The sequence below is a fragment of the Bufo gargarizans genome, chromosome 7 (genome assembly GCF_014858855.1).
Source record: "Bufo gargarizans isolate SCDJY-AF-19 chromosome 7, ASM1485885v1, whole genome shotgun sequence".
NCBI classification, from domain to species: Eukaryota; Metazoa; Chordata; class Amphibia; order Anura; family Bufonidae; genus Bufo; species Bufo gargarizans.
This window is the reverse complement of record NC_058086.1, coordinates 193426502-194003217: the sequence shown is the minus strand read 5'-3', so window position 1 is coordinate 194003217 and position 576716 is coordinate 193426502. Positions and strand designations below refer to the sequence as shown.

Genomic DNA, 576716 nt, shown 5'->3' with positions numbered 1-576716 from the left:
TTTTTAAGGACCAGTTCAGGTCTGAAGTCACTTTGTGGGGCTTACGTAGTGGATACCCCCATAAATGACCCCATTGCAGAAACTACACCCCTCAAGTTACTTAAAACTGATTTTACAAACTTTGTTAACCCTCTAGGCGTTCCACAAGAATTAAAGGAAAATGGAGATCAAATTTTTAAATTTCACTTTTTTGGCAGATTTTCCATTTTAATCCAATTTTTTCTTTAACACATCGAGGGTTAACAGCCAAACAAAACTCAATATTTATTACCCAGATTCTGTGGTTTACAGAAACAGCCCACATGTGGTCAAAAAAGCTGCTGTATGGGCACACAGCAGGGCACAGAAGAAAAGGAGCACCACATGGTTTTTGAAAGGCAGATTTTGCTGAACTGGTTTTTAGATGCCATGTCCCATTTGATGCACCCTTACAGTAGAAACTCCCAAAAAGTGACCCCATTTTGGAAACTAGGGGATAAGGTGCCAGTTTTATTGGTACTATTTTTGGGTACATATGATTTTTTGATCATTCATTATAACACTTTATGATTGGTTGTTTTAGCACAGTTTTTATTTATTTTTACAGCATTCACCTGAGGGGTTCGGTCATGTGACATTTTTATAGAGCAGATGGTTACGGACGTGGCGATACCTAATATGTATACTTTTTCTTATTTATTTACGTTTTACACAATAATAGCATTTTTTAAACAAAAAAAAAATGTTTTAATGTGTCCATGTTCTGAAAGCTATAGTTTTTTTCATTTTTTTAATGATTTTCTTATGTAGGGGCTCATTTTTATGAGGTGACGGTTTTATTGGTACCATTTTGTGAGACATACGCCTTTTTGATCACTTGGTGTTGCACGGTTTGGTCAAATTCCCTCAGCTTGATTCATACACCAAGCTCTTCTCGACATGCATCACTGTGGATATTATCAAACGATTCTAGGAAGTGTTCCGTAAATCCAGCACAGCGTGTTCATACGGGAATAGCAGAGACATCTCACACATTATTAATTCCTCAGGCCACAAAAGCAGAACCATCACTCTGCACCAGATTGGTTTGTAGGCACCAAAACTGGAACTTTAAAATAAAACTTTCTGACCATGAAATAGAGATACAGAGAAGATGACGTGACCACCTACTTAGCTGGAACCGGCAGGCTGAATGATCATGGATCTTTACTAAGCCAATCCACACGATCCACTCATCTGATTGAGCCTGAATTGGTCTTACAATAAGAAATAAATTCTGAACTTTTTGTCTTTAAAAAATGTTTTGTTCAGCAAGAGCAAGAATCTTCAAATTCACTTTCAATTTCCTAACTGCAAAATCCTGATTTATTCTTCAAAGGGAATAACTAGACAGTGTTGGGCCCCATAGAAACCTGATGAATATCGCCTCCCCTTGAACTTTTACCAGGTCCGCGGGAAAGTTAAGGTGAGGGCCAAGTCGTAGTAAAAAGGACAACCAGCATTGTAATTTCCACTCTTGTGAAACTACAGCTCTCCATTATGACCTGACAAATCATCAGAGATTGCTGGGACACACCACTATTCACATAAGTGGGAAATGGATGGAAAGTGATGGAGGCATGGGTACATCAAACCACAGACCAGGCTCCAAAATTATTTCAGACACCAGACCAGAGCTCAAAATGAGATCATAACACAGATAATACTCCAAAATAAATTCAGGCACCAGACCCCAAAATTAGATCATGTCCCAGACCACAACCTAAACTTTATGCAGACCCAATATCAGACCCCTATATTAATTCAGATCCAAGACCAGACCCCAAAATTATATCAAAATCCAGCTTAGACATCTAATTGAATTCAGAACTGACCAAAACTTTATGTACTTACTGCTTTCAGGTCATCTTATAGCTTTACCCCACTCAAGCTCCTTCCATCTGCCAGTATCAGGACTTTGTATCAAGGACCTTGTTTGCTGACTGCTTTAATCTGTGGAAGGAGTGCCCGTATAGTCTTCCTACCTGTGTAGGTAGTGTAATGACATCCTCAAAATCTGCAGAGTTTCGATTTATCATCTAGCTGCTCTTTATTCTAGGTAATACACATGGAGGATAGTACAGGATAGTACAAGATAGGACTGGACGGGTTCAAAAGGGGTGTGAAAGAAGATATGTTAAATTAGAGAAACCAATCTTAAACAGAGGTGGAGGGGTGGAACATCTATAGTCTGCCATTTACAATGCTGTTCTAACACCTCTCCTGAGGCAGTTTGATAACACCTAATAGCTTCAGTCATGCAAATGCATTCAATATCTTACTTCCATGACTGAAGCACCAGTCACCGGTATTTAATGCCGGAAACTTCTAATTGAGAAGGACAGTCGAATGACTAGCGAGACGACTTCAAGAAAGAAAAAAAAAACAAGCCCAGTTGCTCTGACATATTACTACACATTTACTTTTACCCAGGCTTGGACTGGCCCACAGGGGAACAGGTGAATCCCCGGTGGGCCCTGAGCAAAGGTGGGCTCCCAGTCCTCCATCCCTTGTACAAGTTGCACATGGCACAGTAGATTGACTGCACTACATATGAAATGGCAGTTTACAGAATCTCATGCCTATAAAAACTGGGTAGATTAAAATTATATGTATTATTATATTGCATCAGATGGCTGAGATGACTTCTAGGTACAGAGGCGGGCCAGCCAGTATCCTCTTTCCCCAGGGACCTGCCTTCTCGAAGTCGCTGCAGGAACATCCACAATCAATCATCTTGAGTGTCTTGCAGCTGCCTACCGCTGTGTGAGCAGGTACTATTTGAATATAGCTTTTCATTGGGCCCAGAGAATGAATTTTACTGGTGGGCCCTAGGCACCCCAGTCCCACACTGCTCTTACCTACAGTTCAGCCAATGTGTTATTATCTTGCCAGAATATGATCCTTTCTTCCTCTTGCTAACACCGACCACCCTGTAGGCAAATAATAACAGGTCTATGGTTCAAGATCTACAATTCTTCACCCTAATAAATGGTTTGGAAAGGTAGAGATGGAGGTGACCTTTACAAATCTCCACTAAACACTACACAAACAACATCTCTGAATATTTTGTGAAAACTGTGTTCGTAGAAGACAAGGACGTTCCATGAAAGTTGCTTAAAATAATATGTTTCTCTTGTAAAAGGCGTGTGCCCAAAAGATCACTGGGAGGGAGGGAAATTGCTTTGTTTCATGGGCAAAGCTTTCCACATCACAGATCAGGCATAGAAGTGGCTGCTCCTTGTAATTAAAAGTATAAATTATACTCTACATGCAAGATAGGCTTTGGTCACATGTGCACCTGGCATTGCTTTATTCTGTTCCATCAAAGAAACGAAATGCAAGACAAAGTTAGCTCTGTCACATGACGGACACCAAAGAAGACCGAAAGACAAAATACAAAGGGGTTTTTCAGATTTCTGTCAAGATGTTCATCATTTTAGTGAGCAAAATAGCAGCGCACACTGTGCTAGTTTATCTGCCATTTTTGATGGAATTTACTATGGGGGCCCCTAAAGAAGCCTCCAACACAAAAGTGAACAAAGCATTAGAAATGTATCCTAGTGTCAAGTCTAGATTAAAATGTTGAAGGCTGGTATATAACAGGTATCTATGAAGCCCCATAGCAACAATTAGTCATCCCACTCTGCCATGGCAATATTTAAGTGCAAGTTTTGTTCTTTTTTGATGGTCTACTAGAGATCTCCAGTCAAATTTCCACTGCCCATGTCACCCTTCCTCGCATCATCCAAACTGATCAGTAACTTCACCTTTCTAGATATGGTCTCCCACACCTTTTGTGACCCACAGAACCTGTTTTGGTTGCTGCCTTGGTAGTTACAACCATTGTTTGGTAACATTGTTGGCCAAGTTATTTTATCACCCTACAAAAAGGGGCAAACTACACCAGATTCTCCAAAATGAGGCAAATAAATGTCAACTCCACCAGCAGTACACATCATGGAAATGTCTTTGCCCATGTTCCACGATAACTGTGCATCATCTACACTGATAGTAAAAGCCATCAGGTGTAATGTTGAGATTGTTGGCCCCATTATATTATCACCCAACAAAAAGGACAATGTACTCCAGAATCTCCCAAATAAGCCCAATAACTCTTACCTCCACCAGGTTGTAAGGTAATAAAAGATGCAAAATTAGAAATTACACCAGGTCCTGGTGATTATAGGGGGGCATAGGTAGACTAGTGTGTATGAGAAGGAGGAAAGCATGTCAATTTGTTCCTTCTCCTTAGGCCTCAGGCTCCAGAGATAAACCAATCTCTGTGAGAGTTACTGCTTCTGCTACAGCAAGAAAGAGAGCAAGAAAGAATAACTTAGAATCTGCATGGCCAAGCATAGGAGTCAGCAAGGTAATCTGCAACTACAGTGCAGCTAACCAGACTTTGCTGCTTGTGAGGGATTACAGTTAAGACACCTGTCACATTTAACCATGTCCTGGCTAGATGTGCCTCTAAAGACCTGTATCCCACAGTGGACACTTCAGTCATAATTAGCTACCAGCCAGACATTCTAGAGAGAAAGACTTTAGCAAAATGACGTGTCAAGACTGCCCTTATTTGACACTTTACCACCCTCCATACCTTGCTATCTGGGGAAAGAATTTGCATTTTCCAGATTGTTGTTGGATGTACTATGACCCTCATTTTGCACTCAGTAAAAAGAGATGTTTATTCTTCTACCTCTGATCTGCTTTCTGACTCCTACCACACTGTACACTGGCCATTGCACTATATGCCCTGCCTTGCACCCAACCAAACACCTACCATTATGGCAACCCCAGCTACCATCAGGCAGGAGCCCCAGAATCAGGGTGTATCCTGAGGGAAGAAAAGGTGACCGACCCCTCATTATGGTGCACGGCTTTAGGGAGCAATGGCCTGAGGGAGACCCCTGTGACATATAATATTGTTAGGGCCACTAACATCCTCCATTCCTGCTCATCAAAGACTCGCTGCAGAAGTATTATACTCTGTGGAATATTCTTGACATAAACTATTGTCTTATTTAGAAGGAAAACAGTCCTTCTGGGTATCTAAAAAGCAAAAAAGCAGCGTACTGAGTCAGCACAATGATGGAGGAAGCTAAACAGTCTTAACTTGTGGTCTTATAAGAAACCCTGAAGGCTAAATGTCCTTCTGAACTCTTCACTGATGAGTATACAAATTACAGTTTCTGGCTGGGAGAGGTCTTGATTTTATCAAGCTGCTGGTAGAAGTGACCGAGGAAGCATTTTCTTGGACAAAGCAGCTGAGATACGACCATAAGACTGTCCTACATCTTGGAAGGAAATTGTCCAGATCACAAAAACAATTAACTCTTGGTTTGGTTCTCACCATACAAGCTCCATGGTACATACATGACCTTCCCTCAGCAGCCATCCTCCAGTTGGGTTAAGAGGTTTCAGTGCTGCTTACTACAATCTGGATTCTGGAGTTATCTGGATCAACTCCTGTCCACTTGAAGAAAACCAATGTATTCCTGTAGTAAAGATAAGACGGTTTTGTGTTATAGACATGAAGCAGACCAGAACATGTTGTATATCTTACAAAAAGTACAGGTCATTGTTCTGCAGTGAGTTGAAGCGTTGGGACACTTGGACAATGCCTGAAAGCTCATGGGCAGAAAAAAATGCAAAGTCGTCCAAACCTGCCAATCTTTCCTTAAAGGAACAGCATATGTAGTAAGCAATTGGTGCACATAAGAAAGACATAGGGGGTGAAACAAACACCCAGTCTTTCGTTCCTGGATGAAAATGCTCCCCACAGTTAAAATTGGGAGTCCACTTTGTACTTTGCTATGTCCCCCACCCAAGAATATACCCTCTGAATAAGCACCACAATAAGAAGGGCGAAGTTTGTGCAATGTTTGAATGTTAACGTTAATGCAGGATCAGAGGGACCATCTCTCACCGAACTCTTTGCACATTCTAAGTAGGAGTTGAATGACGTTCTTTAGATGCAGAGATAAGAGAAGCCTCGTCCGCCAGTCACCTCTACAAAGACATTCCCTTGTCATTCATATGATTTGGAAGATGTTTTAAAGCAAACGTTATGACACCAAGATTTATTGTATGAAGAGATAAAATATAGATATAATATCACATGACAGACGCCGGGTCCATATAGAGTCTATGGTGCTGAGTGCTCTTTCCACCTATCTATACTAGCGGCAGCCTGCTTGTAAAAATTGCCTCATTCACTGCCCCCCCCCTTCCCCCTCAACATGTTTCGCCAGATCTCTGGCATCCTTGGGGGTATTTAGGGGCAATGTCAATATGAGACGCTGTGCCTGAGTTTATATAGCCTTGAATTAGCAGAACATTCAGCACTATCTAGGAGGCAAGCTGTTAGGGATCAGTGGGAGCAGTGCACACTACCGCGATCCTTGCCTCTCGACGTCCATGGCAGCTAATCGGCACACATAGCGACAAGATTGCTGTTTTTTTTAAGAGCACAGAGATTTTAATAAATAACGATAAAGTTGAGAGTTTTAAGACCTGTTTCACATCTTCGTTTAAGCCGTTACTGCTGGGCGCAACCATCAGCATATTTGCCGGTGAATGGGGCCGGTTGAGATTCAGTCAGTGCATGGTTGTATCCGACAGTGACTGATCCGGCAGGTTGTTCCTGGCCAGAACAGCCTGTAGGGTCTGCTTAACGCAGATGAGAAACAAGCCTAAGACGCATACTTTATTAGGGTAAATGAGATCCGTCAGAAGAACAGGAAAAAAACAAAAAAAATCTATTAGTTTGAGCATATCAGCTATGTTCAGGCTCTGCTCTCTCTGCAACTACAGCACCCTCTGCATTTTGACAGGGCCAGGTGGCGTAAACGTGATCACTGCTGGCCCTGTCAAAGTGCAGAGGGCGCGGAAGTTGCAGAGAGAGCAGAGCCTCTAGGTGTAATGACAATGCCCCCGTTGCTCCTAGAGCACGCATGGGATTCAGCCGGTTCCCTCCGTTTGTTAAGATTACAGCCGGATCGGAGAACCGCGTTGCCAACTGAATCCCGATCCGGAGCTCGGCAGCGGTGGCAGCAGGTCAGGGGGAGACGAGCGATACAGATTAATGTTGCAGCAAAGCAAGGGAGAGGCGTCTCCCTTTTCTGCTCCTCTAATAGGCTGCAGGCACTAGGCTTCCAGCTTATCAGAGGCTGGCGCAGGCAAAGCGATGACATCATCGCGTCCGACTGAGCCAAGATTTGTACTGAGCGGGACACAGGCCGGAAGAGGCCTGCATCACTGCCAGCATGGAGATAAGTATTAGTGTTTTTTTTTTCTTTTATGTGGTGCGCTATAGGGGCATCAACTGGGGGAATTACTGGCAGATGATGGGGGACACTATGGGGGCATTACCAGCACATAATTGGGGACACTATGGGAGGCATTACTGGCACATGAAGAGGGGGCATCAACTGGGGGAATTACTGGCACATGATGGGGGACACTAAGGGGGTATGATGGGGAACACTATGGGGGCATTACTGGCACATGATGGGGGACACTATGAGGCGCATTCCTGGCACATGATGAGGGGGGAATCAACTGGGGGCATTACTGGCACATGATGGGGGACACTATGGGGGGCATTACTGGAACATGATGAGGGGGGCATCAACTGGGGGCATTACTGGCACATGATGGGGACAATATGGGGACACTACTTGCACATGATGGGGGGACACTATGGGGGCATAACTGGCACATGATGAGGGGGTATTAACTGGGGGAATTACTGGCACATGATAGGGGACAATATGGGGGCATTACTGGCACATGATGGGGGACAATATGGGGGCATTACTAGCACATGATGAGGGATACTATAGGAGCATTACTGTCACATGATGGGGACACTATGGGGCATTACTGGCACATGATGGGGGCATTATTGGCACATGATGGGGGATACTATGGGGGCATTAGTGACACATTATGGATTATACTATGGGGGCATTACTGGCATATGATGGGGGATCTTATGGGGAATTACTGGTAGATGATGGAGGACACTAGGGGGGCATTACTGGCACATCATGGGGGACACTATGGGGGCATTAATGGCCCATCATGGGGGACACTATGGGGGCATCTACTGGCACATCCTGGTGGACACTATGGGGGCATCTACTGGCACATTATAGGGGACACTATGGGAGCATTACTGGCACATCATGGGGAACCTATGGGGGCATCTACTGGGGCATTACTAGCACATCATGGGGGACACTATGGGGGCATCTACTGGCACATCATGGGGGACACAATAGGGGCATTACTGGCACATTATGGGGGGACACTATGAGGGCATCCACTGGGGGAATTACTGGCACATCATGGGGGGCACTATGAAGGGGCATTTATACTGGCACATTATGGAAGACACATTGGAGAAGGGGAGAGTACCATTTGGAACCGAACCCGAGTTCGGGAAAAGTTTTTTTACAGAACAAATGAATTTATGGAGCCAATACACTCTAATACTGTACAGAGCTCCTCCTCCGTACAGTTTTAGAACAAAGTTTTATGCGAATCGACTTTGAATGTTTCATGTGGCGCTGTATTCTGGATAGCACTGAATATATTGTGTATGCAAATATGTCTTTAGGGCTAGGTACTGTCACGGACATACCAAGACATACGGCCATCCCAGCGACAGTGAGTGGCAGGAGATCTGTGAGACTGGCAACATGTGGTTTGATCTGACAGGTTTTCCTTGTAGATCAATATGTGTCTTTGTTGTTTCTGGTAATGGCCACACCCCTTGCCTCCAGGTGTAGCTAATGTGGTCATTTAGCCTTCCTTATTTATAATTACTTCTCCCACAATGCTGTGCGGTTTATAGCTTATGTGCCTGTGGCTAGTTTGTGGTTGAATCTCGGAGTTCCTGGTGCTTCCATAACTTCTTTGAAGTTAAGTCTTTCCTTTCTCTTTTGTATTTTGTTTGGGTTATGTGTGTTGCTTTTTGCTATTGTTTGTACTAGGCCTGTAGAAGACTCCTGTTCGTCCTTCCTTCTGGAGGCACAGTTAGTCTCGTCTCTGCCATTAGTACCAGGGTCCTATAGGGCTAGATAGGACTCTAGGTATTCCTGCGTATGAACTCACCTACCTTTGTGGCAGGGGCGTACATAGAAACCATGGGGCCCCATAGCCCCCCCCCCCCCCCTATTAAAAAGTACAATTATTAAAGCTGATGAGTGAGGGTGCGTGGTACATTAGGGGCTGAATAAAAGGTTAGGCTGTGTTCACATCACGTTTTTGCCATCCGTTTTTACGTATATGTTGGGGGGGGGGAGTGATAAAAAAAGTGCTGCACCCAATGCTTTTCTATCCTGCAGAGTCCAGTAGAAAAAACGTATACGTTAACATATACATTTTTCTTTCAAACTCTATGATGAAGGATGCCACTGTATGTATACATGAAACGGATGGACAAACGGGATATGAACTCGGCCTTACCCTTTAAGTTTTATTTTCTTTTATGATAGGTGTAAATCAGAGGAGAGCCTATAGGGTTAATTACTGCAGCAGAACTGGCCACATTGGTCAATGTGACCCCTGGGACAGATCTTGTGCAGGTCCACAGCATTAGATCTCTGTCTCACAGCTCAACTTCTCCCTTCGTTATTAACAGGGAGCAGAGCTGAGCAATTTTAGTCATGTCCCATCCTTCACTCAGAGGTAGTCTATCTGGAGCATCCAGCACATGCCACAGGTCCCGATGAAAGAATATATATGCACTACAGTGAGCAGAGCTGAGGCTCCTAACAGCTCTAAGTACAGTCACACTGCTGCAACAAACAGCCCGTCTTCCTGTCAGCTCCTCTCACCTCAGCTCCATCATGCAGAGCACTTCTGCTGCTGCTTCCTTCTGCCCTCTCACTCAGCCTAGGAATAGTGAAGGCAATGCTGGGGGTTAACAAGCAAAGAGAAGGGGAGGAAGACCCAGAGGAGGGTCAGCATGTGGGACATCACTGCTGATAAAAGTAAATGCAGGGCTGGTACTTTACCGTACTGCTAGCTGTGGGAGCAAACTTCCACCAAAGACATCACAGAGGGGCGGTGTCACGGGTGAAGTTGCAGATAGCTGGAACTTATAAATAAACGACTGACTGGCTTGATCCCAAACTAAGGAGCTTATAGATGAGCCCTTTAAAACCCTAAGAGCTCTCCCTGACTGCCACGCACATGCAAGGGTCTCAATGGTAGACGATGGCATGCCCACGTACCTAAGACTGTGACACCTGAAAACTCTATAATAGTGAGGGGACACGACCACCGGCTCCCTGCACTTAATACGGACAGAGTCAGGGTCACCTAGAATCAAGCCAGCAAGGAAACACAATAAAGGAAAAGACTTATCTGAGCAAACAGCAGCAACAGCCTCCAGCAGAGAACACTTCACCCAGGAACTAGTATAAACCGCAAAGCGAGGCAGTATGGGAGGGAATATAAAGGAAGACGATTAGTCTAAATAAGTGACACCTGGCAGAAGGAAAGGAGATGACAAAGTGAAACCAAAACAAAGAACGTCATACAAGAGGTAGAGAAGAACGTCTTTCAGACCTTCTCTCAGAACTGGCGGTGACAGGTGGGCACATCAGGCAGTGAGCTGCTACCTGATTGGAGGAAACGGCTGCTCACTCTCCTCTCCCTCCCTTCTTCCAGCCTAGCTGCTGTTACTAGCGCTGCGCATAATGCCAAATGAAAATGCAAATATTTAATGGCACTGGGGCGTTTGGGGTGACAATGGGCCCCTCATTGACACTGGGCCCGGGGCTGCCAACCCAAACGCCCCATTGCCGGTATTTATCTCTCTACGCACGTTTCACGTTAGCTTCCTCAGGGGAAGCTAACCCCTGAGGAAGCTAACGCGAAACGTGCATCGGGATTTTTGGGATCCTTCCTGGTCAGTATACCTTATTATTTATGATCTTTTCATCCTCTTGTTGCCAAACCTTGGTGTTGCTGTAGGCATTTGGTATATCCATGTTTTTTACGTTAGTCTTATAAGTGGTGGTTCATACATTTGTCCCAGCATTTACTAAGAGAGGATAGCAGTATATCTATTTTTGTGTTTTTAAGGTATGAGGTCTATTCTGTCCTGTGTATTTTATCCGCTATTGTTTATGTCTACTTTTCTTATATGTATCAATAAAGATTATATATTTTTATTCTATTTTTGTCGTGCACATTGAATTGGTGTGGTCTATAGAATAGCGCTGTGCATGGCACTTAAGTGTATGTGAGCTATTTCAATAGGTGCTAAACTGTATTTTAGGCTACGTCCACACTCATCTGGGGATGAGAAACAGCGAGTCGTGTGGTTATTTCCTTGCTTAAGGGGGATGGCAGCCATGGGCTTTTTCTCTGCCGACTGGATCGCAGTCTCTCCGGTCGGTAGATGTTTTTTTTCCGAAGCTTTGGGTCCTATCTATGATGATCCGGATCGTACCTCTCTAGCCGAAACCAAGCTGCGCGGCCTTCGTCAGGGTGATCGTCATGGCTCCTTAGGCTTTTTAAAAGTTGGGTGGTATGTGTGTGTAGTGTATATATGGTGTATTTATTTATGTGTACCATGTATATAGTGCATTTATGTGCACGTGTGTGGCATATATATGGTGTATGTAGATGTAAACATGTGTCATGACGACGCATGTCCGCAGTTAAGTAGGGAACCTGTTGTTAAAACTTTGAATTCCACCCCTGTCCTAGAGGCTCATTTACGTATAATAAAACATCCTTTTTCTCAGTAATACGGGCACATATGAACATGGGACCAACACAGATGCCTTCAGCTGCCAAGCGCACATGTAACAGGTCAGCCAGTGTCACAGGTACAAATCTGCTGACAGATGCCCTTTGTAATAAATATTGGGGGAGTGACAACAGAACAAAAATACAGGATGAATTTATAGATAGTCACTGTGGTTAACAGACAGATTTGCTTCATGCTATGCTGCGGCTGTAAGTCTTCACATGGATGGGTAACAGGTGGACATCTATTGTCTGCGTCATCCCAGAAAGCTGAGCCAGAGATGAGGAAAATAACGACATGCAGGCTACAAGAGCGTGTGCTGGCTTCTTTCCAGAGTCACAATGTAATTAACAATATTTGTCATGAGCACGCTGTATTATACATTAAACCCTTAAAGAGCTGCTGATTCTGGACTTCAGGGGATCCCAGCTGGTCTTCATAGTTTCAGGACCTTTTAAATTTTAGCCTATGGAGCTGTATGAAGCCTGGTTTTGTATTTGCTAAGTAGCATTTTTGATGTATCTACCATTTTGCATATTATATTAGTATTGTGGGGAAAACTGAAATAAATGTCACAAATAATGCAAAGATTTTTAGCAACTTTTATTTTCCTTTTAATGTAAGACATACAGTCAGGTCTATAAATATTGAGACATTGACACAATTCTAACATTTTTGGCTCTATACACCACCACAATGGATTTGAAATGAAACAAACAAGATGTGCTTTACCTGCAGACTGTAAGCTGTAATTTGAGGGTATTTACATCCAAATCAGGTGAACAGTGCAGGAATTACAACAGTTTGTATATGTGCCTCCCACTTGTTAGGGACCAAAAGTAATGGGACATAATAATAATCATAAATCAAACTTTCACTTTTTACTACTTGGTTGCAAATCCTTTGCAGTCAATTACAGCCTGAAGTCTGGAACGCATAGACATCACCAGACGCTAGGTTTCATCCCTGGTGATACTCTGCCAGGCCTCTACTGCAACTGTCTTCAGTTCCTGCTTGTTCTTGGGGCATTTTCCCTTCAGTTTTGTCTTCAGCAAGTGAAATGCAGCTCAATCAGATTCAGGTCAGGTGATTGACTTGGCCATTGCATAACATTCCACTTCTTTCCCTTAAAAAACTCTTTGGTTGCTTTTGCAGTATGCTTTGGGTCATTGTCCATCTGCACTGTGAAGCGCCGTCCAATGAGTTCTGAAGCATTTGGTGAGCAGATAATATTGCCCAAAACACTTCAGAATTCATCCTGCTGCTTTTGTCAGCAGTCACATCATCAATAAATGCAAGAGAACCAGTTCCATTGGCAGCCATACATGCCCACGCCATGACACTACCACCACCATGCTTCACTGATGAGGTGGTATGCTTAGGATCATGAGCAGTTCCTTTCCTTCCCCATACTCTTCTCTTCCCATTACTCTGGTACAAGTAGATCTTGGTCTCATCTGTCCATAGGATGTTGTTCCAGATCTGTGAAGGCTTTTTTAGCTGTCGTTTGGCAAACTCTAATCCGGCCTTCCTGTTTTTGAGGCTCACCAATGGTTTACATCTTGTGGTGAACCCTCTGTATTCACTCTGGTGAAGTCTTCTCTTGATTGTTGACTTTGACACACATACACCTACCTCCTGGAGAGCGTTCTTGATCTGGCCAACTGTTGTAAAGGGTGTTTTCTTCACCAGGGAAAGAATTCTTCGGTCATCCACCACAGTTGTTTTCCGTGGTCTTCCGGGTCTTTTGGTGTTGCTGAGCTCACCGATGCGTTCCTTCTTTTTAAGAATGTTCCAAACAGTTAAAACAAACCCACCAGAGAGATAGCAAAAACATTAGGCGTGGCCAAAACTGCTAAGCCTAATGTTTTTGCTATCTCTCTGATGGGTTTGTTGTGTTTTTCAGCCTAATGGTGGCTTGCTTCACTGACAGCTCTTTGGATCTCATCTTGAGAGTTGACAGCAACAGATTCCAAATGCAAATAGCAGACTTGAAATGAACTCTGGACCTTTTATCTGCTCATTGTAATTGGGATAATGAGGGAATAACACACACCTGGCCATGGAACAGCTGAGAAGCCACATATGCAAACTGTTGTAATTCCTGCACCGTTCACCTGATTTGGATGTAAATACCCTCAAATTAAAGCTGACAGTCTGCAGGTAAAACACATCTTGTTCGTTTCATTTCAAATCCATTGTGGTGTTGTATAGAGCCAAAAATGCTAGAATTGTGTTGATGTCCCAATATTTTTGGACCTGACTGTAAAGCCAAGAAGAACCATAAACAACTTAGGAGATTTATTGTACCGGCCTGCCGGGGTTCAAGGCATAGGAAATATAATTCAAAGTTAATAATTCTGATGATGACACAAGCCTAATAAACATTATATCCAATAAAGTATGTTTTGGCTTATTCTTTCCTTTCCTTTCGACTTTCCACATGTTATTTTTCATCCTCTTGTATGTTATGCAATATGGTTGTCTGAAGAAAGATACACATTGATGTTTAATCTTATTATAATCTAATGAAACCTTTCTACACTGCATTCAGTGAGGATCTATTACAGATAAGTATTTATTTTATGTAAGACGTTCATATTCCAGAGCACTGTGCAGAAATCATCACTTACATCAGTCCCTATCCCCACTGCGGCTCACACTCTAAATACGGAATTAACATACATTATCTTCCTGTTTTTCTACTGTGAAATAAAGCAAGATTGTCCAGAGACCGCACAACAATGGCACAGTACACATTTCTTCCAGACTTTGCTTTTGGATGGATTTGAACCCAGGAGCTACTGTTTATGTGTCTCCTTGGTAACAGACTACAAATAAACTCTGTGTAGTCTGACCCTACATTCAAACTCTCTTCCATGTGCCCCTTCCTTCATGGTAGAGTAACATACAGTACATTCGGTAGGTTTTCAAGAAGTAAAAGACAGAAGGCAGTATGAAAGAGGAGCAGACTCCCAAGGTTTGGAGACGCATAGGTCTGCATTAGAGAAGAAAACATAAAATGGTAGGATAGGATATGTTGTAAGTGTAACCCTTGCACATAGCAAGAACAAAGTGGTAGCAACACTAGAAAACTACGATACTCTATAATCTGATGGCTTCAATTAGCTTCTCTGTTACGGTCAACCATGAGGCCATGTATATGACTATATGAAAAATTGCTTCATTTTTAATTTTAATTTTTGGTGCATTGGGACAATAAAAAATGGTTGGCAAGGAGTCCTTTAATTCACTTATGAATCCAAATAATCGACACCTTACAGGAAGACAATATACTTCAGCACAGGTATGGCGATGTTCAAACTAACGTTGTGGCTGCTGTGGAGGCTTAACCACAACAAACTGCCAAATCAGTCATACAATGGATACCACCGGCACTGACCTAAATTGGGTTACATTGGCTCTTGCCAGGATTTTCTTTGCTTTAATGAAGACTAGAGCAAGGAAGCATCTGTGTGTACCTCGGACAGCAGTGTGAATAGAGCCTTAAAGTGCAATGTCCCCTGTCTTGCAACAATCGGTTTTTGGAAATTAGCACTTTTATCTTTTTGTCAATGAGGTGTTCGGAGCACAAAGGGGTTGGCCCAGCCCCTTGGAGAACTGCTTCACCGCTGCCTTCCCGCCCTAGCCGCTTCCTCTCTCCTACTGACTGACAGAGCCAGGCATCACGACTGTTCAGATTCCTGGCCCTGAAATATCACACATGCACCGGGGAGGAAAGTACAATTGGTGCATGCACCAATCAGAACTCATTTAGCTGTCCCCTGTTTATGGCATCTGAACTGCACATGCGCTGAATGAACTTTTTGTGGCGCATGCGTGAGATTTCCGAGCTAGGCAGGCATTGGACCAGTAATGATGCCTGGCTCTGTCAGTGAGAGAGAGGAAGTGGCTAAGGTGGAAAGGCCGAGGTGCATCAGTGCTATGAGGGTCTCGGCCGATCCCTAAGTGCACTGGACATCTCATAAGCATACAACTAAAAGTACTTAGTGTGATGACAAATGGCCACATGGTCACAAGGGGATCTGGACATCGCAGCTGATCACTGGCAGATGTCCAGCAGAGCATCGCAGGCCTGCAGGAGAAGGAGCGGGGAGTTGGTGCCGGGGATCGGGAAGTCATCTTCCCTTTGCAGGTCTGGCAGAATAGGGGAGGGGGGGTTTGCCAACCTCCCCCCCATTATTGCACAACCCCTTTAAACCGATGATAGAATTGTTAGTCTGGACTCAGGTCTGAAACATGCATACAGTAGGTATATACACATACACTGTAGTTTACTATTCTAACTATCTCTGGGGTTAGCTGAGGTCACCCTACAATGGGGCATTGTTAAGGATTATGAATTTCTATATTGTACATAGTCTGAGAAATGAATGAGCGCTGTGAAGTCTCTATTTGTGTCTGTGCGTTCACCTTCCATTAAATTCATGTAATTAATGTACTTTAGTCACATTATTCTTGTGGAGAGGATTATGAATCTTAATAAATAAATAAAATGAAAATTAATTAGTAGAATAAAGGCGCAACAATTTCATGAGTATCCGTGTGTATTAAAACTGCATTAAAGGACCAAAGACCTTTAAAAGCGTGAAAAAAAACACCACCCAAATAATACTGCCATATTGTACATGCAGTACCGTAGAATGCGATAGAGTACATGCACACTAATGCTCTTTAGTGTTATATAGTATGCACAATGCACAACTAGACCACAATGCAGTGGTTACAAAATACAAAATATTAGGGAAGGTGCCATGAGATATATTTGTAACAAGCTGTCAGGAAGGAAGTTTAGATTGGGACAAGCATGGGGTGGTAGAAGCAGGGCCTTCTACATATTGGTAGGCTCAAGATTTCATGAATTCACCCCATCCAAATATGTATCCTTTAAAGGGAACCTGTCACCAGGATTTTGTGTATAGAACTGAGGACATGGGTTGCTAGATGGCCGCTAACACATCCGCAATACCCAGTCCCCATAGCTCTGTGTGCTTTTATTGTGTAAAAAAAACTGATTTGATATATATTCAAATTAACCTGAGATGAGTCCTGTACGTGAGATGAGTCAGAGACAGGACTCATCTCAGGTTAATTTGCATATGTATCAAATCTTTTTTTTTTTTACACAAAAAAGGCACACAGAGCTATGCGGACTGGATATTGCGGATGTGCTAGCGGCCATCTAGCAACCCATGTCCTCAGCTCTATACACAAAATCCCGGTGACAGGTTCCCTTTAACATTTCAACAGGAGTAAATGAATGTAATGTTGCATGCTACATGCATTGTGCAAATTGTTCTTATTGCATTGTTTTTGCTCAATATTCTACCTAAGACTAGGCTGACCCTATAAGGGCCTGTGATGTCCACATAAGTCCTGGTTGCCCTCTATAGTGCTTAAGCTACCGATATTTCTTGTTACACATGTTTATTATGGTGTGCGCCACAGATTTCCCTGGATTGCTTGCCAGGTTAAGGCCTCTTTCACACTTGCGTTGTCCGGATCCGGCGTGTACTCCACTTGCCGGAATTACACGCTGGATCCGGAAAAACGCAAGTGTACTGAAAGCATTTGAAGACAGATTCGTCTTCAAAATGCGTTCAGTGTTACTATGGCACCCAGGACGCTATTAAAGTCCTGGTTGCCATAGTAGTAGTGGGGAGCGGGGGAGCGGCATACTTACCATCCGTGCGGCTCCCGGGGCGCTCCAGAGTGACGTCAGAGCGCCACATGCGCATGGATGACGTGCCATGCGATCACGTCATCCATGCGCCTGGGGCGCCCTGACGTCACTCTGGAGTGCCCCGGGAGCCGCACGGATGGTAAGTATGCTGCTCCCCCGCTCCCCACTACACTTTACCATGGCTGCCAGGACTTTAGCGTCCTGGCAGCCATGGTAACCATTCAGAAAAAGCTAAACGTCGGATCTGGCAATGCGCCGAAACGACGTTTAGCTTAAGGCCGGATCCAGATCAATGCCTTTCAATGGGCATTAATTCCGGATCCGGCCTTGCGGCAAATCTTCAGGATTTCTGGCCGGAGCAAAAAGCGCAGCATGCTGCGGTATTTTCTCCGGCCAAAAAAGTTCCGTTCCGGAACTGAAGACATCCTGATGCATCCTGAACGCATTTCACTCCATTCAGAATGCATTAGGATAAAACTGATTAGGATTCTTCCGGCATAGAGCCCCGACGACGGAACTCTATGCCGGAAGAAAAGAACGCAGGTGTGAAAGAGCCCTAATACAAAGAAGGTAAGTGAGCAGGTAAAGAATTCAGGCATAGAAACAAAAATAAGAGCCAGGACACAATACATAATCACAGGCACCATGCTGCTTCACTCTCTTGCTCCAACTCTTAACTCCAGTTCTCAACTTCTCCACTCTCGACTCAACTATACCTTCCTCCAACCCCTCCCTTGGTAGGAAGCAGGACTACCCCACTTCTGCCCAAAAGGGGCAGAAAGGAATGGTAAGTTCCATTCTGTCTAAAGGTACACTGCCACCAGCTGGACAACCAGGCACATTATATGTAATAACAGTTGCATAACAATATTATTAAGGCACAGTATCAGAGGACCTGGAATTAAATAAGACAGTAGCTAGGTATACAAATGGTAGTGCCCCCTCTGGGGTACTATACATGCTTACGGCAGCCATCACTCCCATCCTCTCCACCTCACACCTCCCTTGCAGGCCGCTACTAACCAGAAAAGTAAGCCAAAAGATTACTGCACCTGGTCCACTCAGGGGGCATAGCTTTGTGAGAATAAAGGAGTAACTTAGCGGAAAAGGGGCTCCACAATTTGGACACAAAAATCTGTTGCAACGTAAGCTAACCAATAGGTGGTATAAGACCACGTGCGTCATGCCCACAGCCCGCCCCATGGGAAGACCATTTTTTTTGGCAAGGGTGATGGGGAAGGGAGAAGAGACACATTTTGCTGCAAAACGCTAAAATGTTAATAAATGGCGTACAGCAATGATACATTCTCCCCTAAATTTACACAGTCCATGGGCTCATGTTTCCGTTCCGTTTTTTTACAGGTCCGTATGCAGAACCATTAATTTCAATGGGGCTTGAAAAAATGGAAATGTCTCCGTTTGCATTCCGTGTCCGTATGTCCGCTCCACTAAAAAAATAGAACATTTCCTATTCTTGCCCGTTTTGCGGACAAGAACAGGCATTGTTACAACGGATCCGTGTTTTGCGGACCACAAAATACATCAGTCATGTGCATTACCCCTTACACAGAGATGTGAAAATACCTTTTATGAGGCCTCTTTCACACGATCGTATAGCTTTTTCAGTGTTTTGCGATCCGTTTTTTCACAGATCCGTTGTTCCGTTTTTTGTTTCCGTTGTGTTTCTGTTTCTGTTCCGTTTTTCCGTATGGCATATACAGTTTACAGTAATTACATAGAAAAAATTGGACTGGGCATAACATTTTCAATAGATGGTTCCGCAAAAAACGGAACGGATACAGAAGACATACGGATGCATTTCCGTATGTGTTCCATTTTTTTTGCAAACCCATTGACTTGAATGGAGCCACAGAACGTGATTTGCGGGCAATGATAGGACATGTTCTATCTTTGAACGGAACAGAAATACGGAAACGGAATGCATACAGAATACATTCCGTTTTTTTTTTAAATGCATGGTTCCGTATACGGACCGTATACTGAACGCAAAAAACGGCCCGTAAACGGGGAAAAAAATAACGCTCGTGTGAAAGAGGCCTAAATTAAATAAAACCTTTGATGCAAAGGAGTGGGAGCAGAAAGGACAGTAAAAGGTTAATTTGGACCGCGTTATGGCGGTGTGCGCACTTCTCACTGTCATGTGTGTTTATAGAGAAGACTAGATTATTCTCTCTGCTCATCCTCATACTAAATCCTCCACACCACTGTGTACTTGGAGAGCAAGAAAGTGGATGTTTGGAATATTGCCATTCAGTGAAAGCCGACAGCTTTACTAACACAGGACTGACTTTAATTATAACGCTATCTGGAGCCTGTCAACAAGCTGCTGAGCCCCTAATATTCACCGGTGTGAAGGGTCTGTGGATCACATTGGTCCATTAACATCTTAATAAAATTATTTGAAAGCAGGGTATATTTAGGTATTCAGGTAATAATAAGATGCTAACCTGCTTGTTGATGGTTTCCAAGTAGGCAGCACTGCAAAAAGTAAAAAAAAAGGTTAAACATAATGAATTATACTTTTTTTTTTTTTTTTTTGCAGTTTTCTAGAAAATTGGACCCTGGGTGACAAGCAAAGCAGAACTCCTTCTTGCCATTCATGTTTTTTTCTTTAATTGTCTGCTCACATAATCACTATACCGCACTATAGTGCCAAGATCATATCTGCTGATAGCCCCATGTGTTCTATTCCTCTGCAGCGCCACCGCAGGATAAATAAAGCATCACATGATGGCTATTTACAACTGGGAGGCAACCAATATCTGTCATGGGGCTGGAAAATTTGCACAGCTCTGCACCGACAGAGGAGTATGAGATGTACCGCGGCATAACTAGGCGATTTTTATTAATTTTTTTACTCTTGGATAACTCTGTGAACTGCAATAGAGGCCATATTAGATATAAGCAAGAAGCAGGATTTAGGGGACATACAGGGGAATTTATCTAATAATATATTTTTTACGAGCAGTTGCAGTAGCACCTTTCGGCCTGTAGGTGTCACTGGTTGTAAGTGCTCATGTTCCTCCACCGCCTACTGTACGATAAAACTGCTCGATGTAGTAATATTGGCCCCATAATTCCAATTACAATATATTCTTCGCTGCAGTCTTTTTCCTACCGCTGCTGAGAACAGATTCAGTCGTGTTTACACCTTATATTTCCAGATCAGGCGGGGACGTTCTGCAGTTCCACTTCACTGCCTCAACACGCAGGAAGATTTTCAATTCATGTTCAGCTCCAATTAAACTTATTTCATTGTGTTGGCTTGTATGAATGAGGACGTCTACACAGCACAGAAAAATACAACTCCAAAACAGCTGACGTTAGCAAATATCCGTAAACCGAAACATACAACTTCTCGGAGAAAGTTTTAGTCTTTGCAAATTCTATCTACAATACCCTTAAAGGGAACCTGTCACATTGCACGTGCGGTCCTGTCTGTGGCTGCATGGTATAGACCAGGAGGAGCTGAGCAGATTGATAGAAAACTTTACTAGTTATATTCTATTCATTTTACTCGCTTCTCATTGGTTGCTTGGGCGTCCAGGGGGCGGTCCTACTCAGTGATTGACAGCATTTCCTCTATTAGACTGTATACATTCATATTAATGAAATATAACCATATAAATATATCTGGATTAGCTGATAATTTATGAAATATGCTATTGAAAGCTTGGAAATTCTGTGCAATGGCTATCTTTCCAACTGTACTTCAAGGGATGTTCCACTTTCAGCACAAACATTTTACTCTTTGTATAATGTAAAGTTATATAAATTTCTAAAACACTTTTTGTAGCAATTTCTCACAGTTTTCAAGATCTCTGCTTACTGCCTGTCAGGAGCCCAGTGGTTAAAGGGAACCTGTCAGCGGTATTTTCTGTATAGAGCTGAGGACATGGGTTGCTAGATGGCCGCTAGCACATCCGCAATACCCAGTCCCCATAGCTCTGTGTGCTTTTATTGTTTCAAAAAAACAATTTGATACATATGCAAATTAACCTGAGATGAGTCCTGTCCCTGACTCATCTCACGTACAGGACTCATCTCAGGTTAATTTGCATATGTATCAAATTACATTTGGTTATGGCTATGGGGACTGGATATTGTGGATGTGCTAGGGGCCATCTAGCAACCCACGTCCTCAGCTCTATACACAAAATCCTGGTGATCTGTCCCTATGACACTGGCTGACCTGTTACATGTGCGCTTGGCAGCTGAAGGCATCTGTGTTGGTCCCATGTCCCTATGTGCCCGCATTGCTGAGAAAAATAATGTTTTATTATATGCAAATGAGCCTCTAGGAGCAACGAGGGCGTTGCTGTTACACCTAAGGGCTATGCTGATTGGGTTGGATGCAGACACATTAACTTCAATGGGGCCACAAAAGATGCAGACAGTACTCCGTCTGCTGTCCGCATCCGTATGTCCGTTCCGTAGCCCCGCGAAAAAAATAAAACATGTCCTATTCTTGTCCATTTTAGGGACAAGGATAGGACTGTTCTATAGGTGGCAGGACGTTCTGTTCCGTAAAATGTGGAATGCACACGACCGGTATCCATGTTTCGTGGACCCTCAAAAACACCTTAGGGCATGAGCTCTAAGGGACAGAACAAAAATGGAAAGTGACCGCAGGATGTGACTACGCAAAGTTTGTTTGTAGTCTGTTACCATGGAGACGCACAGCCCTGCATGAGCACTGTACGCACAAAACAGAAGTAGAATTTTAACCCTTCTAACAAGACTATTTACAAAGTTCCTTCATATTGAAGACATTTACAGTAAATGAATATTTTTTCTAAATGACAGATATCTTTATCTGGTCGCTCTGCCTGATGGGCGGGCCCCCCCCCCCCCCCCCATCACGGTCATTTGTGTTACACAACTTTTTCCTATTTTGTCTCCGGTAATTGCTTGCAGAGAGAAAGGAAACAGCCAGTTTTGTTTAATATTTTTTTAAATCAAATACACAAGAGCGCGGCCATCTGTGAAAACAGGCTGTAGATCTCATCAGCCTGTGTCCTGCGCTGCGGAGGATTAATAACCGCGCCACGCGGGAGCGCTTCTGTTGTGACTCGAGCTCAGGGAAGAGGCTCTTCCATACCAGGCCCGGAAAAGGTTCATTTCTGTTTCACATTATGGACATTTATGGATATTTACAGTCAGAACACAATGATAAATCTCAGACACGGAAAATATTTGAGTATTTTTGTGCTTGATGTGACCATCCATTACAAAGGACTCCAAGGTATGGAAGGCAAATTGAATTATGTAAGTAAGTAAGGTGCTTGGAGCAAAGAAATACATTTCAGCGCAGCGAAAAAAAATAAGAAAAATACATTGAATATAAATCCTGCAAATTTATAAGGATTTTTCAGTTTCCCAGCCCTGGCAAAAAATGCTCAGAATGGTAAAAGATTGTAAAATAAGTCCCACTCGTCTGACCAATCCCTTGCAGATCCCATTACAAAGCTTAATGGGTCCCTGCTGGAATCTGCTTCCATGTCTGGGCATCCTCTTTAACCTCATTTCAATGTCTTCCTGTAATACTATGTTTTTCCTGCAATGGGCGCTGCAGAGGAAATGTATGACCAGTCTGATCCTCCTAAAAACTGAACATTTGGTGGAACCTGAAGCAGAACCTGCACTAATGGAAATGATCACTCTTGGAGTACCTCAGGGGCCAGTATGGGGCCCTATTCTCTTCAATATATTTATTGATGATCTTGTAGAAGGCTTGCACAGTAAAATATCAATTTTTGCAGATGACACTAAACTGTGTAAAGTAATTGACACGGAAGAGGACAGTATACTGCTACAGAGGGATCTGGATAGATTGGAGGCTTGGGCAGAGAAGTGGCAGATGAGGTTTAACACTGACAAATGTAAAGTTATGCACATGGGAAGGAATAATGCAAGTCACCCGTACATACTAAATGGTAAAACACTGGGTAACCCTGACATGAAAAAGGATCTAGGAATTTTTGTGAACAGCAAACTAAGGGTGGGTTCACACTAGCGTTAGGGATTCCGTTATGGCTTTCCATTATAACATGGTTATAATGGAAAATAACGGAATGCCCAGACAGAATTCAAAACGGAAGCCTTTGTACAGCGCTATGGAATGAATGGCGCTTTAATAATAATAAATAATAATAATAATAAAGGCATTCTGTTTGCTGTCCGTCCTAAAAGAAGTCTATGGGAATCAAAACGGATCCGTCTGGGTCCCGTTATGCAAGATGGACAACAAAGTCCTGTCCCCCAGACGGATCAGTTTTAAATCCCATAGACTTCTATTAGGACGGACAGCAAACGGAATGCCTTTCAAAGGCTTCTGTTTTGCATTCGGTCATAATGCAAGTCTATAGGCAGAAGAACGGATCCGTCCTTCCGTCTTATGGATTCCGTTATTTTCCGTTATAACCATGTTATAACGGAAAGCCATAACGCAATCCCTAACGCTAGTGTGAACCCACTCTAAGCTGTAGAAACCAGTGTCAGGCAGCTGCTGCCAAGGCCAATAAGATAATGGGTTGCATCAAAAGGGGCATAGATGCATGTGATAAGAACATAGTCCTTCCACTTTACAAATCACTAGTCAGCGACACATGGCGTACCGTGTACAGTTCTGGGCTCCAGTGAACAAGTCAGACATAGCAGAGCTGGAGAGGGTTCAGAGGAGGGCAACTAAAGTAATAACTGGAATGGGGCAACTACATTGAAAGATTACAACCTGAAAGATTATCAACATTAGGGTTATTCACTTTAGAAAAAAGGCGACTGAGGGGAGATCTACCGTATTTTTCGCCGTATAAGACGCACTTTTTCTTCCCCCAAAATGGGGGGAAAATGCCCCTGCGTCTTATACGGCGAATGCAGCCAGTTTTACATCGCTGGCAGCGATGTAAAGCGAGCGGGGACTCTGGGAGGGACTGGGAGGAGGAGCTGGGGCCGGCAATAGCGGCGGGGCGGTGCAGTCACTGTACTAAAGGCCCGCCCCGCCGCTCCGGTGTACTAATAAAATATGTCATATTCAATTAATGGTTATTAAATATGCCCCTTTATGCCTAATAGTACCTTAAATCCTAAGCGCATCCGTACAATGCAGGCCGGGCGGGCGGCAGAGTAACTCCCTGATGTCACGTGCCTGCGCCGCCTACTTTATGAATGAAGCAGGCGGCGCAGGCAAGTGACGTCAGTGAGTGACGCGCCGCGCCGGCATTGTACTGAAGCGCTTAGGATTTAAGGTACTATTAGGAATAAAGATGCATATTTAATAACCATTAATTAAATCAGACATATTATATTAGTATACTGGAGCGGCGGGGGATCTGTGGATGGCACAGTTATGGGCTGGGAGGGTCTGTGGATGACACATGTATAACAGTGCCATCCACAGATCCCCCCCCTGTAACAGTGCCAGCCACAGATCCCCCCATAACAGTGTGTGTCATCCACAGTTCCCCCATAACAGTGTCCGTCATCCACAGTTGCCCCCATAACAGTGTCCGTCATCCACAGATCCCCCCATAACAGTGTCCGTCATCCACAGATCCCCCCATAACAGTGTCCGTCATCCACAGATCCCCAGTAATAGTGCCATCCACAGAACACCTAGTTCCAAACCCACAGCACACCTTTTGGTTAAAAATATTTTTTTTTTCTTATTTTCCTCCCCAAAAACCTAGGTGCGTCTTATACGGCGAAAAATACGGTAATTACTATGTATAAATATATCAGGGGTCAGTACAGAGATCTCTCCCATCATCTGTTTATCCCCAGGACTGTGACGAGGGGACATCCTCTGCGTCTGCAGGAAAGAAGGTTTGTACACAAACATAGAAGAGGATTCTTTACGGTAAGAGCAGTGAGACTATGGAGCTCTCTGCCTGAGGAGGTGGTGATGGTGAGTACAATAAAGGAATTCAAGAGGGGCCTGGACGTATTTCTGGAGTGTAATAATATTACAGGCTATAGCTACTAGAGAGGGGTCGTGGATCCAGGGAGTTATTCTGATTGCCTGATTGGAGTCGGGAAGGAATTTTTTCCCCTAAAGTAAGGAAAATTGGCAGTTGTTAAAGGGTTGTGCAGGGTTGAAAAAAAACAGGGCTTATGAATATTGCCGATCTGCAATACCACACACAACCTGTGGACAGGTGTGGCACTGTATCAGTCAAAGTGGAGGGGATATAGCAGTTGCTGAGAGAGCAGAGCATCTAGGTGTAACGGTAACGCCCCCATTGCTCCCAGAGGCTCATTTGCATATATTAAAACATCACTTTTCTCAGTAATGCGGGCACATATGAACATAGGACCAACACAGATGCCTTCAGCTGCCAAGCGCACATGTAACAGGTCAGCCGGTGTCATAGGTACAAATCTGCTGACAGATGCCCTTTAAAGGGGTTATCTGGCCCTGTCAAGTAATAAGTCATACTCCTCTTATTGTTCCCCTTCTGCTACCAATTCATTGTTTCATTGTCCCCCGTAGATCTCCTTGACCTCTTAGCCAATCGGCTGTGACCCACCTCGCCCAGCTATTGGCTGAGTGGTCACTTCCTGTGTGGGACCAGGAGATTGGTAAAGGATTGGGAAGCTTCGGAACCGGAGCGGCAAGGGATTAGTAAGGTGAGTATGACTTCTATTAATATTTTACACCATACGGAGCCTTTAATCAGAGGTAATACATTTTGAGCGTAATACCGGTCATAAATCTATATCCTAGCTGACAATAATCTCTGTACAATCCTGAATACAAAACATACAAAAGTAGGTACAAAAAAGCCATTAGCCGACTCTTACGCTACACATCCATTAATATTGCCTGAAACTAATCAGGTGGAACTGCTGCAAACTTGAGCGTAATTTATTGAACTTTCACAACTCTGTAATAGTAAAGTATTGATTGATGAATCTGAGGGCTCCATAACTAAATGACACGGAGACGAGGCGAAAATGAATCTTCAAAACCGAAATCACGTTTGATCATATTTGCTCACTGATCAATTGTAACGCTGTGTAATTAAATGAGAAGAGATGGTTATAAAATGTTCTCTAATTTATGGGCTCACGTTCTAGAACACGTTAAGAACAAGAGACGCACTCAACTATAGCCTATACTTAAAGGGCATGCCCACCGCACCCCGTTCATTTAAGCTAAAAAAGGTACAAAATTGTGATCATTTATTTCTTGACGCATCTTTAGAGCAGGTGATCTGATGCAGAGCTTCAAATCCTCTGCATAGACCTACAGTTAAAGGATGACTACCTGCAGTCACCACCAGAGGGAGCTTTGGAGCACATATTGTTTAGGCATTGAGTTTCTAATCTAAGCGTCTCCCAGTGGTCACTGCCAGTCGCCATTTATATGTATGTCTACGTACATACTTTGAATCAGAAAAATGGGGCACCAGCCATTATTAAGACATATTAAAGGGGTTAGACAATGAAAAGTATCGCGAAGCAATGAATAGGACATTTAAAATGAAGTATTAATCCAATAGACGTGCAATAAAAGTAATATTAGGTTTTTATGTAATTTGATTTTCCTCCTGTTTCTCCTTTGGCCAAAATTCAGTGCATTCAATGTTGGACTGCCATGGGTCGTAGCTTCCCAGCTCCCTCCTTCCTTTCATTGTCTACAAAGTGATCTCATAGAGGAGCAGGTGAAGCGGCCCACACACTCTTCATTCATGCTAGAAATATATAGCTCTATCTCTCTAGAAGTGGAGAAGGTAATTAGACGGAGGGGATAGAAAACCACAGTGCTATTTGTTAATGGAATCGCTTGATGGGCACATCCGGTGAGCTGATGCCCACCCACAGAAACTGAAGAGAGCAGAGCTCTAGATGGGTGAGTATAGAAGCTAAATTACACTGGAGAGCAGGGTTTTGTGAAGGACACCTGTGTATGATCCCAGATAATTTTTTTTTTACTTGCAGGATAACCCCCTTAAGGGTCCATTTCACATGTCCGTATGAATGGGTCGGCATCCGTTCCGCAATTTTGCTGAATGGCAAAAAAGATAGAGTATGTCCTATTCTTGTCCGCAGCCACGGACAAGAATAGGTATTTCTATCAGAGGGCCGGCCATGTACGGTCAGCAAAATGCGGAACGCGCATGGCCGGTGTCCATGTTTTGCAGATCCGCAATTTGCAGACCGAAAAAAAACACTTGCGGACGTGTGAATGGACCCCAAGAAATGATTCAGCATAGAATTTTGGACCTAAAAAGTAAATGGTGGTAAGACGCAGAGATCCACTTAGAAAGTGTCCAACCATTGATGATGGACTCATAAGAAGGCTCCAGTGGGTTTAATTGATACTTTCAGTCTAGTAGGGCTTTCCAAGCATTAGTTAGATGCGGGCGTATGTACAACACAGCTAGACCATGCAGCTTCTAGGGGCCCCTGGAATGAGGCAAACCGCGCCTGGTTGGCCCCCTTCTTCTTGCGATTGGAGTGCATGAATCTGTGCTGGATGCCCCTCTCCTGGAGCGGGGAACTTACCCAATGGTCAAGGAGAAGGTGTGGATGGGTAAACAAATGTTGGGACCTTCTGTCCCAGGTGTAAAGCCTGTCACTACCATAAAGAGGCCCTTGTATAATCTGTACTTTGGGACCCCCTCTCCTCTGTGACCATATGTAATAGATATCAGCATATTTGGGGGGCAGAGGGAAAATTCAATGGTCAATTCAGCATATACAATAGAGTATCATCAGTTGGACCTACTTATTTCTGTAAGGCTGACCAACTGTCTAATGTGAATGGGCACCACTGACTCATTATTCAAATGATGTTAGAGGAAAGAAGTGGAATTTTAATACCTGACCCTTTACACTGACAGGAGATAAGCATCTGCTATACCTTCTAAATCTGGTGGTGGCTTTCCATTAAATATACATGCATGCATTGCTGAACTGAGCATACAAGTGTATGGTCCCTATGGGAAAAATAGATTTTTCCCCAAGCATTCAGTCAAATACAGTTGAAGGTGTATGGGCACTATAAGTGCCACTATAGACATCACCCTGATGGGCTCCCAATCCCCCCTTTTCTTCGTTGAGTAGATTGTCCCTATACATTGCCCAACAGACCATGAATGGTGGCAATGCCCAATGTGGCCGGCGCAGCACTATGAAGTGCCTTTTGCTCTGTGGCATTAGAAGAATTTTGATATCTTTGACTTTTAGTCTAACCAGACTGTCTATTACTCTGTAATTCCTCTAGCACCATTCTATGGAAACAGTAGGTTTAAAGAGCACACCAAATGCTTGAAATAACTTCTTTATTAACTTCAACTTTTCTTCATATATAACACTGCCGCCTCCGCAGCAGATAGTCCATGTACAAAACACATGTTGAAAAGATATCACAAAATGGTGGTATGCATAAGATGGTGGTTCAAAAACTCAGCTCTCAGTGGAGCGAATGTTTCTTTAGCTCCTGTCTCTGGTGAAAAATGATTCTAGCAGCAGGAGCTGTGGGAATTCCCAGACAGGCTGTGTGTGACGCTGGCTGTAATAGGTGAAAACTCTTGCTGTCTGAAAAGCTGGCTGTGATTGGTCTAGACTTCTGCCCAGCAACAACAGATTAACACTATGCTTTCTGTTGTTTCTGCTGTGTCACCTATTACCTTCCATTACAAAATGAATCTTAAAGGCATATTCTCTTTTTCTGCTTCTGTGAACATAAAATATAACAGTTATATGACATCCAAAACATGATGTTACAGTAAATAACTCTGCTTTTGTCTTTAATACATAAACATAGGAACTGTATTAAGGCTATTGGCAGGTTTAGCTGTATACACATATAAACTAGCAACCTAGGACAGGTTTTAGCTGGCCAGCTACACCCAATCAATGCTCCACTCATTCTCCTCCTCACCATGGTCATGGAATGAGGAACAGAGAGGTCTTGGGGCCCTTATTCTAGTCTTTGGTGGGGATCCCCTTAGTGAGGTCCCAGCGATCAGACATTATATCAGACACCTGTCGCACAAGCACTTTCTTTAATGGATTCAAGTCAATCTTCATCAGGTCCTCTTCTGTACTTTAGATGAGGCTGTCTTAGTAGGGATGCGATCACAGGTACCGTTCTCTTGTAAAAATTACAGCTATGACTCCCCCACTATACACAGGCTTAAAGGGGTTGTCTGGCCTAGAGGTCAACAACTCCTGTCGTGCCCTCTTAAAAAACCCACTGCTTATCTGCAGTCCCACTGTTCGCTCTGTTCCTGGCCGCTTTCTATCCCAGCTGAACCAGTGGCACAGTAGCATAACCTATGACCGTTGTGGCCAATCCCTGGCCCCAGCAGTTACATGTGCCTAAATGGCAAGTCACTAGCAGAGATATGCAGTTCAAGCACATGTGACCACTAGGCCAGTTACTGGCCACGATGGTCACAGGACCAAGCCACTTTCGGTATGGCCGAGGCCGAAACAGTGGCAGCGGCACAGGAATTGTGGAACTGTGGACAGGTGAGTATCTTTTTCTTAACCACTTTCCGACCACTGGGGTTGTCGGCTCCTAGGCCAACCTCTTCACCATAGTGAAGAACAGTTCAAACCCTCGAAGAAAATGGTTGCTGTCATGAACTAGCTGACCATAAATCAGCTATCCAAGATACGTCAAGAGGCCTTCGTCTCAAGATAAAAAAATTAGCCCTAATTCAGTGCAATCTCATAATGAATGGGCCGAGTGACACCATTTGGAGGATCTCATGTAACACCCTGTAACTCATGGCTGCAGCCAACAATATGACACACTACATGGGAGTGCTGGACACTAAGTGAGATATTCCCCATTTTTCAGTTCCCCTCCTCCATCTTGCCCTGTCCTTACATGCTCTCTGATCTCTACTCGATTCTTCACCCGGCTGATAAGAGGATCATATTTTTGCTTTATAGAATTCCTTAATTAAGGTAACTGATCGTATTTCTGGAGAGCGAATTCCAGGGTTGTGACTCATGACACAACCAGCGCCATGATAACAAAACGTTATAAAGAGGCATTTGTTTCCAGCCAATCATCGTGGCCCTGCGAGCGGGAGGTTAAATTGTTCACGGGGTCATTTTCATTAATTCTTAACTTTATTTCTACCACTGAAATAATTATCTTCAGGTAACATCAGATAATGGCTCTCGAAACCATAAACTAGTAAAACTAGTAGAGACACAGCAGCGCTGAATGAGTCGGCTGTAGTAGTGCTGAGTTAGTCATCTGGCTCACATTATACACTGCTCTTCTCCATGGTTACGACCACCCTGCAATCCATCGGCGGTGGTCGTGCTTGCACACTATAGGAAAAAGCACCAGCCCATGTGAGCTCCTACGGTCCCGGCAGGGGCGTAGCGAAGGGCTCATGGGCCCAGGTGCAAGAGTTCAGCTTGGGACCCCCTTCCCTTCAGCCTTCATGCTGCCTAACGACACCCACCACCCCCATGCCAAATTCTTTACCTAAGCCCTTTCTTTCAGCCAGAGGTTCAACTTGACCTGCATACACTTTCTATAATACCAGTGTCTTTTTATGTGGCCCAATGGTCTTTGGGCCCCCTCAGGCTCCTGGGCCCGGTAGCGACTGCTACCTCTGCACCCCCTATAGCTACGCCCCTGGGTCCCGACCACCAGAGAGGCTGGCACTTTTTCCTATAGTGTGCAAGCACGACCACTACTGATGGACTGCAGGGTGGTCGTAACCATAGGAAACGAGCAGTGTATAATGTGATGGAAAAATGAATCCAACCAGCAGAGGAGGCAATATGGACAATCACAATACATTAAGAAGTGGCTTGTATTAACTTTCTCTACATGATAAATGCAGTTGCTGAAGCGAGAAAACCCCTTTAGGCATTACATTTTCTATTTAATAAAAAATCCCCAAATCTATTCAGAAATATAGATAAAAATATAGATAAATATAGATAAATCTTTAGCCAAATATTGGCAATCTTTCCAAAAATTACCACATCAATAACGGTATTCACAAATACATAGGGGCAGATTTATCATCTTCCTTGTGCCGGAAAAGAGGTGTTAAAAAGAATCCAGGTGCGGTTTTCTTAAATGTGGCTTTTATGGTTGCATCTATCAGTTTTACGCAAGGGTGAAGATGGGACGAGACCAGCCGCCCCTCCAAATTTATCTTCAAATACACCAGTTTTCTGGCGGAAATGAAACAAAAAATCTACGGCCGCTCTGAGCAGTTGTAGATTTCTTTTTAGGTGCACGAACTGCTGCAGGATGCGCCTAATTTATGTTGAGGCCTGCATGTCGTCATAATTTAGGTGCAGTGCAGGGAATATCAAGATCACGCAGAAAGCAATGGCCTTGATAAATCTCCCCCATAGCGCACTAAGTCGAAAGGGCCACAGTGAGACATACAGCCAGGGGTGCACCACCAATGAGGCCAGGTGAGGCGGTTGTCTCAGGCAGCACCAAGCAGAGGCAAGAGAGGGAGGCAGCAGAAGGGCCATCGGCAATGAGCGCTTTCATTGTGGAAACGCTCATCTCTACATATTCAACTGCATCACTGTACTCAGGACAGCAATACAGTTGAATGCTGTGACGACAGTGATGTCTCCCTGGCCCACCGTTTTCTCTAATAGGCTTTAGTCCTAGTTCCTGTAGCCAGTGTCATTACGCAGCTACATCACGCCTCAGGCAGCAGAAAGGCTAGGTGCACCCCTGCATACGGCTGGATATATCTTGAAGGATGGAACTCAACTGAGCATGTGCGACCTCCTCAGAGATGTCACTGAGGTGGACGGAAAAATAGGAAAACTACCAAACAGCAGGTGGTGCTCTTCAGGTATATGGTATTGAATAACTATGACTACACAACATTTTTTATTACATGTTACAAAAGTATTCAGATCCAGGTTCTGGTTTTAAAAATGTAGAATATTTTTAATGGGACAACCCCTTTTATGGGGGGCAAGTACTTTTGCCTAATACAGGACAATATTAAAGCACACTCTAATATTATGTAATCTCCTGTGTGTAGATGTCCGTTGATCTTACTAAATGGTGCAGAGATACTCACAGTAAGGGTCCATTCACACACGTGTGTGTTTTGCGCAAAACACGGACACCGGCAATGTGCGTTGCGGACCGCACATTGCCGGCACTAATAAAATATACCTATTCTTGTCCGCAATTGCGGACAAGAATAGGGCACGTTCTATTTTTTTTCGGGAACCGAAATTCAGACCCGGAAGTGAAATAGAATAGAATGGGTCCGCAATTCCGTTCTGCAAAATGCGGAACGGAATTGCGGATGTGTGAATGGAGCCTAAGTGAATGACTCTCATCTGGTTCCTGTAAGTAAAATCACTGTTATTCAGAATAATTCATTTAATTCTCCTTCTCAGAAGATCATAATTAAAAATGCTTCCCGAAAAAAAAAAGGGACTTTCAATCTACCTTAACAAGAGGGAGTCGTTCTTAAGTAACAAATTTCAGCAATTTATGCATTCGGCGCAGCACGCACAGCTGTTAAATGATCACATATAAAGGCTGTTAGGAACGAGCGCAGAAGACACGACGCACATATTCACGTGTAGCTGCTGCACTCTGCACATTCATACTGAGATAATGATGTCTGCTTATCCGCTGTTATCATGTGATTGCTGGGGGCGCTATTTCATTACTGTCTAGGACGAAAAATATATTGTACCAGCAGTGGTGAAAAGTGGAACTGCAGTAAAGGAGCTCCACCTTTAATTAAGGGAATGTGTACATCAGAAAATGACTCATTGTTTAAATCTTGTTTTTATATTTTCCATAGGTTTAAAGAATTTTTGATAATGTTATTTAAAATTTTCCATGTCAATATCTAAATTTAACAAAAACCATAAAATCCTGTAGTTTTTGCACTGGCCACTAAGCCTAATAATAGGTGCCCCTTCTTGGTCTGTACAGATCACTTTACTGCAGTTACCTGCTTATCTGCCATTCTAATCCTGCCTGAAATGATATCACCTTTTTGTATAGACAAGACAGGATCCAAGTTCTGCCCCTGCAAGTGCCCAGGAGGCGGAGCATGACTGTGACGTGCTCTTTGCATTAAGTTGCTTCTGCTCCGAGTGACAGCTGTAGTGGTTGAATGCAGAGAGCACTTTGCAGTGAAGCTCCGCCTCCTGGACGCTCACCAGAGCAAAGCTTCATATTCTCACTACTCCTGGTGATAAAAGTTCCATGAAAGACATGCTTACCCTTCTTTCTCCACAGCCTTGATCATGCCAAAGTGCTGTCAGCAGTTTAGCATGGTCAAAACTGCTGACGGACCGCCTTTAAAAGAGTTGAGAGACAATAGTCTGACCTCTGCATTGCAGAAATTAGCAGCTTCAAATATGAATGGTAATGTTAGAAAGAGCTGTGTTCATATTTAAATGTTTACATCATTCCTATTTGCGACCATGAGTCCATGCGCAGGCGCTAGCGGTGATGTCATTGTGATCTTCTGTGCCGTTCTAATGCCAGAAAGACTTCAGGCCTACTGGCCTGCGGCCTATAAGGCTCCCGTAAACTGCCTCCCTCAAAGGCAGCTCGGCCTCCGCCTGAGGCGAGATTCTTATCTTGCCTCATGGCAGATGCGGCCCTGCAACAAAGACAGCTTTACTTTTAGGCCTCTTTCACACGGGGAAAATGTGCGGGTGCGTTGCGGGAACATGCGCGATTTTTCCGCGCGAGTGCAAAACATTGTAATGCGTTTTGCACTCGCGTGAGAAAAATCGTGCATGTTTGGTACCCAAACCCGAACTTCTTCACAGAAGTTCGGGCTTGGGATCGGTGTTCTGTAGATTGCATTATTTTCCCTTATAACATGGTTATAAGGGAAAATAATAGCATTCTGAATACAGAATGCAGAGTACAATAGCGCTGGAGGGGTTAAAAAAAATAAAAAATAATTTAACTCCCCTTAATCCACTTGATCGCGAGGCCGGCATCTCCTTCTGTCTTCATCTTAGCTGTGTGGAGGAACAGGACCTGTGGTGACGTCACTCCGGTCATCACATGATCCGTCACATGATCTTTTACCATGGTGATGGATCATGTGATGACCGGAGTGACGTCACCACAGGTCCTGTTCCTCCACACAGCTAATGAAGACAGAAGGAGATGCCGGCTTCGCGATCAAGTGGACTAAGGCTACTTTCACACTTGCGTTTGATCGGATCTGTTCTGAACGGATCCGATCATATTAATGCAGACGGAGGCTCCGTTCAGTACGGATCCGTCTGCATTAATAACTTAGAAAAATTTCTAAGTGCGAAAGTAGCCTGAGCGGATCCGTTCAGACTTTCAATGTAAAGTCAATGGGGGACGGATCCGCTTGAAGATTGAGCCATATGGTGTCATCTTCAAGCGGATCCGTTCCCATTGACTTACATTCAGCTGTCCGCCTGGCCGTGCGGAGGCGAGCGGAGCGGAGGCTGAACGCCGCCAGACTGATGCAGTCTGAGCAGATCCGCATCCATTCAGACTGCATCAGGGCTGGACGGAAGCGTTCTGCTCCGCTCGTGAGCTCCTTCAAACGGAGCTCACGAGCGGACAGCAGAACGCTAGTGTGAAAGTAGCCTAAGGTGAGTTAAATTATTATATATTTTTTTTAACCCCTCCAGCCCTATTGTACTATGCATTCTGTATTCAGAATGCAATTATTTTCCCTTATAACCATGTTATAAGGGAAAATAATAATGATCGGGTCTCCATCCCTATCATCTCCTAGCAACCGTGCGTGAAAATCGCACCTCATCCGCACTTGCTTGCGAATGCTTGCGATTTTCACGCAACCCCATTCATTTCTATGGGGCCTGCGTTACGTGAAAAACGCACAATATAGCGCTTGCTGCGATTTTCACGCAACGCATAAGTGATGCGTGAAAATCACAGCTCATGTGAACAGCCCCATAGAAATGAATGGGTCGGGATTCAGTGCGGGTGCAATGCGTTAAACTCAAGCATCGCATCCGCGCGGAATACTCGCCCGTGTGAAAGGGGCCATAGGCTACATGCAAACGACCGTATGTATTTTGTGGTCCTTGCGGTCCGCAAAACGTGGATCCCCAAAATATGGATACTGTCCGTGTGCCATACGGATTATACCCATGGCACACAGACAGTATCCATATTTTGCAGACCGCAAAATACATACGGTCGTGTGCCTGTAGCCTTAGGCTACTTTCACACTAGTGTTTTTTTGCGGATCCGTCATAAATCTGCAAAAACGCTTCCGTTACAATAATACAACCGCATGCATCCGTCATGAACGGATCCGGTTGTATTATGTCTTCTATAGCCAGGATGGATCCGTCTTGAACACCATTGAAAGTCAATAGGTGACGGATCCGTTTTCTATTGTGCCATATTGTGTCAAAGAAAACAGATCCTTTCTCGTTGACTTACATGTGTGTCAGGACGGATCCTTACATGCAGGCAGCGTTTTGTTGTCCGCCTCCAGAGCGGAATGGTGACTGATGCATTCTGAGCGGATCCTTTTCCATTCAGAATGCGTTAGGGCAAAACTGATCCGTTTTGGACCGCGTGTGAGAGCCCTGAACGGATCTCACCAACGGAAAGCCAAAACGCTAGTGTGAAAGTAGCCTTAGACTCAGGGGCTTAGCTATAGGGGGTGCAGAGGTAGCAGTCGCTACCGGGCCCAGGAGCCTAAGGGACCCAAAGATCCTTGTGCCACATAAGACATTGTCATTATAGAAAGTGCATGTTACACCTCAGGCTGGAGGGAAGGGGTTAGGTTAAGAATTTGGCATGAGGGGGTGCCCTTTCAATATTTGCCTCAGGCAGCAGGAAGGCTATGTGCTCCCCTGCCCCTTGGGGCCCAAGCTGAACTCTTGCACCAGGGCCCATGAGCTTTTAGCTACGCCCCTGCTTAGACTGTTTTGTAAGTCTTCCTTTCTGTGACCCAGCAATGATTTAGCGCCTATGTTGTAGCACTGACTCCTCGAACCAGCAGGTTAGCCACTGCCATTATGACGGGAACAGCCGTGTAAGAAGATCTTCCTGAACTTCAAACACCTCATTTGATGTTTGTATTCACAGCAAATTGCACACCAGTAACACACCGTACAGGTTCCTTTTCATACGTTAAGGTGGAAATATGTTTTTGAAGTTTATTTTTTTCCTCGCATTCACACAACAATTACTAAGGAATTGGAAGGGGAAAAAAAAGAAAAACAACTTCAAACGCTAATTCTCCATTAGCAATTACAGGGACTAAACTCTCCATACATCCAGCCTGGTTTGTGTTTCATACTCCATTGGTAATATGCGCAATCCTAAGACTTGACAAATAATGTTTGTAGGAGGAAATGGGCCATGTAAACGGCTGGGAAGGAGCTATCATTCATCAAGCCGGTCATTGGCGGGCTTTCTATAGAGGGTATAGTGTGACGGGAGGTACGGCTGTGGGCTACATGATTGCATAGGTATGTAAGGTAAGTGTATGTACATCGTACACGCATGGCTCTGTTTACAGTGGATGACCCCCCCCCCCCTTCCCCTTTTTAGGCGCTATGAGTCAGTACAAACTTAAACCTGGAGTAGCAGCTACTTTTTCTGTCAATTTTTTAGCAAACCCCTTGATGACCAGGCCTGATTTAGCACTGGTGGTGGTTTACCAGTCCTATGGGGTCATTAATCATACTGGTGTAAAGTAGAACTGTCTCAGTTGCCCATAGCAACCAATCAGATTCCTCCTTTCATTTCCAAAGGAGCTGTCCAAAACTGAAAGGTGGAATCTGATTGGTTGCTATAGACAACTAAGCCAGTTCTACTTTACACCAGTTTGATAAATGACCCCCTATGTTGTGGCGTTACTCTCTTATTTCTTCTAGAAGTTAAAGGATAACTGTCACACTTAGACCCTAATTTCAATTTTCATATATGTAGTTAATAATAATAACATGATATTCCAGAATCAGTTACTATTAGACTGACTTACCCCATTTTTTATTAAGATTTAGCCCTTAGCAACCAGTCTGCATAAAACTGCAATCTCACTATTCAGTTAAGATGGCCGCCACTGCCCTCACCCTGAGGCTAATCCCGTCTGCCCTCACTAGCCAGTAAAAATAGCCCCCCAAAAGTGTCAGTAACCACAGCCCTCCCCCCTAAAGGGTTAATCTCCTGCAGCACAAAGGGGTCCTCTTACCACATGTTGCTTTCATTTATACACTGAGCAGACGGCAGATCTCCCTTCCCTGCTCTGCGCTGCTTCGACTCTGCATTCTCCAGCTCTGCTGAGTGAGGGAGCGTCTGCCAAGCGCAGGGACAGGGAGAAGTGCACACAGCCCAGGCACTGTTATCAACTGCTGGGGAGGACCTGGCTTTAATCATTTACTTACAGTCCCTGGCTGTCAGTAATGTGACCTTGCACGCTGCGTGCTTCTGCGTCCTCCGTCCTTCAACACAGAGACGGACCATGCCTAGCAACCTGATTTTAAGCACAGGTAAAAATAGGCAGTACAAGGAACAAAACTGTGGAATTAAGGGGTAATTAAATACACAGTGAAAAGTTGAAATAGGGCCACCAAGGAGATATTGATCACCACAATCCAATACTCCCCCAAAAAATATATGACAGTTATACTTTAAGAAATGAATTGTCAGGAGGGTGCAGTTAAAGTCCAGATGGGTGTTACCAGTGATACTGGTGCCACAAGCCCCTGAGGAGCTGGGGGAGGGGAGTAGTGTTGCCACCTTTCCCAACAAAAAATACCGGCCAAGTTAAGCCACACCCGAAACGGGGTGTGGTTGTGGGGGGGGTGGCTTAACATGAGGTCTTAAGCTGCTGTCAAACTGTGGCTCCCAATAATATTAAAGGGGCTGTTTCACTTCAGTAAGTGGCATTTATCATGTAGAGAAAGTTAATACAAGCCACTTACTAATGTATTGTTATTTTCGATATTGCCTCCTTTGCTGGCTGGATTCATTTTTCTATCACATTATACGCTGTTCGTTTCCATGGTTACAGACCACCCTGCAATCCATCAGTGGTGGTCGTGCTTGCACACTATAGGAAAAAGCACTAGCCACTTACTGAAGTGAGACAACCTCTTTAATGCCCCCAGTAATATTAATGTCCTCCATTAGTGCCCCCTGCATTAATACTGCCCCATTAGTGCCCCCATTAATAGTAATGCCTCCATTAGTGCACCTGTAACATCCCAGAGTCTGTTTCCCTGCAACAACATGTCAGGTGTATATTTATTGTCATCTTGTGTAATCTAACACTGCATTCTCCATTATGTGCATTTTCTATACCTGTTTCATATAATTGCTGTGATTTCCATGTACACCAGCAGGTGGCAGCAATGTGTTTAGTTCAGTTTAGCATATCTGGACTGGAATAGTACATTCCAATCTAGCTCCCCCCCCCCCCTCTTTGAGGAGGTGTGGAATGTTCCCACTTCCTGCCTCATGGGGAGGAAAGAAAGTTCTAGTTAGTGTACCAGCCACCCCTGCTTGGGGCAGGCTATGTTAGTAGGAGCTCCCAGTTACAGGGATCCCAACCTAGGATCCAGCCTCGGCTGAGGCCAAGGATCCCTTCCTCCCAGTCTGAGCCCTTCAGCCTCGACTGTGGACAACCAAGCAACCAGATCTCCAGGAAGAATCATTCCCTGCGAGCAGTCCTGTGAGTACTTATCCAGAGTCCAGGAGAAGCCAAATTCCTCCTCAGGTAGTCAGGCCCATACTAAGCAGTACCTGCGCAAGCTGCAATTGGCGTCACGAACAAACTATAAACTTATACATATCTATACTGACCCACTGCAGTGTACCAGTGTCCTGCTCATTGCACACCCATTAATAGTATGCCCCCATTAGTGTCCCCAATAACAGTAATGGCCCAATTAGTATCCCCCAGTAAAAATCATGCTCCCATTATTGCTCTCCTGTAAGAATAATGCCACCCATTAGTGCCCCCCGTAAGAACAGTGCCCCCATTAGTGCCCCCATAACAATAAAGCCCCCCATTAGTGCCCCCCATATAAAAAAAAAAGAAGCATTCACCTCCTCCATTTGCCGGCTCTGCAGTGAACGCCCCCTGCTGACTGGAAGCTCAGGACAGGACCTGCGCTCCAGCGTGATGATGTCTCACAGGTCCTGTCCTCCAGTCAGCAGCGAATGTTCCCCGCAGCACGAGCAAATGGAGAAGTGCTTTTTTTTTTCTTAACTCTAGTGGTGTGGGGTGGAGGGAGGCAAAGGCTGTACTAATGAGCGCTCCACAATGGAAGCGCTCATTAGTATCAATCCTCGTAGGAAAATACTGACAATTAATATTGCCGGTAGAAAAAAAATACAGGCAGCGGCAGGGCCACTAAAATATCAGCCTTGCCAGTGAGATACTGGCCGGGTGGCAACCCTAGAGGGGAAGGGGGAGGATGGATATGGTGGCGGCCGGGGGCATAACTAGAATTGACTGGGCCCCACAGTAAATTTTTGAACACCCTAGGAGGCAAACCCTCTCCTCCCATGCAACACTCACTCCTGTGGTTAGTCAAGATCGCTCTCTCAGACCAGGCCCGGCAGCCGCTCCATCTGTTTCCTACATGTAAATACTGTATGTCCTGTCACGGTATATAATGTCATGGTACTATTGAGGGGGCCCTGACAATAAACTCTTTCAGTTCACCTTCTGGGCGGGCCCCTTCTGAGTTCTGGCCCTGAAGCAGCCCCTTCCTCTGCTTCCACTATAGCCAGTGGCGTACATAGAGATGGGCCCCATAGCAAGGATCAAACCAGCCCCCTCACCAGACAGAAGGGCTTCTGCCTAAACCCCTTTCAATGACTCTGGGGACATTTTTTCCACTGCCTCATTTACTAAAAGTTGTTTCTTTAGAGGGTACGATCCTGACCAAGTTTTCACCCCAGCAGAAGAGGAGATTATCCCAAATGGGCCCCCTCTTGCCCTGGGCCCCATAGCAGTCACATGGTCTGCCTCTATGGTAGTTACGTCCCTGACTATAGCTACACCCCTGGTAGTAGCCCTGGCTGAGTGGCAATCCTCAAACAGATGTGGTGAAAGCAGGGTGCACCTTTTCTTCTGTCAGGGCACACCCTGCCTGATGGTAGTTGAGGTGCCCTTGCAACTTAGATCTTGTGAAGACCAAGTCACAGCTCTACCGTCCTCTGCAGACTCAAGACACTCACTAACTGAGCTGAGCTAGGGGCGGACTAAACAGTCCACAACTCATCCTTAAAGGGGTGGTCTCATTTCAGTAACTGGCATTTATCATGTAGAGAAAGTTAATACAAGGCACTTACTAATGTATTGTGATTGTCCATATTGCCTTCTTTGCTGGTTAGAATAATTTTTCCATCACATTCTACGCTGCTCATTTCCAGGGGTTATGACCACCCTTGCAACGCAGATACAAGGTGACCAGGATAAGAGCTGCTGCGCATGTGTTCCTATGCTCACTCCCATGGTCCCGTACACCAGAGAGACCAACGCTTTTTCCTATAGTGTTTAAGCACGTCCACCACTGCTGGATTGCAAGGTGGTCATAACCCCTGGTATAATATGATGGAAAAATGAATCAAGCCAGCAAAGGAAGCAATATGGACAATCACAATACATTAGTAAGTGTCTTGTATCAACTTTGTCTACATGATAAATGCCATTTGCTAAAGTGAGATGACCCTTTTATCAGGGTTGGTTAACCCCCGTAGGACCCATACAAGAACCATACTGGGAATAAATTACATTAAAACACAATAACTTGCATTAAATAACACTACAAACATTAGAGAACAAAAACTATTTGCAAGTACCCAGCTCTGGGGTACTTCTCTGGCAGCACTGATTGGATAGTTTCAGACTCTGCAGGGTCACATCCCCCACTGGTAACGCCCAGCTGGACTTTTATTGCAGACTGCAGGCAATTCATTCATAAACCTCTAGTGGGAATAGTAGAACAACAGTACAATATAGTCATAAGAATGGACTCTACTTGTATTATCACATGGGGAATGCAAGTAGTCACTAAAACAGACGTCAGGAGAAGAGACAGGTCCTCTTAAAGCATTATTAATGGTGTTTTTAAAAAAATATTTTTGACATTTTCTACACTACAGAAGCCTATGGGAAAAAAAACTGAATGCAGGGGAAAAAATGAAGGCAGGTAAACCTAAAAAACAAAATTATATTCAACGTTACACTTACACTTTAAAGGTAAAAAAAAAAATCCATTATTATTATGTTTTTAATTTCCAAGGCTTCCGTTCTCCAGGAGTGCATGAAATTCCGCTGACGCCGCCCGATTTTCTAAATAATTACTTTGCAAGGCCCGAAAACAAAAACTTTCTTTTGTATTATTTGCAAAAAGCAGTGACAAAGCTGTTTTTTCCTATTATGTTTCGATGTTATCCAACTGTTCCCATATAACCTGGTTTCTATTTCCATAATAAAATGAGATTGTTCTCTGCACGGACCCTTAGGGGATGATTATCTAAAGATGACTGCACCCCGTGCAGCTTCCTATCTGTTATAACAAGTCTTTAATGTGGGCAAAACGAGCTCTGTCTGTGCCAAGGCGTGCTGCAGCTTTGCCGATTGTGCCGTAAAAACCCAGTTATGGAGATTGACAAGAAGCTTCAGATAGGAAACCGTTTAACACAGTCGTAAGTCACATTGCTCCGGATCACGGCAGCGGAAAATGAGTAGTGAGACACAAACTGCAGACTTAGCATTTCAATTGCTGCTTATTCGCATCGGGTTCACAACTGGAGAGGATGGGGGGAAGGGGGGTTGGATTTGTCTTATTTTCGGCTTTTATTTCTATCTTATCTGGATTTTTATTCATTAGGAATTACTCACTGGGTGGATTAAGCAGGATCATGTAGTAACTTTAGGACAACTCGTTGGCAAATAGTGCAGTGTTTTTGTAACTCATAGCAACCGGCCAGATGTTTGCTTTGATCGTACAAATGCACGCCAAACTAGTGCGAGCAAACATTTAATTATTTGCTATGTGTCAAGTAATGCATTTCATTCAGCGCTGTAAATCCAAAAGGAGGTTTCTTAGGATGTTTTTCATTACCGGTGAAAATTAAAAGGAGTTTTCCAGCTTTAGGCATTTTAAAAAAATTTGAAGCCCAACCTGCTGTAACTGTTTAAAGGGGTTGTCCGGGTGTTTAATACTGATGACCTATCCTCAGGATAGGTAATCAATATCTGTTCGTTGGAGGTCCAACTCCTGGCACCCCCACCGATCAGCTGTTTGAAGAGACTGATAAATGCCGTGGCCTCTTTTTAGGCATGAGATATCGATCTTATATAGGTCATCAATATCAAACACTTGGATAACCCCTTAAATATATATATATATACTCACCTGCCCCCAATTCCTTTCAGCTCCCTGGCTCTCTTCTGCAGTGATTTAGTCCCATCCTGTAAACTTTCAGATAAACGGGGTCACGTGTGCCGCTGCTGCCAATGACTGACCTTAGCAGTGACGTGTCATCCAGCTGCATGTAATGGCTGATTCACATGCCACTTGGGGACACGTCACTTCTGAGGCCAGTCATTGGCTGCAGTGGCACACATGACCCCATCCATTCAGAAGTTTATACCACGGTGACCAGAAGACTGCAGAAGAGAGCCAGCGAGCCGGAACGGATTGGGGAGCAGGTGAGTATGGCTTTTTAAACAGGGTACAGCAGGCTGGGATTCAACTATAGGCTTGGGCTACACCGCTATTTTGCCAGTAACACCTGTCGCATGACCAAAGATTTCAGGGTAACAGCCATTGAACCGGATGGGTTCGCAACGTAACTCACAGGTTACCTCCACCCCGGCCCCAGGATCACAACCCCATTCAATTCAATAGCTGCCGATATAATAGTGAATGTACTCACATAGGTAATGTCTCCCCTTACAGTGTTGTACATAAAGATCAAAAGGGCCGCTTAATATATAAGCATACCTCCATGTAGGGTAGGTGCCCCGAAATATACACATGCCTTAACAGTGACCTCTACAGCATTTTTCTGCGACTGTCACGTTGCGGTCGCAGCATGTCACATGTCGCAGTACAACACTATAGCCTATCATTAAAAATTGTTGTGCAGCATCAATGTCGCACAACACATGTAGCAGTGTAAATGTGCCCTATGTGTTGTGCGACTTATTGTCGTCGTGTAGCCCTAGCATAAAGCTGACCTACAGCAGTGAAGAAAAATGGCTGAGTTGTTATGGAAACCTGGAGTAAAACTGTGTGTATGTGGAGACTAAGGGCCTTCGAGCGTCTATTGGCTGATAAGGGACATGTGACCGTGTGTATGGCAGTTAGGATATGAAGAGAAAGACTTGCAGGCTTGTATTGGCTAATGAGGGTAATTTTTTGGGAATATCTCAGGAACGGTATGTCCTAGAGAGCTGAGACCTGGTCTAAAACCTTCCCGGACACCAGATGTACCTGTGTGTCAAATTTGGTAAAGATCGGTCCAGTCATTTGGTCGCGCATAAAGAACAGACAGACAGACGTTGAGACAGACAGAAACTCATTGTTACCTCCACAGTATTCTACCCCAGATAGTAAGTGATATGTGCACCAGGTTTAGTAGAAACTGATCGATGAGTTTTTGAGTTACAGAGCAATATGTGTGTAGCAAAAACAGCTGGAGCAAACTCCATTCAGCTGCTGTGTAGGGGCGGATGACCCCCACAAGATTTCTTTCCAGGTAGCAAAGGATGTGTATACCAAGTTTCGTTGAAATCGATGGTTGCGTTTTTAAGTGATCGCGGAACATACATACACACACACATATATATACGTCCTTCTTTATATATTTAGATAAAAGTATTTTTTTCCCAAGAACACCACAACCGGTTTTCACAAGACGAAGATTAAGACTACCAGGCGGTATACCGCGGTTGATAGGGTTGATCCTGAAAACAGGTGCTCTTTAAGTACAAAAATAAGAACAACCTTTTATAGATCTGCACTGGTCTACACAATATATTAGTAGTTACATCTCATTATCTGGTTATTTGGTGCAAAACACACATTAGTGTCAGTAAAATTAGCCGACAGTTTTTCTTGATATCTTCCACATGATTGCTGCTCATTTGCATTCATTATTAAGTTACATGAGCCGCTAGACAAGAGAGCCCGATTTCCAATGAACCATAAACACGAATCATGTGGATATACATGTCAAAATATTTGACATTGTTGAACGTTGCAGTCATGAGCAGAAGACAAGGGTCTCGGCTCCGGGAATGAAAGCTGTTTATAGAGTTTTCAATGAAGTCATTGTGAAATGGTGACTCTTTCAGCTGTTCACTATAATGTCCCTCGCCCTCGGGTCACGGAGCAGATGTAAACACTTCATTAAGTGGGATTGGCTGAAGCAAAGACTCCATCTTCTTGGTAATATTGGACTTCTTCTTCACAGATCCCATGTTATCCCATTTATCCTGAGCGCTGAGAAAATAAATGCTCCCCGTGGCGTTAGTGTTCTTGATGATCGTTGAACCTCCGCCAGGTTTTATAACAATGAGCTGTGGTCAGCAAGGAAATATGATCCCACTGATATCAATGAGTTCATGACTTGGTAGCAACACCAAAGTCCTATATTCAAGGATTTCATGCAACGTAGGGCGTGAAAACCAGTGCTGGTATGCAGACCCCTTGCACTTCAATGGCTCATCATGGGACACTCCCTTATGTCTCTCAATCCACCAGTTGTCGTGACCCATGAAATTCATTAGATAAGTTTCTTGCATACAATGTTGGATGTTGCTAGCTGCCTTTAGGGTGGCATTACCTCCTGGGCCCCTCTAAAGCTTTTACATATGGTGTGTCTATCCCTGACATTCCTAAATCTTGGTGTAATGAGCCTTGTTCTGAGATTTCTGGACTGTGTTTTAACTATGGGGCCTTATTTTCCTTTATGGTCTTGGAAGTATATTGGTGAATGGACATTAGTGCACCTTGGTTATCCAGAAGATAAAGCGGCCGGTTACCTGAAATCTCTTTTTTTTTAAAAAAAGTAAAATTTATCTACTATTTACTCCATGGTGTTCCTCTGGTTTCTGTCTACCTTGTCATACCATTACAGGGCTGCTCCACCCAATCACTGCAGTACCACTTAGGACTTCTCTCAAGCAGCCTTTTGCAGGGAAAATATCTGGTTGGCCTCTGCTTTATCTGGAAAAAAAATCAACAGCTGGACCTGCTGATCAGAGACTTCCATATGGAAGGGGTTGTCTGTGATAAGACTACCCCTTTAAATAGAGCTCCATTGCCATTTAAGCACTTGCACGACTTATTATACTTGTAGTTCTGCTCTACAAAAATAAATATGAAAAACTGCCTTAATTTAGGGCAAAATTCTAAATGTTTTTTACTAGACTGTATGGGGAGCTTCCGACTCTCCCCAAATTGAAGATGTCAGGTAGAGAAGAATTGGGCAAACTGGAATTTTTGCGCCCCATCCTTTTGTTCTACCTTGAGATATCTGCCTGAGCGTGTATGGGGAAAATTGGGTAAGTTAGCTGTCCACCTATTGACCATCTGTTTGCCTTTGAAGGTGTATGGGCACCTTTAGGTGCAGTGGGTTAACGAAACATTGATTCATTATAGAATAATATTGGGAGCAAGGGTAAGGAGAATGTAAGAAGCAAAGGGTTGTGTGGTAAACTAGTTGGGTCAAGACTGGACAGACAGATATGGTGCCAGAGGATGGGACAAATATCTGGCTGTTGACTTTTAACATGATCATTGCATCCAGAGTTGTCTGGCAGTGATATTGTCCTCATTCAGAACACATACACACTGAGAATGGGGGAGTCAAAAGGGATAGTGGTCAGTCAAATGAGAATTCAACCAATGGCTAGAGTGCAGGGGCGTAACTACCATAGCAGCAGACCATGCAACTGCTATGGGGCCCAGGACAAGAGAGGGCCCATTCTTAGGTGGGATCATCCCCTCTTCTACTGGGGGTGGAAATGTGGTCAGGACCTTACCCGCTAAAGGAACAACTTTTAGCAAATGAGGCAGTGGGAAAATGGCCCAAGGGTCATTGAAAGGGGTTTACGCGGAAACCTTTCGGTCCTGTGTGGGGGGCCTGGTTTGATCCTTGCTATGGGGCCCTTACTTTTCTATGTACGCCACTGCTACAGTGTATGACCGGCAAAACTTCTATTATGTCAATGGAACCTGAGATGCGGTAGAAACAAATATTTTAAATTATTGAACTTTCTTAGAAAAGTGATTAAAACATGTAGTCACTCAACCTTCTGCTCAAGTCCAATCCATTAGTAATAATAGACACGGAAAGCAATGTCACATTGAACCTTGCGGTTCTTTATTTTTATTTTATTTCTAATATTTACTTTACAAGAGCACCAAGACTCGGAGAAGAAGCGATGATCCTGGGTGCAATGTACCAGATGATAACCTCTCAGCCTCCAGCGCAGCACGGCCATAGAATGTAAAGCTCTCCTCTAGCTTGCATTAATTTCATGTTTTACAGACAACTAGCACTAAAGTGTATGAACTTGTTAGAAAGAGCTGATAAAATTCCGACATCCATTAACTAGTGCCTTATCTGCAAGTGTGCAGACCCACCATCATGCAGATCTTTGTGCCTATGTGCGCTGTGTTATCTGAACTACAAATGGACCTTGAAATGATGAGAGTAGCTACAGAATTTTAATGTGTGCATTCATCATTTCAGTTACCCACTGAAGACATTAATCCTTTTTTTGGCATGTGGAGGTGGGGGGGGGGGGGGGGGGATAATCTAAGTTATTCCATTCTCTGCTTTTTGGAAAATAACTTGAAATATCTATTGTGGGGGTGAAATGACGTTACCCAAATTCCTGGCTATGTCTGTCCAAGGATTACATATGTAACTGTAGATTATGGATTCCTTTACTAAATCCTGCAATGGTTGAAGAATCGCACATTAGATGAACATCTCAATATGCTAATAAGTATATTTATATCCATGGTTGCATTGTCCCACATAGTATCGGGGGAAAAGTGCCATCTTTATGACCTTCTAGCTGTCTAAAGTTCCCTTGATGATCCTCAAAATAGGTCATCGATTTCTGATTTAAGGGGGTAGGAATCCCGGCACCCCCGCCGATCAGCTGTTTGAAGAGGAGGCAGTGCTTGTGCGAGCACTACTTCGTGTCATCTGCGTGTCATCTCGGAAGTTGCGGCGGTGCAGTGTGGTTACAAGTGCTTGTTCCATTCACTTGAATGGGAGGAGCACTTGTAATTATGTTGTGAGAGAGGAGGAGGAGGAGCAGGGGAAAAGATCTAATTGGCTCAGAGCACTTAGCACAGCTCTTGCATCCCACCAGGAAGCCCGCCCCCGCTTAGCAAGCAAGAGAAAAATTATATATTGGCCAAACAAGCAGAAAAGAGGAAAAAGACACAAATTCTTCCAGTTCTATATAATAATTCTATCTGCACTACATGTCATACAAATCTACGGCTATGATTGTGATGCCCTCAAAAAGACTTCCCAGGCAATCCCTGCGACGTATGTTCTTGAGTAGAGATGAGCAAAGATTTTATAAATTTGATTTGGCTGCTTCACCAAATTTCACAAATAAATTCGCTATGTGATGAATTACTTCACTCATTTCTTTGTGAGTAGCAGGCTCAATGACGAGGAATGGCGATTGCGCCACCCCCCATCATTGAACCGTCAGATGCCATGTTCATTGCTGATTGCGGCTTCTGAGGTGACCATTGAGGGCTTTTCGGGGCTAATCTGTTAAAAAAAATATTAAATACTCAACTTATCAATTTGATTGCAAAGAGTCTGCCGCGGCCATCTTGATTGAAGATCCAGCGCAAAATCTCAAGTGGTCCGTAATGTCACCACGCTGGCCGGCATGGTGATGTCATATGTCACAGCGCTCAAGATTTCAAGTGGGATCTTTACTCGCAAATGGATGAGGTGAGTATGATTTTTTTATTTTTTACTGCCATTTTAGGGAAAATTGATTCATTACCAAGAAGCATGAGGAAATTCGGCTTTGCGGCGAATTGAACTTTCCCTAAAATTCGGCTCAAAGTCCACTTTGTGAACTTCGATTTGCTCAACACTAGTCCTGAGTTTTGTGATTTATATTATTCCAAATCTAACTATCATGTGTTTCCGATCATCTGCAGCCAACACACTTCATAGCTGATTGATGGTTCTCTCTGTTGGAGATGACCATCAGTCTCCACAGGTCATGCATGTCTACAACTTCCATTGCAGGAATTATTATGGTTAGTGCAAGTGAGGTCAGGGTCTCTTCCATTAGCTTTGCCTACTGTAATAAATTCTTATTGCTGTAGACAAGGAAGATCTTCCGGGAACACAGACTCCTGGAAAGGGTGAAGCATTTATGGACAAGGGTTGACAGAGGTTAGCTTAAGGTCCAGTGGTATAACTATAAAGGTTGCTGCTAATGGCTTTTCTTGGGAAAACTTTTTTACATTTAACACTGGGAGTTCATTACCTGTAGTATTGTAATATATTTCAAGATTTTGGCTTCATTTGCTAACTACTTTCACAAAGGACTATTATATAAAGAAGAAGTAGACCTGACGCCAAAATCCAACACATGCTCTATATTACTGTCCAGACAAGTAGCCCCTCGGGGGACATGATTTAACTGGTCAGGCAGAAGCCACTTGTAACAGAAGTATGGCCAACACAGTCTAGAATATGTAAGTAGCTAATTGCTCCAATTTTTGTTCTAATTAAATAAAGTTATACATATTTCAGCCATGTGTCCTTGTCCTTGATTGTTTCTGATTATATGCTAGTTGGATAAATTTCCGTTTCTTGGGTGTCTTTATGTATTGGGAACTGTCCATCAAACCATTTACCAGGTCTACCCATTCCCCTAATTGTTAGGGGAGACCAGGAGATGTTACTTGAGCAATCCATAAAATGTGGAAAGAAGGGCAATTAGTGTGGCACTAAAATGCCCTTCCCACCAAGAGCCAATTTGATATTATAAGGCTATCCACTGTAGGTAACAAGCAATATTGGGCAATTTAAATGTCAACCATTATGTCCTGTCCTATCTTTGATCTTCACATTTACAGTATTTGGCTATCATATAAGGCAATGTACAAATTGAACTTTTGTATAGAGATGAACAAAAAAGAGCACCCAGGTTGCAGTACCCCAATAGACAAACCCTATATCTACATCCACAGAACCCAAAAAGTACAGACTTGGAATATTTATCTCTGTTCTGTCATAGAAGTCAGTAGACTCAACTGAATTTGGATCAATATTCATCCCAAAGACATCAATAAAATCTGAAATACAGATCTCCATTGGACCATTGACCTTGATGCGTCTTTTATAGTCTAGTGATACTTTTTATCGGTATTCTTTCAATGGAAGTCAATACAGATCTTTAACTTAAGATATCATTGCTTCCTATAGGGACAATAGGGATCTGGATTTCACAGGTTGTCCATCACAAAATGGATCTGATACTTGAGGGAACCAATGGCCTCTCTACCACAACCAAGGAAGCCAGTGCTACTACATGCAATCATAGGGGGTGGATTTGGTATAGGAAACCAGTGCTAATAAATGTTATCATAGAGGATGGTGGATTTGGAATAGATTTTAATTTCGGGGCCAGGAACTTTAACTTTGGCCCCTGAATAATGACTATTAATTATTTTCTCTATCAATTGATTAATATATTGCTCTCCTAAAATGTTACAAGTCAGACCTTCCTACGTGTTTTACATCTTCATTATAATCCAGGTATGAAGTCTTTACAAGAAGGTATTAAGTCACTTCTTTGAGGTAGTCCAAATATTCTGTAGTCTAGTGATCTGAAGAGATAACACTCTGAGGTATGTCTTAATAATCACCCCCAAGCTACATATAGTCATTAGTCTAGTCTTGGCAAATGACACAATTGTTTCCCATATCTGTCGGCATCCAGTAGGATCTATGCAGTGATGATGAGACCAGTAGACCTGTGATCTCTACAGATAAGACATGCCTAAGGCATATTACGCATGCATGTGTTATTGCTGATGAGGTGACTATAGAGGTCTATTAATGGACTCTTTAATGTAGTATTGAAGTATTGAGCTACTTCTAATCTTCTGTGCATACTGAGGAAAAGCAACCTCTTTGATTTAATTACCTTGCTCCCAACTGGTCCTTATTTGCACGATTTGCAACCCTGTTGTCCTTGACATAAAAAAATAAATAATTATAATTATAATAAAAGATTTTAAGATAGATATAGATATATCTATTTTATTTATTACATTTTTTTGCCATTTATTTATTATTTAGCAAGCACCACACAGCACCACATCACTACGTGGCTCATTCTAGGCATTGCTTCTCACTTTGCCCCTGGTTATTCTACTGTCTAGCTGTTGCCAACCTCTGCATGGTACATCGTCATCATTAGTGTGAAACTATTCAGGGTGATCTCATCCTGGGGATTCACCATGCCACAGGAAACATAGGGTGAATAGAGCATAATCCTTTAGACCCTATGTTCCGGTATAGGCTATGTAAGAGAGGACCTTTCATCAGTTTTTCAAAAGTCTAATTAGGGTGTTACCTTATAGGGCGGCCCCCACTGATGCCATGATGGCATTTTTTTTTTTTCAAAAGCCCCCCCCCCCCCCGTTTATCCGCTGCGGCCCCCCATTGATTTTGGCGAGTATCGGAACAATGAGGAGGAAACTGAGTCTTTCTCAGTGGTTGTAGCACTGTCCAATCGCATCGCAGAGCATCACAGCCAGGGAGGTTTTTTCTCCCTGGCTGTGATGCTCTGCACTGTGTTTGGACAGTGCTACAACCAGGGACAAGGAGATGTCCATTGAGAAACCCTGGAGTCTCCTCCTCCCTGTTCCGATGCTAGTAATTAGCATACTGAGCAGGGAAAATACCGGAGGGCACAGCAGGCAAATGGAGCTGTGCCCATGAATAATAGTAAGCACTATAGGATCCCTGCTTTATGCCCTACCTAACGTGATACTTATCTTATAAAGTCTGGACCCATGAAAGGTCCTCTTTAATTGGGTTACTGTTTAGAGTATCCACTGATACAGCAGCATCACAACACGCTGTTAATAGATTACTTTATGTATGTACTGTTATTCGATGAGTGCTGGATGGAGAACTATCAGCAATACTGATACCATGACACTCTACTGTATGTTATTTTTGCGGTATATGGTGGTAGTATAGCTTTGCCTTTACAGCGACAAATGTAGACAATTTCCAGCCGCCGGTGTTGGTAAAATCCATTCCGTTTTATTTCTTCTCCATTAAAAAGCAGTTACAAACCAGGTCTTACATCTCACTGATGCGTTTTGGGTGTGTTTTTTTAGCACCCTTAATCATAGAGTCCAGTAGTATAGCTTTGTCTTTACAGCCAACTCTATGGTAGCATTATTTGGTCAATGTATGGAAATATTAATTGGGCACTATAATGTATGGTGCTTAAAATTTACCACTGTATGGTATGATTATTAGTACACGCTATGAAAGTACATCACATGGGGAGAACCGACAGAAGGTGCCACAAATGACTCACAACCAACAGTGACCAAATGACGAAACAATGTACATTTTTGTTGCTTAGTTGCAGGCTTTAATCTCGCACCATTGTACTTACCCTGAAATCTACCAGATGACTTTGACAGCCGGGAACAAGCAGAAGTGGTTTCTATTTTACCCTATGATCACACCTCATCTGGGTCTGCTAAGATCCAGCAGCACTGTCACCTCCCCAGCTTGCAAATAGTGGCCAATAGGATAGAGAAAGGCGCTCATAGGGTAAGTAAGTTCAGAAAATCGAATTTCTACTAAAATAAATGGTTTGCTCACCTATTGTGGTAGCATCAATTGGGCGCAACCGCAATGAAGGCCAAGTAAAGACAAGTATCGGTTGGTGCAGCCTAGATTCATCCGATCGCCTTGGGCAGGGGCCACACTGCCACTTGGGTAACGGTAGGAAGGAAATGACGCTGAACATTACGTTGAGCGTATGGACCATAGAGTGCGCCCTCTATGGTCCATATGTTCAACGTAAAGTTCAGCGTCCTTTTCTTCCTACCTCTCCAGCTTGACAGACTTGTTGGGTCTTAGCAGACCCAGAGGAGCTGTACCAGAAACTGAGGTCACAACAGCGGGCTGTTCCCCCCGGATGTTACATAGTTGTTAAGGTTGGAAAACGACAAAAGTCCATCAAGTCCAACCTGTTTTCTGTTGAATTGATCCAGGGGAAGACAAAAAAAAAAACCCTGTGAGGGAAAAAAAATCCCTGCCAACTCCAGATGTGGAATCAGAGCCAATCACTGGATCAATGTCCATGTTCCTTTTAGGGAGGGGTTGAGCCAAAGGGAAGGGGTGTGTAGAACATGATTTCTATACATTTTCATAAGCCTCAATGTTATTTTGAAATAAAAAGTTATCCAAACCTTTTTTGCAGCCATCTAGTGTATTTGCTGTAACAAGATCCTGCGGCTATTCCAGAAATGTACAGCCCTTACTGTAAAGAATGCTTGCAGCCTCTTATGAACAAATCTTTTTTTCTCCAGGCGTAGGGAGTGGACCTTTGTTTATTGAGGGGATTTGACACAGACTAGTCCGTACCTCTTTTATAACCTTATGGGGAATATAGTTTGTTAAAAAATATATTGAAAAATAAGTTAAAAATGTATAAAACATTATAAAATAAAAAAAACACCACCAATGGCAGCACAAACCGTCACCTCAGCTTCCCCGTAATCAAAAACTGCACATATTATATCAGAACTACCAAAACAAAATAGAGAACCTATTCATATGCTTTATTGTCATTAGACAAATTGAAAGAATAAAAACCCTTTTTTTTTCAACTTTTTGTACCTCTAATAAAACATTTTTGTAAAAAGAAAGATTTTAAAAACATCCCTTTGTTTCGCGAAAAAAATATTTTGGTAACGCAAGAAATGCAAACATTATTTGGAACAACATTCTGGTCGTCAAGGGGTTAATAATAAAAAACTTTTCTCTTTCATATGACAGCAACCCCACCTGGCAAGATAGACATTATTAATAGAGATAATCGAATCCCACAAAGTGGAATTCGATCCGAATTTCAGGATAAATTTGATTCGCCTAGAAGCTGAATTTCCTCGTGCTTCGTGTCAGCGAATCAATTTAACCTGAAATAGTATAAAAAACTAAAAAATTCAAACTTACCTCCTCCATTTGCTCGCGACGGGCCGCCAGCCTCCATCTTGCTTGAAGATCTTGCATTGTGAGCAAATAGAGGTTTTAAATTTTATTGTTAATTTTACACTCAAATGCCGCGATCATGTATGAACGCGACATCTAAGGGGTACAATGACGGGGGCGCCCGCTACTTACATAAGTGAAGCAAATTTTTTTGTGAAATTTGGCGAATCAGCAGAATCGAATTTTCTATAAATTCGCTCATCTCTAGCTATTATAAAAACTTTAAGTGGATCACTAAACAACATATAATGCTTATCTTTGTCTGGAGAATGGCAAGTGGTGGACAGGGCTTTGGTTTGGAAATTCCCAAGTAAGAATATAGCATCCGAGTTAATTGAAGCATTTCATTACACTGTTCCCTTTGGTTTCATAAATGACTTTTATGCCAACAGGAAACTTCTCACGTATCATGTACAGCCAGCGAAAATCTCCTGTTTGTCTTTTCAAGTTGTAATTTTTTTCTCTTTTTTTATTTTACTATTTACCGTACATTGTATTATTATATATTCATTAAATTATATTAGTTTCATTTATTGATGAAAACTTAGCAAATCCATACCTTGATGCATTCTCTACAAATGAGTCACATCTATATACTTACGGTAAATCACATTGACACCCATTAGCATCACAATTGGATTCTTGAAAGGCTCTGTCCACCTTAGCAACCATTTGGATTGCTCAAAACTAAATCTATCAATCTAAAATCTACAACCACTAATGAAGAAATTTGTTAAGTAGTTTTCAGCAATATCCTATGCTTTCTTTCTATAGCTCCAATGGAGTCCTATGTGTCTCCATGGTAACAGACTACATACCAACCGTGTTTAGTCTGAACCTGCAGTCAAGTTTTTCTCTACACTATCTGACCAGTGCCTCTTGTTAGCCTACAGATAGTAAAAGAGGGAACTGATAGAAAGGGATCAACTAACACATGACTTGTGTTGAGCGAACTTGTGTTTTAAGTTCTGCATCCATAGTTCGGGTTCGGGTTATCGAAGAATCCCGTTATGGATTCCAAATTCCGTTATGGTCCGTGGTAGCGGAATCCATAACGGGATTCTTCGATAACCTGAACCCGAACTTTGGACGCAGAACTTAAAACACAAGTTCGCTCAACACTACATATGACACGATCATACTACACAGGGTTTGTCCATAATCTGTAAATATGAAGGCACAGAGATATGTGTTGGAGCTGTATACACAAAATGGTAGATTTTTTTATGTTTTATTCTAGATGCATTGGAGAAAAATGCTTGCAATGGTGGACAGAACGTTTAATCTGTATCCACATGATGGCATAAATGTAGGACACGAGCTGAGGCAATGTACAATACATTGATGCTGGAGCGATGACCATCCTGCGCAGGAGAATGGCTGCGATTCACAGCTAACCTCTGGCTGCAATTGCCAAGACTTAATAATTAGAACCCTTCCCCTATGCCTCATATTACAAATATCCCCCCCCCCCCCCGCAAAGAACGGAAAGACAATTGGAAGGAGTGGCTCCAATTCTGTTGGTGTCGGACTTGAGCCATTCTTGTAGGACATGTTCTTCGATTCTCCTAGCAAAATTAGTTGCTTTCCAGAGAAACTTGAGAAGGATCTATGGCAATCATTTGATCATGCAGTGGTTATATCTCATCAGTATAAGAACTGGTGGTTAAGCATAGCTCTATAGCTGATTAATTAACAAGCACGCTCAGCATCTGAAGTTGCATTAAAAAACCAAATATTTTAACTAAGTAAAAAATAAAATTTGATCCAATTGGAATTAACGAGAATGCACCAACGGTATATTATCCCCAGTAATTCATCAAATTCTATCGCTCTCATTAAGTTATCAACACAACATCACATAATTTCATATAAAGCTCCATTAAAAACTCATATAATTGAATCAAAATACAAAATTCGGTTCCCTGATTATATCTGATATCTCATGATACTGAAGCGGAAAGTTTATAAATTACATAGTTGGTCCGTTAGTCATAAATCCAGAATAAATACCAAAAATCTCCCAAAGTGTACCGAGAAATATATATAAAGTCCCAAAAATATATATAAAGTCCATTTGGGATTTATTTTGTGATTATTCTGGACCAACTATGTAATTTATGAACTTTCCGCTTCAGTATCACGAGATAACATTGATCCAATTATATGAGTTTTTTATGAAGTTTTATATGAAATTATGTGATGCTGTGTTGATAACTTAATGAGAGTGATATAATTTTATGAATTACTGAGGATAATATACCGTTGGTGCATTCTCGTTAATTCCAATTGGATCAATTTTTATTTTTTCCATAATTAAAATATTTGTTTTTTTAATGCAACTTCAGATGCTGAGAGTGCTTGTTAATTAATCAGCCATTACTTGTACCTTCATAGCTCTTGGGTGAAGCAAAGCACCTTAAATCCAGTTGTTTACAGTAAATTGGTGAGCCACCATATATACTCTTTCAACTATAGCTCTGTAGCTGCCATATATAATCACAGAGACCCCCAGGAATGTTATATGGTACATAAATGCCCATTTCACTGTATTTTAGGCATAATAAGTGCCTGATGGCCGGCGGGTTGGAGATAATTCATGTCATACAATAGCCATACACAATATAAAGTAATTCTATTCATAAAAAGATTATATTGTACCCTAGCATGGATTAATGGAAGGCAGCTTGTCAGGAACGGGGTATCAGCAATGCATATGCAATATTTTAAAACATAATTGCATTATTTTGTGGTTTTGCTTACAGCATAATTATATATATTTCTTACTTTTTAGCTAAGAGGTAAAATACATAACACATTAATAATAAATGGGGAATTTTCAGGAAGATGCCATTTTCTTCTTACACTTCTTACAGCTCTACAGTAAGAAAGAACTGTGTCCTTAAAAGATCTCGCTGGGCGGTATAAAGTTTAGTAATTTACAGTTGCAAAAGTCTTTGTTCTGAAAACTTCTGGAGTTGATGATTCGCTTTTGGAATCTGTCAGATCAAAGTCAAATTGCTGGAAAATGCTGAGCCATGGGTCTGACGTCTAGTGCATATATTTAGAGTGGATCTCAGGGTTTGGAGCCTGTTTAAAGGAATACCCTAGGCAAAACTGATATTCTGTGTTATGCAGCGTGCCAGTCCACAGGGGAGAACGCGTGAGGTTCACGGTGGGCCGATGAGTGCAACAGTTCATCGGTTACTCACGGTTTAGCAGATGCCTCCCTGGGCTAGCAGTGAAGTGAAGGGGAGAACAGCACCAAATTCTCCAGGGCAGACTCTATTACAGCAGACACCGGCCAGGTGGTGATTGAGGTGCCCTTGATGGTGACTGGCTGCCTAGTGCAAGCGCTAAGGTGGCAGAGCAAGACCCAGGGACAGGGCAGAGCATTAAATCCTTTTGTCATGCTCCACCCCGTCAGGATGACATAGAGCGTTGCTCCTTCATTGTTTACATAGGCACAGAGGCTCATGTATGGGTGGCTGATATTGGTATGCCATCATTGTTTAAGTCCCCAAAAAAACTTTAATTTTCCACTAATTCTAATAATAATATAGAATTTCTGTGTGTTTCCATGCCCTATTATAAGTGACACAATAGGTCCTGGGCACAATTGGGTCCACTTTTGGTTTTGGTAAGTCAGTGACATCCAACCTCTGGTTCTCTAGCATCATAGGGATGCCATAGATGCCTGGCTGCTGCTTTTTCGTGCACACTCCTTTGAAGTAATGTCTGTTGAGCTGAATGAGCGCCGGTGCCGTTGGAGAACATGACTGAACGTTTTTTGGCTGACATCTATCTTATATTTAGAGGAACTTACTCATGTTATTGTAAAACAGTGCATTTGGGGCATTTGTTCTTCTCAGCTTTAATGCCAGATTGATCATTCCTGCAACTACTACTACACCCACAGCCTGTAGCTGTCATAGCAAGCTGGGAGGTGTAGTTTCACAACAGCTCAAGAACCACAGGTTGAGAATCTCTGGTGGTCATAGATGAACTAACAGAAAACCTAACATATACATTTTCAGAACTGGAATTGCTTTTTAATGGGAGAAGGAACAATGTGGCATTACTACAGTGAATAGATGCCTCCAATGTGCTGTTTTAGAAGCTGTGTTAGCTCCTATAGACATGAGATAGCTGTCCACCAAAGCTTGTTCATCCATCTTCTCCAAATCCCCTGATTACATGCTTATTCATCCCAACAGATGTTATTTCTAAGGAGTGTCCAGGAAAAAGCAGCAGCCAGGCACCTAAGGCCCCACTATGATCCTGGAGAGCCACAGGCTGGAGATCCCTACCCTAGATGAACCAAAAGTGACCTACCTTATGCATTTTCATAACTAGAATTGCTTCTTATGTGAGAAGGATTCATCTGGTGTTAGAGCAGTGAACAAATGATGTGCCTGGCATCTACGAAGCCACTTATGTTAGGGCAGGGAACAAAGGACTAGACATATAAAGAGCCAGCCTGGATGGTACTTCTTTCTGCAATGGGTGACATGGAGGGCAGTTGGGTTGTAACCTTTGGAGAAACACAGGCTGGAGATCAATCAGCTACGGGGATGCCAAATGTGGACCTCATATTGATTTGTTTTACATAACCTACCACTTTCAAAGCCAGATCTTGCGTGACCAAGTCTGTAGATGCAATATGCACATGTAGCGTTAACAAGACACAAGTTTATCTTCATCCTTCAACAATGGAGTAGAAAAACATTTATATACAAAAGAAGAGTTAAAACAACCCCATAAACAAACAGTTCCAGGACTGAGAACCCAAGGAACTTCCAACTAGCTGACACTGAGAAAACAGAGGCAATGTATGCAAACTGAGAAAATAGTCAGAACAGATGATATCTGAATACCTCATACCGAGATACCCGCATTATCTTTTAAGTGGTCAGAGGATTATGTGAACATAAACTGAGGTCAGCGATGACTCACTACAAAAATGCTGATGTTTGCTGAAGTGCCTGGTCAATAAACCACTTGAGGAGCACATTTTTCAAGGAAGATAGCACTGGCTTATTGCTAATGAAGACAATTAGTCATATGTACTAAAGTGTCCTTAGCATCCATATATTTACCAGTGGGTTAAAATTATGATGGGATCCTCCTCTTGCAGACTCCTAACACATTGCCTGATATTTGAGCAGGATGAGCGGCGATTAACGATATGCACTTGTGTGCATCAGCCTATTACACAGATCAATGTCCCTCCGACAGTCAGACATCTTTCATTCTGTATGAAAGATGCAATCAGCCAACAAACAAGCGCTCAGTGACATTGGCCAGTTACCTAGATTGAGCTTTCTTATAAATGCTTGTTCCCAATAAATGGCTCGAAAATCGGGAAAGAGTGATAGGCTGCGAAGGCTATTATGATTGCCAGACACTTATATACAGAGGTGTAAACTGAAGATTCAGGGCCCCAGTGCAATATTTTTGGCAGGGCCGCCCTATCTTAACAGGCAGTTTCCACAACTGGTATCCCTAGATCCCAGGTACAGTGGTAACATTTGCACCTAAGGCTACTTTCACACTTGCGTTCAGAGCGGATCCGTCTGCATTATATTGTAAACTAAATTCTAAGTGTGAAAGTAGCCGCAGACGGATCCGTCCAGACTTTACATTGAAAGTTAATGGGGGACGGATCCGTTTGAAAATTGCACCATATTGTGTCACCTTCAAACGGATCCAGGTGTCCGCCTGCTGAGCGGAGCGGAGGCCAAACGCTGCCAGACTGATGCATTCTGAGCGGATCCGCATCCACTCAGAATGCATTAGGGCTGGACGGAAGCGTTCGGGGCCGCTTGTGAGCCCCTTCAAACGGAACTCACAAGCGGAGCCCCGAACGCTAGTGTGAAAGTAGCCTAATATAGTAAACATGATGTCACAGTACAGGGATAATAAACACAGTGATGTCACAGTACAGGGATAATAAACACAGTGATGTCACAGTACATGGAGAATAAACACAGTGATGTCACAGTACAGAGATAATAAACACAGTGATGTCACAGTACAGGGATAATATACACAGTGATGTCACAGTACAGGGATAATAAACACAGTGATTTCACAGTACAGGGATAATAAACACAGTGATGTCACAGTACAGGGATAATAAACACAGTGATGTCACAGTACAGGGATAATAAACACAGTGATGTCACAGTACAGGGATAATAAGCACAGTGATGTCACAGTACAGGGATAATATACACAGTGATGTCACAGTACAGGGATAATAAACACAGTGATGTCACAGTACAGGGATAATAAGCACAGTGATATCACAGTACAGAGATAATAAACACAGTGATGTCACAGTACAGAGATAATAAACACAGTGATGTCACAGTACAGGGATAATAAACACAGTGATGTCACAGTTCAGTAATAATAAACACAGTGATGTCACAGTACAGGGATAATAAACACTGTGATGTCACAGTACAGGGATAATAAACACTGTGATGTCACACTACAGGGATAATAAACACAGTGATGTCACAGTACAGGGATAATAAATACAGTGATGTCACAGTACAGGGATAATCAACACAGTGATGTCACAGTTCAGTAATAATAAACACAGTGATGTCACAGTACAGGGATAATAAACACTGTGCTGTCACAGTACAGAGATAATAAACACAGTGATGTCACAGTACAGAGATAATAAACACTGTGATGTCACAGTACAGGGATAATAAACACTGTGATGTCACAGTACAGAGATAATAAACACAGTGATGTCACAGTTCAGTAATAATAAACACAGTGATGTCACAGTACAGGGATAATAAACACAGTGATGTCACAGTACAGGGATAATAAACACTGTGATGTCACAGTACAGGGATAATAAACACTGTGATGTCACACTACAGGGATAATAAACACAGTGATGTCACAGTACAGGGATAATAAATACAGTGATGTCACAGTACAGGGATAATCAACACAGTGATGTCACAGTTCAGTAATAATAAACACAGTGATGTCACAGTACAGGGATAATAAACACTGTGCTGTCACAGTACAGAGATAATAAACACAGTGATGTCACAGTACAGAGATAATAAACACTGTGATGTCACAGTACAGAGATAATAAACACAGTGATGTCACAGTACAAGGATAATACACACAGTGATGTCACAGTACAGAGAATAACACAGTGATGTCACAGTACAGAGATAGTAAACACAGTGATGTCACAGTACAGAGAATAACACAGTGATGTCACAGTACAGAGATAATAAACACAGTGATGTCACAGTACAGAGATAATAAACACAGTGATGTCACAGTACAGGGATAATAAACACAGTGATGTCACAGTGCAGGGATAATAAACATAGTGATGTCACAGTACAGAGATAATAAACACAGTGATGTCACAGTACAGAGATAATAAACACAGTGATGTCACAGTACAGAGATAATAAACACAGTGATGTCACAGTACAAGGATAATACACACAGTGATGTCACAGTACAGAGAATAACACAGTGATGTCACAGTACAGAGATAGTAAACACAGTGATGTCACAGTACAGAGAATAACACAGTGATGTCACAGTACAGAGATAATAAACACAGTGATGTCACAGTACAGAGATAATAAACACAGTGATGTCACAGTACAGGGATAATAAACACAGTGATGTCACAGTGCAGGGATAATAAACATAGTGATGTCACAGTACAGAGATAATAAACACAGTGCTGTCACAGTACAGAGAATAACACAGTGATGTCACACAGTACAGGATAATAAACACAGTGATGTCACAGTACAGGGATAATAAACACAGTGATGTCACAGTACAAGGATAATAAACACAGTGATGTCACAGTACAGAGATAATAAACACAATGATGTCACAGTACAGAGATAATAAAGTTGGTGTATGGAATGTTCTACCTGGACATAACAGGCCAATTATAGTGCACTTAGGCCCAGCGACCCTTGCTATAGGTGATGATGTGTATAATGAAGAAGGAAGACCGTGATTCTGTATAGCAAATGATTGGTTACTACCCTGTGACCATAGTGGGGGTAAAACACAATGCAGAAAAATAGATGATAAAGACTAAAATTGTATAAAAAACCAACCGCTTTGTCAATTTCAGTAGAGAAAATGCATACTGCACAATAAAAATGATTTACTCCCTTCACCAGGGAGGATGGCGCAAGATAAACTCAAGACACTTGTCGCCAGACCTCCCTCGCCGAGATCGCCTAGTGGTTCTCAGGTAGTCCCTCCAACGGATGACCCGGTGGACTCCAATTTATAGACAAAGAACTTTATATAAGTATGAGCTTGACGCGTTTTGGGGTCACATCAATCCCCCTTCTTCAGGAGCAATAAAATAGGTGTATTACAGAGGTGGTATATGTGTGGTATATATAGGGATTTTAAAAAGGACCACCAAATCGTTAATCACAGCCTTTCTACAAATAAGAGTCCCAGATTTTATCCCACAAATAGAATCCACTATACCACCAGGGAATTGATCCATGTGTGCATCCCTTTGAATTAACTTTATGTACCCCAATACCCCTGCTAGAGGTTACGTTCCAGAGTGGAAAGCATCATTTCCTGGTTCATCTGAACCGGAAGTGACATCATGATTAACGATTTGGTGGTCCTTTTTCAAATCCCTATATATACCACACATATACCACCTCTGTAATACACCTATTTTATTGCTCCCGAAGAAGGGGGATTGATTTGACCCCAAAACGTGTGGAGCTCATACTTATATAAAGTTCTTTGTCTATAAATTGGAGTCCACCGGGTCATCCGTTGGAGGGACTACCTGAGCACCACTAGGCGATCTCGGCGAGGGAGGTCTGGCGACAAGTGTCTTGAGTTTATCTTGCGCCATCCTCCCTGGTGAAGGGAGTAAATCATTTTTATTGTGCAGTATGCATTTTCTCAAATTAAATTGACAAAGTGGTTTGTTTTTTATACAATTTTAGTCTTTATCATCTATTTTTCTGCATTGTGTTTTACCTCCACTATGGTCACAGGGAAGTAACCAATCATTTGCTATACAGAAGAATCATAGTCTTCCTTCGTCATTATATATATCATCACCTATAGCAAGGGCCGCTGGGCCTAAGTGCACTATAATTGGCCTATTATTTCCGGGTGGAACATTCCATACACCAACCTCCCTATCTGCAGGTGTTCACTTTTTCCTTTGCTTCTCTACAGTACTTTAGCGCTCCACAACCACCCAGTTTTTTCTTCCTTTGACGTTTACAGCAGCCTGCGAATCAGGGACATCTGGTCCCATTTGGTGTGAGCTGCCTCCTCTACTCCGAATGATATTCCTTTCCTTTCTTTCTAGTCGTATACTTCCCATGGTGCCCCACCCTTCTACTACCCCCTATCCTATATCTTTCCTTTTCTCCACCCCACTCCCTCCAAATATCCCATCCTTCCGTACTTGGTCCTTAACCCCAAGCTCATGCTCCTCTTTTTTGTTTAAATCTCTTTGCAGGGATAATAAACACAGTGATGTCACAGTACAGGGAAAATAAACACAGTGATGTCACAGTACAGGGATAATACACACAGTGATGTCACAGTACAGGATAATAAACACAGTGATGTCACAGTACAGTGATAATAAACACAGTGATGTCACAGTACAGGGATAATAAACACAATGATGTCACAGTACAGGGATAATAAACACAGTGATGTCACAGTACAGGATAATAAACATAGTGATGTCACAGTACAGGGATAATGAACACAGTGATGTCACAGTACAGAGATAATAAACATAGTGATGTCAAAGTACAGGGATAATAAACACAGTGATGTCACAGTACAGAGATAATAAACACAGTGATGTCACAGTACAGAGATAGTAAACACAGTGATGTCACAGTACAGAGATAATAAACACAGTGATGTAACAGTACAGGGATAATAAACACAGTGATGTCACAGTACAGGGATAATAAACACAATGATGTCACAGTACAGGGATAATACACACAGTGATGTCACAGTACCGGGATAATAAACACAGTGATGTCACAGTACCGGGATAATAAACACAGTGATGTCGCAGTACAGGGATAATAAACACATTGATGTCACAGAACAGAGATAACAGTCGTCCATTCACACGTCCGTTTTTTCTTTCCTGATCTGTTCCGTTTTTTGCGGAACAGATCAGGACCAGATCTGGACCCATTCATTTTCAATGGGTCCTGGAAAAAATCGGACAGCACAATGTGTGCTGTCCGTTTCCGTTGTTCCGTTCCGCATGTCCGTTTAAATATAAAACATGTCCTATTCTTGTCCGCAAAATTCGGATCCTGGTACAATACAAAGTCAATGGATCCGCAAAAAACGGAAGACATTCGGATGTCATTCCGTATGTCATCCGTTTTTTGCGGAATCCGTTCCTGGAAACACATAACAAATTTTTTTTTTTCAATTTTTTTTCAAAGAAATCCAAACAGCTTTATTTGATTATTGAACTTTATACATGTTTCCGTTTTTTGCGGATCCGCAAAAAACGGATGACATAGGCCTCATGCACACGACCATTTTTTTTAAGGTCCGCAAAAACGGGGTCCGTAGGTCCGTGATCCGTGACCGTTTTTTTGTCCGTGGGTCTTCCTTGTTTTTTGGAGGATCCACGGACATGAAAAATGAAAAAAAAAATCTAAGTCAAGTTTGCCATTGAAATGATACGAAAAAACGGACACGGATCACGGACACGGATGACAATCTTGTGTGCATCCGTGATTTTTCACGGACCCATTGACTTGAATGGGACTGTGAACCGTTGGCCGTGAAAAAAATAGGACAGGTCATATTTTTTTCACGGCCAGGAAACACGGATCACGGATGCGGCTGCCAAACGGTGCATTTTCTGATTTTTCCACGGACCCATTGAAAGTCAATGGGTACGTGAAAAAAAACGGAAAACGGCACAACGGCCACGGATGCACACAACGGTCGTGTGCATGAGGCCATACGGAAACATTTTCAGGAACAACGGATCCGCAAAAAACGGACCGAAAATCGGGATATAGGAAAATACTGACGTGTGAATGTAGCCTAACAGTGATTTCAGAATACAGTGATATAAAGTGATTCTGCAATGCAACAATCATAAAAAGAATTCACTGCAATGACAGATAGAGATGTCACAGTAGAGGGATAATTGTTATGCCATAGATAATAGCTATTGTACACAGGGCCTGCCCCTCATCATAAATTACATGCCTGTTTCTGCAGCACAGGCTTCATTGAGGGCAGCGTAACGCTCCAGCCTTGATAAATCAGGGCCTATGTGTAATGCTGTGAGTGCAGAGATTTGTCCTGGTTTTTTATTTATTCATTTTTTCAGGAAAAGCTTTTCTGAACTCCAAGGAATAAGTCCTTACTGTTACATAAGTCCTCCTTCCAGGAGGAGTAATATAGCCACATACAGTACATAGGCTGAGGCACACATGCTTACAGCAGAGCTAAATTCATAGGAAATATATGATTATTGCTACTATGTCATAGAAATGAACCAACTGTAAAGATTACTCCTGTGTTTATATGGACAAATTGGAAAATCCAAGGATTTGGAATAATTTGAGAAGACGTCATCATAGGGAATAACACAAGTTTTTAAGGCTACTTTCACACTCGCGTTTTGGTTTCCGTTTGTGAGATCCGTTCAGGGATCTCACAAGCGGTCCGAAACGGATCAGTTTTGCCCTAATGCATTCTGAATGGAAAAGGATCCGCTCAGAATGCATCAGTTTGCCTCTGATCAGTCTCCATTCCGCTCTTGAGGCTGCTTGCAGCGTTTTGCTGTCCGCTTGACGAAACTGAGCCAAACGGATCCGTCCTGACACACAATGTAAGTCAATGGGGACGGATCCGTTTTCTCTGACACAATCTGGCACAATAGAAAACGGATCCGTCTCCCATTGGATCCGTCTTGGCTATGTCACAGATAATACAAACGGATCTGTTCATGACGGATGCGTGCGGTTGTATTATTGTAACAGATCCTTTTTTCAGATCCATGACGGATCCACCCAAAAAGTGAGTGTGAAAGCAGCCTCAGGTGGGGGTTGCATGATTGGGCAATGAAAATTGTTCCCATATTAGCGGAACATACCTGTGTGTAAATAAGGAGCTCAGATGACGTTTCCGAGAATGAATTACCAAGCCAGCGGTCCGATGCATAATCTCATCCTCATGTACGTTGTAAGAAAAAAGTCGAAGCAAAGATAAGAAGACGATGCAAAAATGCAGATGGTGCAGAGCGAGATGGGGCCCTGGTGTTGGTCTGCTCTTCATTCATTTCCTGTTGTTTATAGACAGCCAACATATTCCATAGCACTTCACAACTTCTCATAGATTGTCCTCAGTCCCTGTCCTCTCTTATTTAAAGAGAGTGTCACTAAAGATAATTTCATAGGAAGCCAATTAAGCTATCAGTATGCCAAAGAAATCCCACACAAACATGGAGAGGATATACAAACGCTATGCAGATGTTGGCTTTGGTCATGTTCCAACCCGGGACCTTAGGCGCTGCAACAGTGCTAACCACTAAGCCACCATGCTCTGCATAATGAGACACGAAGAGGAGGAGAACTACCTTTTAGGTGGGTGTCCAAAGCTCCTGTGGGTGTTCTTGTCCAGATTAAGGAGTTACAGTTGCAAGAAAAACTATGTGAACCCTTTGGAATGATATGGATTTCTGCACAAATTGGTCATAAAATGTGAACTGATCTTCATCTAAGTCACAACAATAGACAATCACAGTCTGCTTAAACTAATAACACACAAAGAGTTAAATGTTACCATGTTTTTATTGAACACACCATGTAAACATTCACAGTGCAGGTGGAAAAAGTATGTGAACACTTGGATTTAATAACTGGTTGAACCTCCTTTGGCAGCAATAACTTCAACCAAACGTTTCCTGTAGTTGCAGATCAGACGTGCACAACGGTCAGGAATAACTCTTGACCATTCCTCTTTACAGAACTGTTTCAGTTCAGCAATATTCTTGGGATGTCTGGTGTGAATCGCTTTCTTGAGGTCATGCCACAGCATCTCAATCAGGTTGAGGTCAGGACTCTGACTGGGCCACTCCAGAAGGCGTATTTTCTTCTGTTTAAGCCATTCTGTTGTTGATGCTTTGGGTCGTTGTCCTGTTGCAACACCCATCTTCTGTTGAGATTCAGCTGGTGGACAGATGGCCTTAAGTTCTCCTGCAAAATGTCTTGATAAACTTGTGAATTCATTTTTTCCTTCGATGATAGCAATCCGTCCAGGCCCTGACGCAGCAAAGCAGCCCCAAACCATGATGCCCCCACCACCATACTTCACAGTGCCTCTTTTTCTCCACACATAGTGTTGTGTGTTTCTTCTAAACAACTCAACTTTGGTTTCATCTGTCCACAAAATATTTTGCCAGTACTGCTGTGGAACATCCAGGTGCTTTTGTGCAAACTGTAAACGTGCAGCAATGTTTTTTTTGGACAGCAGTGGCTTCCTCTGTGGTTTCCTCCCATGAAATCCATTCTTGTTTTGTGTTTTATGTATCGTAGGGATGTTCACATATGCCAGAGACTTTGGTAAGTCTTTAGCTGACACTCTAGGATTCTTCTAAACCTCATTGAGCAGTCTGCGCTGTGCTCTTGCAGTCATCTTTACAGGACGGCCACTCCTAGGGAGAGTAGCAGCAGAGCTGAACTTTCTCCATTTATAGACAATTTGTCTTACCGTGGACTGATGAACAGCAAGACTTTTGGATATACTTTTATAACCCTTTCCAGCTTCATGCAAGTCAACAATTCTTAATCGTAGGTCTTCTGAGAGCTCTTTTGTGCGAGGCATCATTCACATCAGGCAATGCTTCTTGTGAAAAGCAAACCCAGAACTGGTGTGTTTTTTATAGGGCAGCTGTAACCAACACCTCCAATCTCATCTCATTGATTGGACTCCAGTTGGCTGACACCTCACTCAAATTAGCTCTTGGAGATGTCATTAGTCTAGGGGTTCACATACTTTTTCCACCTGCACTGTGAATGTTTACATGGTGTGTTTAATAAAAACATGGTAACATTTAATTCTTTGTGTTATTAGTTTAAGCAGACTGTGATTGTCTATTGTTGGGACTTAGATGAAGATCAGATCACATTTTATGACCAATTTGCACAGAAATCCATATAATTCCAAAAGTTTTACATACTTTTTCTTGCAACTGTATGTAGCGTCAACAAGGTCAGAGCATGGGAGATCTTGTTGGCATGGTTGGCTGCTGAAGAACATCCAATACCAAGCTTGAGTATTAGAAACTATTTTTAAGATATCATATTTATAGTACAGAATATAAAAATGAAGCACATTTACATACTGTTGAAGAACAATCCTTTTTCTTACATAATATAGTGCCACCTGGTGTTTAAGGAATGTAACAATGTGCACGTCCATCTTCTGAGCTGAATACTGCTGGACAGGCATGCTCAGTTACTCTCCCCACAGCCAGGACTCTGCATTGTGATCCTCTGTTCACTGCAGTGAAGCCAATAGCCAAAGTGTTCTGCCGTGCTTGGCAGGAAGGATCATGGCCTCTGCAGCAACATGGCAGTATAGCCGAGAAGACTTCTTCTGCAGCAGAAGTGAGAAGGGACTATTTTGTCAGCTGCCAGAGGGGAGAAGGAGACTGATTTTGTTTAGAGCTCATCCTCAGCAGCAAAGAGTAGGAGCAGAAGCACCAAGGAGGAAACAGAGCAGCAAAATAAAGAAGAAACAGTTTTTTTGTTTTTTTTTATTAATACTACATGCAGTGCCCATGTGGTTCACTGCAAAAGGGTTAATTTAATGCTACTGAGTTAAATGTTGTGATTTGTTGTTGAAGTTTTGATTTCGTTATGTACTATGCATATCTAATAGCAATGTATGGGCTACAAACAGTTAGCACTGACAGTGTTAACTTTAGGTTCTCAGGAGATGTGCTGGTCCTCCCTCCTGGGGAGTGTCAAGTCGTCAGAGCTAGAGACAAGATGTGCATGTGTGAGCTCTTGCTAACAAGGCCCGAAGTGGAGCCTCGTCCAGGAAAACACCATTCTTGAGACTGAAAAGCGCCAGAGTACCCCTCAGAAGGATAACAGTCATCTTACAAGGTCAAGAACCATAAAGGTTGTGCAAGATAAAGTCAGTTGGGTACCACTTGTTTATGGCAAAAGACTTTACTGCTGTGGAGAAGATATATTGCTTTGGCACCCACCACATTTTGAGATGGACTGCACGTCTCAGCACAGGAATTCACAAATAGCTAACGAAGGACTGCAAAGTATACTTAGAGAGATACAGGGAGTATTATTAGTACTGCCATCAATGCTGTGTTTACACAGCTATTAAGAAAAGAACTACACCGTCATATACCTTGCTATATAGGCTCGGACTGGTCCACAGGGGTACAGGTGAATCCCCCGGTGGGCCCCTGAGTAAGGTGGGCCCCTAGTCTCCCACCCCCTGCAAAAGTGGCACATAACACATTAGACTTACTGCACTATATACATATATTCAATGTACAGCACCTCAACCAGCATATGTTTATATAAAAAAAACTTGATATTATTAAAGAAACTCCCCAGTTTATTATTATAGACACGATCAGAGCTGAGATGACTTCTAGGTATGGAGGAACGCCACCAGTGTCCTCTTCTCTCCAGAACTTACCTTCTCAAAGTTGCTGCAGGGACCCCCATATCACAATCATCTGGTAATATTTAAATGTATCCCTATGGTGGGCCCCCAAAATAAATTTTACTGGTGGGCCCTAAACACCCCAGTCCGACACTTTTGCTATATGTGCTATATGTACTACTATCCCCGTCATCAATTCAGTAAATATATACTTTATTCCCTGGTTTTTGCCTCCAACCATCTGTAAGCCCCCTGCATCTGCCCTCCTGCCTTGTACCTAACACCAAGGGCACCCCAATCACCATCAGGTAGGAGACCCCAAAAGGCCCAGGGTGGGCTTCAAGGGAAGAAAGGGTGCCACCAACATTCACTCCATGGCCCCAGGAAGCACCGGAGAAAGGAAAGCCACTGTGAACCACTATAACTGCCCATCCTCTCCACCTCCATCCGGGTCGCTGTATACAGACACTCTAAATTACTTTAAAACATCATTTCAGGACTTTTGGTATGAAAATAGTTCATGCGATAACCCCTTTAAGGTCAGACCATCACTTGTACAAGCAAAAGACTCAACAAGTCCGAATGTTCCTAGTCAATAGTCCTGCCCATAGTGAGGATGGAAGCTAGGGTGATAATTGTGTATGCGGAGACTCCATACATGGAAGCTCATTACTTTTCTGCTTGTACTAGAAGGTGAACGTTGTTTATTTGCTTATGAACGTATTTCCGTGACAGTTTTTTTCAATGCTCTGGTGAGCAGAGGGCAATTCAAGCAATATGGATCTCCTCAATCTTCTTGAAACTCCCAGTCTTTCCCTCGTTTGTTCACTCAAGCTTTATGTACGCCTCAGGCAAGGAATAATTTACATACAATACCGATGACAGGATTCAGCTTGAAATACGGACGTGTCTATAGTACTTACTTCAGGGGCTGCTGATTGTTGGCTCCGGATTCAGACTTCAGGCCCATCAATCACTGTCTTGGTTTCCAAAGCCGGCTCACAATGAGAGTATTCTAAATGAGGCATCGACTAAACATGAGGTTCTCCATCATGAATAAGGATCTCTACTTATCCAAGTTGTGAAAAATGTACATTTACCCTCAAATTGCTGCTCAGTGGTTCTATGCAATATTCTAGTAACCAAACCTGAATTATGATCGCAATCTTGATGGAAAAATGTGACCCCCCCATTACTCATCATGAACTTTTACAATGAATGCACTGTGCTGGGATTGACAGCCGCCACCCTATATCTGTCTTCTAACGCTTGTGGTGCTCAGATCAATAGCAATCAGAACCTGACCCTTGACCTTGGATCATCAGCCCCAGCCATTAGCGTTTGTCACATTTTAACACCATGTTATTTTTATACTTTTATAGCAGTTGAAGGTGTGTTTTTTTCTGATACTTAGCTCCGCATCACGTGCCTAGCATTAAATGATAAAATTCTGACTTCCTGCAGCTTCCACTAGGGGGAGCTTAGGAGCTCAATGCATACTGGGACAGACTTACAATGATGTATACTAACCCCTTCTATTTTTCTTTTTCTCTTTTCACTCCCTGCCTTCCCGGAGTCCTAACTTTTTTATTTTGCCATCTACATATGAGGGCTTGTATTTTATGGGACAAGTTGGACTTTCTGATGGCACCATTTGATGTTGTGGAAAGCTGTTAAAAATCGAAATTAGTGGAATTGGAAAAAAAAAATGCTAGTCCACCATAGTTTTATGGGTTTTGTTTTTACGATGCTCCTTATGTGGTAAAACTGACCTTTGCCCCTAATTCTCTTGGTCAGTATGATTACAGCAATACCATATGACTTTTTAATCAGTTTTTATTTAGTTGCTTTGAGGAGGCGAGAGGAAAAAACCGTGAATCAGCCATTTTGATTCTTTTGTCCATTACTGGTTCACCATACAGGATAATTCCAGTGATCTTTTTTTATTGTTTATTTATTTTTTATTATAAGGAAAGGGGGTGATTAGAATTTTTATACATTAATTTTTTTATATTTTTAAAAACTTTTTTTTAAACTTTTTTACCTTTTTTTAAGCCCCCTAGGGGCCCTGAACATGCGATATTTGGATTGCTTCTCCCATACACTTCTGTGATTTAATACAGTAGTGTATGGGAAATTCTATATATTCTTATGGAACTCTGCCGCCTCCAGGTGTTTATAAGAATATACTTGCGATTGGTCTATTACCACCCACCAGTGGCTTGCCCCAGTATCAGTGTGGGGACGATGTTCAGCCCTGGGAGTGCAGCGCTCCCGGGAAAATCCACCCCATACGCCATGGTCACAATTGACCATGGCACCTGAGGGGCTAAATGTCTGCAATTTCCATTATTACCGATGATAGACATTGGCCCTCAGCCTCAGCTATGTAAAACACTAGAAATCCAGTGGCTATGTCGTCTGATCCGCTCTGGACTGGGCACCATCATAAAAGCGCCGACATCTGTACGGCAGATGTTGTGAAGGGGTTAATTGGGTAGCTTATTATTCAACTAAGCATTTTAAAGATGCACCAAGTTTACCACAGTGGCTGATGCCGGAAGTCTAGTCTAAGTTTATGCCCCTTATAGTATTCTTACTTTGCACCAGAATAGTGCACCAAAATTCCATGGAGGTAGAAGGGTTGAATTTAGTGAGTGGACAAGAGAAACAAGGAAAAGAACAAATTACAAATACATTTTATTAAATAGTTCACTGGCTATGCTACATTTTTAATTGCATACAATTACAAAAAGTATATTAAGATCCAGATGCTAATTTGAACAACATATTATTTTTTATAACAGTAATAATAATATAAATTTTCTATTGGGCAACTATGTTCCTATAACTGCTTTAAGTCCCAGAAAAACCCTTTAACACTAGGTCTGTGCAGGAGATTTGCAGTTCTGTATTATAAAAACTGAAGTCATATTACTATAATGAGATATTAAGAAGTAGATTAGCTCTCTGTAAAAAAATAAAAAAAATAAAGTACAGAATTTTGAATCTATATACAATAAAAAACAACTAAACATTCACCTTAAGATAAAAGTCACTGCCAGATTGAAAAGAAAAAATGTAATTGGTTAAATGTAAACTAAAGAATTTTACCGGAGGCAAAAGAAAAGCCTTATTTATTTGTACGTGACGTCAACAAACAAGATTCTGTGATCAGGCTTTGTTCAGATAAACTGAAAATTTCAAAAGAAACTAGAAAAGGAAGCAATTAAATAGATAAGGACAGGATGTTAAGAAAACTCAGAAATCTGATATATTCATGCCTATGAAGTTAACTCTTTGTGCTTGAATATAGTACAACAGAACTAGAGCAAATATATAAATCAGGATTTGCTCACTATCTCAGGACACTCCGGACCTGCTCACTAGCTCAAGAAAGTCAGGACTTGCTCACTATCTCAGAAAAGTCAGGACTTACTCACTATCTCAGGACACTCTGGACCTGCTCAGTAGCTCAAGAAAGTCAGGAATTGCTCACTATCTCAGAAAAGTCAAGACTTGCTCACTATCTCAGAAAAGTCAGGACTTGCTCACTATCTCAGAAAAGTCAGGACTTGCTCACTATCGCTGGACACTCAGGCCGTGCTCACTATCTCAGGACACTCAGGACTTTCTCACTATCTCAGGACTTGCTCACTATCTCAGAAAAGTCAGGACTTGCTCACTATTGCTGGACACTCAGGACTTGCTCACTATCTCAGGACACTCAGGACTTGCTCACTATCTCAGGACACTAAGGACTTTCTCACTATCTCAGGACACTTAGGACTTCCTAACTATCTCTGGACACTCAGGACTTGCTCACTGTCTCAGGACACTTAGGACTTGCTATCTCAGGACTTGCTATCTCAGGATACTCAGGACTTGCTCACTATCTTAGGACACTCAGAATTTAGGACTTGCTCACTATCTCAGGATACTCAGTACTTGCTCACTATCGCTGGACACTCAGGACTTGCTCACTGTCTTAGGACACTCAGGATTTAGGACTTGCTCACTATCGATGGACACTCAGTACTTGCTCACTATTGCTGGACACTCAGGACTTGCTCGCTATCTCAGGACATTCAGGACTTGCTCACTATCGATGGACACTGAGGACTTGCTATCTCAGGACACTCAGGATTTGCTCACTGTCTTAGGACACTCAGGATTTAGGACTTGCTCACTATCTCAGAACACTCAGGACTTGCCTAAAATCTAGGACACTCAGGATTTGCTCACTATGTCAGGACACTCAGGACTTGCTCACTATCTCAGGACACTCAGGACTTGCTCACTATCGCTGGAACTCAGGACTTGCTCACTATCCCAGGACACTGAGGGCTTGCTCACAATCTCATGACACTCAGGGCTTGCTCAGTATACTAGGACACTCAGTACTTGCTTACTATCCAAGGACACTGAGGTCTTGCTCACTATCTCATGACACTCAGGGCTTGCTCAGTATCCTTGGCCACTTAGGACTTACACACTATTCAGCAGATGACCTTCTATTCAGCTTCATAAAGGCCCTTGTCACAATTCCAACCTCTGATCACCACAACTCTCCTGGTCCTGACTTATCTCATATACAAGACCACAACGCTCCAGTTTAGCACCTCACATTGTAAACATGCACTCTGTCCAAAGCCCCAGTCCTCCTCCTTTTATGGTCTGTCCTCTGCCCTCCTCCTCTTAGCATGGTGGTGCAGCCTATCAGCGTCACTATGCTATGTCCAAGCCAGCACCAGGCCCCCAACTGGTAACACCCATCTGGACCTTCTTTGTAGACTGCTGACAATTCCTTCATAAACTTCTAGTAGCAATAATGCAAGAACGGCACTACCTAGAGTCATAGGAATAGATGCTTCAGAATTGTTATTACATGGGAATGCAAGTATTTACTAAAAACAGACATGTCAGGAGAGGGGAGAGGTCCTCTTTACAGTTAGTACTAACTCCCTTGATCTATGGATATGCAGTGAGCTATGAAAATGCATTCTTATTCTATTATCATAGAAATTCAGTTGCATGCATCCTACGATCAAGTAGTTTTAGAGGATATTGAGCGTAGCAAGGCCCCCATTGTAAGCAGTGGATGTTTATGTTCTCCCCTGCCAAAACTTGCAGCGGGAGCTTGACTACAGTTAGTAGAGGGGGGGCCCATTTTGTCAATTTTCGAATATATTAATTAAAGTAGCTCTGTGGTGGAGCTTTGTGTCAATAAAGAAGCCCCATTAAAAAATGTATATTGTCCTAGCCGCCTTACACCCTACTGGTTCCTTGAGCAATTCCCTGCCCTAACTGTGTCTCTGCTCACTCCTCCAGATGCAACCATACATTTTTACCCGTCTAATATATGATTCATTGTAAAGACTCCGGCTGAGAAGCAGTGAAATAAATTCCATGTGCAGACATTGCTTTTCCTTATCTCCTTTAAACAATTTAAGTTCAGGAGAGTTTGATGAACAAGGGAAGTTTCTAATAGTCAGAAGAATGTTTGGGGTCAAAGGGCAGGAAGTTGCTAAGAGTCAATGTGGACACGAATGTTAATGCAAATATGAGGGGATGAGACGGCTAAGTACAAAGAATTGCTGAAGAGGGGTATCCCGTCCTCCACCCTGGACGCAGCGCATGTAATCCCTTAGGCATGGAGACTGATTACAGGTGCATTTCTCAAGGAAACATTTCAGAGGATCACCAGAAGAGAAGAAATGATTATTTCAACCCCCAAGGGTCTTCTTAGACGGCCCAATGAGGGGCCACAATTATAGTTGAGCGAATCGAAGTCCACGAAGTGGTCGCAGTAGCCTGAAATAGTGAAAAAAATCAAAATAAAATACCTGATCCATTTGCTTGCACAGTGATGTATGATGTCACCACGCCGGCCAGCGTGATGACGTCATCTCGGGCCGCGCAAGATTTCGTGCCAGACTTTCAAGCAAGATGGTGGCGGCTGGCCCGTAATGAGCAAATAGACCAGGTAAGTATTTATTTTATTTTATTTTTATATATTTTTTATTTTACACTGTATTATTCCTATCAGATGCCGCGATCAGCAATGAATGCAGCATCTGAGGGGTACAGTGACGGAGAGCAATGCCACTGCCGCTCCCTGTCATTGCACCTACTACATACAATGAAACGCGTGTCACAAAGCTGAATTTTTTTAAAAAAAATTGACAAAGCAGCTGAAACAACTTTTACAAAACTTAGCGCATCTCTAGCCATAATCTACTATGTAAAAATTTGACCAGCATTGATTCAAAATGCCTTCACACAGACCAATGGATACTATATGGGGGGGGCATGAATGATCATTACTACGATTGTTCATCCCTCTTACATGTTACATACATTTTACATTAGATGTACAGTCATTCTCTATAGGACTGATGGAAATAGCTAATCACTGTACTTGGCTATCTCCAGCAGTCCCATAGAGAATGAATGGCCAGGCATGCCCAACCTGCTGCTCCATTATATTAGGGGAACGGGACCCCCACCAAATAATTAGTTATCCTCTCTTTTGTGAATAGGGAATTCCTTCAAAAGATAGCACAAACCCTTTAATATTAATATGGAGGGGGGTAAAGGGGTTGATTGTGAGGTTCCTGTCCACAAGGTCCTCCTAGAACATAGATGCATGGAAATTGCTGGAGGACAGAGGCCATGGTTCCATGCACAGTTCGGCCTTCAATATACTTTAGTGATCTTTGCTTTTCCTTGATCTTATACTGACATAAGAAAACTTCAGATCTATTCCATTTGCAGAAGTCATGTTTAAATGATGCATCTGTAATGCCCCAGAGTGGCATTACCACTTCTGCACCTGACTACTATCTCCTATGGTTAACCTGGTGTCATCCTGTGTATTTATTCCCAGTCCTATATAACGTGCATTTCCTATTTTGCAACTGTTATGTTATCATGTAATATGCCTGGTTCAACAGCAGGTGGCAGCAAACACGGCAGAGCTACAGTCTCATAGAATGGAGCCGTCTATTCCGTTATAACCCCCCTCCAGTGGAGGAGTGGGTGAGTCCAATTTCCTGCAGGAAGGGTAGGGACCAGTTAGTTCGAGTTTAGGTCTTCTCTGACAGGGGAAGGGTATGCAGCGGGTGCACATCCTTGTTGGACGTGCCTTGCCCAGGCCAGCTAGAGCACCTTCAGCTCAGCTGGTTATGGAGGCAGAGGCTTAGAGCCTCAGGAGCCAGGAGAGGGAGACTCTCTGGTGTAACAGATTTCAGAGTCAGACTACAAGAGAGAAGTTGCAGCACCCAGAGCGAGCTAAGTTATACAGCTATCCTGTCAGCGCAGCAGAGCCAGAGAGCAACAGACGTAGCAGAGAGGAGTTTGCCTGCCACAGTTAATGCCAAAGCCTGCTGGGAACCAAGACCATGTCTGCAAACTGTTTGGAGAAACATTTTATGAAAGTAAAGCTGTTATCAACTTCATCACAAGGTCTGGGCTCAAGTTATTTCTTCATATCCCTCAATTATTCCCCCTATTTTTCTGCTTTCGGAGGGCAACGCATGGGGTCCAGGGTATCCAGGTAGGAGCACCGTGACATGTGCACCAACATTAAGGGACATTATAGGCTACCCTACACCACTCTGGCATTCTTACACCTGGGTACCATCTACTACATCACTAAAAGGGACCCTGTGCCCTTGTTGCTTCACTGCAACTGGCGTCACGAAAAACACGTACTTTAAGGGACCCCTTGCCATGCGCCCTACGACTGCACATCTCTTCATCAAGGCAGAGCGCATGTTTAATCTGCTCTAAGAACTTTGTACTGTACGTAACATCAATTTACATAACACCATGAAGGAAAGTAGTATTTATTTATATCTAGAGACTATAATCCTGTAACTGCCTGGAAGAACATATGGATAGAAGTCGCTCTGCACAGTAAACATACGGTGAAGATGTGCTGGGAGTCTGTATTTATTCTGATGGACAGCTTCGACTGCAGAATCTTCTCTGTCCTGCAGAGTGTGAAAAACACCATAGCCCGGACTAGCACCCAGGGATGAAAATAGGACAGAAACTTCATGCTCCTGCCCTGCCCTGGCCAAAGTGCATTCATGTACTTGTACTTTATTGCCCCAATTACTAGCTTGCTTCTGCTAAGTCGTGGCCTCATGAACATACACCATGAAAAGTGGGTTTGCTGCAGGGACGTTAATTATAATGTTGGGGACCCACTGCAAAGATTAAAATTGGGCATCCTTTCTAGTTAACATCACCCCACCATTACCCACCTTGAAAGGAGGACTTGAGGCTGTTTGCCACCCATCTCCTTACTGGGATCCTTGCATTTATACTCTATATCCTTGTCTAATAATGTACTGTAGTACCTCAGACCTGGAAGTACTGCAATTTAAATTGTTATGTACTTTATTTTTTGCTTCTGGCTGTAGCTACAAGCAAAGAATGGTTGACAAAAGGTTGGCAAAGAATGGGGTTAACCACCCTGTCCCTCCCCTCTTGGTAGGAGTGAGCTGGACCTGCTCCCTGCCAAGAGTGGGGAGTTGAGTGGGCCTGATCTGCAGCTTAACCTTCTCCAGGAGGGTAAGATTATGGACCCCATTCCATTGGCTGCAGATACCGATTCTGCAGTTCCAGTTTCCACCACAGGAGGTGACCAGAGGACCCTCCACGGAGTTCCTGCCAGAGGTACAATCATCCAGGATACAGCTATTGGTTCTGACCAGGCCTGAATTTCTTCTGCAAAGCTGGAAGAGCCAGCAGCCCAACGAGCTTCATGAGAGTGAGATACATAGGACTGGCCACTGTTTATCTTTTTTTTTGGGCCCCTTTAATCCAAGTTGCACCTGTTGTGCTTTCTTCCATCCTTTCTTGGATCCTTGGTCCATCTTGCCTCTGAGGGGGTGGAGTGTAACATTTGAAGAGAAGCACCCAAGGAAAAACTCTAATTTACACAAGCTTCTTGTGCCCATCACCTGTGTTTACAGGACTATTTCAGTAAGAGCCGCAAGTGGGGGATCCACTGTTTTTGCAATGTATTAAGTACACCCTCTTTTAGGACTCAAATATACTGAGCGAAAGTGTGTTTAGCCTGCTATGGATCCCAAGGACTCTGACTCACAAGAGCCGCAGAGCTTTGGGACCTTTATCAGTTAAAATAGGGTAGCTAGCACTCCTCCTCAGCACCATCATGGACTTGGCCCCCTCGGGCGATAGATTATATCCCCCTGGTAGCTAGAATTGTTAACCTAGGCAATGTATTTACATGTATGCATGCATGTATTGCTCTCCACGGTAATGAGAGGGAGGGGGTCAGTGTAAACAGTGGTTTTGGGTACCTGATGCAAGACTACCAGGAGGGATCACAAGCACAGCCCGATGATGACCGGGCTTTCACCAAGGGGGTGTGTAGTACCCCACACCTGGGGTTACTACAATTTGTTAATAGTTTGCATTGTTATGGTTTTTATTGTTTCTTTCTGGACATAGCTACCAGCAAGGAATGTATGGCAAAGGTTGACAAGAAACAGGGTTAAAAACCCTGATCCTTCGCTCTTGGTAGGAGTGGGCTGGTCCTGCATCCTGCCAGGAGAGGGAGTTCTTGTCCAGAGACAGAAGAGAAAGGAAGCACAATGCAGAGCTCCTGTCCAGTTACATATTCTCCAGGGAGAACTACTCAAACCTTCTCGTGTATGGTCTTAAGTCACTAGACAGCAGAGTGAACTGCTACCACCAGCTTCGAAGACACTTATTATCAGACTTCTATTAGGTCAGCATCACCTAAGTGCTGGACTGCCACCACCCAACCTGCCTCCATTTCCTTTCTGGTGCCAGAGAAGATTGCTGCTACTGAATGTATTTAAAGTTCTATGTTAAAAAAAAGACTTTGTTACATTTACTTCTGACTTCATTCTTCCACACTACATTTTCACTGCACCAATTCCCAGGGAGCACCGGCCTGAGGGAGTACACTGTCACACAACACTAAGGGGCATAAGGGACCACTACCACTCCCATCCTACACCAGGATCCTCAGGGACTTGCTGCAATAGGTCCTTTCAAGAGGGGATCCCAGAATAAGATTAACGCATGCCTTAAAATATAGGATTCAGCTAACTTGGGCTTGGTCCCCTTTCTCCAGGGGTCCCATATCTGCATGGTTTGCCCCCATGATACATTCGCCACCAGTAACAGTGGCCCCACCTTTCCCCACCTGGGATACATGACCCCTCTACTTATGTCCCTAATTGCGAGTCCAGCAAAACAGTGGGATATTTTTTCTTGGTGGACTTCATCTAGGCTAATATACAGTATAACCATATATAAATACAACATTACTGGTAATACAAAAAAGCAATGCTAAATTCTGCTTTCTTGATGCTAGGTCTGATCCTGGCTATATGCAGTGACCCAGATGGGAGGAGAGGATGGGAAGAGTGGCTAAAATAGTGGTAGGTGGTACTCACAGTTTGGGGTGGCTAGTCCCAGTCTGGCACTCCCTAGGGCCATGCAGTGACCTGGAGGGCACAGCCATTCTTTCCTTAGGGCACACCCTGGTGTTGGGGCCCCTGCCTAGTGGTAGTTGATGTGCTCTTGCTGGTGAACCATTTGGCAGGAGTGTAGAGACAGAATCCGATGGATAAATGGTGAAGTCAATAGCCAAGCCCATTGATTGTAATAAATAAAGTTTTTCTTTACGGGATTGATGATAGGAGCAGTAGTACATATAGCAGCAAAAGGCACATTTCTGAAGTATCTCACAAAGGTAACTTTCCCAATATCTGTGTGTAGACAGCAACAATGATGGTAGTTGTAGTCCCTGAGTGTCTCTCTCTTTCTCTCTCTTCTCTTTAGAGTGTCTCCAAGTAACCACATTTAAAAGAAATGATCGGGCATGTTGGATTTCTAGGCTTGGAGCTTTCCCTTATCAATTAACAAGGTATGTTCTGTCTTCATACACGTTCACACAGTGTGCAGTCTGAAACTCAGCATAAACCATTCCTGTCTTCCAAATAAGAGGACTGTTCTTTGTAGTCTAACTTGTTGTTTATTGGTAACACACGATTGTTTGATTGGCAAAACAGGATTGTTGATCGGTAAAACTACAAGAATACAAATAGCAAGTATAACTAAAAAGTATAGATTGCATGTACGGTAATATTTGCATACCAAATATCAAGCACATGGTAAAATGGCTGCCTAACATAGGACTACATGTCTAACTAACAGTAGTAACAAAACAACTCCAAGAGTAACAATTATAACTAGCTGAACAGCTCTGCATAACACAATATCCCTGAAACAAAGGTAGATCTCTCACCAGATATACTTTTACAAGGATGGTAAAGTTTAGGAAGGCAATATGCAAAAGAACAGCTTCGCTGATGTGTTCTGGAGACTTCTCTTTCGCAGGATGCTTTGCACCACCAACAATGCAGCCGTCTTTGTAACAGGAAAACCAAAGTGTAATACAACTTAACACCGCTAGATGGTGCTATAACCACACTAATCACTACAGAAATACTAAAACTGAGGCAGATGTGATCTGTAATGATTCTCAAACTCTGCTGGGCAGAACAAGGTACAACATTATAGTTAATATTTAATCTTGGGGTACATTGTATATTATTAGGATAAACAGCAATTTTGCAGAGCTCAATAGGGTATTGAATGAGGAACAGTTATCTCTAGTATCATTCTGTCTTCCCCTTACAGCAGCCATGCTATATACAACAGTAAATTTGTCACTTCCCTTAAAGTTCAGTTCTAACCTCAAAAATAGGGGTTGTATCAAAGGGGAAATTAATCTTGTCTCATCATGACAAACCCTATATAACGAAAACAACTAAAATACCTGGGAGAAGATGCGGTGAACAATACATTTCCCCCAGAGTACGCTACTGAAGGTCAGTGAAATACGACATGGATGGTTAACCCATGAAAGATGTGGTCAGGTCAAGAACACCAGACCATGAAGCGCTATGTCCTGGCTAACACAGTGGGGGTTCCAATTGGGGGACACCATTCTATGATTTATATGTACCCTAATAGGGCCCATGGAAGAGAATTATTATCTAAGACAACTGGTCTCAAATCTCAGAGACATCAGCCTCATTGACTCCCAGAAGAATGGGCCATATGCAAAAATCACTATTGGCAAAGTGATGCTAAGATGGATGTTTGGGATCATTTGTATGCAATTTTTGGGAAATGCCAATAATTTTGGTGGCACGAGAAATCTCCATCTGAACTTACAGTAGGTGGCTGCAGGTAATTTCTGCTCCTTAGCAAGGCGTATGCTACCACCCATAACGATGCTTATAGGATAAAGTCCTTGTGGCTTCCTATCTCTACAACTAGATTGCAGAGGAATCAATTTAGGAAATGGCTTAATTACGGTATATATACTGTAGGCACATCTAAAGAATAAGTATACTTTAGACACAAATTGGCCTCTGAATAGTGTTGGACGCGAATATTTAAATCGCGCATTTTAATCGTGAATACCGCCACTTCAAGAATTTGCGTAGATTTTGAATATAGTGCTATATATTGAACGCATGATCCCTCCCTGCTTCTTGCTTGTGGGCCAATGAGAAGGCTGCAATGTCTTTGTCAGAGCTTAGCAACATCCATAGCAATCAATAGGAAAGTTGCCTACCCCTTACTATATAAAAAACCTCCCCAGCAGCCATTTTCTACAGTTTTTTGCAGTTCTGAGAGAGAGAGAAGTGTCATTACTGTGCTCTGTGCTTTGCTGAGTCATTACATTAGTTAGTTAGTTAGTTTATATATATAATTCATATAGTTAGTGGGAGATAGTCAGAGCAGGTTAGATCGTGATAGAGTATAGGGTTCCAGTGCAGGGTGTTAGGCAGTGTAATAGGTTCCGCTGTCCATACACACATGCTACAGACATAGCGCTGTGATGTAACAAGTTCACAACAATACTTAGTGCACCAATCAGTAAAATGTAGTCAGACCTGCTAAAATGTGAAGTTGCACGTATTGCACCAAAATATGCGCATTATTAATTGCTGATTTGAGCAATCGCGAATATATTGGAGCACTTGACTCTATCTGCATATAAAGCTATTGTGATGTTCTGCCGTCAACCATTTTTCCAGTCTCAGGAAACTTCTAGCAGCATGAAAAATGTAGTAAAAGTGACCCACGCCTGTATTGCATGCGCAATATGCGCATATTACATTGCCGATTTTCACAATCAAGAAAATAATTGTGAATTTGCACATTTATGACAAATATTCGCCCAAATATTCACAAAATATTGCGAATTCGAATATTGCCCCTGCTGCTCAACACTACCTCTGAATAGCATTCAACAAGTTCTAAAGCTGTACTCCTAGGTAGGTCAGAATCAGAACAATGTTGGTAGTAACCCCACTCACAGCTGGATGGTGCTTTCTTCCCAGCAATGCAGGACCACACAGGTTTATCACAGCCTCACAGTCCATCAACCTGCCCACCAAAGTGTTTCATCTGGCTCCGTCACCTAGTCGAGTCTGGGATTAAATGAAAAAGTCTTCCAGGAGAATGCATCGTGCCACATCATTACCGTCTCTGATTGACGTTTCTATTCACATTACCTGACTCATTTTACAGCAGATGTTCCATGTGAAACGCAGGACCCTACACAGATTTAGAGATCACCGCACTGCAGGAAGATCATTATCTCACTCCGAGATTGCTGTTGGTCTCAGTGCCTAAAATCACGCACATGTGGATGAAGTTATAGAGGGTATTTCTGAACTGGTGCACAATTATTTCAGAGATTATACTAAAAAAAGATGCAATAAATAATGCAAAAAGTTGACACGATTAGTTGACACAATTTTACAGTTTCCTCTTGGTATGGAGACTCCAAGACAATATGGTGAAACACATTAAAGGGCTCATGCACACGAACATAGTTTCTTTCCGTGTCCGTTCCGGTTTTTTTTGCAGACTGTATGCGGAACCATTCATTTCAATGGGTCTGCAAAAAAAACTGAAGTTACTCCATGTGCATTCCGTTTCCGTAAAAAAAAAAAACATGTCCTATTATTGTCCGCATTACAGACAAGGATAGTACTGCTCTATTAGGGGCCAGCTGTTCCATTGCACAAAATACAGAATGTACAAGAACGTCATCCGTATTTTTTGCGGATCGCAAAACACATACGGTCGTGTGCAGGAGTCCTAAGAAAAGATGAGGTGAGTAGAGTCAAACTTTGCTGCCCAAGGACTCGCATACACCTGGAGCCTACACTAATTAGCATTGAGGCCTGTAGCAGTAGGGTCTGGAAACTGAATCCAACCAGAGCAACTCCTGCATGCAGTTTGTATGTCCTCCTGGCATGGGAAGAGCTGTAGGGGGTGCAGAAGTAGCAGCCATGCCCGGACCATGATGCTTTTGTATTTCTGCTGCAGTGTAGATGGGGGCCTAGATTTTGCACTGGGGCAAAGGGGCTTCCAGATATCCCTTTACCTTCTTGTGGTTGTGTGGATTTTGCCCACGTGCTATTGGTAGATTAACTGTACCTCCAATGAAATGAATTGTGTGAATCTGAGATAGGAAGATCAAATTATGAGGCCATTGGGGACAGATAATGTGGGTGCCGACGATCACATTATGTGGAAGCTTTGGTGGTGGTCGTTTCATTCTTGTCTCAGTTGATGCGTTCAAGAACAAGAAGTCCAAAAAAGCTCCTAAATATTTGCATTGAAAACAAAAACTTGGCCGCTTGATGATAGCTCTACAAAAATATTTCTTTAAAAATTATAATTTTGTTTGACCCCTTATTGTTTCTTTTTTCAAACTGTTAAATTGCCCACATATCTTTAATTATTTATCATGAACAGGGACTTTCACACTTGTGTTTTTCTTTTCCCGGTACCGAGTTCCGTCCAAAGGGGCTCAATGCCGGAAAAGAACTGATCAGTTTTATCCTAATGCATTCTGAATGGGGAGTGATCCGTTCAGGATGCATCAGGACGTCTTCAGTTCAGTCATTTTAACTGATCAGGCAAAAGAGAAAACCGTAGCATGCTACGGTTTTATCTCCGGCCCAAAAAACTGAAGACTTGCCTGAATGCTGGATCCGGCATTTTTTCCCATAGGAATGTATTAGTGCCGGTGTTCTGCCAGATCTCTGTACCTTGCGAAAAGTTTATACCGGAAGTGACGTGGCCGTACAGTAATCAGCTGGAGGAGGGTGTGTCCACCGGCTTAGCAAAGAATTATTGCAGCGCCGTGATAGAAGTACTTCATGCACCGCGCGTGCGCACTTAGGGGAATAGAGATTTTGCAGCACAAAATGTTGCATCAGATCTCCCTACCCCTGAGTGCGCAGGCGCCCACAAATCATCAGTTGCAATCTCTATACCCCTCAGTGCGCACAAGCGGTGCACAAAGTACTTCTATCGCGGCGCTGCAATGATTCTTTGCTAAGCCGTTGGATGTGCACTTGCGCAGCGCCGCACACACCCTCCTCCAGCTGATTCCTGTGCGACCGCGTCACTTTCGGTGCAGCCGCGTCACTTCCGGTATAGACTTTTCGCAAGGTATAGAGATCTGGCAGAACACCGGAATCCGGCATTCAAAATACGGGAATGCTGGATCCGTCCTTCCAGTATGCGCATGTGCAGACCAAAAAAAAGGTGAAAAGGATAAATGGCGGATCCGTTTTGCCGGATGACACCGGAAAGATGGATTCGGCATTTCAATGCATTTTTCTGACAGATCAGGCATTTTAAGACTGATCAGGATCCTGATCAGTCTTACAAATGCCATAAGTTGGCATACGTTTTGCTGGATCACTCTGCCGCAAGTGTGAAAGTAGCCTTACCTCATTAAAGGGGTTGTCCAGGATTTAAATTTTGATAGGCTATTTTCAGGATAAACCATCAATATCTGATGAGCAGGGATCTCACACCCAGCCCTACTGATCTGCTGTTCTCAAGTAGCTCTTTTGCTAAAGTACATAGCTTCATCCATTGCGTAGTGCATGGAGCTGGTAGCCATAGCACTGTTTCCATAAACTTCAGTGGGAGCAGCACTGTAGTGACCAGCTTCATCCACTACACAATGGATGGAACTATGTAAATCCAGACCCTTCATCCGAGGCTGGAGCTACCAGGGAATAGCTGATTGGAATGACCCACACAGATCATATCCTGAGGATAGGCCATTAATATTAAAATCCTGGACATCCCTTTTAAGACAACCTCTAAATATATGCCAAAGATCTCAAGGGATTAGCTATAGGTTGTACAGAGTGTGTGATTGCACCCAGTCCCTGGAGCCTGAGGGTCCCATATGAAGAGACTAGTGTTATAAATAAAGCACGGTAGATGGAGACTAATATTTGATGGTAATGTTTTTGCATTGGGGCCCAGAAGCTACAAGTTAACCTTCAGGAAGATGCTCTTCTATGAGCCACAACAGAGAGCTTTTCAAAGGGGGCTGCGCAGAATTAGAAAAACGTTACTACTGTCTTCCAGCAACAGTACCAGACCAGACCATGGCTCATGATATGCCTGGTATTGAAGCTCAGTTGCGGCGAAGTAAATGAAGCTGACTTGAAGTTCCTTTAAGGGGGTTGTCCAATTTTTTAATGCTCCCCCCCTTCCTGGACTATCTTCACACTCAACTTCCGGTCCCTGCATGTACAGGCCTCAACGGTGATATATCTCAAATGACTGACTTTAACGATCTTGTGTACCCCAAACAGCACGTGACTTGCCACTTGGAGACACATAATTGCTGAGGCCAGTCATTGGCTGGAGCAGTGCACGTGACCCTGTCCATGCAGGAAATTTACATGTGGGGACTGGGAGACAGTCCAGGAGCCACATTGTGGAAGGTCTCTTCACAGGTCCAACCACTTCAAAGTAAGAGTGCTCCCACATTGGCACGCCAAGCCATCCATGCGTTGCATTGAAATACAGTAAATAGCCTGTATGTACCATTATAGTACATTTTACCTGTGATGCCAGCATGACTTTTTTTTAAAGAAGGGGTTAAAGTCAAGGGTAGGTTGTAGCTCACATCAAAATGTCTTCCATCACAATCCACAGTCACATTTGCTTGTCAAGAGAACCTTAATTTAGTCTTCGTAGAATGTCAAATATGGGATAGATGTATGGTGCCGTTACAGCTGAAAGAAAGCATTGTCATGTCAAGGATAAAGACCTTTTCATGTTTCTCCAATCAATCTACAGTTTGTCCCAAAGTGTGAGGTTTCATAAGATATTCAGTGCACACCTGCAGCTTTTTGCCGGAGCTTAGACAGGGCTCCTTTTAGTGGCAGGGATTTTTACATTCTAAGATAATACTTTAATAGATCAATTGGCAGCGGGAGAGATAATCACAGCTGCAAACAAGTTGACAAGACTTTACATACTTGATGTCCAGCAATAGCATGAAAGGAGGTTTTTTGGCATGTGACCTCAACAAATAAAAGCCACAAAGAAACCTAAAACTAATATAATTACCATTTGGAAGAAAACTTACTTAGCACAGGATAAAGGATTCAAAACTAATTGCGGTCCTGGACAGGAAGGTCATCTATGGGCGTTAACATATTTATCCTCCTCTTTTGTTCTTAAAGGGTTTTTGTCATAAACTACTTTTCACTCTAAAATGTATTTTCATCAATAACTGTAGCTCACTTTTTGTTTTCAAATTTACCTCATTTGCAGTTTTCTCTTATCCCCCATGCTTGAAAGCTACTTCCTGTTTTGTCATGCATCTCCTGTCCCATCATGCCTTAGGGCAGTGAGATGTGTCCTGACATCAGCAGATCATGTGACCCCAAGTACGCCCCTTGTTTTTACCGATGACGCTTCCTATGCCCTACATTACAAGGCACCAATGCAGGACGTAACCCTATTGGGCCTCCCAGGGGCAACCAGCAAAGAAGTAGTTGTGTTGGTCCAACCATTCCAGAATAAGAACCATTTGCTCACCCTTGCTCATCCCCATCTCTTTTAGAAAGGGAAGATGGTGGGACCACCCAACCAATTCTCTCTTCCTAATTGCTAACCTTGTGCAGCTTATGGAGGGGAATATCAGTCATAAAGGATAATAAGGCATAGGGGTGCACTGTTGTTAGAACTGATGGGGTCATTTTCTGCAGGAGCTGAGTGCCAAAGGGATTCATCAACAAGCCGACAAGGTCAATGGACAGGCGCTTTTGGGTTTTCGATTAGATACAACGAGAGGTTCGGTATATATTAGACAAGATGATATCTATTTTTCAGCAATGCATTTCAGAGACAGAGGGGACCTGCACCCCATCCTATACAGATAGTAGCACCTAAAAAAAGATAGAAAAATATAATTAAAATGGGAAAGGGTAAAAATGATGTCGCTAAAATTACAGGTGGCCGGAAAGACCAAATAGAGCAGGGATGGCCAACCTGAGGCTCTCCAGCTGTTTCAAAACTACAACTCCCAGCATGCCCAGACTGCCTACAGCAGGGAATGGTGGGAGGAGTAGTTTTCAGCAGATGGAGAGCCACAGGTTGGCCGTCACTGAAATAGAGTAACATAGCAGATCATGTGAAATGCCCAAACCAGAAAACTCTGCTAAATAGTATTTTTTCTTACATTTAGCATTTTTTTGGTCTGTTTCTAGGTCCATCAGAGCCAGATGAAGGGCCAAATCTGCCCCCCATGAAGTGTAACACCTTGTTCAATATGGCATCTGAACCTCTCCTTGAAGCCAATCTTAAATCTTACAGCAGCCACCCATTGACCCTTTTTGGTTCCTTTTCAACAGTCTTCATGACCTGGATAAGCTCCACCGATTGGTACTGCCGCCATGGATGACAATGATTTGAAATGTTGTACAGCGTAGTACCTGGAGTGTGCACAATCACACCCCGGTACCGCTTTTTAAACTCTTTCCCTTCTTTATACAGGTTGGTACATTTTATATAGCTTTCATGACTTAATGGGACCAACCTGAACAAGGGCCTCCCTTTCTATGGACCCAATAGCAAGGGCTTCCTTAGAGGTACTTACATCGTTGCTCTGGTTGGTAATATCCACAAAAAGTTCCCAATCTTTTGGAATAAACCACGTATTATGTCAGAATAGACCATCTGCCAGAATAAAAACTACTACTTACAATGCATCTTTGGCTGAATTGTCATGAATTTGCAAGGCTGAACAGAATCCACGCTTGTCTGAGCTCACCGAGAGCTGCACGTTTCGTCTCCCCTGCTTCCTAATTAACAGCAGAACTCCAGATTTGCTCTCTGTGTCAGCGGCATGGATCCCCTGTCACCTGGAAATTACCTGACAGAAAGACTTACATTTGCTGTATTTTTTTTCAACAGATTGTGTCTGTCGAAGATTGCAAATTAGCTAAAAGAAACTGCATCCAATTTCCTGGACATTCTCAGTGAACTGAGAAATTCAAGCTTTGATGAAAATTCCCTGATGAATTTGCCAGTGGGTAAATCCCTTATCGTCTCATTTTCTGATTTGCTGTCAAACATTGTGAGCATATTTTCCTCTGTATTATATTTATCTATTTGTTATGGTCGCTGACTGAAACGATTTGTTTAAGATCCTACATTTTTATCTCCTGAATATAAAGGGATTGATGCATTAGCATTTTGAAGAACTTCTATTGATGTTGAATGGTAAATTACAGTGCATTTCCAGTTGAAAAATGAAAACTTGACTAAGCATTAGCGATCCAAACTGGGGTGGAGGTAGCCACCTGGCAGCTACCATTAGCTCACCAGACATATTAGCTCATGGGGGGCTAATTCTCTGAAACCTGGTCATCGAGAAATGGCTTCCCTCTCTGTCTCTCAGCTCACCTTAGTTGTCAATACGAGCCTAGGCCACCATAAATATTACATTATCGTTGGTCAAAACAGTTAATTCCAGTTAGACCAGCCAACTGTCTGATGAGTATGGGGTCTATTCCTCGACAGATTATGTTGGGTAAAAGAATTTACTGATGAGGAGCAAAAACTTTGCAACAGTCTCTCTGACCCCTAATCATGTTGTGCTTTACAGACACCATCATCACTTGCAGTCGCTCAGTGGAGCTGACAATCGAAATTCCCTTTCAATACATCTTTGAAGTGTGTGAGTAAACCCTTGCAAGCATGGTGAGAACAAACAAACTCCATCAAGATGTTGTCCTTGGTCGGATTTGAACCCAGGACCCCAGTGCAATTCAAGTCACCAATGATAACTAGAAATGAGCAAATTTCATATTTTAGAAATTCGTTCACACTTCGTTTGGTGGTAAAAGGTGAATTGCGCTATGGATTCCGTTACCACGGACCATCACGCAATTCTATGACGGAATGCCTTTAGAGGCATTCAGTTATTCATTCCGTCATAATAGAAGTCTATGGGTTGCAAAACGGATCTGTCCCGTTTCCGTTATGCAGGGGAGCCCTTCTATCATGACGGAATGAATAACTGAATGCCTCTAAAGGCATTTCCGTCATAGAATTGCGGTATGGTCCAGTGGTAATGGAATCCATAACGCAATTCACCTTTTACCAACAAACAAAGTGTGAACGAATTTCATAAGTGGAAATTCACTCTCTAATGATAACCACTGAGCCACTGCACTGCCCATGTTTTAGACATTGGTTGCCTATCATTAGGTTAGGCCACCAATGTCAGATAAGTGAGGGTAACCTCTGTAACCTGCTCCTATATTCAGAATGTGGCCCACAAAGCAAAGGAGAGCAGCCGCACATGCGCAAGTGCTCTTCATTCACTGCTATCAGTGGTCTAACAACAGCCGAGCGAGCTTTTGGAAGTCTCATAGCAGTGGAGATGGTCACGTTTGTGCAGTGCACTCTCCACTTTGTGTAGCAAATACTGAAAATACGAGTGAGTCCCAGAGGTGGGACCCCCACCTATTTGACATTGGTGACATTGGGTTGCACATTGACTTGTATATTAGCCCCTACAGGTGGCAACAGAGAAAAAGTTTTCTTCCTTCTGGAGGAGAGCCAGAACATTGCCTGTAAGACTACTTACACTAGCTGGATTTCTCCAAGGAGAACCTAGTTCTAGATATGGTGCAATTCAAAAATAATGATAGTAGGGTTGCAGTTAAATCAAGCCCTAATGGGTCAAAAAGCCCTTTCTACCACATAAGAGGACAGCAGCACTGTATACAGTAGATGACACATGACGGCAGGGGAGAGGTGCCTTGATGTAGCCATGAATCTTCAGCCTACTCCTCTGGACAACAGTAATATGGTGGACAGGGCTTTAGCCAAGGTTTGGACTAGTCCATTGGGGTAACGGAAGACCCTCCAGTGATCCCTATCCTTTATGCAATATAGGGTCTAAAGGGCTAGCAGAGGACAACCCCATTTGGAACTGACTTTGAAGCCAATCACTTGTCACTAAAGTCCTTTTATTATAGGATATGTAGAGCAGCCCTAATAGTTTCCCTGGTGGGCCGAAGGAACCCAAGTCCAACACCGGGTCCCACAAAAACAAACAATTTAGTGACATCAAAACTAAAGATTATATATTAAATTTTGCCTTCACCAATACTAGGCCTCTGATTATCAGCATCAGGGGTGTTGCTAGAGTCTCAAAAGATCCGGGGCCCAAGCCCCAATGAATATGGCCCAGTTCGCTAAGTTTCCCCCCCCCCTCACACCGCATTTTGCTGTACTTTCTATACAGCAGCACATATCTCTCACGTCCAGGGCCTCCCAGGTGATGTCTCCTCCGATCTAGATCTTCTCATCATCTTCTCCATTAGGTTTGTATAACTTCTCTCAGTGGCCTCGTCTCTGCAGAGTGTGACACACAGACATCTTAGCTTCCGCACATTTCTATCATCATCCCCCAACCTGGGGGTCCCCACAGTGTTATTCTGCTGCTTGCTGTGTTCCCCAATACCCCCAAATACTATCCTGAAGGAATATGAGTGCCCCCATATAATAGTGCTCCTCATAGTCACACCGATAGTAATTCCCTTCTAGAATGCCCCTTACAGTGCCCCAACAGTGATAATGCTCCCCAAGAGTGCCTCCATTAGTAGAAGAACCCTCCTGTATTAATAATACCCTCACAGAGCCCCCAGTAGAAATAAGGCCCCCTATTTTTCCCTCAGTGGTAATAAAGCTCTCTACAGAACCCTTAGTAGTTATAAGGCCCCCATAGTGCTCTTAGTAGAAATAAGGCAGATCTATATTTTCCTCCTATAGAGCCCCCAGTAGTAATAAGAACGTCTAATGTCCCCTGGATTTATAATACCCCTACAGTGCCCACAGTATTTATAATACTCCCTACTGTTATAATGGTCACCCTGAAGTGCCCCCAGTATTTATAATGCCCCCGGCAGTGCCCCCTGTAATTATATTCCTCTATCCACCATACAATCCTATGTAAATAACATCACTCCCCTCCCTTCAGCCCCTTCAACATACAGTCCCATGTAAATAACACTATTTTCCTTTCTCCGCCATAGAGTCCCATGGAAATAACATCACACCATCTCTCCAGCCCCCTCCAAAATACAGTCTCATGTAAATAACATCACACTTCTCCCCAGCCGCCTCCAACTTGCAATCTAATGTAAATATCACCCCCTCAACATTCAGTCCCATGTAAATAACATCATTCCCCCCCACAGCCGCCATCAACATACAGTCCCATGTAAATAACATGACCCCTCCCCAGCCACCTCCAACACACAGTCCCATGTAAATAACATCCCTCCCTTCAGCCCTAACATACAGTCCCAGTTAAATAACCACAACTCCCAGCATTGCTCTGCCTCTCCCTTCACTTACCTCTCCTCATGTAGCAGACATCGCCTCAGCTTCTTCCCCCAGGTCTTCTCTTCTTCACTGATGTCCTCTCTTGCACTGGTCACATGATGGTGACATCATGGCAGGTGCTTCTCAACCAACTGCCTGTTTTGCTGGTCACATGACCTGTGATGTCACCACAGGTCCTTCAGATCTTCCAGTGTATTAGATTCAATTGCATTGCTGTCCTGAGGATAGCAATACAGTTGTATCTATCTGGCAGGCAGGACATTCGGGGGCTGGGACAAAACATCAGGGGCCCATGCCCCGAATTTTTTAACCTAGCATCGCCCCTGATCCGCATACAAACAAAATGAAAGCCTCCTTTGTATATTAGGGAAATACAATGTTACCAGTGCTTTGTGATGCATTCAATATTTTATAGTCTACTATTTAAAACAAGCAACATAATGTTTCCATGACAACACTCCTTTCATAACTACAATACAATGATCTAATGAAAAACCCAAGCAAACATAAACTGAAAATTCTGGAAGCATGTTGCTGATTTTTATTGAGCCTGGGGATCCGGATTAACTAATGAGTGTGTACAGGCATGAGCGAGGGAATTGTGCCATGCAAAGTGAGCAACGGGATCTATTTTTACCATAAATAAAGTAAATAAATGTCTTCTTTCTAAATTGTAGCCTGTTCGGGAATGGCAGCAATATCTGCTACATCAGCGTTTTCCAAGTACCATGTCTTAAAGACAAAATAAATGAAGCTAAAATAGAAGGGCGTTCCACTTACTGTACCTTTGCATGGACTTGTACCATTGCCCTTTTTTTAACTGCCAACAACTATACACGTGAAATATGTTATTAATCTAATTAAATCCAAGTCATTTGAATTAAAGACTGGCTTAAAACATGTTTTGCAAGCGCAGAACTATTAAGTTACAGTCTGTAACGTGCAAATAAATAGAGGGTTCCCTATAAAGGTTATCATTTTCTTCTAATCCCCGCCAGGCTTGCATTTTGCTGTATTTTGCTACTCAATAGGGCTCATGCACACAACTGAATGTATTTTGCAGTCCACCAAAAATACGGATGACGTCCGTGTTCAATCCGTTTTTTTTTTTTTGCAGATCCGTTGTAACAATGCCGATGCTTGCGGCTCTCCAGCTGTTGCAAAATTACAACTCCTAGCATGCCCAGACAGCCTACAGCTATCAGCCTACAGCAGGACATGGTGGGAGTTGTAGTTTTACAACAGCTGGAGGGCCGCAGGTTGCCCATCCATGGTCTATAGGGAATGTAACATACCCTATTCCCTTGTTATCTGCACAGATCCTCGATGAACTATTTCCAAAACTATTGAGATATAGTGCATGGTCCCCCCCCCCCCCCAATAATTTAGTTTACAGTTCCACCTACCAGAGCAATTATAGACCAGATCACAGCTACCTTTGTGCAGCAGGAATCTTCTTCCTCCATTGATCTGTCTGTAATGTAAAACCAGGCAAGCTCCATCCCCTTCCCCCTTCCCCAACCCTAATGGCGGATTTACACAGAACAATTTTCGGGCCGATTATTGTAATTGAACATTACTACAAATGCGCATTCCCAATAAGAGGCCAGTGTAAACATGCCGCAGATCACCTGATGAACAAGCAAAACGCTTGTTCATTGGGTGAAATCATTGGTGACCCGGACACCTCTACTATCGCTTCCATGTAACGCTATCTTCACATGTGCGTTTCCATTTGTTCCAGTTATGTGATGAATCCGGCACTTCCGTTATGATAGTGCTGATGTGAATGTAGCCTAAGGCTAGAGGATCTCAATACCGGAAAAACACTTTTCCGGTTAGTCCTCATGCATTCTGAATGGAAAGAGATCCGTTAAGGAGGCATCAGGATGTCTTCTGTTCCGTCAGCATTCGGTTTTCTGACTGGACACAAAACCGCTGCAACCTGCGGTTTTGTGTCCGGTCATAAAAACGGTCAAAAAAACAAAAAAACAACGGATCTGGCACTGAAAACAATGTAAATCAATGGTGATGGATCGGTTTTTTTAGGAGCCTAACTGTCACCCATTGACTTTCAATGTATTTAGTGACAGTTCCGTTTTTTTCCGTTTTGATTTCACACAACTACATCCGAATGGAAGGGATGCATCCTGATGTGCGGAACCGTTTAATTCTGGTATTGAGATCTTCTGCCGGATCTCAATGTCAGAATTAACAAAGCAAGTGTGAATGTAGCCTAAGCAAGATCTTCTGACCAGCGTGGTGACCTAGGCGGCTGATACGCAGAAAGAGACTCAATCAGAGTGTAGAGAAATAATCAGGCAAACCAGAGAGCGCTGCCCAACGCAGGAATGGACGTATCTACACAGAGTGTATCTAACCACCATGATGGAGCAAACAGCGATAGTGGTAAACCGCTTGATTTAAAAAAAATGACTTTTTGAGCGAAGACCTGAAACAATTATGATTTATAGACGAGATGAAGCTCCTGGCTTTTTTTCCCCACATTTTAGTGCTGAATGAGTTGCTCACTATAGCATTATAGCAACTGAATCTCCAGCTTTCTGATACAGAGATCTGAATCATCTGGAAAAGACAGTTAAAGGATCAGCAATCACTATCATTAAACATTGAACTCAATAATAAACCAGTATGCAGAAAGCTCCAAAGCTCCCCCTAGTGGTGAATGAAGGAAGCCAGAATCATATCATTTAAAGGGAGTTTTTCACCTCCAAAATCGCATACTGTAATGTAGGGTAGATGGGTCAAAGCCTAATCATACCTTTCTTCTTAAAATCCACCCCTCTAATACTGAGAAATGCTGATTTTCATTTTTATGCAAATAACAGTGTCGGTGGACCATGGCCCCTTTGGTACACCATTGTTCTGCCAGTAATGCAGATCATTGCCTTCCCCACTTGTGACAGTCTGTGAGGTTCCAGAGCCCGTATTGATGATACAGAGGACGCCAGATACACATAATGGAGCAACTCCACCTATGGTGCACCTAGAACTTTATTTTCATACAAATAAAAATAAGCTTTTCTCAGGATTAGAGAATCAGATTTTCACAAGAAAGCTATGATTATATTTTGGAAAACACCTGCTCTGCATGGCGGTATACTTACTTTGAAACTGATTTTGTAGGTGCCATACTCCCTTTAAAAGGATTTTCTGAAACTTTTTATCTGATCACCTATCCTCTGAATAGGTGATCAGTTCTGATCAGTGGGGGTTATCAGTTAAAAAGTCTTGGAAAACCAGGCGCTGTATCAGGGAATAGTGATGAGCAGCATAGGCAATATTCGTTTTCACGATATTTCGCAAATTTTTGGCCTAATATTTGGCATAAATTCGCAAATTCTAGAATTCGTGATCTCCAGTCATTATTTTCTTGATTGCAAAAATCGGCAATGTAATATGCGCGTATTGCGCGCACAATACAGGCGTGGCATCACTTTTGCTAAATTTTTCAGCACAGTAATCCCTATCACAGCACAGAAAAACAGACAGCATATGACTTTTTTTTTTCAAAGACGAAAGAAAAAGACACTAATCCCTATCACAGCACAGTAATTCCTATCACACTACCTAACACCCTGCACTGGAACCTATCAGCTACACTATATCACTATCTAACCTACAGTATCTCCCACTAACTATCTGTATTTTTATATATATATATATATATATATATATGAGCTAACTATCTAATGTAATTGAATAAGGATCCAGATGAAAGCACAGAGCGCAGCAATGTCACTGCTCTCTCTCTCTCTCTCTTAGTACTGCAAAAAAACTGCAGAAAATGGCTGCTGGGGAGTTTCCTATATAGTAAGGGGTCGGCAACTTTCCTATTGGTTGCTAGGGATGTTGCTAAGCTCAGACAAAGATTTTGCAGTGGGAAGAAGCAGTGAGTACTGATGAAAAAAATCTAGAATATTCGCCATTATGAAGATACTGCTCTATATTCTAGATCTTCGTGAATTCTCGAAGTGACGATATTTGCGATAAAAATTTGCAATTAGAATATTCGCGATCAACACTATCAGGGAACAGAGCTCTGACCTATATAGAGATAAATTAAGATGAACGGTGAAGGTTCATTTTAATCCACTATATTGTAGGGTTTTGTTTCTTTCACGTTTAGTGTGATAAGTCACCAGTGAGGAAAATAAGAAAACCGAACAGATGACTAAAAATCGATTTTAATGCATTAAAACAAAATAAAAAAAAATGCCCAGCTAACTTGTACAGTATGTTTGAGCTTGTTCGGGTTACCTCTCTTGGCCATGTATCCGCTAATCCCTTTTCTCTCGGCCAATTCATCTTACTTAAATGAGGATTAAGTTGTTTCCATGGAGCCACATTTTCTCATTCCGGTAAATGGACAAACACAGCCCGCACTGTTCTCAGTACAACTTGTAATGCTTGTAGTTCCTCAGTGCATGGAGCTCACGGAGCGGAAGGTCAGCTGATCCGAAGATGAAGAGAGAGGAAGATGAGAGGAATTACAAGAAAATCATTGCACATAAATTCAGCGGCTATAATGATACACGGGTCTGCTGTGTGCAGCCAGTTTTCATTAATAGTCGACCTATTAATCGCTTGGCGTTATACTGGGCATTTAACATATTATATATTGATTTAAAGTTTGCTGCATTGGTAGCTTCAGGAATCCACCCAAACACAGCAGCATGTGTGGTCCTAATGGTGCATGCATAATTGAGATAGCCCTAGCAACTGTATTGGGCCTGAAGGCCATGGAGGCCCCTGATCAGGTTGGTCTCGTCCCCTGCTCCACAACTCTTCCAAATGTTGCCCAACAAGGGAGAGAGGGTTCTGCTCTCCTTCAAGGAATGGAATGAGGGTGTGAACATGTGCTGGTCCTTTCTTCAAGGTGGTGTAGAGGCATGAAGATTGAACTGTCATAATATGAAAACAACAGGCCTTATGTTGCATAGCACCCCCCATCCTCCCTACCAACACAGCTCTGACCAATCAAGGTATAGGGTCCTGAAGACCTCTGAAGGTGTGCTGGGATATCTGGAACCAAGAGCAGCAGCAGATCGTTGATCAAATTCATTTTCCAGTTCATCCCACAGACATTTGATCCAATTAAAATCTGTTTAGTTTGGAAGTCAAATCAACACATTAAATAGTTTTTGCATTGCGGCCAGGCCATTACCTGCTGAAAGAGGAGGAACACCATTTCCATGAATGAGTGTACTTCTTTTATGAAATGAACCTCAAAGGACCCTCCTCCCCAAACCTTCCTGGATTGAGAGCTTCTTGCAACTTCCATTGCAAAACGAATTCCTATAGCTCCATCTACTACACAGAGAAGAGAGCTGTGTAGCTGCGGTGCCAATTTCTGGTTGTGGAGGTACGGGATGTCTGACCCACGCCAATCAGATAATGATGGTCTATCCAGAAGATTGACCATCAATATTAAAATTCAGGAACATCCCTTTAAAGCCTGACTAACAATGTTGGAATCTTCCTCAATGCTTTCAATTTCGTGGCTATCCTGCTGTCCAGCCTGTGCCCTTAGAACCAGCCACAGCATCCTCACAATACACAGCTTTTTTTGGCTAAACTTAATAAAAGGTAAATTTAGAAGCAACATCTCCACGTTAATGGACACGGTATGTCATGCTGCTTGGGAAAAGATTGAAGGTTGAAAAGAGGAACGTCTATCAAATTCTATTATCCTTAAGGTAGCCGTACGTATTAAACTTGGTTGAATCCGCCAATTTCAGTGGGCCCGGCTGACCATCTAATTTGTATGGGGATTTCATCACTCCCCGCCCCGAATGCCATATGTTGGAGGAAAAAAGGGCCAAGGAAGTTGGCTTTCCAACATGAGAGACCTTCATGGTGCCAGAAGTGTCTGGTAGTGGCTTATAGAATCGATTCAGAAAACATGCCCCGTCACTGAGCTGAACATGCATGGGTTTACGGTGGAACAGCTGTCAGCCAAATGTTCAGCCAAAGTGTATGGCTGCCTTTAGATTGCACTGTATATCTAGAGGAAGATAATCCTGTCAATCAGAAATCCCTGGTTCAATGACTTTTCTCAGGCAGTCTAACATAGATACCCTTTGCATTGGCATAGTCATCAAGGTAGCAGTCATATTGGTTTCCTTAAGGTCCAGCACTAAGTAATCCTTACTCAACTTAGAGGTATTCTGGATAATGGAAGTGTAGAGCAAATAGAGGAAGTGGAAAATTTAATAATAAGTTCAGGAAGACCATGGAATGCAAAGTAAGACAAACGGAACACAGTGAAGACCAGGTCTTGAACTCATTTTCTGTTGATGGTGGTGGAGCATCATTGACTTTTGCTATGGGGCCTCATACTATTTGTTACGCTTGTGACTCTGGGAGGCATTGCCTAGAGATAATGTTTAAGGAAGAAAATGTTACAAAATGATCAAGTTTAAGATAGAATTCATTAAGAATTTAGAACAATAAAGACCTTGAGACGAAAATAATTAATTCAGGGTTCCGCTGTTTTTCTTTTCTAAAGGAAAGGACAAAACTCAGCCTCTGGGCTTGTCTACCAGCCAACACCTCACCCGAGTCCTGCACAACGCTCTGACTTACATAACACATGTGTTTCCCTTGATGTATAAACCAAGAACGTGATTTCCAGTCAAATGAAATTACATTTTATTTCCCATTTAATAATTGAAAACAAAAACTACCTCCCACCACCACACGAAGACTTTGAAGACCCACAAAGTTGAGAGGAAACTTTTTGGTAAGACAGAAGTTCAGTCTTTCCATGAACAAGCTTCTAGGGATGTTATTTCTGAAGGAAAGACTCTTGAGTGTCCTTCATTTTACTAGAAAATAACCTAAATGCAATTCTTTGAAGTCAACACACAGATGTTATAGCCAAGAAGACATCAGCATGTAAACACTAAACAAAATGTGAGTGAAAAGCAGGAAGTTGGGCAAACCACAAGTATCCAGCACGATGGGGTAGGCCTACTGCAGCTGGAGAAGGGAGAGTGGGGGAGTGCCGCAATCCAGACTGCTTGTCTTTATTAAAATAATGTATCGTCTTTTTTTTGTAAAGTGCTGAAACAAATGTTCTGTCTTTTATCTTGTCAATGGGTGGTTTGCAAAATAGAAAGGAATAACCAAAATTAGAGGATATTTAAAAACTTTTTGTTTACAAAATGACCAATGTTTACAAATATTTTTGTTACAAAATGATCCATGTTTACAAAAAAAATTGCTACAGAATGTTCCAATTTTTTCTTTAATCACTTTCCTATACTTTGTGACAACTAAATTGGTTGTCTGATTTCGAAACCCCATTTTCATAAACCCTCTTAAACTCTGAGCTACTATAGGGGGTTCTCTGTTCAGGATCTTGATATATTTTCTAGAGTGTACTGTGATTACAAAGAACATCTCTCACTCTCTCTAGGGGACCCATCCTGTCCTGCATTACATGCCATTGATTTGAATGGGCACTGTGCAGTTCCTCATTTCTCCTGTAGTAGCGCTGTAGGGGTATTGTACACTTATCCCAAAAGGTAACAAATAGGGTCCTAGCAGTTGGACACTTGTTCATCTGCTTGTTGTCAAAGGTCCCTTCTAATAAGTACATCGTCCAAAATGGAGAACCCCTTAAAGCTAGTCAGACTGTGCCTGCTAGACCCAAGCAGTAAAATGTGACCCTATACATTTGAGACAAAGTATATCATCTTTAACCAGAATAATGCTGAGGGTAAGAAGAGGAGGGTGAGAGAAAATAGCCTTACTATCCAGTCCAATGCCCTTCCACTCCAGCACTGCTTGCTCACTTGTCCTATCACATCGCTAGAATGGTGAGGGATTGGAAAGGTGAGCAAGGCTTCTTTTGTTTTTGTTTTATATAGCATTTCCTGCTTTTACATACATTTTTGGACGGTCTTTATATGACTCTTTTTCTGGCGCTAAATTCCCGGGCCAAATTTCAATAATAATTTGTCATCCCTGGTACCACTAGTATCTGGAGCTGCCAACAGATGGAGAGTCACCTACATGGGCTTGAGAGCCATCCCGAGGAAGACACCCATAAGGCATGAGCTAAATTACTCTAAAAGGGTAAAGTTTCTTCTCAGCCCCATGTAGAGATAAGACTGGATCCATACAAGTCACATTTATACATATGACGTAAGCAATTTTTCTTTGTGTCAAGGAATCCTCTAAGGTCCTCTTAAATCTGTCAATTTTTTGTCCTAACCACATAACTATAATCCTACATTGTTGATCCAGAGGAAGGCAAAAAAAACCTGGGAAGGCAAATGCCAATTACCCCACTTTAAGGGGCAAAATTTCCTTTACGACTCCAAATCTGGCAATCAGAATAAATTCCCTGATTAACGTCCCATCTCAAAAAATCTAGTACCTATTACTTTTAATATTTTTACATTCAAGAAAGGCATCCAGGCTCTTCTTCAATGAATCAACCATCACATACTTCTCAGGCAGAAAGTTCTATAGTCTCACTGCTCTTACAGTAAAGAATCCTTATCTATGATGATTGTGAAATCTTCTTTCTTCTGGACATGCATTGTCCATTCATATATTTGTGCATTGTAATTAGATCTCCCCCTAGGTCACTTTTTCCAGACTATACAAACCCAAATTAGTCCACCTGTCTTAGTGCTAAAAACCAGCCATTGCCTAATATCCTAGGCTGTATTCCTCTGCACCTGCTCTAGATATTCCATGGTTTCAACGCTCTAACCCTAAAAAGCTGTTAGTTGTTTTTGTTTTTTGTTTTTTCAGAGAATGGCACCACACCTCTCCACACGTTCTGCCTAGTATTGCACTTCAGCCTAATTTTCTTCAACAGAGCTAAGCTGCAAACCAGACAACCCATAGATCAGTATGGAGCTTTCTCTGGAGGAGAGCAGCCAGGTTTTTCTTATCCTATACAACTTTTTTGATGTTGGATTAAATAGTTAATGACAGGCTATCTTCATTGTTTATATATTCTAAAATTTTTTAACTTTTTAGTAGTAGATCTGTTTGAATTCATCCACTGTGCCTGTGCTCAGCTTTCCAGAAACAGGGTTGGAAGCAACATTTTGCATTCTTCTGCTCTTGTGAGGTCCACCGCATTCGGAAGTTCATTTAAGGCCTTGTATATTTTTAGGGGTCACACTAACCGGCACCTCCTGAACTCAAGAATCTTACCGTGCTGAAATCTTCCCACATCCTGCTCCACATTTCCAAAAACTGTACTGAACTAAGTGAAATCAGGGGTTCGTACAGCATTACAATGCAGTATTATCTGAAATGCACCACATGGCAATTTTTAGAAAAATAGTAGATACAACACATAGGCTATGCTGATGTATATCACAAAGCTGCATTCATTTTCCACCGTATAACATATTCCAGGGCTTCTTTTATGATGACACACAGCAGGTCTATGGCATAGCCAAAGAGATTTTTTTTTTTCACAGAAAAAATAAAAGAGACCAACAGGTCTACAAGTCTATGTTTAGTGGATTTTTATACATTTATTTACCTTGTGACTTTGCTCATTGCTCAGCTCACAAGCAGTTGGTTTTTTGCTGCCTTTTTTTGCACCAAGGTAGAACCACCACAGTCTGTCTATAAAATGTCATGTCCTGCATCTCTCTGACTTGAGGACCTGCACAGAAGGAACATGTGACCTCTGGTCCTGAAGTAAAACAAACAGCCCAAGTAAAGTTTTTTCCTGCAGCAAAATAAATGGTTGGCAACAGTCTAAAATGAGTTCACACTTATGTAGGGGACTCCTTTCCACACATGCATGGTTTTTCCTGTCTAGCTACACACTACATAGTAGGAGATCCTGCAAGGTAGACCGCCCTGCAAGGGGTTTTCCAAGTGTTTTTTTTTACTGATGACCTATCTTCTGGTCCTCAGTATGAGACCAGGAACCGCCACCGATCAGCTGTTTGAGAAGGCGCAGGTACTCGCAGCAGCGCCGCAGCCTCCTCTCAGCTCACCAAGCACAGTGCCGTACATTGTATAGCGGCTGTGCTTGGTAGCTCCATTCATTTCAGTTGGACTGAGCTGCCCCTAGGCCAGTGATAGTGAGCCTTTTAGAGACCGAGTGCCCAAACTGCAACCCAAAACCCACTTATTTATCATGAAGTGCCAACATGGCAATGTAACCTGAATACTACAGTCCAGTATAGTATATCTGCCATGTAATTTATCATTTAGCTATAATAACCGCCTACATTCAGTGAGCTGCCTGTTCTGTTCATAGTGTGCACTGTGCTGATGAATGGTAGCAAAAGTCTAAGGCATATTGCAACACCATAGACTTTTTCTGAGTGCCGCCTCTGGCACCCATTATATATCACTACTATATTCCGCAGTGCTTTACAGACATTAGCATCACACTTTCCCCCCAATGGGGTTTACGATCTAAGTTCCCTATCAGTATGTCTTTGAAATGTAGGAGGAAGCCCACACAGACACAGGGAGAACATACAAACTCCGGGTTGGCCTTGGTTTGATTCAAACCTAGGACCCCAGCACTGCAAGCCACCAGTGCTAACCACTGAGCCACCGTACTGCCCGACATATCCAATGAACGTGGTGTCACATGGCCGAAGGAAAGCTGGGAGAAGGCAGCGGCGCCCACAGTAGAGCCTCGGTCTTCTCAGGCAGCTGATCTGCTGAGGTCCCAGGTGTCGGACATCTACCGATCAGAATCTGATGAGCTATCCAGTAAAATACACTTGGAAAAGCCCTTTAAACTACATACAGCGCCTAAACCTTCATATTCAGTAAATATAACTTGGCGAGCATGCACTGAAGATGGCAATAATATAGGTTGCACACTTGTACAGCCTCAGTTCTCCTGCCGAACGTAGTCTGTACCTATACCATGCAGAGAAACGGTCAGAGCAGAGCTAGGCTTCTTTCACGCGAACGTGCGCTGCCAGTGCCCGTGCTGCGGACCGCAAATTGCAAGAGGCCTAAATGTAGAGACAAACCACTCAAGGTTCAGCTTGGCTGCATTCTCATATTGGTCTTTCCATACAACACTGACCTTCTTTTCTATGGACAAAACCAGAAACAGTGAAGGGCAACTGCGCCACCGAGCTGATCCTGAGGTGGTGTGTCCATACATTCACTCTGCTCTCACCATTACCTTGTATGTTATAGATACAAAGCAGTTTTTTTGTGTTCATCACAACTGTGGCTGATAATACTCGCGGGAGTAGGGACAAGCCATAGAGAGATGCAGGGCGGTCTACCTTATTATTCTCAGCAGGACCATTTGATGACCGGAGGAAGAGAAGATTGAAATGTGACTGCCAGTAAGATGATTTGGTCATGTTAGAGGAATAAGATTGGACTGGGTGCCAATACACTTTAATACAGAATGTTTCAGTAGGGCTAACATGTTTTTAAAAAAAATAAAGAAAATATTAAATTGCTTTTATTGTGCAGTTTAAAAAAATTGTATTGCCAGGACACATATATGATAAAGTGATCATGTAATGTTTACCGCATGGTGAATATTGTTAAAATTAAAATCTGAAAAATTGCTGAGTTGTTGTTTTTTAGGCAAAAATTAAGAAAATCTAGTCAATGAATTATATTTATCCCAACTTGACCTGCAAAAAAACAATCTTCCATAAAATAAGAAAGCAATTGTTAGGGTGCATGAATAAAAAAGAAAAAAAAATCCCAAGGCTTTATAGGTGTTTTATGGATTTTTTTTTTATCCCCCCCCCCCCCCCAAGTCTGTGCTAAAAACGTACTCACCTGCTCCTCACTGCTCTTTTCAAGCTCCCTGGCGATCTTTACTGGTCTTCTAGTCCCTGTCTTTAAACTTACGTATGGTTGAGGTCACGTGCGCTGCTGCAGCCTGGGACTGTCCTTAGCAGCAATGTATCCCCAAGCGGCTCATGACCCAGCAGTGGCATGCCGCTTGGGGACATGTCCCCGCTGAGGCCAGTCCTTGGCTGCAACAGCGCATAGGACCCCATCCAAGTTTAAAGACTGGGACCAGTGAAGAGAGCCAGCAGTCGATAGAAGGTTAGTATGGATTTTCCCAAAGGTATCACAGGCTGGGGTGGAAATTACGGTAAAATAAAAAAAGACTGCCGGCTGGATTCATTTTTCTATCACATTAAACTCTGGTCATTTCCATGGCTATGACCACCCTGCAATCTAGCAGCGGTGGTCGTGCTTGCACAGTATAGAAAAAAAAGCACCAGCCTATGGGGGCTCCCACAGTCCCGGCCAACAGAGAGGCCAGCACTTTTTCCTATAGTGTTGCAAGCACGACCACCAATGATGGATTGCAGGGTGGTCGTAACCCCTGGATACGAGCAGTGTATAATTTGATAGAAAAATGATCCAGCCAGCAAAGGAAGCAATATGGACAATCACAATACATTAGTAAGTGCCTTGTAGTAACTTTCTCTACATGATAAATGCCATTTGCTGAAGTGACACAACCCCTTTAAATATTTGCACCCTGTATATCAAGTGCTAACAGAGGAGTGGTAACCTACTTTCCAAATATTAGATTCTCCAAGATAAACATTGTAAAATATGGTAATTTTTTCCTACAATTGTTGCCATCGCTCACGTTCTGTTATTTTTTCTTTGTATCCCCCGCTAAGCTTTGATTGCCTTAATAACATTTAAAATATGGGGCCAGGAAATTGCCCTAAGATTTCTTTCTGCGCGCCTTCTCCCCGGTCTCTCTTGCTTAATAATATATGTCTTTGTTTGGGACTAACATAATCAACCGAAGCTTCAGCTGCACATAAAATAAACGACATAAAAAATTCACAAGAATGTCTATGAATATTTCTTAAAATGCCTGGCATAACCCGAGATTACATCGGAAAACACGTCTAGGATTCTCTGGTGGAAATGAGATCCTGTGGCGAATTTTTCTTCTTCCCTTCCACAAACAGCTGGCTGCGTTTGACATTCCTGGGAATTCTAACACAAGGGGGGCAAGAGGTGAATACGTTCTGCGACATGAATTCAGATGGATTTAGCAGTTCGTATTTACTGTTTATACACTACTTTGGATTTTTAATTGATTTCCTTAAAGTCAACATGCTCCCGGGTAAGATGGATGGTTGTTTGAGATTGGAAAGCTCGTCAGAATGTTATAAGAAGGACAAAGTAGTGATTGGGGGGGGGGGGAAGGACATGTGTGCCTTAACTTGTGAGGGCACATCATTTGAAAAGTGGTGTAATTAAATAAAAAGCTTAATGCGTTCCAAATTATGGAAAGAAGCGAACGTCATTTAGGAGAATGAGAAGTAAAATAATATACCTGAGGCGGCAAGGTCATTGCGGTTTCTAAGTAAAGGATGGTTGCAATCTCTGCAGAAATTCCATCATTTGGAAAGGAACATGGTAACATATTCTCCCATCCCAGGACATGGGTTGGTTCAGGGTTTGGCAGTGTAGGTGGTCACTAGGGGAGGGAGCTGTGCAACTAAACTAATGGAGTCCATTCTATACTGGGTTATAACAACTTCGTGACTTGCATTGCTCTTGGCAGTTGAGTTCCCTCTTCATGAGCCCTAGGGCTCCATTGATGGAGGAAGACAGGCAACTTAGGCTACTTTCACACTTGCGTTCAGAGCGGATCCGTCTGAGACTACATTAGGGCTGGACGGAAGCGTTCGGGGCCACTTGTGAGAGCCTTTGAATGGAACTCACAAGCGGAGCCCCGAACGCTAGTGTGAAAGTAGCCTTAAAAAGTCTATTCCATTGCAGGTTAGCAAAGCTCCAAGACTTGCATAGCTCTTGGCAACTGAGCTTCCCCTTCACAAGCACTAGGGGTTCATTGATGGAGGGAGCCAGGAAGTTTATGGAGTCCATTCCACTATGGGTAAGAACAGTTCCATAACTTGCATAGCTCTTGGCACCTGAGCTTCCCCTTCATAAGACCTAGGGCTTACAGAGTCCATTCATTGCAGGTTAGAAAAGGTCTATGACTTGCATTGCTCTTAGCACTTGATTTCCCCCTTTACAAGCACTAGGGCTCCATTGATGGAAGTGTAATGCCCCAGAGTGGCATTACCACTTCTGCACCCCGCTACTATCTCCTCTGGTCCTATATTTTAAGTGAGGGTGAAAAGCAGGTGCACGTCCCTGCTGGACGTGCCTTGCCTAGGCCAGCTAGAGCACCTTCAGCTCTGCTGAATGTGAAGGCCACAGCTTGGAGCCTCTAAAGCCAGGAGGAAAAGTTTCACACTACAAAGAGAGAAGTTGCAGCAAAGTTATTCAGTCAGCCTGTCAAAACAACAAAGCCAGAGAGCAACTTATGTAGCAGAGTTGAGTTTGTTCACCTGCCACAGTTAATGCTAAAGCCTGCTGGGAACCAAGACAAAGCCTGAAACTGTTGGAGAAACGTTTATTCAAGTAAAGCTGTTATTGAACTTCACCACAAGGTCTGGACTCAGCGTATCCACGTAGGAGCACCGTGACACGTGCACAAAACATTAAGGGACATTATAGGATACCCTACACCACTCTGGCATTCCACACCTGGGTACCATCTACCACAGTATCACTAAAAGGGGCCCTGTGCCCCTGTTGCTTTACTGCAGCTGGTATCACGAAAAAACATTTACTTTAAGGAACCCCTGGCCGTTGTTGTGCGTCGCAGCAGGAGCCATGCAATTTATAGAGTCTATGCCACTGCAGTTCAGAATAGCACCATGATTTGCATGACTCTTGGGACCCCCTTTACGAGCCTTAGGGCTCCATTGATGGAGGGAGACAAAAAATTGACTTGCATGGCTCTTGCCGCTTCAGTTCCCCCTTGAAGAGCACTAGGGCTGCATTGATGAAGGGAACCAGGAAATGTGTGGATTATATTCCACTATAGGTAAGATCAGCTCCATAACTTGCCTCTTGGCACCTGAACTTCTCCTTTACAAGCACTAGGGCTCCATTGATGGAGGGAGCCAGGCAATTTACAGAGTCCATTCCACTGTAAGTAAGAACAGCACCATGATTTCCATGGCTCTCAGCACTTAAGTTCCCTTTTCACAAGCACTTCTAATGATGGAGGGAGCCAGGCAATTTATGGACTCTATTCCACTGCAGCTTAGAAAAGCTTCATGAGTTGCATGACTCTTAGGACTTGAGTTGCAGATAGCTTTGGAAGAGAGCGGCATGTCGGCAGAGTCCAGGAGCAGGAAAAGTGTTTTTTATTTTATATTTAGACTGATGGACACTGGGGGCTGATGGAGAGGTTGCTGGGGGCTGATGAGAGGCACTGGGGGCTGATGGAGAGGCTGTTGGGGGGAGATGAGAGGCACTGGGGGCAGATGAGAGGCACTAGGGGCAGATGAGAGGCACTAGGGGCTGATGGAGAGGCTGCTGGGGGCAAATGAGAGGCACTGGGGTCTGATGAGAGGCACTTTAGGCTGATGGAGAGGCTGCTGTGGGCTAATGAGAGGCACTGGTGGCAGATGAGAGGCACTGGGGACAGATGAGAGGCACTGGGGGCTGATGAGAAGCTGCTGGGGGCTGATGAGAGGCACCGGGGCAGATGAGAGGCACTGGGGGCTGATGAGAGGCACTGGGGGCTGATGTAGAGGGTGCTGGGGGCTGATGGAGAGGCTGCTGGGGGCAGATAAGAGGCACTGGGGGCAGATGAGAAGTACTGGGGGCAGATGAGAGGCACTGGCGGCTGATGGAGAGGCTGCTGGGGGCTGATAAGAGGTACTGGGGGCTGATGAGAGGCACTGGAGGCTAATGGAGAGCTGCTGGGGGATGATGAGAGGCATGGGGCTCTTATCTGAGGTCTGATTGGGGGTCATTCATATTGGGGTCTGAGCTTAGGTCTGATTGGGTTCTTATTAACATTGGGGATCTTATTGGGGCTGTTAGCTGAGGTCTGATTAACATTGGGGGTCTCATTCGTGGTCTGACCCGAGGTATAATGACATTTTTTTTTTCTTATTGTCCCCCTCTAAAACCTAGGTGCTTCTTGTGGGCCGGTGCATCTTATAGGGTGAAAAATACGGTACTTGCTTGCTCCTCCTCCCGATCTCCCCTGCCCCATGTGTACGCCGTGACGTCACACAGAGGCACTGCAACGCTAGGGTGAGCCCCGGTCTACTTCCTGAACTGCAGAGCGGGGCCCACTTCCAGCCTGAGCCCAGCTGCCCAGAGCACTGATCCTGAGCCGCTGGAGTCTTCAGAACTGAAAGTATTTACAGTCATTCACTGTAAGCCATATTATATTATATATATTACTTGTTTTATGTGAGTAAGGGTGCTGGGTGGTTGGAGAAGGGGAGGGATGGAGAAGGGAGAGGGAGGGGTGGATGTAGAGGTTAGCATTACATTTGTATATTTGTCTTCCTTCACAACATCAATATCCGTTATAAAACAAGGAAAAGGTGGGCGGTGGATGGTGAGCTGATTCGGTGGTGCAATGGGCCACTTGACTGGATTTGTCCCCCAGGATTAAGGCTGCCAGCACTCCCCTGTTAGGACTCCATTGATGGAGAGAGACAGGACATTTTTGGAGTCCATTTCATTGCAGGTTAGAACAGGTCCATGACTTGCATAACCCTTCGAGGAGTTCCCTCTTCCTTTATGTACGGTTCTTGGATAGGTGGAAGTCTCAAAAAGGGATAAGTCCAACTGGATGTGTGCCCACCTGTATAAGCATAGGTGTAACTCAAAACTCCTGGATACTAATGCAACATTTGTAACAGGCTTCACACCTACAGTATCACAAGCCATTTGGACCCCCTCAGGCACCAGGGCTTGGGTGCCATTTCCAACGGCTTCCATGGTAGCTGCATCCTTTGTTACAAGTTTGGGTCTTGCTTTGTGGATGAAGCTTTTGTTCAAAACTTAGACTATAGGGGCTGCAAAAAGACTTAGCTCAAGGAGAGCTTTGAAAATCTGAATATCAACAGTTTTCCCAAAACATAGATGATAGTCATTGGCCTGATGCTACCAGATTCAATTTATAAAGCAGTAATGAAGGATGCCGCCTCCAGAGAAGCAGATGGTATTGGATCATTACATAGGAGGGTTCAGCTCAGATGGTCCCTTCTAAAATTGAGGGATAAAGTTGGGGTATCAGGTCAAACATGAAGAGGACAAAGAGTATGCAGCACATTTCTATCTGCTTAAAGGGTTTCTACCACTTAGGTGTCACATATTTGGCTGTCAGACACTAGCGATCCGCTAGTGTCTGCTCTGGCCAACCATCCTAATATAATTGCTTTTGGGGCGGTGGTTTGGCTAAAAAAACTACTTTTATTAATATGCTAATGAGCCTCTAGGTGCTATGGGGGCGTCATTAGCACCTAGAGGCTCCGTCTACCTTTAGAAACTGCCGCCCCCAGCGCGTCCCTCCAGCCCGCCCATCTCCTCCTGAATGCGATCCTCGTATGTATTCTGCGCATGCGCAGTAAATGTCTGACAGCTTCCCTGCTCAGACATCTCCACTGCGCCTGTTCCTCGGAGCACTATGGCGTCATCGCGCAGGCGCAGTGGAGATGTCTGAGCAAGGAAGCGGTCAGACATTCACTGCGCATGCGCAGAATACATACGAGGATCGCATTCAGGAGGAGATGGGCGGGCTGGAGGGACGCGCTCGGCGGCGGCAGTTTCTGAAGGTAGACGGAGCCTCTAGGTGCTAATGACGCCCCCATAGCACCTAGAGGCTCATTAGCATATTAATAAAAGTAGTTTTTTTAGCCAAACCACCGCCCCAAAAGCAATTATATTAGGATGGTTGGCCAGAGCAGACACTAGCGGATCGCTAGTGTCTGACAGCCAAATATGTGACACCTAAGTGGTAGAAACCCTTTAATGACTTCCCACTTCTCAGATGACTTACACTGGAAATGGACTTAGCTTATTGACAGATTTATCAGCCTGCAATGAGGCTTTTGCCAAGCATTACCATACTCTGGAGAGCGGCCATCATCTAGGTATCCATCTATCTATCTATCTATCTATCTATCTATATATCTATTATCTATCTATCTATTATCTATCTATCTAATCGTTATCTATCTTTGTCTATTATCTACTCACTACATACAGTATATAGGGTTAGGTGTCTTCACATATAATTAGACATTTTTTCTTGGTCCAGCATGAAGCTTTATAGAAGAAGTCTGACATAATGTTCTTCACTCAGTGACAGGATTCATCCAGCACAGTAGATCTTCCTGCGCGGCTGATCCAGCGTTCTTCTGGAGCCACCAAGGATTTATATAATAAATACGCGCAGGCCTAATTACAAGGCAGACGATTTAGGGGGCCACAAGGCAACATAAGTGAGACGTACTGGATGTACGTAGACTACAGCGGTCAATTCATCATAATCAAACCCAAATGCAGCCCCATTTACGAATGTTGTGGTAACAAGCTGCGCGTTATTCCTCCTCGCATGACATTGAGCACTTAACCCTTCCACTCCCAGAGGCTGTAGGAACCGAGAGTGTGGCAAGAACCCCCTACACCCCTGGGTGATTTAAGGGTTATATGTGCGGTATAGGAAAGGAATTCCTAATGGAAGTCTTTCCAGTCTTGGTCGTGGAGAATTCCCTTAGCATGCATTTTCCGCCACGGATGCCGCTGGATTGGGAACTAATTGCACGAACGTCTGTCTTTTGTTTATAGCAGGTTTTGTCTAATGTAGAAAATACTCAGAAGGTGGATGGTATTTCCAAACAAGGGTTCGTTTCAAAGCAAATGCTTTTCTGATGTTTTGTCTGATCCCCTCCGAAGCATCTGCTATAGAGCATCTTGAGACAGTGAGCAGGTATGGAACAAGAAGGAAGACTGGAGGTATACTGGACCGTTATCAGATGGAAAAATAGACCTTACTGACCAACATTTTTCCTTAGTGAATGTGCAGTACCCCAGTAACAGTTACTGCAAAAGGGTATTTGTTATAATGCTGAATAGCTAATGCAGCCAGCCAGTAGCGCTGGGGCAACACGTGAGGTGCACGGTGGGCCGATGAGGGGCCAAAATATAACACACAGTTCATCAGTTTACTCACGGTTAGCAGAGAGCCTCCCTGGGCCGGCAGCACAGTGTTGAGGTGGACAGCACGAAATCCTCCGGGGCACGCTCTGTGGTGGGAAGCATCAGCCAAGATGGTGGTTGAGGTGCCCTTCATGTTAGGGGTGCTTAGGGTGCTTGTTGCGGCTGAGTCCCTTGATGGTTTTTGTCATGATGCCAGTACCGTTAATGGTGGTACAACCATTAGTAGTAATAATGAGGTAGACAGTGGTAAGGTGCAACTCACAACTTTTACTGTTGATGACTCTGGTTGCAGCAGTACAAATATGCAGTCTATTGATGTTAACAGAGTTGATTCTGCAAATCCACTGTTTCTAGGCTTTTTAGGTTTGACCTGGAGCTGTGGGTTAGGTGTACCTTGTTCCTATTGATGTGCTCGGTCCTATTCCTTGTCCTTTCCCTGCAAGCTGAACATTGGGACAGTCCTCCACCAAGGTGTCTGTGGCCCTCAATAATGGCTCTTATCAGCGATGATTCCTTAGGAAGCTTGTTTCTATTCCAGGGAGGCAAACTCTCTCCTACTGGTCAGGGATGCAAGTGTATAGTCTGGCCACAGTAGGAAAACGCTCTTCTGCACCTCACATCTTAGTATCACCTCATAGCGAAGTTGGCTCCACTCACTAATCTGTGTCATGGAGTCTTCACTCTACATTTTCTCCCACTAATCTAATCTGATTTCCTCAGATCTGCTCTAGACTCTGACTACATTTTTTATCTGCCTCACTAGGCCTGACCTAGGTATATATATAGGACCTGATCTTTATCCCCATCTAGTGGTGGGATGCATAAATTACACCTAATCTGCCTGGTAACAGGGATTTTGCAGATACATTAATACAAAGTACCACAATACAACATAATGCAATTGTCAAGATAAAAAGTACTTTTAGGCAGTGCCCACACACACGTAGTGGGACGCTGCACTAAGTTGAATGTTGTGATTTGCTATGTTTCTATACTTAAGAGCTTAAGGGCAATTAATGGTTAATTTCTTGGCAGATTGAGTGAGGTTGCCAGGAGATGGACCTGAGTCCACGTCCTGATTAGTTACTGAGTAGACAGTCTAGTCATGCCTGAACAGTGAAGACCTACATACGCAAGCTCCTCAAGACTAGGCCCAAGCTCAGAGAACCCTCATCTCTGAGACTCCTACAACTAAGGAAGCTTCTACTACTTCACAGCGAAGGAAATTAGAAGGTCAGGCACCCAAAAGGCAAGGCATTGGAGTCAGATAGCAAGTCATTGTGCACATTTATGGCAGAGTGACCTTACTGCAGGGAGAGGGAACATTGCTAACGTGGCCTTCCACACTGTGAGCAACCATATCTTAAATCTGCACCCCTCAGTGCAGGAATTGCAGAACCTCACTAGGAACTTTATTGCATGCCAAAGGTTCTCCAGAGAGAAGGATTACTACATCCCTTATTATTGTTGCTATCCATATGCTATCATTTGGGAAATATTTGAAGTGTTATATGAACTACTACTCCCATTTTGCACTTTACTAAAGAGAGACTTTATTAATTGCAACCAAATAGCCTGGTTTCTGACTCCTCCATCCGCCAGCCACTATGCTTAAAGGGATTCTGTCACCACATTTTATCCCCTACAGTAAAACATAGCTACTTGTAGGTCTCCCTGAGCTGTATTAAATGATGCCCTTATTAACTAATAGTCTTGATTTATTTCATTAAAAAATAGATTTTAGTGATAGGCTAATGACTTACATAAGGTGCCCAAGGGGATGTCCTCTCCTAACTTGGTGCCCAGCCGCACCCCTCGGTCTGGTGCCCAGCGACGCCTTCCTGAGTCCAGCGCCGCCTCTAATATAATATAGTCAAGAGTCGGCGCGCTGACGTAATCCCTGAGCCTGTTTGAAATCCTGCTCGTGCGCACTACACACTGTATTCTCCGCCTGTGCGGACTACAGGTAAGGGCATTGTCGAGCGAAGTGCGCATGCAGAGAAGTTCGCTCGATGATGCCATTACCTGTAGTCCGCACTTGCGCAGACTACAGTGTGCAGTGCGCACGCGTGGGATTTCAAACAGGCTCAGGGATTACGTCAGCGCGCCGGCTCTTGAATATATTATATTAGAGGCGGCGCTGGACTCAGGAAGGACTTACTGTAGGGGGTAAAATGTGGTGACAGAATCCCTTTAAAGTCCTGCTTTGCATCCAGACAAACACACAACACCAAGGGCACCCCAACTATTATTAGGCAGAAGCCCGAATATCAGGGTGTTCCCCACGGGAAGAAAGGATGCACCCTCCAGTCCAGTCACAACCCTAAGGAGTGCCAGAGGGAAGATAGCCACCGTGAGTACTACTATCACCAGCATAGCCACTACTACTGTTACTCCTATTCCATCTCCTGCTCCCCTTCCTGGGCTTACTGCAATTTCAGTGTTTCAGAGAATACTCTGGTCTCAGATATACAAGCCTAATAATAACTGATGAGGATGCATGTGTGATTCTTTTCCTACTGCGAGCGCCGGTGGCTTCTCAAACAGCTGATCGCGAGTGTCCTGGTTGTCGGAGTCTTACCATACAGATTCTGATGACCTATCCAGAGAATAGATCATCAGTATAAAAGTCTTGGATGTTGGGCCAGATGTCAAGGAAAAAAGCATGTTTAATATCAAGATGTTGGATCATTTGCTCCCCAAGGAGACCACCATCAGAGTGTCCAACAGCAGTTTATTCTCCTTAGGCGGAACCGAGCATGCATGTGTATCGGGAGATCAAAAGGAATGGATTTCAAGGTGTATGGTCACCATACAAGTATACATGTGTACATGTTCTGTAATGATGGAGGATGGACCCTTAGCAGCATACTGTCTGGAGGGCCCAAGGAACCCCAGTCCCACACTGCGTTAGGCCGGATTCACACATCCAAGCACCAGATGTATTATACTGGGATGTGTCATTACTGGGACGTGTCACAGCCCAACCACGGGTTTATCTGACCCAAACTCACAGCACTGAAGGGATCTGCGATGCTATGAGTTCGGATCAGAGGCTAAAAAACAGCCATTATCACAACCCTCTGAAAACGAGCTGAGGGCGCCATTAGTAAATGCAATTCCCTAATACGTTCTTCAGCGTGAGTCCAAGGTGAACTTCTACTTTAAGATTGCAATCAGGAAATGGTATAAAATGAAAGAGTTGTAACGGCGCTGAAAACCAGCCATTCTGAAGTCATGGCGCACGTGGAAGCGACTGGGGAATGCAAATCTACAAACTGAATTGAATAAAAGACAATCTGCAACATCGCTGAAAAACCTGACTGTGCTCAACAGGGGAAATTCATTAGAATAATCACCCGCATTACCATAATCATACCTGTTTTGCTCTGGGGTAATTTCATATGCTAGAACTGTGAAATATTATTTTAATATTCGAGTGGCCCATGACAATATATTCATTATCAGGACAGCTCTGCTTAAATTCACAGCTTCATCCGAGCGCCATCATTGTTTGTACATGCGAAATACATCATCTAATAGGGATTTTTTTTTTTGCGAGAATTTTTTTTATTCATCTCAGTTTGCTTTTCCTAAACTTATTAAAAGCCAATTCCATTCTACAGTGTGTCTAGTCTCCTTTTTGGCATCATACTGTATATGTAGTGTCCTACATAAATGGTTAATGTTTTGTGCTCGTTGATATATTAAAGGCTATGTACACCTTTGGGGGCAATTTTTTTTTTATTATTGCATTGCACTTATTTTGAGCTAATTATATATTTTTTAAAATTGGTCTTTATTAAAAATATGAAGTCCTTTTTTCTGTACAGAGCTGACATGCTCTAGTAGCACCCTGTTATTTTTTCCGTCAGACCAGGAGCTGACGGACTCCTTATCTCTGATCTCTGGCCGCCTAAACACTCATTATAGCTCAGTGATAAGAATGTGGCTTAAATAAGTATTTATGACCGCTCAGTAGTTTAGAGACAAGATTTATTAGATGACGGCACAAAGTGGAAGTGAAAGTACCAGTCACACAGCTAGAAAAACAGAGCGGCTCAATAGTTTTAATAAAGGCCAATTGAAATAATTGCCTCCGAAAATGTACATATCCTTTAACATATTTCCACATTTACGTTTGCCTTCACTTGGTAGGAAAAGTTGCACAATGTCTTTAAATAAAACAAAGCAGCCAGGGAGGGATCTGGCCACAGAAAAGGGCAGAGCTTGGGTGCAACAAGAGCAATGGTGACTCCCTCATTGCACCAAAGACCTAATTTGCATATAAGTAAAATGTATTATAACTCGAGAAAGGAGACTCAGAACAGCTAAAGAGAAATAGAGCTTTAATCAAGTGAACAACAGCTATGTGTGTGCAAACAGTTGGACAGGGAGGTCGCTGGTGACAAATTCCCTTTAAAAGGCACATAAGCCCATGTACAATGGGGACCCATAAGAGTAGATGTAGTGCAAACGTATGGCCTTTGTCCGTTAATATCAGAAGGAAAATTCAATCTTAAGACACAGCTTGAGAATCACTTCACTTCCAGCTGAATCACGGACAGTTGGTGCAATTTTTTCTGCCATTTAAAACTAAATAGTGGCATATTTCAGTTTTGATAGTGGCATGACCTTCAGTTTTGTATCCCACGTGTAAAAAATGCATCAAAACGCATTGCACTCACGCGGAAAAAACTGAACAGCTGAACGCAATCGCAGACAAAACTGACTGAACTTGCTTGCAAAATGGTGCGAGTTTCACTGAACGCATCCGGAGCCAATCCATCACGAACGCGTGAAAGAGGCCTAAAGGTTCCCTCAGCCATAGACCTTGGCTTTACGGCCTACCCACACAGTACCACATGATCTCACACTGATGGACCAACCTTCCATGATTAAAGCAGTCAGCAGCTTGAAGGAATCTCTAAGATTAGAAAAATGTTTTTCCACACCAGGCGTGCTCAACCTACGGCCCTCCAGCTGTTGCAAAACTACAACTCCCACAACGCCCTGCTGTAGGCAGATAGCTGGAGTCTGTTCAGGCATGCTGGGAGTTGTGGTTTTGCAACAGCTGGAGGGCCGCAGGTTGAGCATGCCTGTTCTACACCATGGATTGTGTCTGGTATCGCAGGTAAGCAACTTTGGAGTAGGACTTAGCGCTGCAATACCAACCACAACCTGCGGCTGTTTTCGGAAGAGAGCTTCAGTTTTTCTAATCCTAGACAACCCTTTACTATCTCCCTCCATCCCCTAAGTGTGGTTAGGGAAGATCCAGCTTCAGAGATGTGGCAGGAGACGTGTGAGCCCCTTAGTATTGGACTTACCACCTCCATCATGCCATCCTCACGTCACATGCCATTTTCCGCACACAGTGTAGCACTTATAGGGGCCCTATCTGCAGTCACTTGGATGCGCTGACATTCTGTGACATTCTCTTCCTAACTGAAGACTGACCTTCCCGCTGGCTAATGCCGGACCAGAATATCTCTGCTGCTGGTTTTAACATGTTCATTTTGGTGGAAAATTCACATTATTTATTCTGATTTTGACAAATAGCCTAAAAGTCTTTATTTTTTTTATTTTTAAGGTTGGATTTGAACAGAACCGTAGGGGATGTACAGTCCTGATCAAAAGTTTAAGACCACTTGAAAAATGGCAAAAAATCTTATTTATCACTTCCAAAATTCGTTTCGGCATGCTTGATGCAAGCGTTTCCATGAGGCGAGTGGGAACATTTCTCCAAGTGGTGAAGACGGCCGCACGAAGTCCATCTACTGTCTGGAACTGTTGTCCATTTTTGTAAACTTCCCTTGCCATCCATCCCCAAAGGTTCTCAATTGGATTTAGATCAGGGGAACACGCAGGATGGGCCAAAAGAGTGAGGTTATTCTCCTGGAAGAAGTCCCTTGTCCTGCGGGCATTGTGTACTGTAGCGTTGTCCTGTTGAAAAACCCAGTCGTTACCACACAGACGAGGGCCCTCAGTCATGAGGAATGCTCTCTGCAACATCTGGCCATAGCCAGCGGCCGTTTCACGCCCCTGCACTTCCTGAAGCTCCATTGTTCCACTGAAGGAAAAAGCACCCCAGACCATTATGGCGCCCCCTCCACTGTGGCGCGTAGAAAACATCTCAGGTGGGATCTGCTTGTCATGCCAGTAACGTTGGAAACCATCAGGACCATCAAGGTAAAAAAAATTCTCATCAAAGAATAAAACTTTCTTCCACCTTCTGACCCCCGCCTACTTGTGCTGGTGCTGGCAGTACCTTCTTTCAGTTTGGATCCAACTACAACATGAAGACACTTTTTTTTAATCCTTGGCCACTTTAAGTTGCCAGTCTGTCCCTGGTGCCCCCAGCCGCCATGGCAAACAGCACTCAGGGCACATGTCATGCCAGATCCCCCCAGCCGGGCTTCAGTTTCCATCAGAGGCAAGTGGGGGTAGTTTTGAAGGGTCATTAGCTGCAGATCTGTCTTTTCCTAGTTTTGAGCCTCTACATCGAGAGTTTTGCTGGAAGTTATTCTCAATAACTAAGAAATGTGTACTCTCTTAATTGGCTTCGCCTTTCTCACTTAATGCAAATCTTAAGGAATCTTCAATCATGCAGATAAGTGAGATTTTTATTTCCGAGGCTAATGAGCACCTCTTTGTTCTACAGACAATAGATGTTCTTACAGTTATTAGTATTATTTTATGGCTTTATGCAGTGGCGGATCCAGAGCCTGGTCTCGGGAGGGGCACTTCCAGATTACTTTCTGTCCACTGCCACAAAACAATGGTGCTTATAGAACAGACTACACAGTGTAGAGGTATGCTGTATATTGTGTGGCACAGTGTAGAGGTATACTGTATATTGTGTGGCACAGTGTAGAGGTATACTGTATATTGTGTGGCACAGTGTAGAGGTATACTGTATATTGTGTGGCACAGTGTAGAGGTATACTGTATATTGTGGGGCACAGTGTAGAGGTGTACTGTATATTGTGTGGCACAGTGTAGAGGTGTACTGTATATTGTGTGGCACAGTGTAGAGGTATACTGTATATTGTGTGGCACAGTGTAGAGGTATACTGTATATTGTGTGGCACAGTGTAGAGGTATACTGTATATTGTGTGGCACAGTGTAGAGGTATACTGTATATTGTGTGGCACAGTGTAGAGGTATACTGTATATTGTGTGGCACAGTGTAGAGGTATACTGTATATTGTGGGGCACAGTGTAGAGGTGTACTGTATATTGTGTGGCACAGTGTAGAGGTGTACTGTATATTGTGTGGCACAGTGTAGCGGTATACTGTATATTGTGTGGCACAGTATAGAGGTATACTGTATATTGTGGGGCACAGTGTAGCGGTATACTGTATATTGTGTGGCACAGTGTAGCGGTATACTGTATATTGTGGGGCACAGTGTAGCGGTATACTGTATATTGTGGGGCACATTGTAGGCTATACAGGGAGTGCAGAATTATTAGGCAAGTTGTATTTTTGAGGATTAATTTTATTATTGAACAACAACCATGTTCTCAATGAACCCAAAAAACTAATTAATATCAAAGCTGAATATTTTTGGAAGTAGTTTTTAGTTTGTTTTTAGTTTTAGCTATTTTAGGGGGATATCTGTGTGTGCAGGTGACTATTACTGTGCATAATTATTAGGCAACTTAACAAAAAACAAATATATACCCATTTCAATTATTTATTTTTACCAGTGAAACCAATATAACATCTCAACTTTCACAAATATACATTTCTGACATTCAAAAACAAAACAAAAACAAATCAGTGACCAATATAGCCACCTTTCTTTCAAGGACACTCAAAAGCCTGCCATCCATGGATTCTGTCAGTGTTTTGATCTGTTCACCATCAACATTGCGTGCAGCAGCAACCACAGCCTCCCAGACACTGTTCAGAGAGGTGTACTGTTTTCCCTCCTTGTAAATCTCACATTTGATGATGGACCACAGGTTCTCAATGGGGTTCAGATCAGGTGAACAAGGAGGCCATGTCATTAGATTTTCTTCTTTTATACCCTTTCTTGCCAGCCACGCTGTGGAGTACTTGGACGCGTGTGATGGAGCATTGTCCTGCATGAAAATCATGTTTTTCTTGAAGGATGCAGACTTCTTCCTGTACCACTGCTTGAAGAAGGTGTCTTCCAGAAACTGGCAGTAGGACTGGGAGTTGAGCTTGACTCCATCCTCAACCCGAAAAGGCCCCACAAGCTCATCTTTGATAATACCAGCCCAAACCAGTACTCCACCTCCACCTTGCTGGCGTCTGAGTCGGACTGGAGCTCTCTGCCCTTTACCAATCCAGCCACGGGCCCATCCATCTGGCCCATCAAGACTCACTCTCATTTCATCAGTCCATAAAACCTTAGAAAAATCAGTCTTGAGATATTTCTTAGCCCAGTCTTGACGTTTCAGCTTGTGTGTCTTGTTCAGTGGTGGTCGTCTTTCAGCCTTTCTTACCTTGGCCATGTCTCTGAGTATTGCACACCTTGTGCTTTTGGGCACTCCAGTGATGTTGCAGCTCTGAAATATGGCCAAACTGGTGGCAAGTGGCATCTTGGCAGCTGCACGCTTGACTTTTCTCAGTTCATGGGCACTTATTTTGCACCTTGGTTTTTCCACACGCTTCTTGCGACCCTGTTGACTATTTTGAATGAAACGCTTGATTGTTCGATGATCACGCTTCAGAAGCTTTGCAATTTTAAGAGTGCTGCATCCCTCTGCAAGATATCTCACTATTTTTGACTTTTCTGAGCCTGTCAAGTCCTTCTTTTGACCCATTTTGCCAAAGGAAAGGAAGTTGCCTAATAATTATGCACACCTGATATAGGGTGTTGATGTCATTAGACCACACCCCTTCTCATTACAGAGATGCACATCACCTAATATGCTTAATTGGTAGTAGGCTTTCAAGCCTATACAGCTTGGAGTAAGACAACATGCATAAAGAGGATGATGTGGTCAAAATACTCATTTGCCTAATAATTCTGCACTCCCTGTATGTGTATAACAAACATATTTCACATGAAAACTTACAGTTACTTGGCTTGGCCCTTGGGGATCTCGGACACCACTTCAACACTTTGGCCGGGGGCTCGGTGGAGCTGATGTTGTGTTTTATCCTAATGAGAAAGATTTCATAATAAGGATTTGGAGAAGGGGCAGAGGGATAGCACAGCAGGGAGAGGCTGGTGCTGCTACTAGGGGGTCATACCATGGGGGAGTAATAAAGCCCACCATAGTGCCCCCCGGAGATGACCCCATAGTACTCCTCTTCGCCCTTCCCCATAGTACTCACCATAATGTGTCCCAGTATAAAATGCTACTGTACAGAGCAATCCATATAAAATAGCCCTTTTTTGTGGCCTTTTTTGTGCCCACCAATAATGTGCCAGTAAGAAGTGCCCCCAATAATGTGCCAGTAAAATGTGCCCCCATAGATGCCCCCCAATCATGTGCCAGTAACAAGAGCCCTCCCCAATCATGTGCCAGTAACAAGAGCCCCCCCAATAATGTGCCATTAATAAGTGCCCCCAAATAATGTGCCAGTAAAATGTGCCCCATAGATGCCCCCCAATCATGTGCCAGTAACAAAAGCTCCCCCCCAATCAAGTGGCAGGAACAGGAGAACTCCCCTCAATCATGTGCCAGGAACAAGAGCACCCCCCAATCATGTGCCAGGAACAAGAGCACCCCCCTAATCATGTGCCAGGAACAAGAGCACCCCCCCAATCATGTGCCAGGAACAACCCCCCCCCCAAATCATGTGCCAGTAACAAGAGCCCCCTCCAATCATGTGCCAGTAACAAGAGCACACCCCAATCATGTGCCAGTTTCAAGAGCACCCCCCAATCATGTGCCAGTAACAAGAGCACCCCCCAATCATGTGCCAGTGACAAGAGCACCCCTCCAATCATGTGCCAGTAACAAGAGCCCCCAATCATGTGCCAGTAACAAGTGCCCCCCCAATCATGTGCCAGTAACAAGAGCCCCCAATCATGCTCCAGTAACAAGAGCCCCCCTAATCATGTGCCAGTAACAAGAGCACCCCTAATCATGTGCCAGTAACAAGAGCCCCCCAATCATGTGCCAGTAACAGAAAGCCCCCCCAATCATGTGCTAGTTACAAGTGCCCCCCAATCATGTGCCAGTAACAAGAGCCCCCCCAATCATGTGCCAGTAACAAGAGCACCCCCCAATCATGTGCCAGGAACAAGAGCACCCCCTAATCATGTGCCAGGAACAAGAGCACCCCCCCCCCAATCATGTGCCAGGAACAACCCCCCAAAATCATGTGCCAGTAACAAGAGCCCCCTCCAATCATGTGCCAGTTACAAGAGCACACCCCAATCATGTGCCAGTTTCAAGAGCACCCCCCAATCATGTGCCAGTTTCAAGAGCACCCCCCAATCATGTGCCAGTAACAAGAGCACCCCCCAATCATGTGCCAGTGACAAGAGCACCCCTCCAATCATGTGCCAGTAACAAGAGCCCCCAATCATGTGCCAGTAACAAGTGCCCCCCCAATCATGTGCCAGTAACAACCCCCCCCCCCAAAATCATGTGCCAGTAACAAGAGCCCCCTCCAATCATGTGCCAGTTACAAGAGCACACCCCAATCATGTGCCAGTTTCAAGAGCACCCCCCAATCATGTGCCAGTAACAAGAGCACCCCCCAATCATGTGCCAGTGACAAGAGCACCCCTCCAATCATGTGCCAGTAACAAGAGCCCCCAATCATGTGCCAGTAACAAGTGCCCCCCCAATCATGTGCCAGTAACAAGAGCCCCCCAATCATGCTCCAGTAACAAGAGCCCCCCAATCATGTGCCAGTAACAAGAGCCTCCCAATCATGTGCCAGTAACAAGAGCCCCCCCAATCATGTGCCAGTAACAAGAACACCCCCCATCATGTGCCAGTAACAAGAGCCCCCCCAATCATGTGCTAATAACAAGAGCCCCCCAATCATGTGCCAGTAACAACTGCCCCCCCAATCATGTGCCAGTAACAAGAGCACCCCCCATCATGTGCCAGTAACAAGAGCCTCCCCAATCATGTGCCAGTAGCAAGAGCCTCCCCAATCATGTGCCAGTAGCAAGAGCCTCCCCAATCATGTGACATTCAAAAACAAAACAAAAACAAATCAGTGACCAATATAGCCACCTTTCTTTCAAGGACACTCAAAAGCCTGCCATCCATGGATTCTGTCAGTGTTTTGATCTGTTCACCATCAACATTGCGTGCAGCAGCAACCACAGCCTCCCAGACACTGTTCAGAGAGGTGTACTGTTTTCCCTCCTTGTAAATCTCACATTTGATGATGGACCACAGGTTCTCAATGGGGTTCAGATCAGGTGAACAAGGAGGCCATGTCATTAGATTTTCTTCTTTTATACCCTTTCTTGCCAGCCACGCTGTGGAGTACTTGGACGCGTGTGATGGAGCATTGTCCTGCATGAAAATCATGTTTTTCTTGAAGGATGCAGACTTCTTCCTGTACCACTGCTTGAAGAAGGTGTCTTCCAGAAACTGGCAGTAGGACTGGGAGTTGAGCTTGACTCCATCCTCAACCCGAAAAGGCCCCACAAGCTCATCTTTGATAATACCAGCCCAAACCAGTACTCCACCTCCACCTTGCTGGCGTCTGAGTCGGACTGGAGCTCTCTGCCCTTTACCAATCCAGCCACGGGCCCATCCATCTGGCCCATCAAGACTCACTCTCATTTCATCAGTCCATAAAACCTTAGAAAAATCAGTCTTGAGATATTTCTTAGCCCAGTCTTGACGTTTCAGCTTGTGTGTCTTGTTCAGTGGTGGTCGTCTTTCAGCCTTTCTTACCTTGGCCATGTCTCTGAGTATTGCACACCTTGTGCTTTTGGGCACTCCAGTGATGTTGCAGCTCTGAAATATGGCCAAACTGGTGGCAAGTGGCATCTTGGCAGCTGCACGCTTGACTTTTCTCAGTTCATGGGCACTTATTTTGCACCTTGGTTTTTCCACACGCTTCTTGCGACCCTGTTGACTATTTTGAATGAAACGCTTGATTGTTCGATGATCACGCTTCAGAAGCTTTGCAATTTTAAGAGTGCTGCATCCCTCTGCAAGATATCTCACTATTTTTGACTTTTCTGAGCCTGTCAAGTCCTTCTTTTGACCCATTTTGCCAAAGGAAAGGAAGTTGCCTAATAATTATGCACACCTGATATAGGGTGTTGATGTCATTAGACCACACCCCTTCTCATTACAGAGATGCACATCACCTAATATGCTTAATTGGTAGTAGGCTTTCAAGCCTATACAGCTTGGAGTAAGACAACATGCATAAAGAGGATGATGTGGTCAAAATACTCATTTGCCTAATAATTCTGCACTCCCTGTATGTGTATAACAAACATATTTCACATGAAAACTTACAGTTACTTGGCTTGGCCCTTGGGGATCTCGGACACCACTTCAACACTTTGGCCGGGGGCTCGGTGGAGCTGATGTTGTGTTTTATCCTAATGAGAAAGATTTCATAATAAGGATTTGGAGAAGGGGCAGAGGGATAGCACAGCAGGGAGAGGCTGGTGCTGCTACTAGGGGGTCATACCATGGGGGAGTAATAAAGCCCACCATAGTGCCCCCCGGAGATGACCCCATAGTACTCCTCTTCGCCCTTCCCCATAGTACTCACCATAATGTGTCCCAGTATAAAATGCTACTGTACAGAGCAATCCATATAAAATAGCCCTTTTTTGTGGCCTTTTTTGTGCCCACCAATAATGTGCCAGTAAGAAGTGCCCCCAATAATGTGCCAGTAAAATGTGCCCCCATAGATCCCCCCAATCATGTTCCATTAAGATGCGCCCCCATAGATGCCCCCCAATCATGTGCCAGTAACAAGAGCCCTCCCCAATCATGTGCCAGTAACAAGAGCCCCCCCAATAATGTGCCATTAATAAGTGCCCCCAAATAATGTGCCAGTAAAATGTGCCCCATAGATGCCCCCCAATCATGTGCCAGTAACAAAAGCTCCCCCCCAATCAAGTGGCAGGAACAGGAGAACTCCCCTCAATCATGTGCCAGGAACAAGAGCACCCCCCAATCATGTGCCAGGAACAAGAGCACCCCCCTAATCATGTGCCAGGAACAAGAGCACCCCCCCAATCATGTGCCAGGAACAACCCCCCCCCCCAAATCATGTGCCAGTAACAAGAGCCCCCTCCAATCATGTGCCAGTAACAAGAGCACACCCCAATCATGTGCCAGTTTCAAGAGCACCCCCCAATCATGTGCCAGTAACAAGAGCACCCCCCAATCATGTGCCAGTGACAAGAGCACCCCTCCAATCATGTGCCAGTAACAAGAGCCCCCAATCATGTGCCAGTAACAAGTGCCCCCCCAATCATGTGCCAGTAACAAGAGCCCCCAATCATGCTCCAGTAACAAGAGCCCCCCTAATCATGCGCCAGTAACAAGAGCACCCCTAATCATGTGCCAGTAACAAGAGCCCCCCAATCATGTGCCAGTAACAGAAAGCCCCCCCAATCATGTGCTAGTTACAAGTGCCCCCCAATCATGTGCCAGTAACAAGAGCCCCCCCAATCATGTGCCAGTAACAAGAGCACCCCCCAATCATGTGCCAGGAACAAGAGCACCCCCTAATCATGTGCCAGGAACAAGAGCACCCCCCCCCAATCATGTGCCAGGAACAACCCCCCAAAATCATGTGCCAGTAACAAGAGCCCCCTCCAATCATGTGCCAGTTACAAGAGCACACCCCAATCATGTGCCAGTTTCAAGAGCACCCCCCAATCATGTGCCAGTTTCAAGAGCACCCCCCAATCATGTGCCAGTAACAAGAGCACCCCCCAATCATGTGCCAGTGACAAGAGCACCCCTCCAATCATGTGCCAGTAACAAGAGCCCCCAATCATGTGCCAGTAACAAGTGCCCCCCCAATCATGTGCCAGTAACAACCCCCCCCCCCCCAAAATCATGTGCCAGTAACAAGAGCCCCCTCCAATCATGTGCCAGTTACAAGAGCACACCCCAATCATGTGCCAGTTTCAAGAGCACCCCCAATCATGTGCCAGTAACAAGAGCACCCCCCAATCATGTGCCAGTGACAAGAGCACCCCTCCAATCATGTGCCAGTAACAAGAGCCCCCAATCATGTGCCAGTAACAAGTGCCCCCCCAATCATGTGCCAGTAACAAGAGCCCCCCAATCATGCTCCAGTAACAAGAGCCCCCCAATCATGTGCCAGTAACAAGAGCCTCCCAATCATGTGCCAGTAACAAGAGCCCCCCCAATCATGTGCCAGTAACAAGAACACCCCCCATCATGTGCCAGTAACAAGAGCCCCCCCAATCATGTGCTAATAACAAGAGCCCCCCAATCATGTGCCAGTAACAACTGCCCCCCCAATCATGTGCCAGTAACAAGAGCACCCCCCATCATGTGCCAGTAACAAGAGCCTCCCCAATCATGTGCCAGTAGCAAGAGCCTCCCCAATCATGTGCCAGTAGCAAGAGCCTCCCCAATCATGTGCCTGTAACAAGAGCCCCCCAATCATGTGCCAGTAACAAGAGCCCCCCAATCATGTTCCAGTAACAAGAGCCCCCCCAATCATGTTCCAGTAACAAGAGCCCCCCCCCAATCATGTGCCAGTAACAAGAGCCCCCCCAATCATGTGCCAGTAAAAGTATTGTATATACAGCCAGGTCCATAAATATTGGGACATCAACACAATTCTAACATTTTTGGCTCTATACACCACCACAATGGATTTGAAATGAAACAAACAAAATGTGCTTTACCTGCAGACTGTCAGCTGTAATCTGAGGGCATTTACATCCAAATCAGGTGAACGGTGTAGGAATTACAACAGTTTGCATATGTGCCTCCCACTTGTTAAGGGACCAAAAGTAATGGGACATAATAATCATAAATCAAACTTTTACTTTTTAATACTTGGTTGCAAATCCTTTGCAGTCAATTACAGCCTGACTGTATAAAAAAATAAATAAACACTTATACTTACCTCCATGTCAGCGATGCGATGCAGGCCTCTTCCGGCCTGTGTCCCGCGCTGTACGGTGCAAGCGGCGCGATTACATCATCGCGTGCCTGCACCTGCCTCTGATAGGGTGCCAGCCTAGTGATGGCAGCCTATCAGAGGAACAGGGAAGGGACACGCCTCTCCTTCCCCTGCCCCGCTGCAGCACATCTATTTGTGTACTGTGCACCTGAGGACGGCGATACAGATGACTATGGAGATGAGCGCTTCCACAATGAAAGCGCTCATCTCCCTGATCCCCGTTGCCCCCCCCCCCCCCCCCCCCCCCCGAATCCGCCAGTGGCTTTATGTGCAGATTTGCTCATGGTTTTCTTTTTTTTTTTTAAAGAACACCTGTCAGCGTGATCATCCCTATTAACTAAACCAGGCATCTTTATGATTTTTTTTATTTATATACGGTACTTTAATTCAGTATGGAAAAGAAAAGAGAAAACAACAATCAACCCACCCAATCGCCCCTCCCCCGACCCCCGACTCTTGGAGAGATGCTTCATCTCACAAAGTTAATACAAAGCTCTTACTAATGTATTGTGATTCTCCATATTGCCTCCTCTGCTGGCTGGATTTATTTTTCCATCACATTATACACTTCTCGTTTCCAGAGGTTTGCGACCACCCTGCAATACAGCAGCGGTGGTCGTCCTGGACCAGTATAGGAAATAGAACCAGCCTCTCTGGTGGCCAGGAAAGCAGGAGTGCACATAGGTCAGTGCTTTTTACTATAGTGTGCAAGCATGACCACTGATGGATTGTAGGGTGGTCGTAACCCCTGGAAATGAGCAAAGTATAATGTGATGAAAAAATGAATCCAGCCAGCAAAGGAGGCAATATGGAGAATCACAATACATTAGTAAGAGCTTTGTGCAACACGCCAGACCTGCAGGGTATGACGAAGTGAGGTCACAGTTATGGGCAATCGAGGGTACTCACTATATTTGCGGAACCCTGGGCAGGCGCGTGGCAGTGAAGGAGAGGTAGACACAGTTCCTCTGGGGCACGCTCTGTAGATAGGGACCAGGCCTGATGGTAGTTGAGGTGCCCTGGATGTTATAGGTATTTTGTGTGCCTGGGGCAAGGTCCCTGTGGTATTCGTGACGCCAATGCCTTTGGACGGTGGCACGCCGATTGGTGGTTGGAATGACGAAGGTACACAAGTATGCAGTGAACCAAACGTAAACTTTACTGGACAATCCAACTTTGTACAGCAGGTGTAGCACAGTCTCTGTATTACAGTTCCACAAAAGGGGCTTATTCACAATACGGCAGGCAATAGTCATGCAAGTTACACTGAGGGTAAATTCCACAAGCACTCAGCAGCAGGTTGTACCTTTCCCAGAATCACTGTACAATGTCCTTTCTAGAACTCCTGCTCTGGCTTTATATCTCCCAAGGCCCGGATGCCTAAAAGGGTGGCTTATATCCTTGGTTACTTCCTTCCTCAGGTATTATACTGCTTGCAATGGTTCCTAAGTTCCTCTGCCTATCAGGGGCACTTGGCTTACCCTGGGACGCCTCCTCCTTTCAGGTGGGTAACTGTAAGCTTCTCCCAGGAGGTTGGATCCTTCAACTGGGGTGTCTCTACTGAGCTGATCCTAGCCTCAGGAGCTTCAGGTGGACGAGGTGACTCCTCTAGTCCCCTGGAATACACTAACACTTCCCTGTCTGGGCCTTCCTATATGTAACTAGGGCTCTCCAGCTCCCTCTAACGTCTGGGAGGCTAAACTACACCCTGACAGGCCTGACACCCAGATAATACAGGGAAAAACATGCATATGACATTTAATGCAATGCAACACATTAACCTGTGCAGTGCCCACCTTTACCTGGTGGGACACTACATACCCCCACGCTATAACGTTGCCCGTCCTCGGCGCAACATGGAGGGTCCGCCCATCTGGAAGCGGCAACCTGAAAGATAGCAGAGAACATACATATGCAATATTCACCACATTAACAATGTAACAGTTATTAAATGCACTGAAAGGAGTGATGACAAGGGGCGTCGTTCTCTTCTCTCAGGATAAAGGTGAAGGAACAGGGGCGCTGACCTGGCACAGCGTATCAATAAACCAGGATAGTCCATATAAAATATAGGTAAACATAAGTCCTTGGAGGCTCAAAGAATAACATGAGTCCGTACCCAGGCTTGCAACGGTTAAACAGGGGTTTCCCGTGAGGGGCTACCTGGTCCCATAACGTAGTCCACAAACCTCACAGGACGATGCCCCCTGGTAGAACGGGTAGACCTCCTTACTGGCAGGGATTCTTCCTGCCTGGCCTCAGGAATGTCAGAGGAGCCCATTGCCTCTGGAGCTTCTTCAGGAGGCTGAGGGCTAACAGGAACAGGAGCAGGAACCAATAGATTCAACCAAGGCGTGAGGGCCCAGTGGAGCGGCTCTTTATCATGGATTAAGTTCTCCACAGCCTGCATGGGGTCCATAGGTGGAGCCGGCAACTCTTCCTCAGTAGGCTCGGGTTCCATCTCCTCCGCCGCTGGTTCTCCTTCTATACAGGGCTTGAGGCGGTTCCTGTGAACAACTTGGGGACCTTTTCCTTCCCTGGAGATCTGGTAAATGTGGGCCGCAGCATTAGGTATGGCAGTGATAAGATAGGGAATCCTTTCCCATTTGCTGTCCAACTTGCTGGTCCGGTGGTTGTTTTTCAACCATACCTTGTCTCCCAGAGCCAGGGGTCCCGCATGGGCAGTCTGGTCAAAGTCTTTCTGCTGCCTTTCTCGGACAATCTCCATCCGTTCCTGGACAATCTCCTTAGCATTAAGAAGACGCCTTTGGTGCTCCACTACCCAGTCAGTCTTGGGCAGTGGGTTGATCTCATCCGGCACTTGTACCCCTAGGGAGTGGTCCGCAGGCAATCTCCCTTGTCGGCCGAACATCAAATAGAACGGGGTATAACCGGTGGAACAGTGGATGGTGTTGTTGTAAGTGTACATAAGCTGCGGCAACAAAGTAGGCCAATCTCCCCTCGTCTCAGGGGGTACTGCTCTCAGCATTTCAATGAGAGTCTTATTCATTTTCTCACAGAGTCCGTTACCTTGCGGATGATAGGCGGTGGTCCGGACCTTCTGGCAGTTGTGTAGCAGGCACATCTCATGGAACAGCTGTGACTCAAATGCGGACCCTTGATCGGTGAGGATCCTTTCTGGGCAACCGTAGGGCAGCAGGAAATGCTTCCAGAACGCCTCCGCTGTGGTCTTTGCTGTCAGGTCTTTCACAGGCACTGCTACGACAAACTTAGTGAAGTGATCAATTATAGTCATGGCATATGTATACCCTGAGCGACTCGGCTCTAACTTTACATGATCAATGGCAACAAGTTCTAAAGGAGCCTTACTTACGATGGGATGGAGAGGCGCCCTCTGGTCATGGCGTTCAGTTCGCCCCACAGCACAGGCAGTGCATTCTCGGCACCATTTCTCGATATCTTCTCTCATCCCGATCCAATAGAATCTTCTGCGAATGGTGGCCTCAGTCTTTTGCACACCGAAGTGTCCGGACTGGTTGTGATACATATCCAGCACCAGGCTGGCATCCCGGCGTGGCAGGAGAATTTGATACACTCTATCATAGGACACTGGATCCAGACTCCTCCTGAGCAACAGGCCCTTTTGAAGGAATAGTTGATGGCGATGTCTCCACAGTCTCACTAGCTCTGGGTCTGCACTCTTCCTGCGGATCCTCTCAGGGACTTTTCCACTGGTAAGGAAGTCGAGCAGTTCACCGAGGACTCTACTTTCGGACTGGAGCTTAATCCATCTTTCTTGATCGCCTCTGGACTCAGGACCATCTGATGAGGAAGGATCAGCAGCAGGGGAAACTTCAGTACGTATATTATCCTGCTGGGTAAATTTGTTATAAAACGCTGGCATCTCCACCTCTTCCCAGGCATCTTTCAGTTCATCTGGGGCTTCTGTAGTGGGGAGTCGTGACAGAGCATCAGCGTTCTCATTGGAGCGGCCTGCCCGGTACTTCACGGTAAAATCATAGTTGGCCAGGCGGGAGGCCCACCTTTGCTCCAGTGCCCCTAATTTGGCTGTATTCAGATGTGCCAGGGGATTATTATCTGTGAAGGCAACAAACGGTGTGGCAGCGAGATAGTCCTTAAACTTTTCGGTCACAGCCCACACTAAGGCAAGAAACTCCAGCTTGAAAGAACTGTAATTCTGGTCGTTCTTTTCAGCTCCCTTCAGGGATCTGCTGGCATAGGCAATCACCCTTTCTTTGTTATCTTGCACTTGAGCCAACACGGCCCCCAGGCCTCTTTTACTGGCATCTGTGTAGAGGTGGAATGGCTTCTGATAGTCTGGGTAACCCAGAACAGGGGGTTCAGTCAACTTCTGCTTTAGGAGTTGGAAGGCAATTTCCCGCTCTTCATTCCATTCAACAGGAATAGGAGTCTTTGGGCTCTTCTTTGGATGCCCCCTCAAGAGTTCCTGGATGGGATCCGCAATTTGTGCGAAATGCGGGATGAATCGCCTATAGTACCCTGCAAAACTGAGAAAGCTTCTCACCTCTTTCACGGTCGTAGGAGTAGGCCAGTTACGGACAGCCGCAAGTTTGTCAGGGTCAGGCTGTACTCCTTCGGCACTGACAATGTGCCCGAGATATCTGACGGCTGGTTTCAGCAGGTGGCACTTGGATGGCTTGATTTTGAGGCCATATTTAGAAAGAACTTGAAACACCTCACCCAGGTGCTTTAGATGGTCCTCATACGTCTTGGAGTATATAATGACGTCATCCAGGTATAATAACACCGTCTCAAAATTCCTATGGCCTAAACAACGTTCCATCAGCCTCTGGAACGTCCCTGGAGCATTACACAGTCCAAACGGCATATAATTAAATTCAAACAGGCCCATAGGTGTAGTAAAAGCAGTCTTTTCTCGATCTTCTGGGGCCATGGGTACCTGCCAGTACCCGCTGGTTAAGTCCAAGGTGGAGAAATAGGCTGATGACCCCAGGGCAGTCAAGGACTCCTCGATGCGTGGCAATGGATATGCATCCTTGTGGGTGATTTGATTAATTTTCCTGTAATCCACGCAGAACCTTATGCCGCCATCTTTTTTTCGAACAAGTACTAGGGGCGCAGCCCAGGGACTATGGCTGTCCCGGATTATGTTAGAGTCTTTCATCTCTTTTATCATCTCTTTCACAGACTGATAGGTAGTAGGTGGTATGGGTCTGTGCCTCTCCTTAATAGGAGGGTGAGAGCCAGTGGGTATGGTATGTTTGATCACACTGACCTCTCCATAGTCTGTGGAGTGTTTGCTGAAAGCCTGGTGGTGCTCCTTCACCAGCTTCAGGACCCCCTCTATTTGCTCCTTTGGGGTGGATTCGTTCCCCACATGTAGTTCTTCCCACCAGGATGCCGTAGGGGTACTGCTGCTCTGCGCGGTCTGGAACGCCTCCGCGGCAGGCAGACGGATCACATCCTGGAAAGACACCTGTAAAAGCTGAGCAACGGGGCAATGTTTAAAGAGGGTGACGGGATGATCACCAAAGTTGATTAAACGAACAGGCACTTTACCTTGGGACACGGTCACCATGCTCTTGGCTGTCCGTACGAAAGGATGATCCTTAATAGGAATAGGTTCCACTAGGGCTTGATAGTCCTGGCCCTGGATCCCTAATACAGCACGGCACCACAGGATGATCTGGGAATTTGGAGGCAAAACCACCGGCCGGTTATCCCGGATCCGGACAGTGCAAATTTCTCCTTTCTTGTTGGCGAACCTTTGTTGAGCGCACAGCACGCTAATAGTTTTCTGAATAACTCTTCTGGAAGCAGGTGAGGCTGATGATATAGTTTGGATTCAATGCTTCAAGCACTTCGGAGTAACAATTTTTAAGAACATTAGTCCCTAAGATCACGGGGTGTCCTCCTTTACCTCCGGCTTGTACCACAATCACGCCTTGCTGTGGCAGGGTGGCTTCTCCCACCTGAAGAGTAGGTTCCCAATACCCATGCACTTTCACTGGCTTACCGTTGCTAGCGATAATATCTAGCCAGGACTCTGGTGGCTGGGTGAGGAGACTTGGATCCCAGAACTTGTCAAAGGCAGGCCGTTGAATGGTGGTGACCTGTGACCCGGTGTCCAACAGGGCTTCAAAGGGTATCCCGTTGATACATATCTTAATTTTCGGACGGGACCCGACATACTTAGGCATCCAGTTTGGATCCTTTGGACCTTCTGTTCTACCTCCCGAGGGGCGGTCCTCTGCCTCAGGGGTTAGTCGTTTAACTGCCAGCACATGGATTCGGTATGTCCATATTTCTTGCAATGTTGGCAGACAGGCTGTTTTCTACTTCTGGGCCGGTACTTCAGTCGCCCATCAGGCTCTTTTGGATACACATCTCCATATGCAGGTGGGAGCCTGGGAGGAAGGGGATCCTTATCTTCTAGTAATAACGGTCTCTCCCACTCCTCTATCTTTTTGCACACCTTCTCCAGACTTAGAGTAAGATAGTTCACTTGCTCCATTAGTGCTGCCACTACATCCGTGACTGGAGCTTGGGTGGCTTGACTGACTCCTGCAGACCCCACATTAATAGTCTTTGGCTGACAAGCCTGGGGTTCAGGGAAGGTTGCTGGCCCTGGAGCAGGGTTCTGGCCCAGTATGCTGATGGCCAATTCTTTAAAATCCAGGAATGTACAGTGAGGGTGTTGAGCTGACAACATCCGCAGCTGGCCCTTTAAATGTTCAGTACTTATGCCTGCAATGAATTGCTCTCTAAGAGTCCGGTCCTGGTCCTCAGCTTCTTTAGGATCCACTTGGACTACAGCTCTCAGCGTCTCCTGTAAGGACAGGGCAAAATCACGGAGCGACTCTCCAGGCTGCTGTTTTCTGCTGAAGAAACGCATTTTAACTTCTGACACCGTTCTGGCTTCAAACGTGGTGCCCAAACGTTCAAAGATCTGTTCCAGGCTATTTTTCTCAGAACGGGGCCATGACATTACTTCCCTGCGGGCGGCCCCTTCTAATTGAGCTAAGAGGATCTCCATTTGCTGCTCAGCATTGATGGGATAAAGCCGGAACAGAGCCAGTATTTGTTCCTTAAAGTCTTTTAACTTGTGGGCTTCCCCTGAATAACGTGGGAACCAGGGGGCCCCGAAATAGTATGGCATGGTTAGCGGCATCAGGCTTGGCGGTGCCGCGGCGGCAGGGGCCCCAGAGTCGGCTGCGGGTACTTCGGCAGGCACGACTGGGGCTGCCTGTGCGATTTCCTCAACCGCAGACATGGCGTTGCTAGGTGGGTATGGCCCTTTAAATGTAGCGGAGCGGACCGGAGCGGCTATGGCAGTAACTTAAACTTCTTTTTTTTTTCAGACAAGTCTTTCACGACTAGCGGGGATCCCTCCGGTGCCTTGGCAGGGGTCGGGGAGCTTCCGGACAGGTAAACGGAGAAGCCGGTAAAAGTTTTTAAAGTCAGTACTCACTCCGGTGGTGCTCGCTCCAAGTCTCGCGAGATGCGCAGCTACGGGTGTCGGACGTCTTGCGTACCGCGTCAGCAGGTAGGCGCGGCCTCTCGTAGCTCCGGGACTCCGGTGGGCGGGGCTTCTTCTTCCTGGTTGGCTGGGCGATGGCTCCGCCTGATTCTTTTCGCGCCAAAGTCCTCTTTTTCGCGCCAAACAGCTCCACGAGGCGCACTTGTAATCCGATCAGGTTAAATGAGCAATATGGCTGTCTATTCACTGACAGCAAGCGGTGACTCAAATCGGCAGAAAATAGTCCATACAATGCAATCTTCACACCGCAATTATTACAGTTCACTTTGGCCCAGCAATTTGCAATAAAATAATTAGGGCTTGTCACTTTAAGATAATTTTCAGCACACAGTTTTTGTATCCGCAATGGCGCAGGAATATTCGGATCCTGTTCGTGACGCCAATTTATGCAACACGCCAGACCTGCAGGGTATAGACGAAGTGAGGTCACAGTTATGGGCAATCGAGGGTACTCACTATATTTGCGGAACCCTGGGCAGGCGCGTGGCAGTGAAGGAGAGGTAGACACAGTTCCTCTGGGGCACGCTCTGTAGATAGGGACCAGGCCTGATGGTAGTTGAGGTGCCCTGGATGTTATAGGTATTTTGTGTGCCTGGGGCAAGGTCCCTGTGGTATTCGTGACGCCAGTGCCTTTGGACGGTGGCACGCCGGTTGGTGGTTGGAATGACGAAGGTACACAAGTATGCAGTGAACCAAACGTAAACTTTACTGGACAATCCAACTTTGTACAGCAGGTGTAGCACAGTCTCTGTATTACAGTTCCACAAAAGGGGCTTATTCACAATACGGCAGGCAATAGTCATGCAAGTTACACTGAGGGTAAATTCCACAAGCACTCAGCAGCAGGTTGTACCTTTCCCAGAATCACTGTACAATGTCCTTTCTAGAACTCCTGCTCTGGCTTTATATCTCCCAAGGCCCGGATGCCTAAAAGGGTGGCTTATATCCTTGGTTACTTCCTTCCTCAGGTATTATACTGCTTGCAATGGTTCCTAAGTTCTTCTGCCTATCAGGGGCACTTGGCTTACCCTGGGACGCCTCCTCCTTTCAGGTGGGTAACTGTAAGCTTCTCCCAGGAGGTTGGATCCTTCAACTGGGGTGTCTCTACTGAGCTGATCCTAGCCTCAGGAGCTTCAGGTGGACGAGGTGACTCCTCTAGTCCCCTGGAATACCCTAACACTTCCCTGTCTGGGCCTTCCTATATGTAACTAGGGCTCTCCAGCTCCCTCTAACGTCTGGGAGGCTAAACTACACCCTAACAGGCCTGACACCCAGATAATACAGGGAAAAACATGCACATGACATTTAATGCAATGCAACACATTAACCTGTGCAGTGCCCACCTTTACCTATGGGACACTACATTTGTACTAACTTTTTCTACATAATAAATACCATTACCAGAGGCTTCCGCCTAGCGGTGAGCCCGGTGACACCACCGGCAGTAATGGGCAGGCTTTAGTGCTGCCCTGCCCATGGAGAGTCCTTACATCACAGGATCTAATGAAAAAGCCCTTGTCCTGTGCGATTCAGTGCAGGGCAAGGGAGAGCAACAGAGCATGAAATGCTCCAATTCTCATATCAGAAGGTCTGGCCGGGTGAAGAAGGGATATGTCAGCTCTGAACCCGAACAACCCCTTTAAAGCTTATTTTATATAAAAAGAAAAAAGATAAATAATTGATATAAAATTTATATAAAATGTAACCCTATCTGACAGGCTTAGGCTACATGCACACGAACGTTGTTTTTTTTCCGTCTACGTTCCATTTTTTTTTTTGCGGATAGGATGCGGCCGTGTGCCGTCCGTATCAGTATGTCCGTTCCGTTGCTCCGCAAAAAAAAATACTGCATGTACTATTTTTTTCTAGTTTGCGGACAAGGATAGGCATCATTACAATGGATCCACAAAAAAAAAACGGATCCGCAAAAAAACAAAACGATGCCATACGGAATGTCATCCGTTTTTTTGCAGATCTGCAATTTGCGGACCGCAAAACACATACGGTCGTGTGCATCTAGCCTTAATGAAATAATGGATTCCATAGCCACAATCTTATACAACTCATTACTAGTAATTTCTTCTCCAATGTCTGTTTCCCAAGTCACCTTCTGCCTTGTTGTAGCTCTGGGCCAACATCGGTTAAACCAGGCATACTACCTGTTAGGGTTGATCCTGCTGAGTGAAACGACCCTTCTCTTGTTAAAATCCGTTGCCCCAATTTTTTTTTTAAAATCTGCCGTTTACTTCATATGCTAATGAGGTGTTCAGTGCCGAGCTCCTCGGAGCACCTTAGGCTACTTTCACACTAGCGTTCGGGTGTCCGCTTGTGAGCTCCGTTTGAAGGGGCTCACAAGCGGCCCCGAACGCATCCGTCCAGCACTAATGCTTTCTGAGTGGACGCGGATCCGCTCAGAATGCATCAGTCTGGCGGCGTTCAGCCTCCGCTCCGCTCAGCAGGCGGACACCTGAACGCTGCTTGCAGCGTTCGGAAGTCCTCCTGGCCGTGCGGATCCGTCCAGACTTACAATGTAAGTCAATGGGGACGGATCAGTTTGAAGATGACACACTATGGCTCAATCTTCAAACGGATCCGTCCCCCATTGACTTTACATTGAAAGTCTGGACGGATCCGTCTGAGGCTACTTTCACACTTAGAATTTTTTAACAATATAATGCAGACGGATCCGCTCTGAACGCAAGTGTGAAAGTAGCCTTAGAGGTGCTCCGAGGAGCTAGGGCCAGGCAGTGAGGATGCCTGGCCCTAGCTCCGAGGAGCACTCTGTAATCTTGCACAAGCGCAGATGAAAGCTCTATTGGTGCATGCGCAGTACAACCCAGTCGGCTTTCCCCGGTACTGAGATCTTAATGTCACTTGCATATGCACAGTTCAGGTCTCAGCAGTGAGGAAAGCTGACTGACATGCACTGCGCATGCGCCGACTGAACATTCCCCGGTGCATGAGCGGGATTACAGGGATAAAGCATAAAGACAGCGAGGGTACCAGACCCTGTGGCTCAATAGAAGGGGGCAGTGCCTAAGGGGAAAGGAAGTGTTGAAGAGGTGCTCCGAGGAGCTAGGCCTGCCCCTTTCTCAAAAATGGGGCCATGAGAAAGGGGTCATTTCACTCAGCATGATCAACCCTAACAGGAAGTAGGGCTGCTTTGATAGGGTTGATAATGCTGACAGATGCTCTTTAACAAGGACTTGCCACCACTAAACCTATAAATATGAAGCAGTAGACATGTCCTCTGGAAGCTGTCTGCCACCTGTGGCTCTCCAGTCATTGTGAAACTACAACTCCCAGCATGCTCTGACAGCTGCGGATCCTGATGACAGTAAACATGCATGTTCGGCATATCCAAGCATTCAGTTTTTTCCGCACGAACCATACTTTATTCCTGGTCCTTTGTGGTGGTGCTCTGGCATTGACTTTAAACAAGCAGCATTTGTGGATTTTTGCAGACGTAATAGTTTGTGAATTTCTCCTCTGTAATCCGTGTCCTTGTCTGAACTCTGCCATGTACTGTGTGTAAATAACCAGAAGTATTGCCCTTTAGGACGTCTGCATTACATTCTGCCCTGCCTGCCTGCATCTCCATAAATCCTCCTCCATCACCCTGTGGCAATCTAGGTAATGTCCTAATACAGTTGTATTGGGAGCAGAAAAGCCTTGGGCTGAGCTGCAGAGGAAGCGCTCAGCGGCAGTAACCGTATCTGCAAACTGCTAAACGCCAGATGTTAAGGTTTCAGCAAACAATGGTCAGGATTTTCTGACTGCTCATCCTCTGCCCCAGGGCAGCGCTTTCCTTACATTCATCGGAGATAACAATTGTCTAATGATCTCTGTTGAGAAGGCGCAGAAAACATCTATACACTTCTATGGAGGCATCAAGACGAGCGGGATAAGATGATAGAAACGTACAAGCAATCGAGAGAGAGAAAGAAAGATGATATCGATGGATGGATGGATGGATAAAGTAGCAAAAAGGCAGGACTCCAAAATCTGTAAAAATGAAGAAAATGCTCTAATTCACCCACGTGGTACGCCACGTTTCGGCTGAACACCAGAGCCTTTCTCAAGCAGTTATACATGTGAACAGATCAGATTATATATATATATATATACAAAGTGCATGTGCAATGAATCATGGATTAATATACATAAGTAAACATAAAAAAACTAAAGTAAAGTGATAAAAGTGCCATAAAAAGTGCATGGTGCCACAGCACATCATAATGTAATCATACAACTGTGCACATGATTATCATATCCCTATGAGAGATGAGTGACTTTCAGGTTATTAAATTTGTTCACTGCTTCGTTTGGTGGTAAAAGCAAAATTGCGTTATGGATTCCGTTACCACGGGCCATAACGCAATTCTATGACGGAGTTGTAGTTATTTAACTGGGACTGTATGTTAGGGCTGAAGTTATTTACGTGGGACAGTGGGGTGGAATTATGTTATTTACATGGGACTGTACAGTATGTTAAAGGTGGCTGTGGAGGGGGCGATGTTATTTACGTGGGACTGTATTTTGGACAGGGCTGTAGATAGAGAGGGATATTTACATGGGACTGTATATTGAAGGCGGCTGGAGAGATGGTGTGATGGTATTTACATGGGACTCTATGGTGGAGGAGGGAAATAATGTTATTTACATGGGACTGTATGGTGGATGGGCTAAGGAATTATAATTTCTGAGGACAGTAAATGGAGAAATATAACTACAGGGGGCACTGCAGGGGGCATTATAAATACTGGGGGCGCTTCAAGGCGAGCATTATAACAGTAGGGGGCAATATAAATACTGGGGGCACTGTGTGGGTATTATAACAGTAGGGGGCGATATAAATACTGGGGCACTTCAGTGTGAGCATATTATAACAGTAGGGGGTATTATAAATACTGGGGGCACTGTGGGGACATTTTAAATTCAGGGGACATTAAGCTTTCTTATTACTACTGGGAGCTCTATAGGAGGGACTTTTAGATCCACATTATTTCTATTAAGAGCACTATGGGGGCCTTATTACTACCGAGGGGTCTGTAGAGAGCTTTATTAACACTGGGGGGACAATAGGGGGCCTTATTTCTACTAAGGGCTCTGTAAGGACATTATTAATACCGAAGGGCTCTTCTACTAATGGAGGCACTCTTGGGGAGCAGTATTACTACATTAATATCAGGGCATTCTAGAAGGGAATTACTATTGGTCGGACTATGAGGAGTACTATTACTATGGGGGGGGCACTTATTTTTCTTCAGGATAGTATTTGGGGGTAGAGAAAAGTGAGGAAGCTAAGATGTCTGTGCGTCACACTCTGCAGAGACGAGGCGGCTGAGAGAAGTGTCCAGACCCAATGGAGAAGATGATGACAGAGAAGATCTACATCAGAGGAGATGTCACCTGGGAGGCCCTGGATGTGAAAGGTATGTGCTGCTGTATAGCTGTATAGCAAGTATGCTAGTGTTTGCAGGGGGAGGGGTTGGGGGGGGCGATTGGTTGACTTAGAGAATTGGGCAATATTTATTGGGGCTTGGGCCCAGATCTTTTTAGACCCTAGCAACGCCCCTGCTGGATATACTGTGTTATGTGGACACTTTATGGAGTTTTTACTTAGGCATGGTATTGTGGTATTATTTATTCACTGTATGTTAGTTTTATTGTCACTGTATATACAGTAAGTATTTGGGTAAAACATGTTTATGTATCAATATTTAAAGGGTTTTTTTTCAGTTTGGAATCAATGTAGCAATCAGCTGAACTAGGGAAGCCGCGGCCAGCTACACGTTTCCCATGTTGCAGTGATTGTAAGGGAAATGCGATACATGAAAGGCTTGAACCTGCTAGCACAGCAGCCTCTCTTACTCAATAGCTCTCCATTCTTGCTCGTAGAGAACGTCAAGAGAGAAGAATCTCGCTCTATGACATTCATTTTCTCTAACAAGCCTCATGAGTAAGGGTTGTCTACAATCCCTTTAAAGCATTTTCCATCTTGTAAAGTGATGGTCCAGATGTAGCAGATGTAAACTTCAGCGTGATATCTCAATACTAGAGCCATTGAAATAGTCAATTAACATTTTCTTTCCATTGGTTACTGAACACACTATGAATGTGTCACCACCAGACATCTGAGAAGCTCTGTCAGACGTTCTTCAGAACCTCCTGCTTGAGGTTCCTTTTGTTTTGCTTTCGTTTTCTCATCTCGTTAGCCTCTCTCAGCTGTCATGTAGTTGCACTTATTGCATCCCTTTAAATCCCTTCCCATACTGCATCACTTTGCGGTTTATACAACTTCCTGGAGTGTGTGCATGCTGGATGCTACTACTGAGTCTTCTACAGATAAGTTTTGTTTCATTCGTGTTTTCCTGTTTGCTGGATCCCAGGTCGACCCTGACTCCCTCCGTATCAAGTGTAGGGAGCCGGTGGTCATGTCCCCTCACTATTATAGGGTGTTCAGGTGTTATACAGTCGAGGAACGAGGATATGCGATCATCTATCATTGAGATTTTTGCATAGGCTGAGCAGTTAGGGAGAGAGCCAGGTCTGTTGCAGGGCTTTCCCTTTGGTTCCTTAGTTTTGGATCCAGTCAGTCGGATCTTCATTTTATGTCTTCTAGTTTTCGGTACACCTTCCGTGACAGAATGAAGATGAGGATCGCGACATGTGTATATTGCTAGGAGGTGGACAGAACTATGGTATCTTCAAAGGTCCTGAGAATGAAAGGACTCGCTGAAGTTCCTTGCATAGCTGGGTGGTCAGGAGCTCATGGAGAACTTTGAAGGGGAAGCAGCACTAAACAAGCAGTGTCTTCATTCTCAGGATCAGTGGAGGTCACAGAGGTTGGATCCACACTAATCAACACGGGGAGGTCTACCCTAGCTATATGTCATCACTTTACAGGATAAAGATACCCATATTCGAAGAGGTGCCACATTTACATTTGTTGCACAAGTCCTTTATTTCCTGCTCAACTGTAAGACCAGAAAGGTCAATATCTCCACATGCATTTTGAATCGGGTCAAAAATTTAAACCTTGTATGCCCAGAAAATTTTTAAGAACCATGACACCTGTAGACGTTAGCAAGCACTGTAGCTTCTCAGACGTTCCTTCCCCTAATATTGTAGAAAAGTGACGCAGGAAGCCAAGAATTGCCTGCATGTATCTACTGTAACTGAACACCACCAGCAGGGCCGGGCATCCCCTTGGACTAATTAGTAACTATACCTGGATACGAAGGTACGAGTGCAACATAAAACCTCCTGCTGATTGCTCGCTTTGATTTCTCCAGAAATGTAAACATTATATTAGGCCAATAATTAAAGGAAAGGAACTCAGCGGCGAGCAATCAGGTAAAACCGGGGCAGATTTGTTAGAACTGATGCCTAAATTTGCAGCAGGATGTAGATGATTAAACATGATCTACAGGCAGGAGAACATCAGAGGCCTCTCCCTTTCACCTCTTAGAAACACAAAGCTTTATGATTCGGGAATTTTCATACAAACAAAAGTCAATGTTATTCTTCAGCCAGCTGAGTCCTTCTCCGAACTTTGTTCTGGGAAAGAATGTTTGGATTTGGGCTCAAGCGGATTAAAAACTTTTGAAGGTTCCGGCATTTAACCGGTGATAATGATGACATCTGGATTACTTTTGAAGAGTGCATAAATAAATGCAAAGTGAGAAGGTATGGATCGTAGTAGTTCAGACATTATGACAATTAATTTGGGAATGGGGTGGGGTGGGGGGCTAAAGACAAAATACCCCCCAGGTAGCATCGGAGAACGGATGTCTATATTCTGTTGGAGGTGGGTTGATATTTTCACTGCTTCACACCAATAACCACTATTGTTTCATAGCTGTTGTCTCACCCAGAAAACCCACGTCCTTATGCCTTAGAGGGGGTCTCAGGACCCCTCTTTTAACCATAGCATGGAGCCACTAATAAAGAGTTGGTCCTGGAATGGCAGACCTGACCCAACCTTATATTAGATAGTCATATCCCCAAATTTGATTCCCCATTTGCAGGTTATTTCGAGCCCCACTTCTGATCCACCCAAGAATGTCCACAAAATATCCCAGAATTGCCAACTTTTGTCACCTTTGCATAAGTGTCACCCTCTAGGATGTCCAGAAGTAGGCAGAAGAGTCAACTATTAAAGTTTTTTTTTATATTGGTGATCTATCCTTATCCTATCTTTATCATATAGACAAAGTCAATACCAGGCACTTACTAATGTGTTGTCCATATTGCCCCCTTTGCTGGCTGGATTCATTTTTCTATCACATTATACACAGCTCGTTTCCATGGTTACGACCACCTGCAATCCAGCAGCGGTGGTCGTGCTTGCACACTTTAAGAAAAAAGCACTAGCCTATGCACACTCCCACGGTCCCGGCCACCAGAGAGGCCAGTGATTTTTCCTATAGTGTGCAAGTGCGGCCACCGCTGCTGGATTGCAGGGTTGTCATAACCATGGAAACGAGAAATGATTGAAAAACAAATCCAGCCAGCACTTAAGTGTCATTCTTCACTGAAGTTCTGGCATCCTATTCATCAGAATCAGAAAGCTCAAAATGCCGGATAGGAGAGTGTGCATTCTTTACTGAAGTGCATGCAAGTCCTCATGTACATGACCGTAGTTTCGGTTCATGTACGACATTGCATTTTTGGCAGACTCATTGATTTCTATAGGTCTGCAAAAAACGCAGAAAGCACACTGATGACATCACGGCCGCTTCCGTGTGGCTGTTCCCCATATTATAGAACATGTCCTATTCTTGTCCATTTTGCTTAGGCAGTTCTAGTGAAGGTAGTGAGAAAATTTCGGCATGGACACAGCCAGTATTTTACGGATCCATGGTTTGCAGACTGCAAAATGCCTAAATGTGAGAGAAAAGATCAAATTGGAATCGGTCAGGTTTACAAAATTTTAGACCAAAAGAAGAGCGATGCTGCACGTCAGGCTGCGGCCCACAAGGGCCTCCTGGAATAGCTTTTCTACCACATCAAATGTTTCATCTGGTTCCAAAAATAACGTTCAACTCAATTTAGTTTTTTTTTGCAAAAAAAGCAAGTTCGCTGCCAAATAAAGTCAAACAAATTGTTCTCGTTTTAGCTGAGCTTAGGTGATGCAATATTTACCCAGCAAAAAAATCCCACCATTAGTGGTTCGGATCAAGCAAGTAAGGAAATCGTGAGCAGAAAAAGTAAGTTAGGTACATGTTTGATCATATGGGAATTACCAACATGGACAAAAGTAATGGGGCTGTCAGACACGGCTAAAACTGATTTAGGAAAACTTCACAATGGAAGTGGCTTAGGCGTAGAGAATTTAAAGGGATACTAGATTAAAGGAAAGGTTCACCTCCACGACCAATTATTTAGTTAGTTGGTTACTATTTAGAGGCGTAACTGGAAAGGTCTGGGCCCCATCATAGCAAACTTTTGAATTTATCTCCCTCCTCAGGTGACTTAAATAATGTGTTACTCTCTGGGTCGGTACAAATATTGCGATACCAAATATGCATAGTTGTTTTCTTTTATTTATTTTTTATGTTTTACTATTTTTGTACAATAATAGCAAAATATAATCGCTATTGATGTTTGTGTGAGTATAGGGGGGCAACAGTTCGGTATGACTCATGTGCCATGATCTGGATGATGGTAAATGTGGTGTTAATAAGCAGCCTAATCGGGCACAGAAGGGGTTATTAGATGGGCAAGCTCTCATCTTTTCATTGTTTTTCTGGATAAATAGACCCCCATGTGTGAGAATCAGAGAGCAAGTATATTCTGTGATTGATGACGGAGGAGTGATAAAAAATCCATGTTACGTCTCACCCTGGGGTCATGTACAGTAGTCACCCAGGGAAAGGAGGATCTATGTCTCTCTCCTCTCCCTGCAGCCTTTCAGCATGCCCCTGAGACCATAGCCAGCAGAAGGAATAGGGGTACTTTAACCTGCTCTATATTAGGCTGTGTAGCAACTAAAGCTATGAGTCTTGTTTTAAGAATGACAATCTAAGCTTTAAAACAAGATCAGGATCCTAATATTTGCCATCATACAGACAGAAATAGAGATAGGAAATGAGATATTGAATAAAGGTATTACTTGCAGATTTCATTCCAGACCCAATTTATCTTTGGCTACATGATGGCTAATGTCGTGATTCTGGTCTTGGTTTAAAGCTTAGTTTTTCAGCTCTCATATCTCTTGCTGCTATACAGCCTGAGATAGAGCAGGTTAAATCAGCCGTCCTCCTCTTCAACTATCATTTCAGCTACTGCTGGGGGCTTATTTCGGCTACTATGGCAGCAGCTGTGGTGGTTTTATGCATCTGAAATAAAAATAAAGCAATTTTAAAACAAGATTCTTTATTAAGCGTTTCATATCATTTTCTGGATACAGCTCATATGCAGCTATATGTGTTTCCATAGTTGCACTCTTTAAAAAAAAACTTGCAAAGTCTATCCCCTTCTTGATAATATTACTAGGCTAGCAAGGAGCAGGAGGCAGATGGAGGTCAGTATGACTGTAGCAACAGACTACAGAGAGTTTATTTGTAGTCTGTAACTATAAACACTTAAAAGGTGTATTAGACACGCCGATGCCACAGATGATTGTCGGGAGAGAAGCGTTTCCTCCTGCCAGTCGGCAGATAGCTAGCCCAGAAAACCACTGCTATTACATGCAGCGATGTCCTCTGTGGCATGGGAGGAGCGATCGTTATGCCATTCCTCGTCCCCATGTAGGGCAGCGGTGTACCGGCAGAAGATCACGATTACACAGCGCGATCTGACGCTGACACCATTGTGATTTTTAAGCATTATGATTAGTGTTGATCACGAATATTCGAATTTCGCATTTTTATCGCGAATATAGGTACTTCGAAAATGTGCGAATATTTCGAATATAGTTATATATATTCGTAATTTCGAATATTCGATTATTTTTTTTTTTTTTTTTATCAGTACACATGATCCCTCCCTGCTTCTAGCTTGTGGGCCAATAAGAAGGCTACAATATACTTGACTTTAGGAATAGTAGTGTTTGCGAATTTTGCTCTATATTCGTTTTTTTCGAATATTCGCTATATTGCTATATATTCTTGTTTTAGAATATTACGTATATACGAAAAAACTAAGTTATAGCAATATAGAGAATATTAGCAATTTAGCTAATATAGTGCTATAATCTTTTTTTTTTATAAAATACAACTATTAGACAAAGAAGATTATAGCACTATATTAGCTAAATTGCTCTATATTTGTTTTTTTCGAATATTCGCTATATTGCTATATATTCTTGTTTTAGAATAAGACGAATATTCGAAAAAACAAAGTTATAGCAATATAGTGAATATTCGAAAAATTTTTGTTGTAAGTTGAAAAATTTGCAATAAAAATTTCGAATCCGAAAATTTGTATATTACACAAGCATTACCTTGCCGATTTTTCGAATAAAAAAATCGTAGAATATAACGAATATTCGAATTTGCGAATATTCGACGAATATTCGACAAAATATTCGCGAAATATCGCGAATTCGAATATGACCCCTGCCGCTCATCACTAATTATGATCACGTTTTTACTACCTGGCCCTGTCAATTAATGTGCAGAGGGAGCAGCAGTTGCAGAGAGAGCAGAGCCTCTTGGTGTAATGACAACGCCCCTATTGCTCCTAAGGGCTCATCTACATATATTATAGCATCATCTTTCTCAGTAATGCGGGCACATATGAACATGGGACCAACACAGATGGCTTCAGCTGCCAAGCGCACATGTAACAGGTCAGCCGGTGTCATAGGGACAGATCTGCTGACAGAACCTGAAGAGTGAATCACCTCCTCACTTTAAAAAGGCAGAAACAATGCTCTGTAAGCCTTGATGATCAAATGTTCAATCTGCAGGAAATGCTGCCGTTGCTGTGCATGATGAGCATTTATATTCAATGTAACTGGAGACAAATGATTGTCCATCAGACAGCTATCACGCTGAAGGAGAACCTGGCACTGGGCACCAAGAGAGGTGATTCTGCCCCTGGGCTCCAGACATAATGTGGTGGCTGCAGTCTTGAACCATGCATCACAAATTTATAATGGGTTGTTCAAAGGTGATCATTTTTTTAAATTGAAAAGCGACCCATTTTTCAAAAAGTTTTCTCAGGCATCATGTCTCAAGTTATGTGTTATCAGGAATTCTTTTCATTACATGAGCTCCTTTCTTTAGGGGTCATTAATACATCATTCTTCGGCTCTTTGCCTAGGATCAAGCCTAGTATCCAGAGTCTTGCTGCAGGCCATCCTGTCAGGTTTCTGTTAATCCTCAATACGCTAATGTCCAAAATAAACAACATGAGAAGCCATGCTGGATGAATATTTTTGGCCGGCTACAGCATCATTTGATGTTGAAAATCTTGGATCAAGTCTCTCAGCACACCTGTGACAAACAATGACATCATATAAACCGCTTGTTTTTTATTTATTCCTTAGTCAGGTAATTATATGTGCATGTAAGATGGAGGGGAACTTTTCAAAAGTTTGAAAAAATGACAATGACAAACATTTGTAATGTGCTTTTCTCACGCAAGGAACTCAAATGCACAGATGGTTGTGGAGCAAGAGAGTCAGAGGTGATATTCATTCTCAACACCCACAAGGGTCAGTTTCATAGGAAGCCTATTTTAACTCTAAGTATATTCTTTGGACTGTGAAAGGAAACCTACACAAACCTGAGAAGAATATACAAACTCCATGCAAGTATTCCCTTTGAACCCAGGACCTCAGTGCTGCAAGAAACCAGTGCTAACAACTGAGCCACCGTGCTCAACATGTACAGGGTGAAACTCTGAATATTGTGCAAAAGTTCATTTATTTCAGTAATGCAACATAAAATTAGAATATTGTAAAAATGTTCAATATTCTAGGCTCAAAGTGTCACACTCTAGTCCGCTAATTAATCCATACCCCCTGAGCAAAGGGTATCTAAGATTGTGACTTTTCATAAACTATAAGCCGTAATTATCCAAATTATAACAAATAAAGGCCTGAAATATCTCGCTTTGCCTGTAATGAGTCTCATATGTTAGTTTCATCTTTTGGGTTGCATTACTGAAATAAATGAACTTTGCACGATATTCAAATTTTTTGAGTTTCACCTGTATAAAGGTCAAGAAGAACCCTTAAATGTTGTCTAAGGATGTAGTCAGCCATGAAATGAGCTGAAATGGATTCAGAAAAGGTGTTAAGACAGGTCATCAATGTCAGATCTGCAGGGATCCGACACCTGAGACACCCGCTAATTAGCTGTTTGAAGATACTGCACTGCTCTGGTGAGCGCTGTCGCATTCTGGCAGCTTACCAAGTGCAGTGCCATACATTATATAACCATTGTGCTTGGTATCACAGCCCGGGCCCATTCACTTGAATTGGACTGAGCATCGCCTAGGCCACGTGACTGATGAACTGTCATGCCCGCCGCGGTCTTGCTGTCCTGGGAAGGCGCGGACGTTGCTTTGCTCTCCCTGTGTGAATTGAGATTAGAGCTCTGTAAACTTTCCTTCAGCACTGAGAAAGTTAATGCTTTCCCTCTTCCCCTGTCCAGGTGCTGGTTAGGTTGCTGAACAGTCTGGGCTTTGGTTCCACCTTCTTGCCTGAGCTTTGAGATGATTTTGTCTGGATATCCATGTACCAAACCTTGTTTATCTTCCGATTCCGCTCCTTGCTGCCGACCTCAACCTTGGAACTGTGACCTGGATTATGCTTGTACTCAGCCTGTGATGACCCTGGAACTGCTATTTGAAATCCACAGCCTGCCCTGACTATTGGACTGTGTCCTTGGTGCTTTGCACTATGTGGGTCAGCAGCCAACTACATCAGGACTACTCCAGGAGATAGCGGCCTGGTTGGTTCCTTGCAGTAAAGTCTAGATCCCTGTATAGGGGTTAAAGGGTAAATACCAGGAAACCACCAGGACAATGCCCTTAGGTTTAGCCCAAAGCCAAACTGGTTAGTTGGCACAGGAGGTCCACACCCACTGTCAGTAACATGAACATGACATCACTGGCCTAGGAAGAGTCCATGGCGCTCACCGGAGCTCCTTCAAACTGCTGATCGGTGGGGATGCCGGAAGTCAGACTCCCACCAATCTATTAATGACCTATTCTGAGGATAGGCCATTAAAATTTGAATCTCATGAGAAGCCATAAAAGGAAAAATCCTAAATCAAGGGATCTGTTACAACAGTGTTCCTTAACTCCAGTCCTCAGGGCCCACCTACCGGTCATGATTTTAGAATATCCCACAGAATGAACGCCTGTGGTAAGTCCTGATGCACTGACACTAATGACCTGCTCAATACTAAGGAAATCCTGAAAACATGACCAGCAGGTGGGCCCGGAGGAGTTGAGTTGAGGAACCCTGTGTTATAAGATTCCTTTCTATTTTCTATGTATCCAATAATGATCCGGTTCCTGCAATCCCCAAGAGCAAACTGAATGGCACAATGCCACCATAGTAGCCTCCATTCCCATGAGTACCTTAAGAGTTGAGGTACTCAGCTGGACCAGGGACTTAGATGTCTAAAGATGGCCCAGTGAATGATTCCATGGATAATGCATAGCAGGAATGAAACTGGACCAAGTAGAAATAATTGGAGGTAAAATTGCTTTTGGAAAAATGAAATGTAAAAGTTCCATACAGGGAAGGGAAGGCTTAGGTGCACTGAGGTTGGGGGGTCTACCCCCTCAGTGCACGTCAGCTCTTTACTATTCCAGGGCTGGCCACGCCTCTGGACCCTAAGGAGGGTCAACCCTGCCGGGCATCAGTTTTAGGCATTCCAAACAAAGCTTTCATATAATTGACTTCCCATGTTTCTTCAAGAAATGGTTGCAGAAGTCAATGTAAGATATTTTTGAAATCGTTTTGCAAATTGCCGTCGATTGTATATAGCAACCAGATTGTTGTACTAAGTCATGAACTGAACAGAATTTGGTTATTGGACCACTTCGCATTTCCATCATGCTGCTATCATGAAAGCGTCCATTTTTTATATCATTTTTCCTGAATTCCGATGTTTCTTTGGTCTTATTTCAGTCATCTACCTACTTGGAATTGCTGTTCTGTGTCATTAGATTTGGTTTTACAGCCACTGTCCTCTAAATACTTCCACGTTAAAGGGAACCTGTCATCAACTTTATGCTGCCCATACTAACGGCAGAATAAAGTAGAGACAGGTGAGTTGATTTCGGCGGTCTGTCATTTATAAGTTAAAAGGAAGTGGTTGCCGAAAACCAACATCACAATCATTGCAGACTGGGCCTGGAAAAGAGTCATGGCCAGTTTGGCCACCTGAGAAGAGTCATGGTTATTCATTAATTCCTGCTCTCCTGCCCACCTGCTGATGACTGACCGTCTTCTACCTAGTTTTCTCCCTTTCTCTCTAGGAGAGAACTGCCAATCATCAGCAGATGGGCGGGAGAGCAGGAGATTAGGAATAACCAGGACTCTTCTCAGGTAGATTTGACTCTTTTCAAGGCCTGGGCTGCAATGATTATGATGCTGGTTCTCGACAACCACTTACTTTTATCTCATGAGTGACACACCGCTGAGATCAGCATGTCTGTCACTATTTTATGCTGCCCTCAGTGAGGTGGGACGGGGGGTTTGGCCAACCACATTATGCTCTACAAATGAACGGGGAAATATTTCTAGCCACAGCACAGTCCTGGAAAGCAAATGTCAGGGGATTTTGATCTCTACCATATTGCTGGAATGGGCCGTGGGCCAACCTTAATGTCTTTAAGACCGATCCCAGATGAGTTTGATTTACATAATAGTCCGACATACATAAGCCAGTCTGGGAGTTGCACTGAGACCTGAAGGAGAATGACATTAATGTGCACTTTACTCCTGGATTGAGTGATTTAACTGCAATAATTTCTCCTGAGCTAATACAAACAGCTCGAACCGATTGAGAGAATGTAGTTCTTCCATAATACAAATGAAATGCGCAGTGCTCATGTATATAATATATCATATGCATAATGTGTATGATGAGACCTTCAGTGCTGGTGGTGATGGGGTTGTAGTCTACTCCTGAAATCCTGACCTCTTTCTGAAACATTGAGCATAGTGCATTTGTGCTATCCATAGAACATTTTTGGAGAATCTAGGGGATCTGGGCAAACTTGAGATGAGCCATAATGGATTTTGGTAAGCAGAACACCAACAACAAAACCACAGGGTCATCATGGTTTGGGGCTACTTTGCTGTCTTAGGTCCTAGTTGCCTTGAGATCATTGAGAGAATAATATTTCTAAGGTGTATGAAAACATTTTACAGAAGAATGTCAAGGCAGCATCCATGACCTCAAGCTGATGAAATGTTGGGTGATGTAAGAAAACAGTGAACCAAAGCACACAACTAAATGAACTAAATAATGGTTTAAAAAGATTTGTGTTTTGGAATGACCAAGTCAGGGTCCTCCTGACCTAAACCCTATCAAGATGTTGTTGCATGACCTGTAGGGTGCAGAGCATGCAAAGCTTCCGACAAGTTTTGATGAACTGAAACACAGGGAAAAATGGACCAAAATTCCCCCTCAACATTGTACACATCTCATTTGCAGCTACAGCTGACATTTGGTGGATCTACATATTATCAAAGTCGAGGTTTACTTTTTATTCCCCCACTGTGGGTGTTCATGAAATGTTCTCAATAAAAATTAAGAAAAGGTACAACTGTTATTAGTGTTATTTTGGTGGTTTAGTTAGGTCTCATGCAGACGACATGTGACGGCCGTCTAAGTAATTTTTTTGACTGCGGGACACTATGGGGGCATTATATAAACTAGGGCTGCACGATATATCGAAAAAATAGTCGAATCGCGATAATCGCCAAATGCGATATGGCGATTTGGCCGACCCAAAAATGCTGCGATTATATATGAAGGGGCCCCGCGCACATAACTGGCTTTGTGTGTAAAGTATTTTACTACTGTGTGAAACAAGCTCTCTCCTATTGATAAAATGGCCAGCCTCTGTACTCACTTTCACGATGAATGCACTGCAGCGAGCGGCAGCGAGCGGACCGGCCGGCGTGTGACTGACGTCACTTAGTAACGTTCCTGCTTCCTCGCTGCAGTGCATTCATAGTATCGTGAAAGTGAGTACAGAGGCTGGCCATTTTATCAATAGGAGAGAGCTTGTTTCACACAGTAGTAAAATACTTTACACACAAAGCCAGTTATGTGCGCAGTTTAGGACACATAGGGTCATGAGGGGGACCAGCATAAGATGCTATATGTGTGTCTTATGCTGGTCCCCCTCATGGCCCTATGTGTCATAGCACACATCCCCTATAACAGCGTCCTCCACAGATCCCCCACATAACAGCGTCATCCACAGATCCCCCACATAACAGCGTCCTCCACAGATCCCCCACATAACAGCGTCCTCCACAGATCCCCCACATAACAGCGTCCTCCACAGATCCCCCACATAACAGCGTCCTCCACAGATCCCCCACATAACAGCGTCCTCCACAGATCCCCCACATAACAGCGTCCTCCACAGATCCCCCACATAACAGCGTCCTCCACAGATTCCCACACATAACAGCGTCCTCCACAGATCCCCCACATAACAGCGTCCTCCACAGATCCCCCATAACAGCGTCCTCCACAGATCCCCATAACAGCGTCCTCCACAGATCCCCATAACAGCGTCCTCCACAGATCCCCCACATAACAGCGTCCTTCACAGATCCCCATAACAGCGTCCTCCACAGATCCCCATAACAGCGTCCTCCACAGATCCCCTATAACAGCGTCCTCCACAGATCCCCATAACAGCGTCCTCCACAGATCCCCCACATAACAGCGTCCTCCACAGATCCCCCACATAACAGCGTCATCCACAGATCCCCCACATAACAGCGTCATCCACAGATCCCTCACATAAAAGCGTCATCCACAGATCCCCCACATAACAGCGTCCTCCACAGATCCCCCACATAACAGCGTCATCCACAGATCCCCCACATAACAGCGTCCTCCAGAGATTCCCCACATAACAGCGTCCTCCACAGATCCCCCACATAACAGCGTCCTCCACAGATCCCCCACATAACAGCGTCCTCCACAGATCCCCCACATAACAGCGTCACCCACAGATCCCCCATAACAGCGTCCTCCACAGATCCCCCCATAACAGCGTCATCCACAGATCCCGCACATAACAGCGTCCTCCACAGACCCCCGCATAAAAGCGTCCTCCACAGATCCCCCACATAACAGCGTCCTCCACAGATCCCCCAAATAACAGCGTCCTCCACAGATCCCCCACATAACAGCGTCATCCACAGATCCCCCACATAACAGCGTCATCCACAGATCCCCCACATAGCAGCGTCCTCCACAGATCCCCCACATAACAGCGTCCTCCAGAGATTCCCCACATAACAGCGTCCTCCAGAGATTCCCCACATAACAGCGTTCTCCACAGATCCCCCACATAACAGCGTCCTCCACAGATCCCCCACATAACAGCGTCACCCACAGATCCCCCATAACAGCGTCCTCCACAGATCCCCCACATAACAGCGTCATCCACAGATCCCCCACATAACAGCGTCCTCCACAGATCCCCCACATAACAGTGCCATCCACAGATCCCCCACATAACAGTGCCATCCACAGATCCCCCCACAACAGTGCTTGACCCACAGATCCGCCATAACAGCGTCCTCCACAGATCCCCCATAACAGTGCGTCATCCACAGATCCCCCATAACAGTGAGTCATCCACAGATCCCCCATAACAGTGCCATCTACAGATCCCCCATAACAGTGCCATCCACAGATCCCCCATAACAGTGCCATCCACAGATCCCCCATAACTATGTCATACCCAGCCGCGTCAGCGGCTCATATGGTAAAATCCAAGCAAATAGACCTCTAGCACAATTCCCTTAAAATATCGCATCGCATATCGTTATCGCAATTTTTAGGGCCCTAATCGCAATCGCACAAAATTCCCATATCGTGCAGCCCTAATATAAACCATGGGGGACATTATAAAGCTAGGGGCCCTAAAAAAAAAAATACACTCTATGGGGGACATTAAGATGGGGCCTTACATTGGGGGTATTATTAAAGCTAGGGGCGGTTAAAAAAAATTCTATAAACTGTGGGGGACATTTATTTAGTTGGGGGCCTACATGGGGACACGAGGACATAAAAAAAAAAAATCTACACTATGGGGGACATTATTTAAAAAGGGGGCCTACATTGGGGGCATTATTAAAGCTGGGAGCAGTAAAAAAAAAAAAATCCTACAGTATGGGGGAAATTATTTTAGCTGGGGGCCTAGCATCCTGTGGGTGATCTCAGAAGGGTGGATCTAGAAATAACTGCCAATCAAATTCATCCATTTTTCATGTCCGTTTTTTAACGGACATGAAAAACGGATGCAAAACGGACATTAAAAACGGACACTTGGCCATAAAATGGATGCACACACTGATACAAAATGGCCATGAAAAACTGACAGTGTGCATGTAGCCTTAGATTGTGTTTGTCTATAATTGTGACTTAGATAACAATCCGAGCACTTTTTATTAGTAATTAATTCAAGTCATTCCAAAGGGTTCACTTACTTTTCCTTGCAACTGTATAATAATGCCAGTTGCATATCGCAAAGGTTTACATCTGGCATATGCTCCAGGAGATTTTCCAGGCGTGAACAGGCAACGGTCTTCTGGATAAGTCGGTGGTCTTCTCCCCCCCCCCCCGATCAGCTGTTTGAAAAGCCAGTGGTGCTCCGGTGAGTTCTTGCGGCCTCCTCACACCTTTACAAGCACAGCGCTGTACATTGTATGGTGGCCATGCCTGGTATTGCAGGCCAGGCCAATTCACTTGAATGGGACTCAGCACTAAACAGCTGAAATAAACTTCCCTTCACCGTCACAGGAAGAGGCCACGGCACTCCCTGGAGCATCACGGCCACTTCAAACAGTTGATTGGGAGTGAATGGTGTAATTAGCAAATTTCTAAATCACTTAATTAAAAAAATCTGCCTGCATCCACAAAAAGAATAAAGCTGTAAAGTCATGGCCACTAGGGGTGTCACTTCCACTGTCTGCTGTCAGGCAAGATCCATCCCCGGTAAGAGAGACTCAGAAGATGGCCGAGAGGAAGTTGGGGCGTATCAGATCTAGCTGAGATCCTGAGCCTGATAAAAACAACTGCATCTACATAGCTTCTGAACATCATAGGAGCCTCCTGTGTGTCTGTAAGTGTGATTTATCCCTCCTTATCTGTTCTGTGAGCTCCAGAGCTGAAATCAAACATGGTGAGAAGTCAGGGAAAGGACGTCACAGCAAGAGGTGAGAGAATTTCAGGATAAATTTGATTCGCCTTGAAGCCGAATTTCCTCGTGCTTCGTGTCAGCGAATCGATTTAACCTGAAACAGTGTAAAAAAACTAAAAAATTCAAACTTACCTCCTCCATTTGCTCGCAACGGGCCGCCAGCCTCCATCTTGATTGAAGATCTCGGCCGAAATCCCGTGCGTTGTGCAAATGGGGGCGGTAAGTTTGATTAATATTTTTTTTTTTATTGTTAATTTTACACAGTTTTTAAACTTAGATGCTGCGATCATGTATGAACGTGGCATCTGAGGGGTATAATGATGGGGGCGGTGCTATCGCAGCTCCCTGTCATTGCACCCGCTACTTACAAAAAAATGCGCTTTGTGGCGAAGTAATTCGCCACAAAGCCAATTTTTTTGTAGCACTCGGCAAATCAGCCGAATTGAACTTTTCAATTATTTGCTCATCTCTAGTCACGCAGTACAGTGCTGGCAGATTTCACAAAAGGGAGACACTCCTTGCTTCTGAGTGAAATGCATCTAGCTGTGCAGCTGGAACATGGACTAATTTGGCTTAAAGAGACATTAGGGAAGCCCAAAAAAGACCTGTTACTTCAGAGAAGCACAGCCATTATGGAAACTTGCTTTGAAAACTGCTTGTACACCGCTATCGCTTCCGAATCTCCCATACACAGATGCTGAGTTCGGCTGAGTGGTAGTTGGGCTTAAAATATCCCATTTTTGGGTGATTCAAATATTGATAAGAATTAGAGACTGATAACCACACACATATTTGTAAATCACGTGTAGTGATCAGTCTCTAAACACTTCAAGAAACATGACATTCTTAATGTGATGGGTATAACATAGCACCACGGGAGGGTCATCAAAACTAGTACAAGGTGAAAGTGGAGTATGTGCCCATGGCCACCAATCAGATGGCTACTTTTATTTTGAAAAGGGCTTCTGAAAAATGAGAGCTGGAATCTGATTGGTTGCTAAGGGCAACTGCTCTACAGCTCGATAGCACCAGCGTTGATAACTCTCCTGATCGCGAGCTCTCGTTTACCCGAGAACCACAAATAGTTCCTAGAATGAAATCATGGTTCTGTGATGATCTATGCAGAGATGCTCTTAGTGTAGTTCAAGGACATTTTTGATGTCAATCCATCACATATTTGTTCTTCTTTGCCGCCTCGGAGACTGAATATTCCAATTGTTTCCTGTAGCGTTAGATGTCAAACGTTGCAATCCATCAACAATTGTTATTTTTGAACAGAAGAAATTATTAATGTGTAGAAATTATGAGGAAAATTGTCCTATTGTGTTGTCAACTGCATCTTTTCAGCTTTCAATTATAACAGCGTTATTACGGCAAAAAGTAGTGGGAGTCAGAATTCAGTAGGCATTACAGGAAATACAGCATTTATTACAGCTCACCTCTCGTGCACTGGTAGGGCTGATCCTGCTGATTAAAATTATACCTGTCTTGTGAAAATCGTATACCAATGAGGGTTTTGGTCTACCGAGGGGAGGGTCTAGCCCCTCTCTGCACCTCAGCTCCTCAGATTTCCAGTGCTGGCCCCACCCCTCAATTCTCTGAAGCCATCATTTACACAAAGAACAAAAGTATTGTTTCTTGGGAACGCCGCATCCGATCTTCACAAGACAGATATCATTTTAAACAGCAGGATCAACCCCATTAGAGAACATGTATGGTTTAATAGGGTTAAACCTATTGACAACGCTCTTTAAAGTGACATGAGACTCACTTAGGAATACTGACATGGTGTCGTTAGGACGCCCACTGTACAGTCCTTGTGAAATTCGGGGCTATAAAAATCATTCACCTTAGTACCCAAATGAAACTCTCTATGGCCTTGCACTTTAAAAGGTTTATATAAAATTTTGAAAAACATAGCTTTTTCCCCCAAAAAAGCATAACATAACATAACACATGTCCATAGGTGGTGTGTGATATCATTCGCTTTCATGGAGCTAGGCTGCCATGTCAGACATAACCTGTGGCACTGTTTTTGGAACATCCTAGACATCACCTTTGAATATACTTATATACTTTATATATAAAGATGAAAAACACTCAAAATGTTTTCAAAAAGTAAAAGGGTTGGCAAAGTCTGTGATCTCAGACCGGCACTGATCATCAGAAGTGTCTGAATGGTCATTCGCTATGAATATTGGGTCAGATACGCAGGAGATTAAATCTCTGAGCAGTGCCAAAGGTGTTCAATAATTTCCAAATGGCTTTTCATTCAGGAAATTGCTGACGGTGTGAGATCACATCCATGAAAAGTGTAACCTCGCATGTCTGTATGATAGATCAGATTATTTTGACTGCCTTTCCCTTTAAGAACAGCTGCATTGGGCATTTTCACCCACGTGTACAATAATCTCTATAGTTGGGATGAGAAGAAAATTCATCACAGGGCAAAGGGCTGATGGGCCGTTTATTCATTGATTGTGGACAGATGCTCAGACAGATCAAAAGTAAAAAGTATAGCATGCTGTTCTGTTCCTTCTAAAATGTGCTGAAAATCTGTTGACAAAATGGTCCCCGAATGCCCCTTGCCCCTTACATTATCTGTTCAAGGTGTGCTTTATCATAAAAGCCTTATGGATGGGAACAAATCTTATTCCTTTTCCCCGTGACTAGTAAGAACTAGAAATTTTTGCACAAATTTGATTCTCCAAAATGTGAATCAATCTGATTTAGTGCAAGACTCCATATGGGGAAGATGTTGCATTGCTATATTTTACAACACCATGCCAGGTTCTCCTGTCCTGGAATCCCAAAATGAGGGTATAGCCCCATTGTGATTTTTATATTCATTTTATTAATTTTTTTTGCCCCTAAAAACTGGTAAAGGGAACATGTCAGCACTTGAATATCAGTATGAAGGTCTTACGGGTAGCAACCAGTTCAAATCTATTTTCTTATGTACTAAAATTTGAAACCCAAATCAAAGGACGCTAACCCTTAGGGTAGGTTCACATTTGCTTGCGTTTATCAGAGACACTACCACTCCCATCCTCCTCTCCAGCTCCACCTCAGCTCGCTGCACATTGCTATTCTTAGTCAAAACTGATGCAAATGTGAACAAAGCCTTAATCCGGCTGATTTCTGTAGGATTACAGTTTGCACAAAATTGTGTCTTAAATAAACTAGTGATGGATGGAAGAACTGGATTTAGAAGAAGTAGACTACTTTCTCATCAGTTCCATGACCCAGACCGTATAATGGTTATTTGCTACATCAGGATGTTTTGGCTGTTCCCATAAGGAATGGGCGTGAGCAGACTGTTCAGGAAGAGGACAGATTGCTAGAGGTCAACTAATCCGGCCTAGCTGGATACTGCTGTTCCCTGCCGAACCCCTTTGACTACGAAGGTTGTATTAAAAATATTCCCCTCACTGCAGTGAAGTCTAAATAGCTTAGGTTGCAGGATACTTTACTGACTTCACTGCTCAGCCATGCAAACGTCTTGTCTCTTTCTCTCATTCCTCCTTCCTGTAGATCTTCCAGAGATCGGTGAATCTCTGTAGCTTTAGTCCAGTCTTGTGATGAATATAGAACAAGGAGATGTTTCCTCACTCTTCCTCTCCTAGCTAACTCCATCCTAGAACTCTCTAGCTCTCTAAACTCAGCTGGGGGTCCACATCCAAACCTCCTGGGGGCGTTGATCAATTTTATCACTTCCAAACATTACCATACTGGGTACAGAGCATAAAATGACAAGAACTGTATTAAACAGAAAACAATTTGTAAATACCCCCTGCTCTGGGGTACAGCTAATGCATTCAGTGCTATACTTTTTGACAAAACAGCAGACACCATGATGGACCCCAACGGGTCCCACTAAGCCAATGGGGTCTGTCGAGTGCCATCGATATGTTACATGATGTACCTGGTACCTGTAGTGGTTGCCGTCATATCCATAAAGCATGCAGATGTCAGGGGTCTGCCGATCAGCGTGAAGGCTGCGTCGTTCCAGTGAGAGCCGCAGCCTCCTCCTATCTTACCAAGCACAGCACCATCCATTGGATAGCGACTGTGCTTGGTATTGCAGCATAGCCCCGTTCACTTGAATGGGACTGAGCTGCACCTAAGTCATGTGACTGATGAATGTGACGCCACATGCCTATTAGGAGGCTGCAGTGCTCCGATGCGTAAGAGGTTGCGGTCCCTTTTCAAACAGTTGATCAGCGGTGGTGAGGGAAGTCAGACCCCCACCAATAAGATTCTGATAACCTATACTGAGAATAGGGCATCAATATTAAGCCCCCTACATTGGGCTCCTGGGCCGCTCACTGTGGTCCTCACCTCCAGTCCTTACGGTCCACCTACAGTACCAGTCATGTTTTTAGGATTTCCTTAGTATTGAGCAGGTGATATAATTAGTGTCAGTGCATCAGTACTTACCACAGGTATTCATTCTGTGGGATATTCTCAAATCATGACCGGTAGGTGGGCCCTGAGGACTGGAGTTGGGGAACACTGCTTCAGAGAGCCCAGTGATGAATGCAATATGTCGGCGAGGACATGGACACCTGGGTGCTAAGTTACAATGGGCTGTAAAAGTTAGAGGGGCTTTAGTAGTCCAGATAAAAGAAAAGGCTAGTCTCCCGCCATTGGACGTTGAAGGTTGCGCCAGTCCTACATGAGCACAGGTTCCTGTGATCTGAGCCAAAACTAGACTGCCGGACTGCCACTCAAAGAGTCCAGGCTGGAACAACGCCAGCCATACTAATGGTGCAGCCTGTGCTGTCACACAGGGGCCCTATAGGCAGGTGGGCCCTTAGCACTATGAAACAAAAGGGACCAAGGTTCCCTTGCCTCAAAATCATTCTGATTCATTCCATGGAGGATTGACTAGAAAAGCACAAGGAGCACTATGATGAGCCCCGCTCTACAGGTGAAACTCGAAAAATTTGAATATCATGCAAATGTTCATTTATTTCAGTAATGCAACTTAAAATTTGAATATTGTGAAAAGGTTAAGTATTCTAGGCTCAAAGTGTCACACTCTAGTCAGCTAATTAATCCATACCCCTCTGAGCAAAGGGGACCTGAGATTTTGACTTTGGGGTTTCATAAGCTGTAAGCCATAATCATCCAAATTATAACAAAAAAAGGCTTGCAATATCTCGCTTTGCATGTAGAGTCTATCTCATATATTACTTTCACCTTTTAAGTTGCATTACTGAAATAAATGAACTTTGCACCATATTCTAATTTTTCGAGTTTCACCTGTATGTCTATGTGCCTCTGGGCCGGAGGGTGGCCCTACAGGTGTGCAGCAACCTGTGGGCAGTGTTCCCTCTAAGCTGTTGCCTCTGGAAAGGAAAGGGTAATTAGTAATACCCCTCACCATCATACCCACGCTTGACCACCTCTTAATGACCATGACAGATAAGCAGAACACATTTTCAATACATTTTCAAAGGGACCATAACAAATCTTGATTGATCCCATTGACTTATAACAGGGTCCTTCAGGTTTCTGTCCAAGTTTCCATACTCTTGATGATGTTTTTACCACCAGGTTCAAGACTTGCAGCGAATCAGAATATTTCACATTCCGGAGAACTAGCTCATCTGTGTTTATTAGCTAACCATCCATTTATATTAGGACGAGGCAGGCACACAGCTTGTATAACCAATACTGAGACACAGTGACGATATCTGCAGCTGCTTCCAGGCGGTCTTGGATGTCTTTGGTATGAAGGAGTGATGACACACTTATTGAGACAATAGCATTATGTCCTATTGTATATTACAGAACAGAATGGAAATTTGGCAGCACTGACCAAGAAAAAAGATGCACCTCGTATATATTATATAAAACTGTAGGGTTATAGGCTCACTTCTAAAAATGTAAATCAACAAAAGCATAATTTCTGTTAATAAATGTTTTTGCAGGTCAAACATTTCTAAATTACATAATCTCATCATTATTGCGAACTAGATAGCTATGAGATAGATAGATAGATAGACCTACTATGACCAAGCGAGAAGGTCTCCAAGTTAACCTGGAAATCCTGGAGAAATTCAGCATCACGTTGGCTCTGCCCATCAATCCAAAGAAAACCAACGTCATGGCGTTTCAGAAGAGAAACCAGAAACCAGCCGCATGTCCTCCCTTTCTGATCCAACAGGTACCCCAACCTGGGACTAGATATTAACAAGTCAGGGAGCTTTAAGAAAGCCATGGAGACACTGAAAGGCAAGGCATGCAAAACCTTCTATATCATTGATGGCTAACCTCCGGCACTCCAGCTGTGGTGAAACTACGACTTCCAGCATGCTCCATCCATTTTTATAGAGTTCTGAGAACAGCCAAGCAAATGTGCATCTTGGAAGTTGTAGTTTTACCACAGCTGGAGTGCCGGAGGTTAGCCATCACAGTTCTATACCATCAAAAAGGGTCTGAATCATCTCGAAGCACCGGTGACCGTCTGGTTTAAAATCTTTGATAGCATCATCGCCCCAATCCTCCTATATGGCAGTGAAATCTGGGGTCCAGATAGATACCCAGACTGGTCAAAGTGAGACTCTGGGCCAACAGAAATATTCCATCTAGAATTCTGCAAACACCTTCTCCAGGTCCATCCTGGCACCTCAAACAGCGCCTGTCGAACAGAGCTGGGCAGATTCCCACTATACCTTGCTGTCCAGAAGAGGACACTCTCATTCAGAGCCCATCTACATAGCAGAAGTCCAAGCTCCTACTGTCACAAAACCTTGCTGCACCAAGAAGCCCCACAAAAACCAAGCACCCCAGAACAAGTCACCGAAACCCAGTCTGACCAAGCCACCAACCAGTACAGCCTGACAGAGAGGGAAATCCAGAAGACAATACACAGGAGCAGAGAGGAGTATATCAGCATCTGGAACATACTGTAAGAACAACACAGAAGCTGACAATCTACCAGAGCCAGCAGAGTAAGTACAAACTGGCTCCATATCTGGAGAAACTCCCCATCCCCAGAGATTGACAGACCCTGAGCCGCTACAGACTGAGCGCCCACAGCCTGCTCATTAAATCTGGGTAGCACCGACAGAGGTACAACCTAGGAAATGCAGACTGTGGCAGCAGTGTGACCAGGAGGCTGTGGAGGATGAGGTCCCAAATACTCAGCAGTGTGGGACACCCACTTCAGAAGACTGTCTGATCTCTGACTTCCATGGAGGAGGAAGAGAAACTCTCCATACTGTTGGGAAAGAGGAGAACACAACGGCCATAGCAGCACAATATGTCAGTTCCTGCCATAGACTGAGAGGAACCTGATATAGCTTGCTACTTTTCCAAGGTTTCTATTTCAAGTGCTGCTTGTTATAAGTGCATTGGAGATATTCAGGAGATAATCTGGAGGTGGATACAATCTAAACAAGTAAGATTTGTTCGTTTAAAATCTTTCCCCTCTTTACAATGGCAGACCTGGTTCTGTGCAGGAATTGTTGTGCTTTTATTTCAGGTTCAAATCTTTAGAGGTTTGGATACTGTCTGATCTGTAGACAGCTCTCCATAATGCAGAAGGAAATTACCTTTTTGAAATATGAGATTTGTAAATTAACCACTAAACAAACTCAGGCTGAGAACATTGCAATGCCACTGCCACAGAGGCCCCTTAGAAATGGAAGATGGGTTACTGTAGGTGCTGGTAGACTGAGAGTTGTGGATAGAAGACATGTCCCACAGTCTGTGGCTCTCCATAATTCATTTGCAGCACTTTCAGAGTGCAAGAGCAACATGGAGGATGGCTCAAGCACAGTGGGTGAGAAACAATCATCTTCCATGCCTAAAGTATGTAAGACTGCAGCCAAAGACAAAAAGGAGAAGGTGAGGACTGATAGTAAGCAGCTGTTGGTCGGCGATTCTATCATAAGAGGTGTGAAGTTTGAGGAGAATGGTGTTGTGAGATGTCTCTCTGGTGCTACCGCTAGCAGGGATAGACGATGGATCCTTAATATTGTTAGGCAAGCAAAGCAGGAAAGGGAAGTGGATTTTATTGTCCATCTTGGGACAAACGATCTGGTTTGCAATGAGGTTTCAAAGGTGAAAGAAGCTTTTTTTTACACACTTGGAAAGGATATACGGGAGGTTGCATCAACTGTTTCATTTTCTGCAGTTTTGCCTGTGCATAACCTTCAGCATGACAGGAAGATGTGCATTAAGGAATTCAATGTATGGCTTGGTGAATGGTGTCTGAACCAAGGGTTTGGCTTTGTGTCTCATGTTAGCTCTTGTTCGAATGGAAAAGAACTGTACAAGAAAGATGGTTTGCATCTTTCTCTCAAGGGAACGAATGTCCTCGGTGAACAGTTCCAAGTATTTGCTAAGGAGCATTTAAACTAGGAAAGGGGGGCAAAAAAGTGATAATCCAGCAGTCCGACTGCCCCCCGGAACAATGCCAGAAGATGCCAGTAGCACAAAGGTTAAGAAATGACAAGCTCAGAGTCTTGTCTACAAATGCTCGCAGTTTAGGGAATAAGATCAATGAACTTGAGGCTATAATGGCATCTGAGAATATAGATGTAGTGGCTGTTACTGAGACCTGGTTAAAGGGGAGTAATGACTGGGATATATCAATACCAGGGTTCTCTCTATACAGGAAAGACAGAGAAGGCAAGAAGGGGGGAGGGGCGACCCTGTATGTGAAAGATAGCATAAAATCTAATTTGATACAAGTTAGCGAGAACAATTTAGAGTCAGTTTGGGTTACCTTGCAGCTTGATAATCAAAAGGTAACTCGTGTGATATATAGACCACCTATCCAAGTCAAAGAATTAGATGATCTACAGTCGTGGACAAAAGTTTTGAGAATGACACAAATATTAGTTTTCACAAAGTTTGCTGCTAAACTGCTTTTAGATCTTTGTTTCATTTGTTTCTGTGATGTAGTGAAATATAATTACACGCACTTCATACATTTCAAAGGCTTTTATCGACAATTACATGACATTTATGCAAAGAGTCAGTATTTGCAGTGTTGGCCCTTCTTTTTCAGGACCTCTGCAATTCGACTGGGCATGCTCTCAATCAACTTCTGGGCCAATTCCTGACTGATAGCAAGCCATTCTTTCATAATCACTTCTTGGAGTTTGTCAGAATTAGTGGGTTTTTGTTTGTCCACCCGCCTCTTGAGGATTGACCACAAGTTCTCAATGAGATTAAGATCTGGGGAGTTTCCAGGCCATGGACCCAAAATGTCAACGTTTTGGTCCCCGAGCCACTTAGTTATCACTTTTGCCTTATGGCACGGTGCTGGAAAATGCATTGTTCATCACCAAACTGTTGTTGGATTGGTGGAAGAAGTTGCTGTTGGAGGGTGTTTTGGTACCATTCTTTATTCATGGCTGTGTTTTTGGGCAAAATTGTGAGCCCACTCCCTTGGATGAGAAGCAACCCCACACATGAATGGTCTCAGGATGCTTTACTGTTGACATGACACAGGACTGATGGTAGTGCTCACCTTTTCTTCTCCGGACAAGCCTTTTTCCTGATGCCCCAAACAATCGGAAAGAGGCTTCATCGGAGAATATGACTTTGCCCCAGTCCTCAGCAGTCCATTCACCATATTTTCTGCAAAAGATCAATCTGTCCCTGATGTTTTTTTTGGAGAGAAGTGGCTTCTTTGCTGCCCTTCTTGACACCAGGCCATCTTCCAAAAGTCTTCGCCTCACTGTGCGTGCAGATGCGCTCACACCTGCCTGCTGCCATTCCTGAGCAAGCTCTGCACTGGTGGCACTCCGATCCCGCAGCTGAATCCTCTTTAGGAGACAATCCTGGCGCTTTCTGGACTTTCTTGGACGCCCTAAAGCTTTCTTAACAAGAATTGAACCTCTTTCCTTGAAGTTCTTGATGATCCTATAAATTGTTGATTGAGGTGCAATCTTAGTAGCCACAATATCCTTGCCTGTGAAGCCATTTTTATGCAACGCAATGATGGCTGCACGCGTTTCTTTGCAGGTCACCATGGTTAACAATGGAAGAACAATGATTTCAAGCATCACCCTCCTTTTAACAGGTCAAGTCTGACATTTTAACCCAATCAGCCTGACATAATGATCTCCAGCCTTGTGCTCGTTAACATTCTCACCTGAGTTACCAAGACGATTACTGAAATGATCTCAGCAGGTCCTTTAATAACAGCAATGAAATGCAGTGGAAAGGTTTTTTTGGGATTAAGTTAATTTTCATGGCAAAGAAGGACTATGCAATTCATCTGATCACTCTTCATAACATTCTGGAGTATATGCAAATTGCTATTATAAAAACTTAAGCAGCAACTTTTCCAATTTCCAATGTTTATGTAATTCTCAAAACTTTTGGCCACGACTGTACTAGTTGAGGAAATAGCTAAAAAGACATTGAAGGGGGAAGTTATCATTATGGGAGACCTCAATCTTCCAGATGTAAACTGGAAAACCAAAATAGCTAGTTCTGTCAGGAGTACAGATATTCTAAATTCCCTACTGGGATTATCTCTACAGCAAGTAGTGGAGGAGCCAACCCGGAAGGAGGCCATTTTAGATTTAGTATTCACAAATGCAAATTTGGTATCTGATATTACTGTAGGGGAAAGCTTGGGATCTAGTGGCTGTTACTGAGACGTGGTTCAAGGCGAGTAATGACTGGGATATATCAATACCAGGGTTCTCTCTATACAGGAAAGACAGAGAAGGCAAGACGGGGGGAGGGGTGGCCCTGTATGTGAAAGATAGCATAAAATCTAATTTGATATAAGTTAGCGAGAACAATTTAGTGTCAGTTTGGGTTACCTTTCAGCTTGATAATCATAAGGTAACTCGTGTAGGTGTGATATATAGATCACCTAGCCAAGTCAAATAATTAGATGATCTACTAGTTGAGGAAATAGCTAAAATGACATTGAAGGGGGAAGTTATCATTATGGGAGACTTCAATCTTCCAGATGTAAACTGGAAAACCAAAATAGCTAGCACTGCCAGAAGTACAGATATTCTAAATTCCCTACTGGGATTATCTCTACAGCAAGTAGTGGAGGAGCCAACCCGGAAGGAGGCCATTTTAGATTTAGTATTCGCAAATGGGAATTTGGTATCTGATATTACTGTAGGGGAAAGCTTGGGATCTAGTGATCACCAGTCAGTGTGGTTTACTATAAGTACAGTGACTGATTCACACCACACAAAAACAAAAGTTTTAGATTTTAGAAAAACTGACTTTTCTAAAATTAGATTAGTGGTATACGAATCCCTATCAGACTGGAACAGTTTCATTGGAGTCCAGGAGAAATGGGACTACTTAAAAGTGGCACTATTGAAGGCAACAGAAAATTGCATTAGGCTTGTCAGTAGAGTTGAGCGAACACCTGGATGTTCGGGTTCGAGAAGTTCGGCCGAACATCCCGGAAATGTTCGGGTTCGGGATCCGAACCCGATCCGAACTTCGTCCCGAACCCGAACCCCATTGAAGTCAATGGGGACCCGAACTTTTCGGCACTAAAAAGGCTGTAAAACAGCCCAGGAAAGAGCTAGAGGGCTGCAAAAGGCAGCAACATGTAGGTAAATCCCCTGCAAACAAATGTGGATAGGGAAATGAATTAAAATAAAAATTAAATAAATAAAAATTAACCAAAATCAATTGGAGAGAGGTTCCATAGCAGAGAATCTGGCTTCCCGTCACCCACCACTGGAACAGTCCATTCTCAGATATTTAGGCCCCGGCACCCAGGCAGAGGAGAGAGGTCCCGTAACAGAGAATCTGTCTTCATGTCAGCAGAGAATTAGTCTGCATGTCATAGCAGAGAATGAGGCTTCACGTCAGCCACCACTGCAACAGTCCATTGGCATATATTTAGGCCCAGCACCCAGGCAGAGGAGGGAGGTCCCGTAACAGAGAATCTGTCTTCATGTCAGCAGAGAATTAGTCTGCATGTCATAGCAGAGAATGAGGCTTCACGTCAGCCACCACTGCAACAGTCCATTGGCATATATTTAGGCCCAGCACACACACAGGCAGAGGAGAGAGGTCCCGTAACAGAGAATCTGGCTTCATGTCAGCAGAGAATCAGTCTGCATGTCATAGCAGAGAATGAGGCTTCACGTCAGCCACCACTGCAACAGTCCATTGGCATATATTTAGGCCCAGCACACACACAGGCAGAGGAGAGAGGTCCCGTAACAGAGGATCTGGCTTCATGTCAGCAGAGAATCAGTCTGCATGTCATAGCAGAGAATCAGGCTTCACGTCAGCCACCACTGCAACAGTCCATTGTCATAAATTTAGGCCCAGCACCCAGGCAGAGGAGAGAGGTCCCGTAACAGACAATCTGGCTTCATGTCAGCAGAGAATTAGTCTGCATGTCATAGCAGAGAATGAGGCTTCACGTCAGCCACCACTGCAACAGTCCATTGGCATATATTTAGGCCTAGCACACAGGCAGAGGAGAGAGGTCCCGTAACAGACAATCTGGCTTCATGTCAGCAGAGAATCAGTCTGCATGTCATAGCAGAGAATGAGGCTTCACGTCACCCACCACTGCAACAGTCCATTGGCATATATTTAGGCCTAGCACACAGGCAGAGCAGAGAGGTCCCGTAACAGACAATCTGGCTTCATGACAGCAGAGAATCAGTCTGCATGTCATAGCAGAGAATGAGGCTTCACGTCACCCACCACTGCAACAGTCCATTGGCATATATTTAGGCCTAGCACACAGGCAGAGCAGAGAGGTCCCGTAACAGACGATCTGGCTTCATGTCAGCAGAGAATCAGTCTGCATGTCATAGCAGAGAATGAGGCTTCACGTCAGCCACCACTGCAACAGTCCATTGGCATATATTTAGGCCCAGCACCCAGGCAGAGGAGGGAGGTCCCGTAACAGAGAATCTGTCTTCATGTCAGCAGAGAATTAGTCTGCATGTCATAGCAGAGAATGAGGCTTCACGTCAGCCACCACTGCAACAGTCCATTGGCATATATTTAGGCCTAGCACACAGGCAGAGCAGAGAGGTCCCGTAACAGACAATCTGGCTTCATGACAGCAGAGAATCAGTCTGCATGTCATAGCAGAGAATGAGGCTTCACGTCACCCACCATGTCCGACCATGTCCACGACCATGTCCACGTCCGCGTCCCTTACTAGATGTTTTTCTCATTGTTATGGTTCACCACAACAACAAATATATTATTTGGCCCAATGTATTGTATTCAAATTCAGCGGGATATAAATTTGAGGCCTAGTATTTAGGCGCTGGGTGACCGGTATGGATTTAGTGACAGAATTAGACTTGGAAATGCACAGAAGCGTGTGTGTGTGAAGTTATTCTGAATGACCCAATGTGCACCTTGAATATTATATACCCTTTTAGGGATAGATTTCAAATAGCTCTGATATAGCAGAAACCACTAAATTATGAAATTGCTAAATTGGGAATTGTATTTCAACCCAGAACAAAAAATGTGCTTTGACGGACACTAAATAACTTTCCCAGCCACAACAGGACAGCGGTAACGAGAGATTTAGCAGGATATAAATTTGAGGCCTAGTATTTAGGCGCTGGGTGACAGGTATGGGTTTAGTGCCAGAATTAGACTTGGAAATACACAGTAGCGGGTGTGTGTGAAGTTATTCTGAATGACCCAATGTGCACCTTGAATATTATATACCCTTTTAGGGATAGATTTCAAATAGCTCTGATATAGCAGAAACCACTAAATTATGAAATTGCTAAATTGGGAATTGTATTTCAACCCAGAACAAGAAATGTGCTTGAACGGACACTAAATAACTCGCCCAGCTACAGCACTAAGGACAGATTTAGCGGGATATAAATTTGAGGCCTAGTATTTAGGCGCTGGGTGACAGGTATGGGTTTAGTGCCAGAATTAGACTTGGAAATACACAGTAGCGGGTGTGTGTGAAGTTATTCTGAATGACCCAATGTGCACCTTGAATATTATATACCCTTTTAGGGATAGATTTCAAATAGCTCTGATATAGCAGAAACCACTAAATTATGAAATTGCTAAATTGGGAATTGTATTTCAACCCAGAACAAGAAATGTGCTTGAACGGACACTAAATAACTCGCCCAGCTACAGCACTAGGGACAGATTTAGCGGGATATAAATTTGAGGCCTAGTATTTAGGCGCTGGGTGACAGGTATGGGTTTAGTGCCAGAATTAGACTTGGAAATACACAGTAGCGGGTGTGTGTGAAGTTATTCTGAATGACCCAATGTGCACCTTGAATATTATATACCCTTTTAGGGATAGATTTCAAATAGCTCTGATATAGCAGAAACCACTAAATTATGAAATTGCTAAATTGGGAATTGTATTTCAACCCAGAACAAGAAATGTGCTTGAACGGACACTAAATAACTCGCCCAGCTACAGCACTAAGGACAGATTTAGCGGGATATAAATTTGAGGCCTAGTATTTAGGCGCTGGGTGACAGGTATGGGTTTAGTGCCAGAATTAGACTTGGAAATACACAGTAGCGGGTGTGTGTGAAGTTATTCTGAATGACCCAATGTGCACCTTGAATATTATATACCCTTTTAGGGATAGATTTCAAATAGCTCTGATATAGCAGAAACCACTAAATTATGAAATTGCTAAATTGGGAATTGTATTTCAACCCAGAACAAGAAATGTGCTTGAACGGACACTAAATAACTCGCCCAGCTACAGCACTAGGGACAGATTTAGCGGGATATAAATTTGAGGCCTAGTATTTAGGCGCTGGGTGACAGGTATGGGTTTAGTGCCAGAATTAGACTTGGAAATACACAGTAGCGGGTGTGTGTGAAGTTATTCTGAATGACCCAATGTGCACCTTGAATATTATATACCCTTTTAGGGATAGATTTCAAATAGCTCTGATATAGCAGAAACCACTAAATTATGAAATTGCTAAATTGGGAATTGTATTTCAACCCAGAACAAGAAATGTGCTTGAACGGACACTAAATAACTCGCCCAGCTACAGCACTAGGGACAGATTTAGCGGGATATAAATTTGAGGCCTAGTATTTAGGCGCTGGGTGACAGGTATGGGTTTAGTGCCAGAATTAGACTTGGAAATACACAGTAGCGGGTGTGTGTGAAGTTATTCTGAATGACCCAATGTGCACCTTGAATATTATATACCCTTTTAGGGATAGATTTCAAATAGCTCTGATATAGCAGAAACCACTAAATTATGAAATTGCTAAATTGGGAATTGTATTTCAACCCAGAACAAGAAATGTGCTTGAACGGACACTAAATAACTCGCCCAGCTACAGCACTAGGGACAGATTTAGCGGGATATAAATTTGAGGCCTAGTATTTAGGCGCTGGGTGACAGGTATGGGTTTAGTGCCAGAATTAGACTTGGAAATACACAGTAGCGGGTGTGTGTGAAGTTATTCTGAATGACCCAATGTGCACCTTGAATATTATATACCCTTTTAGGGATAGATTTCAAATAGCTCTGATATAGCAGAAACCACTAAATTATGAAATTGCTAAATTGGGAATTGTATTTCAACCCAGAACAAGAAATGTGCTTGAACGGACACTAAATAACTCGCCCAGCTACAGCACTAAGGACAGATTTAGCGGGATATAAATTTGAGGCCTAGTATTTAGGCGCTGGGTGACCGGTATGGATTTAGTGACAGAATTAGACTGGGATATGGCCAAAAAATAAACAGACTATTGCTGGTTAAATGCACTTGGTGTGACAGCTTCACCCTGATGTAGGCTTTAGCCAAAAACAACCACACCATTGAGGGTTAAATGCACTTGGTGACAGGCGCAGCTTGCCCCTGATTTAGTATATGGCCAAAAAATGAACAGACTATTGCTGGTTAAATGCACTTGGTGTGACAGCTTCACCCTGATGTAGGCTTTAGCCAAAAAACAACCACACCATTGAGGGTTAAATGCACTTGGTGACAGGCGCAGCTTGCCCCTGATTTTGTATATGGCCAAAAAATGAACAGACTATTGCTGGTTAAATGCACTTGGTGTGACAGCTTCACCCTGATGTAGGCTTTAGCCAAAAAACAACCACACCATTGAGGGTTAAATGCACTTGGTCGCAGCTTGTGCTGGCGCACCACAAGACACAAAATGGCCGCCGATCACCCCAGAAAAATGTGACTGACAAACGGTCTGTGCAGCCTAAAAACAGTGAGCAATTGAGGATCAGCAGCTCAATGATCCACAGCTGCAGATCGATCAGTTAATCAAGTCCTTTGGAGGAGTTAATCTGCCTAATCTCGCCCTACTGTCGCAGCCGCAACCTCTCCCTACGCTAATCAGAGCAGAGTGACGGGCGGCGCTATGTGACTCCAGCTTAAATAGAGGCTGGGTCACATGGTGCTCTGGCCAATCACAGCCATGCCAATAGTAGGCATGGCTGTGATGGCCTCTTGGGGCAAGTAGTATGACGCTTGTTGATTGGCTGCTTTGCAGCCTTTCAAAAAGCGCCAAGAAAGCGTCACAAAAGCGCGAAGAAAGCGACGAACACCGAACCCGAACCCGGACTTTTACGAAAATGTCCGGGTTCGGGTCCGTGTCACGGACACCCCAAAATTCGGTACGAACCCGAACTATACAGTTCGAGTTCGCTCATCCCTACTTGTCAGTAAAAGCAAATAAAAGAAGGGACCACTGTGGTACTCAGCAGAAGTGTCCAAAATCATTAAAAACAAAAAGATAGCATTTAGGAATTATAAAAAAAAAAAAAAACGAGGATGACAAACAAATTTATAAGATTAGGCAGAGAGAGGCCAAACAAGTTATAAGAGCTTCTAAAGCACAGGCAGAAGAGAAATTAGCTCAGTCAGGGAAAAAAGACGATAAGGCATTCTTCAGATACATAAGTGAAAAAAGGAAACTAAAACAAGGAATTACCAAATTAAAAACAAAAGAAGGAAGGTATATGGAAGAAGATAAAGAACTAGCCGACTGCCTCAATTAATACCTCTGTTCAGTTTTCACAAAGAAAAATGAAGGAGAAGGACCTCGGTTAGGAAAGAAGACTAATGAATCTTTTGATGCATGTGTCTTTACAAAGGAAGAGGTTCTAAGTCAGCTGTCTAAAATTAATACAAATAAGTCACAGGGGCCTGATGGGATACACCCAAAGCTATTAAAAGAGCTCAGCGGTGAACTAGCAAAACCATTAACAGATTTATTTAACCAATCACTGTCAACAGGAGACGTCCCAGAAGATTGGAAATGAGCAAATGTTGTGCCCATTCACAAGAAAGGTAGTAGTGAGGAATCGGGCAACTATAGGCCAGTAAGCCTGACATCAATAGTGGGGAAATTAATGGAAACCATACTAAAGGAGAGGATTGAACGATCAAAAACAGCATGGGTTTACTTCAGGGAGATCATGTCAAACTAATCGTATTGATTTTTTTGATTGGGTGACTAAAATAATAGATGGAGGAGGTGCAGTAGACATCGCTTATCTAGACTTTAGTAAGGCTTTTGATACTGTCCCACATAGAAGGCTTATCAATAAATTGCAGTCTTTGGGCTTGGGCTCCCATATTGTTGAATGGATTAGGCAGTGGCTGAGGGACAGGCAACAGAGGGTTGTAGTCAATGGAGTATATATTTAGACCAGGGTCTTGTTATCAGTGGGGTACTTCAGGGATCTGTTCTGGGACCCATATTGTTTAATATCTTTATCAGCGAAATTGCAGAAGGCCTCAATGGTAAGGTGTGTCTTTTTGCTGATGAAACAAAGATTTGTAACAGGGTTGATGTTCCTGGAGGGATACACCAAATGGAAAAGGACTTAGGAAAACTAGAGGAATGGTCAAAAATCTGGCAACTAAAATTTAATGTTGATAAGTGCAAGATAATGCACCTGGGGCATAAAAACCCAAGAGCAGAATATAAAATCAGTGATACAGTCCTAACCTCAGTATCTGAGGAAAGGGATTTAGGGGTCATTATTTCAGAAGACTTAAAGGTAGGCAGACAATGTCATAGAGCAGCAGGAAATGCTAGCAGAATGCTTGGGTGTATAGGGAGAGGCATTACCAGTAGAAAGAGGGAGGTGCTCATGCCGCTCTACAGAGCACTAGTGAGACCTCATTTGGAGTATTATGCGCAGTACTGGAGACCACATCTCCAGAAGGATATTGATACTTCGGAGAGAGTTCAGAGAAGAGCTACTAAACTGGTACATGGATTGCAGGATAAAACGTACCAGGAAAGATTAAAGGACCTTAACATGTATAGCTTGGAAGAAAGACGAGACAGAGGGAATATGATAAAAAACTTTTAAATACATAAAGGGAATCAACAAGGTAAAAGAGGAGAGAATATTTAAAAGAAGAAAAACTGCTACAAGAGGACATAGTTTTAAATTAGAGGGGCAAAGGTTTAAAAGTAATATCAGGAAGTATTACTTTACTGAGAGAGTAGTGGATGCATGGAATAGCCTTCCTGCAGAAGTGGTAGCTGCAAATACAGTGAAGGAGTTTAAGCATGCATGGGATAGGCATAAGGCCATCCTTCATATAAGATAGGGCCAGGGGCTATCCATAGTATTCAGTATATTGGGCAGACTAGATGGGCCAAATGGTTCTTATCTCCCGACACATTCTATGTATGTTTCTATGTATGTTTCTATATACCATGGACTCCTATACCACCACCCTGGATGTGTCTCTATCCCAATCCCCCACCCCTATCCAATTCACACTAGCTTTGGCAATGCTAATATGTATTTAGTCCTGCCAATAAAGCTGTTTTGAATTTAAATTGAATTAGATAAATTATCTATCTATCTATCTATCTATCTATCTAGGGCAGTGGCGTTCTTAAGGTGTTTGGCACCCGGGGCGGATCCTTTCTCTGGCACCCATCTATTACTTTTAAAAAAAATTGTGCCACCTCACAGTAGCATTGCCCTCATTGTACAACCTTCACAGTACTTATGTCAAGATATGTGCCCCCTAATAATATCCACAATGTGCCCCCTCATGGTAGTTATGCCCTCACTGTACAAACTTCACAGTAGTTATGCCTACATTGTGCCCCCTTAAAGTACTTATCTCTTCATTGTGCCCCCTTCACAGTAGCTATGCCCTCATTTTGTCCCCCTCACAGTAGTTATGCCCTCTCTGTGCCACCTTCATAGTAGTAATGCCCATTGTGCCCCCTTCATAGTAGTAATTCCCATTGTGCCCCCTTCCTAGTAATAATGCTCATTTTGCCCCCTTCATAGTAGTAATGCCCATTCTGCCCCCTTCATAGTAGTAATGAACATTGTGCCCCTTTGTAGTAGTAAGGCCCTCTGTGCCCCCTTCATAGTACAAACCGGATTCCAAAAAAGTTACACTAAACAAATTGTGAATAAAAACTGAATGCAATGATGTGGAGATGGCAAATGTCAATATTTTATTTGTAATAGAACGCAGATGACAGATCAAACATTTAATCCAAGTAAATGTATAATTTTAAAGGAAAAATACTTTGATTCAAATTTTCACGGTGTCAACAAACCCCCAAAAAGTTGGGACAAGTAGCAATAAGAGGCTGGAAAAAGTAAATTTGAGCATAACGAAGAGCTGGAAGACCAATTAACACTAATTAGGTCAATTGGCAACATGATTGGGTATAAAAAGAGCTTCTCAGAGTGGCAGTGTCTCTCAGAAGCCAAGATGGGTAGAGGATCACCAATTCCCACAATGTTGCGCAGAAAGATAGTGGAGCAATATCAGAAAGGTGTTACCCAGCGAAAAATTGCAAAGACTTTGCATCTATCATCATCAACTGTGCATAACATCATCCGAAGATTCAGAGAATCTGGAACAATCTCTGTGCGTAAGGGTCAAGGCCGTAAAACCATACTGGATGCCCGTGATCTCCGGGCCCTTAAACGACACTGCACCACAAACAGGAATGCTACTGTAAAGGAAATCACAGAATGGGCTCAGGAATACTTCCAGAAACCATTGTCAGTGAACACAATCCACCGTGCCATCCGCCGCTGCCAGCTGAAACTCTACAGTGCAAAGAAGAAGCCATTTCTAAACAAGATCCACGAGCTCAGGCGTTTTCACTGGGCCAGGGATCATTTAAAATGGAGTGTGGCAAAATGGAAGACTGTTCTGTGGTCAGACGAGTCACGATTAGAAGTTCTTTTTGGAAATCTGGGACGCCATGTCATCCGGACCAAAGAGGACAAGGACAACCCAAGTTGTTATCAACGCTCAGTTCAGAAGCCTGCATCTCTGATGGTATGGGGTTGCATGAGTGCATGTGGCAAGGGCAGCTTGCATGTCTGGAAAGGCACCATCAATGCAGAAAAATATATTCAGGTTCTAGAACAACATATGCTCCAATCCAGACGTCATCTCTATCAGGGAAGACCCTGCATTTTTCAACAAGATAATGCCAGACCATATTCTGCATCAATCACAACATCATGGCTGCGTAGGAGAAGGATCCGGGTACTGAAATGGCCAGTCTGCAGTCCAGATCTTTCACCTATAGAGAACATTTGGGGCATCATAAAGAGGAAGGTGCAACAAAGAAGGCCCAAGACGATTGAACAGTTAGAGGCCTGTATTAGACAAGAATGGGAGAGCATTCCTATTTCTAAACTTGAGAAACTGGTCTCCTCGGTCCCCAGACGTCTGTTGAGTGTTGTAAGAAGAAGGGGAGATGCCACACAGTGGTGAAAATTGCCTTGTCCCAACTTTTTGGGGATTTGTTGACACCATGAAATTCCGATTCAACATATTTTTCCCTTAAAATTGTAAATTTTCTCAGTTTAAACTTTTGTTCCGTGATTTATGTTCTATTCTGAATAAAATATTAGAAGTTGGCACCTCCACATCATTGCATTCAGTTTTTATTCACGATTTGTATAGTGTCCCAACTTTTTTGGAATCCGGTTTGTATTAATGCCCTCTATGTCCTCTTCACACTAGTAATGCCCATTGTGCCCCCTTAATAGTAGTAAAGCTTTCTGTGCCCGCTCTGTGTTAAAAAAAAAAACTAAAATTCAGTAACTACTCACCTTGTCCGTTCCTAAAGCTCACAGTCCTCTCTCCCCTGCAGACACAGATTGCTCTGCAGCACTGTGTGGGAGGAGCTTAGGCAGATTCCCGGGCTGCAGGCTCCTCCCACATGCAATCTGTGCCTGCAGGCTAAATGATGGAGCAAGGAGCAGAAGTCTGCCTGCTTCACCATTCAGAGCGCCGGCCTGAAGAAGACCTGAGCGGTCAGCAAATGACAGGACAGCAGCTCCCGGCGCTCCAGCAATGAGAGCTTCCATCTGTATTGATGGAAGCTCTCATTGCTTCTGGCACCCCCTGAGAACGGGCACCCAGGGCGGACCCCCTCCCCCCCCCTCCCCGGCACGCTGCTTATTTGGGGTGCTACATGAACGATGCGATCATCTGAGTAATTAACGTTTTGGGACAGTTATAGTGTAGAGCGCTTGTAGGATGTGTGTGTTTTTGTTCCTATATCACACAGCGACATATAATGAGGGCCTCATTATATTTACAATGTAAACTGCAGGAGGAATCCTCTACATATAGATATCTAATCAGGCGTTTCACCACAACACAATATGCAATCACAGATACATTATAAAGACATCATTTTCCTCCTCAGATAAAGTGAAATATCATAAATGTCTTTGGGACCAGGACATTTTTATATAGCGAGTATCCTCAGCGGCAGCAAGAGAATCATTTCCCGCGACCCCTTATTATGCAACAGGAAAAATTCTCTTCTACATTCCTCTTGATACATAATTACGGAGGCTGTGTGCCACTTCCCTTCCACATTTAAAGTTTTTAAAGTTTGCTGATTTCCTGCCCTGAATTTCCTCAATCTGCTGCCATCACCATTTAGGGGCAGCTGGCCCTTTCATGAGTCGGGATCATCACTGTTGAATGAACGGATCTGCGAGGAAGCAGAATGGGAACATTCAATGTGATGCTGAATACTTTTCCAGTAACACTGGCGCTTTATGACAGTTCCTGATAACTGGCCCAAATTAGATAATATGTTGCAAGAGGAGATGGCAAAATCAGATGTTCTCTGATGACAGTGTTACAAAGTGACAAATAGGAAATCGGGTATCTTACGAGAATTAAAAAAAAATTGAACATTCATTCAGAACAAATTGGGGCCAATTTACTAATCCTGTCAAATATTTAGACAGTCTAAGGAATCATCAGATTTACTAGTGCAACGGGCTCCTCCCCCCACGGCCCCTATACAAGGCGTCCCAAGTGTAGGAAGCCGAGTGGTGTAGTGCGGCCTAAAATGTCTCTTATTGTGTGTCACGGTGCTCCTACCTGGATACCGCTGGAAACCAGGCTTTGGCTCCGAAGCAAAAATAGGGGGAATAATTGAGGGATAAAAGAATAACTGGAGTCCAGACCTTGAGATGAAGTTCAATGGCAGCTTTACTTTGCATAAAAATTCTCTAAAACGGTTTAGAGGCTTTGTCTTCGTTCCAGCAGGCTTTAGCATGAAACTGGCAGGCAAACTCAACTCTGCTATATCTGTTTCTCTGACTCTGCTATACTGACAGGGTGGCTGTATAACTTAGCTTCTTCTGTATGCTGCACTTCTTCTCTGTAGTCTGACTCTAGGTTACGCCAAGGAACTTTCCTCCTGGCTCCTGAGGCTTCAAGCTTTGGCCTCCGTGGCCAGCAGAGCTTAAGGTGCTCTGGCTGAGCAGCAGAGACGTGCCCCTGCACACACTTCCCCTAGCTGGGGGTGAACTAGACTGACTCTAACTGGTCTTCACCGTTCCTGAAGGAAGTAGGGCAAACCCACTTCTCTCCAGAGGGGGGTTAAAATAAAATGGAAGCTTCCATTCTATCTAAGATAGCTCTGCCGTTTTTGCTGCCACCTGCTGGTGAATCAGGCACATTACATGAACAGTTACATAACATTAGAAATGCACAGTTTGGAGGACCTGTAATAGATGCATAAGGCTACTTTCACACTTGCGGCAGGACGGATCCGACAGGCTGTTCACCATGTCGGATCCGTCCTGCGGCTATTTCGCCGGACCGCCGGACCGCCGCTCCGTCCCCATTGACTATAATGGGGACGGGGGCGGAGCTCCGGCGCAGCACGGCGGTGCACAGCGAAAGCCACCGGACTAAAAAGCCTGACATGCACGGGAGAGGACGTCAATCCACAGCAATACAGGTCCTTCTAAAAAAATTAGCATATTGTGATAAAGTTCATTATTTTCTGTAATGTACTGATAAACATTAGACTTTCATATATTTTAGATTCATTACACACCAACTGAAGTAGTTCAAGCCTTTTATTGTTTTAATATTGATGATTTTGGCATACAGCTCATGAAAACCCAAAATTCCTATCTCAAAAAATTAGCATATCATGAAAAGGTTCTCTAAACGAGCTATTAACCTAATCATCTGAATCAACTAATTAACTCTAAACACCTGCAAAAGATTCCTGAGGCTTTTAAAAACTCCCAGCCTGGTTCATTACTCAAAACCGCAATCATGGGTAAGACTGCCGACCTGACTGCTGTCCAGAAGGCCATCATTGACACCCTCAAGCAAGAGGGTAAGACACAGAAAGAAATTTCTGAACGAATAGGCTGTTCCCAGAGTGCTGTATCAAGGCACCTCAGTGGGAAGTCTGTGGGAAGGAAAAAGTGTGGCAGAAAACGCTGCACAATGAGAAGGTGACCGGACCCTGAGCAAGATTGTGGAGAAGGACCGATTCCAGACCTTGGGGGACCTGCGGAAGCAGTGGACTGAGTCTGGAGTAGAAACATCCAGAGCCACCGTGTACAGGCGTGTGCAGGAAATGGGCTACAGGTGCCGCATTCCCCAGGTCAAGCCACTTTTGAACCTGGGCTACAGAGAAGCAGCACTGGACTGTTGCATGTCATTCGGAAATCAAGGTGCCAGAGTCTGGAGGAAGACTGGGGAGAGGGAAATGCCAAAATGCCTGAAGTCCAGTGTCAAGTACCCACAGTCAGTGATGGTCTGGGGTGCCATGTCAGCTGCTGGTGTTGGTCCACTGTGTTTTATCAAGGGCAGGGTCAATGCAGCCGCTATCAGGAGATTTTGGAGCACTTCATGCTTCCATCTGCTGAAAAGCTTTATGGAGATGAAGATTTCATTTTTCAGCACGACCTGGCACCTGCTCACAGCGCCAAAACCACTGGTAAATGGTTTACTGACCATGGTATTACTGTGCTCAATTGGCCTGTCAACTCTCCTGACCTGAACCCCATAGAGAATCTGTGGGATATTGGGAAGAGAAAGTTCAGAGACGCAAGACCCAACACTCTGGATGAGCTTAAGGCCGCTATCGAAGCATCCTGGGCCTCCATAACACCTCCGCAGTGCCACAGGCTGATTGCCTCCATGCCACGCCGCATTGAAGCAGTCATTTCTGCAAAAGGATTCCCGACCAAGTATTGAGTGCATAACTGAACATAATTATTTGAAGGTTGACTTTTTTTGTATTAAAAACACTTTTCTTTTATTGGTCGGATGAAATATGCTAATTTTTTTAGATAGGAAATTTGGGTTTTCATGAGCTGTATGCCAAAATCATCAATATTAAAACAATAAAAGGCTTGAACTACTTCAGTTGGTGTGTAATGAATCTAAAATATATGAAAGTCTAATGTTTATCAGTACATTACAGAAAATAATGAACTTTATCACAATATGCTAATTTTTTTAGAAGGACCTGTATATATAAAGAATTCCAGCAGTCGTGTCTTAGTGCAAATCAGATGTCTTTTATTCCATAAATGAAAAGACCAGGACCAGGTTTCGGCAATGGGCCTTCATCAACAGGTAATCCAAATACAATCTTAACAAACTATATATGCTCTACAGTCACCGCCCACAGGAGCTAAAGTCCATCCCAAAAGGGAATGGCTACAGAGTTACAGGTGTAATCAATTGAATAATGAACAAGCCAGAAAGAAAAAGAAAAAAAAAAGGAAAGAGAAAAAAAGGCATCTAGATAGATATTTCATCTTACATTTGTAGATAAAATTCTTGTATAACGTTCAAATTTTCAATACCTGAGAAATAAACAATAAATATATTGTAAATATATAACCAAATTATACTATTACAGATACATGACCTCATATTCCCTATTGAGGCCTCTAGGGTGTAATGTGTCCAATGTATGGATCCAGAAGGCTTCCCTCCGTAGCAACATCTTATTGATGTCACCCCCCCTCCGCGGTCTAATCACCTGCTCTATAACCTGAAATTTCAGTTGAGCAATAGAATGTCTGCACTTTTCAAAGAGGCTTGGTATAGGTAATAGTAAGTTTTTAGTTCTAATAGTCGATTTGTGTTTGTTAATTCTGTCCCTCGCTGCCTGCATTGTCTGACCAATGTATAACAGACCACAAGGGCATTTAATCAGATAAATAACATTTGAAGATTCACATGTAAAAAAACCTTTTACTTCAAACGGAATCCCAGTATGGGGATGATAGAATGTGGAGCCCTTTATGATGTGTGAACATTGGAGACAATGCAGGCAGGGGAACGTACCTTTACGTGGTGTTGATAATACACTTTGACGCAATCGATGTTTAGTGCCCCCTATGTCCGCTTTAACTAGCATATCCCTATAACTAGGGTTCTTCCTATTACAGGTCAAGGGTAAACTTTAAAATTCTGAGACCTCTGGATAGGCCTTACCCAATAAATGACAATGTTTTCTTAAAATGTTGTCAATGTATGCATTAAAGGGATGGAATTTATGAACAAATGCTATCCTAGCATCATCCTTTTTCTTATGTTCAACCCTCACTATTGATTGACAAGCACCACTGTTAGATAATACATCTAGGGGGTATCCTCTTTCTCTGAATCTAGTAGTCATTTCCCCCAGCCTCTGATTCTGTAAAAGCGGATCCGTAACAATCCGCCTAACCCGCTGGTATTGAGATTTAGGTATAGACCTTTTTAAAGAAGGGGGGTGTGCACTCGAATAATGTAAAATGCTGTTTCGATCCGTTTCCTTCCTATAGAGGTCAGTGGATAATTGACCTTCCTGGTTTTTTATAACCAATATATCTAAAAAACTCACTTTATCTCTATCACATGTCATTGTAAACTGTAGACCCTCGCATGCTGAATTCAGATGATCCATGAACGCCACCAGGGTCTCACGTGGCCCCGCCCATATGCAAAAAATATCATCAATAAACCTTTTCCAAACCAAAATATTCTCAGTATATAATTCATTGGTATACACCAAGCATGTCAAACTCAAAGGCTAACATGGGCCAAAAAAACTAAATTTAAGTTTATGTGGGCCGCATCAAAAAAATATTTTTTTTTTTTTACAATATAATGCAGACGGATCCGTTCTGAACGGATCCACCGTCTGAATTATATGAGCGGATCCGTCTCAGACGGATCCGCTCTGAACGCAAGTGTGAAAGTAGCCTTAGGGGCGAGAACCTGGGATCTTTCATCCCTTGTCCTATTCAGCTCTATCAGGGTGAATAGGACTTCACACTGTCCCTGCTGCTCTGTGCCTTGTGCACACAGCATCAGGGATGTTACCATGGCAACCAGGGCTTCTGTAGCGTCCTGGCTGCCATGGTAACTGATCGGAGCCCCAGGCTTACACAGCTGGGGCTCCGATCAGAAGCTGCCACTGCACCACCAATGAGGGGGAGGGGAGAGGTCCCTGTGGCCACTGCCACCAATGATTTTAATACTGGGGGGGTTGAGAGGGGCTGGCGCACTGTGCCACCAATGATTTTAATGGGATGGGGGGTTGAGGGGGGGGGGCACACTGCACCACCAATGATAAATCGCAGCGGCAGGGTGCCGGCAATGCGATTCTGCTGCAGGCACCCGCCTCCTGTATTGTGTTAAAGACTGACTTTCACTATCAGGCCACACAGAGCGGTGCCCAGCGATGTCTCAGCACTCACCATTAGTCCTGGGCGCCGCTCCGTTTGCCCGCAGTGCTCCATTACTGTCTCCTCTCCTGCTCCACATGTTGCTGATTACTATCAGAGCGATGGGGAGGAGACATCAGATTCACTAGTGGGCGTTCCTTCTTCCTGGCTGTAGCGCTGTCCAATCGCAGCGCAGGGAGAAGGAACGCCCACTAGTGAAGCTGATGTCTCCTCCCATCGCTCCGATAGTAATCAGCAGCATGTGGAGCAGGAGAGGAGACAGTAATGGAGTACTGCGGGCGAACGGAGCGGCGCCCAGGACTAATGGTGAGTGCTGAGACATCGCTGGGCGCCGCTCTGTGTGGGAAATGGGAATAGTCCTATCATTGGTGGCTCAGTGCGCCCGCCCCTCCCCCCCCCCTCTCTTCTCATTGGTGGCAGCGGCAGCAGCACAGGGGGAGGGAGGACAGCTTCCTTCTCCCTGTGCTGCTGAGAGAACATGAGCGCGTCGATAGCAGCGCGCTCATGTTCAGAGATACTAGACTGCCGGGCCGCAAAGATATTCATTGCGGGCCGCATGCGGCCCGCGGGCCGCATGTTTGACACCCATGGTATACACGTATGTTTCCTCAAATGCAGCCATGAATATATTTGCATAGGGCGGGGCCACGTTTGACCCCATCGCGGTCCCACGTTTCTGGAGATAATAATTATCCCCAAATAGAAAATAATTTTCTCTCAGAACAATGTTCAACAGATGTAGAAAAAAATCACGTAAAGATGCAGTATATTCGCTGATCTCCAAAATCGTAGAAACCGCCTGGATCCCCTCCCTGTGGCTGATCGACGTGTAAAGACTCACAACGTCGATAGTCACAAGGAGGCTGTCCTCAGGAGCATGACCCAAACCATTAATCAATCGTAGAAAATGAGGAGTATCTGATAGAAAAGATTTAGTATTTCTAACAAGTGGTGTCAGGGCTTTATCTAATACTATGGCCAATGGACTAAGAATGGAATCTACTGAGGACACAATAGGGCGTCCAGGGGGATCTATAAGGGTCTTATGCACTTTGGGTAAAATGTATAATACCGGGGTGATGGGGGATTGCTTAATCAAGAATCTACTCATGTCTGAATCGATCGTCCCAGCTGTTTCAAAATGCTTAACCATAGTAACAATTTTCTCTTTAATTCTCCAAACTGGATCTCTATCAAGTAATTGGTATGTTTGAGCATCAGACAGCTGTCTCATGACCTCATTAATATATTTCTCCCTATCCATCACCACAATCGAACCCCCCTTATCAGCAGGTTTTATCATAAGAGTATTGTCCTCCATAAGAGCCCTGATCGCTCTTTTTTTTTGAACCAGCTCTGCCTATTCAACGTACTGACACTTTACTAGCAGAAACATGCCTGCATTTGAAAGATCTAGGACTCAGTAATAAGTCCACATTCATGCCGCCGAAAACGTACCATCCAGTGGAGACATACGCACAGTTAATACTTAAAGAAATAAGAGAGCATTTTGACAAGGTAAAGCATGGTGGACTATTCATGACTCCAAACATTACTGTGGAAGAAAAAAGAGCGATCAGGGCTCTTATGGAGGACAATACTCTTATGATAAAACCTGCTGATAAGGGGGGTTCGATTGTGGTGATGGATAGGGAGAAATATATTAATGAGGTCATGAGACAGCTGTCTGATGCTCAAACATGCCAATTACTTGATAGAGATCCAGTTTGGAGAATTAAAGAGAAAATTGTTACTATGGTTAAGCATTTTGAAACAGCTGGGACGATCGATTCAGACATGAGTAGATTCTTGATTAAGCAATCCCCCATCACCCCGGTATTATACATTTTACCCAAAGTGCATAAGACCCTTATAGATCCCCCTGGACGCCCTATTGTGTCCTCAGTAGATTCCATTCTTAGTCCATTGGCCATAGTATTAGATAAAGCCCTGACACCACTTGTTAGAAATACTAAATCTTTTCTATCAGATACTCCTCATTTTCTACGATTGATTAATGGTTTGGGTCATGCTCCTGAGGACTGAGGATCACCCCCCTGTCATTAATCACCCCCCTGTAAGGCTCCATTCAGACGTCCGTATGATTTTTACGGATCCACGGATACATGGATCGGATCCGCAAAACACATGCAAACGTCTGAATGGAGCCTTACAGGGGGGTGATCAATGACAGAGCGGTGATCACCCATATACACTCCCTGATCACCCCCTGTCATTGATCACCCCCCTGTAAGGCTCCATTCAGACGTCCGCATGTGTTTTGCGGATCCGATCCATGTATCCGTAAAAATCATACGGACGTCTGAATGGAGCCTTACAGGGGGGTGATCAATGACAGGGGGTGATCAGGGAGTGTATATGGGTGATCACCCCTCTGTCATTGATCACCCCCCTGTCATTGATCACCCCCCTGTAAGGCTCCATTCAGACGTCCGCATGTGTTTTGCGGATCCGATCCGTGGATCCGTAAAAATCATACGGACGTCTGAATGGAGCCTTACCAGGGGGGTGATCAATGACAGGGGGGTGATCAGGGAGTCTATATGGGTGATCACCCCCCTGTCATTGATCACCCCCCTGTCATTGATCACCCCCCCTGTAAGGCTCCATTCAGACATTTTTTTGGCCCAAGTTAGCGGAAATATATATATATTTTTTTGTTTGTTTTTTCTTACTAAGTCTCATATTCTACTAACTTGTGTCAAAAAATAAAATCTCACATGAACTCGCCATACCCCTCACGGAATCCAAATACGTAAAATTTTTTAGACATTTATATTCCAGACTTCTTCTCACGCTTTAGGGCCCCTAAAAAGCCAGGGCAGTATAAATACCCCACATGTGACCCCATTTCGGAAAGAAGACACCCCAAGGTATTCCGTGAGGGGCATATTGAGTCCATGAAAGATTGAAATTTTTGTCCTAAGTTAGCGGAAATTGAGACTTTGTGAGAAAAAAACAAAAAAAAAATCAATTTCCGCTAACTTATGCAAAAAAAATAAAATTCTATGAACTCGCCATGCCCCTCATTGAATACCTTGGGGTGTCTTCTTTCCAAAATGTGGTCACATGTGGGGTATTTATACTGCCCTGGCTTTTTAGGGGCCCTAAAGTGTGAGAAGAAGTCTGGAATCCAAATGTCAAAAAATGCCCTCCTAAAAGGAATTTGGGCCCCTTTGCGCATCTAGGCTGCAAAAAAGTGTCACACATCTGGTATCGCCGTACTCAGGAGAAGTTGGGGAATGTGTTTTGGGGTGTCATTTTACATATACCCATGCTGGGTGAGAGAAATATCTTGGTCAAATGCCAACTTTGTATAAAAAAATTGGAAAAGTTGTCTTTTGCCAAGATATTTCTCTCACCCAGCATGGTTATATGTAAAATTACACCCCAAAACACATTCCCCAACTTCTTCTGAGTACGGCGATACCAGATGTGTGACACTTTTTTGCAGCCAAGGTGGGCAAAGGGGCACATATTCCAAAGTGCACCTTTCGGATTTCGCAGGCCATTTTTTTACACATTTTGATTGCAAAGTTCTTCTCACACATTTGGGCCCCTAAATTGCCAGGGCAGTATAACTACGCCACAAGTGACCCCATTTTGGAAAGAAGAAACCCCAAGGTATTCCGTGAGGGGCACGGCGAGTTCCTAGAATTTTTTATTTTTTGTCACAAGTTAGCGGAAAATGATGATTTTTTATTTTTTCCTTACAAAGTCTCATATTCCACTAACTTGTGACAAAAAATAAAAAATTCTAGGAACTCGCCGTGCCCCTCACGGAATACCTTGGGGTTTCTTCTTTCCAAAATGGGGTCACTTGTGGCGTAGTTATACTGCCCTGGCAATTTAGGGGCCCAAATGTGTGAGAAGAACTTTGCAATCAAAATGTGTAAAAAAATGGCCTGCGAAATCCGAAAGGTGCACTTTGGAATATGTGCCCCTTTGCCCACCTTGGCTGCAAAAAAGTGTCACACATCTGGTATCGCCGTACTCAGGAGAAGTTGGGGAATGTGTTTTGGGGTGTCATTTTACATATACCCATGCTGGGTGAGAGAAATATCTTGGTCAAATGCCAACTTTGTATAAAAAAATTGGAAAAGTTGTCTTTTGCCAAGATATTTCTCTCACCCAGCATGGTTATATGTAAAATTACACCCCAAAACACATTCCCCAACTTCTTCTGAGTACGGCGATACCAGATGTGTGACACTTTTTTGCAGCCAAGGTGGGCAAAGGGGCACATATTCCAAAGTGCATCTTTCGGATTTCGCCGGTCATTTTTTACACATTTTGATTGCAAACTACTTCACACGCATTTGGACCCCTAGAATGCCAGGACAGTATAACTACCCCACAAGTGACCCCATTTTGGAAAGAAGACACCCCAAGGTATTCCGTGAGGGGCATGGCGAGTTCCTAGAATTTTTTATTTTTTGTCGCAAGTTAGTGGAATATGAGACTTTGTTAGAAAAAAAATAAATAAAATCTACATTTTCCACTAACTTGTGACAAAAAATAAAAAGTTCTATGAACTCACTATGCCCATCAGCGAATACCTTAGGGTGTCTACTTTCCGAAATGGGGTCATTTGTGGTTTTTTTCTACTGTTTGGGCATTGTAGAACCTCAGGAAACATGACAGGTGCTCAGAAAGTCAGAGCTGCTTCAAAAAGCGGAAATTCACATTTTTGTACCATAGTTTGTAAACGCTATAACTTTTACCCAAACCATTTTTTTTTTGCCCAAACATTTTTTTTTATCAAAGACATGTAGAACAATAAATTTAGCTAAAAATTTATATATGGATGTCGTTTTTTTTTGCAAAATTTTACAGCTGAAAGTGAAAAGCAGCAATGAAATACCACCAAATGAAAGCTCTATTAGTGAGAAGAAAAGGAGGTAAAATTCATTTGGGTGGTAAGTTGCATGACCGAGCAATAAACGGTGAAAGTAGTGTAGTGCAGAAGTGTAAAAAGTGGCCTGGTCATTAAGGGGGTTTCAGCTAGCGGGGTTGAAGTGGTTAAAAAGGTCTATACCTAAATCTCAATACCAGCGGGTTAGGCGGATTGTTACGGATCCGCTTTTACAGAATCAGAGGCTGGGGGAAATGACTACTAGATTCAGAGAAAGAGGATACCCCCTAGATGTATTATCTAACAGTGGTGCTTGTCAATCAATAGTGAGGGTTGAACATAAGAAAAAGGATGATGCTAGGATAGCATTTGTTCATAAATTCCATCCCTTTAATGCATACATTGACAACATTATAAGAAAACATTAGCATTTATTGGGTAAGGCCTATCCAGAGGTCTCAGAATTTAAAAGTTTACCCTTGATCTGTAATAGGAAGAACCCTAGTTATAGGGATATGCTAGCTAAAGCGGACATAGGGGGCACTAAACATCGATTGCGTCAAAGTGTATTATCAACACCACGTAAAGGTACGTTCCCCTGCCTGCATTGTCTCCAATGTTCACACATCATAAAGGGCTCCACATTCTATCATCCCCATACTGGGATTCCGTTTGAAGTAAAAGTTTTTTTTACATGTGAATCTTCAAATGTTATTTATCTGATTAAATGCCCTTGTGGTCTGTTATACATTGGTCAGACAATGCAGGCAGCGAGGGACAGAATTAACAAACACAAATCGACTATTAGAACTAAAAACTTACTATTACCTATACCAAGCCTCTTTGAAAAGTGCAGACATTCTATTGCTCAACTGAAATTTCAGGTTATAGAGCAGGTGATTAGACCGCGGAGGGGGGGTGACATCAATAAGATGTTGCTACGGAGGGAAGCCTTCTGGATCCATACATTGGACACATTACACCCTAGAGGCCTCAATAGGGAATATGAGGTCATGTATCTGTAATAGTATAATTTGGTTATATATTTACAATATATTTATTGTTTATTTCTCAGGTATTGAAAATTTGAACGTTATACAAGAATTTTATCTACAAATGTAAGATGAAATATCTATCTAGATGCCTTTTTTTCTCTTTCCTTTTTTTTTTTTTCTCTTTCTGGCTTGTTCATTATTCAATTGATTACATGCAGTAATTTTAGTCCGGCGGCCTTTCGCCGTGCACCGCCATGCTGCGCCGGAGCTCCACCCCCGTCCCCATTATAGTCAATGGGGACGGAGCGGCGGTCCGGCAGCACGGCGAAATAGCCGCAGGACGGATCCGACATGGTGAACAGCATGTCGGATCCGTCCTGCCGCAAGTGTGAAAGTAGCCTAAGATGACATGAGGTCAGACCAATAAAGACAGTATCAAGGTGCAGAAGTGGTAACACCACTCTGGGGTGTTACATTAGCGCGTTTTTTAGATTGTCTAAAGGTCCTCATACACATTAGACTATTGTTACTTTTTTTTAAATCGATGAGAAGCTGCCAAATTCCTGACTCTTTTTGTTGTCCCAGGAGAAAAAACAATGCCAGAGGTGTCTAGTGGCATCTTTTTCCTCTCTCCCCATTGGAAACGCATCCAATCTCAGTCAAACTGAGTATGTATGGGTATGGAGGAGTCAAAGGAGAACTGTTCTTCCATATTTACTGAAGGTATTATTTTTACTATTAGTTAGTTTACTTATTTTGCACCGTAATTTTGCTTGAAAATGATGGCAAATTTTAGGCATACCTTGTTGCAGATTAAGCCATACCTATTTCTGGCAAGCAACATGCCTTCCCACTAAGCCCTCCCCCTTGTCAAGGAAGGCAAAAAAGTGTCTAAAATATGGAGTATTTTAATTTGTAAATCTCCCCAAGACTGATTGCATGCATCTAGTTTCTGGCATGAACTATAGCAAATCTGCTGGGCCACGGGAGGCCATGTACGTCCCATTAAACCCCACTCGCTTTTTTCAAAAGTGGGGAGAATGGAGAAAGTGTAAAGAGTCACAACTTTTAAATGTCACTTTCTTAAAGGGGTTATGCAATGATTGATGTAAAATGTAAAACTCAGACATGATATAGTACATGACAATACCTTTCTAACAAAGCTAGAACCAGCCCTGTACCTCACATGGATCCAGTTATTCTGCTAGATTTATTTCAGGCTGGAAGGTCAGGGGGGATGTCCTTTCTCAGGGCACATGTCCTTTCTGCTGCAGCTCTATCCCTATCACGTGTCAGGATGTGTCCTTTTAGCATTATTTTAGAGTTGGACCTTTCTATATTTTGTAGCTTTATACAACATCAAATGTCTCCTGACCTTGTTTGCATCGAGGCTCAATTTACACTAACCAATTCTTCTTAAGAAGAACTGATTAGTCAGTAACTAGGCTTAGTGTGCCTTATTTTAATGGAAAATGTACCCGTGAATCCCACTCTTCCAATCTCCTTAACTGAAAAATTAGTTTTGAAGAAGTCATTAACACAAGGGTTCTCTTCCTTTTTCTCCCGGCACTGTGGATGTTTACTCAGGGTGCTTGATGAAAGACATGAACGGTAGAACGGTTTGTATGTTATGAGTTTGGTTACATTGTATTTCTCTTTTGTTGTGACTTAGAAAACAACGAGATCACAATTTATCAGTATTCACTGCAGTAATCCAGATAATTCTGAAGGGCTCAATAACGTTTTCTTGTAACTGTACCTTCCATACAGCGATATACCGGGTGGCTCTCTGTGTGTGGACTTTCCTGGAACAAGAAATACTTCTACTTGTCAAAATGATAATACGTTAGAAGAATATTTTGACACCTTGATATGTTAGATACAAACAGAACTCTCTCCTTGGTAACAAAGAAAGAATGGCAAGCTGGATACGGTTCCACCGAGGTCAATGAGTGGTCTCCTTCTCTCACACCGTGCACATATTTTCCACATATCGCCATCTCTTGCTTGACTGCATCAATATTAAGGAAAAAACAATAAACATTTGATACAGTGTCGAAAGCTTTCAAACAGTCTTGTCATGTTCTGCTCCTATCAATGATAACGTTAGTCCTGATCTGAGTGGACCTGACTGAACGTCACTGACTGTAGAAAGACAGGCTGGAGCTTGAGCTTTCTTTATTTTCTCGGAATGACAATAAATCTTTGTCCGCTGAGCCGTGTGAGAACACAGAGGGGCTGAAAAAAGGACTTACATACTTTCTAAGAATTTTTTTATTTTTAGATCTTGCATTGACTCTTAAAAGAGTGGTCTCCATGAGGGAGTTCATATCAGTTACCATGATGTCAACCTTTCCTATGGTTTACCACCTGGGACAGAAGGGCTTGGTGTTTATTTCCCTCTTTACACCCTTTCTATAATGAGTGGGCCAATTGTCCACCATGGCATGCAGTGGGACCAACCAGGGCTGAGCTTTCTCTCTAAGGGTAGAACCACATGTTCAGGTTTTCCTGAATTCAAAAAAAGAGAAGTCATCTCTGTCCTTTATACTTTCTCTCCTTTTATGACCAATTCCTGATTTTGGCTTCCAAAACTTCATTAGGAAACCAAAATGGTTGTATGTTCCCTAAGGGCCCCACATCAGTTGTTGTGCTTCATTTATTGTACAGATGGCCCTTGCCATAAAGGAATTATCTAGTTTCATGACAATTTTTTTTTAAATCTGTCCAGAGTACACCTATATACTTGTTTTTCATGTTAGAACTTTCCTTCCCATTTTCTCAGCTTCACTGCATCCTAGCAGGATGTTTCCATACAGAACTTCCTGTTTTCCTCAACTTCCTGTTGTTGTTGTTTTTTTTAACCAGACCCATCATGCTTTGCTCTATAATGTGTAATGGGGCTTGCTTCAGCTATCACACTGTTTCCTCTGCAGTAGTCATGCCCCTTGCACATCCCCTCTCTATGTTAGCTAGGCAGAGCACAAAGCCCTCATACATCTACATCAACATGTAAATAAAAAAGTAATTCCTCCGGGAAGGCAGGGAGTGAAAAGCAAAAATGCAGAAACAGAAAACTGTAGTGTCCTCAAAGGGTTAAAATAATACAGTGCATTCGGAAAGTCTTCAGACGCTTTCTATTTTTTCATGTTAAGTTGTGGCCTTGTGCTAAAATAAAAAAAAAGTTCACATTTTCCCCATCATTCTGCACTCAGTGTGAGCTCCAGAGTACTCTGGATCAGGTTTTCATTAAGAATATCTTTGTACTTTGCTCCATTCAGCTTTCCCTTAACCCAGACCAGTCTCCCTGTCCCGGCTGCTGAAAAACACCCCCACAGCATAATGCCGCCACCGCCATGCTTCACGTAGGGATTTTATTGGGCAGTGTCTGGTATCCTCTAAACATGATGCTTAGAATTGAGGCCAAAAAATTCAACCTAGGTTTCATCAGACCAGAGGATCTTGTTTCTCACAGTCTGAAAATCCTTTAAGTGCTTTTTTTTGCAAACTTTCATTTGCCTTTTTCTGGGGAGAGGCTTCTTTCTGGTCACTCTGCCATTAAACCTTGATTGGTTGAGTAATGCAAGATGGTCAACCTTCTGGAAGTTTCTCTTATTTGCACACAGGATCTTTGGATCTCAGCCAGAGGGACCTTTGGGTTTTTGGTCACCTCTCTTTCACCAAGACCCATCTCCCCCAATTACTTAGTTTGGTGGTATGGCCAGCTCCAGGAAGAGTCCTCGGTTTTTCCATTCTTCATCCATTTAAGAATTAAGGAGGTAATTGTGCTCTTGGGAACTTTCAGTGCAGCAGACATTGTTTGTCCCCCTTCTCCAGATCTGTCCCTCTACACCAGTGTTTCCCAACCAGTGTGCCTCCAGCTGTTGCAAAACTACAACTCCCAGCATGCCTGGACAGCCTTTGGCTGTGCGGGCATAGTGGGAGTTGTAGTTTTGCAACAGCAGGAGGCACACTGGTTGGGAAACACTGCTCTACACAATCCTATCCCTGAGTTCTACAGGCAGTTCTTTCCCCCTGATGGCGTGTCTTTCCAAATCATGTCCAGCCCACTGTATTTGCCACAGGTGGACTCCAATCAAGGTGTAGAAACATCTCATAGATGGTAAAGAGAAATGGAAGGCCCACATAGCTAAATGTCGTGTCATAGCAACGGGTCTGAATACTTATGTCCATGCAAAATTTTAGTTTTTCCTTTTTAATATATTTGCGAACATTTCAAAAATTCTGTTTTCACTTTCTGATTATGCGGTACTGTTAAGTGAAAGGCTCTGAAGACTTTTTGAATGCACCGATGCACTGTAGCTAAACTTGCCTCTAAATGGATTTTGCATAGTGTTTTACACTTCTCACAGCAGGACACAAATTCTGATTCATAGGGTCCTGAGGCCAAGATAAGCCAACAAATCCCCTAAACACAAAATCCTACCGAAGTCTAAGATTTGCTAAGTAAACCTTGGGCAATTCTAGGTTTGATGTGCTATCTATAAGTTATTAGTCCGGGACCAAACTTTTTTTTTAATCTCATTTCATTAGAAGTCAAAAGAAGGACTTGACAGGCTCAGAAAAGTCAAAAATAGTGAGATATCTTGCAGAGGGATGCAGCACTCTTAAAATTGCAAAGCTTCTGAAGTGTGATCATCGAACAATCAAGTGTTTCATTCAAAATAGTCAACAGGGTCGCAAGAAGCGTGTAGAAAAACCAAGGCGCAAAATAACTGCCCATGAACTGAGAAAAGTCAAGCGTGCAGCTGCCAAGATGCCACTTGCCACCAGTTTGGATATATTTTAGAGCTGCAACATCACTGGAGTGCCCAAAAGCACAAGGTGTGCAATACTCAGAGACATGGCCAAGGTAAGAAAGGCTGAAAGACGACCACCACTGAACAAGACACACAAGCTGAAACGTCAAGACTGGGCCAAGAAATATCTCAAGACTGATTTTTCTATGGTTTTATGGACTGATGAAATGAGAGTGAGTCTTGATGGGCCAGATGGATGGGCCCGTGGCTGGATTGGTAAAGGGCAGAGAGCTCCAGTCCGACTCAGACGACAGCAAGGTGGAGGTGGAGTACTGGTTTGGGCTGGTATCATCAAAGATGAGCTTGTGGGGCCTTTTCGGGTTGAGGATGGAGTCAAGCTCAACTCCCAGTCCTACTGCCAGTTTCTGGAAGACACCTTCTTCAAGCAGTGGTACAGGAAGAAGTCTGCATCCTTCAAGAAAAACATGATTTTCATGCAGGACAATGCTCCATCACACGCGTCCAAGTACTCCACAGCGTGGCTGGCAAGAAAGGGTATAAAAGAAGAAAATCTAATGACATGGCCTCCTTGTTCACCTGATCTGAACCCCATTGAGAACCTGTGGTCCATCATCAAATGTGAGATTTACAAGGAGGGAAAACAGTACACCTCTCTGAACAGTGTCTGGGAGGCTGTGGTTGCTGCTGCACGCAATGTTGATGGTGAACAGATCAAAACACTGACAGAATCCATGGATGGCAGGCTTTTGAGTGTCCTTGCAAAGAAAGGTGGCTATATTGGTCACTGATTTGTTTTTGTTTTGTTTTTGAATGTCAGAAATGTATATTTGTGAATGTTGAGATGTTATATTGGTTTCACTGGTAAAAATAAATAATTGAAATGGGTATATATTTGTTTTTTGTTAAGTTGCCTAATAATTATGCACAGTAATAGTCACCTGCACACACATATATCCCCCTAAAATAGCTAAAACTAAAAACAAACTAAAAACTGCTTCCAAAAATATTCAGGTTTGATATTAATGAGTTTTTTGGGTTCATTGAGAACATGGTTGTTGTTCAATAATAAAATTAATCCTCAAAAATACAACTTGCCTAATAATTCTGCACTCCCTGTACTGAGACTTAGAAATGGAGAAGTTAGGGAGTGGATCGCATTAAAAGTGCAATTAAGGGAAAGAGTAAAAGTATCCATAGAGAGGGGCCTATATGGTAAGTATGGAGTTCCTATGTTGATCCTAGGGTGCCCAGGTCTTCCTGAATCTATCATGAGATCTGTTCTCCCAGCCGGTGTATCTGATTGACTTTGTCCATCCATTTAGACATCAATGGCTGTTCCACCAAGTGTCACAACAGCGGGATAAGCAATTTTGCAGCAGCAAGGAGGACGGGCGCCTTTTGCTGGGCAAAAATATGGCATGGAGGATTTTAATGTTTGACATTGACAATTGGAACTCAATGAAGTTTAGTTAGATTTCTCATTCATTGATGAACACTAACTTATACTGTATATGTGCTTCAGTCGGAGGATTGTGTACAGTAGGTTTGCCCTTGCAATTCGATCTATCTAGGAGAAACCCATACTTGACACTTATTATAAGGCAATGTCTCTATAGTTCTATATTGTGGTAAGCATGTTTCAGATTATCCATAGATGGATTACCTGTAGGTAGAGACTGAGTGAATCAATTTATCTCTTAAGCAAGAGTTCTTCACCTGCGAGGAGCTGTCCTCCCTGCTGAAGAAGCTCCTCCCTGGCTGCTTAAATGACAGGGCCAGCTCTGACAATCTTGCACCTGCACCATTGCTCCCAATTGCAAGAACATGTATAGTTGCCTCTGTGGAAGCAGAGCCAATATACTTCCGCCAGTAGCGGCGCAGAAGCAAGATTGTCAGGCCGGGTGAGATGTCCGGTTGTGTCAATCAAGCGGCATAGAGTGCTTCTATAGCAGTGGTGACAGACCCTCCAAGGTGAAGAACTCTTGCTGATAAGATGAATTGCTTCTCTCATATCTACCCATAGGCCAACACTTGAATTCAGAGATGGTATTAAGCTTTACCTTAAGAAACGTCCACTAAACCTCCCAATTTGGACATATTTTCATAAGCTTTGGCACCAATAAGGTCCAATTGCAGGACAATGCCACAATAATAATGGGCAGTTGGGAGGTATGAATATGGTACCTCTGTGATGGTACCACTTTTCTCCTACTATTCATGCTTCTTCACCATTTTATTTCTCATGGATTTTGCATTAACTCATAAGAAAAACCTCTATATGCCTCCATATAAAACCAGTATGGGCCCATAACTCTCATTATAGTATGGATCCCATCATAAAATGGTTATGGGCCCTCCTTGAGCTAGGTCATGGGCTCTTTGATTCTCTTATGTCCACCTTTTTGCAAAGTCTCCAGAAAGTCTTCTCCTAATTTTGGGTACACAGGCTCCTATGCAGACCTTCATGTCTCTAATGGTTACAGACTACAAACAAACCCAGTACAGTGCCTACCTGCAGTCATACTCCTGCTATCTGCCTCCGTTTACATAGGCTCAGTAGATGAGCAAGAGTTAGGAGACAGATGGAAGCCATTATGATCAGCAGGATCAGACTATACAAGGTTTGTTTGTAGCCATGGAGATACATTGGACTACATAGGAGCTGTATACCCAAAACGATATCCCATTTATAATGAAGACCATTGACAACATTGTTTTATTTATTTATTTATTTTTAAATGTTATTATAATTGATTGCAAAATAGAAATGTCCTTTAAATGTTGACATTTGATAGCAGAGGACTAAGCTAAGAGCAAATAACTGGCAGAGTAAATCGTTTCGATGGACTATTTTCCAAGAAATGCTGTAAAGTGATAATATAAATGTGGAACAGATTTTTCTGGACTTTTCACGTGATTTTGTAGCATGTCATGAGTACATTCAGTGAGTTTAAAGGAAAAGGCTGTGATAATGATCTAGCTAATTGGTAAGCTTGCTTAGCTAAATGTTGCTGTGAAGTCTGCTCCATCTGTACATTAAAGCAATGCAACAATCTACTTTACTTACTCAATTGTCTTCCAAAATGGAATGTCAACCACCAGCTTCTTACTGCATAACTCACCAATGATTAGCAGATTTCCATGAAGTAGATGAAAATCACCATTGGATATATTTACCCTTGAGTCGTCCTCCTCTGTCGGGCTCTTAAAAACCCTATTAGACTAATTGTGAACTGTATAAATGTTCCTGGAAATGCTAGGCAACTACCAACATGGCCCCAATTAGTGGCCGTGTCACTACCAGGTATAATGTGCAGATGACAGGTCTCACCTGGCCTTGAGTGGCAGGAAAAACATCCTTTATGCTTTTTTGAGCATAAGGTAGGATAGACCTAGAGCTCACTGACTTCACCGAAGACCCCACATACATCTATGGGCCAACACTGGCCTCCATTACAGACCTGGCAGCGGTTGACACCCAGCTTTGTTGAGTGGCACCTCTGGACTCTAGGAAAGCCAAGTTGAGGTCATTTGTGTTTTATTGCTTGTGTTGCACTTGAAATGAAATGTTGCGGCAGCATTAAAGGGGTCCAGTTATCTCCAGCGAATGTTATGGGCCTTAATTTGAGCAATTAGTGAGGGTCCAAGCTAACAGACCCACCTAGTTTGATGTCTACTATATCTATGCAAGCAAACCTATACAAAGACAACTGAGACTCAAATGGCTCCAAAAGTAACAATAATTTTCATTGATTACATATAGACAACATGATAAAAATTTAGATGAAATACAACAAAGTAGAAGTGCGGTATTCGCCTGAGGGATAGTATAACACTATATTCAAAACAAAGGGGAGTAAAAAATGTGCATTACTGAAGCTGCCCAGCGAATGGTAATCGGACGTAAATCAGTAAGTGTGAAGGTATAAAGACTTGTGTCTATTAATCTGGTGCTCTCGACTCCTCACAGTAAACAAATAGCGGATAAACATAATCCTTACATACCCATGAGTAGTCAGCTCAGGAGGACCCAACACCTTGATGTGCATTTTGGTACACCCAGATGAAGGTGTTGCCAAAATGCATGTCGGGGTGTGGGGTCCTCCTGAGGTGACTACTCATGGGTATGTAAGGATTATGTTTATCCGCTATTTGCTTACTAGCTATTTGTAAAGAGTCAAGAGCATTAGATTAATCCCTTAACAACCAGCGGCGTACATGTACGGCGCAACCGGATGGGACTTAACGCCCAGCGCCGTACTTGTGCGGCATGCTGATCGTACGGGTGCAGGAGCTGCGCCCGCCCGATCCGCGGCAGGGGTCTGGCAGTCACTGATAGCCGGACCCCTGCTGTATGCGCCAGTATCAGTGAAAACATTGATACCAGCGCTTTAACCCTTGATGTGCCGCGGTCATCGCTGACCGCGGCACGTGCGATGTCCTTGCGGGGATCGGAGCTGCCATCGGGTCCCTGCGCTGCTGTAACGGGGACCCGATGGCAGGGAAGGCAGCCCGATGCCTTCCTTAGGCATCATGGCTGCCGTCCGTGAGAGCCTATGAGATCCAGCCCCCTTGATCTAACAGGCAGGAAGCTGTAAATGTATTACATTCAGTAATACACTTACAGCCAATGCTTTACAATACAGAAGTATTGTAAAGGGAAACAGACTCCCAAAAGTTAAATTCCCAGAGTGGGACAAAAAAAAAAGTGAAAAAAATGTAAAAAATTATGTTTTCAAAAAAATTTAAGTTTCAAGTAAAAAAAAAAAAAGCGTCCTTTTCCCCCAAAAATTTACAAAATAGAAAAAAAAAGAAAAGTAGACATATAAGGTATCACCGCGTTCGTATCGACTGGCTATATCAAAATATCACATGACCTAAACCCTCAGATGAACACCATCAAAAAAATAAAATAACATTTTTTTGTCACCTTACATCACTAAAAGTTCAACACCAAGTGATCAAAAAGGCGTATGACCCTCAAAATCATACCAATCTAACCGTCACCTAATTCCACACAAAAATGAGCCCCTGCCTAAGACAATCGCACCAAAAATAAAAAAAATATATGGCTTTCAGACTATGGAGACACTAAAACATGATTTTTTTGGTTTCAAAAATGCTTTTATTGTGTTAAATGTACAAAATAAATAAAAAAAGTTGACATATTAGGTATTGCCACGTCCGTAACAACCTGCTCTATAAAATACTACATGACCTAACCTCCTCAGGTGAACAGCGTAAAAAAATAAAAATTAAAACGGTGTCAAAAAAGCCATTTTTTGTCACCTTACATCACAAAAAGTGTAATACCAAGCGATCAAAACGTCATACGCACCCTAAAATAGTACCAATAAAACCGTCATCTCATACTGCATAAAATGAGGCCCGACATAAGACAAAATCGCCCAAAACATAAAAAAACTATGGCTCTCAGAATATGCAGACACTAAAACATAATTTTTTTTCTAAAATGCTTTATTATGTAAAACTGAAACAAACAACCCCAAAAAATATACATATTTGGTATTGTCACGTCCGTAACAATCTGCTCTATGAAAATACCACATGATCTAACCTGTCAGATGAATATTGTAAATAACAAAAAATAAAAACGGTGCCAAAACAGCTATTTTTTTTGTTGCCTTGCCTCGCAAAAAGTGTAATATAGAGGAACCAAAATTATATGTACCCTAAAATAGTACCAACAAAACTGCCACCTTATCCTGTAGTTTCCAAAATGGGGTAATTTTTTGGGAGTTTCTACTCTAGAGGTGCATCAGGGGGTCTTCAGATGTGACATGGCAACTTAAAATGATCCCAGTGAAATCTGCCTTCCAAAAACCATATGGCGTTCCTTTCCTTCTGTGCCCTGCCATGTGCCCGTACAGCAGTTTACGACTACATATGGGGTGTTTCTGTAAACTACAGGATCAGGGCCATAAATATTGAGTTTTGTTTGGCTGTTAACCCTTGCTTTATTACTGAAAAAAATTTATTAAAATGGAAAATCTGCCAAAAAAGTGAAATTCGGAAATTTCATCTCCAATTTACATTAATTCTTGTGGAACCCTTAAAGGGTTAACAAAGTTTGTAAAATCAGTTTTGAATACCTTGAGGGGTGTAGTTTTTTTAAAATGGGGTCTTTTTTGGGTGGTTTCTATTATGTAAGCCTCACTTCAGACCTGAACTAGGTCCTTAAAAAGTGGGTTTTGGAAATTTTCTGAAAAATCTTCAAGATTTGCTTCTAAACTTCTAAGCCTTCTAACGTCCCCCAAAAATTAAATGCATTTCCAAAATAATCCAAACATGAAGTAGACATATGGGTAATGTAAAGTAATAATTAGTTTTGGAGTTATTACTATCTATTATAAAAGTAGAGAAATTGAAATTTGGAAATTTGTTGTTAGAGAAGCTCTGAACCCGCGCCTGACTACAAAGTAATATGTCACAAAGAGACTAACGCACTTCCACAATGATGAGCTATTTCCTGGTGGAAGTATGTAAATGTTATGTAAAAACACAATTGGTACTTGCCACAAGGTGCTGTGAGGACGGATAGATCCTGACCAGGATGTCTTCACTTCCCTGCTCTCTCAGTGAGTACTTTCAGGCTATCGCGATGAAACACTGGCGATGTATCTTCAGCTTCCTACTACTCACATGCGCGGCTCCGGCTGTCCGCTTGCACGTGTGGGAGGAAGACGCGTTGCTGAACTCCAAGGAGATGAATCTTCGGTGTGATGTCACACTCTGCGGGTTACAGATGCCTCCTAGGTCCACTCTTACTACCGATGCGTTTCGAAATCTACGGATTTCTTTCTCAGGGATAAGTGTGGATCTCGCTGCTTTAGTTTAAATACTGGTTCGTCTCCATGGTAACCAGCCTGTTTGTACATGGAGTCTAATACTAGTCAAGCGTTAGTTACCCTATAGTAATATGTTTCTATGGTTTGTATGATATCTATAATGGGATCATGTGATATATTGTTGTCTTTTTATTATAATAATAATAATAATAATAATAAAAATTCCTAGAGAATATCATCCATTTTCTTACCCTTTATATGTCTATATGTACCAGCAAGTAATTACAAAACTCAAAGTCCCCCATTTTTATTTTTTTTTTGATTTTCGTATATTTGGAAATTTGCAAATTTCCAAAAATTTCTGGTAAATTTGGTATTTTTTATAAATAAAAATGATTTTTTTTTTACTCAATTTTACCACTGTCATGAAGTACAATATGTCACGAGAAAACAGTCTCAGAATGGCCTGGATAAGTAAAAGCGTTTTAAAGTTAATGCCACATAAAAATAGCCTGGTCCTTAAGGTGAAAATGGCTTGGTCCTGAAAGGGCTAAGTAATGCACATTTTTGATCTCCCTCTGTTTTGAATGTAGTGTCATACTATCCCTCAAGTGAATACCGCACTTCAACTTTAGTGTATTTTATCTCAATTTTTATCATGTTGTGTATATGTAATCAATAAAAATTATTGTTACTTTTTGAGCCATTTGAGACTCAGTTGTCTTTGTATAGGTTTGTTTAGTATTGAGTTGGCTCCTTTTTTGAGGGGATTAGATGCTGCCCACTATATTATTTGGGCTTTTCTTAGTTTTTGTACTATGTAACCTGCACGTATTATATATCTATGCAAGGCTGCACTTTACAGATATATGGTCAGGATCTCCCCGGACTCTCTTCTATATCATTGTCTTTCAGCATATAAATTATGTTGTCTCCATTCCCAAACACAAGGAAGATGAAATGGAAAGAGGATATTATGATTTTGCGTGTCTTTTTGGGTGGTTCTTTTGGGAGCAGGGAAACTGAAAATTCGTTGGAGGTCTTTGTGGATTCACTTATTTGAAATAAATGGAATCCATTGGGCCTCATTCATTTCATATGGAGAAATTGTGCAGGTTTAGTGCAGTGGCTTCGGTACAGTAGATGAGGACAACCCTACCAGCCAGTTGTATTATCTTATTGGTGACCCCGGGTCTATGTGGCACGTCTATGGTTACTTATAACTGAATATTTCTCTTAAAACACAATGAAAAAAATACATAACCAAATTTATACAGATAGAGTATATAATATAATATAAAAAATGGGCACAATGTTTTTCTTGGCATTGCCCACATTTAGGATTCTTCTACCAACTTCTCTTACAAGATTTTGAAAATAATTTGCCAGATTTTCCTGGTCAGGTGGGTCATATGCAACCTTCCCCCAGTCTAAGTGTCACGACCTATCGCTGACCCTGTGGTGCCTGGGGTCAGAAGGTTGCAGTTGGTGGCTACTTGCCCAATTTCAAGGGATCGCTCCATGACCTAGTTGTGGGAATCGATTCCGGTACAGGTTTTCCTGTTTTGGATTATGATCCTTTTTGTCCTATCTAGGTATCAGTAGTTTTCCTTTCAGCTGGTCTTTATCTGCCACTCCCAGCTACTATATATTCTCTCTTCCTACTTCCCTTGTTGCCAGATATAGACCTTCCTTCCTGGGTATCTATTCTGATCTCAGGTGGCGTTGCTGTGGAGCTGCTGGAGCACTTGGAACCAGTGTTGCCTGTTCTCTGTTTCTCTCCAGTTTGTGTCCTATTGTCTGCTGTCTCCCTTCGGGGATTATATATGGTGTTTGTGTTGTTTGTCCACTCCCTGTTATTACCCCAGGTGTCAGTGGTGAGGACTAGTGCTGCCACCGCCCTACTCACTACCTAGGTGCTTCATTCAGGGTAAGCCAGGGACGAGGCACGTGATCAGGCATACCCATCTAGGGACGTCAGGGTAGCCAGGTGCCAGTGCTAGTTGAGTTAGGGGTCACCACTCCTCCCTCTCCCTTGTGTTAGGGCACCCTGGTTCACTTCCCTCTGCGCCACACGTCTGTTATTTGCCATACCAGACGTGATACTAAGATCGCACTTTTCCCCTTCTGGTGCCAAAAGTGATTGTCACTTTTTGCTTCTCTCTTTTTTCTTTGGTGGGATTTTTAGATATGTTTTTTTCCTGGGGACCCAACTGCGTGGAGGCCAACTGACCACTAGAATGAGAGTCCTGAGGCCTCCAGTCTAGAGGAGTTAGAATGGACAGGAAGCCACTTAAGACCCTTTCCTTGGCATGGAACTGGCTCAACTTTACCCTGATCTACCCAGTTTTTGCACCAAAGTTGAAAATAGTAACTGGTAATTTTTGGAACTATAAAGTCACACGACCACACTGCTGACTAGTGATTGGTCCAAGAGAAGCTTTACTACACTGGTACACCAGCTACATTGAGTGGACACCATATCTACAGTGGAAAGCAAATTACCCTGTACAAAAACAGAGTAGAGTAGGGTAGAGCTGGTACCATGCTGCAGAAAAGTGGCTATATATGCCCTGCTAGGGATTGATAGATATAGTGGTACTGTACATGCATGACCACCATGGCTTTCAAAATCCTCCGTAAACTGTAGGCTCAGGACCACTTTTCTTGTGATCATGGAAGTGTTGTGAGGACACCAGCGATAAGGCATTTTTCATCTTGTGAATAAGTCATAATTGTCCAACATCTTTAAGAAACTGAATCAAATGTAACATCGATTCCATATTGTTCATCTCCGCTGCTTTAATTTCAAGACGGAATTCCCCTTTAAATTAATATAAATTCATGAAAACAGAAGTGTTTTGACAAAAGAAAACATTTTAGTTCTCTGCGAACTTCAAGGCGTTTATCGCTCAACCAAACAACACGTGGGATCGAGGTGTTGATTTACTTCAAAAAGGCGCAGCTTTTAACATTTTTCTTCTACATTTTTTTCGAAATTTCTCAGAGCTCTATAAATTTAGCACAGAGATTATTTGTTATCTCCAGCTTGAGCTGAGATAAATACACGAAGATAAGACATGAGAGGAAAAATGTTCTCATTAATTGCATACGTTGTTGCAGGCTTATTTCATAGGAAAATCTGCTTAGCAACTTTTTGGAATCAAGCCCGATGATTGCTAGGATACAGTAAACATGGCAAGATACCAGGCCCTTGACATAGATATAGTTATGAGCTAAGATCACTCAACCTCACAACTTTTATTCGGTCCGTCTTCGAGTAGTTAGTATTAATAATATTGGTCTTCGACAGCTGTAGGCATCATAATTGTTGTACTGTATTCACCAAAAATGAGCCCAAAAATTATGACATTCCCCCATGAAGATGACGTGACAATCAACTGAATCATCCAAATTTGATTTCTTGAGTTGAGGCCAGCCAAATGAAGTAGAGGAAATGGCATCTTACTCACCTTTAAAGGGAGTCTGTCACCACATTTTAGCATGTTAGACCGTTAAAATAGGGTTATGTGATCCAGCCAGAACATAAAAACGTTACCTTTGTGGTAGAAAACGGACTTTTCAATTTGCAGAAAACGAACTTATAAGATGATCTTCTGAGCCCTCTCAAGTGCCCAGGGCGGTCTCTCAATCCTCGGAGCCCCAGGCAGGCACCTCCTAAACGGCTGATAACCCCGCCCTCCGTGCGCCTCTGCCCGCCCGTTTACTCCCCTCCCCTGTCCCTTTCCACTGTGGCTGTGCGGTCCAAATCGTAGCGGGCGCATGCGCAATGCGATGCCCGCTCCTGGCAGGGCATCGCAATACCTATTGCGCATGCGCCCGCTACGATTTGTACCGCACAGCCGCAGTGGAAAGGGACAGGGGAGGGGAGTAAACGGGCGGGCAGAGGCGCACGGAGGGCGGGGTTATCAGCCGTTTAGGAGGTGCCTGCCTGGGGCTCCGAGGATTGAGAGACCGCCCTGGGCACTTGAGAGGGCTCAGAAGATCATCTTATAAGTTCGTTTTCTGCAAATTGAAAAGTCCGTTTTCTACCACAAAGGTAACGTTTTTATGTTCTGGCTGGATCACATAACCCTATTTTAACGGTCTAACATGCTAAAATGTGGTGACAGACTCCCTTTAAGCAGCCTGAAGGCCCCTTCTCCTTAAAGGGATTTTCCACAGCCTGTCCTACTAAGCTAAGCATTCATACTTACCTGCTTCCCACTTCTCCGGTGCTCTGAGCTGCCTTCCTCGTCTCCAATCTTGCAGTACAGTGCAGGGACCAGAACACGGAGACACCAGACACCTGACCTGATAATAAATCTGCTACTGGATGTTACCAATTGAGGTCGGGTCCCTGCACAGCCTGACAGTACCCAATCAGTGTTGCCGATGTTAGACTGTGCAGGGACACTCCCCCCCCCCCCCCCACACACACACACACACCTGGGAGTGTAATACTCAGTGGCAGATTCATTAATAACATCTAGTTGGAATAAAAGAGGAACAGAAGAACTGCATGCAGTACTTTTAGTCCGGCCGCCTCTCGGCAGTGCGCTGCCGTGCTGCCCCCATTATAGTCAGCGGGGACGGAGCGGCAGTCCGGAGGCACACGTAAACTAGCGGCAGGATGGATCTGACAGGCTGTTCACCCTGCCGGAACAGCCTGCCGGAGTCGCCTGCCGCTAGTATGAAACTAGCCTAACCCGTGTCACAGTAAACTACACTGGGACAATATGTCTATCTTTATTTAATTTTTTTACATAATAAGGCCTCTTTCACACTACCGTTTTTTGTTTCCGTTTTGTGGGCCGTTTTTTGCGTTCCGTATACGGTACCATTCATTTCAATGGTTCGCAAACAAAACGGAATGTACTCCGTATGCATTCCGTTTACGTTTTTCCGTTCCATTGAAAGATAGAACATGTCCTATTATTGCCCGCAAATCACGTTCCGTGACTCCATTCAAGTCAATGGGTCCGCAAAAAAAAGGAACACATACGGAAATGCATCCATATGTCTTCCGTATCCGTTTTTTCTGAACCATCTATTGAAAATGTTATGCCCAGCCCAATTTTTTCTATGTAATTACTGTATACTGTATATGCCGAACGGAAAAACGGAACGGAACAATGGAACGGAAACGGAAACACAACGGAAACAAAAAAACGGAACAACGGATCCGTGAAAAACGGACTACAAAACACTGAAATAGCCATACGGTAGTGTGAAAGAGGCCTAAAGCAGTTTTTTAATCATGTTTCCATTTCTGAAAGCCATATATTTTTTATTTTTCTGCCAATGATCTTGTGGAGGGGCTCCTTTTTTGCAGGAAGGGTTGACATATTTATTGTTGCATTTTTTGGGTGCATATGATTTTTTGATCGTTCAATATTACACTTTTTGGGGGGGGGCAAGGGGACCCAAACATGTTTTTGTTTGTTTGTTTTTTAAGGCATTCACCTGAGGGAATAGGTCATGTCACTTTTATAGAGCCGGTCGTTACAGACGCAGCGATGCCTAATATGTCAATTTTTTTTCTATTAAAGGGGGTGTCTCATCTCAGACAATGGGGGCATATTGCTAGCATATGCCCCAATTGTCTTATAGGTGCGGGTCCCACCGCTGGTACCCACATCTATATTGAGAACGGAGCCCTGAAAGTGGTGGAGGGTGCAGCCGCCCTCCATTTATTTTCTATGGGGACGCCACAAATAGCCGTGCGCTGGCTCGGCTATTTCCGTCGGGCAGTGTGCTCCCATTCACTTCTATGGTGAGACCGCTTGGTGGTGGCCGGACCGGAGTCCTCCAGCCACCACCTTGTTGGGCTCCGTTACTGATATAGGTGGGACCCACATCTATAAGACAAGCCATATGCGCCCATTGTCTGAGATAAGACAATCCCTTTAAGTTCTACACAGTTAAAAATATCTTTTTGTGTTACCATTTTCAGAAGGCCATATTTTTTTTATTTTTTGGGTGATTGTCTTATGTAGGAGCTTGTTTTTTGCAGGATGAGGTGACAGTATTATTGGTACCATTTCGGAGTACATACGATTTTTAGATTGCTTGGCATTAGACTTTGTTTTGGCACTGTTTTTATTTACGTATTTTTTTTAGGGGGGATAGATTGTGTGATATTTTTATATCGTTACAGAAGTAGTGATACCTAATATATGTCTGTTTTTTTTCTGTTATTTATAATTTTATATGACTTTATTATAGGACTAGGTATCTTATAGGTTAATACTAAAGCACAAAATGAAATACATTTTCGTCTATGGAGCTGTGTGAGAGGCCGATCTGTACTACATTGATACCGCATGTTGGAGTGTGTAGGACTTTTTTTTAGCAATTTTTATTCAAATTTTTGCAGCATGCAATCATAATTGTGATATAAAATTACAGCATGTTGCAGGATAACGACAACTCCCAGCAGGTCCTGAAGGTTTGCAGTAAAATGGGAAATTATATTTTTATTAAATTATAGATTTACCTATATTATATAATACTGTCTTGGGGGACTAGCGGCAGCCTGTGATGTCCACCACTGAGTCACAGGCAGCTTCTGTTTCATGGGGGACACAGCAGCACCACCAGCACGTCTGCACACTCAGGAGCACAGTAAAAGGGCTCTGTGAGGACGAAGGAGCGCAGGGAGGGAGACGGAAGCGCAGGCACCGCACCACATGTATCAAGAGGCAGCTCCTGCTGCCCACTGAAAGATGGCAGCGCCAGCCGCCAGCATCACTGCAGGGCAAGTTAAGTGGCGAGATGAGCAAGATCATCTCGCCACCTTCTGTATGTCTGTGTAGCTCTGCTCTCCCTATTGAAGTGGCAGGCAGCGGCGCTTGCCAGAAGAAAGCTGGGGCTGCCACTGCTGATTAATATGTAGACCAGAGGTCGCACTACATTTTTTCCAGAAGAGTAAAAATACTCCTCTTAAAGGGTTTCTACCACCAGATTTGGTCCTATTTAGCTGACTGACAGTAGCAATGTGCTAGTGTCAGCAGTCCATAACAGTGTTCTTACTTATCATCTGTCTGCTGCCGTTCACCTTAAAAACATACTTTTATAGATATGCTAATGAGCCTCTAGGTAATATGTGGGCGTCATTAGCACCTAGAGGGCTCCGTCCACTAACCATTTCAGCCGCCCATCGCGTCCCTCCAGCCCGCCCCGCTCCTGTTGAATTGACGTGAAACTTCTCAGTATCGAGTACCAATTCCTGCGCCTGCGCCGTGCGCTTCTGTATTCTCCCGGCGCCGGCTTCCTCACTGCTCCTGCGCCAACTACGTTACAGTGAGGAAGCCGGCACCAGGAGCGCGGCATTCACTCACTGCGCCTGCGCCGAATACAGAAGCGCACGGCGCAGGCGCGGGAATTGGTACGAGATACTGAGAAGTTTCACGTCAATCAACAGGAGCGGGGCGGGCTGGAGGGACGCAATGGGCGGCTGAAATGGTTAGTGGACGGAGCCCTCTAGGTGCTAATAATGCCCACATAGCACCTAGAGGCTCATTAGCATATCTATAAAAGTACGTTTTTAAGGTGAATGGCAGCACATCGCTAATGTCAGTCAGCTAAATAGGACCAAATCTGGTGGTAGAAACCCTTTAACTATTTTAAGGAGTAGGAATTTTGCGGTAATTCATATATATAATGCACAGGCCCACATAACATTATGAGACTGATATTTCTGCAGGGAAACCATTGCTAGTCTCCCATGCAGAAATAAATGTAGACAATTTTACATTTATCCAACATCATTCACTAAACACAAGACCACTGCTGCCATACACAGCGCCCACCTGACGCTGCCGTACACAGGGCCCACCTGACGCTGCCTTACACAGGGCCCACCTGACTCTGCCATACACAGCGCCCACCTGACGCTGCCTTACACAGGGCCCACCTGACTCTGCCGTACACAGCGCCCACCTGACGCTGCCGTACACAGCGCCCACCTGACACTGCCTTACACAGGGCCCACCTGACTCTGCCGTACACAGCGCCCACCTGACGCTGCCGTACACAGCGCCCACCTGACGTTGCCTTACACAGGGCCCACCTGACTCTGCCATACACAGCGCCCACCTGACGCTGCCTTACACAGGGCCCACCTGACTCTGCCGTACACAGCGCCCACCTGACGCTGCCATACACAGCGCCCACCTGACGCTGCCTTACACAGGGCCCACCTGACTCTGCCGCACACAGCGCCCACCTGACGCTGCCGTACACAGCGCCCACCTGACGCTGCCTTACACAGGGCCCACCTGACTCTGCCATACACAGCGCCCACCTGACGCTGCCTTACACAGGGCCCACCTGACTCTGCCATACACAGCGCCCACTTGACACTGCCTTACACAGGGCCCACCTGACACTACTATATAGATAACATACACAGCTCTACCACATGCCTATTACACAGATAGTTTACTATATACACATTGCACACACAGTCCTGCTACATGTCCATTACACAGATAGAGCTACTTCGTGCACATTACACACAGAAAACTGTACAATAGACTGGTTACACTGACATAGCCCTGATTTATACACACCTTCCATACATAAAGTACCTCTGCATTCTCCACTATCACAGTCCTACACAGAGCCTGTGTTCCCTTAACTCCTCCCACACACATGGCTGATCACATGACAGTGACATCACCACAGGTCCTGTAACCACAAAGTAGTGTTTGTTCCAGTTTCTCGAGCTGCTCCTGGTGAGAGAGATGTCTGTGAGGGGCGTGGCTTTTTGGGAGAGGGGCGGGGCTTCAACTAGGGAGAAGCCCACCAAGGATTTCCCTGGCTCCCCGGTGGGTCAGTCCGAGCTTCATTTAGTGTATTGTCATCTGAACCTACCAAGAAAGGTGGGTTTGGCTGACACTCTAATTTGCTTTGGGAGCTCCTGACTCTCCCCCGACGGATGATGTCTGGAGACAGAAAGATTGGGTGATATGAATAATTTCACCCCATCCTTTTGTTCTCCCTGGAGGTAGTCGCCAAAAAGAGCAGTCGGCTAAACGATCATAGGGCTGACAGCTATTGAATGTGTATGCCCAGCCTAAGGGAGAGATGCTGTGAGAGGGGAGAGGAAGGAGAGGAAATCCTATTACAGTCTGCCTTAACTCAAGAAATATTTTAGAAATATGCTGTGAGAGTGCAGCGACCCTCTGAGGAGCCAGTATAGAGGGTAGGAGTGGTAGTGGTCCTGATAAAGTGTGAACATAACAAAGTCTTTTTTACTAAGTGCAACGTAGAACTTTGAATACATAAAGTAGCAGCAGGCTTCAAATGCAAATCCTCTATGGCACCAGTAAGGATATGGAGGCAGGTGGGTTGGTGGCAATTTTGCACTACTGGCTTAGTGGTAGTATGGTGATGGATGGCTTGGTTGTGATCCCATACCTCGCAGCAATGTCTTCAATGCTGATGGTAGCAGTTCATACTGTTGTCTGGAATCTCAAGGCTCTACTTACTTTTACTCTCTGGAGAATTCTGTATCAGGAGCAGGAGCTCTGTAGTGTGCTTCCTCTCCTCTCTGTGTCCACACAGGAACTCCCCCTCTTGGCAGGAATCAGGTCCAGCCCACTTCTACCAAGAGGGGAGGAACAGGGTGGTTAGACCTGTTCCTTGCCAACCTTTGCCAACCATTCCTTGCTGGGAACTACAGCCAGAAGCAAACAATATGATAAATAACAATATACAATTTGTAGTATCCCTAGGTCTGGGGTACTACAAAAGGGGAGAAAGAGCAAAGTTAAGAGCCATCTGAGTGCACAGCACAGCACGACTTAGGCTACTTTCACATTAGCGTTTTTCTTTTCCGGCATAGAGTTCCGTCACAGGGGCTCTATACCGGAAAAGAGCTGATCAGGCATGTCCCCATGCATTCTGAATCGAGAGTAATCCGTTCAGTTTGCATCAGTTTCCATAGGAATGTATTAGTGCCGGATCCGTCCTTCCGGTCTGCGAATGCGCAGACCTTTAAAAATGAGAAAAAAGTAAATACCGGATCCGTTTTGCCTGATGACACCGTAAAAACGGTTCCGGTTTTGCAATGCATTTTTCTGACTGATCAGGCATTTTTCAAACTGATCCTGATCAGTCTGAAAAATGCCTGATCAGTCAGAAAAAATGACATGCGTTTGCATACAGTTTGCCTGATCAGGCAGGCAGTTCAGGCAACGGAACTGCCTGCCGGAAGCAAACAACGCAAGTGTGAAAGTACCCTAACCTCCAGTTCACATTGTTAGTGAATCAATTAGTACATGAGACATCTGTCAATATTAAATCATACCATCTAATATACCCCAAAACCCATAAAAGGTAGATAAATCCCCTAAAATAAGAAGTAGCTTGCATTTTATAGAGATTGAAATAACTCAACCAATACAAGGGGCTGCTATCTGCTCTATAGCTTGTGATGATGGATCCGGTGTTTGTTTTTTTAAGTGCTGCATCTCACAAAATGTAGCTGGGTATGTGATCTATTCCCTTTCATACCATTTATGCAACACATCACATCTTTATGCAATGCCATCTGTTTTTATTTTGCTAATACATTCATTTTGCTGCCCACAAACATCTGTCTTGCTGTTTCTTTTCTCTTCTACATTGTTTTTTGTATTTTTTGTTTTTCACTTTTTGTCAGAAATGGGTAAATTCCAATTTTTTTCTAATCTAAATAACCACTTATGTAACTGCTGACTTCCACAAAGGAGGGTTCTATGAAATAAGTAAAGTGCAATTTTTGCAAAGCGTGCTGGATTGTTGCATCGTAGACATAAAGGCAATATCTTGTGTCTTCACACAGTAGGCTGTCCAGATCAGTGGGCAACGCTACACAGGCCCATACTGTACCTCTGTGTGCCAGGAAATCTGTGAGAGGACAATATGGCATGTTTCGTGCTGTATAATAGAGGTAAATGTTTGTAGGGGGGGAATATTATGTCTTACAGGTGCCCCTATGGCGGCACGTGTCCACAGACAGACTGTTAGAGTGAGCATAGTGATCTTACCAATGTGCATGTGCAATACCAACCTAAGGGTATTTGCAATGTTTTATTATGTTATGTTTTATTATGTTATTATTATTATGTATTATTAAAGCGCCATTCATTCATTACATGATAAGGGGGTGTACGTACTGTGGGGTTTCGCTCTGGTAGATAGGGCGGGCGCAGTACAGAGGCAAATACAAGTTCTTAACTCAAAACGTCAGTGTTTATTCACACTTGAGGCAATTGCACAAAACAGCACGTAACTTTGCAGTCTTGGTGTTAATTCATACACAATGGAAAGTTCATATAACACAAGTCACCTTGCTGGCAGTTCTGCCTCCAGTAGTCCACAGCAGGCTTTACGGGGCCTGTTTCCCCAGCGTGTGGCTCTCAGCCCTCCAGCACGGCACAAAGCCTCAGATCCCAAAAACAGAGACATCTCTGCTGAGCCCAGCTGGCTATTTAAGGACAGCCAGAGCCAGACGCTGCCAAAATCCACTTAAACTCCGGTCTGGTATTTGACCTCACCTGGCTGGAAATCAGCCCAATCACAAATGCTGGGAGGAAAATACCTGCCTTGTCAGACACAACCCCTCACTGTGTTACATACCGCTCCTGGACACATGCCAGACATTGCACCCGGGACAGGGCATCCGCGTTTCCCTGCAACCGGCTTGCTTTGTGTTCTACCGAGAACTTAAAGTTCTGCAGAGACAAAAACCATCTGGTGACACGGGCTTTCCTGTCTTTGCCCTGGCTCATCCACTTGAGAGGGGAGTGGTCGGTCACCAGGCGGAACTTTCTCCCCAACAAATAGTAGCGGAGAGACTCGAGTGCCCACTTGATAGCCAGGCACTCTCTCTCCACTGTACTGTACCTGGTTTCTGCCGGGGTGAGCTTCCGCCAGATCATCCCAGCGAACCATCACAGATTTTCGTCTCTTCAAGAGCCCTGTCAAGGGCGTGGCTAGAGTAGCAAAGTGGGGAACAAACCTCATGTAATAGCCCACCATTCCCAGGATTTACTTTATTTGCCTAGTGGTGACAGATCAGGGCCAATTCCGTATCGCCTCTAATTTGTTCACTTGGGGTTTGATGACTCCGTGCCCAATGACATACCCCAGGTACTTACTCTCTTCTAACCCTATCGCACATTTTTTGGGGTTAGCGGTTAGGCCAGCCTTCCGAAGGGAGTCCACTACAGCCTGCACTTTGGGTAGGTGACTTTCCCAGTCGGTATTGTGGATGACAATATTGTCCAGGTAAGCCGAAGCGTACCAAAGATGTAGCCGAAGCACAATGTCCATTAGTCGCTGAAGAGTGGCGGGGGCGCCATGCAGACCAAAGTGTAAGACCTTATATTGATACAACCCCTCAGGCGTGATGAAGGCAGTTTTCTCTTTGGCAGCCTCCGTTAAGGGCACCTGTCAGTACCCATTTGTGAGGTCCAAAACAGAAAAATACAGGGCTTGTCCTACCCTCTCGATGAGCTCATCCACCCGGGGCATGAGATACGCATTGAATTTGGAAACCTCGTTAAGTTTTCAAAAGTCATTAGTGGGTCTGAAGCCCCAGGCGACCCCCGAGAACGTGTTGGTGGGTTAGATCTAACACAAGCTTGCGATAAGCCCTGGGAACACCAACTTTTCAATAGGCTCACCCCGTAGTTGGTTTACCCAATACAACATATCCTGATAAATGACAAAATGGGGAAAAACTGACTCTGCCCCAGGTTGTTGTGGTTCACCATCTACTATTAACACATTTTCCCAGGCGTGGGATAGGGTTGGGTCCCAACGTTGGGTGGTACCAAAATTATCCCCTCAGACATTAAGGTCTGCCAATTTAGGACCCGGTGGCAAGTCCTCCACGTCTCCCACCATCACACTTAGCGGGGTTGTCTCCCCCTCTTCCACCGAAGTGGCGGTCACCCCTACCGCTGGACCTTCGGTCTCAGGTTCCCAGGGTTCTGGTCTCCCCCCTGAGCCGGGTTACTTTGCTAGGGTTACCCCTGTCTCATGGGTATCAGTCACTCTCATAGCAGGCCACAGTGCCGGGAAGCACGGGAAGTCTCTAGCTATTATAAGTTCGTAGCGTAAATTTGGGGTAACTGCAACTTCACGAGTCCATCTGTCAGCCCCTGTGGTTAGAGACACCAGGGCAGTGGGATAGTCTTTTAAGTCTCCATGGATGCACATGACCCCGACTTTCCGGCCAGTATACTCCGCTGACCATACCAGGGGAGCCCATACTAGGGACACCAGACTCTGTGAGTCCAGCAGAGCCTCCGCTGGAGTGTCTCCTACCTCCACCTGGCACAGGTGGTTTAGAGTTTTTGGGGTACCTGCTGCACACAGCTTCCTGGCATATAGCGACTGATGGTAGCCATAGTTAGTATCCATGGGTTCCACCTCATGGGGACAGTCAGCTCTTACATGACCCGGCTCCTAACACCGCCAGCAGACTATCGGAGCCAGGTCCGTAGAGGGTACCCCCGGGTGGGATTAGTTGGTACAAGTCGCCGGGTCTGGGATGGAGATTTACGGGGTTCGACTGCCCCCTCCCAAAAGAACCCCCTGTAACAGTCTTAGTAGTCTTATAGCGCTCCACCAGGTCCACCATTTCTAGGGCATTGCTAGGAGACACTTTACCGATCCAGTGCTGGAGAGGGGGTGGCAGAGCCCTCCAGAACATATCAGCTAATAGTCTATCCAGCATAGCATTGTGATTCAGCACATCAGGCTGTAGCCACTTTTGCAAGAGGTGGACTAAGTCATAATACTGGGTCCTCGCAGGCTCAGCCGGCTTAAACCCCGACTGATGTACCCACTGGGCCCGGACCAACACACTCACCCCCAGTCTTGCCAAAATCTCACCCTTTACTTTTTGGTAGTCGGCTGCTTGATCGTCCGGCAAGTCGAAATACACCCGCTGGGAATCTGATGCCAGGAATGGAGCGACGACCTCAGCCCACCTCAGCCGGGTAGCTTTTCCCTGATGGCCACTTTCTCATACATCACCAGGTAGGTTTCGATGTGGTCTGCATGGGGTCATCTTAGGAATCACGGCACAGACTGCTTTCCAAGCATCGTGGACACTCAGGGTTGCTCCTGGTGTCTGCAAAGCCATCACGTGTTATAGCATCAACTGATTAGTCTCCTGCTGCTTTTTAGCCTTGCATTTCTGCAGGTTTGTCTCTCGCTGCTGAGATTAGCCTCCATGAGGGCCTTCACAACAGCCTCCATTTTGCCTGCATCCTCCACCAATTGTGGGGTTTCGTTCTGGTAGATAGGGTAAGCGGGCGCAGTACAGATGCAAAATACTAGTTTTTAACTCAAAACATCAGTGTTTATTGAGGCAATTGCACAAAACAACACGTAACTTTGCAGTCTTGGTGTTAATTCACACACAATGGAAAGTTCATATAACACAAGTCACCTTGCTGGCAGTTCTGCCTCCAGTAGTCCACAGCAGGCTTTAGGAGGCCTGTTTCCCCATCATGCGGCTCTCAGCCCTCCAGCAGGGCATAAAGCCTCAGATCCCAAAAAACAGAGACATCTCTGCATAACCCAGCTGCCTATTTAAGGACAGCCAGGTGCTGCCAAAATCCGGACCGGCACTTAAACTGTAGTCCAGTATTTAACCTCACCTGGCTTGAAATCAGCCCAGCCGCACATGCTGGGAGGAAAATACCTGCCTTGCCAGACACAACCCCTCACTGTGTCACAGTACATAATACAAAACAACTGCAATAAACATGAACAAGAGTTACAAACTGGTACAGAAGGAGCGAGGACCCTGCCCGCGGGGCCTAACAATCTACAATTCATGTTCGAGTAGAGATAGATTTTTTTGTAATGGTTGGTAAAAGTGTGCTGGTCCTGCTTCCTGCCAGGAGGGGCAGTTCCTGAGTAGAAGGCAAGGAAATAGGAAGCATATGCCTGAGCTCCTACGCCAAAGGACCATATCTAGTGCATCTCCACTGACCTTCACTCCAGGAGATCATCACAGTAAAGAACACTACTTACAAAAATCTTCAGTGTGAAGAGGCAAAATCAGCGAAATCACAGCTGCTACAGGTGAGGGACTACAGCTCATACACCCATCACTGAAACCACCACTAGGTCAGACTAAGTACAAGCCTGTATCTCACAGTGGACACCCATACCCAGAAGTGCCTGCAAGTACCATAAATAGCCATCCAACCAGCCATCATACTTCCTCATCTGATGCCAGAAACTGTTCTTTATACTTAAAACTGCTGGATGTGCCATAAGTTATATTTTACAGTTAAGTAAAGAGAGACTTTTATACATTTACTTCTGGCCTGATTCAGCAAACCACCTTTCCATGGCACTGATCCCCAGGGAGCAACGGCCTGAGGGATTACATTGTGACACAACACTTCATCAGGGCCACTACCACTCCCATCCCCTGCACCAGCTCCTCAGGGCTCGGTGCATATGCAATGCTTCACTTGTCATATACTAATTTATAGTTCATGTAAAGTAATTCCCTAAAATATAGGATAGGATATGCCATAAATAGTCAATAGGTGCAGGTTCTACTTTTATGACTGATCCCTATCTCAGGAACGGAACCCTGCTGTGAATGGAGAGCAAGTTGCGCATGGCGGCTATCTCCATTCACCACTATGGGACATCTGAAAATAGCCAAGTGCTAGCTCAGCTATTTTTGGAAGTCCCAAAGATGAATAGAGAGGACACCATGCATGTCCGGTTAATGGAGAGAACTGTGCATGTACAGCTTCCTCTATGTTCACAGGAGGGAGCAGGTCCGCACCCGCTGGACGGTTATTGTATGGGACAACCCCTTTAGGCTTTTTTACAGGCTGATGATCATGTGTTCGTTCAGTCATTGCCAGATGTAAACACGTCAGACGCCGAACGAGCAGATGTTTATGCTGACAATAAAATAATCAGTTGTCAGAACCTTGCCCTGTCCCGGTGTGCCGCCGACCATAATTATTCTGTATGTGAACAAGCCATTGCATTAGTTATCGTTTGGTCACATACAGTCACAATGATTGCACCAGGTATTGGGTACTCAGCAAGTGCAGGTCAACTTTCTATATCGTCGATTGGCTCTCATTTTGGGCAGGAAATCTGCTGCCAGTGTAAGGGGACTGCCACACTGCACGGTCATGCTGCATTTGCGATCTGGCCGCTCTGCGTTCAGGTACTGCCCAGCTGAACAGGCCCTAATTATCAGGGACGAAAGCTGGTTCCTGATAATTGACCCTGCAAAGTTTTTTTTTTTTTTTTTTTTTTTTTTTTTTTTTTTTTTTTTGTAACCCAAGTAATTATATGTGCGTATATTCCACTCATCTTTTCAAAATATTTAGAAAAACCCTCCCCTCCCTCCCTCCCAGTTTGTGGTGCGTCAAAGTAGGACCCCTTATAAATAAAACAACTTGATCTCAGCTAACCAGACCTCCAACCACCCCATATCCTGGTCCATTGGTATTCATTTTCCCTCCGTCTATATAAAATTTTTTCGTAGTTCTTTACCTTATCGATTAAATTTATCCATGTGTTTTTATTTGGAGTGGATCGGGCAAACCAGGTGCGGCTGATCAAAACTCTAGCCAACATGAATACTCTACTCAAGAAAATCTTTTGATAATTATGAATTTTTAATTTGGAGAGATCATTGAGAATAAATACTTGTGGTTCAAAAGGGATTAGAATTTTTAATTTACACATAATATAGTTATTGATACCGTTCCAGTAGTTTATAAGTTCTGGACAGGTCCATATCATATGGAGAAAGTCTGCTCCTACAGTGTCACATTTGGGACAATTGGACGTGTCTCTTAACCCACATTTGTTCATCCACAGTGGAGTAATATATAATCTGTGGCAGATATAAAATTGTATCAGGACATGGTTAAAGTTCTGGGATAGTGAAGATAGATTCCCAAAAATATTATCCCACCCTTCTATTTGTACATTCGGACAGTCCGCCTCCCACGCTTTTTGTCCTGGAGAGTGTATATCACTAAACCGTGCTTTAATTAATAACTTATATATATTTGAGATTTTTATTCTAGAATGTGTACCTCCTACCCAATCATTCAGAAAGGAAACATTATCTATATCCAACAGCCGCTTATCATCCAAGCTGGATAACACAGAACGCAATTGGAAATACCTAAACCATGAAAGATTTTTTAAATTTTGTGTCATTTCCATATAGGATTTAATTTCTCTATCTTTAGCTACCTGTGAAATATATAAAATTTTATTCTTCTGCCAAAATGTGTCAGCTGCAATTTCATCCAGCCTTTTTAAATACAAATTGTGCCAAAGAGGCGTAAATGTAAGTGAACCCTTAACTTTCAACCATGTCCTAGTTGTAGCCCACACCTTAAGGAGTAGTTTTATAGTCTCTCTATAGCCTTGCTCATAACTCTTCAATAGGCCAGATTCCAACAAGGAAAAAATATTATTGTGGGCATGACTAGTTACCAACTTCCCCAGAAGTGCGCTATGCTCTGATTCATAGCACCTCAATAGCTGGGCTGCAATAAAGTATCCCTTAAAGTAGGGGAGATTTAAACCCCCACACTCCACTGATCTATACAAATACTCCAACTTAAGTCGAACTCGCTTTCTTCCCCATATTAAATCATTAATTAGACTCTCTATAAGTTTAAAATGTTTGTCTTGTATTCAAATAGGTGTATTCCTGAGCACATAGAGCAATTGTGGTAATATCACCATTTTAACTAGTGAAACTCGATCAGCTCTAGATAGGGGAAGTTTCAGCCAAATTCCTATTTTAGCTCTAATCTTTACCATGATGGGAATCAAATTAAGTTCTACAAAATTTTCGACCCGAGGCGATATCGTCAAACCCAAATATTGGAAGGTATCAACAATATCCAACTGTGTAACAGGAATCTCTTTCTGTGGTAGGGGGTCTATTGGAAGCAGACTAGTCTTGGTCCAGTTTATAAGAAGACCAGACACCTCACCAAATAATTTAACCATTTGAATAATCCTAGGGAGAGTGGTTTCCGTATGGTCTATAAAAAACAGAACATCGTCTGCATATAGTGAGATACGATCTTGTGTTCCCAGCGTACCAAATCCTTTGATCTGATCGTCCTGCCTAATGGCCATCGCAAGGGGTTCGATATATATATCAAATAGTAGGGGAGATAGTGGGCAACCCTGACGGGTGCCTCTATTTAACTCGATACTGCTACTCAAAATTCCATTAAGACTCAATTTAGCCCTTGGAGATCCATACAACAACCTAAGAGTGCGTATAAACCTCTCTCCAAAGCCCATCCTAGCAAGAACCTTCCAGAGGAAGCGCCACTCCACCCTGTCAAAGGCCTTAGAGGCATCTAATGACAGGATGGAGCGGGCGGTCCCCCCAGGGGCCTGGATATTAGAAAAGAGCCGGTGTAGATTATAATGTGTACCCTTATTTTTCATAAAACCGCTCTGATCCGGATGGACTATGGAGGAGATGACCCCAGAGAGCCTTGTAGCGAGGACCCTCGCCAAAAGTTTTACATCTGCATTAAGCAGTGAAATTGGTCTGTAAGATTCTAAATCTAGAGGGTCCTTGCCTTTTTTTGGAATTAATATCACTGTAGCCTCCATCATTGAATCCGGCAACCTCCCATCCTCCACTGATTCAGCAAAGACCTCCAGTAATCTAGGAAAAATACAGTCCCCATATTTGCTATAAAATTCATATGGAAGCCCGTCTGAACCAGGAGTAGAATTGGGTGAACATAATTTAATAGCTCCCTCAAGTTCCTTAATTGAGACCTCCAGTTCTAATGCTTTCTTTTGGTTCTCACTAATAGTTGAAAAGTTGATCCTATCTAGGTAAAGATCTATCTTATCGTCTGTAATATTAGAATCAGCCTTATACATATCAAGAAAATAATCAAAAAAGGCCTTCTCCACCGGACCCTGACCAATAGCTATTCTACCATCCCTCACTCGAACCCTCTCTATATGTTTTTTAGGTTGTTGATTGGAGATTACTCTGGAGAGTAGCCTACCGGGTCGCCCAGACTCTGTAAAATATTTTTGCCCTTTAAAGAAAAGATTCTGTTGAGCTTTATCCAGTAAAAAATTAGCATATATTTGTGTAGCTTTTTGCATATTTTCCCTATTTTTCTCCGTCTTATTTATATGAAAGGATTCTGTCGCTGTGATCACATGTTTCTCTAGATTCTTCTGTTTTTTCCCATATTCTCTTCTAAGATTCGTGATATTACTAACCATCAATCCCCTCATGTAGGCCTTAAAGGTATCCCATACCACTTGAATTTTTGCCGAGCCGTCGTTGATATCCCAGAATCGGCCTATTTCATTTCGAATTATTTCATGTGTCTTTATGACTGATAGCCAGTAGGGGTTTAATCTAAAGGGAGGTTTTGATATATATCTAACCTGAGAGAAACATAGTTCAAGTACTAACGGGGAGTGATCGGATATTGACCTTGTTTCATATTTCATTCGTTTTATCAATTTCATATATTTGCTATTTATCAGTACTAGGTCAATTCTAGACAATGATTTACCTGCTTTACTAGAACATGAAAAAACCCTTTTCCCCTGTCCCAGATATTCCCAAGCGTCCTCAAATCCAGCCTCCAGGCAGAATCGTGCGAGGGGGGACCCCTGAACCGTACTGTCCCCCTTAGCACTCATAGAGACCCTATCACGTAAAGGATCGATGACACAATTAAAATCCCCAATAATCAATGTTGGACATTCTGGCCATTTATCCATGAATACTAGAAGAGAATTAAGAACCAGCAGAGAAAATGGCGGAGGAATATAGACAAAGGCCAAAATACATAACTCTCCCCCTAACCTGCAGTATAGAAAAATAAATCTTCCCTGTTGGTCGACAGAGGATGCCTCGCAAACGAAGTCAATAAGTCTATGTATCAGCACCGTAACCCCTCTCGAGTAATTGGAGAGGGTAGAATGATACGTATGCACAGCCCATCCCCTGTCGACCACTCTAGTGGTCTCCTCAGTAAGATGGGTCTCGAGCAAACATATTATTGCTGGTAGATGGACCTGAGTCAAGTCAAAAACCGCTTGTCTCTTACCTCTTTCCCCCAAACCACGTACATTCCAGGAAAAAATTCTAATCATCGTCATCACCAGTGGTTAAATGGAAGATTAGGAGAGAGGGAAAAAGGAGAAGACAAGATGAAAAGGGAAAATAATAAACTGAAAAAAAGGGAACCACACCTACTTTGACGCACCACAACCCAACCCCCCCCCCACCCCTCTCCCACAGGCAACCCACCACATATTGTAGTAGATTTCTTTCCTAAGACCAACCCTCGACCCTCCCCCCAGTCAACCACCCCCCCGCCGCCATTTTGAAGCAAAGAAGACTCATTTAGGGGTGTGAGCCCCCTATATTACTAGTTATTCCCGTCATTTCATAACCCAATTGAGTCATTGATTGTTTCGGTCAATCCAGTCCGCGGCTTCTTCTGAGGTATCAAAAAAAAAAGTTTTATCCTCAAAAATAATCCGCAGTTTGGCCGGGAATATAAGAGAATATTTAATATCCCTCTCTCTTAACTTCTTTTTAACAATCATGAATGTGCGTCTCTTTTCTTGTATTTCTTTCGAAAAGTCAAGAAAAAAGGCCAGTCTAATCCCATTATAAACAACCGGTGAGGATTCCCTCGCCCTTCTCAAGAGGACATCTCTGTCCCCTGAAGTCAGTGACTTAGCAAGAATTGTCCGAGGTTGTCTCCCTGGAATTGGTTTTCCTCCTGGGACCCGATGAGCTCTTTCAATCATGAAAAGAGGAGAAAATGATTCTTTACCAAAGTTCTCAAGAATTAATTTCTGTACGAATTCAGTTGGATTTTTTCCTTCCTCACCCTCTGGAATGCCTATTATTCTCACGTTATATCTTCGTGACCTATCTTCAAGGTCCACTACCTTTTTCTTCAGGAGATTATTTTCCACTTTAAGTATAGAAACTTCCGTATTTATTTTTTTGGATTCCTTCTGTATAAAAGTAACAGAGCTTTCAAGGGTGTTGAGTCTGACTCGCATTTTGGTCAATTCCTCTTTTATTAGTCCCACATCAACTTGAATAGATCCAAGTTGGGTTGTAACCACCTGTATCAAATCTCCGTTCTGTTTAACCGCTAGGAGTATTTCTTCCAGCGGGGACGAATTGTCATCAGGGATAACTTCCCCCATTATTCCATCCTCCTCCTCAGGGTAACTAGCGCCTTTTTGTATTTCTCGCTCAGTTACCTCCAATTCATAATTCTTTTTTTCAGAGAATTCCTTTTGTCCGCCCCTCGTATTGATCCTTGGGGATTTCAGAAACTGGTCAAGTTTTGTTGGTTCAGCCGTTCTAGACCCCTGTTTCTGACCTGATAGATCGGTCGAACGCCTTGGGGCTTTTGGGCCCATATCTTATTCCTCCTTTTTTTTTTTTTTTGTAAATTTTTTTCTTTAAATATTTTTTTCTTGGATATTTATTTGATTTTTGATTTATTTATTTTTTTTCCCTTATTCCGCCTCCTTACTCTCCTGTACTCTCCTATACTCTCCTTACTCTCCTTCTTTCTCTTTTTCTTTTTTTTTTTTTTCTGTTCCTTTTCTTTTGCTTTTTTTTCCTTTTTTTCTTTTTTTCCTTATCCCCCCTTTTTTTTTTTTTCAGTGCCTTCTTCTTTGTTCTTGTTTTTTTTTTTTTTTAAACCCTTTTTTTTTTTCGCTCCTCCCTATTTTTTTTTTTTTTTTATTTTTCTTTTTATGTCCACTCTTCTTTATACTCTTTCTCCTCTTATTTCCTTTTTTTTTTTTTTCCCCTTCTCCAGCTTATATTTTAGACTTTAAAGTTAGCTTTCTTGTGATCTTATGATCAAGTGCAGCTTATAATCATATGTAACCATACATACACAACTTACTCAAAGTCCATTCAAGGTTAGTTGGAGTCAGCGGTCATGGGGAGGTTAATCACTAGAGGAGAGAAACTTATAGCTTCCTCAAAATATGAGGGAACAGCAGGTTACTCACTGACATCAGAACCAGGGGGGGTAACGGATCAGGCAGGAACCGGAGGCACACTCAATGGAGGTAGAGGAGAGAAAACCTCCAGACAGCAAACTGTTTGCAATGAAATGGAGAGCAGGAGAGGAGGCAGGAGCGGCAGCATCAGACACGGCACAGTCAAGAAGGAACCGGAGGCAGCCTGAACCCAACAGCCGATATCGGCACCGTAGCAGGCTTTGGGCAAAGAGCAGCAGCGCAGATCACGCGGTCCCGGTCACAGAGAAGGTAGATGTAGAATTCGGCACACAGACGCCGGCATACTCAAAGCGGCAGCGAGGTAGCAGAGCAGCGGGGAGAGCCGGGAGCGTGACGTCCACTACGTCATCACGTCTTCACCTCCTGCTATGGTGACCCTGCAAAGTTGCCACCGATCTCTTGACAAACGAGCAAATGTTTGTTCACCGGGTGATCTCTTTTTTCATGCGGCATGTAAAATCGTCATTTGTCGGCAGCACATCCCCTTGTGTAAACAGGAACGCGCTGTCTAAAAACTGTATGGGGATGATTGCTGGCAATAATGAACAGAAATGAATGGTTCATTGCCGATCACTGCCCTGAGTATCGGCCCCTGTAGGGGCCCGTCTTCCCATACGGGGAATATCTAACAGTGGCCAGCTTTAGACTCATCTCCTGGTAACTGTCATCACTTTATCCCTTTAATTAGTGAATCTACGGAACAGACAATGTGCACAGATAAGGGGCACAGAGAGCCGAGCGGTGGAACCAAATAACGAGAAGGAAGCGCGAACATTGCCAAGAACAAATATTTCTTCTTCTCTGTAGCAAATGTATAAATAAATGCTATAGAACCGCGGTCCCTGACCCAAAATGTCTTCCCAGACCTTATTAATATGACATGTGGCAGGAACTCCAGGTCAGAGGACCCTACCCCCAAACACTGACCTTTGACTATATTGTCAACCCAGCTACTTCTTATTAGTGCTTCCCCACAATATCTTTCTTTCCAAACACTTAGATGTCAGAGAGATGCTTAGGAGGGTTTGTGCAGGATTAGAAAAATGACTTCGGCGTCACCACCTGCCTGGCCTGGTCTGAGAGAGCTTTCTTTACCAGCTGCAGGAGTGAGGGTTGCACTGAAGGAGGGGGTTGGGGGCTTGTTCAAAAATTTGCTGTGGTGCTGTGGTTCTAGTTACGTCACTGGATATGCCTGCAAGCTTCAGCAGAAAGGACACTATCCCTGAGCTTCAGCAGAAAGGACACTATCCCTGAGCTTCAGCAGAAAGGACACTATCCCTGAGCATCAGCAGAAAGGACATGACCCCTGAGATGCAGCAGAACGGACAAGCCACCTGAGCTGCTGGCATGAAATATATCTAGCAGAGCAATTGTTATGTAGAGGCCGGCACCTCTTCATAACTTCGGAGGATCCACCGTCAGGTATAGGGGTTATTAAGACCGGCGTCTAAAACGGCGGTCTTAATAAACGACCGCCTTACTTTACTTGCTGCTACTACTACACTGCAAGTAGGTTTATGGTTAAACAATGATCTGAATATGAGTTATCCGTATTTTAGGAGAGCACTGACCTTTATTTCCATACCGTCTGCCTTTTGTAGCAGAACCTCCAGTCTACACATCATTTCTTGCAGGAATTCTGCCGCTTTTTCCCCTTTTATTCTCATCCACTATCAGTCGTTATTCATCGTCATAAAAGTTCTGACAAGCTCATATTTCAAGTGACTGCCTTCAGATTTCGACACGACCATGTCCTCCTCCCGGGCACTCCCAACAGTCCAGTTTTACTATGTCCTGCCATTTTTATGGCTTGCTCAGTAAGGCACGTCATGGCGTCTTATTGGAATTGCAAGCATTAGGATAAGAGGAGATGCAGGCTCTTAGAAGCTGCTTTTGTTGGCCTTTGCTTGCTATGCAAATCTTGAGATGCGGCTATGTGCCAGAAAACTGACAGCGAAAAATGGAGGAGGTTGAAAAGAGAACTGGAATTGTGAAGGCCAAGCAAAGAATTTAAATATATCAAAAGCCCAAACATATTGCAGTGTGTAGTCATGTTTTCTGAGATGCTTTACTACATACAATATGATACATTAATACCTTTCTATGTAAATATGTTCATTCTAGTTTGTATTAAGGTTTAGACTTTATTACAGAGGCTTTCGGTGAGCAGGTCATGTATCTACATTCTTGGTGGAGCTTCAGATCTTCTGCCTCTTGCACTCCATAATTCTACCACCAATGGTCACCAGTTGAGCCAGCCCCTGTCCCCAATGAGGCTCACAATCCAATCTCGAACCTACCCAAGGACCAATTTCATAATTTATTAGTATTTTGGAGTGTGGAAGGAAACAGGCGTACCTGGAGGAAACCTATGTCTTCTATCTCACCTGAAGAGGTGGATCTACTAAGACACTAAGTAATGATGGTACTGTTGCTGAGGTGTGGAAGTACAACAATGTAGCAGAGATGAAAACCACCTGGCGCAGAGGCTGAGCAGTGGACGCGCGGCGATGAAGCGGAGCTGAAGCACACTTGGCATAGTGAAGTTGGATGGAGCACAGTTGATATCATGGCAGAACCAATGTAATAGAGTTGGATGCAGCAGGGCTGATATAGAGGCAAGGCCAATGCAGCACAGTTGGATGGAGCAGAGCTGATGCAGCAGCAGGGTCAATATAACAGAGTGGAATGTAGCAGAGCATGATGAAGTTTTGGGGCCAATGCAGAAAAGTTGGCTGCAGCAAAGCTAATGACAGGAGTTAGTGACAATTTAGCAGAGTTTGATGCAACAGAGTTGCTGTAGTGTCAAAGCCAATGTATCAGAGTTGGTTGCAGCAGACAGGGGAGGACTGGGAATTTAAGGTGGCCCTGAAAAAAATACTAAAAGTGGCCCTGTTTTGTAGTTGGATCCAAATTGATGGAAGGCCGGGCCAACACAAGTAAGCAGGGCCAGCAATACCATATTGTGGCAGATTATACCACCCAACAGAGCCAAATACCACAGTCCATGACAAAATGCTGCCCCCAGCAGGACAAAATACATCCCCAAAAACTTCCATTGGCTGGCGGTGAGGAGGGCTCAGACGGCCCCCTTGGCAATGGCCCACCAGAAAATTTCCCTGTAAGGTCTGTGGCCAATCTGCCCCTGGCAGCAGGGTTCACATAGTAGCAGGGCAAATGTAGAATGTTTGGGTTCAGCAGAGTAGATGTTTTGCCTGAACCGAAAGATGAACAGATTGGCATCAAGGACACTAAATTTCCTGATACTTAGGCAGCATCCTGCCACTAGAGCCAGGTTATGGTGCCATCAGAGTGCACTAGGTTGCAGTGACCATCAGACATGCAGGAGAGGAGACAGAGCTTGGGTTGGTGCAGTGCTTGGTGTTGGATCTGGAACAGGTGAGTAACCGTGCTTAAACATAAGAGAACATATCGGATAGGCATCTCAGGACAGAGTATCACAAAATCTTTTTTTTTTTTTAAAGCTGTTCAACTAAAGCCAGACGGGATATGCTGTTCCAAGAGGAATGGTAAGGAAGGACACATCTGTACTTCTATGTTTGATGGCCTGGGTATTGTTTAACACACATGTTATAATAGGTTGTTTTTTGCATATTTTGTTAAAATTTGTTCCCTGTATCAGCAATGGTACTTGTCTCAACGGTCTGTTCTATATCAAAAATAATCCCAGGTTTGGACCCCCTAGTAGTCAGCAGCCAGGGCCAATTTAGGACAAACAATGGACCTGCACCAGCCCACCTGGTCAAAGATGGTGGTGCCATTTTTAAACTGTCTCTGAATACAGATACAGTTGAAAAATGCCCCAGCTACTCCCTCCCCTGGCTTCAACTGGACTTACTAGTAATACAGCCATCGTGGCTAAAGAGAGAGAAGGTGAACGGCGAGCCCAACATTACTTCTCTCTCTTCTCTGTAGGTCTTGTTACTGTTGAAGGACCTACCAGATCAAATCACATGACCAGATGTGTAGAGGTCCTCAAGCCAAAGAACTGAGATACAAAGTTTAATCTAGAAGGATAGGGTCAGCTAATAAGTGTCTGGGGTCTGTGTGTGTTCATGGTATCTGTATTTAGAGGGTCTCTATTTGTTTAGAAGGTCTGGATCTGTATTTAGGTGATCTGGATTTGTTTAAAGGAGATAATCTTGGGTTTGTATGTATTCTGAGGGATGCATTTATTCATGGGTCTGTATTCAGGGGTCTGGGGTCTGCAATTCCACAATTTTTTGGGGATTGGGGTTCTGTTTTTACGATGTTCACTGTGCAGTTTCAGAAGCCATGTGTCACATCTAGTGTTAAGCGAATTAAAGTATCCAAAGTGGACTTTGATCCGAATTTTAGGAAAAATTTGATTTGCCGGGAAGTCAAATTTCCTCTTGCTTCATGGTAGCGAATCAATTTGCCCTAAAATGGTGTCAAAAAATAAATAAATCATACTCGCCCCATCCATTTCAGTGCAAAGAGGCCGCCACGGCTATCTTGCTTGAAAATCCCTTGCAAAATCCTGTGCACGATGATGTATGATGTCACCACGCCGGCCAGCATGATGAAGTCACACACTGCGCAACATTTCGCGCTGAATCTTCAAACAAGATGGCTGCGACGGCCTCTTCGCGCTGAAATGGAGGAAGTAAGTCCAATTTAATTTCTTTTAAATGATTAACTCCTGAAAGGCCTTAAAATTTATCTCAGATGCCGCGATCAGCGACTCCCCGTGATTGTGCCACGTACTTACAAAGAAATGCGCTTCGTAACAAAGTAATTTGTCACAAAGCAATTTTTTTGTAAAATTTGACGAAGCAGCCAAATCGAAATTTTAAGAACTTCGCTCATCTCTAGTGACATCATCAGGATGATCATAACGTAATGGTACATCCCAGCGATACACTCCCACTTTATAAGATATCAATGCCCCTTTGAGCATGGGCATTCGCTTTAATACTCCTCTATACTGTACCATCAGGGAATGTTCAGCTGAGACCTAAATATGCGATAAATACTAATAATAAATCATGAATGTATTAAACGTGGCACATTGTTTGGACAGTATTATTGCATATGGGATAGTTACGGTCACACATGAGCACATAGATGTCCATGCTCTGCTGCCCTGCACTACAATTACATGAGCCTAACTACAAGAGATACGATCTTAGTAGATTTTTATTTTATTTTTTTCATTTTAAGGGAAAAACATTGTATGTCAGTCACCCATGAACTTTCATTAGTTAAGCAGGTCTTTGAAAATAAGATTTGTTCTACAGCCTTCCATATGACAAACCCGCAAGAAACCTTCTTAAAGGGAGTGTATCATCAGAAAATTATTTAAAGGGAACTGTTTTTGAGCAGCATAATATAATGACCCAACCACTGATTTCAATCATTTACATTTTAACTTAAAACAGGTTCTTCATCATGATAACAGCTTGTCTTCTCTCTGGCTGCGAAACGGTCTGCAACGATTGGACAGCTTCACAGCCAGGGACACCTACTGAGAAGATCAGAAGTCTCCTGTACCGATGCCTTAACGGAACGGGAGCGTAGCGGCTCGATGGAGGACAAAAATAGCAGGATGGCATTTCCTGAACCTGGACTACAGTATGAGATATTGCTTTTACATAAAAAAATTGTCCTTTTAAAAAAAAAAAAAAAAAAAAAAAATCTTGAAATATTTCTCACACATGAAAGGCTAACATTTGCTGTTTTCTGCACTACACCTTTCAGCTTTGCTGTGTAGACCAGGACAGAATGATCAAAGTCATCATCTTATTATCATCGGTGGCAGAGTGTCTTATAAAAGCTCTATTGTACTGCTGGAGACCTAGATAAGGTTCCCTCCAGCAATCTCCTGCTCGTTAGTGGAGGAGACTGCAGCTACATTTAAAGCAAAATAAAACATGTCTCTTCTGCATACATTTAATTAATGGAACTAAGATTAAAGGCGTGGGTCACTTCAGCAAAGAAAGTTACTACAAGGCACATACTAATGTATTGTGATTCTCCATATTGCCTCCTTTGCTGGCTGGATTAATTTTTCCATCACATTATACACTGCTCTTTTCCAGGAGTCATGACCACCCTGCAGTCTATCAGTGGTGGTCGTGCTTGCACGCTATAGAAAAAAAGCACCAACCTATGTGCGATCCTGCTGTCCCGGCCACCAGAGAGGTCAACGCTTTTTCCTATAATGTGCAAGCACGACCACCGCTGATGGATTTCTGGATGGTCATAACCATGGAAATGAGCAGTGTATATTGGGATGGAAAAATAAATCCAGCCAGCAGAGGAAGCAATATGGACAACCACAATACATTAGTAAGTGCCTTGTAATTAACTTTTTTCTACCTAATAAATGCCACTTGCTGAAGTGACACAACCCCTTTAAGGACATTTCCTTTAAGATATAACATTACATAACATTTTCTTTCCCATTAAGCAAGAGTAATTAAAACCATAACTAAATTATTACATTTTGCATCCAATTCTTGCATATTTGATGTTCAAATGGTAATAAACCTCAGCCAATTTTAACTGGCGCCACATGAGAATTCCAACAGTGCATGTTACATTGTAGCTTCTTACAGTTTGTATCTGTCCTGTTAATAAAACGTTTCTTTCTATTCTTGGAACAAAGGGATTTGTGTTAAGTAAACCAGTATTGCCCAGCATGCTTTCCTTCAAATAGTATGTGTATACAATGATGGGAAGCTCCACCCTTATAGTCACATTAAAGATTATATCATGGTAATTGTATACATTGTAATTACATAATATAATGTTACTCTTGGAATTGCTCCATTGGGTTTGAGGTCTGTACTGATGATGACTAGAGCTAGTGTATATGGTAGTGTACCCTTCTGCCATCGTCCAACAAGTATTGAGTCTGTTGAAAAGCAGCCGGTGCCTTCTCCATAGGCAATGGTTGTAGTCATTAAAGGGGTCTGTTCTCCGGTCTTTTAATATTGATAACTAGGGATGAGCGAACCCGTGGTAGTTCGGGTTCGCCGGGTTTGACCGAACTTCAGGTCAAAGTTCGGGTTCGGGACCCGAACTCGACCTGGAACCCGAACCCCATTGAAGTCAATAGGGACCCAAACTTCACTTTATTATTTTCCATTATAACATGGTTATATTGGGAAATAATAGCATTCTTAAGACAGAATGCAAAAGAATATGGGCATTTAGGGGTTAAAAAAAACCTCACCTCGTCCACTTGATCGCAATGCAGCAGTCTCTTCTATCTCCATTCCGCAGGACCTGCCAAAGGGACCTGCGATGTGCGCGATGACATCACCGCGCTCTCCCACGTGGTGACGCCCTTATTGCCCCTTAGGCCTAATTTGCATATTTTTAAAAAAGTATCATAACTTGGGAACCGAACCTATGATCAACAAACGAAAACTGCGTTTTAATCAGGTGAATCACCACTACGTGTCTATGCGAACAGCTGGATAAGGAGGTCGCTGGGGACAGATTCCCGTTAAGGTTGGTGGGGTTGTCTCAGTCACATGTAGGAGAGGAGATGGCTTCCCATGTGCATGGCCTTTTCACCAAAGTCAGCGATAATTATGGAGATAGCAATTCAATTTGAAAAAGAGATCCTCATGGATACTTGGCCACCTCTCCACCTCTTATTGATAGGATTGAATAGACATCAGGGGAACCCCATTTTCCTGAGAAATGAGGGTCCCAGACTCCTGTGATGTAACTAGAAAATACTAGCATGGCATGTGCCAGGAGTACGGGTTTTGGAGACCCCACGGTATGTGTCCGGTGCTGCTCCGGTCTCTGCTGCTATTCACTTCCTTTTCCCAGCTAGACACACAGGAAATGGTTTGGACTGCCCACTCAGCCAATCACCAGCCAGAGTGGCGACCTGCTTCACAGTGATTGGCTGTGTGGGCATTCCAAGACATTCCAGGAAGTGGATAGCAGCTGGCATGGGCGCAAAGAGGGATCTGTAAGAATTCAATATTTTTATTTTTAACCACGAATGGTCCAGTTTTTCAAAAAATGTATTCTCCGCTAGAATAACCTGTGCTTTTGAAAAGTTTCATACAGTCTCTAGATGTACTTGTATTTCTTCATCACTGCTGCGGTATAAAGCGGAAGATAATACAGAAAGATAAATGCGCCCAGGAGCCTCAAGCTCCAGGCAGATGGCAGCAGACGCTGATGTATCCAATCAGCAAGGGACAAGCAGAGCCGCAGGCGAGATGGTCGTGAAGTTTTTTATGTTTATCATTATGTCTTCTTCCTGTAAGTAATTGACTTCTCGTAAGAGTTCTCGAATATTCATGCACGAGACGTAGATAAATGATGGGGCACAGATTTCATCATCTCCTTAAATATGATGAAGTTTCGCTCTGATTGCTCTTGTTGAGTAATAAATAGAAATGACTCCTTGCAAGACGTCAACTTTACCAAGGGGATTATTTCTGTCTTCAGATGCGGCGGAGCTGGATTCATCTTTGCACTCATTGGCGGGCAAAGATTTGTACCGTTAATAAATCTGTTTGTGAATAGACCTTGCCATGCAATGTGCTTACAAACTTTTGAAAATCCTATTGCACTTAGTTCACCAAGAGGTGTAGTGTAAAGAGAAAGGGTGTGACCTAAGATGCAACTTTTTTTCCCATTAGAATTGCACCAGAATTTTGAGACTAAATTCAGTTGTAATATAAAGCCAATGTAAAACGTGATATAAAATGAGTCAAAAGTTTAGCCACGCAAAAAAAGTTATCATCCAGCATAAGCCACTGTGAGTTTCTATTTTCTGTGTTGGGTTCCTTTTGACTGGGATATATACCCTATTGGGAAATTATTAATATGTTATTGATGTGGTTGTACGAGATGAAAATAAAATGACTTGAATGTATAAACCCGGCCGTATACATTAGGTAAATGTTGACAAAACCCACTAATTTTGACAGAATTGACCAACCATCTAATGTATATGGGAGGTCATCAGACTGTCCCCCAATGAACATATCAACAGCTTAAGGGTCCATTAACACGTCCGTTGTTTCTTTCCTGATCTGTTCCGTTTTTTGCGGAACAGATCTGGACCAGATCTGGACCCATTCATTTTCAATGGGTCCTGAAAAAAATCGGACAACACAATGTGTGCTGTCCGTTTCCGTTGTTCCGTTCCGTATGTCCGATTAAATATAAAACTTATCCTTATTCTTTTCTGCAAAAATCGGATCCTGGTACAATACAAAGTCAATGGTTCCGCAAAAAACGGATGACATTCGTATGTCATTACGTATGTCATCCGTTGTATGCAGAATCCGTTCCTGGAAATTAAATCCTGCCCACAGAAATCACTTATTCACTTTTTTTTTTCAAAGAAATCCAAACAACTTTATTTGCTTTGTGAAATGTATACATGTTTGACATATGGATGACATACAGAAACATTTTCAGGAACAACGGATCCGCAAAAAACTGACCGAAATTCGGGATATAGAAAAATTCTGACGTGAATGTAGCCTAAAGTGGAGAAAGAGACATTTTTCTCTGATAAGATATATTACAAAGTTTCTTATAGTGATCTGTATTATTTATTTATGCAAAGTTGTATGAAAAGTTAGTGAACATAGATGGATAGATTGATATTATATAGATAGACAACAAATAGATGAGAGATAGATAAATATAAACAAATAAGGAAAATAGAGCAGCAAGAGGGAAAACAATGTGCCAGCGGCTGTGGACGTGACCAAACCTCCAGTAGTGTGCATGAGGCCTAAGAGGACTGAAACATTGCATTAGTGAAAAAAGGACACACTGGATTACTTTATTTAGAGGTGCCGTGGAATTCTCTTTTTTTTCTAGATAGATAGATAGATATGGGATACATAGATAAGAGATATAGATGATGGATAGATATGTAGATAGATAATAGATGCCTGTCGGTAAGATTAATTTACAGACCACAAAGTATGTGCACCCGCATGATTCTGTTCACACACAAGAAGAAGTACTTATCTGCCTTCTGCACTGCGAGTTGCAAATTTTTCTTTAAAGTCCAATGTCAAGTTGTCACTTATGAAGTAGTCATTGAAATGATGGACCATTCTGACCTTTCAGTGCATTCAGAAGGAGGTGGAGGAGTCATTAGATGCTGTATGTATTCAGTGTGTTCCTACCACTTTGGGGGTTCCATTTTAATGGTAACAGATGTAAAATTCGGAAGCATTGCATACTATATTTTAATCTTGGTCTCTAAATGACAGAATTCTGGATACATGTAGCAACAACTAGAGGGTGCCTATTGAATGCAGGATCCTTTTACACAGGGTGACTTTAAAATGAATAATTGATGATATAACTCTGTCTTCTTCTCATCTGATGTTTTAATAACCACTTGCATTCTTCATGATATAACAGTTCTGCAGCATCCATTCTTATGTTGTACCATTTTTATTATTCTTTTTAGAAGTTACTGTATGAATGAATTAATGGAAGTTTGCAGTGAAGGTCCAGCTGGATGTTACTAGTTGGAGGGGGCATGCCCATGCACAGTTTGACATTAACCAATGATTCCAGAGTCAGATTGTGCAAGGACACACCCACAAGTGGTAACACCCATCTGGATCTTCATTGCAAACTACCAGCAAATGACTCTATAACTTCTGCCACAAATATTAGAGGAATGGCCCAACATAGATCCATAAGACTAGATTGTTATTACATGGGGATGCAAGTAGTTAATAAAATAGTTCTGTCCCTATGACACTGGCTGACCTGTTACATGTGCTCTTGGCAGCTGACAGCATCTGTGTTGGTCCCATGCTCATATGTGTCCGCATTGCTGAGAAAAATGATGTTTTAATATATGCAAATGAGCCTCTAGGAGTAACGGGGGAGTTGCCATTACACCTAGAGGCTCTACTCTCTCTGCAACTGCCGCACCCTCTGTACTTTGATTGACAGGTTCAGGGAGTGATCACGTTTACACTGTCTGGTCCTGTCAATCAAAGTGCAGAGGGTGCGGCAGTTGCAGAGAGAGCAGAGCCTCTAGGTGTAAAGGTAACGCCCCCGTTGCTCCTAGCGGCTCATTTGCATATATTAGAACATTTTTCTCAGCAATTCTGACACATATGAACATGGGACCAACACAGATGCCTTCAGCAGCCAAGTGCACATGTAACAGGTCAGCCAGTGTCATAGGGACAAATCTGCTGACAGATGCCCTTTAATGGGAACCTATTACCATGGGAATGCAGTGTAATCTGCAGGCAGTATGTTATAGAGCAGGAGGAGCGGAGCAGATTGATATAGTCTTATGGGAAAAGTTTCAGTAAAACTTGTAGTTTATTCATTTAAAGGGAACCTGTCAGCTCGTGTAAAGCCTGTGCCTGTACTGTGGACCGGAAATTGCGGTCCACAATGCACGGGCTCCGTCCGTGGGGCAGCCGCATGGGTATCGTGGACCCATTCAATTGAATGTGTCCGCGATCCCTACGTACCGCAAAAAGATAGAGCATGTTCTATCTTTTTGCGGTGCGGAGGCACGGACAGAAACACCACGGAAGCACTCCGTAGTGTTCCGTTCCGTGCTTCCGTTCCGCATCTCTGGATTTACAGACCCATTGAAGTAAATGGGGCCGCATCCGTGATGCAGAATGCACACGAAACGGTGCCCGTGTATTGCGGATCCGCAAATGCTGTCCGCAATACGGCAATAGGCATCACACGTTCGTGTGAACGAGCCCTAAGTGAGAGGTATCATTAAATGCAGCCGAGCTAGCCCTGCAAGACGTTGTGCTGGGTTTGTCCGTGAATTTCCCGGTGCCACACTCCCTTTAATGATGCATTAACGGGTGAGGATTAGGACTAAAGATGAACAAAGTATTAAAAAATTCGATTCGGCTGCTTCACCGAATTTTACAAAAAAATTTGCATTTCATTGTAAGTAGCGGGTGCAGTCATACTTACCTCATCCATTTGCTCGCTATGGGCCAGCTACCGCCATTTTTATTGAAGATCTAGTGCGAAATCTCGTGCGGCCCGATGACGTCACCGCATCGGCCGACGTGGTGACGTTATACGTCACCATGAACAGTATTTTGTGTGAGATCTTCAATCAAGATGGCAGTGGCCGGCCCGTCGCTAGCAAATGGATGAGGTAAGTATGTTTTTATTTTTTTTTTACACTATCTCAGGTAAAATCGATTCGCTACCACGAAGCATGAGGAAATTCAGCTTCGCGGCCAATCAAATTTATCCTGAAATTCGTGGACTTCGATTCGCTCAACACTTTAGGCAAGAGCATCTTATTTTCCAATGATCATATGGGGGTCATTGATAGAAATTGGTTTGTACACACGTGGCAATGTTTACATATCTTATCAAAATGTACAATGATGGATGCCCAGGCTTTCCGAGAATAAATGTCAACCTGCAAAAATTCCCATCTGCAAATAGACCACTGATGTTTATACCTGATATACGCGGTGGGCCCTTTGTCACACTTATTTTAGCTCCTATTTATATTGAATTCCTGTGATTTAGTTGCCAATCCAAGACACAAGTGTTCACATTGTGAAGTTTCCTGTCCTTTCATGTGCTGGCAAGCTGCATAGTCTGAAACGTATTCTACTGAGAAATTCCGATCCGTGTGTCTGTGCCAGGAACGCGACAAACATGGAAAATGAAGCTGCCAGCACAGAAGGTAGAACGTGTTACAGCTACTACAATGAGAGACCTGCTAGAAGTGGGGGTTAGATGTGTCACCCACACACATACCTCCGAGGGGGAGGCATCAAGGTGAATGTCTAATTTCCTGACTTGCTGGTAACGTTTGGACTAGTTAAGCACTTAGTCTTCCCCTTTATGTGAGTATAGTCTGCCCAAAAACAGAAGATTTATGAAAATTAAGAAATAAGCTTTTGTGATCTAGTAGTGAGGTTCAGGCCAGTAACATCAGGGGTGGTCTTCTTCATGCCATTGCCTAAGGCGGCTTGTGAGGTTGCATAAGTCTCATCTCTTACATAGACTTAGGTAACACATGTATCACTGCACACATTATTGTGGAATATTCTTAGCAGAATATGTACCTATCTACTGTATTCAAAGCTTCTGGGCCCTAATGCAAAATACGTAATGGGGCCCCAGCTTCTCTCCTTAGTACTGGTATCCCCGTGTAAGGCAGAGGTACATTTTGTGACCTCTGAGGTGACAATAACCACTGCGCTCGTTATAGTTACATCTCTTATACTCTAGATATTAAAGGGGTTATCCAAGACCTACAATGTCTCCCCCTAATGCCCGGGTACCTCTTACAGGTTATACTTACCCCGCTCCCCGGCACCTGCGTTGCGTCTGATGCCCGCATGGCCGCCGCTGCATCTCCCTGTTACGTGGATTAAAACATCCGGCAACGGTGGGGTGGGCTACCAATAGCAGGCCGCAACAGGGATGAGCCTCCTATGTGTCACCCATGATGCTAGGAAGGCTTGGGTGCTGGAGAATAGGGTAAGTATAACCAGTATGGTTACCTGGGCATTTTTGGGGGGGGCAATATAGGTCTTAGATAACCCCTTTAATTCTTTATGTGCAAGTCATGGTCTACATTTTTGTCCGGCATTGCTGTAGACACTGCCTATGGGCAAGTCAGTCATCTAACCCTTATTTCTAATCTCGAAGAACATCTCTAAAATTATCCTCTACTTTTCCTAACATTTATGGCTCATGCACACGACTGTTGACATTTTTGTGGACCGCAAAACATAGATACCAGCCATGTGTGTTCCGCATTTTGCAGAATGGAACGCCCTGCCCTCTATAGAACTGTCCTATCATTGTACGTAAAACAAACAAGAATAGGAGATGTAATATTTTTTTGCAGGGCCACAGAACAGACATATGGATACGGAGTGCAGTCCGCATCTTTTTTGCCCCTTCGAAGTGAATGGGTCCACATCCAACCTGGAAAAAATGTGGATCGGATGCAGACAAAAAATATGTTTGTGTGCACGAACCCTTATTCCGTACGTTGAGAAGAAGAAGTAGAGTATGACTTTAATCTCAGACTACACAGAATTTGTTTGTAGTCTGTCACCAAGGAGACACATATTTGTATAAACAAAATGATTGGAGAATTCTAATCAAGACTATGGGGGTAATTTTTTATGACCAGCGTTTTAGATACCGGTCTTAATAAGCCCCTGTGCTGGCTGTGGATCCGCCGGAGTTATGAAGAGGCGCCGGCCTCTACATAACTTAGGCATATCCAGCGGCGGTCTAAATGTAAGACGGCTTCCTCGCTGTCTTACATTTAGACCTTTTCTACACATAAAACAGGCGTAGAAAATGAAAAATAAGAGGGCCCTGCCGGCCCATCCCCTTCCACGCCCCCCTTTTTTAGACTTTGCATGAGCAGGGAAAAGTCACAGATTGCATCACAAAAACCCGGATAGGATAACATGCGATTTCAGGTTCATAGAAATCCAATCTTTCCTGATATCCATTATTTACAGAATTATACACATTTATAACCGATGAACCAAGGTTTCTCATATTACATCTAGCGCCTGGTCACTTTGACCAGCCATGGAGTCTTGAGGCATATGGAGATTTGTATATTTAGTTTTCATTTTTATTTGGACGTACCTTAGGCTGTGAGCTAAGAGACGGATCAATGCTTTGTCCTATCTTAATGCAGCTGTGTTTAATGTTTATACCTTCAGGCAGTTACATCAAATGCTGGACCGTACGTTTCCAGACGAGCAGCTCTGAGCTACAGACATGTCAGAAGAGCTCAAAATGTTAAATATTATTTTTAATGTGCCAAGGACGGTTTCTGACTTTGAAGCGATTTTTGGGGTCTTGCGTTAACATAAACTTTCTGACAAATTAGAGCACAGCAACACTTAGGCATGGCTTGTCTTCTCACAATTCCAATGAGATTTAATAAAAAATCACAAATATACCAGCATGCCCACACCGAAGGAAATGCTGTGTAAATCCAAAAATGTCAACTATATAAATGTTATGCTTTGTGGCATAATATTATGTGTTTCTAATGGCAAGCTACATACAATATAATATTAGATAGATAGATAGATAGATAGATAGATATTTGATGGGTGGATAGATAGATAGATAGTGTAAGAAGATACAAGGAATCATCGTGGGCGATAGGTACGTGTCACCGAGGTTCCTGGCCTTTCATGTGTCAGCAGCAGTTGTTGTATGACACCTTGCTATCTAGTATGGCTGTAAATAGCTGATCCGGGACGGCTCTTACTGGGAGTAGTCAAAGTGCTGGGTGGGTGACTACTCCCCACAGCCAGCAGTGTCAGCTGGGTGGATTACTCCTTTCTGACACTGGAGCTGTGTGAAACTCTGCTGAGATCTGAGTCCTGTGTGTGGCCTGAAAGCTAAAGACACTGTGTCGGGTAAGCAGGCCGCCTAAAGCCTGCAGGTGGAGTTTTTGAGGCTGAGCATATAGCCTGGTGTAGATTAAACATCCAGGATCAAAGGTGAATGTTTTTCTGTATGAGCTGTTTTGGGTGTGAACTAACACCAATACTGAAAATGGGCTGTCATACTGTGACCCTGCAACTAGTGTGAATAAGCACTGCAGTTTTTGAGTTACAAATGTGTCTTTGCCTCTATACTGCACCTGCTTGTCCTGTCTACCAGAGCGAATCCCCACAATTGGTGGAGGATGTGGGCAAGAGCAGTGAGGCTGGCGTGAACGCCAATATTTTTGGTTTCTGCATTTTTTCAGGCACGGTTGTATGTCGTACATTAAACCTGCTGTATCACAACCCGTGCTCCACAACAACATGGAGGCTGTTGTGAAGGCCCTCATGGAGGCTAATCTGCAGCAGCGGGAGACAAATCTGCACCAATGCAAGGCTAATAAGCAGCAGAAAGAGATCAACCAGTTGCTGCTACAACATGTGATGGCTTTGCAGACAGCAGGAGCAACCCCGATGCCTGGAAGGCAGTACGTGCAGCGATTCCTAAGATGACACCCGCAGACGACATCGAAACCTACCTGGCGATGTATGAGAAAGTGGCCACAAGAGATAAGCTACCCCGAGACTAGTGGGCCGAGGTCGTCGCTCCATTCCTGGCCTCCGATTCTCAGCGGGTGTATTTCGACTTGCCGGACGATCAAGCGGCCAACTACCAAAAAGTAAAGGGTGAGATTTTGGCCAGACTGGGGGTGAATGTCTGGGTCCAGCGAGTACATCAGTGGGGGTTTAAGCCGGCTGAGCCTGCGAGACCCCAATATTATGACTTACTCCACCTCTTGCAAAAGTGGCTACAGCTTGATGTGCTGAGTCCCATGGCTATGCTGGATAGACTATTGGCCGATATCTTGTGGAGGGCTCTTCCATCCCCTCTCCAGCACTGGATCGGCCAGGTGTCTCCTGGCAATGCCCTGGAGATGGTGGACCTGGTGGAGCACTACAAGGCTACTAAGAATCTTAAGGTGGGTTATTTCAGGAGGCGGGCGGTCAAACCCCATAAATCTCCACCCCAGACCCGGGGACTTAAGCCAACCAATTGTATCCCCCTATGGACCCGGCTCCGATAGTCTGCTGGCGGTGTCGGGAGCCTGGCCATGTACGAGCTGGCTGTCCACATACGGTGGAACCCAAGGACACGAACTATGGCTTCCGTCAGTCGTTATATGCCAGGAAGCTGTGTGCAGCGGGTACCCTGGAAACTCTAAACTACTTGTGCCAGGTGGAAGTGGGAGACACTCCAGCGGAGGCCCTGCTGGACTCAGGGAGTCTGGTGTCCCTAGTAAGGGCCACGGGGTCATGTGCATCCACGGAGACTTAAAAGACTATCCCACTGCCCTGGTGTCTCTAACCATGGGGGCCGGCAGATGGATTCACGAAGTGGCAGTTGTCACAAACTTACACTATAAACCTTTAATAGAGAGAGACTTCCCCGGCTTTCCGGCACTGTGGCCTGCCTCGAGAGTGACTGATACCCATGGGTAACCCCAGCAGAGTGGCCTTGCTCCGGGGGGAGGCCAGAACCCTGGGAACCTGAGGCCGAAGGGCCAGCGATTGCGGTGATCACCACTTTGGTGGAAGAGGGGGAGACAACCCCACTGAGTGTAATGGTGGCAGATGTCGAGGACTTGCCGCCGGGACCTGAGCTGGCAGACCTCAATGTCTCCGGGGATAATTTTGGTACTGCAGAACACCGGGACCCAACCCTGTCCCGAGCCTGTTAAAATGTATTAATAGTAGATGGTGAACCACAACAAGCTGGGGCAGAGTCGTGTTCCCCCGTTTTGTGGTTCATCAGGATATGTTGTATCGGGTAAACCAGCTGCGGGGTGAACCCATTAAACAGTTGGTGGTGCCCCGGGCTTATCGCAAACTAGTGTTAGAGTTAGCCCATCAACATGTTCTCGGGGGTCATCTGGGAATGCAGAAAACACAGGACTGGATTCTATAACGGTTTTACTGGCCCAGTGTGTTTAGAGAGGTGGATGACTTCTGTAAGTCTTGCCCGACCTGCCAGGCAACTAGCCCCCAGCACCTTTTCCGCAGTCCCTTGGTACCTCTCCCGATCATCGAGCTACCGTTTGAGTGAATCGCGATGGACCTCAAAGGCCCAGTACCAAAGTCAGCTAGAGGACACCAAAACATCTTGGTCGTCCTAGACTACGCCACTCGGTACCCAGAGGCGGTGCCACTGTGACGTACATCGGCTAAACTGATAGCTAAGGAGCTAATGGAAATGTTCTCCTGAGTGGGGCTACCTAAGGAGGTTCTGAATGACCAGGGGACCCCTTTTATGTCCAAGGTCATGAGGGAACTCTGTAAGTTGCTGCATATCAAACAGTCCGTGTACCTTCCGCAAACCTCTCGAGGTTTAAAAAAAAACAATAAAAACCATGTTAAAAAGAGTGGTGTCTAAAGATGGGAAGGACTGGGATCTCATGTTCGCTGTGACAGAGGTGCCCCAGGCCTCTACTATGTTCTTTCCCTTCGTATTGCTATATGGCAGACATCCTCGCAGTTTGTTGGACGTAGCCAAAGAGGTCCGGATCTTTAACCCGGGTGATTGGTTTTGGTTCTTGTGCCGACCGTGGACAGTAAGTTCCTGGCCAGTGTCAGGGGCCCTATGAGGTACTTGAGAAAATTGGAGAGGTAAACTACAATCTACACCAGCCAAGGAGGCGAAAGCCGGAGCAGGTGTACCATGGGAATTTACTCAAACCGTGGAAAGATAGGGAAACCTGTACTGAAGACAGCCCGCGGCCAGGTTTTCTAGAGGAAGCAGTTTAGGCCCCTCTGTCTGAAGCAGGGGAAGCAGCTGCCACAGAAAGAATTGCTGATAGCCTCTCCTCTAAACAGGCTCAGGAGGCCAGGGAGTTTATTAGCCGGAACACGGATGTGTTCTCGGACCTCCCTGGATGCACTTCAATAGTCCGACATGACATTGTCACTGAGCCTCAGGCAAAAGTCCGGTTAAAACCATACCGGGTACCCGAGGTTCAGCGACAAGCCATCTCGGAGGAAGTGCAGCTAATACAGCAACTAGACGTTATTGAGGAGTCTAAAAGTGAGTGGGCCAGTCCTATAGTATTGATACCCAAACCTGACAGGACGTTACGAGATTTCTACGTTCGATACATATCCCATGCCCCGAGTCGACGAGCTAATTGAAAGGTTAGGCCAAGCCCAATATTTTTCAGTTTTGGACCTCACGGAAGGGTACTGGCAGGTGCCCTTAACAGAGGCTGCTAAAGAGAAAACTGCTTCATCACACCACAGGGGCTATATCAGTAAAAGGTGTTACCCTTTGGTTTGCATGGCGCCCCCGCCACCTTTCAAAGGCTAATGGATATTGTACTTCGTCCACATCGTCTGTACGCGTCGGTGTACCTAGACGATATTGTCATCCACAATACCAACTGGGAAAGTCACCTACCCAAAGTACAGGCTGTAGTGGACTCCCTTATAAAGGCTGGGCTAACCGCTAACCCCAAAAAATGCGTGATAGGGTTAGAGGAGACTAAGTACCTGGGGTATGTCATTGGGCGCGGAGTTACCAAACCTCAAGTGAACAAAATAGAGGCGATTCGGAATTGGTAAAGTCCCATGGAATGGTGGGCTATTACAAGAGGTTTGTTCCCCACTTTGCTACAGTGGCTGCGCCTTGACAGGGCTCTTGATGGGACGAAAATCAGTGATGGTTCGCTGGGATGATCGGGAGCCCTGTGTGGGTGCCCGGTTTTGGTGACGCCTGACTTCAAGCGGGAATTCATAATACAGACGGACGCTTCCGAAGTAGGCCTCGGTGCTGTACTGTCTCAGGAGGTTAACGGGGGGGAGCATCCCATTGTCTTCCTAAGCTGCAAGCTTACCCCAGACGAAACCAGGTACAGTATAGTGGAGAGAGAGTGCCTGGCTGTTAAGTGGGCACTTGAGTCTCTCCGCTACTATTTGTTGGGGAGAAAGTTCCGCCTCATGATTGACCACTCTCCTCTCAAGTGGATGAGCCAGGCCAAAGAAAGCAATGCCTGAGTGACCAGGTGGTTCCTGTCCTCAGGGTTGTATGTAAGAAGGTACAAGGAATCATCGTGGATGATAGGTATGTGTCACCGAGGCTCCTGGCCTCGGTGGAGTAAGAGACAGTTTTCATGTATCAGTTGCTGTGGGACACCTTGCTATCTAGGTGTCTTGGTAAAGTTTTGTAGGCTCAGGTAGGAAAGAGAGAAAGAAAGAAATTGTAGTATTATTTATTCACTTTTCACACTTTCACATATCTATAACAGTAGTAACACAGTACCGCATACACCTATAAATGTGACAGCTTTATAATACAAATTGACAGCTGTCGAGTAATAAAAAAGAAATAAGAAACTCCAAGATACAGTACGGTATGTGAAAAATATTGATTGGTCCTGAAAAAAACTCATATCTTGTAAGATGGTTCCAGCTGGGAGCTTTGCCTTGATTGAAGATTGCAAACTTAAATTCTAGACATAATGGAGATTGAAAAAAATATATACTGTATTTCAAGAAAGCATTCATCTCATGTCTATGGTCACCCTGAAGGGATTGCCTCAGACCTTGCAGATATTTTGTGTTGCTCAAACACATGTATAAAAAATATACACTGATGTGTATGGGGGGCTTTAAAGTGATTTTACGAGATATTTTAACTGATGAGCTATCCTCTGGATCTGATCTGTAGGGTCCCACACCCAGGACCTCCGACTAGAGATGAGCGAATACAATCCCACGAATTGGAATTCCATCCGAATTTCAGGATAAATTCGATTCGCCTGGAAGCCGAATTTCCTCGTGCTTCGTGTCAGCGAATCGATTTAACCTGAAATAGTACAAAAAACTAAAAAATTCAAACTTACCTCCTCCATTAGCTCACGACGGGCCGCCAGCCTCTATCTTGTTTGAAGATCTCGGCCGAAATCCAGTGCGACGCAAGGTTACGTCATCACACCGGCTGGCGTGGTGACGAATGACTTCATCTCGCCGGCCGGCATGATGATGTAATCTCGCGCCTGCACGGGATTTCGGCCGAGATCTTTAAGCAAGATGGCAGCAGCCAGCCCGTCGTGAGCAAATGTTAATTTTACACTCAGGTGCCGTGATCGTTGTATGAACGCGGCATCTGAGGGGTACAATGATGGAGGGAGGCGCTGTCGCAGCTCCCTGTCATTGCACCCGCTATTTACAAAATAATGCACTTCGTGATGAAGTAATTCATCAAGAAGTGATTTGTTTTGTGAAATTTGGCGAGTCAGCCAAATCGAACTTTTAAGAAATTCGCTCATCTCTACCCCTGACGATCAACTGTTTGAGAAGGCAGTTGGCGCTCATAGTAGCGCCACAGTCTAGGCCAGTGATGGCGAACCTATGGCACGGGTGCCAGAGGCGGCACTCAGAGCTCTCTATGTGCGCACCCGCACCCTGGAAAAAGTCTATGGTGTACCAATATACTTTGGACTTTACCAGCCCTTCATCAGTGCTGGGCGCACTATGAACAGCACAGGCAGCGCACTGAATGCAGACAGGCTATTATAGGTAAATGATAAAGTACACAAGATATACTATACTGGACTGTAGTATTCAGGTTAAATTGGCGTGTTGGCACTTTGCGATAAATAAGTGGGTTTTGGGCTGCAGTTTGGGCACCCGGTCTCTAAAAGGTTCGCCATCACTGGTCTAGGCCATGTGACATCATGTTCATCTGTGACATGACCTCCTAGGCGCAGCTCAGCCCCATTGAAGTGAATGGGGCTGAGCTGCGATACCAAACACAGCCACTATACAATGGATGGCGCTGTGCTTGGCGAGCTGAAAGAAGGCAGCGGAGCTACTGCGAGAAAACTGGTGTTTCTCAAACAGCTGATCAGCGGGGGTCCCGGGTGTCAGACCCCCACCGATCAGATTCAGATAACCTTTCAATAGGATAAAATATCTCGGAAGACCTGATCCCCTTTAAAGGTAAAGTCCTTCTCCCTATTGGTGCCCTAATTCTCACTGACATAGGTTAGTTAGTTTGTATTATGTAACCATGGAGACAAATACAAAGTATGGGAGCTGTATACACAAAAAAAAACATAGCAGATCTATAATCCAGACTAATTTTTATTTATTTATTTATTTTACTTTATTATCCAACTTTGCTATTCAACCCCTAAATTAGGTTATACTTACCTGCTCCCCTGCACCCGCATCACTTCTGACTCCCGCATGGCCATCTCTGTGTTGCGCGGATGAAAACATCCAGCATCGGGGGGGGGCAGCCTATAGCAGTCCGCGACAGGAAAAGGCCTCCCTAGCGTCACCCAGCGGCGGCCATGCGGGTGTCATGTGCCGGGGAGCCAGGTAAGTATAACCTCTGTCAGGGTCCCGGGTGTATGGAGAGGCATTTTAGGGGTTGGATAACCCCTTTAATGCATTCGGGCAATACAGAATATTTTACAAAAAGGTGGGGACAGCCCTTTAATTGTACTCATATTTGAGGGGTACTGTTAGTACACGCCATAGATGTAAAGCGGATACATGAATCATAAAACTGCTTCTAAAATAAAGTCTTCACTTACTGACAGACACGTGATCCCCACAACGCTGATTTCCTCAGCTTGGATTTTTTTCGGAATCATATTCTCTCGAGCATTGTTATTGTTTGCTTTTACTGCTCACTTTGACACATTTATGGCACTAAATTGCCTTTAAATTGAATTACCAATCCTGAAACATGACCGAAAATAAAATAGTCTGCAGTGCTGTAACAGGGGATTTTTCAAGCCATTAAACAGATAAATGATTCTCGCTAAACGTTTTTTTATCTGCTATTTCTGAGGAACCGCGCTGAATTTACAACGAGAACATTATTATACATTTCCTTTTTTTTAAGCCTTTGACATGCAGCATTATCTGTGAACCGACTTTCACATAAGCATGCACGCTCATCTCAGCGATCGTGTTGTTCCATTAGCAGGAGGTATATACAAGACACCGATGGACATTTGGCGCCGCTTATCTCTTAAGGGGTTTTCCAGGAGCAAAATATTAAGGTCAGATGGGTGGGATGTGGCACCCCCATAGGTGTTTGGGGAAGCCATGGCGCTCCAGTGAGCACTTCATTGGTGTCATGGCCCAGGTGCAGCTCAGTCCCATTCTGAATGGGCCTGAGCTGCAGTACCAGGCACAGCCACTATACAATGTACGGCACTGTGCTTGGTATACTGTAAAGGTATGTACAAATGGCTGATTTTGCTTTCTTTCCTTGGTGTGGTTTCCACAAAGAGTCTCCTTTGCTCTAGAGGGCCTGTCCTGCATTATACAGAAATTGCATTGTTATAAATGGACACAGTGTAATGCCTTGTTTCACCTGCGGGGGTGCTGCAGGGAAATTAATTACTACCAGGTATCCCTAAAAATTACATTAGATCCTTGGGGGTTCCAAAAGGTAGACACATTGTGATAACCTTTTTGTCAAGGAATGCTTTTGATAAGTAGGAATTGTCCAAATCAGAAACTCTTTAAAAAGGCACAGGGCAGCAGGACTGACCCTAGTAAACCAGTCATACTGCCTGGTATAATCCAGGTCGATTTTGCTGATTCAAATGGTACCTGTCTTGTGAAAATTGGTTGAAGATAACCAAAAGCTTGATGCAAATGAGAGCTTCTGGAAAACTGAAGAACTGAGGTGCACCAAGAAGTTAGGCCCCACCCTCGGTGCACAGGAGCCTTCATTTGTATTAAGAATTAATTTATTTTTATCTCAGGAACACTGCAACTGATTTTCAGGACACAGGTATCAATATAATCAGTCCAGTCAACCCTACCAGCCATATGCCTGGTTTAGTAGGGTTGGTCCTACTGACAGGTGCTCTTTAACTATTGTCTTCTCTATCCATACTGTTAGCAGTGACCATCACATGTATAGACACCTCTGCTATAACATACTGTATGTCCTTTCCCATACAAGACAAGGGCTTATGCACACAAACGTTTTTAGTTTCAATGTCCGTTCCCTTTTTATTTTTAGCCCGTTCACTTCAACGGGTCCACAAAAAAACGGAAATGACTCTGTGTGCAATCCTGTGTCCGTATGTCCGTTCCACAAAAAATTGTCCTCATTACAGACAAGGATAGGACTGTTCTATTAGGGGCTAGCTGTTCCGTTCCACAAAATACGGAACGCATACACACGTCCATATTTTTTGCGGATCTGTTTTTTGCAGACCGCAAAATATATATGGTCATGTGCATGATCCCCAAGAAACAAGAAGGGAGACTTCGAGGATCACAGGGACGCATTGAATGTGTAAGTCTTGTCTTCATCAAGGATTAAGTAGAATTTGCCACATGCTAAGACATGAGAGGGGAACCACGGCTTCTTTTTGTAGTAAGTGTCCAAGCCTGCGACGTCAGCCCCTCCACATGTGGTAAATAAGCCTCGGACAAATGAGCTTTCATGTCTTAACACACAATGTTTACTAGGCTTTGGGCTACGGGGTCGTAATCATCTATGTACACAGCTAATGACGGCAACTTCTGACAGAGCGGTGAAGTTCCCGAATAATTGCGTTAAGTCTCCTGTGAACGTCCAGTCATTGGGATGGAATATGCTTAGCTCAACGCAAATGAAATAGCATGTGACTAAGAAGTCTATTAAACTCTCTAGACGCTATTGTCTGCCTTTAGATTGAAGGATGCCAAGTGTCTGGAAGCTAGGAGGTCACCGCGGTGAGGATCTCATAGGTCTTTACAGACCACTTGGTTTTGTGAAAGAAATTCACTAGGCCAGCTTTACCCAATGGACATCTAAATTTGGTTCAGTAGACCCACAGGTAGTCCTGCTTCTACAGCCATGTGGAACGTGTCCCTGGGTAAAGAACCTTGTACTTGACTTGTAGGACCCGCCATTTTAACGTCTCTTCAGTTTAGGGCTTTGTACTCTTCTGGCCCCAGAATTTAAAGGGGTTTTCCGGTAATATTGATTTTTAAGGAAGTGCCTCCTGAAATAGAAGATTCATACTTACCTTCTCCACGCCACTCTGGTCCTCCATGCTGATCCCCGCAACGTTTACATCTGGCAGTGGGTGGGCATGGTAACATGTACTGCTCCAGCCAATAACGGCTTCAACAGTAATGCGCTTCTTATGGCCACATCATCACTGAAGCCATTGGCTGGAGCGGTGCATGTGACCATGCCCATGCACTGACGGATTTAATCAGTGGCAGGATCAGAAGATAGAGAAAGCAGAGGCAGCACAGAGGACTAGAGCGGCATGGAGCAGGTGAGTATGAATCTTCTAGTTCAGGGGGCAGACTGAGGGCACTTGCTTAAAAATTGATATTACTGGAAAACTCCTTTAAGGTGGACATCCTACAAACAGTATTTATCACCTATTTCCAGGATAGAGCGTCAGTGTATGATCACTGGGAGTCCAAATGCTGGGACCACCAGCAACCTTCAAAATGGGAATTTCCCTGTTTGAATAGACCGGTAGTGCATATGTTGGTCCACTCACATCTATGGGACTGCTAAGTACATCTCAGTCACTGAGCCAGTCCCATAGAAGTAAATAGAGTGATGGACCAACATTCAAATGGAGATCCTGTTCTTCGGATGGTGAGGGTCCCAGCGATCAGACCACCAACAATCATACATTTATCACATATCCTGTACATAAGTGCGGTAAGCAGGATAGCGCTTTTAAAGGGGTTGTATAGGATTGGAAAAACAGTCGCCTTCCAAAAGTTGCATTACGTCTGCCCATGGCCTGTGTCTGGAGCTCCGCAGGTGTGGACAGGCATAGTGCTGTTTTTGGAAGAAAGAAGCCATGGATTTTCTAGTCCTGGACAACCCCTTTCAAGTGTGTGTTGGATCCATGGTCTCTGAAGTGGACAAGAGAAGCGGAGCAAATGAACACATCTAGCCATGGACGCCTCATTACCATGTCCAGAGAGTGCAGCACTAAAAGGATGCAGGAAAAACCAGCAAGGCTTGGGGAGCAATAGAAAATACAGTAGGCTAGCTTTGCCCAAGGGGTGTGAACTATTTAAAAAAAAATGTATTCTTTCTGAGGTCAAGATTTGGAGAAGGTCAGCAACACAATTGAGATATAAGGTGGTCACAAGCATAGCAAAGTCAAACGATCCTGGTCAAGTTAATGATGAGCAGGTATAGCCAGGTAACTACAAGAACTGGTGCCAGACCGAGGCTAAAGGCAGTTTTTTATATGAGCTCCCTCCTGTGATTTGCTGGGCAGTCACCCGCACTATACAAGCAATTCTTACTGGCCCCTTTTAAGAGGTCACCATCTACCTTATATCACCAGAATACAAATATTGTCTATTTTAATGCTCCCCCCTGCCTAAAACACTGCCTAGGTTACCTTCCTTATTTATACATAGTGACAGTCATCCTCTTGAGACATAACTGACAGTGACATGATGCTTCTGGTATGTGACAACTCTGAGTGACCTTAGGTCCATGGTTGTAAACCAGAGTAAATACATCTCAGGGGCTGTGAGGACAAGAATTTATCTTACTCTTTTATGTTTACCTAGGATTCCAATGATTTTCATGGTCCATAAACCTATAGGCCAATATAGTACATTTATGGGATCACCCCAGACCTAAAACATGATTGAGTGAACCAGGTGAGGACCCTATAAGTCTCCATATGTCTACCAGGTGGACACTCTCCAAAAGGAGTAAAAGAAATCAGACCCCCCCCCCCCTTCCCCCCAGATCCCAAGAAAGAGCTCTCACCCGGCTTAACCAGCCCTGCACAGATAAGGGGCAATCACCCCAAAACTGCTTTCTGAACATGAGGTACAGGCTTGGCTATAATCCTAAATTAAGTTCTCAAAGCCGGTTTATATGGTAAAACATTGACTTACAGGATAGCTACTGTCTACCTTGAGACACAGCGTTCTTCGCTTCTGTGGAAGGAGAACTATTTGTCTGCACGTCTCAGTGAAGGTTTGAAGGAATCCAACCAGATTGGACCACCAACTTAAGGTTTGAGGTATCTAATGCTTATGCAACTTTCAAGTATATTTTCTAATATAATATCTCATTTCAGTTCCTTAACAATTTTAAGATCTCTGTCTACTCTTTTTTTTATTACAACGGAGGGCATCAGATTCTTGGTTAGGACAGTCAAAGAAGAAGATTCAACATGGACATGAAGTGGATGGGGTGTGCTGCTCCAGTGTGTGCATGTGTGTGCAGAATTTGAGTGTGTAGCTCAGTGAGAGCCAAGACCTAGTACCAGAGAACCAGAGAACTTAAGAGTTAGCCAGGAGGAAATTACAACCTTGTTATCCTGGTATAGAGCATCAAAACCCACAGAATAACTGCTGCAGGTTTAGGCAAGTGGAGTTTAAAGGACCCCTGGAATGTACAAGCCATAGAACTCCTGTAGAAAATAGCCAAGTTGCATCTCTGAGATGGATATCTCCAGAAGTAGGCACCTGGGATATACAGAGGCTAAGCACAATATTGTTCAGAAGTTGACCTCAGCTCAATAATTATGGAGTTGCAGAGATTGTTCCAGCTTTATATTATCCTGATTACTGCTTTGTTTTACACTGTATGTACATACAACATGCATGGAGCCTGGCACAGTCTAAATCTGTAAAGAATGAGTTAATCGCAACCCAATCCACAAGTTTGTGTGTTGCCCAGTCCACCTGAACCTTACATGCCTTAAAATCGTGACTCTCAGCCAATCAGCAGCTCGTAGCCTCATGAATATCTGCTTACTGGATGGAGGTGCAGGTTTCTGCAATTTCTACTAAAGTTCCTTCCTCTGCCCCGGCCGTGACCCAAGGAAGGGATTAGAGGCATCATCCTGAGGGCACAGCAATCTCCACAGACAGCTCACAAAATGCCAAATTATCCTCCAGCTTTACTTGTACTGATTTGACATCTGAGACTGGTGACTGGTTTAGCTTTCTGCAAAGCTCATGGAGACACTTGATAGCGGAGACCTTATTTTACTTTCTAACTTCCCACATAACTTATTACACCGTCCCTTAATCTAAAAGTCACATGTGACAAATAAAAAGTCATGTGCCAGCTACAAGAAGAAGACTATAGGGGGGCTGAAACACCTTCTCGGTGGATCCTGTCATGTCGCTTGTACTTCTGGCCCACATAGAGTTAGAGATCTAAATATAGGATCATGGCTGGCCATGCTTAGGTCAGTTTCCACATTATGTTCTACAGGAAGAGATGGGCTTGATGATATAAGCCGTGACTTCTACGGTTATTCTGCCATCTGGACCAGAGACAACTATCACAGTCTGCCTGATCATGTGGGACATGAATACCCTAAACCTTAAAATGTTCTAAGAGGAACTAAGAGAACCTCATGCAAGTTGTGTCCCCAAGCAACTGACGTTAATTTGAAGATATAGGGCCCCAATACAAAATCTGTATGAGAGCCCCCACCTACCATGTGCCATTTGTAATATTGATGTCTTCCAATGTAAAAACAGGGCCTTCGGGACACCTAAGGCACCAGGGGCCTGGTAGAACTGCTACTGCAACACCCTCTAGAGATGGGCACCCATATGAAACCTGGGCACTAGGTGCAATGCACAGGGTTGTATTATGAATCCATGTCCATAGACTACCAGTATGGGCCCAAATTATTCCTCCTTTTACTTTTTTGGGACAAAAAAAGTGTATTCATTCTAGGGTACAAAACAAAGCCCCATGGTGGCACCATAGAATGGCACACAGAAGGGTTATAGGTCCACCTTACAGGCCTGTAGACATGAAGTGTGCTGTATGAGCCGTAAGCTCTGCCATGGGTATGAACCTCTAAAGATTGTTGGGGTGTTTTTGAAGTAAATTATGAATATTATATAAAAACTCCATATACTGTATATCACATACAGGAGACACTTACAGATACTTTTCATTAAGCAGCCATTGATGAGGATCTGACGTGCTGATGACCTCTCCTGTATGTATAGCACATCACGTAATTCTCTGTAAATAAAATAGGTGGCATTTTTGAGTCATAGGTTTTAAAGTTGCAAAGTCGAAGGCAAAATACATCAACAACCCCCCCGTCCGTCTAGTGTGTCAGCGTCCCTCCTGAGTCCAGTAGTCCATCATCTCAGCAGGGGTCTTTGCTGTGCACTCAGCTTCAATCTGGAAACCTCACACCAAAGTCAGAAGATATTTCTGATATTGCTCTCACTTTATTTTAATGTTTATTTACTTGATGCTGTTTTGCATAGATAAAATAATAGATGAAGACGATAGATAGATAGATAGATAGATAGATAGATAGATAGTCAATAGATAAATAGATAGACAAGGGCAGCCCAGCCACCACCAGGCAGGAGACCACAAAGTCAACAATATGACATGGTCCAATCAATGCTGGCTGTATCAGACTATGTGGGGACACACTACATTGACAAGTGGAATGGTAACATACAGTTGTAATTTGTATCACATAAGAACATTATATCACAGAGTTTGAAGGAAAAATTATTCAAAATTTGTATTTTATGGGGAACACCAATTTTTACTAAGGTAGAAATGTCTGGAGAGTTGAGAGGTCCTCTTTAACTATATGTATACTGTAGGATAGATAGTAGATAAATAGATTCTGCTACTCATCGTTATAAATAGTAACTGTTATTTTACCAGCAGATTGGATCTGATGTCTGATAATTATCTGGAACGTTCTATTGTTCCCGCTCTGTAGTTTTGCTCATCGTATTACTATAAGAAGACTGATATGTGACGGTTTAATGACTAGCCCTCAGGTCTGTCTTTTTAACATTTTTGGTTGAGATTCTTGACAGCAAAGTAATCCCCTGTAAATTCAGGGAAGGTCCAGCGTACATCCTCTTCCTCTCCCTCGGGAGCGCCTCGCCTGTCACAGCACAGGACATGACGGGCACCTAGAGTAATATTTTATAGGGTGAAGTAATGCCTGGTACTGCTGCTACTGAAGGAAATGAGATGACGGTGTAAGAATAGACATATGTCCTGTCCTGATCTTCTAGGGACTTTTTTAAGTCTTGGAAAATCAATCATTGCATATTAAAGGAGAATTCTCATCAGGACAGCCCAATTGTACTGTGGCCACCTCTCTCTCTGGGCTACAGAGGGGTGCCCTGATCAGAGCCCCCTTTCTAGGTCATCCTTGTGCCAGTAGCAGATGCCGCTGTGACACAACCCCTTTCGTGATATGCTTTGGGCGCCTAGTTGAGGTTTACATTCTTTTTTTCTCCAAGAAATGTATGCAAGTGTATGTATGGATATAAGATTTGGTTTTAAGAAGTTAATATTTTTAATATCCCATAGGAATTTACAAATCTGTATTTAATGCTATGCTCTACTGGCTCTCTGTTATTCCTCCTAGAAATTTGTGAATAAATTTACCAGTTGAGAGTGTGCTCCTGTGCAGTAACTCGGTGGATCAAAGCTAAAAGGTTAATGCTGTGACTTCACTGCTAAAGGGTTAATGTTAAGGTTTACATTTCAAGTTTACTGTGATGATCTGTGCATGTATCCCATTAGGCTATGCATAGGCAGAAAAGAGGTAAAACTGGCAGTTTTTAGCGTAGTTCCCGGGAGACTGGTCCTGCCCCCTGGTTAGATAGTCTGCTAGAGAGCAAGCTAGAAAGAAGTCCTGTTTTATGAGTGCTTCTGGAAATAGGCCGAAAGAGGATATTTCTCCAGGAAAACACTATTCCTGAGAGGGCAGGAGACCCTACAGTCCATAGTATGACACGGTCCAATCAGTGCTCTCTGTGCCAGACTATGTGGGGGCACAGTGCAATGACAAGTGGAATGGTAACATACAGTTGTAAATTTACATACTTTTCCAAGAGGAATACCTGAGGAACATTATATCACAGAGTTTGAAGGAAAAATGAACCAGAATTCGTAATTTATTCGGAACGCCAGTATTTACTATGGTAGAAATATCAGGAGAGATGATAGGTCCTATTTAACTATTTGTATACTGTAGTACATGCTTGAGAAAGGCTCTGTGTTTGAGCCGAAATGTTGCCTCACTGTACCACATGGACCAATAAACCACTGTTTTTCTACTGAAAGTGCTGTCTGTTTTCTGGAATATTTTTTGGTGAGAAGTTACACCCTAGGACATAGCACCCGAAGTACCATTTGACAATTGGTGCTGCCATTTCTTCCATTTTTACTGTAGTATAGATAGATAGCTAGATAGATAGATAGCTAGATAGATAGATACACTCTTCAACACTGATATTGCAACTCCAAGAAGGAAAAGTCATGGAATTATGAAAATCAGAGGATCGACAGACAAGTTAATGATATGTAGATGCTAAAAATGGAAACAAAGGGGGGTCATTTATTATCCCCAAATGCGCCTATATAAGTCCTATTTCAGGTGCAGACTGTGGCGCAACGGTTAGTTTAGACTTTTCCAGGTCTAAAAAAGTGGGAGTGGTATGTGTTGGCATACTATCAGTGAGGTTACTAATGGGTGCCTGAGGAATGTTCTGCCACACTGAATGCACTTGGGCACACACATCATCAAGATCTGCTGCTTACATCCCCCTTTGCAACTGCGGACCAGTGACATCCCAGATGCACTCAACTGGGACAAGTCTAGGGACGCTACAGTCCACGACAGCGCATTTAGGCCAGGTAGGTTGCTCACAGTAGCATGAGTGCTGTCCTGTTGAAAAATGACTCCTGGGACACTTTAAGGAAATGGCCGTACCACTGGTTACGCAACCAAATCTATGTATCGTCGAGCTGTTAGTACACCTAAAATAAAGACTAGCGGGGTCCAGCTACCATAAATTATGCCACCCCACACCATAATCCCAGGAGTGGGACCAGTGGGACGTTCCCTGGCTGAATGTGGTCTCTTGACCATCTTAAGCTATCATTGGGCCCAAGACAAAAGCGGGACTCATTGCTGAAGAGGATAGACCTCCATTCGGGCCCCTATTGCCATCTTGCTGTTCACCATAATAGTCTTTGAGAGCGGTGGCGCAAGGTCAATGGAACACCTATAGTTAAACATTTGGCCAAATGTCGTGGAACTGCAATTCCGGGGGTGGACTGGCTATTTTTCCAGAGCCACTTTAAGTTGTCAGTCCGCCCTTGATGCCTTCTGATTTTTTTGTGTAGAATCTACTTGCCGCCCTAGGCTTGGGATATGACATCCATTTTCACTTGCAGTACAGATAGATAGATACATACATAGATGGTGGTTCTGTTGGTGCTTTGACCTTGTCCTGTCCAAAACCAGCATTTGTATTAAGCAAAATGAATCCTAAAAATTTGCCTTGTTGTGCTAATCCTCAGGACTGAATTACTAACTATCTGATCGTCATCCAATGTATACGAGGGAATTTCTCTTCTTCTTTTCTGCTGTGAAGTTCATACTCTTACATTACATTGTCCCATCACAACTTCAAAGGGAAATCTTCTCTCATTTGGGACTTCAGACCCTTTCTTTGCTAATTGCTGACTGCAGTCTGGAAACGGCTTCGGCCAAAACTATATAAAACAAATCTAAAGACGAGCTTCGCTAAATAAGCACATTCTTGTTTGTTTGCCATAATTAGCAATGTCAGCACACCAACCAGAACAGATGTTGTGGGGCACATGACGGGTGTAATTATGGGTGTCAAAGGGTAGTGCCATATTTTTAGACTTTAGATATATAATTAAGCACAATTTCCCACACATCATAAAGCAGCCAGCTCCTGGATACTGAATTCTCTCACTTACATGTTGCTAAACACGTCTCAAAACAACATAGATTTGGTGATGAAAATGCAAATACAAAGTAACTCTGGAGGAAATCATACTCGCCTACTTCCCACCACTTGGTTCCTTCATTCCACCGCTGCGTTTACTTATACTTATTACTTATAGTGTATCCACTTCTGGGACATGAATTTCAGGAACTGTGTCCCATCTCATGGCTGCATTGAATGGATTGGTGGTCGCGCATTCATGGTTCTCTCCAGTCACTTCTGTGGAGGTACTATGGGCCCTTGGATAGCACCATGGTTGGTCCCATCCCCTTTGGGACCTATGTGGGACTAACTCTCTGGGGGAACTGATTTGTCAGCAAACAAAGGGGGGAAGGAATTAGTATGAGAAGGGTTGAGGAGAAGAGAACTACCATGGTCATAATGTCCTCACGCTTCGTGGTAACGAAACTATTTTTCCTGAAAGGCAGGTAAGAAAAAATAAATACATACTCACTTTATCCATTTGCTTACGGAGAGGCTGTCGTGGCCATCTTGATTGAAGATACCGTGCGAGATCTCGCACGGGGGGTTGTTGTGTGACAGTCACCACACCAGCGCCCTGGCCAGGTGCGCTGATGTCATCGGTGAATTTTTTTCCATTATGTCACTGCTATAAACCTCAGCGTAGGTCTTATTAAGTTTGCTCCATGACACCTGTCCTTGGGTAAGATGTGCCACCAGACTTCCTTTACATACATCTCTGTTTTCAAGATCTCTGCTTGCTGTTATTCAATGGGAGCCCTCCTTGCTTTACTTTCATAGACTGATAATCTTTCCTGGCCATGAGGTGGTGAATGTCTCAGCAGAAAAGATAAATAGTTGTACTGTAACTAAAGAATCATAACTCTCTGTGTGATCAACCCATGTACAGGAGAGATTTTTAGCTCCTGTAAGTAAAATTAAGGTGCTCATTCAATGGCAACAAGCAGAGATATAGAAAACCATAAAGAAGCCAATGCTCAGAGGTCCTCCTGGCCAATCACAGGGGTCCGGCTCAGGGGTGCACCACCAATGAGGCCAGGTGAGGTGATCGCCTCAGGCAGCACCATGTAGGGGCAAGAGGGAGGGCAGCCAAAGGTCCATGGGCTGAAGGGAAGGGGTTAGGTTAAAAAATTGGCATTGGGGAGGGGGGGCACTGTTATAGTTTTCGCCACAGGCAGCAGAAAGGCTAGGTCCTGATCAGGCTAATCCAGAGGTGCGGCCGATCAAATAATCAGGAGGATCGACGAATCCCGCTTACTACTCAGCAGGCGCTACTAGGGAACGCCCAGCAGGAGTCCATATCCCTGTAAAGGTTGAGCACCTGGAGGTTCTAAAGAACCGTGGCCTGCACTGTGGCCTGCACAAAGTCTAAAAGTCTAAATTGCTAATCAGCTACCCTAGGTCTACCTATCTTACTCCTTAGAGTATAGGTCACTATAAACCTCTGCCATGCGGTATAGAAGGTGAGTTTATCTTGGCAGAGAAAAAGGTTTCCATGTCCTTGATTTGTTTCCGAATCCAGTTACAATTGCCTGATATCTCTATCACAGCTCTACGATATCATCTCGTTTCTGGTTCTCACAATCAGTGGCATTAAGAGCCCAGTAACTAGCAGAGAACTGGCGGACACAACAATGGCTGGAATCCTGACCTTTTACAATATCAGGGAAGTTGAATGAGTGTTTGAATGTGTTCTCACTTCCCGATTTCCAGTAATTGTCAAAGTGCTAATTAGAAAGGTGGGACGTGTTCAGCCGGACCAGGTTGTGCAGTCTCTCTCCAGTCCTGAGTCACATCACGTCATTTACAAAGAGGTCAGTTTTGCATCCAGTAGGTGGTATGTTCACAAATAGGGATGTGCAAACCCGTGGAATTTCGGGGTTCCCCGGGTTCCGACGAACTTCAGGTCAAAGTTCGGGTTCGGGACCTGAACTTGACCCAAACTCCTTTGAAGTCAATGGGAACTCGAACTTTACTTTATTATCTTCCGTTATAACATGGTTACATAGGAAAATAATAGCATTCTTAAGACAGAATGCAAAAGAATATTTCCATTTAGGGGTTTAAAAATAAAAAAAACTCACCTCATCCACTTGATCGCGCTGCAGCAGCTTCTTCTATCTTCACTCAACAGGACCTGCCAAAGGAACTGCAATATGCGCGATGACGTCACCACATGGGAGAGCGCAGTGATGTAATCGCGCACATCGCAGGTTCCTTTGGCAGGTCCTGTTCAGTGAAGATAGAAGAAGCTGCTGCGGCGCGATCAAGTGGATGAGGTGAGGGTTGATTTTTTTAACCCCTAAATGTCCATACTGTTTTTCATTCTGTCTTAGAAATGCTATTTTTTTCCAATATAACCATGTTATAACGGATATAATAAAATCATCCAAACACTGAACCCGAACCTGGACTTCAGTAAAAAAGTCCGGGTTCGGGTTCAGGTACTGGCAAAGTTCAGTACAAACCTGAGCTTTGCAGTTCAGGTTCGCTCATCCCTATTTACAAATGGTGATTATAGATACCAGGCAAGGCAGAAACCCATCCTCAGATGTCATGGTCACTGCCAAGATCACATAGATGTTGTCCGTAGTGCATATCTCAAAGATTGTACAGACTATCCATTGATCCTAAATGAATCCATCTATCATCTATCTACCTATATCCTATCTATTTATCTATCTATTTATCTAGGTATGTCTCAGAATCTAAGCCTAAAAAAGGATTTTCTGATCTATATCTGATCGGTCGGGGTTTGGCACCCGACACCCCCATTGATCAGCTGTTTGACAGTATACCATGCGTAATGCTGTACATTATACAACAATGTTTAGGTTCCAGACAACTCCCTCAAAATGGTCTTTTACATAACTTTGCATAAATCCATAGTACAGGTGAATATACGAAACTTTGTAAAATATCTTATTGGAGGAAATGCATCTTTCTCCACTTAACAGTTTTTTTTCCTCTCCCTCCTAATCTAAGCATCTTGAGACAGACCATCAACTTAATCCTTCTCTCACCTCTTCTGCAGCATGAATCCTGATCCTTTAGTGAGCTGACAATTCATCGTTACCCTCTCAAGAAGGGAAATACAACTTTTGAGGGGAGAGCCTGGAGTGGAGAAAGAGGCTTTTTGCACTAATACAATATATTACAAAGTTTCTTATGTTCACCTGTACTACAGATGTTTGCAATAGTTGCTGAAGGGTAAGTGACCATTTAAGCTGCCCACACACTTTAGAGATTAGTAATTACAGTTTACAAATTACATTTCCCTATCCCCCTAACTGTCAAATCTTCCATGTGATAGCAAGAAGGAATATTGTTCTACTAAACCTGAAAGGAGCACCCACTAAGTACAGCAAAAGTGAATGAACCTTCTAAAAATGTAGAACCTGAAAACGAGGCACCAAAAGGGATTTTAAACTCCCTCTTAAATCACCCAAATGCTACGTTTACAAATAGATGTTCATTCTGGACGGTGATCTCCTTTAAGTCGATAATTTTGTGTAATTCTGATGTCATCTAGTACATGTTCCGTGCCCCGTATTGTCTCACAGCCTTCAAAATGGAGCAGAATGTTCTTTCCTGTTCAATCCAGGCTAATCTTTCTTTAATCAGCTTTTTATAATTTTGGGGGCGTTTAGGATAATTTTAGTCTTTGAATTTCCAGATGTGTTCAGGATCTCAGCTTTGATCTGTTTCAAGTGTTTACGTGGAGAAGGCTGGGGTACAGCTAGAAATAGTGACGTCTTGAAGGTAGTCCGTGTTACACCATGCATTCCAGATAATGCCAGAAGGCATACACACTACATGTCATAATAAAGGTGGCGTACTACACAAATAAACACCACACCGGCAATGTGCGTATACGTCAGATGGTCATACCAGGTGTTACGGCTGCAAATGATATTTAGATAAGTTTTAAGTACAGTAAGTGAAAGCAGACTTCAAAATGAAAGTAATACCCATTCCTTACTAATGTTTAAAGGGGTTTTCTGTAGACGGCTGTTTCGGGGTTCTTGCCCCTCAACAGTACAGATATTGGTTGGCTGGGTGAAAGGCCTTTGTAGGAAGCCAAACAGTAGCCTGGTTGGGTAAAAACAGGTGTCTACAGATGGGTGTCTTTAGTTTGGCTTATATCCTAGGTCATTTTAGGAGGCTCTTGAATGGGTCAGACCTATATTAATGTGGCACTAGAGAGACAGTTTTCAGCCCTCCGGAGAAGAGCTAATACCCTTTCTCATTGGGCATTGTCTAAGACTCCCTACCGAGATGGCTTCATCAAGCTTGATTTAATGTGCTCAAGTGAATAACATGGTGGCTCTGCTCCACCCATCTATAGGATGTCTATTGTCTACTCTCATGTGCAGTGTCCCACTGCAAAGCAGAGCAAAACAGTGGTTAAAATATATTTTTGTATAGTAACTGCGTTTCTGTGTATTTATGTACTAGGTGTTCACAGGTCACATTACCACTGGATGGGGCTGGTGTCAACCTCTCTAAATAGAGAGGAGGAACATTCTAGAAACAGGTCAGTAAGCTTAAGACTGGCCAGCAGAGAGAGCAGATGCAAAATGGGATAGCTACCAGAAAATTACTTTCCGTGGAAAAGCAGGTCAAGCGAAAAGGGAAAATGTAGAGCTAAAATTTTTGGGAAATTGCTCTTGTAAAGGACCATTGAATCTCCATTGAATCTCAGAAGTTTTCTTCTGGTGCCTGGACACCCAAAGAGCAGACTAATCACCTGCCTAAAATATTCACATCCAGTAAACGCAGAGGTAAGTACGGCTACCTGTTCAAAAAAGGTGGAGAACATAGTCTGACAATTACGGTCTGCCCTGTGGTTGCATTGCTTAAAAAAGAAGTGTTACACACCACGCCTGGATGCATAAGGGGCAAATGTCCATCAAACTCCTTCTAGTAACCTATTCTGAACATGCAGGGTGCTCCCTTCATTGCTGTCAGAGCTGATTTCACAGGGTCAGAGTATGCAGCCATACACCCTATTGACAACAGGAATGATAAAATGAATTTAGTCATGCATTTCCAAGAAGAGCAACAGAGGAATGCCACAATGTAGAGTTCTAAAAAAAACATGGTCCATAATTGCTATTTCATGAGAAATACAAGAATTTACCAACAGAGACATACAGTTACTAGTGGGTGGTAAGTGGTTGTCCAGAGGTATGATTGGACCTCTTATTGACCTGGCAGCAGAGCCACCTGTACTGCCTTGGCACCATTTTACGGCTACTATATTTGTGTCCTATAAGACCCCCCTTTTTTTTCCCCTCAAAAGTGTGTGTGTGGGGGGGGGGGGGGGATTTTGCATTGTGTCTCATAGGGTGAATACTAATGAATACTTCCATTATTGGGGGTCTGATTTGATGTCTGATTAACTTTGGGGGTCTGATTAACATTGGGAGCGTGAGCTGAGGTCTGATTAACTTTGAAGTCTGATTGGGGGTCTGAGCTGAGATCTAGGTAACATTGGGGGTCTGATCTGAGGTCTGATTAACATTGGGAGCGTGAGCTGAGGTCTGAATAAATTTGGGGGTCTGAGCTGAGGTCTAAGTAACATTGGAGGTCTGATCTGAGAGGTCTGATTAACATTGGGATCGTGAGCTGAGGTCTTATTAACATTGGGGATCTGATCTGAGGTCTGATGAAAAATTATTTTTTCTTATTTCCTCCTCTAAAACCTTCTTCTTAGAGGGTGAAAAATATGGTGCATTTATGAAGATCATTTTCTAGAAGAAATCATATGACATAACGTTATATTGGACTATAGAAGAACAAAAGGAATCCCTATGACATTTACAATAAAAGAGAATTAATTTGACTGAAGATCGAGTGCCGGGATTCCTTTTGTACTTTGCTGGGACTGGTCCCGCCACGTGCACCGCTGACCTCCGAGTGCCAGCCTAAACCCTTTGTTGACTATAGAAGACCAATAGAACAATAGATTTATTACGATGCTTTCAGAGGAGATGACGTTTGAAAAGCTATGACATAACCCATCAATGTTTTTTTTTTCAATCTTGTTTTAAGATTGCATTGATTTCTGTCCGCTATTCACAATCCATTAAATAAAATGTTGCCAGGTTGTCACAAACTGTTCTTTTTACATGCAGCATGTAAAGCCGTATCAAATAATGCACTCAGTCCCATTGTATATGGAGAGGTGGGATGAGCGCAGTGTTCTTCATTCAATGCTTTTCAAAAAGATTTCATAAAATCATTCATTTTTTTCCTTCTATGTGTGAAGCTCGTATTCCCTTTGCCCACGTATGTTCCCGGCAGAAATTAATGACAATGTGCAGCACTTTTTCATAAAAGGGAATGCTGATGTTTCCATCTATACTTATAAATTGGAATACATCGCCATTGAAACTCCTCCACAGTGCAGTGATGCAGGTGCACACAAATGGGGAGGTACACACAGGGGTGCACCACCAATGAGACCAGGTGAGGCGATCGCCTCAGGCAGCACCAGGTAGGGGCAAAAGGGGGGCAGCAGAAGGGCCATAGGCAATGAGCGCTTTCATTGTGGCAAATGGGTTTGGTTAAGAAATTGGCATGGGGGGGTGCAGTTTCAGTTTTCGCCTCAGGCAGCCGAAAGGCTAGGTGCACCCCTGGGTATACACATACCCATTCCAGGGATTTTACATTACTCACCTACAGGATACACTATAAATACATTCACTGGGAATACCCCATTAACCTCAGCATAGTCATCTGTGTGTGAAACGGGTGCTTCCTCCTAGGGCCCTCTCTATAACGCGCGTCCCAGGTGTAGGAAATGCAGAGTGGTATGGTGCGGCCGAAAATGTCTCTTTATGTGTGTCACGGTGCTCCTACCTGGATACGATCGGACCCCAGGCTTTGGCTCCGAAGCAATACATAGGGGGTAATAATTGAGGGATTTGAAGAAATAACTTGAGTCCAGACCTTGAGATGAAGTTCAATGGCAGCTTTACTTTAAATAAACATTTCTTCAAACAGTTTCACGCTTTGTCTTAGTTTCAGCAGGCTTTAGCATTAAACTGGCAGGCAAACTCAACTCTGCTCTATCTTCTCTCACTCTGCTGTACTGACAAGCTGACTGGATAACTTGGCTTCTTCTTTATGCTGCACTTCACTTTTTAGTCAGACTTATCTTCAGCCAAGGAATAGGTTAGAATCCTAGCAGCTCCAACATGGAGTCTCAACCAGCACTAACCAGAACTGCCCCGCCTCCTTCTAGTAGCAAGCAGGACTGGCCCACTTCTGACCAAAGGGGGGGGGGGGGTAATGGAATAGTGAGTTTCATTCTATCTTACTATAGCTCTGCCGTGTTTGCTGCCACCTGCTGGTGAACTAGACACATTACATGTGAACATAACAGTTGCAAAAAATATTATAGATGCACATTGTGGAGGACCTGGAATAAATGCATAAGATGACATGAGGTTACACCAATAAAGACAGTAGCAGGGTGCAGAAGTGGTAACACCACTCTGGGGTGTTACATGTGTAATCCTTTGCTTGGGGCCCCACATTGTGTGAGTAGCTGCCTTTCTGGGGGTTTTAAACTATCCCTGGACAACCATTTATCAGGAATGGCCGCCATGTAATACTACATTTCCCCCTGAGTGAACATTTATCACCCCTTTCACTACTTAATGCAGTCTTGGTGGGATGTGGAGCAAGCCCTTGAGGAGCCAGTGCAGAGGATGGGAGTGGTAGTGTCCCTGATGAGAAGATATCACTGCCGTTGCTCCCTGGGGATCGGTGTAGGGAAAAGGTGGTATAAGGAATCAGGCCAGAAGTAGAAGAATAAACGTTTCTCTTTATTTAGTGCAAGATAGGAGTTGTAGTACATACAGCAGTAGTTGTATACAGTGCAATTTCTCTCCCTAGTCCAGATGATGAGGTATGGTGGCTGGGAAAGTAGCTGATAAAGGCAGCTCTAGTATGTTGTCTTGCTGATGTCTATCTCCTGAACTTCAGGCTGACAGCTTTAAGCTGGCGCTTGTGGCTGTAGGTGTTCACTGTGTAAAGCAGGCTTTAGTGTAATTTGATCCGAATTTCAGGAAAAATTCAATTTGCACCGAATACGAATTTCCTCACGCTTCGTGGTAACGAATCTCATTTTTTCCTAAAATGGCTGCTGCACGTGTTTGGACATGGAGCAAGGAACTCTGAGAACGAGGGATCACCCACAATGCCATGCATGCAGCCAGCCAGCCCTATAAATAGCCGAGTCAAGGCTCCACCACCTCAGCCGAAGGGAGCTGTCTGTCCTTTCCATCATCTGCTGGTCCTGATGCTCCTGCTCCTCTTTCTCCTCCTCGTCAGTCATTCCATTAGCAACTGATCACCAAAGCGATTGCCAAGAGGCAACAATATGCGTGCACTCATCCTACAGCGCAGAAGCTGAACGTGCTCCTGGCCAAGTTGCTGGTGCTGCAGCCCCTCCCTTTCCAAGTGGTGGACTCTGCACCTTTCAGAGAACTGATTGCTTGTGCCGAGCCGAGGTGGAGAGTCCCAAGCCGTAATTTCTTTGCCAAAAAGGCAGTACCAGCCCTGCACACATATGTAGAACAGAAAGTGGGCCAGTCCTTGAGCCTATCGGTGTCTGCCAAAGTGCACGGCAGCGCCAACGTGTGGAGCTGTAACTATGGTCAGGGACAATACATGTCCTTTACAGCCCACTGGGTGAATGTGGTTCCTGCACATCCACACCAGCAACTTGGCCAGGTGATGCCGCTTCCGCCTCTACGTTCTCACGCCGTTGGTCCTGCGACAATGTCCCCCTATGCCTCCTCATCACTGCAGAGACAATGCACAGTGCCCCTCCAGCATACCACATTTGCAGGGCACGGCAGTGTCACACTGTTCTGCACCTCGTTTGCCTGGACGAACGGAGTCACACAGGGGAGGAACGGCTCTGTGTCCTTAATCAAGAAATTTAATCCTGGTTTTCTCCGCGACAACTCAAATTCGGAATCATGGTGACCGACAACGGGAAGAACATGCTGTCGGCGCTGCGCCAAGGAAGGCTGAGCCATGCGGCCTGCATGGCACACATGTTCAATCCGTTCGTCAAGCGGTTCCTGAAGTCTTCCACCCATCATCAAAAAATGGCCAGGAAACTTTGCATGCACTTCAGCCACTCGTACACCGCAAAGCACACCCTCCTTGAGCTGCAGCGGCAGAACGGCATCCCCCAACATAGGCGGATATGCAACGTTTCCACCCATTGGAATTCCACCCTCCATATGTTGGACCGACTATACGAAGAGAGAAAGGCCATAAACGATTTCTTGATGATCCAAGCGGACAGGAGTACTCCCCTGTGTAACTTCGATGTCAGACAGTGGCACCTCATGCGAGACACCTGCTGTTTGCTCAGGCCCTTTGAGGAGGCCACGTTATTTGTCAGTCCCCAGGACTACAGGATGAACAATGTCATTCCACTGCTTCATTTCCTGGAACAGATGCTGGTAAATCTGGCTGGTCAGGGGACTGGAGACATGGCGCCTAGATCTCAAGGCCACATGAGCCCTGTGGGGGCTGAACTGGAGGAGGAGGAGGAGGACATTGGAGCACAAGCAATGTGTAGCGAAATGGGTGGTTTTTCTACACAGGTGACAGGAGAGGAGGAGCAGCCAGAGGAGCTACAGGGAGATGAGGAAGATGAGGCAGATGACCCAGGCACTTTGTGGCAGTATGCAGTGGAGATGGAGGCAGGGAGTCCCTCCGAAGCACTTGCACAAATGGCCTGATGCATGCTCACTTGCTTGCGTAGTGACAGCCGAATTGTCACCATTCAGCAGAGGGATGACTTCTGGCTCTCCACCTTGTTGAACCCTCGCTACCGGTCCAAAATGGGGACCTTTTTTACACCCGCTGAGAGGGAGGACAAACTGAACTACTACAGACGTGGACAAAATTGTTGGTACCCTTTGGTCAATGAAAGAAAAAGTCACAATGGTCACAGAAATAACTTTAATCTGACAAAAGTAATAATAAATTAAAATTCTATAAATGTTAACCAATGAAAGTCAGACATTGTTTTTCAACCATGCTTCAACAGAATTATGTAAAAAAATAAACTCATGAAACAGGCATGGACAAAAATGATGGTACCCCTAGAAAACACAGAACATAATGTGACCAAAGGGACATGTTAATTCAAGGTGTGTCCACTAATTAGCATCACAGGTGTCTACAACCTTGTAATCAGCCATTGGGCCTATATATATGGCTCCAGGTAATCACTGTGTTGTTTGGTGATATGGTGTGTACCACACTCGACATGGACCAGAGGAAGCAAAGGAAAGAGCTGTCTCAAGAGATCAGAAAGAAAATTATAGACAAGCATGTTAAAGGTAAAGGCTATAAGACCATCTCCAAGCAACTAGATGTTCCTGTGAGTACAGTTGCACATATTATTCATAAGTTTAAGATCCATGGGACTGTAGCCAACCTCCCTGGACGTGGCCGCAGGAGGAAAATTGATGACAAATCTAAGAGACGGATAATCCGAATGGTAACAAAAGAGCCTAGAAAGACTTCTAAAGAGATTCAAGGTGAACTTCATGCTCAAGGAACATCAGTGTCAGATCGCACCATCCGTCGTTGTTTGAGCCAAAGTGGACTACATGGGAGACGACCAAGGAGGACACCATTGTTGAAAACGAATCATAAAAAAGCAAGACTGGAATATGCCAAACTACATGTTGACAAGCCACAAAGCTTCTGGGAGAATGTCCTGTGGACAGATGAGACAAAAATCGAAGTTTTTGCCAAGGCACATCAGCTGTATGTTCACAGACGAAAAAATGAAGCATATCAAGAAAAGAACACTGTCCCTACTGTGAAACATGGAGGAGGCTCTGTTATGTTCTGGGGCTGCTTTGCTGCGTCTGGCACAGGGTGTCTTGAATCTGTGCAGGGTACAATGAAATCTCAAGACTATCAAGGAATTCTAGAGAGAAATGTACTAGCCAGTGTCAGAAAGCTTGGTCTCAGTCGCAGGTCATGGGTCTTGCAACAGGACAATGACCCAAAACACACCGCTAAAAACACCCAAGAATGGCTAAGAGGAAAAAATTGGACTATTCTAAAGTGGCCTTCTATGAGCCCTGACCTCAATCCTATTGAGCATCTTTGGAAGGAGCTGAAACATGCAGTCTGGAAAAGGCACCCTTCAAACCGGACACAACTGGAGCAGTTTGCTCATGAGGAGTGGGCCAAAATACCTGCTGAGAGGTGCAGATGTCTCATTGACAGTTACAGGAAGCGTTTGATTGCAGTGATTGCCTCAAAAGGTTGCGCAACAAAATATTAAGTTAGGGGTACCATCATTTTTGTCCATGCCTGTTTCATGAGTTTATTTTTTTACATAATTCTGTTGAAGCATGGTTGAAAAACAATGTCTGACTTTCATTGGTTAACATTTATAGAATTTTAATTTATTATTACTTTTGTCAGATTAAAGTTATTTCTGTGACCATTGTGACTTTTTCTTTCATTGACCAAAGGGTACCAACAATTTTGTCCACGTCTGTATACAGACATCCTATGTAGTCAGTTGGCCATTGCCTATCTTAGCCATCATCTATCCTCTCGCAGGTCTGACCGGAGGGGCCCTCTGCGCTCACATTCCTCTGCCATGGCTGCTGTAGCAGGGTGGGGGGGGGGGTAGGAGGAGTTCCAGCTCCATCAGCAGCAACTTGAATCTAGAGTCGCTGATGAGCAGCTTTCTTCACCCACCTAGTGAAGAAACTACTCACCAGCAGCAGCTAAACCTGGAGCAGGACCTAAAACAGCAGGTGGTGGCATACTTGGACAGCACCCTGCCACCCCACATTGAAGATCCGCTGGACTACTGGGCAGCCAAACTTGATTTGTGGCCACAACTGGCAGAGTTTGCCCTGGAAAAGCTGTCCTGCCCGGCCAGTAGTGTGGCCTCAGAGTGGGTGTTTAGTGCGGCGGGGGCCATAGTTACCCTAAGAAGAACTCACCTGTCCACCCAAAATGTGGAGAGACTGACCTTTGTCAAGATGAATTAGGCGTGGATCAGCCAGGATTTCCACCCACCAATGCCTGATGCATCAAACTAGATCATCCATGGTGCCACACCAACACAAAAGAGACCGGTTTCCTCTGGCTACCTGCCTCAGCTACTATTCTGATGCTGCCACCCGCCTGATGCCACACATCTGATACCAAGTGCTCCTTCTTTCACCCACCATCTTCAGCTGGTACTGGTATTGCCACCCACCTCCTCACTCTGTCACTGGGTCACGCTGATGCCACCTCCACACTATGTCACCTTGCCACTCTGTGGCCTCCTTATGCTGCTGCTGCCACCTCCACACTGTCATTGTGCCACCCTATAGCCTCCTCCTGATGCTGCTGCCGCCACCTCCACACTCTGTCATTGTGCCACTCTGTGGCCTCCTGATGATGCTGCTGCCACCTCCACATTCTTTCATTGTCCCACCCTGCTGCCTCCTCCAGATGCTGCTGCTGCCACCTTTACACTCTGTCATTGTGCTTCTCTGCGGTCTCCTCATGCTGCTGCTGATGCTGCCACCTCCACACTGTCATTGTGCCACGCTGTGGCCTCCTCCTGATGCTGCTGCTGCCACCTCCACACTCTGTAATTGTGCAACTCTATGGCCTCCTGATGCTGCTGCCACCTCCACACTGTCATTGTGCCACCCTGTGGCCTCCTCCTGATGCTGCTGCTGCCACCTCCACACTCTGTCATTGTGCCACTCTGTGGTCTCCTCATGCTGCTGCTGTTGTCACCGCCACACTGTCATTGAGCCACCTTGTGGCCTCCTCCTGATGCTGCTGTCGCCACTTCCACACTCTGTCATTGTGCCACTCTGTCGCCTCCTGATGATGCTGCTGCCTCCTCCACACTCTATCATTGTGCCACCCTGTGGCCTTCTCTTAATGCTGCTGCCACCTCCACAATCTGTCATTGTGCCACACTGTGGTCTCCTCATGCTGCTGCTGCTGTCACCTCCACAATGTCATTGTGCCACCCTGTAGCCTCCTCCTGATGCTGCTGCTGCCACCTCCACATTCTGTCATTGTGCCACTCTGTGGCCTCCTGATGCTGCTGCCACCTCCACACTGTCATCATGCCACTCTGTAGCCTCCTCCTGATGCTGCTGATGCCACCAGCTTCAGACTCTGTCATTGGGCCACTCTGTGGTCTCCTCATGCTGTTCCCACCCTCCCCACTTCATGACTCGGCCACTATTTTGCTTTTCGGCCTGGCTGACATCATCATTTATTTGACCTTTCTTCAGATCTGTCAGAAGGAAGGAAAAATGAGATGCACAAAGGATCCTGTCTATGTAAAAGCTGTAAGGCCTGCATGGCCTGCATGACATGGTCCCTATTTTGTATCAGAATTGGCTTATGATTTGGTAGCCAAAAGCAGGAGTGGGTACAAAACACAGAAGACATACAAATATTCCATTCAATTGTCATCTCTGTTTTGGATCCACTCCTGTTTATTTTTTTGGGCTTTAGCAATACTGATGGATTACTGACCAAATGCTGACCAAGTGAAGGCGCATGCTCTACAGACAGGATCCGTTTTTTGGGGGTTATTGTTCTGATGGATCAGAGGAAGGGAAAATCAGTGACGTCAACACAAACTTACTGCTGACACCCTCTCCACTTTGTCGGGGGGCTCAACTTGTATAAACGTTTAATAGAACAGGTTCTGTAGACATCTATGTGGATCAGTGACGGATCCAGGGGGGGGGCAACGGGGCAATTACCTGCTCAGAGGTGGGGGCGGCGGGGCACAGGGAGATGAGCGCTTCCATTGTGGAAGCGCTCATCTCCATAGTCATCTGTATCGCCGTCCTCAGGACAGCGGTACAGAAGGCTGTGCGGAGGAGCAGGGGAGAGGTGTGTCCCTTCCCTGTTCCTCTGATAGGCTGCCGGCACTAGGCCGGCAGCCTATAAGAGGTCGGTGCAGGCGGCGCGATGACGTCATCGCACCGCCTGAGCCGTACAGGGCGGGACACAGGCCGAAAGAGGCCTGCATCACATCGCTGCCAAGGAGGTAAGTATAAGTGTTTATTTTTTTTTATATATACAATACTTTTACTGACACATTGGGGGGGCTGTTATTACTTGCACATAATGGGGGGGCTGCTATTACTGGCACATAAAGGGGGGGCTGTTATTACTGGCACATAATGGGGGGGCTGTTATTACTGGCACATGATTGGGGGGGCTGTTATTACTGGCACATGATTGGGGGGAGTGCTTTTTTCTTACTGAGCCGTACAGGGTGGGACACAGGCCGAAAGAGGCCTGCATCACATCGCTGCCAAGGAGGTAAGTATAAGTGTTTTTTTTTTTTTATATATATATATACAATACTTTTACTGACACATTGGGGGGGGGCTGTTATTACTGACACATAATGGGGGGGCTGTTATTACTGGCACATAATGGGGGGCTGTTATTACTGGCACATAAAGGGGGGTGTCATGGTCTTACCTTCTTACTGTTCTCCTTCGTTTGACATGTGCTGGCGGCCATCTTGGTTTCTGGGTTTCTTGTAGCCTCCCACCCTGCGGCTTCTCCTTCCCACTGGGAGGAGCTGGATGCCTAGCTCATATATATAGGAGGTCTGTGGCTTCAGTTCCTTGCTTGGTCCTCCTGTGTTCACATGCTTCTAAGACTGCTGCTGCTTCTGGTTCCTGATCCTGGCCTCGTCTGACTACCCCGTTGGTTCCTGATCCTGGCTTCGTCTGACTACCCCGTTGGTTCCTGATCCTGGCTTCGTCTGACTACCCTGCTGGTTCCTGATCCAGGCTTCGTCTGACTACCCTTCTGGTTCCTGACCTCTGTCTACGCAAGACCCTGCTTCGGTTTAGCCATCCGTTTGGACTTTTGCTTACGGCTTGCTTTTCAATAAAACCTTCTTATTTTCCACTTATCTCTTGTTGTACGTCTGGTTCATGGTTCCATGACATTAGGACCAAGCCATGAATTCTGACGGTACAGGGCCATCCTCGCTACCTACGCTGGTTGCCAGACTTGATCAGCAGGATCACCTGTTGGGTCGGTTCGCTGTGGCGTTGCAAACCCTGCTTGAACGCACGGCTCATTTCGCTTCCGTTGCCGATGGGTCAGTTGTCGCTCCTGGGCCCGTTCCTACTGCCGCTCCGGTTGTTGCGCCAGAGTCTACCCCGACACCTGTTGCTGCGCCTGCGGTGTCTCGGGGTATGACCGGTTCTGCCCCCCTTCCACAGCGCTTTGGGGGAGAGCCAACTCAGTGCCGAGGTTTCCTTAACCAGGTGGGCATTTATTTCGAGTTGCTGCCACATGCCTTTCCTACTGAGAGATCAAAGGTGGGCTTCTTGATCTCGCTGCTCTCGGACAAGGCCTTGGCCTGGGCCAGCCCTTTATGGGAGAACAACAATCCGGTGGTTGCCGAGTTTTCCGGTTTTGTTGCTTCTCTTCGGAAGGTATTCGATGTGCCGGCCCGTGCTGCCTCTGCTGCGAGGCTCCTTATGTCCATCAGACAGGGTTCACGATCCGTAGCTGAATACGCCATTGAGTTTCGTACCCTGGCAGCAGAGGTGGGCTGGAATAATGAGGCTCTGGTCGCTGCTTTCTCTCATGGTCTTTCGGATGCCTTGAAGGATGAGGTTGCAGCTAAGGACCTACCAGTGGAGCTCGAGTCTCTTATTTCTTTCCTGATTTTGATTGACACCAGACTCAGGGAGAGACCTTCCTTTAAGGAGAGCCTGCGGAGGTCTTCTAACAGATTGGCGCCTACGTTTGCTGTCCCACCCGTGCCTCCCTCTCCTCCCACGCCTCCTGGGGATGACTTGTCTGGGGGTGAACCCATGCAGCTGGGGTTTGCTCGCCTGTCCGAGGGGGAGAGGGTACTCCGGAGACGCGAGGGCCGATGCATGTACTGTGGTCTCGGTGGGCATTTTCGGTTGGCATGTCCGAACCGTCCGGGAAACGCTCGCACCTGAGATCCTGTCGGGGGCAGATCTTGGGTGGAGTCTCCTCGTCCCCGGTTTCCCGTGTTGACAAACCACTGATCACTGTTGTCCTCTCCTGGGTCGGGGGCTCGGTGACGACCCAGGCGTTGGTGGACTCTGGTGCTGGTGGTTTGTTCATTGATAGTGTGTTCGCTGCCGCCAATTCCATTCCTCTGCAGCCTCGAGGTTCCCCACTGGCTCTTGAGGCGATAGACGGCAGACCCCTTCTGCCGCCACACGTGACTCATGAGACCCTTCCAGTGGGGATAGCCATTGGTGCCGTTCACAGAGAGTCGGTCTGTTTCCAGGTGATTTCGTCTCCACACTACTCGGTGGTCTTGGGGTACCCCTGGCTCCAGAAGCATAATCCGACTTTCGATTGGAGATCGGCCGAGATCCTCTCGTGGTCACCGCAGTGTGGGGCTAGTTGCATCCATGGGCCTGTCAAGTTGCTGTGTACTTCCTCGGACTCTCTGTTGCCTCCTGAATACGAAGAGTACCGGGATGTATTCGATAAGGTGCGTGCGGTTGCCCTACCTCCGCACCGCCCATACGATTGTGCCATAGAGTTACAATCTGGTGCCGTTCCTCCTCGTGGCAAAGTCTATCCACTGTCGGTAGCGGAGAATGAGGCCATGGAGGAGTACGTGAGGGAGGCGCTTTCACGCGGACACATTCGCAAATCCTCGTCCCCGGCAGGGGCTGGATTTTTCTTTGTGAAAAAGAAGGGCGGTGAGTTGAGGCCTTGCATCGATTACAGGGGTCTCAATCGCATCACGATCAAGAACGCTTACCCGATACCCTTGATTTCCGAGCTGTTCGATCGCCTCAAAGGGGCCACGGTCTTTACCAAACTCGACCTGAGGGCGGCATATAACCTGGTAAGGATCAAGGCGGGCGATGAGTGGAAGACCGCGTTTAACACCAGGACCGGTCATTATGAATCCTTGGTTATGCCCTTTGGGTTGTGCAATGCGCCCGCAGTCTTCCAGGAATTCATCAACAATGTTTTCCGTGACCTGTTGCAGCAGTGTGTGGTGGTCTATTTGGATGACATCTTGGTATATTCTGAATCCATGGAGGCCCACATTATGGATGTCAGACGAGTGTTGCAACGGTTACGAGAGAACAGGCTGTTCGGTAAGCTTGAGAAATGCGAATTTCACCGATCCCAGGTAACCTTCTTAGGTTACATCATTTCCGCTGAGGGGTTCTCCATGGATCCTGAGGGGGTTTCGGCTGTCTTACAGTGGCCCCAGCCCAGTGGTCTCCGTGCCCTGCAGCGCTTTTTGGGCTTCGCCAATTATTATCGGAAGTTCATCAGGGACTTTTCTATGCTAGCCAAGCCGCTCACGGATCTGACCAGGAAGGGCAGTAATTTCCAGGTCTGGCCGCTCGAGGCCATCCGAGCGTTTGAGGCTCTAAAGTCCGCCTTTGTGTCGGCTCCGATTCTGTCGCATCCCAACCCTGGGTTGCCCTTTGTCCTCGAGGTGGACGCGTCTGAGACGGGAGTAGGCGCCCTCCTGTCTCAGCGTAGAACACCAGAGGGTCCTCTGCTTCCTTGTGGGTTTTACTCCCAGAAACTGTCTTCCGCGGAGTGCAACTATCAGATTGGTGACAGGGAGTTATTGGCCATCGTGCAGGCCCTTAAAGAATGGAGGCACTTGCTCGAGGGTTCGGTGGTTCCGGTTCTCATCCTGACGGACCACAAGAATCTGACCTACCTTTCTGAGGCCAAGAGATTGACACCACGTCAGGCCAGATGGGCTCTGTTCTTGTCACGTTTTAATTACGTGGTCTCCTACCTACCCGGTTCCAAGAACATCAGAGCGGATGCCTTATCACGGCAGTACTCCGAGCTGTCCGGGGAGGAGTCGATTCCGACTTCGGTCATACCTCCGAATCAGATCCTGGCCGCCATTCGCACCAGCCTGACCTCTCCCCTGGGTGAGCAGATTTTGGCGGCTCAATCTGGTGCTCCCTCTGGGAGACCCAACGGCAGGTGTTTTGTGCCTGAGGAGTTGCGCATTCGGTTGTTGCGAACCTACCATAACTCCAAGGCCGCGGGGCATCCTGGAAAGAATCAGCTGTCCTGGGCTGTTTCACGTCTGTTCTGGTGGCCTTCTCTACGTTCCGACATCGCCGCATATGTAGCGGCATGCTCCGTTTGTGCCCAGAGTAAGTCCCCTCGGCACCTTCCGTTGGGCCTTTTGCAACCCATAGCCACCGGGGAGCGCCCATGGTCACACCTGGGGATGGATTTCATTGTGGACCTCCCTGCATCCCGAGGCCATACGGTCATTCTCATGATTGTAGATCGGTTTTCCAAAATGTGCCACTGTGTTCCTCTCAAGAAGTTACCCTCTGCACAAGAGTTGGCCACGATTTTCGCCAGGGAGGTCTTCCGGTTGCACGGTTTGCCCAAGGAGATTTTGTCGGATCGGGGGAGTCAGTTTGTGTCCAGGTTCTGGCGCGCCTTTTGCTCCCAGTTGGGGATTCATCTCTCTTTCTCCTCGGCCTACCACCCTCAGTCCAATGGGGCCGCAGAACGATCCAATCAGGCCTTGGAGCAATTCCTTCGTTGCTATGTCTCCGATCACCAAGACAATTGGGTTGACCTCCTGCCTTGGGCTGAGTTTGCCAGGAACACGGCAGTGAACTCTTCCTCTGGGACGTCTCCCTTCATGGCCAATTATGGGTTCCAACCTGCCGTGTTACCGGAGGTATTCTCTCCCCAGGATATTCCGGCTGTGGAGGATCACCTTTCCGTCCTACGTGCTTCTTGGGTACAGATCCAGAGGTCCCTTGAGGTCTCTGCGCAGCGCCAGAGACTCCAGGCTGATCGCAGACGAGCGCCCGCTCCTTCCTACCAGGTCGGAGACCGTGTATGGTTGTCCACCCGCAACCTCAACCTTCGAGTGCCCACTCCCAAGCTGGCGCCTCGCTTTGTTGGTCCCTTCCGAGTGCTTCGCAGGGTAAACCCGGTAGCCTATGCCCTTGCGCTTCCTCCTGGCATGCGGATCTCCAACGTGTTTCATGTCTCCCTGTTGAAGCCATTGGTGTGTAATCGTTTCACTTCCTCGGCCCCGTCCGGTCCAAGTGGGCAATCGTGAGGAATATGAGGTGAGCAATATCCTGGACTCACACCTGGTCCGCGGTCGGTTGCAGTTTTTGGTCCATTGGCGTGGTTATGGTCCAGAGGAGCGTTCCTGGGTTCCCTCCGCAGATGTCCATGCTCCTGCTTTGCTCCGAGCCTTCCACGCACGCTTCCCTCAGAAACCGTTCCTTACTCCGCGGAGGAGGGGCCCTTGAGGGGGAGGTACTGTCATGGTCTTACCTTCTTACTGTTCTCCTTCGTTTGACATGTGCTGGCGGCCATCTTGGTTTCTGGGTTTCTTGTAGCCTCCCACCCTGCGGTTTCTCCTTCCCACTGGGAGGAGCTGGATGCCTAGCTCATATATATAGGAGGTCTGTGGCTTCAGTTCCTTGCTTGGTCCTCCTGTGTTCACATGCTTCTAAGACTGCTGCTGCTTCTGGTTCCTGATCCTGGCCTCGTCTGACTACCCCGTTGGTTCCTGATCCTGGCTTCGTCTGACTACCCCGTTGGTTCCTGATCCTGGCTTCGTCTGACTACCCTGCTGGTTCCTGATCCAGGCTTCGTCTGACTACCCTTCTGGTTCCTGACCTCTGTCTACGCAAGACCCTGCTTCGGTTTAGCCATCCGTTTGGACTTTTGCTTACGGCTTGCTTTTCAATAAAACCTTCTTATTTTCCACTTATCTCTTGTTGTACGTCTGGTTCATGGTTCCATGACAGGGGGGCTGTTATTACTGGCACATAATGGGGGGGCTGTTATTACTGGCACATGATTGGGGGGGCTGTTATTACTGGCACATGATTGGGGGGAGTGCTTTTATTACTGGCACATGATTGGGGAGGCTGTTATTACTGGCACATGATTGGGGGGAGTGCTTTTATTACTGGCACATGATTGGGGGGGAGTGCTTTCATTACTGGCACATGATTGAGGGGGAGTGCTTTTATTACTGGCACATGATTGGGGGGATGCTTTTATTACTGGCACATGATTGGAGGGGAGTGCTTATATTACTGGCACATTATTAGGGGCACTATAGGGGCATCTACTGAGGCCACAAAGAAGGGGTATTTTATATGGGGGGCTCTGTACAGTAGAATATTTTACTGGGACACATTATGGTGGGTACTATGAGGAAGGGAGAGAGAGAACTATTGGGTCATCTACAGGGGGCACTAAAAAGGGGTATTTTATACTTGCAAATTATGGGGGACACTGAGGGCATCTACTGGGGCATTTTATACTGGTACATTATGGGGGGCACTAGGAGGAAGGGGGAGAGGAGCACTATGGAGGCATCGACTGGGGGCATTACAAGGGGGTATTTTTTGCACTGTCACATTATAAGGAGAAATATTTCTACTGGGGGGGGGGGTTATTACTTCCCCATGGTATGACCCCCTAGTAGCAGCACCAGCCTCTCCCTGCTCTGCTATTCCTCTGCCACTTCTCCAAATCCTTATTATGAAATCTTTCTCATTAGGATAAAACACAACATCAGCTCCGCCGAGCCCCCCAGCCAAAGTGTTGAAGTGGTGTCCGAGATCCCCAAGGGCCAAGTAATTGTAAGTTTTCATGTGAAATATGTTTATGTTATACACATATAGCCTACACTGTGCCACACAGTATACAGTATACCTCTACACTGTGCCATACAATATACAGTATACCGCTACACTGTGCCATACAATATACAGTATACCGCTACACTGTGTAGTCTGTTCTATAAGCACCATTGTTTTGTGGTGGCGGACAGAAAATAATCTGGAGGTGCCCCTCCCGAGACCAGGCTCTGGATCCGCCACTGATGTGGAATCATCTGCCGACGGTGTAAAAGGAGTGCACTTCTTCTTGACGCTAACATCGACCTGTAAGGCTGAGTTCATACTTGAGTTATTTGGTCAGTTTTGCCCGCGTAACTGCACAAATAAGTGAAGTGTGCAGTGATTCTAAGAGCGACACCTGTCATCTACATGTCATACGGACTCACTGTATTATTTCACTACCACAGACTCCCTATGCGTGTTACTGCAAGGCACAGTGTTCAACACCACAATAATGGCTCTCTGAAGCCAGGAAATAGCCGTTTTTTTTTAAAGAATTTGGCAAACTGGCCGAATCAAATTTTTTAGAAATGTGCTCATCTCTAATGGTGATGAGTGTCTGAGCTAAAGTGCCTCACCTGCAGCAGGGTCTGTATTGCTAAGGTTGCTGGTCACACTGCTGACTGTAAATGCTGTAACTTTTAGGATATCTGTAGTTCTGCATTCCTGCCGTCTTTCTGGAGTAGTGGTCTCACAGATGAGTTGGTTCTCTGGTCCCTTAGGCCTTAGGAGCAGGAGCAATAGCATTTGCTTCCTCACTATCCTGGCAGGAAATAGGACCAGTCCACTCCTACCAAGATGGAAGGAATGGGATGGTTAGTCCCATTTCAGATGCCAACCACACCTCACCTGCTGGTGTACTGTGCTAACATGACATAACATTACAATCATTACAGAACAAGCCAAACTGATCTGAGGTACTGCAGATGTGATGCTTTGCTTATGCCTAAGGATGAGTGAACTTCTGTTTTCAAGTTTGCCATACAAGGTTCGGGTTATCTAAGAATTCCGTTATGGATTCCGCTACCACGGACCACCATAAGTTATGGAATTCTTAGATAACCCGAACTCGAACTTCGTACACCGAACTTGAAACACAAGTTCACTCATCCCTACACAGTTCTCATTTTGGAGGACTCAAACCGCCCTTGGACGACCAATTTTCAGGATGTAATGTCACATTTCCCCTGCATTGGCTGCAGCAGGGGAAATACTGGACCGGCCTAGGCTTCCCAGGACTGAATCAACTTATTGTCTGCGGAGTTCCAGAAAGGGAATGTAAGGTGATCATCTGATGTTTTTTTTTTATGCAGTTTTCTCTGATTAAGCATCCCCTTTAAATCACATAAAGTATTGCTTGATTCTTGCCATAATGTTATGCCATCTTTTATCATGAATGGTAGACAATGTAACAAAAAACAAAAAATAAACAAATTTGTTTTAAAAAAAAAAAGGCTTTAAAAAGCAACCTAGCCTGTAAAATTAAAATAGCAATGGCAAACATAAGAAATGGGTGCGCAGCTAGAAAAAATAAAAATAAAAAAGGTTAAATAGGAGGCTAAGATTGCACGTTCATTTTGTCCTTTACATCTCTTTCTGTCCTCCAATATTTCCCAGTGTGTCCATGGCATCCATTCAACTGTGGAATAAAAATAAATAAATCCTAACAGCATAAAGACTGCAGAAACACTCTAGAAAAGTGAGAAGTAAGTTTGCAGATAAAGTTGTCAGAGGGAGGAGCACAACTAAATTTAAAGGTACACGCAACACAAAACGAATACAATGTGTTCTGCTTGTGTCAGAGCAGACATTACACATTGGTGTCCATTGAGTCCTTGTGTCATGCTCCTCCCCCTCAGTCCCTGCTTTAGAAAGTGTATCAATTTCTGTCTGAACTGTTCCTTTAAAGGGGTTGTCTGAGATTTTGATATCGATGACCTATCCTTAGGATACCGATCGGTGGGGAGTCCGATTCCCAGCACCCCTTCCAATTAGCTGAGGCCGCGGTACTCTGGTAAGTGCCATGGCCTCTCCCTAGGGCAGCGATGTCACGTTCAAGTGAAGCTGCAAGAAGGCCGCTGAGCTCAATGGAGTGCAGCAGCCTTCTCAAACAGCTGATCGGCAGGGGTGCTGGGTGTCGGACCTCCGTCGATCTGATAGTGATGACCTATCTTGAGGATCAGGATCTCAGAAAATCCCTTTAATAATATGATAATTTAATAATATAACACGCTCCTCCACAATTCTCTTCTATCCTCCCATCATCTGCAGCTCTGTCTATCGCAATCCTATCATTTCAATAATCCTTCTAGATTAAGTATCTTAAAACGTTAATAAATCTGTGGCGAGAGTCTTCTGGTTCTACCATCAAAGAGTTGGGTCTCGGGATACAAAAACGTAAATTGATGGCTGTACTCTAGACATGGAAGCACAAACGAATGCTTAAGTAGGCATGAACAATGTGTAAACCAAACAGGCTGGGACTTTGCTTTATGTCAGAAGAATAGATCAGACAGAATAACAACAATAAGGTCAGCTTCCACAGTCATTACGTCACCTGGTCCGTAAGAACACAGTGAAGTAATATCTCCTGATACTTGAAAGAAGATGCACTAAGTGCAGTCAAAGAGGCCAGTATTCTGCTACAAATGTTATCACTTAACTCCCCTGAGCGATATGCTGCAAATATCAAAAGCTTTACAAATAATGGTCTGAAATAGTAAAGCAACTTGACCCCGCAATCTGGAGGTTCTGCAGATCGGGAAGGTTTAACATTTTTGATTTGGGACTGTGAGATCTGGCCCATACATCCCCCAGTTGAACATATGGAAAACCTTTTCTGAATATTACCTATTCCTGAGTCATAGGGATAAAGGATTACAAAGAGAAGAAAAGCTTTTTGTCCTTTCGCTGGTCTTCTCTAGCCTGGGCTTGGGCGAGGAGTGGACAGGACAGGCGGCCTCTTAGCATGTTATTTTATTTTTGTTTCGTACATTTTATTGTCTCCCAATCTGGGTTTCAAAAATTCACGTCCAATGGGCAACTAAAGCAGATGTCCCACAAAAATATTATGCAGTTTTCAAACCAGCACCTGGCTCTAAATACTTTTGTAATTGCATGTAATAAAAAAGGTATTATAGCCACTGAGTTATTTAATATATATCTAGTATAGCGCCACCTGCTGTTTGTTATCTTCCCTATTCACTGAGGTGGCCGCGCATGTTCAGTTCCATCTTTCAACTGCCACCAGCCATATCTACTGTTCCTGAAGCTGTGACAGTTAGGCCCCTTGCAGACGAGCGTGTCCGTATTAGGTCTGGATGCGTTGCTTCTGCGATCAGGGAAAATTGTGCGAGTAGGTACGCGATTGCAGTCAGTTTTGACTGCGATTGCGTTCCGATGTTCAGTTTTTATCGCGCGGGTGCAATGCGTTTTGCACGCGCGTGATTAAAAAAACTGACCATGGTACCCAGACCCGAATCGGTGTTCTGTATATTTTATTATTTTCCATTATAACATGGTTATAAGGGAAAATAATAGCATTCTTTAATTCAGAATGCTAAGTAAAAGGTCCATTATGGGGTTAAATATAAAAAAAAATATATAACTCACCTCATCCACTTGATAGCACATCCGGGCTCGTCTTCTTTCTTTCTTCTTCTTCTCCTTGCAGGACCTTGCTGGAAAAGGACCTTCAGTGATGTCAGTCACACTCACCACGTGGTGAGCGCGGTGACATCAGCGTAGGTCCTGCTGAATAAAGATAGAAGAACCTTCTATCTTCATTCAGCAGGACCTACGCTGACGTCACCGCGCTCACCACAGTGGTGAGCGCAATTACGTCACCAAAGGTCCTTTTGCAGGTCCTGAAAGAAGAAGAGGATGCCGGCTGCGCGATCAATTGGAACAGGTAAGTACATTTATTTTTATTTTTTTTAACACCTCAATCTACATTTTACTAAGCATTCTGTATTAAGAATGCTATAATTTTCCCTTATAACCATGTTATAAGGGAAAATAATACAGGGAATACACTTTAATGGGGCCCGGGATTGCTTTAATCCCTATCATCTCCTAGCAACCATGCGTGAAAATCGCACCGCATCCGCACTTGCTAGCGGATGCTTGCGATTTTCACACATGCCTATTTATTTCTATGGGGCCTGCGTTGCATGAAAAACGCAGAATATAGAACCTGCTGCGAATTTCACACAACGCACAAATGATGCGTGGATATCACCGCTCATGTGCACAGCCCCATTGAAGTGACTGGGTTCGGATTCGGTGCGGGTGCAATCCGTTCACCTCACACATTGCACCCGCACGGAATTCTCGCCCGTGTGAAAGGGGCCTTAGACTACATTCACACGACCGTATGAATGGGTCCACATCTGTCGTACTGTCTGCATCCCTAGTTCCGTTCCGCGCCCTGCAAGAAAGATAGAGCGTGTCTTATTCTTGTCCGGCCCTGTGCGTTCCACAAAATGCAGAATGCCCACGGCCGGTATCCGTGTTTTGAGGATACGCAATTTGTGGACCGCAAAACACGGCACGGTCATTTGAATGTACATAGAGAGAAAACTGCAGAAGAGAGAACACGTCATCTAAACTGTGATAGGGAGAGAGCTGCAGCAGAAATAACACATCCCCTGAGAAAGGACATGCCCCCTGAGCTGTGAAAGGAAGAGGGCTGCAACTGAAAGAACACACCCTGAGCTGACAGCTTGAAATAAATCTAGCAGAACAACTGGAACAATTAATGGGGAAATCTCGGGATCCATGTGAGGTACAGGGCTGATTCCCAGATGATGAGACATGGTGGAAGGCAGGATGGCAGACAATAGCACTCTAGAGCAGTCCTTCTCTTACCTGATTTCCCTTCGCTGAGAGCAATAAGCTAGAACTTGTGGCTATAGGTGTCCATTTGTAAAAGCAAGTTTTTGAGTATGCCTGCCCTGAACTATGGGGATGGGTGTCTTAACTTGTTATCCCCTCACCTGCAGTAGAGTCTGTATAGCTGTAGTGCTGAGCACTCTGCTGTCTTTGTACATTGCAGCTTCCAGATCTTTGGTATCTTGGGATGCTGCAGTCTTACTAATATACAGTATTGTGATTGTTATATTGCTTTCTTTGCCGACTTGATTCATTTTACTATCATATTATACACTGCTCGTTTCCATGGCTATGAATCACAATGCATTAGTAAGGGCTCTACTTGAGCAAATGGATAGGGTGAGTATTTAATTATTTTTTTTTTACCCTGTTTAACCGATGAAAGGCCTCAATCGTATCCTCAGATGCCAGGATCAGCGATGAACACGGCATCTGAGGGGTTCAATGACGGGGGTTGGCGCAATCGCCGTTCCCAGTCATTGTGCCCACTACATGCAAAGAAATGCACTCCGTGATGAATTTTGAAGCAGCTGAATCAAATTTTCAAAACTTCTAGTTAAAAGGGTTACATAAAATGGATCCCCATGCCTCTAAATGCCTTAAAATAAAAAATTATGATAATTAAAAAATAAAATAAAAAAATATCCTGCAGTCACCTCTTTTTCTCCTGGCATTCAGTGGTGTGGGGCCCAGTTTTAGGTAACTCGGACAAACCCTTTAAGGGATTCTTCATTGCATATACATGAAACCTAAACAGTCCTTCAAACTCTTCAATGATCTGTCATACATTTTATGTTTTTCTAAGAGAGGGAAGTATCTGGGTAAATAAATTGGCTTAACGAGTATAATCTAAACACGTCCAAGGACTCCACAGCCCAGTACTCCGGGGATGGATGTCTGGGAGTTTCATAGCCATGACTTTACCCTTCTTTCTGCAGATCATACCCTGAGCAGCCATAAAGAAAAAATTGGAGTCTCCAACCATCTTCAAATGATGAATGCAAAAAGTGTGACCTCTTCCACACTTCCCCCGGACGACGTGCATTAAATAAGTAGCAGCTTAGGAGTCATTTGTTTAAAGAGTTTAGTTTATGAGAGGAGTAAATGAGGGAGCGTGCACTGCAGCTGAACAGGCACACCCAAGAGTAGACCATGACTATAAGAAATGGGGGGCTACGAAGCAGGACCACCAGAGGAAATGATTCTGAGGGCCTATCCTCCATCAAGAAGTTCTAATAGGTCACTTGTGGATCCACCTATGAGGGAGACACAGTCCATGAAAGCTCCAAATGGGGTTGCTTTCTGATGGACCTTTAAAATTCATTACCATGTCAGAGCCTGGGCCCTTGAAGGATCCTCTGGTACCCGAGTGGGCCAACCTGACCATATCTTAAAGACCATGTAACGAGATATACCAAAATAACATCTTAAGTCATGGCTAAGGTAAATTATTTAAAGGCGTTTTCTGACAATTAATGGGGTTGCCCCACAAAAAAATATTTCAAGCCAGAACCTGGTTCTGAATACTTTTGTAATTGCCTTTTGTATAGCCACTGGGTCATTGAATAAAATGTATCTGTATAGCGCCACCTGCTGTTTGTTCTTTTCTTATTTCTCTGTCCAGCTCGCTGAGGTGGTCACACATGCTCAGTTTCATCCTTCAGCTGCCTATGATTGGGAAAGAGCTTCACCAGAAGGGACACGCCCCCTGAGCCAGACACACTCCTTGAGCTGCCAGCTTGATATAAATCTAGCAGAGCAATGAATTGGGGAGATCTCTGGATCCATGTGAGGTACAGGTTTGTTAGAAAGAGGTTGTCATGTACTATACGACGTCTGATTTTCATGTTTTACATTAATCATGGGAGAACCCCTTTAAATAATGACAAACTATCCTCAGGAGAGGCCATCAATATTACATCGGCCTTTTCGTAATATACCCAGCACAGCGCCATGCATTGTATAGTGGCTGTGCCTGGTATTGCAGCTTAGCCCCATTTACTTACAGGGGTCTAAGCTGCCCAAATGTCATGTGACCAATGGACGTGACGTCACCGGAAGAGACTGCGGCGCTCACCTATGCACTGTGGCCCCTTCCAGTAGGTGATATGAACCCCTCACCAATCAGGTATTGGTGACCTATCCTTGAATACTATAATATTGTCACTTTTAACACATTTGAAACATTTTGTCAGCCAACATTTCCCTAAAATGGTCAAGTTCCGATGATCAGTCTCCAATTAATCTGCTTGCCTTCAATAATGCATAGTCATGGTTCATGGTTCACCGCATGTCCATGGTTCACGAGTGTCCTCTTGCATACAGAATTCAGTCACCTCTTCCAATTATATAGTTAAAAAAATGGCAAATTAAAGGGATTGTGCAGGGTGAGACAAACAAGGCTGCTTTGCTTCCTGCAACAACCACAGGCCTGAGCTGCAATACCACACACGACCTGTAGATAGGTGTGGCGCTGTTCATGGAAGAAAACAGACACGTTTCTCTAATCCTCGCCAACTCCTTGATTAACTATTACTCGCAAGTGCTGTTTTTACAGTCCTTAAATATTGGACTGTGAAGAACGATCTAGCAGCTACAGCAGATTCATTCACTTCTGTGTAGGGAAGGAAAGTGACTAGTGTCGCGCAAACTTCTGCTTTCAAGTTCGGCATACAAGGTTCGGGTTAGCAAAGAATCCTGTTATGGATTCCGTTACCATGGACCATAATGGAATTCTATGACGCCATGCAGCCCGGAAGCCTATAAGTGCCATTCCGTCATAATAGAAGTCTATGGCCAGATCTAAGGTTTAGGAATTTGCAGTTAAGAAGCTGCAGTATTATCCTTACTGTACAGTCTTCATAATTCCCTGGCGTACAGAGTCAATACCGCAACTGAATCTATTTGCGATTTTAATGCCATTTTCTTTTCTTTTGTATAAGTTAGTGCAGAAATCTGGGGAGATTACGTTCCTAAATATGTCTTTATTGTTCCCAGAGCTTTGTTTTATTGATACAGAGCTCCAGATCCCCTGCAGAAACACAGAACTGAATTATAAAATTCTGTCTACCTTCAGCCACCACCAGAGGGAGCTAAGTAGCTTATACAATTAAAGGGAGTCTGTCACCACATTTTAGCATGTTAGACCGTTAAAATAGGGTTATGTGATCCAGCCAGAACATAAAAACGGTACCTTTGTGGTAGAAAACTGACTTTTCAATTTGCAGAAAACGAACTTATAAGATTATCTTCTGAGCCCTCTCAAGTGCCCAGGGCGGTCTCTCAATCCTCGGAGCCCCAGGCAGGCACCTCCTAAACGGCTGATAACTCCGCCCTCCGTGCGCCTCTGCCCGCCCGTTTACTCCCCTCCCCTGTCCCTTTCCACTGCGGCTGTGCGGTACAAATCGTAGCGGGCGCATGCGCAATAGGTATTGCGATGCCCTGCCAGGAGCGGGCATCGCATTGCGCATGCGCCCGCTACGATTTGGACCGCACAGCCGCAGTGGAAAGGGACAGGGGAGTAAACGGGCGGGCAGAGGCGCACGGAGGGCGGAGTTATCAGCCGTTTAGGAGGTGCCTGCCTGGGCTCTGAGGATTGAGAGACCGCCCTGGGCACTTGAGAGGGCTCAGAAGATAATCTTATAAGTTCGTTTTCTGCAAATTGAAAAGTCCGTTTTCTACCACAAAGGTACCGTTTTTATGTTCTGGCTGGATCACATAACCCTATTTTAACGGTCTAACATGCTAAAATGTGGTGACAGACTCCCTTTAACTATGAGCAGCAGGGGCTCAGTGGTTATCACTGGTGCCTTGCAGCGCTGGGGTCCTAGGTTCGAAGCTGACCGAGGACAACATCTGCATGGAGTTTGTATGTTCTCCCTGTGTTTGTATGGGTTTCCTCCAACACTCCAAAGACATACTGATTGGGAACTTAGATTGTGAGCCCCATTGGGAACAGCTTGATGCTAATGTCTGTAAAGCGCTGTAGAATATAGTAGCGATATATAAGTGCAACAAAAAAAAAAATAACTGAAAAAAGCAGAGTAAAGCATTTAGCTCCTAAGCTCCCCCTAGTGGCAGAAACAGACCATCAGAATTTTATCATTTACTGAATGCAGAATAAATACATATTAAGAAATTGATCGACACAGAATGTTTGAGCCAAAAAGACCAGGAATATTCTCAGTATTGCTCCCTCCAGTAGTGCTAGGCCGTGCAGAGTTGCAAAAGGTGGGTTATACCTTGGTTGGCATGCCTTCTATCCATTTCATATGACAGCAGCCATAATATTATATAAGAAAACAATTCCTGTCTTCGCGGAGAGCCTAACCATCCAGACCTGAGGAAACAAGGGACATAAGAAATGAGAAGTATTATGCACCAGATGTCTCCAGCTGGATCTGTCACCTAGACATAAGGGGAGTCCTTCTGCCAGGAAGGGTTATAAATCACAAATTTCAAGCACTGCTTGTACCGAGGTTATTTCATCTAATAAATCGTGTTCGCCGCTCTCCCACACTGCCATGCTGTGCATTAATTCATCCTGACTGCAGACGAGCCTTCTTCAGGGGAAGACCATAGTACCAATGAGACAGAGGCGGGCAGGACGCGCCTTATAATAAATAAATGACTCTCCATCAGATCTCTCTGTAGGTCACCACTGACAATCCATGCAAATATTTTTTTAATTTACTGTCGTTGTGCCAAATGGCACACCCAGCTCTGCTATGTCTGTGTGTGTAGATATAGATAAATGCACTCGTTCTGCTTTGGAAGAATCCGAGTCTTTGAGATTCATTTACAAAAGAGACTGAGTTCCCGATCGCCATACATGTATTATATTGTATGTGCGCCACTGAGACGGCATAAAGATGGCCGCCAGTAACGGGAGTCTATGTGAGTCTTGCGCATGTGCCATTACTATAAGTAGCGGCGCATGCATGTGTTTCAGAACGTTCAGAACTCAGAAGAATTCGTTCATAATTGTAGCATACAAATAGAATCTGGGTTCGGATTCATTCTGAAATATATTTATGCATGCACCTCTACCTACAGTAACTGCGCATGCGCAAGCCTCACATAGTCTCCAGTTACTGGCGGCCATCTTCATGCAGCCTCAGTGGAGCCTATATGATATAATACATGTATGGCGATCGGGAGCTCATTCTCTTTTGAAAATGAATCTCAAAGATTCGTCCAAAGAAGGATAATTCAGAATCTGCCAGCACTAACATATCAATATACTGTGTATATATATATATATATATATATATATATATATATATAAATATATATATATAGACACACACATATGAGTAGTATTTCAAGCCAGTCAATGTGCCTCTGGGTTTCTGGGAAAAATATATGAAAATTAGCACATCTTGCGCCTGTCGGCATCAGATATCTTTCCCAGAAGCCAAGAGGAGAATATATATTGCCCAGAAATCCAGAGCAGCACTCCATACTCTCTCTCTCTTTCTGATTCGTTCTAAACGAATGACAAAAAATTCCGGTTAGTTAGAATTCGAGCTTTATGGAATACTTGGGCCAAATTACGATTTGGCAGAATTGATTTGCTCATCTTTGGTCCATAGCCTCAGGCCAGCCAAAGTAAAAGAGAGTGCACTGCGCAAGCGCGGTCACCCTCTGTTCACCACTATAGGAGTTCTGAAAATAGCCAAGTGCTCTCTCCTTCACTTTAGGGGGGGGGCCCTTTCTGGAGAAAGGAGCGGTTCCAGATGTAGGACCTGCACCTGTCTGACATTGGTGGGATAACAGTGAGACATGTATAACCCTTTAATGCACTTTAACCCATAATATCCTCCTCTGCTGAATCAGATGTTGATGAATATCTAAAAACAGGAACACAAACAAGCCAAAATCTGAAAAGTGCATAGAAATCCAATGATGTATAATACCAAACATCGATACAAAGCCCCGCACATCACATAGCTGTGACGGCAGGATGCAGATGGGCTCTTTTCTGCATATATCCATCTGATTATTCTGGATTAACATTTATATATTTTATAGGATTAACTGATTTATTCTAAGTGCATTAAACCAGGAAAGCAATAATCACAGAGTATGAGTGTTTAGATTTTGTTACGCTGTTATTTTAGCCACCTGGCCTACATTGATCATTACACAATACGGGGTCATACGGCTGGTGCCATGCATTGCGGACCACTATTTGGGGTCCGCAGCACAGGCACGTGCAACTTACATTCTTGTTAATGAGCCCTTAGGCTACTTTCACACTAGCAGCAGCCTTCTCGAGCAGGCTGTTCCGGCGGGTGAACAGCCTGCCAGATCCGTGCTGCCGCTAGTGCACGCGTGCCACCGGAGGTCCCTTTGACTATAATAAGGGCAGCCGGAGTTCCCACGGCAGCACTGCAAACATGCCAAGAGGTGGCCGGAACTCCGGCCCGCCCCCATTAGGCCCCATGCACACGGCCGTATTTCTCAGCCGTGTGCGGGCCGTGGAACCGCGGCCTGGATCCCTCCTGAGAGCAGGAGCGCACGGCGTCACTGGTTGCTATGACGCCGTGCGCTCCCTGCTGCCGGCACAGTACAGTAATACACTGGTACGATCTATACCAGTGTATTACTGTACTGTGCCGGCAGCAGGGGGCGCACGGCGTCATAGCAACCAGTGACGCCGTGCGCTCCTGCTCTCAGGAGGGATCCAGGCCGCGGTTCCACGGCCCGCACACGGCTGTGAACAACGGCCGTGGGCATTCGGCCTTATAGTCAATGGGGCCGGAGCGGACCTCCAGCGGCACACGTGCACTAGCAGGAGCACGGATCCAGCAGGCTGTTCACCAGCCGGAAGAGCCTGTCGGAGAAGGCTGCCGCTAGTGTGAAAGTAGCCTAAGGCCTCTTTCACACTACCGTGTTTTTTTTTCCGTTTTGCAGGCCGTTTTTTGCGTTCCGTATACGGAACCATTCATTTCAATTGGTCCGCAAAAAAAAACTGGAATGTACTCCATATGCATTCCGTTTCCGTGTTTCCGTATCTACGTTCCGTGCAAAGATAGAACATGTCTTATATCACGTTCCGTGGCTCCATTAAAGTCAATGGGTCCGCAAACAAAAACGGAATGCATACGAAAATGCATCCGTATGTCTTCCGTATACGTTCCATTTTTTGCGGAACACTCTATTGAAAATGTTATGCCCAGTCCAATTTTATCTATGTAATTACTGTATACTGTATATGCCATACGGAAAAACGGAACCGAAAAACGGAACCGAAATGGAAACACAACGGAAACAAAAAACGGAACAACAGATCCGTGAAAAACGGACCGCAAAACACTGAAATAGCCATACGGTAGTGTGAAAGAGGCTTAAGACTCATTGTGCTGAGGACCGAAACGTCCAATTGTATAGAGTATTTCTAGCAATCACAATTTTACATTTGTCCAGGATTATTGTGAGTATATGCATCAATAAAACGATCTGCCTAATATAAACTGACGAGTGCCGGGGTTACATACAGTATATGACAAGTGGAAGCAAAGTATCCTTAACTCTGCTGTTTACAACTCTTGTCCTTATGGCCATGTCTTAAAAAGGAAGCATCTTAATATTCATGGGTTTTATTCATGTTTAAAGGGATTTTCCTGTTTCATAGAAATAAATACTAAGCACTAAAAAAATGATGAGAGCCCAGTCCTTCTCTGAGCTAAATGTGAAGTGAGTGCAATTGTATCCAGTGCAGACAATGCTCTGTGAGCTACATACATCAGCAGCAGCTGCACAAAACTCTGTTTGCTACAATGTATCAGTGCAGAGTCCAGGCGGCTTACACCACAGAGCATTGTCTACACAGGACACAATTGTATCCCCTTCTTTTCTCAGAGCAGGAATAGCTTTGTATCTCGCTGTCCCTAGATATAAACAAGAATGGTTTCATTCACTGAAAATGATGAGGAACTGAACACAAAATATACTAGAAAGTTGTGTAACGTTTCATTCACATAAATCTTGAAAACCCCTTTTCCTTCAAAACATAGAATTTTGGGGTACTTCTTTTGTCTAAATAGTTTTTACCATCATTAATTACACCTTTTAAGGCGCTTGTCCTAGTGTTTAATAGTGTTAACTTATCCTTAGCATAGGTTTTCAGTATCTGATCAGTAGGGGGCGACACTCAGCACCCTGTCGACCAGCTGTTTGAGGAGTCTGCGGCGCTCCAGTGAGCACTGCGCCATCCATTGTATAGTGCTTGGCATTGCACCTCAGCCCCATTCACCAAGGAACCTGATGTCACTGGCCTAGGAAGAGGACACGGCGCTCACAAATGGTCACATGACCCAAGAGGATCCTGTTTCCGCCGTGGCTAATGATTGGCTGCAGCAGTGTCAAACTGGATGTTTACATTGAGGTAGCCCGGCAGAGAATCACAGGCCTGGAGGGGAAGACGCAGGGAGCCAGCGCTGGGAAGCAGGTAAGTAGTGTCTCCTTTACAAGGGGTTATCCGAGCCTGGAAATGTGCCCTCATATGCCCGGGCCCCTCACACTGATTGTACTTACCTGGCTCTCCGCTCCCTGCGCGGCTCCTGGTTCCCGCATGGCCGCCGCCGCTTCCCCCACGTGCCATTTCCATTTTCCATTTCCAGAGTGTTTTTCTAGTTCTATACAGAAGGCTGTAGAAAAAAAAAAAAGAACAGAAAAAATTATATGATATAAAAAAAATGCTGAAAATAAGAACCTGCCTATACTCGACCTCGGCCTTGGACACATGCTGGAGATGCTTGAAAGACAGAGGCACCTTCCTCCATATCTGGTGGCAGTGTCCCTCTGTTGCAGATATGTGGCACTAGGATCCCTGTCTATCCTCTTAGTGCGCTGCTGGGTTTATATAGAAATACAGATGGCGTAACTCTAACACCCCTTTTCAAGCAACTTGTGGTGGCAGCCCGCTTTCTCAGCCCAACATTCTGGCTTTCTACTGAATTGCCCTCTCTAGAACAATGGAAACAGAAGGTTGACCAAATCTTCAGATTTGAAGAACTATCCTCCTGGGAGATGCGGGCACATCACAAGTTTGTGAGGATTTGGGAAGCCTGGAGGGCATATAGAGGATTGGGGGGACACTACAAAAGGTGAGAGGAGGAAGAATCTACCCCCTTATGAACTTAGCTATCAGGGCTTCGTAACTGCTTCACCCCTCTTTGATGCACCTCTTCGTCTTAAAGTTCTCTTTGCCCCTTTTTGATGAAGGGGATCTACATGGCCTTCAATGTGACACTTATCATTATCACTGTTGTCTTTATTATCATTACAATCATTATTACAGTAACTTTTATTGCTATTTTTGATTTTGAATATGTTGTGATACTAAAACATCCTGGACTTAACCATGGAGATGATGATGCTGTTAGTGATGTTACTTGTTGGAGGCTGTCCTTAGGGGATCCCTAGTCATATGGTTCCTTTCTTGATATGTATACTGGTTAGCACTGGTGCATTGCAGCGCTGGGTTCCTAGGTTCGAATCCAACCAAGGAGAACATCTGCATGGAGTTTGTATGTTCTCACCGTGTTTGAGGGGGTTTCCTCCGGGTACTTTGGATTCCTCCCACACTCCAAAGACATACTGAAAGGGACCTTAGATTGTGAGCCCCATTGGGGACAGTTGGATGCTGATGTCTGTAAAGCGCTGCGAAATATATAAGTGCATAAAATAAATAAACAAACAAGAAACTAGGACTTGATAAATCAATGTAATGTTACACTTGCTGACTGTAAATATTTTAAAAAAGTTTAAAAAAAAGATAGAAAATGCTCAAATGTAAAGCAGAAAAGCCCCAGAAGGTTTTTTTGTACAGTAAAAATGCCACAGAAAAATGAAAAAAAAAAAGAAACAGTGTGAAAGTACCCTGTTACCGTTTATACTATGGATGACTGCAGTCAAACTTGCAAAGTAGAAAATGACGTGAAATCCTTGATCACCATTGCTTATCACTGATCAGCGGGAAGATTTGATTGATTGAGCGGGATCTGTGGAATGTTCTATCAGTTTCATCTCGGCAGGAACATTCTACAGATACATTTAGAGTATTACAGGTCCTCAGTTGACACTGAGTTAAGGAAAGAAAACAGTCAGGGAGTAGAAATGGTATTTACCATATAATCCATCTACACAGCGCTGACAAGACGTCTCAGTAAGAAACTGCAGCAGCAAAATAAATAAAATCGATGAGTGGACAAGAAAAGCAAAGATGATGGAAACGTATAGAAATAACTTTAACCCAGTGTGGGAACGGCAGATGGCAGAAATAATGGTACAGACTTCTTTATGTAGCACAGAATACATTCATACAGAAATGTAACTTGTAGTTCCTGAGCCCCAATAAAAAATCTGTAACAAGACATCCCACCTTTTAAATACACTTATATTATTATTATATTCTAATATGTCAGAGGGGCCCTTATAACTATGCCCTTCTATTAGATAGATAGATAGATAGATAGATAGATAGATAGATAGATAGATTAATTGATAATCAAGAGATAGATCGATAGACTGACGAGCAAAGGGTAACAATGTTTTGAACTTTTGACTTTTAGGCTCCATATCTCATCATCCACTACGGCTTCCAATGTGAGACTCCCATCATTTTACAGACAATCATCTTGGCTACCTCATACATAAATTGGACTTGCAACTATTTAGCATATGATTAGTTCTGCAGTTTCTTGTCATGTGCTACTGTTTTGCTCCTAAAATTGTAAAGTTTCATTTTTATTATTTTGTTATTATTTTGTAAATCCACCTCTAGCTTTGAACACTGCCTGAATCCTTCTGGGCATGCTCTCGATCAGATTCAAGCATATGTCTCAACCAAAATCTGTTCCCAGGTAGAGATGGCCTTGCAGTTCGCCCGGTGGTCGTTCCGCTGTGAACTTTGCGCGTTCTCCATTCGCCGAACATGCCCCTTCGCTGTGACTGACAGCCGGCTGTTGGGCAAAGGCAGCCTAATCTCATGCATAAGCGCTGTCAGTCACAGCAAAGGAGCAGGGAAGGTGGCGTGGTTACTGTGACTTGAAGCATGGAGGCCGCTGCCGCATTGACTTCAAGCCTGTGTGGAGAAGCGCGTTGACAGGAGATAAAACAAAGTTTTCAGTACTTTTGCTGCATCTGCCTTCAGGAAGAAAGGTATCATCAGAAACACACTGCTGGCTACACGCAGGTACTGCTGGCAGCTTGGGATGGTTTTGGGAGTTGACAGGTTCCCTTTAAGGGGTTTGATATACCTGCTTCTACCAAATATTGATTGAGGGCTGCAATATAACTGCTTCCACAAAATACTGATTAAGGGGATTGATATATCTCCTTCCACCAAATATTGATTGAGGCCTGCAAGATATCTGCTTCCATAAAATACTGATTAAGGGGTTTGATATCCCTGTTTCAACCAAATATTGATTGAGGCCTGTGATATACCTGCTTCCACAAAATACTGATTAAGGGTTTTGATATACCTGCTTCCACAAAATACTGATTAAGGGGATTGATGTACCTGCTTCCACCAAATATTGATTGAGGCCTGCGATATACCTGCTTCCACAAAATACTGATTAAGGGGTTTGATATGCCTACTTCCACAAAATTCTGATTGAGGGCTGCGATATACCTGCTTCAACAAAATACTTTTTAAGGGGTTTGATATATCTGCTTCCACCAAATATTAATTGAGGCCTGCAAAATATAACTGCTTCCACAAAATACTGATTAAGGGGATTGATATACCTCCTTCCACCAAATATTGATTGAGGCCTGTGAGATAACTGCTTCCACAAAATACTGATTGGGGCCTGCGATATACCTGCTTCCACAAAATACTGATTGGGGGTTCGATATACCTGTTTCCACCAACTATTGATTGAGGCCTGCGATTTACCTACTTCCACAAAATATTGATTAATGGTTTCGATATACCTGTTTCCACCGATTACTGATTGAGGCCTGCGATATACCTGCTTCTACAAATGCTGCTCTTCTCTAGGGACTTAGTCACAGGGTCATTTAAAAAATGACAGGCAGAGGAAGCGGCAGGCCGTTCCGCAGTGGTGGTAGGGGTCGGGCAGGTGCACCAGGCCGGAGCCTAAGTGGGAAGTTGGAGAAGGCGCGTGCGATTACTTCAAAGGACGCACCAGAGTTTGTTGAGTGGCTCATTCAGTCTTCCGCTTCTGCACCCTCCTCACTCTCTGCTGTGTGCACACCCAAAGACACCACCACCACCACCAACACCATAGCCCCTCCACTCGAGTCAGAGGAATTATTTTCCCATCCATATCCAGACCTTACCGATGCGCAGCCTTTCTTGACATTGGATGAGGAAGAGGAGGTAGCAACGGACGCCACCCAGTGGTCAGACGACAGTACCCAGATCAGCCCAAGGAGGGAGGTCCCCGCTGTTGCTGCCTACTCCGAGATCTCAAATGTCAGTAGTGGTGAAGGTGACGATGATGATGTGTCGATGGACGTCACATGGGTGGCCATAAGAGAGGAAAAGGAGGGGAGTTCAGAGGGAGAGACGGAGCAGCAGAGAGGGAGGAGAAGGAGGAGAAGCAGGCAGAGCTCGCAGGGCACAGGAGGCAAATAGCAGACTGCAAATGTATGTGGAGCGAGCCATCCACCATGCTCTGTCATTTCTGGCACTCCCAGGACACCGGCACATGGTGTAGCTGGTCAGCTAAGACCTGTCCTAGGTTGTTAGTATAGCTTATATGTGTATACAGCTAGACCTGCCAATAGCCTTAATACAGTTCCTATGTTTATGTGTTAAAGACAAAAGTAGAGTTATTTACTGTGACATCATGTTTTGGATGTCATATAACTGTTATATTTTATTTTCACAGAAACAGAAAAAGACAATATGCCTTTAAGATTCATTTTATATTGTAAGGTAAGCTCAGTGACACAGCAGAAACAACAGAAAGTATAGTGTTAATCTGTTATTGCTGGGCAGAAGTCTAGACCAATCACAGCCAGCTTCTCAGACAGCAAGAGTTTTCACCAATCACAGCCAGCCTCGCACACAGCCTGTCTGGGAATTCCCCTGGCAGGAGCTGCTGGAATCATTACTTACCAGAGAGAGGAGCTAAACAGACACACAGTTCCAGTCAGAGTCCAGTTTTATAGGAACAAGAGGCCAAAAGAGGTGTTTAGAACAGTTATATAATGTTCATATTGTTAGTATTGTGTTTAGAATTGTATACTGAACTAGAGATACTGTATATGTGTTTACTTACAGTTACACCAATTGCAACGAGACAATTGCAAATACAATACAATTGCAAATACAAATTGCAAGCATTCCGATTCCATATTGCAATCCAAATTGCATACAACCATACCACATCATACTCAACCAATCTGCAAATAGTCACTGCTAACTGCATAATGCAAGTAGAACTATTAGTTAGACCTCAGATATACCTCTCAGAGAGATCATAAAGTGCTTAAATAACAAAGTGACAGTACAGATACTGAAGAGAGAAATATATCCACCATTTTATGTTGAATGACAAGATTGAACAGCTGAACCACCATCTTATGCATACCGCCATTTTGTGATATCTTTTCAACACATGTTTTGTACACGGACTATCTGCTGCGGAGGTGGCAGTCTTATATATGAAGAAAAGTTGAAGTTAATAAAGAAGTTATTTGAAGCATTTTGTGTGCTCTTTAAACCTACTGTTTCTATAGACCGGCGCTAGAGGAATAACAGAGTAATAGACAGTCTGGTTAGACTAAAAGTCAGAGATATCAAAATTCTTCTAATGCCACAGAGCAAAAGGCACTTCCTAGTGCTGCGCCTGCCACACATGGCTCCGCAGTGTGGGCTTTTTTTACGTGTCAGCTGCTGACAATAGTGTTGCCATCTGCAGCCTGTGCTGTCAACGCATAAGTCACGGTAAGCCGAACACTCACCTAGGGACGACCGCTATAAGAAGGCACCTGGCCTCCCATCACTGAGCCCAGTGGGAGCAACGCCATCAGAACCCACAAAACCACACTCCCGGCGCTCCACGTCCTGCCTCTCCTCCTTCTCCTCTCTCCTATTTGTCCTGCACTCCACCTTCCACCATTCCATTGTCAAGTTCATCTGGAAGAAGGCAGGCTTCCGTGGAACAAATGTTCGAGTGTAAAAAGTTGATGACGCGGGATAACTCTCTTGCTCAACGACTGACCGCTGGCTTGTCAGAACTGCTAGCCCGCCAACTACTGCCATATAAACTGGTGGACTCGGAGGCCTTTAAAAAATTTGTGGCCATTGGCACACCACAATGGAAGGTCCCCGGAAGGAAATATTTCTCCCAGAAGGGCATCCCAGAGCTATATGGCCACGTTCAGCGGGAAGTGAATTTATCTCAGGCATACAGTGTCAATGCCAAGATACATCTGACCACAGACATGTGGTCTAGCAAACACGGGCAGGGAAGGTACATATCTTTTACTGCTTACTGGGTAAACCTTCTGACGACCGTCAAGCATGTAACCCGTGGCTCCCTTGTGGATTTGGTGTTACCGCCACGGATTGCATGCAGGCCTGCCTCTTCTCCTCCTTCTCCTTCTTCATCCTCCGTCTCCTCCTCAGCTGACTCTTCCTTTTCCACTGCTACCACCACTTCTGCTGCGCCCCCCAAGCTCCCCAGAACCTATTTGACGTGCCAGGTGAGACGTTGCCATGCTGTGCTGCGGCTGTTGTGCCTGGAAGCCAAGAGTCACAGCGGTCCTGCAGTGCTTTCAGCTCTGCCGACACAGACCGATCAGTGGCTAACCACGCTCAATTTGACAGTTGGTAAAGTGGTGTTCGACAACGGTGCCAATCTGCTGAGCGTGCTGAAACAGGGCAAAATGACACACGTGCCATGCATGGCACACGTCCTGAACTTGGTCGTGCAGCGATTTGTTGCCAAATACCCCGGAGTCCAGGACGTTTTGCGGCTGGCCAGGAAAATCTTTGGCCATTTTAAAAGATCTTACACGACCATGACTCAGCAGTGACACCACCTGCCCGTCAGACGTCTGATTTGTGACAGCACGACGCACTGGAACTCCACCTTGTATATGCTATTGCTTGATAGGTTGCTCCAGCAGCAACGTGCCGTTAACGACTACCTGTACGAACTCTGCAGCAGGACAGGTTCTGAGGAGCTTGGTTTCTTTTCACCACGCTGCGACGCATGCAGACGTCTGCGGCCATTTGATGAGATCGCCAAACTGGTCAGTCACAGCCAGGGCGCCATCAGTGACATCGTACCTTACACCTTCTTTCTGGAGCGTGCATTGCGTCGTGTCATTGATCAAGCCGTCGAGGAGCAGGAGCTGGAAGATGAGAAAGTTGCAATGCTGAATGAATTCCCAGGGGGGCTACTCCATCTGAGACAGGTCAGCAGGAGTCTGAAGAGGAGTCAGAGGAGGATGGTGGCTGGGGGAGGAGAAGGAGGAGCAAGAAAAGCAGGCTTTAAGGGGGAGACTTTAAACTTTTCGGGGATCCCTGGTGTTCTGCGTAGCTGGGAGGAGGAGACCGAGGATGACATTCTCCTGGGCGATGAGCAGGAGCTCCACCGCTTCCAATTTAGTGCAACTAGGGGCCTCCATGCTCCAGTGTTTGAAGAGGGACCCCCGTATAAAAAGCATAAAGGGCAAGGACCAGTACTGAGTGGCAACGTACTTAGACCCCCGGTATAAACCCAAAATAGCTGACATGTTACCAGCATCACAGAGGGCTGGCAGAATGCAGCATTTCCAGGCCTTGCTGCGAGAGATGCTGCATTCTGCTGTTGCAGGTGCTGGCAGAGGAATTTCCACCCACAGCTAAACAGTTGCGGGTACCAATCCTACCTCGCTTGCAAGAAGAGGGCGGTTTGAATATGTGTTGGTCACTTCAGATATGAGATAATTCTTGCAGCAAACCCCTTCAACAGTCGCCCTCCAGATCCAGCCTCAGGGAACGCCTAGATCGACAGGTGTCTGACTACATCGGGTTAATGGTCGATGTGGACGCTCTGAGAAGTGAGGAACCCCTGGACTGCTGGGTGTGCAGGCTTGACCTGGGGCCAGAACTTGCACAATTTTCCATGGAACTCTTGGCTTGCCCCTCGTCGAGTGTCCTGTCCGAAAGGACATTCAGGGCAGCAGGGGGGATCGTGACCGATAAGCACACTGGCCTTGCTCACGACAGTGTGGACTACCTCACATTTCTAAAAATGAATAAGGCATGGATATCTGAGGAATTCAACACCTGTGACGACCACATGTAATTGAATTTCCTTATACCAGCCCACTGTCACCACCAGATCTTTGAGAAGTTCTGTTAGACGTTCTTCAGTACCTTCTGCATGATCTTCTTTTGTTTTGCTTTTGTTTTGACATCTCTCCTCCCTCTCCCAGCTGTCATCTATTAGCAGTGATTGCCTCCCTATATATCTCCTCCCCATACTGCCTTACCTTGCGTTTTATACAACTTCCTGGACTATGCTGATGCTAGAAGCTGTTACCGCTGCATCCACAAGATAAGTCTGTTTCTTTATTTCTGTTTTCCTGTGGGCTTGATCCTAGGTGACCCTGACTCCCTCCGTATTAAGTGTAGGGAGCTGGTGGTCGTGTCCCCTCACTATTATAGGGTGTTCAGGTGTCATACAGTCGAGGAACGAGGGTATGCAATTTTCTACCATTGAGATTTTTGCATAGGATGAGCAGTAAGGGAGAGAGCTAGGGCTGTTACAGGGCTTACGCTTTTGTTCCTTCGTTTTGGATCAAGTCAGTAGGATCTTCATTTGTGTCTTCTAGTTTTCTGTAACACCATCCGTGACACCCACACATATCCGCCACCACCCAGAACAAAGAATGGTCATTGTCTTATGTATATAGAGCGGCATAAAAGGCCTTTTCTGTCAGGTGAATGTCTAATTTTTAGGGCCTCTACTCCAGTGGCCTACGGTAAAATTTTTATCCAGTGACCGCCTAATGTGGACTGTGGGGGCCAATCCAGCACCCCTCCTGCTGGAACACTATGTCATGCTTTTCATACTCATAGTAGTCGAGTGTACGAAGTAACCCGTCTTGTAGGATAATCATATATAGGCTAAGCTCAGCATTGAGACCACCATCGATCCTGGTCAAGTATCCAACACCTTTGGCTCTGAACAATTCCATATCATTAGGCTTCCTCAACTGACCTTTACAGTTCCTTCAATTTCTCGATCCTTTAGCCCCCTTTTCCCTTGTTTCTTCCAAACGCATTTACACCCATCAAAGTCCAGTCTATTGACTTTCATCTCATCGCTCCAAATCACCCGTCTCCAGTCTTCTACGGTCCACTGTTCTTACTTTTTTGCAAATGTGAGCCGACGCTTCTTAGATAATATATAGATATGATATAGAGAAACAGATAGGTAGATAGATGGAGATACAGACAGATAGAGAGTTTAAGCTCTCTGTCCTATACCAAGGTGGGCACTGTTATTTGGGTACTCTATGGCACTATTACGTAGACCTTATAAGACTATATAACGTTGGCACTGTATCTGTTGTACCTCTTTTGGCATAGATTTTTTCTTACTCAGGCAGCATAGGGCACACTATTTGGAAGGTTTTCCTCTTCCCGCAATATTGAAAGGTGCTTATATGTTTTTCCTAGGGTCCTTCAACAATCTTGATCTGGCCCTAAGGTAGCAGGGCTGAGCCTGAGACAGCGAGATGTAGTAGCGCTGTGTTTGTTCATTGGCACAGCCCCCCCAGCACTCTGGGAAGCAACTGTACAAAACACCTTATTGTTATCATCCTACTGCAAACAGCTGAAAACGCTGACTGGACCGTTCCTTAAGTACAGAGCCTCGGTCTGTAAACACAAAGACTAGAAAGACATTTTAATAGCGAGCAATTTAATGGCCCAGCGTGGATCCATGACACACTGCTCCGATTCTGCATCATAATTCCATAAGTAATTGAAAAAGCACCGCCATATACCAGTTTATTGTCATTAACAGGGCACTGTCAGGAATATGACAGCTCCCCGCTGAACCCTTTTCTTCACATGGGTCTTGCAATGCCCGGGCGTTCCATTCATTTATTCTCTACTGTGCATTTAACACATTCATTCCCAAAGGATGCGGCGTAGCATTATAGGGAATACAAGCTCCTGTAGAACTACAGGAATGATGGCGGTTTACCAGCAGGCAAGCGGCAGATGTTTTTGCTTATAAAGGGGCAGGAAGGAGGTAGAATCGCTGTTTAACTTTCTGAAATGGAAATTTATTGAGGCATCACTCGGAGCAAATGTTGTGTTTGTTGGGAGATTAGAACTTGGCTACGCAGAGTCCTCCCTATCTGATCCCTTAGGCTACTTTCACATCTGTGCTTTCCCTTTCCGTTATTGAGATCCGCCATAGGATGTCAATAGAAGGGGGGGGGGAAGCTTCAGTTTTGTCCCCCATTCATTGTAAATTGGGACAAAACTGAACGAAACGGAGTGCACCAGAATGCATCCCGTTCCGTTTGGTTGCATCCCCTTCGCGGACAGAATAACGCTGCAAGAAGTGTTTTTCTGTCCGCAATGTGGTGCGGAGCAAGACACACAATGTAAGTCAATGGTGATGGATCCGTTTTCTCAGACACAAAAGAAAACTGATCCGTCCCCCCTGACTTACAATTGTTTTAGAGACGGTCTCAGCTATTTCAGAAATAAATAAAACCGGATCCGTTCCGAAGGGATGCAGACGGTTGTATTATGACGGAAGCGTTTTTGGTGATCCATGACGGATCCAGGAAAAACGCTGGTGTGAAAGTAGCCTAATACTGTTTAGGCCCTTGCTCTAAAACCTGCTACTAAGATCTAACTTCACTGTAGTCATCTGCATTTTTTTCATCTGTGACATCGGCGCAACTCACTATAACAATTAACCATTAGTGACATTTTGTAGATTGTGAGCCCTCACGGGCAGGGCCCTCTCTCCTTCTGTACCAGTCTGTAACTCGTCTTGTTCATGCTTAGTGCAATTGTCTGCATTATGTATGTGCACCGCTTATCATATGTACAGCGCTATGGAATGAATGGCGCTTTAATAATAAATATTAAAAATAATTATTTAGTTCCTTTTTGTATATAGCATTTAAGATAATTTTTTTCATCTAAGACATGTAGTAAGCACTGCTCCCTCAAATAATTAAAGAGTAACTAAACCTTTGTATGACATTTTAATAAGATGTCCCTAACGCCCCAATAAAACTTTTTCTAATATAATTTATTTATTAATTCTGTATTTTTATTATACCTTTTCCTCCCTAAAGCGAACCATTCCCTGTGCGCTTAAAACTCAGTTCTCTGTCCACCGCTGACAGCTCAGCGGTGTATGGAGTGTGAAGTTTATGAATGGGGCCACAGCAGCTCAGGGAGTGCGGGCAGGAGCGCATATTGCTGCCCCTTCCCGTGCCCCCTGGAGGCTTATAACTCCTGGCATGTTAACTGTTAGGCCCCTTTCACACGGGCGAGTATTCCGCGCGGATGCGATGCGTGAGTTGAACGCATTGCACCCGCACTGAATCCCGACCCATTAATTTCTATGGGGCTGTTCACACGAGCGGTGATTTTCACTCATCACTTGTGCGTTGCGTGAAAATCGCAGCATGCTCTATATTCAGCGTTTTTCACGTAGCGCAGGCCCCATAGAAATGAATGCGTTTGCGTGAAAATCGCAAGCATGCGCAAGCAAGTGCGGACGCGGTGCGATTTTCATGCACAGTTGCTAGGAGACGATCGGGATGGAGACCCGATCATTATTATTTTCCCTTATAACATGGTTATAAGGGAAAATAATAGCATTCTGAATACAGAATGCATAGTACAATAGCGCTGGAGGGGTTAAAAAAATAAATAAATAAATTTAACTCACCTTAATCCACTTGATCGCGCAGCCGGCATCTCCTTCTGTCTTCATCTTAGCTGTGTGCAGTAACAGGACCTGTGGTGACATCACTCCGGTCATCACATGGTCCATCACATGATCCATCACCATGGTAAAAGATCATGTGATGGATCATGTAATGACCGGAGTGATGTCACCACAGGTCCTGTTACTGCACACAGCTAAGATGAAGACAGAAGGAGATGCCGGCTGCGCGATCAAGTGGATTAAGGTGAGTTAAATTTTATTTTATTTTTTTTAACCCCTCCAGCGCTATTTTACTATGCATTCTGTATTCAGAATGCTATTATTTTCCCTTATAACCATGTTATAAGGGAAAATAATACAATCTACAGAACACCGATCCCAAGCCTGAACTTCTGTGAAAATGCGAAAAGCACATTGCCGTTGTCTGTGTTTTGCGGATCTGCAAAACACATATGTACGTGTGAATGGACCGCCGATGTCACAGAGGATAAAAATGCAGATGACTACAGTGAAGTTAGGGTACTTTCACACTTGTGTTTTTCTTTTCCGGCACTGGGGCTCTATACTGGAAAATAACTGATCAGTTTTATCCCCATGCATTCTGAATGGAGAGCAATCTGTTCAGGATGCATCAGGATGTCTTCAGTTTAGTCTTTTTGACTGTTCAGGACGGAGATAATAGCGCAGCATGCTACGGTTTTATCTCCGGCCCAAAAAACTGAAGACTACATTTCCATACGAATGTATTAATGCCGGATCCGTCCTTCCGGTCTGCGCATGCAAAGCAGCATTTCTCTGCCTGGCATGGGATGTGGAGCAAAACGGATCTGGCATGAAACACGATGTAAGTCAATGTTGCCGGATCCGTTTTCTCGGACACATGGCTATTTTAGAGATAATACAACCGGATCCGTTCAGAAAAAATGCAGACGGTTGTATTATCATGATGGAAGCGTTTTTTGCTGATCCATGACGGATTCAGTAAAAACGCAGATGTGAAAGTAGCCTTAGTATCAGTATACTGTAGTTTCAGTGCACTGTATTCTAGTGAATGGGCCCGCATCCGTGATACGGTGCGCACACGGTCGGTGCTTGTATAATACAGACCTGCTGTTTGCGGGCCACAATACGGGCACGGCCGGCACACATCCGTGTGCATGAGCCCTAAGTATCAGTGTAGTTTCGGTGCACTGTGATCTCAGCAGTGCACTTTTTCCATCTATGACACACACGGAAGGGGCCGCCAAATAAGTATCAGTGTCAGTGCAGCGCCCCAATTTTCCTCACATGGAAGGAGAAATAGCTATTCTTTGCAGAGAGACGGCCACGTACACGTGTGAATGAATGAGCTCATCAATCTCTGGTCCCCAGGACGGTTTATGGTCAGACTGATAAATGCAGATATTTCAGATGCTCTATGTACCCCGTCTGTACTGTTTGAGTAGATTCCAGTGCCAGACTGTGCAGGGGAACCTGGTAAGACCCATATGGGCCTTTAATGCAGACTGCGGCCAATTCATTCCCAAACTTCTAGTAGGAATAATAGAAGAATGGCACAACATAGAGTTACAGGTAAAAAGATGCTCCAGAATTGTTATTACAGCACGTATTGTCCTATCAATTTACCTAGCGGGAACATTTTCGGATGGTGCCCCAATGGGCTGGCTTAGGTCTGTTACAAGCCTTAATTTAAAGGGGTCTATTCAGAATCCTATTAAAGGGGTTGGCCCATCTCAGACATTGATGGCATATCGTTAGGCCATGGCAGGGATGAGCATCCTCCGGCGCTCCAGCTGTTCAGAAACTACAACTCCCAGAATGCTTCATTCACTTCTATGGGAGAACAGCAGAGCGTGTTTGCAGGCTAGGAGTTGTAGTTTCACAGCAGCTGGAGCGCCGAAGGTTGCTGATCCCTGGGCCAGTACTCAGCTATTTTTCGGAAACTGCCATACCTGTGAACGGAGCGTGGACGCACATGCGCGACTGCTCTCCATTCGCTTCTGGAGGCAGGAGTGGGTCCCAGGGGTGCCAGCACCGGGTATGCCATCAGTGTCCCAGATGGAAATACCCCTTTAAGGCTGTAAATAAACCAATAGGCACCGATATGCGCACTCGCTAACCACTAGGTTTAGATGAACCTACGATTATTATTATTACCAGTCGTCTCTATACATTTGGTGAAAAAAAAAATTCAAACTAAAGTCGCCACAAAATGAATTTTATTTTGCATATTTTTTATATTTTCGTATTCTATATATTTGTCACAACTTCATTAAGAGTGAGAAACCTTCAATCGCTGCTGACTCTAGATTTTATTTCACCCACTGGAAATCTGATCTTTTTAATGAGCGATCCAGGTAAACCTGCCGTGACGAGGACCTTGTCTTCCTCTATTATCAGCCTGTAAGCTCTTTTCTAGTGCTTCGCTCTGCGGATTTCTTTTTGACCCCGGTCGCGACGCATTTCGGGAGTCCCCCAATTATTTCTCTCACTGTGTGTCCTGTGGGTCTATTTATTTCAAGGCCATTTCCCAGCAGAACCAGCCGCCACCTGGACGCTTCAGAGGGAGAGACTCCAGGGGGGCAGCAGAGCCGCTCTCAGCTCTCATATCAGTTGCAGCTAATGAAGGATCTGTGCTGAATACACATAGTTAATCTTCCAAGATAGACATTGCACCGGGCTCAGGTTCTGCAGTGTGTCATCTTTGGGGCCACGACAGACTCATTTGACTTCAAATTCCCTTGTTTCTTAAATGTTTTTTTCCAATATTCGGTCTTTTCCAGACCACATAGTATGGATTCCCCAGGCATATTATTTGCAGAATTAGATTTTGCTTACGACCTGCAGATGACGGCGCCAAAACAAATCATGTCCTAGGAGTCATTTTAGAACTGTCTTACACTTCAGAGCATTGATTTGCCTGCGGCACAGAAAAGTGGGGCCATTATGGTGGCCAACTGGACGCTAGAAATGGTTGCCTTGTGTATATAGAGGAATAGAGCGATCAAGGAGATCATTTCTATAACTTTTCAACCCGTGTGAGCTAGAACCCCGATTGGTTATTGTGGGCAATGCGCAGGGGCGGATTGGCCATAGACCTTACAGGGAAATTTCCCGGTGGGCCGAGGCCCAGAGGGCTGTCTGAGCTCCCATCTCTGCCACGGGATGGGTACAGAATAATCTATAAGTGGTAATTATCTCTGTTAGAATCAGGTACTCATGTACCCGGCCAGCGACATGCCCTCCTGAATTCAGCTATGTCTCGCATCTCACCTCCTAAGCCCCCTCCTCCATATCTTAATCAGAGACAACTGGAAGAAGAGGAGAGAAAATAGCCTCTATTGGTGGCCACAAAGGGGCCGCTTTTGGGGCAATATAATGTGCGGCACTGTGGTATGTGGCATTTTGCGCTATAGTATTGCTGACCCCCCTACTGTCAATTTAGACCATCCTACAATATGGGGCCACTTTTAGGTATTTTTTCCAGGGCCACTTTAGGTTCCCAATTTGCCCCTGGCAATACGTCCAATTTTTACCTTCACCAGACAATACAGATAACGCCCTGTCTGTGATATAAGGCCTCATGCATACCTCCCAAATTTCTCAGGACCAGCCGGCAAACAGGACAGGCCACAAAGTGCTTACACATTTTTGCTTAAAAATGAATCCAGTGATTTTACATCATGGGCTCATACTGTACCTCAATGGGCTCCAGCTTTGACCCAGAAGTGGGCAGATGTTATTTTGCAGAGGCTCATGCACAATGCTATACTACAGCTCCATTTTGTATGGAGCCACAGCATAGGGAATAAGTATCTCATTGACTGGAGTTTGACCACCAAGGACCCCACCAATCATGAATAGGGGACAATGCTCCCCATTTGAATGAAGCGGCAGACACACATGCATGGTACTGCTGGAGACAGCCTAGTCCTGGGAAGGCTAACCTCCGGCACTCCAGCTGTGGCTGTTCTCAGAACTCCATAAAAATGAATAGAACATGCTGGGAGTCGTAGTTTCACCACAGCTGGAGTGCCAGAGTTTTAGGCTAGTACAAGCTAGTACAAGAATTACCCGGCCATCGCAGGCACAAACCGGATACATATTTGTGTCCCGTTGGCCACGATGAACATGCCCATGGTCTTTGTTTGAGGGTGGTATGCCAGGGAAGGGACATATCTCCCCACAGAAACCCAATAGCGGCACCATGTTTGGACTCCAGTTGTAGCCCAAACACAGGTGGATCCGTTGGTCCCAGAACCATCTCCCTGTGACCTTCTGGACTGGAGCTATAAACCCTAAAGGGTTTTGTGGGTCATTTGCAGCCAGTCCAGCAGAGGGGGGGGTGGACCCCTCCCAAAGGCCGGGAGGGGCCGGCTACAGTTTAAAAAAGGCCTGTGCCAGCAAGCGGGCGGGTCTTTCTCTGAAAGGGGGTCACATCGTGCAATGTGTTTGGAGGGACCTGCAACCAGCTGACATCACTGCCTCCGACGTGAATACAGCTAAGAACTCACCCCTACCCAAAGGACTCATATATCTGGTAAACTGACTTATTGTTCTGCTTAACTCTGTTGTACCTATATCTCCAGTATCTGTAACCTCAGACCACTGTATATATTCTCTGTGTATTGTGTTATATCTAGTGTGCCCTTAAGGCGATGAAATATATATTTTTAATCTTGTGCTATCTTGTATCTCGATCACGAATCTCCGCGTCCATGTTTCGGCCTAGTTATAAGCTACCCCGGGTTGGTTTCTCACCCTATATAATCCCATTAGCGGGAGAAGTTGGTGGCAGATACCCGGGCTGAGACAGCGCTGTTTTCACTGCGGCAGTGAAAAGGCTCTCTCAGCTTGTTGCCTCTCTGTGCCCGCATGGACAGGAGGTGTCTGTGTGAACTGTACCAAGCTGACCTTACCTGCTCCTCTGGAGGGCATAATGTCACGCTTGGGTAATGCGTGACCATACTGCGTCTGGTGAGCTCGACATAGGTGATGTCAAGCGGGCACAAGGCGTGGTATTCGTCACATGCAGCTATCCCTCGTCCTCATACTCTGGAGGTGATCACTGCATGTAAATGTAGGGCTATACCTCCACTGATCGAGCAGCCGACTGTCAGGAAGGAACGCTTCTTTCCCGACAATCTGCTGCTCGTTGGCCCATGTATATCCACTTAAGACACCTCAGGGGAGAAAGAATGAAATATGCTAAATGTCAGTGTGCATGATCCTTCCCCCCGACATATGACAAACGAATGCTGGCCAAACCTTCCATAGACATCACATGGTCAGCTAGTCCTGCTGAAATAGATGGGTATCCCACTCGTAGGTCTAAAATGGATTGTCCTCTTTAGGGCTCATGCACACGGCCGTTGGTCGGCCATGGCCCGTATTCCACCCACAAACAGTGGATCTGCAATATGCGGAGTGCTTCCGTGGGGTTTCTCTCCGTGCCTCCGCACGCTAAAAAATAGAACATGTTCTATTTTTTTTGCGGTGCGGACAGCATCACGGACCCATTCAAGTTCAATGGGTCTGGATCTGTCGCGGAATCCACACAGATGTTTCCTGTGCATTGGGGACCACAAATTGACCAACGGCCATGTGCATGAAGCCTTAGGGACATGCCAGAACTTACCCGTGCATCAATATTCAAAAATTCATCACCACGTTATAAAAACGGAATATATCCATGACTCTGGAAATTTACTAAATGGAATCCTTTTTTTTTAGAAGATACTGTACATATTACGGCAATCAGATCATTTCATACAGAGCCATGATGTATAAGACACAAGGAGGGCTGCGTTCCTGCCCCGGCCGCGGTCGTCTTGTTTTTATGAAGATTTCTTATCCGAGGCAATCTCTTTAATCACTGAGCTATTTTTGAATAAAACATAGGGTTGTAAATAGGGATCTTTTTTTGCACTGAAGCTCAAGCCAATATATTTTTCTTTCTCGAAATCCAAATGTTCAAAGAGCGTCGTTCGCGGCCTGTGATGTCATCGCAGACATTACCCAAACTCAATAACACTCCTGGGCCGCACAATTAAGACGCTCAGGACCAATTCTGTAAAAAAAAAAAAAACGTTTCTTGCTGGGGTCCTGGCTTTTTGGCTAAATATTTTACTGCATGAATCCATCTGAAAACCATTAGCGGATACGAAAACATTCTGTGCTTTTGCTAACAGTATGAACAAACATGTCTATTTGACATCTTCATTATTACTGATACTACATTATGAGGAATAACATCATCCGCCCCGCGATTCTGCTCTCTATTGAGTAATCATGCAGCAGCAAATGCAATATTCCCCTAAGTAAAACCAAATGTGAATCTATAATAAATGTTCCCTGTCTTTACGAATTGGTAGAAACCCATCGACGCAAAAAATAAAATAAAAAATAGCATAATTAATTATTTTAAAATTTTACAGAAGATGAAGCTGTTGTCCATCTTCCACACCTGGAAAATATAACATATGTTGCAGCAAATATTAAAGGGCATCTGTCAGTGCAGGATACGCAAAGAACCCACCCGTATTTTGCTGACCGCATAATCGATACGGTCATGTGAATGTAGCCTTAGGGTCCATTCACACGTCTGCGTGTGTTTTGCGGATCCACGGATCCATGTATCCGCAAAACACGGTCATCAGCGATGCGGACCGCACATCGCCGGCACTAAATAGAAAATGCCTATTCTTGTCCGCAATTGTGGACAAGAATAGGACATGTTCTATATTTTTCGGGGATCGGAAATGCGGACCCGGAAGTGCGGGTCCGCAATTCTGGATCCGGGCAGCACATCATGCTGCCCCATAGAAATGAATGGGTCCGCAATTCCATTCCGCAAAATGCGGAACGAAATTGCGGAAGTGTGAATGGACCCTTAAAGTGAGTCCGTCACCAGGAAATTTACTAATTAAGGCTACATGCACACGACCGTATGTGATCTGCGGTCCACAAATTGCGGATCCGCAAAAAAAACGGATGACGTTCCGTATGGCATCCGGTTTTTTTGCGGATCCATTGTAAAAATGCCTATCCTTGTCCGCTAACTAGAAAAAATAGGACATGCACAATTTCTTTTGCGGGTCAACGGAACGGACATACTGATGTGGACAGCACACAGTGTGCTGTCTGCGTTTTTTGCAGATCCATTGAAATTATTGGGTCCGCATCCTATCCGAAAAAAAACGGAACGGACACGGGCTACATGCACACGAACATTGTTTGTTTCCGTGTCCGTTCCGTTTTTTTTGCCGAGAGGATGCGGACCTAAAAAAAGGATCCGCAAAAACAACGGATGCCATACGCAACGTCATCGGTTTTTTTTTTGCGGATCCGAAAACACATTTGGTCGGCAAAGCCCTCTTTCACACGACCGTATGGCTATTTCAGTGTTTTGCTGTCCGTTTTTCACGGATCCGTTGTTCCGTTATTGTTTCCGTTGTGTTTCCATTGTGTTTCCGTTTCGGTTCCGTTTTTCCATTCCGTTTTTCCGTATGGTATATACAGTATACAGTAATTACATTAAAAAAATTGAGCTGGGCATAACACTTTCAATAGATGGTTCTGCAAAAATGGAATGGATACGGAAGACATACGGATGCATTTCGGTATGTGTTCCTGTTTTTTCAGGACCCATTGACTTGAATGGAGCCACAGAACGTGATTTGCGGTCAATAATAGGACTAGACTCAAAATGTAGCGGAATGGAAATGCAGGACATACGGAAAGGGAATGCATATGGAGTACATTCCGTTTTTTTTTTGCGGACCCATTGAAATGAATGATTCCCTATACGGACCGTATATGGAACGCAATAAACGTTCATGTGAACGAGCCCAAACATTGGTAAGGCGCTTTTCTCACAGGGACAGTTATGTGGCTGGGGCGACTCCCTGGGAAGTCAGTGGCTGCCATATAGGCACTCGATTCCAACGCACAATGCACGCTAGGGTAAATTTCATAGGAGGCCAATTTGCCTATTTGTATATTTTTGGAGTGTGTCAGGAAACCGGAGAACCCGGAGGAAACCCCTGCAAACACATCGAGAACATACAAACTCCATGCAGATGTGAGGACCAGAGCACCGCAAGGCACTAGTGCTAAATCAGGTATAATGTCTCATAGGCCTCGCTCTTCACTTAGCAATCTGTGGCTTTATTCTGGAGAAAAAGTACTTATATTCCATATGCAAATGAACAATTAAGTGCAATGAAGGCGGGCCCAAAACACTCTCTGCCCCCTTGATCTTCCTGCTTCCTCTGCCGGGCCTGCCTTCTCCTTCTTGATTGACAGGTCCAAGTAGGATAACTATGGAAAAACCTTGTCCTGTCAAAGAAGAGGGAGATGCTGACACAAGAAGTAGGAGGAGCAACGGTGCACAGAGTTTTTGGGCCTGCCATGGGTGCACCTAACTGCTCATTTGCATATGGTTCAAAAGTACTTTTTCCCCAGAACGAGATCATTAAGTAAAAGGGAAGTTAGTCCTCCAAGACACTGTGCCTGGTTTATCCGTGATTTTCCTGCTGACAGGCTCCCTTTAAGTACCTACCTGATCATCTACTTACGGTATTGATTATATAGTAACATAGTAACATAGTACATAAGGCCGAAAAAAGACATCTGTCCATCCAGTTCGGCCTGTCATCCTGCAATCAAGGAAGAAGAAAAAAAAAAACTGTGAGGTAGAAGCCAATTTTCCCCACTTTAGGGGAATAAAAAATTCCTTCCCGACTCCAATCAGGCATCAGAATAACTCCCTGGATCCACGACCCCTCTCTAGTAGCTATAGCCTGTAATATTATTACGCTCCAGAAATACGTCCAGGCCCCTCTTGAATTCCTCTATTGTACTCACCATCACCACCTCCTCAGGCAGAGAGCTCCATAGTCTCACTGCTCTTACCGTAAAGAATCCTCTTCTATGTTTGTGTACAAACCTTCTTTCCTCCAGACGCAGAGGATGTCCCCTCGTCACAGTCACCGTCCTGGGAATGAATAGCTGATGGGAGAGATCTCTGTACTGACCCCTGATATATTTATACATAGTAATTAGATCTCCCCTCAGTCATCTTTTTTCTAAAGTGAATAACCCTAATTTTGATAATCTTTCAGGGTACTGTAGTTGCCCCATTCCAGTTATTACTTTAGTTGCCCTCCTCTGGACCCTCTCCAGCTCTGCTATGTCTGCCTTGTTCACTGGAGCCCAGAACTGTACACAGTACTCCATGTGTGGTCTGACTAGTGATTTGTAAAGTGGTAGGACTATGTTCTCATCACGGGAATCTATGCCCCTTCTGATGCAACCCATTATCTTATTGGCCTTGGCAGCAGCTGCCTGACACTGGTTTTTGCAGCTTAGTTTGCTGTTTATTAAAATTCCTAGATCCTTTTCCATGTCAGTGTTACCGAGTGTTTTACCATTTAGTATGTACAGGTGACTTGCATTTTTCCTTCCCATGTGCATAACTTTACATTTATCAGTGTTAAACCCCATCTGCCACTTATCTGCCCAAGCCTCCAGTCTATCCAGATCCCTCTGTAGTAGTATACTGTCCTCATCAGTGTAAATTACTTTACACAGTTTAGTGTCATCTGCGAAAATGTATACTTTACTATGCAAGCCTTCTACAAGATCATTAATAAATATATTAAGAGAATAGGGCCCAATACTGACCCCTGAGGTACTCCACTAGTGACAGTGACCCAATCTGAGTGTGTACCGTTAATAACCACCCTCTGTTTTCTATCACTGAGCCAGTTACTTACCCACATACAGACGTTTTCTCCCAGTCCGAGCATTCTCATTTTATATACTAACCTTTTATGTGGCACAGTGTCAAATGCTTTGGAGAAGTCCAGATACACGACATCCATCATTGATTCGCCGCTGTCAAGTCTAGAACTTACCTCCTCATAGAAACTGATTACATTAGTTTGGCATGACCGATCCCACACAAAGCCATGCTGATATGGCGTTATTTGCTTATTTCCGTTGAGATGCTCTAATATAGCATCCCTCAGAAAACCTTCAAACAGTTTACCCACAACAGATGTTAAACTTACCGGCCTATAGTTTCCAGGCTCTGTTTTTGGACCCTTTTTGAATATTGGCACCACATTTGCCATGCGCCAATCCTGTGGGACATTCCCTGTCAGTATAGAGTCTGCAAATATCAGAAATAAGGGTCTGGCTATGACATTACTTCATTCCTTTAGGATACGGGGGTGTATGCCATCTGGTCCAGCGATTTGTCTATTTTAATCTTTTTAAGTCGCTGATGTACTTCTTCCTGGGTCAGACAGGACACTTTTAATGGGGAATTTATTTTTGCATTCTGCATGTCATCTGACAGTTTATTTTCCTCAGTGAATACATATCAGATATTAAGTGCTATTAATTTGGCATAAATCACATAATGCCATTTGACTAGAAGGCACCGTGGATAATTCTATGTAATCTACAATAAGATCCACAGATCTATCTCCATTTGTTTCATACGGCTGATTACCGCCATACGGAGGCATAGAAAATAAATACATTCAGGAAATGTAGAATTAGTTCCATTTTACCAGCTCTCTACTTCTTATGAACGAGAAGGATATCGTAAGAAAAATATTCCAAGGCTTTTTGTGCAGAAAGATTTACAGCTTCCCATCTGGAATGTGGAAAGCAATTTATTTCTTGTGTTAATACAGACAGATTGTCTGAGGCAGGTTTTTTTTTTTTTTTTTTTTTGCCAGAACAGCATAGAATATACAGTATATCTAATCCAAGTTTATTGGCAGGCACATTGTTATCGGCAAATCTATGATAAAACATAACTAAAGCGTTCAGAATGATGGCACATCATAAAACATAAAATAAGCAGATTATGTCTTATATAGGAAGAGAGCAACCTGCTAGCTTTATGGGGTTCACTGGACATTAAGTGCGGTGTCCTGAAACACACCTGCCGAATGTTGTGATTGTGTTTCATGTAAACTGTTCTTGTAAATGTGTTCTCATAAAGTTGCATAGGGAGGGGGAGGTGCTAACAGGCCTCCCAGGTCTGACTCCGCCCCCCACTCAGTGCACAGTGCAGGAAGAAGAAGGTCAGTGTGTCATGTCTGAGGACAACCTGAACCTCAGCAGCCATATTGCAGAGATATAAATGTTCCATACCTAGTTCCATGCACCAGCCCATAAAACTGAAAAGATTACAGCATCTCCAGGCTACCCAGAGAGGGAATGAGGATATTGACAAAGGAAGGTAACTGTCATTTATCAGACTCCAGACTCCTTAGCATCAAGTGGAGAGATTCAAAGCTACAAGCTATCCACCATAATTAAAGGGGTTCTGCACTTTGTTTAAACTGATGATCTATCCTCTGGATAGATCATCAGCATCTGATCGGCGGGGGTCCGACACCCAGGACCCCTGCCGATCAGCTGTTTGAGAAGGCAGTGGCGCTCCAGCAGCGCTGCGGCCTTCTCGCTGTTTACCGCAGGCCCAGTGACATCACGACTAGTATCAATGGCCTGGGCGGGGCTAAGCTCCATTCAAGTGAACAGAGCTTAGCCCCGCCCAGGCCATTGATACTAGTCGTGACGCTACTGGGCCTGCGGTAAACAGCGAGAAGGCCGTGGCGCTACTGCGGACCCCCGCCGATCAGATGCTGATGATCTATCCAGAGGATAGATCATCAGTTTAAAAAAACTGCAGAAGCCCTTTAAAGACGAAAGGGCCATTTGTCTGAGTATAGTATTCCTAGAAGAGGATACAGAGGTACAGCATTATACAGTACAACAGAGACAGTTCATCCCTCCAGCCTGGAGAACTAAGAGAGAGAAAGACTGATTGTCATAGAGGACGATTCCTTATGCAACTTCTGAATCACTGTGAAAGCTGCCTTTATGTAAATGACTGTTGCATACCTTGATGATCTGTGGATCAGCTTCACTAAAGCAGTGGGAGTTTGTTAAAAGCTCTAGTCTCCCTTATTCTATATCATCATTTCAACTACTACCACCAACATTTGCACCTAATGGTGCTGGCGTCACGAACCAGGGGCCCAGCCGCAAAAGCAGCTTACACCAATTACCATCAAGGGCACCTCAACCAACATCTGGCTGGTGTTCCCTGCAACCGAGAGTGCCCCGGAGGATTTTGTGCTGTCTTCCCATCCACTGCACTGCTGGCACCAAGGGACAACTAAACCGTGAGTTCTAGTATCCTCGGCACCTTATCACTATTACGCTCACGCGCGCATCCTCCATAGGGAGCCCCATGCATGCTGCATAAGTAACCCACAAGGAGCTTATCATATGAGACGTTATAGGGGCTCTCCCCCCGTAAATTTATACTATCTGACTATATTACTACTGCTATACATGGTGTGGTTCCTATAAGGCTGGGCTCACATCTGCACATGTTATTTCCGGTTTTCTGTTCCGTCATAGCAGCAGAAAACTGATATTAATAGGGAACCAGATCCATCACGTGATGAGCACCAACAGTGCCCGATGGGATTTATAACATTTGTTCCGTACACCGCACAGTAAATTTTATGGAACTTCGCAGGTGACTTTGGGTGAGACGTACAAACCAGTGCTACATATGACTAGTTTATAGTATACATGCATTTACAGTGGATATAAAAAGTCTACACACTCCTGTTAAAATGTCAGGTTTCTGTGATGTAAAAAAATAATAAATCATTTTAGAACTTTTTCCACCTTTAATGTGACCTATAAACTGTACCACTCAATTGAAAAACAAACTGAAATATTTTAGGTGGAGGGAAGAAAAAAATAAACTAAAATAATGTGGTTGCATAAGTGTGCACACCCTCTTATAACTGGGGATGTAGCTGTGTTCAGAATTAAGCAATCACATTTCATCATGTTAAATAGGAGTCAGCATACACCTGCTATCATTTATAGTCCCTCTGATTAACCCCAAATAAAGTTCAGCTGCTCTAGTTGGTCTTTCCTGACATTTTCTTAGTCGCATCCCACAGCAAAAGCCATGGTCCACAGAGAGCTTCCAAAGCATCAGAGGGATCTAATTGTTAAAAGGTATCAGTCAGGAGAAGGGTACAAAAGAATTTCCAAGGCATTAGATATACCATCGAACACAGTGAAGACAGTCATCATCAAGTGGAGAAAATATGGCACAACAGTAACATCACCAAGATGTCCCTCCAAAATTGATGAAAAGACAAGAAGAAAACTGGTCTGGGAGGCGACCAAGAGGCCTACAGCAACATTAAAGGAGCTGCAGGAATATCTGGCAAGTACTGGCTTTGTGGTACATGTGACAACAATCTCCTGTATTCTTCATATGTCTGGGCTATGGGGTAGAGTGACAAGACAAAAGCCTTTTCTTACGAAGAAAAACATCCAAGCCAGGCTACATTTTGCAAAAACACATCTGAAGTCTCCCAAAAGCATGTGGGAAAGGTGTTATGGTCTGATGAAACCAAGGTTGAACTTTTTGGCCATAATTCCAAAAGATATGTTTGGCGCAAAAACAACACTGCACATCACCAAAAGAACACCATACCCACAGTGAAGCATGGTGGTGGCAGCATCATGCCAAGGGGCTGTTTTTCTTCAGCTGGAACTGGGGCCTTAGTTAAGCTAGAGGGAATTATGAACAGTTCCAAATACCAGTCAATATTGGCACAAAACCTTCCGGCTTCTGCTAGAAAGCTGAACATGAAGAGGAACTTCATCTTTCAGCATGACAACGACCCTAAAGCATACATCCAAATCAACAAAGGAATGGCTTCACCAGAAGAAGAGTAAAGTTTTGGAATGGCCCAGCCAGAGCCCAGACCTGAATCCGAAAATCTGTGGGGTGATCTGAAGAGGGCTGTGCCCAGGAGATGCCCTCGCAATCTGACAGATTTGGAGTGTTTTTGCAAAGAAGAGTGGGCAAATCTTGCCAAGTCAAAATGTGCCATGCTGATAGACTCATACCCAAAAAGACTGAGTGCTGTAATAAAATCAAAAGGTGCTTCAACAAAGTATAAGGCTATGCAACCATATTATTTTATTTTTATATTGTTTCTTCCCTCTACCTAAAAGATTTCAGTTTGTTTTTCCATTGAGTTGTACAGTTTATAGGTCACATTAAAGGTGGAAAAAGTTCTGAAATGATTTATCTTTGTCTAATTTTTTCACATCACAAAAACCTGAAATTTTAACAGGGGTGTGTAGACTTTTCATATCCAGCTGTACCTACACAGTATGAAATATTTATCCAAATCTTGGTTCAGGGGACACACTTTTGGGAACCCTAAATTAATTGGAGACCTTTTATTTTTTCCCAGACCAAAAAATGGCAAAGAGTGTCCCTAGCTCTGGAGGATCCAGCATGTCTTTTACATTTCCAGTGGACCTATGTAATACGTCACTTCTCCTGTGGTGGCACTGGAGGGAAATTGAACACTTGCCTATAGATTACAGCTGCGACCGCGACTGGCGGGGGGAGGGGACACGCTGCACTCACGTGTAATGGGATCGCTCTGACGGGGCCCGGCATGAAGTACACTGACAATGCCGGGCCCCGACAGAGCGCTCTTCAAACATGAGGGGGCGCAGAGGCAAGAAGGGGAGGAGGGGGGGCGCACTCTCTCGGCCCGGCAGTTCTTGTCGCTGCCAGGCGGTTTGTTTTCAGAGTGAAGCAGAGAGACCTCTCCGCTCCCTGCTTCACAGTTTTTCAGAGCTCAGGCAGCTTCCCCTGCAGGCCGCACATAGCGCTGCTGGCTGTTGGAGGAGCACTGAAGGCCCGGGAAACGGCCTCCAGCACAGCTAGCAGCACGATCTGTGGGAGCGGGTCATCATGGAAGAGGGTAAGTATGTGAATTGTTTTCCATAAAGCTGGAAAAAGGGGGCAACAACTAGAGTGAGGGGGCACAAAAGAGCATAGCCACTGTGAGGGGCACATATCTTGGTATAACTACTGTGAGGGGGCACATATCTGGCATAACTACTGTGAGGGGGCACATATCTGGCATAACTACAGTGAGGGGACACAAAGGTGGGCATAACTGCTGTGAGGGGCCACAAGGAGGACATAACTATTTTGAAGGGACCACAAGGTTGGCATGGCTCAGTCTTACAGGCCAGCACAGTGCCCGCTGCTGGTGATTTCACAGGGGCCGTCACCATCCCTTCCTTATGTGATTATTTTTTTTTTCTTTATCACCACAGGGACCTTGTTCTGGATCCAGAACATTACGCCGACGCCAGTGACACCCTGGATGAGGTAGGACCAGATTTCCGAGTTTCACCAATTACTGAAGTCCTCTATAAAAGGAGAGGCAGTAGTGAGGGGAGGTCAACCACTGAGGAAGGGGCCATTAAGAGCCCCGAAACGCGTCTGGTACTGGACCCCCCGACTCAACATAAGGACCCAATCTTTGCTGTTCCGATCCTTCCTGGAGACAATACATTGAAGGTTTATCGTGTGTATCTGCAGAGCTGTGGACCATAAAGAAATTGCTGGCGCCAGCAAGTGAGGAACTTTGATTGTTCATTCAAAGGACAGTTTGTCGAAATCCCTTCGAAAAATCCATTGGGAGACATTATATACCATCCCACGTTGAAGTCGATGCTCACATATGTAAGCCATAGCTGAGATCATACTCTGATTACTGCGCGGGACGCCGCGGACTGTTGATCGGAGCCGCCTAAGCATATCGAATACGTGAGTAGACTGAATAACATAATCGACAATTAATCCTTTGGAAGATAATGTTGCCACCTTGAACTGTGTAGAAATAATCGAACCTACGATTATAATTGGACAGGCGACTAGCTCTTGTTTAAGAGCCTAGGAAATTGGATCGATCATTTTAATTTAATATTCAAGATAATATTCAGATTCTCCTCTTTGCGATTTTTGCACATAATAGACTTCAGACATTGGACTGAATACTTGGATATTTTCGAATACGTTCGAACATTTCTTTGCCAATCCTTACGATCTATTAATTGGTAATATCCGTCATTATATTCATAGGTATTGGGTCTTTGATTACCATTGTGTTCCAGTGATTACATATTGTAGGTACCATTTTAATGAGTTTGTATACGTGATTGAATATTGATATATGTTTTTAATATAATAATTTATATTATCTAATAAAGTACCACAGCTACCAGATATAGCAAGTGCCCAGCCCTTTCTTTTGAATACTTTTGCTTTATAGATTGGGTGAATCTGTGGGCTGAGGGCACCCATCCTGGTTCTCTCACACGGTAGTGCGACCTATTACCTGTGAATCCAATCCAGATTTTATAAGGACTGAGTGTAGCCATGCATTGGGCTTAGGGCTCTTTAACACAAGCGGATCCTGTGCATGGAATCCGCTGCGTGAAAGAGAGCCAAGCCCCGTTTTGGACAGCAGAGACACGGAGCAGTAACATGATTGATAAAGCTCCATGCCTCTCTGTGATCTTTTTACTACAAAATCACGGTGACAACTTTATCTCACTGTGATTTTGTAGTAAAAAGATCACAGAGAAGCATGGAGCTTTATCAATCATGTTACTGCTCCGTGTCTCTGCTGTCCGGAACGGGGCTTGGCTGTCATTCACGCAGCGGATTCCACGCACAGGATCTGCTCGTGTGAAAGAGCCTTTAGTGTAAAGAAAATCTGCCGCCTCTTTGTAAAAATGGAGGGGAAGCCGATCCAAAGTTTGCACTGGGGCCCATAACACTCTAGTTACGCTACTGGATCTAAGCAACCAGACATTCTGTGACAAACAGGTTCAAAGGGACCTGTGTAATACTTCAGTTCAGGGGCGGATTGGCCATAGACCTTACAGGGAAAATTCCCAGTGGGCCGATGTCCAGGGGGCCACCTCAGCCCTCCTCATAGCCGGCCAGTGGACGTTTTTGTGGATGTATTTTGTGATGGACTATGGTATTTGGCTCTGTTGGAGTGGTATAATGTGTCACAATATAGTATTGCTGGCCCTGCCTTCCGTCAATTTGGACCCCACTACAAAACGGGGCCACTTTTTGTATTTTTTCCAGGGCCACTTTAAGTTCCCAGTCCACCCCCTGCTTCACATCTCCTGTAGTGGTACTGTAGAGAAATTGAGCACTTGCCGGCCGATTACAGCTGATCACTGGGAATCTTACCAACTAGACATTCTGTGACCAACCTAGAGCTACAATTACAAATACTACTCCTTGCTCTGGAGGACCCAGCATGTCCTTTGATTTTAAATGGACTTGTGTAATGCTTCAGTTCTCCTGTGGTGGCACTGCAGGGAAATTTAACCCTTGCCTGACTATTACAGCTGATCAGTTGGGACCTAAGCAACCAAACTGCGACCAACCTGGAGCTGCAGCTACAAAGCTTTACATTTCATATAGACCTGTGTAATACTTCAGTTCTCCTGTGGTGACCCAGCATGTCCTTTGATTTCATATGGACCTGTGTAATACTTCAGTTCTCCTGTGGTGGCACTGCAGGGAAATTGAACACCTACCTGCCGATTACAGCTGATCATTGGGGTTCTCAGCAACTGGACATTCTGTGACTAACATCTTCAGGAACACTCCTGACAAAAATGTATCTCCAAAAGTAACAACCCACAGTACAAGGAGGCTAATCCCACAGCCGATATGTGGCTGTATGTTCAAATAAACTGGCCATACAACAGCTCAGTCTTCTCAATCCACTCTATTCTCACTTTCCATTATTTGTCCTCAGATGTCCTGCACTTCCAGACATGTTTATATATGTATGCCAGACACATAAAAGTATGTGAACCCCCATCAGAGATAGCGATCAAATCAAGAGTCCCATTGGAAATGATTTATCTTTGAGACTGTAATAATCACGGGAGTGAAATCCTGAGACTGTGGTAACCTTATATTGGGAACCTTTGCATTCTTCTAGAGTTTACAACTTCTGAAGGACTAAACTGATCACTTGTGAAGAGTGCAGCCAAACTGGCTCCTTTCTGTGCTCCAGTGAAAAGGCGGCTGCTAGTATTACAGATCTCATCTTATCGCTGACATCTGACAAGAGCTGACGGCCAGGGGGGCCGTGACATTTAGCAGCAATGGGAATACTTAGGCTCCAAGGAATGCACAAAACCGATTTATTCATCTGGGGCCTACAGACGACATCACAGGATAAATACTCATCATTGCCACTTGCAATTAATCACACGTAAGCGGATACAGGTCATATGCTGCTAAATAGGAGCAAAAATGAGAGATACTGTATATCAGAGGAGCAACCAGCAATCAAGGGAGCTCACTGATACATTTGGCATGGGGCCTTCCAAGCTCCCTCAAAAATTATTGTGGCCACTGGTTGCTTCATAAAGAACAAAATGAAGGAAGGAAGGAGGAAAAGCTGGGTCCCTCTTACTATAAATCTTTAACATGGGAGGCAAGAGGGTGCAAAGCTATTCCAGGCCCCCTCATCAGTTGTGATCCTCATTGGTGGAAATATTTATCTAGAATACCTTATTTTTCACTTTATAAGAAGTGACTGATTATAGATGCACCTAGCTTTTAGAGGAGGAAAATCTGAAGAATAATATTTTTTATCAGACCTCAGATCAGACCCCAAAACTTTATCAGACTTCAGATTAAACCCAATCTTCATCACACCTCAGATCAGACCCCCAGTCTTCATCAGTTCTCAAATCAGACCCCCAGTCTTAATCAGATCTCAGATCAGACGTCCAATCTTCATCAGACCCCCATTCATCATCAGACCTTACAGATCAGACCCCCAGTCTTCATCAGATCTCAGATCAGACCTCCAATCTTCATCAGACCCCCATCCATCATCAGACCTCAGATCAGACCTCCAATCCTTATCAGACCCCTAATCTTTATCAGACCACAGATCATACCCCCTAATTTGTATCAGATCCCCCAATCAGACCCCTAATCTTTATCAGGCCTCAGATCTACCCTCAATCTTTATTAGACTTCAGATCAGACCCCCCCCCCCCCAATCTGTTTCAGACCTCAGATCAGACCACCAATCCTCATCAGACCTCACATCAGACTTAAAATAAATAAAACCTTCCTCTCCTGCTCCAGACAGCACACTCTTTCTGCGCTCATACACGCACAGCGCATAGTGCATGCCTTTGTGCACTACGTCCTATATGCAGTCAGGATACAGTGTAGCACGGGGCCCAGAGCGGTGAGTACAGCCAGCACTAGCTAATGAGCGCTTCCAGAATGGAAGTGCTCATACGTATTCTGGTTATAAGACGCACTGCCATTTTTACCCCACTTTTAGTGGAAAAAAGTGTGTTTTATAAAGCGAAAAACACGGGTTTCAATGCAGAATATTCCAGTTTCTTAAATAGGTTCTCCAGCTAATTTTATTTGAAGAAATATCTGATTAATAGAACCTCTTCAAGGTTTGACTGATGCCAAATTTCATTTCTGCTTCTGCATTATGAACCAGACTATGGGAGATTAGTTTCTAGGGACACACCTTCTGACAACCACAGGGTTGTCAGGAAGCACCTCCCTAGCAGCCATTCTGTCTCAGATTAGTCAGATGTTCTTAACTGAATGCATAGTACCTCCTTAAACTAGTTCAGCATCAACACATTATACCTGTTGTGCTTTTCCAACATATGCCATCAGTGGAAACCAGACTTAGTCTGGATCCCTAAAAGATCAGAGAATACTTTGGTGGGTCCAGGGCCCACAGGGTATCAGAAGATATTTTCATCATGTCTTTGGGGTCAATCACTTGCCACATGGGTTTATTTCTTGAGTTGATTCCCAAAACCCTACCAGATCTTACCACACATGTTTTGTATAGATGTTCCCTTACAATACAGGGGGTGAGCCCTTAGAATCGTTTTCTGTTGGGCCCAAGGAACCACAGTCTGACACTCGTGGAATCTCACATTTTGAACAAGATCTGTCAGACATCTGATGTGTATAGGGCATCCATTTTGGCAGGAAGGTTGCATTAGATTGGATATGTTTGATAACCATTACAATGCATGCGCTCAGATCCTGTTTTGGGTTATATGCATAGATTTTTATGCCAGGTGGACACATTTTTGGGGCAGGTGGACAGATTTTCAAGCTATGTGGACAGATTTTTGGATCATGTGGGCAGATTTTCAGGGCATGTGAACAGATTTTTAGACCATGAGGACAAATTATGGGGGATAGCTTTCATAAGATTGTGGACAGATTTTTGGACTATGAGGACGGACAGACTTTTAGACTATAAAGACAAATTACGGGGGGTAGATTTCATAGGATTGTGGACAGATTTTCAGGGCACGTGGACAGATTTTCAGCCAAAACAAATAGGTGGTATAATCTAAAACTAGACAGTTTAAAGATGCACCAGATTTATCCTCCAGCATTAGCCATGATGAAGAGTTTGGCACATTATAAGACCATCCGTCTGTTTACTCTGTGTACTGTACAAATTAGACAGGGTTAGTACATTTGAGCCAGCGTGTTTGGAAAAAAATCATCATGATAATGTCCCTGATAATGGATGAGAAGTTGCAGTAACCAGACAGAAATCCCCCTTCCATGTAGGAAAGTCAATATCAAAGACTCACTTTCCCCCCTGATACTTACACGTGTTGGGTCTGTCTGCATGTCATTTATTACCTTCCTTCAAAAGTGTCAAATGTTCTTAAATGTCATTTTTACTGCAAACCATTAAATATAAAGTGCCGCAGCCTGATCTCTGAAAGCTGATACCCTGCGAGCTGCTTCCTTCGCTTTGTGAAGAGGTTCCAGAGGTAAGATGAGGGCTGGGAAAGATTTATAGCTGCCTCAGGTCATGTGGAGTCAATGGCCCCAAATTAGTGAGTATCTATGTACCTTTCACACCTATACAACATCTACAGCTCTATCATCTGGTTAACCAGTAAAGCAATGGCTACTGAAGAAGGCGACAACAGTGTCTGCAGTGATTTGCTTTACTGCAGGCGCCGAGATAAGAAAACGAAGAGAAAAATTATGAAGATGGGAAGGAGTTCTGACCATTGATAGACTGTCATTGGCGGGGATGTGACTAGGATATTTTTCACCTGGCGCTTTTAGGGAGTATTGGTTCTCCTTGTGGAGATCCAGCTGAAGTTTTACAGGCAATGATTCCTGGGAAAAACGTATGCAAATGAACTCTCTTCCAAAAAGAAGAAGACTGTCTCTCCAGTGCCACCTATAGGTAAGTAACCAATGTCCAACTCTAACCCCCTTAAAGAGACATGAAACATGACTAGGGATATCAGCCAGAGACATCCATCTTTAAGGGTCAATTTGCAGATCTAACCCTGTGCTAAATATCTTGGTCAAGGAAGGGGGTTGCATTTTAGCACCCCCGCTTGTCACCCAAGACCCAGGTAGCTTCTCATTAGCTATACCCCTGGTCGAAGGGCTCAAGCAATGGTGGTATGTATGTGTCACTGTATGGTGTCTCCATAATGCACCATATTTCCCCTAAAAGCAATGCGTCTACAGTTAAATACCTCTAGAACATAATGTTATCTGCAAGAATAAAGCCCAAAACAAACCCAGGATAATGGAGGACATGAGGCACCACAGAAATGGTTCTCTGAAAAGTTCAAATGATGACTTTTCTACATGTGCCATGAAAAAAAAAACCTATGTACATATCATATACAACCACTAGGTGGCAACACATAGTTACCCCTGGAGAAAGATGAGAAGCAGAACTAATAAAAGGAATTAAGGAACCGACAATGTAGAGTCTTCTGTAATCCAGTCATATAATACATTATGGATGGGTTTTTATCAGTCTTGCATTGGTTTACTCTCATATGGCTTGCACATTACATAGTGACCGAGGTATTTGATGAAGGCACCTTGAGGCCAATGGAAGCAGATTCAGTATCTGGATGCAATTACTATACCAGTATATTACAGCTTCCAGTGAAGAGACACATGCCAGTGTGAACAGCCCATAAAATACGTTGCTGTGTTCTCTATATTGCAGGTTAGTGTTTAGAATTAGATACAGATCTACTTGTCATGTGTTCTGCTAGAAGGAGACCTTGCTATTGATGAAATCAATCTGGGCCTCAGGGGAAAGACAACTTAAAAAGCAACCAAAGATCATGAAAAAAATAAAATATATTTTTTAGCAAAGATGCACAATTTATGCAATTGATATTTGTGACAGATTAGAAGATGAGGCGGGAGTGTAAAGGGTCATCACCAGTAGAGTGGTCGAGATGTGGCAGATCAGAAGGTGAGGTGGGACTGTAGAGGGCCATCACCAGGAGTGGTCAGGATGTGGCAGATCAGAAGGTGAGGTGGGAGTGTAGAGGGCCATCACCAGGAGTGGTCAGGATGTGGCAGATCAGAAGCTGAGGTGGGAGTGTAGAGGGCCATCACCAGGAGTGGTCAGGATGTGGCAGATCAGAAGCTGAGGTGGGAGTGTAGAGGGCCATCACCAGGAGTGGTCAGGATGTGGCAGATCAGAAGGTGAGGTGGGAGTGTAGAGGGCCATCACCAGGAGTGGTCAGGATGTGGCAGATCAGAAGGTGAGGTGGGAGTGTAGAGGGCCATCACCAGGAATTGTTAGAATGTGAGAGATCAGAAGGTGAGGTGGTAGTAAAAATGGTCATCACCAGGGGTGGTCAGGATGTGACAGATCAGAAGACGGGAGTGTAGAGGTTCATCACCAGGAGAGTGGTCACGATGTAACAGATCAGAAAATGAGGTGGTGGATTGAGGTGGCCCCCAATGCTATGCTGGGTCCCTCAGACACCGTTGAGGTGTGACCACGTGTTGCTACTCTCTGGAAGGGATCTTAAGGCGTGTTGAATGCAAGTGGAAAATAAGTCCAGATTGTTAGGGTTTGCAGTAAACCTGTGTGCTTCTTTACTGGAGGAAGTACAAAACAATACAGGCAAGGCACTAAGCTGGCTTCTTCAGTCTTCCCTCTAGTAGCAAAAGGTTCCATGCTAAGAGCTAGCAGTCCTTCTCTTTCTTAGGAGGCTGGTAAAAGGGACTGGTGTCCCAGGGTCTGCGGCTTAGTTGTCCGTCTGGCTCCCTGGTCAAAAGGCTATCCCTGTCTCAGCATCTTCTTCTGGTCACCTGCAGTCTGGTAGAATCTCTTCCACTAAACATTGGTCCCTATCTGCAGAAAACTAGGGGCTCTCACTGCTATACTTTTATATAGTTTCAAACTGATCCAGAACCTTCTAGTGGGAGAGGTGAAGCTGGAGAAGCACAGCCTAACGGAAACAATGTTGCAGTTCAAGGCTGCCATCGACTTGTATTGGGCCATAATACAAGTCAATGCAAATGACCAAAATGTTTTCAGTTCTAAACAAAAGTCTGACAGAGTTAAAACAGACAGTCAAAAGTTCATTGTGTCTGGCTTTTCTGTGACAGATCAGAAGATAAGGTGAGAGTGCAGGGGGGAAGGGGGGGGGGAACAATTAGAAATTGAAGTATCCAAAGTGCAAGGAAGGAACAATGTCAAGGAGGAAGATCAAGTTCAGAGTCAAAACACACAGAAGCAGGAGGCATGCATGGTAATAGACTTCAATTAGCAGCAAGTTGTTGGAGGACTAGTGTCCATTAAATAGGTCTCCAATGTCATCATCATCTATTACCGGCGGCCTAGAGATGCAACACATCCAGCCAAAGTCAGAAGAGCTACAGCTGGATTCTGATACTTGCCGGCCAAAAGCCACTGCCAGACTGTTCAGGGACACACCACCAACTGGTAACACCCATCTGGACCTTCATTGTAAACTGCAGGCAATTCTTTCATAATTTCTAGAAGGATTAATAAAGGAATGGGACAACATTGAGTCGTAAGAGTAGATGCTCCAGAATTGTTATTACATGGAGAATTCAAGTAGTTACTAAAACAGACATGTCAGGAGAGGGGACAGGTCCTGGTTAAGTCAAGGGTGAGGTTGTCTTTGTCACCCAAGGGCTCACATACGATACATCTGGAACAGACCTTGTTCCAGACAAAATTTAGCTTTCAGTCTTTTTAAACATAGAATTGTGATATACATATTCCTACAATTACACTGTATAGTTAGAATAATTTCACAACGTCCACAATAGATTATGGACCCCAATAATAGTATGCTCACGTCTTTGGAGAGGACCTGTCACCTCTCCTGCTTAAGAAAATATATGCAGTCCCCTAAAAGAGCAAATACAAGGAGCATTATCCTTAGATTTCTACATTGTGCTGTTCCTCTATTGCTCCTCCTGGAAATATATGCATATAATGTATACAGCAGCTCAGAGCTACCATTACCATGTCAGTAAGTCATGTTGACGACGGCAGTGGTATGGCCTGATTGTCAATTTCATTCATACATGTATTGTTTCATGGGCATAGAAATTTTACAGGAGAGGCGACAGGTTAGGCTCCACATGTTGGATTTGACACAGCTTTTGATTCTTACATCACATTTGACAACCGTCTACATCCCATGTGTGTGAATATGTCATTGGATTTCTACAACAGAAATTTTCTGGATGGATTTTAGTGCCAGTGCGAAGGAAAGTCCACTGTGAAAATAAGTTATTTCTGGCACAAATTGAAGAACAATGGGTCTAATCCTGGCGCGGCATGTCCAAAGCGGATATTCGGGTGTAATCCTCAGATTTCTGCCTCAGATCTTGTAGCAAAATATGTCAGATTTGCAAAATGCTAATCCAACATGAGTGAGCCTAATTTAGGGCATTCAGGACTCCTATGCTGGACTCTGAACCCTTGCAGATTAAGCTGTATAATGCTTCATTTCTCCAGTGGTGGCGCTGCAGTGTAATTTATCACTTACTGGGCAGGTCAACCTCTGATCGGATTATCTTTAGCGGCCCCTTCTAACAGAAAGACATTGTCCAAAGATGATGACACTTTGTAGCCATTGCTATATTAACATCAGTAATGGCCCTAACACAGCTTCCAGGGTGCAAAGTCAGTGCTGAGGATGCAGGTAACAGCAGAGTGCAGAGCCAGTGCTGAGGATGCAGGTAACAGCAGGGTGCAGAGCCAGTGCTGAGGATGCAGGTAACAGCAGGGTGCAGAGTCAGAGCTGAGGATGCAGGTAACAGTAGGGTGCAGAGCCAATGCTGAGGATGCAGGTAACAGCAGGGTGCAGAGCCAATGCTGAGGATGCAGGTAACAGCAGGGTGCAGAACCAGTGCTGAGGATGCAGGTAACAGCAGGGTTCAGAGTCAGAGCTGAGAATGCAGGTAACAGCAGGGTTCAGAGCCAATGCTGAGGATGCAGGTAACAGTAGGGTGCAGAGCCAATGCTGAGGATGCAGGTCACAGCAGGGTGCAGAGTCAGTGCTGAGGATGCAGGTAACAGCAGGGTGCAGAGTCAGAGCTGAGGATGCAGGTAACAGTAGGGTGCAGAGCCAATGCTGAGGATGCAGGTAACAGTAGGGTGCAGAGCCAATGCTGAGGATGCAGGTCACAGCAGGGTGCAGAGTCAGTGCTGAGGATGCAGGTAACAGCAGGGTGCAGAGTCAGAGCTGAGGATGCAGGTAACAGTAGGGTGCAGAGCCAATGCTGAGGATGCAGGTAACAGCAGGGTGCAGAGCCAGTGCTGAGGATGCAGGTAACAGCAGGGTGCAGAGCCAGTGCTGAGGATGCAGGTAACAGCAGGGTGCAGAGCCAGTGCTCAGGATGCAGGTAACAGCGATATCATGCAGCATGACTTAGCTGACGTTTGTCTAAGAAACTGGATCATGTATTTAAAAGTGCCATGTATTGTGCAGCACTGTACACAAGGGAATCCAATACTCTATAAAGAGCAAGAAATCCCTTATTTAGACTAACATAAGAGCAACATGTGGAAACAGCAGCGCTGCCAAAATACACCAAGAATCATATGAAGTTTTAGCTGGATGACTTTCATGTAAACAGTGTTTTCCACCAGAACTTTTATCATCACTTCACAGAAGAGCAGAAGAGTCGTACATTTAAAGGGAAACATGTTACATGCATAGATCAACAGACAAAGGGATAAGATAGATAGATAGATAGATAGATAGATAGATAGACGGACGGACTGGTAGATCGATAGGTAGTTATATAACAAATCGAAAGATAAGTATATTATGTAGATAAATAGATATAAGATAGATAGACAGATTGGGGTCCATAGAAAAGATCTCCAGGGTTGAACAACCCCTTTAAATCTTTATGCAATATACACAGAATTTGATGGTTGTTGTGCTCCACTTCACTCAGGTTTCTACGGAAATTAGGTTCTTTGATTTCGTATTTTCACAAAAATATTCAACGCCGTTAAAAAGTCAGTGTGAAAAGATTCCAGCCCCAGTGCTTCATACAGATCCTTCTCCATCTTCCTTGAGTGATACGACTGTATGATCTCATCACTTTATTTTAGGGAACTGTAACTTATCTTGAAAGTGTTTACAAGAGAACCCAGAACTGTCAGTGAGGGCCCCGCACCTGGACCTCATCTCATAGGGTTCCCTGTACTGTAAAATACGGGCATTCATAGGTCACCACATACATCCGAGATCTGCACGAAAACACTGGATCTGGGCTTTAATACGGTCACAGAAGTCCTGTATTATTTATATATCATGCTATACATTCTGTATCTATCTATCCATCTATCTATCTCATAGCTATCTTTCTATCCAACAAAAAAGGGGAAATTAAACCAGCGGCTCTATAACATATAGACTGTAGATAAGAACGCAGGTGCAAACTACCTTGGCTGCAACATAATACGCAGAACTACAAGTAGCAGCACACTGCTTGATGCACAAAGACATAAGTGAACAGTGAATATATGAAAAAGTAAACTGCATAAATGCTCTACTTACTGTAAGAAAAAGTAGAAGCTTTGCACATATTAATCAAAAATGTGTCATGCCCATCTACCAGCGACAAGGTGGTTTCCAACAGACGGGACCTTCTCTAACTCATGCCTCTCCTGAGCTTTTGGCCTACAAATTTCTGGGCAAAGTAGAACCAGGTAGATAGATAGATAGATAGATAGATAGATAGATATCTAACACATTATCTATCTATCTATCTAACGTCTATCTACAGTCGTGGCCAAAAGTTTTGAGAATTACATAAAAATTGGAAATTGGAAAAGTTGCTGCTTAAGTTTTTATAATAGCAATTTGCATATACTGTTATGAAGAGTGATCAGATGAATTGCATAGTCCTTCTTTGCCATGAAAATTAACTTAATCCCAAAAAAACCTTTCCACTGCATTTCATTGCTGTCATTAAAGGACCTGCTGAGATCATTTCAGTAATCGTCTTGTTAAATCAGGTGAGAATGTTGACGAGCACAAGGCTGGAGATCATTATGTCAGGCTGATTGGGTTAAAATGGCAGACTTGACCTGTTAAAAGGAGGGTGATGCTTGAAATCATTGTTCTTCCATTGTTAACCATGGTGACCTGCAAAGAAACGCGTGCAGCCATCATTGCGTTGCATAAAAATGGCTTCACAGGCAAGGATATTGTGGCTACTAAGATTGCACCTCAATCAACAATTTATAGGATCATCAAGAACTTCAAGGAAAGAGGTTCATATCTTGTTAAGAAGTCTTCAGGGCGTCCAAGAAAGTCCAGCAAGCGCCGGGATCGTCTCCTAAAGAGGATTCAGCTGCGGAATCGGAGTGCCACCAGTGCAAAGCTTGCTCAGGAATGGAAGCAGGCAGGTGTGAGCGCATCTGCACGCACAGTGAGGCGAAGACTTTTGGAAGATGGCCTGGTGTCAAGAAGGGCAGCAAAGAAGCCACTTCTCTCCAAAAATAACATCAGGGACAGATTGATCTTCTGCAGAAAATATGGTGAATGGACTGCTGAGGACTGGGGCAAAGTCATATTCTCCGATGAAGCCTCTTTCCGATTGTTTGGGGCATCAGGAAAAAGGCTTGTCCGAAGAAGAAAAGGTGAGCGCTACCATCAGTCCTGTGTCATGCCAACAGTAAAGCATCCTGAGACCATTCATGTGTGGGGTTGCTTCTCATCCAAGGGAGTGGTCTCACTCACAATTTTGCCCAAAAACACAGCCATGAATAAAGAATGGAACCAAAACACCCTCCAACAGCAACTTCTTCCAACAATCCAACAACAGTTTGGTGAAGAACAATGCATTTTCCAGCACGATGGAGCACCGTGCCATAAGGCAAAAGTGATAATTAAGTGGCTCGGGGCCAAAACGTTTATATTTTGGGTCCATGGCCTGGAAACTCCCCAGATCTTAATCCCATTGAGAACTTGTGGTCAATCCTCAAGAGGCGGGTGGACAAACAAAAACCCACTAATTCTGACAAACTCCAAGAAGTGATTATGAAAGAATGGGTTGCTATCAGTCAGGAATTGGCCCAGAAGTTGATTGAGAGCATGCCCAGTCGAATTGCAGAGGTCCTGAAAAAGAAGGGCCAACTCTGCAAATACTGACTCTTTGCATAAATGTCATGTAATTGTCGATAAAAGCCTTTGAAACGTATGGAGTGCGTGTAATTATATTTCACTACATCACAGAAACAACTGAAACAAAGATCTAAAAGCAGTTTAGCAGCAAACTTTGTGAAAACTAATATTTGTGTCATTCTCAAAACTTTTGGCCACGACTGTATGTATCTATTATCTATCTATCTAACATCTATCTATCTATCTATTTATCTATCTATTAGGTATCGATTGATTTTCTATCTATCAATCATGTTTTATCTAATATCTATCTATTTATTATCTATCTATTTATTATCTATTTATATATCTGTCTATATCATCTATCAATATCACATTTATCTGTCTATCTTAAATGTAGCAATGGGGATAGAGCTGACAGAGAATGTGCCCCAGGGGTTGCAGCCCCTGTGAGGGCAAAAACAAGGCATTCTGCATTAGCAACTGTACTTACAGTATCTATCTCTATCATCTCTGTCTATCATGTCTCTATTGTTTATACTGTATATTTCTACTGGCTTCCCCTCCTAGGCCGATACAAAGTTAAGAAACGTCACTGTATCTCCTACATGCAATCAAAAATTGTATCATTTCACTGAACTATGGCAATAAAATGCATTGTATGACATGCAGTACCTCTAAAATCCTGCTCTGGTGGTGGCGCTGCGTGCTAATAGTTGCTTCCTAGATCCTGGTGAAGTTGAGATTTTGCAATTCATAAGAGGTTCCTGGAGCTGTTCACATTGCAGATGAACATTTATTTTCCACTTAAACAAAGCAGAGTCCTCTATAAACTCTGTGTTATAAATCTGAGCCTCCACTTTAAGGCAGGAGGCTGACGGCACCACCTCTAAGAATACAGCTTATTTCTTTACTATGCAGACATCGTGTCACAGAGAGATAGCTGCTATGAACAAAACCCCCAATTATGCCGATAAGTATATGCTACCTACCTGCCGCCTACTTATCCTCATATAGCTGACTGTTGCATCGGGCTGCAATAACAAAGAAGCTCAGGTCTAATTCTAGGTGGGCGCTTTATTGCAACATTCAATCGTCGTGATAAAAGTCGCAGGTTTATCAAGGGGGGGGGGGGAGTCCAAACTGTCGCAACACTTATGACATGGCTGTAATTTTTGCAGTCTCCTAGTCACATGCACTGGATTCCCCCATTGGATGAGGGCTCATGCACACAAACGTTTTTTTTGTCCGCATCCACAGTTTTTGCGGATCGGATGCAGACTTATTTAATTCAATGGGGCTGCAAAAGATGCAGACAGCACACCGTGTACTGTCCGGATCCGTATGTCTGTTCTATGGCATCCGCAAAAATATAGAACATGTTCTATTCCTTTTCTGCATTACGGAAAAGGATAGGACTGTTCTATTATGGGCCGGACGTTCCTTTCTACAAAATGTGGAACGCACACGGCCGCTATCTGTATTTTGTAGATCCATAATTGGCTACGGTTGTCTGCATGAGCCCTTACACTGAGGTAGCACAATGGATGAGAAAACCTGCGACCTTACCGCAAACCGCTGCCGTAGGCCCTATCATTAGGAGTCAGACTGAGAAACATTGGGGCGGTTGTGGGTCCCACCTTTGTGACGTTCACCTATCAGGAGAATTAGGGTCCTCTGCTCTACCAGCTAAAGTGACCATTGGTGACTCAATGCAGGAGGAGCAGGCATGGGATTCAGCCAGTTCTCCAGATCCATTTGTTAAAATTACAACTGGATCGGGGAACCGTGTTACCGGCTGAGTCCCGATCCGGTGCTCTGGCGGAGGCAGGGCAGCTGGAGATGTTCGCTTCCATTGCTTTGCGTGCCGCTGTTAGTTTAGCTCCTTAGTTGGGTGGTATGTGTCTGTAGTGTATATATGGTGTATTTATGTATGTGTACCATCTATATAGTGCATTTATGTGCACGTGTGTTGCAGATATATGGTGTATGTATATGTAAACATGTGTCGTGACGCCGCATGTCCGCCGTTGAGTAGGGAAAATGTTGTTAAAAATTTTAGTCCCACCCCTGAGGAGGAGATTATTTGCAGAGGTGGCCATAAATGTCTGATAGATGCAAGTCCCACCTCTGAGACCTGCACCTATCTCCAGAACTGAAGCCCCCGACCCCATCCCGCCTGTTTCTGGCCCTGCTCTATAGGCTTCAGTCTAGACTTTTCTCCCTTGTATTCTTCTACCTCTGGCATTCTCGGAATGAGGGTCCGGCTGCACTTGTCATGTTTGTCAATGGTGTCCCATTGACGTTAATGTAAGATGCGCGCAACACAAGACTTGTCTACGAAAATTATATTTTTGGGTTGTGCAACTTTTCTTGCCATGTAGTTGTAGCCTAACGATACGGCTGTCGTGGCCAGGATTGCAGGGGCCATTGCAGTGTAACGGTAATCCCATAGAAATGAATGGGGTCACAACAGTTTTTTTGCATATTTTTTTTTTAATTCAGGGGTGACAGTTGCGACCTCATTCATTTCTGTGTGATCGCCACTGCACTGCGATCCCCCTGCGATCACTGCTGAAGCCATAAAAAGCAGAATGAGTACCACAGTACATACATCAATTAAAATCTCCCTAGAGCTATATGGTAACCCTAAAGCAGGGATGCTCAACCTGCGGCCCTCCAGCTGTTGTAAAACTACAACTCCCATCATGCCCTGCTATAGACTGTCTGGGCATGCTGGGAGTTGTAGTTTAGCAACAGCTGGAGGGCCGCAGGTTGAGCATGCCTTCCCTAAAGGAATCTTGAGACTGGGGGTTAATTATAACATTAAGATTCATATTATTATTAAGATTCTCTTTTATATTGGGAATAATAGATTCCGTTGGACCTATTTCCAATAAAAATAAAAAATAAAATGTATCCAAGTAATGACAGAATGGCATATGACCATGGGAGATTGTATAACATGAAATTATTTTGCAAGATGTCAAACTGTAATGTAAAATGCAATAAATATTATAAACAGTGAACACGAGCACATTGCACAGGCGGGGCATGCTCTCCATTCATTTCTCTACACACTCCGCTATTTCTGGCTGTCCCATATAAATGAATGGACGGCGCATCGCACAAGTGAGGCCATCGCTCCAGTCACTTCTATGGGAAAGGAACGGAGGGTGGCAGTGCATCCTAGGGGAGTAGAAAAGTAGACATCACAGAAAGGACACCACTAAAACTTAGCTTTTAATATCAAGAAACTATAAAATAACTTCATACCATCTCCTACCAGTGGTTTATAAAAGGCGATAGGGAAAGGAATTCTTTATCTCTCTCCCTATCTCTATTTGATCTCTGCCAAAAAAAAAGGAATAGCCGCCCCGATAGAGGCGATCCCGTGTCAGGAACCTCCTACTCGCCCTAGTCAGTCCCTGACACAGAAAAGGGTCCCATCACCAAGATCACACGTTGTACTTGTCCGTACGTCACGTCAGGGTATTGGTTAATTCAGTTTAGACAAACACCTTACTGTTAACTATTATCAAAGAACAAAAAACTAAATGGATATATGTTAAAAATAATTAATCCATATGTATATTTAATGAGTCCCACTAAATCCCCAAATATTTTTAACATATATCCTTTTTGTTCTTTGATAATAGTTAAAGGGGTTGTCCGGGTTCAGAGCTGAACCTGGACATACCCTTATTTTCACCCAGGCAGCCCCCCTGAGGCTAGCATCGGAGCATCTTATGCTCAGATGCGCGCCCTTGCCCTGCACTAGATCGCGCAGGGCACAGGCTCTTTTGTTTTCAATAACACACTGCCGGGCGGTAACTTTTCATCTGGCAGTGTGTTCGGTGACGTCACTGGCTCTGATGGGCGGGCTTTAGCGCTGCCCTAGCCATTTTACTGGCTAGGGCAGCGCTAAATCCCGCCCATCAGTGCCGATGACGTCACCAGGGTTCCTGGCAGCCCCATGGAGAGCCCCGGTACGTCACTGGATCTCCAAAAAATGCCTTTGCCCTGCGCGATTTAGCGGCGGGCAAAGGAGAGCATCGGAGCATGAACTGCTCCGATGCTCATGTCAGGGGGGCTGCCGGGGTGAAAATGGAGGGATGTCCGGGTTCAGCTCTGAACAGAACCTGGACAACCCCTTTAACAGTAAGGTGTTTGTCTGAACTGAATTAACTGATACCCTGACGTGACGTACGGACAAGTACAACGTGCGATCTTGGTGATGGGACCCTTTCTGTGTCAGGGACAGAGTAGGGTGAGTAGGAGGTTCCTGACACGGGATCGCCTCTAACGGGCGGCTACGTCTATGCCACCAATGTCCGAGATAAGACAACCCCTTTAAAGGGGTATGCCCCCAATGTCCAAAATTGGAATACTCCTTTAAGAAAAATTCTTCTTCCGGAAAATCCCTTTAAATTCCATATGCTGAGATATAAGCTCGTGTTCAGCTATATCAATGAATCGCGGAAATAATCATTGCATGACACATGGATGTAAAACTGCAGATTTTGTACATTTACCATCAAATAAATATAGGCCCGTTCAGCAGAGAGTCGAAATTTAGGCTTGGCATAATTAAACGCAGTCACGAGTATCAGAATTAAACCTCCTCTTCATGGCGGGAGGAGAAGTCATCAGTACGTGAGGAGTTTATGAACTGGTAATATTTCCTAATGTTCTAGCGGCCGTAATGAGCTATTCTCCAAAATTATCCCTGAATAATGCAGGGCGCTCATCTGCTCGGGGCCATGTCTCTATCTTACGTTCTATTACATCCTCGTTATAATATACACTCGGAGTTACTACAAGGCCCACCAGCAAAGTACATGAGGGCCTCCTGACCGTAGAGGTAGGAGAAAGAAAGATCAGCCATATTGTCCAAAGCAACCAATCAGATTCCAGCTCTCATTGCTCGCCTGCCGTTTAGAAGTTTTATCGATGCCATTTTGTAATAAGTAGGAGTTTTTGATTACTTTTTATTAAAGTCTTTATCGGAGGCAAAGCAACCAAAAAATGGCAATTCGGCCATTTAGATTTTTTTTCTGTTACACAGTTCACTTTACAGGATGAATACTTTCATATTTTCGGACACAGTGATACCAATGATCTTTATTCATTTATTTGTATTTGTAAAATGAGGAAAGGTGGTGATTTGATTTTTTATATTTTTTTAATTCTTTTTAAAAACTTTTTAAAAACTGTATTTTTGGCGCCCCTAGGGGGTTTGAATGTTGAAATAATTGGATCTCTGATACCATAGACCAGGGATCAGCAACCTCCGCCACTCCAGCTGCTTGAAACTACCATTCCCAGCATACACACCGGTTCAGCTGCTCTTGTAAGGCCTCATGCACACGGACGTTTTTTTATGCGGTCCGCAAAAACGGCTTCCGTTGTTCCGTGATCCGTGTCCGTTTTTTCTTCCGTGGGTCTTCCTTGATTTTTGGAGGATCCACGGACATGAAAAATGAAAAAAAAAATCGAAGTCAAGTTTGCCTTTGAAATGATAGGAAAAAACGGACACGGATCACGGACGCGGATGACAATCTTGTGTGCATCCGTGATTTTTCACGGACCCATTGACTTGAATGGGTCCGTGAACCGTTGTCCGTGAAAAAAATAGGACAGGTCATATTTTTTTCACGGCCTGGAAACACGGATCACGGACACGGATGCCAAACGGGTTTTTTTTACAGATTTTTCCACGGACCCATTGAAAGTCAATGGGTCCGCGGAAAAAAACTGAAAACGGAACAGCGGCCGCGGATGCACACAACGGTCGTGTGCATGAGGCCTAACTCTCGTAGAAGTGTATGGAGCATCCTGGGGGTTGTAGTTTTAGAACAGCTGGAGTGCCAGAGGATGCTGATAGTTCACTATTGCAGTCTATGGCAAAATCGCAATGTTCCTGTTAGGCCCTGCCTGAGGTTTACTATGGCATCTTAAGGGTTAAATATCCATGATCAGAGTAAAACAGCAGGCACCCACCTACAGCCCACGCTCAGCTCCGGAGTGAGCGCCATATTGAAAGACCCGGCATTTGTTACACATGTACAGAAGATGACACAGAGGGGTTAATAATTTAAAAAAAAAAGTCATGCTCCATCTCACTCATTTACCCAAGTTCTACATTTTTATAAGTATGACACTCATTCTGAAAACCATAAGGAACATTTCGCAAACCTGGCGTTCCCATATGCGTGCGCTATAATATGTGCCTTTTAAACACCACAATAGAGGATACATTTTCCTCCATGTCTCTCAATGTACTGGAGTAAATGGAGTACTGGAGTATGTCTCCAGCTTCCCTTCACACAGTAGATGATAAAAACTGCCTGCCTGTAGCCACCACTAGAGGGAGCTCAGTTATCACTGAAGTCAGTGGAAGCTGTTATAATCTCTATGCACTGAGCTCCCTTTAGTGGCGCCTGCAGGAAACTGCTGCTGTTGCATTTCAGAAAGCAAAAGACGTTCGCAGTGACATGATCTGCCTCCAAGATGAGTAACCCACTGACTAGGCTGAAGAACTCCTTAAAACTAGGGACCATCTTTTAGCACAATGACATTTTAGGTTCCCACAAAAGGGAGAGGGGTTATCCCTCCATTGAGCAAATCAGCCGTGAAATTCTGATTCCACGCAGTTGATCAGCTGTAATCTATGGTGGGACCCAGCAGCAGTGATTCCCTGCAGCGCCACCACAGGAGAAGTGAAGCATTGCACCGTTCTCATTGAAATCAATAGGCTATCTGTGTAATGTAGGGACATGTTGGGTCCTCCAGAACGAGCTATGCTCTTCGTAGCCACTCTCAACTCTAATAGATGAGGGTCCTAACTGGAGGACCCTCTTTAAGAGGCATTCTGTTTTGTTCCGTCAAAATACATTTCTATGGGCACAAATAATGGTTCCGTTTTGTTCCGTTATGTATGAACTTTATTTTCCATCATACAAAACGGAACCATTATTTGTGCCAACAGAAATGTATTAGGACAAAGAAAAACGGAATGACTCTAAAGGGTTCCGTTGTGCGGAAAAACATCCTAAAATTCAGTTTTTATTCCGTAATAACCCTGTTATAATGGGACAGTATAACAGAATTACTAACGCTAATGCGAACCCGCCCTTACGGGGGTGCTGTCTGCTTCTTTTGCAGCCCCATTAAGACGAACGGGACTGAGCCGCAAAAAATGGGACCAAAACTACAGCCACGTGCATGAGCCCTAAAGTCTAACTTTCCCTACCACAACTCTAGATTATGTCAAAACGTATGCAAACTGATGACATTTGTCAGCCGGATCAGGATCCTGATCCGTATGACAAATGCATTGAAATGCCGGATCCGTCTCTCCGGTGTCATCCGGAAAAACGGATCCGGCATTTATTTTTTGTTCAAATTTTTTGCAGTCTGAGCATTCGCAGACCGCAATGCCGGATCCGTTTTTGACAGAACGCTCGGGGCCGGATCCGGCATTAATGCATTTCAATGGGAAAAAACTGCCGGCAAGTGTTCCGGAATTTTGGACGGAGATAAACCCGCAGCATGCTGCGTTATTATCTCCGTCCTGAAAAGTCAAAAAGACTGAACTGAAGACATCCTGATGCGTCCTGAACGGATTGCTCTCCATTCAGAATGCATCAGGATAAGGCCTCGTGCACACAACCGTTTTTCGGGTCCGCATCCGAGCCGCATTCACTTCAATGGGGGCCGCAAAAAAGATGCGGACAGCACTCCGTGTGCTGTCCGCATCCGTTGCGCCATTCCGTGGCCCCGCAAAAAAAATTATAGCATATCCTATTCTTAAACCGTTTTGCGGACAAGAATAGGCATTTCTACAATGCAAATTGCGTTTTTTTGCGGATCCGCGGTTTGCGGACTGCATAAAACGGAACGGTCGTGTGCATGAGTCCTAAAACTGATCAGTTATTTTCCGGTATTGTGCCCCTAGGACGGAACTCAATGCCGGAATAGAATAACGCTAGTGTGAAAGTACCCTAAGCCTCCCAGCAACTTTTTTTTTTTTGTGTTTTTTAAAGACTTTCCAAACCTGTCACTACAGTGGTGGTTCCGCTTACTACAATGACATTCCCCAAATCTCCAAACTTGCCCCTTGCCCCCCTCCTCCGCCCCTGTTAAGTCATGCATTAGAGGGAATCAGAGATATTCTTCAGAATCCCACTTCCACCAGGAGAGAAGAGCCGGCTGCCCTGGCAGGGAGGCAGGGGTGGTATTCCAGCATACAGCTGTATCCTGGAGTAGTGGTGATAGATTTGGGATTTGCATGTCCCAGCCCACCGGCGGCCAGGCCTTCCCCCCACCATCTCTGCTGGATTCTCAGCAATCTAGCATTCACTCAAAGTAGTAGGAGACACAAAATCCTCCAAGCCTGCTCTCCCCCTGTGCACTCACTATGCTGGATTGCCTGGTGGTCCTGCTACATGAAGGAGGATTTCTAAGGACTTACCTCTCTGTGGTGGAGAGTGGTGCCCCCTTCAGAGACACTTACCAAGTTTAGGGAGCTGCAAATATAGGAATTTGGGGGTGGGGGGGAAAGAATTAATTTTCTGCAGAGCAGGAGGGAGCCCTAGCACCACACACAAAAAAAAAAAAAGAATTAAAAAAATCTTCTACTGCTGCTTCCCATGACAAACATGCATCTTGCCTTTTGGCTACTGGGATTACTTCTATTTCTACAAGACGTCTTGAATGTAACACCAACAGCAGGACCTAAACTTCTCCCAAGGCAAGGTAACTACTGCTGTATGAATGGGGAAGCTTCATATTGGCCATGTTCTGCACTGGGATATGATTGATACTTTATTATGCTGTTGTACTGTTTTATTGCCTTTTTTATTATTATTATTATTTTTGTTAATTGAAGACAATGTTACTATAACTTTAGCTTTTTATGTGTCCACTTTTGTTGCAGCTCAGCTCCTCCAGAGTCTGGGTGACTATGAGATAGTGACACCCACAAGAGTGAATGAGTTTGGAGAAGTTTACCCCAAGAACATGCACTTCAAAAGGAGAAAAAAGACATGTCAACCCCTCTGCAGACCCTGCAGACCCCTCCTGGCTCAACTCTACCACCCATTATAGACTCTCAGCTTTTGGACAGAAGTTCTTACTGAACCTCAGTGCCAATTCTGGATTTATTGCACCGGTCTTAACTGTGAGCCTCTATGGGAAACCTGAGAGGAACCTGACTGATTACTACAATCATGACACTGACTTTGGGCATTGCTTCTACACTGGACATGTGAATACAAGGGCAGAGCATATTGCAGTCATCAGCCTGTGCTCAGGAATGGTGAGTCTTCTGTTGGGTGACAGTGGGGTGCACAGGGCATGACTTTGCATTCTAGATGTAGCAGAGCTGACTATGTCATGAGCAATAATAAGATCTGCAAATCAGCTTCCTTTCCAAAAAAAAAGAAAGCCTCTGTTGTCACCAGATGTAAGGTAGCTATCCTATAAGTCAGGCCTTAAAGCATATTCCTCCATAAGGAGAAATGTTAACCCCCTCATACTTATGTCATAACTGTGGTCAAAGTTGTCCTGTACAAAGCAAAGATAGATAATGTGCAAGTTAAACTTTTGCAAAAATTGTAATTTAATTTATTTATTCATTTTTTGCAATTACGGTATTTTTATTTTTTTGCAGTTATTACATCATATAAAAATTCTGATTTAATTTTTTATTGATTGTGCAAAGACAAGTGACATCCTAAAGGGGATTAGCTGGCAGTCAGGGTATCATTGAGCTTAGGTGATGGTAGAAGGGGAATTCTTCTACTGCTGGTGTCACTGGGGGGCATGCACATTCACACAGTGCTGGCCAAGGGGCTGGTGCCCTCACAGGGAGAACAGGGATTGGTGACATCATTCTGATAGGAGCGGAAACAGGGGGCTGGACAGTCATAGTAGAGGGGGGGGGGGTGGGAGGGACTGTTGGGGAAGGGGGGGTCCCAGTGTCTGCTGCACAGAATACATCAGAGTTTGCAGACTTCTGGGCACTTTTAAGGTGGAGCTGCTGTGACCTGCTGTGAAGGCTAGAGAATTTGCAAACCTGTGTGTAGATTTCTTTAAAAAGTTTCCAGAATGACTTATTTGCTGCAATGTATCTTCTCGGAGATGGTTATTTTGCAATGTCTTAAAATATTATTGCTAATCCTAAATATTTACACAATTACTGGAGAATATGTTACAATGTTACTGTGTTGTACAACATATCAGATGATTCTTACGTGATCTGCTGGGAAGTGACTCTAGTGCAAATCGGCGATAAGGAAATGGACGGATATGATCTTGTGAAGCCCTAGGAAGATATTTCTCACATGTTGTGAAATTGTCGATGACCATTTATCATAATCTGATAAAGATAGATGAGTCGTAAAGGATAAGTCAGTGTGAGATATATAGACGATTAATGGCCGGATGCAGTATCTGAATATCTCTGTGTGTGTCAGACGGGCCAACTTAACCCTCAAAACGTATTGGGTAATCAGGCATCCATCCTGAGTAGGAATACATACCAGCAGATGTTGAGTTAAATCCAGGAATCTCTTTAAAACACAAAACACATTGGGAATCTCCGTTGAGTTGTAAGGTAGTGGAGTACAGAAAAGATCAATAATTTCCTTGGGAATGAACCAGAAAATCCTGAAAGCAGGGTCCCGAAACCCAGACCAACGCTTACACTGTTCCCCAGTCTGGCTCTACCCTGGACTGTTGTTGTCATTTGTTTGGTAGGTGGAGTTTCTATGACTGGAGTTTCATTTAAGGGAGACGGAAAGATGTATTTTTCCAAAGTGGAATTGAAAAAAAAAAATCTTAAAATGGATTTTCGATTTATTAACTATTATAGTCCTATACGAGATATCTATGATAAGAAATGTCGTAAAATCCAGGATGAATTTGCATTTGAAGGAGAGGTTGTCATTTTAAGAATACCACCTTAAGTGGTTTGGGAATTTTATAAACTCTGAGGGATATATAGATATAGATATATATATTTAAAAATTACTCTAAAGGGCATGTATAGTTTGTAGATGGATTGTTACCTTAAGATAATAATTAGTATAAATATTCATATTTTCAGTAACATTCTAGTCCTTCATTGTCTGCTGTTCAATCTTCTAAGCTACATTGAGGTGCACTGAGTTCTTAACGTCGTACGAGTTATGCAAATAATTTCAATGTACAGGGGTCCAATTCGGGACCCATGCATTGCATAGAAGGGCTATTTGATATTTGTTTTTGAGCGTCAGTGTCAATAAAGGATTCACTGGGCCTGAAGCCCCACAACCTGCAAGAAATGTAAAAATAATAAACTATGCCTTTAAAGCTACACATCAGTGCCCCCCCCCCTCCTTCCTCCTTCCCCCTCTCGCTTCACTGAGACTACTACACCAAGTGTTGCAATGGTAATTGGTGTTGTTACGTCAGTGGCTCGTGCCCGCCTCTGTCCCGCTATTTTGGGAGGGCACAGGCGCCACTCCAAGCATCCTATGTATGTTGCAGGTCCAGCGTTCAGGCAGGGGGCCCTGGCGCCGGTGTCCTGTGTGTCTTTTAGGGATGTTCTTCATTGATCCTCACCTTATTCTTCAGTTCTGCAAAGGTTAAACCTTCCTTTGGCTCTGCATGCAGCTTCTAGGCTGTTTCTAATGTGTTAAACAGCTTCTGCTATACATACTATGCTGTTTGTCTCATTCTCTGCCTGAGCAATAGGTTCACTAGCTTGTTTGATCCTGCAAATGTGCTATAATCTGCTAGTCTGCCTATGTACTGACTTCTGCCTGTCCATCTGCCTCCTGACTTGACCGTTTCCCTGATCTCTGTACTGACCCTTTGCTGCCTGTCCTGACCTCTGGACTGTTGCTCGAATGCTCGCGAATTCTGCTTGCCCTGATCTCAGCCTGTTACTGACTACAAGTTTTACCTGACCCCTCGGTGCATCGCACTGGTGTCTCTAACTTCTGTGGGTCAGCTGTCAACCACACTGGGATTATTCCAAGAGGTTCCTTTGCAGCCAATTCAGATCCCTGTATGCGGATAAAAGGGTAAATACTAGGGGACTGCCAGGATAAAGCCCAAAGTCAAACCGGTTCATTGACACAGTGGTCCCACACCCACTGAACATAACAAGTGTGACAGCTCTCAATCAGCCATTGAGCAATTGATATGACTGTGGACAACAAGTCACCTCATCTTAGTTGACTGTACATCTGGAGCAAAAATTTTGAGGCAAGAAATATTGCAAATTTAGGGTCTATATGACAACATGTTGGCTAGAAATCCCCTTTAATGGAGCTTATCATATGTCGGGTGTTCAAATTTTTTTTTACATCCCGTCTTTTTATATTATAACATTGGTCGATAACACCAGAAATTATTTTCGTTCTGTTGGCAAGATTTTAGCGGCAATCAATTGAATTTGTTTAAAACTCAAAAATTCTAAAAGTCCTATGCAAGCTACAAACTAGGTTTTAAATAAATCTTATGACACCAGCACCGTCAGCTAGGAATTCTTGCTTGTGTGCCACTATATGAACCAAATAAACACGACAGCAGAGGAGAAGCCTCAAGATACTGCACGGCAGAAAACAGAAGTGGAGAATGCCTCAAGATATGATATGGAGCTAAGATCTCAGCCTACTGGCAGCCTCCCTCCCCCCACATGTACTTTAACCTTGACAAGGTAAGTAGATTTCTAATATCACTTGGCAAATATGTAAAGCTTTGCGGATTTAAACAATATTCAGTTAGTGGAAAAACTGGACCTGGAAAGCCAAAATAAACCAAATTGACCCCTGGAGTTGCTCCTTCGGTTTTCAAAAAATAGAGTTATGGACCTCAGAAGGCATCTCAGAGTTATTTTGGGTTCTCATGCTGTGATAGAAGGATAGATGTATTCACATACAATCCAATGGTTGAGGAAGACCTTTGGGTGGGTCGAAACGTTGCCAAATTTGCTGGAGGTATAAAGGCTATTTTATTTTACCCACTGGTTGCAGTCGCTGCTTCTACCATTAAATGCATACTCCAACTTGGCCGGAGAAGTAACTTAAAGCATCTTAACCCCATCCATATTCTATCATTTCCATCGGCTATTTATAATATAGATGTTCTTATGAGACAGAGTGGACCTTTGGATCCCTTGTGCACCGGAGCCTGAGTGTGAATGCTATGGTACCTCTGTACCCCCTAAAGTGACACCCCTGAACTTGACCAATGAGAGTCATTATGGTTTCAATATTTTTTTAATCCATAGGCGTTGTCGATATCACACCATATGGGCACATACTAATCCAGCTGACAGGACCACTTACTGCTTGCCAAGTCTGGTCGATAGTTATAAGATCTTGTATTTCCATTTGAGTAGCTCTCTGCTCCCATCATAAATGGGCAGATATCCCACAGATACCAGCAGTTGGCAAGACATCTACCTGTACCCAGACCCCCCACCCTACCCCAAGGCTCTCTGTAGTTACAATTAAGGAATGTATGACTCATGAAAACTTTAAAAATGATGGACTGAATCAATCCAACATGGTGTGGAAAAAGATGGTGCTTTAAGATGCCAACACACTTGTCCAAACTTGCCAATTTTTTTATTTTTTATTTTTTAGGTAAGTGCCCTTAAGGGAAGCAGAAGCCCCTTATTTTGGTCACAGATGGTCATAATGCTAGTATGGGCCAACCCACTTGATATTGGCCCAACTTGCCGATTTTGGTCAATCTGATGTGTAAACTCTCCACATTATTGGATATGCTCCTAATATCCTCGTATATAGAACCAATGCTGGGTCTGAAGCACTGGACTAGACTGGAAGAATAACTTCATGTATAGGGAACTTTGGGGTCAATGGGGTTTGGGCAGATCATTTTATTGTCCCACTTTGTACAGTTTACCTGAAGGCTCTGGACGAGGTGAAGAGCTAATTAGTTGCTAAGCTCATTGATTGAGTTTGTAAAATTAATTACAGAGTTACTTCAAATATGAACTGCATGAGCCATAAAAAAAATGTTCTGCTCCTGCCGTCTACAAATACTCAGGATGACTTCCATTTAGTGGGAGGGAGAAATTCTTAAACAGGATTTCAGAGCCTTGCAGCCTCCTGTGGAGATCTTGTGCTCATGTAAACGTTTGTACCAGGAAGTTCTCAATGTTCACGCCGTTGAATTTAACCCCAGGAAAGATGTTAAAAAGTCAACTGTAGTTACTCTGCTGCTAAAGAGTAAAGACCTCTTGATAATGCAATAATTCTGCCTGTGACGTGCATATGGGAGTGTAATCTGCAAATGCAGGGAGTTCTATGTGCATTTTTCGTTGCCCCAAAATTTGGCATATAACATTGTGAACCACAGCACTGACCAAGACAATTACTCTAGTTGAATTGAATGTTTTCTGACTTCTATGTCAGAAAAACTGTAACAGTTGCTTCATAAATATGGCAGATATAACTCTCTGCCTTTCCTCAAATATTACAAAAATGGCTCCCTGCAGCCACCACTAGGGGGACTCAGTGCACACAAATGTATACAGTTATCATTTAACTCAATGGACGCTGTAAAATTAGTTTCCACTGAGCTCCCTCTAGTGGTGGCTGCAGTAAAATGCCTCTGTTTTCTGGTGGGAAGCAGAAGGAGGAGTCTAGACCATGGCTCCCTCATTGCAAGTACGCTATTGCTTTTAAACATTACAAACACATCATCACATGTCAAATCCAACTATTAGTTACACCGGTATCTGCACACATGCCCCGATACGCTGAAACTAGGGATGAGCGAATCGACTTCGGATGAAACCTCTGAAGTCGATTCGCATAAAACTTCGTTCCAATACTGTACGGAGCAGAAGCTCCCTACAGTATTAGAATGTATTGGCTCCGATGAGCCGAAGTTATTGCTTGGTGAAGTCTCACGAGATTTTGGGCAATGACTTCATAAATTAATTTGTACTGTAAAAAAACATTTCCCGAACTCGGGTTCGGCTCGGATCCCTAATGAAACCCTTCCAAAACTTAAGCTGGCCATAAACATGCAATAAGTAAGAATTTGTTTGACCTTGGCCAACCATTATTTTTCCGAACCCCTCCATACACATGTACTCTAAGCTCAACCGAGCATGTATGGATACTTAAAGGGGTTATCCAGGAATTTGATATTGATGGCCTATCCTCAGGTTGGTGGGGGTTTAAACTCCCAATACCCCTGCCGATCAGCTGCTTGAAGAGGCCACGGCACCCCGTGAGGGCTTAGGACTCGTCCTAGGCCAGTGATGTGATATTCATTGGTCACTTGACCTAGGCACAGCTCAGTCCCATTCAGGTGGATGGGGTTGGCTGCAATACCAAGCGCAGCCACTATACAATATACGGCGCTGTGCTGGAGCACTTAGGTCTCTTCGAACAGCTGATCAGCAGAGGTGCCGAGAGTTTGACCTCTGCCAATCTGAACTAGGCCTTGGCTGTGGGTCTGGAGCAGCTGTTTATGGTGCTTTTTTGGTCTGTGCACCCTTCCAGGTGTGATATCCCCACACCCAAAAACAGCTTGTATACAGTAATATGATACCGACTTGGAGGAAGGGGGGGTCATGGTCACTTTGTAAATGGCCCATGTTAGAGCAGGTGACGCGTTGGCCTGCTATAGCTCCAGAGTTTATTCATTAACTACACAAGTGATTGAGACGTGAACTATTCCATTCATTCGTCTCTACTAGATGCTACTTCATCAGAATTTTTCCTTTCCTTTAATTGATGCAAAAGCCCCTTATTTTAGCCATAGGCACACAGATATTTTGGTTACTATGACTAGTGGAAATGCTCCAAAAATGTCCAAGGCCCAAATCTAGAGTCACGGTACATGTAATGATCTTATCCCTCATCAGACCGGTGCCACCATAATTCATTCCGATGGCGCAAATTAAAAGGTTTGTCCTACGAGTCCTTATTAAAGGAGTCATACAGGATTCCAAAAACATGGCTGCTTATTTCCAGAAACAGCGCCGCCCCTGTCCACAGGTCGTATGTGGCATTGCAGCTCAGCTCAAGTGAAGTGAATGGGGCAAAGCTGCAATACCACGCACAACCTGTCAACGGGGGTGGCGCTGTTTTTGAAGTAGACATCCCTTTAAAGGGGTTTTAAAGGGACTATACTATTGATAAGCCACCAATACCAGATTGTTGGGAACCCCTATGATCAGCTCACTGTTCACCATGTCCCCTTCATATTTAAAGGGAGACTGACAAGCCCTGTTCAGTACTGTAAGACATGAATAGATCACCCGCCGTCGTTTTTTTGTATGTCGATCCTCACCCCAGTCCCTCTTTGTGCACCCACAAACCAGCCATGGAATGCATTGAGAGGACTCCTACTTGCCCAAAGTTGGGAACCCCCTTTAAGGCCAGCATTAGCAATTCCCCTTGCCTGGCACCATCATGGGTAAGTCAGCATAGCCGTCAGCCCAGCGCAGCTTTGGATAGATAGGCTGTCTCCTGGCCAATATAAATACTACATTAATAAATGTGTCATAGAGTGCTGAGGAGATCGCTCGTTAGCTGATGATTTATTGGTAAAATCTTTACTGGCGCTATTTTTATCTGCTGATTGTCAGCTTTATAAACTGACCTCTTGGCTACATAGTCAAGAATAGAGTCCAAATGCCCATTAAACTGCAAGGAAAAAGTTCTGAAACTTTAAGGAGTTTTAGAAATTAGAAAACTTTCAGGATTAAAGGGGATTTTTTTTTCTGGGATTTTGCTATTGAAGGCCTATCCTCAGGATAGGTCATCATCATTATCTGATCAGTGTCGGTCTGACTCCTGGCACCCCCCGCCGATCAGTTTTTTGAAGAGACAGCGGCACTTGCCGGCGCGCTTCAGCCTCTTCCTAGGAGGATGATGTTATGTTCACAAGTCACGGGGCCTAGGGGCAGCTCAAGTAAATGGGGCTGAGCTGCAATATCAAACACGGCCACTATACAATGGACGGCGCTGTGCTTGCTAAGATGCGAGGAAGCCGCGACGCTCAAACAGCTGATTGCCGGGTGTCCCCGGTGTCGGACCCCCACTGATCAGATATTGATGACCTATCGTAAGGATAGGTTATCAGTTTACAACTCCCAGAAAACCCCTTTAAGCACTGCCATGTGATTTTCCCAGAAATGTTGAGATGGCTTCCTCCTAATTGTATGTCACTTCTCCTGACATGTCTGTTTTAGTAACAAACTGTGTTCCACGTGACTTGACAATTCTGGACAATCTATTCTTCAGACTCTGTGTTGTGCCATTACTCTATTATTCCTGCTGGAAGGTGAGCATTACCAGTTTGGGGCGTGTCCCTTCACAGTATGATACTATCCGATCAGTGCTGCTGGTGACCGACTGCAGAGGCAATCCCCCAACGAGTGATACCCATCTGGACATTTACTTCTAGTAGGAATAATATAGGAATGTCACAGCATAGATGCCCCAGAATTGTTATTACATGTCAGGAGAGGTGACCGGTCCTTTGTAATTTAATACCAGTGCTAAGAGAAACCAAGGATCTCCGAGTTATCACCAGTGGCCTTTAAAGAGGACCTTTCACCGATCCTGACATTGTGAACTAAGAATACAGACATGGAGAGCGGCGCCCGGGGATCTCACTGCACTTACTATTATCCCTGGGCGCCGCTCCGTTCTCCCGCTATGCCCTCCGGTATCTTCGGTCACAAAGCTATGGTAGGCGGAGTCTGCCCTTGTTCTGCTCTAGCGCTGGCCAATCACAGCGCAGAGCTCACAGCCTTGGAGGTTTTTTTCTCCCAGGCTGTGAGCTCTGCAATGCGATTGGCCAGCGCTACAGAAGAACAAGGGCAGACTCCGCCTACTATAACTTAGTGAGCGGAGATACCGGAGGGCATAGCGGGAAAACGGAGCGGCGCCCGGGGATAATAGTAAGTGCAGTGAGATCCCGGGCGCCGCTCTCCATGTCTGTATACTTAGTTCACAATGTCAGGATCAGTGAAAGGTCCTCTTTAAGATACTTGTTAGGCGGCGTTCACACCAGCATTCTTTCTTTCGGTTGTTCTGCGCAGATCAATGCAAATAACAGAAGCGTCATATTCATCACATAATGGACAGCAATGGTGCCTCATGGACCACACTGACTATAATAGAGTCCGTCGGATTCGTGTTGTGGGACCCGGCATTTTACCAGACTCACTAGTGCAGCATGCTGGGACATTGTGTCCTGTATTTTAATGAGGGACCTGTGAGGAAATAGAGGGGGCAAAAAAGGTGAAAAGTGCTCATTTTATACAGTGGCCCAGCCATCTTTTATAAAAAAGATATATATAAAAAAAATACCAATACCTGCGTATGCACATATATGCACATATATAAAGTGCATAGTGTGAGGAGAGATCAGCCTCTGAGGAATACTGTAGAAGGGGGGGCACGAAAAAGAGTTCTATTAGGAAAATAAGATGGCTGAGACCACTGCTAGCCAGTCCTGTCTGTACCTCCCTGTAGTAGGCCTGTGACATGCACGCTGCCGCACAGAGCGCAGCCTGTAGCCTCTCCTGTGCCTTATGTCTGCATCTGTGATGGATCCGGTTTGGAATGACCTATATAACTTGAGCGGTAATACGGTATGTCTGTAGCATTATGGGACATGTAGTCATCAGAAAAACTGATGGTGACATCTACGATCGTGATGGTGGGAAAAGATTCTGGAAAAAATTTTTTTTCACATTGAGACATTGAGACTTTGTCTTTTTTTGCAGCACAGACATAGCTGACAGATTTATCACGTCTTAGCATAATGTCACTGCATGAAGCAATTATGTGGGCTCTGATGCAAAAGGTCAGCGTCCTGTTCCACTGAATTAGGCCTCATGCACACGACCGTATGTATTTTGCGGTCCGCAAAAAAACGGATCTGCAAAAAAATAGCGGATTCTATGGCATATTTTAACCGTGGGGTTTCTCTCCATTCCTCCGCACCGCAAAAAAATAGAACATATTCTTTTTTTTTTGCTGTGCGGACCCAAGTTGAATGGCTCTGCATCCGTCTGCGGAAACCTCACGGATGTTGCCCGTGCATTGGGGACAGCAAATTGCGGTACCCAAATCTACCGTGCACACAAAGTCGAGTTTTTACATTGACGTCAGTGACTTTTGAATGTCAATTATTTGGCTTAAAATGCCCGTTTTCTGAATCAGCTCCAGAATTTTCCTGTGGTATTCAGTGAATATTAATAACTTCACAGTGCCCTTTGATCCTCATGTATAGTACCTATGTGAAACCTTTGTATTAAAGCTCTGCTGTTTGTGCAGGAAATCTCTCCCTGCTCATAATTCACTAACCAGAAGTCCTTATCATTGTCTGCCATGTTACAGTGGAGCATAAGTCTGCTAACTCACATCACTCTTATTAGCCATGTCCCCCATTAGCACCCCCCCCCCCCTTCCGTAGTCACATCTCTCTCATACAGCAGAGACTGCCCATTTCAATCAGTGTTGATGCTGCTGTAATCACAGGACGTTATTAGCATGTTCTCTCCACAGCTACAGAGACAGCTTGTTTAAGCAAATTATTTTAGCATTACCTCTCAATTACGGAAGGGACTTGGATTTGGAGCCCTGTATCAGACCAACTAAGCTCTGACCTCCATAAAGATACTGTATATTTTGAAATGAACCAGCAACTTTGGACCCCAAAAAGACCCCAAGTGCACTGTAGTAAGATATGCCTCATTTATTAAGAGGCAAATGCTTCTCAATAAATTAGTCGCATCTCTGCTGCTCCGTGCGCCAGAAACTCAAATCTATGCCAGCCAGGGGCCAGTTTTTGATGCAAGTTATTGTAAATCCAACTAGCCGTGATAGGCTTTCGCCCCCTCCCGCTAAGCCCCGCCTTCTGGTGTGGAAGCTTAAAAAGTCACAAATTATCATGCCAATATAATATGGCGTGCGCTATAATTAGTGACTTTTTTATGCTACAAAAGTGCCGTAAATGTCCCCCAAAGTTTTTTAAATGGCGGTCGTCATTCATGATAAAAACTAAGGGGGATATTTATTAAAACCGGCGTTTTCGACGCTGGTCTTCATAAAGCCTTGCACTAGCAGTGGATCCGCCGGAGTTATGAAGAGGCACCGGACTCTCTATAACGTCGGCGCATCCAGCGCCAGTTCTAAATGTAAGACGGCTTCCGAGACCATTTTCTACACCTAAAACAGGTGTAGAAAATTATGAATGAGATAGGCCTGCCGGCCCCTTTACCGCCCATGCCACACCCACAATTTTAGACCTGGCATTAGCGGGGAAAAATACCAGATGGCGGCGCAGATGAAATATATATATAATTTAGGTGTATTTCAGATTAGTAAATGACCCCCTAATTTTTATAGTTTTATCAACATGTTACCCCCAGACCAGCAGGATAATCGTCAGGACATTTTTACTCAAATTCTTAATTCTTGTCATGGAAAGCATTAACCTCACGTCCCTTGAAAGCTAAAAACCATACATTAGATTATCCATATCCTGTTATTTTTAGTGCCCTCTAATGCATCTATATAGTCCAGGGGTCAAAATAACAGGAAGATACCACTTGCCAGTTTACCTCCTGGACATCATTTCATACGAGTGCCATCTGTCTTCAATATACTTTACATTGTAATCTGTTTTACAGTAATGCACTCATAAGCTTTTCACTGGGAGCTTTGGCATGTTTTATGTCCTTTCTACATGCCATCTATAAGAAGGGAGCCGGGATACTTCCATGTAGTCAGAGATCTTTTTATGTAGTAGACTTGAAAGACCATTTCCCTTCAGAATCCAAAATTGCTGGAGATACCCACGAGGCCCCGACTTCTGTTAAGTCTTTTAATATTCTTCTTCTTCTTGTGTTAAGTCTTTTAATATTCTTCTTCTTGTTGTGTTAAGTCTTTTAATATTCTTCTTCTTGTTGTGTTAAGTCTTTTAATATTCTTCTTCTATTCTTTTGATCTATTTGTGACTTACCTTGGACTCATAGATGGTGGTAACAATCACCACTATCTGCTATTACAATTCTCAGGAGTTTTACTTTACCACCAACTCTATCTATTTCAGCATTCTTAGAAGGTTTGCCCGATTTAGACAATCTCTGTGACTCTCAGAAATCTGCTGTAATTTGTTGGGGAAGTAAAAGTAAGTGTTCAGTTTCCCTGCAGCGCCACCACAGAAAACATTAAGCATTACAAGATGTCCATTTAAACCAGGGGTTTGTCTGTGTAATGCAGGACAGGACAGATCTTCCAGAACACGAGACACCCTTTGTATCTACACTTCATTCTGACCAAGGCATAAGGATCTTGAACAGAAGATCCCCCACCCACCCTTCTATTAACTAAACTAGACAACTCCTTTAAACAGACTTATACTGTATGCCTCCCAACCATTCCCACACAATGTAAATTATTGGAGAAACTTAGATCATATCAAAGTCTTCCAGGCCTCAACCATGCTGCAGCCGATGGTCCATCCTCAGGATATGGTCATCAATATCAGATTGGTTGGGGTACAAGTCCCAGGAACCCCACTGATCAGCTGCTTGAAGGGGCCACGGTGTTCGGTTGAGCGCTGCGGCCTCTTCATAGTATACCAAGCACATCGCCATGCGATTTATAGTGGTTGCACTTGGTATTGCAGCTCTGTCCCAATCACTTGAATGGGACAGAACTGCAGAAAGTCCATGTGACTTTCTTCACGTAGCATCATTGAGGAGGACACAGCGCTGAGGCCCCTTTTAACTGTTGATCCCTAACCCCACCAATCAGATCTTGTCGATAGGTCATCAACATTTATGTCCCAGAAAATCCCTTTAAATATTATTTGGACCTTCTGATTCATGCGGCAGATCTCCATTGTGCCGAATTGAAGTATCTCTTAGGCTTTTGGGTCTTCTGCACTGGCTGCTACTATACGACATCCCCGCTGGAGACTATAAATGCACATTAAAAGCAGTCACTTTTGGCCCCTTGCCCAGGGCGACTAGCTGGGGGGACACTGATGCAGTCTGGAAGCGGTTTCCTGTAGATCTAGATTCAGGTAGATTTTCTTTTTATGGAAATTCAACACAATTTGCAGAAGTGTCATTTTTTTTCTACTCAAGCATCTCCGCTTCGCGATACACTTACTACTTTCTAGGCAACTTGAAAGCTCTTCAGAAACGCTGAAACATCTGCCAAAAAGCCCTTGTTGAGAATAAGAACTATGAGGGTTGGCTTACATCTGAGCCTTGTCACAGCAGATTAAAGGGACACTAACTTCAAACCAGTCTTTGCTTTCTTGTGCATGGCGTATGGGAATGTGTATGTTCGGTATAGTGGTAAGTTGTCTTCTGCACAGAATATTGTGACTACTGTCTCAATGGTACTTTTACATATCAGCCTATAGACCTGTCCACACCCTTCTCATTGATGTCAGCGGCTCTCCACTGTAGGAAGGAGAGGGAGGGGGATGCAGAGCTGGGGATCTCCCTCTATAATGTCTACATTGGGGCTTATCTTAAAGGAATTTTCAAGGATGAATTAGTTATTTTTAAAATCCTGTCTTAAAAGATTTTTGACTGACTATGTAATATACCCAAGTTTAAATTTTCTTACCGATCCTGCCACTCCAATCCGTGTCACATAACCTGCCACTTCTCTTCCTCTTGGTTTGAAGACCCTGTGCCATACATCTGCCCCAGCTGGCTAATGCACCTGTGGTCATTAGTGGCATCAAATACATTGGCAGGCTAGGCTCTACTGCGGTTTCTTTGAAGACTTGCACATGTTTCTCAACAGCGCATGCGCATGCATGATAAAGGCTACACAAGGTTTTCAAAAGTATATGCGTGATAAAGTTAACACCTATTACTCAACAGCGCATGCGTGATAAAGGTAGTCTCGAGCACATGAGCATGCATGGTAAAGGCTGCACATATTGTCAACAGTGCATGCGCATGCAGGATGAAAGCTACACCTGTATCTGAAGAGCGCATGCATGATAAAGATCACACATACAGTATGTTTCCACAATGCATGTGCATGCATGATAATGGCTGCAAACGTTCCTCAACAGCGCATGCATGATAAAGGCTACATACAGTACGTATCACAAGAAAGCATACTGGATAAAAATCACACGTTTCTCAACGGCGCATGCGTGATGGAGGCTATCTATTTTTCTCAACAGTGCATACGCACATATTTCTGAAGAGCGCATGTGTGATAAAGACTTCACAATTACACATGTATCCCAAGAGCTCATGCGTGATAAATAGCACGTGTTTCTCAACAGCGCATGCGTGATAGAGAGTACAATAAAGGGCTCAAAAGTGCATGTGTGATACCACATATTTTTATGAGCTCATGCACACGCATGATAAAGTCCACACATGTTCTCTACAGCGCATGTGTGACTAAAGACAACTCATGTTGCGCATGTGTGACAAAGACCGCATGTTTCTCAACAGGGCATACGCATGCGTGATAGAGAGTACACGCTTTTCAACAGCACATGCATGATGAAAGACTGCACGTTTCTCAAAAGTGCATGTGTGATACCACATATTTCTTAAGAGCACATACGCATGCATGATGAAGCCCACACATGTTCTCTACAGCGCATGTGTGATAAAGACAACGCATATTGTGCATGCCTGACAAAGACTACACGTTTCTGGCCAGCACATGCGTAATAAAGACCACACATGTTTCTTAATAGCGCATGCTTGATAACGATTACACATACATATGAGACACATTAGGCGGCTCATACCCATTGATGGATGTGCATGGGTTGCCAAGTTCATCTGCATTCCCGCTACCAAGAAGAAGATGACGTGGGGAGGTGCAGAGGACTTAATTGCAAGCATATTGCACCCTGGGAATAGTAGTTCGACGGATGACTGCAGGACTATTGACTTGCCATGAAGCAGGAACTATCTAAGCACAATAAGGGGTGTGCACTGGAAAAATGGGGTGTCCAAAAAAGACTACAAAATAGGCATAAAGATATTGAGCTATCTGTATGTAAACGTGAAAGAGGTTTTAGAGCGATTTTAGGTTTTTGCAACTCCCGGAAACCCACGACGATGATAAGCTTTTTTCTGAGGTTGGGTAGAAGGCCATACTACCATAAATATCAACTCTCTCTATGAACTGAAGGTCTCATACCACTCTCTGGGGTGCAGTCATCCTTATGCAAAGCATGGTCTACTTCAGAGGAGGAATTAGATGTCATAGACGTGAAGAGCTTGTGGGTCAATATATCCAGTTCTTGGAATGATCAAGGTCTGCTTGCACTATTGGTGCACATCTGCTTCCAGTTATTGGCTAGGCTACCTGTCGTAATGACTGATTTGTCCATTATTGGTTCCATCAGCACAAACATTCCTGACCAGTCAGCATGTAGAAAATTTGGGAAATTATGATCTAGGGCTGAACGGTGCATCGTCAAGATGTAGCGTGTTCTGGGGTCTGTAGTTGCATCTAGTTTATTATTGCAGGTTTGTATGCTGTAGATCAGGCATGGCTCAACCTGCGGCCCTCCAGCTGTTGCAAAACTACAACTCCCAGCATTCCTGGACAGCCTACAGCAGGGCATGGTGGGAGTTGTAGTTTTACAACAGCTGGAGGGCCGCAGGTGGAGCATCCCTGCTGTAGATGATAATTAAACCAGGGGTGTAACAGTAGGGGGGGGGGGGTGCAAAATTTGCAGCTGCACTCAAGTCCTAGAGCCAAACTGGGCCCAGAGGTCACATATGAGGAGACAAGTGCTAGAACTGATGAGTGATTAGTTGAGGGATCTCCTACAGAATTGACAAGGGAATCCAGATTACGGAAACGAAATGGATCTGTTTTGCAGCCCATAGACTTCTATTATGACGGAATGAAAATCGGAATGCCTCTAAAGGATTAGGCCTAGAATTGCGCTATGGTCCTTGGTAACGGAATCCATAACGCAATTCACCGTTTACCAGTAAACTAAGCGTGAACGAATTTCAAAATATGAAATTCGCTCATCTCTAGTCACTGGCTTCAGAAGAGGCCGCAGTTCTTGTTGAAGCACTATGGGCCATTCCAACAGCTGATTGACAAGGGTGTCGGGACCCCCACCAATCAGATATTGACGACCAATATCTAACTTCTGGAAACCCCCCTTAAATACCTGTATGCTTCCATTGTGTTGAGCCCCCTGATTTTTTAGATAGGTACAGGGTCTTTGGCTGTTGTTGCACCTGGTACTGCAGCTAAGGGTACTTTCACACTTGCGTTGTTGATTTCCTGACGGATCCGGCAATCTGTATGCAAACGGATACCATTTGTAGACGGATCCAGATGCGGGTCCGTCTCACAAATGCATTGCAATACCGGATCTGTCTCTCCGGTTGTCATCCGGAAAAAACGGATCCGGTATTTATCTTTTTCGTATTTTTAAAGGTCTGCGCATGCGGATCCATTTTTTCTGAACACTTGGGGCCGGATCTGGCATTAATGCATTTCAGTGGAAAATGATGCCATGGCAAGTGTTCCGGAATTTTGGACGGAGATTTTCTCCGTCCAAAAAACGTACAGTGACTGAACTGAAGACATCCTGATGCATCCTGAACGGATTTCTATCTATTCCGAATGCATGGGGATAAAACTGATCTTTTTTTTTCCGGTATTGAGCCCCTAGGACGGAACTAAATACTGGAAAAGTTTAACACTCTTAATAGGCCTGAGCTGCAGTACCAGTCAGAGCCACAACCAGGTGTATGGTGCTGTTTCCAGGTAAACAATGGAGGGGGAGCAACACTAACCCCCTGCCTGATGTAATCGAGAATGCTAAAAAATTTAAAGGGGTTATGTCCAGTGATGGCCAGTTCGCAGAGTTCGCCGACGAACACATGTGATCTGCCATTTTTTTCCTAAGTCCAGCGATGCAGAGGTAAGTCCTTACCTGTGCCTGCGCCGCGAGCCGCTCTGAAACACATGCGGTCACCGGGAGCAGGCAGTTTCAGAATTTCTTGTTCTCGGAACTGCCTGCTCCCGGTGACCGCATGTGTTTCAGAGCGTCTCGCGGCGCAGGCACAGGTAAGGACTTACCTCTGCATCACCGGACTTGGGAATAAAGATGGCAGATTGCATGTGTTCGTCGGCGAACTCTGCGAACTGGCCATCACTGGTTATGTCATGATTGATTTAAAAACACAGTACATAACAATCTCTTTCTAACAAAGCTAGAACCAGCCCTGTACCTGACATGGATCCAGAGATCTCCCCATTCATTGCTCCAATTATTCTGCTAGATTTATTTCAGGCCTTTTTTGTTGCAGATCTCTCCCTATCACAGCTCAGGGGTATGTCCTTTTTGCTGTAGCGCTCTCCCTATAACAGCCATAGCTTCTAACAGGAGATATGGCTGAGGAAAGTTTAGGATTTAAACTGAGCATGTGCGACCACCTAAGTGAGGGGGACAAGAAATCAGGAAAAGAACAAACAGCAGGTGGCGCTATACAGATACATTTTATTGTCCAGGTGCTGGTTTGATAGATTTAGAATATTTTCATGGCACAACTTCCTTAAAGGGAACCTGTCATGTGGATATTTGATTATAATCTAACTAATTATATACAATCATTAACTACTAAATAGTACCTTAGGCCTCTTTCACACTTGCGTTGTCCGGATCCGTCGTGTACTTCATTTGCCGGAATTACACGCCGGATCCGGAAAAACGCAAGTGAACTGAAAGCATTTGAAGACGGATCCGTCTTCAAAATGCGTTCAGTGTTACTATGGCAGCCAGGACGCTATTAAAGTCCTAGGTTGCCATAGTAGTAGTGGGGAGCGGGGGAGCGGGGGAGCGGTATACTTACAGTCCGTGCGTCTCCCCGGGCGCTCCAGAATCACGTCAAAGCGCCCCATGCGCATGGATGTGTCCATGCGATCACGTCATCCATGCGCGTGGGGCGCCCTGACGTCACTCTGGAGCGCCCGGGGAGCCGCACAGACGGTAAGTATACTGCTCCCCGCTCCCTGCTACACTTTACCATGGCTGCCAGGACTTTAGCGTCCTGGCAGCCATGGTAACCATTCAGAAAAAGCTAAACGTCGGATCCGGTAATGCGCCGAAACGACGTTTAGCTTAAGGCCGGATCCGGATTAATGCCTTTCAATGGGCATTCATTCCGGATCCGGCCTTGCAGCAAGTGTTCAGGATTTTTGGCCGGAGCAAAAAGCGTGGCATGCTGCGGTATTTTCTCCGGCCAAAAAACGTTCCGGTCCTGAACTGAAGACATCCTGATGCATCCTGAACGGATTTCTCTCCATTCAGAATGCATTAGGATAAAACTGATCAGGATTCTTCCGGCATAGAGCCCCGACGACGGAACTCTATGCCGGAAGACAAGAACGCAAGTGTGAAAGAGCCCTTAGATGTATTCACTAACTGGTGTGACAGATGGTTACCTCATAATACACACACAAAGATGCCGCATGCTAATGAGCTGATTTGAGTCCAGCGTGATATCAGTGAGTCCAGCGTTTTTTTTTATTAACAGCTATAGCCACTCCCCTGCCCACCTGCTGCTGATTCATATGGAAAATAACTGTCAATCAGCAGCAGGTGGGCGAGGAGAGTCAGGAGCTCATGAATATTCAGGACTCATCATTATCAGCTGGAGCTTTTCAATACAAGATGTTGGCAGATTGACTGGGTCAATTAAAGAAAGTGATCCAGCATTTTGCTAAAAGAATCAGTCACTTATTTATGTTGCCCTTAGTTAGGACACCATAAAACTGGTGACAGGTTCCCTTCAAGTAATATTTTTAACCCCTTCACACCATCTCCTTTGCTTCCTATTCACAGCTCGGCACCTTCAAGTCTCAGGACGGGGACTATTTTGTTGAACCTTTGCTCTCGGCGGACGGGGGAGAGTTTGATGAAGAGGAAAACAAGCCACATGTAGTGTACAGACACATCACACCTCAGCGAAATGCATCAAGGGAGAAAAAGACATGTGACACAACAGGTAACAGAATCCGTGCCCCCTCCCTGACAGGGTTAACCGCTCATGAATCATTGACACTCTTTATGTGTGACCAAATGAATAGTAAATCTGGGGGCCCCGCATTGGGGAGGCTTCACACCAAGCACTTCTGCACTGATGTTGATGCCAGACCCAATTTTGCGTGGATCCTTCAACGTGCTGGGCAGGGGTCCCCTATTATGTTTTGAGAATGTAATATTTTATTATTATTTTTTGTATATATATTTTATGTTTTTCTATGTTGTTTGGTGTTTAATTGTATCTCTATATGACATAATTTAGAAACAAATGCTTTTTAGTTTTTTTCTTTTTGCTGGTCATTTTATGGGAATTAAAGGGGCAGTCTGGCTTGGAAAATCCATGTCCTAATACCCTATGAGGGCAGTGTGGGTAAATACAACGATCAGCTTGATCAGAGAGTGGTTATAAAGAACATTATTCGTCCTGGAGGAGCGGACCTGCCCATGCATTACATAGAAAGCCCATAGGGTACAATGCAATACTTAAAGGGGTTGTCTAGGATTTAAAAAACATGGCTGCTTTCTTCCAAAACCAGCACCACCCCTGTCCATGGGTTGTGTCTGGTATTGCAGCTTGGCTCTAGTAGAAGGGGTAGTGCTGTTTTTGAAAGAAAGCGGCCATGTTTTTCTAATTCTGGACAACCCCTTTAATCGGTTATTCCTACCTTAGACTTTTATGGCATATCCACAGGATAGATGTGGTCCCACACCAATCTCCAGAATCGTGGACAAGGACACTTGTCCCACCGAGTAAGAAGGTACATACTAAGGAGATAATGAATGAATGGGACAGTTGCCTATCTCACAGAACAGAGATGAAGAGACTCCTGTTCTGGATATAGGTCCGAGAGCTGGGAATTGCAGTGAAGTACCTTCAATGGAGACAGACCATGCAACTGCTATGGGGCCCAGGGGGCAAAGGGGGACCAGCGCTGAACTCCTTCCTCTTAGGCCCCCTGCACACGAACGTGTGCACCACGTGGTCGTGCTGCGGCCTGCAAAAAGCGGGCCGCAATGCACGAACACAATCCGTGGGGCCGCCGCAGCGGATCGGAAAAAGATAGATCATGTTCTATCTTTTTGCGGAACGGAAGTACGGGACGAAAACCCCACCCGCAATACAGCAACGGGAAGCACACGTTCGTGTGCAGGGGGCCTTATCCCGACAAGAAAACAGTGCATTTTCATTCAGCAGCCTCTAGGTTGGAGCTCATGCAAACGCATTATTTCAGCTTCTATTTCACTAAATGGCAACTGTATACATTCCTATGCACTGAGAGCTCCCTCTAGTGGTGGCAGCAGGCAGTCAGCTTTGTAATAGAAGGGAAGCAGGAGATTTTTTGTTGTATTTTTGCCAGTTGTCTGCTGTAAATACATTGAGAGGTAATAGTGTTCAGAATGAGTGCCATACTTATGAAGCACTGAAGCACCTGTTGTATAATGTGTGTGAGGTGGAGGGTAGTTTTTATTATTTATTTTTTTTATTCAATTTTTTTTCCCATAGTAAGAGAAAAACTTAAATTCATAGGAAATCTGTGGCGTTGCACTTTGCATTGCTTCGCAGTCATTGTCGCACACGTACTGAAAACTGGGTGGGACAAGGGGCCCCATATTAGGTTTTGCTATGGGGCCCTATGAGATCTGTGTACGTCCATCCTTGTTAGTAGAGTGTTGACTGGAAAGCTGCACGTTGCCTACCCCGGGGTCAGTAGAATGTTTTTATTTTATAGCACATGTCATGTCTCTGCTGACACTGTAAACCTCACCGTCATATGGTAAAGCCATCGGATTCTGCCCACATATCCTGTAGAGCAGAAGGAAAACAACTTTATGGACAACCTGAGGAAATAAGTGAAGAAAAGCCGATGACAGCATCTCCCCTGAGCCCTAATATATCTAAAAAACATGTTTTTCCTTGAGCTACTTGGATGCTTTTTCCATACTAGAAAGGTCATTCAGTCGTTCCCCCTTTTCAAAAAGACCATTGAGTTTTTAAGTGTCGTTACTATTTGGATAGCCATTATGAAGGAATCGTTGAACCAGGGCCAGACACTTGTGAAGGAAAAAGGGTCCTTGTTCTGATGTACTGTGACTGAAACAACACAGAGCACAACAATGAGCCATTCCCTTTGATGTGTCTAAATTAGGGTGGTCGTGGTCACTGGACGTGGTGAATTATGGATCCGGACATCCAAAATAATCAGACGAAGCGAATCGTTCAAAAATATGTTGGAGACTTTTTGAAAACTTTCTCCGTCATTGAATGTGAATGTGCTATTGTCTTAAAATACAGTGCATGGGGTAATAAGATGAGGCTCATGGCTGATAACATTTCAGTCTGATTTCATTTTTGGATAGAGCAATGATCTTAGGTAGGATATCTTCTGCTTGACCTGATGTAGACCAATATCAGGTCGTGTGCTTAAAAGGGTTGCACGAGTGGTTGACCATTTAAAAAATTTTTGTCAAAATTGGTATTTTGCAGTTCCAAAATAAATAAAAGTGGTGACCATGTTAGACCAAGCTGGAAATTGACGTGGCTAGTTATACCGCATGCCGGCCTGCAGCTTCTAACGGTAGATTTGGCTGGCGACAGTTGAAGGATGGAACTGAGCATGTGCTTCCACCTCCGCGATGTCACCGTGATGGAGAGAGAAATAATTAAAAGAACAACAGCAGGTGGCGCAATACAGATATGGGCTCATTTATCAAACTAGTGTAAAATAGAACTGGCCTAGTTGCCCATAGCAACCAATCAGATTCCACCTTTCATTTTTTACAGCTTCTTTGGAAAATGAAAGGTGGAATCTGATTGGTTGCTATGGGCAACTAAGACAGTTCTACTCTACACCAGTTTGATGAATGACCCCAATAGAGTTTATTGAATAACTCAGTGGCTATACTACATTTTGAACCACATAGAATTACAAAAATATTCAGTTCCAAGTTCTGGTTTGAAAAATGTAAACAATTTTTCACGGGACAACGACTTTAGGTCAGGACTACTTAATGGCTGTTGCTATGCATTTTAGTATGTCTTCCTCATTGTAGGCTATAGTAATGGACAGAGTCAGGATATTGTTGGGATTCATTACATGACCCCAATGTCAGAGCTAGGAAGATGAGGATCGCTAGGATATGCCCCCATTGTCTGGGACCCGTACCTACGCCGAGAACGGAGCGTGTGAGAGTGGTTGCTGGAGGAGCCCAGGTTTCCTGGGGTCCAAGCCCCCTCCCCATACAAGTGAATGGGAGCACACAGCGCTTGCGCAACCACTGCTCCCATTAATTTCTTTGGAGCCAATCTCCCCGCTCCGTACTCGACTTAGAGGTGAGATCCGCACCTATCAGACAATGGGGGCATATCCTAGAGATATGCCCCCATTGTCTGTGATGGGAATATCTCTTTAAGCTACAGGCGACTGAATTTGTTGTGTAGACCTAGCATCAAAGGGGTTATCCTGGAACAGAGAATGATGACCTATCCTCAGGATAGGTCCTCATTATCACATCGGCGTCCGAGTCCCGGCACCCCTGCCGATCAGCTGTTTCTGCTGGAGCTCTAGTGCGTGCTGTGGGCTTCCCGGCAGCTTTCCAAGCACAGCGCCATATATTGTATATCAGTAGTGCTTGGTGTTGCAGCTCAGCCCCATTGACTCGAATGGGGCCGAGCTGCAACTAGGCCTCGTGACGGTGATGTCACTGTAGCGCTGATATTACTCTACCAATGTCACTGCCCTAGGAAGAGGCAGGGCGCTCTATGAGCAGCATTGGACCCCGCAGATCTGATATAGATGACCTATCCCGGATAACCCCTTTAAAGGGGTTAGAAAAAGAGTCAATGGCTTGTGTCTAGTATTGCAACATTCAAGCCAATGGGTGCTGAGCTGCAATACCAGGCATAACCAATATACAAGGGTGGCGCTGTTTTAAAAAAATAATGAAAAACAGCCCTTTTTTCGAATCCCCATCAGTCTCTTTCACTTACAGGGTTCGGTTATCTTCTCAAGAAGATAAGTTACTTGTATTCTTTCTCCACTGTTATCAATCCCGTGAGTCAGTTTCCCTCTTAAGGTTCCTGTCACACTCGTCCTTAAGTGTCTCCATTGTAAGAATGCAGTCATTATGGCAACCACAGGCAGATCTGCTCATCTAAATGGAAATTAGTTAACCCTTTAGTCACTGCCGGTTACCCTACCATTGCAGATCAGCTCTATTCAAGTGAATAAGGTTAAGCTGCAATACCACACACATCCTGTGGCCGGGCGTGGCACCATTTTTAAAGAATGCATCTGCACTTTTCCGATCCTTGGGAACTGCTTCAACCTATTTTCACGTGTGCCCCATGCTCCTTCGTTAACTAGGGTTCGGACCCAAACCACGGTCAGCTGTGGGGTACAAATAGGAAGCGCCAAAAGCTGACTATAGATTCTCATAATCCAGAGTCCCATTTGCTTTGGGATATATGGCCGTCAAGTGAAAATCTAATTGGTAGTCAAGTTGGATCATTTTATCCTTGGGAAATGGAAACTGGTTTGCACTGACTTCCTGATGAACTCATAGTAGTTTTCACATTCACAGCAATGAATCTGAGTACACAGGGCTGCAGTATAAAGCATGGGGGAGAGGCAAGCAGCCTGAGCTCATTATGAGGAAGGAGGTGGCTGTCGGTGGATGGAGAGCTAATAGCATACAGCAAACACTATAGAGAATAAAGTCAGCAATACCTACAAGTATACACGATTTCTGCATCATTCTGCATCAACCTATAGGAAACTGGCCGTCTTCTTTAGAGAGGACCTCTTCCCTCTCCTGACATGTCTGGTTTAGTAACTACTTGCATTCCCCATGTAATAACAATTCTGGAGAATCCATTCCTATGACTCTATGCTGTGCCATTCATTAATTATTCCTGCCAGAAGTTATGAATGAGTGGCTAGCAGTTTGAAAAGAAGGTCCAGATGGGTGTTACCAGTTTGGGTGTGTGTCCCTGTATCCAATAAGTGCTTCCAGTGTCAGACTGTGCACACCTACCAACTGGTAACACCCATCTAGACCTTCACTGCAGATTGCTGGAAATTCATTTAGGATTTCTAGTAGGAGCAATAGAGGACTAGAACAACATAGAGTCATAGGAATAGATGCTCTGAAATCGTTATTACATGGGGAATGCAAGTAGTTACTAAAACAGACATGTCAGGAGAGGGGAGAGGTCCTCTTTTGGAATGGAGTCCAGCACAGAGGGAAGGAATGCTCTGGAGGAGTTAATTAAACAAGAAACAAAGATCTTTGAAGATCTTTATTGTGGTTTTATACAACAGCATGAATGGAGTAGATTACCATCGCCTGAGCGCTTACCTGCATCACAGGTAATGAGGCGGAACAGGGAAGCACATGCAGTAGGACGAATTCCGGCTCACTGCTTTCTTAAATTTTACAAAATGTCCCTATGTAAAATATACGAGTATATAAATATATATATATACAATAATGATTCTTTATTCTTATTTTATGTTAAAAGCCGCTAAGACAAAATATCGGGAGACCTAATGCCTGGCTGATTTCTTAACGGGGACTTCCTCAAAGTTAAGAAAACCACCTGGAAATAGTAAAAACTCCTCGAGTTTTCTTCCTCAAGCTGTAAAGTGAGAGAGCGAGCCAGTACAAGTGCCGAGTGTCACTGCAACATTCTTCCTTTGCCATTAAGTGTCACTTAAAGTTCTTGGGTCCTAGTGCAAAATCTGTGAGATCTACCGTGTGCTATTTTAATACCGGTGTCTTGTTATGTGGCTGAGGAACCTTTGTACCTCCTCTGGACCCAAGGCCCAAGGATCTGGTACCAGTATCTGGTTGAGCACAGGCATGTCATACAGTACTAATTTGCACCGAGATGGGTAGGTACAGCTATAGGGCAGCGGATCCGCAAAAAATACGTATGAAGCCCATGTGACATATTGGTCTTTTTTTTGCGGATCCTTTGTAACAACGCCTTTCCTTGTCCGCAAAAACAGACAAGAATAGGACATGTTCTATTTTTTTTGTGATGCTACAGAAAGGACATACGGATGCGGACAGAACACGGGGGGGTTTCTGTGTTTTTTGGGGAACCCATTGAAATAAATGGATCGCATCCTATCTGGAAAAAAAATGAAACGCACACGGAAACAATTAAATACGTTCATGTAGATGAGCCCATAGGGGTGCAGAGGCTGCGATAACACCAGAGCCCTAGTGCTTGAAGGGTTACAAAGCCTCCTCTGCCATATATGAGAGAGCAACATATCGGAACCAATGACAAAGTTAGAGGTAGGTGGAGAGTCCTTAAAAATGATTTTAGGGATTTAGGTCACAAGCTTAGGGCAAGGACCTCAAAGGTAGTATTTTCCAGAATACTGCCGGTACCACGAGCCACACAAGAAAGGCAGCGGGAGATTAGGGAGATTAACAAGTGGCACAAGAACTGGTGTAGAAAGAAGGGGTTTGGGTTCCTGGAGAACTGGGCCGACCTCTCTATCGGCTAAAGGCTCTATCGTAGGAACGGGCTGCACCTGAATGGGGAAGGGGCAGCTGTGCTGGGGAGAAAGATGGCTAGAAGGTTGGAGGAGTGTTTAAACTAGGGACTGGGGGGGCAATTACATTATAGGATGGGAAGGTAGTGCAGATAGAGACCGGGGGGGCAAGGTAGTGAGACTGGGGGAGGAATGGAAGGAGGGACTGGAACAGTTCAGAAGGAAAGGTGTAGGGTAAAAAATATACATAAACCTCTTAATTGTATGTATACTAATGCCAGAAGGCTGACTAATAAAACTGGTGAACTGGAATTAGTGATGTGTGAGGAGGACTATGACAGTGGGAATAACTGAGACACGGCTGGATGATAGCTATGACAGTGGGAATAACTGAGACATGGCTGGATGATAGCTATGTACAGTGGGAATAACTGAGACACGGCTGGATGATAGCTATGACAGTGGGAATAACTGAGACATGGCTGGATGATAGCTATGACAGTGGGAATAACTGAGACATGGCTGGATGATAGCTATGACAGTGGGAATAACTGAGACATGGCTGGATGATAGCTATGACAGTGGGAATAACTGAGACATGGCTGGATGATAGCTATGACTGTGGGAATAACTGAGACATGGCTGGATGATAGCTATGACAGTGGGAATAACTGAGACATGGCTGGATGATAGCTATGACAGTGGGAATAACTGAGACATGGCTGGATGATAGCTATGTACAGTGGGAATAACTGAGACATGGCTGGATGATAGCTATGACATAGTGGGAATAACTGAGACATGGCTGGATGATAGCTATGACAGTGGGAATAACTGAGACATGGCTGGATGATAGCTATGACAGTGGAATAACTGAGACATGGCTGGATGATAGCTATGACAGTGGGAATAACTGAGACATGGCTGGATGATAGCTATGACAGTGGGAATAACTGAGACATGGCTGGATGATAGCTATGACAGTGGGAATAACTGAGACATGGCTGGATGATAGCTATGACAGTGGGAATAACTGAGACATGGCTGGATGATAGCTATGACAGTGGGAATAACTGAGACATGGCTGGATGATAGCTATGACAGTGGGAATAACTGAGACATGGCTGGATGATAGCTATGACAGTGGGAATAACTGAGACATGGCTGGATGATAGCTATGACAGTGGGAATAACTGAGACATGGCTGGATGATAGCTATGACAGTGGGAATAACTGAGACATGGCTGGATGATAGCTATGACAGTGGGAATAACTGAGACATGGCTGGATGATAGCTATGACAGTGGGAATAACTGAGACACTGGCTGGATGATAGCTATGACAGTGGGAATAACTGAGACATGGCTGGATGATAGCTATGACAGTGGGAATAACTGAGACACGGCTGGATGATAGCTATGACAGTGGGAATAACTGAGACATGGCTGGATGATAGCTATGACAGTGGGAATAACTGAGACACGGCTGGATGATAGCTATGACAGTGGGAATAACTGAGACACGGCTGGATGATAGCTATGACAGTGGGAATAACTGAGACACTGGCTGGATGATAGCTATGACAGTGGGAATAACTGAGACACGGCTGGATGATAGCTATGACAGTGGGAATAACTGAGACACGGCTGGATGATAGCTATGACAGTGGGAATAACTGAGACACGGCTGGATGATAGCTATGACAGTGGGAATAACTGAGACACGGCTGGATGATAGCTATGACAGTGGGAATAACTGAGACACGGCTGGATGATAGCTATGACAGTGGGAATAACTGAGACACGGCTGGATGATAGCTATGACAGTGGGAATAACTGAGACACGGCTGGATGATAGCTATGACAGTGGGAATAACTGAGACACGGCTGGATGATAGCTATGACAGTGGGAATAACTGAGACACGGCTGGATGATAGCTATGACAGTGGGAATAACTGCTATGACAGTGGGAATAACTGAGACACGGCTGGATGATAGCTATGACAGTGGGAATAACTGAGACACGGCTGGATGATAGCTATGACAGTGGGAATAACTGAGACATGGCTGGATGATAGCTATGACAGTGGGAATAACTGAGACACGGCTGGATGATAGCTATGACAGTGGGAATAACTGAGACACGGCTGGATGATAGCTATGACAGTGGGAATAACTGAGACACGGCTGGATGATAGCTATGACAGTGGGAATAACTGAGACACGGCTGGATGATAGCTATGACAGTGGGAATAACTGAGACACGGCTGGATGATAGCTATGACAGTGGGAATAACTGAGACACGGCTGGATGATAGCTATGACAGTGGGAATAACTGAGACACGGCTGGATGATAGCTATGACAGTGGGAATAACTGAGACACGGCTGGATGATAGCTATGACAGTGGGAATAACTGAGACACGGCTGGATGATAGCTATGACAGTGGGAATAACTGAGACACGGCTGGATGATAGCTATGACAGTGGGAATAACTGAGACACGGCTGGATGATAGCTATGACAGTGGGAATAACTGAGACACGGCTGGATGATAGCTATGACAGTGGGAATAACTGAGACACGGCTGGATGATAGCTATGACAGTGGGAATAACTGAGACACGGCTGGATGATAGCTATGACAGTGGGAATAACTGAGACACGGCTGGATGATAGCTATGACAGTGGGAATAACTGAGACACGGCTGGATGATAGCTATGACAGTGGGAATAACTGAGACACGGCTGGATGATAGCTATGACAGTGGGAATAACTGAGACACGGCTGGATGATAGCTATGACAGTGGGAATAACTGAGACACGGCTGGATGATAGCTATGACAGTGGGAATAACTGAGACACGGCTGGATGATAGCTATGACAGTGGGAATAACTGAGACACGGCTGGATGATAGCTATGACAGTGGGAATAACTGAGACACGGCTGGATGATAGCTATGACAGTGGGAATAACTGAGACACGGCTGGATGATAGCTATGACAGTGGGAATAACTGAGACACGGCTGGATGATAGCTATGACAGTGGGAATAACTGAGACACTGGCTGGATGATAGCTATGACAGTGGGAATAACTGAGACACGGCTGGATGATAGCTATGACAGTGGGAATAACTGAGACACGGCTGGATGATAGCTATGACAGTGGGAATAACTGAGACACGGCTGGATGATAGCTATGACAGTGGGAATAACTGAGACACTGGCTGGATGATAGCTATGACAGTGGGAATAACTGAGACATGGCTGGATGATAGCTATGACAGTGGGAATAACTGAGACATGGCTGGATGATAGCTATGACAGTGGGAATAACTGAGACATGGCTGGATGATAGCTATGACAGTGGGAATAACTGAGACACGGCTGGATGATAGCTATGACAGTGGGAATAACTGAGACACGGCTGGATGATAGCTATGACAGTGGGAATAACTGAGACACGGCTGGATGATAGCTATGACAGTGGGAATAACTGAGACACGGCTGGATGATAGCTATGACAGTGGGAATAACTGAGACATGGCTGGATGATAGCTATGACAGTGGGAATAACTGAGACATGGCTGGATGATAGCTATGACTGTGGGAATAACTGAGACATGGCTGGATGATAGCTATGACAGTGGAAATGACTGAGACATGGCTGGATGATAGCTATGACAGTGGGAATAACTGAGACATGGCTGGATGATAGCTATGACAGTGGAAATGACTGAGACATGGCTGGATGATAGCTATGACAGTGGGAATAACTGAGACATGGCTGGATGATAGCTATGACAGTAGGAATAACTGAGACATGGCTGGATGATAGCTATGACTGGGCAGTTATTGTACAGGCTTACAGTCTGTTTTGAAAGGATCGCAAAAACCGGAGAGGGGGAGGGGTGTGCCTTTACGTAAAGTCCTGTCTAAAGCCCATAGTCCAAGAAGATAGAAGTGAGGGACATGGACATGTGGAGTCACTGTGGGTAGAGATACATGGAGGCAAAAACAATAATAAATTATTAATAGGAGTTTATTATAAACCACCTAATATACAGAAAATCTGCTACTAAACGAGATAGACGAGGCGGCAAATCATAATGAGGTGGTTATTATGGGGGACTTCAACTACCCAGATATAGACTGGGAAAACTGAAACTTGTACATCTCATAAGGGAAACAGGTTCTTGGCAATAACCAAAGACAATTACCTTTCCCAACTGGTTCAGGATTAGAGGGACGGCCATACTGGACTTAGTATTAACCAATAGGCCTGACAGAACAACAGACGTGCAGGTTGGGGGACACCTGAGAAATAGTGACCACAAAGTAATAACCTTCCAATTATCATTCAAAAGAGCGTTTCTACAGGGAGGAACAAAAATACCAAACTTCAAAAAAAAGCTAACTTTAGCCAACTAAGAGAGGCCATAGGCCGAACTAACTGGGACAAAGTCCTCAAAAATAAAAATACAGCCACAAAATGGGATATTTTTAAAAGCGTCCTAAAATCTAATTTTGAGAGGTACATAAAAGGTTAAGGAACAAGATAAAAAACATGAGGGATCAGTCATGTCAAACTAGTTTCTATGAGGAGGTAAGGTCTAGACTTGACAGCGGCGAATCAATGGATGTCGTGTATCTGGACTTCTCCAAAGCATTTGACACTGTACCACATAAAAGGTTAGTATATAAAATGAGAATGCTCGGACTGGGAGAAAACGTCTGTAAGTGGGTAAGTAACTGGCTCAGTGATAGAAAACAGAGGGTGGTTGTTAGTGGAACACACTCAGATTAGGTCACTGTCACTAGTGGAGTACCTCAGGGGTCAGTATGGGGACCCATAGTAAAGTATCAATTTTTGCAGATGACACCAAACTGTGTAAAGTAATTAACACTGAAGAGGACAGTATACTACTACAGATGGATCTGGATAGATTGGAGGCTTGGGCAGAGACGTGGCAGATGAGGTTTCACACTGATAAATGTAAGGTTATGCACATAGGAAGGAATAATGCAAGTCACCTGTACATACTAAATGGTAAAACACTCGGTAACACTGACATGGAAAAGGACCTAGGAATTTTAGTGAACAGCAAACTAAGCAGTAGAAACCAGTGTCAGGCAGCTGCTGCCAAGGCCAATAAGATAATGGGTTGCACCAAAAGGGGCATAGATGCCCGTGAGGAGAACATAGTCCTACCACTTTACAAATCACTAGTCAGACCACACATGGAGGACTGTGTACAGTTCTGGGCTCCAGTGAACAAGGCAGACATAGCAGAGCTGGAGAGGGTCCAGAGGAGGGTAACTAAAGTAACAACTGGAATGGGGGCAACTACAGTACCCTGAAAGATTATCAAAATTAGGGTTATTCACTTTAGAAAAAAGACGACTGAGGGGAGATTTAATTACTATGCATAAATATATCAGGGATCAGTACAGAGATCACTCCCATCATCTATTTATCCCCAGGACTGTGACGAGGGGACATCCTCTGCGTCTGGAGGGAAGAAGGTTTGTACAGAAACATATGCAGCGAACCGGACCGCAGGGGCAACACATGAGGAACCGTGGGCTGATGGGGGTAGTAGTCGCACTAACAGTTTTGCAGTTCCCTGGGTCGGCGTGCAGTGATGAGGAAGACAGCACCAAATCCTCCGGGACACTCTCTATTGCAGGGAACACAAGGCCAGATGGAAGTTGAGGTGCCCTTGATGGTATAGGTGTTTAGGGTGCTTTGGTCGCTGGCCCCTGTGTTCGTGACATCAGCACCGTGAGGTGCAATTAGGAGATGAAGTGGAATGATGAGAGAGGCAGTAGTTGAACCAACAGGAACTTTACTTGTAAATTGTAATCTTGAAATAAGTATCCTCCAATAGCAGCACTTTGTCTTACATCAAGATGGTAGAAATGCAAATCCCAATAGCAGGCTCAGTGAGATGGTGTAGATAAATATAAATATTCAGCACTTAGCGATTCAGCAATATTCAGTGCTTCAGGGATTCAGCCACCCACGGGCGGTCTCCCTCATGGCAGGCAAACTCTCTGCTCCATTCTTTGAAAAGGTTGCACAAGATACAGCAATTATTCTCTTAATCCCCGGAAGGGATCCCTAGAAGGGGTATTACAGTAAAGGATCAATAAGTCCTAGTCTTGGACTACAAAGGTTGCAGTAGTATGGTCCCCTGGTCTTCTCTCCTCCTAACTCCTCACTCCTAATCTCTCATCTCTAACTAACTTCCTGTGGCTGAGCTATATAAATGATGCTACAGAGACCTCTAGTATTGGATGTATGTAATGCATTCACCAGCCTGAAATAGGAATTTAGCAATTTAGCAGCTGTGACAAAGGAAATGCATAAAATGGCAGGAAATTACATATAGCAGTTTGGAGTGTTCCCATCCACCTGGAGTGGGATGCTACACATAGAAGAGGATTATTTACTGTAAGAGCAGTGAAACTATGGAGCTCTCTGCCTGAGGAGGTGGTGATGGTGAGGTCACTAAAAGAGTTCAAGAGGGGCCGGGATGTATTTCTGGAGTGTAATAATATTACAGGCTATAGCTACTAGAGAGGGGTCGTGGATCCAGGGAGTTATTCTGATTGCCTGATTGGAGTCGGGAAGGAATTTTTTCCCCTTTAAAGTGGGGAAAATTAGCTTCTACCTTACAGTTTGTTTTTTTGGCCTTCCTCTGGATCAACTTGCAGGATAACAGGCCGAACTGGATGGACAAATGTATTTTTTCAGCCTTATAAACGGGCATGGCAGCCCTCTCTGGAATTTTGCATCGGACCCATGAACTTACGGCTACTCCTTCATGCTGCCTTAAAATACTGATACTCTTGGCCATATCCACTTGACCAATCAATGACCTCAGCTGTGGCAGCGATCAGTCCTTGTGGTGCCGCGGAGTCCAGGGGGTCTTCTCTTTTTCTAGGAGCCTCCTATGTTCTGTCAGAGTTGGCAAGTATGGACTAGCATCCCTGGTGGTCGAGTGTATTGTGAGGCCAAAGCATTGCTGGTGGTCTTAAGATAATGAAGAGGGTTACAGTAATTAATTTATGATGGTCAGGGGTCTTCTCATCTCCCAAGGCTCCAAAGTTGTCTCACCAGCTCATAGCAATGGATTCCAGCGCAGCTTTTGTCGCTTGAAAATTGAAATTTGTGCTGTGAATGGTTGCTATAAGCAACAAGGATTTTTTTTTTCTTTTAGGCAGTTTTCATCAATCTCCCCAGATGTGCTCATTGCATTCCACTTCCTCTCCCGAACATGCGCTGACCATAGAGATCATTACAGGGCAGGAGATAGAGAACACTGTGCGGCTGTACTGTAATAACTCTGCACCTTATCAGTGCTCTGACTGATCTTCTTCACCCCTGGGTCACCCAGTGTGACTCCAGTCATCGCTAGTTGGGTGACCCTGACTGTAGCCCCCACCCAGCCTTACCTTCATTGTGATAAAAAAATAAAAAATTCTTCCCGCCTCTACGACAACTAGGTAACCCTTGATATAGACTCCAATAACAATGTTGTATCGCTCAACATAATGCAGCCAAGACAATGGCAGGAAAATGAAAGGCAAATAAATTTATTACCATTTGTTCCAAGGCATTCCAGCGAAACGACAAGGCAGATACTAAAAAAGAGATAAATATGACGTCATTGAGGGGGGGCGTCACTGAGGGATGCATAAGGCGGGGGCGTCACTGTGTGACCATTATAACATTCATTAATCCCTCGCATGGTGACATCCCAAGATCTGCTCCACCTATAAAACTAGCTCTGAGTTTTACTGCCATAGTTTATGTAAGTGCGCGGATTAAGGAATCATCTCCGGGCGCGCCGTGAATCTCGCTGTTTATTCTTACGGAATTGTTTCACGACTTGACAATCAATAGATAAGTGTGCCGTAAAAAGCATTAGTCTAGTGCGCTGCCTGAAGGAAGTGAGCGGGGCTTCAATAAACCAGGCAGCAAGTCTCCCAATCTTATCCTTTTGCCATATTATCTTATAATAACCGAGGGGCCATTTCAAGGGCATCTGACACCTATGAAACCGACCGAACTCTTACATGTGCGCTTGGCAGCTGAAGGCATCTGTGTTGGTCCCATGTTCATATGTGCCCGCATTGCTGAGAAAAATGATGTTTTAATATATGCAAATGATCCTCTAGGAGCAACGAGGGCGTTGCCGTTACACCTGGAGGCTCTGCTCTCTCTGCAACTGCCGAGCCCTCTGCACTTTGATTGACGGGACCAGGCAGTAAAATCGTGATCACGTCTGGCCCTGTCAATCAAAGTGCAGAGGGCGCAGCAGCTGCAGAGAGAGCAAAGCCTCTAGGTGTAATGGTGTCCTCATGTTCTGCTGCTCCGTGGTTCGGCCTATAGTTGGTCTAATTAGATGTGATTTGGTCAATACAATATCATAGGGCTGAATCACCACAGGAGACAACTGGAAGTGTTGTCATGGGGGCACGAGAAGCGACAGGCCGAAGAACTTGAGGGTTTGGTTGTAGGTAACCAAATAATAACCAACCGGGGGAGATTTATCAAAACTGGTGTAAAGATAAACTGGCTTAGTTACCCATAGCGACCAATCAGATTCCACCTTTCATTTTTTAGAGCTGCTTTGCAAAATGAAAGGTGAAATATGATTGGTTGCTATGGGCAACTAAGCCAGTTTATCTTTACACCAGTTTTGATAAATCTCCTCTATTGTTTTTCAATTCTTCACTTGCATTCTGTCAATTCTGTTAATGGAAACTTGATGTTATTGGGAATATTGATGTTTAAAGGGATTTTCCAAGATATTTTAACTGATGACTTATCCTCTGGGGATAGGTCATCAGTATCTGATTGGTGGGGGTTCAGCACACGGGTTCCCTGCCGATCAGCTGTTCGAGAAAACAGTAGCACCGCTGCCTTCTCACAGCTTTTCCTAGGTCATGTGACATCACGTTCATCGGTCACGTGGCCTAGGCGCAGCTCAGCCCCATTGAAGTGTACCAAGCACAGCCACTATCAAATGGATGGCACTGTGCTTGGCAGTGACCTACTGCGAGCGCCGGTGCCTTTCGACGGGGGTGTCAGACCCACACCTAATAGATACTGATGACCTAGCCAGAGGATAGGTCATCAGCTAAAATATCTTGGAAAACCCCTTTAATATAGCAGACCCACAGCCCTTTGCAATACTCTATGAAGGGCATTTATTCAACTGGATTAAAGTAGAACTGGCTTGGTTGCCCATAGCAACCAATCAGATTCCTCCTTTCATTTTCCAAAGGGGCTGTGAAAAATGAAAGGAGGAATCTGATTGGTTGCTAGGGGCAACTCAGCCAGTTCTACTTTGCACCTGTTTGATAAATGTCCCCCTATACCAGAATACAACCAGCAGCAACAATAACAGATCCGTCAACAGCTGTTTGCTGACATTATCCACACATTTAGTACACAGTACATACATTTAAAGTAATAGGCCATTTTCATGTACGGGCCTCAATCCAATATATTTTAAACTACATCTCAAGAAAATTAGGCCACGGAATAAAGTTCTTCCTGTGTGTAATAACATATCGTGCCGTTACTTAGTCTGTATCGGCTCCATAGAATCCAGAACCCGGAACCTCCAATGTTGGATAAATTTAGCGCAGTAATTCCAGTATTTGGCTATTTCTGTCCCGGTGACTGTGTTGTCTATCATAGAGCTGTGGAACAATGCATGGAAGTAAACAGGGAAACTCCAGATCGAGAAGCTTTTAGGCAGCGGGCCCCCCATATTTATTTATATACCGCTATTTTTTATTCTAGTTTTTTCAATTTCGTTTTTTTTTAATCTTATCCTGGTCCTTTTTTTGTCTTTAGGATAATGTTGATGAGATAAATGTTCCACTGCGGTACAGGATGTGTGACTCCTTCTCGATATCGGGGATAAATATAGACAGTATCTCCTCTCAACACCATTTTATAGTTTATATATGAGATAATCTCCCCTTACTATACGTTATAAGAATGTCACCAAGGAGGAGTGGGACCACATACAGGCAGGAGGCTGCGCTCAGCACCTTTATACAGGACACCAAACTCTGACGGGACTCCAAATATTCCTTATAATTAATAGTAGGAGGTACATTATCCCTGAAAATATACACTTCAGCTGTTTTTAAAGAACAAGTGGTGGGGATTCTTGTAGAGCATCAATTCATTTATATAACGTTCCCAAGTATTTTAATGATCATCAGCAGCTAAGGTGTGTACTATAGTGTTCTGCAGCAGCTGAGGTGTGTATTATGGTGTTCTGCAGCAGCTGAGGTGTCTATTATGATGTTCTGCAGCAGCTGAGGTGGAAATTATGAGGTTCTATAGCAGATGAGGTGTGTAATATGATGTTCTGCAGCAGCTGAGGTGTGTGTTATGATGTTCTGCAGCAGCTGAGGTGTGTGTTATGATGTTCTTCAGCAGCTGAGGTGTGTATTATGATGTTCTGCAGCAGCTGAGGTGTGTGTTATGATGTTCTTCAGCAGCTGAGGTGGATATTATGAGGTTCTATAGCAGCTGAGGTGTGTATTATGATGTTCTGCAGCAGCTGAGGTGTGTATTGTGATGTTCTTCAGCAGCTGAGGTGTGTATTATCTTGTCCTGCAGCAGCTGAGGTGTGTGTTATCTTGTCCTGCAGCAGCTGAGGTGTGTGTTATCTTGTCCTGCAGCAGCTGAGGTGTGCATTATGATGTTCCACAGCAGCTGAGGTTTATATTATGATGTTCTGCAGCAGCTGAGGTGTGCATTATGATGTTCTGCAGCAGCTGAGGTGTGTATTATGATGTTCTGCAGCAGCTGAGGTTTGTGTTATCTTGTCCTGCAGCAGCTGAGGTGTTTATTATGATGTTCCACAGCAGCTGAGGTGTGTATTATGAGGTTCTGCAGCAGCTGAGATGTGCATTATGAGGTTCTGCAGCAACTGAGGTGTGTGTGTTATCTTGTCCTGCAGCATCTGAGGTGTGTAGTATGATGTTCTGCAGCAGCCTAGGTGTGTGTTATCTTGTCCTGCAGCAGCTGAGGTGTGTATTATGATGTTCTGCAGCAGCTGAGGTTTGTATTATGATGTTCTGCAGCAGCTGAGGTTTGTGTTATCTTGTCCTGCAGCAGCTGAGGTGTTTATTATGATGTTCCACAGCAGCTGAGGTGTGTATTATGAGGTTCTGCAGCAGCTGAGATGTGCATTATGAGGTTCTGCAGCAGCTGAGGTGTGTGTGTTATCTTGTCCTGCAGCATCTGAGGTGTGTAGTATGATGTCCTGCAGCAGCTGAAGTGTGTGTTATCTTGTCCTGCAGCAGCTGAGGTGTGTATTATGATGTTCTGCAGCAGCTGAGGTTTGTATTGTGATGTTCTGCAGCAGCTGAGGTGTGTGTTATCTTGTCCTGCAGCAGCTGAGGTGTGCATTATGATGTTCCACAGCAGCTGAGGTGTGTATTATGATGTTCAGCGGCAGCTGAGGTGTGTGTTATGATGTTCTGCAGCAGCTGAGATGTGTATTATGATGTTCTGCAGCAGCTGAGGTGTGTATTATGAGGTTCTGCAGCAGCTGAGATGTGCATTATGAGGTTCTGCAGCAGCTGAGGTGTGTGTGTTATCTTGTCCTGCAGCATCTGAGGTGTGTAGTATGATGTCCTGCAGCAGCTGAAGTGTGTGTTATCTTGTCCTGCAGCAGCTGAGGTGTGTATTATGATGTTCTGCAGCAGCTGAGGTTTGTATTGTGATGTTCTGCAGCAGCTGAGGTGTGTGTTATCTTGTCCTGCAGCAGCTGAGGTGTGCATTATGATGTTCCACAGCAGCTGAGGTGTGTATTATGATGTTCTGCGGCAGCTGAGGTGTGTGTTATGATGTTCTGCAGCAGCTGAGATGTGTATTATGATGTTCTGCAGCAGCTGAGGTGTGTATTATGATGTTCCACAGCAGCTGAGGTGTGTATTATGAGGTTCTGCAGCAGCTGAGATGTGCATTATGAGGTTCTGCAGCAGCTGAGATGTGCATTATGAGGTTCTGCAGCAGCTGAGGTGTGTGTGTGTGTGTGTTATCTTGCCCTGCAGCATCTGAGGTGTGTAGTATGAGCTTCTGCAGCAGCTGAGGTTTGTATTATGATGTTCTGAAGCAGCTGAGGTGTGTGTTATCTTGTCCTGCAGCAGCTGAGGTGTGTATTATGAGGTTCTGCAGCAGCTGAGATGTGCATTATGAGGTTCTGCAGCAGCTGAGGTGTGTGTGTGTGTTATCTTGCCCTGCAGTATCTGAGGTGTGTAGTATGAGCTTCTGCAGCAGCTGAGGTTTGTATTATGATGTTCTGAAGCAGCTGAGGTGTGTGTTATCTTGTCCTGCAGCAGCTGAGGTGTGTATTATGATGTTCCACAGCAGCTGAGGTGTGTATTATGAGGTTCTGCAGCAGCTGAGGTGTGTATTATGAGGTTCTGCAGCAGCTGTGGTGTGTGTTATTGTGTCTTGCAGAAGCTGACACACAGTATTATATAATGCTCTGCAACTGCTGAAGAACCTTTTCTTAAAGAAACAGGGCATACTGTATGTCAGTGGTTGGGCCAGGAGAAGGAGATTCCTACAAGACTGGAGGAAGAGATAAGCAGTGCCTGTGTGGCGCCGCTCATCTCTGTATAATTGTCTGGTTCTGAAATCAGAATGCAATGTTTATACTAAAATTATTTCGAGGAATAACGGAACATTTCCACGTATTCTGTACAGACGTGATGTCTCGGTTATCTTCATTCTTGGGACTGATGTGGACCCCCCAGTATTTCATCGATATGCCATAGCGTCTTTCATAGGAAATCTCCTGTAAGACCCTAATAGATAATAAAACCCCCTACCTCATCCCAGAACGCTGCGCGCACACTGCCCAGATGCTGCACATTAGAGCAGAGCCGGGGATGACAGATCATCTCGTTAATTACATATGGAAAGACAGAATCAGATCTCGGATGAAGACATCTTCTCTCCTTAGAGGGTTCCACGTAAGACTTCTCCTCTCACTTCATTCCTATAACAAATGACTCTTTTTGTGAGGTTTAACCTCCGGTGATTATTTTTTTTGTCTTTTTATGGTTTATTGTGTTTTTTAGCGGATTATTCTGGATTGAATGCACGCACATAATGGGCCCTATACAGGGTCGGACGGGCCCACTAGAGCCCCAGAGGATCTTCCGGTGGGCCCAAGCGCTGACAGTAATGGATTCCTAGTAAAACAAGGCTCTTAACAGTAGAATTCCAGTTGTTTAATTTTTTTCCCTATCCACAGGATAGGGGATAACTATTTGATCGGTGGGGGTCCTACCACTGGGACCACCTCCGATCACGTTATACTCAACTCTATCTCCGGAACTCCCATAGAATTAAATGGAGCTGCTGGTTGCACATGCGTGCGTGTTCACTTCAGGGGGGCTGCAAAGGGCTACGGGGCCCTCGTTCTCGTGATCGGTGAGGGTCCTAGCAGTAGGACCCCCACCGATCTAATAGTTATCCTCTATCCTGTGGATAGGAGATACCTTGAAACAACCTGCATACCCCTTTAAAATCCTATATAGGGTAGGTCCTCAGAATAATTTCCTATGGTGGGCCCAAGAGACTTCAGTCCGATACTGGCCCTACGTGCACAGTGGTCTCTGCTATACCAAGACAGCAGACCTTGCAGATTTTCATCCATTGTCCATCTAATGTCTAGGGGGATGGCGCATATGTCAAAATCTGGCGCATCTGGATTTTTACATGTATGATGCTTTTTTTTACAGGAGATAAGTGGTGTCACCAGTATCTGGCACCGCTTTTCTTCTTGGCCAAACAAGCATGGTAATGGAGAATGATAGGTGGTCTCCAAACAATTCTTCGAGGGATAACATGATAGGTGGTCACCAAACAATTATTTGAGGGATAACCAGCCTAAATGTAGTCATATGGCAAAAATACTGATTTTGGAGATATCAGAAGACAATTTAAAGGGAACCTGTCACATGTATATGCGGGCAACATGTTTTAGAGCAGGAGGAGCTGAGCAGATTGATATCTAGTATAACGTGCATTTCATCCATTTTCTTCCTTACCCTTTTCTATGCTTAGGAGTCCAGTGGGCGGTCCTATGCACTGATTGACAGCTAATTTGTATGCACAGTTATAGAGGGGAGACTGTCAATCACTGATAGGACCGCCCACTGGACTCCTAAGCAATAAAAGAGCAGACATGATCTGAAAATAACCCCCAAAGAGCTTCATTCATGAAACTTCTAAAAACGTAGCTTTCTTTTTTTTTTTTTTTTCCATAGCAGCCAGTAATACTATACAAAGTCATCCCATAAGAAATAAGTAGTAGAATGGAGAACCGCACTCAATTCAGTAGTCTCTGGTGCCAATCAAGGGCTGGGAACAGCCAATGTACATATAGCGAAAATTGAGGCACACAGATTTAAATTGTTGCAATCAAACTTTTTTATTTTTAAGTTTTGCAGTAGTTTCATCCAAAAGCCCAATATTAATCCTTTGTACAAACAGTGTATTTTGACCACACGGTTCGGTCATTTCCGACCTTCATCAGTGGTCAAATTTTTTTATCTGTTCTGGCAGGGAGATTCGGACATGATGGCCACATGGGTGCACCTAGCCTTTCTGCTGCCTGTGGCGAAAACTGAAACGGGGCCCCTCCCTCCCCAATGCCAATTTCTTAACCTAACCCCTTCCTTTCAGCCCATGGCCCTTTGGCTGCCCCTCTATTGCCCCTACCTAGTGCTGCCTGAGGCAATGGCCTCACCTGGCCTCATTAGTGGTGCACCCTTGCATGGCCTAGGCACTGCTCAGTCCCATGCACATGAATGTGGCTGGGCCGCAATACCAAGCACGGCCACTAAACAATGTACGGCGCTGTGCTTGGTAAACTGTGAGGAGGATGCAGCACTCACTGGTGCTGATCAGATATTGACAATCTACTGATCAGATATTGATGACCTATCCTGAGGATATCCTGGAAAATCCCTTTAATACAATTTGGAGGTATCATTTATTCAAGTTTTTTTTGTTTGTTTGTCTTTGAAAATTTGCAATTATGTTGCTAATCTCAAACTAGGGATAAAAGTAGGGGTTCCATTTCGTTTTAGTTGTCTTCTGTCTGTTTTATGCATGATGAAAAGAGGCTGCTGGAGTTAAGGATTAACCCTTTACCACCCTGCTGCTTACACGGCATATTGATTTAGCATGGGGCGCCTGAGACTTTTATCACGTGTAGGGTTACGTTTTATGTGACAAGGGCCTACATTCAATATCTTTGTGCAATAATTAACTTTTTAACTTTGCTGCTCGGCCCAGTCACATGCACGGATTAGGCGGGTTACATTATGTGGTCGCTTGTGTGGATGATGGGCGGAAACCGTGTCTGGATTCACATCTGAAATGCAGGGGATATTTAAAGTGAACCTTGAGCTAAAAAGGGAAAATGTAGTTTTTTTGCCAGGAACAGGGGGTCAATCTCCCGCCACCCATTGGGCTTGTGCTGATGGTGTCACAATCCTCCACATCAAGGCTTTGGTCTGATTTACTTATATGACCTCTCTACCTGGATATTACCAGACAGTAAAAACAATATATATATATATATATAGATCTTAAAAGGATTTTCTGGGACCCTCAAAAATTTTGGAAACGGCCTGGAATGTTATAAAATAGACAAATCAACACCTGCTCAATCCCCTGCCATTCCCGCACTGTCAGTCTGGTGGTCCCGGTGATGTTACACGTGGTTACAGGCACTGCAGCAATAACATCACCAAATGCTCCATGTGATCGCTGCAGCGGATACCTTGGGTTATCGGGTATATTGTCAGTGTAGCGAAATCAACACTGCGATAACTTCCCCAACTACCCTTATCTATCTATCTATCTAAAAGGAATGATCCACGGCACTTCCACAAGTAAAATAAAGATGAAATGTTGCTTTGGTGAATAAAGTCACATCTTTATTTTACTTGTGGAAGTGCCGGGGATCATTCCTTTTATGTTCTTTGGGGATTGGATCGCTCCTACAACTGCTGGCACCCAATCTACTCTATTTGCTGTGCTGCTCACAAGCTTGGACTCGTTTTTATCTATCTATCTATCTCTCTAATTATCATGAAGATGTATTTATATCTGCACTTGGCACCAATGTAACTTTGTCACTGCTTAAGAAAGGTCTCATTGAGAGGACTGAAACGTTTCTATCTGGTGATTAAAGAACACTCTTTTATTTTACTACAATTGGAAGTGCCGTGGAGTTGGTTTTTGCTATCTATCTATCTATCTATCTATCTATCACTATCTATCACTATCTATCTCTCTATCTACAGTATCTATCTATCTAAAGTATCTCTCTATCTACAGTATCTATCTATCTCTCTATCTAAAGTATTTATCTATCTACAGTATCTATCTACAGTATCTATCTATCTATAATATCTATCTATCTATCGTATCTATCTATCTAAAGTATCTATCTATCTCTCTATCTACAGTATCTATCTATCTATCTATCTACAGTATCTATCTATCTATCTATCTATAGTATCTATCTATCTCTCTATCTACAGTATCCATCTATCTATCTATCTATCTATCTATCTATCTCTCTATCTACAGTATCTATCTATCTATCTATAGTATCTATCTCTCTATCTACAGTATCCATCTATCTATCTATCTATCTATCTCTCTATCTACAGTATCTATCTATCTATCTATCTATCTATCTATCTATCTATCTCTCTATCTACAGTATCTATCTATCTATCTATCTCATATCTATCTATCTATCTCTCTATCTACAGTGTCTATCTATCTATCTATCTATCTATCTATCTATCTATAGTATCTCCTATCTATCTATCTATCTATCTATCTATCTATCTATCTATCTATCTATCTATCTATTCATCTACCTATCTCTCTCATATCCATCTCTATCTTCTTTTTATGTAATTATAATCTTTATATTAATTCTCTATCTGTCCTTGTCATCTGTGCGACACTTGGCTTTTGCTGATGTCAATGTCAATGACATTTTCTGCCATCATCATTTCCTTTAATGTAATACACAGGGTTTATTTGCTGCTTCTTGGTTCCGGGGTCTTTTTTCTAATTTGCTGTTAATAGAAGCTTTAATTCCATTCAAACTTAAGAGAGTTATGACTGAAGTGGAGTAAAAAAAAAAAAAAAAGAGCCCGGAAATTAGAATGGAGGAAATTGTAGCACATACTAATTAGTCCAAAATGAAAAGCCGCCTAAAAATAGCAGGGAGTATCTGAAAGGTCACTCCGACTTACGCAAGACGAATGGGACCTTCTACACGTAACATCAAACAAAGCAAATGTTTCAGAAATTAGGCGGCAGATTTTCAGACATTGTGACTGCTGTGTTCTCCGGGGTATCTACGTGCAGATAATTAACCATGTATATGGTATAACACTGTAGCAATCCTCAGAGGCTGACATACTTTGCATGCATTCCTGACATGTCATGTATTCCCCTAAAATAATTTTTAGAGCTTTGCATTGACCTGTCCCTCTGTTGTTCCTCCTGGAAATGTATTACTAAGCTAACCACACTTACATTTCCCCCAATAGGATGTGTCTCTAGTGAGATGGACACTCTCAGAGTGTGAAAGGACACATCTTGTTGACCATGGAAATTGTAACATCTTAATTCATACATTTCCAAAAGGAATAACAGAGGATCAGTACAACATAGAGTCAGGAAAAGGTGCTCCAGAATTGCTATTTCATAGGGACTGCCAGTATTTGCTTAAACCGACATGTTGGGCACGTTGTCAGGCCCTTTTGAATATAAATGGCTTTAGTTTATTCCTCAGGGGTCTGATAAAGCTGGTGGAAAGCCATATGGCAGTCGCCTGTAGTGCTCCCACATGTCGCAGTGGTACTACTAGTGCTCTATTCATAGGCAGGTTAACTGCTCAGTAGTCTAGGAAAGCTTGATGGGAGCCATGTGGCAATATTGGTTGATATTTAATACGTTTTTTAGCAAATGTTTTGGATTTTGAAAGGGTTGTCTGATTTTCAGAAGCTATTGTCAGATTCCTTAGTAAGGACTTCTGGATTATTAGGAGTTACTTGTTCAAGTAAATCATATACTAGCCAGATCAGAGGGAAGCTACAAAGAGTGTCTCTCCCTGTGTAGGTCCCATTCAGTCCATTTACTTCAATTGGAGCTGTGTAATACTTCAGTTCCCCTGCGGTGGCGCTGTGGGATAATGTAACACTTATTGTCAGGGGGTCTCCTGTACATTACAGTTCATTTCTGGGCTTTCAAAAAGGGTTGCTTGAAGCAAAACTCCTTTAATTTACTGGAGACATATTGATGTTTGACCAACTGGACCCCCGCTGATCATGAGAATGGGGATCCTGTGTCCTCTCTGTAAGGCTGGAGTGAGAGTAATGGACAAGCAAGATTTTTGCTGCTCCATCCATTCCTGTAAGGCTACTGTAAGACTTCCCCCCCCCCCCCGGTGTGAAACTCCAATATGGCTGTTCCAGCAGACAAGCGGAGGATTGGGCAGACACAAACCGCAGCATGTAGTGGGTTGTGTCCGGCCAGTTATCCACTTATCTGCTGGAATGCGTAAGGAACTCCGCCAAACCGCTGGCGGACATTCCATCCTCATCAGGCAGCACCGGATCCAGAGAATACCAGCAGGCTGTTCTCTGCCAGAATTCAAACCGGAGATGTGAAAGTAGCCTAAGACTATCTCCAGCAGTCCCGTAGAGAGTGAATGAAGCAGCAACATGCATGCTCGACCACTGCTTAATTCTTACAATGTTGTGATCTGTCAGACCGCCACCAATCTAGTACTTAGAGGATTAAAGGGGTTGTCCAGAGCTCCCAAAAACAGCACCACACCTGTCCACAGGTTGTGGGTGGTATTACAACTTAGCCCCATTCTTTTCAATAGAGCTGAGCTGCAATACCAGGAACAACCCATGAATAGGTATGGCGCTGTTTTTGGAATAAAGCTGCCATGTTTTTCTACTCCTTTAAATCTTCAGACAACCCCAATAACTTCAAAACTCCTAAAAAACTGAATTAAACGAGAGATAGAAACTTATGAAAAAAAAATTGTTTAGAGTCAGGGGCCAAATTAATTTTACTAGATTTTTGGGATAAAAGATTTAAAGTCTTCTGCCCGGTAAGAGGGCCACATATGTTATTGATAAGCTGGGTGTCATCCTCTCTGAATGCAGCTTCTGTGCGGATCACGTATGGTGAGGTGTAGGCCCCGCAACCACCAGTCATAATGTACATTTTGTTCAGAGAATAAAAGGCGCATTCACAAACTCTCTCTTGTAAAGCCAGGTTCATTGATAGCGTGCATTAACTTCTAGACGTTTCACAATAATGTGATTGTTTTAAAGGGAAAGTTTACGTTTGGTGTACCTATCTTATAAGGACAACTCTTGTCCTTACATCTAAGCAGCCAGAGCAGGAAACTTCTGCACTGGAGGACTCAGCATGACCATGTTTTACAGGTAATTCAAAGATTTGAATGATGGCCGTGTAATACCACCTTTGTCCTGCAGTGGCTGCTGAAGAGAAATGCCAGCGGTTTCGCCCAAGAATAACAGCTGATAAGCTGGCAATCCTCTGATCGACAGGAGGAAGTAGTATAAATATATATATATATATTAGGTTTATTGTACTAGTACAGGGATCAGCAACCTTCGGCAATCCAGCTGTTGTGAAACTACAACTCCCAGCATGCTCCTTTCACTTCTGTGGGAGTTCAGAGAACAGCCAAGCAAGTGTGCACGATGGGAGATGTAGTTTCACAACACTTGGAGTGCCGAAGGTTGCTGATTCCTGTACTAGTAGATTATGCATGGGAAGAATATTTTTGAGGTTTTGAGTCAGAGAAAATCCTTCCATTGATTACAGCAAGTCCTGGGTTCAAACTGGAAAGTTAAATATACAGTGGTGTCCTACATATAGCAGGTTCAAACCCAACAGAGACAATCTGGAAAGTTTAAGGGGTTATCCAAGACCTATAATGCCCCCCCCCCCCATATGCCCGGGCCCCTCATAGACGTTGTACTTACCTCGCTCCCTGGCACCCTCGTCTCTTCTCATACAGGCACGGCCGCCACTGCATCTCCCCATCGCGCGGATGAAAACACCTGGCGTTGAAGGGGGCAGCCAATAACAGGCCGCAACGGGACCGAGGCACCCTAGCATCGCGGATGCCACTAAGGAGGCTTGTCCTAATCGTGGCCTTCTATTGGTTGCCCCCCCCGACCCTAGATGTTTTTATCCACGCAATAGGTAGATGCAGCGGCGGCCGTGCAGGCATCAGGAGCGACGCGGCTGCCGGGGAGCAAGGTAAGTACAACCTCTGTGAGGGGCCCAGGCATATGGGTGAGGCATTATAGGTCTTGGATATACAGGGGTGTCCTCCATACAGCAGGTCCTGGGTTCAAACCCAGCAGAGGCAATCTGGAAAATTAAATATACAGGGGTGTCGTAAAGAATTACTCAGAGTGCCTACTTGGGGAATCCATAGAAAAGGGCTGGGATGCCTTAGAGCACAACTAAGAGAACCCTTTGAAAGACAGTAGGGCTGAACTTTGACTCCATAGAGAAAAGCAGGGAATCCTTATAGCTTTGGAAAGGTTCTGGGGCAGTTTGACCCAGCAGGGCCTCCAACCTGGTGGAACCAGCAACCACTGTGGTCTGCCTCTATTGTCAATGGGCCACTGCCAGGAGGTCCACATTTAGAAAAGTGGTTGTCTATGTTGTACCACCCCTTTAAGAAGTAATACTTTACTATATAGATATTATGAGGTTTTCAGCTGGGTTATGGCAGAGCATGCTCGAATACATGGAGACCAACCACATGCTAAAATCATTATTTCGCTTTTTATCGGCCCAGTGTTTACATTGCTGAGCAGCTCACTGTGGGCGGCACAGAAGTTTGAATCACAGTTTTGCTCTGATCTGCTGGTTCTAAGGCACCGTCCTGTGCTGAGAGATCACTGCATAAAGCCAGCGGTGTGCGCCCAGACATATCGTCACACACATGCATGCACATAGACATCTACTATATTACAATCAGGACATCTTTAAAGCTTATTCCAAAGGAACAAATCATGTTTTTTCCCCAGATTCTATTTTTATGTTACTAGAAAGTGTTTTGTCCTCTGTCTTCTATTCTTCAGCCCGCCATTGATAGGCGGAACATGGCCTCATACATGTGTTTCTTTTCTAGGCAATTAGGCCATAGGAAAAGGGAATCATTTCTTCCTTCTTTGCCCCAATGGAACTGCTGTTAACCAGATTGACATGCAGCATGGATTTAGATTTTGTGTTGTTTTTTTTTTCAGTGTGATTATTTGAAAAATTTGCAAACACTTTTTTTAAGCTATTCTTATGTCTAGAGATGGAAATGCTGGAAGCAATTCTAGTGTTTGGAACCTTTTTAAAGGGGTTGTCTTGCCAATTTATTTAAAGGGCATGTTGTAGAGCAGGAGGCGCTGAGCAGATTGATATATAGCTTAATAAGAAAAGATTCAGTAAAACGCGTATTTTAGGCCCCTTTCACACGAGCGAGTATTCCGCGCGGATGCGATGCGTGAGTTGAACGCATTGCACCCGCACTGAATCCCGACCCATTCATTTCTATGGGGCTGTTCACACGAGCGGTGATTTTCACGCTTCACTTGTGCGTTGCATGAAAATCGCAGCATGCTCTATATTCTGCATTTTTCACGTAACGCAGACCCCATAGAAATGAATGGGGTTGCGTGAAAATCGCAAGCATCCGCAAGCAAGTGCGGATGCGGTGCGATTTTCACGCACGGTTGCTAGGAGACGATCGGGATGGAGACCCGATCATTATTATTTTATTTACTAGAGCTTGGAGGAGTTCCCTCTGCCCTGTTTCTCCGCCCCTGTGATGAGGTCTTTACTTTCGGTTTCCTTCCTCCCAGCTGTCCCTCCTGTGTTTTATTTCGTTGCCTTTAAATCACCCCTCCTCCTTTGTAGAGGTGCGGATTATACTTTTCATTTGAGCTGTATCTCTCGCTTGAGTATCTTCACCTGTGTGATATCTTTTCACTGGATCTGTGTTCTGCTGATGCAAGTACTTCGGACATTGTCTGCTGACTTTGGATCTGCTTTCACTGCAGCGGCAGCTCCTTCAGTTAAGTGTACATTCATTTGTGATTTTCTGTTTGTTGGATCCCAGGTGACCCTGACTCCCTCCGTGTCTAGTGTAGGGAGCCGGTGGTCGTGTCCCCTCACTATTGTAGGGTGTTCAGGTGTTATATAGTCGAGCTACGAGGATATGCGATCATCCACCATTGGGGTGTTCGCATAGGCTGAGCAGCTTAGGGAGAGCTTTGAGGGTCTGACAGGGGTCACCCTTTATCCTCCCTAGTTTGGGTCCGGTCAGTTGCTTTTCACTGTGTAGGCTCTAGTTGCTCACTTACAGCCGTGACAATCGCGCAGCCGGCATCTCCTTCTGTCTTCATCTTAGCTGTGTGCAGTAACAGGACCTGTGGTGACGTCAATCCGGTCATCACATGGTCCATCACATGATCCATCACCATGGTAAAAGATCATAACTTGAGGCTCCATTCCTGAGTTACGATACTTTTTCCTAATATGCAGATTAGGCCTTTGGTGCAATGAGGACATCACCGTTGCTCATGTTTCTACCAAGCTCCACTTTTTTCTGTGGTCATCCCTTCCCTGGCTGCTTTGATTGATTGGGCCAGGCAGTGGCAAAGGAGAGAAGGGGTGGCCATAGAAAGGAGCAGAGGTTGGGAGCAACAAGAGCAATGATGAAGCCCTCAATGCACCACATTTGCATATTACTGAGCCTCAGATCAACTAAAGGAAAACAGCATTTTAATCAGTTGAAACACAGCTATTTGTCTCTGCACTGTTTGATAGGAAGGTCACTGGTGTGAGATTCTCTTTAGAGAAAACATTTGGAACTGTGTATAACAATAAAATAAGTCATATTCACTTCACTGATGCCCCACATCTCCCATTGTGTAATTTCCTGGACCCTCACTGCTCTCTACTTCCTGGTCCCGCTTGACCCACAGGAAATGACCATTGGGCCAATTATTGGCTGAGGTGGGTCACTGCTGTGGCCAGTGATTGGCTTAGCGGTCATTTCCTGTGTACGGAGCGAGAGCAGGATGTAGAGACTAGTGAGAAAACGGGAAGCATCAGAGCAGGAGCGGCGGGAAATTTCTCATCCGTCTTTCCAACAACTTTAAAACTATAACAACATGTCCTCCGTATGGCACCAACCCTGTAAATAACGATGATTACAGTGCTGATGCTTGTCTTTTATTTTACCCTTCACCAGGTTATACGAGTCAAGTATGCCACCAATTCAGTTGCTGCCCGAGGCAGTAGCTATTTCATTGTACTCAGGAGTGCTCCATATCAATTTTAGGTGTTGCAGCCAGGATTTTTTTTTAAAACCCCTAAGGCTTAGAACGTCTTCCAGGTTGGGTAATCTGCAATGTCTACAGAGGTGACAGTTACTAAGTTGTGCTTGATGCCATGGCTGATCTATACAGGTGGTATTATGTTTTTTTTTTTTTTATATCATCTCCTTTTTAACTTTTTTACTACAGGTCAACAATCTAATTCCCTCAGAAAAAGGAAGAGGGTAAGCCCCCGGGAACAGAACATCATGTTCTCAGACGTAACCGATCTAAGAAAGGGGCTGCTAACAAACCAGGATCCCTCATACAATAACGCTGATAAGATCAATGGGACGCACAGTCACAAAAGAACAAAGCGCTTTTTGTCCTACCCTCGGTATGTCGAAGTGATGGTGGTGGCTGACAACAAGATGGTTGAATATCATGGTGCTAATCTCCAACATTATGTTCTGACATTGATGTCCATAGTAAGTATCTTCTTCTTCTTTCCATTGATTCCTATTCTTCTGTCCAACAGAATTGTTCTTCCGACCCTTCTAATCTGTTTCAAGAGAAGTAATATGGCCGCCAATTTGACTGTTACCCAACTCGGCCAGGCTGTAAAATGGCAAAGTGACCTAAAAAGAGGATATATTACAGGATCACAAGGCATATCTGTCATTGAGGAAGCTAGGGAAGTTAGGAACTGGGATGACAGCCATATTGGTTTCCAGCCAGCTGGCCATACACATGACATCAATGTGGGCCAAACCAGCTGTTTTTTGTCAAGATTGGCCGATGATCTCATGTGTATGTCACTGGAGGGCAGAAATCGAGGGAAAGCGAGTTCAGACATGTTGGATTTCAATCCTTTGTTCCTGCCAGAGCCTTTATATAGTGGCATGTGTGGGGCCACAATACAGTGGGGGCCACAGAGTGCCTATTTAAAGCATATTAGGATTGCATAATATTAATGTGCATCCCCATGCGTATTCTGCTCCAAAATCCACATGAAATCCGCCTGTATTCCACCTACTGCTGTGGCTAATCCAGGTAGCCATGTGTGGATTAGCCCCAAATGTAGACTCATGCAATTACAAACTGTAAATCTTCAGCAGAAAACCCACCATGCATTCCAAACTAGTAGTTAAAATCTACTTTGTAGATGTGCCCCTTATGGCAGCGGCCTATTCTCTGTCACAGTGCCCCATTTTGGGCCTACTTTTCACCACAGCTCCCAATAATATTCCCAGCTCACCCATTAGCAGTCTTAGAGGCACAACACTCACCCATGGTGCACCCATTGCAGGCCAAAAAGGCATCATTATTAGTCATAGCACCGCTACCGCCATCCACAGCACCCTACTCGTCTTCGTTGAAGTAGAAGCTTTACCCCTAGAAAATCCTTTCATCCAATGACTAATGTAATTTAATGTAAGGTTATGCACATGGAAAGGAATAATGCAAGTCAACCGTACATACTAAATGGTGAAACACTGACATGGAAGAGGACTTAGGAATTATAGTGAACAGCAAACTAAGCTGTAGAAAACAGTATCAGGCAGCTGCTGCCAAGGCCAAAGGGATAATGGGTTGCATCAAAAGGGGCATAGATGCCCGTGATGAGAACATAGTCCTTCCCCTTTACAAATCACTAGTCAGACCACACATGGAGTACTGTGTACAGTTCTGGGCTCCTGTGAACAAGGTAGACATAGCAGAGCTGGAGAGGGTCCAGAGGAGGGCAACTAAAGTAATAACTGGAATGGGGGAACTGCAGTACCCTGAAAGATTATCAACATTAGGGTTATTCACTTTAGAAAAAAGACGACTGAGGGGAGATCTAATAACTATGAATAAATATATCAGGGGTCAGTACAGAGATCTATCCCATCATCTATTCATTCCCAGGACTGTGACTGTGACGAGGGGACATCCTCTGCGTCTGGAGGAAAGAAGGTTTGTACACAAACATAGAAAAGGATTCTTTACGGTAAGAGCAGTGAGACTATGGAGCTCTCTGCCTGAGGAGGTGGTGATGGCGAGTTCACTAAAAGAGTCCAAGAGGGGCCTGGATGTATTTCTGGAGTGTAATAATATTACAGGCTATAGCTACTAGAGAGGGGTCGTGGATCCAGGGAGTTATTCTGGTTGTCTGTTTACAGTTGGGATTTTTTTCCTCTAAAATGAGGACAAGTGGCTTCTACTCCATGTTTTTTCTTTGCCTTCCTCTGGATCAACTTGCAGGATAACAGGCCGAACTGAATGGACAGATGTCTTTTTTTAGCCTTATAAACTATGTTACTACATAAAACTGTAGAAACAATTCAGCATTTTGCGAGACTGGTTTGTCAGGAAAGAAGACCAATGGAGGATTTGATCTCCAGTGTCCTTGAGCATTATAACCCCTACTATGGAGCCTTTCATTGCTGTATATTTTTCAGTCACTTGATGTCATAAGCTATTCTTAAATGGGCAGAGACATGAAACTGTATGGAAGGCTTATGCTCCCCAGATGGTTTGCTGGGTGCTGTAGCAAAAATGCTTAATCCACCATGAAATGACAATGTCACAGATGTTCTTTACGCTATTTAACAGCATTACATTCTCTGCCTATAAGTGAGACCTATCAACATTTTACTTCTGCATAAATATTCACTTACAAACATATTAGACAACCTCATGTTCTCCAGATCTTCGAGCAGATTTGCCTTAGTGGGTGCCGAGAAAATGCATAGCTCTGGTGGGCTAGGTAGCCAATACAATTCTGTAGCCCAATCCCTTATTCCTAGAGAAGTAATAATAAGGGATGTATACAGTAGGTTGCTACTTTTACTTTGCCTTGAAAAACCTTTATAGCTTGTCAGTTCTTCCCGCGTTTCTCGCATCATAGAATTGTCATAAGACTATGGTGCTGAAAAGAACACACACACAAAAAAATAAAAAATAAAATATAAATCTCCTCCTTGCATTTGATTAAAACTGATAAATATAAATAAATATATTTACTGTATGTGTCCCTGAAGATCCGCCATGCCCCCCCTCCTCCTCCATGTCCTGTGTCTACAGCAGGAGCCTCCTCCCTGTGCCCTGTCTACAGTAGGACACAAATATGGTTAAGCCTCGCTCCCTGGACTAAATCCCAACCCTCAGCCATTTCCCCAGCCGAAAGCAGAAGAGCATTCCCAATCCCAAATTAACTTAAGAGTCCAAGACTGTTTATTTCAGGGTCATGCAGAAATTCTTGCAGACTGCCAAATAGTAGGGACAAGTTTATCTCATATCTGCTTTTATCATATATCGCTGTGTGTACTGCTCCTTTCAAGTATATGGACATCACAATTGCAAATAGACTTGATAAAAAATATATCATTTTGTGTATACAGCTTCTATGCAGAACTATGTGTTGCCATGGTTACAGAGTACAAACAATCTCTGTATGGAGTCTGATCCCCTGCAGTATTGAAATTTTAGATATAAAGCTCGTAGGACTAACTCGGCTGAATGCAATGATACCTTTCGCTTAGCGACCAGTTACTTCATTCTGGAGAAAAAGTACTTTTAATCCATATGCAAATGAGCAGTTAAGTGCACTGAGGGCGGGCCCAAGCCACTCTGTGCACCCTTGCTCCTCCTGCTTCCTCTGCCAGTTCCTCCTTCTCCTTCCCGATTGGCTGGGCCAAGTTTCTTCATCATAGTCATCTCCGCTGGCGCCATCAATCAGGAAGGAGAAGGAGGGTCTGGCAGAAGAGGCAGGAGGAGGAGGCCCGCCCTGGGTGCACTTATTTGCAAGTGCTTTTTCTCCAGAATGAAGCAACGGATCGCCAAGTGAAAGGTATTATTACATTCAACTGAGCTAGACCTACGAGACACTGTGCCTGGTTTATCAACGAGTCTCCTGGTGATATACACATTGCCCATACACATGAGATAAAAGTCGTCCAAAATGGCTGCTTTTGGCCGACCATTGTGAATTTTCTAATGACAGATTCCTTTAAGTTGAGTCACATACAGAAAAACTTTACATGCCGTAATATGAACACAGGCCAAATAATTTACTGTTTCCCGCAGGTGGCCTCCATTTATAAGGATCCAAGCATTGGGAATTTAATCCATATTGCCATCGTAAAATTAGCTGTAGTCCTCGATGAGCAGGTACGGTAGAATTCGGTAATATATATTTTTGATGTAATAGGGAATGTGCAGAATTATAAATAAGTTCATCGGGATATATGCTCTTTCTGTTTGGCCAGGAGGGTCCATCTATTTCTTATAATGCTCAGACGACCTTAAAAAACTTTTGCATATGGCAACAGTCTCAGAACAACCCAGATGACAACCACCACTCCCATCACGATACGGCGGTGCTAATAACAAGGTAAGGCAAATCCCCTCCCCCCTTTTCTGAATTGGAACGCCAGGAAATGCCCCTTTTATGCAAATCAGCATAGACTCCACCTCTTTTCAGTCTTGCCTATGGGACAATCCCACAAAACAGGACTGTTTAATGGAGGTATGGATAATTTGATGAGTTCTATGGAAATCAAGTGAGAAGGAAAGGTGTAATACGTGCCCATGACTCTAAGGGAGAGTCGGTGTAGTCACCTGCTAACTTCCGTGGTTGTTGCTAGGCAACAGCCCGACCATATTAGTGCCCCTAGAAAATAGCTATATGGAGTCTGAAGGACGTTGTATGGAATAATGAGAGTTTTTTTTTGCTCTTCATTTGGAATGTGGTCTGGAGGTGGACAGATGGTTTTTGGAAGAAATCAACAATGTTTTTCAAATTCTATCTAAACCCTTTAATATTTATTCTTCCATTACTTAATTATAACTCCTTATAGGAAAGATGAGTGAAAACCAGTATGGCCACCATTACAGCTTCCATGACACCATGTCATATAGAGTCCATCACCATGAGAGCAGATTTACCATTACCAATCAGGTTGATTGGCATACTCTATGGGGTCAGTAATGGCAGCCCTATGGGTCATCGCCCAACTTTCTTAGGAACTGCGGAATCTGTACAAAGGAGGACAAGATTTATTTCTTGATATTCCTTTTTTTTGTTTTTTTTTATATACCTTTAGGGACCATGAGCTACGAGTCCTCAATATGGTGCCAAAAACCGCTCCTCTCCATATAATGGACTTATTTTTCCCTAGAAACATTGCTTCTGGGGGAAAATACGGCGCCTCACGGAGGCATGAAAGTGCATTACACAGAATAACTGTAGCTCCATAATATAGACGATATAGACTGGTGTTGCTGGTTGCATGAGGCATTAAACTGAGGTGGGACTACAAGGCCCAGAAGGATTCATGCTTTTTTTGTAACTGCTGGGTTATGGGAATAGGGATATTCTAGTCTCTCGGCCGACGCGCTGTTTTTTCCTGATTTTCGCAGGTGTTAATGTAAAATGTGATAAATGGGGTGAGCGATTAGTTTAACACACTGTCACCGGCAGCAGATATTTCATTTAGCGAGACTTACGTCAACGCATTAATCCCGAAGCCGAGGTCCTGCTGTTCTAAGTGGCTCAAAACTGTTTTATGAATTAAAATTTAATTTATGGAAAAGTCTAGTGTGTGGAAATCATGTATGCGCCGTTCTCCCGCTTCTCAGTGCAAATGGAAATACCAGTCCATTGTACAAATGCAAAAAAATATATAAATACATATATATTTGTCTCAAATTGGTGGATCTGGTCATAAACATAAAACTGTATGGGGAAAATTTATTAAAACTGGAGCAACTTGGTTAATTGCGCCACTTTTTTTTCTTTGCACCAGTTTTGAAAAATTGTCCCTGGGCGTCTTATGATTTTTCCCTTGGTAAAATACACTTTTTTTTTTTTCATTTTCAGACAGGATATATGTAGAGCCCAAGAGAAATGTGATACATTAGGTAAGATATATCATTGTATTCATTTTTTGGTACAAATGTATTTTTTTTACATTTTACATCGGTTTCTTGATTAGTTCTAAAAACAAACAAACACTAAAGCTGGTGCTTGGGGACTTAAAGGGGTTGTGTGACTTCAGCAAGTGGTATTTATTATGCAGAGAAAGTTAATACAAGGCACTTACTAATGTATTGTGATTGTCCATATTGCCTCCTGGCTGGATTCGTTTTTCCATTACAGTATACACTGCTTGTGTCCATTGTTATGAGATAGATAGATAGATAGATAGATTGTATTTATTGTATTTATTTATTAATAATAAACACACTATTTATTTATTTTTATACTGCCATTTTACAATACTCCCCAAAAAATTGCATATGGATTCTATATAACTAGATAATGGGAATTTATTTTTATTTACTTGTATTTAATTTTTTTATTCATTGTCTCCATGGAATTTTATTGTTATATAAATTAGCATCAGTTATGTCCTAAAGTTATATTCCACTAATGATCTGTGATATAATTTTTCTGATTTATGTTTGTTAATCTTCAGGTCTGGCAGAGCTTGGCACAGTGTGTGATCCATACAGGAGCTGTTCCATCAGTGAAGACAACGGCCTGAGCACGGCATTTACGATAGCACATGAGCTTGGACATGTGTACGTTTCATGTAAATACATTTGTCTTTGAAATAAACCGTTCTCTATCAAACCTTACAGTGGGTTCACACGCTATGATTTTTCTCATCCAGCAATAATCTCTGCGGCTTTGTGACCACATATAGTCCGTAATGCAAAAATCTGCTATTATCTGTGTTACAAGACAGGCCAAAGAGTGGTGATAGCCATGTATAAAACTCTATATACTATAAAAGAATTGTCTATGTCATATTGGAAAATCCCTGCGTGTAAACACTCATTTTACTATCACTATCTATCTAGCTATCTAAGGGTACTTTCACACTAGCGTTATTCTTTTCCGGCATTGAGTTCCGTTCTGATCAGTTTTATTCAAATGCATTCTGTATGGAGAGCAATCCGTTCAGGATGTCTCCAGTTCAGTCTTTTTGACTGATCAGGGCGGAGATAATACCGCAGCATGCTGCAGTTTTATCTCCGTCCAAAATTCCGGAACACTTGCTGGAATGCCGGATCCGGCATTTTTTCCCATTAAAATGCTTTAATGCCGGATCCGGCCCCGAGTGTTCCGACAAAACGGATCCGGTATTGCGGTCTGCACATGCTCAGACCGCAAAAAATTTGAAAAAAATAAATGCCGGATCCGTTTTTCCGGATGACACCGGAGAGACAGATCCGGCATTTCAATGCATTTGTCAGACGGATCAGGATTCTGATCCGTCTGACACATGCCATCAGTTTGCATGCGTTTTCAGTTCCGGCAACGGAACTGCCGGCCGGAATCCTCTGCCGCAAGTGTGAAAGTACCCTTATCTACATTATCTATCTAAATATCTATTAATCTATCTACTTCTCTGTCTAAGTATCTTTCTAATCTACAGTATCTATCTAAAGTATTTGTTTGCCTGCCTGTCTATCTGATTTTTTATCTATCATTATTCATCGATCATTATTCTATCCGTCTGTCTATCTAATCTACAGTATCTATCTAAAGTATTTGCCTGTCTATTATCTATCTATCTATCTATCTATCTATCTATCTACCATTGATCATTATTGTATCTGTCTATCTATCTTATCTACAGTATCTATCTAACATATCTATCTAATCTACATTATCTCTCTAAAGTATTTATCTGTTTATTTATCTACGTATCTTGGTATCTATTATCTATCTAATTTACAGTATCTATTTAAAGTATTTATTTCTCTATCTATTGTCTATCTATCTATCTATTATCTATCTCTGTCATGTCTATCAATCTCTGTATCTATCTCATGATATAAAACAGCACCCAGGAATACATTGTAGAGTGTTAATTGGGGGGCAGGTGCAGTTTTTTTAATCCTTGGTGCCCTTGCTTTGTCTCCTCAATCTGTCCCTGATTATACTAGAACCTATCTTGCATATTGTTAACTGACTCATCTCCGTGTTTCCTCAGATTCAATATGCCGCACGATGACAGTAATAAGTGTAAAGAAGAGGGAGGCAAGCAACAACATGTCATGGCTCCAACTCTCAATTTTTACACCAACCCTTGGATGTGGTCCAAATGTAGCAGGAAGTACATCACACAGTTCCTAGAGTAAGTATCACAATTCTTCTGTCTTCCACTTTCAGTCTTGGGAAATCATTCCACATGGACCAGTTTTTTCAGAATGGGCCGACTTCCAGATGCCAGAGCAAAAAGGAATTTTAATATTAGACATCTAAACTAAAGTAAATGTTACCAATGAACAAAACAAGATTAAAGAGTAGCTCTGGTTATGATTGCACCAAGGTTTCCTGCATTGTACAGTTCCTTCTCAAACATTGTCTTCTAGGTATCACCAGTCAAAGCATGGTGAGACACGGGAACTCACCACTAGCCAACATCCATGCCTAAGGAGCAATATGTAGATGTGGAGTGATAAGTTTGATGAGTCAAATTCCTATAGTCCTACTGTGTCCTCATAACAGTCCCAAGTTGCCAACCACATTGTGGTTGGGTTTGAGGGAGGTTGGAGAGTAGGGAGTAGCTAGTGGGACATTGCTCTAGGTGCCGGGTTCTAGTTGGATACAGGGCAAGGGCGGGAAAATAATTATTTTCCCCAGGCTGAAGAAAAGTCTAGCTACACCTCTGTAGGAGCCGAACAAGGTGGAACGCAGCACAACCAAAAGATTTGATGGGCTTTGTTGTCAGGGTCTTGGTTTCAAGAGAGGCTTGGTGGTCATCATCTAAGGCGGAGGTCCCAAACCTTTTGTATGTTGTGAGCCATGTTCAACTTTTCAATGATGGCCAAGGGCAACAGTCAATTCAAAAATAGAGAGAAATTTTGAATGTGGATAAACGACATTTAAAACATTTGCTGCTAAATATTTCAGTGTGAAATTTAAAGGCTATGTGCACCTTCAGTCGGCAATGTCTTCATGATTGCATTTTACTCATTTTGTGCTAAAAATCATATTTTTGCTTGGTCTTTATTAAAACATTATTGAGACGTTCTGTCACAAAGGGTTAACAGTTTGTCTAGCTGTGTGAATGGTACTTTCACTTTGTGGCTGCACCTTATAAACCTTATCTCAACACTTATTTAAGCCACATTCTTATCAGTCAGATCAGAGTTAAGTTATAATGAGAGTTTATAATGTAAGCGATAAGGAGCCGTCAGCTGAGCTGCTTGAAGGAACAGAGTGAAAATTCAAAGCCTGCTACTAGAGAATCTGAAGGTTGCACAGAGACAGGGGTTCAACATTTTTAATAAAGACCAATTGAAAAAAATGATTTGCGTTGCAATAATTTAAAAAAATGCCTTAGGATACATCTCTAACAATGTAAACTGCCAGTACATATAGTCATAACTCACAACTTCCATGGTGAGCCACACAGCAGGGGTTTGAAAGCCACATGTGGCTCATGAGCTACTGGTTGGGGACCACTGAACAAGGGTTTGAGAGGCATACCTTACTTTGGAACCACACCACGACACCAGCTTTTGTCTTGCTATATGCAGGTTCAAAATTCTTCACCCAACTTCTCTTTTTGTACCCTACCCTCTCTCCATTCCCTAAACTGACAATATTTTTTTTGTCCATTTCATATGGTAATGAAATCTTTCGGAAAAAAAAACATCTTAGAAAAAGCTTTAAGCTTTGAAGACTCTTCTTTTTGAGATTCCACCAGGGAAGGATTGTTAAAATTGGTGTCACCTTGAGGACTTTAAAGGAAATTTGTTCCCTTGCAAAGCTTAAAGGCGCTTCAAATACCCGCCATCCCGTCAAAGGCATGGAAATACGTAAAACCTCTATTTGTGCATATTGCAAAGTGTTTTGTCACATCAGAGATTACTGGCGTTTTCGCTGTATTTTTCCTTCATGCATGGATAGCCCTCCAATCCCTGTCAGCTAGGTATACACAGTACATCAAAACAGATTTGAGAAACCTCGGCTAGATCTTGCGCGGGATGGCTCAGATGTCAGAACCTGCCATTTTCTTGCTCGTACATTGCTTTAATACTGCACATTTATTTGTCTCTGGTGACACTAGGAGGGACCGCGGTCCGCAGCCGAGACGTTCAGCAGCACGGATGTCTCTGCATTCTAAGGCGGACTCCCACAAAGTCTCTTAGCGTGATGCAAGAAGACGGTCTTCTCGAGCTAATAAATTATTACAGACCCTGAATGCCGTAATAAAAAAATAAAAAAAAGGCATAATCTCTGTCTGCTGGCATCCCTCGCTGAGCATTCCTTGCCCGTAGAAACAGGGTAACCACAGTAACCGGTGGTCTCATGCTGGCCTAGGATTTTCTAATTGGACATTTCGTCCTGGTATGACAGTGTGAGGGGATACCTGGCCGGCGAGAGGAAACAAGGCCTCCTCTGCAAAGCATCGGGAACATTTCAATGCCATGCCCAAGCCGCTTTTGTTATAGTCTAATGGCACAGTGTGTGGTTTGCTTATAATATGATTGGGATTTAAGGCTAGCAGGCCGCTTTGTTTCTATGCAACAGGCATCTTCTAGGAAGGACGCATGCTTAAAGGGATTGTTGCAAGAATTGGGGGGGGTTCTTGGCAACGCGCCGCCCCTTCCCACTTAGCCAGACTTGTAAAGGGAAGCTTACTTACCTGCTTCCCGGCACTAGCTCACCGCTCCTTCTCCTCTGGGCTCCTTCGCTGCAAACATCCAGTTTGACATCGCCACTTGCCAATAACTGGCCGCAATGGTGACCGTCTCCCCTTAAAGGGGTTGTATCACTTCAGCAAATTGCATTTATTATGTAGAGGAAGTTAATACAAGGCACTTACTAATGTATTGTGATTGTCCATATTGCTTCCTTGACTGGCTGGATTCATTTTTCCCATCACATTATGCACAGCTCATTTCCATGGTTATGACCACCCTGCAATCCATCAATGGTGGTCGTGCTTAAACACTATATAAAAAAGCACCAGCCATTATGCACTCCCATGGTCCTGGCTACCAGAGAGGCAGGTGATTTTTCCTATAGTGTGCAAGCATGACCACCACTGATGGATTGCAGGGTTTCAATGGAAATGGATTAAAATAAATTAGTAAGTGGCTTGTATTAACGTCCTCTACATAATAAAAGCTATTTGCTGAAGTGAGCCCTTTAAGTCATGACAAATGGTCACATGACGCAAGCGGATCCTGCCTCCGCCGAGGCTAGTGATTGGCCTGCAGTGATGTCAAACTGGATGTTTTCAACAAGGGAACCCAGCGGAGCAGAGAAGTAGTGGGGAGCCGGAAACCAGGTAAAAACGCTTCTCTTTACACGTCTGGCACCTTTTTGCACAACTCCTTTAAGACAATAATCCAGTTGTCACCTAAGTGTACATGAAAGAGAACCTGTCTGTTTTAGTAACTACTTGCATCCCCCTTGTAATAACGATTCTGAAACATCTATTCTTATGACTCTGTGTTGTGCCATTCCTCTATTACTCCTACTAGATGTTCATGAATGAATTACTAGCAGTTTGCGGTGAAGGTCCAGCTGAGTGTTACCAGTTGGGTTGTGTCTAGGGTGGCCATTTTCATAACCCCCAAAAAAGGGGGACATCACGTCCTCAAAAAGAGGACCTCATACGTATGATGTCCCAATATCAGGGGTATGATGTCCTGATATTGGGGTATGATACTACAATACACATCATCATATAGAACTCCCTTATATAATATCCATGGATATTAGAGATGGATAATATATAAGGGGGTTTTATACGATGATGGATATTATATCAGGGGATTCTATATGCAAAGGCCCGGGAAGGGACTAGAGCAGAGGACAGGAGTGGTTGTTGCAATAATGGAAGTAGTCCTACTGACTCTGACATTCCCCTAGGCCATGCAGTGATGGGAAGGGAAATCCCTTGCTTTGGGGTCCTGCCCGGTGTTAGAAGAGGTGCCCTTGGTGATTATGGGTTTTAAGGTGCAAGGCAGGGGTCGCGTGGACGGGCTGGCAATGCAGCGTTATGGTGGTGCAGAAGGCAGTACGATGCGGAAGGTTCTAGTGCAACAAATTCATTGTACTTTATTGCAGCAGTTGGTAGATGGGTCACACTGGCACTGAACTCATTACGTGGTTTATACCGTTGACATATGCAGTTTCCCAAGGCTGTGCACAGGGGAATTTGATGGTATAGATGTCCTCTCTGAGTTCCTCTGCAGATATACATTGCAGCCTCTCTCATCCGAGGAAAGGGCTGCTTCTCACTCCTCAGTTACTAAGCTAGCTCCAGGCACAGCAAGCGAAGGTGGGGCCAGCCTGCACCTAGGAACCACCTGGCAACTGGGACAGAGGCTGTCCCAAGTACACAGGGACACAAATGCATAAAATGGGATTCTATAGGATGATGAATATTATATAAGGGTGTTCTATATGATAATTCATCATATAGAACAGGTAATATCTATCATCATATAGAATCCTCTTATATAATATCCATCATCAGAGGCCCTCCGTCCTCTGCCAGCATGCCTCTCTGATTTGGATGCATCTGCCAGAATTCCACTAAATAATAGGACTGACAACTGTATCGAGCAATCAATATGGAGAAGGTCCCTGCAGTTTCTCTTGTCTTTGGCTTTCATGTCGGCTCTGCCTGAATAATTTTCAGTATGCGATCGCTCCTCTAAACCTGCCATAGAGACATCTCCAATAGTGCTGCAAACTGCCAGAATATGATGGGTTTTGATGATTAGGATTCACCAAGTCAGGTATTATTTGCTGCTGGGGAAAAAAAAAAAAACTAGAATGGTACATTGTGTTACTCTGTGTAAAATTATCAAAAAGGCAATGTAAGAGATGGACGTTTTTTATCCAGTGCTGATTCTGTATCGTTCCCTTCCAGCACAGGATATGGTGAATGCTTGCTGGATGAACCTGTATCAAGATCATACTCCATGCCTCAGCAACTGCCCGGTGTCATATACAATGTCAATAAGCAATGTGAGTTGATATTTGGGCCAGGATCGCAGGTGTGCCCGTATATGGTTAGTAGTACTTTTATATTTTGAGTGTATTCAATATTTTAGAGCTGTGTTGCGATGCTGTTGATGGTTTCTCCATGTTTGCAGCCACCACTAGAGGGAGCTTACCGCATACTATTATATTATTGAATTTAAAGGGATTTTCCGAGGGTTTAATGCTGATGATCTATCCTCAGGATAGGTTATCAGTATCTGATAAGTAGGGGTTGGACTCCTCAGCCGATCTAGGCCAGTGATGCCACGTTCGTTGTTCACATGGCCATGGTGCAACTTGGTTTCATTAAGTGAATGGGACTGAGCTGCAATACCAAGCACAGATGCTATCCAATTAATGGTGCTGTGTTTGATAAGCTGCGAGGAGGCCATGGCACTCACACGACTTCTGTCAGACCCCCACCAATGAGATACTGATGACCTATCCTGAGGACAGGTCAATAGCATTAAACATTTCGAAACCCCTTTAAGGGACTTTCCAGCAGGAAAAAAAAGAGTTTGGAAGAATCAAAAAAATTGATACTCACCTTGCTGATCCTCCGCTGCTCTCGTTCCAAAGCTTCCCAGGTCTCCACTAGTCTCTACTTCCTGATCCCAGCTTGACACACGGGTAATGCCAGGAAATGCCCACTCAGCCAATCATTGGCCAGATCAGAGACTCATCTCAGCCAGTGATTGGCCGAGCAAGTATTTCCTGTGTGCCGAGGAAGTTGAGATCAGCTAGGGCAGTGTCAGAATGGGAGCACCAGGGGACGGTGAAGTCAGCATCTGTTCTTTTATTTTTTAACCCCCTCTGAGCCTTCTGCCATAATTTTTTTCCACTGGAAAACCCCTAGTAGTTTAATTAAAGGTATTTTCCAACTTTTTTATACTGCTGAGACTCGGTCTCCTGGGATCGGTGGGGTTCCCAGGTGTCGCACCAGCTGTTCGAGGAGACTACGCCGTGGCCTTCTCTCAGCTTACCCTAGGTCAGTTATATTACATTTACCGGTCATGTGGCCTAGGCTCAACTCAGTCCCATTCAAATAAATGGGGCTGCGCGGAGATACCAAGCACAACCAATGGATGGTGCTGTGCTTAATAAGCTGTGAGACGTCCACGAAGCTCACTGGAGCGCTGTGGCCTCCTTAAAGAGTTGGTTGGCATGGGTCCCAGGTTTCAGACCCCCACTGATCAGACTCTGATTACCTATCTTTAGAATAGGTCATCATTCTAAAAAAAAGCCTGAAAACCCCTTTAAAATTGACAAAACCCATCCAAAAATTTCACTTTTTTCATTGTAAATTTTCAATTTATGTCTCAAGCATAGTTGGCGTACAAATCAGATTTCTTAAAGGGGTTGTGCTGGGTTCAGAGTTGAACCCGGACACAACCCGATCTGCACTCATTCCCCATGAATATGTGGAGCATCAGAGCTTTTTACGCTCCAATGCGTCTTGCAGGGCAAGGGCCGTTTGCTTACATTTGGACACTGCTAGGAGGAGGCTTCTGCCTAGCAGTGAGCCCAGTGACGTCACCGGCACTAATGGATGGTCTTTGGCTCTGCCCTAGCCTGTTTTTACAGGATAGGGCAGCTGCTAAGGACCAGCCCATCAGAGCCGCTTAGCAGTGTCCAAATGCCCTACACGATGCAGCGCAGTGCAAGGAGGAGCAATCGTAGCGTAAAAAGCTTACCCATGAAGAGCCCGGTCTGTCACCGGATCTCAAGAAAATTTTCTTATCCTGCGCAATTTAGCACAGGGCGAGGGGGAGCATCTGAGCGTGAAAAGCTCCAGGTCTTCACTCATTCGTGGTGAATGAGTGCAGATTGGGTTGTGTCCGGGTTCAGATCTGAACCCTGACAACCCCTTTAAGTGCATTTTAACCCTTTATTGATATAACTAATTTTAGCCTTAAGGTGCAGTAATGTTTCCTCTCACCCTGTGTGTTCCAGTGATCATATCTTTTTTCTTTATTTTTTTTTTCTTCAGTGTAGCTGTAGGAGACTTTGAATTTTGTAGGACAAGTTTTCGTTTTTATAGGAACTATTTTGGAGTACATATAAAGTATAAGATAATAATTATTGTCTGAACCTATACAGGCACAGGAGGGCGGTCTCTGAGCTTCCTCCTGTCTTTGCCCACTTCCCGCTCATCCCTCTATGCCTCCCTCCTCCACACAGGCTGCAAGTACAGTAGATGCAGCTCCCTACTTCAGCCCGCTCAAAATTGTGACTAGAGCCACGTTGCAACTAGAGTCAATCCTAGAACATCGCTCTCGCTCCAGTCTAGCCTGAAAAGGAAGCTGAACTTGTGCATAAGAATTTTATCCCTTTTAACTTGGATAAACTGAGCTTGAGCTGGTCAGTTGGGGATGGGTGCGGAGGTTTAATGTATGCAGTAAGCTCCCTCTTGTGGTGACTGCAGGTAGATAGAATTTGATAATTTAATTGTCTATGGAGTGAGTAAGAGCCCTGTATCACAGCAAACGAACAATGAACACTATAACGGTATATTAAGAAATTAATCAGCACAACATTTTTAAACTGGAAACATGTCAAAAAGTGGAGATCGACTTTGAACTCCAACTTCATATACAGTCTATAGGACTGATCTCATGTGGAACAAAGGACATTTTTGGGCTTCCCCGAGCACAGGCTTCATACACATATCAAGTCACCAATAAGAACCTCAGACCATCATAAATGTATATCCAGAGGGTTTTTCAAAAGAACATACAAAACCAACTAATAACCCGATATAAATAATACCATACACATGGTATATAAAAAGATATCAATGTTTATTATTATATTATAATATTTATAGTTATAATTTTATATACACTGTGTATGGTATTATTTATATTGGGTTATTAGTTGGTTTTGTAGATTTTCATACACATATCAGCCATAGCCACAGTTCCTTGGCACACCGGAAGGCGTCATGCACATGACCGTATCTATTTTGTAGTCTGCAAATCGTGGATCTGCAAAACATGGATTCCAGCCATGTGCGTTCCCATGTTAAAAATGCCTATTCTTGTCTGCAGAATGGAGAAGAACGGGATATGTTCTATCTCTTTTGTGGGACGGTGGAACAGACATACATTTTTTTTTGGCCTCATTGAAACTAAAAATGCAGATCGGACACGGACCAAAAATATGGTCTTGTGCATGGAGCCTAAAACTGCATCCTGTGCAGAGTACGAACCTGAACCTCCGTGTGGAATAGAAGTCACACGGAGGTGCAGTAAAGACCGCTTGTCTTCTGTGGGTGCAGTATTACAGCCCATACAACTCAGCGCTGGTACGAAGCCATAGAAAAGCCATGTACATAAGCCCTAAACCCATTTAGACGTCAGCAGGGTTTCATTTCCCAGTAGCTAACTGTCACGCTTCTCTTTCCACAGCTATTAATATTCCTACAATATAAATGATATATTTGCATAATTGCCAGATTAATAACATGGGATTATTTCCTTCCCCGTTTGCAGTGGGACTTGCAGTATGTCCTTTTGCCATTAATGTGCATTTCCCAGGTTTAACGCATTTCCCTTCGTGAATGTAAACTTTGTTCCATATTCAAATAGGTTGTTCGAGGCCAGAACGAGGGTCATTAACAAAGTGGGTTCCTTTCTTTGAACAATGAAGCCGAGCTCTGAGAAAGTGTTTTATTAAAGTGCAGTGTAGGCAATTTTTGGCTGAATAGATACATTTACGTGTTATACATTAAACTGCCTGGGAATTAACTACGTGTTCGTCTCTACCCATGTAGCAAATGCAGTGTCGGAGACTGTGGTGCATTAACACAGAGGGGCCTCACAAGGGCTGCCGGACTCAACACACCCCTTGGGCGGACGGGACCGAATGCGAGCCCGGAAAGGTGAAAACTTTTTTATTTTTTTTGTTGTTTCTTATTTGAATAAACGGGTCTTTGTCATGGCAGGGAATGGTCTTGTACATGTCGGACCATGAAAGAGCCATCATGGAGATGCTGATGTCATACAGCAAGCAGTAAAAATCCTACACAAAGAGTCTGTGCATTCCCATGTGATTTTCCCTTTTTCCCACAGTTACACTTCGCTGCTCCCCAATTGCAGACCCAGGGAACGAGGTGCATTGTGGTGAAACGTCCCTGCTGCTGTGTTTTAAAATGACTCCATCTACAATTAAAAAGATAACAGGAAAAACAGAGGCAATGATTGAGGGTTTATGTCAGCGACCTGACTTTGGTCGCTAATGGGCAAGAATAATGTAATCCCCTGGACACGTTCATCTCTCCTTCCTGCTTATTATATGACGGACATTGTCATACACAGTTTATTCTTATCTTAATTAACGGAGTAAATTAACACCAGACCAATAATCCAGAAAGTATGGCTTGTTCTTTGTTTGCTCGAGAAGAGAACTATTATTTTTGTGCCATTTTAGACTATATTTGTGTACTAGTTAGTGTCCCGATATATAAAGGGGTGTAACGATCAGTGGGTGTGGAACCACTGTGCCAGACAACTGGTTTAACTGGGCTAAACCTAAAGGCATTATCCTGGCAGTCCCCTGGTATTCACCCTTTACCCTTAGTGACCACGCAATTTTTTTTTAAATCGCATTCTAAGAGCTACGACTTTTTAGTTTTTTCATCAATATACCTGTATGAGGGCTTATTTTTTGCAGACCAAGTTAGTTTTTAATGCATCATTTTGGATACATATAATCATTGATTAAAGCCAGCTGTATAGCTTAAACCTCCTTTGTTTACATCAGTAAAAAGGCGTATTAGTGGTCACTAAGGGGTTAAATCGTATACAAGGCTCTGGACTTCGCTGCAGGTTAGCCAACAGGTCGCTACCTCCTGGAGTAGTCCCGGTATGGTTGACAGCTTACCCATGGGGGTCATAGACATTGGTGTGGGGCACCAAGGGATCAGGCAAACAGTGTAGATGTGAAGGGTACATGTGAATCCGTGAAACAAGTCTGAGGTCAGGTCATGCAGTAGTGGGTCAGAGTCAGGAATCAGGAAGAGGTCAGTACATGGTCAATCAAACAGAACAGAACACCTTTGCAGGGACTAGCATGCTATAAACACCTATTGCTCAGGCACCCTCCCATAGGGAAAGGTGCCTAAAGTACCCTAGGGTAACCAGCTGTTGTGCAGTATCCCTTTAAAACATGGGGAGCACGAGTCCTATGTGCAGAGTGGATTGGCTGTGCAAGGAAACGCAGGCCACGGCCTTCAGTAGAAGCTGGAAGACAGCTGGGCCCACTGCAAGAGGGCAGAGGAAGGGAAGCAGATCCGGTGAACCAGCAGCAAGGACAGGGTGATTGACTCAGTGCCCGTGCCTGCACTGGATAGCAGGTTGGCGACAAGCATGGAGTTCCACTATAACAAGGGGTTCTGTAGCCCAAGAAATAATGACCTGAGATTCTTACTCCCACCCCCCACCAGTCAGGTGCTTGATGGGTGCCTGGTGCTCATCCCCTTTGTTGTTTTCTGGATGGGCCCCTCAAGTCAAATGCTTGACCGAGAGTTAGAATCCAACACAACCATAATGCATGTTTGTTATATGACACCTGGACCCATACAGAACCTCTATACATGTCTGATTTCATAAAGAGGTAACCAGAGAGAAAAAACGGCAGTGAGTTGCATCCCTTGGTCATATATATATATATGTTCATTCCTTAAATGTAGCCTCTAGTGGAGAATACAGTTACATAGAGGCCAAAATGGTGACCCATTCCATAAAAGGGAACCATAGAGACACCATGTGCTCCACTATAGAGGCTCCATGTGCATGGCTTTGCTAAGTGCATAAACCTAGGCTAGTTGCACACGGCATAATGAAGATACACTTCAGGGTTAAAAGCGGTATTAACCGATTCTGGTTATAGTATTGTGGCAAATTTAGAACGTATAGCTTTTACTCAGGATATGTCATCAATATCTGATTGGTGGGAGTTCTATTTGAATAGGCTGCAGTGCTTCAGTGAGTGCTGCAGCCTCCTCTTAGCATACCAAGCACAGCACCAAACATTGTGTAGTGGCTGTGCTTGGTATTGCAGCTTAGCCTCATTCACTTGAATGGCACTGAGCTGCAAATAGGCCATGTGACCGATAAACGTGACGTCAGTGGCCCAGTAAGAGGCTTCAGTACTCACCTGAGCGCTGTGGCCTCCTCAAACAGCTAATCAGCTTGGGTGCCATGAGTCAGACCTCCACTGATCAGATATTGAGGATAGACAATCAAGGATAATCAAAATATGAATCCCGGAAAAACCCCTATAAAATTTTTTTAGCACAGATTATTGTGACCATTCGCAGAGGAAAAAGTATCAAGAGGAAGAAAATATGTAAAGACATGTGGGAGGCAAAATTATCTGTACAATGCGGCTCGGATTTAATCTGGATCAGTCTAGAAAGCTCCTTCTGATACAGACTTCTCAGCCACAATTGGGCAATCATGAGCGGAAAGCCATCCTCCGTGTAATTATTGGTATAAAATCTGAAATAGCACTTGTTGATAAGGAAGGAATTTTCATTCTCCAGGTGGAATAGAAATTCCATCTATGTTCTGTGTGAAAGAGGATAAAGTTACGGCCATTGTTAGAAGTTGACCCCCAGGTGCAAGAGGCTTGGCTTAAGAAAAATTCAAGTACGAGAAACCGAGTAAGGTCATAGGAGATAAAGTTTCATAGAAAGATTCTTGATTCATTCACAAGTCAACTTTATTATTTCCCGAGAACATATTCTTCTCTGCTGCACGATGATAATTTGATATTTTACATTTACATTTTAACTTCAGTATAATATTTCCTTGTTGAAGAACATATATGGATATTAGCGCTGGTAATGGTAATGCTGCATCAGTTGTACCACATGTATTGTGATCATTATATAGACGGACTTCTTGCTCTGGACACTATGTCAAATTCAGTTGATCGTGCAAGTCCTGCCAAGCATTGGTCATCTACAAATGTAGGCCACTGCTGCCTACATTTGTCCCTTGGCATGATAGTTTCCAACATACTGCTTGCAACCATGGGGCCTATAGTTCCCAGCACTGTAATGGCAATAGTCAACTTCTTTTGTAGGTCACGACTAAACGCATACTACATATATTTTTTCTGCCTTGGCTCCTGACCCAGGTTCACCTCCACAAGGTGCCGTTTTCTGCTGGACCTTGGAAGGCCCTGTTGTATTATGGGATAATTATTGTGCCAAAGCCTGGGCTCACTGGAGGAACATCTGGTGGACTGGTACTCTGGTGGGCTAGGTCAACCCTAGATGAACAAAGGTGTTAGAAGTAGAAAGCTCAGGCTCACACTGTATTATGCTCATTAATATTGTACTCATATTAGTTAAAGGGAACTACCTTGCCAGAACATGGGCACCATGAAATACCAACAGGCTCTGAAATACTACAGCGTTTCAGAGTAAAACTAAGAGTCACGGAGACAGTTCGCCATCAGCTTGGCTGTTACCCCATACCCGCCTTACTCTGCTGACCTTCTCCAGCATTCTGGCCCCTAGTGGTGCGGACCTGCCTCCCGTTCTTATCTTCTTCCCAGTGGGTTTGGCCCCCAGAGTAGCTCTGCATCTCTACACAGACAGCGGTCTGCTGTTCACCAGCTAAGCCCTACTGACCCTACCTATAACACTGACTTGCGTTCCCTTAAAGTGTCCGTGCACCCTAAGCTTCACCAGCCAGTGGATGGCCACCTTGGAGTTCTTAAGGCACCTTTCAATGCTGGTCTGCTAGTGTCCTGCAAAGGTGTGCTGTTGTATGTTTATCTGCCCATGTAATGACTTATACCTGTTTCTTCTTGGCTTTGACCCTTCACCTAAGCAGAAACTACTCCAGGAGGTCTGGTGGTTCCCCTGCAGCAAAGTCCAGATGCCTGTACAGGGGTTAAAGGGTTAATATTGGGGGGAGGGGGGCTTAGATAACACCCTTAGGAGTAGTGCCAAGCCATATCTGTTCAAGTGGCAAAGTGGATCCCCTGTGCAATCATGGATTTATTATTGATGAGCCTTTCTGTAGATGTCTTCTCTATGCCTTTTTTTATTCTTTACCTGATTATACCATAAGATGGCCTCAACCATTGGCCATGTGCATTTACTTAAAGCCTGTTGCGACCTTGGTTGAGCTGATTCAGACATTCTCTGCTAATAAGGAATAAGAAGGGCAGACGCAGAAGTTCCAGAAGCAGAAAACATTGGTTGATCGTCTTCAAAATTGCATAGAAGGTCACTGGAAACTTCCCTTTAGTAGCAAGGGAATACATACCACATAGGCAGCCCATGTATCTTCTATGGGGCCTCACAGTGAGGTCCCCAATTCCCAGTTGACCCAATTGCCTTTAGTGTTAGGTGACGAGAACCAGAGATGGGCTTCCCTCTCCAGGACTGCATCGATAACAAGCCTGATGCTTGACAATTGGCTCAAGGGTCACATAAATGGGGTGGAGGGGGAAGAAAGCACCAAGCTTTTCTATCTCAGGTGACAAAGCCCAGCACGACAATGGAAGACCCAGTTTGATTTTTGCTACAGCGCCCCCTTTCTCCTCGTTACTGTTCACAAACCCCCACCAGAGGCACAATGTCATGTACTCCTCAGCATCTTCACGATCTTCGCTTGCTGCCAGAAAATGAAAACCTTTTATGGTGAGAAGGTGAAATCTCACCTTGTTCAGTCAATGCAAGAAGATGTCTTGAAAATTAAGCAGATTTTAAACAATAATCTAATCCCTCGTCAGTACCAAGAAGAGATCATGTATTATCTTGATATTAACCCTATGTTTATCATTGCTGCAGCACTGCAAGTATGGCTGGTGTATTCCAAAAGAACGTGACGCTTCGATTGTCGATGGTTCCTGGGGACCTTGGAAGCCGTTTGGTGCTTGCTCTAGATCTTGCAGTGGTGGGATTAAAACCGCCATCCGAGAATGCAACAGACCTGAGTAAGAATATTTGCTTTTATATAAGATATCAACTCCTGTATGCCTTGTGTGTGTGACCTCTGGGGCCCCCCAATTATTAGAATGATGGGGTCAGGGCGCTGGTGTAGTGCTGTGTCCCCCTCTCTGTTTTCCCTGCAGAGTGGGTGGCCAGGAGCTAAGTCAGTGCTGTGACCCCTTTATTCTCACAATCAGTAGGGGTCCTAAAGGTCAGACCCCTACTTATAATAAAATGATACCATCTCCTAGTGATGTGCCAAGGAGTATTCCGATTGACAAAAGTAATCCCCTATCCTGTGGATTGTTGGGGGTCCTAAATGTGGGACCCACGCTGATCACGAGAACGGGGACCCGACCACATACCCCTCAGACCCCTCCAAAATTAAGAGACCGATCAAGTGTGCACACTGCGGCTCCTGCCACTCATCTCTTCGGGAGTTCCAGAGCACTCTTTCTGGAATTGCCATAGAGATGAATGGAGCGGCAGTTCACATGCCCGACCTGCCACTCCACTGAGGAGTATGAGGTCCCCATGCTCATGATCGGTGGTGCTCCCAGCAGTAGGACCCCCACCGATCTGATAGTTGTCCCTATCCTGTGGATAGGGGATAAGTTTTAACAACCTGCAATACCCCTTTAGTGCAATGGAAATATCCCTTTAATGAAACACTCCAACCCCATTGCACATGAAACTGATAGAGACGGGAATAAGGGGTTTCTACCTGCAATTTCGACCAAGCTATTTATATGGGAAACAGCGTTTTTTTTGTTACAACATGAGGCTTGATGTCATCTGCTGTATCAGAATTAAGTCATTACATTATGCAGAAAGCAGTGCCGTAGTGATGTCATCATAGCAATAGCTTAAAGGGGTATTCCCATATTAACAATTTATGGCATATCCACAGAATGTGCATAAATCGGACATTTAAGGCATATTCTGTGGGTAGGCTATAAATGCACATAAAGAGAATATTCCTTTTAAAAACTATTCATTTTATCCTTGCTTCTATATGTCATCTTCTATGTTTTATGTATTAAATGTATAATTTTAGGGTTTGTTCCTTTTGGACCACCTCTTCTTATAATTTAGCTGCACTGGTGATCAAGTGATCACTGCTTTGTGCCAACTTTATGCAGCTGCTCGTTTCCCCTACAGCGGCCACTGCAGGACAAATGTAGCATTACATGGCAACCATTCAGAAAAATACGCAAACCTGTAATGCTTGGTCACGCTGAGTCCTCCAGACAAAGAGCCGCTCTTTGCAGTGGCTCTGTTCTAGCTTTATGGCTCTTCCCACTGGATTTTCCGCCCTCTATGAGGTCCATATGTCCTAATAGGGCATACTCTATGGAAAAGAGTTGCTCACATGTAAAAGCTCCTTCAAGATGCCGTATTGTAAAATAGCCCCTATCCTTTTTTCTCTTTGTTTTTCCAGGCCAAAGAATGGTGGCAAATACTGCGTGGGACGCAGGATGAAATTTAAGTCTTGTAATACTGAGCCCTGCTTGAAGCAGAAGAAGGATTTCAGAGAGGAGCAGTGCTCCGATTTTGATGGCAAACATTTCAATATCAATGGCCTACCTCCTAACGTGCGCTGGGTACCTAAATACAGCGGAAGTAAGTGCTGGTGGGTCGTGTCCTCCTCTCGTTCTGCTGGATGTAAGCGTTACTGACAAAGAATTTCTATCTGTCCGCAGTTCTAATGAAGGACCGCTGTAAACTGTTCTGCCGGGTGGCAGGAAGCACAGCCTATTATCAGCTCAGGGACAGAGCTGTCGATGGAACGTCGTGCGGACCGGACACAAATGATATCTGTGTGCAAGGACTGTGTCGGGTAAATACTTATGCACTTGATTTATGCAGAGCTGATTTTTACTTCTTGTGCTGTGTACTTAGATGAACGAATAAGTGCATATCATATCTATAAGGAAAATGATTTGTATACATCAAAGAACTTGTTGGCTAATGTATACAATGATAGATAGATAGATAGATATTAGGAGATAGATAGATTGATAGATATTAGGAGATAGATAGATAATAGATAGATATGAATTAGATAGATAGATCATAGATAGATAAATTGGTAGATATTAGGAGATAGATAATAGATAGATATGAATTAGTTAAATTGATATGATATAGATACGAATTACCGTATTTCCTGCACCATAAGACGCACGCAGGTTTTAGAGGAGAAAAATAAGAAAAAAATATTCCTCATCAGACATCAGATTCAACCCAGATCAGACCCCTATTCCTCATCAGACCTCAGATCAGACCACGATCAGACCTCAGATGAGATATACAATAAATAAATAACCTCTCCTGCTCCGGATGGGACAGTGCTGCCACTGAGACCACCATCGAACCTGGTCAAGTATTCAATGCCTTTGGCTGTGAAATAACCCCATATCATCAGGCTTCCTCCTTTACAGCTCCTTCAATTTCTCAATTTCTCAATCCCTTAGCCCCCCCCCCCCCCATCAGAGTCCAGTCTATTGACTCTCATCGCTCCAAATCACCCATTTCCAGTCTTCTACGGTCCACTGTTCATACTTTTTTGCAAACTAGAGCTGATACTTCTTATGACGATATTAAAGTCACGGCTTCTTCACCCTTTTTGGGGCCACCATTGCAGACTTATTTAAAGCCCTTCGCACGGTGTTTACATGGACGTCTGTGATCTCACTATTAAGAAGCATACGAGCCGCCTCCACTGCCGTGTTTTTTGCGCCAGAAGCGATAGACCTTGTGATAAGCCGACTTGTTGAATCCATTGCCTGGACGTCCACCTCTTGGCTTTGAAATGGATGGACGGACTTTGTTTTGTATTCTTCCAACTGTCATGGCGCTCACAGGATGCAGTTCAGCTATTTTCTTGGTCGAGATACCGCTATTGATGAGCTGGATGATGCGGTTTCTCCTTTCTTGGAAAATCTTCTTCTAGATAGATAGTAGATAGATAGATAGATATGAGTTAGATTGATATGAATTTAAAAAATGGATATGATATAGATAGATACGAATTACCGTATTTCCTGCACCATAAGATACACCCAGGTTTTAGAGGAGAAAATAAGAAAAACATATTCCTCATCAGACCTCAGATCAGATATCAGATTTAACCCTCAGATCAAACCCCCATTCCTTATCAGACCTCAGACCACCATCAGACCTCAGATGAGATAAACAATAAATAAATGACGTCTCCTGCTCTGGATGGGACTGTGCTGCCAGTCCCTGCCACTCGCAGATCCAGCGTGCTTTTCCTGCAATCACCGCCCTTTGCATTTCTTCTGCTAGCGCCTTGCTGCACTGTGACCTGACGTTGCACAGTGTCAGATCATAGTGCACGCTTACGCTGTGCGACTTTATATCACAGCACAGCATGAGGCACTGGCAGAAGAAAACCAGGGAGCAGTGAGTACAGCCATCACAAGGAGCACTGCGTTCACCGCTCCTCAGTCCTACTGTGTATTAGTGAGCGCTTCCATAATGGAAGGATGAGGGTCCGACCACCCCCTGCAACGCCACCAGCTGGCTGTTCTCTGCAACTAGCACTTTTAAGGGAACAGGAAAAACAGCTCTGTTCAGAGTGTAGTGGTCATACTGGGTTACTGCAACTCAGCTCCCATTCACTTTAATAAAAGCTGAGCTGCAGTAGCCCAGAATGACCACTACACTCTGAACGGAGCTGTGCTTCCTGTTCCATTCAAAGTGATAGTTCCAGTGCTAGGGGCTGCAGGGAAGAGCTGCTCAGTGGGGGTGCAGGGGGGTCAGACCCTCTTTGATTGGATATTAATGACCTCTCCTGAGAATAGGTTATCAATATTAACAGCCTGGAAAACTCCTTTAAATGGAAGACCTTCAGTGACCCCATGTAATACTACATTTCTCCAGTAGTGGCCACTAATAGCAGACAGCAGATTCACCAGGGGAACCATTGCAGCAGCTTATCTTTGAAACGATAGATAGATAGATAGATAGATAGATAGATATGAATTAGATAAATAGATATGAGATAGATACAGATAGATAGATAGATAGATAGATAGATAGATACTATATATAGATATGAATTAGATAAATAGATATGAGATAGATACAGATAGATAGATAGATAGATAGATAGATAGATAGATAGATAGATACTATATATAGATATGAATTAGATAAATAGATATGATCTATCTATCTATCACTCTATTCGTCTGTCTATATTATCTATCCATCTCTCTATATTATCTATCCATCTCTCTATATTATCTATCTATCTCTCTATATTATCTATCTATCTACAGTATCTATCTATCTATCTCTCTATTAGTCTGTCTGTCTATCTATCTTTTCAAATATAAGCTGCTGCAATGGTTCCCCTGGTGAATCTTCTGTTTGCTATTAGATAGATAGATAGATAGATAGATAGATAGATAGATAGATAGATATTGTTACTATGCTGCAATAGAGGAGGGGATTTTAATGCCGCCCTTGAACCCCAGCATTTTGTGACTTTTTCTTTGTTTTTCCTGATTACCTTCTGCCTTCATTCGCACTTTTACGTAGATGCATTGCTATGAGCAGCAGGCAGTAAAGTTCCAGTAGTAAATGTTGAAATGTCATACAGTGTTTCCAGTCTTTTGTTTGAATGGTCTTTTAAGATTTGGCAGTGTTGTCATGTCGCCCTGAAAAGGGCCATTGTGCTTGTGTCCAGTCGTGAGGGCGAGGTACCCCTTTTGTCAATCACAGATGACATTATGTGAAGTTTCATTGTATCCTATAGGAAAATTATGAAAGGGCTTTTCCAGCTTTTTATAATTATTACATATTTTGTGCTCTAATCAGTATTTTTGCTGGGTGCCTGAGCATTTATTGCTAATAGCTATGCAGCTAAGTGATGTCAACCATTTTTATTCCTTAACTACATCTTGTAAAAATAAAGCAACTTTGCAAATAGTCTTGATTAAAGATCTCCTATCGTTTTGTGTCCGCAGCTCCTATGCAGACATTTTTGTTTCCATGGTTACAGACCCTGATTTGCTCTGATCCTGCAATCCTACTCCCTTACATTCAGGGGACACATAGGAGCATGACTGTAAAAAAAAAAACACCAGTTGTCATCTGCTGTAACCATGGAAACACATAGGTCTGCACTGGATCTGTAGGCACGATTGCTTCATTTTTGTAGTTTTTGATGCACTGGAGCACTAAATAAATGGTTGCAAAGGGTGAGTGTAAATCATGGGTGTAACGACCAGGGGAGCTGACACAGCAGCTGTTTCTATGGGGCCCCAATAAGTAAGGGGGCCCACCTCCACCCAGACATACTGTATATGCAGTTTGTAATGTTTATACTGCTTACTGATTACGGATTTATTTCTGTACATCACCATGCCATATTGTGATATCACTGTGAACATTCCTGCGCTGCAACATCACCATGTATGTTATCCCACCATAGTGTGTGCATTTTCGCTGTGCATTAGGATACCCAGCATTATCATAAGCTTCTCATATTGATGCTTCCGAAGGTGGTCATTCTGAGTTTTGCAATGGGGCCCCATAGGTCTTTGTTACACCTCTGGTACAAACTTTCTTGAAGACAACCCCTTTAAAGGGCCTCTGTCAGCAGATTTGTCCCTATGACACTGGCCGACCTGTTACATGTGCACTTGGCAGCTGAAGGCATCTGTGTTGGTCCCATGTTCATATGTGTCCGCATTGCTGAGAAAAATGATGTTTTAATATATGCAAATGAGCTTCTAGGAGCAATGGGGGCGTTACCTTTACACTTAGAGGCTCCACCCTCTATGCAACTGCAGCTCCCTCTGCACTTTGATTGACAGGGCCAGGCAGTGAAAGCATCATCACACCTGGTCCTGTTAATCAAAGTGGAGAGGGCGCAGCAGTTGCAGGGAGAGCAGAGCCTCGAGGAGTAATGTCAACGCCCCCATTGCTCCTAGAGGCTCATTTGCATATAATAAAACATCATTTTTCTCAGCAATGTGGACACATATGAACATGGGACCAACACAGATGCCTTCAACTGCCAAGGGCACATGTAACAGGTCAGCCAGTGTCATAGGTACAAATCTGCTGACAGATGCCCTTTAAATGGAATATTGCCGTCAACAGTGTCCATAGAAATTTGATATAAAAATTAATCTTCTTCAGTATATTGAAAGGAACCTGTCAGCAAGCTGTCACAGACCACAGGGCAGTCAGTTCCAAACCGGCCTAGTGTACGAGGATCTGGGATAGACCCACAGCTTTTAAAAATAAATCAAAGAAACTGGTTTTAAGTCTAGGGCAGGGTCATTTTTGTAGAATTTAAAGGAGAACTATTATAACAACAGAAACTTTAAGACGATGCTGGAAATAAAATATGATTGGGCTTTTGGGCCTATTTCATTGAATAGACTTGAGCCACTTGCTTCCATTTAATGTTTTGTCCTGATACTCTTTCCAAATACTGGAAGCATTTTTGCAGCTGACCAAACCGTGGTGTGGATCATAGTAGCAACAGTGCCATCTACAGGCTCAGGAAAATGTCTGCTAAACAAAGGCCTAACCCATAATCCAGTTATTTCTATGTAGGTGACTGGCAAATAGTCTGAGAAAAGCACACTTGGCCCAAGAGGGTCTCTTTCTGTGGAGGACCCAACATGTCAGCTCATTAAATGTATAGGTTATCGATTTCAATGGGCACCATTGGTGGCGCTTCAAGTCCACAGCCTATGGACAGGATGGGCTCTATTATTGGAAAATAGAGGATGTTTTTGGAATATTTTTGTATTTGGGCTAGAATTCTATGCCAGTTCCGTCACACGTCATGTAATTAGAGACGGGACGTCAACTGGAGAGGTAAGAATAGCCTATACTGTGATATAAATGATGTAGACCATATCCCAGGACTTTTTTCATAGATTTGTTTTTTCCTATCTTTTTTTAAAGCAAGCTGGTTGTGATCACATCCTAAACTCGAAAGCTAGAAGAGATAAATGTGGTGTTTGTGGCGGAGACAACTCATCCTGCAAAACGATAGCTGGAACGTATAACACAGTACATTACGGTAGGTGCCTTTAATGTGAGGGGTTGTTTTCAGTATATATAGAAACCCTTGAAGGTTTGTTCTTCACCTGGCAGAAGAATGCTCACTCAGCAACAGCTATTCCTCCCAACCCACTATATGTTCACAAAAGGCTCGGCAAGCATGCATCAGTTTTAGACAGGGAGAGGGTGATAAGCCAATGTCAGTCAATGTTATCTCACTTGAGAACAAAGGATTGGCATGTTTAAATTCAACATCTTTCTTTCCATCGACATCTGCTTATGTGGGAGAGTCAAGGTACCACCATGGTCGGCCAGTCTCACCAAAATCAGCAGGTTCGGCTAACACCAAACTTAGATACCATAGAACCTTTGAGTGATCAGTTCAGTAGAACCACAAGGGTCTTGGTATTACGTAAATATAGACAATAACATTCATCCAGATTATGGCAGCCTTAAATCGGTATTCCCATGCTTGGATCCTACTAGGATATGCCATCACTTCATGAACAGTAACGGTCCAAGAACAAAAGAGCAGAAACCAAACAAATGGGGGTTTCATTACCCTGTACAGCAGGTGGATGAGCGTGCCATTGAATGGGGAAAATTGAGAAGAAGCCTAAGAACGTATGTAGCAGCAGGGTGTGACTGGCCTGCTAGAGTAACAGAGGCTCTTCCAGTGGGCCCAGTCTCTGAAGTCACAGTGGGTCTCAAAGGTCCATAAGAAAAATCGAATTTGGAACTGCCTTTGGAGCTAATCACCTGCCACTAAGGATTATTTCTTTGATTCAAAAGCTATTAGACTATTGATGATATAGGGGTTGGGCTCAGAAAATAATTTTCTCTGGTGAGCCCAAGTAACCTCAGTCCGACACGTTTGTGTAGCAAGCACCCCCTTCTATTTCATTCAGAAGATTAGTGAGGATCCTGGTGGTTAGATCCCTACTGATCAGTACTTGACTGTATATCCATCACTTGTTCTGGTTGGGAAACTTTTACTTCTTCGTTAATTATTTTGGAGGGTTTGAAAAACTTCTGAAGCCTTTTCTCGTCTTCAGACTCCTCAGACTTCTTAGGACTTGTACTGGACCCTGATGAAGGCTCCTGGACTTGTTGGGAATGACAGTGCTTTTGTTACTCAAGGTCGTCTAAACAACTGTAGGAGACAATCCAAAAATTGCAAGAGGAGTATCATATAATGGGCTGTAAAAAGACGTCTCAGACGCAACTGCACAGATTGTCTTTGTCATATAAGCATAACACGACGGGCGGCCATGCTTTTCTTCCTTTGTTCTCTGTAAACATAGAAAGTTGTGTTTTGAAGTGATGCTACGCGCATTTGGCAGAAGTGTAACCCGCGCAGCCTTTGTTAAGAACATCCTGTCCATTAATCTGAACTAACCGTGCGCTTCATCCTTTGTATTTCCCAGGCTACAACACTGTGGTTCGTATTCCAGCAGGCGCTACTAACATTGATGTGCGGCAGCACAGCTACTCAGGGAAGCCGGAAGATGACAACTACCTTGGTGAGACCACACTGTTTGAATTCTGCAGAGAATGTTAAGTACAGACTGTGTCTTCATCTTGGCAAGCCCTCCTGGCTTCTCATTAGAGATCATAAATATTTCGCCTGTGCTGAAGTCAATTTCTGCTGACACTTTTCTGGCTCACATTTGCACAGTTACAAGTCTTATTTTAGGTGTTATTATCACAGGAACAATGGCGCAGTTCAAATAGCTTCCATTAAAGGGGTTGCGCACTTTTTATTTTACTGCCCCCTTTGTTGAAAGGCTCCTCCAGAAAAAAGGCTGATCACTGGGACCGTCAGCAATCCACTGTTATCTGCAAGAGAACCTAGCAGGAAGTGCTTAATTTCCCTACAGCGCCACCACAGGGAAAAATTAAGCATTGCACATGTAGGCAAAATGCATAGATGTGTTGAGTCCACCGGAGAGACGCACTTTGTAGGTGCTCTGGCTTGTCAATGATCGGTCCTGACCAAGGGACCCATATCTACTATATTACAGACAGAATGACCCAATGTGGTCTTTGAAAATGAGTTTGCTAAATTAGACATTAGGGGTAGACTGGCCATAGACCCCACAGGGAAATTACCTGGTAGGCCAATGCAAAGAGGGGCATCCAAGATCTCCTTATGGTCGCTAGCCAGGTACATGAAGATCTGGTGCTCTTAGTATTAATGTAGGAGCATCAGGTCTTTATGCATCTTGCCAGTGTCTGCACGTGTCCTCCTGAATTCAACTAAATTGCCATATTCAAAATGATGATACAGTTTCATACTGTGATGCAGGCGGCAGTATTTTGTGCGGCATTGTGATATTTGGTTCTACTGGGGCAGTATTTTGTGCGGCATTGTGATATTTGGTTCTACTGGGGCGGTATTTTGTGCTGCACTGTGATATTTGGTTCTACTGGGGCTGTATTTTGTGCTGCACTGTGATATTTGGTTCTACTGGGGCTGTATTTTGTGCTGCACTGTGATATTTGGTTCTACTGGGGCGGTATTTTGTGCTGCATTGTGATATTTGGTTCTACTGGGGCTGTATTTTGTGCTGCACTGTGATATTTGGTTTCGCTTGGGCGGTATTTTACTCTGCAACACAGTATAGTTGGCCCCACCTACTTATTTTGTCCCAACCTACATGTGTTGGCCCCACCTACTTCTTTTGTCCCTACCTACATGTGTTGGCCCTGCCTACTTCTGTTGCCCGCCTTCTCTCAGTTTGGACCCACGTACAACATGGGACCACTTTCAGGTTTTTTCCAGGGCCACTTTAAGTTCTCAGTCTGCCCCTGCTGGACAGCTTACTGTAAGCTTACTGTACTATACAGTGTTAGGGTTGACTAGCTAACTTTGTTTTTGGAGCTAGAATAAATGACCGCCTGTTGTACAGGTGCCTCAATTATGGAAGCATAGAAGCACATGCTGCATACATTAGTAAGCTTCATCCATCATCACATCCATCATACCCAGTAGTACCTTGGTCACATCTCAAATTCAACTCTTTATAACTTTATACAGCAACATGGTGACTGTTTTGGTATTATTTGCAGACTATTTGTTTAGGAATCTCAAGGAGAAGTATTGCATAGTAAATCTGGCAAATATGGAATTGTGGGACCTAAATTGGTGCTTCAGTGTACAGATCATCTACTTCTGGTATAAACAGCAGTTGGCGTTAATAGTCTATAGTCCTAAAAATTGTAAGAACATGTAGGGTATTGTGATAAGATGAAATGTCTACTGTAGGGTTAGAATATATTTCTGGAATATGATGCCCTGTATAAAGGTTTTGTTTATAGTGATCTTAGTGTTTGAGATTCTTAAAGGGGTTGGCTCATCTTAGATATTGATGGTGTATCTCTAGGATTTGCCATTAATGTTTTATAGATGCGGGTCCCACCTCTGGGACCTACTCCTATCTCCACAACGGGGCACCCAAAGTGAAGAAGAGCACACCGCTCATGCGCAGTGTGCTCTCCATTCATCACTGTGGAACTATGGGACAATTGTCTGTTTTCTAAAGTCCCATAGCAGTGAACAGAGAGCACACCTTGCAAGTACACCACTGCTCCATTCATCGCTATGGGACTGCCATAAGTAGCCAAGCCAGATCCCATACTGAACGGAGGGTGGTTGCGCATGCGTAGCTGCTCTCCATTCACTTTGGTAGCCTACTTTTGGAGATAGGAGGTCCCAGAGGTGGAAATGGCACGTATGTGACATTGAGGCCATATCCTAGCGATATGCCATCAATATCTGAGATGAGCCAACCCCTTTAAGGTAAATCATGAAATCATAACTAGAGTGCTATAGTCCTCCTGTCAGGACTGAGTCTACCGTGGGCTCCCAAGCTGGGTCAAGTAATATCAATATACATTGGGTGTAGTAATATCAACATGCCTGGGCAAGAATTCATGTAAATAATCTTATAAATGTAAAAAAAAAAAAATTAAGACTTTAAAGAAACACTCAGGACAAAACTGATACCCTTTGTTATGCCCAGTGCAGCACCTCAGGGGTGGTTCAAAGAGCACCAATCAGGGAATCCATTTCTTATGCTCCACCTCCGCAGGCTCTGCTCTAAGTGTAACACATTATAACAGTTTGTCCTGCAGTTCTCCTTTAAGGTGTCATATTCATATAATCCCATTTCTTCTCCGTCTCTAGCAAACTATGTCCTTGTATCAGCTTTCAGCTCTAAATTCAGAGTACGGCTCAGCAGTGAAATCTAAATTGTTATTGTAAATGATGTGGGTCTGTTCTGTATCCAGCAGCTTATGGGGATCTCCTAGCAAAGGCTCATCCTTACCCTGAATTCTACACCATGTGATGTTCTAAGAACCGATTACACCTTGAGAGGTGTCGCCACCGCTCCAAGATCTTCCATGATTTGTTTGTGTTAGGATGATCCTTACAGAATATAGGGGCTCCGCTGTTTGTCCGTAGGCTCAGACCCTTCAATCAGACTGACATTGCCTTCTTCCCTGCTGTCTCTTTTCATATCCTCCAGTCACTCGACGGCTGCAGACAGTTCACATTGTGCTTTTGTTGTAGTTACACAAATGTCATGTTGTGAGAGATGTACACAAACCTAGTGGGAAGATTTAATGTGCTGGCGTAAAAGATATAATATTAAGACAGCACTGGAATAACAGGAGTGACGTAATCGTAATATCGGTACATCCATAACAGCTTTGGTGACGATGATCCTAAAGCCAGATGTTGCCGTATAGACTTAAAGAGGACCTGTCACCTCTCCTGCCATGCCTGGTTTAGTAACTACTTGCATCCCCCATGTAATAATTAGTCTGGAGCATCTATTCTTATGACTATGTGTTGTGCCATTTCTTTATTCATTCCTGCCAGAAGTTATGAATGAATTTCTAGCAGTCTGCAGTGAAGGTCCAGATGGGTGTTACCAGTTGGGTGTGTGTCCCTGCACAGTCAGACAGTATCCAATTAGTGCTGCCAGTGTCCGACTGTGGAGAGACACACCCAGCTGGATCTTCATTGTAGACTGCTATCAATTTATTCATAACTTCTAGTAGGAATAATAAAGGAATACTGCAACCTAGATTCATTAGAATAGATGCTGCAGAATTATAAATACACCGGGAATGCAAGTAGTTACTAAACCAGACATGTCAGGAGAGGTGATACATTCTCCCATTCCCTTTAAAGCCCATCTTTCAGCAGATTTGTACCTATGACACTGGATGACCTGTTACATGTGCACTTGGCAGCTGAAGGCATCTGTGTTGGTCCCATGTTCATATGTGCCCGCATTGCTGAGAAAAATGATGTTTTGATATATGCAAATGAGCCTGTAGGAGCAACGGGGGCGTTGCCATTACACCTAGAGGCTCTGCTTTCTCTGCAACTGCCGCATCCTCTTCACTTTGATTGACAGGACCAGGAGGGATCACATTTCAACTGCCTGCTCCTGTCAATCAAAGAGCAGAGGGTGCAGCAGTTGCAAAGAGAGCAGAGCCTCTAGGTGTAACGGTAACGCCCCCGTTGCTCCAAGAGTCTCATTTGCATATATTAAAACATCATTTTTCTCAGCAATGCGGGCACATTATGAACATGGGACCAACACAGATGTCTTCAGCTGCCAAGTGCACATGTAACAGGTCAGCCAGGTACAAATCTGCTGACAGATGCCCTTTAAGCTAGTTTTAGTCTATAATGGAACTAGATGTAATAGACCTGATTACCTGTCACTGTCGTCTGTACAGAGCCCTCTCCATCTGTATTCTGTAACATCCCTTGAAGTTGGGTTTCTGAATAAGAAATCAATAGGAGCTATACAGACATTGCACCGGGGAGGCATCTAGCATGCAGACCTCAACGGCTCTCAGATTAATCAACAACCTCAGCCCCTTAACCCAAAAAATAGGGTCTTTCATTTTCGCCTTCCCACTGAACGGTGAATAAAATAAAGTGTTGTCGTTGGTGGCGAGCCCTTGTCGAGATCGTCTATTTATACGCTGACTATCTAGATGCAAATGGAAAAGCGCGCGCGCCTAGGCTCATTTCACAGCTCAGTGAGCGTGTGTGACCGCTCAGTGTGAACTTCACAGTCGTTTTGTGAGGTGGTAGCAGGAATTTAACACTGTCATCGAGTCTAAAGACTTTACGTTGACTCATTGGTGTGAGCGGCCGCCCAAGGCGTCTACTCCCTCGTGTTAAAATTTCACCGTGGCGAAGAATAAAAATGTCATTGTACAAAGGACTTCTTGGAATTTAGTTTCTTTTCTTTTTTTTTTGGAAGGGAAGTTTTGTTCTTGGAGAGGAGGAGTGTAAATCCAAGTTTGGGACGTGGCCTCAAAAGGTCATTGCATTCCGGTACTTGTATCAAAGACTTCAAATAACTCAAGATATATGATGCGAAAGTGCTCGGGCTGTGATCATCTAAAGCAGGACATGCACATTAGATAGCAGATGGCGAAAGCCCGTTCATCTGACAGCTATCCCCCGACCAACCTCTAATTTAGCATGCATGTTTCTTATAATGGAGAGGGGCGTCCTGCGGCAGTTTTTCCTTTGTGGGAACACAGGATCAGGCATTCATATGCCCTGTGGATTGTCTTGATGACAATAGTTAAATGGCTATCATTTAAATTGCCCCTCTCCTACGAGTGGCCACACTGTAGATAGCTCCTGGCCTCCCCCCCACTGGGCCAAGGGTCCATGTGTTCTCAATATGGAGAGGGGAGTACGCCACTTCCAGACACCCCTGGCGGCAGCTTTCCTTGATAACAATGAATCGGGCATGTTGAAATCCTTCATACTCAACCCTTCTTCCTCCAACATCTGCCATCAAGCTACCTCCGTACACATTAGATGGTTGGATGGTCCTGACCAGGGGCGTAGCTAAAGGCTCATGGACCTCAGTTAGGAAAGAAGACTAATGAATCTTTTGATGCATGTGTCTTTACAGAGGAAGAGGTTCTAAGTCAGCTGTCTAAAATCAATACAAATAAGTCACAGGGGCCTGATGGGATACACCCAAAGCTATTAAAAGAGCTCAGTGGTGAACCATTAACAGATTTATTTAACCAATCACTGGCAACAGGAGTCGTCCCAGAAGATTGGAAATTAGCAAATGTTGTGCCGGTTCACAAGAAAGGTAGTAGGGAGGAATCGGGCAACTATAGGCCGGTAAGCCTGACATCAATAGTGGGGAAATTAATAGAAACCATACTTAAGGAGAGGATTGTGGAACATCTAAAATCCCATGGATTGAAAGATGAAAAACAGCATGGGTTTACTTCAGGGAGATCATGTCAAACTAATCTTATAGATTTTTTTGATTGGGTGACTAAAATAATAGATGGCGGAGGTGCAGTAGACATCGCTTATCTAGACTTTAGTAAGGCTTTTGATACTGTCCCACACAGAAGGCTTATCAATAAATTGCAGTCTTTGGGCTTGGACTCCCATATTGTTGAATGGATTAGGCAGTGGCTGAGGGACAGACAACAGAGGGTTGTAGTCAATGGAGTATATTCAGACCAAGGTCTTGTTACCAGTGGGGTACCTCAGGGATCTGTTCTGGGACCCATATTGTTTAATATCTTTATCAGCGAAATTGCAGAAGGCCTCGATGGTAAGGTGTGTCTTTTTGCTGATGACACAAAGATTTGTAACAGGGTTGATGTTCCTGGAGGGATACACCAAATGGAAAAGGATTTAGGAAAACTAGAGGAATGGTCAAAAATCTGGCAACTAAAATTTAATGTGGATAAGTGCAAAATAATGCACCTGGGGCGTAAAAACCCAAGAGCAGAATATAAAATCAGTGATACAGTCCTAACCTCAGTATCTGAGGAAAGGGATTTAGGGGTAATTATTTCAGAAGACTTAAAGGTAGGCAGACCATGTCATAGAGCAGCAGGAAATGCTAGCAGAATGCTTGGGTGTATAGGGAGAGGCATTACCAGTAGACAGAGGGAGGTGCTCATGCCGCTCTACAGAGCACTAGTGAGACCTCATTTGGAGTATTGTGCTCAGTACTGGAGACCATATCTCCAGAAGGATATTGATACTTTGGAGAGAGTTCAGAGAAGAGCTACTAAACTAGTACATGGATTGCAGGATAAAACTTACCAGGAAAGATTAAAGGACCTTAACATGTATAGCTTGGAAGAAAGACGAGACAGAGGGGATATGATAGAAACTTTTAAATACATAAAGGGAATCAACAAGGTAAAAGAGGAGAGAATATTTAAAAGAAGAAAAACTGCTACAAGAGGACATAGTTTTAAATTAGCGGGGCAAAGGTTTAAAAGTAATATCAGGAAGTATTACTTTACTGAGAGAGTAGTGGATGCATGGAATAGCCTTCCTGCAGAAGTGGTAGCTGCAAATACAGTGAAGGAGTTTAAGCATGCATGGGATAGGCATAAGGCCATCCTTCATATAAGATAGGGCCAGGGGCTATCCATAGTACTTAGTATATTGGGCAGACTAGATGGGCCAAATGGTTCTTATCTGCCGACACATTCTATGTTTCTAAGAATGGTAGAGGGGGCTCTGTTACAGATTTTGCAATGGGGCACAGAAGCTTAAGTTCCAGACAAAAAATGTTTTCTCTAAGACTTTGTATGCAAAGGGTATGGTATTGGCCCACAGCAGGCTATGGGTGCTGTGTTATGGGTCCCTACACCATGGATCCATTACACCTCTGTGCCTTTGTGCCCTTAATGTGACCAAACATGGTGTGGGGTTTCGCTCTGGTAGATAGAGTAAGTAGATGCAGTACAGAGTCAAAATACAAGTTCTTAACTCAAACTTCAGTGTTTATTCACACTTGCGGAAGTTGCATAAAACAACACGTCACTTTGAAGTCTCTGGTGTTAATTCACACACAAATGGAAAGTTCAATTTGCACTAGAACAACATGTCACTTTGCAGTCTTTGGTGTTAATTCACACAAAAATGGAAAGTTCATATAGCACAAGTCACCTTGTTGGCGGTTCTGCCTCCAGTAGTCTACATCAGGCTTTAGGAGGCCTGTTCGCCCTGCACTCGGGTCTCAGTCCTCCAGTCCGGCACAAAACCTCAGATCCCAACACAGAGACCTCCTGAGCTCTACTGTCAGACAGAGTTAATCCTCTCCACCTGGCAGTGCTGGCTGGTTTTTATGCCTGACAAAACCCGGCCTGGAACATGGGGAGTAGTCACCCACCCAGCACTTTGACTACTCCCAGTGGGAGCCGTCCCGGATCAGCTATTACAGCCATACTAAGTATCGAGGTGTCAAAAGCAACTACTGCTGACACATAAAAACCGGCTCTCACTCCCTCCCCCGAGGCCAGGAACCTAGGTGACACTTACCTATCATCCACGATGATTCCTTGTACCTTATTACATGCCTCCCCTCTTTGTTCAACCCGGAGGGGGTGAACACATGCCATACAGTATACTCGGGACAGGGCATCCGCGACTCCCTGAAAACCGGCCTGCCGTGTGTTCTACGGAGAACTTAAAGTTTTGTAAGGACAGGAACCACCTGACTCTGGCATTTCTCTTTGGCCTGGCTCATCCACTTGACAGGAGAGTGGTCGGTCACCAGACGGAACCTCGTTAACACGTACCTATCATCCACAATGATTCCTTGCACCTTCTTACAATGGTTAAAAGTCATAGGCACGGGACATCACAGGACACCAATCTCTTATGATCTTCAGAAGAACATGTCATCTCCTCACACGTTGTTTTTGTCCTCCAGGGTATATCTAAACTCATAGAACTATTTTTTGACTTTTTGTGTTGATTAATAAGAAAGTTAAAGCCTGGCATTGCTCAAGATCAGTCTGCCCCGACTTTATTTGTTTTATTTTTCAAGAAGTAGACAAATAAGGCATTATTTTATCTGCTCGGTTGTAGGTTTGGGGAATGGGTAATTTAAAGGGGTTGTCCAGTTTAGAAAGCCCATTATCATGTACCCTATCAGAGGGAGAAGGGTCTTCTGTTCAGGATCTTCAGCAGTTACAGTTACAAAGAGTGTCTTCTGCTCTGGAGGACCTGTCCTGTCCTGCATTTACACTGACAACTCTTTGATTAGAATGAGCCCTGTGTAATATTTCATTTCCCCTGAGGTGGCGCTGAAGGCAAACTTAATGCTTATTGTCAGGTTTCACCACCGCTGGTTAGTGGTGGTTCAGCAACAAGGCACTGTGATTAGCTTATTATCAAGCTGACCCATCTAATAACAAGAGATTGTCCAAACTGAAGAACCCCTTTAAATATATTCCCTAACATTATGTACATTTATTTGCACCCACTTCAATTTAAACTGCATTGCCAAAATAGTCATAATAAGTATCCAGGAGACTGGAACAATCAGCACAAACTGGGACTATATATAACATCTAATTAACCTAATTCATCAGCGCATTATGCTTTAAAAATCACCAGGCAATAAGATAATTACTTTCTTCTGTTGCCTCTATATGCTACCAGTGAATTGGTCATTTTGTATTAATTTCCATAAGTACTACCTACAGTAATTACAGGATTATGCATGGTAGTGATTGCTATAAGCCAAACCCTAAGCTTTCCAGTGTCATGTATGCGCATACAGACCTGTATATTACAAGCAGTGGGTGCAACTGAAAGCACCATGATGGACTTTCTAAAACTGCAAAAGAAAATACAGAGCAGATGGAATCAGGAACAAAAATTTGGACTTAATAAAAGTTTTTTGTTCTCAATATATGTTTTCTTGTGTAAGAGAAAAAAAAATTCTTTGAAGGGCTTCTGAAGTTTTGAGACCTTTCCAAAGAAAGATCTTGTGTACACAGACTACTGACGTGGGTGGGGTATGTCCATTGCAATCTGTTAGAGAGTTCCCAATAGTGGACCCTCATCTGACTGGAGATCACTCTGGAGGACCCAGCTTACATGGACTGCCTATTGATTTCAGGGGGTGCCATGCAATGCCATATTTCCCCTGTGGAGGCACTGTAAGAGAATTGAACACTTGTTGCAAGGTTTCCAGATAGATCACAGAGGATCACTGGGTGGAGCCTTCCTTTTTGATCAGTGTAGTATTGGAGTGCCCTTCTAACAAGCAGGAATTGTCAAAAATCCATATCCATTGGGCCATGTGTCAGATCTTCCAAGGACATATCTAGCAGTGCTGGATTAAGTAGACCAAACATGACAGGAGAGGTGACAAACCTACATCGTAGATTTTAGACCTGCGGCATCTTTGGATTTTTATTATTGATTTCACAGTATACAGTGAATTCTGGGCAAACCTACAACAACCACAATGTCACATGCAGACATGACCTTGCAGTCCCCCGATCCAAACCCTAAAGAAATACAGACCCCTAAACCAGACCCTCTAAATACAGTCTCAGACACCCTAAATAAATAAAGATCACCCAAACCACACCCCCTAGACTCTCTAAACTAATACAGACTTAAGACCCACTGAATAAAAATGCAGACCAAATCCTTAAATAAATTGAGGCCTCCTAAATACACACCCAGGGCAGACCCCCTACATAAACTCAGACCCCAGACCCTCTAAATACAGACCCCAGACCAGACTTCATACATTTGCTCTGCAGCTCCACCTCTCCCTCCTTGCTGCTCTCCTCTTTGGCTTAAGGACCTTCAGAGGCATGATCATGTGACCATGTGAAGGTCCTTCTGCAGGTCTTGCGGATCATAGCACAAAGCAATTTTGTTGCAGTTTTTGCCACGTATTACAGCAAAAGATCGCAACAAAACCATAATGTAAATCCAGTCCTTGGGCCAAGGATCATTGCATAAAGCTGGTTTGTTGCATTTTTTCCACCATCTGTGGCAAAACCCACAGTAAAACAGCACTTTGCTTTAAGTCTTTGGGCTGTTTGGGACAATTTATAATCAGCCATTGACATTTAGAATGTGAGTGAATGGCCTATAGAGCAAGTCATTGATTTTTCCAGAGTGACTAGATCAATAATGAAGGAGCAGAGATATACCATACTCCCATGGGACCCCCTGATTATTTTTGGCGCTCTGTGTACTCGTCCTTATGATGAATTGCACTCAGCTGCAAATGTAATATTGCAGATATCGCCCTTTTAAGTCATCCTTTGTGCAGTTTTACTCCCACCACAGCTCTTAGATGCAACAAAACTTGAAATTTTGACTTCTAAAGATAGTTTGGTTGAACTTTAAAGGGCCCCCTCCGTTTGTTTTTAACAATGCTTTTTTAAATGTTAGCTCCCCCCCCCCCCCCCCCATTCCCTTCAAAGACTCTTCTTTTGTGCCCTCGCTTTCTTCTGTGGAGAGCCCTCACTGTAACGCGGGCGTGTGAAGGATGAAATGGCAGACAAGCAAACTCAGGAAATTAGCAAAGTAATTGCATTAGTGTGAAGTTGTGCAGTAGACTGCTGTTTTCAGGAAACAGCTTCTCTTGTAAAGAGTTTGCCCCGGTAAATAGAGCACGCTGCACATACTTCAAGATTTGGGTTAAAAGGAAGAAAAAAAAAATGCTTTGTCAATGTGTCTTAAGATCTCGGATGTATCCATTGAAGAGGGAAGTCGTCACCGGGGAACCTGCAGGAATTAGATTATTCGTCCCTTTGTCATTAATCCTTAATCCTGTTAAAAGTGCGTAGAATAAAAAATATTTCCAGGAAGGTTGAATGAGGTTCTCAGCCAAAAGTATCAACGTGCCCATTTAAATTCTGCACCAGTATAATTCATATTGGATAACTTTTACTCTAGTCTTACAGTTGTTTCCTTTCTTTCCACTTACAAATGGCTGGAGGAAGGGAAATGATGCCTTCTTCGATTAGGGTAGTTGTCACTTTTAGCCCCAGAGATATCACCTACGGGGCTATGAGTAGTTTATGTGGTGGGCATTATATGTACATTATATGTACGTCCATTCCGATAGCTGGTCCTTCCTGCACACATGGAAAACATTCAGTTTGCTGCCGTAGTCCTGAATGTCATTATCATTCCCAAGAGAAAGTGGTTTTTGGCACTCCAATGGGCACCGAGCACCCAGGGCAAAATCACAACCATCTAGGTCCCTGTTCAGGTCTTCTATTAGAGGGGAGAATAAGATAGAGGGAGAGATGCTGAGATTCAGGATATATTGTTTTATATGATTTGATTCAGTATTTTCATGTTAAAAGTTGTGTAACTGCTGCCAGGGAAATCCCATAAATCCTGCTTCCTCAAGCTTGTGAGTCCTGCTACTCCAACTCACATAGAGAAAGCCTGTGAGTCCTGCTTCCCCCGCACACATAGAGAAAGCCTGAGAGTCCTGGTACTCCAACTCACATAAAGAAAGCTTGTGAGTCCCGTGTTTTCTGCCTACATAGAGAAAGTCTGTGAGTTCTGCTTCCTCTGCACACATAGAGAGTCCTGTCTCCCCCACTCACATAGATACAGAGAAAGCCTGTAAGTCCTGCTACTCCAATTTACATAGAGAAAGCTTATGAGGCCTGCTTCCCCCACACACATAGAGAAAGCCTGTGAGTCCTGCCCCTCCAACTCACATAGAGAAAGCCTGTAAGTCCTGTCTCCCCTACTCACATAGATATAGAGAAGGCCTGTGAGTCCTGCTACTCCAATTCACATAGAGAAAGCATATAATTCCTGCTCCCCCCACACACATAGAGAAAGCCTGTGAGTCCTACCAATCCAACTCACATAGAGAAAGCTTGTGAGTCCTGCTTCCCCTGCACACATAGAGAGAGCTTGTGAGTCCCGTGTTTTCTGCCAACATAGAGAGAGTCTGTGAGTTCTGCTTCCTCCGCACACATAGAGAAAGCCTGTGAGTCCTGTCTTCCCCACTCACATAGAGAAGGCCTGTGAATCCTTTGTTTCCTGCCCACATAGAGTCTGTGAGTCCTGTTTTACCTGCACAAATAGAGAAAGCCTGTGAGTCCTGCTTTCCCGGGTGCACACAAAGAAAGCCTGTGAGTCCTGCTTCCTCTGCCCACATACAGAAAGCCTGTGAGTCCTGCTTCCTCTGCCCACATACAGAAAGCCTGTGAGTCCTGCTTCCTCTGCCCACATACAGAAAGCCTGTGAGTCCTGCTTCCTCTGCCCACATACAGAAAGCCTGTGAGTCCTGCTTCCTCTGCCCACATACAGAAAGCCTGTGAGTCCTGCTTCCTCTGCCCACATACAGAAAGCCTGTGAGTCCTGCTTCCTCTGCCCACATACAGAAAGCCTGTGAGTCCTGTTTCCCCCGCCAACTCATGTTTCTCCCACCCACATTGAGAAAGCCTAGGAGTTCTGCATCAAACACATGCAAGAAAGACTGTCAATTACTAAGTGTGGTCAGGAGAAGGCTCACAGGCTTTTTCTATGTGGAGAGGGGAAGCAGGACTCACAGGCTTTCTCTATCAGTGCCAGCAGCATTTATGTAGGTTTTAACATGGAAATACTACATTTTCTAAGTATAACACTGCTCCCTATGGGCAGAAACACGAGTGTGAACACATAGCAGAATTTTTGTACCTGACCGGATTTGCTCTTTTAGCTTATATTCACATATGACAGATTTGTTGGAGAAATCTGTGACTGTCCCTCTTATCTGAATGGGTCTTGCACAAAAACAGCTTGATTCAGATTAATGGAAGTGAGTTTTCAGTAGAAATAATCTCTGCAACAAATTGTCCAAGTGTAAACAAAGAAAATATAGAGCAAAGATATGAAAGGGCTGTACTCACCACCACCACTGATGATATACACTTAAAACAGGTCCTTTCATACAGTATAACCCTCACTTCATAAGGTTTTGACAAATCTTCCTGTCTCCACACTTTTTAGTTCTAGAACTGTTTTTGTGTCTCTGTTACAAACAGTTGTTTCAAAGAAACCATAAAAAAATGCAACAAAAAAAAGACTTTTCCTATTTTCGGCATCAATTTTCTGCCTACTGTGACTCATTGGTAAGGTTGTTCCACCAGACATATATCCCTCAAACTGCAATTTTATCTGCTTTAAGAATTATGACCGGCTACACAAAGCTTTATTGTTCAAGCACAGTTCTAGAAAAGCATAGGCGTAATAGATCTGAAAAAGCAATTTAGGAGTTGTAGGCCAGTCGCTTGTCTTCAGCAACAAAAGTACTCAAAATGAACTCTTGTCAGACGGTGAGCGCTGCAATATTTCCTGCTGTTGACACAAATTATAGTTTACAGAAGAGGCAATCCACCTTGATGATTCTGAACACATGACACAAGCTTTTACATTGACCATGCAGCCGTCCATTTCCCGGTGATCTGGTTGGACCCATGTTGGTCACAAATGAGAAATTATAAATTTAATTATGCCCAATAGATTTGTCCTATAATTTACTTACCTTTATTTTGAAAGCAATATGTTACAGGAAATCTGGTCAGGATAAGGGGCTGGTCTTCCTAAAGACCTGTTGTTGTTTTTTTTAAAGATCTTCCTTTCTTCCTCCTTTCCTCCTCCTTTCTTCCTTCTCTTCATTTCCATCCATTCTTTCCTGCTTTTCTTTCTTTCTTTCGTTTTCTAGCTATCCTTTCTTCTCCTCCCTTCCCCCATTCTTTCCTTTCTTTCCTTTCCCCATTTTTTTCCTTCTCCTTCCTTCTCTTCCCTTCCACCCATTCTTTCCCTTCCTTCATTGCTTCCTTTTTCCTTCTTTCCTTTGTTCCATCCTTCCCTCCCTTCATTTTTCCCTCCTGCCTTTGACTCCTCTCTCCTCCTTTAATTCCTTACTTCTCTTCTGCCTCTTCTTTCCATACATCTCATTCCTTCCTTTCTTTTCTCCTTGCCTTTTTTTCTTCTCCTTCCTTCCTTTCTTCTTTCCATCTCCTTCAGCATATTCTCCATAGTGGATTATGAAAGTTGTAGCTGCATTAAATTACAGTATATGTTCTTTTCATACCTAGAGCATTTAGAAAGTTTTCAGACCCTTTTGCTTTGTTCACATTTTGTTATGTTGTGGCCTTGTGCTAAATTTAAAAAAAGTTCAAGTTTTCCCCATCATTTTGCATGCAAAAAACTGAATGTTAGAAATCTTTGCTCATTTACTGAAAAGGAAAAACTAAAATCTTGCACTGGCATAAATATTTAGACCTTTTACTCAGGACTTAGTTGAAGCACCTTTAGCAGCGATTACAGCCTCCAGTCTTCTTGGGGATGATGACTGTAATGACCGGCAACACACACAGGGAGGAAAACAGGGAAAGCCCTGCACAAGGGAGAGGGAAAGGTGGTGACCCCTAACTCACCTTGCAGCTGGTACCTGCCTGCCCTGACGTCCCTAGACGGGTTCCTCACCCGTGCGGCGATCACGTGCCTAAACCCTGGCTTTCCCTGAAATGAGCCCTAGATAATGAACGGGCCGGTGGGATCGCTAGTCCTCACCACTGCACTAAGAGGGAAACACCAGGGAGAGGACAGACAAACACAGACAAACAAAAACACCCAGGTGGACGGCAACAATTGTCCACAAAGGTCCAACAGGGATCCGGAGGGTAGTGTTCTAAGGCAACACTCAGAGAACGCAGCAACACCGCTCCAGTGGGTCAGAATAGATGTCCAGGCAGGAAGCTCTATATCTGGCAACCAGAGAAGTGTGAGAGGGGAATATAAGGAGGATTGGGAGTGCTGGACAAGGAACAGCTGAGAGAAGGAGCTACGGATCCCTGAGTGAGCCAAAAGGGTTTGTAAAGCAAACCCAGAAAGCTACAATGAGGAAACTTCCCTATCTGACATAGAGCGTGCAGCCAACCGCTGCGACCTCCTGACCCCGGGTACAACGGAGTCAGGCGTGGCTCTTGACACCCTCGTGACAGTACCCCCCTCTCTACGAGGGGCCTCCGGACACTCAGGACCAGGTCTCTCAGGATGAGAGGCATGAAAAATCCGGACTAGCCTGTCGGCGTTTACCTCAGACGCAGGAACCCACATTCTTTCCTCGGGACCGTAACCTCTCCAGTGCACCAGATATTGGAGAGAGCGGCGGACCCGACGAGAATTAACAATTTTGGATATCTGAAATTCCAAACTACCATCCACGACAACAGGAGGGGGTGGCAGCGGTGACGGTTCTAGAGGTGGAACATATTTTTTGAGTAACGACTTATGAAAGACATTATGGATTTTAAAAGTCTGAGGTAACTCCAGGCGAAAAGCCACGGGGTTGATGATGGCTACAATCTTGTAAGGACCAATAAACCTAGGACCCAGTTTCCAAGAGGGAACCTTCAACTTGATATTCCTTGTAGACAACCACACATAGTCATTCACTCCTAGGTCCGGACCTGGCGACCGTCTCTTATCAGCCATGCATTTGTATTTACCTCCCATATTTTTCAAGTTAGCTTGCACCTTCTGCCATACTGATGAAAGAGATGACGAAAACCGTTCCTCTTCGGGAACCCCAGAAGACCCCCCCTCTTTGAAAGTACAGAATTGGGGATGAAAACCATATGCACCAAGAAAAGGTGACTTGCCAGTGGATTCCTGACGGCGATTATTTATGGCAAACTCAGCTAACGGTAAATATGACGACCACAACTCTTGGTTTTCAGATACAAAACATCTTAGATATGTCTCCAGGTTTTGGTTGGTACGCTCAGTCTGTCCATTCGACTGAGGATGGAAAGCTGAGGAAAAGGACAAGTGAACCCCTAAACGGGAACAAAAAGCTTTCCAAAATTTAGAAATAAACTGGGTTCCCCGGTCCGAAACAACATCGGAGGGGACCCCGTGAAGCTTCACGATCTCACTGACGAATACCTGAGCAAGAGTTTTAGCATTAGGTAGTGCGGGTAACGCAATAAAGTGTGCCATTTTGCTAAACCTGTCCACTACTACCAAAATCACTGTTTTACCCGCAGACAAAGGTAAGTCAGTGATAAAATCCATAGACAGATGTGTCCATGGTCTATTGGGAATGACGAGTGGTAATAGAGACCCTGCAGGACGTGTATGTGAAACTTTTGCGCGCGCACAGGTAGAACAAGAAGACACAAAATCCAATACATCCTGACGCAACCTTGGCCACCAAAAACGACGAGACAATAGCTCTAAGGTTGCTTTACTACCCGGGTGCCCAGCAAGTGCCGAATTATGATGTTCCTTTAATAATTCGAGACGTAGGTTCAACGGTACAAACAACTTCTCTGAAGGGCAAGAGACCGGGGCGTCCCCCTGGGCCTCTAACACCTTCCCCTCCAAGGCAGAGTGTACCGCAGAGACAACTACTCCTCTTTGTAGAATGGGTACCGGATCACTCACATTACCCCCTCCAGGGAAACAACGAGATAGTGCATCAGCCTTGGTATTCTTTACCCCAGGACGATAGGTAATCACAAAGTTAAACCTGGTAAAAAATAGCGACCACCTAGCCTGTCTAGGGGTGAGACGCTTAGCTGATTCGAGGTACAGCAGATTTTTGTGGTCCGTAAACACAGTGACGGGGTGGACTGCCCCCTCTAAAAAGTGACGCCACTCCTCAAACGCAAGTTTAATAGCTAACAGTTCCCTATTGCCAATATCGTAGTTCTGTTCCGCTGCAGATAGTTTTTTAGAAAAGAAAGCACAAGGACGCCATTTGCCAGGAGACGGACCCTGAGACAGTACAGCCCCCACTCCCACCTCTGATGCATCGACTTCAACAATAAAAGGCTGAGAGACATCAGGTTGGACTAGTACAGGTGCTGAGGTAAACCTCTCTTTTAGAGAGGAAAAAGCAACTTTAGCGGCGTCAGACCATTTAGAAAAATCAGTCCCCTTCCTAGTCATGTCAGTAAGCGGTTTTACGATCACCGAATAATTTTTAATGAATTTCCTATAGAAATTCGCAAAGCCCAAGAACCGTTGTAGTGCTTTGAGGTTCTCAGGAAGATCCCAATCCAAAATTGCCTGGACCTTCCTAGGATCCATACGGAAACCTGACGCAGATAAATAATAACCTAGGAATTGTATCTCCTGAACGGCAAAAACACATTTTTCAATTTTAGCATATAATTCATTCGTCCGTAGGACCTGCAGTACTTGTCTGACATGCTCCTCATGTGTTTTCAGATCAGACGAATAAATTAAGATATCATCTAGGTATATTACCACAAACCTGCCGATTAGATGACTAAAAATGTCATTAACGAAATGTTGAAAGACGGCAGGAGCATTGGTCAGGCCGAAAGGCATAACTAGATTTTCATAATGCCCCTCAGGGGTGTTAAAAGCTGTCTTCCACTCATCCCCCTCCTTGATACGAATCAGATTGTAGGCCCCCCTAAGATCGAGTTTGGAGAACCACCTAGCACCCGCAATCTGGTTAAACAGGTCAGGAATGAGAGGAAGAGGGTATGGGTCTCGGATGGTTATCCGATTTAATTCACGAAAATCTAGGCAAGGACGCAGGCCCCCATCTTTCTTTTTAACAAAGAAAAACCCTGCAGCCACGGGTGAAGAAGAGGGTCTGATGTGTCCCTTAGCCAAACTCTCGGAGATATAATCCTTCATGGCTTGTCTCTCTGGACCTGAAAGATTATATAACCTGGTCTTGGGTAATTTTGCGCCGGGAATGAGGTTAACCGGGCAATCATAAGGACGATGAGGTGGTAACTTCTGACAACCCTTTTCAGAAAAAACGTCCTCAAAGTCCGAAACAAATGTAGGTAGGGTAGTTATGGAGGCAACTAAGCAATTGCTATTTAAGCAATTTTCTCTGCACGGCTCACTCCACTCCAATATCTCCCTGGCCTGCCAATCCACCACTGGATTGTGCGCTACCAACCAGGGTAGGCCCAGCACCACCGGAGTGGGAAGCCCCTCCAGAACATAACATGAAAGCATCTCGTTATGGTGGTCCCCTACCCGAAGGTGTAAATTATGGACGATGTGGGTGAGGTTTCTCTGAGACAGAGGAGCAGAATCTATAGCAAATATGGGAATAGGTCTCTGTAACGTACAGAGAGACAAACCCATAGTGCGGGCAAAATGGGCATCTATCAAATTTACCCCTGCTCCACTGTCTAGAAAGAAAGAAATAGTCTCTGTCTTATCACCAAAAACAATAACCGCTGGCAACACAAATTGCGATGTACGTATGGAGGAGACGTATACCCCCCGGCTGACATCCTCCACACAGCCTGGGGTTAGTAGTTTTCCGACGGTTTTTTTGTTTCTGAGGAAAGAAGGACAGACGTTAATGAAATGACCCCTCTCCCCACAAAAAAAACAACCCCCACGCCTACGGCGAACCTCAGGAGGACGGACCTGACGAGTAGTTCCTCCTAGCTGCATAGGCTCGTCTATGTCCGTACAGACTAACTGCTGCTTGGGAGGGGTTATCAATGGCTCCGGTTTTTTCAACCTGTCCCTAAGGCGTCTATCTATACGGATAGAAAGGGATATAACTGCATCAAGGGAAAAGGGGGTCTCATACAATGCAAGCGCATCCTTAACCCTTTCGGATAACCCAGAGCAGAACTGACTCCTGAGAGCCGGGTCGTTCCATTGGGTATCCGTAGCCCACCTACGGAAGTCAGAGCAATACTCCTCTACCGGCCGCTCTCCTTGTAGGAGTCTCCGTAATTTTGATTCAGCCAGTGCGACTCGGTCAGGGTCGTCATATATGAGACCCAAGGCCCCGAAAAACTCATCCACTGACCGAAGAGCCTGGGAATCAGTAGGTAAAGAGAACGCCCAGGACTGCGGGTCCCCCTGCAGCAGGGAAATAACAACACCCACCCGCTGTTCTTCATTACCAGAGGAGTAAGGACGCAGTTTAAAGTATAGTTTACAGGCCTCACGGAACGTCAAAAACTTGTCCCTTCCCCCAGAAAATCTGTCAGGGAGAGGGACCTTGGGTTCCGCAACAACCTGGTTACCAGTAGCAACCGCTGGGCTTGCGGTCTGTTGTAATTGCTGCTGTTGCTGGAGGACCGACGCCTTCAATCCTGCCACCTCCAAAGACAGGCCATGAAATTGTTCGGACAGAGCAGCAATTGGATCCATACTGGATTCTAAGTAGGTAAAAAATTTTTTTTTTTTTTTTTTTTTTTTTACCTACACAAAAATAAGGGCCAGATATAATGTAATGACCGGCAACACACACAGGGAGGAAAACAGGGAAAGCCCTGCACAAGGGAGAGGGAAAGGTGGTGACCCCTAACTCACCTTGCAGCTGGTACCTGCCTGCCCTGACGTCCCTAGACGGGTTCCTCACCCGTGCGGCGATCACGTGCCTAAACCCTGGCTTTCCCTGAAATGAGCCCTAGATAATGAACGGGCCGGTGGGATCGCTAGTCCTCACCACTGCACTAAGAGGGAAACACCAGGGAGAGGACAGACAAACACAGACAAACAAAAACACCCAGGTGGACGGCAACAATTGTCCACAAAGGTCCAACAGGGATCCGGAGGGTAGTGTTCTAAGGCAACACTCAGAGAACGCAGCAACACCGCTCCAGTGGGTCAGAATAGATGTCCAGGCAGGAAGCTCTATATCTGGCAACCAGAGAAGTGTGAGAGGGGAATATAAGGAGGATTGGGAGTGCTGGACAAGGAACAGCTGAGAGAAGGAGCTACGGATCCCTGAGTGAGCCAAAAGGGTTTGTAAAGCAAACCCAGAAAGCTACAATGAGGAAACTTCCCTATCTGACATAGAGCGTGCAGCCAACCGCTGCGACCTCCTGACCCCGGGTACAACGGAGTCAGGCGTGGCTCTTGACACCCTCGTGACAATGACACAAGCTTAGCACACCTGGATTTGGGGACTTTCTGACATTCTTCTTTGTGGATCCTCTCAAGGTCTGTCAGGTTGGATGGGGACCATCAGCCATTTTTAGACCTCTCCAGAGATGTTCTCTTAGGTTCAAGTCAAGGCGTTGTCCTTAAGCCGCTCTTGTTGTTTGTTAGCTTAGGGTCATTATCTGGCCAGTGTGAGGTCCAGAGCACTCTGGATCAGGTTTTCATTAAGAATATCTCTTTGCTTTGTTTTATTCAGCTTTCCTTCAACCCTGAGCAGCCTCCCTGTGCCAGCCACTGAAAAAAAAAAAACATAGCATGGTGCTGTCCCCACCATATTTCACTATAGGGATGGTATTGGGCAGGCGATGAGAAGTGCCAAGTTTATCACTCTAATAATTGAGAACAAAATGTTCAGTCTTTGTTTCATCAGACCAGAGAATCTTCTTTCACAGAGTCTGAGAGTCCTTAAAGGGAACCTGTCACCAGTTTTATGGTGTCCTAACTAAGGGCAACATAAATAAGTGACTGATTCTCTTAGCAAAATGCTGGGTCACTTTCTTTAATTGACTCAGTCAATCTGCCAACATCTTGTATTGAAAAGCTCTAGCTGATAATGATGAATATTTATGAGCTCTTGACTCTCCCCACCTACCTGCTGCTGATTGACAGTTTTTTTTCCATATGAATCAGCAGCAGGTGAGCAGAGTGGCTTTAGCTCTGAATTAAATATACGCTGGACTCACTGACATCACGCTGGACTCAAATCAGCTCATTAGCATGCGGCATGTGGCATCTTTGTGTATATTATGAGGTAACCATCTGTCACACCAGTTAGTGAATACATCTAAGGCACTTTTTAGTAGTTAATGATTGTATATAATTAGTTAGATTATAATCAAATATCCACATGACATGTTCCCTTTAAGGTACTCTTTTGCAAACTTTCATGTGTCTTTTACTGAGGAGAGGCTTCTTTCTAGCCACTCTGTAATAAAGCCCAGATTGGTGGAATGTTGCAGTGATGGTTGACCATCTGGAAGTTTTTCCCATCTGCACACAGGATCTTTGGAGCTCTGACAGAGTGACCATTGGGTTTTTGATCACCTTTCTCTCACCAAGGAACTTCTCCCCCGAAATTTTAGTTTGGTGGGGCGGCCAGCTCTAGGAAGAGTCTTGGTTCTTCCAAACTTCTTCTATTTATGTTATGGAGGTCACTGTGGCCTTGACCACAACTTTTGTACCCTTCTCCAGATCTATGCCTCCACACAATCCTGTCTCTGAGCTCTACAGGCAGTTATTTCCTCCTCATGGCTTGGTTTTTGCTCTGATTTGCATTGTCAGCTGTGAGACCTTATATAGACAGGGCTGTGTATTTCTAAATCATGTCCAATCAATGAATTTACCTGAAGAGTCTATAATCAAGGTGTAGAAACATCTCAAGGTGGTTGGTTATTTTTTCTAAAATTGGCAAAAATGTCTACAATGCTGTTTTCACTCTCTCATTATGGGCTATTAAGTCCAGATTGATGGGGGAAAACTTGATATTTTTTTTATTTTAGCACAAGGCCTCAACATAACATACACTCTACGCAGCTAGGCCAGTTGGACACAACTTGAGATAATGGAGGGAGGTCCTGCGTTTAGGACCCTTATATTTTACCTAAAACGTACAACAGCTATATAGAGCTTATCTTACATGGACAATCCATTAAATTTCAATGAGAATTATGTAATGCTTCATTCACCACAAGTGGCACTGCAGGGAAATTAATCAATTACTGTCAGATTTCCCTACAGATTACAGATGATCACTGGAGGTCCCAGCAGTAGGATACCTGTGACCCTTTGAATAAAAAAATACATTGTCCTAAGCAGATTACCCCTTTAACTTTCTATATTTTTTAATAAATGCTGAATAATAATTGTAATGATAATAGTGTCTCTTTGAATATAGAGACACTTCTTTGTGGTATCCGCGACGCTGACACAATTGAACCCACCGATTAATATAACTGTGAGGGTTACAATAAATTCACAAAGTGTATTGCAGATCATAGATCTCTGTAACCGCTGTGTTTGACCCTGGGAGCTCCGCGACGTGTCACAAGGTTCTTATATGAGTTATTGTCTTTCTCCTTACAGCTTTATCAAACAGCCACGGGGAATTCCTTCTAAATGGCGACTTTGTGGTCAGTATGTTCAAAAGGGAAATCAAAGTGAGCAACGCGGTGATTGAATACAGTGGGTCAGACCATGCAGTGGAGAGACTTAATTGCACAGATCGAATTGACCAAGAAATTGTGCTGCAGGTAATACAGCTCTTCCTCGAAGAAATTGTGGTTTTCTACCCTGAAATAAGCTAAAAATTACTGTAGCGTTAGAAAAAGCAGCTGCCTTTTTTTTCCTAGAAACAGAACCTGTCTAGTATTGCAGCTTAGTAGTGTGGAGCGAACTTGTGTTTTTAAGTTCGGCGTAAAGTTTCAGGTTATCTAAGAATCCCGTTATGGATTCTGCTACTACGGACCATAACGGAATTCTATGACGGCATGCACCACGGAAGCTTATAAGAGGCCATAGACTTCTATTATGAAGGAATGTAATACGGAATGCCTCTTATAGGCTTCCATAGTGCATGCCGTCATAGAATTCCATTATGGTCCGTGGTAGCAGAATCCATAACGGGAGTCTTAGATAACCCGAACCTGTACAATGAACTTGAAAACACACAAACTACAGCTTAGCTCTATTGAAGTGACGCTAAGCTGCAATACCAGACCCAGCCTATGGACAAGAGTGGAGCTGTTTCTGAAAAACACTCAGAGCCTTTTATGTAATCCTGTGCAATTACTTTAAAGGCTATGTACACCTATGGGGGCAATTATTTTTTATAATTGCATTTTACTCATTTTAAGCTCAAAATATTTTTTTAAATTGGTCTTTATTAAAAAATATGGAATCCTTTTTTCTGTACAGAGCTGACATGCTCTAGTAGCACCCTTTGGATTTTCATTTTTTTCCGTCAGACCAGGAGCTGACGGGCTCCTTATCTCTGCTCTCTGACATTATAAACACTCATTATAGCTCAGCTCTTATCTTACTGATAAGAAAGTGGCTTAAATAAGTATTTATGACCTCTCAGTAGTTAAGTAGTTTAGAGATAAGGGTTATTAGATGACACAAAGTGGAAGTACCAGTCACACAGTTAGAAAAACAGTTAACCCTTTGTGACAGAACGGCTCAATATTTTTAATTAAGGCCAATTGAAAAAAAAGATTTTTAGCCAAAAATGAGTAACATGCAGTCATTAAAAAAAATTGCCTCTGAAGGGGTGTACATTGGCTTTAAAGGTGTTACTATTATTTTTTTTCCTTTCTCTTTAGATATTATCAGTCGGCAATTTATATAACCCAGATGTTCGATATACTTTTAATATTCCAATTGAAGATAAACCTCAGCTTTTTTATTGGAATTCTTACGGACCATGGCAGGCATGTAGTAAAATTTGCCAAGGTAAGACAAACTCTGTTGAGGTTGGTTGAGTCACATTTGTTCATTATTTTTAAGATTTGTCTCCGGCAAGTATATTTCAGCATTATTTAGTAAACACAAAATGACTCAAGGAGTTAATGACTCAATGAATTGAAACATAAACTAGCACTTGACAAATTTTTTTTACCTCATGTGTGCCTCACATGGACCCAGAGATCTCCCCATTCATTGCTCCAATTATTCTGCTAGATTTATTTCAAGCTGTCAGCTCAGGGGGCATGTCCTTTCTCAGGGGGCGTGTCCTTTCTAAAGGGGCATGTCCTTTCTCAGGGGAGGTGTCCTTTCACAGGGGGCCTGTCCTTTCTCAGAGGGAGTGTCCTTTCTCAGGGGACATGTCCTTTCTCAGGGGTTTGTCCTTTCTCAGGGGCGTGTCCTTTCTAAGAGGGTGTGTCCTTTCTCAGGGGGCATGTCCTTTCTCAGGGGTGTGTTCTTTCTGCTGCAGCTGGTGGCAGTTGAAGGATGGAACGAAGCGCGGAGTGTGTGCTTCAGTCTCAGTGAGCAGGACAGAGAACTTAGAATAAGAGCAAACAGCAGGTGGAGCTATACAGATAGATTCCATTGAATAACTCAGGAGCTATTACACAAAGCATTCAGATCCAGGTGCTGGTTTGAAAAACTGTAGAATATTTTTCATGGGACAACCCCTTGAAGCACCTTTGCTAATAGTCTTTATTAAAATATCTTGCTGTTCTGTGTCTACAGCTTCTATGCTGAGCTATGGGTTTCCATGGTAACAGACTACAAGCAAGCCTTGTGTAGTCTGATCATGGAGTTATATTGCCTTTTCTATTTTTATAAGCCATCGAAGTAAATGGTTGCAACAGTTTGAAGGGGTATTCTTATTACAAGAAGTAAATCCTTGTCTAGTGGACTGCTGGATCGGTGGGGTCCAATCCAAAGAATGGGCATCCTGTGTCCCTCTGTATGAATAAGGCAGCGGTTGGGCCTGCATGCTGACGCTCCATACATCTCTATAGGACTGCCAGAGATAGCCAAGTAAACCAGCAGTCCCATAGAGTTTGAATGGAGCAGCAATGCGTACGCTTGACCACTGCTCCATTCAAATGGGTGGAGGCGGGGGGGACCCCTGTTCTTCTGATCAGTGGGGTTCCCAACCATTCTACACTTTGCAATCAGCTTATGACCTGAGGACCTCCGAAGCAAAAAAGGATTGTCGAAAACAGAGATCCCCTTTAATATGTTTTATGTTGTGCAGCTCCCTCGTACATTGAACTTACCCTGATACTCACTTCCTTCTAGACGTGACATTCTTAGCAAAATGACAAGTTCATGCTTGTTAGAATTTAGTATTTTCTTCTCTTTTTGTCACAACTACCGGAGAGACGCTTGTAGAATTTACCGATGCCCATCTGTGTTGCTTTTTCAATAACTTACCGATCTCCTCATTAGAAATGCATTGAAGTCCCTGCTGTCCGGCGCTTCAGTGTTACAGCCGATTCAAAGGTTCTTGTTCCACTTGCTTGGATTGAGAAACTTTTCATTGTTATTCTATGGAGCTTGTCCGGCATCTCTAACACTTTGATGAATGGCGCGGATAGTCACATCGAAAACGTGTCATATTATTCTCACGGAAGATAAATAAGAGCCTTCTCTCAATGGACCCCTATGGCTTTTAAGTCCACAGGAAAATAGACTGCAGAACATAAGCATCACCTTTACATTATCCCTGAAGGGAATCACATCGGGTTTTGAAGACCAAATAATAGCAGATAACATTAGTAGTTTGAGACGGACACGGAAGCTGTGATCGGTGATCAAAATGTCAGGTTATGTAATGTCTTATGCATCAAAATAATCAAAATATGGACAGTAATGCTGCTCAAGGCACATTGCCAGATATCTATCTATCTATCTATCTATCTATCTATCTATCTAATATCTAACTATGTATCAAATCAATTAATCAATCTATGTATCTATCTATCTCATATCTACCTATGTATCGAATCTATCTATCTCATATCTACCTATGTATCTAATCTATCTATCTATCTATATATCCATTGTATTCTTATTATCTACTGTATCTATTAGTATTGTATCTATTTATTTTCTATTTTTTGCATCAAAATAATTAAAATATAGATTGTAACACTGCTCAAGACACATTGCCAGGCTCTATCTATCTATCTATCTATCTATCTATCTATCTATCGTATCTATCGTATCTACAGTATCTATGATCTATTTATATATGGTATATCTTTCTTTCTTTCTTTCTCTATATCTATCTCTCTATGTATCTCCATTGGGAGAATTCTGATGTTATTTTGTTATTAGATTTTTTATATTATCTATCTAGGTATCTAAATATCTGTCTGTTTCTTTCTTTCTTTCTTTCTTTCGTTCTTTCCTTTATTTCTTTGCTTTCTTTCTTCTTTTTCTCCTATTTATCTCCATGTGGAGAATTCTAATATTATTTTATTATTGCCGTTTTTATAGTATTGTAATATGTATAGACCGGCATCGCTATTACTTACCTGTCATGAAGCCTGACAATATCTCTTTCCACAGGAGAAAGGAAGCGAAAGCCTATATGTACAAGGGACTCTGATCATCTGGTGGTTTCAGACCAAAGATGTGATCGCATTTCCCAGCCTGAGCTCGTCACTGAACCCTGTAACGCTGACTGTGAATTAAGGTAATTTATACAAGGAATAATCCTTTATTAATACATTCTCCAACCTGGCCAAAGCTAACATCAGATATTCACAGGTGGCACATGGACAGAAAGAGTGAATGCACTGCCCAGTGTGGCCCGGGCTACCGAACGCTTGATTTTTACTGTGCCAAAGTCATCAAGTCAGAAGGAAAGATGGAGAAGGTAGATGATCGGTTCTGCAGTGGTCTACAGAAGCCCAGCAGCAAGGAGAAATGTTATGTGGACTGTAACACTGGAAGATGGAGCTACTCAGCCTGGTCAGAAGTTAGTATTGCCTGAGCAGAGAGGTTTCTACATAACTTAGACTAGATCCTGATCGTGATAGATATCTGATCTCGACATCACAGTAGTGGTCAATGAAATTAGCTAAATGGTTCCTCAAGATGTAGCCTGCACAGTAGCATGTTTCAGCAGTAAGTAGACATGTTGCACAGCCAAGGAACATCATAGGATCAGTCTAATGCAGTGGTTTTTATCCATGGCCTTCAAATTGAGGGTAATTTGATAGCATTTTTCACTGTGATTATGCCTTGCTTGGACTTATCATGGTTACTTTCTGACTCTCGTTTCCTGCACAGTGCTCCAAAAGTTGTGGAAGCGGCACAAGGAGACGGAGAGCAGTATGTGTCAATTCCTTCCGTGAGGTTCTCGATGATTCCAAGTGTAGCCAACAAGAGAAGCTAACAGAACAGAGATGCAGCGACGTCTTGTGTCCGCAGTGGAAGACAGGTGACTGGTCAGATGTAAGTGTGACAACCTCACGTTTGATCATGGAACTTTTGTAGAAAGTTTACACTGGTAAAGTTACTAAACTATAACATTTTTAGAGTTTGAAAATATCTCAACATCCTTCTGTGTCCTTCCAATGTATGCTTAATCCAGTATGGATGTTACCAAAAGATGGCTGAACAGAATCTATAAGGTCATCCATGTCTACTGTTTGTTAGAAGGGTCACGATCAGCTGATCACAGTATGCCCTGCTGCTACCACCCCCAGAGATACATAGTAAACTATGGTTAATACAGCAGCAAGTGATTAATTCTACTGCACCGCCACTACAAAGAAAATGAAGCATTACACAGTTTCCATTGACATCATATAGTTACATAATTAAGGTTGGAAAAAGACAGAAGTCCATCAAGTCCAACCTGTAATCCTGCTATATTCATCCAGAAAAAGGCAAAAAAAAAAAAAAGTGAGAGAGAAAAAAAACCTTCCCCACTCCAGATGTGGCAATCAGAACAAATCCCTGGATCAACGTCCATCTTCCTTTTAAGGGAAAGGGTGTGTAGGACATTATTTCTATACATTGCCATAAGCCTCAATGTTATTTTGAAATAAAAAGTAATCTAAACTTTACTGTAAAGAATGCTTGTTGCCTCTTAGGCGTAGGCAGTGGCCCCTTGTTTTTTGAGGGGGTTTAACACAGAATAGCTCTCCTCGATATATTTTGTACAGGTTAATCATGTCCCCCCTTAGATGTCTTTTTTCAAGACTAAACAAATTCAGTTATTTTAATCTTTGCTCATAGCTAAGATCTTCCAGGCCTTTTATGAGTTTAGTTGCTCTCCTTTGGCACTTTATCTATCTCCAGGGCATCCTTTTTATGAACTGGTGCCCAGAACTGAGCCGTGTATTTCAGATGAGGCCTTACTTTGTATAGTGGTAATATTTCATCCCTGTCCCGCAAGTCCATACCTCTTTTAATTGAAGTCAACGGGTGACTCTCCCAGTTTTACTCCCCCTAGGACATATGCCGCATGCAGATTATTAGCCCCCAAGTGCATAACTTTACATTTATCTATATTGAACCTCATTTGCCAAGTGGAGGCCCAAACAGTAAGTTTGTCCAAGTCAGCTTGTAACTTATTAACATCTTCCATAGACTATACCGTATTACATAGTTTGGTGTCATCTGCAAAAATAGAAACAGCACTATTAATCCTATCCTCCATGTCATTAATGAATAAGTTATATAATAGCGGACCCAACACAGAACCACTTATAACCGGGGACCATTCAGAGTAGGAATCATTGACCAAAACTCTTTGGATATGATCATGAAGCCAGTTTTCAATCCAATAACCAATTATATTTTCTAAACCAATAGACCTCAATTTACCCATTAGTCGTCCATGTGGGACAGTATCGAACGCCTTTGCAAAGTCCAAAAACACAATATCTACCTCTGTCCAGGCTTCTACCTCTGTCCTTAGTAAAACCATGTTGGCTATCACTTATTATATTATTTACAGTAACAATTACAATGACATCAATGACAGATGTGCCAAGTCCTGCAAAGCGAGAGATACTCTTTGTAGCTTTTCTGAACTCAGCCTAATAAATGAGGATACGGAACGTAAGATCCAAACAAACCAGACAACCTATTACAGCATAGCTCAGCCCGTTCGGCTATGTAGGAGGGTTAATTCAATTTTTGGAAGGTTTAGTTTAGAAAACCCATTTTAGCCATTAGTGAATTTTGAGTTATAGGGAGGTTCTCTGTTCAGGAGATTCATGTTTTGACGAGAGTAGAGAACAATCATAAAGAGTTTCTTTTTCTCTGGAGGACCTGTCCTGTCCAACATTACAAAGACAACACATTCACTCACCAGAATCGGCACTGTGTAATGCTTAATCTGCCCAGTGGAGGCGCTGCAGGGAAAATGAACCCTTATCGACAGGTTTTCTCAAAGATTACAGCTGATCGCTGGAGGTGACTCTATGATTAGTTTCTTTTCAAGGAACCCTTTTAACAAGTATGGATTGTCCAAACTGGAGAACCTTTTTATTTCCCTCCCTGTTTCTTTTAACCCTGACATATCAGGACTAGCTTTTTGGTTAAGCATAGAGATCATATGGTAAATCTTGGTATGGTCACTTTACTTGCAGTGCCTCGTGACTTGTGGAAAGGGTCACAAACATCGTCAGACCTGGTGCCAGTTTGGAGAAAGCCGAGTAAATTATAGAGTTTGTGATCAAGAGACCAAGCCCGCATCGGTTCAGACTTGTCAACAGCAGGAATGTGCCTCGTGGCAAGTTGGTCCATGGGGGCAGGTACAATTATTTTCTTTTATACATTAACTGTAACATTGTAGAGAAATAATATGAACCAAGCGTAATGTACTGAACTAAAGGATAATAATATGGAATGCTACTTTGAATCACCCTGTGGACCAAAAAAATTGGTCAGTGCTCATGTTTTAGTGGACATTTTCCCCTTGTATAGGTCACCAACCAGAATACCTTCAATCAATTGCTGGTGAATCATGAGCAGTGCACATAACCAATTCAGGCCCTAAAATTAATTCCGACCTCGAATTCCAGACCCAAAAAATATTCAAACCCCTAGACTTCAGACCTCAGAAAAAATGGAAACCCCAAACTCTAATAGACACCAGCATTCATCTGCACACGCTGGATAGGGGAGAACAGTAGACCAATGCTGCTGCACAGTGGGAAGAAAATAAGGTGTGACCAACCAGTGGGAAACCACATGCAGCAACATCAAAGGGGAGAGCTGGGAGGATGATGGGAATGCTCCCTTAGGACGTGAATTTCTTTCCTCAGGGCACACCCTGGGCTTTTTCAAAGGCTCCTGCCTGGTGATAGTTTGGGTGCCCTTAATGTTGGGAGATTGGCAGGGTGCAAGGCAGGATAGCAGGATGATGACAGGGCTGGTGGATAGATGGTGGAGTCAAGAGCAGGCCCTCTTTACTGAATAGATGATGGGAGTTGCAGAACATATAGCAGCAAGAAGCACAGTTCCAAAGTATGTTACAGAGTAGAATTTTCCCAATTGCTGTGTATAGGCAGCAATGATGGTAGCAATAGTCCTCCCCGAGTCTGTTTCTAGACACACTTTGCAGTCTTCCAAAATAACCAGAGACGTGCAATTCCATTCTCCACAACTCTTTTTGCAATGCCCAGGCTACAGAGTGCATATCTTAAATCCAGATGGTCAGTCCATCCCATAGAGTTGTGGACACCAACCAAAGCAATATACCCAGACCACAAACAAGTTTTATTGCCATGAACGTGCTGTACCTTACTGACTTTCCAGGCATGGCCTTGGATGTATTTCAGGCTTTCTTATCTTCAGGGATATTCTCTCAGTTCAGTTGCTTTCAGTCTCAGCAATAGTATTTTCCTGGATCAGGCTTTTCTTCAGCCCTACTTCTCAGGAGCTCACACATGCAAGTGTGGCCTCTAGCTCAGCTCAACTTAGACTTACTAACCAGGGGTTGGGACAAGCCCATCGCCTGGGAAAACTGGACCAAAGCTGCCAGTGTTAACCATACCTAACCATTTGGGATACATAGTGATGCTGGGTCACTGCACACATTCCTTGTTCCTCACCCCTGTTGTATTGAAGCCTTGGCCATGTTTCTGGTCCTGGAACAATTCATAAAAAAACATCCAGATTTCCAAATGGTGTTTTATTTTTTTCTGCTGGACACTATGGCACTGTAAACAATTTACAGATGGTTATCACCTAGGTAGGCGATAGCATCTGCCCCTGACTCCAGTAGCTCTTATTGTATGCTTCCAATGCCTTCGATGCTCAGATGTGTTTGATTGGATACCCCCATAGACTGAGAGGGGATGGAACAGGTTCTATCAATGATCATCTCACCTTCCAGACTGTATGATGTGATGGTGTAAAAACTTCCAAATTCCAAGAATCAAAAGTTTGCTAAATTCTGTTATTTGAGATTCTTTACTTCTGCATTGGAAGGCACCAAATCGAGCATGATAACTCCAAGCAGTAGGTGAGCGAGCTGACACCAGTTTCAATGAAATTTTTCAAGTAAGGAAAAAAGGCTATGGATTTTCATAAATTGCGCTGCATTGTCTGGTATAATCAATATGTCAGTATTTTCATGTGTAGTGTACGGCGTCGTGTGGAACCGGTTATCAGATGAGAGCTGTGAAATGTGTCGTGGGAGCCTATGGAGCGGTGGTGGATGACAGTGAGTGCAATGCCGCAACCCGACCTACGGACGCTCAGGTGAGATTCTCTGCAATGCCAGGAAAAATCAGGAAGGACGGGGAGGTTGTAGTCAAACCTGAGACCTATATGGGGTCTGATGGTCTCTCTGCTCAGTTATACCTGGCTTCATGTTACAGATTTTGCATTGGGTCGATGAACTTCAAATTATTCCCATGACTGGGGTATCTCAAATCAGCTACACTTTTGCATGCCATTGGCAAAGAATTAAATGGGTATATAGCCATATGGATATTATTTCCAAAGGATATTTCCAAAGGATATATAAATGTCTGAAAGGTGCAGGTCGCACCTTTGGGACCTACTCCTATCTCAAGAATGGAGCCCTATCTATCACCATGAATGCAGAGAAGGCCGTGCTTGCGCGATTATCTCCATTTAGTTCTTAGACAGTTCTGAAAAAAGCTGAACAAGCTTACTAGCTATTTTTGGGACTCCTATAGAAGTAAATGAAGAGAGTTGCACAGGAACAGCCACCGTTTCATTCTTGGTGACGTGAGACGGGGCCTCGGTCTTAAGTGTTAGAGATGAGACCAATAGCAGTTTATGGCATATCATGTGGCTATGCAATAAATGTCTGGATGGGAACACCCCTTTAAAGAAGACCTGTAGGAGATGTGTCGCTGAAGCACCTTTTCTTACAATTCTCCATTGTGCTGCTCCTCTGTTATTGCTCCTAGAAACGTATGAGTAAATTGACGACTGGATGTCACCCCCCCCCTTTGTCAATAGGGTGTTTCCCTACACAATCTAACACATGTTACTAGATTACATGTGTTTGTGCTAATGATTCCATGACTGTGGGGTCGGTATACTGGTGAGCAAGGGTGGGACAGGTTCAGTCTGTGCCCATGGTAGATGTTCCGGAATGAACCCCACCACCATCCGTCCCTGAAGTAAAGCATTATAGTTGTCAGATAAACAATCACTCATTTAAACGCCCCCCTGGCACCCACTCTCTTCCCCTCCTGCCGTTCTTATTTTTAGTACATACTACCCATTTTCCACCAGCCTCAACTAATTCCTCTAGGCTTCCGTCACTTGTACAAAGGAATGGAAAGACTGAGTATTGTTTTGGTTATATTTTGCAATCCATAATTTACTAATCCATTGCGTCCCCCCATAATGGTACCCTAAGAGGCTGCCTATTCAGCCTAACCCTTGTCCCACAGATTTTCTGAAGACCTGTGCAGGAGTTGTACTCTGACTTTCACCCTATTCTCATTTGGGAAGCAAGGGGCCCATATATTGTTTTTGAACAGGGGCCTCTCTATTTTCTGTATCCACCCCTAAGAGTTATTCCATAAAAAAAAATAGGAAACGCATATACCCTAGGCTTGGCCCCAATTGTGCATCCAGAGGTGTAGAGTGACTGACATCAGCCTCGAACAAGATCAAAAAGGCATTAATTATGGAAAGGAAGCTGCCTAACAAACCAAACTGATTTTGACAGGACTGTGAAACAGCCGCGTGCCCGGGCATTCCTGAGACCAAACAGATAGCCCACAGCAAGACACAGTGGAGATTTGGATCTTGGACGCCTGTAAGTATATTTTACTAATGCATTGCCTCCTGCACCTACATTGATGACTATCGAGTTCTGCTGCATCTTCTCTAAAACGCGTCAGCTCCTCTATAGATAGGGCTGCATTTTACGGACTCTTTTCTGATGTTCTCAGGCCATGTGTTGAGCTCCTTCAGCTTAGTCTGTGGTTTCGACCTCCTTACGGCCATTCCATCAGGCAGATCATTAATCATATTTAACGTCTGTATGCGCATTACATATTCCAGACCGCCAATAAACACAGATGACTTATGTTTACTATACATCATGTGCTGCATTAAAAGAACCAGTAAAAACGCTCCATTAAATTGTCCATCAGGTTTGGAGGTGGTTTGGATGAAACATTGGGAATTGTCCTTCTCCAACTAACACCCCCGTCCAGTTCTTAACCCATATTGAAAGACTGGCTTTTTAAGGGAACCATTTTGGGGTACTTGTAACTTATTCTGGGTTTGGGATAGAATAAAAAATAGCAATTCTGTCATTGTTCTCTGGGATTTTTACATCATTCACAGTGCAGTTTTTAAAGGGCATCCGTCAGCAGTTTTGTACCTATGACACCGGCTGACCTGTTACATGTGCACTTGGCAGCTGAAGACATCTGTGTTGGTCCCATGCTCATATGTGCCCACATTACTGAGAAAAATGATGTTTTAATGTATGCAAATGAGCCTTTAGGAGCAACGGGGGCGTTACCGTTACACCTAGAGGCTCTGCTATCTCTGCAACTGCCACACCCCCTGCCCCTTGATTGACAGGGATTACGTTTACACTGCCTGCCCTGTCAATTCAAAGTGCAGAGAAAGCAGCAGTTGCAAAGAAAGCAGAGCCTCTAGGTGTAATGGCAACGCCCCTGTTGCCCGTGTTGGTATATAGCCTTTTGAAGGACATAGTGCATAAAATATATAGTTTCAGCAAAGATCCTGGTATCAACTCTAACAATAAACCATTGCATTAATCCTATAATAGTGAACCATTGCATTAACCCTTTAGCAGTGAACCACTGGGTCACTGGATAAGCTGACAGGCACAGGCACTAATAAGATCTCTTCCATGAATTAACTGTGACCTTCATTCTCAGAATTTATAGGATTAGGTTTCATTCCTAAAATTGCTAAATTAGTAGTAAGACCAGAAATGTCACTCCCAGTCATCAGATGTTCAAGAGAGAAAAAAAAAATCAATATTCTGTAAATTGTGGAGTTTTGCTTGAGGCGCCCGGGGAAATTATTCCAGTTGCTTCCTAATCATAGATCTTTTCAATATCTCCCAGTGTTCGGCAACTTGTGGTAAAGGGACCAGAATGAGATACGTCAGCTGCCGCGATGATCAAGGTGCAGTGGCGGATGAAGCAGCTTGTTCCCACCTGCCTAAGCCGTCAGCGACGGAGGTGTGTACAGTGACACCGTGCGGACAATGGAAAGCCCTGGAATGGAGTTCGGTAAGCACGTCACATGAAAACTGTGTTTTATACCGTATAGAAAAACTAAGATCAGCATCCCAACTAAAAGGAATCAAAAATCATCATGCTCATCACAGGGTGTCCTGCTGCCTGGACGTCAATCTGCAGGGAACACCAAAAACTGTTCATTTTCCCTTCAATGCCACCACTGGGAGCACTGGGATTTTCATATTGATGGTCTATCCTCAGGATAGGTCCTCAATATCAGTTCGTGGGGGTTTGACTCCCTGAACCCCCGCCGATCTGCTATACGAAGAGGCCACGGCATTCAGTGAGCGTTTAGGCCTCTTCCTAGGCCATGTGATGTCACATTCATCGGTCACATAGCCCTATTCAAGTGAATGAGGCTGAGCTGCGATACCAACCACATCCGTTATCCAATGGACCACACTGTGCTTGGTAAACTGTGAGGGGTGTCGGGGTCGGACAACTGACAATCTCATAATAACGACCTATCCCGAGGATAGGCCATCAGTATAAAAATCCTGGAAAATCCCTTTAAGCATTGCATAGTGCCCATTGAAATCAGTAGAGATGTGCTAGGTCCTCCAGAGAGAGACACTCTTTGTAGCTGCTCTCTGATATGGCTAATTGATGGAGATCCAAATTGAATGCGATTATAAAGTATTTAAAATGGGTTTTCTAAACCAGATAAACCATTAAACCTTTTTTCTTAGTCCCGAGACAGTGTCTAGATCTAGACCATGGTGGAATTGGTCATGGAATTCCTAAACTGAGCATGCTTCGGTAAGGCTGCGATACGCTTTGTATAGGGTCTACGAAACTTTTTTGAAATATATAAAAAGCATACTAAAATGTATTTATTTTACTCACGTATATAGCGCTGAGCTTTATAGACATTATCATTGCTTGTGTCCCCGGTGGAGCTCACAATCTAAGTTCTCTATCAGTATGTTTTTGGAGTGTGGGAGGAAACCCCAAACACTAGAAGAACATACAAACCCAACGCAGATGTTGTCCTTGGTTAGATTGGAACCTAGAACCTCAGGGCTGCAATGCACTAGTGCATACCACTGATCCACCGTTTTACGTCCATGGCCACTGAGTCACAGCTATCATGCAGCTAATATTTAAAGGGAACCTGTCACCCAAAAATCGCCTATTAAGCTGTTTACAGTACCTTATAGTGCTGTATACTCGTTTCTTGATGCACTTTTTGTTCGTTTTCCCGCATGTCTGCTCATTCAGAAATCGATGTTATATTCAGCTGCTGCCCCGTGCTTCAAGTCAGGCTTGAAGTCACGGGGGCAGCGGCCTCGGCGTCTTACATGGCCCTCTCCCCGCCCCCTGCCTCTGTTACTGACAGCCGAACTCCGAATCCGGGACCGCGCTCAACGGCCGCATGCGCAGTAAAGGGCGGCAGGAGCGCGGTCCCGGCTGCCGCGCGTACTACGCGCCGTCTTACTTTCGCCGCACTGCGCATGCGCCCGACATCCTGTATCAAACGCGCCCGCGCCCAGATGCCGGGCGCGGGCGCGTTTGATACAGGATGTCGGGCGCATGCGCAGTGCGGCGAAAGTAAGACGGCGCGTAGTACGCGCGGCAGCCGGGACCGCGCTCCTGCCGCACTGCGCATGCGCCCGACATCCTGTATCAAACGCGCCCGCGCCCAGATGCCGGGCGCGGGCGCGTTTGATACAGGATGTCGGGCGCATGCGCAGTGCGGCGAAAGTAAGACGGCGCGTAGTACGCGCGGCAGCCGGGACCGCGCTCCTGCCGCCCTTTACTGCGCATGCGGCCGTTGAGCGCGGTCCCGGATTCGGAGTTCGGCTGTCAGTAACAGAGGCAGGGGGCGGGGAGAGGGCCATGTAAGACGCCGAGGCCGCTGCCCCCGTGACTTCAAGCCTGACTTGAAGCACGGGGCAGCAGCTGAATATAACATCGATTTCTGAATGAGCAGACATGCGGGAAAACGAACAAAAAGTGCATCAAGAAACGAGTATACAGCACTATAAGGTACTGTAAACAGCTTAATAGGCGATTTTTGGGTGACAGGTTCCCTTTAAACCTTGGAATACTGTGAAATGATGTCTTGTAATTCCACACCTGTAATCCCAAAATGACTCATTTAGAAAGAAGAATATTTTTCTAATTTTTACTCCAGTGCTCGGTGACCTGCGGCCAGGGGAAGGCAGTGAGGCAAGTGGTTTGTGTGGATTTCCTCGGCCAGTCATTAGACAATAACGAATGTGATCCGGACGACAGTCCACAGACCGAGCAAGAGTGTTCCATGCCCCCTTGTCACTATGTCAACCACGACTATGGGCGGCCAATTAATCCCTTCCCAAACACAGACCAAAAAGCCAGATCGAACCCAACCCTGGCCATCTTGAATAGGAATGGTGGACGCTCCATTGGTTCAAGTGGAAGTCAATGGAGAATAGGTCCATGGGGAGCGGTAAGTTCTACATACCTGTTATTTGCCATCATTTATTTTACATGGACCACAATTTTTTATTTAAAGGGATTTTGTCACCAGGTTTTGGGCTATGGAGCTGCGGAAACGCAAGGCTAGATCGCCGCTAGCATGTCCGCAATATATCTGTCCTATAGGGCTGTGTGGTTTTAATTTCTTTCAAAAAAGATTTTATAGATATGTAAATGAGCTTGCACATCGCGAGATTACGGCAATCTATAGTTGATGAAAGGAGGAGAATCGGAGGACAATTTTGGAATTGTTCATTTTTTGGCACTAAATCTCACCATCAGCAGGACATTGTAGGGGCCCCAAAATGCTCTTATTGGATTATAGAGTATAAAGGGCACTTTATAGCAGTATTATTTCTACAGCGTATGGCGGTATTAAGAGGCAGTAAATGGTAGCTTTGCGTGGGCATTACAGGGCAGTATTCATGTCTTAAACATTTAGATAAGAATGTATGTTTTCAGTTATGAGTAATTAGTTTCCCAGCCTCCTGCAGTATTTATCAAGGTGGGAAGAGAGTTGAGAGTAAAGAGGGACCCAGATAAACATATAACTGGTCAGTAATAAAGACGGATTAGTCAAGATTATCACATTTACATTTTAGTGTTCTAGCACATGTGCGGGTGGATTCCAGCGTCGTGTGGTGGTCTGCCAAGACGAAAACGGGTATCCAGCAGCCAACTGTGAAGAGAGAAGCAAACCTGCTGAGCAACGGCCATGTGAATCTGGACCTTGTCCTCAGTGGGCCTTTGGCAACTGGGGGGAGGTAATTTTACTTAATTAACTAGTTAGAGTAAACTGAATATGAATGAATTTTAACGATTCCTCTAATTTAATAATATTCTAGTAGAGGATGCAACACAAACACCTCAAGAGATTCCTCACCTGGTCAGGTATAAGCAGTCTATGTATGGCAGAAAGCCTTAGGCCTCTTTCACACGAGCGTGTCCAGATAAGGTCCGGATGCGTCCCGGTGCATTGCGGCAAACCCACGCGAGTAGGTACGCAATTGCAGTCAGTTTTGACTGTGATTGCGTTCCGATGTTCAGTATTTATCACGCGGGTGCAATGTGTTTTGCACGCACGTGATAAAAAACCGACTGTGGTACCCAGACCCGAACTTCTTCACAGAAGTTCAGGTTTGGGTTAGTTGTAGTGTAGATTGTATTATTTCCCCTTATAACATGGCTATAAGGGAAAATAATTACATTCTGAATACAGAATGCATAGTACAATAGGGCTGGAGGGGTTAAAAAAATAATAATAATAATTTAACTCACCTTAATCCACTTGTTCGCGCAGCCGGCATCTCTTCTGTCTTCTTCTTTGAGGAATAGGACCTTTGATGACGTCACTGCGCTCATCACATGGTCCATCACATGATCTTTTTTACCATGGTGATAGCTCATGTGACGGACCATGTGATGAACGTAGTGACGTCATCAAAGGTCCTATTCCTCACAAAAGAAGACAGAAGAGATGCCGGCTGCGCGAACAATTATAATTCCCATTGATTTTTCTTTATAAATTAAATCTCACTATACCAATACAAAATACAACATACATCCAAAATAACAAGCTCATAAACAATACTAAATCGAGCATACAGATAAAACCAGCCCCTACATCCAATCAAAATAACTAATAGTGACCCCAACTTAACGTCAAAACATATAAACATGCTGTAACTTTAATGTTGCTACGTCGGAACAGATCGACAGAATATACCTTTTCTTTCTTTTTTGCCAAGCAGCAACATAATAACGCTAGTATATCGACAACAGATGCAGGACACAGTTCCATTGCCAGGCGTCATTCAACCTGAACGCTAGTAATGACACCATCCCCTTTGGATCCCTCTGATACCATCTACTCCAGTACCCACTAAAAGATGCAGGCCGGCGCCCTGCTACGGGACAAATTGTGCAACCCTTGCCCAAAATAGCCATCGCAACCCCTGCCCAAAATAACCAGTATTCTGAAACAACCCACAGGATACATCTCTTCCTCAAAAATCCATATCCAATGCTGCGACCTGTAGTGCACGTCCCCCGCTGCCGGTCAGTACCAGATTTATGCACTAATGAGAAAAGGGTCCACTTTTGGATCCATCTGCAGACCTCAATCCGCTACCTGCAGCAGGTTACAGCGCTATCCAGGTCTGTCCCCCCTGCTTTACCGTGCTGTTAGTAGCACAAGAAATATACAGCATGAGATCGTGAATGAAAAGACGGGACGGCCCGAACAACATCTTGACATATAAAGATGGCCAATACATATAAACACATCTCTATAAATGCTTAAACCATATATATAGCAATCAGCCAACATACAACAAATCATCTCTTTACCTCCGGTGTCAGTCAGGCAGACGTGGGCGTTCCTATGCGTCATACATACCAGCTCCCCGCCCACAAAACCACTGGCCTGCGCGCCAAAATACTGTTTAAAATACGATGTTCTGACATTACTCAGTATATACTTTTATTGTCCTGATGAAGAGGGCTGTGCGCCCTTGAAACGCGTTGACAAAAGAATACAAATCTACCTTCTTTTATACAAAATTACGCGGAACATTGCCTCCTGTTTTCAGCGCCACCAAAAAGATTCCGAAAAATGACTATTCTTTATAGGTCCCACCTCTGAGACCCGCACCTGTCTTCAGCTTAACGGCTCCCTGGAAGTAAAGGAGAGTGGGCCGCGCATGCACAGCATGCTCTCCAATAATTTCTATGGGAGTTCTGAAAATAGCTAAGCAAGCGCGCTTATTTATTTTCAGGAGTTCCTTAGAAATGAATGTAGAGCTTACAGCGCAAGTGCGGCAATCGCCCCATTTGCTGGCTCGTCTATCTCCGGCAGTCCCATAGAAATTAATAGAGGACGGCCGTGCTTTCCCATCACTTTGGGGGTCATGTTCTGAAGATAGGTGTGGGGCCTCCACCTATCTGACATTGGTGGCATATCCTAGAGAAATGCCTCCAATGTGTAAGATGAGACAACCCCTATAAGATGACTAAAAATATCCTTTGCTTCAATTTACAGTGTTCAAAAAAATGTGGTTCCGGGACAAGGACAAGACTTGTGGTATGCCAGAGACCGAACGGGGAGCGATTCAACGATCTCAGCTGTGAGATACTGGATAAACCCCCGGACCGTGAACAATGTAACACCCATAGTTGTCCTCCAGATTCTGCGTGGAATACAGGTCCTTGGAGCTCGGTATGACCCTACTTATTTTTGTTTTGTTTGTTTGTTTTTTTAACTAATGACAAATGGAATTCTATCCATCATTTATTTTTATAAAACTAAGGTCTTCCATCTACATACAAAGTTGTTTCTTTGAACACTGCACTTAGTGATGCGTTAGGCACAACTGTCAGTTTTGATGTAAATCCTTTCTTACTGTATCCACCTCAAAATCAGTTCGGCATGTTTTTCCTTTGAAAAGAACGGGCTTTGATTCATGTGAGCTCATCGTGTTATGTAAAACGTGATGCACAGTCAAATATCTGTTACATTTGTGTTACAGTGTTAAGGGCTATTCAATCTAAAACATGAATTGCATATAAAACAGCTACCCAAAAAAATACATGTAAAAAAAAAAAAAAATTGGTAATAACCTATCATGGAGAATATCAAGGATTTTATTTAACGTAAATTATCTTTTAGATTTGTTGTTAAGTAGTTACATGTTACTATGCCATCAGTGCAGTCCTGCGGTCAGTCTCCTTAATATCAAGGATAATTTTATGACCTATATTAGGATATTTATTTGACATGGTTTAGAATATTTGCTTTATTCACTAGAGGAAAGAACGTTGGTTGTAGCTTGTGATATCTGATAAATATTCTCTATTTATGAGAAAAACAAATGAAAAGAAATGGAAAAAACACAAAAATAACATAATAAATATATAAATATATGTATGATTAAAGATACATCGTCTTTCCTGACGTGTCTGTTTTACTAAATATTTGCATTCCCCATGTAATAACAATTTTTAATCCTCTTTTAATGGAACACGGCATTGTGCTGTTTCTCTGTTACTCCTCTTGAAAATGTAGTAGTAAGTTAAAGGAGTTTTCTGAGACTTTGATATTGATGACCTATACTCAGGATAGATCAGGGATGGCCAACCTGCGGCTCTCCAGCTGTTGTAAAACTACAACTCCCACCATGCCCTGCCATAGACTGATAGCTGTAGGCAGTGTGGGCATGCTGGGAGTTGTAGTTTTGCAACAGCTGGAGAGCCTCAGGTTGGCCATCCCTAGGATAGATCATCAATATTAGATGAGCAGGGTTCGATTCCCAGCAACCCCGCCGATGGGCTGTTTGAAGAGGTCATGGCGCGCTCTGGTAAGGGTCACAGCCTCTTCCTAGGCCAGTGACGTCACATTCATCAGTCACGTGGCCTAGGCACAGCTCGGTCCCATTTAAGTTGAACTGCAATACGAAGCAAAGATTCTAGCCAATGGATGATGCTGTGCTTGGTAAGCTGCAAGGAGGCCGCAGCGCTCACTGGAAAGCCGTGACCTCCTCAAACATCTGATCGGCAGGGGGTTCGATGTGTCGGACCCCCGCTAATTTGATATTGATGACCTATCCTGAGGAGGGGTCATCAATATCAAAATCTCGGAAAACTCCTTTAACAACTGGGTGTCAATGGGAAGTGTTCTTATACACTCTGACATCAGATCTAACAGTGTCAGACTGTGTAGAGATGCCCCCTTCTTAAAAGAACATGATAAATCTCAGCCACACATTTCCAAGAGGAATAACAAAGGAACTGAACAACGCAGAGGTGTAACAAAAGCTGTGCCAGTATTGCTGCTTTATAGGAAATGCAAGTGTTTGCGAAAAACAGGAATCTCAGGAAGCTGCCAGGTCCTCTTTAAGCACCAAATTAGGTAAAATATCATTTTATAGTAGTAATATTTGTAAGTCATCATTTTGACAGTTTTTATTTTATTTTTTATGCCTTGCCATGAAATTATGCTTTAAAAATATTTATCTCGCAGTCTTAAATGAGAGTTATCGATTTTAATTGTCCATCAAGGAGTACTGTATGAGAGAGAGAATCTATCGGCGCAACAAAGGGACATATACCTGAAATGCGTTATTTTTATTACTTTTTTTAATTACTATTCTTATTGTATTTATTAATTTTTATGTAAATGAAACATACCATACAAAATGTGTATGAAACATTGCAATGAATATTCATATTTCAAATATTTATTGTATAGCAAGTATCACATTCTACAACAAACTGTCTTTTCATTTAAAGCATTTCTGTTTTTATTTCATTTTTTGCTTTTCAAACCAAAGGAAAATCTATTATTTGTATTGTTGTAATGTGCTTGTTTCTTTCTTTCGAAACAAGATATTACATATTCAACTTTATATGTCAAGATAAGATTGTATTAGGTGTTGCTTTTTATTGTTTCTGTCCAAATTATATATATATATATATATAATATATACATATATTAAACTATATATATATATATATATATATAATATACAATATATATAGATATGTATGTATATATATATATATACAGGCATGCTCAACCTGCGGCCCTCCAGCTGTTGTAAAACTACAACTCCCAAAATGCCCTGCTGTAGGCTGATAGCTGTAGGCTGTTCAGGCATGCTGGGAGTTGTAGTTTTGCAACAGCTGGAGGGCCGCAGGTTGAGCATGCCTGTATATATATATATATACAGGTGAAAATCGAAAAATTTGAATATCGTGCAAAGTTAATTTATTTCAGTAATGCAAATTAAAGGGTGAAACTAACATATGAGACTCATTACATGCAAAGCAAGATATTTCAAGCCTTTATGAAACCCCAAAGTCACTATTTTGAGGTACCCTTTACCCAAGGGGTATGGATTCATTAGCTGACTAGAGGGTGACACTTTGAGCCTAGAATATAGAACCTTTTCACAAAATTCTAATTTTAAGCTGCATTACTGAAATAAATGAACTTTTGCACGATATTCAAATTTTTCGAGTTTCACCTGTATATATAGTTGTTGTTTTTTTGGTGCTATTTCTTATTTTTTATGTATGTAGCATATCCAGATATACATATGCTTTGGCGGGTTGTACAAATATGTAAAATTATCATAGCAATTACATTTTGTAAATGATGTGACCACGGAGTTCAGTGCCACCTTCACTGTATATTTCATATTCACAAGGTTTATTATCTGTTTATATATACATAAATATATACTGTATATATATTTGGTTCTAAGGCACTTTATGAAAATAATATTTGTAATATATCGAACTCCTTTTAGACATGAGGCTCTGAAAGAAAAATAATGCAAATTTTCCTGATATTCCAAAGCAATTCAAATGCTCTGACCTCAGCAGTAAGTGTATATAGGCATTAAACGCGCAGTATTACCATAAAGGTTATTTTTTATGTATTTAAACCTTTTTTTTGAAGGAAGCAATTTAGTCTAAATAAACTTTAAATGACACGTCTCTTTTTCATATATTCTTTAATATTGTTACTGTTTTATTAACATCATCAAATCAAAATGCAAAAATGCAACAGTAAAAATGTCCCCATAGATAAGGAAAATGCATATAGGATTGATTCACAGTCCCATGCGACAGCAAGTTTTGCTTTATCATTTGCCAGTATTTGAGTGTGCACGGTCTCAGCGGCAGCCATTGCTATAGCTCTGTGTGAACACATTCAGAGGAAGCAGCTCTTTCTGCCTCTAGCACAGAAGGAAATCACAGCACAATCTAAAGCACTGATCAATCCAGTCAATTGCACGTGCAAATAAAATATACATACATATCGTTCATTCGTTGGCCAATTTAAACACAAGACATGTCTCTGGCCAATTTAAACACAATCCTGCTCCCCCCATGCAAATTATTTGTTCCTACTTTTGACATAACATGCATGCCTGGTTGAGACAAATATATATATGTTTATTGGGGTCAAGGAAGATAAGAGGTATTGGCCAAAAAGATTGTGTCAACCACAGATATCTTGTCCATGGGTGGCAGGAACTGCAGTGGTATTGACTAGGCAAACATTGCAGAGCTCAAAAGGGAGATTGTGCTTTTGATTGACAGGAGCAGGGTTTTATCTGGTCTTCCAAAATAGGTGTTTACAGAGCACAAATACTTGATGTCTTCATCTTGGTGGTCTTCTGGGCATCTGCTCAGCCCAAATTTAGCTTTTTTGAGACATGTAGTCTCTGAATAAAATATTTCCATTCACTGACAGAAAGCAGAGATTAAACAAAGTATTTTACATAGTTGTTAAACTTTTCATTATACATGAAATGGTTTTTGTAGTCTCAAGCATTAATGGCATATTCGCTAGAATGGAACACGCAAAGTGTAGGAGAGCAGACCACGCTCTATTCATTTCTAGGGGGCCTCCAAAAATACCTCCGCTCTAGAGATATCCCAGTGATATACCACCAATGTGTGAGATGGGACAACTCCTTTAATTGATATTAACATAAGACTGAAAAACCCCATAAGTTTCGGCTATGAACTGCAGTTTGGGCTTTACTGACCATACTCTGGTATACTGGTCTGTTTTACCTCCTGACCACTGCGTCTCACCAGTGTGGCATCTGATAATGTCATTTCCAGGGCACACCATGATATCATCTTTAGTTCAGGGCACAACCTCTGGTGTTGGTTAATGTGAAGCCGATAGACTTAATGCATACAGTAGGCGCTGACCAAATGGAGGAGCTTGGGATGGTGAGATGCTTTGGGGGCGAGGAAAAGATGTTAACACTGAACTGTACATAGTGATTGCATCACAGTTTGAGAATAGCCATTCTATAAGATATTTAACATAAAATTTTAAGGGTCTGGTCTGGTTTAGGAAACCCCATTTTAAAATATGATCATAAAGTGGCGACAAAGAGCATCTTTAAGTCTGGAGGACCCGGCAAAATGGACAGCATGCAATGCTTAATTTCCCCTGTGGTGGAGCTGCAGGAGAACTATAGACTTGCTGCCAGGTTCTCCCAACGATTACAATTCGATTACAAAAAAATTCTAACAGTAGGACACTCTGTGACCAGCAAATGTTCAGGGGACCATCCCTATAATACTTTAACAGGGAAAGAAGAAAAAAACTAAAAGTGGCCCCATGTTGTAGGCAGGTCTAAATTGACAGAAGGCAGGGTGCACATAATTGGGCAAGGCCAGCAATACTCTAGTACAACATAAAATACCTTCCCAACAGAACCAAATACCACAGTCCAGCATAAAATACTGCTGCCCCATCCTGAGGACAGCAATACAGTTAAATGCAGGAGGGCGCTTTCCGCCGCCGGCCAGGTGCATAAGTGATGCGCCTAGCACTTTGGGCATTGGCCTACTGGGAAATTTCCCTGTAGGGTCTATGGCCAGCCTGCCCCTGATTTTACAATTCACATAATATTAAAATTAGAATAGCTGCTCTCTTTGGTAGAGAAAATAATTATAGATTATGTTTTGTTCAACTGCTAAATATGTGAAAGACAGGCCCCCTTAAGAATGTCTGCATGTTTATACTGAATAAACTTGGCCTTACGGTTTACAGATTGAAAGTGGGGCATTGTGTATATAGGATAGTGTTAGCTTAAGCAGTGATATCTGCGTTTTCTCTTTTACAAGCATGCGGTGCAATGGACTTTTTGCAAAACCCAGACAAATGAACACTTCCGAGAGGTTGTTTGACTTACGGCAGACACAGTGCATGTTTGCGCAGCTAAATAAACATGTGCCCTGTTTGAGGAACAATGGCTTTTGGAAAATACAACCTTGTAAAGTTTTGGATGGAGCAGCTGTGGGTTAGATTACTTTCAGTATGTGACCCTAAGACGATACAAAGGGGATCTATTCTCTTCCACATATTGCATACAAATACATATCCTGCAGATATTAAGACCCCTTTACATGACCCAATGCAGCAAGAGATTGTCAGGAAGGAAGCGTTCCTTCCTGACAATCACTTGTGCAGCAAGGCCCCTTGGCAGCCGGCGTAGAGGATGGGAGTGGTAGTGGCTCTGATGCAGTGTAGTTTTGTCATGTTGTCCTTCCTCAGGCCGTCGACCCTTGGGGTCCACTGCAGTGAAAGTTGTAGCACTGAAAAATTAAGCCAGCGTTGAACAGAGTTCAAAACTTTTTACTAAGTGCAGCATAGAACTTGAAATACATCCAGTAGTAGCAGGCTTTAGTGCAATTCTACTCTGGCTGAGGGGGCATGGTGGCTGGTTGGATTTCTGCAGTTCTGCACTTAAATGTTGCTGGCCTAGTGGTTGTCTGGTGATGAGGGTGTCTGTAGAAGTGCTATTACAGTTCATTCTGTTGTCTGGGATCCCAAGGCTTTACTTGAGTCCTTTCTTCAGTTCTTGAGAGTGGATGCTCTATGAGCTGCTTCCTCACTTTATAGCAAGAGAGGGATAATTTGGGTCCTGCACTTCTCACAGGGGAAACAATATGGTTCTTAGGAGTGGGTGCTCTATGATCTGCTTCCTCACTCCCCAACTATCTGGACAGGCCCCCTCATGTCCCCTCTCCACCAAACTCTGGCTGTAAATTACTAAATACTTCTACTAGGAGGGTTGAAACAGGGGTTAGCCCTGCTATAGCCATTCATTGCCAATCATTAACTCCTCCTTCTGGATAATATGACATAGTACAGTTGACTTATATAACATTACATAGAATTGCAAATAAAATGTATGAAATCCAGCAATTACAGTACACACTATTAATAACCCCAGATCTGGGGTATTACTCTTGCTTCTCAGGGTAGGAGATAGCTGCATTTACATGCAGTGATCTCCTCCACAGTATGGGAAGGAGTGATCCCTAATGCCATCGCTCATGCCCATACAGAATCATTGTTTGCCGGCAGCAGAGTGTGCTTAGAAGACACAATCTACTGCCAGCTGTCCGCACCAACAATCCTATTACCTGATGAACGAGCGATTTGCGTAATTGGCAGCACCTTTACAAAGGCAAATTATTGCTAACAAGCGTTCATATGAACATCGGGCAGTGTAAAGGGCCCTTTGGACATCAATGAGCAGCTTTGTGAGAAGTAACGGACCTCCCAGATGACTTCTGATGGGTTGATACGCAGTAGGATGACAACAAGGAAACTTTAGGAGTTCAGTTACAGTGATGTTACATTTGTTTTATGATGTTACAGTGTTACATCTAGCTCCTTTATTATGCATTTAAGGTTCTTCACAGGTTGCGGTCAAGTAGTGGTTCTGGCAGGATTTGACTTCCATTTTGTGCAAATAATGGAAACAAAGCTACACAACTTTGACTCGTCAATATACCCTTACTCGGTGGTTATTCTTTAAGGCAAGTAGTTGTGAAGGCAACAATGACCTCAGTGTGTGAGGGAAAGGCTTGGGCCAAGCCAAGTTTAGGCTAAGGTTCCACAGTTTCATGTACTCGACTACTCTCGCACCATTTCTATGTGGGGTAAAACCATGGTTGACGTTGTCACATGTCCAATGATTTGCTTTCCCATAGGAAAATATAGAAAGCACCTGCGAGTCGTGGTAAAACCACAGCAACATCAGTGTTTTCCTAAGGGGGAAAAGTCACTCATCAATCATATTGTGAAAATCCTTATGATCTTTATAAGGCACCCACAACTTTTTATCACAAGTATCACAATTTTGCCGCAACTTATTGATGTCCAGGTGTCTCCATATGCAGTATTTTGTACATGTGACTGGCATAGGTATATCTGACAGGAATGGACACAGACTAGATTTATGCTAAGTAATACAGTATTGCTATATTTTGTAATGAATAGGACTGAGGATAGTCTTAGGCCAATAATGAGCGCCGATCGAGAATATACAAGTTAATCAGTGCTTGTTTAAAGTGCCTTTGACACAGCCTTACAGTCATTTGTACAAATTTTGGCAATACATAAAACATGCTATCATCTGACAGCGTGTGATCAGCGGTGCCTTTACATGGGCCAGTTACCAGGAACGAGCATTTGCACCGATGTTCATTCCCGAAAAAACTGGCATTGGGCCCTTATACACTTCTAGATCATAAATTCCACAATATCACATTGACATTGTGTGGTTCTACTCTATCTAGATCGAGACTCACATATAAGGGACCACAAAAGTTGTAATTGACCTTTTTATACTCAAGGCAAATTTTTTATAGGGCCCCCTAACCTACCATGGACTGTTTATAATCCTGATGTATTCTGATATGGGAAAGTGACCTTTGGGTCTCCTCGGGCATCAGGGCCTAAGTGCAATTACGGACCTCTGCATCCTCCATAGCTACGTCTCTGTAAGGAAGTGAAGTACGTGTGGTTTTAGTTGGTTGTAACATCTAATACTAAACAGCAAAAAAGGTCATATTTGTTATGAAGGTGGCCTCTGCCCACCACCACTCCGCTGTGCTCCCATGCTCCGGAGGCTCAGACCCACTATCCTTCCTCTTCTTCTTCCCAATGGATCCAGGCACCAGAGCAGCCTGGATTGTAGGCTGTGGCCTGCTTAATGGCGGCAGTGTCTTTCATCACCCATAGGACGCACATTCTCGGCCAGAGTGAGCGTATCATAATCTTCCCCAGCGCATGGCCAGCCATGAGGGGTTGCTTAAGGCACCCCTTCAATCTTTTTACTAAGGTACTAAGAGGCCATTGCACTCCAGTGAGTATTTCTGCCTCAGTAGGCGCTTCTACTTGAGCAATACGTTGACTGAGTTTGCAACGTGTTGAGACCACACACATATCTCACGCACCCTTAGGGCACGCTACCTGAGGGTACATGTTGCCTATACCCACCCTTTCCTGCTTATAGACCCATTGATTAGGGATCGGTTAGTGAGCTCCTCTGATTTTAACCATATAAAAGGAATAAAGTATATATTACTTTGAGTTTTAAGCGCTTCTCACTAGGCAGTGACGTATTCTTCTTAAAAAACGCAAAAGCTTTACATTTTGTAGACTGTGATTCTCTTCTCCTAACTATAAGCCATCAATGTAAGATCCCGGAAATGTCTTTGAGCAAACTATGATCTACTAAAGCTCAGCATTTTGTGTATTATTGTCCCCATCTTTACGGTGTAAATCTCCTCCATAGAACATATTGACTAACAACATAATAAACGCACTGGAATTTCATGTCTTTATGCGCAAGGATTTTTAATTCAAGGACATTTGCAATTCACAAGAAGCCGAGCGCGTCACTGACCAGAATGCAAAATGGTGGATGGCGCGATTGAGTCACTTCTGCATTCCGTGTTTGTGTTGATGGAATGAAATGCATTTTTTTTTTTTAGGTTTCTTATTTAATTTTTCGATGAATATTGCAGATGATGTTCCCTGGTAATAATAACGCTCGGCATTAAAGAAACATAGAGTGTAACCCAAGTGTTATTTCATTATTTCGTGTTCGCGATTCTGGTGTATCTGTTGTATAATCTCAGATGTTAGTAGCAGTGTTAGAAAATCAGTGGCTGAATATTAAATCTTAAAGGGCCTCTGTGTGACGCTACATGGCGCCTCTATAGGGCTCTGTATTAGAGCTATTTTCTACAAGCAAGAAATGGTTGCCCTATTACAGCTCTGAACAATTTGAGGCCTTATTTACCGTAATTTATCTGATTCCGATAGTCCACTGGCGCCTAGCCGATTTTTCCTTGTCTTTGCGCCCAGGGGTGGGATTTAAATTTTTAAAAACAGGTTCCCTACACTGCGGCGTCATGACACATGTTTTCATATACATACACCATATATATGCAACACACATACACATAAATACACCATATACACACTACACACACATACCGCCCAACTAAGGAGCTAAACTATCAGCAGCGCGCAAAGCAATGGAAGCGAACATCTCCAGCTGCCCTGCCGCCGCCAGAGCACTGGATCGGAACTCAGCTGGTAAGGGTACTTTCACACTTGCGTTGTGAACATCCGGCAGGCAGTTTCGTCGCCGGAACTGCCTGCCGAATCCGGAAATCCGTGTGCAAACGGATAGCATTTGTAGACAGGATCCGTCTAGCAAATGCATTGAAACACCGGATCCGTCTCTCCGGTGTCATCCGGAACAACGGATCCGGTATTTTTATTTTTTTGCATCCGTTTTGCTGGAACACTTGGCATTAATGCATTTCAATGGAAAATCCGGCATTCCAGCATGTGTTACGGAATTTTGGACGGAAAAAATACTGCAGCATGCTGCAGTATTTTCTCCGGCCAAATACCGTAAGAGTGTCTGAACTGAAGACATCCTGATTGCTCTTCATTCAGAATGCATTAGGATAAAACTGATCTGTTTTTTCTGGTATTGAGCCCCTAGGTCCGAACTCAATACCGGAAAACTTTAACGCTAGTGTGAAAGTACCTTAACACGGTTCTCCGATCCAGTTGTAATTTTAACAACCAGATCTGGAGAACTGGAGGGAACTGGCTAAATCCCATGCCTGTTTGTGGCCCTAGGGCTATGTTCAGCAATTGGTAGGATACGATCTGCCAAACATCTGCCATACAACCGGGAGAAAGGCATTAGCCCAGTGCCGAAACACGTAGTCCTAAATAAAGACTCAGAATTCAGATACTTTATCCTCACAAGTGTCCTCATTCCAGCAAGCACCCCCAAAATTTAATTTTTTTCTTCTTCTTCATCTACTTAATACAACATACAAAACCTGCAACCTGTAGAGTCTGCCTTAGGTTTGATGGTTTCCTGTGCAGTACCTCTATTGCCATCACCCTTAGGCCTCATCGACATGGAGGCTTTGGCCCACTGAATTTGGTGCAGGTTCCATGCCAAAATCCATGGGGTGCCGTGGCGGCATGAAAACCATCTCCCATTGTTTTCAATAGGAAGCTGCACTGCCGTTCATGCCTCCACTACCTATCCTCCATGACTGCACCAAGAGGACATATCCTTTCTTGGAGAAGTGTCCGCACAGACAACACTGGTAATCACAACGGGTGTCTGCTCATCTTTTAGCAGGACAAAGCAGATTTCATCTGCCTGCTCCTTTCATTTCCGGGAAGATTGCTCACTGCCAGAGTTAGCAGATTTTTCTCCTCAACCCATCTAATGCATATACAGTTGCAAGAAAAAGTTTGTGAACCCTTTGGAATGATATGGATTTCTGCACAAATTGATCATAAAATGTGATCTGATCTTCATCTAAGTCACAACAATAGACAATCACAGTCTGCTTAAACTAATAACACACAAATAATTAAATGTTACCATGTTTTTATTGAACACACCATGTAAACATTCACAGTGCAGGTGGAAAAGGTATGTGAACCCTTGGATTTAATAACTGGTTGAACCTCCTTCGGCAGCAATAACTTCAACCAAACGTTTCCTGTAGTTGCAGATCAGACGTGCACAACGGTCAGGAGTAATTCTTGACCATTCCTCTTTACACAACTGTTTCAGTTCAGCAATATTCTTGGGATGTCTGGTGTGAATCACTTTCTTGAGGTCATGCCACAGCATCTCAATCGGGTTAAGGTCAGGACTCTGACTGGGCCACTCTGTTTAAGCCATTCTGTTGTTGATTCACTTCTATGCCGTGGGTCGTTGTCCTGTTGCAACACCCATCTTCTGTTTGGCTTTAGCTGGTGGACAGATGGCCTTAAGTTCTCCTGGAAAATGTCTTGATAAACTTGGGAATTCGTTTTTCCCTTCGATGATAGCAATCCGTCCAGGCCCTGACGCAGCAAAGCAGCCCCAAACCATGATGCCCCCACCACCATACTTCACAGTTGGGATGAGGTTTTGATGTTGGTGTGCTGTGCCTCTTTTTCTCCACACATAATGTTGTGTGTTTCTTCCAAACAACTCAACTTTGGTTTCATCTGTCCACAGAATATTTTGCCAGTACTGCTGTGGAACATCCAGGTGCTCTTGTGCAAACTGTAAACGTGCAGCAATGTTTTTTTTGGACAGCAGTGGCTTCCTCTGTGGTATCCTCCCATGAAATCCATTCTTGTTTAGTGTTTTGCGTATCGTAGATTCTCTAACAGGGATGTTAGCATATGCCAGAGACTTTTGTAAGTCTTTAGCTGACACTCTAGGATTCTTCTTCACCTCATTGAGCAGTCTGCGCTGTGCTCGTGCAGTCATGTTTACAGGACGGCCACTCCTAGGGAGTGTAGCAGCAGTGCTGAACTTTCTCCATTTATAGACAATTTGTCTTACTGTGGACTGATGAACAGCAAGGCTTTTGGAGATACTTTTATAACCCTTTCCAGCTTTATGCAAGTCAACAATTCTTAATCGTAGGTCTTCTGAGAGCTCTTTTGTGCGAGGCATCCTTCACATCAGGCAATGCTTTTTGTGAAAAGCAAACCCAGAACTGGTGTGTTTTTTTATAGGGCAGGGCAGCTGTAACCAACACCTCCAATCTCATCTCATTGATTGGACTCCAGTTGGCTGACACCTCACTCCAATTAGCTCTTGGAGATGTCATTAGTCTAGGGGTTCACATATTTTTTCCACCTGCACTGTGAATGTTTACATGGTGTGTTCAATAAAAACATGGTAACATGTAATTCTTTGTGTGTTATTAGTTTAAGCAGACTGTGATTGTCTATTGTTGTGACTTAGATGAAGATCAAATCAAATTTTAAGACCAATTTGTGCAAAAATCCATATCATTCTAAAGGGTTCACATACTTTTTCTTGCAACTGTATATGCTCATATGTGTGGGAGAATCGGCAGAGATAGCTGTCGGCTAAACAAGCACTGGGCCAACAGTTATCTCAAGTGTATGTCCAGCTTCTATCTCACAAGCCTTTTATTTACCAAACTTACTTGCCCCTGGGGTGGGTCATAGTGGAGCAGGGTCCCGTTTGCAGTTTTGCTATAGAGCCCCATGGTTGTTAGAATTGAGCTCAGTCCCTTTAGCATCCTACCAGCTGGGCTCATGCGTTTTGCTGCTGCACAGTACAACAGTTCTTACACTGACTTTCTATCAATCGCCGCCGTCCCTGCATTATGTTCTCCGCCATATGATTAGCAACGGCTAGAATGATTACAATTACTTTCTAGCCATAATTTTTCTTTCTGTTGTCGAGTATTTCATGTCAGCCCTGATGATGGTTATTAGGGCCTCGCAGCCTCTCGATAATAAGGCTGAGATGAAATTGTCCCCTGGTGAGGGAGTGAATTTATGACAGAAAGCTTTCTCCGTGATAAGATCTCCATCATCTTCATCCTTGTACGATTATGACTTGTTGTTTAGCTGCTGAATTCTCTGATACTTGAGTATGGTTTGTCTAGGCGGCCAGATGTGTGGGCATCAGACAAATCAATAAGAGTGTGTGACAATTCTGTGCAAGAAGGTTAGGAAAATGAAAGGAACACTCTAGCAAAACAAATAGACTGTGTTATATGAAGGGATTTTTGGGGTTGCGTTGGGCAACCTTTTAACTTTTTCCTTCCAAAACCTCCCCCCCAGTGTACCAAAAATATATGTTAGCTCCCTGGGGGCACCACCACTGGAAATATGGGAGTTTCAAGTTTAACATTCCTCCTCATCAGCCTAAGGTCCCATTAACATGACCGTATTTTTGGTCCGCATCCAATCTGCAGTTTTTACTATTCGTTCATTTAGAAAAATGTGGACAGTACAACGTGTCTCTATGGCCATTCTGCAGTCCAGAAATAAAAAGTACATGTCCTATTCTGGTACATTTTCTGGAAAATAATAGGTATTTTTACAATGGGTCTGCAAAAAAAACGTATGCAACATGGAGGTCACAGAGACCTTATCCTCTATTTTTTGCGGATCTTCCTTTTGCAAACCGCAAAATAAATACAGTCGTATGAATGCGCTCTGTGTTGAGGAAGAGTTTTCTAAGACCCCCCACCCCCAAATTTTAGATAATGGTAAGGATTGTTATATAGTAACAAAAGAACTCACCTGTCAGCATCCCTCCATTTCAGCACCGCTGCTCGGGCGAGCGTCTATAGTCTTTACTTTCGGTGCAGTAGAGATGACGTCCCCAACCAACCCAGACAACCATTGGTCTCAGTGGCATGTGAGGTACTAGAGCTGGGGACATCATTGCTCAAGCAACCTAATATTTTAGGGGTCTCAGAAAACCCCTTTAATGTTCATATGCTAACAGTGTATGTATATTTAATTATATACAGTTACCAAAAACCATCAGGTCCTGCAAAGCCACCTAGACTACACATAACACACCTTTAGGAGAAAGTCTATAATACACTTACCAATCTGAAGTTGCATGGATCGGTCTCCCTGGAGCCTGGTTACGTGTTCATCTTCTGAAAATCCTGTTTCCACTGACACCATGTCTTTTGCCTGGGTTATGGATGAGGCATCACTTTTGCTGTGGATTGGGCCAGAACTATTCCTCTCCTTGGTGCAGATGAGTTGGAGTTTGCGTATGAGCCAGGGAGAAGAATAGCTCTGGCCCCATCCACAGTAAAAGGGACACCTCATCCATAACCCAGGCCAGAAACCCGGTAAAAGATTTGTCGGTGGATTTGCAGAAGAGTATTGTCTTCTGACGGGGTTTCGGGGAAGCCGATCCACACAACTTTGGAACAGTAAATATATTACAGACTTTCTCCTACAGGTGTATTATGTGTATTGTGAGACAACCCCTTTGAATGAATATACCAGATATGAAGAACATAGAATCAAGCAGAGTGTGTCTCCACAAGATCTAGACTGGCTTCTGAATAGCTTAGATCAAGGGATGCTCAACCTGCAGCCCTTTGGACTACAACTCCCAGCATGCCCTAATTGCTGTACACTGTCCAGGCATGCTGGGAGTTGTCATTTTGCAACAGCTGGAGGACCGCACGTTGGGCATCCCTGACTTAGCTATATCAGCTTGTAAATTTTCATAGTGTCCTGCAGCAGTTACGCTGCCCCTACACATGCAATAGCTGTTGACTTAGCATGCATGTTTTATTTTATTAGGAAAAGGGGAGCAAGCTGCATTAAGACCCCTCTGGTAGCAACTTACCTCCCTTGGGACCAAAGGATAGGGCCTGTTGATATTGAACATACCCAATCGTTCTTTCTTCTAATATCCCGTCCTTAAGAAAACGATCAGAAGCCCCTCCATTCACAGTAGATCATTCAGCAAATCCTTCTGAAATCATTAGGTTCAGTGACATTTACCTAATGTGTATGACCAGCTTAAAGGGGTTATCCCGGGATTCATGTCTTTTCTTAGTCTTTTCTGCTGCAACAGGTGGCAGTTGAAGCTGGTGGAACTGAGCATGTGCTTCAGTTCAGAGCAGGACAGAGAATATAGAAAAATAACAAACAGCAGGTGGCGCTAGACAGATAGATTTCATTAAAGAACTCAGTTTCCATGCTAAATTTTTAATTGTATGTAATTGCAAAAATATTTAGATCCAGGTGCTGGTTTAAAAACTGTAGAATATTTTTTGTGGGACAACCCCTTTAAGGAAAGGTGTCAGCTGACATTGTGACATCTATCATATTTCAAAACAGTACAAAAACATGGCTGCTTTTTTTCCCCTCCAAATACAACTCCACACGTCCACGGGTTGTGTGTGGTATTGCACCCCAGCCCTATTCACTTTAGGGGAGCAGAGCTGCAGTACCAGACACAACCAATAGGCAGGTGTGGCGCTGTTTCTGGAAGCAGCTGTGTTTTTTTTCTAATCCTGGACAACTGTCAACTCTCCAGTTATTTTTCTGTTTTTCTCTGATGTGCATAGTCTGTGAGCTTGGTTGTGAGTTTAGGTCCCACGAAACTCCCCGGCTCATGGTAAATGCACCACATAATAATATAATAAATACAGCCCTAATATCAGTCTGTTATTACCGCCAGTCTCATCATGGTACGGACTTCTGAAAATCCTTTACAACAAGCATGAGGATTCCATATTTCAGTTTTACTGCCTGAGTAAGCAAGAGGTATTTTCCCAGCTGGTACAGGGCTGAAGCACAGTGCAAACACTTGCAACTAGTTCACATAGAAACCCACCTAAGGGGCTACAATTGGTATATTAACTCCGGTTTCCCACCCGCCCCCTAAAACTCCAAATATCTGACCGTGGATATACTGTTCTGAAATCTGGTGTATAATATAATTATACTACCTGTGTTTCAAAAAGTTGATGATTTGATTTTTACACTGCATCTTTAGATACCATGTGATGTTCATAGTCTTCATATATAAAGCCTCCCATGTGTCGGACATATTTAAAAAAAAATTGGTTAAGGTTCCATGTGAGCCCTCGGTTGAGCAGTAGTCACCCCAATCTTCATGTGACTGCACTGTGTTCCAATAGGAGAAGTGGCACAAACATGGTGGTTGCATGACATTGGCGGTAACCTTGACTGTCTCGTACCAAAAGTCACCAGCCTTGACCCATGATGATTAAGCTGGATATTTATGCTGGTAAAAAAGGGAAAACATTTTTTTGAAAATACTTGCTCCATTGAGATAATTTTGGCACCATAGACATACTTATAATTTACTATTCATTGCTGATTGTAACAATTATTGGATGTCCATGGACACTTCAAAACGGACTGGTTAGAGACCTCCAACAGAGCCATGACTTGAAGCTCTAGGGCACCAATGCAAAATCTGGAGCATGGCCCAACAGCTGTCTTTCCATTTTTAGTACTGGTGGTAGAGGAGCCATTGGACTCCCTCAGGCACCAGGATCGGGTACAACTCTCAGCTCGGCACTCCCTACCGCTGAGTTCCTGATCCCCCAACCAGTCTGTAGACTACATCAGTGTCAGGGACAAAATGAATTACAGTCCAAATTAGTGGTAATTTCTATATAGAGTGATGCAATAATACCTACTAATGACAAGAACCGACATATAAAGTGATCACCAAAGGGTAGTGTCAAGGCTGTATGGAAGTTAGGACAATGAGGCGTTCCATGAAGGAAGGCAATTTGCCCCAACCCCCTTCTCTGTTGGTGGTGTGAACAAGTAGGAAGGCTCCCGATAGGCCCCACAGCTAGTTCAAGGGTCATGTTGCCATTCTTTCTATATGGGATGTTTAGGAGGAGGGGGGGGGGGGTTGTTGAAGAGGCATGCACGCATTGAGCACTTTGTAAGCATGTACCAACCACAAGAAGGGTAGGCTCCCAGTTTCAATTCTCCTTTGGTAAAAATATGGGATTAGAGAAGCAAAAATTGGGGCTAACCCTAACCCTAAATATTTTGGTGTTTGACTTCTGTGACATCGCTGTGATTGTGGACCTTCTTGTGCTGGGCGGCCTTATTCTTCTATGTAGGACATATCGTTCTGACAATTAGTGCATGAACATGGTGAGGCTTCAGTCGCCCCCCTGTATTGTATGGTGGTCACATGATACACGGAATGGCTGTTTGATGAAACCGGGCCATTGTCAGGATTTGAAAGATCTCTGATTAAGGGGTGAAGAGGGTCACAAAAGACTTCAGTCCTTTTAACTTGACATTTCCACAGTCTCATCATTAATGCCTCTTTCAATGTATTCTCCGTCCTCTCTCTCACCGGCCCCTTCATCTCATTATTACCCTGTCACTCCACATTCTCACTCGGCTTTTCTCTTCTCCTGACTGCATTAGATTGAAGGACACGGATCCAGAAGGGCATGTGAGCCCCCTCTTCATGGTTGGAATTAATAGAAGACTATCCCAGATGGGTTAACACTTTATACTTACTTTATGGGTGGTACTTACTGTAGGGTCGTGTTCTTCAAAACAAATGTCTACACATGTAGGTCCCATAGATGCTGTAATTAAAGTGATTTTATCGTAAATCAGGTTACTGTGCCTTTAAAAAAAGATGTTCACATTTCTTTTCACTTTTTTATTAAAATTTGAGATGCTTTCCATGAAGACGTCAGAAAAGTCATCAATAACCATAACTAGTGTGATCTTCCAGCATCACAGGTCAAATCCAGATAATGTGGCATATATTCAAGGCAATGTGCAAATTGTGGAACCCCCTAAAGTGCATGTTTCCTAATCATTCCTAATTATACATTTACAGGGGTCAGAGCTTAATTTATCTAATACGCAGCTCCACAAATTTTAGGAGGCACCACTAGGGGGAGCTTAAGAGCTTACTGCATACAACTTATACATTGATCTCTATAATAAAAGTGTATGCAGTAAGCTATCAAGCTCCCTCTAGTGGCAGATGAAGCTTCTAGTATTTTATCATTTAACCTATGTCTCCATGCAGAATTTAGAGCTCTGTTTTGGGGGGGAAAAAAAGAGTGTTTGCCACTATCAAGATATATGAAGAATGTAATCAGCCCCAGAATGTTAGACCTAAAAAACCAAGGGGGGGGGGGGGGGTTAAAAGGTGGACACCTAAGCAAATAATTCAATGAGCAAGGCACACCATAGAGCAGTACTTACCTGTTCTGCATTTCATGTAGGGATTAAAAATCCATCATCTTCTTGAGTATTCTTAACCTAAGGCTACATGCACACGAATGTATTTTGTTTCCGGTTTTTTTGCAGATAGGATGCGGACCCATTCATTTCAATGGGTCCGCAAAAAATGGGTTTGCTGTCCGCATCAGTATGTCCGTTCCGTAGCCCCGCAAAAAAAATAGAACATGTCCTATTCTTGTCCGTTTTATGCAATGTTACAATAGATTTGCAAAAAAAAATAAAACAGATGGCATACGGAAGTCATCCTTTTTTTTTGCGGACCGCAAAACACATACGGTCGTGTGCATGTAGCCTAAAACTGTTTATTATTTAAAGGGGTTGTCCGGGAATACACAATTTGTAACAGGTGTCGGCAGCCTGCCTCCCCAACTGAAAGCATACTTACCTGCTCCACTCCACTGCTCCTCCGTGCTGGCCCCCATCTTCCGGTCCGGGGTTTGTTTTCTTCCTCCCCGACATAGGCATGATCACCAGATCCTCTGCATCCAACCACTGGCTTCAGCGGTGATGTGTCTCTATAGCAAACAATTAAAGAGGACCTTTCACATCTCCTGACATATGCATTTTAGTATAAACTTGTATTTCCTATAAAGCAAGAGTTTGAACTCTGCGGTGGGCCATTCCTCTGTTATTTCTCCTAAGAATTTCATTGACAACTGGGAGTTACTAATTTCCCTTGTAAAAGGAGCGTGTCCCTACACAGTCAGCCTTGATTAGACAGTGACACACACCCCAAATGCCAATTTATTTATACATTCCTAGGAGGTATAACAGAGGAATGACACAGTGCAGAGATGCTCCATATCTATTATATTCGGAGGAATTTGTTAATGGATATGTGTCGGGAGAGTGGATAGGTCCTCCTTAAATGACAGGTTTCATGTTTCTAATAGAGATAATAAGATGTAAGCCATGACCTGACTTGTTACCATGGCAACACTTCCGTTTTCATCTACATTAATTGTCCTAAATGAGCCTCAAAATATCATGACTTCTGCTGCACAGCAGGTGGTCCGTAACACAAATATACTTCATTTTCACGCTTGTTTCTTTTGCGCCATTCGCTTTTCATGGCTCTGTTAGAATGAAATACAACCATATTGTAACCTCTGCATTGAAGCCCATGAGGCGCCATACTGTACCCCTGTATTCCTCTACAGAGGTGCCAGGGGCGCAGCTATAGGAATACAGACATAGCAGTCACATCCGGGCGGCTTTCCTGGCACCCAGGAGATTTGCCAACTTTTCTGTAAATCCGGAAGGTCTTCTCTCTTTTTCCTGGAGCCTTTCTCAGACATTTCGGGAGAGTTGGCAAGTATGATCTGGAAGGTGCCAGCTTCTATCAGATACCATATTACTGAGCTTTTCTCCCCCTAGAAGCATTGTTTCTCCATAATACATAAAAAATAATTATAATAATAATTCACTGATCCCATAACTCCATCCAAGGGAAAAATCTCTATTCACTGAAAAGTGGATGTGAGTAAGATTAAAATCTAAGAACTTTATTGATATACAATAAAAAACCAGAAATGTGAAAGTGATAATTAAATGAAAAATAAAAACACTCTGGCTTAGTTGGGTCATTGTCTTTTTATTTTTCATTTCATTATCACTTTCACATTTCTGGTCTTTTAGTGTATATCAATAAAGTTCTTAGATTTTAAGTTTACATCCACTTTTCAGTGAATAGAGATTTCACTATAATACAGAATCATACCGAGGCGCCATATGGCAACATTCCTAGTGCCGACAGCTGTGTCATAGATACCCCTCCATACAGGGCTACGTGCACACAATTTTGCCGTGTGCATTAGACCGTATAGTAGTAGCTCCCTGTAAATACATGTAGATGCTTGATTGTACTGATTTCAAGCCCGCTCCATTCTCCGAGATTCTGACTCCATTGTTCTGTAAATAGATGTCACTATTGTCATGCATCTGAACAGAGGAAGAAAACTGCAGCGACACAAATGTCACATACGGCCTCTGTGTTATAATTGTCCTGTATTTTCAATGCGCTTTCCTTCGCTTCCAATATCTTGTGAACTTTGAAATTCAATTGTCTGAATGACGAGGCGTGCGGCATGTTGTTATAGCAACCCTCAGATTACAGATTGGGTCAGAATCAATGATCTGCGGATCCTGCCTGTATCCCGGTGACCCCAACGCATTCCTAAACCAGTATAAAGAAATCTGAAAGAATTGAAATGAATGCCATTCACATAAAAACATGTTTCCGTAGTATCCTGGGAGGAATATTTATATAGTATTAAAAAAAATTATCTCCTACAGCAGAGATCTTCAAGCTGTTGTAAGGCTAGCACGTCTCAAGAGGCTACAGGTGATAATAGAGTATACAGCGCACATACAGCGTATACCAGAGCATAAGAGCGCCTGAATGATCGCTCCAAACAGTGCTCAAGGCAAGAAAGACGGATCCAGGTTGACTTCTTGAATGATAATTCGGTAATCATCATAGGTCCTTAGAGCTTGGCTTGCCTTTCCAATTGCCCGACAGCTATAGATCAGCTACATGCAGATCAATGCATTCAGTGCATATATAACCAGTATGTTACAGCATGTTTATTTAGTATGATCGGGGTGAATTTGGCATTTCTGGGCCCCCAAGCAAAGTTATGTGTGGGGGCCTCTGTCACAGCACCAAGCTCAGCCCCGTAGCTCCACTAAGATCCACTCCATGGAACTGGTAAGCCACTGATATGGTGACCCTTTATGATCCCCCCACACAATATAATGCCCCCTTATTCATCCCTCACAATGTATGATGTCCCCTTATGTGCCTCCAACACACTATAATATCCCATTTATGTGCCCCCAACAGAATTGAATGCTTCTTATGTGCCCCCTTATGTGCCTCTAACATAGTGTAATGCCCCCCTATGTGCCTCCAACATAGTGTAATACCCCCCTATGTGCCCCCAACACAATGTAGTGCTCAATATGTGGCACCTACACAGTATAATGCTCTTTTATGTGCCCCCAACACAGTATAATGCCTCCTTATGTGCTCCAACACAATGCAGTGCTAATTACGTGCCCCTAATATAATATAATGCCCCCTTACGTGCCCCTAATACAATATAATGCCCCCTTATGTACCCCTAATACAGTATAATGCCCCCTTACGTGCCCCTAATACAATATAATGCCACCTTATGTGCCCCTAATACAGTAAAATGCCCCTTTATGTGCCCCAACACAATGCAGTGCTCCTTATATGCCCCAACACAGTATAATGCCTCCTTATGTGCCTCCAACACAGTATAATGCCTCCTTATGTGCCTCCAACACAGTATAATGCCCCTTTATGTGTCGCAACACAATGCAGTGCTCCTTACGTGCCCCTAATACAGTATAATGCCCCCTTATGTGCCCCCAATATAATGCCCCCTTATATGCCCCCCCAACACAATGTAGTGCTCCTTACGTGCCCCTAATATAGTATAATGCCCCCTTCTGTGCCCCAACACAGTATAATGCCCCCTTTATGTGCCCAACACAATGTAGTGCTCCTTATGTGCCCCCAACACAGTATAATGCCCCTGTATGTGCCCCTAACACATTATAATGCCCCTTATGTGACCCAGTACAATTTTGTGCTCCCTATGTGTCTCCAACCCAGTATAACAACCCTTATCTGCCTTCAACACAATATGGCCCTTTATATGACCCCAACACAATATGATGCCCCTTTAGTGTCTCTATAATGTGTACCCACCTAGCCACGTTCCCATGACGAACCGAGCAGATCTGCTCTGGTCTATCTGGTGGCTAGGCACAGCCGACGCGATGATGTCATCGCATCCACACGATACCACCACTTGCAGAGTGAACGGTGGGGCTGACAGCTCCCTGTTTCACTATTGTATTCAACTGCAACCTTGAGGACGAAGATGCATTTGAAATAGGGGGCGCTGCCAAGGGGCAGCAGGGGCCTCCATATAATTGCATGGTCTGTGTATAATATGAGTATACGTTGTTTTCTACAGACCGCAATCCAATACAGTACAAGGCATTTATTATATTGGAGATGCATGGCAACCAACATATCTCCCCTAAACTTTTACTAGCAACAGATGCAGGAATTTTTGGAAAGCTAGCACTTACATTTTTGTATCCTGCCTAGGAGAAGAACTGCTCTTAATACGTACTGTAATGACCTCGTAAATCATCCTTCCCCTAGAGGCCTCTTGCGACACTGTAGCTGCTTAGAAAGCAGGCACAGAAATCCTTAAGACCAGGGATCACTCCGTCCTGCTCTTTCCTGACTTTTTTTTTTTGAGAATGCAAACTAATGTTCTGTGTAATGTAACGTTACAGTCATTTATTTGCTGCTGAATGAGTGTTACAGGGTGCTGCGGGTACCAGCTGCTGCCAAAATGAAGCCCTTCTACTTAAAGGGGAAATTCATCTACATTTTATAGATGCAATGGATATTTGGCAAGCATGGCTGCAAAGAGGAATTTATAGAGAATATGATTCGAAAAGGGTTTTCGGGTCTTTAAGTGGGCAACCTGTATGTGGTTATGAATTCCAGCTAGTATAAAAGTAACGGGGTTATGCCATGATTGATGTAAAAAATGAAAGGTCATCAGATATAATACATGACAATCTACTTCTAAGGCAACTTTCACACTTGCGGCAGAGTGATCTGGGAAGCAGTTCCTTCGCCGGATCCGCCAAAACGCATGCAAACTGATGGCATTTGTAAGACTGATCAGGATCCTGATCAGTCTTAAAAATGCCTAATCAGTCAGAAAAATGCATAAAAACGGATCCGGCATTTATTTTTTTCACCTTTTTTTCCGTCTGCGCATGGGATCCGGCATTCCGGTATTATGAATGCCGGATCCGGCACTAATACATTCCTATGCGTTCAGGCAAGTCTTCAGTTTTTTGGGCCGGAGATAAAACCGTAGCATGCTGCGGTTTTATCTTTTACCTGATCAGTCAAAAAGACTGAACTGAAGACATCATGATGCATCCTGAACAGATTACTCTCCATTCAGAATGCATGGGGACATGCCTGATCAGTTCATTTCCGGTATAGAGCCCCTGTGACGGAACTCTATGCTGGAAAAGAAAAACGCAAGTGTGAAAGTACCCTAACACAGCTAGAACCAGCCCTGCACCTCACATGGATCCAGAGATCTCCCCATTCATTGCTCTGCTAGATTTATTTCAGGCTGGCAGCTCAGGGGCGTGTCCTTTTTGTTGCAGCTCAGGGGAGTGTCCTTCTTGCTGCAGTTCAGGGGTGTGTCCTTTTTGCTGCAGTTCAGGGGTGTGTCCTTCCTCGTTTCCTTTCAGTAGCAACTTTCTGCCTATAACTGCCACAGCTTCTAACAGTAGATATGGCTGGTGGCAATGGAAGGATTGAACTGAGCATGTGTGACCTCTTCAGTAAGTGGACTTGCATATTACTATACAGATTAAACACCGGGGGCGCCATTATTATGAAGAAAATATCTGGAGCATTTTTAAAGCAAAAATAAGTTACAAAAGTAACTCGTCATTACAGTGCAGACAGAGGTGGTCACAGCTTTGTACAGACCCTGAATGCTATGCCGTTTGAAGCTTAGAATAAGCAGCGCTTTAGGTTCTGCCCTGATAATGGAGTGCTCCAAACTGTGCTGCACTGCGTGGAAATGTGGGAAGGCTGATAAAATTTTTTTAATATATATTAGTTTTGGGAAATAAATAATTTTTTATCTGAAGTCTTATTGGAATAAGACTTCAAGCTTCCATTTAAAGGGCATCTGTCAGCAGATTTGTCCCTATGACACTGGCTGACCTGTTACATGTGCACTTGGCAGCTGAAGGCATCTGTGTTGGTCCCATGTTCATATGTGCCCGCATTGCTGAGAAAAATTATGTTTTAATATATGCAAATGAGCCTCTAGGAGCAATGGGGGCGTTGTCGTTACACCTAGAGGCTCAGCTCTCTCTGCAACTGCTGCACCCTCTGCACTTTGATTGACAGGACCAGGTGTGATGATGTTTTCACTGCCTGGTCCTGTCAATCGAAGTGCAGAGGGTGCGGTAATTGCAGACAGAGTTGAGCCTCTAGGAGTAACTGCAACGCCCCCGTTGCTCCTAGAAGTTCATTTGCATATAGTAAACGTCATTTTTCTGAGTAATGTGGGCACATATGAACATGGGACCAACACCTGCCACATGTAACAGGTCAGCCAGTTTCACAGGTACAAATCTGCTGACAGACGCCCTTCAAACGTCTTTGGTTCTTGATCAAATATGAACTGTCCTAAAAAAAAAGTATATAAAACTGACTCAAAAAAAAGTTCTATCATGAAGACAACTGCTTTAGATCAGAAGCAGCTGTTCTAAGGCCCTGAGGATCAGCTGTTATCACCAGGGAGGCCCCTTCTGATAATACATTTCTCCTGGAGTGGCCCCTTGCAGGGTATAAATGTAGCAGTTCGTGTCATTCTATCCCATTTAGAGATCCGAAATCCTCAAGAAAAAGTGCCCCTACCATGTATATGAGATTAGAAAAACGCCACTCTCGCCGCTCGGCAATACATGTGCTGCAGTACCACGTGCAGCCTGCGCACAAGAGTGGCGCTGTTTCATAAAGAAACCATGCAGTATTTTTTTTCCTAATGTTATCTCATGGTAAGACCAAATTGGAGAACATTCCTATATTACCTAGAACTCGAAAACAGTTACAAACTAGCTTCAGTGATTATGTATCTTCTTGCAAGAAAGAAACACATCAGATTGTCCTACTTGTGATTGTTAGAACTCTATGTGACATATGCAAAGCATTCCGGGGGCCCGTAAAGTACTGTTCTTAAAATAAGCGCCCTGCTGGGTTCTGCGCATATGGCATACATATGCTGAAATCATCTATACTTCCTCCGCTGTGCGTACCTGAAACACAAAATTGAAATGTTCTGTTATTTTCAAGAAAACACATTTTTTTATTAGCTTTGTCAGACGCAATGTAAACACATACGGATATTTTGGCGTATGTAGAGCTTTTACCCAGGGAAAAAAAAGGTCATACGGTGACATTTTAATACAAAGTCCTGTTTTTAACTAAATTCGCTCTTGCTTAGGAGATTGATGAAACGTCTCAATGTGGTGAAATTGCTGTTGTTATTTTTCCTAGTACCTGGTTTGCTTTAATGTTTAGGAAATTCTACCTCAGTTATGCCGAAAAGTAATGAGGAACATATTCTCCTGCCTCGCATTGCCTTTGAGAGCATAGCCCCAGGTATGACCCGAATTGCAGGATTCGGTAGGAGCGAATGGAAACTGGAGAGACAACTGGGACGACTGGGATCACTATTTCTTTCCATGCGTTCCTTGACAGCCACAACACTATCACGAGAGTCACCTGTCTAGACCCTAAAAATGTCTACTTGTTTCCAGAAACGCGAGTTCATGTGATCTGCAGTACCTAAAACAGCCTGTGGACAAAAGTGGTGCTGTTTCTGAAAAAAAAAATGAAAAAATGCAGGATCCTTTTTTCTGATCTAATAGACTCTTTTAACTAGCGGGATTCTCTTTAAAGGGGTTGGGCCAAGAAAAATATTCTACGTTTTTTAAACCTGCACCAGGATCGGAATACTAAATATAATTTAATATAATATAATATAATTAAAATGTAGTATAGCCATTGAGCTAGTCAATAAAACATATGTGTATGCCACCTGCTGTTTGTTCTTTTCCACGTCACTAAGGTGGTCGCACATGGTCAGTTTAAATCTTTAAGGCCCCTTTCACACGGGCGAGTTTTCCGCGCGGGTGCAATGCGTGAGGTGAACGCATTGGACCCCCACTGAATCCGGACCCATTCATTTCTATGGGGCTGTGCACATGAGCAGTGATTTTCACGCATCACTTTTGCGTTGCGTGTAAATCGCAGCATGCTCTATATTGTGCATTTTCCACGCAACGGAGGCCCCATAGAAGTGAATGGGGCTGCGTGAAAATCGCAAGCATCCGCAAACAAGTGCGGATGCGGTGCGATTTTCACGCACGGTTGCTAGGAGACGATCGGGATGGGGACCCGATCATTTTATTATTTTCCCTTATAACATGGTTATAAGGGAAAATAATAGCATTCTGAATACAAAATGCATAGTACAATAGCGCTGGAGGGGTTAAAGAAAATACAAAATAATTTAACTCACCTTAATCCACTTGATCGCGCAGCCGGCATCTCTTCTGTCTTCTTCTTTGCTGATTGCAGGAAAAGGACCTGTGGTGACGTCACTCCGGTCATCACATGATCCATCACCATGGTAAAAGATCATGTGATGGACCATGTGATGACCAGAGTGACGTCACCACAGGTCCTTTTCCTGCACACAGAAAGAGATGCTTTGAAAATTATTTTTCAGCTGTTCAGTGTCAGTGAAACACGGATGCAACACGAACAGCAATAAATGGACACACGGACCCAACACGGATCCTTCACGCACTGCTTCACGGATGCATCACTGACCACCTGCTCACGGATTTGAGCACGGACGTGTGAATGAGGCTTTACTCTAGGTCATGTGATGTTGCATTCATCGATCACAAGGATTAGGTGCAGCTCAGCTCCATTGAAGTGAATGGGACTGAGCTGCAATACCAAGCACAGCCACTATCAAATGATGGCGCTGTGCTTGGCTAGCAGCGAGAAGGCCGCCGTGCTACTGCAAGCGCCGGTGCCTTCTCAAACAGCTGATCGGCGGGGGTCCAGGGGTCGTAAACCCCTACCGGTCAGAAAATGATGACCTATCCAGAGGATACATCATCAATAGTAAATTCTCTGAAAATCCTTTTAAATATATGGATGACTTGGATCTGCCATATGGAGGCTGCTCTTGCTTAGTAGTTTTTAGTTCTAGGTCATAGGGGGGATCCAAAGTGGTGGATCCCCTTCTCGGACGTCTACATGCTGTTATAGGTCATAATTTAAGGGGTTATCTTTGGTGCCTAATTTCTGTACATTTTAAATAATTACACGAACGTATTTTGTTTCCGTGTTTTTGCGGATAGGATGCGGACTCATTCATTTCAATGGGTCTGCAAAAAATGCGGACAGCACACCGTGTGCTATCCGCATCCGTATGTCCTTTCCATAGCCCCGCAAAAAAAAATAGAACATGTCCTATTCTTGTCCATTTTAGGCATTGTTACAATGGATCCGCAAACAAAAACAGATGGCATCCGTTTTTGTTTTTTTTGCGGACCGCAAAACACATACGGTTGTGTGCATGTAGCCTAAAGCAGAAATTCTCTCTGCATTCAGTTTGCAGCCCCTTGTGATTTTGCTCGCTTACAAATCTATTTCCTTTGATTACGAGGAAACAATAGATAACCATAAAAAGAAACTTATTGTACAGTATATAGCAAATAGCAAAATGTATTGTCTTGGAAGACCTAAAGTGTATGGAACGGGACACTGAGGAGCAACACAGATACTTTGTGAAGATTAAGAGAACCGTTCTCTCTTTATAAAGACAGTAACTAGGACTATTACACTGTAGTCTGGCTGTAGAGAGGTCCCAGGATATAAAGGCTTTATTGACCTGTGCCTTAAACGACCACGAACTAAAAAGACAATGGGACTCGTTTCAGGAGATTAGTAAAATGAAAGATATTTGAATAATTGAAGTGGAATAAAGAAGTAGCAAATGATAGTCATTCATTCAGTCTTGTTAACATGACATCTACTTATGAAGGCTAATTAGACACTAGAGTCACTTGCTAATTATCTCTCAAGCACTATGGTAAAGGTTTTTTTGCTCATAGCAAATTAAAGCTAGAAAGATTTGCCATATCACTTAGGCCTCTTGCACACGACCGTATGTATTTTTCAGTCCGTATTTCACGGATCCATTGTTCCTTTTTTTGTTTCTGTTGCGTTTCCGTTCAGTATTTCCGCAAAAACATCACTTTTTTGAGGATAGCAAAGAGAAACATAAAATTTGAAATCATTACTGTAATGTTTGTAAACAGTAAACACATGGTCAAAGTGGGCATGGATCCGCAAAATACGGATGACACACGGATGTGTTCCGTATGCATTCCGTATTTTTTGCGGACCCATTGACTTGAATGGAGCAACGGAACGTTATTTGCGGGCAATAATAGGACAAGTTCTATCTTTTAGCGGAACGGATATACGGAAATACGGAAACAGAATGCATACAGTGTACATTCCGTTTTTTTTTTGCGGAACCATTGAAATAAATGGTTCTGCATACGGACCGCAAACGTAACCCACAAAAACATAACGGAAACAGAAAAAATAAACGTCTGTGTGCAAGAGGCCTTAAATACAACGTGCATGGGTCAGAAAATACCATACAGCAAATCAATGCATTTCACCTTTTATAGCCTCCATCCAAGCAAGGAAAACTCCACTCTCCTCATTTAGGGCTCATGCACACGACCGTGCAGTTTTTTGCGGTCCGCTAATTGCGGATCTGCAAAACACGGATGACGCCCGCAATTTGCGGAACAGAACAGGAGGCCCATTATAGAAATGCCTATTCTTGTCCGCAAAACGGACAAGAATAGGACATGCCTCATAATTTTTGCAGGGCCTCGGAACGGAGCAACGGATGCGGACAGCACACAGAGTGCTGTCCGCATCTTTTGCGGACCCATTGAAATGAATGGTTCCATATACGGAATCAAAATATGGCCCGTATATGGAACGCAAAAAACGTTCGTGTGCATGAGCCCTTAACTGTCAGGTAAAGGAAGTAAGAAGAATGTTGTGCGCAAGACATTAACCTACCCTATATGTGTAAACCAGGATAAGGGTCAGACTGTGTGGTATGGATGAAATATATAAGTGGACGGACTGAAAAAATACTGCAAGGAAGAAAGAAGAAGGAAGGCAATAAAAGGTAGAAGGAGAAGAGAAGGAATAAACAGAATGACAGAATGAATAAAGAAAGAGAAGAAACAGAAAGGAAAGGAAAAAAGGAAAGAAGAGAAAATGGAAGGAAGAAATGAATAAAGAGGAGATATTAAAGGAAATGGAAAGAAGGAAGGAAGAGAAAAACAGAACATAAGGAACAAGAGATGAGAAGGCAGGGAATAAAAAAAAATAAGGAAAGAAGGGAAAATCAAGAAATAAGGAAGGGAAGAAAAAAGGACAGAAGGAAGGAATGAGGAAAGAAGCAAACGGATAGATGGAAGAGAAGAGAAGGTAGGAAGCAATGAATGAAGAAGAGAACAGAAGGAAGAAAGAGAAGCAGGGGAAACAGGAAAAGAAAGTGAACGATGGAAGGAATGAAGAAAGAGAAGTAAGAAATGAAAGAAAAGCAAAGAAGGAGGAAAAGAAGGAAAGAAAGGAGAGAGAAAACAACAGAACACCAACAAATATCATGAATATTGCATGCAGATAACAATATATGTCATCCGTCTCCAACTCTAGCACATCACTTCTTCCAGACCTGAAAATGGTGATAAAGAGCTCAATTTAGGGGAAAACTTCTGCTGCTTCTCCCTCACATTAACTTCTGTAACAAATTAGGTATCTCCTATGGTGTCCATCTGTTCCTGAGGACAGTCGGCCTTTGTTACACGCCATGGTTTATGCTCCTGTATATACTCCTGCGTATTTGCTTGTTGTTTAGAAGGTGCATTCATGACGATATTATTTTTTGTTACAACTGTGCAGTATTCCCTTAACTTTCAGGTTTGGTGGGATCCCAGAGGTCAGACCCCCGCCGATCTTAAAGTGACGCCATATCCTAGTGATACTTTATAAGATGGTAATACCCCTCCATAGCCTCTCTCCACTTGCTACATGGTACCTCTTCTAAGCCCCTCTCATTATACAGATATACAGTGCATTACAAGATTTTCTTAATGCCTTCTTAGGCTTCCTGTTGCCTGAGTGTGACTGACCTAAATAAGGCTGTACAATATGTGCGGAGCTGATAGAAATACTTGTGACCACTTCTGTGCATGTAGCTATATGCATTGAAATGGTGGTCATCCAAACAGGAAGTCATGTGGTTGCTAGGGAACCTATCACCACAGTCTACAAGAGTGGTGGAACTAGAAGTGACTGGGCTAAATTTTTGAATGCCCCCCCCCCCCCCAGGAACTCCTCTTTCCGTGCAACCCCCACTCCTGCAGCTAGTCAAGACCAGGCTCCTTCCATTTTCTACACATATATACTGTATGTCATGTCGGTGCATATAGTGTCACTGTATATAATGTCAATGTATAAAAGGAGGCCATGATAATGAATTCTTTGAGTTCTTCTCCCAGCAGTAGCCGCCTCCTCTGCTTCCACGCTAGCTATGCCACAGGTCTACAGAATACTTTAAAGAGGTTCTCTGGGAATTAAGAAAATGAAAATACTTAAATATTACTTTATTATAAATATATTTCCAAATACCTCTTATTAGTTATAATGGTTCGTTTTGTCTGGGGAGCAATCATTAGGAGAAATAAAATGGCCGCCGTCCTATTGGTACACACAAAACCTGTCCTAATCACACAGCAGGACAAGTTACTTCACAACACTGAGCTAAAGAGCTGCCTCATCCTCCTCTCTGCTCTGCTTGTCAGGGATAATAATACTAAATACAGCTGATAAGATCTTCAGCTGAATCTCTGTAGGAATGGAGCTCATGAGGAGACATGAAGTACAGAGAGGACGGGCATGACAGACTGTGGTAATGTGTTGCTGTGGTAATAGAGACTACATACAAGAGCTGCTGCTCATTATCCACACCTCACCTCCTCTCTGTACTTTATTTCTCTTCATGGACTCCATGAACTCTTCATGTACTTCATGAACTTCCGACAGAGACTGCAGTTGAAGATCATATTAAACTGTATTCAGGATGCATAATCCCTGACAAGCAGAGCAGAGAGGAGGATGAGGCATCTCTTTAGCTCAGTGTTGTGAAGTACCTTGTCCTCCTGTATGATTAGGACAGGTGTTGTGTGTCCTAATAGGACGGCGGCCATTTTATTTCCAATGATGATTGCTCTCCAGACTAAAACTGAGCCATTATAACTAATGAAAGGTATTTGGGAATATATTTATAATAAAGTACATATTTAAGGCATTTTGATATTCTTAATTCCCAGAGAACCCCTTTAAGGGGGAATCCAAGAGGGTAATTAAACACAGTATACACAGTATGTAATGTTGGGTATAATACACTTTATGTATTCAGTTTAGACACTAGTCTTTCTAAAAACTACTTCAATGCAAAAGATGGATGCCTCAATTGTTTCTTATTGTAGATCTATTATATAGAGGAGTCGTGGACAGAAGCCAACCAACTAAAATGGGTTCCAATGGTCCTTACGTTTTTCTGCAGGCATCTGTTGTCATGTCCACTTATCTCCATTGAGGTCTGAACCAAAGTAACATGGTCTCCGGTTCCAACATTTGTGACCAGCAGAATGTCTGTGACCGCCCTGCACATGTTATATATTGCTGTGTAGGGCAATAATTGCTCACACAATTGTAAGAGCAGAAGGTTACCCCTCCTCCCCCATAGATGGGATATCTAGGATGCTATTAGATTTGATTTATAATTGTTCCTCTCGCATCACTTCCCAGTATATTTAATGATTACTAAGACAGTCTCTCTGTGACCACCCTGACCTATCCAATTATATTTGATCTCTGAGAACATTGTATTTGCCTAGCCAATGATGCAGCTTACTGACCATACCAAATAGCATTCTTCCAGTGATAAAAGCACAGCAGTCAGTATGGGCGGCAGTGTCAAGAACCGGAGGCCAGCTTGGTGATCGGGGCCTCTGTCTCCCGTTTCCCCTTTGATGTTTTTATTCCCTGTTGAAATAAAAAAAATATATAATAACATTATCTGGGGAAATTTACCGGCATCTTAATTTTTGGAGCAGCGTATGATGAACCCGCGTGTCAGTGTGCACATTGATAGCGGAGCGAAATGCGCTGTGCTGTTTGAGAGGCCGGCGTTACGAGCAGCTGTCATGTTTAATCTCGCTCATTGTGCAGAGTTCTTTTGATTCTAACATCATGGAGGAGTCTTATAAGGAATCAAAGTGAACGTGTCAGAATGCCACAAGTGGTCAAGACCAAGAGTGCTCACTGAACCTGTGAAGGAAGGCTGAGTAGGCTATGAATAGGACAACGCATGACATTTTGTTTGTGGAGCGCGGATATTTTGGTGAGATAGTCCTCACTGTGCCTACAAAAATTAAATGGAACAAAATCTTAGAAAGAGCATTGCAATTCATGTTGTTTTTGGAGAATTAACCCTTTGTTCAATTTTTTAATTTTTTAATTTTAGAAAATGGGTCAAAAATGACAGTTTCCTTCTTATAGGGGCCCTGTAGGGATTTTTACTAGAATCAAAAATTATCACCTATTAAGAGGATAGATGATGTGATTGCTGAAGGTCCAACCACTGGGACTCCAACTGATCCAAGAATGGGGGGGAGGGGTCCTGTGTCCCCTATTAAGTATGTACACTGGTGCTCCATTGGACCACAGCTCTAATCATGAGGGGGCAGTTCTCGTGATTGTGAGGTTCAGCAGTGGAGCCCCACAGAGATCAGATACATATCACCTATCCAATAGGATAGTTGGTAAGTGTTGATTCTAAGAAAATCCCTTTAAAGGCTATGGACACATTCTGGGTAATATTTTATGTGATTGCATTTTACTTATTTTGTGCTAAACATTGTTTTTTTCAATTGGTCTTTATTAAAAATTTCCAGTCATTTTTTAGTTACAGGGGTTAGAAATCAGTCTGTCTGCAGAGTATTATTTCTAAGTCCCCTGACCTCATATACACTTATTTAAGCCTAATTCCTATCAGTTTGATAAGAGTTTAGCTCTAATGAGTGTCTATGAGGTCAGGAGATCAGAGATAAGGCTTTACATAAACAGTCAGCTGACTGGACTGTAAAGTGATGCTCTTTAAACAGATAGTTTTTTTTTTAACCCCTTTATCTCAAAAACGGCTGAAAACTTTTAATAAAGAATTGAATTTTTTTAGCCCAAAATGAGTAAAATAAAATCATAAAATAAATTGCCCTAAAAGTGTCTATAGCCTTTAAACCTAAATTATACACCACCTAGATAAGTATAACAAGAATATAAGATATGCTCGTAATAGCAGGCTTATATATAGTGGGTACTTGAGATATGTGTTAGGGGGACCCTCTTCCAGCCATATCATTGAAGAACACTGATAACAGAGTAGACTACATGTAACTGCTTCTGGATGGTCAGGTTATCTTACATAATGAATAAACGAACCAAATTCAGGTATCGCAGGTAGTACAGTCATAGATAGAAGAAGTAGATGTCCTACCAACACCAAGATATTGGTCAACTAGATATTGGCCCATCTATGGATGCCTTGTGCCAATGCCAGAGGTTTCAAGGGCTTGTCTATGAGCAGCTCTGCAGTATTAATTTGTAATTTTCGTCTATGGATTTATTATATTTTATATATGTATTATATTTTTATAGCCATAAAATCAATGAATAACATATTTTGTTTCTGCTTTCCTTACAGTGCTCTGTGTCCTGCGGGCGTGGGGTGAAGAACAGGGTCGTGTACTGTGTGGCTAAAGATGGCTCCAATGTGGGAAATGAATACTGCAAGCACCTTGCAAAGCCAAACATACAGAAAAAATGTCGAGGGGGTCGGTGCCCAAAGTGGAAAGCAGGAGAGTGGGGAAAAGTAAGTTATAAAACTCAAAGCACTTTTTGCTTTCATGCAGTACATAGGCCTTTTTTGGACAAGTGTTGGCTTCTAATTTAGTCTATGTAGATACCAATGGGGGGGGGGGGGGGGGCACAGTCTCTTTTTGGTGTGGAAAACTGACCAAGTGCCCAAGGCCTCCATTTCCTAGAAGCTCATGTGGGCTGGACCCTGAGGAGCTAGCTACAAGTAGAGCATATAAACATTCTGCTCCACTGTGTGTTCCCTTAGCCTGAAGAGCTATTATGTGGACACTGTATGGGAGCATTATTTAGGTATTGTATAGCGGTATTATTTGGACAATAAAAGTTATTTTTAATTGGGCATTGAATGCTAGTATTGTGTGGCCAATATATGGCAGTGTTATGATGACACTATATGGTAGAACTATTTAGATACTGTATGAAACTTATTAGAGAGGGAGAGAGAGGGAAAAAGCTTCATAATCCATATGCCTTCCACATGCAGAACCGTCGGCACATGAGGTATAGATAGAAATATACCATGTTCACTGCACTACAAAGCCGGGGGATCTCTGCACTTGTGAGTGAACGCTTCCTTAGAGTTCAGTCGGAATTTTTTTGACAACTAGATGGATGCCAGGACCTCTAAGATAAAAGTGATAAAACTGAGATTGTTAAAAAAAATGGAGCATGAGCATTTAGACACAGCAGCTTCAGTTCAGTGAGACCAGGATGCAAAATCAAGAAAAAAACGCATACCTATTACATCAGTATATATCTGTTACTATGTTTGGTAGTAAAAATCCTAAAATTACTTATATTTATACTCATATTTAAAGGGGTTGTTCTATTTGGACATATGGAAGTCATAGGAGGCCTCTGCTCTCAGGGAGGAGAGCTAGTGTAATACCACATTTGTCCTGCGGTGGCCACTGCAGGATAAACAGGCAGATTCCTCCGATCAGCTGATCACCAGCAGGATCTCATTTGTGTAGGGGGGGGGGGGTTACCAATGCAAAGTTAGGAAATGCCAATAGGGCAACCCCAAATCCCCATTGCAGGCTCGACCACTGAAACCACACTCCTCCTAAGGCCTCATGCACGCGACCGTTGTTGTGTCCGTTGTTCCGTTTTCCGTGGAAAACTCGGCTAATGCACCGTTTGTCATCCACGTCCGCGTCCGTTTTTTTCCTATCATTTGCATGGCCAACTTGACTTAGATTTTTTTTTACTTTCCTTCATGTCTGGAGATCCTCCAAAAATAAAGGAAGACGCACAGAAACAACAACGGACACGGATTACGGAACAACGGAACCCCTTTTTGAGGACAGCAAAAAAATACTGTCGTGTGCATGAGGCCTAAGAATCAGTCTACTTCAGTCCCATCCTTCTTGTAGAAGATTGCAGCATGCATGCACGCATCGATAATATGCAAAGTGAATAGGGGGGGGGGATAAACGATCGCGTGAAAGGACCGGAACGACTTGTATATCGCGGATCGGTGCTCATTATTGGCCGGGCATCAGGTTGTATAAGAGCAACAAAGAAAGCCTATAGATTCTTATGAATTTGGAGACTTATAAAGATACCACAGAACCCTATAGAAGGCTATGGGTGCCATATTACAGCGCCATACAACTGGGCGGTTTTGTGTATCAGTAAAATACTGGTGTTGATGAGTAATAAAACATGGGCATCATCTAAAAGGGCTCCTGGAATAGCTCATCCTGCAAATGGGGGTTCAAATTTCTGGGCATCCTATGTCTCTCCTCATATCTCCCCATACAATTATTTGTATCATTAAGTGTGAAATCTGCCCCGGTGCTTTTACTGGCGCTGTAATTGAGGACCCATACTGCGTCCTAATGCTGGAAAAGCACACGGGCTGCTGGATTAATAGGACCCCAGTAATTAAGGATGGCAGGAGATTTTCCCAGTCCCTCCAACCAAAAACTCATAACTGTCAGCTCTGGTAATCCCATCCGCAATTACTGGTAATACCTAGAAATGGTTCACATGTGACGGAGCCTCTCTCCTCCATGCTAAACACTTCCAGTAAGGCAAAGTTTATTTGCTCTCACATGTCTTGTCACACGTAGACACGGAACATCTGCTCCGGATTACACATAAATCCTGGACTGGTGCTCTTCAGTCAAGCTGCTAAAAATCTAATTCAGCCATTTCTTAAAGGACTTGTTCAAGATTAGAGGGTTTTCTTCTTTTTAGAAAGAGCACCACATATTGCAGCTTAGCCCCATAATGAACTGTAGTCCCAAGAACGGTCTACAGACGGAGGTTTCTTACAGTTTTTGGCTCCATGTCCCACAAGGGAGCCTGTCCAGCAATTCATTAGGCCCACCAGAGGAAATGATTCTGAGGGCCACCCTCCAACGATACAGAATATATTATGCCCCTTTAAAGGGAATGTGTCACCTGTAATTTTTTTATGCCAAGTAAGACCAGGTAGCGACTCATCCTTTTTTTTTTCTAATCTGTTATTTTCTAATTGTAGATTTATTTTATTTTATTATTTTCTGAACATGATTATGGGGTCAGCCATCTTACCTGAGCTGTTGTTAACAGGAGCTGATTCATTGACTTCTATGGGAGAGTTTTTTAGGAATGCTCTGTGACCTGTGCCGAGGCCAGGAGGGAGTAGATAAGCTGTGATATCACCTATTGTGCGGGTCCTGTGTTTTCTAGTTATGTAGTAATTGCAGCGCAGGGGATGTATTTTGTAACTAGGCAAATTTATTTCTGACCCTAGAAAGCTTTGTGGAAGCTATAATTGACGCCACTTTTTGGTCTACAAATTTTCCAATAAAGATATATTGCAAAAAAATATAAAAAAAAATGCCTATATTGCATTGTTAGGACAACTTCTAGATTTAGATTCATTGGTCATTTTGGGTGTTTTAGTAGGAAATTAACTGAATGATTTGTGACTATATACGGTACTGTAATAATAAGTTGAGTCACATTATTATGACCACCAGATAATATGCAAAAAAAAAACAACAACGCGGTGTGCAGCATAGACAGCAGCTAGACGGCCTGGGAGTGACTCAGTAAGTTCCTGGTAGGTTGTCACAGGTATCCAGAGCCATGTGGACTGCAGTGCATCCCCCGGATGCTGGAGGGTGCGTGGGGGAGGATCCATAGAACAAACATGACGATCGAGGTGGTCAGGGAACAGGGTAGTACTTGGAAGTCTTAGGCCTCTTTCACACGGGCGTCTTGTGTGAGGGCCGGACAAGATGCAGGTTTTTCCGCGAGAGTGCAAAGCGTTTTAATGAGTGCAAGCGCGTGAGAAAAATCGCCATGTTTGGTACCCAGACCCGAACCCGGACTTCTTCACTGAAGTTCGGGTTTGGGTTAGGTGTTCTGTAGATTTTATTATTTTACGTTATAACATGGTTATAAGGGAAAATAATAGCATTCGTAATACAGAATGCTTAGTAAAATGTCCATTGAGGGGTTAAAAATAATAAACAAATTTAACTCACCTCATCCACTTGATCGCGTAGCGGATCTCCTCTTTTTTCTACTTTCTTCAGGACCTGGCTAAAGGACCTTTGATGACGTCACTGCACTCATCACATGGTCCATCACATGTGATGAGCGCAGTGACGTCACCACAGGTCCTTTTCATCAAAAAAGAAAGAAGACATGCCAGGCTGAGCGTTCAAGTGGATTAAGGTGAGTTTATTAATTGTTTTTTTATTTTTTAACCCCCTTTCATCACTATTTTACTAAGAATTCTGTAATAAAAATGCTATTATTTTCCCTTATAACCCTGTTATAAGGGAAAATAATAAAGATCGGGTCTCCATCCCGATCGTTTCCTAGCAACCATGTGTGAAAATCTCACTGCATCCGCACTTAATTTTTACGCAGCTCCATTCACTTGTATGGGGCCTGCGTTGCGTGAAAAACGCACAATATAGAGCTTGCTGCGATTTTCACGCAACGCACCAGTGATGCGTGAAAATCACCGCTCATGTACACAGCCCCATTGAAGTGAATGGGTCCGGATTCAGTGCGGGTGCAATGCGTTCACCTCACGCATTGCACCCGCGCGGAATTCTCGCCCGTGTGAAAGGGGCCTTAGTCTTGCTTTTCCAACCAGTGTTGGACAGTTCTAGCCTTGTGACACGTCACATTGTTTTGCTGGAAGATCTCATCTGCCCCACAGAAGACAATCAGCATGTATGTTCTCTGACGTTTCTCCCCTGACACACCAACGTCCATGCATTTGATGAAGCAGAAGACGCAAGTCATCAGAAGGGCAATTCTCTGCCAATCAGCGGAGGTCCGATTCCGATACTGCAGCCACAATTAAAGCCTTTTCTGACGATGCAACTTCTTTAGCAGAGGCTGTGTATCATGTATATAATAATATATGATAATAATATGTATTATATACAGCATTAGAACATTTTCTATATTAACTTGTCTACCAATCTGTCCACAACAGAAACATATGGCAAAAAATGTGTCTGATTTATCATTACTTCCCACAATTATTACTCCCAGATACCGACAAATCTCACACAATGCCTTTTCTAAGCTCTGTGATTGACTGCCAGAAATGCTGCGAGAGGGAGGGAGGAGGTTACTCTGTATGTTACACATAGTGTTAAACAGGCTTTAGATATTAGATCAAATTTCCCAAATCTTCATGTCCAGAGGACACATAAGTGTCTGAAGAGAACAGGGTACATGGTCAACTGCATCTCCATTCAGTGTTCACCACCATCTCTGTGCTGATCAGGAGTCAGGGGGCCTCCTTTCTTGGCATATCCCTTGGGTTTGTCAATAATATCTAAGAGGGAACGTTCCTAAATTGTTTATAACTGCAATGTGAGACCCTTCAGGAGACTCTCATGGGGTTGGAAAGCTCACCCACTATATGGGCCCGAAGGAGGAGGAATGCCCTGGTTTATAATAGAGTCCTTAATTCACAGTTTACACGAGAGAAGAGAAAGGAAGCATGTGTTTGATAGTACACTGCCCGACATGTTCAAATATTTAGTATATTATGGCAGCATTGCATTTGTTGTCAATTATATTATCTGGGATTACTAGGACATATGGGCCCCACTAAGATAAAACAGATGAAAGAGAACAAGTCTAGGAGGAGATCGGGAGCGAGGGGCTCGGAGGTACAAGAAAAGATGGTGACTGAGTGATTAGTATGGGTAAGGGTAATATACAACCAGGCTTTACAGAGCTTTTGGTAATTATGTCATTTGTTAGGCCAATTACATATGACAATTGATGAGCTGTCTTCTAGGCACCAGCAGAAAAGACATAAAAAGTCCCCGCAGATGCAGTATATCCATGACATATGGATGCCTTCATAGTATAGATCACTTTACTTAGAATTTAATGGGCAAAACTGCTGAAAGTAGCACAGATAAGCACATATCGTATGCCCTGATATAGCCTCATAGGCTAACGTTGGCTCTATATCATGCACGTAAAAATGGTGAAATAATGTGGATGAAGGGAATATGCCTAAAAGTGGCCTCTATCTGTGCTTGGAAATTCTGGATGACGACGCATACATATCCCTTCCATTAGAATTGCCTAGAACGTTAAAGACTGTAGGAGGTTTAGGTGCAGCAGCTATTATGGGGTGATTCCAGCCTTAAAGGGGTTGTCCAGTATTTTAATATTGGTGGCCTATCCATATTAGGTTGACGGAGGTCCGACATCTGTCATCTGTTAGGGTCTACCTCCGGTGCCAGAACCACACATGCCCGTCCATTGTGTAGTGGACGGAGCCGGTTACTGGAGCTCTGCTCCTATTCATTTCAGTGGGGGCAGCGCTGTGGTAATCAGCTCCGTCAGCTACACATTGGATGGAGCTGTGTAGATCCATCACTGCACAGCTGTGCAGGGTTTTGGACCTCCACTGATCAGATATTGATGGCCTACAATGAGCATAGGCCATCAGTATCAAAATACTGGACAACAACTTTCAGATAGACCTAGATATTAGATAAATGTTGGTCAAGCGGGCCAATTTCAGTTGGGCCTACTATTCAATGTTTGAGGGCTGTATGGAGGTTGTTGGATTGGGGACCAATAAGCTATTTCCAGAGAAGTCAGGAAACGGGTTTCTCCCTTTCTTCATTCAGGACTTCTTGCACTCTCTCATAAGTTGAGCAGGTCCGGAGAGTTCTAATGTGTATGGCTGGCCTTAGGCTATCCGTATCTTGGCTGCAAGTCCTACGGTTCTACTACGTAAATCACCCAGTTCAGTAGAACCACAGGGGTCCAGGTGTTATATCCATAATAGGTTCACCTGAAATGCAATCCTATTATGGCCACGTGAAACCAGCCTTAGGTTCTGGCTACATCTGCGTGGAGGCTTTCATTCCTAACAGAAGCCACAGCGTTCTGCCAGGTCCCATCACAAAATGGATACCACCAGCGGACCCTCATTGACTTACAGTGGGGTCTGTCAAGGTGTCTGTCGTTTCGACGGGACAAATGGCACTGCGTGCAGCTGTCGAACTGCGACAGAGTCTGCCACAGGACCTCCGACGTAGCTGTGAACAGAGCCTTAGGCTAAATTGTGGGTCACAAATAGTTAAACTCATCTGGCATAATTAATGTTCTTCATCTATGACTGAGGAGGAGGACGACGGTGACTGAACTGTGCACAATGGCCTGGCTGAGGATACGCTGCTACAAGTCTCTGTAGGTATTATTCCATTCATGGCAAGTCACACAACAGAATAGTATGCTGCGTGTGATCTCCTGCCAGGATTACCTGGCCACCATCCTATATGCCCCAAACCGGAGTCACCAAACAACAGCCCCACTGTTACATGGGAGGATACATAGGGCCGGATATATTCTTATGTAACGGTGAGACCAGCCCGACGCGGGGTATACTCTAGGCTATAAATGTAAACAATGGCATATATCACGCTGGGATAATGCACAGCCAAAAAATATTTAAAAGGGAACACCACACCCAAGTCTTACAAGATTACTCACGTACAAATACTTACAGTCACAATATAGACTTAAAGGGGTGCCCGAGAGCACCATCGTGATTCACACGATTCAGGCTTTCACAAAGGGGAAAGAAGAAGCAAGAAACTTGGCAGGACTTGCAAAGTTTGTGTGAATCAAAGAAATTGGGCTGTAATACCACATACAACCTATGGACCAAGGTGGTCTAGTTTTGGGTAAAAAGCAACCATGTTCTTCTAATGTCATACAACCCCTTTAAACCTCCTCTACTTTTTATATTTTTATTTAAAAAAAAACACATTTAGGTGGAGAAACATGTTAGGGCTTTCTCATATACTCATACACAGTTGAGTCACATTATTATGACCACCAGCCAATATCCAGAGTGCAGCATGGACAGCAGCTAGACGGGCTGGAAGTGACTCCATAAAGTCATGGTAGGTTGTCACAGGTATCCAGAGACACGCTGACCACAGTGCATCCCACCACTGCTGGAGGGTGCGTGGGGGAGGGTCCACAGAATAAACACGATGTTCGAGGTGGTCCCACAGATGCTCAATTGGGTTCAAGTCTGGGGAATGAGGGGGCCAGGGTAGTACTTGGAAACCTTGGTCATGCTCTTCCAACCAATGTCAGACATTTGTAGCTGGGTGACGTTTTGCATTGTCTTGCTGGAAGATCCTATCTGCCCCAGGGAAGGTAATCAACATGTATGGGTGTAAGTGATCTGCAAGGATGAATTTACACCCAAATCGGTGGAGAGTGCCTTCCCCAGATCATAACGCTGCCACCACCAGCTTGTGTTCTTCAGCAATGGTTGCAGGGTGTTTGTTCTCTGATGGTTCTCCCCTGACACGCCAACATCCATCCGTTTGATGAAGAGGAAAACGTTACTCATTGGACAAGGACAACCATCAGCGAAGGCCCAATTCCAATACTGCTGTGAAAATTGAAGCCTTTTCTGCTAATGTGACTTAGTTAGCAGAGGTGCAGTGACCATCCGCCTGCTTTGGAGCCCCATATGCAGTAGGATTCGCTGACTGTTGTTTTAGACACATGTCTAGTAGTCCCCTTGGTTCATTTTGGAGGTTAGCTGCTCATCGAAGCGTGTTGGTCCACCTTCATAGTGATGTTCACCTCTCACATCAATGGCACGTGGTGCTCCGCATTTTTCACATCACTAATTCACCGTGGAGCCATTTGTCCACTCACGATAAATTATCACCACAGCAGCACGAGTACAGTTCACAAAGTGCGCATTCTCAGAAATGCTGCCACCCTTGGCCCGAAAGCCAATAATTAGCACTTGTTGCAACTCTGATAAATCATCCTTTTTACCCATGACAGCAACAAGGGATATGTGTGCAGACAGCCTATCGCACACCTTGTATACCCACCGAGCCAGCTCAGCACACGTGAGTTCCTCCTTCCTTCATAAGCTACATGCTGCTGACGTCAAAAGTAGCAAGTGGTCATAATAATGTGACTCGACTGTGTATATTAAGTGCAAAAACGCATTACTCCAAAATTTGAATCCAAAATCATGGAACAGATTATCAGGAACAAATTTTCCTGCTAAAGCTCGTTCCATACAATCTCCCTCTGTAAAGGTGCTGCAGATCACCTGGTGAACGAGTGAATCTCTTGTTCATCGGGTGAAACTGTCATTCATGCACGCACCTAAATTATAATTTCTGGGCAGCCCTATGAGGACGAGGGATGGCAATAGCGATCCTTCGTGCTCATACTGTGGAGGTGATCACTACATGTAAATTCAATGCTTCACCTCCGCTGAACGAGTAGCGGACTGTTGGGAAAGAAGCGTTCCGTCCCAACAGTTGGCTACTCGTTCAGTGGAGTTGTTGGCTTCTCATTGCCCTGTCTAAATGTACCTTTAGGCCCCTTTGACATAAACGAGCGGTTGCAATGCATGAAGCACCCGCACTGAATCCTGACCCATTCATTTCAATGGGTCTTTGCACATGAACGTTGTTTTCACGCATCAATTCTGCGTTGAGTGAGAATCGCAGCAGGTTCTATATTCTGCTTTTTTCACGCAGCCCTGGTCCCATAGAAGTAAATGGGGCTTCAGTGAAAAACGCATTGTAATCCGGACGCAGTCTGGATGCATTGCGTGTTTCACTGATGAGTGCTATGAGATGTTTATAAATCTCCCTTATTATTTTTTTTACACGCGAGAAAAACGCATCAAAACTGAAACAATGAACGCAATTGCAGACAAAACTGACTGAACTTGCTTGCGAAATGGTGCGAGTTTCACTGAACGCACCCTGGCACAATCCATATCGTTCGTGTGAAAAAGGCCTTATGCTCAGACCCAGGCACCTGCTTCTCTGCATGTTTCTGTAGTATATGCAAGCTCAGCTTGGCGATTCATGCATGCAAGATGGGAGAAAGCTGCAGCTAGACTCGTCTGGTGGCTTATCTCTCCAAGAACAAAAGGATCGGGCATGGTGAAATCCAACAGACCGATCCTTATCTCCCTCAAAGTCTGCTGTTGGCTGAGAACAGGGGCGGACTGGGAACTTAAAGTAGTCCTGGAAAAAATACTAAAAGTTGCCCCGTTTTGTAGTCGGGTCCAAATTGATAGAAGGCAGGGCCAGCAATACCATATTGTGGCACCTTATACCACCCCAGCAGAGCCAAATACCACAGTCCATCACTAAATACTGCCAGCAGCACAAAATACATCCCCAAAAACTTCCACTGGCCGGCCGTGAAGATGGCTAAGACTGCACCCTGGGCATCGGCCCACCGAGAAATGTCCCTGTAAGGTCTATGGCCAATCCGTCCCTGGCTGAGAATTGGGAGGTCATCCTATACATCAGATGGTCAACTGGGTCTGCCAAAATTGGCAAGTTAGGCCGAAATTTATCTGATCTGCATGGTCAGCTGCCTGGCTCGGATAGATCACTATGCTCACACATATTCCTAGAACCCCATTTTCATATGCGTATACAGGGCATATCACATATTCACTACCCAGCAAAGCACAGTGGTAAAATCTTGTATTTTCCAATGAAGCTGTGATCGACGTATGTGCCCTCAGGGCAGGTGCAGAAGCCTGATGCTTGCTTGCCATGAATGACCCTTTGTCTGTAGTCTTGTTAGCTACTGTTTACCTCATTAACACGACAAGTGGCTGCAGCGAGCGGTATTGTGCTGCGGCCTTGAAGTCATGTACTACAACTGCCTATTATTCAGAAGAGACTGCTCAGTGTGAACCAATCCCTGAGCGGCCATAATACCGAGAAGTTCCCATATCTGTCCCCTACCCGTGCAAAGGGTGAACTTTTCAATGTTTTAGTTTTTTTTTTAAACTAAGCACTGGAGCGGATACATAAGAGATGAATGGTGCAATGCCTTTTTTTAATGTTTCCTTACATTTGTAACCACCCCTTTGCCTAAAATAATGTACCAGAAAGTGTACCAAAAGCTGCGTGTGTGACGACCAGGAGGCCTCATTCAGACCGTCAAATGTGGCGTTGTTATTGTGCATTCATGTTGTGTTTTGCAGTGTCTGTCTGCCATATGCACCATGTAAGCTCTCAGGACATATGCCAAACCTATCCTTAGACGGCCCCCCATTCACCCATGAAGGCTAAGATTGTCCTTTTGGCCTCATATACTTCAGTTTTCCTCTATCGCTGAATGCAATGGTGCAGCATGCAGCACCATTCCATATAAAGGCACCCAGTAGTAATGCCTATGGGTGACAGATAACACTGTATACCTAGATACAGTGGCATCTGTCGGCGGTATAGGTCAGGAAAATGTATATGTCCAAAAGACACTGCAAACACAGCATGAAAAGACCTCAAAGGGTTAACTGGCATGCAAAAGTCTAAAGTTTTGTGACATAAATCTTCACTTTTTGGAATTTTATGATGCCACTTAAAAAAAATAAAAAATTTGTAAGAGTAGGCAGGCTTTTTGGAAGGCGTCAGGGGTAGATTATAGCTGAAATCTACGCCAGTCCATGGACAAAGCCAGTCTTAGTAAAACACCAGTCCTAGTAAATCTAGTGTCCAGTTCAGTAGAACCACTGGGGGTCTGGGTGTTAAAGGGGTTGTCCAGTTTTTCAGATGAAACCGGACGACACATGTGAACTGTCTGCAATAAAGAATAGATTGTTAGGTAGATCCCACGTTGCGGCTTCAATTCTCCCAGCCACGTTCCGTTTACCGGGATGCAGCAATGACGTCACATTGCCAACACGTGGCCACTGCAGCCAATCACTGCCTTAAGTAGAGCACCAAAGAAGGCAGTGATTGGGTGCAGCAGCCGTTGTGTTGACAACGCGACTTCACCGCTGCAGCCAGATACACAGAGCCCGGCCAGGAGAGCAGTGGCTCTCCTATGATCTGTACAGATCCTAAGATCTGTAAGGTAAGCGATGATCTATTCTTTATAGCAAGGAGATCACAATGCGTTGTCCAGTTTCCTCCTGAAACTAGATAACCCCTGAAAGGTGGGTACATTATGCTATCTTAATGAGATCTTAAAGGGTCATTCTCATCTGGGCATTTATGACATATGCACAGGAGGCATTGCATTGCTTTTTCACTCTTGTCATCCCAATACAGTAGAGGTACCTGAAAATGGTCGCATTACAAAATTCGGCCAGAATTAAACAAGCTCTCATACGGCTATGTGGAAAGAAAAAAGTTATGTCTCATGAAATACAGAGATGAAAAAAACAAGAAAAATCGAGTCTTAAAGGGTTACAGAGTTTTCATAAAACATTTGATATGTCATAGAATGAGAGGCAAAGTTTTGATTTGTGGGGGTCTGAGAGCGGAGACTCCCACCGACCGTTAGAGCCAGGAAAGAGAAGAGCTCACATAGCACGCTCTCTCCTCTCGGAATCAGGATGGGCCCATAGACTTTCTATTGAGTCCGTCTTGCTTTCTCTCCTGCAGCAAGGAGGAAGAGCTCGATAAGTGAGCGCTTCTGTCTTCTCGTTCATATGACTTTTGATATGTCATATGAAAAATGTTATGAAAGCTCAATGACCTTTAAACCATCAAAGTAAGCAGCATCCTTAAGGCCCCTTTCACACAGGCGAGATTTCCGTGCGGGTGCAATGCGTGAGGTGAACGCATTGCACCCGCACTGAATCAGGACCCATTCATTTCTATGGGGCTGTGCACATGAGCGGTGATTTTCACGCATCACTTTTGCGTTGCGTGAAAATCTCAGCATGCTCCTCTTTGTGCGTTTTCAATGCAACGCAGGCCCCATAGAAGTGAATGGGGCTGCGTGAAAATCGGAAGCATCCGCAAGCAAGTGCGGATGCGGTGTGATTTTCACGCACGGTTGCTAGGAGACGATCGGGATGGGGACCTGATCTTTTTTATTTTTCCTTATAACATGGTTATAAGGGAAAATAATAGCATTCATTATACAGAATGCATAGTACAATAGGGCTGGAGGGGTTAAAAAAAATAAAAAATTTTTAACTAACCTTAATCCACTTGCTCGCGCAGCCCGGCTTCTCTTCTGTCTTCATCTTTGCTGTGCACATGAAAAGATCCTGTGGTGACGTCACTGCGGTCATCACATGGTCCGTCACATGATCCATCACCATGGTGATGGATCATGTGATGGACCATGTGATGAGCGCAGTGACATCATCAATGGTCCTATTCCTCAAAGAAGAAGACAGCAAATGATGGCCAATGGGATAGAGAAGGCGCTCATAGGGTTAGTAAATTCAAACAAACAAATTTCTAATGAAAGAAATGGTTTGCTCACCTACTGCGGTTGCATCAATTGGATGCAACTGCAATGGAGATCAAGTATAGATAAGGGATGGTTGGTGCAGCCAAGATCCGTCCTAACACCTTGGGCAGGGGCCACCCTGCCACTAGGGTAATGGAAATGAAGAGAAGTACGCTACACCTTAAGTGGAGCGTGTGGACTGCTGGGGGCACACGAGACAACCAAACAAGGACCGTGTTTTAATTTCGGCAGTATTCCATTTATTTATAAGACAACACGTTTCGGGGTAAAGTCCCCTTTATCAAGTCTGAGCCGGGAAGGTTAGGAGAGTGTCACGGCTCATCTGTTGTCTTATAAATAAATGGAATACTGCCGAAATTAAAACACGGTCCTTGTTTGGTTGTCTCGTGCGCCCCCAGCAGTCCACACGCTCCACTTAAGGTGTAGCGTACTTCTCTTCAAAGAAGAAGACAGAAGAGAAGCCGGGCTGCACGAGCAAGTGGATTAAGGTGAGTTAAATTATTATTTATTTATTTTTTAACCCCTCCAGCCCTATTTTACTATGCATTCTGTATTAGGAATGCTATTATTTTCCCTTATAACCATGTTATAAGGGAAAATAATACAATCTACACAACACCGATCCCAAACCTGAACTTCTGTGAAAAAGTCAGGGTTCGGGTCTGGGTACCAAACATGCCGATTTTTCTCACGTGCATGCAAAATGCATTACAATGTTTTGCACTCGCACGGAAAAATCGCAAACTTTCCCGCAACGCACCCGCATCTTATCCGGGCCAAAAACATGACGCCCGTGTGAAAGAGGCCTAAGGGATCCTTATGTTCATTGCAGTTGGAGAGCTACTTTTTTGGCCGAAGTTTACTGTGACCAACTGTCACCAAGTTTACTCCATCCGTCCATCAGGACCGTGACGTCCCATAGGTCTTATGTTAAAAATCTGCCAAAAAGACAGCAAAAGTGTGCTAAAGATCAATCCAAACCATTCCGGCCAGTCCAGGGACATTGACAAGTGACCGTACTGTACTGAGGGACCATGGGCTTCACGCAGAGTTGTCACTAAGTGACTCTATGTCTCATTTTCCCTTTCCATTGATCAGTCACACAGCTCCTGTTTTGATAAATGCCCAGTGTCTCGTCATACATTTTTGATGTGTGCACTCATGAAAGTACCTAACAAAAGATGGCACAGACGTGTGGCACGGCTAACACAACATGCTGAAAACACATTGGCTAGACACAGCAGAGTCGTGAGGCCATTTGGCAGAGGACTATGAGAATTTCACTTAATGTAAGCCATATCTGAGACATTCTGTACATAAACAGAACTCTTGTCACATCGTGTACTTCACAGTATCTAAAATCTAACATGTACCCGAATATTTCAGTCTAAAACACTTCATTTGACTTCAGGATACTTGTCTTGTCAAAATGGGCATTTTCTGTGTGCTTCCCCTTAAAGGGACTTTCCAGGATCACTATGACATTTAACAGATATGCCTATGTAGTTGCTTACCTCACGTACATCTTCCCCATGCTTTTTTTTTTCCAATTTGGACTCTCCTGACCCGTTTTGACCATGTGAACAAGTCCCTCTGGTTGGTTTCCATGCTGTATGTAGCACTTCCTGTTGTTGCATCCAACCAAACCCATGATGCACTTCTCCTTTCTCTGGCACAGCTCCAGCCCCGCCCCTAACAATGACCAGCTACTTTATAGCTCCTCCCACCCAGCTAGTTACCTAAACTCTCCAATATCACTGTTCCGGTTGCTGCTTTCCACGTGCCCATGGACATCCCAGGAAATAAGAAAGAGCTGCACGGACATCATCATGTGACCACAGGCCAGGACAGGCAATAGGAGCATAAATTTAAAAGACATACATTATTAAACTACAGCTAACTTCATATACAGGGTGGAACATGAAAGAGTATCCCGCCTCCAACATCTCCAAATCAAACTGCCAATAGTAAATCTGTCTAAAAACAAGAATCGCACATCCTCATATTATGCTTTGATCAAATAACTGCTTCTCAGCACCATAAATAGTATACAGACCCCTATGTTCCATGCTTACATGAGGCATTAGTACACAAGGCATAAGCCCACTCACCACGACAAGGTTGCCTCCTCGAGTGGGAACCTACTTTAAATTTGACACAGCACTGCGTGGCGACCACCGGCGCAACAGCACCGCACCAGCAGATGGCGGGACTCAGCAGCCAAACAGCGCCCCTGCTGCTTGGCAATGCCACCCTGGCACTAGGCCCCACCAGCCCACCAGCACAGCATCAAAGCAACAATGGCCGCCACGCAGCACCGCACCATGTGAAGAGTTGTCAAAGCTCACCTTATCATATGCTCTCAGGAACTCCAACTAGGAGTTGGTAGGAATTGGGGACCCTTATGCAGTCTCCTGCTAATTAAAATCACCTTGGTCGAATGCAAAAAAAGGAAAGGAACTATAAAATATCCAAAAACAAGAATGAACCTGAATCACACCTCTTCATGCTATGCTTTGATCTAATAACTGCTTGCCCATAGCAACCAATCTGAGCTCAACTTTCAGCTCCTACAGGGCTCTGAGAAAATGAAAGCTGAGCTCTGATTGGTCGCTGTGGACAAATAAGACAGATTTACTATTAGGCAGTTTGATTTGGAGATATTGGAGACTGGCTATGGGCCACCCTGTATAATTATTTTAATCAAAGAATATTGATTCAAACTGGAAAACTCATTTAAAAACTCTCTAAATATTTAAGTTAAATCATCATAAATCATTATTCCAATCGTAGATCAACCAGGTCCCATTTTCTCTGAGGGGGTTCTGAAGTCCTGTCCTAGGAGTTTCTCATGGATTGTAGGCACAGATGTCATTCAGAAAGTTGGGTATCAACCTGTATGACCTCCGTCATGGCCGCCTCTAGTAGTTATTTCCCAGCATTTGTTGGACAAAATCTCTGAAAAGAATATTTACCAAAAAATTCACACAAAAAGGTAACTAATTCCTCTGTCACTTCGGCACTTCACCTGCTCAGTGGAGCTTCTGGCCACGCACAGTGCAATACAGCTGCATTCAAGAATACTTACCAAAATTTCCACTGGTAAATTTGGGGTGACTTATACCCCCCGGGCACATTCCAAACCTGACAGGTAACACCCACTTCTAGAGGGGGTTTACATAAATAATCCCATCTATTTCTGGGCAAGGACAAGCGAATTTGCCAAGATTGTCTGTAAAAATTCGGAACAATCTTGGCAAATTGTGGACTATTGGCAACTATGGTTGAGGAAATGTCACAAAGCTGCAATTTCCTGCACCACAGTTACCAAGTAGAGGTAGACGGACTGATGTAAACAATGAAGAGGTCGCAGCATTTGCACAAGGGCTCCTTCAAACAATTGACTTCAGGGGTGCCAAGAACATACATAAAAACACTTGTTTGTAAATTAGGTGTATTTAAAGGGTTTTTCTGAGATTTTAATACTGATGACCTACCATCAAGATAGGTCATCAATAGCTGATTGGTGAGGGTCCAACGCCCGAGACCCCCGCAGATCACCTATTGGAGAAGGCACTGGTGTTCCCGTGAGCGTGGCCTTCTATCTGCTTTTCTTAGGCCAGTGACAACACGTTCATCGGTCACGTGGCCTAGGCGCAGCTCTGCCCTATAGAAGTGAATGGGGCTGAGCTATGATACCAAGAACAGCCGCTATACAATGTAGGATGCTGTGCTTGGTGAGCATTGAAAAGGCTGCAGCACTCACAGGAACACAGCTGATGAGAAGGGGTTCCGGGTCTCGGACCCCCACCTATCAGATACTGATGACCTCTCCTGAAGATAGGTCATCAGTAGTAAAGTCTTGGAAAACCCTTTTAAGCCCATTTAGGATAAGCCCGGTAAATTTGGGACTGTCAGCAACTGTGCAAGATTTGGTCCCCCCTCCTGAGGATAGGCCATGAACATTCTGATCCTAGATAACCTCTTTAACTCTCAGTCTTAACAATATTCGCAACATTAAATCCCAAATACCAAAGGCAGCTAGGACCAAAAGTGCTGAAGGTGCATGTAACCCCACCACCACCAGTCCATCAGCTCTATGTGACTGTCAGTACCAGACCTAGAGAGTACTGGTCCAGTACTGCCACCTGTTGGCAACATCTTGTATTACTAAGAAGCAGCCCAAACATTCTAAGTTTCCAACCTCTCATTAGTAAAACAGCAGAGCTGAAAAAAATCAGTCATTTGAGGTCTGAAAGACTCCCTGATGAGAAATTACAGAAGGACTCTACATTTACTTATTGGGGTTCCATACCGAAGCATTGATCACCTATCTACTGTTCCCACACAGTACCAACCGCCACTTCATCAAAACTCCTCCAAGCTAGAGTGACAATGGACCTGGGTCCAATGTTCTGACAACCAGAGGGGGTCATAGCGGTTGAACCCCACACGATCTAGCATTTATCACTCTTCCATTGGATAGGTGAGAATTGCTTCTAGCTGGAGCACCCCTTTAAGGCCTCATGCACATGGTTGTATTACAGCTCTGTACAATTTCCGCACCCATAGAAATTGTCAGGCCCATACTGTACCTCCGTATACCTCTGCCATATCATGAAGGTATTCTTCCCTAGCATATTTCCGTAATAAGGCGTTGTATAAAGGCACCATACAGCGGCACACGTGGTCCCTACAACGGCCTACGTAGTCCCTATTGTAGCAAAGTGCCATGATGCCTGTTCAAATAGTGGAAAAAATGACATTTACCTTTTAGAGCCCCTCCGATTCAGCGCCACCGCTCCATCCTCCTCTTTTGGCTGCAGTGGTAAGGTCCTGTATGCCGCCGCAGCCAATCATTGGCGGTCTTGTGCCATCTGAGGCCAGTGATTGGCTGCAGTGGTATACGGGACTTCATCACTACAGCCAAAACAATACATCACTGCTGCAGCCCAGGGAAGAGGAGGTGGCGCTGAATCGGAGGAACCTCGGGAAGGTAAGGTTAGGTTTTTTTTATTGTTTTAAGAGGCTTCCAGCACTTTGTTACAATAACGAAAAAAAACATGGACAACCCCTTTAAGATTTGAAGGGTATCATTGTGATCAAATACACCGCAAGGCATCACCTCGTTCCTAGAAACGAGCAACAGATCCAAGATCGGATCACTGCCCTGAAGAGCACACAAGGAGAACATGCAGCTGGTTCTGGCATCGGCCCCTAACTAACATTATATTGCATAATCTACCCATTAACCTTTTTAGTAATTTCTGTATTATTTGGAAAACAACATAATTGCTTAAATTAACTGTCAGGAACAGACACAAAAATAGCGTGGACATTTAACCCATTGTGTGCACAGCCTCTACCAGACAGAACCAGATAACATGGAGAAATGTTTTAATAACCAAACGCTACACTGTATTTCCAACCAATGATAATAAAATCAGTTATTTTTATCAAATAAATCCATGTATATATCGCTATATCACGAAAAAAGCAGCTGAGTTGTAGATAATGCAAAAGAATACACTAGTGTAGCAGAGCTAAGTTTGTCAGTTCCAGCCAAAATGCGTGCCACTTAGTACAAATAATCAAGATATCAGTGTTTAGGTTTACATGGGACTGCAGGTTACAAAAAAAAATGTTTTTCTCCATTCGTAAACAATGCAGCCCCAAAGAGTTAAACAACAAACACAGCTCTGCTACATCTGCATGTTCCACATCCTGTAGTAGTGGGTTATGAATCAGCTGACACTATAGTGAAATCTGTACAGCAGATGGACAAAACTAATAAATGTTAATGACCGTAGTCGAAAATACTTTATGTACTTTACCCCAAGGCTTATTTAATGTTGTGTTTTCAAAAAATGTGTTTTATCCAATGTTTTTTGTAACATCTGATCGTTTATGTCTGTTTTATACAAATATGTATTTTAACCATTTTTATGCATAACTGCCTAATAACAACAATTGTAAAAAAATCTTAGAAAGAGGTATTAAAAAAAACAACCAAATAAGGACTCATGCACACGAACATACAGTATTTTCTTTCTGTGTCCATTCCGTTTTTTTTTCGGACCGTATGCGGAACCATTCATTTCAACGGGTCAACACAAAATAAAACGGAAGTTACTCCGTGTGCATTCTGTTTCTGTATGTCCGTGTGTCTGTTGCGCAAAAACATAGAACATGTCCTATTATTGTCCACATTACGGACAAGGATAGTACTGTTTTATTAGGGGCCAGCTGTTCCGTTCCGCAATACACGGAATACACACGGACGTCATCTGTATTTTTTTGCGGATCCGTTTTTGTGGACCGCAAAATACATACGGTCATGTGCATGAGCCCTAATGCAAACTGAAAATGATACGAAATAAAAATAAACACAAATTTTAATTGGTACAAAATAAAAAGAGCTCAAATTAAAAAAAATACAAAATAAAAATAACACTAATTAAAAATAACGAAATAAATATAGCTCAAAGTAAAAATAATACACAATAAAAATATCACAAAGTAAAAATGAGACAAATTAAAAAGAACACAAATTAAAAATAAAACAAAGCAATAAAATGAAAATTGAATCATTACAACTATAGTTCTGCATGATTGTAGTTTAAAAATTAAAATAAATGCAAAAATTTAAAATGTATTAGTTGCTTCGCGATTTTATAATTTGCAAAAACAAAATTAAAATTTGGCGGTGTTGACATTAAATCTAAATGTGTAATTCTATTCGATCAGTAGAAAAAAAAAGTGACTTACAGAATGTGTCTTGTGTCCTAGTGCTCAGTAACGTGCGGCCGAGGGGTGCAGCAGAGGAGCCTTCACTGCCAAATTGGTGCTCAGAAATTGTCCGGGGCATCAGAGTGCAATCAGTCTACGAGACCCGTGTCAGAGCAAATTTGCCAAACAGAGGATTGTCCAGTTTACACTTGGAAAGCAGAAGAATGGCAAGACGTAAGTAGGAGATCCGGGGGGTGGGCCGCTCCAGAATATTTAAAACGTACAAGATGCTCATCCTGACGTCGGTCGGAATCGCGTTACTCCTGTGAGGTGTAAGCTGCAGCTCGAGTGCGTCCGTAGATTTTTGTCAGATTGCCAGAGTTTACACTCCGCAGGCATTCAGTCTGCTCCTGATACAAATCAGATGACTGATGGAGGATTTTTTTTTTTCTTTAAGTCCAGCGAGTCTCTCTGCCAAAAAAGGCTGCACAGGATCCCAACTGAAGCTAGCAAATGCGGGTCTGTAATTTCACAATATATCATTTATACGATAATTTTGCGATAAAAAAAATATATATTTATAGATTTATCAGACGACTCATGCAAAAAAAAAAAAAAAGTTGAGAACAGTGCTCCCCACCAAAAAAAACCAATGTTGGGGCTAGTTCACATGACGGTTTTTACAAAGGCAAAATCTGCCACATATTCCATGGCAGAAACCACAAGTTTTCCATTCGATTGCCGCGGACCCCCGTTAAATCGTGAGTGGAACCTCACAAAAAGGCAAAAAAGTACATAAAGGCTATAATCCATAGCCGTGTTAAGTGTAGAACAGCTTTCCACTGAAAACCAGAACAGATTCTAAGGGCTCATTCACACAACAATTTTGCAGAACGGGTGCGGACCCATTCATTTCAATGGGGCCACAAAAGATGTAGACAGCACACTGTGTGCTGTCGGCATCCGTTGTTCCATTTCGCGGCCCCACAAAAAATATAGAGCATGTCCTATTCTTGTCTGGACAAGAATAGGCATTTTTTTTCATAGTCCCAGTCATGTGCAGTCCGCAAAAAGCAGAGCGCACATGGGTCGGTATCCGTGTTTTGCGAATCCGCAATTTGCGGACGGAAAACACTACGGCTGTCTGAATGAGCCCTAAGTCAGATTCTTCTGGCAAAAAGAACCCAGTGTGAACGGTGCACAAAAGGAAAACGGTCTATGTTGCCCATAGCAACCAATCACAGTGCAGCATTCATTTCTTGTAGTGCTCCTGACAAGTGAAAGCTGTGCTGTGATTGGTTGACAGGGGCAACAAACAGCTTTACTTTCAGACGGTTTTATTAATCTCGTCCACATGGGCCTCATGTTAAAAACTGGCCCTGTTGCCCATAGTAACCAATCAGAGCTCAGCTGTTATTTTCTAAATTGCTCTGGAAAAATGAAAGCTGCGCTGTGATTGGTCGCTCTCTGGTATACAGAAAACGACAAGGAAACTAATTGTGATATGCTCCAAATCAATAAGACTTTTAAAGCGCTGCCTCCTTTCTGCCCAGGAACCTCCAATTTTGCTACAAGTTTGCATAAACCCCATCCCTTTCCCTGTCCTGTTAATTGGATGCAGCACAGTGGTTACACACATAGGCCTCATTTATCCAAACTGCCCATAGCAACCAATCACAGCACAGCTTTCATTTTACCAGAGCCAGTTAAGAGATGAAAGCTGCGCTCTGATTGGTTGCTATGGGACAAAGGTAGCTTGCAGGGACTCCACAGGTTCCCCCTTGGAGCGCTGTATGATTAAGATAGGCCAGGGCAATCCCAGTAACCTACCTCAATAGAAGTGGGGTTTATGCAAACGTCATCTAAAAGTGGGTGTTCTCGGTTATTTGGGGTGCCCTCAGGTGACCCCTTGGGAGGGCTTAAAGGGTTTTTCCAGAACTTATTGACCAGGATAGGTCATCAATATCAGATCAGTAGAGGTCTGACACCTTCAGCAGAACCAAATACCACATTGCAGCACAATATACTGCCCCAGCAGAACCAAATACCACAGTGCAGCACAAAATACTGCACCAGCAGCACTGTTATGGGGGATCTGTGGATGACACTGTTATGGGGGATCTGTGGATGACACTGTTATGGGGGATCTGTGGATGACACTGTTATGGGGGATCTGTGGATGGCACTGTTATGGAGGGGATCTGTGGATGCCACTGTTATGGAGAGGATCTGTGGATGGCACTGTTATGGGGGGGATCTGTGGATGGCACTGTTATGGGGGGATCTGTGGATGGCACTGTTATGGGGGGTTCTGTGGCTGGCACTGTTATGGGGGGATCTGTGGATGGCACTGTTATGGGGGGATCTGTGGATGGCACTGTTATGGGGGATCTCTGGATGGCACTGTTATGGGGGCATCTGTGGATGACACTGCTATGGGGGGATCTGTGGATGACACATATATAGCATCTTACGCTATGTGCCATCCACAGATCCCCCCCATAACAGTGTCCCTGCAGTGTGAATGACCCCTAATACAGGGGGTGGGGGCCGGCATCTGGATTAGGAATGACAGCAGGGACCGGTGCAGTCCCTGTGATCTAATACACTGGCCCCGCTCACTGTTGTATAATCTTATCTAACCTGCATTGTTAAAATATAATAATCATGTGTAATCCAGCTGTATTACTTACAGCTAAGTTCCGTAGCAGAGAGGAGGGAGGAGGCAGGCCGGGAGGGCGCCGCCTGCTTCATTCATAAAGTATGTGGCGCAGGTGCATGACGTAGTGAGTGTCCTCTCTGCTACGGAACTTAGCTGTAAGTAATACAGCTGGATTACACATGATTATTATATATTAACAATGAAGGTTAGATAAGATTATACAACAGTGAGCGGGGCCGGTGCATTAGAATATAGGGACTGCAGCGGTCCCCGCTGTCATTCCTAATCCAGATGCCGGCCCCCAGCCCTCCTCCCTCTGTTGACCGTGCTCTGCGGCGGGTGTATTATTGTAGGTAATCACAGCATTTTTGGGTCGGCCAAATCGCCATATCGCAGTCATCGATTATCGCGATACGATTGCTTTGGCAATATATCGTGCAGGCCTAGTATCCAGCTGGTGGCCATGAGGCGTGCTCAGGTGGCCCCCGAAGCACTGGCCCACCGGGAATCTTTTCTGTAGGGTCTATGGTCAGTTCACTGCTGCCAGAAGGTACCTTTGAATGTATCTGGGAAGTACCCATCTAGCAAACAACATGCAGAGTACATTAGTTATTAGAGATTTACATGAAACTAATAATCTGTTAGTAAAACAGCAGAGATATGATATTATATGTCACAAATTAATTGCCAGATGAACCCACCTTTGTTGCAGGGAGCCCCCTGTCACTGAAGGGGTTAATGCCCCTTGGTGACTTCCTCTTTATGGTGACTTGGCAGTAGCTAATTAATCCCACCGCAGGAGTTGCTTTCCTCCCGAAGACGCAGGTTATAAATCTCGGAGTAGCTGTTCTTGTGGTTCTGCCGTAGAAGAGACATAAAAAGTGACAACTTAATTTTGAAGCGAGGAAGAGGAGGGAAGTATCCGGGCCGGTTCCAGGAAGTGTGCGGTACAATGGTGCAGGGTTAATTACTTTTTATATTGACTGAAACATGATGACTGCACGCAGGTGTTTTATTTTATTCCACTTTCTGCATTTTCATGATTTAAAGCTCTGTGACTTCTCCCTACAGTACGGATGAGGTAGTAGTACATTCTCCGAGAAGGTGTCAAGTACAACGGCTCCGCGTTGTACAGAGATTTAAAGAGGTTGTCTCACTTCAGAAAATGTCATTTATCATGTAGAGAAAGTTAATACAAGGCACTTCCCAATGTATTGTGATTGTCCATATTGGCTACTTTGCTGGCTTCATTCATTTTTCCATCACATTATACCCTGCTCGTTTGCAAGGTTACGACCACCCTGCAATCCATCAGTAGTGGTCGTGCTTGCATGCTATAGGAAAAAGCATCGGCCTGTTTGGTTGCCGGGACCATGGGAGCGCACATGGGCTACTGCTTTTTAATAAAGTGTGCAAGCAGGGCCACCGGTGATGAATTGCAGGGTGGTCATTACCATGGAAACGAGCAGGGTATAATGTGATGGAAAAATGAGTCTAGCCAGCAAAGGAGGCAATATGGGCAATCACAATACATTAGTAAGTGCCTTGTATTAACTTCCTCTACATAATAAATGCAATTTGCTGAAGTGAGAAAACCCCCTTAGGCTACGTCTACACGACGACATTTGTCGCGCGACAATAAGTCACGCGACAGATGGGGCACAACTACACTGCAACATTTGTAGCGCAACATCTCGAATGGATTTTCTGCGACTGTTGCGTCGCAGTCTCAGCATGTGCAGTGCGACACCATAGACTGCCATTATAAAAATTGTCGCGCGACATTAGTGCAACAAAATGTTGCACTACAAATGTTGTCGTGTAAAAGTAGCCTTAAAGAGGAGCTGTCACCTATCCTGACATGCCTGATTTTTTAACTACTTGTATTCTTCATGTTATAGCAATTCCAGAGCCTATTTTTCAGATAATATTATTCTTAATAGAAGTTATAAATGAATTGGTAGCAGATTGCTGCGAAGGTCCAGATGGGGTGTAACCAGTTGCTGGGGGGGGGGGGCCCTGCCCACTCTGACAATAATCAATCAGTGGTACCAATGTCAGGAACAGCACCGTTAAACTTGAGCCATTAAACTTATACTTATACTTCTTCTTTCCACTGGATCCAGTTCTGGCTTTGGCTCTAAATTCTGCATCCGAAAACAGCGAAGGAACCGCTGTAAGTGAAAATTTCCTAGAAGGGCATCCATAGAGGTGCATGGAGCCTTACTGTACTTCCATTTGAATCCAATTTCGCACAGAGGTATACAGAAATGAGGTGGAGCAACATGAAATAGGGCTACTTTTACACTTGCGTTGTTAATTCCGGTATTGAGATCCGGCAGGTCCGGAATTAAACGGATCCATTTTGATTTTGCACATCAGGGTGCATTCGTTACGTTAGGATGCGGTTGTGTGAAATCAAAGCGGAAAAAAACAGATCCATCTCTAAATACATTGAAAACGGATCTGTCACCACTTAGGCTACATGCACACAACCGTTGTTATGGTCCGCATCCGAGCAGCAGTTTTTGCGGCTTGAATGCGGACCCATTCACTTCAATGGGGCAGCAAAAGATGCGGACAGCACTCAGTGTGCTGTCCGCATCCGTTGCTCCGTTCCGTGGTCCGCAAAAAAATATATAACCTGTCCTATTCTTGTCTGTTTTGCGGACAAGAATAGGCAGTTATATCAATGGCTGTCTGTGCCGTTCCGCAAATGGCAGAATGCACACTATTCTGACACCGATTGTTGTAATAGCGATTTATCCCTAGTGAGACCTCTATGCCTGACCTGTATGAGCAGATATAAACCCTGCAAACAATCCTCATCAGATAACTTGAACTCACCAACACCGAGTTTATCCGTGAAGTTGCTTTATTCTGTAAGCCAGATAACAGAGTACAGCAGAACAGATGGATTCCGGTATTGTGCGGTCAAAAGATGATGCTTTTGTAAGCATACATGAGAATACATGTGTAGCTTGTGCAAATGAAGTTACAGGAAGTGAGGTACACAGAAGAAGGGGTGGAGCAATGAAAAGAAAGAGTCACAGATATAACAGAAAAACAAGTGCAATACCAAAAACGACCACTAGATGGGAGCATATGACCAAATATAGAATATCATATGAATGGTTCAATGAATTAAACTATATAAATTTAACTGCGTAGCAGCACACACATGGACGCCATCCGTGTTTTGCGGATCCGCAATTTGCGGACCGCAAAACACACAACGGTCGTGTGCATGTAGCCTTACATTGTTTTCAGTGATGGATCTGTTTTTTTTCCCCTTTTTATGACAAGACACAAAACCGCAGCTTGCAGCACAAAACGGAATCCTGCCAGAGTGGAAGACATCCTGACGCATCGTGAACGGATCTCTTTCCATTCAGTATGCATGAGGACTAAATGGAATCGATTTTTTTCCAGTACGGAGATCCTCTGCTGGATCTCAATACCGGAAAACAACAACGCAATTGTGAAAGTAGCCTAAGGGACTCCGTGTGCTGATCTTGCAGGGTTCGTGAGGCCTAAGGCCTCTTAATGCCCAAACATTACTCATACTGTAAACTAGCCACTCCACAAACTAAGGCCTCCTGCACACGAACGTGTGCGTCCCGTGGCCGCGGGGCAGCCGCTGTGGACTGCGGACCCATTTACTTTAATAGGTCCGCGATTCAGCCGTCCCGCAAAAAGATAGGACATGTTCTATCTTTTTGTGGAACGGAAGTACGGGACGAAACCCCACGGAAGCACTCTGTAGTGCTTCCGTAGGGTTCCGTGCTTCCGTTCCGCACCATTCCGCATCTCCGGATTTGCGGACCCATTGAAGTGAATAGGTCCGCATCTGTGATGCAGAATGCACACGGAACGGTGCCCGTATATTGCGGATCCACAAATGCGGTCCGCAATACGGCAACGGGACACCTAAGGTCGTGTGCAGGAGGCCTAAAGGGCATATATCAGCAGATTTCTACCTAGTGGTAACTTGGGACCGAACCCAAGTTCGGGAAAAGGTTTTTAACAGTAGAAATTAATTTTTGAAGTTATTACCCGAAGTTTCGCAAGACTTCGCGAAATAATTACTTTGGCTCATATGAGCAGCGTTTTGGTGTCAGCCTCCAGAGCGGAATGGTGACTGAACGGAGGCAAACTGATGCATTCTGAGCGGATCCTTTTTCATTCAGAATGCATTAGGGCAAAACTGAACCGTTTTGGACTGCGTGTGAGAGCCCTGAAGGGATCTCACGAACGGAAAGCCAAAACGCTAGTGTGAAAGTAGCCTTAGGGTACTTTCACACTAGCGGCAAAGAACTCTGGCAGGGTGTTCAGGTGGGTGAACAGCCTGTTGGATCCGTGCTGCTGCTAGTGCACACGTGCCCCCAGATTACCACTCCGGCCCCATTGACTATAATGGGGGTGGGCCGGAGTTCGGGAGGCAGCACGGCCAGTGTTGGACTGGGGTACCTAGGGCCCACCAGTAAAATTTATTTTGGGGGCCCACCGTACGGGCACATTCAAATACAATAAATAATCTAACAAGTTTTTTTATATGAACATAGGCTGGTTGAGGTGCTGTACATAGAATATATATATGTAATGCAGTAAGTCTACTGTGTTATGTGGCACTTGTGCAGGGAGTGGGAGACTAGGGGCCCACCTTGCTCAGGGGCCCACCGGGGGATTCCCCTGTACCCCTGTGGGCTAGTCCGAGCCTGAGCACGGCAAACATGCAGAGAGGAGGCCAGAATAAAACTATGTCGTAGTTTTATTCCGGCAGCCTCTCGGCATGTTTGCCGTCCTGCCGCTGGAACCTCGGCCCGCCCCCATTATAGTCAATGGGGCCGGAGCGTTAGTACGGGGGCACGCGTGCACTAGCGGCAGCACGGATCCGACAGGCTGTTCACCCGCCGGAACAGCCTGCCGGAGTTCCTTGCCGCTAGTGTGAAACTTGCCTAAGTGGCATATCGCTATGATATGTCAGCAATGTCAGCGAGGTGCCAGTCCCACCTCCGGGACCCGCACCTATCTCTAGAACGGATCACCCAAAGTGAACAAGAACACACCGCGCATGCGCCCTCCATTCATTTCTGTGGGATTGCCAAAAAATAGCTGGCTCGGCTGTTTCCGGCAGTTCCGTAGAAGTGAATGGAGTGGAGTGCACCCTCAATTAATTTCTGTGGGTCTTTCGAAAATAGTCAAGCATGCCGATCAGCTATTTTAAGCACTCCCATAGAATGAAGGGTGGCTGTGCATGCGTGATGTGCTTTCCTCCACTTCAGGCACCCATTATTAGAGATAGGTGCTGGTTCTGTACCTATCTTACATTGGTGGCATATCCTAGAGATTTAAGGCACCCACAATGACTGGCACTATTAGGGGAGTTGGTACTAGAACAAGACATTATGACTGGGGTCTTGCTGCTTGCTCCACACTAATGGAGTACATGCAGATGTCACAACCGTTCTCCAACGGTACAGTTGCCTGTGACAGGAGATGGAACAGGCAGTTTGCCAACCAGGAGTCAAGCCTCCCATCAGGTTGATTAAGCCGTTGTTATGCTGGGTCATTTTCTGACAGCGGGGGGTGACCAGGGTAACACATGCTTTCCGGGACCCATTGCTAACGCATTCCTAGTTCACAGCAACCCTTACGAGTAGAATGGCCTAACTCCTAACATCCTGCTAGCTCATCATACATCAGGATTATAAGCAAAACCGCCATTTTGGCCACCTTCCGGGAAACATTTTTTTTTCTAGCAAATGGTATATAGTAGCATTGGAAAATATTGCTCTGGTAAACACACTTATTGGATAATTGAAACAGAGCTTTATGGGTGCAAAGCCTGTTGTAGATACACAAGCCGGCGCTGGATCTATGTTGGTGGAGGTAAATATAAAAATACCCCCCAAAAAAAATCTTATGTATTTGCCCCATGTCTCCACAATTTTACCCTCCTTCTTGCAGTGAATAAAATAACACACAGTTACGTCTCTACCTTGCAGTACCACTTTTCACCAGTGATGGCAGCAAAACACTATTCACAGTTAGTTGCGCCGCAATCTGCCACTTTTCCCTGCTCACGCCAGGTCTAAAATAGTGGTCGTGGCGAGGGCGGGGAAGGGGACGGGTCGGGAAGCTCGTCTCATTTACCATTTTCTACACCTGTTTCAGGCATAGAAAAAGGTCTAAATGTAAGACAGCAAGGAAGCCTGATGCTGCGATGGGTCCTGTAGAGATAGATCTCAACATAGGTGGGCTCCAACTCTTTTTTCACATGGGCAGTGTAGACTGGTCACAGTAACAACAGCTGAAATACTGAGAGCGTCCCTTTGTCCTTCTCTCTACAAGACAAGAGAAGTGCAAGCAAGTGCCAAGCATTCCTGTCTTGGGGGGAGGGCTGTGGTACTATGAACCAGGAGGTGGCCCCCTATTGATCCCCCATAATTCTATGAATTACCTTAAAAACCTGTTTTAGGATGATTCAATTAGTGGTAAAAATATTCTTTTTTTCCAAGGCATAACCTTGGATTTCATTAGATCATCCATGAACATTTGCCTTCAATATAAACGTCCAGGAAAATCTCTTTAAAAGGTAAAATTCTGGTTTCCTCCAGACACCACTAGGTGGAGCTTACTGCATATACAGTTTCCATTGTACTCACTCATAAGCCTGTATGCAGTATGCTCTAAAGCTCCCCCTAGTGGTGGCACAATTTGATATTTTAACTCTGTGGTTAGGTAGAGGATTCTGCATATGAGGAGAAGAGAGGCAGAAAATATTTTACCTAAGAGTTTCAAATTACACTTGTGAAGTCATTATAATAGATGGGTGCGAACAGAAATCGTGAAATGTTAGCATAAAGGGGATCAGTCAGGTCCTATTGTTTTACCTGTCAATGTGGACATTTTATATAATTTTTTTTTTACATTGCACTTAAACCCTGCAATAAAATAAATTGTAGTTTGCAATTAGTTTGTGGTAAATCTGATTGGCAAGATATGGAAAATTATGGACAAAAAGAAAAAGAATCCTTTTCACCTTGTCATTTGCTCTTTGTCCCTTTGCTCCTTTGTCTCATCGATTCCGCTGGTTTGGAAGTAGAAATGAAAAGATGCAAATTCAGCCAGTAATTGTGCATGACTCCAGTGCAGGCAGAGAAAGGGTTAAAGTTCAAGCGTGGCTGCACATACAGGCCGGCGGCCATTGTTTCAGATTTGAGCTCTGTTAAAATTTGACCAAAACTATCAATAATTCTTCTGTACGGTTACGGGTTCACAAGCTCTTCAACTTTTCCAAAAGATCTAGAAAAACGAGCAGTAACTTAGTGCTCCAGCCCCTGATGTCCGGTAGTTTAGTGCTTTAGTCTTTGGTTTTAAAGGGGTACCCCACAATTTATTTATTTTTTAATTCCCCACCACCACCCACCAAGCAGGACCTTACCTGCTCCCACTGCTCAGTTCCTGCTCTGTGGGTCCACAGCTGTCCTCACCACAGTTCCAATGACGGACCTCAGCAGTCACGTGTCCCCAAGCCCCAGAAAGCTCTGGCCTGCAAGAGTTTGGGGACCCATACAATCTGTGGTGGTCAGTCATCTGTCATGTACCTTTCTAGGGAATTCCTAGCTAGGTTTAGGACCCTCATCAATTATCAAGAGTATCCAACACTCTGGAGGATCCAGCATTTCTGTACACGACACGGACCGCTCATTGATTTCTGTGGACATCATGTAATACTTTGTTTCCCCTGTGGTGGCGCTGCAGAGGAATAGCACACTTGCAATTCCCTCTCACATTAGCCAATCATTGGAGGTCCCACCAGCAGGTCAGTGTGCAGTGTTCGCCATCCAATGGTTTGACGTCACAGTTCCGGTCTCTGGTGGTCACCCTTGAAACAAGCCTACATTCTAATGTTCCAGGTATATTAAATATTAGTTCTGCAGAACTGGCAGCGGACGAGAAGCGCGCAATGCACTAATTCCAGTGTCCTCGATCCTCAGTCTGATGACCAATAGATGTCTTTGTCTTTCTGAGTGGACATTGGAAGTAAGTTGGGTCTGACCATGCACTTAACTAAACTAAAGTTTTTAGGGAACCCCGGGGAGCATGGGTTCCATTAATGAGAACTGAATTCTGCATCGAAACTCATTACCCGAAGCCCATACTGTTTCTCTCTTCGGTAGGCGGTACGTGCACTTCACACACCTTCCCTTCATACAGCTGATCGGCAGGGGTGTCGGATGTAGGACCCCCATGATCTGATATTGATGACCTATCCTAAGGCCTCATGCACACAACCGTTGTTTCATTCCGTGTCCGTTGTTCCGTTTTTCGTGATTTTCTGAGGACCCATTGACTTTCAATGGGTCCGCTGAAAACTCGGCTAATGCACCATTTGTCATACGCATCCGTGATCCGTGTTTCCAGTCCGTCCAAAAAATATAACCTGTCCTAATTTTTTTCACGGAAAACGGTTTGCGGACCCATTCAAGTCAATGGGTCCGTGAAAAAACACGGAGGCACACAAGATTGTCATCCGTGTCCGCGCGTCTGCGTCCGTTTTTTTCCTATCATTTGCATGGCAAACTTGACTTAGACTTTTTTTTACTTTCCTTTATGTCTGGTGATCCTCCAAAAATAAAGGAAGACACACGGAAACAAAAACGGAAACGGATCACGGAACAACGGAACCCCATTTTGCGGAACGGAACACAACGGTCGTGTGCATGAGGCCTAAGGATAGGTCATCAATATTAAAAGCCCGGAGAACCCCTTTAACCATCTCCAGCAGTCCCATAGAGAATGAATGGTGCGGCATGCTTAATCCTCTGCTCCATTCGGAGCTTTAGCAATCAGTGGTGGTCCCCAGTAGTCGGACCCTTTGTGATCTAACAGTTATCCCCTATGCTATGAATGGGAGATAACTTTTGACTGGAATATACCTTCAAGGACATATGGTTCATAGAGGGAGCTTGGCCCTGTAAGGGTGGGCACTGAGCCTGGTCTAGAAGGCAAGGGTTAAAATCAGCATTTAATGGTTTCCAGTGGAGGTGAGGTCAAGGCTCTTTGTAAACAAACCACTATTAATGGTGGACTGGGGGCACTGTCTTGCCAAATCACGGTCCGCCACCAACCTGCAGCCATATTCAGTGCGTCAAATTCTCTAGAGTGCGATATGTTTTCTAATATTAAAGGGGTTCAGCAATTACGAATGAAGGGGTCCCATTAATGTAAATGGCACCAAGTTGTAAACCCAGACACAGCACATGGACAAACGTGAGCGTGGTAAAACCCTGAATGGCCTGTAGTTCTCACATACGCCGAGCAGAAGGTGCATCGAATATTAATGATAACTGTAGTGGCTGCTGACGTGTCTGGGAGACTTGTTGATTACCGCTATATCTTCCAGCTTAGAGAACGGCTCCTTTATTTCGGTAGAGTCTGAATATGCTGTCATTGGGTCTTTTTCTGTACTTTAGCATCTTGTCATTACACCAGCTTGCATTCGTGATCTATAGATTTCTAGAAATCCCCAAGGAAATCATTTTCTTTCACCAGCAGTCCGTCATCAAAACGAAAAGTAGAGTTTGCCATCTAGTGGTCAGAAATGTGAACTGCACAAATGTATTTAGGACCAAAACTGACCACAGACTTACAGATAAAAAAAATAATTGCAAAGTATTGTGTTGCATTGTTTCATATATCCTTTTATTGGGCAGTGGTAAAGTAAACGCTGTAATCGGACCACCAGTGACCAGTGACAAATATTCTGCTGCCTGAATGATGTGTTCCACCAAGCAGTGGGGCAGATTTCCATTGGTAAGATCTGATTGTTTTCAGTACCGTAGAGAAAAACGATCATATAATAGCACAGGTTTTTAATTATAACCTTCTTGGATAAGATCATCTTAAAGGGGGTTTAAAAATTGCACCAATTTGAGCACCATAAGCCTCTCCTATGTTTCCTAAACTAAAGGCCCACCACTCCTAGACTCCTCCTCACTGACTCCCCACTGCTAGACTCCTCCTCACTGACTCCCTACTCCTAGACTCCTCCTCACTGACTCCCCACTCCTAGACTCCTCCTCACTGACTCCCCACTGCTAGACCTCTCCTCACTGACGCCCCACTCCTAGACTCCTCTTCACTGACTCCCCACTCCTCCTCACTGACTCCCCACTCCTAGACACCTCCTCACTGACTCCCCACTGCTAGACCTCTCCTCACTGACTCCCCACTCCTAGACTCCTCCTCACTGACTCCCCACTGCTAGACCTCTCCTCACTGACGCCCCACTCCTAGACTCCTCCTCACTGACTCCCCACTCCTCCTCACTGACTCCCCACTCCTAGACACCTCCTCACTGACTCCCCACTGCTAGACCTCTCCTCACTGACTCCCCACTTAGACCTCTCCTCACTGACTCCCCACTGCTAGACCTCTCCTCACTGACGCCCCACTCCTAGACCTCTCCTCACTGACTTACCACTCCAAGACTCCTCCTCACTGACTCCCCACTCCTAGACTCCTCCTCACTGACTCACCACTCCTAGACTCCTCCTCACTGACTCCCCACTCCTAGACCTCTCCTCACTGACTCCCCACTCCTAGACCTCTCCTCACTGACGCCCCACTCCTAGACTCCTCCTCACTGACTCCCCACTCCTAGACTCCTCCTCACTGACTCCCCACTCCTAGACTCCTCCTCACTGACTCCCCACTCCTAGACTCCTCCTCACTGACTCCCCACTCCTAGACTCCTCCTCACTGACTCACCACTCCTAGACCTCTCCTCACTGACAACCTACTCCTAGACTCCTCCTCACTGACTCCCCACTCCTAGACTCCTCCTCACTGACTCCCCACTGCTAGACCTCTCCTCACTGACGCCCCACTCCTAGACTCCTCCTCACTGACTCACCACTCCTAGACTCCTCCTCACTGACTCCCCACTGCTAGACTCCTCCTCACTGACGCCCCACTCCTAGACTCCTCCTCACTGACTCCCCACTCCAAGCCTCCTCCTCACTGACTCCCCACTGCTAGACCTCTCCTCACTGACGCCCCACTCCTAGACTCCTCCTCACTGACTCCCCACTGCTAGACCTCTCCTCACTGATGGCCCACTCCTAGACTCATCCTCACTGACTCACCACTCCTAGACTCCTCCTCACTGACTCCCCACTGCTAGACTCCTCCTCACTGACGCCCCACTCCTAGACTCCTCCTCACTGACTCCCCACTCCAAGCCTCCTCCTCACTGACTCCCCACTGCTAGACCTCTCCTCACTGACGCCCCACTCCTAGACTCCTCCTCACTGACTCACCACTCCTAGACTCCTCCTCACTGACTCCCCACTGCTAGACTTCTCCTCACTGACGCCCCACTCCTAGACTCCTCCTCACTGACTCCCCACTCCTCCTCACTGACTCCCCACTCCTAGACTCCTCCTCACTGACTCCCCACTGCTAGACCTCTCCTCACTGACTCCCCACTGCTAGACCTCTCTTCACTGATGCCCCACTCCTAGACTCATCCTCACTGACTCACCACTCCTAGACTCCTCCTCGCTGGCTCCCCACTCCTAGACTCCTCCTCGCTGACTCCCCACTCCTAGACTCCTCCTCGCTGACTCCCTACTCCTAGACTCCTCCTCACTGACTCCCCACTTCTAGACTCCTCCTCACTGACTCCCCACTCCTAGACTCTTCCTCACTGGCTCCCCACTCCTAGACCCTGCCTCACTGTCTCCCCACTCCTAGACTCCGCCTCACTGACTCCCAGAACCATCCTTATCTTTATCTCATCTTGCTGCTGCTTCTCCTTTTCCACTTTCCTCAAAATCCATAAAAATTACCCTTAAAGGGGTTTTATGGTGTCGGGGAATTGATGACCTAACCTTAGGACTACTCATCTAGAGAAGACACCACCACTTTGGTGATCCCCACTCCCTGGTGTACAGCCATTCACTGACCACGGCTATTCAAAGTTATACATTAGTGCTGTGCCGTACGCCGCCTTGTGGTACTAACCTGTTGATCCGTTTGCCCTGTGTCTCCTGAAGAATCAAGGGGCTTATATAGATGAAACGCGTCAGGACACCATATTATACTACTTTTTGCATTATACCTTTCCTAGTTTTCAGCCCCATAGCTGGCACCCTTACAGCTATCCTTTCCACTCTGGATAGGGCCTCTGTAGGGTCTCTAGTACAGGACCAGGTTCCAGCCGGAGCCACCCCTTGCAGGGTTTTTTGGACCCCGTACCTAGGATTTTATAGGGTGGACTAAGCCAAGAAGGGTGTGGTAAGGCTAGCTTCCCTCCCTTAGGTCTCATCCTTACTAGCCACCCGCTAGTCTGTGTAGGGTGCAATCCGCAACACTTTGTTCCATTGTGGAAACGCACTTTCAACAATGGTGACACGACAATTATTTCGTTTTTTTTGTGTCAAGTAGTCATATTCGCAAACCCATCCAGCCACCTGACGGGTATACCCAGCGCTCTAGACGGTTCTATACCAGCGGCCAGTAGAGCTCTGGGCAAGCCACACCATTTTTTTATGTTTTTTAGGGGCTTCCGAGATCCAGCGCATGCCCAATAGAAAGCTATGGGCATCGGACTCGCTTTCAGCTTCTGCGCATGCGCCCGGCACCCATAGCTTTCTATTGGGCATGCGCCGGATCTCGGAAGGTCGGGGACAGCAGAAGCCGCCCAGCGAAGTGAATATTGATGAGCTGCGCGGCGCTTCAAAACGGCGGTTGGGCTGATGCTCGCTGGGCGCAAGTGGAGCTGAAACCCCACCCCTTGGGCAGAAAGAACAGCGATTACTTCAGGTTATAAAACGTGAGTTTACTGTATTCATAATGTGGACAGGGGGGATACTTATATGTTTTTAATGCACATTAGAAGACCTGTGCATGGATATGTACAGCTAATTATGGTTATTGGGCCTGTCAGTGTCCCTTTAAGTTACTGCCCCCCCCCCCCCTTTCCGTGTGCATTTTCTAGCTTTGGAGCAGTATTCAGGGTTGGGCACACCTCTACCCCTCTTCCCTGATTGACCAGTTTACCTGCATAACCTCAGGATACACCATCAATATCACATCATTTGAGGGTCCGACTCTCGGAGCATCCACAGATAAGTTGTTTGGAGGGGCCACGGCACACGTGCACAGTCGCCACCGAAAAACTGCTGTATTAGTCCAGAAGCTTCAAGATGGAGGGACCATTGTCTGACAAGGGTTTGACCTCTGCATGACTTCCAGAGATGGGGAAGGGGGGCAGACCAATTGGACGATATAGCAAACATGGCACTTACAGGATATGTGTGGACATGTTCCAGAGGATCATACTTTTGCTGCATACTTTTAAAAGATTCATTCCCTTAGTATTTCTTTGTGAAACCAGATGCCATAATAGTTTGATTTATTATGTGAAGATAGCTACATTACGATACAGCGTTCTGCTTCTAATTGATGGCAAGTGGGGGGGAGTCGATCAGCCTGTCAATGAAATTTTGGACGTTAAGAAATTTCCGTTGTATAATAAGGCGCAAGCGTCGATAATGGCTCTGTAAAGCAGTTATATGCATTTTACTGCCGCACATGTGTAATTCATTGCTAGTAATACAGTGATATCAATCCAGTGTCAGGATGGTGCAACAGTGACACACAGTGGACAGTAGTGGATCTGCAGGCCAATCACCTCCATCTGTAAGGAAAGACAGCCACATAGGAAAGATTAATATGGGGTCCCCTTCTGGCTCCCAACCACCTAGGATCTGAGGACTTTGTGCCCCACCCGCCATCTCCTTTGTATGATCCTTTTCTTGCTCATGTTTTAGGGCTTGTAGAGGCAGCGGTTCTCTCAACCCATTAAAATAAGGAACGAGACAGACCGGGGCTGGGGCTCCTCTTTCCAGGGGCCCTATAGCAGCCTCTATGGTATGATAGGTGTGGTATTCTTTTAAATACAGGAAATATTGGCTGAGCACTTATGCAACACTTTAGCAATCAATAGCGGCAGGACCCTCGCGGATCAAAACTTCTGATTGTTTTATAGAACAGTACCCTCTAAGGGCACTTTCACACTACGGATTGGCTCCGGATGCGTTCAGTGAAACTCGCACCATTTTACAAGCAAGTTCAGTCAGTTCTGTCTGTGATTGCGTTCAGTTGTTCATTTTTTCCCACGCGGGTGCAATCCGTTTTGATTCGTTCTTTACATGTGTGGAAAAAAAAAAAACGGAAGGTTTGCAAACAACATCTCCTAGCAACCACCAGTGAAAAACGCATTGCATCCGGACTGCAATGCGTTTTTCACTAAAGCTCCATTCACTTCTATGGGGCCGGGGCTGCCTGAAAAACGCTGACTATAGAACACGCTGCGATTCTCACACAACGCAGCATGTACACTCCTGTACACAGACCCTCTGTGCAGGGGCTATGCATTCACTTCACGCATCGCACCCGCGCAGAAAGCTCATTTGTGTGAAAGGAGCCTAAGGGTATGTTCACACAACGCATTCCTGGTGCAGATCCCGCACCCAAAAAACTGATGCAGACCTTCTCCATTGATCCACATGTGAATTTACATAGTGCCCCCCTTCCCCCCCCAACCGCAGTTTTCCATGGAAAAAAGAAGTGACTTGTCCATGCTTGAGATGGATTCCGTGTGAAATCTGCATCCGGAGTGAATGTGAATGGGTCCGCATCCGTGATGCATGGCGCACACGGCCGGCGGCTGTGGATTGCTGACCCGCCGTTTGCGCGCCGCAATAAGGCCACGGCCGCGTGCATGAGGCCTTCTCAAAACTAAAAAATGACCGGAATGCAGGGCAGACACTGAACCTCTATAGAATATGGTGAGAGCTGAGCTCAGGAGCAGAATTATGAATACCGCAGTGGAGGCAGATTGGTTATAAAGAGTGCGTTACCCACAATTATCATTTGTGTAGATTATAAGTGGATGTAAATTGTAAAACAGTTGGACATGTGACATTTCTTTAGAAAGTCATTGGTGGGTACAAGGACAATTAATATAATGTGTTTTTGTTTTTGTTTTTTGCAGTGCAGCAAGACTTGTGATGGCGGATTCCGCTACCGTAAAGTGTACTGCACTAATGGAAATGACAAGGAAGTCCCGGCCTTTCACTGCGATGATAGCAGCAGGCCATCGGATGTGGACAGCTGCAACCTCCAGTCTTGTGAATACATCTGGATAACCGGGGAGTGGTCAGAGGTACTAGCAATGGCGTCATTTCTCTCTATACATCAAATGAATTGGGGAGACCTGTCAGCCCTCCTGATGTCAGTTTTAGTAAATTCTTGCATTCCATAAAATAACCATCTTTGAGTGGTGCCATTCCTCTGCTATTCCTCTTGTAAATGTATCAACTGTGTCACCAGTCCCTCCGATCAATAAGGGCTGTCCCTGTACAGTCTGACACTGCCAGCGCTGATTGGGCAGTGTGCATTTGTGCAATTTATTCATACATTCATATATTTCCGGGAGGAATAACTGAGGAAAGTGCAGCACTGATTTCTGTTTTTAGTCAGGAGCCATGATTTTCCTCCTCGCTTCTATGGTGGATGCTTGTTTTTTTTCCAGTGCTCGGTAACATGTGGAATGGGCTATCGGCAGAGGCTCGTGTCATGCAGTGAAGTGTATTCAGCAAAAGATCATTACGAGTATGGCTACCAAAGTTCTGCAAACTGCCCAGGAACCCAGCCGAGCAACGTGCAGAGCTGCTTCTTAGGAGAATGTCCTGTGATGGCCTTATGGAGGGTTGGCAACTGGGGGAAGGTGAGCATTATGTGATACTTAGCTCATGTCAGCCAAAAGAAAGCGCGACCCATCTGAAGAAGGATGTCTGGGGGCTCTTGTCCTTCATCAGTACAGACCGTATGCGGAACCATTCATTTCAATGGGTCTGCAAAAAAAAACAGAATGTACATTCCGTGCATTCCATTTCCACATGTCCGTATTTCCGTTCCGCAAAAAAATAGAACATGTCCTATTATTGTCCAAGGATAGGAGTGTTCTATTAGGGGCCAGCTGTTCCGTTCCACAAAATACAGAATGCACACGGATGTCATCCGAATTTTTTGTGGATCCGTTTTTTCTTGTGCATGAGGCCTTATTTGCAGGCACCGCTCCGTGCAAAGTAGCTCATATCAGCAGCATCCCCCTCCCTGAGCTATGTCAAAGGCCCCATTCACATGACCGTGTTTTTGTTCAGCATCCAATCTGATTTTTTTGCAGATCGGATGTGAACCCATTCATTTCAACGGGGGGCCACAAAAAATGTGGACACGCATGTCCATTACGCAGTCCCTCAAAAAAGATCGACCAGTATCTTATTCTTGTCTGTTTTGAGGGCAAGAATAGGCATTGTTACAATGGGTCTGCAATGGGATGCAACACGGGCGTCATCTGTATTTTTTGCGGATCTTGGTTTTGCGGAGTGCAAAATACATATGGTCGTGTGAATGCACCCTAAGGAAGGGGTCAGCAGCCTCCAGCAGTGTTCTTCTAAGGCTTCATACACACGACCGTATGCATTTTGCATCCGCATTTTATGGACACCCATTGACTTCAGTGGGTCCGTGGTCCGCATTTTGTGGGCATATTCTATCTTTTTGCGGAAGGGACATACGGAGGCAGAAAGCACATGGATCGTCTGTGTGCTTTCCCCATCCGTATGTCCGTTCCACAAAAAGATAGGATATGTCAGCAAAATGCGGACCACAAACCCATTGAAGTCAATGGGTCTGGAAACAAATGGGGATGGCACATGGACCACATCCATATTTTGCATATCCACAATTAGCAAACGCCCACAGAAGTGAAAGGAAGATTCTGATGAGAGCTGTAGTTTCAGAACAGCTGGAGTGCCAATAGAAACATAGAATGTGTCGGCAGATAAGAACCATTTGGCCCATCTAGTCTGCCCAATAAGGTCACCCTTCTTTTTAGAGGAACCTCTGGTTTGAGTGCTATGAGTCCATTTCCATACTTTTTTTCCCCATGGAGCATTTCTTGAAAATGAGTCTCAATAAACTACTGCGTTTCTTCAAGGAGTATTTCCCCCTTCCCAGGATTTACTAATCCTATAGATGGCGTAACCTTAGACAGGCCGTCTAGACCTGCACCACATATCATAGGGGCTTGGGCTTGGTTGGCTATTACTTTGAGACAGAATTTTATGCCAGAATTGTGGTGCAATTTTGGTGCAAAATGTTTACACCTCTTTACAAAAAGCCCCACACCTTTTCTAGCAAGTCTGGGGAAAAAGTACAGAAACCCTAGTTGTACCAAATTGTACCACTTTTCAGTCCGATCTTAGGTGCGGACATATTAGTAAATTTGGGCCAACGTTCCAGGGGTGAAAATAAGGCCATAGCTATCATGAGGAGGCTATGAGACCCTTGGAAAAAGGGGGTCCAGTTCTGAATAGGTGGCAAGAACCTGTGCAGGACCCTCTCCAGAAGAATTGAATTGCTGGCAAAGAAGAGGTTGGGGCTGGTAAACAGGCCCTTCTGTGCTGGGTGCCAACACTGTGGACCATCATGGGGGCCCTTCTCTCCTATGTAGGCCACTGGATGAAGATATCCATGGTATGACAGGTTGCCCAGGTCTGCAGGTGATTCCCCATGCTATTCTGTTGTATCCGCAGTGCTCTGTGACGTGTGGAGCTGGGTTTATGCAGCGTTCTGTGCAGTGCCTAACCAATGATGACATGCCAAGCAACATGTGCCCCATGGATATGAGACCAGAGGAGAAGAGGCCGTGCTACAACCCCCATGACTGTAAGCAGAATTCATTCTCTGAGTGGTCTGTGGTATGTAAATGGTGTTCCTCCTTCTGTCCATCCACTGACTATCGTGGAGAAGGACGTTAGGACCAATATATAAATAGATGGAAAATGGATGGACTTCAGCTGGCCAGATACAGTGCTTTAGGTCATTGGTATCTGAGCAGTGGGGGTCCAACACTCATGCTTCTGCTGATCGTCAGGGGTCCCGGGTATCAGACAGTCGTGAGGCTAGGTCATCATCAGAAAAACCCTTTAATTTAACAGGTATGGCCAGCAATGTTCCATATTCATCAGTTGAGTCACTTTTTTAAGCATCTTCAGCCACCACTAGTGGAAGCTAATCAGCTTGCTGCAGACTATGTTATCATTCAGTTTAGTGTCTTCAGCAATCTCTTAAGCTCCCTCTAGTGGTGGCTGAAGATTTTGGACTCTGTATCAGAAAAATGGTGTGAATATACAGATCTCAGGCCCTGTTCACTTACTAATAGTATTTACATGGCAGCTATACTTTTTGATTATCTCTTGTATTTTTTAATGCATCTATGTTGTCCTGATGAAGCTTGATTTCTTGTGGATATGTCTCCTGCAGTCTGACCTAACTCAAGCCTGTACAGCACAGAGAGGCAGTCTGTTTTAGAGCAGCAAAAACTTCTTCTGAACATCTTGAGACATCAAGTCAAGTGGTTGCAAGACCACCACTTTTAGAAGTGCGTGGTGCTTAGCAGGAGGCATGTCTTCTCATGGCCCAACTTTAAATTACTGCCAGAGACCCTTTTTCCTAAGTATTTTGGAAACAATAACATGCTCCCTATCAGTGTACTGCTATGGATGCCAACCTGTGGCTGTTGCATACAACCCCCAGCATGTCTAGTCCATTGGTTATGCCTCGTAGCTCTGTTCATGCTGCAGAAACGACCTGTAGACAAGAGTGCCGCTTTTTCTGTAATTCTGTTTTTTGAATTTTATACAATCACTGGAATAAAATAACTCACCTGTTTTTCAGGCGATTTACCAAAAAGTTGTCAAGACGTCAAAAGACTCCGGAGGGTTGGCGAAGACGGCGAACACTATATAGCAGTTCAAGAAAAAATAATAAAGGTGAGTTCATCTTTCATGGGGAGCCTTCCATGATGTTCTATGCTTTCTATTATTTATGGATGGCTGCGGGCGCTCTCACACCAATAACGATGGTTTTCTTCTAGGTTTATTGTTCTGGGATGCAGTCAGACAGCCCGAAGGAGTATGTGACTCTCATAAGTGATGAGGCAGAAAATTACTCCGAGGTGTTTGGCTACAGGTATGATTGAAATACCGTACTGTGTGGTGCTCTGACCTACAGTACTGGCACATCTGGCTTTCATGTTGTTTTCGTCTCTGGATGGTGAACTGCACGGCATATCCGCAGCAGTTTACAGCCACTTAGAGGGTGCACTGCTAGGAGAGGAAAATCTCATATGATACCCCAAAGGAGGGGTATTTTTAAGGCCTCATGCACACGGCCCATGTACGTTTTGCGGTCCCATACCTTGGATCCACAAAATACGGATACGGTCCATGTGCCATCCACATGTTTTGCAGACCTATTGACTTCAATGAGTCCGTGGCCCACATTTTGCAGACATATTCTGATGATCCGTGTGCTTTCCGTATCTGTAAGTTAGTTCCGCAAAAAGACAGAACATGTTCTATACTTGGCCGCGGACCGATTGAAGTCAAAATGCAGATGCAACACAGACAGTATGGCTTCTTTCACATGGGCGTCCCGGATTTGCTCCGGATGCGTCACGTGTGCATTGCGGGAAACCCGCGCGAGTTCGCATGCAATTTCAGTCAGTTTTGACAGCGATTGCGTTGCGTTGTTCAGTTTTTATCACGCGCGTGCAATGCGTTTTGCACACGCGTGATAAAAAACTGAATGTGGTTCCCGGACCCGAACCCGGACTTCTTCACTGAAGTTCGGGTTTGGGTTACGTGTTCTGTAGATTTTATTATTTTCCCTTATAACGTGGTTATAAGGGAAAATAATAGCATTCTGAATACAGAATGCTTACTAAAATGTCGATTGAGGGGTTAAAAAAAATATATAATTAACTCACCTCATCCACTTGTTCGCGCAGCCGGCATTGTCTTCTTTCTTCTTCTTTCAGGACCTGCCAAAGGACTTTTGATGACGTAAGCGCAGGTCCTGCTGATTGAAGGATCTTCTATCTATTACGTCATCAAAGGTCCTTTTGCAGGTCCTAAAAGAAGAAGAAAGAAGACGATGCCGGCTGCGCGATCAAGAGGATGAGGTGAGTTAATTTTTTTTATTTTGTAACCCCTCAATCGACATTTTAGTAAGCATTCTGTATGAAGAAAGCTAATATTTTCCCTTATAACCATGTTATAAGGGAAAATAATACAGTGATTTTACTTTAATAGGGGCCGGGGTTGCTCATCCCTATCATCTCCTAGCAATCATGCGTGAAAATCGCACCGCATCCGCACTTGTTTGCGGATGCTTGCGATTTTCACGCAGCCCCATTCAATTCTATGGGGCCTGCATTGCGTGAAAAATGCAGAATATAGAACATGGTGCGATTTTCACACAACGCACAAGTGATGCGTGAAAATCACCGCTCATGTGCACAGCCCCATTGAAGTGAATGGGTCGGGATTCAGTGTGAGTGCAATGTGTTCACCTCACGCATTGCACCCGCGCGGAAAACTCGCCCGTGTGAAAGGGGCCTATCTGTATTTTCCGATTCCGCAATTTGTGGACAGCAAAATACATTCAGTCGTGTGCATGAGGCCTAAATGTATAAGATTTTTGGGTCTCTGTTGACTTCTGTGGCAGGTGGTGGTAAGAACTGGCGTCTATGGAGCACATATTTAAAAACCTCCATGCAAATTAGATAACGTTAGCAGTGTATTTGCGCTCAGTAACCCATGGACCGTATTTTCTTATGTTCCAGATTACAGAACCCTACAGAATGCCCCTACAATGGGAGCCGGAGAGAAGACTGTCCATGTAGGAGAGACTACACAGCCGCTGGCTTCTCCACCTTCAGTAAAGTGAGGTTGGATCTGACAACTTTACAAATAATAAGTGAGTACATTGTACGTATAAATTCTACCGGCAGGATTATGGGTAGAATATAGATGTAATTGTAACTGCCTGACCTAAATATAGGGTATATAGTATACAGGTGAAACTCGAAAAATTAGAATATCGTGCAGAAGTCCATTTATTTTAGTACACAGTATACAGAGGTGGCAGGCACAGTGCATGGGGGCAGCATCCACAGTATAAGGGGGCACAACAGGCATATTATTATGGAGCATCTGGGGCACCATATAGGGCAGTACAACAGACAAGGAAATAAAGGGCAATTGGGGCGGTAGCAAGAACTATAGTGGGAGGCACAGCAAACATAATGTAAAGGGCGGTATTGGGTGGCATCTATGGCAGCTCAGCAGATGTAGCAATAGACATCACTGGGGCAGCACAGCAGGCACAATGTGGGGGGCAGCACAGCAGGCACAATGTGGGGGGCAGCACAGCAGGCACAATGTGGGGGCAGCACAGCAGGCACAATGTGGGGGGCAGCAGCAAGAACAGTAGTAGTAGTAGTAGAAGAAGACTTGATGCAAAGCAAACAACTACATTGAGCGGGGATCTCAGCAAGGATTATGTCCATATCATCAAAAGATTCTCCCTAACGCTGTGGCAATGACTCCAATTACATGAGAGATCGCCTCTCACCCTATCCGCATGATCGATCAGCTGGCGTGCCGCAGAATACGATTAGATCCACTAGTCATTGTGTCATCATCACTTTTCACCAGCTGAACATGTTGAATTGATTTGCGCTTTCTCCCTCCACAGCCACGGATCTGCAGTTTGCACGTACTCTTGATGGACGACCTGTTCCGTTTGCCACAGCTGGAGACTGTTACAGTGCAGCAAAGTGCCCTCAGGTAAGAAACCAGAGTTACTCTGACAAAAAAAAACACTTTTCCCTAATCATACTGTATTCAGTTACTGTGTTTTAATAGGAAGCAGACAGAAATCAGACATGCGGTATGTCTCCCCAATAGCTAATATCTATAGCGAGGTTAACTCTTACTGTATCTCTTCCTTCGAAAGCCATAGACATCACATATTTCTTGGCAGATCTACAAACAATCCAGAATACTGTACATGTTGATCCACTACCACCGGTGGATCTGCTATAAAGCATCTCATGGTCTCTGGTCAGATTAATAATAAAAGAGTTGCCCAGTATGGATGACTGGATCTCTTCTGACATGATGACCATAGAGGTTCTACTGACTGCCCCCAAGAAACGCATTGTCGACACAACAGGGTTACCAATTAAATCAAAGGGAGTTGTCTGTCATCTTCCATGAGCTCCATTTGATCCTCACGTAGCAAGGGTCCTGCTCTTAGGTGTAGCTGAGCATCATCTCGACAGGAGTCCTAATCGGGCTTTGGATATAAAGACTACCTGTAGCAGATAAGTCTGTTAAACCCATCTTAGGGCTGGGCTGTGATAACGGATGCAAACACTGAAGAACATGGCTTTTGGTAAAGAAAGAGAGAAGGGTGCTATATAAAGCTGGCCATACACATGGCATAACTGTTGGTCGAACACTGGATATCTCTCCTGGGCCTATCATACACATGTGTTGTCAAGGAGAGAAAGCTGCTACAAAAGGATCTGCCATGTTGAAATCTAACATGCCCTAAATTTCTCTCCTACATCTGCTATCGTTGGGAGGTCCCTCATACAAATGAGATGGTCAACCGATTCCTCCGTAATCATTAGGTTTTGGCCGACATATCTCTACTGTGTATAGCCAGCTCATGTATGTTGTGGACCCGGTCCAACATTCCCAGTATCCCTTAGGCTCAGAAGGCAAGTTTGCATTTCTGGTGACTTGTATGTCAAGGTTGCGGCCACTTGTGGGTCGCAACGTTACCACATTCGCTTTCACTATGTTGTGATGAGTGGCCAAAAATGCTGTGTATCCCAAGCCTTACGTATACAATGGCTTGTGTTGCATGAACAGTGCCTTCAATTTATTATTTTCGTGGTTTTAAATCATCGCTATCATATGAGTATCTGAGACATTTTACTGCTTTTCTCATAGGGTCGTTTTAGCATGAACCTTAAAGGAACCGGTCTTTCTGTATCAGAAGCAACAAAATGGATGTCGCAAGGCAACTATGCAGTGACTGAAATAGCCAAATCACTAGTAAGGCCTAACATTTTATTCTATTTAATCGGTTTTTATCTGCGCTGGAAGTAGTGGAGAGTAAAATGTAATTATAAAATGTAATTAAAAAGGATTCTATTTCATTTTCAGGATGGAACCAAAGTCACAGGAAAATGTGGTGGTTACTGCGGGAAATGTATTCCGTCCTCTGCAACAGGCCTCCGCGTTCAGCTTTTATAGAACTGGTAAGGGTGAGTAGTGCACAGAGACCACAAAAACATCCTCTCTAAAGAAAATGGCAATTTTTGCCATAGAATTGAATGTAAGAGATCATTCTGTTAAAGGGAACCTGTCACATTGAACATGGTGTCTGAGCTGCTGGCAGCATGTTATAGAGCAGGAGGAGCTGAGCAGACTGATATATATATATATGGATATTTTATATATATAAATGGATATTTTATGGATTCAGTATTTTAAATTCCTGCTCATTCTGGGCTTTGAAGTCAAGGAGGCGGTCCTATCAGTGATTGACAGCCTTCCCTCTATGACTGTGTATACAGAGATAGCTGTCAATCACTGATAGGACCGCCTCCTGGACTTCAATACCCACAATGAGCAGGAATATAAATGTATAAACTACAAGTTTTACTGAATCTTTTTTCCACAACTTTATATATTAATCTGCTCAGCTCCTCCTGCTCTATAATCTGCTACATGTAGCTTACCTTGCATTATTATGGTGACAGGTTCCCTTTAAGTGGAATTCATGAGAGTGAAGGTAGCAACTAAATGTCCCATCATTTAGTGCTGGTTTATATAGTCACCTTCCCCCAAGATTTGCCCCCACGGTGCCTCACAGTGCTGCCAGGAGCACTACCAGGCTCCATAACAGCTGTTAGCCATCTATATGGCAGGTTTGTCACTGTTCTCATGATACTGGCTATGTTCCCGCAGTTCACACCATTTAGATTTGCAATTTCCTCTTAAAGTGACATTGTTTCCTCCTGAGTTTACTATTTTGAGATATGGTCTGTTTAAAAGGGAATTTAACAGGTTTATATGGATTTTGTAACTGGATTTTCCAATTATTAGAGACAACCCTTTTCAGAAACCTGCCCCTCAGGAAATCAAATGATTGCCTCTAGTCCTGATCCTGGAGCTCCCAACAAACAGCTGACTTTGCAGAGGACAACCACATCTAGCTGGGCTTTTCCTGCAGGGGGAAATGTATTACATGGTGACCATTCAGGTTCAAGGCCATCCTTGTAATACGTGCATATGTTTCGACACATCAAATCAAATGGGGAGTTCGTAGACCTTTTTGGGTGCAAAATGAACCAGCCATATTTATTTTTTTGGCTTCATTTGCCCTTCTCTCTTGTCACTGAGACCTCTTTTCCAATCTTCATCTGGCTGGTAGAGCAGGTGTTCTGGGTGGCAAGGAACACACCACCAAGCCACTCTGCCTTGACAAGGGTACTTAGATACAGGACTAGATCAATAGGCGGAAACAAATTACCTATACGTAACTATCCTGTAAGTCAATGTCCAATCCTTTGAACAGCTGTGACCCATGACTATGGGGTGTCTTTGGTTTGACTAACATCACTATTACCGTAATGTTTAAGCCACTCGGCCTTGACAAGGGTACTTAGATACAGGACTAGAGAAGTAAACAGAATTTTTGTACCAAGTAAAGCAAAGCCTAGCTATAGCTCTGGTATTGATCAATTGCATCCTACATGGTCATACATATTGTTTGAATGCTTATTCTGCCAACAGCTCTTCCTCCCAACCCTTCGTTACAACCCAACAGCTCTTCCTCCCAACCCTTTGTTACAACCCAACAGCTCTTCCTCCCAACCCTTTGTTCCAACCCAACAGCTCTCCCTCCCAACCCTTCGTTACAACCCAACAGCTCTCCCTCCCAACCCTTCGTTACAACCCAACAGCTCTCCCTCCCAACCCTGCGTTACAACCCAACAGCTCTTCCTCCCAACCCTTTGTTCCAACCCAACAGCTCTCCCTCCCAACCCTTCATTACAACCCAACAGCTCTTCATCCCAATCCTTTGTTCCAACCCAACAGCTCTTCATCCCAACCCTTCGTTACAACCCAACAGCTCTTTGTCCCAACCATCCCATACATATGTACCCATGGCTCTCAGTGGAAAGAGAGGAACAAGTTGCTGCCAGAAACCTCTGGTGGTAACTTATCTGCTTTGACAACAAGGATAGGGCATCTAGAAATCCAATGTGCCTCATTCTTCTTTCCCCCAACATCTGCCATCAGGGGACAATCGTGATGCCCTTGTACGTATCACATGGTAGACTTGAGCCCGCCAAAATCAGTGGGTTCAGCCGACATTTGTCTATTAGTGTTCGAAATAACACTAGACAGACTCTAGATAACCCATGATAATTATAAACTAATCTTAGGCACGGTTTTTTTTCTTACAGGTGCTTTAAAAATAAGAAGATATGAGAAGTTCAGATGGATAAAGACTCGTGTCGCAATACCTCTTCCTCACCCTTTGTACACGTGTAAATAGATTGTATACCAAGTGGTGTATAGAATAATATTTATCTGAGGTTATTTATTTTAATATTTTGTGTATGTAAAATGTCTCTTGTAAGCCCTCCCCTGCGGAACGTGTTTCCAGCCTCTCACGTGTCTGGAGCCGTCATCAGTGAAGTGGTTTGGCTGCTTTTTTTACTTTAGTTTTTCGTTCCACTTTTGCAGTCCATCCACTGCATTTTACATGCTCTACATCATATGTAGCATATTGACATGAGTGATGCTTTGTTGTCACTAGGTTTTAACTGTCCATCATTTTTCTAGTTGGCTAATAAGCCTCCGGTGCTTCGCAAGTATTAACAGTGTATGCTTGGCATTTTCTACAAAATGTTTATGGGAAAAAATATTGTTACAGCAGTTATCTTACAGGTGCCAGTCAAGATGGCCGACTGCCAATTACCCATAGATTCATATATATATATATATATATATATATATATATATAGAAACAGCGGCAGCACTGTCATAAATGGATGTAGATACTGGGTGCAATTCCCCCAAAGAGCTTTGGCTGATAGTTCAGAGATTCAACTTGAAAAAACGAGGCAGCACTCCAATGTGGGTAAAAAGGTGGTGGACCCACTGTATTTTTGGGGTAATAAGCAGGTCTATATATATATATATATATATAATCCAAATAAATATAACGCAGCACTCCTTGGATAAAAAAGTGAAAAAATGTGATATTTATTCAACACATGTTGATACAGCCTTTATCATCATAGGTTGAATAAATATCAAATTTTTTCACATTTTTATCCAAGGAGTGCTGCGTTATATTTATTTGGATTGTGTTTGGACCCCAGGACCAAGGGGATAACACTGGCACCTGAACTGCTTGAAGCTAGGAGTGCTGCCCTTTGATTTTCTGGATATATACATAAATATATATATATATATATATATATATAGACTGCCATGCAACTCTGGTGCTCCTTATTATCTCGAGACCTGTTTTTTTATGGTGGCTTCTTGCAGATGACACCTGTATCTTAAGGCTACTTTCACACTCTCGTTTTGGCTTTCCGTTTGTGAGATTCGTTCAGGGCTCTCACAAGCGGTCCAAAACGGATCAGTTCAGCCCTAATGCATTCTGAATGGAAAAGTATCGGCTCAGAATGCATCAGTTTTCCTCCGATCAGTCACCATTCCGCTCTGGAGACGGACACCAAAACACTGCCTGCAGCGTTTTGCTGTCCGCTTGACGAAACTGAGCAAAAACGGATCCGTCCTGGCACACAATGTAAGTCAATAGGAACGGATCCGTTTTCTCTGACACAATCTGGCACAATAGAAAACGGATCCGTCTCCCATTGACTTTCAATGGAGTATATGACGGATCCGTCCTGGCTATGTTACAGATAATACAAACGGATCCGCCCAAAACGCGAGTGTGAAAGTAGCCTTAGTAGTGCAGAGCCATGTATAATCATTACATTTATGATGGACACCAGCAGACCCCTCTTTATGGTAAATGCCATCACATTCACATTGCCAGAATAGTAGTAGTGTGCTTATCTGTACCCTTTACAGCTCTGGGAAGTACTGGTTCTACTTGCAGATATCCAGTTGGTGTAGACAATCTTTCCAGCAATTCACCCTGGGAAAAAAGAGTATACAAATTAGCTCTCCACTCTCCAGGCGGAAGAAAATGACCTATACGTAACTATCCTGCAAGTCAATGTCCAACCCTTTGAACAGCCATGACCCATGACTATGGGGGTGTCTTTGGTTTGACTGATGTCACTATTCATGTTCAAGGGCTCTTCAGCGTGTCTGTGAAGGTTCTCATTCATGCAGGTCATGATACATCAATAGTAATAAGACAGGTTTTCTCTTGAAGATGTTTCTCTAGTCATCTAACGGGATTTCTCAATTAGAATTCTAATTGAAAAGCCAATCAGACGACTAGCGAAACATCCTTAAGAGAAATACAAGTCCAGTTGCCCTAACTTATTACTACTGATAGGCTCTTCAACGGGTCAGACATTGATGCACATAATATGTACCTATAGGTGACACTAGAGGGACAGTTTTCTTCTTTCCATATAAAAGTATTGGATATCCACTGGACCCATGGATCAATAGGATAGTGTAGGATTTGGTTTCCTTGGGCCCACTACAGAATATGTGCACGTCCAGTTTTAACTGCATTGTACACTTTGTAGTCATCATTGTGAACACAGGACGTATTATCAATAATGTCTAAGAAAAAAATACTGATTGGCCCCAAACTCACTTCCAAATGGGGTTGTCCTCTACTGGACCTTTGTACCCGTAATGGTGTCAAGAGCCTGGGCGCACCGGAAGATCCTCTGATGGACTAGTGAGACCCAATAATAGAAGGCTAGTGAGAACAAAAATTTACAAAGTCCCATCAACCCCCATCATATTCCATGAGAGGTCCGCTTTGTGTACAGGTACTTTCTGAAATTTACTAGATGAAACATTTCAAGGGAAATGCCAAGTATAGCACTTCATATCTCATGTCTAAGAGTTGGTCAATTGTATAATAACATTGTGAATTCTGTATGTGTTTAATGTAATATTTTATATATAAAAAAAGGGAATTATTTGCACTATGAGCTGAAAGTAAACAACGATGGTGCCTTTTATAGAAAAAAAATATCTCTAGAAATATTTATTGAATATATAAGATTTAAATATAATTTTTTGGACTTCTATGGGGTTACAATAAGAAATGTACTCTAGAAAATGATAATGACGTTGAAAATATTTTTATACACTGCATGAATTATATGCCATCGATACTGTTACGTCCACTGAAAAGAGCCTGTCACCAAAGCCTTTATATAGGGTTAAGGGGATAACTACAACTTTGCTCCATATGAGGAGATGTTGTGGACCTCGAGGTGCCCATACCAGGAGTTTCACGTCAGTTCTCCATAGGCCTGGGATGCTCTCATCCCTCAGCTCTAATTTTGTGTCTTCCATTTATGTCCCTGCATCCTTGTAGGGCTCATTCACGTATCTCATCTTTGTATTACAGAAAACAAAGATGAATTCCAGCATGAGGGAGAAAAAAAAAATTACCAAAAGACAATTTTTGGTAAAAACAAAAATAGAGAGGTTGGGTCTGTTTGTGCAAACAAGTCCTTAGAGAGTGTACAGATTGTCTGGTTTGGAAAAAACATTTTCAACTTCCCTATTAGGGCATTCTGAGGTGAGGATCCCTTTATTTTGGACCAACAACAACTAGTGGGAGTGAAGAGCAGCTACAAAGATCTTCTCTCTCTGGAGGACCTGCTGCTTCCGTCATTACTCAGACAACTCATAGATTTCAGTGGTTACCATGTAATACTTCATTTCCTCTGCGGTGGCGCTGTAGGGGAAATGAAAACAAAGGTATTGTCTAGAGAGAATCATCCCTGTGTTATATCTACTGTACAGTGACTCCACTAGATCTTCTCAATACCTAAACCCAGAAGACATGAAGGTGGCCTGGGAATAGTACAACTCATCAACCATGGATACGTGTCAGAAGAATTTTTGAAATAGATAATAAAAATTGCAGCTAAACATGTGTGTTCTTATCCATGAATGGCTTGCTCACCAGCATTAATATTACCAGGATACATCAATAGGGGTTTTGTACCTTCAGTTCTTCCATTCCCAATATCAGGTAAACTTACTGTCCTCCTTAGGATACTTCAGAGGCACCTACAGCAAGTACCTGCATGGAGGACTCCGCTAACATAGAACTATAGAGACTTAGCATCTGGAAACCTCATGAGGCAGTGGTCTCCAACCTATGACACACAGCAGGAGAATCATAGGTTGAAGACCGCTGTACCAGGCAGACCGGATAGCTTAGTTGGCTCGAGTGGAGGGGTTGAAAGTGAACATCCCTGTCAACATAGGGTAGGTTGTATTAAGGTCTAATTATCCACTTCGACTGGTCCACATGAATGCATCACTATTTGCCTCAGGAAGAAAAATGTACATTGGTTTTGATCAAATATGGATTATTACAAAAACAATTCCAAAAATGCAAATGTATAAAATATGGAATCTGTTACATATTTATTACATATATTACAAAAAAGAGATATTGAAATATATTTTGCATCGTTAATGAAGTATTTCTGATTATTTTCATCCATTTAATTTGTATAATTATTGCTCTTCAACAGCTTTACAACATGTAAGCCATAAACAGCTAGTGGTGAGCTACAAGATAAATGTGTGGAGGTTTGGATATGGCCACGCTCTTGGGATGTAGCCAGGCTGTCCTTTTGGGCCTCATGAGATGGGCAATCAAACCAAGTGAACCTGTCCGGTGTCTGACCCTGATCCTCTAGTGCTTATTGACATCCCCTCAGTTACTGTAGCCACCACCAGGCTCCTCCAAACCTTGCACATGTGCCATTGCCTTATACTCCTCAGGCTTGTGTGGTGCAGTAAGGTGTACAGTAACGAAGCTGGGCACAGTTCACCTCGTTGTTCTGTGCAGGGCCAGGGAGTATAAGGCAAAGGCGTATTTGCAATATTTGGAGGAAAATGCTGAGGGGGATGTCAATCAAGACTGGAGGAGTTGGACACCGGACAGCATGACTCTTCCATACTGTGGGAATGCCTACTTGACTCATGAAAGGTCTTTTGCTGCATCTGGAAAAACATATGTTTGGAAAGATCTTCAGGTCATCTATTCCAGCATGGTGCCAGTTTAGGGTGGTAAAACGACAGGTTCCCTTTAAGATGGCTTTTTTAAACATGAAGGCAAAAGATGATAAGATTAGAAACAGTCCATTTTACGAGAACTTCTTAACTATAGAAGACTTTGGTCTTACTGACGTATTGAGACCACCAGTTGGGCATCGCTTGGTTAAAAATGTGCAACAACATGTAGAATCCATAGGAGAGCTGCACACCTACTGGCTAAATGTATGCTACAAGTCTTGGGCTCAACATTTCACCAGAAAGCAGGGGTTGTGCCCCTCTGTCAAGCACTCTAGCTCTTGTTGTCCTCCATAAGTTTTACTCTGGAGCAGGGGCGGATTGGGAACCTAAAGTGGTCCTGGAAAAAAGTACCTAAAAGTGTCTCCATATTGTAGGAGGGTCTAAATTGACAGGCAGTGGGGCAACAAAAGTAAGGGGGGGGGGGGGGTCAGCAATAGCATAGCACAAAATACCACATACCACAGTGCCGCACATTATATTGCCCCAAATGCTGCCCCTCTGTGGTGGCCACCAATAGAGGCCCTTTTCTCTCCTCCTCTTCCAGTTGTCTCTGATTAAGATATGGAGGAGGGAGCTTAGGAGGTGAGATGCGGGATATAGTCGAATTCAGGAGGGCATGTTGCTGTTTGGGTATATGAGTAATTACCACTGATAGCTTAGCATATACACAGCCAGCGGCAGAGATGGGGGCTTGGGCGGCCCTCTGGGCATCGGCCAACTGGGGAATTTCCCTGTAAGGTCTATGGCCAATCAGCCCTTGCTCTGGAGAGACAAAGATAGGCTATTACAGTCTATTGCCATTCTGAAGCTGAGGCCTAATGGGTACACATCCAGTGAGTCCTAAAAATGTAGTTTTTTTTTTTTGTGCATTACATCAGTGCACGGGAGTCAAAGAAGCAGACACATGAGATGTTATATGCAAGCTCCTCACACTGGAAAGCTTCTTATAGGGCTTCCCCAGAAATTTCCATTGGTGGCTTACCACCAATAGTCACAGGTGACCCTCTGGACCACAGCGATCAGAATGAAGGGACCAGAACAGTACAATGAGGGTAGAGCAGATGCAGGTGAAGTGTTCAGCAAACTTCTCTTCCCATAATCCTTAGTCCCATCCATCCATCCAGCCGAGTACTGAAAAGGATTAGGTCAGAATTTCTACTAAGTGTTTTTTAAAGTCTAGATTTTTATACCTAACTTTGGATTATTGTTTTGTCAGTGTTTTATATAAGAAATGGCTAACAATATTTTTCTATGAGCAGCGTTGGATTGGATTCCTTTGTGTTTTATATTCCTAATGGTTTGTATTGTTCCATTCATGCACTGTATCTACACAATTAAAGGGTTGGTATAAATTATATTAATTTCAAAGAAGCTCCACGTCTGATATGTGCTTATTGTAAGCATTCTGTCTTGTACATACCTCTTCCTACATCTCCGGTGCTAATTATCTTACACACAAAAGGTTTTTGTCATTTTTTTTTTTTATATACAAAATCAAATGTCAAATTTCTGTTCACTCATTTTGTATCCGTTTTGTATTGTATTAGATACTTAATATGCACTGATCATAGCTTTACTGGTGTTCACCTATTAACAAATAAATTATTTTTTAAATCTCTATCGTGGTGTGTTAGCTTTTTATCTGGCATGAAGGTGGTCAAAATTTTGTAAGATGTGTGCAACTTTTAGGCCTCTTTCACACAGGCATCCCGGATTTGCTCCCAATGCGTCGCGTGTGCATTGCGGGAAGTTTTGACTACGATTGCGTTGCGTTGTTCAGTTTTTATTGCGCGGGTGCAATGCGTTTTGCACGCACATGATAAAAAACTGAATGTGGTACCCAGACCCGAACCCGAACTTCTTCACTGAAGTTCGGGTTTGGGTTAGGTGTTCTGTAGATTGTATTATTTTCCCTTATAACATGGTTATAATGGAAAATAATAGCATTCTGAATACAGAATGCTAAGTATAATGTCAATGGAGGGTTAAAAAATAATATAATAATAATAATAAAAAAAAAACATAACTCACCTCATCCACTTGTTCGCGCTGCCGGCATCGTCTTCTTTCGGGACCTGTAAAAGGACCTTTGATGACATAATCGCGTAGTGAGCGTGGTGACGTCAGCACAACCCCATCCGATCAGCAGTTTTAGAAGGCACTGGCACTCACGGTAGCACCGCGGCCTTCTCTCAGTCACTTCAATGGGGCTGAGCTGTGCCTAGGCCATGTGACAGATGAATGTGACGTCATATAGCCGAGAAAAAGCTGTGAGAGGGCCGCGGCACTAAGAGTGCCTCTGCCTTCTCAAACAGCTGATCCACGAGGGTCCCAGGTGTCAGACTCCCACCAATCAAATACCGATGATCGATCCAGAGGTCTAACCAGGCCTTGCACCTTTAATATTAAAATGGGATTGTTTACTACTATAATAGCCCTTTTAATTAGAAGGCGAATTGAAAATGGCACGTGGTCCTTCTATACTACTATTATAATGCAAAACTACAATACTATAACATATCCTGGTATTCCATATTTCCATGAACACAGCCATGCCGCTTCACTCTTAGTATAAAGGTATAGGTTTTTGGGCTCTTTCCCCTCTGGGAGGCTACATGATTGTCGGAAGCTTGAAACTCTCGAAAGTGATAGTCTGGTAAGTGTTACTGGAGTGGACTTCACTACAGGACGCTGGGGGGGGGGGGGGGGGGTCGTTTGGTTGATTTTTTTTATTTTTACTTTAGTTTTTTATAAACTGCAAACTTAATAAAAACGACTTGATAAAAAAAAAAATCAGGTGCATAGCTGTCGATGTTCCCCCAAATAAACCTTTGTAATAAGTGGGGCAGTTAGGGACCTGGGTGCTGTTCCGTCTCAGGACAGTAAGGTTGTTAATTCCATCATCTCTGGCAGTCTTGGACACTGAGGTGTTTAACTTACAGATCCCTGGTGGTCTAGGGCAATGATGGGATTAACGTCAGTATACCTGGTGGTCTAGGGCAATGATGGGATTAACGTCAGTATACCTGGTGGTCTAGGGCAATGATGGGATTAACGTCAGTATACCTGGTGGTCTAGGGCAATGATGGGATTAACGTCAGTATACCTGGTGGTCTAGGGCAATGATGGGATTAACGTCAGTATACCTGGTGGTCTAGGGCAATGATGGGATTAACGTCAGTATACCTGGTGGTCTAGGGCAATGATGGGATTAACGTCAGTATACCTGGTGGTCCAGGGCAATGATGGGATTAACGTCAGTATACCTGGTGGTCTAGGGCAATGATGGGATTAACGTCAGTATACCTGGTGGTCTAGGGCAATGATGGGATTAACGTCAGTATACCTGGTGGTCTAGGGCAATGATGGGATTAACGTCAGTATACCTGGTGGTCTAGGGCAATGATGGGATTAACGTCAGTATATCTGGTGGTCTAGGGCAATGATGGGATTAACGTCAGTATACCTGGTGGTCTAGGGCAATGATGGGATTAACGTCAGTATACCTGGTGGTCTAGGGCAATGATGGGATTAACGTCAGTATACCTGGTGGTCTAGGGCAATGATGGGATTAACGTCAGTATACCTGGTGGTCTAGGGCAGTGAGGGTTGCTGCATAGTCATCTCGCCTGTTCCAGTCAATCAAGAAGGAGACAGAGAGGCTGGTAATCCCAAACGCCTTCCTGTTAAGGAACAAACACGTGCAGCACATACATCGGACATATCTTTTTTTCGTAGCCCTCACAGTGTTTCTGGAAATGTCATAGTGTGGCAGCTCATTCCATACATGAAGGGTTCTGGCTGTATAATACAGCAGGCTCCAGTCGGCAGTGATTGGGATCAGTGACGACGCCAATCCCAGTCATTTAACCCCTCAGATGCTACTGTCAATAGCGACCGCGGCATTGGTAGGTTTAGATAAAGGGAGGGGGGGGCTCCCTCTGTTCTCTGATCAGCCGCAGCAAAATTCGATCAGTTGCCATGATAGCCTGGAGCCTTGTGAAGGTTCCAAGGCCTGTCATGGTTAGCTGCCTGCAAAGCTGTGTCTGAGGCACCACTTTACAGACAACCTGTCAGAATCCCATAGACTGCAATAGTATTTTAGTGCAGTCTATGGGACAAGCAATCAGAAGATTGCATGTTTAAGTCCTCTAAGAGGTTAAAGGAGTTTTTTCGAGACTTAAATACTGATGATATATCCTCACGATGTCTGATTGGTGGAGGTCTGACTCCCAGTGATCAAATGTTTGAAGGGGCCACAGCACTCAGACAAGCAATGCAGCCTCTTCAACTATGCAAAGTAGGGCTGCAGCTATCGACTATTTTTGTAATCAAGTATTCTATCGATAAATACCAAACAACTAATTAAAAGAACGTTTTTCTTTATAAAAACTCAGCCCCCCCATGCCATCAGGTTCCCCCATGCCATCAGGCCTTTCCCCCCCAGTGCCATCAGGCTGCCCCCCCAGAGCCATCAGGCTGCCCCCCAGTGCCATCAGGTTCCCCCCCTATTGCCATCAGGCTGCCCCCCTAGTGCTATCAGGTCCCCCCCCTATTGCCATTAGCTTCCCTCCGTGTATTCAGCCCCCCCCCCCCCCAGTGACATCAACTGCCCCCCCCCAGTGCCATCAGGCTCCTCCCCAGTGTCATTAGCTGCCCCTCCAGTGCCATCAGCCCCCTCCCCCAGTGCCATCAGCTTTCTTCCCAGTGCCATCAGCTCCCCCCCCCCCGTGCCTTCAGATGCACCCCAGTGCCATCAGCTACCCCTCCAGTGCAATTAGCTGCCCCCTTAGTGCCATCAGCTACCCCCCAGTGCCATCACCTGCCCGTCAGTGCCATCAGCTGCCCCCTCAGTGCCATCAGCTGCCCCCCAGTGCCATCAGCTGCCCCCGAGTGTCACCATCTCCCCCTCCTACCCAAGCCCCCAGCTCCAGTAAAATAGAATACTTACCTTTCCTGTAGGGGCGCAGCTCCACAGTTCGTCTATCTTCTTCTGCGTGCTAACATGCACTATGTCCTGACAATGTGTCAAGATTCTGCGCAGGCTGGCGGGTGACCACGGAGCAGTAATAGCAAGCGCCTCACTCATGCTCCGTGGTCACATGACACAAGTGAATCCTCGATGCAAAGAAAGAGTAATCGTTTCAGCACCATACATTGCACAGTGCCTGCAGTAGAATCCCATTCACCTGAATGGGACTGATCTGCAGAAAGGCCATGTGATCGATGGTTGTGATGTCACAGGCTGAGGAAGAAGCCCCTTCCAACAGCTGATCGCCAGGAGTCCCAGGAGTCAGACCCCCAGATCAGATTTGATGACCTATCCTCAGGATACGTCATCAATATTAAAGTTTTGGAAAGCCCCTTTAAGATGATCATATCCCACTTACTTTTTTAAAGGCTATGAACTCCTTTACACTTTTTTTTTTATAATTTACCGGCTTCATAAATGCAAAATTAAGCAACATTTGCAAAGTTCTTCTCACACATTTGGGCCCCTAAATTGCCAGGGCAGTATAACTACGCCACAAGTGACCCCATTTTGGAAAGAAGACACCCTAAGGTATTCCGTGAGGGGCATGGCGAGTTCCTAGAATTTTTTATTTTTTGTCGCAAGTTAGTGGAATATGAGACTTTGTAAGGAAAAAAGAAAAAAAAAGAAAAATCATCATTTTCCGCTAACTTGTGACAAAAAATAAAAAATTCTAGGAACTCGCCGTGCCCCTCACGGAATACCTTGGGGTGTCTTCTTTCCAAAATGGGGTCACTTGTGGCGTAGTTATACTGCCCTGGCAATTTAGGGGCCCAAATGTGTAAGAAGTACCTTGCAATCAAAATGTGTAAAAAATGGCCTGCGAAATCCGAAAGGTGCACTTTGGAATGTGTGCCCCTTTGCCCACCTTGGCTGCAAAAAAGTGTCACACATCTGGTATCGCCGTACTCAGGAGAAGTTGGGCAATGTGTTTTGGGGGGTCATTTTACATATACCCATGCTGGGTGAGAGAAATATCTTGGCAAAAGACAACTTTTCCCATTTTTTTATACAAAGTTGGCATTTGACCAAGATATTTTTCTCACCCAGCGTGGGTATATGTAAAATGACACCCCAAAACACATTCCCCAACTTCTTCTGAGTACGGCGATACCACATGTGTGACACTTTTTTGCAGCCTAGATGCGCAAAGCGGCCCAAATTCCTTTTAGGAGGGCATTTTTAGACATTTGGATCCCAGACTTCTTCTCACACTTTCGGGCCCCTAAAAAGCCAGGGCAGTATAAATACCCCACATGTGACCCCACTTTGGAAAGAAGACACCCCAAGGTATTCAATGAGGGGCCTGGCGAGTTCCTAGAAATTATTTTTTTTTTGCATAAGTTAGCGGATATTGATTTTTTTTGTTTTTTTCTCACAAAGTCTCACTTTCCGCTAACTTAGGACAGAAATTTCAATCTTTCATGGACTCAATATGCCCCTCACGGAATACCTTGGGGTGTCTTCTTTCCGAAATGGGGTCACATGTGGGGTATTTATACTGCCCTGGCTTTTTAGGGGCCCTAAAGCGTGAGAAGAAGTCTGGAATATAAATGTCTAAAAATGTTTACGCATTTGGATTCCGTGAGGGGTATGGTGCGTCCATGTGAGATTTTATTTTTTGACACAAGTTAGTGGAATATGAGACTTTGTTAGAAAAAACAAAAACAAACAAAAAATTTCCGCTAACTTGTGCCAAAAAAAATGTCTGAATGGAGCCTTACCGGGGGGGGGGGGGGGGGGGTGATCAATGACAGGGGGGTGATCAATGACAGGGGGGTGATCACCCATATAGACTCCCTGATCACCCCCTGTCATTGATCACCCCCCCTGTAAGGCTCCATTCAGACATCCGCATGATTTTTTACGGATCCATGGATACATGGATCGGATCCACAAAACACATGCGGACGTCTGAATGGAGCCTTACAGGGGGGTGATCAATGACAGGGGGGTGATCAATGACAGGGGGTGATCAGGGTAATCAGGGTGACCACCCCCCTGTCACTGATCACCCCCCCTGTAAGGCTCCATTCAGACATCCGCATGATTTTTTACGGATCCATGGATACATGGATCGGATCCACAAAACACATGCGGACGTCTGAATGGAGCCTTACAGGGGGGTTATCAATGACAGGGGGTGATCAGGGCAATCAGGGTGATCACCCCCCTGTCACTGATCACCCCCCCTGTAAGGCTCCATTCAGACATCCGCATGATTTTTTACGGATCCATGGATCGGATCCACAAAACGCATGCGGACGTCTGAATGGAGCCTTACAGGGGGGTTATCAATGACAGGGGGTGATCAGGGTAATCAGGGTGATCACCCCCCTGTCACTGATCACCCCCCCTGTAAGGCTCCATTCAGACATCCGCATGATTTTTTACGGATCCATGGATACATGGATCGGATCCACAAAACGCATGTGGACGTCTGAATGGAGCCTTACAGGGGGGTTATCAATGACAGGGGGTGATCAGGGTAATCAGGGTGATCACCCCCCTGTCACTGATCACCCCCCCTGTAAGGCTCCATTCAGACATCCGCATGATTTTTTACGGATCCATGGATACATGGATCGGATCCACAAAACGCATGCGGACGTCTGAATGGAGCCTTACAGGGGGGTTATCAATGACAGGGGGTGATCAGGGTAATCAGGGTGATCACCCCCCTGTCACTGATCACCCCCCCTGTAAGGCTCCATTCAGACATCCGCATGATTTTTTACGGATCCATGGATACATGGATCGGATCCACAAAACGCATGTGGACGTCTGAATGGAGCCTTACAGGGGGGTTATCAATGACAGGGGGTGATCAGGGTAATCAGGGTGATCACCCCCCTGTCACTGATCACCCCCCCCTGTAAGGCTCCATTCAGACATCCGCATGATTTTTTACGGATCCATGGATACATGGATCGGATCCACAAAACGCATGCGGACGTCTGAATGGAGCCTTACAGGGGGGTTATCAATGACAGGGGGTGATCAGGGTAATCAGGGTGATCACCCCCCTGTCACTGATCACCCCCCCCTGTAAGGCTCTATTCAGACATCCGCATGATTTTTTACGGATCCATGGATCGGATCCACAAAACGCATGTGGACGTCTGAATGGAGCCTTACAGGGGGGTTATCAATGACAGGGGGTAATCAGGGTGATGACCCCCCTGTCACTGATCACCCCCCCTGTAAGGCTCCATTCAGACATCCGCATGATTTTTTACGGATCCATGGATACATGGATCGGATCCATAAAACGCATGTGGACGTCTGAATGGAGCCTTACAGGGGGGTTATCAATGACAGGGGGTGATCAGGGTAATCAGGGTGATCACCCCCCTGTCACTGATCACCCCCCCTGTAAGGCTCCATTCAGACATCCGCATGATTTTTTACGGATCCATGGATACATGGATCGGATCCACAAAACGCATGTGGACGTCTGAATGGAGCCTTACAGGGGGGTTATCAATGACAGGGGGTGATCAGGGTAATCAGGGTGATCACCCCCCTGTCACTGATCACCCCCCCTGTAAGGCTCCATTCAGACATCCGCATGATTTTTTACGGATCCATGGATACATGGATCGGATCCACAAAACGCATGCGAACGTCTGAATGGAGCCTTACAGGGGGGTTATCAATGACAGGGGGGTGATCAGGGAGTGTATATGGGTGATCACCCGCCTGTCATTGATCACCCCCTGTAAGGCTCCATTCAGACGTCCGCATGTGTTTTGCGGATCCGATCCATGTATCCATGGATCCGTGAAAATCATGCGGACGTCTGAATGGAGCCTTACAGGGGGGGTGATCAGTGACAGGGGGGTGATCAATGACAGGGGGTGATCAGGGAGTGTATATGGGTGATCACCCGCCTGTCATTGATCACCCCCCTGTAAGGCTCCATTCAGACGTCCATATGCTTTTTGCGGATCCGATCCATGTATCCGTGGATCCGTAAAAATCATACGGACGTCTGAACGGAGCCTGACAGGGGGGGTGATCAATGACAGGGCGGTGATCAATGACAGGGGGGTGATCAGGGAGTTTATATGGGGTGATCATGGGTGATCAGGGGTTTATAAGGGGTTAATAAGTGACGGGGGGGGGGGGGTGTAGTGTAGTGTGGTGTTTGGTGCGACTGTACTGACCTACCTGAGTCCTCTGGTGGTCGATCCTAACAAAAGGGACCACCAGAGGACCAGGTAGGAGGTATATTAGACGCTGTTATGAAAACAGCGTCTAATATACCTGTTAGGGGTTAAAAAATTCGGATCTCCAGCCTGCCAGCGAGCGATCGCCGCTGGCAGGCTGGAGATCCACTCGCTTACCTTCCGTTCCTGTGAACGCGCGCGCCTGTGTGCGCGCGTTCACAGGAAATCCCGGCCCTCGCGAGATGACGCGTATATGCGTGACTCTGCGCAGGGCTGCCACCTCCGGACCGCACATCTGCGTTAGGCGGTCCGGAGGTGGTTAATGGAGTTTTCTGGGATAGGTCATCAATATGAGATTGGCGGGGCTCTGACTCCCGACACCATCACCGATCAAGGCCGTGGTGGTCTGTGAGCGAGCACTTCCTCCTAGGCCATGGGATGTCATGATTATCGGCCTAGGAGCAGTTCAGTCCCATTCAAGTGAAGCGGGTGAGGTGCAATACCAAGCACAGCCACTAAACCATGGGGAGCGCAGTGCTTGGTAAGAGGCTAGGAGGCTTCATCAGACAGCTGGGTGCCAGGAGTCAGACCCCCACCTATCTCATACTGATATACATATACATTTCTGAGAACCCCTCAGTAGAGATAGCTAAATACATAGCTCTTCCTTTGCTGTGGACCCTATGATTTCTGTAGCCAACCCTCTCATTATTTATGATATTCATTATATCACGATTTCAGCCCCAGAACTACAACTCCCGGCATACATTGCAAGGCTCGTATTCACTGGCAAATCACGCGTTCCAAAGCACTCCAAAAGCCGAGAAAGCTCATTGGTTCGTTGGCTTTACTCCTCCCCATCTCCATTGCGTAATTACGTCACGACCGGACGCCTCCTCTCTTCCTGTCCCAGCTGTGTTCCACTGACAGCAGGCGTGTCTTATTCGTCACTTCCGCCCCTTCTCCTTCCTTTTGGAGACCCCGTGGCACAGCGCGAGTCTCTTTCTCGTCCGGCAGCCCAAGATGGCGCAGGCTAAGGTGAGAGGCTCCGGCCCGGCAACTCTTCTTTTAGTCCGGCTGAGCGGCGGAGTATCCGTGAGCTGAGGGGAGGCGGTCTGGACCCCCGGGGATGCGGTTCGGCTGCGGTAAAAACTGCCGTAAGGTCTGCGGCCTGAGTGCCGGGCTCATGCGGTGGTCCAGCGCTCCCCGTGCACGTCTATGGTAACGCGGCCGATGGCGGGGAGCTTGCTTTACGTCCGTGTCGTGCGTTCTGCGGGATGAGAGCCATGTTAGGACTGGAGCCGGCTGCGGACATCACGTTGGAGCGGCGCCTCCATGCTGCTTCTCCGGGCGTCCCCCTGTGTCAGCTGCTGGGTATCCTGTAGCTTCTCATGGATTTACTGGTCCGGCTGGCATTTGGATCCCCCCTCCCCCATCACAGTCCAGTATACTCCACTCACACCCGCTAGATTCTCTGGCATCAGCCACTTACCTGAAGCAATGTGAACAGTGACATCAATAAAACACTGCCTCATTTATCAAAACTGCCAGGAAAATACTTAGTTGCCCATAGCAACCAATCAGAGCTCCCCTTTCATTTCTTAAAAGGTTCTGAAAAGTGAAAGGTGATCTCTGGTTGTTAATGGCAGCTAAGACTTTTGCCTGTGCATCGTAGTTTATTGTAGGTACCTTAAAGGGTTTCTACCACTTGCATATCACATATTTGGTGATCAGACACTAGCGATCCGCTAGTGTCTGATGTAGCTTACAAGCTAATTATTACCTTAATCCGTTCGGCCCATACCTCAAAAAAAGCACTTATATCTTTATGCAAATGAGCCTCTAGGTGCTATGCAGGCGTTTTTCCAGCACCTTGAGGCTCCGTCTACCTTGCAGTTTGCCGCCCATCGCCTCGCTCCAGCACGCCCATCTTCAACTCTATTCGATCCTCCCCCTGCTTCTGCCTTCCGAAATCTCGCGCCTGCGCCGTTCGTCGCGGCATTCGGCGCAGGCGCGGTCAATGTCTGACCGCTCCATGCTCAGACATTTCCACTGCGCCTGCGCCGATGACATCGGCGCAGGCGCAGTGGAAATGTCTGAGCACGGAGCGGTCAGACATTGCCTGCGCCGAATGGCGCGGGATTTCTGAAGGCTGATGCAGGGGGAGGATCGAATACGGTAAGAGATGGGCGTGCTGGAGCGAGGCGATGGGCGGCAAACTGCAAGGTAGACGGAGCCTCTAGGTGCTGGAAAAAACGCCTGCATAGCACCTAGAGGCTCATTTGCATAAAGATATAAGTGCTTTTTTTGAGGTATCGGCAGCCCGGATTAATGTGATAATTAGCTTGTAAGCTACATCAGACACTAGCGGATCGCTAGTGTCTGATCACCAAATATGTGATATGCAAGTGGTAGAAACCCTTTAAAGGGGTGTCCTGGTTATGTGAAGTTCTCTCCTATCTGCATAGCCGGTGATGCTACTACTGCTGGGACATCCACCAGTCGCCCCCTGAAATACAAGGAGCGGCTGGTCCTGCATGACTTGGCACAACCTTTTTAAAGGGGCTGTCAGACTCGTAGCACTCCTGTGAGCACCACAACGTAGGCTACTTTCACACTCGCGTTTTGGCTTTCTGAAGCATTCTGAATGGAAAAGGATCCGCTCAGAATGCATCGGTTTGCCTCCGTTCAGTCACCATTCCGCTCTGGAGATGGACACCAAAACGCTGCCCGCCTGACGATCCGTCCTGGCACAATGGAAAACCGATCCGTCCCCCGTTGACTTTCAATGGTGTTCAAGACGGATCCGTCTTGGCTATAGAAGACATAATACAACCGGATCCGTTCAGGATGGATGCATGCGGTTGTATTATGGTAACAGAAGCCGTTTTTGCAGATTCATGGTGGATCGGCCCAAAAACGTGAGTGTGAAAGTAGTCTTACCAAGCACGATGCTGTCTTTTGGATAGTGGCAGTGCTTGGTATTACGACTCGGCTCCATTCACTGGAGTGGGACTGAGCTGCCCCTAGACCATGTGACCGTTGAACGTGATGTCACCGGCCTATCTAGCAGCTGATCAGCCGGGAGTCGGCTCCCACCCATCTGATATTGATGACCTGTCCTGAGGATGGAGCCGAGGTCAGGACCGGAGCTCACACTGACACACAAGTTCCTTGCATTGATCTCACTCGTCTGTATCTGGCTTTAGTGTATCCTCTTGTTGGGGTGATGCAAAACCCCTAAAATATGCAGAATAGGTTTTCTCTATTAAGGTAATACCAGTAGCATTGATAAGCCCTAAAAGAGTGCCTGGCTTTCAGCTCTGTACGTTAAAGGGAACCTGTCACCTCCCAAAACCACAAGCCGCCAGCAGCGTGTTTCTGACGATTGTTTTCTTCCTGGAGGCAGATGAAGCAAAAGCTCAGAAAACGTTCATTTATCCCCTGCCGGCGCGCTTCTCTAGTCAGGCTTCAAGTCGAGGGGGCAGCGGCCAGCATGCTTCAAGTCAAGATAACCGCGCTCCCTGCCCCCTCGCCTGTGACTGGCAGCCGGCTGTTCGGCAAAGGCAGCCGAACTCTCTGCTTAAGCGCTGTCTGTCACAGTGAAGCGGCAGGGAGCGTGGTTATCTTGACTTGAAGCAAGCAGGCCGCTGCCCCCTCGACTTGAAGCCTGACTAGAGAAGCGCGCCGGCAGGGGATAAATAACTGTTTTACAGGCTTTTGCTTCATCTGCCTTCAGGAAGAAAACAATCATCGGAAATGCGCTTCTGGTAACTGTCAGGTACTGCTGGCGGCTTGAGATGGTTTTTGGAGGCAACAGGTTCCCTTTAACTCTTGCTATCCTGCTAAATCGTTCGATCATTGTCATCCCTGTAACAGCCAGCATCACTGATGGTTAGGAATGTGGGATTGTGTGAACAGTAATCTTGCCATACCGATTAGGGATCAAACAATATTGTGTTTTTGTTTTGTTTTTTTGTTTTTTGAGCAGATAACCTGTAAACTTTCAGGCCTGCTCTATTAGGGTGAATAGGATCTCACACACTCCCTGCTGCCCTGTGCATAGTGCACACAGCAGCAGTGAGCTGACTATGGCAGCCAGGGCTTCAGTAGCATCCTGGCTGCCATGGTAACCGATCAGAGGATTACGCTGCTGGGGCTCCGATCAGAACTGCCACCAATGAGGAGGGGTCCCTGTGGCCACTGTCACCAATGACTTTAATACTGGGGGGTTTGGCCCACTGCGCAACCAATGATAATTAACCTTTAATACAGATTCAGGAGTCGGGTACAGTAGGCACCTGCTATGCTGGCTGCTTGACTCTGGGGAGGACACTCGGGAGGAGGAGGTGGCTGCCGTTTGCGCAGCGGTACACCCTCCCCCGTCCCTCCTCTTGCTTTATTATTAGCCAGACATTCATTGGTGGCAGTGGTGCGGGCAGCATCAGAGCCCGCTCATTTTATTGGTCTCTGCGGTGGCTGCGTCATAGGAGGGAGGGATTCCCTCCCTCCTCCACTGATTTTTGGCTACTGAACATGGCGGTGTGTGCTAAGCGCCATGTTTTCTCATAAGCGAGCAGCGCTGGATACATTATCGGCAAGGTTAGATAAAATCATAAATATCGGTAAATCCGATAAATAGTCGATCCCTAATACCAATCACCTGTTTGTCATCCATAATGTGCTCATGCAAAGTATGCTTTACTACAGGTTAAGAAGCTGCCCCAAAAACTCATCCAGGGGGGTCTCCCTGGCTTCTACAAGAACATCGGCGGAGGATTCAAAGCTTCAAATCAGGTAATTATCAAGCAGTTTCTTTAATGTGCTTTTACATGGGCCAGTTTTGTAGCGTCCCTCCCTGACAATCGCCTGCTCATCAGCGGAGGAGAGCTTATTTGCATGCAGCCATCTCCTCCACAGTATTGGGTGGAGTGCTCGCTAATGCCATTGCTCCTCCCCATATAGGCTCCTTATTTGCCAGCAGCAGAGGCTCTGTAAACAGCCCAATCTGGTGCCAACAAACCATCATTTAGTTGGCCATATGAATAACGCGACTACCTGGTGAACAAGTGTTTTGCTCGTTCATCATGTAAACAGCCACACCTTCACACCGCCAGATAATTGCTGACAAGTGTTCTGCACTTAGCGGTACTCCCAACGTAGACATTCATGGTATATTCACAGGCTAGGCTATAAATGCCTTATAGATGCAGGGCCACCTATGACACTGTCTGTCTGCAGAAAGGAGGGTTTCCTGGACCCCATCCCACCAGTTGAGGAGGCCACTGCATCCAGGTAGTGAATGAACAGAGGTGGCACACATGGTCTCCATTCACTTCTATAGGAGTTACAGAAAAATCCTGAGACAGTGCTCGGCCACTTCGTCGTTCATTCCTTGGCTTGTTCTTCATGTAGGTGCAGGTCCCAGAGGTGGAAACTGCATCTCATTTATGTGAGCGTTTTGTCAATGATGATCCTTGTGCTTGAGTTTTACTACAATGAAACCATTTCACATGCACTACCATCTGAGACTGCTGACTGGTGCAGTAATGTAATGGTGCCGGCCGCTACTGCCTGTTTGACGTGTGGGTCTTCTATGCAGGTTCTGGTCATCGATGGCAGAGGGACATCTCCTTGGTCGTCTCGCTGCTATTGTTGCAAAGCAAGTGTTGCTTGGTAAGTGTTGAAGCGCGTAAGAAAAACGCAAATGGTCATTGATGAGCCTAAAGTTTCTCATACGAGTTTAACGACCATGAGATGACTACATGCACTACCATCTGAGACCAAGACATCATCTAAACCCCTAAATTGCAGTACTGTTTATGAATGTCTAATACAGTCATCTTTTGCTTCCCTTAGGGCGCAAAGTGGTGGTTGTGAGATGTGAAGGCATCAACATTTCTGGCAACTTCTACCGCAACAAACGTAAGAATTCCAGTTTTTAGCACTTTGCATTATGTCAAATTTACCCTTCACGTCTTATGAATGGCTGGTACATATACATTTTGATAATTTTTCCACATTTTCCTCCATATTGGTTTGCTTCCTTTTACAAAAGTGTTGAGAAAGTGGATAGTGGAGATTTGTAAAGCAGTAATGTGACAGTGGCTGTCGTAATGGAAGTGGACAGAACAAAATGTAATTTTATTATTCATTAGAGCTAGAATAAATGTTGATGGGGATAAGTAGCAATTAAATGGTGTTACCTCTACATGTTATACTGACAAAGAAACCTAATCAAGCAGTACGAAGCTAATCGCGGAGGGAAGGTGGGGCTGTAATATTTGTAGATTTCCCGTCAACAATCTACACAATATATAATATAACACAAAACAGGGGCAGTAAACAGTTAGTTTTCCGGGATTTTGATACCGATGACCTATCCTCAGGATGGGTCATCGGCATCTGATCATCGGTGGTCTGATATCTGGCTGTTTGAGAATGCACCGGCATTCCTGTGAGCTCTGGCCTTCTCGCAGCTCACTACGCTCAGCACCGTACAGTGTATAGCAGCCGTGCTTGGTATCGCTCTCAGCTCCATTCACTTCAATCGGGCTCAGCGTGATACCAAGCACAGGCACTGTGCTTGGTAAGCTGCGAGAGGCCAGGAGCGCTAGTGCTTTCTCAAACAGCTGATGTGCAGGGATCCCGGGTATTGGACCCCCACCAATTGGATACCCGTCACCTATTCTGTGGATAGGTAATCGGTATCGAATCCCCCCTCCTAAACAGGTGCATTGCTGCTCCATTTTCACACTATGGGAGCTGGGCAAGTACAGTGCTTGGGTATCTCTGAAAGTCCCATTGAGTTTGCATGGAATCACAACAGGCATGCTCGATTAGCACTCCTTTCAAATTGGGGCGCAGGACCCCTGTTTTTGTGAGGTGACAAGGTAATCCCAGTCCAGTCACTACCCTTTAGCTAGTAGAAATATCTGATTCTCTTACATGAGTATATTTCATGCAACTGCTTACATGAATGCTTTTTTTTTTTCCCCCTTCCAATAGTTAAGTACCTTGCTTTCCTGCGCAAACGCATGAACACAAACCCTTCCCGTGGACCATACCACTTCAGAGCACCCAGCCGCATCTTCTGGAGGACTGTAAGGGGTATGGAGTTACTGGCTATGTATTTTTTTTTTTGTGTGTAAATAGTTTTTAGGAATATAAATTGCTTTCAGCCTTGAATAATCTTAACATGGTAAATTTAGGAATATAAATCTTATCTACAGCAAGGTTTCTAGCTTATAAAGGACCAATATTGTTAAAATTGTCTGTTATTCCCAAAATGTCCTTGTGGCAAAGTAATGCTGTAAAATAACAAAAATCATTCTATGTTCAGCTGTTTCTCCCTGGGTGTTCTCGGCTCCCGTCCTCCTAGTGTGTGTGTGTATGCTAGGTTGCAGCAATGACAGAGGCATATATGGTGTGTGACTGCTGCAACCAGTCACTGGCCTCAGTTGTCTTGTCATATACCTCTGTCACTACTGCAGGCTTGCATGCAAACACCAGGCGGGAGACCAGAGCTGCGGTGCTGAGAACAGTGAGGAAGAACAAGGTTAGTATAGGTTTTTTGTTTTCTCTACAGCATTGGCTCGTATCAGGCAACTTTTGGAAATGACAACCCATTTAAAGGTGACACACAGGTGACTTATGGAGATTCATGTGTATAATGTAAATTTACTTCTGCATTCAGGAATGCTTCCACACAAGACAAAGAGAGGACAGGCTGCTTTGGAAAGGCTGAAGGTCTTTGATGGTATCCCACCTCCCTATGACAAGGTAAGCGAGCATCCACTAATGCGTTGCTGTAGTAAGACGTTCTTTTATACTAGCTAATTGGCACATTGTTTTTCACCATCTAGAGGAAGCGTATGGTTGTCCCTGCTGCCCTGAAGATCGTGCGCTTGAAGCCAACAAGAAAGGTATGCGACTTCTGCCTTAGATAGTATTGATGTCTTAGTGTTGGTAAGTTGTCATTTGAGAAGTCTAAATGTATTTGGATCTTTGTGTAGTTTGCTTACCTTGGTCGCCTTGCCCATGAAGTTGGCTGGAAGTACCAGGCTGTGACTGCCACTCTTGAAGAGAAAAGGAAGGCAAAGGCCAATCTGTACTATAAGAAAAAGAAGCTGGTCATGGTGAGTAAGATGTATCCTACTATATCTAGTTCTGTGCATAATGGTCAACGTTAGTTTTGGGTGGGTTGCCCAGTTGTAATTGGCTGTATCCTATTCAAAGCAGTGATGGGCAGTGCCTGTCTGGATGTATTTTTGGAGCACCAGTGGCTCTGGACAGTTCACCTGTAGGAAATATTGTAATTCAGTCAGCCTAGTGAGGGAGCAGTGACCCTATAGTTAAAGGGGGTATCCGGTTTCCAATATTGATGACTTATCCTCAAGATGTCATCAATATCAGATCAGTGGGGGTCCGACCTTCGGCACTCTTGCTGATCAGCTGTTTGAAGAGACTGCAGTGCTCTTACAAGTGCTGCTTTCTCTTCAGTGTTGATCTGCTCGCTGTCTACATAGCAGCAGGGAGCATTATAATTACAGCTCCTCCATCCTCCAGTGGTTGTAGTTACTCCATCCCATTTACTTGAACTGTAATTACACTGCTTGTCGCTGTTATGGCAAGTAGATAAATGATGGAGATAATGCAGAGGTGCATTGGATCTGTGGAGGTGCTGGAAGTTGGAATCCACCGATGTGATATTGATGACCTATCCTCAGGATAGGCCATCAATATATGAAGCCAGACAACCCGCTTTAGGAGTGTCTTCCACGAGACAGGGTTTTTTTACAGCGTCAGATGTCCCAGTGCACAGACTAGTTAGTCCAGCTGAAAAGAACATGTTGGATTGAGAGAAAGCTGCTGTCAAATGTCCTTATCAGCTCGGTGCAAGGCACAGTTTACTGTCTTTTATGTTCAAATGTTAGTCCTGGTTGCTGTATTAAAGGGTACCTTGAAGCTTTAAAAGGGACCTGCCACCACTCCTGACATGTCTGTTTTAGTGAATCTTGTATTCCACAAGAAATAAAAATTCAGGAACATTTTACTCTTATGACACCTTTGCCATTCTTCTATTCTTGCAAAAAGTGCCGATAAAGTTGTTGGGTGGGTCAATGCTATTAGTGGCAGACTGGTGGGACACGCCAACTGGTAAGGCTACTTTCACATCAGCATTTTGAGATCCGTTAGAGCAGGGATGCTCACCCTGCGGCTCTCCACCTGTTGTAGATTTGCAACAGCTGGAGGGCCGCAGGTTGAGCATGCCTGCGTTAGAGGATCTCAGAGCTGGGCAAAAAATAACGATTGTTTAGGGCCAATGTATTCTGAATAGGGTATGCTCCGTTCTGGATGCATCGGAATGTCGTCCGCTCCGACCGCATTCAGTTTTGTGACCGGACAGAAAACTGCTGCAGTTTTGTCTGTTCATCGAAACGGAACAAACCGGATTTGTCACTAAAAACAATGTAAGTCAATGGTGCTGAATCTGTCAGCTATTGACTTACATTGTTTTAGTGACTGCTTTGTTCTATTTATAATGGAACAGATGATTCCTGGTGTGTAAACTCAAACTGAACAGTTTTGGTCCTCTGTCGGATCTAAAAACTGTAAACCAAAGTGCAGATGTGAAAGTAGCCCAACACCCGGGGAAAAAGGATGGCGCAAAATATTCATATGAAACGATTCTCCAGAATTGTCATTGCAAAGGGGAATGGAAGTAGCTACTAAAACAGATAAGGTAAGAGGTGATGGGTACTAATGTGTATGGGAGGTTGGTCACACTTGTTTCTACCAGTACTGATGTGGGTATTGCAGCGCTGGCACACCAGAATTTTTCAGCCTGGTCATTGATGATCCTTGTGCTTGAGTTTCACTACAATGAAACCATTTCACATGCACTACCATCTGAGACTGCTGACTGGTGCAGTAATGTAATCGTGCTGATCGATACTACCTGGACTTGTATAAGTGTTAAGTTATCTACAGGAGGCTTTTTATAAAGCACAGAATCCCTTCAGTGGTGGTTGGCATTACAAATATTAGGTCTTTAGCGGAGAGGCCACTTGCTAGGCCCTGGTGTATGAAATTATAGTGTCTGTCCAGGGATGCTGTCTTGACAGTGGAGAAGCACTTTAAGGGTATGTTCACACTGGCAAAATACTGGTCAGAAAAATCTGTATTTTGCCTGTGACCTACAGCATAAGGCCTCATGCACACGGCCGTTGTTTTGTTCCGCATCCGAGACGCAGTTTTGGTGGCTTGGATGCGGACCCATTTACTTCAATGGGGCCACAAAAGATGCGGACAGCACTCCGTGTGCTGTCCGCATCCGTTGCACCGTTCCGTGGCCCCACAAAAAAATATAACCTGTCCCATTCTTGTCCACGCTTTGCGGACAAGAATAGGCAGTTATATTGAAGGCTGTCTGTGCTGTTCTGACGCCATCTGTGTTTTGTGGATTTGCGGACTGCAAAAAAAGGAACTATCGTGTGCATGTAGCCTAAATCTGAGGCTGAGAGCTTTTTTTTTTTTTTTTCTTTCAATGCCCAAAAAAAATCAAACTGCTGCAAAACTCTCATGTGAGTGAGGCCTAGGTTTGGTTTTGATAGGTGAACTTATTAGCGCAGTTTCTGCATATTCCTGTCAATCAGTTGTATGGCTTAGTGTGGTGCATGGGTCTTTAAGGACTTAACCAAATTCTTAATGTAATGCATTATATTTTGCGTTGGTTTACAGTTCATCTACATATGTATTGAAGGAATTGGTTTCTCCCCTCACTGCCATGTTTGCCATTTCTCACGGCTGGCTGAGTATTACTATGCATTATTTTTTTTTTCTATTTTCAGAAACTGAAGAAGCAGGCAGAGAAGAACGTCGAAAGCAAAATTCAAAAGTACACCGATGTTCTGAAGCAGTATGGTATCCTCGTCTAAATGTCCACACAGATTTTGGAAATAAATATTTGAACTTTGCTGGGATGTATGTCTTCATTTTCATCGGTTGTCCATCTGGACACTTACGGCATATTGATAGGCTATGTCACAAATGTCTGATAGGTGCACATCCTACCTGTAACACTTGCCCCTATGTCAAGAAAGGGGCCAAACACACAATCGGGAGACTCAAGGGCCAGGTGTGAGTGAGTCAGTGGTGAGGACGCTGTTGGGAAGGAAAATGAGCTGAGCGTCAGGTACAGCGATGTGCAAGAGCACTGCCCTCATTGCACACAGGATAATTGGCATAAAATAGAAATACATCATTGGGGCAGTACCAGTAGTTGGTCCCACCTCTTCTATTCTCAACAGCAGTGTAAGGGCTCATTCAGGCGGCTGTTTGCTGTCCGCAAACATGCAGGTCCGTTTTTTTGCGGATTAGATGCTGTCCCATTCACTTCTATGGGGCCCTTTTCTTCTATTGCACCGCTCAGCAAAAAAAAAAAAAGAAACGTCCTATACTTGTCAGTAAAAATCAGGACATTGCCCTATTAAAGGCTGGTTACGAATAGTTGGGTGGCACTGCGTGAAGGTATGGGTTCGAGGTTAGGATCCTGCTGCTCGTTTTGATAAAGGCACTTGCATGTCCCGAAACGCGCGTCACCTCTTCTGAGTGGCGAATAAACTTGATATAATTGCAGTACAAAGGAGTGCCGGTTCCTTCCTTCATTCATGGCCCTATTGAAGTCTATGGATCAGCAAAAAAACTGAATGCAATCTGTTATTTTGCAGACATGCTGAATTGTCCGCAAAAAAAGGATCCGCATTATTGCGGACATCTGAATGAGCCCTTACTTGCATGGAGGTTTTTTTTCTCCCAGGCTGTGAGCTGTGCGCTGCGATTGGCCAGCACTGCAGCCTAGGAGAAGGAGACGCCCACAGGGCAAGGGCAGACGCCGCCTACTATAACTTACAGAGCGAAGATACCGGAGGGCATAACGGGAGAACGGAGCGGCGCTCAGGGATAATAAGTGCAGTGAGATCCCCGGGCCGCTGCTCTACATGTCAGCATACTTAGTACACATTGTTTTTACAGGTGAAAGGCCCTCTTTAAAGTAGAAAAAAAAAATTATATATATATATATTTTATTTAGTATCGCCGGGTCCGTAACAACCAGCTCTATAAAAATATCGCATGACCTAACCCCTCGGGTGAACACCGTAAAAAATGAAAACAGTTGCCTCATCCCGCAAACTGAGCCCCTAAATAAGAAAATCGCTCAAATGTAAAAAAAACTATAGCTCTCAGAACATGGACACATTAAAACAATTTTTTTGTTTAAAAAATGCTATTGTGTAAAACTTAAATAAGAAAAAGTATACATATTGGGTATCGCTACATCCGTAACTATCTGCTCTATAAAAATGTCACTTGACCGAACCCCCTCAGGTGAACTCTGTATAAATAAAAACTACTAAAACCAATTTTTTTGGTCACCTTGCCCCATAAAGTGTTATAATGAATGATCAAAAAATCATATGTACCCAAAAATAGTACCAATAAAACTGGCACCTTATCCCCTAGCTTCCAAAATGGGGTCACTTTTTGGGAGTTTTTTTTTTTACTGTAAGTGTGCATCAGGGGGGCTTCAAATGGGAGATGGCATCTAAAAACCATGTGGCGCTCCTTTTCTTCTGTGCCCTGCCGTGATCTCCATTTTCCTTTAATTCTTGTGGAACACCTTAAAGGGTTAACAAAGTTTTTAAAATCGGTTTTAAGTACCTTGAGGGGTGTAGTTTGTACAGTGGGGTCATTTATGGGGTTATCCACTATGTAAGCCCCACAAAGTGACTTCAGACTTAAACTGGTCCTTTTTAAAAAGTGGGTTTTGGCAATTTTCTTAAAGTTTAAGAATTGCTTCTAAGCTTTCTAACGTCCTAAAAAAAGACAATGCAACAGCACCCTGCAAACCAGATAAAGTACAATAATGCCATAGTCACAAAAAATATTAGTGCTAATGCTACTCTTATTTATAAAGTGAGACGCTTGGTAAATGCATTTTGTAGAAAATCATCTGAGGCCGGTCTACCGAACGTCAAGGTGATCTCTGTAAGACGGGTCCTAACACTAAATACTACCTGTTGTTGGCCAGAAAGTGTTGGACCCACATGCATGCTGGGTCCACTCTGCCTTTTACCATTTTTGGTGCCATAATGGCCTCCATTACTTACAGGCCGAGCCCACTCTATACCTCTGCTTGTGCCTGACAGCTTCCAATGAATGTAGTGAGAGTAGGCCACACTGGATCCAACACTTCCTGAACTTTATGGCGGCCATTATGGCGCATAACAGGTAGTATTTAGTGTTGGGACCCGTCTTGCAGAGATCGCCTAGAAGTTCGGCAGACGGGCGCAGATTTTGTACAAAATGCGTTTGCCAAGCGTCTCACTTTATAAATAAGCGTAGCATTAGCACTATAATATATTGTGACTATGGCATTATTGTACTTTATCTGGTTTGCAGGGTGCTGTTGCATTGTCTTTTTTTTCTCTAGGTCTTTGCCATGGCAGCGTGCACCTGCACATTGGGAGGTGCTGACTAACCCCCTTTTTCTTTGCAGACTAAAACTATTAAATTACATTTCCAAAATGATGCCAACATAAAGTAGACATAGTTAAGTAATAAATATTTTGAGGTATCACTTTCTGTTTTAAAAGCAGAGAAATTGAAATGTAGAAAATTGCTAATTTTTAACAAATTTGGGATTTTTTCATAAATAAAGGTGAAATATATTGACTCAAATTTATGACTATCATTAAGTATAATGTGTCAAAAAAGAAAACAAGAAAACAATCTCTGAATGACTTGGATAAGTAAAAGCGTTTCAAAGTTACCACATAAAGTGAGATGTCAGATTTGCTAAATTTAGGCCTGGTCAGGAAGGAGGTAAATGGCCCAGATTGAAGTGGTTAAAGGGGTTGTCCAGGTTCAGAGCTGAACCCGGACATACCCTTATTTTCACCCCGGCAGCCCTCCTGAGCCTGGCATCGGAGCATCTCATGCTCCGATGCGCTCCCGTGCCCTGCGCTAGATCGCGCAGGGCACAGGCTCTTGTGTTTACAATAACACACTGCCGGGCGGAAACTTCCGCCCAGCAGTGTGTTCGGTGACGTCACCGGCTCTGAGGGGCGGGCTTTAGCTCTGCCCTAGCCGTTTTACTGGCTAGGGCAGAGCCAAATCCCGCCCATCAGTGCCGGTGACGTCACCGGGGTTCCTGTCAGCCCCATAGAGAGCCCCGGTACGTCACCGGAACTCAGAAAAATGCCTTTGCCCTGCGCGATTTAGCGCAGGGCAAAGGAGAGCATCGGAGCATGAACTGCTCCGATGCTCATGTCAGGGGGGCTGCCGGGGTGAAAATGGAGGGATGTCCAGGTTCAGCTCTGAACCTGGACAACCCCTTTAAGGATGTTTTTTTATCTTCCACATACGATCCACATTTTTTGCAGATTGGAAGTGGACCCATTCATTGCAATTGGGCCGCAAAAAATGTGGAGTGCTCAATGTGCAATAAAAATAGAATGTCCTACTCTTGTCCTTTTTTCAGACAAGAATAGGCATTTTGACAATAGGGCCCTTGGAAATTGGGAGATATACGCGGGCGGCATCCATATTTTGCGGTTTGCGGACTGCAAAACATTGTACAGTTGTAGGCATGAGGCCTAAGGGCTGCTTCACATGTGTGTGTGTGCAGGCTGGAAATCGTGCTCCGTGTATGAGCGTGCGCCTCCATTGTGGACACTACTTGTCTTGCAGGTGCGCACAGCATTATCATTTATAAGGCTACTTTCACATTAGCGGCAGGATGGATGCTGCTCTGTCCCCATTGACTATAATGAGGACGGATCTCCGTTGCAGCACGACGAGAGGCCGCTGGACTAAAAGTACTGCATGTCCGACTTTTTAGTCTGGCGGCCTCTCACCGTGCTGTGCCGGAGCTCAGCCCCTGTCCCCATTATAGTCAATGGGGACGGAGTGGCGGCAGGACGGATCCGACTGGGTGAACAGCCTGTCGGATCCGTTTTCCCCACTAGTGTGAAAGTACGCTAATGCTATGTATGTGCCTCTGCATGACCTTCCTTCTACAGGATCGTACTGACATAAAGCTGTCACTATGATTCTGTAGCAGTAAGGTCATGCAGAGGCACACAGCATTATAACTCAGTATAATGCCCTGTGCTCCTGCAAGGCGAGCAATGTCCAGAACAGGATCACTGAGTGTGATTTCCGGGCTGCACACGCTCGTGTGAAACGGCTATACAACTTTGGCCCCAACAAGCATCATGTGACCAAGAACCGCTGTGTAGCACTGCAACCCCGCCACATAATGGAAGCAAATGAGGTCGCATCACACCATGACACTGGAATTGCAAAATAAAATCCAACAGTGTTTTTTTTTCTGCAATTTGGGGGACGTTGCATTAGGTTGCAAGGCTGCAGTGCCACAAGTGGCCGAAGTCAATCTGCAGTCATATGCACCAAGGATTGATCGTTATGAAGTTATACATTATATCGTGGGGATTGGATTTGTTATACTTTATTTGTGGAGGCAAGAAAATGGTCTCCCTAAGATGGAACAAAGATGTTCCTATAAATCTTGGTGAGTTGCCTGGCAACTAATGCAGTAAAAGTAAAGGTTACGAAGTGTGGTTTTTGTGCAGTAGAGCTCCAAAGCAATTGCTGGGAAATCAGGCACAGCTACAAATTACTACACATCTCATTGAAATGCCATTTGCCTGACGTTTCAAGTGCTGCGTTTCAAGCTGGTACCTTTAAGTATTTGAAGTAAAACCTGGTTCTGATGTGGGCAAAACACACAATGATCTCCCTCAGCTTATAGTAAATGGCCGAGCATGCAGGAGACGGCCTGTTTACCATGACCCTTTGGAAGAGGCACTGGAGCTGGCTGCCTAGATGAGACAACCCCTAGAACAGGTCAATGAGAGGGTCAACCAGTCCAGGCAGAGCTCATATGAAATGGTCATAGCTCCCACAAATCCTTGCCAATCGTGTTTTTTTTTTGCCAGGGATTTAGTTTAATAGACCCTAAAACACAGTTGCTGGCGTTTGTCAACACCACTTAATACATACACGTGTCATAAGACTGGAAATAGGCCCTCTTGTCGCCTGTGTCATTTAAAGGTGTTTAAAACTTCACTTTTATTAATGCTTGAATTAAAACATTTCCAGTAGACATAGACAGTTAAAAAATATCAGTGTGAGCGCTGCCCGGTCTATATTGTAATATTGGACTATCCGGCTTAGATATCGTTATCCAACTTGAGCACGCTATATAGCGTCAGTGCTCGCTGCCACCTATATTATATCTCTTCTGCCGCTGTACGTGTATCTCCCTATGCTGCGCTGACTAACTGTACTAAACATTGAAAGCTCAAGGGCTGCCCTCCCCGACGTTTCGTCAAGCGTTCGGCGTCTTCAGGGGATCGGGCAGTCACATCCCCTGAAGACTCCGAACCCTCGGCGAAACATGTCAGGGGGCTCAAGTTTTAAACACATTTAAATGACACAGGCGACAAGAGAGCGTATTTCCAGTCTTATGACGTGTATGTATTTTTGTCAGGGATGTCACCATGCAACTAGTAGGAAAAAAAACCAATGCCGCTATTTTTGTTTGTATTCATTACCATGTGAAGGAAACTGACATGTTAACTATGTTCTCCCTGCCGTTTCAATTATAGGATTACCAAATTTATAAAGGTTTTAGTTTCATACTTTTCCAAAATAAAAACACTTTGAAAAAAGTTATTTGGCTGCCCTATTCCAAGACCATAGCTTTTTTTCGTTGCTATGGCTTCGTGAGTTTTTTTATTTGCAGGACGAGCTCGTTTGTTTTAGTGTAGCATTGAACTTTTTGTTCACTTGTTAGTATGTTTTTTTGTTTTGTTTTTTTTTTTAGGAAAAACAAAGCAATTCTGGCATTTCTTTAATAGAATATTGTGATTTTATCATTTACATTGTTACAGAAACTGCAATGCAATTACATTTTTTAATTCCAGTAAAGCATTTTGTAAAGGAAAACAAGTTTTACTTCCTTCACTATAGACTAGTCTCACACCTGTGGCTGCCTCTCTGGCAGAGTTTGGAGGAGTTCTCAATGCCAGATACTGCCTGCCGGACCCCATTGCGAGTCGGCCGGAAAGAAAACGTTTGACCGTTCCATCATTCTCAGCCGGAACACCTGGCCGCAAATGTGAAAGTAGACCTAAATTTCTGCAACAAACCTGGTCCTGTGTAAATATACCGTAATACATCCCTTGAGCACAAGAGGGCACTGCAGACCTAATCTTCCGACAAGCGTTTCTTGGAATGTTTTGCATCTCGGTTCGTCAGTTTTTGGCTGTGGTTTGAGCCGATTAGATCATCACTTGATGTAAGAGCAGGACATTTAACTAATGAAAATCTGCAAACTACCTGCCCCAGCCTTAATTATATAAATTAGAACTAGCGTCTTTGGATATGCCAGCTTGTGTGCTTTTTAAACTAATTTCTGGATATTAAATATATGTCCATATATGAACAAATAAACATAATTATACGTTAAATTAGATCACAGAAGCTGGAGATGCCTACCTGGTGTTGCCTGAGGTGATCGCCTCACCTGGCCTCATTGGTGGTGCACCCCTGGGGCCGAGTGCATAATTTCCAATGTCTTCTGCCTAAAAGCAGCCATGTTGAAAGCATAATCTATACCTCAATTAAATAAGTGTCTTTCGAAATCTATCAAAATCCCCCTCCCGTTTAGCACTGCTCCCCTGCCATGCTATACGTATAGACAACACCACCTTTGTGTGCTAGCATTGACAACTGGCTGAAAGCATTTTGTTTGCCAAGGGGCAGTATGCCTCCATACTGACACCGGGTTCACACCTGAGCGTTCCGAAAGGAGCGCTCTGTATGCGCGATTGTACCGGCTTTTACAATCGCGCATACAGAGACAAGCGAACGCTCATTGTCGCGCGTTCCCGAATATCTATGTACGGGAACGCGCGACAAAACGCCCCAAAGAAGCTCATGTACTTTTTTGAGCGTAGGGCGTTTTACAGCGCGATCGTACGCGCTGTAAAACGCCCAGGTGTGAACCATTCCCATAGGGAATCATTGGTTTCTCCTTGTTGAGCGTTTTACAGCGCGTAGGAATGCGCTGTAAAACGCTCAGGTGTGAACCCAGCCTCACAGTAGACTGTGTAGGAACAAATTTTCTTGACACGAGAAATGTCAATTCGGCCTGGCTACATGGAGACTATTTTTGTGGGATATGATTTTCTACTGTAACATACATTTCAGGAGAGGTGACAGCTCTGGTGACGTCTTCTCTCATTGTAGATGTTCTCTTTTCTTCTTCATCTGTGTAGACCACCATGACAACTTCTCCTGACGAGTGCAGATTGCTGCCAAGGCACAAATAAATTCAAACCCCTGGATTCAATTCACAGACCAAGACCCAAAATAAATACAGGCCCAGAAAAAAATACAAACCATGTTTAAAGGGGTTTTCCAAGACTTTTTTTTACTGATGACTTATTCTTTGGATAGGTCATCGGTATCTGATTGTTTTGGGGTCCGAAACCCGGGACCCCTGATGATACTCTGAGAAGGCATCGGCGCTCGCTGTATTGCCTTCTCTCAGCTCACCAAGCACAGAATCATCCATGGTATAGTGGCGGTGCTTGGTGCATGGTATTGCAGCTCAACTTAAATGGGGCCGAGCTGCGCCAAGGCCATGTGACTGATGACCGTGACATCACATGGCCTAGGCAAGGCTGCGAGATGGCCAATGTGCTGCTGTGAGTGCTGGTGCCTGATCGGCGGAGGTCCTGGGTGTCGGACCCCCACCGATCATATGATGACTGATGATCTATCTAGAGCAGTGTTCCTCAACTCCAGTCCTCAGGGCCCACCTACCGATCATGATTTGAGAATATACCATAGAATAAATACCTGTTGTAAGTCCTGATGCTAATTATATCACCTGCTCAATACTAAGGAAATCCTGAAAACATGACCGGCAGGTGGGCCCTGAGGACCGGAGTGAGGAACCCTGATCTAGAGGATAGGTCATCAGTTAAAATATCTCAGAAAATCCTTTACAGACCTCAGGACCAGACCATCCCTGATCAATTACAGACACTCCACCCCCAAACCATACCTTCTTAATACAGACTTGAAACATACCTCTTAACAAATAAAGATGCAGAAGATAACCCCTGAAATAAATGCAGACCTCCTCAAACTCCTAAAAAAAAAAAACTAAATATAGGGGCTGGGCCAGAAATTAATACAAATCCCAGACAAGACCCATGCGTTTACTGTATGCAGTTCACACTCAACTTCTCTGTTTCCTTGCTGCTCTCCCCTCTGGCTTGAGGACCAGCAGAAGTCATGTGACCAAGTGCAAGTCCTTCAGGTCCTGAGGATCATTGCAGAAAACGGCTTTGTTGCCGTTTTTGTGGCGATTCACAGTAAAACACACTGAGCATCAACTCTTTGGGCCTGGTATAATTGCATGGAGTTATGGAGCGGTTTTTGCCTTGATATGGATTGTATGCATCTATCTCATTTTTTTTCTATCTTTCTGTCTGTACTTGGCTGTCTCTGTCAGTCCTATAGTGTTTGAATGGTCGACTGTCCCTTCATTCAAAATCCTTCTTACCCCGGTCATGCAATGATGAGAACTGGGGGAGTTAGGAGCTCCTAGTGATTGTGGGGGTCCCAGCAATCATACATGTAACACCTATCTGCTGTACAAAATAACACATTTTCTAAATCTATCTATCATTTAGAAATGGATAGACCTATCTTTGTAATGGTTATGTACCAGTAGTGGTAAGGAAGTCCAATCAATGTCACCACTATGAGTCACCATGAAGCAGCTGTCTGTCACTTGCAGCAGATTTCGGGTGGGCAGAAGCAAAACAAATTGCGATGAACAACTGAGAACATTCTCATTTTCTTCCTTATATAATCTAATGAATCCTAGTTTTTCCTTAGATTGACTATACTCTTATCAAAGAGGTGATGCTAGGCAGATACCGGGTGTGGACACCTAGGGACTCACTCCAGCCCTGATTCATCTTGGACAGCTTACCTTGTGCAAAGCAGCGGAACAAGCCTGAACGAGTGAGGTTTTGTACTTTCTATGAGATGTACTAAAATAATATAACACCGTCCACCCACACAGGGACGCAGAAGGTCCGCGTCCTTACTTGGCAACAAGCTGCAGCTTTGCAGTTGGACAGATGGCTGTGTGTCAGCAGCCATACATAATCTGTATGGGACAAAATGTGGCCTGGAGGATCTATCGTTGACAATGGCAAATTAATCAGGAGGTATCATGCTCAGCCCCATAGAAGTGAATGTGGCCGAGCACCTTACCAAGCACAGCCGCTATACAATGTAGGAGACTGAGAAGGCAGGAGCGCAGGTGCCTTCTCAAACAGCTGATCGGCAGGGGTCCCGGGTGTCGGACCCCCACCAATCAGATACTGATGACCTATCCAGATGATAGGTCATCAGTAGTAAAGTCTTGGAAAACCCCTTTAAAGGGGTTCTGCACTTTCTTTTAACTAAAGATCTATCCTCTGGATAAATCATCAGCTTCTGATCAGCGGGGGTCCGACACCCGGGACCCCCGCCGATAAGTTGTTTGAGAAGGCAGCAGCGCTCCAGTAGCACCGCGGCTTTCTCACTGTTTATAGCCGGTCCAGTGATGTCACGACTAGTACCCACTAGCGTGGGTGGGGCTAAACTCTGTTCACTTGAATGGAGCTTAGCCCTGCCCACGCTAGTTGATACTAGTCGTGACATCACTGGGCCGGCGGTAAACAGTGAGAAGTCTGGAGCGCCGCTGCCTCTTCTCAAACAGCTGATCAGGCGGGGGTCCCGGGTGTCGGACCCCCTGCCGATCAGAAGTGCAGAACCCCTTTAAGTTTATTATTGCACATTTATTACCCAGGTAGCAAAGAGGGACATGGGTCAAAAAGAGGGATTGTCCCTCCAAAAGAGGGATACTTGGGAGGCATGCCTACACCAGCTGGATCTCCTATACCCTCAATACCAACCTTAGCCAAAAAAAAAAAAAAAAAAAAAAGGTAAGTACTAACATGAGGAGCTCTGATTCCCTTTTAGGCACCAGACACTATAATTATTGGAGGCTCCCCAAATTGAAGACGGGACCGTATCAACAACATTGTGACTTTTTCAACATTTCAACAACTTCCGCGTTAAGTTATTCCATCCTTAAAATGGTATTCTGGACGATGACACGTGATAGGCACTTTAAACAAGGGCCAATCAACTTCTATATGATTGGTCGGTGCTCATTTTTGGCCCTGCATCAACCTGTGTAAGACAACCCTTCTTCATGACATGTTGTCCCCAGGGGCATAGCTAAAGGCTCATGGGCCCTGGTGCAAGAGTTCAGCTTGGGCCCCCTTTGCTCAGTACTTAGTAGTCAGGGAAGCACATGGCCTTCGTGCTGCCTGAAGCAAAAATTGAAACGGCCAACACAATTTTTTACTTAACCCCTTCCCTCCAGAAAGAGATGTAACTTGACCAGCATGCACTTTCTATAATACCAGTGTCTTCATATGCACCACAAGGGTCCTCAGGCTCCTGGGCCCGGTAGCGACTGCTATCTCTTCACCCCCTATAGCTATGCCCCTGGTTGTCTCTATCTGTAGCATACAGCAGGGGAATCTATCAAAGACCCTGAGAGCAGCAGCAAAGAAAAGGTAAGTATGCTTACACCGCTTAATGAAATGCTTTCTATCCTTGGAAACCCCTGCTACGTAAATGACTGTGGAGGAGGCAAAAACAAACCACGGCTATATAAGGAAATTCTCATTCTCTAATTCTCTATTCAAATTGTAATTACCATGCCACTTTCTGGTCCAAAATTTTGTGCCAATTCCTTTCTCACAGTATTTTTAAAGTGATCAGAGCTCTTTTTTTTTTAAATAAAAAGCTCCAAATCCCATGTACATTCATAAAGTTATATGATAAAATCTGCATTTAGCCACCACTAGAGGGAGCTCACTGCACACAGTTTTATTGTTGAGTTCAAATACATAAACAGCTATAAGCTCCCTCTATTGGTGGTTGAAGGAAACACAAATTGTGTAATTCTATTTTGTCTGTGCAGGGGATTAAAGGGCTTCTGTCACCCCCCAAAACTTGCCCTGAGAGAAATTTTACCTGGAAACTGCACTGCCGATGATGTCACCTCTAAACCCGAAAGAGAAGACGTCATCGGCACAGGCGCACTGAGGAAGTGCTGAGGAAGCGAGCGTCCTTCTCTCAGAGCGCCTGCGCCGAATGAAGACACGTAAGGTGCAGGCGCGGGATTTGAAATGCTGACAGGGCCAGCCGGAGGAGGAGAGCACTCCCTGGCCCTGTCACCCAACTGGATGAGGGGGCGTTTTTTTAAAAGGAGGATGCGGCGGCTACCAGCAAGTAGACACCCTACTTGCTGGTAGTGAAGTCATTTGCATATTTTACAGGGAGTGCAGAATTATTAGGCAAATGAGTATTTTGACCACATCATCCTCTTTATGCATGTTGTCTTACTCCAAGCTGTATAGGCCTGAAAGCCTACTACCAATTAAGCATATTAGGTGATGTGCATCTCTGTAATGAGAAGGGGTGTGGTCTAATGACATCAACACCCTATATCAGGTGTGCATAATTATTAGGCAACTTCCTTTCCTTTGGCAAAATGGGTCAAAAGAAGGACTTGACAGGCTCAGAAAAGTCAAAAATAGTGAGATATCTTGCAGAGGGATGCAGCACTCTTAAAATTGCAAAGCTTCTGAAGCGTGATCATCGAACAATCAAGCGTTTCATTCAAAATAGTCAACAGGGTCGCAAGAAGCGTGTGGAAAAACCAAGGCGCAAAATAACTGCCCATGAACTGAGAAAAGTCAAGCGTGCAGCTGCCAAGATGCCACTTGCCACCAGTTTGGCCATATTTCAGAGCTGCAACATCACTGGAGTGCCCAAAAGCACAACGTGTGCAATACTCAGAGACATGGCCAAGGTAAGAAAGGCTGAAAGACGACCACCACTGAACAAGACACACAAGCTGAAACGTCAAGACTGGGCCAAGAAATATCTCAAGATTGATTTTTCTAAGGTTTTATGGACTGATGAAATGAGAGTGAGTCTTGATGGGCCAGATGGATGGGCCCGTGGCTGGATTGGTAAAAGGCAGAGAGCTCCAGTCCGACTCGGACGCCAGCAAGGTGGAGGTGGAGTACTGGTTTGGGCTGGTATCATCAAAGATGAGCTTGTGGGGCCTTTTCGGGTTGAGGATGGAGTCAAGCTCAACTCCCAGTCCTACTGCCAGTTTCTGGAAGACACCTTCTTCAAGCAGTGGTACAGGAAGAAGTCTGCATCCTTCAAGAAAAACATGATTTTCATGCAGGACAATGCTCCATCACACGCGTCCAAGTACTCCACAGCGTGGCTGGCAAGAAAGGGTATAAAAGAAGAAAATCTAATGACATGGCCTCCTTGTTCACCTGATCTAAACCCCATTGAGAACCTGTGGTCCATCATCAAATGTGAGATTTACAAGGAGGGAAAACAGTACACCTCTCTGAACAGTGTCTGGGAGGCTGTGGTTGCTGCTGCACGCAATGTTGATGGTGAACAGATCAAAACACTGACAGAATCCATGGATGGCAGGCTTTTGAGTGTCCTTGCAAAGAAAGGTGGCTATATTGGTCACTGATTTGTTTTTGTTTTGTTTTTGAATGTCAGAAATGTATATTTGTGAATGTTGAGATGTTATATTGGTTTCACTGGTAAAAATAAATAATTGAAATGGGTATATATTTGTTTTTTGTTAAGTTGCCTAATAATTATGCACAGTAATAGTCACCTGCACACACAGATATCCCCCTAAAATAGCTAAAACTAAAAACAAACTAAAAACTACTTCCAAAAATATTCAGCTTTGATATTAATGAGTTTTTTGGGTTCATTGAGAACATGGTTGTTGTTCAATAATGAAATTAATCCTCAAAAATACAACTTGCCTAATAATTCTGCACTCCCTGTAAAAGCTTGATTTTTAATGAAACCAAGCCACAGAACAAGGTAAGAGCTCTATATATGGAATAGTGGTACAATAAGGATTTTAATATGCCCAAAAATGAAAAATGAGTTTTGGGGGGTGACAGAAGCCCTTTACTTTAGACTTTGCTGAAAATGCTAATATGTAATGTGGAGAAAAGATAGCCTGCTGAGTACGTACCCTTACTTCATGCCACTGATTCCTCCATCCCCACTGCTCATATGTGACCATTGGATAAGGGCTCTTCCGTTCAGAACCTGACCAGATGTGTTCCTAAGGATGCGTTCAGAGGGGGGAATTTTCAGCGGGGATTTCAGTGTGGATTCGTTGTTGCAAATCGGACCGAAATGCAGCAGTTTCTGCCGTGGGATCCATGGTGGATTTTGTAGCGGACAAAATCCTCTGTGTGAATATACCCTTAGTCTTTCTGTTAGCTGCGTTTACAGTATGCAGCTGAACAGGAAGACTAGGAAACAAATCTGGTCGGATGCTGAGCAGAAGAGCCCTCATTCACCAAGCGGTCACATGATTGCAGCAGAGAGGGCGGAATCGCCAGCAGGACGGAGGGGTAAGTACTGAGCACAAGATTTCCACCCAAAAACCCTATACATTGCATGTAATTAAAACTTTTGTATAGCCGGTAAGCTGTTCAATAAAATGTATTTGTAAAGCGCCACCTGCTGTTTGTTCTTTTCCTTATTTTTTTGTCCGTGTAACTGAGGTGGTTGCACGCGCTCAGTTTAAGGCTCCATTCACACGTCCGCAAATGGGTCCGCATCCATTCCGCAATTTTGCGGAACGGGTGCGGACCCATTCATTCTCTATGGGGACGGAATGGATGCGGACAGCACACAGCAATTGCAGACAAGAATAGGCATTTCTATGGGGTCCGCAACACATCACGGACGTGTGAATGGAGCCTAAGGCCTCTTTCACACTACCGTTTTTTTTTTTTCATTTTGCGTGCTGTTTTTTGCGTTCCGTATACGGAACCATTCATTTCAATGGTTCCGCAAAAAAACCGGAATGTAATCCGTATGCATTCCGTTTCCGTTTTTCCGTTCCGTTGAAAGATAGAACATGTCCTATTATTGCCCACAAATCACATTCCGTGGCTCCATTTAAGTCAATGGGT

The 576716-nt window shown here is 44.1% G+C and overlaps 2 protein-coding genes and 3 non-coding genes across 5 annotated transcripts; all 5 read left to right on the top strand.

Annotated features, from left to right (window-relative positions):
• The first annotated feature begins 335487 nt into the window (after positions 1-335487).
• ADAMTS9 (ADAM metallopeptidase with thrombospondin type 1 motif 9) lies at positions 335488-538214 on the top strand. Its single transcript, XM_044301141.1, is given in 41 exon segments — positions 335488-335884; positions 336066-336166; positions 336168-336446; positions 355010-355172; positions 385410-385687; positions 389271-389354; positions 389453-389577; positions 391066-391106; positions 391664-391769; positions 393191-393334; positions 398099-398240; positions 401987-402094; positions 407027-407172; positions 408609-408790; positions 408871-409007; positions 414128-414245; positions 415654-415749; positions 438102-438268; positions 439340-439469; positions 442044-442170; positions 442245-442455; positions 442770-442934; positions 445085-445249; positions 447084-447203; positions 448657-448746; positions 450041-450208; positions 452355-452648; positions 453280-453441; positions 455718-455894; positions 489677-489844; positions 509377-509550; positions 527052-527222; positions 527592-527786; positions 529660-529792; positions 530804-530898; positions 531003-531097; positions 532755-532888; positions 533669-533760; positions 534937-535041; positions 535153-535247; positions 537465-538214. Coding segments are annotated over 40 exon segments (5784 nt in total). The 5' UTR covers positions 335488-335778; the 3' UTR covers positions 535243-535247; positions 537465-538214.
• Positions 538215-552487: 14273 nt separating this feature from the next.
• Positions 552488-562466, top strand: LOC122943780 (60S ribosomal protein L13a-like). The gene is given in 10 exon segments (XM_044301808.1): positions 552488-552525; positions 556198-556284; positions 557090-557110; positions 557112-557163; positions 557347-557412; positions 558496-558597; positions 559184-559269; positions 559353-559412; positions 559503-559625; positions 562341-562466. Coding segments are annotated over 10 exon segments (699 nt in total). The 5' UTR covers positions 552488-552510; the 3' UTR covers positions 562428-562466.
• LOC122944344 lies at positions 556948-557022 on the top strand. The gene has a single exon (XR_006391003.1). It is a non-coding gene; the product is annotated as a small nucleolar RNA Z195/SNORD33/SNORD32 family (small nucleolar RNA).
• LOC122944341 lies at positions 557195-557274 on the top strand. The gene has a single exon (XR_006391001.1). It is a non-coding gene; the product is annotated as a small nucleolar RNA Z195/SNORD33/SNORD32 family (small nucleolar RNA).
• Positions 561335-561409, top strand: LOC122944343. Its single transcript, XR_006391002.1, has one exon. It is a non-coding gene; the product is annotated as a small nucleolar RNA Z195/SNORD33/SNORD32 family (small nucleolar RNA).
• Positions 562467-576716: the final 14250 nt, after the last annotated feature.